The sequence below is a fragment of the Vulpes lagopus genome, chromosome 11 (genome assembly GCF_018345385.1).
Source record: "Vulpes lagopus strain Blue_001 chromosome 11, ASM1834538v1, whole genome shotgun sequence".
Taxonomy (NCBI): domain Eukaryota; kingdom Metazoa; phylum Chordata; class Mammalia; order Carnivora; family Canidae; genus Vulpes; species Vulpes lagopus.
In genome coordinates this window covers 30,497,924-31,074,639 of record NC_054834.1, presented here as the reverse complement: position 1 = coordinate 31,074,639, position 576,716 = coordinate 30,497,924, and the positions used below count along the sequence as shown (strand labels likewise).

At 45.4% G+C, this 576,716-nt stretch overlaps 2 protein-coding genes and 1 non-coding gene across 5 annotated transcripts; 1 reads left to right on the top strand and 2 right to left on the bottom strand.

Annotated features, from left to right (window-relative positions):
* Positions 1-239,496: 239,496 nt before the first annotated feature.
* On the bottom strand, positions 239,497-531,101 carry PBX1 (PBX homeobox 1). 3 transcript variants are annotated; one of them, XM_041774090.1, is made up of 10 exons: positions 530,637-531,101; positions 530,129-530,419; positions 526,747-526,820; positions 297,660-297,904; positions 291,370-291,560; positions 283,747-283,882; positions 278,944-279,103; positions 271,625-271,737; positions 270,173-270,262; positions 239,497-244,783 (listed from the first exon to the last, which is right to left on the bottom strand). In XM_041774090.1, exons 2-10 carry the CDS (start codon positions 530,317-530,319, stop codon positions 244,691-244,693), a joined length of 1,293 nt encoding a protein of 430 aa, XP_041630024.1. In that variant the 5' UTR covers positions 530,320-530,419; positions 530,637-531,101; the 3' UTR covers positions 239,497-244,690. The 3 variants fall into 3 exon arrangements, with proteins under 3 accessions (XP_041630024.1, XP_041630026.1, XP_041630025.1); XM_041774092.1 differs by lacking the exon at positions 271,625-271,737 and having other exon boundaries at positions 530,637-531,100; XM_041774091.1 differs by lacking the exons at positions 526,747-526,820; positions 530,129-530,419; positions 530,637-531,101 and adding an exon at positions 304,212-304,347.
* Positions 353,638-357,145, top strand: LOC121501741 (methylsterol monooxygenase 1-like). Its single transcript, XM_041774093.1, has one exon. The coding sequence runs from the start codon at positions 356,323-356,325 to the stop codon at positions 357,106-357,108; it is 786 nt and encodes a 261-aa protein (XP_041630027.1). The 5' UTR covers positions 353,638-356,322; the 3' UTR covers positions 357,109-357,145.
* LOC121472402 lies at positions 391,764-391,869 on the bottom strand. Its single transcript, XR_005982884.1, has one exon. It is a non-coding gene; the product is annotated as a U6 spliceosomal RNA (small nuclear RNA).
* Positions 531,102-576,716: the final 45,615 nt, after the last annotated feature.

Sequence of the window (576,716 nt, the reverse complement as noted above, 5' to 3'; positions counted from 1 at the left end):
AGGGAGCTGGAGCAGGGCTCAGTCCCCGGACTCCAGGATCATGACCTGAGCAGCCCAAGGCAGACACCCAACGGACTGAGCTACCCAGGGCCCCCAGGCATCTTGATTTTTTCTGAGCAGTAGAACAAACAGGGAGCTTAAGAATTGTCCAGACAGGGCAGCCCAGGGTGGCCCAGTGGTTTAACCCCGCCTTTGGCCCAGGGTGTGATCCTGGAGACCCAGGATCGAGTCCCACGTCGGGCTCCCTGCATGGAGCCTGCTTCTCTCTCTGCCTGTGTCTCTGCCTCTCTCTCTCTCTCTCTCTTTCTCTCTCTCTGTGTCTCTCATTAATAAGTAAAAAAAAAACCTTAAAAAAAAGAAACTATAAAAAAAGAGTTGTCCAGACAACATCCTAAAAATATACTCTGCTGGAAAGAAAGCCATAGATATTCCATAATCCTACCGTTTTCTTTTCCTACATTATAGGGAAATAGATCACAGATCGTAGAAAATAAGAATTGAAAGTGACCTTCAAGGATCAATATCCCAGTCCTGATGTTTAATAGATGAAGGAACTAAAGTCCAGGGTGGTGACATTTTCTTTATAAGCATTTGGTGTGCACCCCGCTCAGGGCAAGGGCTGGAAGTCTGCGGCAGCCCATGGGTGCTGGGTGGCAGCAGAGAGCATGGGGGGCCGGGAAGCACAAGGAGAATGAATGGGGAGATGAAGCCCCGAGACCAGGTCTATGGTCTCGGCCAGAGGGTGGGTGTGGGGCTGCGGCTAACCAGCCTCCGTTTGGGTCTGGCCTGCCTTGTGGCTAAAGCCAAATCCGATCGGCCCCACCATCAACTGTGACCTGCACCTGGCTAGTTCTCACTGCCTCCATCATTACCCTCCCGGGCCTGCACCCTGGCTGTCACCTAGCTTTCTACTGAACCACCAACGCCCCCACCCCCACCGCATTCCCTTCCACTTTCGTTCATTTTTCAGTCTTCTCTGCCCCAGAAACCTGAGAAAGTCTCATCGCACTCAAATTCCGAGGCCCTGACCCCGGCTTATGAGACCCCATGTATGTGTGCCGGGGTTGCTCTCCACCTCATCTCCTATCAGTGTCCCCCTTGTTCTCCGCTCCAGGAACAGCAGCCTTTCTGGGTCTTCCTCAAGCTCACAAACACATTTTGCCCCTGTCCTCTCTGTCTTGGGTCCTCTTTCCAAAGACATCTGAATGGATTCCCCCTGCCCTTCGTTCGGGTCTCTGCTCAAATGTCACTTATCGGAGAGGCCTTCCCTGCTCATGTGGACTAAAGCATCTCTGTTCTTCCACCATCTCTGCTCATCCCTATCCCAGGAACCAGGATTCTCCACAGCCCTCATCATCTGGCATGATCCTATGTGTAGTCTATTCTGTCCAAAACCGTGGCACCCCCCCGCCAGAGTGTGAGCTCTAATGGGATTGGGACTTTGTCTCTTTGGTTCTGTCTTCTGCCTCTAACAGAGACGGATATGTTAAAAAAAAAAAAAAAAAAAGGAAGAAGGAGAGAAGGAAGGAAAGAGGATAATCTTGGCCAATAAGCTAATCTCTCTCAAATCTTGCTTGTTTCGATTCAGAAATGGAACACTAAGAATCATATCTACCTCATGGGATCATTGGGTCTTGTGGCTCTCTGTGTGCTTAGTCCAAATCTGGCACCTTGTAAGTACTCAGTAAATATAATTTTCCAGAAACTTCCCCAGATTCTTTTTACCATCACTTCTTCTTCCGAGGAGATGCCTGTACTCCATGCATAATCTCTGTAACAGGCTGGGAAAGGAAGGCATGATTGACCCCCATTCTTTCCATGTCACCCAGCTTGACCTGCCCACCTGCCATTTCATGCCTCTAGATGATGCTCTCCATTCCTCCCCAGCCACTGGAGCCTCATTTCTTCCCTGCTCTGCTCAGGGTTCAAAGTTCCTCGGAGTCCCCCACTGATTTCTCACCACTTGGTACACCAGATCTCTGCTGAGACTGATTTCATATTTAGGATGCGTGTGTGCCCACACAGGCACACTTCTCAATTTTCAGCACCCTCTAGAACCCTTGAATCTCTGGTTGATATGACGAGATAAGGATAAAACATCATTTTTTTTTTTTTTTACATCTGGACCTCCAGACAGTCAAAATGGGGCTAGGTGATCTGCCCCTGGTAGACCGTAGCTGGCGCTCAAAACTTGAAGATTAGTAAAGATATCTACTCCGGGACTATGGTCTCCATAGGTCAAAGTTTTCTGAACTGGTCTTTCCCACTAAATAAGAATGAGGCTGGTGGCCTGTCTCCTTGACAAGGCATTGGGTCTGTGTGACCATACTTCTTGAGCTGGCACGCCAGTCCTCTGGGAGGTGTTTAGCTCCAGGATAAGCACAGCAAACACTTGCGGGACATCAACTGTGGAGATATAGGTGATTTAAGCCATTGTTTGAGATGGAACATGGATATGAAGTAGACTGTGCATGGATTTGAAATAGCCTTATAAATGTTTAAGATAAAATATCAATCTTCAAGGAAACATCTTGCTTGTAGAGTTCTGGTTCAGTCTACATGCCCAGGTTCCTTCATTCCTTTAATCCTCACTAGGTACAGATTCTCAGTCTCCTCTGCTCTTTGAAAACTCTGATGGAATAATCTGAGGTGCATTATTGAGATGAAATGTGCTGCTGTGAGATATTTCCATGCTTTTCACAATTACATGGCAAAACAGAGCAGCCTGTTGCCAACAAATTTGTCTGATTAGTGTGGTTTGTATGAAATAAGGCCTAGTCATCCTAAACCCAAACCCATTTCCACCACCAGAGAGTATCATTGGATTAACCAGTCTGCAACTGATGCAGGTCTTATTTATTTATTTATTTATTGGTGGTGGGAACCTTTAATTATTTTTCAATAATTAATATTGGAAAAAATGTACTGAATTGAACACATCTTCAGTGTTTTGAAGTGGAGCCTGGATATACTTAGCTTTTATGGTTCTAATAATAGATGTTTTACATTCTTTAGGATCATATTAAGGTCTTCCAGCATCTGGAGCCTCCTTGATCCAGTGATCACCCAGTGGTTCATAGTCCTCAATTGGTAAGATGATGGTGCATGAAAAAATATAGTTTAACTTGGTGGCACCTACAGTAGCAAGCTCAGATCCTCGGTCGGGGACCTGTAGCTCATGCCTGGGGCTGGTAATTACACTTAATAATAAGGTAGGTGCAGGGATTGTATAGTCAAAAATGCAGTCTGGAGAGTTCAAAAATTCATCTCGTGGCCGCCTCCCTGCTCTTCATTCCTGGACCAGCTTTCTCAAATTACTCTTCTTTTGACCAAAGAAAAATCATAATCACAGGGAAGGAACTTCAACCAAACATCTGCTGGGGAAACAAGTAGAGCTATTCACCTGCATAATCAAAGAGGTTCCTAAGTTACACAGGGCACAGCGGTGACCCGGAATCCAAGCACAGGGGCAGCCATGCTGGGGATCCTTCTTGCTAATAGGAAGAAATTGAATGACGGGAAAAATTGCTTGTGGAGGGTGCTCGGGCCACATAACCCCCAAGTCACCTTAATTCAAAGTCCCAGGCCACTGCAGCTCATCTCTTAGGTGAGATTATATTTGGGGGAAGGAGGGCAGGTGGTAAGATACGGAAGTGTGATACTTCATGGAATACACCAATGACCAAAGAAAGTTGAAATCTGCTTCTGACCTCGAGACACTCCTTTGATCTTCTAGCTGTTGAAAGTTTTCTTTTCAGAAAAATGATCTATTCAGCTAGATTGTTTGCTGGGCATTGAGACATTACTTACTTGGAGAAAATTAGTCTTTATTACTCACTAGCAGGGTGGTCCCAGGTTAGCTTTCAGAACACGACATATGGTCTCATGGGCTCACTTTTTAAAGCTCATTCCCTTTCCCTAGTAGACACCAGCGAATATGCTCAGAAGGAAGGGTGACAGAGCTTCTGGGCTGACATATGTATTTCTTACCTATGGCTGTCTAGAAAACATGAGCCCTGATCTTTCCCTAACCCATGAGTGGCCCTTGTTTGGGATTGTGAAGTCAGGCTGGAGGGAAGCAGCCAAGCTGGTAGGGTGAAGGCAACACAGACGAGGGGACTTTTGGTGCCCCGCAAGCCAGAGCAAAGATCAATCAACTGTTGTCTCTTCTGACTGGGGGGCACGTGTCCCCCAGTAGAGAGAGAGAAGTAGGCAGATGTTGAGCCATAGACAGTGTGCTTGGAAAGAAGGATATTTTGCCATCTTCTAGAAGAATGTCTTTCTGATGTTACCTGATGCTGCAATGCTAGGCATTTCCCCCCAATACACACACACACACACACACACACACACACACACACACTCATTCTAGGACTGTCGCATGCCTACCACGATGTTCTGCAAACTCTATCACCCCTTGTAAATATCCTCCCGCCATTCTCTCTCCTGTGGTCTCTGCTGTCCTTCCCCTCCTCATCTTCCTCCTTTCCTCCTTTAGTTATTCCTACATTTGCTCATGACCCATGATTGGTGAGAGAGAAGAGAAGTGGGAAGCAGCTTGGGGTGACCACAGAGACAGCGAGGAGGTCTTTTGTGCCTTTGTTCGTGTGGTCTACCCATGTTCAAGTCCCAGTGCAAGGAGCTCAGCTTCATGACATTTCTCCTAGGTGCCCCCCAAGGAGAGCCAACTGCTGTCCCGTTTAGTCTCCTTTGTCCTTGTTCAAACTTCCATTGTAGCGTTGGGTCCTTTGTGTTATTATCCAATTCCATGGAGTCTCCCTATTGAATGGTCTGTGAATGCTCCAAAAGCAAGGATTAGTCACCGGTCTTTGAGCCTGCAGTTGAATCCTGTTCTTGGCCCATACATGGTATGTGTACCATGACTGCAGGCTGGATGAATGAATGAATGAAATGCATGATTGATTTCCTATTGTCTGGAAAATCATGTCAGAACTCCTTAGGATAGCCTTCAGTGCTTTACTCAGTCTGTTCTCAACATGTTCTATGTGGTTCAGACCCCCGATCCAGCCAAGAAAACCTGTGTACTCCCATCATCGTACTGCAAACACTCCTCCTTCCTTCCTTCCTTCCTTCCTTCCTTCCTTCCTTCCTTCCTTCCTTCCTTCCTTCTTCCTCCATCCCTCCTCCCTCCTTTCCTCCTTCTATCTTCACTGTCACCTTATCCTCCCCAATGATATGATATCTCCTCATCTCTCACTCTGAGTTTCCATCTTGCTCCTCTGTAAAGACTGTCCTGTCTTCTGCAGCTGTACTTTCCTACTCTGAATTACTCGCAGGACATTTAATCATTTATACCTCGCAGCATCTCTTAGAGTTGTTTTGAAATTGCTACTTAATGGAAAATAACTTCTGAAGAGCGTCTTTCTTGTCTCCTGTAAGTTCCCTGCAGACAGAGATGATGCCACATACTTGTAACTGCAGAGCTTACCTCTGCCACCACCCAAGCGCAGCACATTGCTGGACACAGGAGCTGCTCAATGCTGTTTCTGAATGAATGACTGGAGTCTGGCACAGACAAGGAAGACTGTGAGCAACAAAGTCATTGGGGTTTTTTGAGAGTGGATTTTCCTCTCCTGCCTCAACTGCCCTCGATATCTGAGAGAAAAGCTGCAGGAATGTGTAGAGTGTCTGAGACAGTAAGAAAAGGCAAAATGATGCCAATGAAGAAGGCCCGAGAGTCCTGGAGACTCTTCTCTTCCATGGGTGCCTAAGCCAGACTCCAGTGGAAAATGGAATCAGAATGACTCGCTTCTCCTACCTGTGTGGTTGACAAGGACTCTATTCCTTCCTCTCTGTGCTTCCAGCTTTGTCCACATTTCCTTACCCTCGGTTTCATGGATTTTCTTTCAGCAGTGCATCTTCTAGACATGCAGGGCTGTTCTTCATCTGTCCAAAACACTTCTTTTTTTTTAAAAAAAGAGTAAGCCACTTTTCTGCCAACTTTTTGTCCTTACCTACATAGCCCACCACTTTTTGATGATACCCACGAGGTATCTTTACTTCTTTTTGTTAAAATTGCAAACCCACTTTGCTTATTCCTCAAATGCTCTATTGGGAAGAAGACTCACACAGGAGTTACTTAACAGCGGGCTTTACTTAATCCCATTTTGTTCTAGATAGAGCTTAGAATATACTGAGGTTTCAGCTACAATCTGTTATTCATCTTGGTATCCCCAGCATTTAGAATAGCACCTGACTTCTGTTGAAGGGTACCAAACTTAAGTGAATCTCATTTATAATGGTAGTATTGAGCATGAGACTGATATTTACCTCAAAAGCCAGTGGTCCTGAAAGTATGGACCCTGGACCAGCAGCATCAGCATCACCTGGGAATTTGTTAGAAATGCAACTTCAGGGGCACCCAGGTGGCTCAGTTAGTTAAGCATGTGACTCTTGGTTTCATGATCCCGGGATCATGAGTTTGCATCTGGCATGGGCTCCTCGCTCAGTGGGGAGTCTGCTCGGGATTCTCTCTCTTCCTCTCCCTCTGCTCTTCTCTATTTTGTGCACTCTTTCTCTCTAAAATAAACAAGTAAATCAGAAAAAAAAAGAAAGAAAGAGAGAAGAAAGAGAAAGAAAGAAAGAAAGAAAGAGAAAGAAAGAAAGAAAGAAAGAAAGAAAGAAAGAAAGAAAGAAAGAAAGAAAAAGAAAGAAAGAAAGAAAGAAAAAGAAAAAGAAATGCAAATGCACCAAATCCGACACTCTGGGGGTTTGCCCAGCAATCTGTGTTTTAACACATTTTCACAAAACACCCAGCTCATTCTGATGGACTCTCCTTCGGAGTTGAGCTTTTTCAGTGAGTTGTTGTTATATATTAAAAAATGAAAGAATTTGATCGAGATTCGTGGAAGCCCATCATGCTCTAACATGGTTCTGGGACATTGTATGTTTCTAGGCAGTGGGGCAGCTGGAGCTTGTTTTCAGTCTCTGATATCAGATGGAGAGAGAGCTGCCTGTCTGTCACCACACACGCCCTGGGCTTTCTTTGCTGCCCTCGGTTTGCACTTAGCCGCCCCGTCCCCCACACGCAAAGGATAAGAGGAGTAATACAGACGGTGCTTGATTCATACAAGCCCTCCTCTGGCCCCCTGTGCTATGCATGGTATTCCCATAACCTGGCCAAGCCGCCCGAGCCCCCATTCTGCTGAGATTCACCTGCACCAGGTAGACAGTGAGGGATTGTTCGGAGTGAAACACTGTGCAATCAACTGGAGATAACGGAGGCACAGGGGTCAGGCGAGCTGCCCGGAGCATCTTTCATCTTTGACTTATATTGGTGGGGTGTAAAGTGTGGCATCGGCCTGGCCTGCCCCTCGGTCAATGGCTGCCTTGTTCTGCCCCCCACTTATCTGCCATCGCTCTGATGTCACAGGTTTCATTTGGATAGCTGACTTCAAAGGTGCTTTTCAAATTTTTTTAATTTTTCTATTTCAGGGATAATAGCACAGCTTTTCAAAAGCATTTTGCTGTGCAATCAAATCAAACATTCTTAAATGGACGGGGCCAAGTTAACCCAGCCCAGGCACAGAAGCTCCCAAAAGGTTGCCAAGAACTTGGTGCCAATTCTGACAGATGGACAAAGGGAAGCTGTGTTTGCTGTCCTCCTCAACTGTACTCTTTTCTCGAGTCCATCGTGTGCTGAGATTTAGAAAGCAGAAAACACCCCTCCCCACTCCCTCCTCTCTGTGCGTGTCAACTCCCCTGGGATATTTTCCTCCAGGATCTGTAGTGTATTATCCAGGAATGACTGGGCAGTTGAGTCAATAACTGAATCTCTGAGTTTTTCTGATGGATTAACTACAAGTTCCACGAAAAGAGCCAAGCTGAATTCTGGCCTTCATGTCTTATGACTCCGCTTTTATTTGAGGCCTTATCTATAAATAGACCACAGAATCTGCCACTTTGTGGCCTGTTCCTTTTCTTGTGTTCTTCCATTGTCACATTAATGGCTGAATGCTCTGTCATGGCCTTCCTGTGCCTCATGGTGGTGGCTTGACCTGACTTTTAGGTAGGTTGAAAGTACTAGACCCAAGCTTGAGTCTTTACAGGGGAGGGACATTTTTCCAGTGAATGAAGAGTGCACATTAATTGACATGGTTATTTCTTAGAACTGAGCTAAGTGCTTTCCAAGCATTATCTCATGTAATTCTCATGTCCCTTGGTGGCAGGTTCTGTTATTAACCACGTTTCACAGGTGAGAAAATTAAGGCTCAAATGGCTGAGATTTAAACTCATGCCTGTCTGCTTTCAGACTAGGCATCTTAGCTATGAATTTGTGGCTCCTCGGTCTTGCTGCAGGTGGCATCTGAGTTAAGGGAAGTACAGAGGAGAAAGAAGAAAACCATGGTTTTTAGCCAGGGAATATTTTGCCCTGAGCTTCAAAGAAAGAAGTCTGTAAGAGCAAGGGGGGAGGGAAGCATTGCTTTTGGGCTTTCAGCACCCCAAGATCTTTCTTCCCTCTGGAGCTGTGGAGAGCCCTTTCTATGGGATGGGGAGAGGTTGCTTTGCTACCTAGGTGTTTAGGAGTGGGGAGATGTTAAGCTAAGGCCAATCTTGACTCTACAAGCTCCAAACTGTGGGCACTTGACTGTTCACAGTGCCCGAGAGTATAGGGCAGAGTCAGAGAGATGTACTTTATACTTCAGGAATTGGATTTGGAATAAGTCCACAGAAACAGAAGCTCAGAGAAAAGATAGGGAAAAAGTCCCAAAGACTAAGACAGAGGCAATAGACTCATGGAATTTTTCAGAAAATTCTCAAATAGGAGAAAAGAGGAAAAGGATGTTAGGAAGCACTGAGTGGTCCTCAGGGAATGTATCTGTAAGTTCAGACATAAATGAGCCACAAAGATAAGCTCCTATAAACAATGGTGGACAAACCACCATGCCATTGATGTCTGGGGGCAATTTGCAAGTAAACCAAAAGGCATCAGATGGTGAAAGATAGTTTTTTTTTTTAAATTCAGATTTTGAGCAAGAAAAACCAGCAACAAAGTGACATTGCTCTGCTGAAGGTCAATACTGAAAATGGCCACAGGTCACAGAGAAAACAATTCTCCAGCACCTATTTCGCTTCTATGCTCTTTTAAGGAGAAAGATTGTACAACGGTGAAGGTCGACATCAACATCGATGGGAGGGGATTTTAACCCTGGAGAGGTGGGAGGTGATAAAGGAGAAAATAAGTGCTCTTTCTGCATGTCTCATGGGAGGAACTGTGTGTTTTCAGAGTACAGAGTGCTTTCACACAAGCCGGCTGGCTGGAAGCGTCCGCAGTAATTTTTGAGGAATCCTGAAATCAGTGGTCTTTGAGAAGCTGGCTTGTGAGCACTTGGACAAGAAAGAAAAGAAATGAGGCCTTGGGTCAGGTATAAAAGTATTAAGGACTAGTGATAACAAAATAGGCTCACCTCCTTTCTTCTTAAGGCTACGCTATAGGCACTTAATGACACATTTAACAAGTGTGTATGGTTTGAAGCTGGCAGGCTAACTAATATGCCCAGTGAGAGAATAAATCCCAAAGTTATTGGTGGACTGGGCCAAAAAAAACAAACCTCACAAGATAAAAATAACACAATATCGACCACAGCTCCAGTACAGAATAGGGTAAAGGTGGCTCGCCAGGCATATCGTGAGAAAAGAAACATGGCTTTCAGGTGATTGTAGACTCAACATAAGCCTGGAATATGATATTGTTGCCCAAAAGTTAATTCAAACTTGATCCACATAGATGGAAATATAATGTTCAGGACTTGGCAAAAGAGAAAGAAAGAAAGAAAGAAAGAAAGAAAGAAAGAAAGAAAGAAAGAAAGAAAGAAAGAAAGAAAAAGAAAAAGAAAGAAACCAACATATTTTAATGCCTTCCTATTGCAAAATATTTTCAAACACATTATCTAATTTTATTGATTTTTTAGTAGGATATAAAACCTCTTTTTTTATAACTGAGTTACACAAACTGAGACACAGAAAAGCTAATTGATTTTTCCAAGATTGTGTAGCCAGAAAGTGGAAATGTCAGAGTTCAAACTCAGGTCAGTTTGGTTGCAAAGCCTGGTTCCTCCCACTTTCCCAATAATAAGGCTTCCACCAAAGCACGTAGGGCACGGTTGGCCCTGCAGCAGGGTGCTGGGCTAGATGGTGAGGGCTGTGCTCCAGGAGAGGGATTAGTAATCTAGAGCATTTTTCGAGTGCTCTAGATTTTTCCGTGCTGGAGTGCACTGTGCGTTGTCCAGGGCACCAACTTTTTTGGGTGAGGGTGAGAACAAAAATACAAAGTAGATACAATAATGAGGGGTCTGAGAATTGTCATGTGGGGAAACTCTGATGATATTAAACCAGCAAACTAAAGATTTAAGGTGGATTTGAGATGTGTGTTCAAATAGCTCAATATTTGCTGTGGGGAAGGAAGAAACAGAGGTGTTTTCGTTCTTCCAATAGCAGATCTAGAGCCAATGGGAGAAGTTATAGGAATGTTGACTTCCCCTCTGTAACAGTTTCCTATTGCTGCTGTAACAAATTACCCTGAACCTAGTGGCTTAAACAATACAGATTTATTACCTATAGTTCTATAGGTTAGAAGTGCTTTATAGGTCCCACCGGACTAAAATCGAGGTGTTGGCGGGGCCGTGTTCTTTCTGGAGGCCCTAGGGGAGAATCTGTTCCCTCGCCCACATTTCTTGGCTCGTGGCTCCCTTTCTCCATCTGCAAAGCCAACAACGGTGCATCTCCCTGACCATTCTGTACTCCCTCTGATGCAGATAGGAAAACATCTAGGTGATCAAGCTGCACCCTACCTGGCTAATCAAGAATCACCTCCATCTGCCAAAGGAGATTATTCCTTAAGCTTATTTTAAACATAATCACATCTGCAAGTCCTCTTTGCCATATGCTCATGGCTTCCAGAGATTAGGATACAGACATATTCGGTGGGCCATTCTTCTGTCTATTTAGCATGAGGGTGTACTTTGCAGACAGCTCCCTAATAGAGCTGTACAGCCAAGAGTGGGCTATTTGACACCCCGCCCCTGGAAATACTCCAACAGAGAATAGACCGAGTTTTGATGGCAGTGCTGCAGGAGAGGTTCAATTAGCTGATGCGTAGTTGATGAAATGTTTGTATAAGGGTGATCCCACCCTGAGATGTAGGATTTTGAGCTGCAACCACCCATTCTGTAACAGGTCAAAGAACGTCCCTCCAAAATTCACGTCCACCTCAGAATGTGATCTTCTTTGAAAAGAAGGTCTTTGCAGATCCAAGTAGTTAAGATGAGGTTATATTGCATTAGGGTGGGCCTCAAATTTGGTGACAAGTGTCCTTATAGAAAGAAGAGAAGACATACAGCGACACAAAGGGAAGAAAGGTTTGTGAGGATAGAGGTAGGATTAGACTGTAGTGCTTTTTACCATGCTGTGCATGCATCCTCTAGCCCAATCCAGTTCTACCACCGTGGCTGAGAGCATAGGCCCCAGAATCTAGGGCCTCCTGCGTGGCTCAGTCGGTGAAGCATCCGACTTCAGCTCAGGTCATGATCTCAGGGTCCTGGGATCGAGCCCCAGGTAGGGCTCTGCTGCTCCCTGCCCCCCATCCCTCCCCCGCCCTTCTTCCCACCCCCGATTTGTACTCGGGCGCACTCTCTCTCTCAAATAAATAAATAAAATCTTTAAAGAAAAGAAGAAGGTAGGCCCTGGAGTCTAATGGCTCAGAGCTGAGGACTCAGCCTCTCAAAGATTTATTCTCTAATTTGTAAATCATGGGTAATAGCACGACCTTTCTTGCTGAGGATTCTAAGATGCCCGTGTAAAATGAATCTCTCAGTGAAGTGTGTTCACTCGTATAGGGTGCATTCTATGATCATCTATGGAGTCTGTCCTACGTGTCAGCCACCACACTGGGTGCCTGGATATCTCAAGGAGCCAAACAGACAAAACATCTCAGGCCTTGTGGTACTTACTTCTACAAGGCAGCAGAAAATAACAAATAGCAAACTTAACAAATGTACACATTACATAATAGGCTGGAAGAGGATAAGAGCTATGGGAAAAAAAAGCAAAGCAAGGGGCATGGGGTGGGGTATGTGTGGAGAGTTGCAGACTGAAATTTTTAAAAGTCAGAGTGAGATTTGAACAAGCACAGGAGGCTGCTGGGGAAGTCAGCCATGCAGATACCTCAGCGAGCACATTCAAGGCAGAGAGAGCAGGGAGCACAAAGGCCCTGAGGCAGGAATATTTCTCATGAGTAGTAAGATCAGTGTATCTGGAACAGAGATACATCTATGTGTATCTTACCTTTCCTTTGCCTGGTCATGCACGCAAAGGAAAGGAGATAAATGAGGATACAAGAAGGACATAAGGGGACAATCAAAGGATTTGACTTTCACTCTGAGCAAAATGGAAGCCATTGGAAGGGAATGAGCGGAAGGGTGATATGGTTTGGCTTACTTTTTAAAGGAAGCACTCTAACTTCTCAAGCCAGCTATTGAGAATACATCACGCCGGCTTAAGAGTGAAGCAAGGAGGCTATTGTAGTTGTCGGGTGAGAGATGATGGCAGTCAGGACCAATGTGGTCTCAATGGAGGTCAGGTTCTGCACAGATTTTGAGGATAAGTCCACTAGGGATTGCTAACATTGATAGTAAGAAGGGAATCAAGAATGACTCTAAGGTTTGGACAAGAGCCATTGGAAAGGCAAAGTTGTCCTTAACTAAGATATGGGAGACTGAACATAGAACCTGTTTTGGGGGAAAGAGGTTTAATTTTGGATATGTTAAGAGAGTGTTGCTTAAAATATATCTCAATGCTGATGTAGAATAGGCGGTTAGATACAGAAGTCTGGGGATCAAAGGTAAGACACAATCTTGTAATATCAAAAGACCTATAAAATTCTGTTATTGATTTTGTGGAGTGTGAGTTACGGGAGCATGGGGACGGTGTTAAATTCATACCTGAGTCTCCTGGCTGCCTAGCAGAGAGCGTCACATAGTTTGTTGCTCAATAAATGTCGGCTGAGTAATTGGATACTTCCATTTTTCTGAATTTGGTGGGTCTATAGCATGAATATAGGACCGATAATGCCTAATGCTTGGTCTAGATTATTTCTTCTCTGCAAATCATTGCCTAATGGAAACAAAAAGAGCTTGTTACCCATTCTGCATAGAACTAGGAGTCCCTCCTCCACTACATCCTTGAGTTTCTTCCTTCGTGACATGTTGAATAACCCCACTCCCTGGAAGAGTGAGGTGGAAAAATCATAGGATGCAGAACAATTCAAGTGACAGGTGAGTTCCTTATTTGTCTCCCATCTATGACAGTAAGAAGATCCTACTACATACTTTTCTGAATTTCTTCTATGACAGTTACTTCTCGTTTAATGCTATTTTTTAATCTTAGATTTTAAGCCATCTTCTTTTCTCCCATCCCAGCGCCTGCTCTAGGCCCCGAGGAGGGCTTTTTAGTTAAGAGCCTAAGAGAAAGATGAAGCTCAGGATCACTTCAGAAGCTTCAATACACTTTGTAACCTCAAATATTTAAATCTGGAAGAATCAGCCAGTTGCTCAACATGTTGATGTCATCTCGAGCTCTACCCTGGTGGGCTTCTCTGACTTGAAGCTAGATTGAGAAGGGCTTATTTTCAAATCAGCCTGGAGTTGTATGATAATTTCTAATTTCCAGTCTTATAATTTCTGATTTCTAGTCTAATAATTTCTGATTTCTAGTCTAATAATTTCTAAGCCTGGAGATGCATTACAATTACCAATGGGACTCAAACACTACAGATTCCAGGGCCACAGCTCAGACCTGCTGAGTCAGGAACCTCCAGGTCTTGAGCTCAGGAATCTGTATTCTCTAAGGTCCCATCATGGACTCTGATACAGCTGGCCCGAGGACTTAGACCATGGTACCTCCTTCTAACGACATGGCACCTGCAGGATCTGAGGTAGCTCCCCTACTTTTAAAGGCATCTCCAAAAGAAATTGTTCAAACTACTTCTGCAAGGCATTCAGTTTTCTCATAGATATAAAAAGCTAAATTTTTTAATGCTTTAGTAAGCTCTCTTTTAGGAAAATGAGTATGGCCATGCTCATTATGTGTTTGTCTTGCCAATACTTGTTAAGCTAAACCATTTGCTTGCTGTTGGGGGTACAATGACAGATAAGACACTGTCTTTGCTCTCTTAAATCTCTGGCTACAGGGGGAGGGACAGAAAAATAGGCAATGAGCAGGGGGAGGTAATACCAAGAATAGACAGATGATCTTCAATATTAGTAGACGGAGACCCAGATGGACACATCACGGACACGCCCGTGTGTATTGCTTATGTGAGGATAAGTGTGTGCACAGATCCTTTGTGCTTACACCCTCAATCTCCAGGCTAGAATGAGTAAGGCTGATTTACCTTTTTCCTCCTTTAAAAATATTCTTTGGACCTAGATCTGTGAGTATGTATATGCGGGTATCCTATGTGTCTTACTGTGTCTTACTCTGTTTGGGCAGCTACAACAATATCCCGCAGACTAAGTGGTTTCTAAACAACAGAAATTTTTTCTTATGATTTTAGAAGTTGGAAAGTTCGAGATCAGAGACCACATATTTGGGTAAGGGCTCTCTTCTGGGTTGTAGATTCTTTGTGCCTTCCCGCGGCGGAAGAAGTGAGGGAGCTCTGTGGGGGTCTCTTTTTAAATTTTTTTTGAAGATTTTAATTATGTATTTGAGAGAGAGATTGCCTGTGCATGTGTGCTCACAGGAGTGGGGACAGAGGGAGGAGGAGAAGCAGATTCCCCGCTGAGCAGGGAGTCCCATGCAGGGCTCTAACCCAGCATGCAGGGCTCCATCCCAGGATCCTGGGATCATGACCTGAGGTGAAGGCAGACGTTTAACTGACTAGACCACCCAAGCACCCTGTGGGGTCTCTTTTTTTAAGAGCACTAATCCCATTCACGAAGACTCCAATCCCATGGTCCAAGCTCTACCCAAAGGCCCCACCCACAGCACCTTTGAAGGTTAGGATTTCAACATACGAATTTGGGGCGGGGATGAGTGGGGGGATACAAACATTGACACCATAGCACTGTGTAACCACTGCTGTTGCCAGTAAGTACACGAGATACACAAATACTGACGTCCCTCAGGACGTTCAGACACTGCACGGCCTCCACCACCCAGGCAAGCCGTGAAAGCAAGAACATGGCGTTTTTCACCACAGTTTGTCAAATGTGACTCCAGGACCCTCTGCCTGACTCTGGGAATTCATAGCATACATTCCACATATCAGAACAAGCTTTCTAGAGAACCCTGGTGATTCAGAAATACCTACCCTAACTCACATCTTGCAAAGTAGTTACCTTCCTTATGCATCGTCTTTAGTTTGTTGGCATCAAGGTCCTTCCAAAAGCAAAGCAATTGCTGCAACTTCCATTTATTTCATAAATGACCATCCCTGGGGCAGAAGGGCCGGGTTGATGTTCCCACAGGCAGTGCTGAAGAATTCTTAATAACGAAATGAATAAAAATGCTTTGCCTCTGTGTGGGTGTGCACGCATGCACACGTGCCATATGGGACCACATATACGTATGGGTATCCACGTGTATATATTTTGCCTTTTCCACCTATGTTTAGGGTGATTTTATTTACGTCATTTCATTTCCACCTCAAATGCTGTGAAGAAGGAAGGGGCTGGTGGCATTGTACCCATTTTGCCAAATTGAATACAAAGGGCTCAGACAAAGGGCTTTTATGTCCTTTTCCAAGTTCACAGCTAACGAGAGAGGAGCCTAAACTTGAGCCCAAATGTTTCCCTCTGTTCTGAGATTCTCTTGTATTTACCTCTGAGGATGCTTAGCTTGGTGCGCTGGACACTCCTAAAGAGTGTGGCTGTTGCTTCTGTGAATCTGCCATTTTCAGAGTTTCTTCTTGATGAGGAGTCCAAACTGAGGAGGAAATCCTGTTGTTTTTCCTTAATATTTTGTGTTGGTTCCTTGGGTGAAGACATCCACGTAGCCATTCGTTAGTGCTGAAATGTGGCACCTGTTCTGAGCACTATTGGTCATGCCGGTGGTCCATGACCATGGCTGTCTTTCTGCACTTTGTACTGACTATGGGCAATGGCTCTCTCTGGGTCCCGGGATGACTTTTGTAAATCGCTTACGTTGTCTGTAAAAGATGAGTCCACCATTAACAAAAGGGATTAAGAGTGTGATAGAAAAGAAATCTATTTTGTTTGGGACAAATAGGAGAGGGATAAGATTGGGACTCTTGGACCCCTACAGCTCGATCCATGATGGCTGTTGTCATTTACAGTAATGATTTACATGGATGAAGCCCGATGGCTTAGAAGGTGCTGGTTGGGATAATTTTGCCTTTATGAGATGTCACCCCGAGGTCAGGAAATAAATGTCACGGGCACCCAGAAAAGCAAGTTGAAAAGGTGAGGCACGTGAAGTCATGCCTCCAGGGTGACTAAAGGGTGTTGCCAGCACACACAGATGACAGCCTGCACTGTTTGTCCTCGTCTGCTGGGGGGACGAATTCCCAGGAGCCCCAGATTATTAATGGCACGCCAGCTGCTCTGTCTTTATTGCTGTCAATCACGGCGTCTGCGGCTCCTGTGGTAGGAGTGCAGGGCTGCGATCCTGGCGTCTGCAGGCTTGCTGTGCATCCCTACCTGCCACATCAGCTCTGGCCTCCTTAGGTTAAGGGGGCTCCGGAGTGCAGAGGCGGCCTCCCAGGCAAACGATGTCCGACTGCGCCACCTGCTGAGCTCAGGCGTGATGCCGAATCAGAAGGCTGTGAGCATCTCCACGGAGCCCCTGGCTATCCTGCCTGTCTGCTCCCGTCGGTGGCAGGGTGGCCTGGTGGCAAAAAGCTACATGCAAACACAATTTAAGGCCGAGACAGAAAGCAGAGGGTGGTTGGCAGGGACTGAGGGGAGCTGGGAGCTGGGAGTGATGGTTCACTGGGTAGAGGGTTTCAGGTTTGCCAGATATAAAGTGTTCTGGAGATGGCTGGCGGGTCTAGTTGCACAACACTGTGAATTTATCTAATACCACTGAACCATACAACAGCAGTGGTTAAGGTGGTAAATTTTATGTTGTTTGCATTTTTTACCACAATCACAGCAAAAAAAAAAAAAATCCATAGAACTGTGGTAAGGAATTGATTTTTAGTAAATGAAATATCTTCTTTTATCACCAAAAGTACATACATAGAAGGCGCCTGGGTGGCTCAGTGGGTTAAGCGTCTGACTCCTGGTTTTGGCTCAGGTCATGAGATCGAGCCCTGCATCAGGCTCCGTGCTCAGTGGGGAGTTTGCTTGAGATTCTTTCCCTGTGTCCCTCCCCCACTCATGCTCCCTCTCTCTGTCTCTCAAATCAATCAATCAATCTTTAAAAAAATACATATGTACGGTTTGAGTATTTTCCAGGTATCCAATACTCTGTCTCCATAAATTTCTACTTTCACATCTCGTTAATCTTGAAGTTGATCTTGAGAGGGCGTATCATTCACTTAGAGAAGTAGCAGTGTAAACACTAAAAGGACCCTATATCATGGGCCTGGGTGCAGGTTGCAACCTCTCTGCAACCAGCTCTGCAACCAGCTCTGCCAAGAACTTAACCAATTTCTGGATTTCCCTGTCAACTCATCAAATAAAAGAAAAAGGCCAGGGATTTCTGTGAGCTCGAAGGCTAAAAATTCAAGGAGTTCCCATGAAAGTAGAAATTGGACTCATATTCTCGCTAGGAAGGAAATGAATGAGACTTTCTTAAGCACAGGCTTTCTTTAAGGAGAAAGCACAATGGGAGAGGGTGTTTTCAGGCAAAGGGATGACGGACGAGATGGGACAGTTTTGAAACCGAGAGTTCCAATTCCTTAGTGGGTCATGAAAATAGTTTGCTGGCTTCCAGTCAGCACTTTATAAAAGGAAATAGAACAAACTACTGGGCTGTGTTGTGTGGAGTCATGGTGAGTATTCTGCGAAACTCTGATTCCAGGTCATGAATCCCTGTGGGATAAAGCCTATCAGAAATTCCACAGAGAGGTGGGCATGACAGGTGGTGACTGCCTTCCAAGGATCCAACCCTCAGGCCACATTCCTTGATCACCAGACCTCCACTGCTTCTGGTTCTGTGAACCATGTCACACCTAGCTCGGTGGCATGGATTTTCATGGATCAGACATATCCAAAGGCCTGGAGGATATGGGTGTGAGGAGCAGACTCTCAAACTACTGGAATTGAATTTTCCAGACCTTGCAGAGCATTCCTAGTAAAAATGTCTATGCACACAATGGTCTCATTGGCTAACTTTTCCAAGACACTGCTCAGTAAACTAGGCATTTGTCTGTAAGAGACTTTCATCTGCAAATATAGGCATGAAATGCTTGCCCAAATGCACTTGATTTGGGGTTGTTCTCTTCTTTGGTGAGAATTTGTTGTAAAAAGAAGGCTTTTAGGATCCCAGGGAGAAGTTCCCCCAAACCTCCAGTATTTTCTAACCAGGTTACATAACAATAGAATAAGATCATAATAAGGGGACTGGTTGTCTATGAAAAGTGAGAATTTCATAATTCCCAATCCTATGTAGTCAGCATTAGTCAAGGCAGTTTAATTGTTGTGGCAAAACACCCCCAAAACTCAGTGACTTAACATGAAAAATCCAACTCAGTGTTCCTGGTTGGCTGGTTCCTATGGGAGGCTTTCCAAAAAGTGGTGACTTGGGGACTCAGGCTCTTTGCATCTTGCGATGCCACCATCTTCAACTGAGTCTCCAGAGTCACCATGGAAGGGAAGAGAAATGAGGAAGATACTCTGGATATCAACAATCTTGGCTTGGAAGTAATATGGATCATTGACATGGTATGGGCCAGAACTGGTCAGTCAGATGCACAGGAGCTGGAGCGTGAGGTCCTGGCTGGGGCCACTTCCCAACAATAACTAAACTGTGGAAAGGGGACTCCAATCCTTGATGGTCGGGGAGCTGTCACAGCCACAACCTGACCTTAATGTTGTAAATCATAGGCCCTCAATAAGCATCTCCCGAGTTTATAAAGGGATACATGATTAAATAATAAAGACTTTTTAACTTTATAATTATTGTGTTATTTCTATGACAATAGTTTCATTTCTTATTTTAAGTCATTTTGAAGCACTCATTTAGCAATTTAATAATTTTCCTACCTTTCTTGCAGGTCTAAATGATTCTATACCATGTCTCAGAGTAGCTTAGGTGGCATTTTTCCTTAAAAAGTAATGTGGGGGCAGGGGGCATCTGCGTGGCTCAGTGGTTGAGCATCTACCTTTGGCTCAGACCGTGATCCCGGGGTCCTGGGATCAAGTCCCGCATCAGGCTCCCTGCATGGACCCTGCTTCTCCCTCTGCCTGTGTCTCTGCCTCTCTCTGTGTCTCTCAGGAATAAATAAATAAGATCTTTAGAAGAAAAAAATAATGCAGGGGTCTGATAATGAAATTCAAATCCCTTCCAAATTGGCCTTTATAAGCTACACAAACTCTACTTTGACAATGTCCACAGGAAAGCAGAGCATATTATTTTGCAATAATTCTATTTCAGCTAATTATGGGTGTCTTCCAATGAAGCCAAGGCAATGGTGGTAGCTGGTATATAAGAAGTGTTCCCAGAATGATTTGAAGCTAAGAAAGCCAGTTAAAAAAAAGAAAAAGGAAAAAAAGAAAGTCAGTTAAACTTCAAACTATTCGATTTTATTGTAACTTGCCTCAGAGTATACGTTGGGCTTATAGCGACTTAAAAAAAAACAGAATTGGAAATTTAAAAATTGTCAGCAATTTTCAGTACTACCCAAAGAATTATGGAATGGTCTATCCAGTGGTTCTAAGAATTGTAGTCACAAAAGAATGTACTTATCATAGGACAAAAGCCTTTCTGTAACTCAAATGACATGTCTTGTAACGATACCTAATTTGCTTTGCTCTAAACCTCTGCTCATTCCAGACTCTGATTACTTTACAAATGCTCTTAATTGATTACCCCTTAACTGATGGGCGAGACTGACCAACACTCTCCATTCCAGACTTGTAGACTGACAGCCCACAGCATCTTTCATGGAGGCGAGCAGTCCAGACTCAAATGGTATTTCTCGAGATTGCGGAGGATTCAGGTTCCTTCCAGTTTTCTGCTCCACTATCCCTAGAAAGTGACCATTATCCTCAGGGTTCAGTATGGTTCCCAGAGCTCTAACCATCCAGCCACATGATGAAGAGCTCATCCTTTTATTTTTAGGAGGCTGCTAGGAAGTATTCTATATACATTAAAATAAAATGTTTGAAATATGTTAGTATCATTTAATCCACTTTAACTAACTTATTTATTTATTTAGTTAGTTAGTTAAGATTTTATCTATTTATTTGAGAGACAGAGAGCATGAACGAGGCATTGAGGGTAGGGAGAGGGAGAAACAGACCCTCCACTGAGCAGGGAGCCCAACTTGAGACAGAACTTAACTGACTAAGCCACCCAGGTGCCCCTTAACCAACTAACTCATTTAGATTAACCACCAACTAGCAGTCCTAAGAATATCTGATAATAGAGCTTTTAATTCAGCTTCCCATGATATTGTCTTGGAAGAGGATGCTCTGTAGAATGAATTAAACATTCCCACTTTGAGAGATGCATAAATTAGCACCTGGTTTACTCCTCGGGCACATGCACATTAGAATAGAGTTATTCTAACTCTACTAGTTAGAGTACAGTCGAAGTTGCTATAACAAAGAGACTCAAAAAACCCAACGGCTTCAGTTCAATAGAAATGAGATAGATGGCTCTGTCCTCTTAAAAAGTTGCCATTTCTCTGAGGGCAAAGATGTTTGTTCCAACGTTCACCTCTCTCAAAGAGTTGTAAGAATTTTAAAAATCAGGGGACAGGATGGCATTTGCTTGATCTTTTTAAGCTTCCCCAGGTGTGGCACATATCACTTCCATTCCACGGCTAGAACTTAATCAATCATAGGGCCACCCCTAGTTGTGAGGCAGCCCTCTGACACTTGATTCTTGTGGAAGAAAGGGAAAAACAGATGTTTGAGAACAATTAGCAGCCCCCCCCCAATAATTTGTTGCTATTGAGTCTAATAACTCTAAACACCTGATGGGATCCTAGTTTCTGAACATGTCTTAGGATCAAACCTTGGATTTCGGGGAACTCAGTTTTACAGGTTACGAATCAACAGTGAAGGGTTTATAAAGCCCCCAATCATGGAACCACCAGAGTCAACCTTCCCACCATGAAGTGCACACACCGAACAAGGCTGTATCACCATAGGGCTGCGGGATTCATATTGAACTGTGTAGATGGAGACTTTTGGTGTCATGAAGACCTAACATCTCAGTGGTTGGACTGAACTTTAGTTTTTCTATAACAGTATAGCCACATCCAAATGCTTTCTGAAAGCAAAGTCTGAACCTAAATGAAGCAGGATTTTTACTGTCATAACCATCATCAATTCAATGTGTCTAGATTAACTTTTTTTAAACATATTTTATTTATTTATTCATGAGAGATGCACAGAGAGAGGCAGAGACACAGGCAGAGGGAGAAGCAGGCTCCCTGAGGGGATCCTGATGTGGGACTCGATCCCAGGACCCTGGGATCACGCCCTGGGATCACGCCCTGGGCTGAAGGCTCAACTGCTGAGCTACCCAGGCATCCCTAGATTAACTTTTTTGAGGGGCAAGGTACTGGGTTAGGTCCTGGGGGATGAGAACCTAAAGAAAACAATTTTTTTCTTTTTCTTTTTTTTTCAGTATTCTTTTTTCTTAAATTCAATGAGTCAACATAGAATGTATTATTAGTTTCAGAGGGAGAGTTTAAAGTCACTTTATTGAGATATAATTCAGGTATCACACAACTGACCTATTTAAAATGAACAGTCCAATGGTTTTTACTTTACTCGCAGAGTTGTGTGACTGTCACTACAATCCATTTTAAAGCATTTTCATCACCTGTCCTCCAAGACCCGTGCCCACCAGCAGTCACCCCTAATTCCTCCTTTTCCTCCCTCCCAGCCACGGGCACCTGCAAATATACCCTCTGTCTCTACCGACTTTCCTAGTCTGGACATTTCATACAAATGGAATCATGTAATATGTGCCCTCATGGTACTTTCAAGGCTCCTCTATGCTGGAGCAGGAATCAACACTTTATTCCTTTTTATTACAGAATAATATCCATTGTCTGGACACACCCACTTTTGTTGATCCATTCATTATTGGCTGATATGTGGAGCGTTTTCACTTTTTGTGTATTATAAAGAATAATGCTATGGACCCTCTGGCACAGGCTTGTGTGCAGACATGTGTTCTCATTTCTCTTGGAAATACCCGGAGGAGAATCACTGGGTCGTATGATAACTCTGTTTAACCTTTTGGGGTGCTGCCTGACGATTTTCCAGAGCAATGGCACCATTTCACTCTCCTGTAGCAGCATAAGAGGGGGCCCGTCTTTCTGAATCCTTGTTCTCCATGTCCTCATCAAATTTTGCAAGTGTCTGTCTTTTTTTTAAGAGATTACATCCATCCACCCATTTATTCATTTATGTATTTATTTATCTTAAAGATTTTATTTATTTATTTAAGAGACAGAGGGTGGGAAGGCAAGTAGGGGAAGAGGCAGAGAGAGAGAACCCCAAGCACAGTCCTCCTGAGCAGGGAACCTGACCCAAGGCTGCATCCCACGGCCCTGAGATCATGACCTGAGCCAGAAACTATGAGTCGGTTGCTTGATGGACGGAGCCACCCAGGTGCCCCCAAGTGTCTTGTCTTTTTGATTATAGCCAACTGAATGGGTGTAAAGGTATTTCCTGTGGTTTTGATAACCATTTCTCTGGCTCATGATGTTTAACACCTTTCCATGAGCTGCTCAGACATGGGTATGTCTTTGGAGTAATCTCTGTTTAGATCCTTTGCCCATTTAAAAAAATAGATTATTTGCCTTTTTATTACTGGGCTGCAGAAGTTCTTTACATATATTTCAGATATAAGCCCCTTATCAGATATGATCTGCAAATACGTTCTCCCATTCGGTGAGCATTTTAGTTTCTTAATGGTGTGGAAGACAAGTTTCTTGCCTCCAGTTCGCTTTCAGATAAAGGCACTACGTGAGTAGAACACACAGAGGATGTGCTAACGATGACTTTTAAAGAATCCCCCCAGGTGGAGGCTGGGCATGATCAGGAGGCTGGTGCCCAGGATGACTCAGGTTGTCCTTGTGTTTCTTTTGTGACCAACTCTCTGGCTCCCAAATTCAGTCAAAATAGCGATCGGTCCAGTCCAAGAGCTGGTTTGGCTGGGTCTTCTTTTTTGTCGGGCTGACCACAAAGGACATTGAGTGAACCAACTGGTTATCTGGTAACGTAAACCTGTCCAAGGACCTCACCGCTGTGTTCTCTCAACCTGGTAATCACATAGTCTCTGCTGCTCAGTTAGCAGAATTAAAATCACACCTGGCTTGGAATGAAGAGATCCCATTTGTAGCTGGCGAGTGAAGGGTCTTATGAAGCCTGGCAGAGAGGAGGCCTGGAAAGCTCAGCACCCTGAGTCCCATACCCAGTGTCTCCGGCTACCCCTACTCCGTTGCCCCCTTCTCTGCCCTTCCTGGCCACCTCCTGGACTTTCTGACCCACTTTCCCCCAAAAAGTAAGACTAGAAAAGTGAGGGTCTCTAAGCATCTAAGCAGTGGTTAGGGTCTCAGCCCAAGTCAACTGCATGGCTGTTGGGGCTCAGGGTTGCGGGGCAAGTAGATGTGGTCCATTTCTTCTCTTATTTAGCAGTCAGAACACTCCCCGCTGCAAAGGGCTCTGTGCACAGAATCTGCCAGTGAGGCATTCTGGCCGAGGGTTACTCTAGCACAGGAACAGATGACAGGACGGCAGGCAGTCCGTCCCCTTCTAGGGAATAAGGCAAGGCTTCCTTTAACACAATGTGACAACTAATCTCTCTATAGCATCTGACTGAGAGGTTTTAATTACTACTGTGATACACACACGTGATTTCTTTATTCCCGCAAACAGCCGGGGCGCCTATGTCTTTCCCCGTCACTTTGCAGCGTGTGCACGAGCCTAGAGAGGTGGATTCTGAATCCTTTTCCTTCTTTCCTCCTTGTGTCTTTACTCCCCTCTTGCCCCTGCTCTGTCTTCGCCCTCCTTTCTTTTATCCTTAATTTGTGCAGAGGAGCTTACTGATTTCCCGCCTTGAACAGAAGGCTGGGTCCTTCAGCTCTCCTTCCCCTCCCAGACGTGGCAGGGAACCGAGTGGTCCCGCGGAATGAAGGTGTTTTCACAGCCTTGCTGGCATTCAGATGAAGACCTCTCTGGGAGGGAGTGTGTGTGCTGGTACGGAGCAGGGTTGTGCAGGGAAGGCAGGAATCACAAGGAGGCATTTGGTGGGGAGCATCCAGATCAGACTTCCCTTCCAGCCCAGGAATTAAACTGTGATCCAGTTCCGAGCCTGTCACCATAGCCCCAAATATCTATTTCATTGGCCATGTAAAAATACATAAACATCTGGGCCTTATCACGACAAATGTCTGAATATTTGGGAGCGTCGTGATTCAGCTCAGATTATTTGTTTATAATCAAACATAAGATGATCCAAATGCTCAGTTTGGAACACTCTTTGGAACACCCATTTGCGAGTCTCTCCACTTCTAGGCAAAACCATGTTGTAAAAGAGGCCAAAAAAAAAAAAAAGGGTTTTAGAAAATGGAAATATTGATCGGACATGGTGTCAGCACCAAGATATTCCACAGAGGAACATTTCTTAGCAGCTTCAGTAGTTATAAATGGACACCTGTTTGATTTAAAGAGAAAGAATATGTGGTAAAGGGGGGAAAAAATCTGAAATCCTCACTGTGAGGCTTCCCATGGATAGAGCAAGTCAACAGCCAGTGTTCCTTTCCATGTGGTTCCTAAATATCCTCCCTCACCAAGCACAAGACTACAGCCACTCTGGAGGGACAAACTGGTGACATCTAACTTGCTAATAAAAGTTCCCTTGGAAAGCAGACTTCATCACTTGGGTCCTCTACTCCAGGCGCCGACTCCATGGTCTTGATGTGCTTTTTACAGGATGCTCTAGCGCCAGATAGACGCACATCTCCATCTCCAGCCTCTTGTCCCCTGGTCCCTGCTATGGTGCCCTCACCCTTCTGAGCCCGCCCTGCTCTGGCCTAGATGCTGGAACAGCCTCCGCAGCTGCTGTGCATGGCTCAGACCGCATCACACAGACCAGAGCTAGCCCTTGGTCTGACTCCTTGGGCCATCCAGGGTCTAGCTCTTTCTGCTTTTTTGGGTCCGATTCCACGACTATTCTCTCTCTACTGAGTATCTGACCAAGAATTGGACTATTTGCCTGTTGTCCAAACTCATCTTGGGCTTTTTCCTTTTCTACATCTTTGTTTGCTGTTCCATCCTCCTGGAATGCTCTTTCCATCCTCAGTGCCCTCCCCAACTTGTCAAAATCCTACACATTTTTAAAAAATTATAGCCTAGGGATCCCTGGGTGGCGCAGCGGTTTGGCGCCTGCCTTTGGCCCAGGGCGCGATCCTGGAGACCCGGGATCGAATCCCACATCAGGCTCCCGGTGCATGGAGCCTGCTTCTCCCTCCGCCTGTGTCTCTGCCTCTCTCTCTCTCTCTGTGACTATCATAAAATAAATAAAAAATTAAAAAAAAATTAAAAAAAAAATTATAGCCTAAATGGTTCCTTTCTCAGGGGCCTTTCCTCTGCAGCCCACGGCGCCTTCACTGCTACTTTTGGGGGCTCTGCTGTGCTCCTGCTGGAGCAGCAGGAGGAGCCTTGTTGGGCTCAGGAGGACAAGGCACTACTTCAGGTCTCTTCCCAAAAAGGCGTGTGGACCCAAATTTTGTCCCTCAATCTCTTTGAGCCTCAGTTTCCTCCTGTGTCAACATGATGGGTTGGGATCTTACAGCCTGGAATGGGCCTTCTGTTTAAAGCTCAGTGATTCAGTGATTATGATTTCAGAGCCTACATGGTAGCGCGCCTGCAAACTACTAGCTCCTTTAAGGTGAAGCTGATACCTTCTTGGGGTGCCTGGGTGGGTGGCTCCCATCAGTTGAGAATCAGACTCTTGGTTTTGACTCAGGTCATGATCTCAAGGTCATGGGATGGAGCCTGAGAGGTTGGGTTCTGCGCTCAGCAGGGAGTCTGCTTGAGGGCTCTCTCTCTCTCCCTCCCTCTCTGCCTCCCCCCTGCTGCTCTCATGCATGCTCTCTCTCCTTCTCCCTCAAAAATAAATAAATAAATCTTAAAAAAAGAAGCCAACTGCTAGCTTCTTCACATAACCCTCTTTCCTCTTGGTGCATGAGTGTCTTGCACATAGTACATAGCCAGTAAGTCCTGGCTACAGGAAGGAATGGTTAAAAAGCAATCTCTTGCTACAACCTGATCTTATTCCGCATTTTGTTTCCAGAAGTGCTATGCAAGAACTGATGTGCACTGTTTATTTAATAGCTATTTCCTGCCTCCTTCTGTTCAAGCACACAGCATTTGCCTTGGCTAAAAAGTTACATGCTGGAGAGCAAATCTGTATCAAAAGGAAGGTGGCCCTTGCATCCTTCCCTGTTTGTCTTCTCCTGTGTGCACATGGATTCTTTTCCCCTAAATAAATGGCTCGAGATAAGTATTAATTTATTTGAAGGGATGTGCTTCAACCTTCTGCCTTCTGTCATGAAAGAGGCATGCCTTTGATTTTTGAAGAGATGCCCAGTGCGACACAACCCCTTGGTTGCCAGAGCTCTCTGTGTTGGTTGGCCGCACAAGGTAGGAGATCACCCATGTGATGTGATTTCAGAGGTACCAGTGGGGCCACCATCTGCCTACCCACTGGTTGTCATGAAGGAATTACTCCTTTGGTTCGAGAGCAGCCTGCTATGATGATACACCTCAAACTACCATGGACGATCCTGTAGGGCAGCAACAATTCATGTCACGTGCATCTTAGAAAACCCGAGCTCCATAAGATGCAAATAGGTGTTATCATCGAAAGGAGACTTCTGCGAGGAAATAAATTCGGGCAGCTACATTAGGTGGAACTAAACAGATTTTCCTAGCTGCGGGACTTCTCAGAACGTTGAACAGGCCACCGTGCAAGGGGAATGAGGCAGTCACATTTCCCGAACTCACGTGACCACAGAATCAGAGCCCTCCCAGCTATTTATGTTATTATTATTATTTTATTTATTATTATTTTTTAAGGTAAGTGTCCTAAGCGTCTAGGTTTTCACTGAACACTTTCTGGGAAAAGCTGCCTCAGAGGGGGCGGTAAGAGCCAGCCTCGTGCCAGATTCAGGGAGGGAAGCAGGTGGGGGCGGAGAGGCGGGCTGGCCTGCGGCCTCCAGCAGCCAGCAACACTGTGCATGGCAAGGGGAGGTGCTGCCCAGGTGGCCGCAGATTCCCACTCCACCTGAGACTCAGGTATCACCTCTTCTTTCACAGAGTTGCACCTGATTCAGCTTTGATGAGCTGTCTTCACACTTGCATCGGGTGACCTTGAGGGTTCAGGGGAAGCTGTGCTAGTTCTCCAGCACATGTGCTGGATGCTGGGCTCTGCACTCGGCAAAACAGAGGGAAGCTATGAGGATCCTGAGCACCCCCCACCCCACCCCGGACGTGAGAAGCCTCTGCCCTTCAGATGCCAAGGCTACCGCTTGGCTCCTCACAGCAAAACTGCAGTCTGAGGTGGGGTCAATCCTGGGGGTGGGGTGATGGGAAATCAATAAAGCCTATTTCCTGGTAACGTAGAGTTTAAAGCAGACCATGGTTGAATATTTCCCCGCGGTTTTTCAAAAGCTTCCTGGGCTGTCTGCACGCGAAGATCCCAAGACAAACAGGTTGACCGCAGATCTTAGACGAAAGAGCAGCTGCCATGTAGCGAAATTAAATTCCTTTTTTAAGAGAGCCGGCGGAGGGAGTGAAGGAAAGCCCCTGTGGCAGGCAGGGGAGGGAGGAAGGAGAATGTGGGGCAGCAGAGAGGGCATTCCCAGCTCTGCGAAGCCCGGGGCGGCCCCGGGTGGCACCTGCTGCCCCCCGTTACCGGGAAAGGAAGAGCCCTGTGAGCGGAGCACCTGCAGGTCATGGAAAGCCCTCCTGGAGCATCTGGCTGTCCTGACTCCCGTGGCCCCACAATCCGGGGTGCCCTCCCTGGCACAGGGCACCCCCCATGCCGATCCAGCTCCTGTCCTGCAGATCTCTGTCCTGTTCCCATCGTCACTCTGCTGCAATGTCACCGACCAGCAGGCACTGGGGATACCCCTCCCGGTGGTCTTAGTGGCTCTGGTTAATAGCACTGCATAGGCCAGACAAAGTTTGCTGTGATGTTCCCGGCCACACCGATCTCAGCCCTCCTCCCCTCGCTGCGAGCATTTAAGAAGCACCCCGGCTCTGGGTCAAGGTGACTTGCTCGCCCTGTGGGGCCCACACAGGAGCAACGACCACGCTCAGGCAAGCACGAAGGGGCAGGTGCTGGGCACGGGAGGGCCTGTGGAGCGTCCTGCCTTGGTGCTTAGCAGTGATGCCACGATTCTGGGCACTGGGGAGTGGAGGGCCAGGCTGAGCTCCTACCTCCCCGCCCCTACATCCTACTCAGAGGGCCAGAGGACCATGGACGAAGGGACACAGCGACCGTGGGGTGGTCCAGGGGCAGAGGACACAGCTGCACTTCCTCATCTGCCCTCGTGGCAGCCTGGTGGGGGGCTAACGAGAAGCGGGGTGAGACGCAGGGGCTGCAGGGCCATCACAGCTGCTGAGATCCCCGACAGCACCGGCACCAGCTACGCGCCCTCCACTTCCCCCGACCAGGCTGTTAGTGCCACGAGGCCAGGGGATCTCCAGGCCGCGTTCACCCCTGCTGGGCCCCCTCTTGTGGGTAGAGGCAGCCCCCGACCTTGAGAAGGAGGCTGTCTGAAGGTTCAGCCCATCTACATGCAGGGGGAAATGCCTCCATCTGCCCAGCAGGCCTTTCTGCTCGTGGCCTTGCCCAGGTTGCGCCAGCTGAGAAGTGGGTAGCAGAGGATTGCTGGACGTGCCCCAGCCTTGGTGGCCTGTGCCTGCCCAGGTGTCAGCTTGGGTCTCCCTCTGCCGGAAACTGCCAGGGATTGCCCTTGGGCCCCCAGCATGTAGTTCAGGAGGCCTACCCAGGTTTCTCCTGCCTCCTGGAGAGCCAGGCAGCCAACAGTGCCCGGCTCTCCCACCACCTCTCTACTTGGTTGTAACGGTGACCCCTTTCTGGTTTCCCAGCCTTGTTGTGGTTTGTCCAGCCCATCTGTCTCTTGGTGCCCATTGCCAAGCGTGGTACAGTCAGGCCATGGCCATACCCAGCACAGTCAGGCCATCATCGTGCCCAGCACAGTCAGATTGTCATGGTGCCCAGCACAGTCAGGCCATCGCCATACCCAGGAGAGTCAGGCCATTGCCACACCCAGCACAGTCAGGCCATCGCCGTGCCCATCACAGGTCTGCACAGGCTGTTGAATGAATGGAACAAATGAACCAATCATTCGAGTTCACCAGCTGGCTGAGCTCTGAGTAGCAGGATCTAGAGAGGCCAAGGAGCCTGCCTGCCTGCACCCAGGGGCATGGACGGGTCACCCCATCTCCTGGCCCCCTATAGGGGCTCATACCTAGGAGGCCTCCCTGCTCTGCTCCCTTCTGGGTGCAGACAGGCGCGCTCATCCTTTCCTTAGAAAGTCGCTGTCAGAATGGATTTCAGGGTCCCCTGCTGCGTGGGAGGAAGCTGCTCTAAAGCAGCCTTGCCAGACATCAAAGAACAGTGGGTTCCTTCCGGAGTGGTATGTGTCCCACACACCAGGCAAAGCCCTCTCGCTCTCCCCACCATCAGGGCTGGCTCTCTCAGGGCTCTTCTCTCTCTCTCTCTATCTGTCTCTGTCCCTCTGTCTGTCTCTCCGGAGCTCAAGCCAGTTCCTGGAAGTACACACCCCCACCCCACCCCAGCATCCCCGGGTCCCAATGCTCCAAACCACCTCTTCCTCCCTCCTCCTCCTCCCTCAATGCTTTCAGTCCAGGCAGGGAGGGAGGCTTCTGGTTGTTGCAACCAAGGGTGCTTCCCAATGTCCCCCCAGCCCCCTCTTCTCTGCTCTTGCCTCCTTGGCTCCGACCAGGACGAAGGGGAGGAGAAAGAAGCAGGACGCTGCAGCCAAAGCCCCCAGTGGCCCTGCCAGGGAATGGAGCCGGGGTCGCCGGCTGCAGGCACGCACACCTTCTGCCCAGGCGTGTCACCTGTCCCCGGCCACGGGCCCCAGACTCCCGCCGCGTGCCACCTCTCCGAACAGCTGGCCCGCGTGTCACAGCCAATTAGGCTTCGGAGGGAGTGAGAGGAAAAGGAGTGACACCGCATCCTGACCCCTGCTGTCACAGGCCGGTGTGGCGGCCAGCACGCGTCCCCGCACGGCCACGCCGCTAATTAATCACCTTGGCCACCGAGTGGTGCCAGCGCTCTGCGGAGCCAGGCGCACGCGGGGGCAGGGCCGCACCTGCGGGTCGGGCTGGGGCGTGGGCAGGCTCTGGGCCACCAGCCGCCCCGGCTCAGCTGGCCCCGCAGGCCCGCTCCTGGCAAGTCTTCTGGAAGCTGTTGGGGTTAAAAGGAAGGGTGGGAAAGAGCGAGGACACCTTCTAAAAGCCGTAGGTGATTACACAGAGCGCGGGGAGAGGAACCTGGGTGTAGAGCTGGGCCCCCTCTCTGGGGCTGCGGTTTTGGAAGAGTGAGTGGGTGCTCAGGGATGTGCCCAGGAAGGGGCCTGGGACCAGCTGGCCCTCCATTTACAGTTGTGCCTTTTCTTCCTTCCACTGGTTTCTCCACCCGCCCCCTGCATCCTATCCTTCCTTCCTCAGGCTTCCAGGGCGAGGTGCAGGCCCTGTGCCAGCTGCCCCGGAGCCCTAGGTCCTCCACTTCTTTTGAGACTTGAGTGAGAGTCGCCGCCTGCAGAGACTCTGAGGGTGGCCCTCCGGAGAGCACCCCGCGCCCTCCAGTCCTAGCACTCAAGAACCTGCACTGTGATCGTCTATGTGAAGCAAGGGGACCAATCTGGGTGGCTCACCTGCTAGTGCAGCCTCCACCGCAGGGTCTGGTATCACCTTTGCACTTAGCAACATTTGTCGGGTGACTCCCGAATAGGGCATGGTCTCACCTTCACGAGCTCTGGGTCATGTGGGGAGAGTGACTCACGCCAGGTAACTACACCACAGCCTGGCAAAGCTGGTGGTGTTAGATGGCAGGGTGTGCAGGGGGTGGGAGGGAAAGTGGAGAGAGCAGAGAAGGGAATACCAGCCCCACATCCAATCACAAAGCACATATCGTACGTGACCTTGGTCAGCTGATAGCTGCTTTTGTGGAAATCTTGGGTCAATCTCCTCTATTTCTATCAAAGCTCAAAATCATAGCCAGAGCAGTCAGGGCGACCACTGCATGGCTTACAGGCAAGACTTCTCCTTCTTTGAGGTAAAGCGGGCCCTGATCACTCACACACTGAAAACAAACACGGCTGCTTCAGGTGACACAGCACACAGCGGGGGGATGTGTTACGTGCATCCATTTGGATACAGATCATTATAGGTTCAGTTTTAATTTTAAGGCCCGGGAGCCATTTATGCCTATCAGATCAAGTGCAGACTCTTGATTCCCTCGGTGGGATTGGGAGAGAAGCCTTTTGGTGCTGGGTCTCCACAACCCCCTCAGAGACACCCCCCCCCCCCCCCCCCCCGCATACAGCACTGCAGCTGTGCAGCGGGCCCTGGCCTAGGAAGCCCTCTGCCCTCAGTCTACTTAGGAAATGTCAGCTCCCCTTCTAGAAGCTCTGAAACCTGCTCTCCTTGGACTGCCTTTCTAGAAGACAGCTTAGGAGCAACGAGAAGCTCGAAGGGTGAGTCACAGAAATCATTCCATGAGGACAGATCCCTCCTGTTCTACGAGAAGAGCTGTTGGGAGCAGCTAAGGGCAGTGTTGGGAGAGTCTGACAACACTCTTTGCAATTTCTCAATGGGCTGAGTGGACAACAAACCAACAAACAAGCGAGGGAGCGTCCATCATCTCTCTCAATGGCCATGGAAGTAAAAAACCGATTTTACTCAATCATTTATTCTCTGATAAAGACGTGGAGTTATCTATGGCTCTGAAGGAATGATACAGTCTTAGGAAAGAGAATGTATTTACAAGAAATCCTTAACCAAATGTTTAGATCTTGGGATACCCGCCCCAACCCCTGCCAAAAGTATCTCTGTGTTTCTAAAGAAAAATATAAGTAAAATATAGAAAAAGAGTCTTAAAATGGTCTAAAAGTTTAATACAAGTATATAAGTGGGTATATGTGCGAGTGTACCTGAGCCTGGGTGGCTCAGTCGGTTGAGCGTCCGACTCTCGGTTTCAGCTCAGGCCCTGGTCTCCGGGTCGTGAGACGGAGCCCTGCTTCCAGTTCACACTCAGCAGAGAGTCTGCTTAAGAATCTTTCCCCTCTCTCCCCCCCATCCTCCCCGTGCTCACATGCACACGTGCTCTCTCTCTATCTTAAATAAATAAATAAATAAATAAATAAATAAATAAATAAATAAATCTTTTAAAAAACAAAAGTTTACTAAATGGTACCTTCAATTGTCAAAAACTGGAACTTGTAGATTAAAATATGTAAATAAATAAATAAAGTATCTAAATTAGGAAAACAGAACGATGTGGATGGGATTGGCTGGTGGGCTCTGTCGGTTGCCCCGACAGGGAGTGACCAAGATCCAGGACTCTGGGTGTGTGGGTGTTAGAGCTAGTGTCTGCGGGGACAACAGCAGAGCTCTGGGCCATGCTGCAGGGGCGCTGACTTTGTGACCTCTCCGGATTGTCCCTTTGGTCGTCAGCCTCAAATGGCAATGGTCGTACAAGAGAGAATATGTACTTTAAAGGCAGGCTGGGGTTGGGTTCCAGTGTGCCTTCTTAGCTCGTGTGACTTTGAGCCACATTCTTTCATTTGGCTAATGCTTTCGAGCGCACACTCACACACGTGCTCACTCACGGGTGCACTCATCGCACACGCTCACACATCCCAAGTGAGGAACGAGACAGGGACTCTGCTGGTACCAGAGACACAAAGTGAAGGTCGATGGGGCTCCTGGCTGCTCAGTTGGTAGAGCGTAGAGCTGGATCTCAAGGCAGTGAGTTCAAACCCCACACTGGGCATGGAGCCCACTTTCAAAGGAAATAAAACAAACCAAAATAACTAAAGTGATGTTCTACACATGCTCCCCGCCGAAGAGCTCTCTGTCCAGTGACAAGTGCCATTGACTTCCTCCAGGCATTGCTGTCTTCCTTCACAACATGGGAGTGGGAATGCCGGTCTCAAGGTCATGCCGTTCCTTGTTCCAACAGGTCACCTAGAGCAACAACCAATCTCGTGTGCATTCACTCTGACTTTTGATACTTGCTTTGGGAATACCTTGCACCATAGATTCCAGTTTTTGACATTTATAACAAAATTTTGGTGAGCAATAAGTGGACCGCTGTTTGCTCTTTCAAAAAATCAATGTATCTAGAAAGAAGTCAATCAGTTACATTTTTTTTTCCTTCCTGCTTCAAATGTTTTCTGTTTCTTTGTGGGTTTTTTTTTTTTTTCATTTCCTTTTGCCTGGTGTCCAGTTTTGTGGGCATTCAGACTGGGGATGCAGAAAAGTGTTCTAGTTTTTCCCATTTTCTTTTTTTTTCTACGATTTTATTTATTTATTCATAAAAGACACACAGAGAGAGGCAGAGACACATGCAGAGAGAAAAGCGGGCTCCCTGCAGGGAGCCCTATGTGGGACTTGATCCCAGGACCCCGGGATCATGCCCTGAGCAGAAGGCAGATGCTCAACCGCTGAGCCACCCGGGGGCCCCTATTAGTTACTTCTACCAACCAAAGTCTTTAATATGTTCCAGAGTTATCTTTAATCCCCAATGGGCCCCAAATGTGTGCCCCATTTCCCGTTTTCTTACTTGGAGTATGCATGTAGGTATGTGTTATTAGTGTTGTGGGTGGATGTGTGAACATGTGTGTGTGCCTATGCATGTGAGTGTGCATGTGCACATGTGTGAGTCTGCACACAAGTGTAGGGTTAAGGAATGCACACACTAGGGCTTGTGTGGACATGCATATGGATGTATGTAGGAGAGTGTATACATCATACACCCCATATGCGTGTGTGACAATGAGTGTAGGTGTGAATGAACGCACATGTGAGAAAGAATATATGTGGGTATATGTGCGAGTGTACCTGTAAATGTGTGCATAGAGTGTGTGTGAGTGCAAGAGTGGGTGCATGCGTGTGCACGGTAGTGTGTAAGCGTGTGCATCTGTGAAGGCACCGTGATGTCTCTCCCACTGGCCCCGGAGACCAGGCGTCTGTCCCTGAGAGCAGAAACCCAGAGAGCCTCAGTATGAGGTCAACAAGCAGTCAGGCAACCTGTTCACCCAGTTGGCTGCTTTTTGGACAGATCTTTTCCTCCCCGATTAGCCTTTAAATACGCGATCAAACTTAATAATAATAATAACAACAACAACAACAACAACAACAACAGGGAGAATTGGTCTGAAAAAGAATGGGAGAAGATTCCAGAAATAGAAACCAGCAGGGATTTAAAAAAAATAGCTGCTCGGCTGGGTCTTTCTGGTGAAATTGAAACTAAAAAAGAAAAAAAAAAACTGAAACTGAGCCTAAATGACTCCTGGAGGCACCTGGCGGGTTGGGGGGCACCTGGGGCCCCGCTCGCCGGGGATGGGCAACCGGCTCCGACTAGAAGGTGGGGTCTCCATCTTGTGGCCAAACACAAAACTGCAGCTCCTCCAAAACAAAAATTACCAACTGGCTGAGAGCACAGGGCGTCGGGGGCATCCCCAGGCCTCGTCTTTCTGCAGCCCCCACAGACCCCCCCGCGACGTCACAGAGACATACCTGCCTTGGCCTCGCACCCGGTTCCTGCACAGAGCTCCTCAAGCCCTTGCCGCTCCTTAAGTGCTAAGAGCTCCGGGAGCATCTTCTATTCTAATCTTCGGTCTTTGGTCCTAGGTCCTGACACTCTTAGAATTTCCTAGGGGAGAGCAGTGTCTTCTGTTCTGAGGAGGTGACTCTGGGTGGGCTCCCGGCAGGCGGCTGGGGGGCCCTGGTGAGGAGCCTGTAGCCTCGGCCCCTCCCCACTCTCCAGGCTGTGGATAACCTGGGGACCTACTATTTGCCCCTGGAGTGTGAGGTAGAGGCAGTCTTGCGGTCTAAGCCCTTGACCTGTGAGTCGGCATTAACCCAGCATAATGCCCTAATTGCACTGAATTTTACGACAGTGGGCTGAGAATTGCTTGGTGGGGTAAAAGCCCCGTATCCACTTGTGAGTGTGGCAGTGGTGTGACAGTGGAGGGGAAGCCCAGGGGCTGGGTTTGCTCTACAGCCCCTTTCTTTTTTTTTTTTAATAAATTAATTTTTATTGGTGTTCAATTTACCAACATACAGAATAACACCCAGTGTTCATCCCGTCAAGTGTCCCCCTCAGTGCCCGTCACCCATTCCCCCCCAACCCCCGCCCTCCTCCCCTTCCACCACCCCTAGTTCGTTTCCCAGAGTTAGGAGTCTTTATGTTCTGTCTCCCTTCCTGATATTTCCCAACATTTCTTCTCCCTTCCTTTATATTCCCTTTCACTATTATTTATATTCCCCAAATGAATGAGAACATACACTGTTTGTCCTTCTCCGATTGACTTACTGCACTCAGCATAATACCCTCCAGTTCCATCCACGTTGAAGCAAATGGTGGGTATTTGTCGTTTCTAATGGCTGAGTAATATTCCATTGTATACATAAACCACATCTTCTTTATCCATTCATCTTTCGATGGACACCGAGGCTCCTTCCACAGTTTTACAGCCCTTTTCCCAACTCCCTCTCCCCCCTTCAGAGGCTCTCTGGTCTCCTGTCTTCTGACCATCTATCAATACCCATCAATCCTTTGCATCTCTTTCCCCCCCATACATCTTCCCTGGTCTTTACAGAAGAGGAAACCAAAGGCCAAGATCAGAGGCCATCAGATGTGTGATTTCTGGACTTCCGTTCCCAAAAGGGTGGGAGTTGCATTCTGTGTAAAAGGATGGCAGAGAGTGTGAGCAGTCAGCTTTCAGGTGGAAGTTTACCAAATCAGCTTGCTTGCCAGGCTGGATGCCACTTCAGAGTTGGTCCTTGGCAGCAGGTGGGCACAGGCCCGGGCCACCGGCCTGGAGAGGGAAACCTGACTCCCGTGTAGGTCATGACTGGCAGGCACCTTTAGCCTGCTGCTAATCCACTGATGTTTGTGCAATTGCCTTCCTTTTTTTTTTTAATTTAATTTTTTAATTTAATTGATTAACCTATAGTGTATTATTAGATTCAGAGGTAGAGGTCAGGGATTCATCAGTTGCATACAGCACCCAGTGCCCATCCCATCCCATACCGTCCTTAATGCCCATCCCCCAGTGACCCTCTCCCCCCAAACACCTCCCCTCCAGCCACCTTCACTTTGATTCCTAGAGTTAAGAATCTCTGATGGTTTGTCTCCCTCTCTGATTTGGAGCTAAGGGAAATCCCTGGCAGCTTCCGTGGAGCCTTGAGGCTCTAGCATCTAGTCTATCCCAAGCCTACAAGGAGGGACTTCAGGTTTTATCACAGACATCAACTGTGGGAGGATAAACTAGAATGAGTTGTACCCTCTGTAGAAGAGAATACTGACACCATTTCATTTTAAATGACTTTACGGAAAAATAATAAAGACTGACACACTGAAGTGCTTTTGACAGTCCTTGGCAGCTCCTTAATAAATATTAGCCATTATGGTTATTATGAAGTCATTTTTAATGGTGTCAGGGCCATCTTCCCAAAAACCCAATAATCAGAAACTAATATTATCTCTATCTTACACATGAGGAAACTCAAGTGTTGAGAGCCTAGCCACCCTGGTTAGACTCTGGCTAAACTGGGACTTCAATGTTGGTTGGCTTGAGTCCAAAAATCAGGCTCTTATCCTGTGTACCTTAAATCCTTAAAGATCCTTAAAGCTATCTTTAAGGAAAATATGAAGACGAGGGAAGATGTTCTGATGATATCATTATCTGAAAAGGAAAGTTACATGAAATAATGTTATAGGATAACCGTGCTCTGTATAAAGAAAATGTGTGTGCGTGTGAGCATGTGGGAGCGTGGGCACGTGCATGTGTGTGTATTAGAGAGATGAATGCAGGTTATGACGGTGGCATGAAGAGCTTAAGAGCAAGAGGTCTGGAACCCATTTTCTGGGTTCACACTCTGGCTCGACTGATTCTTCGCCTTGCCAGGGAAGCACAGATTAGGGTTACCTCCGTGTGTATCAGTTGCAGTCCTACCTGGCAGGGTTGTAAGGATTAAATCAGGTGGAACAGGTGAGCCCCTAACACAGAAGGTAGCGCTTAGCCCCTCAATACATGTGGGCCCTTATTATAGAGACATACAAAGACTTTACAGAGCTGACCTCAAGATCGTGTAGACATGGGAGCCTTTTCTTCTTCTGTTGTATCTGTATTTTCAGAGTGACTTTTCATTAATGTGTAACACAGATGAGAAAGCATTTGAAAAGAATGTGGGACAAGCAGGAAGGTCGGGAGAGACAGTGGGTTGGTGGCTGGCTGAAGGCCAGGTGGAGGCTGGTGGTGAGGAGGGGAAGAGGCTCTGTGGGTCCATATGCCTCGTTGGACACAGCCCAGTGGCACTGGGGTTTTAGGCCGATAATCAGATACGGCTTGTGCTTAACATGGGGCAGTAGAGACTGAGCTCTCCTCAATATCTGCTTTTCCCTTCCTACACCCCCGCCCTCTAGCTGGGTCCATGGTCATGCAGAGTACAAACCACATTTTCTAGCTTTCCTGTAGTCAAGTAACTGATCCCGGCCCATGGGATGCACGTGCTGTATGTCACCTCTGCGACGCATCTTTGAAGGTAGAGGACATTGGCTCTTCACTGTCCCTCCTCTTCCCATGGCTGGAAGCTGTATGTTGTGAGTGCAACCAGAGTAGCCACGTTGGACCACGAAAATGTGATCATCCGAGACTCCACTCCTTCTGGTGGACTTTTTTACCAGACTGCTTACTTGGGGATTTCCTTTACAGGAGGGTGAAACAAATCTCTGCCTCATTTTAGCTTCTGTTATTTGGGATTTCCTATCATTTGAAGCCCATTGGTTTTCAACTCAGGGGATACGTGGCAATGTCAGGGGACTTTTTTGGTTATAACTGCTGGAGAGAGGCTCATGGCATCTCGTGGGTAGAGGCCAGAAGAGTTGCTAACCCCCTGTCTGGCCCCAAATGTCATTGGTGACAACGTCAAGAGACCCCACTCACAGCTGAACTGAGTCTTAACAGAAGGAGCTTCCTACGAGCATATCCACGATGGCTTTATAGAAACAGCCGACCTGCTGAAGCACGGTCACGAGGGGGGTCTGAGCCCACCTTGTTTATTTCCCGAGACAGCTCTCTAATTCTTGAACTAGTCTGAGCCTTGGGTTTCTTGTCCACAAAAGCCCAGTGCCCTATGCACCAGAGGCTGGGTCTCCTGGGTGGATGACAATGCAGGAAGGGCCACAGATCTATTGCTCAGGCCAACACTGGGGAAGATTAGGGGGTAGAACATGACTGTTTCCAAGAATCTAGCAGGCTGAACTCCGCCAAATCCCTGGGACCATGATGGCCCTCTTGGAAAGGAAGGACTTCCGTCTGGATCCCAAGGTTCAGCTGCACAAGTGCTGTGAAGTCTGAGAGTGAATTACATCAGCCAGCGTCTCTTACTGGTGGACTAGCGAGTCTTTCCTTGACCAGGTGAAACTCGGCAGGAGGGTCTTAAGAAGCATGAGACTGCATGGTCAACCAACAGTTCCCTAAACAGATTCTGTTGTCTGGGTTTGGAGGAATCTGCCTCCCTCCCTCCCTGCCAGTATGTCTGTGAGAGCACAGGGATTTCACAAGACAGGTGCCCAGTCTGGGTGACTTGCCCTGATGGACCAGGGATTCGCACAGGCTGGGACAAGACTCTCTTCTGCAATAACCATGAGTTGATCAGATTAGGTAGGTTCTAAGAATCCCTTCATTAGATATGCGCAGTTTGATTCTAGCTCAGGTCCTGTGTGAGAGGTTGGACATGGTGGCCCAGGATGGACACTATTGTTCCCTTGATGCCTGTGGCAGATGGTGAGATTGGCAGCTTCCCGTTCAATCACGCTAATCAACTCTCCTGGTATTTTGAGGGATTCTTAAAACTCTCTTAACAGACTTGGTGAAAAGCTTCTTGTGATCCAAGAGGGAAAATCATGTCAACCAGGGTAGTAACCAGGGTCAAAGGGTGGGAGCTCTACAGTGACATGGGCGGGGTGAGAAAGAGAAGTCAAAGATCAGTAGTAATTAAGGAGGGGGGTGAAAATATGGAAAGTAGTTGCTAAACCAATTCAAGCAACTTATTTTAAAGTAGGGGCCTTGGGGAAAAAAAAGTTCTAAATAATAATATACCAAAGAGAATAGTAATAAGCCTCATATGGCCATGAATTCACAGCCCATCTTATTTCCTTTGGTACCTTATCTACTTCCTGAACCACCCCATATGCTGAGATTATTTTGAAACATTTTTTAAAGATTTATTTATTTTAGAGAAAGCGTGTGTGTGTAGTGGGGGAGGGGCAGAGGGAGAGGGAGAGAGAGAATCCCGAGCAGACTCCCCGCTGATCGTGGAGACTGATGCAGGGCTTGATCTCAGGACTCCAAGATCATGACCTGAGCCAAAATCAAGCATTGGACGCTTAACCAACTGAACCACCCGGGAGCCCCTATTTTGAAATATTTTTATATAAATACTTTAGTAACTACCCTTAAATATATTCTTATAAAAATAACTATAATATCATTATCACACCTAAAAAAATTATAATTTTTAATATAATCAAACATTCAGTCAGTGTTTCTCCAATCACTTTATAATATTTTTTACAGTTTATTTTGCGTAAGGATACAAAGTCCATGCGCTGTGGTTGATTGATGTCATTTAATTCTGTCTCAGTAGGTGCCCGTCTATATCTTTTCCCCCCCCTCCCTTGCAATTAGTTTAAGAAACCAAGTTGTTTATCCTGTAGATCTTTCTCATGGTCTGGGTTTCTCTGTTTTCATTCCCATGGTGATGGTTAGCCTGCTACTCTGTCTCCTAACATTTCCCAAGCTTAGTGCTTAGATCTAGAAGATGAATCAAATTTGGATGTGATTTTGTTGTTGTTGTTGTTGTTAAGACTCTTCAGAAGTGATACTGTGTTTCCTTGTGGGGGGAGGGAGGCTGTATTTGTCTGGTTATGTGTCTTTTTGATGATTATTACCTAGATCCATTAATTCCCAGGGGTTGCAAAATGGTGAAACACCTATGGTGGTCCCGGCTATGTAGCAAGGTATCTGAAAGAGTACTTTCCACTCTGTGCACCAGATCCTTTGTGTTTTTTTTCCTTCCCCTAAGGAAAAGTATTTGTCAAATTGTTGAAAGTAGTGTGGCAGATCGAAAAATGTCGGACTGACATCTCTTGGAATCCTACTCCTAGCACCTACTCATGCTCTGACTCCGTATCTAAGTTCTGTAATGTGCTTTAATTTCCTAATGTGTAAAATGAAGATAACAGAACCCACCCTATAGGAATGTGGTATTAGAAATAATGCATACAAAATTGGTATATAACAAACTCTCAGTAAGAACTAACATTTGTTCTGCATTTCACTGACTTAAAGATGTGCTTTTTAATTTTTTTTCACATGGTAACATCTCTGAACTTGGGGTGTATGTTATGACATACGGTATTTTAGGTTCCAGGCATATGACTGGAGTTCAGATGGCTTTCTCTTGCTCAAGGGCATTGAGTCTAAGTCATTGATGTTGCTGCAGAGCCTCATCATCACCGGAAATGGGGCTTTCCAAAGTAAGCATGTTCTGTTAGTAGTTTCTATTGGTACTAGAATTTTCCACTTTTACACAGGCTGTCCATTCTAGGATACTAGGTATGAGTTTGATACACCTTCCTTGTAGATCAACAAAAATGAATTCTCAGAATAACTTGGAAATTCTAATGTTGTTATATAACATTAGATATTTAAGACAAAAGAAAATCAGAATTGAGAAAGTGAGTTATCTCCTTGTTCTAGATCGGTTCATTCCCTCATCTCTTCCCTATCCTTTTCCCTTCTTTTCTGGTCATAAGGAGTTAATCTTGTGGGTCAGATTCTGGAATTTGAATGGGGCTGTCATGGGCCGAAAGTTTGTGTTCAACCCAGAATTCATATGTTGAAACCTAACTGATGGTACTAGAAGGTGGGGCCTCTGGGGAGTGATTACTTCATGAGGGTGGAGCCCTCTTGGATGGGATTAGCATCCTTATAAATGGGACCCCAGGGAGCCCCCAGGCACCTTCTGCCACTTGAGGACACAGCAGAGGCTATCTGCAGCCTGAAGGAGGGCTCTCACCATATCCCAAACACGCCAGCACCCCTGGTCTTCCATCTCCAGTGCTGCGAGAAAGAAGTGTCTGTCATTTAAAGCCACCCAGTCTAGGACACTTTGTCATAATAGCCCTACAGATGAGATGTGCGTGTGAGTGCTGACCTCTCCCACCTATCCTACCTGGGGAAGCAGACGGAGAAGGCTGGGCCATCTTGATATTTCTCATGATTGTGTTCTGTTTAGCTTCGCCTTATACTACAGATATCTTTCCACACTTCTTAATGGTTAAATCTTAGTAGGTAAATGCTTATAGTTAATGCTACGTTTCACTCTATAGGTATATGTGATTCTGTGAACCATCATCCTAGATGGGCATCTTTGCGGTTTTTCACTGTCGTAAAAACATTGACAGTCATCATATGGTCTCACTCATATGGGGAAAATAAGAAATAGTGAAAGGGATTATAAGGGAAAGGAGGGGAACTGAGTGGGAAAAATTAGAGAGGGAGACAAATCATGAGAGACTCCTGACTCTGGGAAAAGAACAAAGGGTTGCAGAAAGGGAGGAGGGAGGCGGATGGGGTGATTGGGAGATGAGCACTAAGGCGGGCACTCAATGGGATGAGCACTGGGTGTTACACTATATGTTGGCAAATTGAATTTAAATTTTTAAAAATGTGAAAAAAGGACGCCTCGGCGGCTCAGCGGTTGAGCACCTGTCTTTGGCCCAGGGCGTGATCCTGGAGTCCTGTGATTGAGTCCCACATCCAGCTTCCTTCATGGAGCCTTTTTCTGCCTCTGCCTGTGTCTCTACCTCTCTATGTGTGTGTCTCTTAATAATAAATAAATGAAATCTTCAAAAAAACTTTTTAAGTGAAAAAAATAAAAAATAAATTAAAATTTAAAAAAATAAAAAAACACAATAAATACCTCTGAGTAGAGCATTCTTTTAATTATTATTTTGGATTGTTTATTTAGAATGTGTTCCCAGATGTAAGGCAACTGTGGCTAATCAAAGTGATTATTAGGGAGGAGAAAGTATTTTTATAAGTTTTAAGAGGATCTGTCCAAGGCTGAAGAAAGACTGCATCAGGACAGGCAAGGCCAGGAGAAGAAGGTGTGTGGGCTTGGGTTCAGGGGTTTGGGGGGAGGGAGGTGTCGGGGGCTCTAATCAGTGAGCTGTGCCTCCAGTAGGAGCTGCTGAGCTGATGATACACATTTCGGCAAGCTTTGCTTCTTATCAAGAATACTTCATCTTTGGTGTTGGTGCTGTCCTAAGCACAAAATGCCAGATATCCTGAAAAATCCCTTGCTTACCACTCAGGGACAACACGCTGGAAATGCTTGATAATCAGCAAAGAATTCCTTATTTTGCAATCGATGAGTTCTGTATTATATCTTTGGCCAAATTTCTATGACCCTCTTTTTGGGGGATTTTTCTTTTAATGACTTCACATCTAGGTCATAGGGAATAGTTAACTGCTCTCTACATACAATATACCTTTTCATGTGTTCTTACCTGAGTCCATGATTTTCCCTCTGCCTCTAAAACCCTTCCTCCCCTTTGTCACCAGGTTGGCGCCTTTTGGCAGACCCGGTTGCTTGCCTTACCAAACAGCCATTTCCTTCTTCTTTTCTGCTAAAAGAACGCCAACTTGGTTCACATTTGGAGCAGCAGGGTGCTCAGTTGGTGGCCTCTTCCTGGTCTCAGCCTATCGTGGCCATCCCATGTTTCCTTGTCAACAATTGCTCGAGGGCTGTGTAAGCAACCCAATATGGCTAACAGGGCCTAAGAGGAAGTCTGCTGGAGAGTTCTAGAAAATATTTTTCACCCTGATAAATCATGAGAGTGCCCCCAACCTCTCCCACATTGGAACATCGTTATATGAGGATGTGTGTTGTATGGAGCTTCAGCAGCCATCTTGCGTCATGAGGGCCGATATCCCTGACATACTGAATGTGGAGGGCTAGATTGATGGCAAGAGCTTGCATCCTTTGGAGAATAGAACTGCCTACCATGAGTGGACATCAGCAGTTTATCAACTAGACAGAGAGTAGACACCCAGCACTCACTGGTGGCATCAGGTCATAATGCAAAATAACCACAAAGTTGGGAATAGACTGCATTCCAGGCTTTCTCTTTTTTGGGGTGGGGGGAAATGCTGTTTGGCTGCATGAAGAGAGATTTGATTACAGTGGCTCACTCAGACATATGCTCAAGTGAAAGGTAAGTGACCTAGGGCAGATGCTGTGGCTCCACGAAGACATCAATGCCCCTGGTTCCTTCAGCCTTTCTGCTTTGCCATCCTGGGCTGGTGACTCCACTTTGGATTGTTGCCTCAAGCCGGCTCCACACCTCGAGCCTTGCGTCTGTGCTCTAGAGAGTGTGAGGAAGAGAGAAGCACAAAGGGTCAGGGCTCATCATGAGAAAATGAATGTGTCCTAGAAACCTTCACACCCATCCTCCTGACCAGAGCTGTCACATGGCCACCTCTGGGAGGTCTGGGAGGCATGACATCTGGGGGCCACGTTGCCATCCCGAGTAGAGCTAGAAGTCTGTAGGTGAAGAGCGAGGGTTAAGTAGGCAGAAATATTATTTGGGAAGGTGCTCCATCCACCATACTGAAATGGGTGTGTCTTTGGTGTTCTGTGCCCTCCAGGGCAGTGGGAAGTTGGAGCCTGGACAGATGGACATCACACTGACACCAACCCAGGCTTGAGCCAAGCTTAATAAAGCAACGTCACATTTCTTCTCCAGTGCCAGGGAGCAGATCACCCCCGATGGGTCAGAAAGAAGCAACAGCTTCGGCTTAAAAATAGTTCAGCGTTTTCTCATCATATTACACTGCTGGAACTCTCTCTCTCTCGTTTGTTCCCCCTCCCTAAGACCCAGCGGCCCCAACCTTGCCTGCACGCTCTTCTCACCTGGAGCGCACTAACAATTCCTAATATCCAGACCTCCCAGCAGGCCAATTAAATCAGCCTCCTTGGAGAGGAGACCCGGGCCTCAGTAATTTTTTTTCTTTCTTTCTTTCTTTCTTCTTCTTCTTCTTCTTTTTTTTCATAAGCTCCCAGGTGATTTCGACGTGCTGCCAAGGTTGAGGACCTTTGCAACTGGAGCAGCGGTTTGAAATCCTGGCCACATATCAGAATCATCCAGGGGGCTTTAAAAAAAAAAATGCTGACGCCGATTCCTACCCCCGGAGATTCTGGCTTAATTGGATTGGGGCGGGGGCCCAGGCAGGGACCGCTCTTTAGGGCTCCCCAGGTGGCCCTCATGTGCAGCCAGGTTTGGGAAGCACTGCACTAGAGCCACCAAACCACGGGGGAGAGGAAGGACTCTTTCTTTTTTCTAGGCAATAAGGCTGCTTAAAGTGCTGTCACCTAGCATGTTTCTGGGCATCGCCAGAACAGTGGTGCTCAAGCTAGCTGGCACGTGAGAACCTCTGGGGACAGTTTTTAAAAGTTCCAATTCCTGGACTCTGCTCCCTGGGGTTTTAATTCAATTGTTATGGTGGGGGGCAGCGGGCCCTGGCACCATTATTGCCCGTTTTTTTTTTTTTAAAGCTTTTCAGGGCAGCTCGGGTGGCTCAGTGGTTTAGCATCACCTTTGGACCAGGGCATGATCCTAGAGACCCGGAATCGAGTCCCATGTCGGGCTCCCTGCATGGAGCCTGCTTCTCTCTCTCTCTCTCTCTCTCTCTCTCTCTCTGTCTCTTTCATGAATAAATAAATAAAATCTTTTAAAAAAATAAAGCTCTTCAGTGATGATTATGGCTCTCAGGGGTGAGGACCACTGAAAAATATTAGTGATGGTGATGAGGATGATCATGACGGTGATAAAACAAAAACCCATAAAAAGCTATAACTGGGCAGCAGGAGACCAGGGTTGCTAAGAGGGGGCAGGTTTCAGGGTCCCTGGGTGGCTGTATAGGTTAAGCCCTCGATTTGTGATTTTGGCTCAGGTCATGAGGGCAGGGTGGTGGGGTCAAGCCCAGTGTCAGGTTCTGCGGGAGGTTCTCTCTCCCCCTCTTCTACTCCCCGGCCATCTCTCCCTCTCTTTCTCTTTCTCTCCCCTTCTCTCTAAAAAAGGGGGGCAGGTTTTATTCATGCCAGAGGCGCTGAACATCACCGTGTGCATCTTTTTCCGCTGTTAATCCGGTGTACTTTCTGCATCGTCAAGAAGTACCTTGTTTTCCTAAAAATAGGAAAATTTTTAAATAGGCCCTACTCATTTTTTTTTTGTCTGCTTTTCTACTGTCTCCCGGCATAATAGGAAGTCCCCAGCAGTGGTACCCATTAACGAACTGTGTGGCTCGAGCGATCGGAAGTCTGGAGGTACCTGTTTAAGGCGGCATCCAATTCTCTACTTAAACGATGTCAGCTTTTTCTGTCCCCTTGCTGCCCTACCCCATCAGTCTTTTTATAAAGATCTCAGTCAAACTCGTTGCTTGGGGTTGTGTAAACAGAACCACCAGCCTAACTGTGTTGCGACTGTGACAGATGTTTCTGGGGATACAAGTGTGCCCTGCACGTTCGGAGCCCCGGCTGCCACACGGCGCGGTCCCCGCCTCCCTCCACGGAGGTGGCAGGTGCTGGCAGGAGGACACCCAAGGACAGAAGCCTCTCCCTTCCTTCCTCCGCCCACCAGAAGCCGAATGGGGCACCCTCCATCTAGGGGAGGCCTGAGTGCCTCCCCCCTCACCCTGAGGCCTTCCTAGCTCTCTCCTCAATGCCTCCCCTCCTGCCTCCCCATCTGACCCGTGCTGTGAGCTCCCGCACGTAACAGGAGCCTTCCCCAGGGCCTTTCGAGGCCATGACGCCACGTCCTCTTCTCCTAGGGTGTCTGTCTCTCTGTCTTCTGTGTTCAGAAACTGTTTCTTTCAATTTGATCTCAAAGTCCAGCACTTCTCTGATGGAAGCATGAGGCCCCCAGAGCTTCTGGAAACCCTTAGGGTTCAGCATATGCCAGCTGAACCCCTCCGTTGACCTTTCTGGGTGCAAGGTGCATTGCTTGGTGGTCGGTCCTCAGTCACACCCGTAGGAAAGAAGCTGCTCCAAATTCAAGCAGGCCCAGGACGGGGCCTCTGTGCCTCAGGGGCACAGCCCTGTCCTATCCCTCCTGCCAGATGAACCTGGTTGGTCCCCTCCAACCCCCAGGGCCTGGGTTACACAGATGTGACCAAATATTACAAAGGCAAGAAAGGCCACCGCTTCCTGCCTCTGCCATCTGACGGGGGGGACCTACAGGGACCACAGAGGGGCAGCGTCTATCGGTGCCCAGGTGCACATTATCAAGCAGAGTAGAAAAACCCAATCTCTTTGCTCAACCTGCTGTGTCTGCGGTTTTCCAAGATCCAGTGGAAGTTGTTAATACGGTTGTTAACTAATAGTTGGCAGCTGGGAGTGTGGTCAGTGACTGGAGCACAGAATTCGGCCAAAAAAATTAAAGAACACGAACTGATTCCCTTTCTCTCTGATACAAGAACAAAATAACAAACCCGAGCTTCCCGGTCTGACCTCGGCACTGCTGGTACCTCAGGCAGGAGAATTCTTTGTTGTGAGGGCAAACCTGCTAGATGCTGAGCATCCTCACGTGATGCAGAGCATCCTCCAACCCACTGAGACAACAAAAAATCGTCTCCAAACATTGCCAGTGTTCCCCAGGAGGCAAAATCATCTGAACCGTCACTTTAGTCGGTTGGCTTAGAAGGCTAAAGACTATTTGCCAAGCCAATTTCAGGCCACAAGCTGAGGAGATAAAAATCATCTTAAGCCTAGAAGGAGATGGTTTTTCTGAGTCTGAAGAGAGAACATTCGAGGCGGCTCACTAATGGGGTCTTTCTGTGGAGGGACCATCGGGCCCTTCATCCCCCAGGTGAACGCCCACGTGGGGAATAGTCTGAGGAAGGGAAGAGCGGAGCTCTCCTTAGGTTGGGGGTTCCAGAGGCCAGGTCCCTGGGCCTTAGTTCTGTGGCCTAGCCTGGGGAGACTTGCAGCTTAGGAAGGTCCCAGAGGCGTCCACACCTCTTCATGGTGGACAGAGAACAACTGAGAGTGTCGGGCTGCGGAGAAGGCCTTGGAAAAGTAGTAGAGAGAGGCTGTTAGACCGAAAGGGCCCCAAGAGAGATAGTAGGGGGTGAGGGGATGCAGACGCCAAGACTTCCGATGGAAGATTGAGACCAAAAGCAGATGAGAAGTGTCCGTGTCCCCTCCACAGTGGGCGTCTCCCGGGGCCCACCTGAAGACCTGCACCCCCAACCCCAGCAGAGCCTGCAGGAGCAAGGCCCGCCCCGAGTTTCTAGCACTCGCAGACAGTGGAGGAGCCGAGGGCGAAGTCCTGAACGGATGGAGAACATTTGCTGTGACAGCACGTCCTTTGCATTGTCAACACTTTTTTCTCAAGGCAGCAAACAGGATGGCAGTTGGAAAGTCAGCTTTTGGCCTGCTTTGGAAAACGGGTGCCCTTTTGCACGCCGGCATTTGTGAAAATTATGCCTGCTACCATTTGTGTGAGCTAGCATTTCTGATCTTACTTGACAAGGAACACGTTCTCTGTGTTTGAGAAATATCTCTGACTCGCCATTCAAACCAGCGTCCCTGTTTCATACACTTCAGGGACTGCTGGCTGCAAGTGTAGACCCTTTGTGTCTTTCCTATAAGACAGACAAACATCTCTTCTTGGATCACTGAGCTTCTTAGCAATATGGCATTGCCTCTGTCAAGTGCATTTTTGTTTTCGTTGGACACGAGGTGTTTGGAAATAGCAATCAGCGTTGTGCTTTGAGGGGCAGACAAGGACAAGTTCTGAGGTCTTGGGCATGAGGCCCACCCACCCTTTGCTGAACTTGACACAGATGAGGCATGAAGAAGCCCTCCAGGGTGGAGCTGAAGACGTGGTGCAGGAGGAGGAGGAGGCCGGGTCTCAGAACCTGGCATTTCACCTCGTGTGCTGGAGGAGTTTAAGGTGGGAGCTGGTGTCCAGACCTGGCTCTCCACCTGCCCGGTGCTCCCCAGCTCTCCTCCTCCCTCTCTCCCTTCCCTGCAGCCCCAGGGATCTCCTGCCCAGCATCTCAGGAGTCCCCAAGTAGGAAGAGAAGGTCAAGGCCACACATGGCCAAGCAGTACCACTAGTGACAGCCCAGGTGCAAGAGCCCCGTGTGACGGGAGTGTCCTTGGCGCCAGAGGAAGGCCTTCATCCATGGTTCTCCACAGAAGCAGTTCTTTCTCCACAGCCCATTTGGTAACATGGGGACGCCTTTTTGTCTTCTGAATTGATGGGTGTGTTTTATTGATGCTTGTGGCTAGGCAACAGGGTTGTTAAGTATCCCAAAATACAGTGCACAGTTCTGCATGACACTAAATAGTCATGGCATCTCCTACAGCTTTGGAAGGCTCTCCCAGGGCAGGTGGAAAGCCTATTTGTAGCTGCCCAAGGAGCCTGGACCCCATCTCCCTTTAACAGGAAAACACAAAAGACTTCTCGCAAAATTGTAGTCTAGAAATGAACCTACTCTTAAATTCCAGGGAAGGGACGCCTGGGTGGCTCAGCGGTTGAGCGTCTCCCTTCAGCTCAGGGCATGACCCCAGGGTCCCAGGATCAAGTCCTGCATCAGGCTCCCTGCAGGGAGCCTGCTTCTCCCTCTGCCTGTGTCTCTGCCTCTCTGTGTGTGCCTCTCATGAATAAATAAATAAAGATCTTTAAAAATCAATCAATCCCATGGGAGGCTGTTCTTTAGTTTTGTTTTTTGTTTTCTTTTTTTAAATTTTATTTATGTATTTTTTGTGTGTTCTTTGTTTTGTTCAGTATTTTACCATCTTTTCTTATTTATTTTGAAAAATCACGTAATTGGCAGCCGCTGGTGGCTGGAGATGGCCATACAGTCCTTCTGCTCATTGCCTTTGCGACCATCATGTTTCCAATGATTCTGACTAGATGCACGTTTCCGAGTAATTGTGTCTTCTAGAACCTTCGGACCTGGACATTACATATTTAAATGCAGATTTGTTCATTCATTCATTCTACATATGCACATTTACTCATTATTTTAATTTTATTTATCTAAAATTACTTCCCTCCGATTTTTCTTTCATATTACAGTTAAGATTCTTAGGGAGTATCTTGAGTCATCTGCATAAGTAAGCTATATTCAATTCAAAGAGTAAAGAGCACAAAATATTTATTACTTAAAGGGGATCCCCTAAGGGGAAAGTAAGGTCCTCGTGTCCAAAGACAATGAGAGCAATTCTACAAATTGTCCACTGGAGGTTGCTACAATCTCACCCAAATGGGTCAGGAAGGTTTGCAGGAGAATTCTGGTTCTCCCATGTTAAATCAATAGTGATGCAAACGGCTATTAATGTTACTCGCTTCCCCCCTACACACACACACACACACACACACACACACACACGCGGGATTGTGTCTCCTTTCGTGTCTTTTCCATGTGTGTCAGCACCAGCCAGCCTCCTTTCTTCACACCCTGGGCACTGCCTATGCCTGCCTTCCCTGAGGTTTAATTTCAAGGATATAGAGATGTTGAGCTGCACCGGGGCATGACTGCCTTATCTCTCTCTCTGCTCTGGTAAAAATCAGATACATTGGCATTTTGCAGAATTTAAAATTAGACCATACGTTAAATGTTATGTTGGAGTTTACCATGCCTGCATTGCTACCCCAGGGGCAAATAGACCGAGCTCCCGTCAGCAGAGCTGTATAAGTGATAGGGCTCTGTTCACGTTAAAGAGGAATGGCCAAAGGGGGTGGGGGGAATCCTCAATATTTTTTAGACACCTATTTGGCTATCAGAGGAAAAACATTTTTCGATACAACGCGTCTTTAAGGACCTGAGCATACTGCAAAGGCCTTGGTCATGAGACATCTGGTAAGAAGAGGTCTTTGATGTGAATTGAAATCTGTTTTCTCTGTGTCTCACAAAACCAGTGTGCCTAGATGTTCACCTGTTTAGAGACATTTAGAGACATGTTTAGAGAAAATATAGGTGGGGCACAATTTCTGAGGATTGATGAGTCACAGAAAATGATGAGTGCGCCAGGTGCACAGAGTCATAGCTTTGGAGATGAGAGGTGAGAGAGGTCAACTCCTCCAGCCCCTCCCGTAGACCCCTACACCTTCAAGATGAGAAGCCCACATCCTGGGAGGGAAAGCAGGAAGACAGAGCTCGGATTCAGTCTGGAGCCTGGTTCCTTCAGGTGAGGGAGGCAGGGGGACAGCACAGGAGGAGGGCATCTAGGGCAGTGCTCACTGGTGACTATGTTCTGCTTCTTGTGTTGGGTGGGAGGCAGGTGTTTATCATAGAAACAGAACAAACAAATGAAGCCAAAAGTAGGTCATGCCCAGACCAGCAATGAGAGGGTATCATGAACCAAAGACTATGATAAATCTGAGTCTGTGTTGTTGAGGTTCAAAAGGCGACAAGAGGTGATTTCTAGGGTCATACTTCAGCTCCAAAAGTCTGAATCCAGACTCCGATCTTGATTTCTAGCCTGAAACCTACGTCCAGCTATTCTTTACCTTACCTGCAGCTCTTGAGTTGCCTTGCAACACGCATTGTGATGAAAGGTAGTTTGAAAACCAACAAAATCAACCAATAAAAATAGTCAAAGGGATTGCAGTCCAAATGTGGGGAAGAAGGAATGTGGAACATCAGGACAGTGACCTTGGTTTGAGGAGGTGAGTTTCACACAGATCAGATCAGTAGACTCCGCTTCTCTCTGAGGTCTGCACTGACCCCATGCCATGGGTTGATCCACCTCTGAGAAAGAAAATATTCAAAGGATTCCCACTGTACAGAGAGGATCCAATAAGTGAGAGAATAAACTAATAGGCCTGTCAATAATAGAACCCCATTGAGAAATTTCCCAATTTTCTTTGTTTCTTTTTTCTAGGTTGGGATTTAGCCCAACTATAGCCTGTTGGCAGTTTATCACTTGTTTGTGTAAATCAAGTTGTATGGCAGTGGTTTCAGCTGGGATGAGTTTGCTCCCTAAGGAGCATTGGGCGATGTCCGGAAGCATTTTTCGTTGTCCTAGGTAGCAGTAAGTTGGTTCCTGGCACGTAGTGGGTCCAGTCCAGGGATGCAGTGTACATAACAGCCCCACACAGCAGAGAATTAGCAGGCCGACACGCCAATCAGTAGTATGGTATGGAAAATCCCTGGTTTTCTTGGTAGCCCCTCATATTCAGTGGTTTCTTTGGCTGCTCCACCAGCAGAGTTGAGTAGTTGAGACACAAATCATGTGGCTCCCAAATTCTAAAAGATTTAGTGTGTGTCCCTGTATAGAAAAAGTTTGCAAACCCGAATCCAAATCTAGATCATCAGTTAAGAAGGAGCAAACAAGTAAACTTGTATTACCTTAAAGACAGCAATATTTTATCTGTAACGTGTGCAATATCCCTTCAAAATCCCCTTTGTTTGACTTTTTACGGCTATGTTTTAATTCTATATCCTTCTCATTACCACTCCATCATCTCTTTTATTAAGGCCCTACTTACACACCAGGCACTGAGTGGAGGCCTCTGCCATTCAAATACAGGCACATTTCCTGCTCTTAGGGGGTGGTGGTGGTGGGGGGGGTCCCTGGCCCAGCAGGAAGACAGACATTAATTAAACCATCACCCTAATGAATGTATAATGACAAACTGTAGTGAGAGCTTGAAGGCTAGAGACAGGTTCTATGACAGTTGACTGAGGCTCAGGAAAGGCTCTGTGAGGAAGTGATTTGAATAGAGGCCTAAGTGTGGACTAAGGGTTAACTAAACCAAGTGTGTGCGTGGCCGTGGCCCTGGGGCAGGTACAGGAGTGATGATGGTGAGTTAGAGATGGAAACACTGGTGATTGAGGCCCAGAAGAACCTGGAGGGGGTTGGTGGTTGCAGATAAAGCTGCAGTGGGAAGTTGGGGATGGGGGGGGAGTCAAGCAAGACCTGGTGACACAGGTTACATGTTTGGTCTTTATCCCAAGAACATTCCAAGTGAAGAGAAGCCATTGAAGGGCATAGGGAAGGGGGGATTGATTGGATTTGTATTTCAAAATTGTAAATTGTCAGATTCCAAAATTGGAAAAAAAAGGTTGAACTCATTTTAAAACCTAGTTATTTTTTAAAAAACAACCAGCTATTGATTCACTTTAGAAATTCTAATTGAACTATGGTGTTCCTTTTTGTGTCCCTTCCCACCGTAGTCAGTGAAGAGTCTGAGTTCACATACGATCATTTTCTTTTGGTAAAATAGGTTTATGTGCATAGGCTCAGCTGGAATTTATCCTACAGTGATTTCTAAGGTCATACTGCTTTTGAAGATCAGTTGAATATTTATGTGTGTGTGTGCTTTTGATGTTGTTAAAATTCCCAATTCTCACTGTGCCTTCTAAGTTTTCTAGGACTTTTAAAAAATGCTCACCAGAGAGTCAGTAGAATCGATAGCTCATTGTATAAACTCTCTATGGTATAAACCATCGAGGTTTTCTGTGCAAAAAGTGTTGCTGTTTTTTTCCTTTTTTTACCAAATTTTTATTTTCTTTTTGCCTCATCCATTCGGCTGATCATACCTAGCCTACTAAATTTTATTACGGTCAATAACCTCTTCATTATTTATTAGTAGTACTGGAAATGTAGGTTACAAATTCTCCATGTGACTAAAGTCAATAAAAGATTCTTTTGTATAGGTTAAAGGGTGGAGAAAGGATAGGGTACACAATAAGATGTGATTTTGGTTATTGTTCCTTTGGCTTATTGACCATTGTCCTTCAAGAAACAATTATGTCTGTTGTCCAGCAGAGGGTATCACACTACCAAGTCCAGCTGATTGTCTGGCTTTGCCTAAAGTTTAATGGAAGCTTAGCCACACTCACTTGGTTACTTATTGTCCTATGGCTGATTTTATGTCGCAAGGACAAAGTTGAGTAGTTGCGACAGAGACCATCCAGCTGTAAGCCTGAAATGTTTAGTCTCTGGTCCTTTACAGAAAAAGTTGGCTGACTTATTCTAGAGAAAGCAGATGAAGATATTTGTATGTTCCTTTTATGTCGGACCAGTTAGTGGTAACTACATACACAGCCTTTGCCTTTGTATGGCCACCCTAAAAACCCTGCATTTTGCCACCACTCCCAGGTAAGACCCTAGAAAGGACAGTAACAGTTTTCAGCCCTTATAACACAAGCTACACGTCATGAAGCATTTTATATGCATCCTCTAAGCCCCGCTTCTCACCATAGCCCCGTTAATGAGATATCGTGATCCTCATTTTGCAAATGAGTAAGTTTAGATTGGGGAAGCTAAATAACATGTCCATGTTCACAGAACTTGTCAGTGGCAGAAATGAGGATCTGATTCAGTTTCTTTTTCCTGGGTTACTAACCACTCTACTGCAGTGGATTAACTCCCCGTAATATTTTCCATCAGAGCCAGTTGACAAAGTGCAATGGCTGTTGGGTCCAAAAGTAGCCTCTTGTTTCCTGGAAAGGGCCTGAAATGCTCAGCTCTCGGGACAAATGTACTTCCCAGTGCATAGACTTCCTTTCCTTGGAGACCACCAAGCAGATTCTGTGTCTGGAATGCATGCTCTGAGGCCTGCTCCGTAGCCATTGATGGCTAATGGCCTCAGAGACGCTTCTTGGGTTTCATTTTTGAGAGATTTTAATTTCATCTTGAAGCATGGAAGGTAAGGGAGATGAAGAAGCAGCTCTCAACCACCATGGGGTTGCAATATGAGCTCTGTTCAAAGCTCTCTGTTACCTGAGACCAGAACATTTGATGGAATTACAGAATTATTTATTTTTTATAAGAACATTGAATTATAGAATTATTAAAGAAGCACCCCCTCCCAGCCCCATCTGTCATCATGTGGGTATTTGCATTTCACTAGCAGAACCAGTGGCCTGAAGAGAATGCTGCTGCTGGCTTCACAGAGCGGCGCCAAGGCTGCCCCAGCCCTGTGATGCCCAGGAGTTCTTCAGTGACATATTACGGCATGGCCTGCAGCAAACAGAAACCCTTGATCTGTTAGTCAAGCCTATTTGAGAGCAATAGAACTCGCTGCACAGACCCTTCAGAACCCTTGTTCATTTGTTCCCCAGATGCACAAACGGATTTGTGAGAATAAATTCAGTCGTTTGAATTCAACAGGTGATTTTCAAAAGAGCCAAGTTTTTTATGTGATTCAAATTTCTTTTCCCTTGCAGCAATTTATTTGAAAAAAAAATCATATATTTTTTAATGCCTCTTCAAAATGGAATACAATAATACTGCACTCTGGGGCTTTTCCTTACTCTAGGATGTGTCAGGAATTATTTTAAGTCTCTTCTGAACACAAAGATACTCCATTCACCTCCCTGGTCTAGAATTAGGTCAGTAGGGTTGAAGAAGTTAAAAAAACAGAATTTTCAAGTCACCAACTATAAAGTGAATTACCCACCAGATGCAGCAGGCTCTGAAGGAATCATTAAGAGCTATTTAGCTCAATAATATCTGTGCTAACAAGTCCCACAAAAGAGATTTTTGTGACAATGCACATCACAATGGCCCTAAACACACATCGCACCATAAGTGTTCTATCAGCTAATTAATATAGGGTGGGAGCTTAAAGAAATACAATTAGCTGAATAAGATTCTCTTACCTGATCTCCCTACTTAAATAGCATGAGGGAGAACTACCAGCTGGCTCAGAGAGCATCAGGTCTCCATTTGACCTTGTTTGGCATGTGGGGACAGGAACTCCTCCATAGTTCTGTCCTTTTGCCCTTCTAGAAACCCTCCCAGCAAATACACTTTTAGGACAGTTCATTGATGCTACTGCCACAACAAGAGAAATGCAGATTCTCATCTTATGAGAGTTTGTCAAAATCTTCTGCAGATACATTCATTCACTTACCCTTTCAATATTTATGGAGCTCCCACTGTGAACCAGCTATTTGACACTTGACGTTAACAGACATTGCTGCCTTACTCGTGCTGAACAACTTTGTGGGGCAATACAGCTCCACTCGGGGAAGCTCTTGAAGTTCTAATAAGTGTGTTTCAGGAACCTTCTAACTTTGAGACGTCTTGTAAGCAGTTTACTCCAAACCCATCATGGGCTTTTGCAGCTGTAGATAAGCAGCACCCAAACTTTCTAACCCCAAAAACCCAAATCAGAAAGTTACACTAAATATACTTAAAGAACATGCATGTCATAAGTCCCATTCTATTCCTCCAAACCAGAGATGTCCTAGCCAGGAGTCTGGTCTGACCATTAAAATGTCATATGAACTCATGTAAAAATTCATTTCCTCCTCTTTCTACATCTGACTCACCCCCAAATAATAATTACAAGATTTCATGACTTTCTCTGGCTTGTCAGTTGATAAAGGGACTGTGGAAGTAGGACGGGAATGCTGGGAGTTTGGTCTTTAGGTATACGATTGACACCCAACTTCCCTGGACATACATGTGATCCTTCAATTGCTTACCCTCTAGTAAGATGAATAGCCAACAGACAATTGCAATCCAGTGTGAGAGGTCAACAATGGAGCTACATATAAAGTCCACTAGTTGAAAAATGGAGGGACCATCGCTGCTATGGCTGGAGGATTGGAAGTGGCTTCTTAAAGACAGGAATGGAATCTAGCTCTGAAAATCCATTGAACCTGGAGGATATGGTGATGGGAGGGGGAGGAATGAGCATTCCAGGCAGAGGAACGAACATGATAAGGCTTCCAGTGAAATAGGATGGTAAGGCCAGGATTCCATTGGCAGTTTGGTGTCAGTACAGGGCAGGGGACTGTTGAAAATGGGGGTTGATTGCTATACAAGGACCACAAAGCAAAGAGGAAAACATACATTTTTATATTAAGTATGCTAGGCTCTGCAAGCAATAAGTCTTCTTTTTAATTTTTTATTTTATTTATTTTTTTAAGACTTCTAATTTATCATTGTATTACTCAGAGAGCATCAAACATGGTGCCTTGGTCTAATTAGATCGTTGCTAAATATTTACTCATTTATCTCTTGAATAAAATACTGAATTTTTTTCAACCATCTATTGGCCCATTTCTGCACAATTAACTCAAACATTGGTATGATAAATCGAATCTGATCCTGCATTATCCCTAAAACATGGGAAACAAGATACCTTCAGACAAAGGTATTCTTAGAAAGAGTTGCTGATCATTGACTTAGAGGATAATATGTACAAAGTGGCTGGAATTGGATATGTGGGAAGAGAAATGTATATAAAGGTATTGGAGGATGATTCCTTTTTAAGGAGTAGGTTACTGGAATATGCTGGAAGAGAGCAGTATTTGCTTAACTTGCAGACCCACCTGTCCGAACGAAATATTATACAAGCTACATATATAATGTAATGATGTAGTTACATTAAAAAAGTAAAAAGAAACTGGTGAAATTAATTTTAATAACATATTTTGTTTAACCTTTTCTATCCAAATGATCATTTCAATGGGTAAGCAATATAAAAATTATGAATGAGAAATTTTATACTCTTTTTAAAAACCATCTTCAAACTCCCATGTATTTTATACTGATGACACACTTCAATTTGGACAAACCACATTTCAAGTGTTCAAGAGCTACATGTGACTGGTGGCAATTGCATCAGATAGTGGGCCTTAGACTATCTCCAAGTAACCAAAGATGAGGTCACCAAACTGCTGCTTTATGTGGTTGGTCAGCAGGTTATTGGCTTATACTAAACATCAAAACTTTTCAGGCTGATAAAGTCCACACATTGCACTTCTAGCAAGCGGGGGGCGCTGGTACATTGTTTGTACCCTGATTTTCATCATGGCTGTCCCTTCTAACAAGGGGCCACACAGAGTCAGGATACAATAATTGCTGACATTTATTGGGCACCTAGTTTGTGCCAGACACTGCCTGTGGATTATTGCACTTAATCCTCACAACAACCAATGAGATGAATGTTCTCAGTATCTTCTGTTTACAGATAAGGAGGTTGAGACTCAAAAAGCCTAATCTCGTTGTCCAAGTTACATGAATGTAACTAAAAGCAGGGACAGGATACAAGTCCAAGCAGGTGACATTGATCACATCACGGTTCTACCTCCCAAGCAGTATCAGTGCTTTTGGTAATGTATTCATGCTGGCTCGGAAACAGAATATATATCTTATATTTATGTCCTATAATATATAGGATATGATTATAGATAGAACAAATTAAGTCTGGCAAAGCTTCCTACAGACAAACTCCACAAACACTCAACAAACATGAAGTGTCTTGTACTGTAAGGCTTGAACGCTGTAAGGCTTTGGGTAGGAAGGAGTTAATAAAGCACCAGCCCCATCCTGGGAGTTTACAATTTACTGAGGAAAACAAAAACATGAATTGAAAATGTTCAATACATTAGTCCCACCAGAGGGAGAATCCAAGGTGCAAGGAAGCAGGAAGGAGAGCGTGGTCGGGTGGACCAGGGAGACTGGCTTTGTAAGGAAGGTCCTCCGAGTTGCTTCCAGAGGGATGAGCATTCCTCCATCTCGATTCCAATTAACAACTTTTCATTACTCAGCTAAATGATTCCATTTACCCAGCAGACAGTGAGAAATGGAACCCATGAGGTGGTTTTTTTTCCCGGCTCCCTTGAGGGTCTCCTCCCTCTGGTATAGTGTTTTTATACTCCAGAAATTAATTAGGTGAGTCAAGAGCAGCATTTGTCTTAATGAAATAAGTTAAAACAATCAAGAACAATAGGTATCGGGGGCAGTTCTGGCCTTGGGATTCATATCCTTTCTGGCAGCTAGACCTTGTTTCGAGCATCAAGTCCTGTGCAAGCTACCAGGTGTTGATCACTTGCACATCGCAGTTTCATGAGACTTTAACTTGAATATATGTCCTGGTATATATACCAGAGTGTGATATAAAATATGTTTCATTCTGTGGCCATGGTCATAGAAGTTTGAAAACCATTGCTCTGAGTGTATGTGACTGCTGAGGACGGATTGCCTTCATCCTTGCTGGTGCTGGCCTGGCAACGTGTCCTCACATTGCTGTGGTGCTGCCGGCCTCCCAGGACTCCTGGGCACAGCTCTCTCAACACACTGTGCTCTCCAGCAGGATGCCTGGGAGGAAGGGGTTGACGTGGGGCAGTCGTGCCTCCTTTGCTGCCCCACCTTCCTCCCCAAACCATTGCTGGGTGTGCACCATCCCCTGCTTGAGTTGAATTTCCCGTAGGAGCAGAAAAACTCTAAACATGACTGTCCCCTTAGTCCATGACGAAAACACTCCAGGTGTGAAAATATCTACAGGGGCCCATTCACCAACATCTGCATTTCTTATGCTCTTCTCTGTAAGAATATCTCCCTGTACGCTTGAAACTAATCTAACCCTGTGTGTTAACTAACTGGAATTAAAATTAAAACTAAAAAAAAATGAGGGGCACCTGGGTAGCTCAGTTGATTAAGCATCTGCCTTCGCCTTGGCTCGTGAACTCAGGATGGAGCCCTGCATTGGGCTCTCTGCTCAGTGGAGAACCTGCTCCTTCCTCTCCTTTGTGCTCATACTCTCTCTTACTATCTCTGCTGTTATTTCTGTCTTTCTCTCAAATAAATACAATCTTAAGAAAAAAATTATAAAAAAAAAAAAGGAAACTGTGTAGAAGCACTAAAAAAAGAATACTTCCTTCCTCTAACTTCCACTATGACAATTATCATTCCACCTCTCAGGCAATCTTACAGGCATTCCACCTCTGTGGCCTGGGATTTCTATCTTTCCTGGCAGCGGGACTTTTTCAGAGTGAGTTTCCTGTTGCTGTGAGCCCTACGCACCAAGAAGAGCAATGCACTAGGCACTGTGTGTATGCGCACATGCACACACGCACACACACATGTGCGTAGCCAGAGAAATTTAGACATTCCATGTCCTGAGAAATAATCAGGAGAGACATGGGCAGCTAAATCCCATGTGCTTTGAGCTGTGAATTGCCCACCTGTCTCTGCATTCTTTCCATGACAGAGGTTAGCTATAGGATCACACAAATATTCACATATGCACACACACACACACACACACACACACACGTATTTCCTAAAGACCAACATTAATCCCTTCCCCCATACTAAAATTTACACCAGAGTCTTTCCAATACCTCATGTTCTAGAAGCGCTTGGGAAGCTTGCTAAAATTTAAATCATCAGGCCTTCACCCAAGGAATTTTGGTTCCTAAGGCCTGGTCAGTGCCTAGGAATGTCAATTATAGCAAATACTCCAGGTGATTTTGGTGCAGTCTTGGAACTACCTTTTGAAAAACACTGCCATCCTTGCTTGAAGCACTTTCCCAGTGCTACTACCACTGGAACGGCCATGAATCAGGACTTCACATCATTATGCAGAGCAGTATATTTTGTTTCTTCATCATGTCCAGCTCATAACCATTCCCCTTCCTGCCTTACCGGGAGGCCAACCAAGAAGACTCAGGAGGCCCCTGTATAGAGCCCCAGCCCGAGCCCTAGCTGGTGGCTTCCCTCAATGACATAGCATATTGAAACGGTGAAATGACACCACGAGAGCTGGGTTAGATGCCTGCACCAAGGCCTGTCTCCCCCTGCACCATTTTCTGGGGGTGGGGGTGAGGTCTGCGGAGGGCAGGGTTGATTTGCCAGCCACAGTGACATTTGCTTTCCACAGCTTATGGGGTCAACTCACTCTTCCACAGAGACAATGACTCAGAAGACCTTCAGGCTGGGTTGTTAAAAGAGCCTTTGGAGTTTCCTCTGAGGAAGAGCATGGCCTGCTTCAGACACACATCTGCCTTGAGGGACTGGGGAGGTGGGGGTACAAAGACTTTGTGACATTCGGCAATTTTCCAACATGTGCCCATTTCAATAGGAGAAAGTCTGGGAGAAGCCCACCCAGGCCAGAGGGGAGACATAAACTGGTGGCAGCCCTTCGGCCAGACACCTGGCTCATCCTCTTCTGTCTTCTGCTGATAGGCAGCAGCTGCTCCACTTGGGCCAATTCACCGTGGAAACAATAAAGCTGATCTTCTACCAACAACCCTCGTCCTCAAGCCGATGGACCAGTCCAAATCTCCTTCTCTTCTTTTTTTTCTTTACATTTCACCTCAGATTTTTATGCCTTTGCCAAAAGCTCCCTTCCCCGTTGACTGTTCCTTTTCCTCAGTTTTCAATTTCATATCTGGGTCTCTGAGGAGGACTCTGCTCCTTTCCCAGATGACGTTCTCTTGGCATCATCCCAGATGCTGTATGTGACCTGGTTCCACACACCTAGTTCTTGTGGCTTTGGTATATTTATAGAATGCTATCCTGTGATTAAACATCTCTGGGGATAAGCCACCGTCTTGTCAACTTTTTAACAGTGCTTTCAACCTCCGGCCACATGGTTGCCCTCTCTGTGGTTGAACCTAACAGCTAGTCTCAGTTTCCTTATTATATGATTACTAATGAGGGCTATTCACCATGAGCTCTAGTCACATGGGGCTCCTTCCTGGGGGCTTCCAGGCTGGGGCCTTTGCTCTGGTTGTTCCCTCTGCCTGGAATACTCCTCCCCGAGGTATCAGCATGGTTAAGCCCATGACCTCCCTTAAGTCCCTCTCAATGAGGCCTACCCTAACATTCCTTTTAAGATGGTAACCCTCTACAGTCCTGATCTTCTTAATTGCTCTGTTCATTTTTGGTGCTTATTTGGTTCTTTATTGTTTGTTGTTTATCATCTGTGTTCCTCTGCTAGACTGTAAGTTCCAAGAAGCTATGGATTTTGTTCTGTTTGGAACACTGATGTGTCCCCAAGCACTTAGACCAGATGCTGACTCACAGTAGGTGGTGAACAAATATTTGCCGAATGACCAAAATCACCCTTTAGGATAGGATCTCTGTTCCCTCCCTATGTCTACTGTAACACTTAAGAGAATGTACATGGGAAGGGCTCAATAAATTGTCACTAAGCTCTAGTTGTATTTTTATTACTCATTTCATAATAACCTGTGGATGTCAAGCAATATAAACTCAAAGGTTTTTGTTTGTTTGTTTGTTTTTAATTCTAAAGACAGTACTGGCGGAGGGAAGGCCATGGCACACACATTACCTATATTGTGTTTCCCTCCTCTTCCTGCCCATGCCATTTGTTGGGATAGCCTTCATGTCCCCTTGTGTCTCTCAGACACCAGCCACTCAGTAAATGGTTCACTATTGATTTAATGAAGGAGGTTGGCAGATTGTCTCCCTTACTTTTGTAGTCGAAATACCATGAGGTTAGTATTTGGGGTACTATATAAGATCTGCTATTATTAGGTTGATCTACATTAAATTGCCATTTTTTTATGAATAAAACTTGATCCAATGTCAGCAATTTCATATAGTTTAACCTCAACACAATCTGATGCAATTGCGAATGGAACCAGAAATAACTAGACAGAAGGGACTCATGAGTGAAGGAATCCAGGCTCTGTTTCTCCTTCCTCTCTTTGAGCCAGTTCTCAGCCAACTGATGTGGTGTCGTGTTTAGAATGCTCAATCAGCTATATCTTATCTATTCAGTAGGATCATTCAATAGAAATGACTTTCCTTCTCAGTCAGCTACTGGGTTCTGAGCCCTGAGATGATCCAGGGTGACAATCAGGGTCCTGAGTATATATCCCAGGATCCTGTTCCTCTCAGAGAAACAGCAAATTCTGATCACAGCCCCTTTCTCAAACCTCAAATGTCATCACCTAGATCAAGGGACTGTAATGTTTTCAGCCTGTGAATCACTAGGGATGTGCTTCTTTTTAAAAAAGATTTTATTTATTTATTCACGAGAGACACAGAAAGAGAGGCAGAGACGTAGGCAGAGGGAGAAGCAGGCTCCATGCAAGGAGCCCAATGTGGGACTCGATGCTGGAACCGTGGGATCACGCCCTGAGCCAAAGGCAGATGCTCAACTGCTGACCCACCCTGGGCAGTGCTTCTCTAGAACCAATGATTCCACCCTCAGTCCTCAATATGAGAACACTAACCTGACATTTTAGAATAGATGGTACCTGAGAGGATGCCAGTCCTTTGGAAAAGGTGCCAGGAGGCAATGTCTGGACTTCATAAAATATTAATACAAACCAGGAAACAAATGATAATATTTCCTTGTCACAAGGCACATGACATGTGGAGAAGTTTAATGAGCTTTGGAAAGCTTGCCAATCCTATTTTAGGAACCATGGATTGGTAGTCAGTAATTGCATCTCTGTTGTGATGAGCTAGATCACCCCTTTTGGTCTGATGGAACCACATTCGTCATTCAACAAGGATTTAATGGGAATTGAGGCAGCAGAGGGTCATAGTTAAGAGCAAGGAGTCCTACTTTTGCCACTTACAGCTGTAGGATCTTAGGAAAGTTACTGAACCTCTCTGTGCCTCAGTTTCTTCATGTGTTACATGGAAACATTAGTGTCTACCTCATAGGTTTGATGTGAGACCTGAATAGGTGAACCTGAACATTTAAAAAGTGATTCACATCATTTACGTGACATGATGTGAATTGTTAGCTACGATTATGACAACGTGTCTATATCTCCAGAACACTCAGAGTGCCCAGGACAACACAATTTGGAAAAATGGCAGGGGCTCCATGAGTGAGCACCTGAATAAGAACATGAATGTGGCTAGATTATTATAACTGCACCAATAGACTGAGCTTACTTATGCCTGTGTCCACATTTCACCAGGAAGACAAATCAATGTAGTCGGGGAAACATTAGATGGGTTGTTTGATGCTGTGTAGATATGCCCCCAGTGTTACTTACATTTAATTGTGAATGTGGTTTAATTAATTGTGGCTGCAAGGATGTATTTTAAACCACTGTTATGCAAACCATTATAATGGCTAATTTTCAGTACTCTTGAGGGAACAGGAGCCCTTATCAGAGTAACTACTTGGGTTCAAAATAGTTCCTACTTGTGTTCCCATTACCCAAATAAACTCTCCTCCCCAGAGCAGTGGGGAATATTTCCAAAACCATGCTGACCATGGGAATACCCATTTGGTATTTTCACATAGGGAATTTCTTCTGTTATTATTTAAGCATCAGTTGGGAAACACCATCTTTATCAGAGTGAGCTTTGATGGTGTAGGAATTTACAGCTATAAGCAGAGAAAGATCCATTTTCTTCAACAAATTTGGTGGAAGCAGAAAAACACGCAGTAAATTAAACCTGATTTGCATGACATTGTGCATGCATGCAGTCCTTCCTATGAGCTAGGGAATGCTCTTTGATTGAATTTTTCTTTTTCTCTATGTTTGTATGGTATTCTGGGAACAATCGAGGAGTCCTCTGTTGGCTAATTAACACCTGTAAATTCACATTGCCTAGTGTCTTCCTTATATTGCAGAGGTAATGAGTCCAAATCCTGGTAGGGTTGTATTTTTATTAAAATTTCTACGTATCTTTTCCTTTTCGTGTCAAACAGATTGCTACACGTTTAACCCTTTAATGCCTTTTATGTTCTGTCATTATCCTGGGAAATAAAGCAGAAATTAGAGAACTATCATTGGGTTGCTGACGGGAAGAAATCAAACACTCAGGTAAGTTGTGATTGGTAAAATATAGGTTCTGAAACTATGTGGTGACAAGATAGTTGGAGAATGAAATTCCAGCCATTTAACCTTTGGGTCAGTCTCTATGATGCCAAATAAATGCTCATTAATTCATTAACAGATATTTCCTGAGTGACACATAAATGATGATTAAGGCAAGGTAGTTTTCAAGAGGAACAATATAACTGCTGCCCCCAAGTCACAACTGGCAACAGAGGTAACGGTAAATAGATGCAAAGCTAGTTAATACATAGAAATATGCTCAGGGTACTACAGAAAAATAGAGAATGGAGAGGTTAACCCATTCTGAAGGATCATAGGCTTCTCAGAGTAGATAAAATCTGACCTGAATATGAAAAGATGGTAGGAGTTAGCTGTGAAACAGGGATGGGGCACTCAGTGGAAAGAATCAGCATAAATAAATACTCTGTGAATGGAAAAACGCAGTTGCCTGTATCTTCGAAGGGAAGAAGGGGAGAGTTTTGAAGATCCCTTCCATCATGGGATGCCTCCAGTGGTAAAGACCAGCCCACTATAGTGATCCTGCTCTGAGAGGCCAAAAAGTCATTAGGCTCTAATTCCTAGTGAGTCAGACCTATTCCCTAGCATGGACTGGCTATTTCATCATGACCTATTCCATGGAGGAAATGTTCTTTGCTGACTTACTGAACAACTGTGCCATCAGTGGGGTAACCTCACCTGTGTTGTGAGGAAACTGAAACCTCTGGAATCACTTGTCAGCATCAGAAAAAGCCTCAGCACACAAATGATAGAGAAACTATATTCCTTCACACCCTTCCAGTCTGAGTAAGAGTCAGGGCACCAGGCCTGATGATGGTGGACCCTCGGGAATCAGAATGTACTCAGAATGACACAAAGTTGAGTCTGTTTTGTGTTGAGACCCCATTGTTGAAGCCTCAAGCTTGCCTCATTCTGAGTGGATAAGGTCAATGGGCACTTTATGCTGGAGAGATCAATAATGAATGAGACCCTACTCATGGAAGTCAGAGTAAAGGGTCATACGGAGAAGTTGATTCTATTGATTGTTCTATCAGTTGAGGTGAGCTAACTGCCATTACAAACAGGTCCCTCAATATATAATGGGTCAAACACGGTACAAGTTCATTTGTCGTTGGGTAGCAATGCTGAGTAAGAACACAGGTTGATGGGGTGGCCCTCAATCATGCAATTATTCAGAGATCCAGGTTGATGGAAATGTGCCATCTTCAGGTTGTGTGACTGCCAACATGATCTTGGAGTTGTCCCCATTGTCACCACTCTTACCAGGACAGGGTAAAGGAACATGGAGGACAGGATAGGAGAGATTTTTATGGAATGCCTGGAAATGGACCACAGCATATCTATTCACATTCTATTGACTAGAACTCAGTCATGTGGTCACATCTAATTGCAAGGCATTTTGGCAAATATAGTCTAACAATATGCCCCCAAAGAAGAGGCAAACATGAATTTTAGATAATAGCTAGCCATTTTCCACAGTCCTCCACCCCACCCCATGCCATCTCTTATTAGGAGACCTTCTCTGGATTTTGTACATGGCCCAATAATCACCCTGGACATCAGACCTTGGTTTACTGCTATCATTGCTTACAAGCCACGTGGCCAATATGCTCTGTCCTCAATACTGCTATCCAGGATGGTGTGATAGTTCACGGTTGATCGCTCAAGACCGTAAAAATAAGAATTGGAGAAGCTTCCCCTGTGATTTCATGTCTGGAGGTACACACTGATTTAAAATGATAGGATCTGAAGCTTTTGTCTGCTTTATTTGTTCATAGTTCTGTATAACATTATGACTGAACAAAGAGCTCCTAACAAAAAAAATTTGAAAATAATGGGGCTAGATTTCCAAACTAATTTCTGTGAGTCTTAGAAATAGGTTGTGTCAGAGGAATGACCTTAAAAGTTATGATTGAATAGTCAGTGAGTCATGAGAGATATCTAGAATCCAATATTAAGAGATAGGAAGAATATGAAAAGAATGCAAGATGCTGACAGGTCCAAAAGTCTTTAGAGTTAACTGGAAAATGCATTTATGTATTTTAAGATACAAAGAAAGCAAAATGCAATCAAACAAGCCAGGGTTGGGAATGAGGTTTTCTCGGGTAAGTGGAACAAATCATGTATTATTATATAACTTGGTATGAACTAAACCATCTATGAGTCCACCCCATTGGAGGGTTTTGATATAACCACAGTAAATGGATCTAGGCATGCCCCATCAGTGTGGCTGACAAATATCCAGTCACCATCCCAGCTGAAACCTCAGGTCATCGTGTAACCTCAAATGACTCCGACATTATCCTCCCAAATTATGTGGGTAATGTAATTGTTTCTCTTCTGAGTATTCATCTTTCAAAACTCAAAAGATTTAGAATTAAGTACTGAAATGTTTGCTTAAAAGACAAGAACCATAGTACTGATGTGTTTGTGTCAAGAATCTGAAAAAAATCTGGAATTTAGTTACTGGTAATATTTAGATACTTATAATGACCTATCAGAAGAATAATTTAACTTTTTAACTTCAATTTAAAATTGCAATTGAGTCATTGATTTAGTCCTGTAATTTTATGTTGAAATCTTACTAATTTTATAGACAGTGTTGAAATATTTAAGAGAACTTAAATTTCACTGTGTTTAAAAGTCTAATTTATTAGATTTATAAGAATTGCTTAAGTACGGGGAAAGTTTTTCAGCCAGATAATTGAAGTGTTTAAAGAGAAAATTGAATATATTAAATTTATAAGTGCAGTTTAAAATTTGTAAGGGAGCTTAACCATGTTTGTAAATGGGTCCAAGCATTAATAATGTCCTCCCACCCAAATATGATTAAAATTTGTTAGATTTAAAGGTAAAATAACAGGATTTCTAAGTTGAACTAAAAAGATTAAGGGATGATTAAGTTTTCGGATTGGTAACTTTAATAAAATAAGTGTTGATTACTACCACCAAAGAAGATAACTGATTGGAACTTTCTGGGACAGGAAACTATTCTCAAGGACACACATGCATACACAAATGATCCTTATATTTAGTAGATTTTATATTCAGTATTCTATCTGAAGTGCCAGCCAACTTGTAGAAAAAGAAAAAAAAAAACAAGTCAACCAGTTGTTTGATGGAATTGAGTAGACTTTTGGTGGAACTGACTGACTATAGTCTTCAGATTCCTATCCCAAAGATTTCCCTAGAGCAAACCCAGTAGATAGAGAGCTGGGTCATTCTGTGCAGTGGTCCTCAAATCTTGAGCAATTATGTAGGGAAAAAAATCTCAAAGATCCCTGTGTTAAATTATTTTTACATTATTTTGATATGTTTAACATAAAACCAGATATAAAATGTTCAAGTTAAGAGCTCTAATACACCCAAACAACTTCACCAACTAAACACAACCTCAGATACAAGCATAATAAAATTCAAATGAACACAGAAATATTCTGTGATGAGCAACGTTTGGCTGAAACTCAATCACAGTTTGCAACACAAGTATGGTACTGGCTACTGCAGCCCTCGCTCCTCAGAGTTCCGAGTGCCCAGCTTATTACCTCATGTACTGGCTCATTTGCACACCACTCTCCTCTACTGAACTATTTTGTACGGCCTGCTGTGATGTCATTTGGCACAAATGCATCATTTACTATTCAGTTCACCTCTGTTCTTTTCTCATTAGTTGGAGCCATTAAGGTAGCGCCACTTGGCAACAACATAATTGCAAACAAAAGCAAATAACACTGAAATGTGGCACAGCCCAGCTGCAAAGTGGGTATTGAGATGATCCAGAATATTTGTACATGCAAGGTTTTGGATTATTTAAAAGTGAAAACTCAATTTAAAACATACTACAGAAAACCCATGGATTTTAAGTGTATCCAGTTTGAGAAGCATGTGGTAAAGTGGAAAGAACTTAAGCTTTCCTGAAAGACAAACTCAGCTTCAGATCCTAGCTTTTCCATTTGATCGACGGTTAGATGATCTCTTTGTCTCTTTTTTTCATTTATAAAACAAGGATACCAATACCAATCACACAGAGTTAAAATGAGAAACTGAGGTAATATGTATACAGTTGTGAGCAAGTGGGTAAACTTTCGGTAACAGAAAGTATTATTAGAGATCATACTTAGTAAAGAGAGTTAGTATTATTAGAAATTATACTTAGTGTATTTGCCCAATAACCTGTTCTGAAGTTATGAGTGTATGTGTGTGTGTGTGTGTGTGTGTGTGTTTTAAGTGGGGTTTTATAGTTAGAAACTTTACCTGCATCAGACACAAATGTAAAATAGCATAAGGCAACGGTTTTCCAAAGATACTCTACGAAGCCCTGGACAAGGGAAGCCATTGGCCTTGGGAGAACTGGTGGGGTTCAGGATCTTAACACTCTCTTCAACCAGAGCAGTTTTATTTCACATACTTGTTTTATACATAGGGCTTCCATGTAAGATAATATTTAGATAAATTAATTTTATGGCTAAAAATTAAAAAAAATAAAAACCATTAATATATTATTATAATGATGATGATGACCGTCAACCCATTATTATGTGGCAGACACAACAGCTTTACAAGTTAGGTATTGTCATTATTCTCACTATAGTAGTAAAAAAAGTAAATTAAGGGTATATGTGTGTGCACGTGTATACATATATATGTACACACACACACTTTTTGTCTCCTCTAGTGCTTTGAGTAAAATATAGCCTTGGCAGTGCTATGACAACAACCTGAAATATTCCTCAGTTTCAAAAGCCCTTGTAAACAGATCTTCCAGGTCTAAACTTAAAATGTAATTCCTTAAACATTAGGCAAAATCATCTTCTCACCTTTTTGAAATACTATCCCGTAGCTGTTCATAGCCATCAGCTAGGAATTCACACCTCTCAAGCCTGCCTCTTAATGAGTCAGCATCCTTCATTTGATTCCTATTAAAATGAAGAAGCGTGAAACCAGTTTCAGGCAAGTTGAGAAAATAGACTGCCTCAAGATTTTTCACTGTAATTTCATCCCCAGGGACCCTAGAAACGCAGACACATGCATGCCCACTGGCTAACACCCCCATTTCAGGCACATGTGTGTATGCAGACACGCACACACAGGGATACAGGGAAAAGGTGTGTTATTGTTATGCAAACGAATCTGTTAACTAAAGACTAGGATGCCAATTGTCTAAGGAATGTATTAATTGTGAACTCTGAAGAAAATACCTGATGGGAAGGAGAGAAAACATTGCCTAAATTCCTGTAAAATTATCTAAGCTGCTACCTGTGTTTGAGGTTACTGATCCTTTGTTGTCATCTGATGGGCATTTCATTTTTGTCAAAAGCAAAATAATGAATTTTGCCCCAGAAAGTGTTAAGAGGATCATCTCATTTTATTGGCCAAAGGGTTCCCTTTCATGTTCTAACAAGCCAGTGTTGATGGAAATTTGGAATGTTGTTGCTCAGATTCTCAAAGGCTCATAGGCTCTTTGGAAGCTGTGTCCCCCCCCCGCCCCCGCCCCACCCGTCAGTTCTTAGCATGAGGAGTATGCGGTTATAGCTGTTGTTCTAGAAAGCTTCTCCTTTAACACCCACAGATGACCTCTGAATTGACTTCCCTTTTCCTTCAAGGGAATCATTATTTTCAACAATCTGAAACAGTTCGGTTGATTGAATCAACCATATCATTATTTTAACAGGTCATTAAAATAAATGAAAAAAATTTAATGATTATAAAACCTGTGTTTTCTGCAGTATAATCACAGCCAGAAGCTCTGTGTGTATATAATAAAATAAGGCCATGGCACAACATCTCATAATGTCACTCAAGTATTCTTTGAAACCAGGAGAGTATAAATAAAATTAGTTAGGGAAAAAAAAATGTCATGCTAACACAGTCGAGGTTTGAGAACATGTTGTAATGAAAAGACATTAAATTAAAACTTAGGAAAACAAGGCCCTTGGTTCTGCTCTCCAGTAACTAACTAGATTATATTGAAAGACTCACTAATTTTCTTTGAATCTTCATCTTTTCTTGTGCCAAATAGAAAGATTTGTAGCCCTACCTGTGTTAAGTTTTTAATGTGGTAACCCATTTGTAGCTCATTACGTAGTTCAACAAATATTTCCAGCTCTCCTTCTGCTGCATTGTAGGGTCCAAAGTAAGCAAGTCCTGCTTACTCTGAGGGTAGTTATTGCCAGATGAAGTGTTTGGGCTAATGAAATGCAAGCAGCAGTGACATGTATCACTCTTAGGTAGGAACTTCAAGAACCAGTGATTGATTTGCCATGTGCCCTTCTCATTGCAGTTGTGATCATAGAGGCTCACATTGAGACGACATCTTGATCATGGTGGGCTGGGTGCCTAAGCAACTATAATGAGCAGAGCCCCATGGCCTCATGTTGGACATGCAACATACATAAAGAACTTTGAAAAAAAAAAAACCTTAAAAAAAAAAAAAAGAACTTTGATCACATTGGGCTTTTGAGATTCTGGTGTTGTTTATTACTGCAGCATAACCTAGCGCATCCTAACTAATACAGTGTGTGCAGGTGTTCTGAGAAGTAGTAGGGATTTCTCTAGTATAAGAATGAAGAAACCACTTGTTTTGAAAGCATTTTTATTCTATTTAGATTTTTAAAGAGTTGAACAGGGTGGCGCCTGAGTGAAGCATCTGCTTTTGGCTCAGGTCATGATCTCAGGGTCCTAGGAGTGAGCTCCCTGCTCAGTGGGGAGTCTGTTTCTCCCTCTCCCTCTGCCCGCTGAACCCCATCCCCACTCATGTTATCTCTCTCAAGTAAATAAACAAACAAATAAATAAATAAAGATCTGAATCTTAGAAAATAGAATATCTTCTTTTTAGTGGAAAATCAAGGAAGTGGCCCTGGGAAAGAGAAGTGTTTACAGGAGGTACAGTAGCAGTATGTACGCAGCCCCTACTAAGCAAGCCAAGGAACGCTTCTTGTTTGATTTTGGTTTTTGCTGGTTTGGACATAATGTAGCATCTGTTTTTAACTGATCAGGAGAAAGACAGGCTTGGGTTCTAAGAGAAAATATTGTTTTATGTATTCAGAAGAGACAACGTGGGAGGGGTCCTATAAACACTGTGTTTTGTTTTGTCAGCACAGTGTTTAGTTCCTTTCCTTTTCTTAATTGGAATGACTTTCTGTGGGCATGGGTCTGGCCGTTCTCCAGAGTACCCACCTCTCCCTAGTGCCTCCCGCCCAGCCCCCCTCTACAGCTGTTACTGCCTCACCCCTGAGGCCACTCCAATTTTGCAATCCTTGCACTGAAGTGGATCAACTTCAGAGAGAAATGGAAGTTTATGGTGGTGATTAAAAACTAATACATCCATACAAAAGTGAAAAAAAAAACACACATTTCAGTTCAACAAAACTGTTGTTAAGACCATAACCATACAGGCAACATGCAAGTCATTAGAAAACAGGATAGACAATTCCTTGAGAGGAAGTTAATATTTTTTGGTATTCCTGAAAGGAAATTTTAGAGCTAGATAATGATTGAAAATTAAGCTTGAATTGGGTTAGTTGAGAAAAAGACTGACTTAAATGTGACATTTCTTTTAATTTTTCTCCTTATTTTTTTACTATGTTCCCATCAAACTGCTTCTTATCCTTTATAGTTTAAGATCCGGATATAAATCAATAAAAACTAGGCTGTCTATGTAATTGGTTCTTTGTCTGTGACAGTGACCATACTTTGGACCTTGGACTATACTTTGGAAAAAAGCCTCCTAAAGGTATTATCTTGCAAATCCACCCTGCTTAGGAGATGACAAAGAGATGAGTCCTGAGGAGAGATGCCAGGTCAACTACCACTGGGACTTCTCAAGTCCTGGAATAGGAGTTCCACTTTCCCTGAGGACATTGTCTCCCTTGAGCCAACTGGGAGCTAGAGCTACCTAGGACATTCAAAATCTTCTTTTTAAAAACCTCTTTGTCGGAGCACCTGAGTGCCTCTGTTGGTCCAACTCTTGATTTTGGCTCAGGTTGTAACCTCAGGGTCGAGCCCCCAGTCAGGTTCTGCGCTCAGTGCAGATTCAGGGTGAGATTCTCTCCTCTTCTCCTGCTCTACCCCTGCTCATTCTCTCTCTCTCTCTCTCTCTCTCTCTCTTTAAAAGAAATATATAAAATCTTTGAAAAAAATATAGAGACCTTTTTCTCTCACAATCTAGAAGCATTCTATCAGCACAACTTGCTGCCTTAGTTTCATCTCTCCAGAATGTGGCCACTTCTTATCAGAGTTCCTGTTAATGGTTCTTGCCTGGATCTTCTCACTGGGCTTCCACACTTGCTCCTCACCAGCCCGTTTCCCACCAAGGCCATCTGATCCTTTAACACCTGTCAGGTCTTGCCTCTCCTCTGCTTTGAAACCACTAGAACTTCTGCATCCATTAGAAAGTCCACACTCTTCACCATGCCTGTGACACCCTCCATGCCCTGATCTGTGGCTGCCATCCCTGCCTCTAGGCTGGCCTACCTTCCTTGTTCTATCTGCAGTGGCCAGTCCAGCCTCCTGAAATGTGCCCGTTCACCCTTGCTGTGCTCTCTTCCAGGAATGCTCTTCCCCCAGACACCTGCCTGGGCACTCCTCCGACTGCCCCTCTCTTTGCTCTAGGAGTCCCTACTCTAAACGCTTGCTGCCCTTATATCAGGTGTTGTTACACTTACCAGTGCCTGACAAAGTGCTATGTATACATTGGATATGAAAATAAGACCCCTCCTGGCCTTGAGGCCCCAAGACTGAGAACAATTGGGTTGCTCACTGCTCCGTGCTGGGCATGTCAACTGCAGCTTTGATGGGAGACATTACCATTAAACTGGGGAGGAGGATTTAAAAAGTTTCAGAGTAAAGATATCTTTAGAGAGAGGGAGGATTGGGATTGGGGGTGGGGTGAGTGGGGGTTAGAATCTCAAGGGAATAACTGGAGTTTGAGGAGAATAACTGGAGTTTGAGGGTTCCTTAAGGACTGAGGTGCCTGGCTAAGAGTTAAAAAACAAAACAAACAAATAAACAAACAAACCCAAATTTCCAGGAGAGAGGTTGGCTGATGCAGCCTGTGGGGGCGGTGGGCGGGCAGGGGCAGTGGAGGAGACTCATCTTCCAGAGTTTGGTGGGGAACAGATGTGTGGCTCTATTTCCCAGGCCGGATATGGATTCCTGCCCTGGGAGCTCAAGGTGACCCCAACAGAAGGACTGAGCTAAGGCCGAGGAGGATGATAAACATGGACAGATCAAGGACACTGGAGGTGGGAGGCTCCCAGAATGCTGGGGTGGGAACTGCAAGTGCAGTGTTTGCACTTCGAAGACATGCATAAGGCCCAGCCCTGTCCTGCTGGGCACTCAAGTTGCTGCCTCTTCTCACCATCCCCACTTCCACCTGGGGCAAGGGCCTGGGAGAGGCTAGCAGACCGGAGGGGTGGTAAGATGAGGGAGAGCCACCTCCCCAGGGCAGCTTCCACACCTCAGTCCATCCTGAGCTGGGGGGGTGGGGGGGTGCAGGGAAAATGGCATTTGAAACAGATGGCACACCCAAACTTTACTCTGTTGCTTTTTCTTTTTTCTTTTCTTTTTTTCTTTACTTCTCTTTTTTCTTTTCTTCTCTTTTTTCTTCTCTTCTCTTTTCTTTTTTTCTTTTCTTTTCTTTTCTTTTCTTTTCTTTTCTTTTCTTTTCTTTTCTTTTCTTTTCTTTCTTTTTTTTTTACAAGCTTGCAAAAGAGATTCCTTCTCCAGCCTGGTTCTAATGATTTTTGAAACATTATTAGGTAGAATTGCCAGATGGAGGTAGGAGTTGGCGAAGAGAGGGAGGCAGTTGGAGAAATGGTTAGAGGTGGAGCAACCAACCCTCATGAAGGGAGAGCATCTCCTCCACCGGGAGGGAATCTTACTTTGGGTGCCTCCCTGACTCTCAGGCCTGGGAAAAAAGCCCCAGAGCGCATTGGCTCTGTGGACCCTGAGAGCAAAGATCCGAGTTTCCATTCTCAGGGACATGATGGTTTGGGCAAGGTGGTAAGGCGATGACTTATGTGAGCAAAGGCCTAGGGGCCACTCGTAGCCAGGGAAGATCCCTGGCACCTCTGCATTGTCCTTCAGAGGGAGGCTGGTGTTCTAACAAGGGAGGGTTTAGGGTCATAATTAATTTGATTTAGAGAAGTTAAATAACACAAGAAGTTAAATAATGTCTTGCACCTGAGTGTAGTGGTTGCAAATTTATATCTACCACACAGGAGAATGGGGCCACGGGGCATAATCCTGAAGAGTCAGAGGAGAGGGATTAGGCCACCTTCTAATTAACTGCTCCAGACAACACGCCTGTTAAGAGCACAGTGGGCAGGTACCTGGAGTCCCATTTTGCTGGCAATAAAATTAAGTCACGAGCAGCTTGTCGACATGGGAGGATCTTGGAGTGAGACATTGTCAGGGCCAGAGAGCTGGCCAGAGCCAGAGGTCACGCAGCCCAACGGGCTCCTGGCCTGCCCTCATACCCCTCCCTCCAGAAGCCTTGGGGCTCCACAAAGATTTAAGGGGAAACAAGCAAAAAAGCCCAAGAATTGAATTAATTCTGGCCAGGATGCAGAAAGGAATAAAAGGGGAATTTACAAAGCCATCAGGGAAAAGGCAGCATTGCAGAGAAAAGAGAGCAAGTTATAAAGTGGCAAAGTGATGGGGACTAAAATAGATTAGAATTTTATGTGCATTTCTAACATTTCCCAGGCCTTTAGGAATAAGATCAAAGGCTGCCCCAAACCCCTGTTCCCTGGAGTCAAAGGAGGGAAGTGATAGGCATGTGTGGGGAGCAAACCCCAGAGGGCCTTTGTTACAAAGACTCTGGCCAGGCAGTGGTTGGTCCAGGTGGTGGTTAGGCCACAGCCTAGACTCCCTCCCTGCCCCCCGCCCTGGCCTTCCCTGTGTCCCGCATGGACCTGTGTTCCTAGTGAGAACAACACAACAGATGTGGGGAGGCTGTGGGGAGCCAAGGGCAGCTGCAAGGGGCCACCCCTTTCCCCCTTCCTCTCTTGTCCTGGCCACACACCGTGGAAAGGGTGACCCAGATCATGGTGGGCATGGTTCCTCCTCTAAATGAACAGAGATGCATTTGCTGATGCTGGTCACCGCCGACCTCTTAGAGAATTCTGTTTGCGAAGCACTTGCACAAACACTGTTATGTGGGGACAAGATCCTTTGAGAAAGGTAGGAGCAAGTATTATGAGCATTATATCTCCCCTGCCCTACAGATGAAGAAAAGAAGGCTCGGGATCCCTGGGTGGCCCACTGGTTTAGTGCCTGCCTTTGGCCCAGGGCATGAGCTGGGTCCTGGGATCGAGTCCCACATCGGGCTCCCTGCATGGAGCCTGCTTCTCCCTCTGCCTATGTCTCTGCCTTTCTCTTTCTCTCTCTCTATGTCTCTCATGAATAAATAAATAAAATCTTTTTTTTTTAAAGTAGGCTCAGAAAACTTAGCTAAATAGCCCAGGGAGGCATAAATACTATTCAGAGGAGCCTGGATTCAAATCCAGATCTTAAAAATCCTCACCCAGACACACACTTTTTTCCTGGGGTGGGAAGAGGAATGTAGGACGATAAGTTTGCATTAGACATGGAAGAAATAGAATGGTAAGGTCCCCACCCTGGGGTCTGCCCCAGACATGTCCCCAACCAGCTTTCTGTAGGGTTTGCAAGCCCGTAGCACGAGCTGCATTTCTGGGCGGTGGATCTCAGGTGGGGTGCTCCAGGCAGTTGGCAGGGGACAGCTCTGTGTTGTTCAGGATCGCAGGGTGTTCGGCATCACTGCTTGCACCAAATATAAATTGGCAGTGCCAGCCTTCATCATCATGATAATAAAATATTCCAGTCATTTCCAAACGCTTCCTGGAGGCTGGGGCTGTCCTCAGTTGAATGTCGTGTCTCTTAAGAAGGGTAGCACGTTCATCTGCATGAGGGGCTAAATTCTAGATTTGGAGCATGATAGATCCCCCCCCCGCCTTGCGCCGCAGGAAAGCAAACCACAGAACTGAACGTGGCAATACACAGCCCACTGGCTGCGGTCACCAGCAATCGGCGGAAGGGAGGGTGGAGCAGTTGGACCTCGGCTCACGGATAACACTGTCTGAAACAGAGCTCAGGCTCCCACTGCTCTTACCTCTAGAGAGATTTAGGGGGCATCGTTCAAAGTCTATTCCTTCCAGTAAATGTAGCTACAGATGCGAGTCCTTGGTTCTTGATTTATGGATAGGGAGACCATACTTCCTGGTTTACCTGGGGGTGGTTCCAGTTTATTCCTGTTTTCTTGGTATCAGTGTCAATTACACCCTCTTTCCCTCTGGAATACATCCTGGTTTGCATAATAAAATATATATTCCTCCTAATATGGTATAACTCAGGCAAGGGTAATTCCCTATATCCTGTGTGTCTGAGAACCTCCACAGAACCTAAGAGAAGATCCTCTTTTGAATTACAGTGCGTACTTAGCCACTGTTATGAGCTGGTTTGTGTCCTCCCCTAAATTTACATGTTAAATTGCTAACCCCCAGTATCTCAGGACTTGACCGTGCTTGGAGATAAGGTCTTTAAAGAGGTAATTATGTTAAAATGAGGTCATTAGGGTGGGCCCTAATCCAGTATGACTGATGTCCTTGTAAGAAGAGGCGATCAGGACACAGATGCACCCAGAGGGAAGACCACATGAACATGTAGCCAGAAGTTGGCCATTTACAAGCCAAGGAGAGAAGTCTCAGAGGAAACAAACCCTGCCCTTAATTCACCTTAATCTTGGGCTTCTGGTCTTGAGAACTGTGAGTTCTCAAATCTATGTGGGTTGGGCCACCCACTGTTGGGCACCTTGTTATGGCAGCTCTAGCAAATTAATAGAGTCACCTTCCAAGATATATAAAATAGTACTGACCACCAGGAAATTAGAAAACACAGTGTTACTGGGGTGGTGGGACCTTGGGCCTGATTTACCACATGGCTTCACTTACCACATGGTTTGTAAGACTAAGACCCTGAGTAAGAAAAATCATTCTCTAGGAGCCAGATCTAGAGACAGGGCCCTGATCAGTGTGAAGTACCCAAGATGAGTTAGTGGTCCAGCCTTTGGGAATTGCTGACCTTTACAAAGCCCTGGAAGCAAGTCTTGAGACCTGGCCACATCCCCTTTGGTGCAGCCAACCTGCTCTTCCAGTGAGGCTGTGTGGGGAAGGAGCCCATGAGCTTTTTTGACTAGAGATGCTTTTGGTGGAAGAGCCTCCCATGTATGAGAAACTGACTTGGGGGCAGCTCCTGGCCTTGAGGGCTCTGTGGTTGCCACCATAAAGCACACACAGTGGCCAGTAGGAGGGTAAAGTGACTTTGCCTTGTGCCCTCCCTAGTCTGGAGCAGGGTAATGGGCACCAGTGGCATCCCCTGAGTGACTAGTGGGGCCAGCAATCTGAAGTCCAGTGTACACCCACTTAACTAAGTGCTAGGCTCTGGGACCCTACAGACCTGCCTTCTCTTGACTCTGCCGTGTGCCACTTTTACCATCTTAGGCAAATATAGAAGCCTTCTAACTCTTTGACTTGGGGATATAATACTATCGGACAATTAGGGTTATTGTAACGGATTAGATGAGGTAATGTATGTGAGTTTCCCATTATATCATCCACGTATGGAAGCATAACTAATGCTAGTAGTAATATTTCAAGACCAGAGTACCTCATTGGTTCAGTTGTAGAGCATGTGACTCTTGATCTCTGGGTTCTGAATTCAAGTACCATGTTAGGTGAAGAGATTACTTGAAAAAAATAAAATTAAAATATTTTTGGACTAAGCTCAGTTTCAGGGATGTCAGCCACCTTTCTGGTCCCCAAAGGTAGAAATTCAAAGATGCTTTGTAGTGGAGGTCTGGTGACTCACAAGACCACCCTCAAGGCCCTATAGTTGGGCCTGTGTCAAGCAGCTAATGATCTTCACCATTTATGTCTCAGGTTTCTTCTTGCTTCTCAGTTCTTTCTGAGTGGAGATCTGCAGTTTCCTTGGAGCACTTATACCTTAAATTTCACCTTTGAGTTCCTTGTAAGTTCCAGAGGCCTCTGCTTCACCTTCCATTCCCTATCTGGGGATCACAGACAAGGCGGTATTTCAGAGCAGGATATGGAGATACTGATTCAGCAACCAGAGTAAAACTCAAGACAGACTCCAGGGCCCCCACATTCTCAGGTGTACTGACTTTGTAGGAACAGTACCAAAACATTCCATGGGTTCACCCTCACAGAGAGGGTCATCAACTTCTTATAATCTAAGGATAGAAAGAGGTCCATCAAATCTTAGGGGACCAAGATTTAGATGGTCTCTAATTAGTAACCATCAGGGGTCACCATCCATAGCCTCTACCCTCCCACCTAGATCACCTTTATAAGACTCAAGCCTATGGGAAGCTGAACCTGTGCCTGAGATTAGAGGGGGTAACAATGCTGAGATGTTTTTAAGAAAATCCCTTGGTCCTCAAACACACAATGTCTATTTATACAATACCCCCACCATTGTCATTAGCTATTCATTGCAGAACAAAAAATTATTTCTAATATCTTTCATATAGTTATCAAACCTTCTAAGTATCTGTTCCTTCCGGAGTATAGATTCCTGATTACCCACCCACTACCCAGTGTATTTTTCTGTTTAGGAAACTTTAAATATTATCTGTATCTACCCAGAGGATGTAGATAAAAAGGAATACATACTTACTATGCTGTTCTTATTGAGGTATTTGAAACAAATTATAGATAGAAGAACCATCTCTTTATGTTTATTTTTTCATATGCAGTATTTTATAGGATATATATCATATACATCATTCGAAGATATATGTGTATTATATAGATGGATAGATAAGAAGAAAAAATACATTATAGGAAGAAAAAATCCTCTTTTGTACATGTATGTGTATGTGATCTTGATTCATGCTGTTGAAGCACCTTACAGAAGGGTTTATCATGATATGGTGTCACAAATATGTAAAGGGTAAAGAGTAGATGTTTCCTGGGTAATAATGTGTATTGTCATTTAAAGAAATATGTGCTAATTTATAGATGAAAATAATGTCTCATTTTAATTCCTGCATCTTTAAAAAAAGGCAAGAATTGAATGGTTTTTATGTGTTAATTTATTAGCAGTATTTTGTCTTCTCATGAGCTGTTGGTTTCATATTCATACTTTTTAAGGTTCTATTGTTTTCTTATCAATAGGCACACACTTTAAGATAATGGCTGTAGACCTGCTCTGATGCCATCTTGGGCACATGAGGAAACATGGCTAGAGGCTCAGATCAAATTCAGACTGAAGCTTGCCTGACTCCAGCTGATTCTCCCCCAGTCACATGGAACTTCCTTCCAGCATGCCAGGGAAATAGCAGGTTATGCAATGTCTGTGTGGGGTCTGAGGTAACTCAGAGCCAGGACCCTATATAAATATGGAGCTTAATTACTATGATGTGGGTCCTGGATGTGTCTCATAAATAATTTCTCATTTAACCTCAAAATACTCCTATTAGACAACAATCAAGTATAATTATGATATTGACATTTTACAGATGAAGCTGCTAGGGTAAAGTAAGATCCATGTGCATTAGGTCAAGTAGAGGTCAAGTCCAGTCTTAGATTCAATACCATTATTTTATGATAATATGTAACACTCCATTTATCTGTCACCATCGGGAGGAAGAGGCAGTCACTTCAGTTAATTTTCAGTTAAATAAAAATTACCCCTTTAAATACCAATTTTTAAAAACCTTTCATGGAACTTTCACAAAAAAATATAACTGATTGATCATCCACATTTATCTTTTCTTCCTTTTGAGGAATGACTAAAATGATAGTAAATAAAGATTTTAGAGGTATAAAACATAACCACAAAGAGAACATCAGAGTTGAGAATTTCAAATAAATTCTTGAGAGAGAGAGAGAGAGAGGGATTGAGAGAGACTGAGTGAGTATATAGGGAATGTGTAACTGTTGAAGAGGGACCTACGAGGCCTGGACCAAGCAGTGCTACTTAGATTATGGTCTATGAACAGGCAGCAACAGCAATGCCCCAGAATTTGCTAGGAAAGTAAATTTGTGGGCCCCATGCCAAACCTACTGAATCTGACTCCCATGAGTGGGGCCTGGAATGTGTATTTAATAGGCTCAGGTCATCCCTATATACAGTCGAGTTTGAGAAGCATGAGCCTAGAGAACGCCTGGGTGATACAGCTGAGGAAGCTAATCTTTTTAATCCCAGAGATGCTTGGAATTTGCAAATACCAGGTGTGAGGAAGACTTAAGCTCCCTCCTGTCCTTTGCAGGACCCAGAGCAACAGTACACGTGGGGTCCCTCAGCCCCCAGCTGGTACCCCTTCTCTCCCCCACCCTCTGTTTTGTACCATTCAGGGCCTCCCATGCACCCACATAGCCAGCCCAGTTGGCATATTGTAGTTCCATTTACACCCCCTCAAATGCTCCCCCACAACTACCATTCAAGGCCTGGGGAGAAACCCACACAGTGTCTGGAGGAAGAGTGTTGGGGCTGAGAGAACAGGGAATTCTGGGGTCCCAGTTACTCAGAGCATGGTCTAGGAGAACTGTGAACATTGGATGGATCCTCCTCTGGCTCCTCAAACTCCTTGCCCGTGGCTGAGGGGGGTCACGGGGGGAAGGGCTTGAGGCCAGAAGAAGGACAGAGCAGGAGCCACGTATAGCATAGGAACCAGAGCAGGGGCTGCAGGCATGTGGCTGAAAGAGTGAATAGAAAGATACCATGGGGTTATGGACAGAGAGATTAATTGAAAGCATACACATGGAATTGTTAGCATTCTTTAGCCCCGCCATTAATCTTTTTTTTTTTTAAGATTTTATTTATTTATTAATGAGAGAGAGAGAGAAAGTCAGAGACACAGGCAGAGAGAGAAACAGGCTCCATGCAGGGAGCCTGACATGGGATTTGATCCTGGGTCTCCAGGATCACGCACTGGGCTGAAGGCAGCCCCGCCATTAATCTTGACTTCCAGAATATTCCTTCCTAAGTTGAAAAAGTGGATATCTTTTAGAGAAAAGAACTCTGCATTTTCTTTTCTACAGATCTCCCCCCAAAATAATCATGTGCTTCTGGCCTGATCGTCCTGGGCCATAGGCTGACAAATGAACACCCTGACTACAGGCACCAAGCCCCTAGTCAGTTCTTGGTTGTTACATTTAAGATACAGACACAACTAAGGATGGATAGAGAGTTGAGGATTTCCAGCACCGTGAAAAAGAAGATGGAGATAAGATAGCGTAAAATAGCCTCATGGAAAAACCATAACAAATAAAATCCAAGAGAACATAAATAAAACTCTAGTTAGAATCCTCTGAGATAATACATAAAATTGGCATTCATAAAAACAAGAAATCATATTATAAGAATGGAAAAAACAAAGTAAAAAGAGCTGTCTGACATGAGGACCTTGGCAGCCAAAGGGCGCTATCAGTGGCCTGTGCAACAGCCATTGTCTTCTCTCCCCCTTTTCTGACCGAATCCTGATTTCGATCACCTTCTCCAAATGCCTCATGTCTCAGGGGAAACTTGGACCTTCCCGGTACCAGGAGTGGATTTTGATTAAGATAATAGTGGTAATTCTGTTCTCTCTGTCACGTAATTGGCTGAGGAATAGGAATGTGATACAATAACGGCCAATGAGATTTGAAGCAAAGTCTGCAGTAATGTTTCTGGGAAAGATTTTTCTCATTAGTAAAAAAGGACACAACATAGACGTTTTCTTTTTTTTTTTTTTTTTTTTTTTACATAGACGTTTTCTAGTTGTACAAGGACACAATGCTTGGAGTTGCTGCAGCCACCTTGATACTAAAAGTCACCAGGTCCAATGACAAGGATGACACAATGAAGCAGCCAGAACCTCTATGTCATTAAGAAGCTAAATTTATTAATCCCTTGTGCCACCTACCTCTGGATTTTTTTGCTGTGGAGATAATACCCTTTTTGATTAAACCATTTTGAATCGAGTCCTCATTACTTGTGGGCAAAAAGCATCTTAACTGAGATATTGAGACAAAAATATTAAATAAAAGTTTAGAAAATAGTACCAAGAAAGTCCCTACAAACACACAAATGGGCAGGAATGAGATATATGAGTTAAAAGGTCGGACTTAGAAGATCATCCCAGGAAGGAGTTCTAGAAAGAGCAGAGAAATGGAGAAAGGGGGAAATTATCAAAGAAATAGTACAACAGAATGTTCCAGAGTGAAGGCTGTAAGTGTCCAGATTGGGAAGGTCTTTTTTCTTTTCTTTTCTTTTCTTTTCTTTTCCTTTTCTTTTCTTTTTTTCCTTTCCTTTTCTTTTCTTTTCTTTTCTTTTCTTTTCTTTTCTTTTCTTTTCTTTTCTTTCCTTTTCTTTTTTTAAGATTTTACTTATTTATTCATGAGAGACACAGAGAGAAAGAGGCAGAGACACAGGCTGGGGGAGAAGCAGGCTCCATGTAGGGAGCCCGATGTGGGACTCGATCTCCAAGATCATGCCCTGAGCCAAAGGCAGATGTTCAACCACTGAGCCACCCAGCCATCCCTGGAAGGCCTTCTCAATTGTTAATTTAAATAATTGGAAAAAGATCAAAATATGGACACACCACTGTATAATATCAGAACACTGAAGATAAAAAAAGATGTTTCTGGAGAGGAAAAAAAATAGGTCACTTAGATGAGGAAAGACCATATATTTTATCAGCAATACTGGATGCTAGAAGTCGGTGGGGCAATTTCCTCAAAATACTAATGAAAAATTATTGTCAATGAAGAATTGTCCTCTAAACTAACTACTTGTCATAAGAGGGTAAAATAAATGCAATTTCAAACATGCACCCAGAAAGAGGAAGATACATAATTATATTATTATTTGGTGAACATGCGCTTCTCCTTCCCCTCTGCAACAGGGAAGTGTACTTCCCCAGGCCCTTGAGCCTTTGGCCATGTGACTTACTTCACCGGGTGGATTGTGCGTATATGTGACATATACCATATTGATCAGAGGCTTTAAATGTGCTCATGAGGTTTACTTTGGCTCTTCTATTCTGACTTTTATCATAAAAAGAGCCAGTCTAATGCAGTGCTGCTCTTTCAATCTGGATCCCAGGATGGAGGACTGGAACCAGTTCCACAACCTGGAAACAAAGCAAATGGCATTGAGTTGTTTCATGGTAAAGGAAGTGTAGCCATGATGGAAAACTTAAAGAAAAGAGGAGCACAATCCCAAAAGGAAGACTAGAGGAAACAGTAAAAACAAAACACACCTTACAAGAAAGCAAATGTAATCATAAAACCATAAATGGCTCTACTATCAACAGTACTTACAGTCTTTACTGATTTAACTGAAATAGCAATAGAACTATATCGAGTAGAGGTCAAGATTCATTTTTCCCCCCATACAAACAGCCAATTGTTTCAGCACAGTTTGTTGTAAGATATTTCCTCTCCTCACTGAATTGCCTTGGCAGCTTTGTTGAAAATCAATTTACTTTTTATGTGGGGGTCTCTTTCTGGGCCCTCCATTCTGTTCCATTGATCTGACTATCACTATGCCAATACTATACTCGATTTCTTTAGCTTTATGGGACGTCTTGAAATCAGGACTCAGGATTCAACTCTGGTCACTCTTTTTTAAGATTGTTTTGGTTATTCTGGGTCTTTGAATTTCCACATATATTTTAGAATCAACTTATGAATTTCTACTTTAAAAACTCTGTAGGTATGGGAGGGATTGTATTCAATATGCAGATAGGGGCAAGGAGAGCCCAGATGTTAACAATTTTGAGTCTTCCAGTCTATGGGAAGGATATCTCTATTTGTTTAGATGCTAAATTATATTAGACATTTTGTATTTTCAGGGCAGAACTCTTACATGATTGTTGTTAAATTTGTACTTATTTTTTTTTATATTTGCTGATGCTATTGTAAATGGATTTTTCTAAGTTTTATTTTCTAACTATTTGCTATTTTTAAAAATTGACCTTGTATCTGGTGACCTTTCTAATTCCACTATGAAGTCTAGTATCTTTTTTAAATATTCATAAAGTTTTCTATGTGTTTACATATAAACAATTATTTCATCTATGAATATTTTACTACTTCTTTTTCAAACTGTATACTCCCCCACCCGGCCTTGCCTGTCGCCCTGGATATTACCAGAAGTGGTAAGAGCAGACATGCTTGCTTTGCTTCCAATATTTGGGGAAAACATTCAATATATCACATTATCACCATTAGCAATAATGATTGCATGGGTTTTTCATAGATATCTCTTATCACGTTGAGATTTCCTTCTATTCCTATTCTGAAAATTGTTAGAGTCATAAATAGGTGTTGAATTTTGACAATCTTTCTCATCTTTATTGTGGTGGTCATATGTTTTTCTCTTTCATTCTGTCGTTGTGACTAATTACTTTGATTTTTTAATTATTGAGGTGACATTGCATTTCAGGAATAAATTCCACTTAGTCATGAAGAGATTTGTTAAATTTTGTTAAGGATTGCTTTGTGTTCATATAATAAAAGATATTAACCAATGGTTTTTCTTTTCTCATGATATCTTGTGGAATTTTGATATTAAGTTTATGTTGGCCTTATGAAGAAATTGTGGGCTTTTCCTTTCCTCTCTATTTTCTTTCTTTTTTTTTTTTAATTTTTATTTATTTATGATAGTCACAGAGAGAGAGAGAGAGGCAGAGACACAGGCAGAGGGAGAAGCAGGCTCCATGCACCGGGAGCCCGATGTGGGATTCGATCCCAGGTCTCCAGGATTGCGCCCTGGGCAAAAGGCAGGCACCAAACCGCTGTGCCACCCAGGGATCCCCATCCTCTCTATTTTCTAAACGGTTTTTAAAGATTGTTATTACTTCTTCCTTTGTATATTTGGTGGAATTGACTGATGAAAGCATCTGAGCATGGAGTTCTCTTTGTGGCAAAGTTTTTTTATTATTGATCCAATTTTTAAAATAGGACTATTTCCATTTCTTATTTCTTCTATGTCAGTTTTAATAAGTTATGTCTTCCTAGAAGATTGTCCATTTCATCTAAGATATTGAATTTATTAGAATGAAATTTAGTCTCATTATCCCTTTAGTATCTTCAGAATCTTTAGCAAAATCCCCACTTCCATTCTTCATGTTGGTAATTTGTTTTCATTTTTTTTCCTTGATTAATCAGCTATCAGTTTATCAATCTCATTAATTTTAGAAAAACTGATTTTGGTTTTGTCAATTTCCTCTATTATTTGTCAGTTCATATTTAATGATTTTTGTCCATTTTTTCCTTTTCTGTGATTTTAGTTTGCTCTCCTCCTTCTTCTGTACCATCTTGAGATAAAGACTTAGATTTTCAATTTTAAATCTTTCTTCTTTTCTAATATAAGCATTGAGCTGTAATTTCCCTGTATATACTATTTTTACTATATCTAACAAATTTCATATACTATCATTCCATTATTATTTAGTTCAATGTGTTTTCTACTTTTCTTGTGATTTATTTTTTGACTTATGAGTTATTAAGAAGTATTGTTTAATTTTAAAATATTTTGGGATTTTTTTTGTTACCAATTTCTAATTCAATCCATTGTGGTAAAAATATACTCTAAGATTTCAATCTTTGAGATTTATTGAGACATTTATGGCTGAAAATATGATCTATATCTTTTTAATAATGTGTATTCTATGTTGGGCATAATTCTGTATAAATATCTATAAGGTGAAGGTAGTTGAAAGTGTCATTTGTATCTTCATAGTCTAACACATTTTTATCCAGTTGTCCTATCCATCATTGATAGTGAAGTATTAAGATCTCTAAGATTAATTTGTTTATTTCATTCTGTTAGGTCTTGCTTTATGTATTTTTAAGCGCTGTTATTATAGTCACATACAATTATAATTCTTTTGTCTTCTGATGAAATAGTCTTTATCATTAGTAAATGTTTCTCTTTTTTTTCTGGAAATACTTTTTCTTCTGAAATTTACTTTCCCTGATATTATACTTATGCCTACTGTTTGGTGTGTCTTTCCTAAAAATATAATTTTCTTTTTGATTTATATTTGAAGTGTATCTCTTTAGATAGCATAAACTTGGTTTTTAATTTGTATATAAACTGTTAGAGACTTTCCAAGGCCCTCAAATTGAAACATTAAAGGACTTTGCTTATTGTATTCATGTCAATAAGTTTATCCTGGTCTAATATATTTTTTTAAAGATTTTATTTATTTATTCATCAGAGACACAGAGAGAGACAGAGAGACAGAGACACAGGCAGAGAGAGAAGCAGGCTCCATGCAGGGAGCCGGACATGGGACTCGATCCCAGGTCTCCAAGATCACACCTTAGAAGGTGGCGCTAAACTGCTGAGCCACCTGGGCTGCCCTGTTCCAGTCTAATATTATATCCCTTCCATTCTGACCCAGACTTTTAGGCTCCTTTCTTATACATGTTGCCCCAGACTTTTTATTATTTAGTCAACAAATCTTGGGTTCCTTTTCTGTCTTAACTCCTATGAGTCACACTTTGAAATGACTCCTTGGGGACCTTATGGGACTTGAGTTTGGATATAGCTAAAAAGTAATACGTGGTTGTAGAGCTAGGTCTTGAGGAGGATCAGTGTTGCCCTGCAAGACAAGAGATGCCATCATAAGTTCTTCAGGGAAAGAAAGACAAATCTCCTCAGATAGGGCAGAACAGTATATCACCAGTAACAACAAAAAAAAAAAAAATCTTGCAGAATATGGAATTTCAAGGTCTGTGGCTTAATTTGAATCTATTCATATATCACCATTCCAAATTTTGGTGTCCAAATTCTTTCCAATTAATGCCCTAAATTTAACATAAGACATTCTACGAGCTTATAAATTCAACTTGCGTTGTAATTCGGCTACGCACAAGATTATATTTTGGTTAAGTGTTCAGGTATCTCAGCCTGAAGCTGTAAGAGATGAGTTACTTTTGCTGTTTTACATAAAATAGCCACAGATGTTCTGTGGTCACTTACCTGGATCTTGATCTGGAAATTCGAAGTTCTGGGCTCCTCATCTTCTTTCTTCATGTTCTCCAAACAACCTGATAGTCCATACACTCTTTATTTAAACTAAAATGCTCTATAGAGTTAGCTACTTGGTCACTCAAATCCTTGTCTTCTATGGGCACTTGATTCCAGGTGATGGCTTAAATAACTGTTCTGCTATTGCATGTCACAGACTATCAGTGTCCCATTTACCACTATCAGCAATAAGGTCATTAATGTCTTTAAACACAATCAAATCAGGGATTCCCATCCTTTAAATTCTGTTCATTTGGAAATACATCTGGAATAAATAATCATGTGTTAGCCAGGGTTTAGTTACGGAAGCAGAACAATTCTAAGTGTAATGGGATATAGCATTCACATAGAGATTACACCTTACACAATTACGGGAGGAGTTTAAGAAATGGAGATGTGGAATGGGACGTTAGAGGTCCCCAGAGGAGACACTGATGTATGTGGACAAGTAAGAACTTGCAAGGGAAACTAAGAAACCAAGCATGATAGATGGTCAAAGTGGGACTGTGTAGAGAGAAACTTGTGGAGGGGAAACTGGGAAGTCATTGCTTCCGAACTGACCTCTGGGGATCTGAGGCTGGAGGTGGGCTGGGCTGTTGTTGGTCCGCAGGGCTGACAGTCAGGCAGAAGAGCCGGGCATGGAGTGAAGGAGAGTGAGGACAAGCTGGAACTTGCTAGGCATCTCTTCTTCTGCTTGTCATCATATCAAGCTGTGAAGGACATCAGAGAGTAATGGCTTCTGCTTCACTTTCTACTCCCAAATGTCATGCTTGTTCTTATCCTAGCAACTGTAGTCTGGGATCATGCAGAAGAAGACTCTGGGTGATATAATTCTTGGTTTAGCCAGGCTAATGATACAACAACCCAATGCACATTTATTTTCTCACCTCAAAATTATTTCTAAAACCAAAAAAATATATATTTCTAAACCCAATAAGAGTGATTATCAAACCCAGTGATGCAGGTCTTAGTAATGAATTTTAATGTGCTAAACAAAAACTTCTAGATAACTCTCAAGTATGTGTGTGTGTGTGTGTGTGTGTGTGTATATCTGTATATATGTGTGTGTGTGTATACATATATACACATATATACACACACAATGTATTGATGGATTATGTGTAATTTTACTTCTTGCTATTTATTCATGTATTTTATATTGAACATGCATTATTTTTTAATCAGAAATCACAAATTAAAACCAACTGAAAAAGTCCTTTCTTTGACCTTTACTTGGAACTGAATGCTTAATGGCATGTGTGCATACAGTTGACATTAAATTTAAGCCTTCAAAACCTATGATCTGAAACTCCTAGCATTCTAGGCATTACCAGTTGAGTTCTTAATTTTGAATCTTAGTGAGTAGATCAATGACTCTTTTTCTGTACTTCTTCCTCTTCTCTACCTCCACCTTTCATTATGCTACAAAGAAAAAGCTTATTTTCATAGTTGCAACCCCTCCCCTCATCCCTTCATATTCTCCTTTACATAAGTGAAAATATTAACCTTCGCATTTAATGAAAATCATGGCCTCGAGGCTTTGGCACTGGGCAGAGGCACAGACTGCCTTGGGATTGGCCGCCCCTGGCTGGATCCATGTACTCTAAATCTCCACAGATCAGAGCAAAATGCCTGGCCTTGAGAAATGGTATTTAAATTTGGCTACTGGAAAAGAAGGGTAAAATCTAGCAACTGTTTCTTGGTTTCATCTTTGGGTTGGAGGGTGGGGGTATGGGTTTCTCTGCCCCTTGGGGAACAAAGGAGCTGGGCTGGCACTTAATTTCATCATGGGAATCATCTACTATGACCATCCAGGGGCCTGTGCCCTCTAGTCCCATTCCTCTGACTATATTTAGTCCATTATGAATATGGAATAACCCTGAAGATGATTCACATCGACATTTCTCTGTCTAGCCTAATAACGTCAAAGTCATTAACAACAACGTAAGTTCACCCTGACAGTGTGGTTTGGAAACCTAACCCTCCCCAATGCCCTCCTCTGCTTGATGTCCTGGACACAAGAACCCAGCCTGCATGCCCTTCCACTCCCCAATCACCACCCTGCTCCAGCGGGGGAGAAAAAAAATGTAAAGGCCATGGAGAGAAAAGAATGCTGTTGGCTATATGGACTGTGGATAAAATGTGGAGTCAGCTGGAGTCAGGCCATCATCACGGAGAAACAGTGAGAAGTGAGGGTAGAATGGCAGTTAGTCGAGAGGTCTTTTCTCTTTCTTTCTGTCTCTGACTCTGTCTTTGCCTTTCATTCTCCCTACAACATCCCACCTGAGTTGCTGATACTCCATAATCCCACTGTTGCTCTCTCATTCTTGTTTCGGGTCAGGATTTTCCAACAGGGGACTTCTCTGCATATTACCTCATGTTACTCCATTAGAGTAACTAAGTAACTGGGTCCTCTGTTCTTTGTACTAATAGTATTCACCTAAATAAATACTAGCTTGTAAGCTCTGTGAAGGCAGGGACTCTGGTTTGCCCATCACTTTATAGGCCGGAGCTGTGAGCATCATATAGTGGTGTTAAAGAAATAACACTTAAACAAATGAATAAAAGGAGAGGAGAAAGAAAGGTGAGGTAGGGGTAGGGAGAGAGACAGAGAGAGAACCTGAGAATTGATTTCATTTTACAGGAGGAGAAACAGAGGTACTGAGCTGGTAAGCCATTTCATTCAGGCTTCTTGGCAAAGTCCATATGAGTTACTGCATTTTCATATTCTGGCTTTGGGGTTTCCATCCCCACCCTGAAATCTCTTGTTCCTCTAAAATTAATAGGAACTATGTTATGGGCTCACCTGTGCATGCCTGTTGCAACTTGGCCTGTCTCTGGACTGTGGCAGATCGTGGCAGTCAGGTGAACCCTAGGTAGTCAGGTGATCGAGTGCTAAGAGTGAAACCCTGAAACCTTTTCCTTTATTTCCGCTGTGGACTGTTGTGGTGAGCAGTTTATGCAGCCTCTCTTCAGCTACCCTCACAATGGAACTACGTAGCCTATTTCTTGCAACACAAGGCTAAAATGGGTCTCCTCTCTTCAGTTGTGTTGCTTGGGCTTTTGACAGAGAGAAGCCTGTCTACTCTCTTCACCTTTATCTACTTGTGCTAATTTTCCTGGCCCTTTCCTACATCATGCCCAACACTTGTGCTCTAAGAGTAAGAGTCTGTTCCTCAGCCTTCCTTGCAGGGACTGAGTAGCACTCTCTACCCCTTCCCCAGCATTAGTTTATCTTCCTAAACAAAGAGAAATGGCTCAAGAACATGAGATCAGTTGGTCCCAAGGCTTACTTGCACTCTTTTGAGAGTATAGGCACAAGATTCTTATCTGCAACCAAAGAAAAGATTTTGGGGAAAGACTCATGTAATTTCCTTCTTTCCTGCTCCCAGTGAGGACCTGAGAAGTTTCTCCTTAGTGTTCGGTGTTTAGGGGAAAAGAAACTTGCTGATACCTTCCTTCCACATCATAAAGGGAGAATGAAGAGGGAAATCATTTTGTCAACTAAACTTATTAGATATTCTGTTCCAAATTAAATTAACAAATTGGGCTATTCAACAAAAGTGTGTGAACACTTGAATAAAGGTATGATTTCCCCTAGGAACCACCATGAGATCATCATGGATGCATCATGTCAAGCCCCTTTTGGGAAACAATATTGCAGACAAAGTGGATGCCATAGACAGGGCGTACTTTCTTCTCACACATGCATCAAGCTCAGATGGAACAGCAAATACAATGAATCATGGAAATAAGATTGAAGATCTTAGACCTTAACGAGTCCTCAATTTCTTTAGTATCAATACTGTTTACTAAATATTTGTTTTTTTCCTGTGCCTGGTGCTCCACTCAAATTTTCAATTCAATTTTGTTATTGTTAAGGCATACTCACATGCAGTAATTGTTCTCATTTATGTGTACAGTTTGATGAGTTTGGACAAATGTGTACATCCATGTAACTAGCACCACAATCACAATGCAGAACTTCAATGCTTTTTTGAGATAATGGTACAGAATATTAACTTCAGCCTCCAGGGCCTGCCAATACCTTCCCCCATGGTCCAGAGATAGAAATAAACTGGATATTTGAGATGAAAAATATTTGTTTGCTTGTTTGTATTTTTAATTGTGTTAAAATAGGTGTAAAATAATATTGATCATCTTAACCATTTTTTAACCACCAATTTTACCCTTTGCCAGCATCTAGGATGGACAGGGTTCTTTACTTTATAGAGATAACATGAATACACAGTTCAATAGTATCAAGTATATTTCCATTGTTGTACAACCAATCCCCTGAACCTTTCCAGTGAGGGGAAGTTTGAATAACCTTTACTACAATTACTCTACTGAGTTGATTAGGCATTCTCTAAAGCCCAAATACGCCAGATCATAAGGGAGATATTTTGTTGGTCAAGAATATGAACTTTGAAATTACATGACCCAGCTTCAAACCCAAGTCCCACCACTTAACATACTGTGTCATCTCTAAGACACCACCAACCATAAGGCACATCATTGTTATTTTAAGTATTAAGAAGGAATACATGTCTCTAATCAAACTAGGAAGCAATGCCCTCATAATGGTTCTACATGACACATGACAATGGTCCTACCAGGGTCTTATTGCTTTGAAATTTCTTTTTTTTCTTTTTCAAGGAATCTGACCATCCTTTACAGCATGCTGCTTGGCATGTGATAATCAATCCTTTTGCACATATCTCAGGAATAAAGAGAAACAGCTTTAGCTATTTATGGGCATCTTCCTTTTTAGGTCTCGCAAAGGACTTGGTAGTCGTTTTGCTAGAAAATATGGAATTGTTGTCATTCCTTCAGCAATAAATATTTGCATCTCAAATACAAAATTTATGATCTGCTGCTCTATTGTCTTTTTGTGCACACAATAACTTTTAATTTTATTTCCAAGTCATAGAATACGCTTTTGAAAATATCTTAAGGAGCTGTTAGGTACAGTGCATGCAACTAGATGGAAGCTATAGCACTACAAACGGCTATGGCCAAGGTCACAACAGGCGCACACAACTGCAGTTATATCAAACTACTGCCTGGTTCCCAGCAATTGTGAGACATCATGGATTGTTAAAAGCCATCCTGATTTCAGAGATGGTAAATATGAAAAAATGTGCATATTATAATCCATGAAATACAATGCCGTCTGTGTCCTTGGGCAGGATATTTAACTTGCTTATGCCTCAGGCAACTGATCTATAAATGAGATTAATAATAGTACTTGCCTCATAGGGTACGTGTGAAAATTAAATGAAACATTTAGCACAGTAAGTGATGTACAATAAGCATCCAATAAATATTAACCACTGTTATTATTAATATATCATCTTAGTTGTAGCCAAGTATATCAGGTATCTATAGCGGCATAATAAATTACTCCGAACTTCGTGGCTTCAAATAATAAACATTTATTATCTCACAGTTTCTGTGAATCAGGAATTTCTAATGGCTTTAGCGGGGTGGGTCTGGCTCAGAGCACCTCACGTGGTCAGGAAGGCAATAGGGGCTATGGTCCTATGCAAGTTGGGCTGAGGTTGGAGAATCCACCTCCTAGGTGACGAGCTCACATGGCAATTGACTGGAGGCCTCAGTTCCCTCATAATTGTGTCTCTTCAAGGGTTCTTTTTTTTTTTTTTTTAAAGATCTTATTTATTTATTAATGAGAGACACAGAGAGAGGAAGAGGCATAGACACAGGCAGAGGGAGAAGCAGGCTCCATGCAGGGAGCCTGATGTGGGACTCGATCCCGGGTCTCCAGGATCACACCCTGGGCTGAAGGTGGCATTAAACCACTGAGCCACCTGGGCTGCCCCTCTTCAAGGGTTCTTGAATGCCTTTCTGACATGGCAGCTGGTTTCCCCCAGAGCATGTGGTCCAAGAGAACAAAGAGGAAAGTGCAGTGCGTTTTATGACCTACTCACGGAGCCAGTACATCGTCACCTTCACTGTTCACATTCATTGGAAGCAAGTCACTAAGTCCAGCCCACACCCAAGGAGAGGAATTAAGTTCTACCTCTTAAAGGGAAGAATATTGAATAATTTGTAGACATGCTTTAAAACCACCATACTGATGTTTTGAGGTCAAAATAAGTATCATCAACTCCTTCGTCTTCTCAGTTGTTGGTTTCCAATCATATTGGACAAGAAACAGCACATTCAGCTTAGGATTTGTGGAGAAGGGCCTTATTACAACGTATGGGCAGGTGTGTAGTTATGCAGAAACCTGATGTGGGCAGAGCAAGGCAGTTACCCCCATAGGCCTGAAGGATGAGGATGGGGAGTCTAACAGAATCCATGAGGAGAGAGTCATAGAGAGCAGGCTTTCTGGAAAGAAGGAGTGATCTGTGCTCAAGGTACATAGCCAGCTTGAAACAACTTCACAGGGAGAAGTCAGGGGAATAGACATCCTAATGTCACTCTCCTGTCACCCTTCAGATTCATGCTGGTAATGCCGAATTAGCTGAGGCCAGAGGCCTGTACAAGCCCTGTTGGATGTGCTACTTATAGATGAGATTGCTGTAGGAGGAGGTGGGGTAGGGAAAGCTGCCACCTGGATCTGAGTAAGTAAACAGGTGACATTCAGCACAGTCTCTTCCCTTTCCCTCCTTAGCATCTCCAACAGAGGACTCAGTCCCATCAGCAACTTCATCAATGTGGGGAGATGCCCGATTAATCATACTCCCCCTGAAACTTAAAACATGAGCCACCACTGAGTTCTTTGTCTAAGTTTCTAAGATAAAAATGAGGAGAAGGAAAGTAGGTAAGTACCCTTAAGAAACTGCTACAATCTCTGCCTCTGTGGCATCATGAGGTCTAAGTTGGTATTCAGGGTTCAGAGCAGCCTTCTTCCACTACCAATTTCTTATTCCCCCTACCCTTTGGGAGCATCTAGGATGGACAGGGTTCTTTACTTTATAGGGATAATTAAACCTTAATTTCTTCAGAAATGGAGTTCTTTTTTTAAAAAAGATTTTTTATTTATTCACTTGAGAGAGAGAAAGCGAGCATGAGCAGGAGGGAGGGTCAGAAGCAGAGGGAGAAGAGACTTTCTGCTGATCAGGGCACATAGGACTTGATCCCAGGATCCTGAGTTCATGACCTGAGCTGAAAGCAGATGCTTAAGAGGCTGAGTCACTCAGGCACCCCAGAAATGGAGTTCTTGATAGCCAAATCTTGGTTCCCCCAGATTTCCATTAAACCAGGGTTCTGGGGAAAGGCCTCTAAAAGCAATCCAGTGAATTCCTTTTGTTCTTGATCTGGTCTTTCTTTCTGCTTTCGTACAGCAGTAACCAAATTTCTCTTGATAATTGAAATTAACTTCCCCACCCAGTGAAATGGTCTCCCCTTCTCTGCTTGTTGGTTTGGAGGTAAAGGGACCCAAAATGAGGCATCAGGCAGATGTAACTTCTAATTCATCTGAAAGATAATTTGGTTCCTTGGTGGAAACTTTTCTCCACTGGGCACCAGAATCTCCAAAAACATGGCTAAGGTTCATAGGAACAGGAAGGAGTAACGCTTCCAGTAGATTATTAGATACAATAGTGATGAAGACCTCCCCCAGTTCCAGTTCTTGACTCCTGAACCCCTGTATCCTGACTATGGAAGGTGATGTTGGTTTAAAGCTACATGACATCTGAAAAAGACTAGCCCAATCAAGTAGGGTGTTGTCTCTCAGCTGGGAGCATAACAGGACCTCCAGTAGGCCAGGTCACTGCTTTATCAAGCCAGCTGCCTCTACAAATTGGGAAATTTGATAAAAACCACTGAATTCTATGATTGTAAAACATGTCATCATTTTATAAAACATATCTATTGCTCTTAGACAGCAATGTGTGAGATACCATCATGATGGCTGAGTCATTTTTAAGTTTACAAATAATGATACTGACCAAAACCCTTCAGGTAAGAAAAGCAAATATGTGTTTGTTTACTCCTGTGAAGACAAGGTGCTGCCTACTTTATAATAAATGGAGTCCAGTGTAACCAACCTGTAAGCTGACAGGCTGCTTCAGGGAATAGAGCCACATAAAGGGCTCAGCATGGATTTCTGCTGTTGCCATATTGGTCACTCATCCATGATAGTAGCTGGACTTGCTTTGCTGGAGAAAGGCCATGGTGTTAAGCCCAAAGGGAGTCTTCCTCCATGCTTCCAGAGCCACTTTGTACATGGATCCATTGTGTGAGCACTGGGGTGGATGGAGACAGAGGCCAATTGTCATCTTCAATAGGTTGGTAGGAAAAAATAAAAAATTAAAAATAAATAAATTTTAAAAAATAGGTTGGTAGGCCCGTGTATTTATTGGGAGTCTCCTTAGCTGTGGATGCCCTCTAGTGGCATTTGTCTGTGTAATGTCATGATTCTCTATTCTCAGAGCTCCATTTAAATACTCCTTGTCATCAGTTTTCCAATTTTGTTCTTTCCAGATTCCTAATCAGCGGGCCAACCCTTTAGCCACTGTCCACGGATCAGGATAGATATGTAACTCAGGCTATCTTTCCTTCCATATAAAGTGTGTGATGGAATATATCTGCCCTGTTGTGGGATTTCCCTTATTGCTGTCTTTCAAGGCCACCCTTGATTGTGAATATAGATAGTATGGCATCTGCAGAATTTTGGCTGCTTACTGTGTAGATCTATTCATGAGCCACACAAGTGGTTTTTCTTCTCCTGTTAAATGGTTATGGGGAATATCACGTGAGTAGAAATAGGCTGAGGAAGAGGCATTGACACACAGTGTGGACAGGTACCATAGTAATCTGGACTATCTCTTTGTAGTAATCTGGACTATCTCTTTCACCTGTACCTTCTTGACCACTTTGGGCTCAATATTTCATATCCAACTTCCTTCTTACAACAAACTGATTCTGTGTATGTGTGATTTTGTGGTTCTGTAGATAAAACCCAGTTCATTATGGGAAGTTCAGGTCACATAGTCATTTGGTAACCCATTGTCAGGTATTCAGTCTACACCAGTGGCAAGTCATAAGCTACTTTCAAATGCACAATAGTTGTGGACAGATCTGAGCTTGGCTTTATTCAGGGGTTACATTGTGGTTTTCCTATTGGGCCTTTCAGAGGATCCATGCTGCATCTGTGTCTAACGTAGACACATAAATGGATCTTCTGGGTCTGAAGGCAGTTTGCATCACAGCTTTGATCTGTCACAGAGCCCTTTTTCTAAGATTTACTCAAAACTGATGGACTTAAGGATTACTTGGTAAATGGATCAGAATAGCATGCCAAGATATGTATACGTTGTGTCCCAAAACCAAAAGGCCACAGAGGCACCTGTGCTTTGCCTTCCTCATAGGTGGTATAACAACTGGTCTGTCACTTTATAAAGAGTATACTGACATGCTCTGGACCACTACTGGATCCTGAGAAACTTCCTAATGTGGCAAGACTTTGAACTTTTGAAGGGTTTAACTCTCACCTTTTGACATGTATACGTTTTACTAAAGCATCTAGGAAGTTTATTATTCCATGACTACCCATTCTGAATAAATGAATAAATTAAATGACATAGATTCTGAACCATCGTGTTACGATGCTCTAAAGGATATCAGAACAGTTGGAGCCAGACAGTTGGAACTCTGAGCAAACATTGTAGAAGTATATTGCTAACACTGCCAAGTAAATGCAAACTGTGGCTGCTTATCCTTACCAATTGAAATGTAAAAAAAAAAAGCATTTGCCAAGTCAATAGCTGTGCATATGATGTCAGGGATGGTGATTCATTTGCTCTAGTAAATATAGTTCCTCTGGAGTTGCAACTACGATTGTCATAACAACATAATTAAGTTTCCATTAATCTATTGCCACTCTTTCTCACCTGTCTGGGTTTTGCAGTGGACACAGATGAAAGTTTATTGAGGATTTGGGAGGAATTTTCACCACTGCATCTCCCAAGTCTTTGACATAGATCCTATTCTCTGCTTTTTCCCTAAGTTGATGGTTTTGATTTTATTATTTTGGTAGATATAGAAAGAGGTCAGTTGCAAGGGCCTCTTCCTGGTCCTTCCTAACAGAAAAGCCTTACTTCAAGGGAAAGGAATAATATACAGGATCTGCTTTTCACCTAGTATGTCTATTTATATTATACAGTCTGGGACCAGTGGAACAACTCCAGGTGAGTCTGCATGGGCCTATTGTAAGATGAGCTGGGCTAAGACTCCATCTATTATCTGATCTCTACTGTAATAAAAGATCTTAGGCCAAGACCCCATCCTCCCGTAAGCCATGATGGTATTTTGAGTTTCTGAGGGTCAGTATTAGTTCAGAGCCAGAATCTAACAACCCCAGGAAATTGATTATTTCCCCTACTCCAGTGTACAGTTATCCCCGTAAATGGCCTCAGACCCCTGTGATGAAGGCTTGTTGTGCGAGTTGTATGGTTTACAAGTTACATTGTACACCATATGGCTGTATTACAAAACTCAAAAGAATCTGGCTTCCTCGTCAGTCAAGGGGCTCTGGGAACAGGCTTCATTCTGGGAACTAGTTAAAGGGTTGGGAATCCCCATTATAGCAACTTGGGTTAGGTTTCTGCACATCAGACCTAAAACATTTTCTCTTATATATGTCAAGCAACCTTAGTAGACAGCTTATCTATATTACATCTAGGGACCTTGTGATGAATCATCATGGCACATTAAAACACTCTGATTATTATTTTGTCATTGTGGACTGTGATAGTAATTGCCCTCCTTGTCTCTGATAATTAAGTGATACCACCTGGCCTGTACCAGTGCAAGGATCCCATTGGTGCCATTTAGATCAGGGAACCCGAATCTATTGCATTAACCCCTACTAGTTTCCCTAGCCTATAGAGGACAATCACAAGAAGAGCCTGCAGCAGTGCTGGTGCCCTGTTCACCAATGCATTTCTTAATTCCTTTGTGAAGGGAGAGTCCTTTGGGCCTTCCTCCTTGGGGTGGGAGAACAGGGAGAAGTACATTTGGGGAATATCTGAGCAGAGTGCACACAATGGATCCATTCCAAAATTCCGATTTACTGAGCCTTCAAACTCTGCAGAATTTAGTGACGTTCAGGCATTTTGATTTTTTTAATTCAAGGTCATTGTTAATGACAGGTTTTGATTAGCCAAAACACTAAACCCTAAATTTTGGGATAGACTACCTAGGTCAGTGAAAGCAGCTTGTTTGAATCCAATATTTATTCCTCCTAATCTAATGCCCTTACAGTCCTTCCTTGGGCTTCCCCTACTCCTGTTTGGGGAGTGTCTTACAATTATTTTTGTGTATAGACTCCTCATAGAACAGGGTTTCTACTTCTCTAATGAGACTAACACTTACTTTTGGGCTGGAGGCAATAAAAGCTGCTGGTGGCGGTGGCCTGAGGAGAATTGGAATTAGCTTGTGAGCAAGTGCCCCAGATGCAGTCACTGAAAGCCTTTTTTCCAGAAAAGGGTGAGTTGGAGGAGAAAATAGAGGGAGAGGCTGGGAGGAAGGACGGCTTCCTTTGACAAGAGAGGTTGAAGTATTTTAGTGGTCCAAAGCTTTCAGCCCCATCTATGTCTTTCCAAATATTCACATCCCACATCTCATAGTTCCACTCCTTTCTGCAGGGCTCTTAACACAGCATGGAGGCAGTTCATTGGTGCTATAACATTTCCAACTTTACAAGACAGAGTTAGGGCTTGATCCTCAGCCATATTTGCCTTACAACCATTGGAGGTGGAGGACTCTTGAAAGCTGTCATGGAGGCCTTCCTCATTACATACACTATTCTCAAACACCTATTCACAGCTTTTAAATGCTTTTTCCTAGATTTGACTCTAGGGCAATATGCACAAATAGGTGCCAAAAGAATTCTACATTACCTTCTCTAAAGTTTACTCCTGGGATCCCTGGGTGGCGCAGTGGTTTGGTGCTTGCCTTTGGCCCAGGGCGCGATCCTGGAGACCCGGGATCGAATCCCACATCAGGCTCCCGGTGCATGGAGCCTGCTTCTCCCTCTGCCTATGTCTCTGCCCCTCTCTCTCTCTCTCTGTGACTATCATAAATAAATAAAAATTAAAAAAAAATAAAGTTTACTCCTGCCCCTGTCTTCCCTGTCTCATTCAATGTTACTAGAAGCCACCCAGTTGGGGCACCTGAGTACCTCAGTGGTTGAGCGACTGCCTTCGGCTCTGGTTGTGATCTTAGGGTCTTGGGATCGAGTCCTGCATCAGGCTCCCCACAGGGAGCCTGCTTGTCCCTCTGCCTGTGTCTCTCTTGAATAAATAAATAAAATCTTCAAAAAAAAAAAAAAGAAGAACCCACCCAGTGACTCAACCCCAAATTGAGCGTTTCTCTTCCTCCTCCTGGCAAGTCCTGTGACTCCCCCTATCTCTAAAATATGTTCCTATCTATTTACTCTACTACCTATTGCTGTAACTCTAGTCTCAGGCACCCCATCTCTTGTCAGTTTCCTAAATAGTCCTCTTGCTTTCACTCCTGATGACTTATTCTCTATCCAGAACTCTGAGTTATCCTTTAAAAAAAAAAAAAAAAGTGGAATGGTATTCCTCTGCTGTTTAAAAACCCTCCAATGCCTTTCTATCATTCTACAATTAAAACAAGGAAGAATCATTTTATTTTGCTTAAAAGTCATGCATGCTCTGGTACTTGCTTATTTCTCTGTTTTCTGCTATTCCTATTCTCCCTAGATCATGACGTTTTAGCCACATGGGTCTTTTAATTCCTTGAACATGCCAGCTTCTTCTGTCTTTGAACTTTTGCCCAAGCTGGTCCCTCCACCTGGATTATTTTTCCTTCTGATCTTTGAAAAGCTGGCTCCATGGCATTTGGATTTCAGCTGAAATGTCTTCTCTTCAGAGACCTCCGTGTTGCATTTTCACCATCTAACATTCTGTTAATTATTCCTTTGTTTTTCTGCTTGTTTATCTTCTCCCTCTCCCTTTAGAATATAAGCATGTTCACTGATGTATCTCTACATCTAGAACCTAGCACAGAGTAGTAAGTAATAATTGAATAAATGTTTGTTGAATTTGGCTAATGGGATATCATGTAAATAAAGGCATGGAGCACGTGAGCCATTAACTAAACTATGGCTATGTAGATGCCATGAATAAAGGACATCTTAGGTCCAAAGAACTTGATTTTTTAAAAAGATTTTATTTATTTATTTATTTATTTATTTATTTATTTATTTACTTAAGAAAGAGAGAGTGCAAGAGAATGAACACAAGAGGGGAGGAAGGGCAGAGGGAGAGGGAGAAGCAGACTACCTGCTGAGTGGGGAGCCAGACCCGGGACTCGATCTCAGGACCCTGAGATCATGACCTGAGCCGAAGGCAGATGCTTAACAGACTGAGCTGCCCAAGTGCCCCAACTTGATTTCTTTGAAATACTTAGGTTATTCATGATAGAAGAAAACCAACAGCAGAGGTGTAGGGAACTACTTACTTATCAGAGACTGAATATACACATGGAAAATGACCAGACTCTGTATAAAAATAGAACTATGACCCTCAATCTGCAGCAATAAGTCCAGGAAAGCAACCTATTATCTGCAGAAACTAATCCAGGAAGCCAATCCACTTTGTATACAACCAGTCGAGGAAACCACATAATAACTCCTATCGCAGTTGGTCACAAATAGCTGGGACTTGATAAATGGAGAGCTTTCACAAGCTTTAGCCTCCAACTCCAACTGATGACCAACCTCAGAATGTCAGATATGACCCAAACCAATCACCTAGAATGCCCCTCTTCTATTAAGCTTGCATGCAGCTTCCCCATCCCAACACCATCCAGTGAGGGCACTTAAAGCCTTCTCTTTTCTTTCTGCTATAAAAGCATTCCCACTTTTCTGCCTACATTTGAGCCTCTGCCAAATGCATGTGATGGTGGCTGACTCCCTTGCTATACCAAGCTCTGAATAAATAGCCTTTGCTTATTCTTTTATGGGTGCTTTCTGTTTATTTTCACAATTATGCCAACATATCTAATACCTAGATAATTCAGGATAATGAAAGGATTCAGTATGAATTTTCCAGATAATTTTGCTGCGTGGACCAGACCCCTGGGATTTGAGATGGACTTTTGAATTTAAATGCTGTGTATAGCACACCATTTAATGCCAGAATAGTCTAATGAGGTGGCATTGTATTGTGTGATATATATCCCCAGGAGTATTGACTTGCTAGATCATTATGCAGTCACATTGCCTTCTCTCTTCAAAAACAGAACACAAAAAATGGGAAAAAGAGGTTGAGTTTGAAAATAAAGTTCCCTTTCTTCAAGAAATGTCTACCAAATTAAATATATATAATTATGTATGGTTATTTATCTTTAATGGATGTTTCTGACACAGAATTATTAGGGAAACTACCTTGCTGTTGTGGTTTCCTGTTTGGGTACTGTGCGCTGGAAAGAAATTGCTTTATTCAAACCATTAATGAAATGTCACTGTCAATCCACCTCTAACTACATCATGTGCTTTTTATTCTTTGTGTTAAAAATAAAGAAATAAAGAAGAAAATATTTCCAGATACCATCTTGTTCCCATAGGAGAGAACTGTGTTCTAACCCCAAGCTTTATTCTTATTTCCTGCTTATTTATAAATTTCACCATTTAAAAAATCAAACACCCAAATTTAAGAACATAAGAAAAAAATTATCATGAAGAATTCTCCCCTTGTATACTATTATTTCCAGTCACAACTTCTAATTTTTCTGATGATTTAGTGAAATGTTTTCCCTCCCACCCTTCTTTATTTCTGTTGTTCTCCCACCCTTCTTTATCTCTGTTGTTTTTATTTTTGCAAAGACAGAAACAGGGTCTCTAAGTTACCTTTTCTCCCCGTGGCCCCACACTTTCTCACTCAGGCCCCTGATACGTGTACGCTTAGCTCAGATTTTGAAAACAGCATATTCTTAAGAAACCATAATAGGTTAATAATGGCCTCCAAGTCCTGATGTGGTCCTAGGATAGTAGATAGGGAGAAATATGAGGTATATTTGGTAAAAATTTCTCTGGGTTGCACGTGATAACACAGGCTTAACTAAGACAGGATTAAGGGGCGAGTGTAAGTGAATCCTTAATACTGAAGATTTGGTATTTCTCCTGGATCACTTGGCATCAGAGCAGCCACAACCTAGTTTGTCCTGGCTCCCTCAAATCCCCCGGGTTCCCAGGAAGACCTTTGGGGAAAACTATACCAAGACAGCAAATTCTTTTTGCAAGCAACTTTATTGCTGGGGCAAGAGGTTGCCTGTGATAGGTGAGTGCCATGACTCAAACTCCTGAGCCTGGCTTTTGACATCACTGGGTGAGGCTAGATCTCATCAGCCTGTTGTAGGAGGGAAGATGGTGCTGGAAGGAACACAGAATTGGAAGAAACTGGGGCATCTTTATTGCAAACTTTCATTTATTTCATTACATTGGATGGGTGGGGGAAGGATTACAGGGACACATCTTAGCCCCTAGACCAAGAAGTAGACAGGATAAGTGGACCTGGCAATATCGCCCTTACTGGGCACAGTGAACTGATTGGGAGGTGGCTATAGCCATTGGTGGGATGAGGGACCTGGAGTCTGTTAGAGTTTAGTTTTGAGTCTGGCATGAGTCTCCTCTGCCTTTGGTGTTTAGAAGCGCCCATCCCAGCACGTAGGGCTCCAGCAATTGGCCTTCCTTGGAATGTAAGCACCAATGGCATCGAGATGCTTTGCACTTTGGTAAACTGGCTCACCCTGCCCCAGCCATACTGCTAACTAGCAGTCCTTGAGTACTTGCCTTTCCAAGCTGCAGCAAGCACAATGCAGAAGGCAATATAGACATTATTTCTTTTAGTCTTTGATAACAACTTGACAAGGGGGGGGGATACAAACAATATCCTTCTTTTGCAAAAGGTGAAACTGAGGCTCAAGGAGCTGAGAGGCTGGCCCATGCTGTGTGTGTGTTGGCAAAGGAAGGTGTAATTGGTGTATGACTTACACATCCACACCCATGACATCAGTTTCCCTACTACCCGGGAGAAATAAACCCACTAAACTACCCCCCTCTCTCTTCTTTCCTCTGCCCTTATTTGCTTTTATTGCCCTTATTGCTTTTATCCAAAGCAATTTTCTTGGCTCCAGGAGGAAATGAGAGCATTTCTCAGCGTTCTGGATGATACTAAAGCAAAATGGAGTCTAAGTCCGACTCAGAACCCGGTCTAGGGTTTGTAGTTACGCCATCACACACGTTCCCAAGTCTTGGATTTTGGGTTCAATTATGTATATATATTTTTTCTTCTGGGATCAAACGATAAAAATACCTACTCTGTCGCCCACTTTATGTCCCTTACCTTTCCCCAGTCCCCAATTCATCTTCTTCTAACGATCATCAACTGTTAGGTCGTGCAGTGATTCATTTGGTACCTTTCCATTTATTTTCATAATATATGATGTGCTCCTGCTCATGTTCACTCCTCTCCAGTCCTTGTCTTCACCGCTCTCTACCCCCCCACCCCAATTTTGGAACAATCATCTCTAGCCATTAACTGACTTAACAAATCTTTCTGTCAGTGGGGTACTTTATGGAAATTGAAAACTAATTAACGTTTATCTCAGCGGCTAATCACATAAAATCTACTGCCTTCCGATCTCAGGTTCTAAAATAATGATTGCCCGTGAATTGAGCAAGGAAGATCTTGATAAGTCCTGACAGGGCACAAGCTGAAATGAAAGGGAACCGGTAGGTTTCAGCCTCTCCTGCTAATGAGGACCATGGGGGCTACAGCAGCAGAGGGCATCCAGGAAGAGGTGGCGGTCAGTTACCCAGACACACACGTTGCGTCTGTACACGCAGCCTATACACAGAGAAATGTTAACCCCTTCCCCCAAAGTTTTGATGTCAATGCTTAAAAATAGTCCTCTTGGAAAAAAAAATACCATTTCTTCATCTATTCATTCATTCCAAAGCCATTTAGGTATTACCTATGCTTGGCATTTTTTTTTTTGTGCTACATACTGGCAACTGGACATGTGATCCCTGTGTTAGAATTTAAGTTATAAGCCACAGAAATTCAGCAGAGGGCAGAAAGGGGATGTCCAGGGACATGTCTTCAGCAGAAAATGATCAAAAAGAAAGAAGGAAAGAAACACTTTTTTTTTTTCCATTTGGGAAACAGAGTTAAGCCATGTTTTCGGAATCAGCCAGATATCTTTACTGCAGGACTTTTCAGAGACTTTAATATGCTAACATGTATTGTTAATTGTGTGTGTGTAGTGTGATAGTTACCATATATAGGATAAAGAATCCTAGAATGTATTTTGGGAAATTGTGGCTCACAGTGACATCTTTTTTTTTCTTTTTTTAAAGATTTTATTTATTTATTTATTTATTTATTTATTTATTTATTTATTTATTTATTCATGAGACACACATAAAGAGAGAGACAGAGACACAGGCGGAGGGAAAAGCAGGCTCTTCGCAGGAAGCCTGATGTGGGACTCAATCCAGGGACTCCGGGATCACGCCCTGAGCACAGGGCAGACGTTCAACTGCTGAGCCACCCAGGAGTCCCTCACAGTGACATTTTTTAAACAAAAGAATTAATATGTTTATGTGGTGATGGGGCCTCAGGAAGGATGCTATTAAAGGGATGGAGGCACATGTTGAGCTGGTCTGGAGATTGTGTGGTATGGGGACTGCGATCACATGTCCATCATCACTCACAGGGCTGCTGCGGGCCCATTGCGGTCCTCTCCTCTGGGCTGATGCAGGCCTGGATAGTCCAGCCTTCAGCCTCTATGGCATCTCCACTGGGTGCCCTTGGGCAGAATGCAACTCACACAGTGGAATGTGGGCACTTGGTCTGGAAACCAGGGGTCTCCTTCCTGATGATCTTAACTAAACTTCTCAATGCCACACTTAGATCCTCCAAACAGTAAATCAACTGTCAACACAGAACCACAGCAGAATCAACTGGAAAGTTGTTGAAAATCAAGATTTCAGGCTCATTCCCAGGCCTACTGAATCAGACACCGAGTGGATTCCTTGAGTATGTATTTCTTTTTTTTTTCCCTTTAAAGATTTTATTTATTTATTATTTTAGAGAGAGACAGAGGCAGAGAGGGTGAGTAGGGGGAGCGGCAGAGGAAGAGGGAGGATCTCAAGCAGACATCTTGCTGAGCGTGGAGCCAGATGTGAGGCTCCATTCAAGACCCTGAGATCATGACCTGAGCTGAAATCAAGAGTCAGATGCCTAACTGACCAAGCCACCCCAGGTACCCCTGGAGTGTATATTTCAGACAAACATTCCAGGTTGTTTGTATGGCAGCCACTTTGGGGAACACGTGTGGGAAGAACTGCCTTGATTACATTGCAGTGGCAGGAGAGTGAGCAATTTCGACCTGAAACCCAGGAATTCTGTTTTTTCTTAGTAACAGGAGGTAGATGGAAAGTTTGGATGAGAAATAGAAAAGAACCACTATAATTAAAACTTACTACCTAAAATTAATTTAATTAGATTTCTTAATGAAGCTGTCTACCTCTGTCTTTATTAGGATTTCATTTATATCAGTAAAGTACTTTCTATTCTAATAAAGTGCATGCTAAACAGATGGGTGCATCCAAAGGATGATATTAGAGGGATTACTGGTCCAGAGTTCAGAGTCTCTAGCAGCTCCATTTCCGGGTCGCCTTGGGCTGTGGTAGGAGAAGAGGCCCAAGCTGGACACAAATGCTCTAAGTAGATTTACTCTAGCTGAGATGAAAACAAAGATCTTGCAGAAAAAATAAAACAAATAATGGTCTTAAAAAATTTGACTTGCCTTCATTGGGTCAAAGACAAATTTGTTGAAATTCAAACCTTATTAGTTAAAGCCCTCAAATCACAGTAATAACCTTCACAAAGTTCATGGCATATAGTCAGTGCTGGACAGAGAGAAGCTTCTCAAGTATAAGAATAACATCACATCTACTTTGGGACCTCCCAGAACGTAGCACTCATTAAACAAATGCATTCTGTTTATCTTTTACTCAACACATAACAGGTGATTTGTAAGAATTCGTGGTATTGATAAACATTTTATTTTTGAAAATATTTTAAAATTTTTTTCTCAAGTGGTTTATATTGGTTGATGTAGAAGTCCAGTCACAGGCATTACAAGATCTATTTTGGATAAAGTTCTTGTAGTCACAGTGAACATAAACTTAGCTGAAATAAGAAATCCAGAGTGACTTGAGCAGGAAACATGGAAGGAGGTCTGGAAGCAGGAATTGGAGCATCCCCAGGTGCTCTGGCTTTTGCTTCTCTGTTCCTCACTCTCTCATTCTCTCTCTCTCCCTCTCTCCAGACAGCTTTATGGGCTTTGCTCTTTGACCTTTGACAAACATGGTTTCCTAAGGGCCCCCAAATTTATATGTCCTCAGTTCAAATGGATACATCAAGGTTAAATGAATCTCTCAATCCCAACTCCAAACTCTCAGGGGAGAGAATCTAATTGGTTCCTTTTGAATCAGGGTCTTACTCAAAGTCAAATCATCCATCGCCACAGGTGGGGAAAGAAGAGCATGCCACACAAACAAGGCCAACTAAAATAAAACAAAACAAACATAGCCAACTGGACTCATACATGCTGTACATATGATGTTCTCAAATAAGAGGGGTTATGAACTGGGAGGGTCCCCGTAAAGTCATCGAGTATGACATTGCCGTACAATGGCCCTTGTAATTTGTACCCACTGCCACCTTGCTCCATTTTTAGGGAATCTTCATGCTTTGCCCTTATAAGGGGAATTTGTCAAACATAATAGTTGTGTCAATTAGATTTTAGTAAATGGGACATGACATTTGGATTTTGCATAGTGAGTCATTTCAAGGGATCTTGTGTGAGTACTCATAAATTAAGAGAAACAGCATTAGTTTATATGTTCTCTCAGTGAAGGATTTTGCTGTTTAGATTTTCTAAAGCAAGAACACCAACACTGTGTTCAGACCACTCCTTTCTGTGCACTTCGTTTTCCTTACAGAGCCAAACACGGCATTTGAATAGAGCACTTAGGGGAAATACCACCACAAGGGCTAGGATTTCCATTCAACAGAAAAAAAGAAATAGTTTCGTTAAATTAAGAACAGACATTTATAAAGACCAAGATGATACTAACATCCTAAGGTAACTATTTCAAAGTGGTTAAGATTAGGGACGCCTGGGTGGCTGGGGCACCTGGGTGGCTCAGTGGTTGAGCATCTGCGTTGGGCTCAGGTCATGATCCCAAGGTCTTGGGATCGAGTCCCATATCAGGCTCTCCACAGGTAGCCTGCTTCTCCCTCTGCCTATGTCTCTGCCTCTCTCTCTCATGAGTAAATAAACAAATCTTTAAAAATAAGTGGTTAAGATTATATTATTGTTAACTTTGGATAAAGGACAAAATAATAATGTATGTGAGTTTCAGAAGAAGAGTCAACATTTCATACTTATTATGATCCCAACTATGTAAAATATACGTTTTTTTGTAAGAAGAAGCTCCAAAATACTAAAAGTAGTTATGAATATGAATAACTGTATAAGTATTCACATGTTTTTCCATATATCTCCCTATATTTTCAAAGTGACATTTTTTACTTTTTTACTGGGGGTTGATGTAGTCTTTAATTAGTTAGCTGTAACATTTTTTAAAAAAATATTTTATTTATTTATTTGTGAGAGATAGAGAGAGGGGGGCAAGACAGAGGGAGAAGCAGGTTCCCTATGGAGCAGGAAGCCCAGTGAGGGACTCGATCCCAGGGCCCCGGGATCACGACTAGAGCCAAAGATGGCACTTAACCAACTGAGCCACGCAGGTGCCCTATAGTTTTATTGTTGCTGGTTTTTTGTTTAGTTTAGTTTGTTTTTTTACAATAGCCTTTATTCAGATTTCCACAGTTTTCCTTGATGTATTCTTTATCTGTCCCAGGATCCAATCCAGGATGCAACGTGCCAGGCTTTCCAAGCTGTGCCAGATTCTCATTCATTCCTCGTGTTTAAGGGCCTCAGCGCTTTTAAAGAGCACTGGTCAGGTATTCTGCAGAATGTTCCTCAGTTTGGGTTACTCTGATGTTTAGATCGGATTTACATATTTTTAAAAAAGACTTTTAGTTCTTTGAGCAGTTTTAGATTTACAGAAAAACCGAGCTGGGAGTACAGACAGCTCCTGCACACCCCTATCCCCTGCCCACTCCAACAGAAAATATTGCTACAGACTCAAGGGCTGGTGGACCCTTGTAGGTTATGGAATTCCAACCCGTTTACCTCACAGATGAGATTATAAGGCTCAGGACGCCGAAGCAATTTGCCAAGGTCACACAGTAGTGGCCCTACTTACAATACACCTATTTTTGGTGTGTTTTTCAATTACTTCTAACTTAATTCTCTGTAACCTAAGAGATGTCTTTGTAATAAAAGTGTTAAACTCAGAAAATTTTGTTCAGCTTTTTTTTTTTTTAAACTTCTTTTAATTACAGAACTTGGAGACCGCCTTGTCTTTTTACGTTCCTCTCAGAAACAAAGCACGCTGACAGTCATTCTTCCAGCAAAGAGGCAAGGAGAGCCAGCATCTGGTTTTAAATACCATTAGCACAATGGAATGAAGACCCTGCTGAACGTATCTAGAAGTTCACTGTTTACACAATCTGAGGGGCCCTTCGAGATGTCTTTTTTCCTTCCTTCTCTTTTGGGGGCTGATCAAGGTGCAGACATCTTCTGAGAAGAGCATCTCTGTCTTGGACAATGGTTTTCCAGATTGCAAGGAACTCACTCAGGAGGTGTAGTTGACAAGTGAAGCTCAGCTTTAGGTTGCCTATGACATTACTGACAGCCTCTGTGGTTTTCCATGGTTTTGCGTGAATGTTATTTCTGCGTCCAACCTCTTTCTCCTTGTTTGTTCTGCAAGCTGCACTCTCTGCCTCACACCCTAACAGAGCACTGTTCCCAGGGCCTGTCAAGGAAATGGCCAGAAAGCAGGCATCACAAGTACGACAGCTTTAGAGGTGTAAATCTTACTACATTTTCCTTACATGGCCCAGATGAAAAGCAACATCAAGATGCCTCCATTTTCCTTTGGCTCAAAACCCTTATCTTCCTGGAATATGGCAGCAGAAAGAAAAATCACTAACTCAGGTTATAATCAGAGGAATGTTTGATTCCCAGCCCACACTTGGTTCGGTACAAGATCTTATAGATGCTTCGGCTCTCCAACTTGCCCACCAAGGGTTGCCAACCTTCCACCTCTGTGAGCCGTCTTAAGGCCATATAGACCCTGTCTGATGCCATGGTTGCCACCAGGGCACTATGTGTTACTGCTGGAGTCTCAGGTGCCATCAGCCCCTCTAAGAGCCACAAGAGAAAGGATCATTTCCCTCCAAAGGACAGCCAATCTTTTGGGCCCAACATCAGCACTTCTTTTATTTGTCAATGCATACAAGACTTCTTTCCTTCATCAATTAAAGACTAGAGTGAAATTCACCTTTGAGGGGGTGCCTCACCCTTGCCTGTCTCACTCAGCATATTCATATTATTCTTAGATGAAGAGGCCTCGTTCACCTTCCAGCACTCTCATACCCTCTCGCCTACCCCAGCGGGGAAGTAAGCATCACTGTCCCTTCTTGGTTGGCAAGCCCTTAAGCTCCAGATATATTTTCGGTACTTTCTGCCTCTGTTGGTGAACTGAGAAACTCCTCAGAAACAAGACTTTGATATTCTGCTGTGATGCTGGAGAGTTCTTATATTCCATAAATAGATCAGACCCTGACTGCACGGTTCCCAAAGGTCCCTCTGTTCAGTAAGTTTGGAAACCCCAGTAGACAGAAAAGAGATCTGGAGAGTGGATTCTAATAAAAACAACAACAGCAAACACCTACCATTCTTAACTCAGTTTCCCCTTTAAATTGGACATAACTATTTTTATGTAAGCAGAGCCTCCTTTGGGGACTGCTTGCCTTCTTTTCTGGATCTTTTGCCCATCCCCTGCTGTCCAACGTTTTGTTTAAATGATACCAAACATTTGGAGAGTTAGCTGGATTGTTTTAGTTTTGCACCCAGATGTCTGAAATCCTGTGGACATTGTCAAAAATTTGTTTATTATCATCCAGCCTGTAATCATGCTGTGTCTGCATAATCTTCATCTTCCAGATGAAAACTGAAAAAGTCAGTCAGTCATCCAGATGCTTCCAAATGTCTGGGTGTTTGTCATTGCCAAAGAACATCTGGATGGATGCAATTTTTCCCCCCAGTTTTTATTCATGTCTTTGGCACAGACACAGTCTTGGGTTTAGTTGCTCTGGATACAGCACAATAAATAGCTTTAATGGGATGGGTAGATATTTAATGGAGATATACTCACTGGACTTCTCTAATTAAAATGCCAGTCATTGGGGCAACCCTGTCAGGACCCCTCTCACTTTTGAGAGCTTTGTCTGTATTTCTGCTTAATAAATTTCTATTGCTTTGCTCACACACACAAAAAAATTGCCAGTCATTGGTCTGCACAATTGGAAAACTGTCTCCACCTGAGAAAGTATCCCAGGGAAGTGGCGTGGTGAACTGCCCAACCCCCAGTGCTCTCTCTCTCTCTCTCTCTCTCTCTCTCTCAGCCTGTCAGCATCAGGGAAGTTGAGATGCTGTGCACCATGTATCTCTGTATGTAAGGAGCCTCCAAGGCTGGAGACGCAACTCTTGGCACCATCTACAGCCCCAAACACAAAGCCTGAAAACACCCACCCATTATAAATAGAAGCAGATGTCTTAAGAAATCTTGGGAAAACTGTCTGCCCTTTTGGGACAACCCTTAAATGAAGGAGCTGGATTAGAAGGTCACCAAGTTCTCGTCCAGCTCTGGCAGCTTATTGTTTTATAAAACCTCTGTGCCCATTGCCCAAAACAGGGGAGGCTGCAGGATACAGAGTGGGCTGGCAGTGAGGGTTATGACCTGCAAAGTCAGGAAGACCCCATTCACGTCCTGGTGCTGCTCCTCCTCTGCTCCATGAACCCAGGCAAACTCCTAGCTTCTCTGAGACTTATTTTTCTTGCATTTCCAAGCATAATAATTTGGAGTGCTGTCATAAGGATTAAATAAGACAACGTATTTGAGGAGCTTGCATAGTGCCTGCTGTTCCACAAACCCTAGGAAAGTGAACTCAAGGTAGAGCTAAGATTCATCATTTAATTAATGTTTAGAGCAAGTCTAGAATTCAGAAGAGGGGCCTGACTGGAGTCATAAATGAGGACTCAAATGGAAAGCACCAGAAGAAAGGGTAGAGAGCAAGGACGAGAGGTGGAGGCTCAGAGCCTAAGATACTCCAATATGAAAGAGCAGAGAAGGGTCAGCAAGTGGGGGAACCCTGGGAGGTGAGGTGTCCTGGAAATCAAGAGACACAAGGGTTTTCAGGAAGGACGGAGTGACTTTCTGGGTCACACGCTGCTAATTGGTCAGGGAGCAGAGACAGGGAACTGTGGGTCAGCATAAGTTGTCGTAGGTAGGATTCCTTCAGAAGTAATCCCAGAGAGAAAAATCCGAGTATAAGCAGTCATTTATTGAAGAGGTGACAGCAAGGATGTGGGGAAGAGAGACAAGGAAGAGAAGACAGCCAGTGGCATGGGCAACTGATGATGAGCAGTTCTTCTACCACTAGGGAAACTGGAAGCCAGTGTCAAACCACTTCTTAGACGAGTTCTTTCCCACAACCCCCTGAAGGGAGGCTGCTTTTCCCCTTCCCCACCGCACCCCGCATCCCTCAGAACCAGGGTGGGGACAGGTGTCCTGCTGGCCACCGCCAGACTGTCATTCTCTTCCTGTGTCTCCAGGTCACAAATTTTGGGGTTCTAAAAGACATCTTGGCATTTTCCATAGTATCATTCATTCACTTCTCTGCAGCATCAATTCTGCTTTTTTATTTTCTCCAAAAGGAATTGTAATCCCGAGTTTCTGTTTTCAGTTCTGTTGAGATCATTGCTTATCTCACTTATGTCTCTTTCCACGTCCTGTCATTACTTTCCCCCCAATCCTGTGCTCTATCACCTCAGCCATCAGTGTCTCATGTTTTCTGCTCCTATTTCAGAGAGGCCATCCCTTCCAGACTTTAATTAAGAATGCCATGCAGTTTGTGAACATTTGCTTCCATCTGCGACAAGAGCCTAGTTTTGGAGAAATGGTCTCATTCTGGGTCTTCTGGGGGCTTTCCCTTACTCTGATAAATTATCTCAGAGTCCCATTCCTGGTTATTTCTCCTTAGTAATCTTTGAATAAGGCAGTATCTTTATCCATGTTTGTTGCTCCCAGTGAAGGCATTGTTTTGGCCCCTATCTTAGGTTACCCGGGTGGTGGCTTCATCTTCTCTTCAAATACACCACCGAAGGGGCAGTGGATGAGCTCCTAATTTATTTCTCAGTTTCTGGACAAGTGGCAGTCACTGTACCTCTGCTCTCCCAAGGTGGCAACTTATATCCACGTGAATGCTTTAATTTCTGGTATGGCGAGGCCATGTGGTACCTTAAAGTCTGTTATTATTTATGGTGTGTATGGCTACCAGGACTCTAGCAGTCTCTGCCACTGACAGCTTTCCCTTATGTCTAACTCAGCTCTTTCCTCGAATTGCAGCCCCTACCAGAATGGGAATGACCTGTGTCTGTAGGTAGCGGTCCTCCTGGGGAAGAAATGGTGTTAAAGGAAAAGTATCTTCTCATGTAGACTCACAGCAAGGGGGAGAAAGTGATTGTCCAGTTTTCAGGACATATCTATATGGGAAAGGTTTGTAAAGCTTTATCTTATCTTCGTTCAGGAAACCTCTGGTCCATGAAGTGAGGCCAAGTCTAATCAGGGTTTTCTCCATCCAGATCTGTTGGTGTACTATTAGTAGCAATTACTCCCCATTTCCAGCATTAGCCAGTCTGCCATCTGGTTTTCCAGTATGTCACTTATTTTTTTTTAATCCTGTATCCTCTGTCATATTTTAGGAACAAGGTGAGAGAGGCTGATTTGGGGATGCTAGCTAGATTCACTCTGGATCAGCAGTTCCTACCCTTTGGGGATGGAAATGGCCTGGTGGCTGAGGGTGGCCTAGGGTCTCTCCTGGGTCTCCTGGGCTAGCATGTTAGGAAGGAGAGTCCAGGTTGTAACTGGACAAATCTGCACCCCGAGTGTGAAAATGTTTTATTTTTTTTTAAATTTTTAAAGGCACTTATTTATTTGAGAGACAGCATGGGAAAGAGAGAGAGAGAGAGAGCACAAGCAGAGAGAGAGGTAGAGGAAGAAGCAGACTCCCCATTGAGTGGAGAGCCTGATGCAGGACTTGATCCCAGGACCCCAGGATCATGACCTGAGCTGAAGGCAGATGCTTAATCGACTGAGCCACGCGGGCACCCAAAACTGCCATTTTATATCTACATGGTCCTTCATATGTTAAATTGGGCCAACAACTTACTTCACAGGATTTATAAAAGAGTTTGGTAAAACAGTGAAAAAAAATGTTAAAATGTGAAACATCTAACCCGATACATGACTCATTATTATGACTCACATGGCACGTTGCAGAGGTTCTTACAATCCATGTTAAGAAATGTAATAAACTGGACCACCTAAGTTACACCACTAATAACTAACTTTCAGTTGCGTCTTTAAAAAGTCTTTTTTTTATTTATATATTTTTCACTAACTTTTCATCATCGAAAACTTGTGGAGCAGGGAATATTGCCTTCACCTTATCTTACAGAATGAGCTATAGAGAAGTAAAGTGAATTCTTCAATACTGCTTGCTAATTTAGAGCCAGACCTTGCACCCAAGCCCCCTGCTTTGCAAACCTGGGGCTTTCAACACTATTCCTCAAATTTGACAAAGCCCTGGTTGGACAGCTGTCCAAACAGCTCCATTCATAGAGAGGAACTTTTGCTCCACTGCGCGCTGGAAAAGCAGATGAGCTTACCTGAGATTCATTGCGAGGACCTTAGAGAAGCATCTCCTCTGCTCCTAATCCCACCCAGCTCAGCCATACATGTTAAAGCACAGCTGTGTGAGATGTTTTATCAGGTGTCATTTGTGTTTCTTGTAAGAAAAGCTTCCCAGTGAACACACTTAAGGTACCACGATTTGTTCTATTATTAATGGAAACTGAGCAGCAACTTTACCCAGCGGCAACGTTGTCACTTGGATCATTGATGTCTTGTTTTTAGACTAAAAGTAAATTCACAAGCAACTGAGAAAAATGAACAACTGTTTTAACAAAAAATTTACCATCTTAAGAAGAGAACTCAAACTAAAAGTGTATAGGGGGCAGGAGAGAATTCTTGGTCTTTTGGATTTTGTCTCTTTTTTTAGATAAAAGGTACATCCAAACTATAGCCTTCCCTTCGCCTGAGATGGGAAGGGAAGAAAGGGATCAAAAGCAAAACTTTCTCCCATCAATTTTGATGCTTGCTGACATAATACAAAGGACCTGAGAGCAGCGAGTAAATGTGCACTTAGCCATTGTTTCTTTCCCAAGGAAGTTTACAGGGACAAGAGCCTTAGGCCTTTTTAAATTAAAGGCCTATAAAAACAGAATTGTGTGGACATTTTCTCAACAAAGGGCCTGTACATTTGTTATCAAATAATTCAAAGCTATTTGAACTTTCCTATTCAGTTTATAAATGGTCTTGATTTTATTTGTCCTTCCAAGCCTTGTAAAAGCTGGGAGCTCCTGTGTACAGTCACACAAGGCAGAGAAGTCGTGCTCAGCCACGTCTGGTGGAGAGAACATATGGGCAATAGCACCAGAGAAGTAGAAATTTTCTCCAGAGGAGATGCAAGTATATGATTAAAGCCAAGAGACAAGAACAGGGAAAGAAGAACCAAAGTCTAAATGCCTAACCAATTTTGGCCTTTTGACTCAAGTCGCAAATAGACAAGTGGGACCATATCAAAATAAAAAGCTTCTGCACAATAGAGAAATGATCAGCAGAGTGAAAAGGCAACCTACAGAATGGAAGGCACATATCTGATAGAAGGCTACTATCCAAAACACAAAACGACCAGATGAGCACTGGGTGTTATACTATATGTTGGCAAATCGAACTCCAATAAAAAAAATACATAAAAAATTCTTTAAAAAATTAAAATTAAAAAATAAATAAATTAGACTTATTCAATATAGTCAATTATATAAACAATAAAGGAAATCAGATTTAAAAAAAAAACAAAAGGAGCTCCTACACCTCAGTAGCAAAACAAGAACAACAACAAAGCCATTAAAAATTGGGCAAAGGACTTGAAAAGACATTTCACTAAAGAAGCCATACAGTGGTCAACAAGGACATGAGAGAAAGAAAGAAAGAAAGAAAGAAAGAAAGAAAGAAAGAAAGAAAGAAAAAAAGAAAAGAAAGAAAGAAAACAAGGACATGAAAGGATGCTCACCGTTCCTCATTACCAGGGAAATGCAAATCAGAACCATAGCAAGATATCACCTCACACTTGTTAGGATGGCTAGAATCAAAAAGACAAGAAGTAACAGGTGTTAGTGAGGATGTGGAGCAAAGGAGCCCTCATGCACTGTTGGTGAGAATGTAAAATGGTGCAGCCATTGTAGAAAACAGTACGGAGATTCCAGAAATCTCAATTCTGAGTATAACTCCAAAAGAAACAAAATCCCTGTCTCAAAGAGAGATCAGCTCCCATGTTCATTGCAGTATTATTCAAAATAGCCAAGATACAAAAACAACTTAAATGATAATTGGCAGATGAAGAGACCAAGAAAATATGGTCTATATGTACAATAGAATATCATTCACCTTTATTTTTTTTTAAGATTTTATTTATTTATTTATGAGAGACAGAAAGTGAGAGAGAGAGAGGGAGGGAGAAGCAGGCTCCCTGCAGGGAGCCCAACGCGGGACTCAATCCTGGGACTCCAGGATCACGCCCTGGGCTGCAGGCGATGCTAAACCACTGAGCCACCCAGGGATCCCCCTATCATTCACCTTGAAAAAGAAGGAGATCCTGCCACATGTGGCAATATGAATGAATCTGAAGGATATTACACTAAGTGAAAAAAGCCCATCACCAAAGGGTAAATACTTAAACGAAATATCTAAAACAGTCAAAGTCACTGAGACAGAAAGTAGGATGGTGGTTGCCATTGGTGCTCCAATACAATGTCAGTGATACAAGATGAAGTAGTTCTAGAGATCTGTTGTACAACATTGTGCCTGTAGTTAATAAAATTATACTGTGAACGTGAAAATTTGCCGAGAGAATAGATCTCACGTGTCCCACAATTTTTAAGAAGAAAGAAGAAAAGGCTTTCATGTGTAAAACCCTAGAGATCTTGTTAAAATAACAAAGAGGGCAGCCCCAGTGGCCCAGCGGTTTTGTTACCTTTCTCAATTCTGTTTCATCCATCTATATGTCTATTCTTCTGTCAATACCACACTCTTTTGATCACTGTAGCTTTGTTTGAAATTTTGAAATCAGAAAGCAGGAGTCCTTCCTTCTTCCAACTATCACTTCTCCTGGGTTACTTCCGGAGACTTCCACTATCTCTCCACTTTATGGCCTGAATGATATTTCTGGCCTGGGAACTGTATCATGATCCTTGATGCATGATAACTCTTCAATGGTCACCGTGGTTTTCAGTTAAAATCCATCTCCTTAATATGGCTTTAAAGAGGGGCGCTTGGGTAGCTCAGTTGCTTAAGCGTCTGCCTCTGGTCATGATCCCAGGATCCTGGGATTGAGCCCCGCATGTCTCCCTGCTCAGTGGGGAGTCTGCTTCTCCCTCTCCTTCTGCTCCTCCCCTGACTCGTGCTCTCTCTCTCTCTCTCTCTCTCGCTCATTCTCTCTCTCAAATAAATGAATAAAAATATTTTAAATATGGCTTCAAAGATAATTTTTAGCTTTCACTTTCATGAAATCACAACCATACCACAAGAAACATGCAAACCAAGCAATTCCAACTTACTATAATGAGTGCTGCCAAGGTTGAAGCGGTGGGTGCTATGGGGACACATAGACAACGTTTCTAACTCAGAAAGGCTTCCTAGTGAAGGTGACATCTATGAAGACACATAGAGGATTGTCTGGGTGGCTCAGTTGGTTGTGTCTGACTTTTGATTTCAGCTCAGGTCATGATCTCAGAGTGGTGGTAAGCCCTGCATCCAGCTCCATGTGAGAGCCTGCTTGAGATTTTCTCTCTCCTTCTCCCCCTCCCTCTGCTTGTGTTCTCTCTGTCTCTCACTCTCTTTCTCAAAATTAAAACAGATGACACACAGAAAGATTGGGCCTCACTTAGGCAAAGAGGGGTAAAGTATAGAAAGTCATTATTTGCTCAGCCCCACTGCATGCCCTTCTTCTGACTGTCAACTCATCTGAAAATAACTCATTAGCAGAAATCAACACAGTAAGTACTGATTGTTTCATGTAAGAACATTTATGGAATTTAATTAATCTGCAAATACTAAGGGCTAATTGTAGTTTTTATAAGCAGCCTGAACACTCAGTCCTCCTACACAGAGCTTTCCCTCTGCAGAGAAGTAAGACCAGATTAGGGGGAAAACATGAATATCCAGGCCAGACAGATTTAGGCTAGAGAAGAACTTTCGGGGATCCTACAAAGCCAAGATTCTCATTGTGTGAATGTGAAAGCTGAAGCCTAGAAAGGTTCTGTGACTCATCCCAGGCCAAAGAGGTGATAATTAACAGAACAAGGATGAAAATATCAATCTCCTAACCCCCAGTGTCACCATCTGCACACGCAGCTGTGTGGCCTCTTCAGGTCATAGGAACACGTGTCATAGGACTGACTAATGGAATCTGCCCACTGACTCATCATACAGGCACCGGACCCAAGATGATTTGAGAAAACTGGAAAACTAAATGTGCCTTTTCTTGTAGGTAATAATCTCCCTCCTGGCAAGACTGGGTTGGCACCACCATGAAGGCAGCCTGCCAAGCTGGGGCTCTGTAAGGCCCAACACTTTCTTCCATGACTTCCAACAGAGCCAGCAGACTATACTTTATATAAAAATTGGATTATTTAGAAGAGATTATTGGAAAGGAAGGCCTATTGTCAGGCATTTGGTAGCCTAAAAGATAGTTATTCAAAGAGCTCTGCAGTACTGTCTTTAGTGAATAAGAGCAGTGGTTGGCCAAGTCTTAATATTTTTCCTATCACTGAGATTTTATGATTGTATTGATAGCATAAATGGTCACTTTTCCATTTCTTTGCTTCTAGTGAGCCCGGGTTCTTGGCTGGCAAACGTGGAAGGAAGGAGGACCAGAAGAAGTTGAATATTTACTATCTACCAGGTACTTCCTGTGAATTAACATAACATAACATAACATAACATAACATAACATAACATAACAACAACATAATTCTACTGATAGTTCCACGAAGTATGAATTTTACTTTACAGATAAAGCTTCTGAAGCTCAGGGAAATTGTGTGACTACATCAAGGCATAAGGCAAGTTTGGCAGGCTCTATGTTGAAACATTGGTCTATGTGATGTCCAAACTGGAGGTTGACTCATTTTTGGTCACACTGACCTCCTTCACAGTTTGTTTAAAACAAATTACCAAAAATAAATAAATAAATAAATAAATAAATAAATAAATAAATAAATAAATAAATAAAACAAATTACAGTTCCATTTTGGACATATTTGTTGCCACTGCACAAAATTATAAATGATGTAATCCTTAAAGGGACTTTAATAGAATAAAGAAATTCAGGGACTCCTTCTTACCTTTTAAAAGAACCGCCTCTTAAAAAAAATAAAAATAAAAAAATAAATAAAAGAACCACCTCTTGACTATTGGTGCAGCAACTTCCTTGCTCAGTCTCCTAGGACTCCCTCTAAATGCAAAGTTCTCAAAGCAAATGGCTTTTACTCAACAATGTTTAAATATATAGAGGGAAAAATACTGATCATTTCTTAAAGATGTTTCTCCAGATTGAGAAGTGGGCAAAGCCAGTCAATTAACTGACCAGATACTGATCCATTTTGAGATTTCTATTCTTTAACCAATTCAGCTTTCTTTTTATGACTTGGCTTAACTGATGAGGAGTTTACCTCATATGTATGCTCTTAAGAGAAGTCATATGGGACAACTCATCCAGAGTTATAGTCAACCGGTCAACCCAGTCAACAAGAATAGATCACGAGCCTGCAATGTATCAGGCATTGTCTAGGGACTAGAGAAACAGCAGGAGTGTTTGGATCCTTTGGATAAGACATTCTAGGTGAAAATAGATTATATAAATCCATAAATATACAAAATGTAATATAAATATACAAATTAAACTATAAATTTGGATCATAAAAATGGAACAATGTGATGTGGAGTGGCCAATGAAGATGTCAGGTGGGGGTGGGACTATATTATGTAGGGTGGTTGGGGACGTTCTCCTCTTTCAGAAGATGATACTTAAGTAATGTGTGGAGGCATCCATGCAGACATCTGTGAGAAAAGCATTTCAAACAGAAAGAATAATTAGTGCAGAGGCCCTGAGAAGAACAGAAGCCTGGTTTATTTGAGGGACAGAGAGAGAGAGTTAGTGTGGAGGGTGTACCCAGTAAGAGCAGGAAAGTAGAGAGTGATGAGGTGAGAAATAGGCACAGACAGTTTGACATTGTTTTGTAGGCACAGAAAGTGTGACAAACACTTGGTGTTCTTTTCCTCCTCTTTATGATCCCCTGCCTTTTCAGAAATAGGACTACAAATGTGCTCTGGAAAGGCATGCTTTTCTCCCCTTATCCAGTAAATGAATCCTGATTGACTAGGACTTTTCTATTTACCAGTGATGAACTTAGGCCTAGTCATGTAACTCAGTTTGGGAGCTAAGAGGAGTCTGTTTAGAGCATTGGAGAAACATTCTCCTCTCTCCTAATAAAATACTGTTCTTCCTACTCTTCAACATTATGTGAAAATGTGATCCTTGGAGCAACAGCTGCCGTCTTGCACCCATGAGGTGAGATATCACCGATGCGCTGAAGATTACAGATCAAAAAGATAGAAGAGATTATGGAGCTCTAGAACCAACCTTAGAGCCACTGGTCTTTGCCATTATTAAGGGGTAAAATATAAAATTGTTTTCTGTTAGGTATTTTTGACTTGGAGTTAAAAGTATTCTAACTCATGTAGTTGGAATATTGGACTTTATTGACATTAAAATGAAAGGCACTGAAGATTTTTAAGCAGAGTAGAATTATAATTTGATTTATGGGTTTAGAGATTTCGCTGAATGCTGTTTGGAGAATGGACCAGAGTGGAAGTAGAAGCACAATTAGGAACTTACTACATTAGCCCAGTATTGAATAGGGCCATGATATGGAGATGGAGGAGAATGTTTGGATTTGGGATGTACTGTGGTGATAATATTGGCAGGACTTGCTGCTGTGTTGGTTTGGATGTGAAATACGAGGAAAAGAAGAATTAAATGATGTCTCCTGGATTTCTGTCCTGAGGAAATGGTAGGTGATAATAGTATTTATGGTGATGGAGAAGAGTTAGAAAGAAAGTATAGAGGCAATGATTCTGTTTGATCAAATTAATTTTTGGTTGTTTATTAAAAACTCAAGTGGACATGAAAAGATTGTCCAGGAGACAAGTGTACCTACAAGCCTAGAACTCAGGGGAAAGGTTAGGTTAGAGTCATAGTTTGGAATCATCAGCATTTAGGGGGTACTAGATAAAGTCACCTGGGAAGAGCATACGTAGAAGAAGACAAAAGTCAAAGTCCCGAGGGTTCTTTAGTGTTAGAAGTATGGCAGAGGAGGCCAAGGAAGCAAAGGAAAAGGCAAGCAAAGAATGCTGACAAGGATTGGCCAGTGAAGTAGGACATAAACCAGATAAGGATGCTATTACCAAACTCCAGACAAAAGTATTTCGGTAATGTGGAAATCCCAAGTATAGCTGAGAGCAGTGAGGGCAGACTGTTGGTCATTTGCTTTGGGAAGACTTAAGTCCACGTTTTCCAGTCTCTATAGAGATTATCTGGGGCTTCTTATTAAAATCATATTCTGTGGTTGGGCTCAGATTCTGCATTTCTGAGGCTGGGTGCGGCTCAAGCAGCTGGTCCTAAGACCAACTTGAAGTTTCAAGGATCTAAGTCATTGGTGACCTTGACAAGAAGTCAATTTCCAGTGGATGATGGAAGATGAAAGGCATATTGGAGTAGGTTGGAGAGAGAATGGGGGATTAGGGAGTAGAGACAGAATGTGGACAATTGTCAAAGATACAAAAGGTCTCTCTCTCTGCCACTGTGGTGTGTGCTTGTTTCCTTTGCATCTATGTGTGCCTGCACAAATTCCTCCTCCTGCTTATCACCCCGTAAGATGATTGCTGTGATCCTTGAGGGAAGATCAGCTCTACCCTGCACAGCCCTAGTGATCAGCCCCCAGGCTAGATCCCGGAGGGGTCTAGACCCTGGCACTAGAGAAGCAGAGCATGTGACCTTCAAGGGGTCGCAAACTTTGTGTATTTGCCACACAGCTGAAGGCATCACAGAGCCACTCAGAAGACTGCTAATAATGACATTTCTTTCCAGGGGCCTTCCCAACACGGTCTTTTTTGTTATGGGATTTTCTATGGAAAATGCGACATTTAATATATTATTTGTAAATTATACATTATTTGTTATAAGACTATCTTATGAGGTTTTTTTTTTTCCTGTAAAGCACATTCTACTACCCATATATCCCCAAGTTTACCAGGATTCTCATGTCAGACTGCTCAAGTTCAAGATCCAGCTCCAACATTTATTAAGTAGGTAAGCTTGAGCAGATTATTTAATTCCTTCTGATTTCAATTTCCTCACTCATGAAAAATAAAAGTACTCAGCAGCTTTGCTGAGAGAATTAAGGTAACGAATAGAAGTACCTAACACAGCACCTAGCACATAGTAAAAGCTTCGTATTTCTTGTGTATTATTACATAATTTAATGCATAAGGCAGAGAATTGGACCTTTATTAACTATCAAATTATGTAGTCTTTACAACGGTTTTATAGAATGATTAACAAAGAAATGTTTATCATGAATAACATATCATTTTAGCTCCAAAGTAGGAAATGTAAAAATTATTTGTGGTAAACAAAATACTGCTCAACAGCACAATACTTTCTGACGTTGCTTTATTTTTTAAAAGGGCACTGGGTTCTCCTTTCTGGCATCCACAGTCAAGTCCCTTCCCTGCCGTTCCCCCTTCCAGAACCTGGAAGTGGAAGGCAGGCTGTCTCAGGGACTGAGCTGTCTGAGGACTTCTATGCAAACATGGAAGCAAACGCTCACACATTTGGGCAACTCACACAAGGTCCCATGGTCCACAAATAAGTGAAAGAATTCGAGTTTAAATACAGGTCTCCAGATCCTTCCAGGGATCAGAAGAAGGAAGAGATTAATTAGCAGGGGACATATTTGGGGTTAAATAATTCAGAATATTTTTATGGCAGCAACCCGAGATGTGAAGGGGCAGCCCGGGCTCCACAAGCAGGACACACAGAAGCAAAGCTGGCAAGAGTGCCCCTTCCTGGCATCTGATCTGCACCTTCTCACCCATATTTTGCCTGTCCCTGTTGGTTCTGACCTGATGCCCTGCTCGTCTCTGAAAGTTCTTGTCTTCCTCATCCTGGTTTATGAAACCTGCGTTCAACAAGGGTTTGTCTGGATGTGGCTTTGTAACCTTCTTCGAGGCACTGCCCCCAGTGGGGGCCTACTGGGGGGTCCAGGGTCTCGCCCTCTCTGACCTCAGAAGTTGACCTGGACATATTTGACTTGCTTAAATCTGTTACACCGATATCCAGATAAACATCTTCAAATAGGATCAACTGCTGTATGTTGGTGTTTCTTTGAGTATGATCTTGATGACCTTGGGCAGGAAGGCAGGAGGCTTTCATTTCATGTCCTAACTCCAAGTAATTGGTGAAGGCTGCCTAGAATGTTCTGATGATAGTGGTCTGGGTGGCACCTTACCTTAAAGATCAGCTACCAGTGCACCAGCCAGCTACCGTGCTAAAACAGCATTTAAGCATTGGAACCAGTTAAGAATTTCTGCCGTGGGCAACATTGTCCAGCCTTGGGGCTCACATCTACTTCTTTTCAATCTCTGAATGGCTGGCTGGGCATTTTCTGCGACTGCCTTCTAGGTGCCCTTGGAGATGGGAAGTCTTTCTCTGATCCTCAAGTAAGAAACTTTATACTTCTTCACCTTCAGAGGGATCGCACCATGTTTAGAGAATTTAAGAAGGTTCCAGAGAGAAGAAGGACATTTAAATTTGCTGAAGGCTTACTGTGTCCTACATACTCTCATGTATGTGACCTTTTTTTAAGTATCAAAAAGAAATACGTGTGGGAGGGAATGATTTGCCTGACTCGGAAGCAGAGCCTGCTGGCAAGGGTCGAATGTCCCAGCTGTTGGAAGAAAAGGAGCTAGGGGTCAGGGAGCCTGCAGGCCCTGATATTTTTGGTGTCACGTTGTCACAGTTAAGAGTCAGAGAAGCAGAAAGGCAACATCGAATAATGAGAGAGGAAATAAAGGGAAGCCCATTAGCATATTTTATAAAAACTAATAACTTAGGCATTTCCTCAGTGTTGCACAGCACCTTGAAAATCCCCAGCTTTGCCTTGTGTAACTAATGTCCCCCCCCACCCCATCACCCATTCCTGGCTCTGGTTGGTGGCTCCGGAACTCCTATGGGTGGAGACTCATCCTATTTGAGAACATGCCCAAGGTGGGGTCCAGAGCTCTAGGAACTTTTTGGTCTACAAAAACTTTTTGGTCTACCTTTGGTTCTACACATCTGATTGAAAAGCACTTGGTACATGCTAAAACCTAGAGCCACTTCCTTTTCTCAAAGCTGAGAAAGTGTAGCTCCATTATATACTTTAAAGGTTGCACTTACTCTGTACTAAAAGTGCTGGGAACTTCTTCAAAAATGAGTTATACCCGGAAGATGAAACTTTGCTTTTTCTGACCAGGTTGCCCCAGATTTATTCCTTTGTGGAGAATGCGTGTTTGGAGTGGTGGTAACTCAGCATAAAGTCCTCCACAAGCAAGTGCCAGTGACATTTATATTATTAAAGTCCAGAGGGCCTCCTTCCCCACAGGAGAATACATCTGGGATTTAAGATGTACCTAGGGCTAACTCCAAGGGATTGGTGAAGGCTGCCTAGAATGTTCTGATGACAGTGGTCTGGGCGGGACCTTACCTTAAAGATCAGCTACCAGTGCACCAGCCAGCTACCGTGCTAAAACAGCATAAGCATGGGAACCAGTTAGAAGTTTCTGCCGTGGGCAAGGGCACACGCACACACGCACAAACGCACAAACGGGCACACACACACACATACTCGTATTTCTGGCAGCCCTTAGGGATGGTTCATGGGTATCCGGGTTCCCAGGTACTACTGCTCTCTCTGCCCCGCAGTGAGTGTCACCCCCTCCACCAGGCAGTGCTGATCGCCACAGTCATGAACCTGCTACCTGAGGAGTGCTGCTACCCTTGCCAGTGAGACTGTCACGCTCCTTGCCATTTGGTTCTGCTACTTCCCATAAGGCCCCACAGGCCCCTACCAGACACATCTGCCTCTCGTACGTCACCAGTGTGGCTTCTCCCATCTTCAACCAGACCCCAAAATCTGCCAGGAATTGTAGTTGAGCTCTTAGGGTAACAAATCTGCACAGTGGGTTTTGGTTAAATCAGAGACACTATTTCCTTCAGTGCCCTTTACTGAGATCGGAGGGGGAATATCAGATTCACTCATCTATTTATTTGTTTGGTCCAGAATTCACTTCACTGAGCATCCTCTGTGTACATTGTACCAGGTGCCAGGCCGCTGCTAAAATACTGCTCCCTCTCGCAGCGCCACCTCTAATGACCACAATGACCACCACTGCGACCCAGGCTCCTGCTAGACTCCAGACACTGCAGTGGGGGTCTCATTTACCCTCTTCATCCAACCCTCAGAACAGCACAGTCAGGGGCCAATTCCATCCCTATGTTGCAGCTGAGAAAGACAAACCTTGTGAGATCGAGGGGTCTGTTTGAGGTTTTCCACTAGTGGCTAAGTCCCAGAGTCAAGGTTTGAATCCAAGCCTTCCAGTGGCTGAAGCAGATGAACGGAAACGAGGCCTTATCATCCAGTGTCGCATAGTTTTGTATGAACACACTAGGACGCCATAGACACATGAATGCATTATGTTGCACCTCCAAACAAGCACACGCGGGAATGGTTTGTGAATCTGTGGATCGCTGTCATCTCAGAAGTGAGTGGAACACCCACCATGGTGGGCACTCGCATGTGTTCTGTAAGTCAAGCTGACTCCACGAGCTCTCTGAGGCAGCATCTCCTCCTCTGTGCCACCTCCAACCCTGCATGGTGCTCCCATAAATGGTGACTATCTGGCCCCATGTATTCTGTGATGGTACAGTGACATGAAGAGCAGGGAAAGCTGCCTTCCCCCTCGCACTCCCACCCTTGGGTGTCTCTCTTCCTGAGCTCAGCAGGGGCAAAACAGGAGTGCTTCTAGGGAATGCCCCCTGAGAAGACCTCTGGGTGCTCAGACCAGTTTCACATATTTGGTAGCAACCAGAGGCACAGCATCGACAGTTCTGGACTAGATGGGGTTTCCCCAACTCTCCTATTTGTTGAATGAATTTTTTTTTTTTGAATGAATCTTTTTTGCTTTAAAAGATGCCTCAGATAGGAGGCCTCCTGGGTGGAACATAGTGATTCGGGAGATACTTGGGGAAAGTACTTGCAAGGCCCTGCTCTTGGGTGACTCAGTTTCAAAGAAGCATCGAGGATAAGTCGTTATCAAATTAAACGGCAGACTTCCAAGTGTCCATTCTCCCAATAAACCACATTTATTACCTTACAAAAGTGATATTTTCCTTGACGGTAAAACAGTAACGTTATAAAGAAATAACTGTCCGTGACATTGCTAGTCACAGGCATGCGAAACCATTCCCAGGCCTTAAATTCCAATGATGTCTTTGATGATGATTATCCTCATAAAAAGAGGGGCTGGGGAGAGAGGAGGAGGATCTTTCCAGGGCGCTTCCCAGGATCCTTCTCTTGCGAGAACTGAGATTGGAATCAGAGCATGTAGGCTCCGGTATACAGAGACTGATTCCAAGCAACCCCAGTCCATCCTGTTGAAATGGGCACCAAGAAATGTTTCCTCCTGTTCGTTCCCTGGGGAAGGAACGATACTGAGCTTCCCTTTACTCTGGGGCATTGGAATGGGGAAAACATCAACAGATACAAGGCACACTACACAGACAATGTACTTTTCTATTATCGCCTCGTCTCCCAGAAGCCCCAGGGTAAGCAAGGAAATGGTCCTGCTGACCATCTGTGTGGCACCTGAAGTTTATCATCTTTTTCACAAATTGACCCGCTATGTCTTCCAATAGCCCCATGCATTAGGAATTATTATTATTATCATGAACCAAAAGTAAAGCTCAGGAAGGGAGCTCAACCCAGTATTTTATAAAATCACAGGCTTACAGACTATGAGGTGTAGATGGCACCTAAGAAAGGATCTAGCTGAAACTCTAGTTCAAATTAGTTTAACTTAACTTGATTCCATTGGATCAAACCCATTCACACATTACCTAGCTGGGCTCAGCACTGTGTCAGACACTGGGTATAAAACACAGGAATCAGTCCTGGTGTCTGTCCTTGCAGAGCTACCTTTTGTCAGGGGAAAAAGGTAACTCATATCGTGAAGTAAGGGATACCCAGGAGAGGTGTGTGTGGTGCAGCCTGGGCGGGGGCCAGGAATTTGCCAGGAAGGACACGCTGGAAGGGTGTTTGAGCTGAGCTCTGAAGGAGGAGGGGGAGGTGGTGGAGGAGGGTGTCTTCTGGAGGACCAGCTGGCAAAGGTGGTCGGGCAGCAGGGCAGGGCCATGCAGGCGAAGGGCACAGCACAAGCAGAGAACAGAGGGATGCCACAGACGGTCGGCAGTTCTGTGTGGCTAGCACACAGTGTCAGAGGAGAAAGGCAAGGAAGTTGGAAAGAGAAATTATGATCAGAACGGGAAGGACCTTAAGGACATGCTAAGTAAGTCAGATTCGCTCCTGCAAGAAGTAGAAACTCGTCAAATGCTTCTATTTTTTATTATTATTTTTATTTTTTATTAAGATTTTCTTATTTATTCATTCATGAGAAATACAGAAAGAAAGGCAGAGACACAGGCAGAGGGAGAAGCAGGCTCCCTGCGGGGAGCCTGATGTGGGAATCCATCCCAGGACCCTGGGATCACGCCCTGAGCTGAAGGCAGATGCTCAACCGCTGAGCCACCAGGCGTCCCTCAAACACTTTTAAATACACGAATTCTTTAACAGTATCATGATAATAGGTAATATTTAGTGAGCATTTAGTACAAGCCGGGCACTTTGCTCAGCACTTTACAGGCAGTATCTCAGTTCATCTTCTCAAATACACTTTGAGGTAGGAACACCTACAATGTTCGTTCGTTTTATCGATGTGGACACATAAGGTGAGTAGCTTCTCGTGGTAGAGCCGGATCTCCAGCGATGACAGGCTCCAGCGGCTGCGTTTGTGAGAAGGATCACTAAAAAGCAATGTGGAAAGTGGGCGTTGGTAGAGAATGGGGTCACCCCGCACAGACAAGCATGAATTAGGCCCCCTGGCAATGCCCTCGATTTCTGAGCTGGAGAGGGAAGAGATCCTTTCCCTCAGTGCTGGCTTCACTCCCCAGCAAGCCTGGGGTGGGGTGGGGCCCTGACTACCCAGGTCACTGGCTTCTGCCTCCCCCGTGTCCCTCTTCCACCGACACACACATTTGCACTCTTCCTCGGTGACAGCTCAGAGACCCACCACTGTCGCTCAAAGGTCTTTAGCCAAATCCAGGCTGTTCATCCCAGGAGGTGCAGGGTGAGCAGGGTGGGGAGCTACCTGTGATCCAGGTCAGGCTGGGGGAGGCAGGATGAGCGGAGATCACCCTACCATTAGCACCTCACAGAACGGTCCCTGGAACCACTCAGATTCCATGCCAATTCAATGTGGGTAATATAATTGTGATTGTACTGGTTAAAGAGAGGGAAATGGCTGAACTGTAAATCAGTTTATTGAAATGCATTTTTGTGAGAGCAGAGTATAGGCATATCATTAGCTTGTAAATGTGTCTAATAAGCCTGTCTTCACTAATATGCCAAAAAGAGCCTAATTAACTTTTTTTTTTCCTCCAGTTAGGCAGTAGTGTGAGAGTCCCTGATCACATTTCCACACTATCTTTTTAGCATCAGCAAAGCAGCACTAAAACAGCCCCTGTGACATCTATAAAAATGCTAGTTTATAATTAGGACGATCTTGGCTTGAACAATAATGTTGCAATTTGTAGTGATGGCTTCTGTTTCTCTTTAATTTTAACGTATTAGCCTACAATGCTCTGGAGATTTCTACGCAGACCAGCCTGTTGCTGTTTCCAAAACTGCTGGCGTTCTATGCTTCAGGTTAAGCAAGAAGAAACAGCTGCAGTTTGGTAGGGTCGTTTTTGTTCTTAATGAATCCAAGAGCAGAAGGAATATGGGGGAGTAGAGCCGAGTACGACATCACCCATTTATGCTTAACGCATCACCTGGATGTGAGGACCCTGTCTTGGAGACGAGGTTGATGAGAACCAGACCTAGAAACCACAAACAACAGAATCCTGGTGTCTCCTGATGTTCTCCAGTGTGGGGGTTGTTAGCCTCTTTCCATCTGAGTCCTTGGAGGCCTGCAAAAGTCTGCCAAGGGTTCTGCAAACAAAATTCAGGGAGGCTGACCATTTTCTCCCTTCAGTCCTGCAAAGTGCCAACATCCCTGACAGGAACCCATCATTGATGCCCACCGTGGCTTGTTTGGGTCCAGGACACAACTGCCCCTGCTGCTTGAAGTTCTCAGTACTGGGATGGAGGGGTCCCCAGGTAGGCTTCAAGAGGTGTTCGGATACCCTAAAATAGAACATAACTCTGATTGAACATGAGAATTATCTGCAAGAGATTTTACTCATACCCAAGACTTGGGTTTCACCATTGAAGAATCTGATGCAGGAGATCTTGGGTGGGATTAGGGGATCTGTATTTTTTTTTTAAAGGTAGATGATTTTGATAACTGGGACAAATTTTCACAACTTTTATCAGCCTCAAATAAATGTGCGACTCCTGAGAAGATTAAGCACTATTGGCCTAAGGTCTGGCATTCCAGCCGTGCCCCTTCACCTGGCCTCATCTTCTGTCCAACCCTATTGTCCTACTGGGGATTGAGGGATCCAGTGAACAGAACCACTCTCCCCTGCCTGAGTTCTCAGCCAAGGAGAGATAAGACAAATGAGTGAGGCAGAAGGGAGATGAACAGATTATATTTCCTAAGTGGCTAATCTGGAAGAATGTGGCATACAGCTTCAGGCTAGTGGACTTGTTAATACTGAGACCCCAGGTTTAAACAGATCTACCCACTCTGTTTCAGGCAGTGTGGGACTGGGGCAGGCACCCCCAACCAACAAAGGAGAAGGTGCCCCTGGAAACAGGACACAGAGGAGGGCAGTGGTAACCATGTTTCCCCTGAGCAACTGGTTCCCCAGGGGGAGAAAGGCCTGGGGCTAGGAAGCCCAAGTTTGGTTTCTCTCCTAACTATTCCCTGGCAGCACAAGTGAGGGGATGAGGGAAAGCAGGACTTTTCTCCAACAGAACCCCCTCCACCGGGAGGGAAGCAACCAGAGCTGTCACTACTCCTTGACTAACATTTACCATTTTTCTCCAATGTGTCATGTATTTTATTGCCTCTGTATCCTTTTCACACCACTTATCCTACCTGAGAAGCCCTTACAATCATCGTCATTCATCTGAATTTCGTTAGTCCTGAAAAAACAGATGGAGTTGAATTTCCTCAGTTGAATGCTCTCTGCTTCCCTGGGTAAGCTTTCCCTGTGCTGATGGTGGACCTCTTCTGAGCTTCCATGGAGGTTGCCCATAGCCTATTTGAGCATCAGAATTACCTGGGGGAGATTTTACCCACCAGAGCTTGGGTCATGCTGTTGGAGTATCTGGTTCCATAGATGGAGTTCCATAGGTGGGGTTTAGGGATCTGCATTATTTAAAAAAGCCTTCCCACATAATTCTGATAATCCTCCTGGTCTAGAAAGTACCATCCAGTCATTATTTGATGACCCATTTTACACTCACACCCATGCATGAGAGTGCAGAGGTGTTTCTTATAAAATAGAGGGGCTGCAAGAGAACATGTATGTAGAGGTAGGATGAGCATCATGGTTAAGGATCTTCAACACTTGGGTAACACAATGCTTGGGTTGTAAAGAAGTATTGGGAATGTTTTCTACTACTTTGCCCTTCACTGCAGCTGAAATAACCTCAGGGATCAGGGGCACAAGAAAATTATTTGACCGTTATCTGTAAAATGAGTATAATAATAATACCCTTGCAGAATTGTTGGGTGGATTAAGAGAACAAAGTATATAAAGTATATAAAGTACCTAGAATAGTGCTTGAATACAAATGACACTTAATAAATAATATCTAAAATGATTTTAAAGATAACAGTGAATACAACTCAGAATATAACCGCAATTCAGATTCAGTTAAGTTTCCTATACTACTTGTTTGTGGGAAAGATACAGGATGAATAATCACAAAATCATATATGAATATGATTGATAAAATTGACATAGATATTCTTATTTTACGTATTGCTTTTCCTGATTTCCATTAACTTTTTGTGTTTTTCTTTAGCTCTTTGAGCATATTTAAAACAGTTGTTTTAAAGTCTTTGTCTAGGGGATCCCTGGGTGGCTCAGCAGTTTAGCGCCTGCCTTTGGCCCAGGATGTGATCCTGGAGTCCCAGGATTGAGTCCCGCATCAGGATCCCGGGATGGAGCCTGCTTCTCCCTCTGCCTGTGTCTCTGCCCTCCTCTTTCTCTGTGTGTGTCTATCATGAATAAATAAATAAAATCTTTTTAAAAAATAAAAATAAATAAAGTCTTTGTCTAGTACATTCAATGTCTCTGCTTCTTCAGGAATGGTTTCTTCCTTCAAAGAGGCCATGTTTTCCTATTTCTTTGTAAATCTTGGGTTTAAAGCTGGTCATTGGGTACTTGAAGTAGCAGCCACCTCTTTGAATCTTTGCAGCCTGACTCTGTGGTGGGCAGTCCTTTGCTGATCAGCTGGGTGTGCTCTGAGCCTGGAGACCAGCCCAAAGTGAAAGCTTAGAGTCTTCTCAGGTGTGTTTTAAACATATATCTTAACTGGGCCCATGTGTGGCTTTTTTCAGCCCCTCTGTCCACACGGCTGCTTTTGCATGTCCTAATTTCTCAAAGGTGTTACCTCAGCTTCTCCTGGGGGCCTGAGATGGGTTATTGCTTGTCTCTACGTTCAGTGTCCTGCCACCGGCTCTGTGGCTTTCAAGGGCTACTGACCACGTCTCTTCATTGGCGATCCAACTGAGGTAGGACAGAGGCCAGTGCTTCATGCAGCTCCCAGCCAGGTTATAACATCACAGGTAAGGTCTGTTCTGCTCCTTCCAGTTTGAGGGAGGAAGTTGGAACCTGGGTCACCACCTCCTCTGCACTGGAGAGCAGATGGAACAAGGGCAAAGGAAAAATGCCACAGGACTTCCTACCATTTTGAATGTGGATTTTCCTGATTAGAAGTTCCCTTGTTGCTGTGGACTTTTGACCACCTTCCAGAATTCCTTTAAGGTTGTTTTAGCCAGTTTCCATTACTTTTTGATGTTTGCCTGCAAGAACAAGGGATTGGAGGACCCTAGTCAACCATCTTTGTATCAGACTTCCCTGGTGTCCATCTCTTAAAGCGTGCTCTCCTAAGACTTTCAAGATATTACCACTGTTTTTCTGACAAGTTCAGGATCATAGAGATAACATTTTAAGGAATAACAAAAAATGATCAAATCATTAGAATAGGGATGGATTCCAAAGTCATCGTTCTCAAATTAATTATTTTCATGAGGAAGTAAAGGCCTCTCCTGGAAAGGAGAAGGGACTTTGCTGCAGTCACACAGTCTGTGGGTGCAGATCTAGGTTTCAGATCCAGCTTTCCTCACTTAGTGTCCACTGCAATCAGCTTAAGAGATACACACATGTCAAGAGAGTGTTCAGCCAGCAGAATTTTTTAAAAATTTACATTTAAATTTAATTAATTAACATATAATGTATTATTAGTTTCAGAGGTAAAGATAAACGATTCTTTAGTCTTATATAACACCCAGTGCTTATTCCATTATGGGCCCTCTTTAATGCCCAACACCCAGCTACCCCCCCACCCCCATCTCCTCCAGCGACCCTCAGTTTGTTTCTTATGATTAAGAGTCTCTTATGGTTTCATCTTGTTTTATTTTTTCCCTCTCGTCCCCTATGAGCCTCCATTTTGTTTCTTAAATTCCACATATGAGTGAAGTCATATGATAATTATCTTTTCTCTGACTGACATATCACTTAGCATAATATCCTCTAGTTCCATTCATATCATTGCAAATGACAAGATTTCATTTTTTGATGCCTGAGTAATATTCCATTGTGTATATACCACATCTTCTTTATCCATTCATCTGTCAATAAAGATCTGGGCTCTTTCCATATTTTGGCTATTGTGGACATTGCTACTATAAACACTGGGGTGCAGGTGCCCCTTCAGATCACTACCTTTGTATCTTTGGGGTAAATACCCAGTAGTGTAATTGCTGGGTTGTATGTAGCTCTATTTTCAACTTTTTGAGGAATCTCCATACTGTTTTCCAGAGGGGCTGCACCAGCTTGCATTCCCACCAGCAGTGTAAGAGGGTTCCCCTTTCTCCACATCCTTGGCAAAATCTGTCTTTTCCTAACTTGTTAATTTTAGGCATTCTGACCTGTGTGAGGTGGTAGGTATCTCATTGTGGTTTTGATTTGTATTTCCCTGGTGCTCAGTGATGTTGAGCATCTTTTCATGTGTCTCTTGGCCAGCAGAATTTAAGCCACACTGGCCATACTTCTATCCTCCTCCCTTGGCTCTGTGCCATTACAGACGCCCTTCTCTGTTGCAAGGCCGATCTCATTGCTAGGTCTCCATGTTGGAGTGCTATTAGGACATGTAGTGCTCTCTGTCTCTCTTTAGGCATTGCCTCTAGAAGATCTCCCAACACCTGTCCTAGAATGCTGCTGGCACTGGGGAAGACAGAGTGATGAGTGGTCCACACTTTTATCTTAGGATGCTTAGCAATTATTATGTGATTGCTGTTGCTATCAGGCTCAGAGACTTTGGATCTGCTAGAACCTGGGACAGGTTCCTCTATAAAGCTGTTCGGGTCACCCAAAAAATGACTTTAAGGATATTTTTCATTGGCAAATTTTCTCCTCCAGAATTATGTTACATAATCTGCATGGCGTTCATTTACCTTATTATGAGTAGCAGTAACAGTGAAAGTGGTGGTGGTAATACCAGTGGTAATGGTTCTTAGCTACGCAGTGAAATCTTTGGGGTCCCCATTTTGTAAATGTTTTGTGGATCGCTAGTCCCTTGGGAAGCTTGCAAAAGCTCCTGTGGAAAATGTACATGCAAATAAACACATGATTATCCATGAGATGGCAGGGATTTCATGAACCTCCTGAAATCCAGACATCAGATTCAGAATCCGTGTAGGTGGAAAGCTGGACTCAGGAGTCAGTGGGGCCTTGGTGGTACCATTAGCTTATTGGTTGTGCTGGTTTGGATAAGCCAATTTTTCTGGCTTCTATTTACTCATATGTTCAAATGAGAATGGATACAGTATTCATAGTTGGAGAAAACTAAGTTAAGAGCAGAAGGCCTTGCCTGGTGCCATCTTGGCCACCAGAGCAGAAAGATGTGGTGATACCCAGGAAGGAGAGGAAGAGAACCTGCTTAGGGGGGCTCCAGGGGATCCTGCAAGATGGACAGGTGACATGGAATAGGCTGGCATTATAGAGGTCCACCCACAGGAATAGGTTGAAGGTGGGTGGATTGACATGTCTCAACAGGCAGGATCCTCTGGAAGCAGACGATTTTATAGTTCCTGGCAGGAACCAGCTACACCGGGGAGGTTTGAATGGAAGTAGCAGGAACTGAATCCTCAGAGTGGGATCAGGAGCAGAACTGCAGTCCCTGGGCAGGGAAGTCAGAGTAACAGCCCACAAGCAAGTGAAATGTAGGCAGGTCCTAGAAGAAACCCTCAGACACAAGAACCAAGAGCTATGTAGCGACAAATGTGGGGCATGAAACAAAAATGTCCATTCGTAGAGACTGGACAGATTAAGGACAGACACAGGTAATTGTTAAAAGAAGAATACAATTAATTGGTATAGATATAAGGATGTCAAACCTCAATATTAATCAAATAATTGCAAATTAAAATACAAGATACCATGTTTCACTTATCAAAATAGCAGTGATTTTTTTTTAAGCCAAAAAACAAGTAGGTTAGGGAGTAGGGAAATGGGTATACACACTCATGGGTATACACACTCAATGCTGGGCAATTTGCCAAATTTGAAAAAAAACAATATGTCAAAAGGATATGCACATATTTTGGTCCAGTATTTTCACCTTGAGAAATGTATACTAAGAAAATGTTTAAGAATATGCACAGTACTTAGCTATAAGAATACTAATTGCAGAGAAGATGTGCAGTAGTTAATATACTACACAACATCCATATATTGGCAAACAATGAACAAGTATAATTGATGGTGTTATTGGCATAGGAAGATGTTCATGACACAGTGCTCAATAAGAGGAAAAAAGTGGTTCCAAATATGTGCATTTGATGTGTTCTTGACATATAGTATACTCGATAAAAATGTGTTTTTTTTAAAAAAAATTTTTATTTGAGCACAGTTACACAAAATGTTACGTTATATTTGAGTGTATAAGATAGTGATTTGACTTCTCCATACATTATGAAAAATATGATTTATTGATATGATACAACTCTAACAAGGAGAACACATGCCAAAATGTCAATAGTTACAGACCTAGGGTTAGGGGATACTCGGAATTTTTTTCTTTTTACTTTCTTCTTCTTCTTCTTCTTCTTCTTCTTCTTCTTCTTCTTCTTCTTCTTCTTCTTCTTCTTCGCTTATCTCTTTTCCTCCAATGTTATACAAATGGTGAAAGTTACTTTTAAAGTGGAAATCATTAACTAGATCCCTCCTTTACCAGAGGTTTTGTAATACTACTTAGCATGACCTGTAGGTGGCATCTCCCAGGCCTGGATACAGGTCACCAGGCCCAACTGCAGAGACAGAGGCCTATGCTTCTCCCATCCTGATTCCCTCCCCACACCCCAATACCCTGACTAAAATGAGGTCACCATCAGTCCAGTAGCCAGATTCCAAATGCCCCTGAAACGCCCAACCTCACTGGAAAAAGTTTTTTCTCAAGCTCCTACTTGCTAGTTACACAAATATTAAGTTAAAGCCTCTACCAAGATGGCTAATAGGTCCATCTTGCAGGCCACACTATCCCCCAGTGTCTACAGCACCATGCTTGACACGTAATAGATGCTCAATAAATATTTGAGTAACTGATACAGCATAACTCTTACAAAATATGTGGAAAAGAGAGAAAAGGAAATGGAATTCAATTCCATGAGTACATTCCATAGGCCACACATGATTTCAGGAATTTTTCATGACTCTTAAAAGTCAGTACAGCGTGGCTGTCAAAGACACAAATGAAACTCAAGACGGCTGGATTTGAATCCTAGTTCTACTTACTAGCTCTATGACTTTGAGAAAGTTACTCAATAATCAGAACCTCTGTCTTCCCATAAGTGAAATGGAAACATGGCAGCCAGCCTCCAATAAACCATTCCTCCTGGTATACGAGCCCTATGTCATCCCCTCCCACATTCAGCTTCTGCCCACCTGGGACCTGACTGCATGCATAAAAGGAAACTGACAGTGATGGTTTGGGCATTAAAAGGCTGGCAGATTCTGCTTTTGTGCTTCGGGGAGCCCTGTGCAGTCGGGTCCGAAGTCTATCCTCTGGAGAGGTGGCACAGAGAGGTGAGGCCCTGAGACCACATGGTTGAGCTACCCAGCCATTCCACCATTCCAGTTGAGTCTTGGTGGCTCCATCCCCAACTGCATCTGACTGCATCCCACCAGATACCCTTAAGCAACATGAGCAGAAGAATCTCCACTGAGCCCTATCAACTTCTAGAACTGCAAGAAATAATAAAATGATCATGTAAGGCCCCCAATTTGGGAATGGATTATCACACAATCTATAACAAGAATCCAAAACATTAGTGTTTACCTTTTAGATAAAATACAATCATGCATATAAAACATATGGAGCATAATAGTTGCTCAGTACATGTCCATTAATTGCTTAGTCTTTACAAACAATTCTGTAAGGGAGGTATTGATAGCCCCCATTTAGTGATGGGAAACCTGCACCAGAAAACCAAAAGGAGGGGTAGGGACAGATTCAAGGAGCCAGCTTCAGTTCACTGCAAAAACCCATTGTCCCCTTAGTTCATGGCGGTGTCTCTAGTGAAGAAGTGGCAGCTTGCCCCAAAGTCTTAGGAAATCTACAACCAATTTTTCCATATAGAATCCCTTTAGTAATAACTACTGAGGGGGAGAAGGACAAGTGTGCAGCATGGTGGGAGGACCAGCTGCTGGGGAGATGGCTCTCTTGTCTCTGGGGCATGACGATTTCCGTTGGGGGGAAACAAACCCCAGGAGCGGTTGCACCAGGAAGCGACCACGCTCTCTCTCCTAATGCCATGTAATGAAGGAAGTTAAACCACAAATGAATGAAAATAGGGATGGAATATTTTCTAAAGATAATGCTTCCTGGCATCTCCACAGCGCTCTAACGAACACCATCAGCTGGCAGAATGAGAAGAGCAGTGTAAGTGCCATTCCGCGTTAATTATGTTTAAATGTAAATCTAAAGGCACCGGGCTCAGACAAGTCATTTTTAATAACACCTCATCCTGGACTCTTAAAATTTTTATTTGTCACCATCTAATTGATTTGTGTCTGTTTCAATTATTTGTTTACTTTATGCTCGTCACTTTCCTGGGCCAGTGGGAACAGGTGACCGGCAACCTTCCTAACCTTCATCTCTTCCTCTACTGCTATTCATTCCCATCAACATCCGCCATCCCAAATAGCGGACACTGGACCTCTTCAAAGTACCGTTGCCCCTTGGACAACTTGGATTTGAACCCTGTGTGTCCACTTACATGTGGATTTTTTTCAATACATACAGTGCAGTATTGTAAATGGATTTTTTCTTTCCTTATGATTGTCTTCACATTTGCTTTCCTTCACTTCTTTTACTGGAAGAATAGAGTATCTAATAATATAACATAAGAAATACGTGTTAATCAACTTGATGTTTTTGGTAAGGCTTCTGGTCAAGAATAGGTGATGAGTAGTTAAGTTTTGGTGGGGAGTCAAAAGTTATATGTGGATTTTTGACTACTGAGCAGGGGGGTTGGCTCCCCTAACCCCTGCAATTGTTCAAGGGCGCACTGTAGTGCACCCTCTGCCCTGCTCCCTGACCTGGGGGTCATGCACATCAATTCCTCCTTGAACCCAGCTTCAAAGTCAGCGCAGGGAGTCTTCTCCACCTAACCCTAACCCACTCTTCCATACTCACTACTCAATAGGATCACTGGATCCTATTCATTTTGCCTTTTAGGACCTATCACCCAACTGTATACGTGTATGTGTTGTCTCATTCGATATCTACAAGCTCTTCAGGGCAAAATCGTGCTTGCTATCTTCCAGCTCAGCTGTTTTTCATAATGGGCAACACAGACACAGACATAGACACACACACACACACACACACACACACACACACACAACCTATATTAGTGCTCTGAGTCCTAGTGATTCTTTTTTTTTTTTTAAGATTTATTTATTTATTTATTCTTGAGAGAGAGAGAGACAGACAGACAGACAGACAGAGGGAGAAAGGAGAAAGCAGGCTCCATGCAGGGAGCCTGACATGGGACTCGATCCTAGGACTCCAGGACCACACCCTAGGCTGAAGCCAGCGCTAAACCGCTAAGCCACCAGGGCTGCCCAGTCCTAGTGATTCTCATCCAGATTCACCCATTGTGCTTTGCCCCATCCTCTCAAGTCTCTCCCAAGGGGCCAACGGCAGTGGTGATGGTGTAGTTAATGAAATGAAGGGCTGCTAATGTGTTGATTCTCTTACGTGACCCTTGCCAGATAACAATATGCTCTAAATTAAATAAAAATGCATGTATCTCCTTAAGATGAGAACTGAGTTCGTAGAAGAGGTAAGGAACTGTGTATCAGAGGAAGAGGGTAGATCCCTTGAGACAGAGAGACTTTTTTGGACCCTCAAATCATATCAGGAAGTCAGTTGCCTATTGCTCCCAAACTTTGAATGCCAGGTTTGCAGCAACTTTGTTTTGTAGACCTGATGGTGGCTGACATTGTAATTGAGACCTTCAGGGCTTCCCGACCCACCTGCTAGATAATAAAAAGCAGATGGGATGTGGTACCCAGAGATGCAAGACTTTGGGACAAATAGAGGACAGAGACAGCAATAGAGGTAGAGAGGGGCATGCCCTCCTCATACCCTAGTTGCATGCATGCTCCCTCTTTCCCCTCCCCCACACTGTCCTTCAAGCTCAGCCCACATGCTCATGCCTTTGAATACCTCCATCTCGAGGCATGATATGTTTTCCACAGCAATACGAATCAGAGTAGACATGGCTTCCAAAGAGCCAAAGGGAAATGGCATTCACCCATCACTGCAGGGACAGGCACCAGAGGCTCCAGCAGTTGACAATATGTTTGTAACAGATCACTGGGCAATTTTCCAGTCTGATACTTCCACTCTGCCTGTGTCCTCCAAAGCACAAGGTATCAGGAAAGTTGGCAGTCTAGTGTGACGAAGGCTTTGAAACACAACCCCCATCACACACCATGCCTGGAAGGCATCCAAGCCATAGTACCCTGTTGGATTCATCTGCAAGTCTCTGAGCCCCAGGTTAATTGTACCAGACAATGGCCCTGACCTATCAGTACAAAAGGAAGGCTGGCAGGCTCACAAGCGTCTGTTCATTTAACTCACCCTTCTAAGTGTCAAGGTACTTACACGGGCACGTGCGTACGTGGTAAGCACAGGAATATGTATGCTGATGCATATTAACACACGTGTACATCTACACAGACAGCCACACACACACATACACATAGATTCACGCACATAAACGTGCGTGCACACACACATACACAATGCAAACGAGGTAAATCATCCATCAGGCTGGCTCTTGAGTCAAGCCAACTGGGCTTGGCCTTCTCAGTCTGCTCCCAGAGCCAGAGAGTGCAGCTCAGCAATGCTCTGAGTAGGAAGCACCTTCTGGCTCCTGAGAGTGACCTGAGCCTGAACACCTCTCCCCCACATAGCCTGGCCACTTCGCTTTGAAAATCAGCAAGTCTGGGTGCCAGCCATGAAACAGAAAGCTTTCCACAGCCACCTGACCTGTGTCCAGGATGCCACTGGCTCCCTGTCCCACTGTTAAGGGGGCCCTGAGGCCCCACCCTGGCTCCCTCAGTCTGGCAGTTCTGACTCCTGCCACTTGACCCTCCTGGCCCTGAACTCCCATCTGTGGCTGGGCTGATGAGCATCTGTCCACTCTTGCATCTCCTTCTGTTACTTTAGGTGGAGGTCCAGCTGGCAGAGCTGCCACACATGGGCTTGGTGACGATGTCGATGCCTGCTGAACACACCCCTGAAGGCTTCCGGCTCTACCGTGACCTAGGGTGGGCAAGGGAGTGAGGACAGAGGGCAGCTCCCCTGGGTTGCATTGTAACATGTAGCTGTGTATCCTCGGAGGACTTGACTTCTCCAAGTTCCCTCGACTGTAAAATGTGGGTGAATGATGTGCCCTTCGCAGGGAGACTGTGAGGGCCGGATATGTCACCAGCCTCACCTGGTTCTAGCACACACGGCAGGCTCATGCATGTTGGGCATCATCGTCATCATCTTCATCATCACCATGCTACCACAGAAAACACTGGACCCTCGTAATGACCTTTGCCCCCACGACTTACTCTTTCTGGTCCTGCCACCTCTGCTTTTCCAGGTAATAATCCAAAAATTAGAAACTTTCTTCTTGAAAAAATGATTTTGTTACTCATTTACATATGCATTGTTTTGTGCATTTAGGGAGATGGAATGAATATTTACTAAGAAACAACCACATCGCAGGTACTTGATAAGAGTTAGGAACTTGAAAATGATCCTGCAAAATCTGGGTTGCATCCGCAGTGGAACTTTGGGAGCAGGGGGTCTCCTGGGGGAAGGGCTGAGAGCCCCGCTTCTGAAAAGAGAAGGAGCCCACCCCACATGCGTATGGGAAATGGTAGGAGCTACTCAGCCCACTGCAGGATCACAGGAGCCCCATCAGGGAGTCAATTCTGTGGCAGGATGCAGTTCGTCCAGGGACCTGGGTACACATGTTAACCCCTGGTTAGAGGTTTCTGATTCAAGGTGAGAAAGGATGAGAGAGAGAAAGCTATTGCCTTCTTTGAAGATGAGTCTCCTAAGAATTTCAACTCGGGTCCGGCAAGGACAGCGCTACCCAAGAAAATAATAATATGTTTATTGTGCAATTACCAGGGGCCAGGCATTGTTCTAAATACTCTACATGTATTCTCACTACACCTCTGCAAGGCAGAGACTTCTTGTTCCCATTCCATAGGGGAGGGAACTGGAATAACAGGAATCATTTCTAGCACAAATTCACAGGGCTAGCACGTGCATAGCTAGGACTCGAACCCCGGAGTCTGGCTCGGGAGGCTTGACTAACAGCCATCGAGGGAGCAAGACGCTGCCGAGAAAGTGTTGCAGATACAGAACTGCAGGCCTGGGCAGCATCAGATGGTGTGGAATCAACCGGACAATGAGGGGGGCTGTCTCTGGGCAGAAGCAATGGCATTTTCTCAACCCTTGTGACCAAGTGAGCATGCAGAGCACAGATAACTAAAAAGGTTTGTGGAGTCTCCAAAATAATATTTTTCCTCACCTTCAACTAGAAGGACAGGCCATGTGCCCCCAGGCAAGTTTGGTCCAGCACAGGGACCGACTATGTCCGCAGCCAGTTCTGGCCTGGCACTTGTTTTTGTGAATAAAAATGGGACACAGCCATGCCTGTTCACTTACATGCTTTCTCTGATTGCTTTTTCCACGAAAACATCAGAATCAGAGAGTTGTTGACAGACTGTATGGTCTGCAAAGCCAAAAATATCAAAAACCTAGCCTTTAGTCAGAAAAAGTGCTGTTGACTTCTGGTCTAGAGAAATATTCATCCTTGATCATTTTCTCATTCATTCCTCCCAGGCCAGCATGTTCGGTTTTATCACCCCCATTTTACAGATGGAAAAATCCGAGGCCCTGAGAAGTTGCGCCATTTATTCAAAGTCTTATGGCCACAAGGTTCCCATGTCAGAATTAGGGCCTAGATCCCTGGACCCCAAGGATGGTTTCTTTGGTTTCATTCTTCCACATGTGTGTTGAATAAGCAGCAGAATAAGCCTCTATTTCTCCTCCCAAACTCCCAAACAGAGCCCGGGGGAACAGGAAAGGTGGTAAATAATACGTGTATGCATTCAAATACATAGAATTTTCTTCTTTCACTTTCTGGTTCCAAAAATCCAAGGACACTGGATGTCAATTGTACTTTACACAATGTGTGTCGGTATGAAGACTTGGGGCTTCCACCAAACTTTGTGATTGCTTTGGGAGCCACAGGAGACCTAAGATCACAGGCAAATCAACTGGGCCCAAATCTAAGGAGAGACAGTGCCTGTCGGGAGAAAAGAAATGCAGAAGCATGCTCACATGGACACATCCGGACACTGGTAACAAGGGTGGTGCTGCACCAGCTGACAAACTGGTGAAGGCAGGGCGTGAACTGGGGTGGGTGGGAGACCATGACACCCCTTAGCAGCCACAGAACTCAGAGGAGTTGGCCCTTTCTTGTGGCCTCCTTCTCCTTGTACTTCACCACCTGGCATTCACAGAAAAGACCAGAAGAGCTGGCCATGAAACAGAAAGCTTGTTTCTTTCTGTGTGTTGTGCTGCAGACATGGGGAAGAAGAAGAGCAGCTGCAGGTGGGGAGCAAGAAATTCACCAAGATCCCTCTATTTCCCATGTAGAAGCAAAGCTTTCATCTTTGGGGACAAAGGCAATACACACTCTGGCCTTAGGACATTAGCAAACACTCAGCTGGGAAAAGGGAACGAAGAGGAAAGTTCTGGAAAGAATCCTAAGAGACACCACCTTAGTAAAACTATGGAGGTTAACATCACTAGTAGTGCGTATTGCCCCCCGGTGCTCCCGGATAGGATACATCAAGAGGGCACCTCAGTTCTGTGGCATCTTGCTGGTAATGATGAACCTCAATCTAATTATGAGGAAACATCAGACAAGTCCAGTTGAGGGACATTCTATAAAGTAGTTAACCAATGACCTTCACGAGTGTCAACTTCATGAAAGGGAAGGAAAAACGGGATAACTGGCACAGACTGGAACAGAAAAGGAGACGTAACAAATATGGTATGGGGTCCTGGAGAGGATCCTAGAAGGAGAGAAAGAGACATTTGTGGACAATTTGTTGAAATATGAAAAAATTCTGTTAATAGTATTACACTGTTGATTTCACAGATCCTACAAATGTCTGTCTAAGATGCCATTAGGAGAAGCTGGGTGAGGGGCATATGAGAACTCTCTATAGTATACTTTGCAATTGTGCTGTAAAGCTAAAATATTATTTCACATTTTAAAAGCAACTATTGAGGCAGCCCCGGTGGCTCAGCGGTTTAATGCCGCCTTCAGCCCAGGGTGAGATCCTAGAGGCCCAGGATTGGATCCCACATCGGGCTCCCTGCATGGATCCTGCTTCTCCCTCTGCCTGCGTCTCTGCCTCTGTGTGTGTGTGTGTCTCACATGAATAAATAAATAAAATCTTTAAAAAAAAATAAAAGCAACTATTAACAAATACATGCGAAGTGAATTTTACTTTACCACTGATTGCCATCAGGATTCCAGAAACCTGTGATTTGATCCTGATTGTTCTTTAAGTACCGGCTCTAACCTGCTGGTTTTCTGTATCTCTACTCCCCTAACACTCTGACAATGATGTCATTATCTGTAAACAAACACATAATTTTACAAGCACATGTTCCCAAGAATCTTGCGTCGACATTTTTCAAACAAATGACATCTTTTGCAAACTTGAGTTTCCTCCAATGTGTATGTTTTTGCAAATTTCACTTTTTCGCATATCAGATCCCGTGGGCTTATGAGCAGCTACCACACTGAACATACTATGTGCTTCCACACTTTGGTGCCCATTTCTATGGCCGAAATGGGCTTGCTCCTGTTCTCCAGCAGTCCTCCTCATTATTCAAGAGGCAGCACAAATGCTACTTGTCTTCCCATTGTGCTTCCAGAGTGTGACCTCCTTCATGGCTGTAATACTCAAGACATTGAAAAGATGGTATGTCATCAGCGTTGACCTGTCAGAACTGCCGTTGGCCATCAGCATATGGCTCAGTGACATTGGTACCTACTTGTTGAATATCAGCTCTTCTTTTCCAGTTGCGCCTTCCATTGAGCTTTGCGATCTAGATAGTGTTTGAAAAGGTACGTCTAACTCTGCCCATTGAACTGTAAAATCATTAGGACTAGCTTCCTGGGTGACTGGGTGACAGGCACTGAGGTGGGTACTTGATGGGATGAGCACTGGGTGTTATTCTGTATGTTGGCAAACTGAAGACCAATAAAAAATAAATTTATGAAAAGAAAGGACTAGCTTCCTCATCCTTGCATACCCCCAACACATTTAGCCCAGTGCCTTTCCCCTAACACTAGTTCTGAGGACCCACAGAGGCTTAGCGATAGAGCCAGAATTTGAACCCAGTCGTTAACTCCAATGACTGAAAATTCTATATTCTTTGTAATGTGCAACTGCTGTCTGCTGTGCTTGTTAGGATGTGTTTGACTCCAAGAAACAGAATACCAATCAACTATAGCTTTGGCAATGAAAAAATGTGATTCTCTCACTTTACAAAATTTTGACAATGGATAATACCAGGTTTATTGCGGAGAATCAACGTATCATCAAGAACCCAGGCTCGCTCTGTTTCTCCTCTCTGCTGTCCTCAATGTGTTGCTCTTTGCCCTTTAGGCTTCCTGCCTGGTGGCAACATGATGACTCCAAACACCACTGTCACACGATGACAGCTCACACAGAAAAAGAAAAGATGCACAGAAGAAAATCCTTACACCCCAAGAGATTTTCCTTTATGCTTCATTATCCAGAAGAGGTTCATATGCCTAATACTAGGCCAATCACTGGCATGAGGAAGTGGAATGTCTATGATTAGCTTAGACCAATCATAGTTCCTTCCCTGAGCTTAGCGAGGGGACCTACATTCCCAGAGCATGTTGTAATCTATGTCATATCTGGGAAAACTTGGGGTTCCATTAACAAGAAGGAAGAGGAGAATGACTATTGGGTGGGCAACTAGCATCTGTTGCATACACTAACTTGAGTTTTTCTTTATTTTTTTTATAGGCACTTATACTGTCCCCTTTAATTATATTCATTATGAACCTGATAGCAAGAATCGAGTCTTAGATTTATTTTGCATCCTCCAGACAACCTGGTCTAGACAGCTCAATAAATATTTGTTGGTCAGTTGGAGGGGAAAAAAAAAAAAAAACAATCACAACCGAATGTTAAAGAGGTGAAGACCTCGTCATTCACTGTGTCTCCATATTTCCATGCTAGCTTTACATGGGTCCCTTTGGTACATTTGGAGAAGATGCCAAGCTGGAAGTAGGGTACCAGGAATTCTGTGTGGCAATATTGAGTATATTGGCTGGGCATGCACACATGCCAAATTATACACCAGGCAGACATTGGGACACCTGCTTTGACAAAGCATGTCTATTATGGGATTTGTGTAACTACTAATGCCAGCAGCAGAGTTCCCTACATTCATCATGTTGTGTCTCATTTCCATAGTTTTGCTCATGCTACCCCCACTTCCTGCAATGCCTTCTGCTCTCCCACTACTCTTTCGCCTAGCTGAGTCCCTCCAGGAAGACTTCCTTCCCAGATTCTTCCTACCAGGTAGGATTTGGGAACTCCTCTTCTGTGGTCCTGGGTGAGCATCCTCATAATTGCACATAATACCATTAAATGTTACACGTATACGATAGCATTTGCAATTTATTGAGTACTTCTTATTTTAAAGCTTGTGATAAATGTTTTAAATCTATAATCTCCATCAGAAACAAAAAAGGGGGAGCTTTCTTTCTGGCTTGAAGTTCAGATGATCAAATAATGACAGAATCAAAGGCATAGTTACAAACCCTGTAAAATGCTTTGAAGAAAAACACACAGGGCCATAGAAGCATCTAAGAGGGCAAGCAGACTTAGTCCATCACAAAGAAGCAACATTTAAATGAAGAGCAATGACTAAATGGACATTGGCCAAGTCAAGGGAAGAGGGTCAGGGGAGTTGGAGCAGAGAGCAGAGCGCCTGTGAGGCCCCATCAAGAGAGGGAGAATGATAGGGAAAAGGAGAAGAAGGTCCATGTGAGTGCCATAGCAAGTGAAGGAAAGAGTGTTTTCTCTTTCCTTGACCAGTGGGGCAAGTCCTAGGTCCTAGCACGCTACACAAAGGGTATTGCGTTGTCTAAAAACCATTGGGATAGTGTTTATCTTAAGAAGCCTTGGAGAGAGTAACTTTCTTGGCCAGGAATCACATGGTTGGTTGAATTTCTACCCAAAGAAATGATTTGAAAAAAAACAAAACAAAACAAAGAAATGATTTGGCTGCAGTGTAAAGACCTCATAAAAGATGAGGCAGAGGGGTATGGAAAGAAGGACTACAGAGCTACTTCACTGGTCCAGGAGAGATACGACAGGGGCTTAGACTAAGGTAGGGACCATGGAGGTGGAGCAAAATAGATAGATTCAAGCTGCATTCATTTTCCATTGCTGCCATAACAAGTGAACAAACCTAGTGGCTTCAAACAACACCCACTTAGTATCTGGCAGTGGGTTAGAAGTCCTGGCACAGAATAGCTCCACCGGGCCCTTCACTCAGGGCCTCCTAAGGCTAAAGTCCTGATTAAGCTAGCCAGGCTCTTATGTAGTAGCTCTGAGGCGGACTCTGCTTCCAAACTCACTTGAGGTTATTGACAAAATTGAGTCCCTTGCAGTTGTAGGATTGTGGCTTCTACTTCCTTGACACATGACCCCCTTCATCTTCAAGCCAATGATAGTGCATCAAATTTTCCTCATGCTTGGAATCTTCAACTTCTCCTTCTGCTGTATTTATCTGATTTTTAACCACATAATATAAGCATAGGCATGACATCAGAGGTCAAAGGCCATGGGTGCCAAAATTCTTCTACTACACGAGCTTAACAAAGGAGATAAAACCCACAGTTCTTGGAAATAGATTGAAGGGACAATAATTATGCTTTTCCTCCAGGCAGACAGATGCAAGTGGAGAGAAGTTAGTCCCACATTAGGTGACAGGCGACTGTTGTTTGTCAGCTAGTACCATCAGATGTTTTCCAAGTCTGGCACCTAATCATGAATAATGAGACCTGGGTCAGAGGAAGAGTGGCCTGTGCAATAGTCCCAGCCTGTGGGTCTTTGAGCAAGCCAGTCTACCTCTGGGAGCCTTGGTTTCCTAATTTGTAAAAGGAAGGAATTGAACCAGATAGTCTCTTCCAACTGCAAATCTCTAACACTGAGTTAATCATATTCATTTGTCTTTTCTTCCTGCTACTTGATCAGAAACGGGCCAGGTGTGAGGAGGAGGCGCTGTGGAACTGCCTGCAAATGCTGAATTCATCATGTCTTTTCATAGAGTGTAATGCCAACAGATGTTTCTGAGTCAGAATAAAAGGTTAAATATTTTAATAAAAAAGACACATGTTGAAGGTGATTTGGGTTTCTGTTAAACTCCCCCATACCCACCATTTTTTCCTCACATGCAAATGAACTGGAAGCTTATTAATGAGATGAGAGGCTGAAGCCTAATTAGCAACAGGACTGGGGAAGCTTATATTCGCTGATTCAGCAAACTAACTGGATAATTACTGTAGCTGGACTTTGGCAGCTTCTAGAAAAGCTTATTAATGGAGCTCTCAGAAATTGCCTTGATTATGGCCTCTCAACCTAAGGGCTTAATCCAGGCCATAGACGTTTTATGGTTATTCTGTGCAGGGAATCACTGTCTTCCATCATCGTTAGTGGGCAAGCAGAATACAAACCATCTCCTGCTAGGTCAAAGCTTCATCAACTTGGAGACCCTTGGGGACTCTGTATCTGCTGCTGACCCAGTGTTTCCTTGAGCCCAATATTCATTTGCTCCTTGGCTTCAAGAGATGCACCTGATGATACTTTTCACATTCATTGCCTGTTTGAGACTAGGAGGTCTAGTGTTTTAGACATTAATTTTTAATTTAAAAAAAACATTTATATGGTTTTTAGCATGGCAGGCACAGCTCTAAGTGAGTTACCATTATGAAGCTTGATTTAATCCTCACAAAAATGCTGTGGGGTACACGTTATTAGTCTTCTTGACTTCCTTGACTCCATAAGGAAATGGAGGCACAAAATGATGCATTCAAAGTCACACAGTCAGTAAGGAGCAGAGCCAGTATATGAAACCAAGAAGTTTGGCTCTGGGATCCAGACTCTTAGCCATGTCCTAATGATGCTTTGTAGCTTGACATGGTTATAGTTAAGGGGAAAAACTGAACAACCGGAAGCATCAGGCTCCCAAATTCAGGCTGGTCATCTCAAATAGTGGTTGCAAAACCAGAACATTAACTCTATTTTGTTAGAATTATTTAATGCCATTTGACTTTTCCCAGATCTTATTTTTGCTATTAAACAAACATGTCCAAGTTTACAACTTCAAACCTGGGCAACCAAATTGCCTTCAAATTACAATTATTATGCCTGTTTTTTGAAGTTCAAAGTTAACTGGCTCCACTTTACTGGTCTTGTCTTAGTCTTTATTACCAAAACTGTTCCTTTGAGCTACTGCCTCAGGGTATAGAAGCAGGGGGTGGGCAGCTCTCATCCTATTGAAGACCTTATCCCAGGTTACTTATACTAATCTCTACTCCACACTGAAACTTTTGTCCCTTTGTCTTGGTCTTCCTGCTTTCCACTAAACTTAATTTATGAATCTCCTCTTCTGTTCTATGTACCACTGAGCTGAAGAGCTGAAGGCTAGAAGCATGGAGAAAAACAGGTCATACTTCTTGCTCTTAGATACCCTGATGAAGAAAATGGACCCGGTCTTTAAAATAAATGGAAATAAAATGGTCTGTGGAGACAGATGTAAATCTGGAGTTCTCTAAACGATTAGAGGAGAAAACAGTTTTTGGAGAAGGTGATGTTCGAGATGAGTCTTGTTAGGTAAGTAAGAGATAGGCAGATAAGAGAGTGGGCAAGTGAACACAGGAGGCAGTGCCCTCCAAGAATGGAACAGCCTGCTGTATGCAGGGAAATACAAACAGTGGGATGTGGAAAGTGACAGTCAGGGAGCCACTCTGAGAACTGAGTCTGAGGAGATAATAGGCCCGTGTCATGGAAGATCTTGCATGTCCTGATAATGTGCGCGAACTTATTCCATAGTCAAAGCAGACATCTTGAAAGGCATTGAGCAAGGTAGTGAGTAGGCCTCTCACTGAGAAGGTGGAATGGATTTAATAGATCAAGACTGGAGACAGGGAGACCAGCTGAGCTGTTTTTGCAGAGATACTGCTTGCAAATGACATCTGGTTTGTAGCCTGGATGTCTTTGGATTGCAACATTCCATCAACATAGCTATTAACTCATCAAAAACAAAGACTGGCGGGTCACATAATGAGAATTCTTGAGGAACCTTTACTGACTAAAATTACAAGGGACTGGATTAAGAAACTTCATTTCATGTGAAAGAGATCCCATAAGAATGGCTGGGAAGATGCTTCTTACCTCTCAGCTGGGGCCCTCACTGATCCCCACAGTCCTCTTCAGGGTTTTATTTTTCCATTCTTCTTGGCAAGAGTTGTATTAATGTGCTGTTACCTTTTTTCTCAACTTCCTGTTCTTCAAACCATCATAACATGGCTTCTGTCCTCATGCCCCACAAAAATCATCCTCATCAAATCCACTAGTGTTACTCCTGTTACCAAATCCAATGGACTCTTCCTTGTCCTCATCTTACTTAAACTCCCAGAAGCATTTGACCCAGTCAACACAGCTCTTCTTCTCTGGTGACTTTCACGAAACCCTCCTTTCTTGGATTTCCTCCTACCTTACCAGTTGCTCCTTCTCAGTCTCCATTCTGTGACCTCTCCCTGCACTCAGAAAATGGCAGGACTTCCATAGGGCTCTGTGCTACTCTCTTCTCTTCATTTTTTCCTGAGGTAATCTCAGGCTCTTCCATGGTTAAAATGACATTTCTTTAGTGATCATGATACTTAAATGTATCTCTTCAGCCCAGATAACTCCTCTGAGTGCCAGACTCACACTTCCACTTGAAGATCTATCACACACCTTAAACATTACATATCCAAAATGGAACTCTTGATTAATGACTTCTACCCCAACATGTATATGCCTGCTGAATACTCAAATACTGAAGCAAAAAATCCTCTTGAGTACTTACCCATGCACTAATCAGCAATTACATGTGGGGAAGCTGCTTGAGGCTAAGAAAAGAGCTCTTTAAAAGGATTAGGAGGAATGATCCCTGGTGCTCACACAGGGCTGGGAGTTATGTCTGTTCCCACCAGCCAGGGTAAGAAACCTCATATTTACAGGGCATTGGGTAGAGTGCTCAAAGGGTTTTGCCTCAGTAGTGGGGGAAATTAACCTTACACAAAAAAACCCAGGCTACTGTACTAAGTAATCAAATTACAGATGAAGAAAAACTACTTAAAAGCAAAAGCTGAAAGGAGCAAACTATTTCCAAGCAACTTAAACAGAATCCCAAAACAATGCTCAAGGAAGGATAATTACAGGAATGCAAAAATATCCAGTATCCAACAAGGTAAAATTCATGTCTGATATCCAAGGAAAAATTACCAGGAATGCCAAGCAGCAGAAAATACTACCCACAACGAGGAGAAAAATTGACCAGTTGAAATTGACCCAGAATGACACAAATAGAATTAGTTTACAAGGACATTAATAATGCACTTGTGACTATATTCTATATGTTCAAGAACCTTGAGAAAAACTTAAACATGTTGAGTAAAAAACATAGAATATGAGATGTAAAACATACTAGATGGGTTTAATGGTATATTATGCAGAATAAAAGAATAATGAAGTTGAAGACTGCAATGAAAACTACCAGAAATAAAACACTGACAGAAAAAAAAAAGATTAAAAAGAAAACGAGAGGAGGAAGAAGAAAAGAGATGTGGAGCATCTTCAATCAGTCTAATAAATAGGCAGTCAGAATCTCTGAGAGAAAAGGGAAGAGAAAAAAATATTTAAATAAATAATAACTAACATTTTAAAAATTTATTGAAAACCATAAGGTCACAGATCCTAGAGTAGAATACTATGCAGAAATAGAAAGTAATGGACTACAGACACAAGTAGTAATATAGATGAATTTCAAATTAATTATGCTGAGTTAAAGAAGACAAACCCCCTTACTCTCACCCCCCTAAAAAGAAAGAACATACTGTACAACTATGAGTATACATCATACGTTTGATGAGTATGCTGTATGAGAACATACTGTATGTATCTATAAAATTCTAGAAAATGCTAACAATGACAGAAAGCAGATCAGTGGTTGTCTGGGGAATCGGGTAGGAGTAAGGTTTTACTAAGGGGTATGAGGAAGCTCTGGGGATGATGGACGTGCTTATTTTTTGACTACAGTGGTGGTTTCACAAGCGTGTATTAGTTTCAAAACTTATAAAATTGCCACCTTAAATAGTGTAGTTTATTGTATATTAGTTATGATTCCATAAAGCTGTTTTTAAAGAAAACTTGGTTGATCACCCTTGGGGAAGTTTTGTGAACCACTCATTATTTTGCAAACTAGTAAATAAAGGGGAAAGAAATGAAAGGAATAAAATTAACACTTTCCTTTCCTATACAAACTGTACCACTGGGTACCCAAATAATAGATGAAGGGAAATTTCTCTTACAGATGTGACCCAGTGTGAAACAAATGACAGGGGAATGAAAGAATTGAAATTTACCATTTTCTAATCCTTAATGATTAATGAGTCTAGGCATTGATAATCAAAGACTGCTAAGTCATTGGCCAAAACAAAGTGAGAACCAGACATTATGTGCTACCTGATGTTAGAACACAATATCACCTCTAAATTAGTCTTGCCAAAAAAAAAAAAAATTAAACTTATGTATCCAACAACTGAATGGTGGGAGACATAGAGGACAGGAGAACATGTTAAAAGATACTATGGAGGTGCAATAGGCAAAATCTAGTCTGTGGGAAGCCCTACAGGACAAGCCACTGAAGTCTTCAACAAATAAATTACAAGAGGAAAAAAACAGATTATCTTTATAACTTTCACATATCTTATTTTAAGAGTTATATACTCAAATATTTGTGGATGAAATAATATGAAGTCTGGAATTTGCTTCAAAAGACTATGAGGCTGAGTAGTGGGCAAATTTATACATAAAATCAGATTTGCCACAAGTTCATAATTTTTAAAGCCAGGTGATGCATACAATAGAGTTCATTATACTATTCTATGCATATCACTGAGAAGGTTCATAATGATTTTTTAGAGTAATTTTATCTTGTTGGAAACCTAAGCTTTATTTAACAAAGCTAAAGAAAATTGCTTCAAATAATGTGAAATGACATGACCTAGGGAAAAACCAGGAAGTTAAATAATATTTTGTTTTAAATTAGATACACAAGTAGTTTCAAGGATAGTAATGGCACCTGGATAAAGGAGAGAAACCTGCTTGTTTATACCCCAGGACGGAAATTAGGGTATTTGTTTATACCCAAAGTGAACAAATCTGACACTGCGAGAAACCACAGACTTCTTACCAGCATGGTTGGCAGAAACTCCTGCCTCAGCGGGGTGCGCATCCAGATTCTTGGATGTTCATCAAGACCAGATTGAGTCTTTAGGGCTTCACCCATCACCAAGCAGAAGGATGTTTCATTGCTTTCCCCATCGCATATGTCACTGAAGATTAGGATTTCCTAGTTAAAATCTTACCCAGAGGTAGTTGTTGGGAGCACACCTCATTTACTTAAGGCCAAAGAATGGATCAACCTCAGAATTGTAACACGTTTCCCTTTCCAATAAAGGGATGCCAGTCTTCGGTCTCTTATTGGTTCTCGGCATGCAATATAGCTTCAGAAGCCTGTATATCTCTTCAGCATACTTTTCCATAGAACTAAACCTGGTCAGGAGACCAGCTTTGAGTTCAAAATCTTTGCTGGAGGACACCTCAGTGGCTCAGTGGTTAAGCATCTGCCTTCTGCTCAGGTGTGATCCCAGAGTTCCAGGATCCAGTGCTGCATCAGGATCCCCACACGGAACCTGCCTCTCCCTCTGCCTATGTCTCTGCCTCTCTCTCTGTGTCTCTCATGAATAAATAAATATAATCTTAAAAAAAAATCTTTGCCAGGATACCATGCATTACAACCCAGTGGGTGACTGCTCTGGAAAAAGAGTTGATCTCAGAATCCCCTAGGAGAATAAATCCCACAGAAGAGGAGTTTAAATTACTTTTTGTCTCTTTCAGTGTCATTCTACCATAGTCAGGATATGCCAGTGATACTGGACCCTGGATCTGAATTAGAATCACTATTCATGGATCTTGCAAATATACTGATGAAGGGGCCCACTTCTCGAGACTCTCAGTATTGGTGTGAAACAGCCTTGGGCATTAGTACTTTTGAAAACAGTTGTCCAGAAGATTTGGATATTTGTTAAAGGCTGAGTATCCATTATTAGAAGGCCTCAGCTAATATCGGTGAGGGTGTGACACCCTGCAGACAGGTGTCTGAATGCTTATCACATGCCTCCTCATGAAGGTGCAGGGAGAGAAAAGGAAGCAAATGAGAACAGTCTTAAAAATACCAAATGTTTTACCTGAACTAAACTTGATCGGTGTTTTCCACTTTAATGTCCTCTGATCAGTTCAACCGGCAAAGAACTCTGGTCCAGCAGTTCCATCCACTTTTGTCTAACTGCTACAACCTAGCATTCATGGATGCTGATGACAAACGTAAACACAGAAATGAGAGTCAAGGAGATAGGCTCTCCTCCTAACTTGGCCATTATCTTGTTAAGTAACCTGTCTGAACCAGAACGCATCCTTAGGCACCCTCTAACTACCTGTGGGCATAGCCAGTCACCCTGTACCCCATGGTGGTGGTGTTCATCTCAGGAAATGGTTGACCTGTACTTGGAACACGTGTGCTTTGTTTTGTCGTGTCCCTGCCTCCCATTTCATCCCATGGCCTTTAAATTCATCTTAGTTCTTTTACCTAACCCTTATGGACTTTAGTTTAATTCATTCCTAGTTTTAGTTTTGCTACAGACTCTGCCTTTCAGATTTCCCCAGGCTCAGATCAATCTAACCTCACTCCTACCACAGCCCAGCCTGTTAGAATGCCTGCCCCCCATCTATAGTCTTCATTGTCACCTTTGCCCTGAGATTGGCCCCCTAGGTTGCCACTCTTCCTAGAATTCTGGGCCCCATTGGAGAAAATCTAGTGTAGAAAGACAGTGGGTTTTGGTGTTGGCCAAATTTTGAAAAATTTTATTTAAAATCAATTAATTAACATATAGTGTATAATCAGTTTCAGAGGTAGACTTCAGGGATTCATCAGTTCACACCCAGTGCTTATTCTGTTAAGTGCCCTCCTTAATGCCCATCACCCAGTTACCCCAGCCTCATCCACTCCCCTCCAATGACCCCCAGTTTGTTTGCTAGTTAAGAGTCTCTGATGGTCTGTCTCCCTCTCTGATTTCATCTTATTTTATTTTTCCCTCCCTTCCCCTATGATCCTCAGTTTTGTTTCTTAAATTCCACATATGAGTGAAATCATACAACTGTCTTTCTCTGACTGACTTATTTTAATTAGCATAATATCCTCTACCTCTATTCACATCATTGCAAATGATAAGATTTCATTTTTGATGGCTGAGTGATATTCATACACACACACACACACACACACACACACACACACCTCACATCTTCTTTATCCATTCATCTGTTGATGGACATCTGGTCTCTTCCCATTGTTTGTCTATTATGGACATTGCTGCTATGAACATTGGGGTGCAGATGCCCCTGCAAATCATTATATTTTTATTCTTTGGGTGATTACTTAATAGCACAACTGCTGGGTTATAGGGTAGCCCTAATTTTAGCTTTTTGAGGAACCTCCATACTGTTTTCCAGAGCTGCTGCACCAGCTCGCATTCCCACCAGAAGTGTGAGAGGGTTCTTCTTTCTCCACATCCTCTCCAACATCTGTTGTTTCCTGATTTGTTAATTTTAGCTATTCTGACTGGTGTGAGGTGGTATCTCATGTGGTTTTGATCTGTATTTCCCTGATACCAAGCGATATTGAATGTTTTTCATGTCTGTTGGCCATTTGTACGTCTTCTTTGGAGAAGTGTCTGTTCATGTTTTCTGCCCATTTCTTGACTGGATTATTTGTTTTCTGAGAGTTGAGTTTGATAAATTCTTTATAGATCTTGTATACTAGCCTTTTATCTGATAAGACATTTTAGTGTTGGCCAAATTTTGGGTTGAATCCCCATCCCCACTTACCAACCTCATGGCCTTTCTTAAACTCCATGTGCCTCTATAAGTTGTACCTGATGATATTTATTCATTAGAAATATTGCAGGGAATAAATTAGATGATGCTTATAACATAGCTATCACACAATAGGCAATACACACTGTTGTATTATCTTTGCCTCCAGATCCAAGCTTCATTGTCTGCTCTGTAAAAACAGAGATGGGCCCTTTAAATATTTCCCCTTTGTCAGCTGGCACACAGTAAAACTTTGTCAGTAGAGGATACTAGAAGGACACAGGTAGAGGACGGGGTTTTCCTTTCTAGTTCTTTGTACTTTCATGGCAATAGCTTGGAGCAACTGCTACTTCCTGCATGCCTGACTCCTGCAGTGTGTTCTCCTGGCCAGATTCCTGCAGCATGCACCACTTCCCAGCACCTGGCTTCTATGGCTTACATGGCTCTCCCAGCAACCAGAGTCGACAATACAGGCAGCTCCTCCAGTGCAGGACTCCATGGACATTCTTCTGAGCCTGGCTCCTATAGCAAATGAATTCTCCAGCACCCAGCTTTACAACATGCCTAGTGGCCAGTGGCTTACCCTAGTACCCCCACTCAAGCATCTTCATAAAAGAACACACTGGCAAGGCACCTCCCCATCATAGGCTTCCCTGGCTTGTCCTTTGCGGGATTTTTCAGCAAGTTCTGAGGTGCAGGACCTCCCCATCAGCAGCTTCTCCTAGCACCTGAAGGACAGATTATTAGCATAGTCCACATGCCTGACACCTTAGTGACTCCTTCATTATCCACTACCCTCTCTGTATTTCAGCTGTGGGATAGAAGAGAAGGGCAGCTTTCTTGAGGATTCTATATTAGCCTCAGCATAATGGCTGCTCCTTCCATCTGCCATCCCGTGTTCCTTAGAGAGCTCTTTACTTCTTACTAGCCAATCCCCTATTACTACAATCCCCTGTTACAGTTAATAGTAAATTTTCCCTGCTCAGGTTATTGTGTGATTTCTATATCCTAACTGATATAGGCACTCAATTCATGTTAGGTAAGCCCTAGACTGAAGAGACTGGCTTACATACTCTCTTGTATTCCTCTTCTAGTGCTTAGACTTAAAAAAAATTTATTCCATAACTGGCATTACTTCTTATGACAATAAAAACCATAATGCATAATACATTATGAATTGATATCTAAGGACAAAAGAATGAAGGCCCTAACATCTGATATGTATCCATATTAGCACATGGAGGGACTCAAGCCCTAGCAAGAGTCCTCTGGTGACCTGTATCTCCTGTCTGAGGACTTTTGCTCTGTAGTAACATACTTTCCTATCTTGCCTTCTGAAGTATTGTTAGAAAAGAGTTTGTTCTTTTTTGACTTATCAAGGAGTTTGTTCTTTTCTGGAACGTCCCTCAATGTGGTTTCATGGGAAGGGGGTAGATGCTTTCTGAGATGAGATTGCTTATCTCTGGAAAACAGAATGTTCTTAGGATCTCAGAAAAATTTAATGGAAAATTGTCTACATTAGTGATTGCTTAGAGAAACAGAACAAGAATGAATAAAGTTTGGATAACAAAGGTCAAAGTGTTAATTGTACTACTAAGCCAGTAGTCACTTTAATTTCCTGCCAATGGGATATTGTTGAGAAATTCGACTTAAAATTAAAGGCAGCCCCTTTCACAGTGAGTCACTGGTAATTGGTGCCTTTGAAAAGACTGAACAGGACTTATGACTTGAGGTTTCTTTCTTAATTTGCATTTTTAATTAGATGGGATCTCAAAGGGTTTCTGAGCCTTTTCTCTTTTTGCCTTTTGCATTGCCTTGTTTGGATTGTTGCTCTGCAATTAGAATTTGTAACAAATGAGTCGCTGGCATATAAATGTCAACTCTGAGGTAAAATATTGTTACTGAAGGACTTAGCAGGGTCTGACCATTACTTTTTAGATGAAAGCACTTTTCGAAAGGTTAGCACATTCCGTCGATGAGAGAGAAATCAGTGCGACTGGAAGAAGGGATGTCTGGATTTAACTCTGGTTCAGGTTCTTCCTATCAAATGTTTCTCCATGTATATTTGAGTAATTTCTGAAACACAGCATGCACTCCCACTTCAGAGAACATTTCCTTCTTATTCAAGAGCCTGTGTAGAATCAAGTGGACAAAGTTAACAATCCAGAAGAAGGGAGTTGGACTCCATAATTCTTCAAAGAGCCTTCTGGCCAAATGGTGTGCATCTGGCCAAATCTCATTTTACGAAATGATGGTAGGAAAATAACCACGGGGCCAATATCTAACTCGCCGCAAACCAGTAGACTGCATTCAATCATTGTTAAATCATTTTATCCAAACTCCCGACTTCATTCATTCATTTACATTTGCAGAGCTCCTGCTCTCTGTCCGGTGCTGGCAAACAGAGGTAAAGAGGTCCAGCTATCAGAGGTCTGGTAGAGGCACAGCGGGACCTCCAAGAGGATATTAAATGTGCAATGGACACAGGCAAAGCAGGGAAGACGTTTGCTGTTCCCTGAACAGATCATCTAAGTTATTTTTAAAGGCTTCTAAAGAAGAGGATTCAGTAAACTCCCATGACAACCCATCCAGCACACTGCCAGGAACCACTTCCTCATATCTAGCTTAAGCTCCTCATCCTAGGGGTAAGCCATTATTCTCCAGTTCTGCTCTCAGCTCGGAGAGAAAGCAGCTGCTCCCCATCCTGCTTAGGTGAGCCTTTTATAGACTTCAAGACGGTGTCTGCCTTCTGTCTCCTTGTGACAGGAAAGAAACTGGGGCTGCCAACGAAGATAACAATAATAATTTTCACTTGGAGATGGAATTATTATTGCTATGGTTACTAGTAAAATTTTTTCCAAAGAGGGAAAAAAAGGCATTTATTCGGCACTCTGCCTCTGAGAAGAACAAAGTGCTAATAAACCCTGGTTTGTCTGCTTTGTTGATTACTCAGAAACATCAAACGGGAACTGCCCGAAATATGTCCTGCTGCCATTTGGACTCTGGTGGAGAACTTGATGAAAAGCAGCCCTTCTCTCAATTTCTGAGCAAAAGTTCAGGACTTGAACCAAATAGAATCTCCCAGTTTATTAAATCAGGGTAATTTCAAGAGGGGCTTTGAAGGAAGAAACAAGTAGAGTGTGACTTAGATGTTACAACTGTCATTAAGAGAAAAGAGTACAAATAGTTTTCTTTCTTTCTTTCTTTTAAATTTTTTTTTTAACTGGAGAGAACCCCAGAGAAGTCACAAAATGGTCAGGACAGGCCTACGTGCCACTAGCTGCCTAGGTCTCACGCTTTGAAGAACGCCCGTCATAATCACTGCCTTCCCGAAACCTATCTCCTAGTGGTCGGCCAAAGGCCCAGGGTTCTCGCATTTGTCATTTCTCTAGGTGTAGGCAGGAAGGTTTGAAATTAAAGTAGAATTCTCTTCTGGGACAAGTAAAAGATGTAGGCATTATCAGTTCTTGACTCTTGGGCTCAAAGTAGGTTGTTAGGTGAGTTCTTGGCAAGAGTAGAGCTCTGAGACAATGGATGAAGATGACCATGCACTGTCTGAGCTGAGGGGTTGGGGAAGAGGGAGGCCTGAGTTAATGTCCTGGGGATGCTGAGCTCAGGATGAGAAGTTTTCTGGGGGCAGGGGTGTGAGGGAAGCAGGGAAGGCCATGGGAAACAAACTTACGCAATTTCCAATCTTCAGGGCATTTTTTATATAGAGACCACACCTGTTAAAACACTATACCTGTTTGTGTTTTTTGTAAACCAAATTACATTCAGTAAGTGTACACAGTGGAGTGCCTAGCTGGCTCAGGAGGTTAAGCATCCGACTCTTAGCTCAGGTCATGATTGTAGGGTCGTGAGATTGAGCCCCAAGTCTGACTCCGTGCTTAGCACATACATATCTTCTACAAATAATAAAATATATTCTTACACATTTATTCATGATTTTTTAAAAAAATGACTTGTGGCTTAAACAATGAAAAGTTAATACAGAAAAAAATAAAAGTTAGTATGGAATACAGTAATAAAGAATTAGAAACAGAGTCTAGTTGTGGAGAAGCAGTCGTTAACCATATTAAAGATATGTATTTGTTCAGCTTTTATTTTATCACTTTTTAAATCTCCTCTGAAGTATGACATAAAAATAGAGAAGCGTATATAAGACAGAGCTAGATGTTTTATAAACTAAATACATCACGTAACCAGCACCCAGATGGACAAACAGGACATTCCTAACACCCCAGAAAACTCCTATTTCCTCCCAGTTATTACCTTACTGAAAATGTGACCACCTTCCTGGCTTCCAATAGAAGTGATGTTTCTATTATGTTTTGTATAACTGGAATAATACTGTATATATTCTTTTTTGGGTTTTTTTTTTTTGGTCTGGCCTTTATTGCTCTCAATATATTTGTGAGATTAATTAATATTTTATATATGTTTATGAATCATTTAATTTCATTGCTAACTAACATTCCTTTGTGTGAACAAACAATATATTTATCATTCTCTTATTAATGTGCATCAGGGTAATATACAGATTGGAATATTAAAAATATTGCTATGAAAACTCTATTATATGACATGGATGAACAAATGTATTAATTTCTATTGGTATATAGTCAGGAGTAGAATTCTCTGGTCGTGGGGAGTGCATATGTTCAGCTTTTCAATTTCCATTAAAAAAAAAAAAGCCTACTAGGATTTTGAGCACAACTTCATTAAATCTATAGATTAATTTGGGAGAATTGACATATGCTGCATTCTCCAGTCTGTGAATGCAGTATACTCCTCTATTTAATTCATTTCTTTTAGTAATATTTCATAGTTTTCAGAGGAGTGGTCTTATATATCTTTCACTACATTTATCTGTAAGTATTTGATACTTTTGATGCTATATTTTACAATTTTTTATTTTATAATTTTTGTTGCCAGCATACAATTAATTCTTTTAGACTGGCCTTGTATCTACAACTTAGCTGAATTCATTTATACTTCTAATAATTTGTGGATTATTTTGAATTTTCTAGATAAACAATCATGATATCTGTAAAAAATAAGAGTTTTCCTTCTTTCAAAATATATGCTTCTTTTTGAGAGTGAGAGACAGAGACAGAGAGAGACAGCACATGGAAGGGGGCAGAGGGAGAATCTTAAGCAGGCTCCACGCCCAATCTCACAACCCTGAGATCAAGGTGAGCTCAAGAGTCAGACATGTAACTGACTAAGCCACCCAGGCGCCCCAGTAGGTCTGCTTTTCATTTCTTTCTCTGGACTTATTACTATGGCTACAAACTCCATCAGAATTTTGAATAAAAGTGAAGCTAGAAGGAATTTTTGCTTCATTTCCAAACTCAGGAGTCAAATTTTCAATATTATATTATTAGCATGACATTTGCTATAGGTTTTTTTTTTTGTATATTATATTTATTACATTAAGGAAGTTCCATTCTGTTCACACTTTGCTGTTTTTCATGAATACTATTGAATTGTTCCAAATGATTTCTCTGCATCTATCAAGATGATATTTTCTCCCATAATAAGGTGATATTTTCTCCCTCTTGTTGTCAATTGCACTAATTAGGTTTCTAATGTTAAACTACCCTTCCATATCTAAAATAATCCCATTTGGTTATGTTAAGCCCTTTCTTTTTGTATTTCACTATATTCTATCTGCTAATATTTTCTAAAAGAATTTTGCATCTATATTTGTGAGAGATTGGGTTATAGATTTTCTTCCCTGAAATGCCATTGTCAAATTTTAGAATCGGGGCAGCCCAGGTGGCTCAGCGGTTTAGCGCCGCCTTCAGCCCAGGGCCTGATCCTGGAGACCCTGGATAAACTCCCACATTGGGCTCCCTGCATGGAGCCTGCTTCTCCCTCTGCCTGTGTCTCTGCCTCTCTCTCTCTCTCTCTCTGTCTTTCATGATAAATAAATAAAATCTTTAAAAAATTTTTAGAATCAGGTTATACTGATATCTAAAAAGATTAGGAAGTGTTCCCTCATTCTTTGGTCCCTGGATGTATTTGTGCAAGAGTTGTGCTATTTCTTTCTTAAATATTTGAACAAATACTTTTCTAGTCTGAAGAATCAGTCATTAACATGTTGGTTTTTTTTTTTAATTGTTGTTGTTTTCTGCATCAGGTTGTTTTTTTAATTTATACCAGGTTTCCATTTGGTGTAGGAGTAGTGGATGCATTTTGGAGTGTTTCTTTAACTTTCAATGAATCTCTTTTCTTCTAGGCTAGTGAAAGTTCTACCTCCCAGGAAACTGGGACTGAGAGAATCAATCTCATTTTGAGGGACATAAAGTTAGGAGTAGGGAGTGGACATCGTGTCTCTTACAGTGTGGCTCAAAGAAGCAGAGGAGAGTGGCTTGCAGCAAGACAGAAGGAAGAAGCAGGTGCACAGGGAAGAACAGAAACAAGGGACAGAGCAATAGCTTTCCAGTTCTTGGATTCAGATTTTTCCAGAAGCTCTGAGGCCCCAGGTTCTCTGAGACATAACTTATACCTCATAGCAGACTCCCCTTTTCTGCATAAGCTAGCTCTAGTGGGCTTTGTTTCTTGTCACCTAAAGAACATTAGCAAATACAGTGGCAGATACCTGAAACAGTCAGTTAAGAGAAGGCTTTATTGACATATTCTCATCACGGAGGGAGTGAATCAGATAGGGCTAAATATTACTACATATCATAGACCAACCAAACAATCTTAGCTAAAATAAGATAGAACCTATTCCTCCTTTGGATAAAATAAGTTTAGAGGCAGGAAGTTCATAGCTGACATGACAGTTCTTCAGTTATCAGGAAACTAGAATCCTCTATCTTTGTTCTTTGCTCCATTTGGCTCCAAATTCCTTCCTTGAGGTTGCCTCATGGTTCAATTTGGTTGCTGAAGCTCCAGCCTTCATGTTAAAGTTTCGGGTCTAAAAAAGGAGGAAAGACAGGAGGGCAGGAAGGAGCTTCAGCCTCTTTTCTCTTTTATGGTGCTTCCGCAGAAGTTCCTCTGAACAGTTCCATTTACGACTCAATTGCCAGAATTTAGGCAACTGGCCACTCTTTGTTAGTAGAGGGCACTGAAAATGTCTTTTACCTGTTACATTGCTTGTCCCCAAAGATAGAGGGGTTTCCTTAGAAAGAAGAATTAGAAAGTGGAGGATGGGTATAGAACTAAAGTCCCCGCAAGTCACGTGGTGCTTTTATCATATCCACAGGAATATATCTAAAAGCACACAAATCTGCTCAAGTTAGTTGAACTGATGGTCTATCAAAATTGTCCATAGTTGGTGCCATTAAGCAGGGTGAGGTGAGAAACCGCCAACTGGATCCATGGCTACTATCTCTCAGGAAGGGGATAAGGGGAGCCACAGGCACGAGGTGATAAAAATTCTCTTCCTTGTTCATAACACAGCAGTTGTTTTAAGGGGCTTGAATTTCCCTTCAGCATCATAAATTTCCTTTGAGATACTTCATTTGAGATATCCAGTATCCCTCCTGCTTCCTCCTATAGAGATGGTGTGTGTCGTCTCTCCCAGGAAGCGTCCAGAAGGGTTAGTTGGCAAACAACTAAAGTTCTCTGGAGGATCTTTTAGTCTTAGACAGTTGCAGTGTCGCTATGAGGCAATCTGTAGACAAAATGCATCCTTTTGCAATTGAGCAAGAAGTCCAAGTATCTGGAAGGGTCTCTCCAGAAGCCCCATGTGCACTAACCGGAAGCACAAAGGTGGAAAGAGCAAGGGAACTGGAAGAAGACGGGGAAAGAGTTGAGAAAGAGGGTCACACTCTCAAAAGTGAGTGCCATATTTTTTTAATGTCAGATCCTTGCCTGCAAACTGCCGGCAATAAAAAGAAGATACCAGCTCACCTTGGGACGTGCAGATACTTCTGAATTTATGAGAAAGGACATCTGTGGAGCATGAACAAAATACATTAAAGGCAGACAACAAGATTTGCTTTTAGAAGTTCTCTGGACCGGGAATTGAAATTTTACCTAGTTCACACTTTGGTCAGCCTCTTGAAATGACCTCACCCCAACACCGCCACTGCTATTTGTTCATGGTGTGAAACCACTCAGGCCTGGGGAGAAAGAAACTGTTTCCTCACTCACCCAAGACACCCTTTCATCACTGGGATGCTTTCTGGAGTGGTGCTGTAGGCCATAGGGTTGATCCACAGTGTTTCTTGTTACCAGATTTAAGTTGGGATGTATTTTCCCTTGTATCCCAACTCATGCACTGTCAAGGTTTTCTGGAGGTTATGGTGGTCAAACATTATTTGTGAAATATGCATAATTTTAATTACATTTCAAGAAAACCTCAGGACTTCTCAGAAGCAGACGTGAATTTTGGAAAAGAGAAGTAATTGCAATTTTATCTTCTGGCACAGTGTCAAAACTGAACATAATGGATAAAAGCATGGGTTCTGGGGTCTGAACACGTGGACTCAAATCCTAACTCAACCACTTAGCTGCTACGTACCTTTGGACAAGATACTTGGCTTCTCTGGGTCTCTGTTAACATGTAGTAGTATTAATGCAAGGATTCAAAGTTCCTAAACTCCTAAAACAATGCTGAACCATTGCCATAAATGGCTGAACAATGTCATAAATATCAGCTGTAATTAGGAGTTATTATATTATTTGCTACTCAACAAGATCACTGTCCAAATGGGTTGGGGAAAGAAGTCTCTTTTGCCTGTTCTGTATTAGCTTTCTCAATGCTCTCTCTGATTTTGGGAAAGCTAATACTGAACAGGCGAAGGAGATCTCTTTCTCCAACTCATTTGAACAGTGATACACATTTAATCGATATATTCTTTGGTTACTATTAAGAATCCTTTAGTAAAACTCCCTGTTTTTTGATGAGTACTCACACTACTAACATCCCTTATCTCTCATTTGAGAAAATGTAAAGTTAAATCTTTATTTAAAAGATAGTAGCAGAGTTATGGACTGAATGTCTGTGTCTCAAAGGTCATAGGTTGAAGCTTAATTCCCAAGGTGATGGTCTTGGGGGAGGTCATGAGGTCATGAAGGTGGAGCCTCATGAATGGGATCAATATCCTCATAAATGAGGCCCCAGAGACCTCTCTTGTCCCTGTCTGCCATGTGAGGTCACAGTGAGAAGACAGCCATCTATATACATTGGGAAGCAGGCTCGTGTTAGACACTGAATATACCAGCACCTTGATTTGGAACTTTCCAGCCTCCAGAACTGTGAGAAATGAATGTTGACTGTTTCAGCCTCCCAGGATACAGGTTTTTTTGGTTGTTGTTGTTGTTTGTTTGTTCGTTTTATAGAGGCCTGAACAGATTAAGACAAAGAATTACCTGTAAGTGCCCATGAGATTCTTTCAACCTCCTCTGTATCTGGTGCCCTGGGCTGTAGCAGTGGCCACAAAGGCGTCATGCCCCACAAGCTGAAGCAACCTTCTCGTACATGTTCACACCCAGGGCACTCCATGCTTCTCCCTTTTACCTCCTGCCTCGGGACTTCCCTGCTGGTCCTGAGGCATAAGCCACCAAGAATCACAGGGGAGTTAACTTCCCCAATAAGATGGACCTATGTCTAACAAGAGAAGGGAGCCAGCAGATGAATTATTCTTCCTTTCTCCACCTGGATGGAGTATTCTAAGAGGCAACTGTTCATATGGTGCCTTGGGAAAGGTTCCTGAGAGACCCAGCAGTCGGTTGTACTTGACGCCAAGAGCAAGATGACTTGGAAACATACTCTCGAATTGCCTCCTCCTCCTTTCCTATCTCTGCCGCATTTCCCCTCCCTTTTGCTTCCCTGGGGTGGCACTCCTGATAAAGCAGTAGCATGTAGGCTTTTGCCTTAGACTCTGCTTTCTAGGGAAAATCTATAGTTTTTAATTGTAAGATTCCTCTTAACACCATGCTCATTTATTTTGCATATTTGCATATTAGCCTCTACTATCTTGTGTGACACATTGATTCAATCTTGATACCAATAGATTTCTTTCTTGGAAGTTCGAGAGATTCTTTAAAAGTATTTTTTCTCTGCAGAAGATGAAGAAATCTTAAGAGATAGAGCCACTACATTGAGATAACACAGACTCAGGATTTGAGAATGGTCATCTCCAGTCTTGGCCAAGAGCCATCATCCCTAAACCCACCCCAAATTCCTAAACACTTTCAAGGTTACTTGTCATGGAGACCTCATTACTCTGCTCTGCCAAGCATCTAACAGTTTCAGATCTACCTCTGCAAGAGACATTAGGTATTCCTACCTTCTTTACTTCCCTTACGTTAACCGGCTAATCTACATTTCTTTAATCTCTCTACAGTGGCATTGCTCTGCTCCCCACCCTCACTCCTTGCAGCTAATTCCAGGACCTCTCCCATCTACAGTCACATAATGCCTTCAGTATTTACACACTTATTTATACATATTGAGTGTGACATGTAATATGATATGATAGGAATTTGACTAAAGTGTATTGGGGCTCCCTAAATAAGCCTTAGCTCAATATTATTCACCAGGAAGCTATTTATTATTGAATTATGTTTATGACTGTATGGCTATATGACAAAAATAATACCTACTAAAAGACCCAGCATGTTTTAATAGCTCTTTACTTTCTCCTCTGCTGACTTAAACCCCTTCCCCAATTTTTCCTCTTACAGAGTGGTTAATTCTTGAGAAAGAGAAAACCCCTATTTCTACTGTCTCTGAATTGTTCCACCTTTCTTTTAGTGATGGGAAAACATTTATGATGATGTGGGAAAATAATTTGAAGTATTCACTTACCACCTTCTGTGGTAAACAGCCCTACCACCTTTCTCTCTCTGACTCAGACAGCAGTGAAGTGTTCTTTACTCACTACTCAGGATGCAAAAGTGCAAAGAAAAAGGGAGAAAAGATCAAGTTTGGCTTTCGTTCTCTTAAATAGACCTTTTGTTGCGGATTGAATGTTTGTGTCCTCAAACACTGAAATCTTAACTCCCAGAGTGGTGGTATTAGGAGGTGGGGGGGGGGGCGCCTTCATAAGGTGATTAGATTACGAGGGCAGAGCCCTTGTAAAAGAGACCCCAGAGAGCTCCCTCTTCCCTTCTGCCCTGTGTGAACAGTCTATGAACAAGGCTCTTAGCAGATGTAGGATCTGCCAGGACTTTGATCTGAGAATTCCTAGGTTCCAGACTGAGAAATAAATTTTGGTTGTTTATAAGCCACCCAGGTTTGTAGTTTGCTATAGAAGCCTGAACAAATAAAGATATAAGTTTCAAACTCATTACTTTTTTTGGGGAAAAAAAAAGAGATGTAGGATGTTTTGAGTTCCAGAAAACTGGCTTTTGAGTAATAAAAAGTAAGATCCTTAAGGATATAGGAAATAAAAATTATGTCATATAAATTGACTTAGAAGATATACAGGGCCCATTTTCTTTCCTATGGGAGCTCTAATTTCCCTGGCAAGACAGCAGAGAGGCAAGGAGAAGATAGCATTGGGCATTGCTATGTGTCCCTAAGAAGGGTCTCTGCATCCTGTTCTCCCCTACTCCCATGCCTCAGAATATGAAGTCACACCCCTGAAAAGTTTTCTTGAAGTGTCCTAGTGCCATAGCAGCAGAAGAAATGGTAGCATGTCTTCTCTAAGAGGAGACTCTGCAATCACCCTATTGATTTTCCTGTGATCTCATAGTGCTTCTGGAGAATAATCAATACTGTCTTAGGATGCTCCTTGAGAGGGTCTTTGAGGCACCTGAGAGAATCAACAGAACTGAAGAAGCCTCATGGTTGGGTTCTGAGGAGGCTATAGTTTGCCTTCCATGGACTAATGACAAGATCAAACGTCACCATGGATGCCACGGTGGGTTATGGATGCCATGGACTAGGTGAGTGGCCCAAAGAGTCATAGCCACTACATGTATTAGCTGGAATGATAGTCATTCTCACTGAATGTTGATCCAGAGGAGTGGGGATAGGGGAGATTGGGATCACATCTACCTTGGAGTTGGAGGCTGAGTCCTCTTAGTTCCCTGGAACCCACCTCAACCATCTGGTATGTGACCCACACCCACCATTTATAGCCAGCACCGTTATAGCCATAGGTAGAGAAGTCCCTGGCCTCAAGGCATTTAGAATCCCCGTTTAGCTGTTCACCTTTCCCTTGCCAGAAGACTTTGTGCTGTCCCTCCATGGTGCCTTTCTTCAGCTTATTCTTCTGTAAAAGGAGAGAATAATATTTGCATCCTATTTATAGAAAGATGGAAATAAATTAGGTGAACATATGGGCTTTAATGGACTCTGAGTTCTTTGGGAAAAGTTGCTGACCAAGGACAATACACTTTTTTTTTTTAACTGACCATTCTACATACAGTCAGTTATTTAACGCCACTGTGTCCTTCCTTCCTTTCTTTTTTTTCTACAAGATGTCATGTCATGTCTTTGCAAGACTTCCAGTGAACAGGAGGGCTCATCAATTTCAACCTAAAGCTATTAAAATGTTACTTTGTTAGCAATAATTAAGGTGTGCAGCCAGGGCTCCCTATAGATCACACTTGGAGTCAGGGTCATATTTTTCTCCTATTGCACCTCAGGTGTCTTAAATTGTCAGGTAGTCAGGGGAGGAGGGGTAATTGGGAACCGGGCAGGAAAGGAGAAAGGGAGGCATATGCTTGCCTTACAAATGAAGGTGGAAACAGCAAATGGATCTTTTTCGATAAGCCCACCTTCTCATAGATTTTTTAAAATAAAAAATCCCTCAGATTTAATCTGTTGAAATATTTCAAATAAAAATTTTCTGATCAGAAACATCTCTAAGTAGACTTTTTCAGTCATCAAAGGCACTCTCTAAAATTTCCCTTTGACTTTGGCTGACAAAATATCTGACAGGCTATGAATTCTATAGCATGACTCCAAGAAACATCATGTCCTCTACACCATGTTTTCTTCATGGTCTCATTTTCCTTCTTAATCTTATTTTCCTCCTCAGAATGGATCTTCAGCTATGCAAGAAAACTCTACTTGATCGCTCTTTTCTTTTTGTGCTCTTGGCCACCTCATCCCACATTCTGACATTCCAGCAAAATCATAATCCTTGAGGATAGTCGAAGTGATTTCCTATAGAAAAGTTAGCTTGCCTAGAATCGTGAGGACATAGGATATGGAAAGGAAGGTCAATGGAAGTTTGGAACTCAAGCCATGGGGAAGTATGAGAAGCAAAAAAGACTGGAACTTTGAAATCTGATAAATAGATCTCACTGTCTAGCATGGGTGAAAATATGTTTCTCATTCCCCTTGGGTGCATAAGGACTATAGGGTATTTACCACACTGTGCATTGGAGAAGTTTTTGATAATGAAAGAGATCTGAAGCATGCTTTTATCAACCAATGGTCTAAAAGTTTGATGCAGTGGAAATAGCTTCAAATTGGATATGAGATACCTGGGTTTTATTAATTATGTGACTTTGCCCTCAATATCTAAAAACTTCCTTTCCTTCGTCTTTCAAACGGAGACACCTGCCACCTCAGAGCATTGCTATGAGAAAGAAATGAGATAATATATGTGAAAGAGCATTATAGACTATAAAGGGCTACACCAACATTATTTTTGCTAAGTTCTTTAGTAGTTTGAATTCTTGACCCCAATTCCTTACCTTTCCCTGGATCTATGACCCAGTCATGTGTCTCACTTTCACAAGAGAATGTGGCCAGACACTACATGAGTGGTCAGTTCCTTACCTAAGCCCTAAGAGATGGCTCTCCTCTTGCACTTCTACCATTTTCCTGGCTAGCCATCTAGTCCAAGAAGGATGAGAGATCTAATCTCCAAATTAAAGGAATATTTCTTGAACTTTAGTGTCAGAATCATCTGAAAAGTTCATTAAAACACCAATTGCTGGGACCTACCCCTAGAAGATTCTGATTGAGTAGATCTGGGACGGGGTCCAATAATTCACATTTTTAATAAATTCCCAGATGATGCTGTTGCTGCTGGCTCAGTTATTCCCAGAACTATCTTTGTTCCTTCCTCTCATCCTTCTTTCTCTCCTTCCTTCCCTTTTTCCCTTCCTTTCTTCCATCCTTCCTTTTTTCCATCCTTTCTTCCTCCCTTTATACCCCCCTTCTGGTATGTACATCATCCCTGCATCACAAGTCATGTTACATTCTAAAACAGACCAACAAGAGCAATTACATCCCATCAATGGTTGGTGCAGCCAAATTTAAAATTCACCCTCAAACCTGTTCCTGAAGAACATAACAACTGAGTCTAGCCTGTATCAGCCAACTTTTGTCTTGTATCAGACAGCCTGAGCAAGTGTGAGCAAAATAAATGCTTATTGTTGTGCACCACTGAGATTTTGTGGTTGTTACACAGCAATAGCTGACCAACGTAAGTAATCACTCAGATTATAAATTAAAGAGTATGTGTCTTCTCAGTAACAAAGTTTCTCAAAGAGAGGTAAATGGCAGCTCCTGAATTATGAGGAGCCTGCAGGACTGTCTTAAAATGCCATATATCAGTGATATTTTCCAGAGAAAAATCCTTCATCCCAACATTTTTCAAGTTTTCCCCACTCCACTCTGCTCCCTATCTTATCTATCTGCTCTCTCTAAATGTTCTGGGAAATTCCTGAAACCTGCTTCAGAAGCAGGTTTGAAGGTGAACCCTAAATGTAGCCATGACAGCCACCAATGGAATGAATTTATCCTATTGGTCTATTTTAGAACACAATGTGACCTACAATACAAGGATGATGTATACGTTGGGAGGGAGGAGGAGAGGGAGAGAGGAAGGAGGAACTTGCAGAGGCCCCTGGAGTCTGATGAACTCTCTCTGTTCAATGACCCACAGATGCAATTTTTACAAAACTCCCTGATTTCTGCCTGGGGGACAGGAGAGCCAGTGGGTCTGCATCTGCTAATCTAGGCCCCATTCCAGTTTGAGGAACTGTGCATTTGAGGAACTGTGCATCCAGCATGCACATGTAGAGGATACATTCCCTCCAAATTATAAGCTCCTCAAGGAGAGAGATCTTTGTTTTGTTCACTGACATAACTCAAGAACTTACAGAAGTGTGTGTTATGCACTAGGCTTTCAATAAATATTTGTTGAATTGAATTGGCCATGCTGTGGACAGTTCTGGGAGCAGCAGGTTTCTGGGCCGATGGGCCATCCCTGTCATCCTCACCAAGCTGGTCACAGTAGCTCACAGTTCCCAGTACCCACCCCCCGCAGCAGTGCAACACCCACTCACAAGAGCCACATATGCCACTTACTATATCCAACTACTTCTTTTTCTCTTAAATTCTTTTCATGAACTCTAACATTTCCCCATTCAGCTTCACGTCCTTTAAGTCCATTCCCTTCCATTGTTCCTTAGCATAAAACCATTATCACTTGGCCCTTCTGGATTTTTTGCTCTTTATAGAGTATTTAGTTTGCTCTTTACAACACTGCAATGGAGATAATGTAGGAATTTTACACTTTTGGAAACTGAGGCACAGAGAAGGTGACTAATTTGCAGGATGGAGCTGAGACTTGAATTCCCCAAGAAAACCCTTTTCCCTACTGCTCCACGGTGCCTGGAAGGTGTTTGGTGCCTTTTGGGGCCAGCATTAGATGCAGGCAGTGAGTCTGATCAAGCTTATCTAGGTATCTTGGATTATGAAGCAGAATGCTAATTTCTATGCTACGTTAGCTTAACAAGGAATTCTCACGCTTCTAGAAGACTCTACAGCTTGCAAACACCATTAAGCACACAGTCCCCTTTGATAGTGAAGGACTCTCTCTGGTTCAGGTGATGGCTTTTTTGACAGATTCCCTGCAGTTCTGGAAGGAAAAAGAAAAAGCACCCATAGTGTCACGGTGATAAATAACGTGCTATTGATGCAGGCATGTTCCCAGGGCAGCAGCCTACGGACTGTAGCCCTAAGGAAGCGTAGACAATCCTCTGAGTCCCAAACTGAAGTCTGGAGGAGGGATCACGGAAAATGGAGCCAGAGAAAGGAGCAAGAGGCAGCAAGAATGGGGCATCTCACCACGGAGGCCAATGCTGACGGGAGCGTGCACAGTAAAATATTTTACTACGAAGCAGAATTACTCCAAAGACTGATGGGCCCGCTCGTGAGACCCACTCACATTTATGAAGGTCATAAGTTACAGACGCCCAGCCCGCTCACAGGAGCGCAGCCGCCACCTTTTATGGGTGAAACTTCCTGCAGTATATTAAACTCTCCAGAAAACAGACAAGGGGTTTATGGCAAACGATAACTTTAATGCCTAGAAACCATTCGGTGATTTTGGGAGGATTATTAGTAACAAGGGCAAGATGCTGAGTTGTTTCCAGGCACCGGGCCCTGGCTCTCCTGTCTCTCACGCCCAGCCTTCTCTCTCAGCATCCCAGATAGAAACGTGGACCCTGAGGCCACCTGTGGTGAGCAGGAGTGTGAGGAGGGCAAACTGAAAATAATTCTATCCCAAAGAGAAGAAGCACCTGATGAGGATCTGTAGGTTGCAGCAAAGACCGTTGTTGGAAACTCATCAAGGACAGGGGGCCAGGAGACATCCAATGTCACTGCAACTCATTACAGGTAATAAGGTACACTGCTTCTCTGCTCCCATGACCCTTAGCTCTCACTACCTGCGTGAAGTATGCCCCCTCACCTGGAGGTAGTCATAAAAAGGACCAGGTTAGGGCCATCTTAAATGCTTTGCTCTACCTGCTCTAGAGGAATTGGAAAGGGTCCTCCCCACCAGAGTCTGATCACAGTGATTTGGTTTATTCCATGTCCTGCTCACAAAGCTGTGGATCTGCAAGCTGATGGGCACCGTCAGCCAGCGGAGGGGTGGCCGGAAACGGGGCCAGCAGATCTGAGCATGGAGTAGTCTGCAAAGGTGTTCAGAGCAGCGGGTCAGATGGGCAGCTCCAACCTGCACATGGCATCCCTACTGGAGTCGGGTCAGTAGGCACTAGAGCACTGAACTAGGAGTCAGGTGTTGTGTGTTTGAGATCACAACCCAGGACTGCAGACACATCACTGCAGCTCTCACAACCTCTGTTCTACTGTTTGTAAAAGAGATGGATATGATGCTCCCATGGGGTCCTTTGTCTTCATCGTCTCTCACTGGGGTTTGTTGCTGGGGCTCCGGCTGGGCATGCCCTGGCAGCACTCGCATGGTGTTTAGTTCTCCAAATGGTACTTAGACTTTTTTCTTTTCCCGACGGACCTGCTCTTAAAAAGTACACTCAGATCAGTCTTATGGACTGAGCATCAAATTTCTGAATCATAGGAGGGGGAAGAGACAGAAAGGGGAAAAGCAGAAAGTGCCCTGTAGTGAGAATACAGGTCCTGGATTCCTGCTTTCATGGAGCCATGGACTGGCCATGTATCCCTTCCCAACCTGAACTTCCATTTTCTCCTCTATACTGAACACGACTAGTTAACAATTGCTTCCATTTGTGACTGCTTGCTATGGACCAGCCGTGGCAAGTGTTTCACAGGTGCAAATCCCATTCTATGAGGTAGAAATCCTTATTATACCTGTTTTACAGGTAGGGAAATCAAGGCACAGAGAGTTTAGCAACTTGCCGAAGGTCTTACAACGAGTCAGAGGCAGAGCTGAGATTTAAAACTCAAGCAGCCTGGCTTCAGAATCCGACATCATACAGCTGTGATTTTTTTTTTCAAGCTGAACAAAAGTTCTATGAAAACGATATTGTTCTTCATCAGCATCTGTAGATTCTCTTTTAAAAGGGTAGCAAAGGTGGCTGCCTTTGCAAGAGCTCAAAAGGCAAGGCAGTATCAGAAAGTGTCTTAACAGAAAGTTGCAAATATAGATGGAGAAAACCTGTGTATATATTTTTCTTTCAGAAATTCATTCCCTTTTCCTGCCTCCCACCAGGTAAAAGAAAATATTGCACTCTCTGCTCTCATGACTAAGGGGAGACAAGGGTTCCAGAAGAAACTTTCAAGATTATCAGGAACATTTGGATGGGGGCCATTTCACCTACTCAGACCATATGGAGACAAGCAGGACCTCTGCTCTAGCTCAGCAGTTCCCAGCACTTGTGTGTATGTGTATCATTTACGAAGCATCTAAAATGCTCAGGTTCTGGACCTTCTTCTAGGGATTCGGATTTAATTGTTATCGGGCAAGTCCCAGGATACCATATTTGTATCAAATGCCAGAGGAGGTATTGGGAGGACTATGACTTTCTGAGAAACACTGCCTTAAAGGATCTCCAGGTATTTTAGGAGCCTATCTGGGGGGATACGGACAGATTAATGGGGAGAGAGTATCTCTCCTGTCTTTGAAGAGCTCACTATCCAGCCAGAGAGAAACCCAACACAGAACATGTTATAATGCAAGGCGACCTGGGACATTTGACCTTCTTCCAGGCTGTGACCTTTGTAACCCACATGACCCAAGCTCCACCTCTAGCACCCTGAGACCAGGGCCCATTTCTGATTCCTAGAGTCCTTACCTGATCACTGCTTCTCTGCTCCCATGACCCTTAGCTCTCAGCACTGTGCTGGGTTTCCCCTGCAGCTCCAGGACCACAGTGCTTGATCTCTACGGAGAGTCAGAGGAGGGGTAGACATGAAGCCCACTCTACGCCCTTTCCCGCATGTGAGTGTAGAAGAGGGTCACTGCAAAGCCATTTGCACCCCAAGGGGCAGCCTTTAGCCAGGGCTGGTGCTTCCCGACCACCTCTGCTTAGGGAGAGAGCAAAGCAGATGATGATCTGTTTCTTTCTCCTATTTATGAAGGAGGAGTTGTCCTTCCAGTTGCTTACAGGAACTTAAATCTTCCCTCTTGCTTTCTTCCACTGCCTATGTGGGAGAAAACGCACACATGAATGACACACCCCACTGGGTGGTACAGGTTCCCCCTTCACGTGGCATCTGAACCATATATTTGCACCCACAGGAAGCCATCACAGTTTTTGCATGAATTGGGTTGTGGATGTCTTTTGGTTTGCTTTAAGAATATCTCTTCTCCCATCATGCCTTCCTGTCTACCTGTCTTTGTTTAAGACCAGTCATTCCTTGAGGGTGACTGTTGACATCTATAAACCCCATTGTGAAATGCTCACCCAGGGTCCCAAGGATGTGGGTGCTTAAACCAACATTGCTCCAACATGAGGCTCATTTGACGCTTATGTTACACCCATGAATCCACCCTGTATATGTTGAAGTGTCTTGAAGCAAGTTACAGACATGAGAATGGCATGACTGTGTCTGACATACTATCATTTAACCTTAGTTTCAGACATCGGCTTGCAAGTTGCACTAGTACATAGGATTTCTCACACTGGACCCCTGAAAGCCCTAGGATCCTCCTCGCCCCATCCCAGCTCCCACGAGGAGGCAGGTGAAGGGCATCTCGTGTAGAGACTGACCAGAGCTCTCAGGCTCTCAAATCCAGGCAACTTGCCTTTTACATGTTTACCCACATCTGCCTTCCGAAGATTGTCTTGAGAAAAAATTTTTGATGCTTTTAGGCAAGTTTGAAAATTCCTTGAACTTTTCACAGTTACGTCTGATTCAAATAATCCAACACAGGGTTGTCCTTCCCAGTGTTCTGCCACCCAAAAGGTTGCTTGGTATCCACTAAATCCTTGCCAAAAGTATTTAACCAAGTGGGGCTAAGCTCATCTCTAGAGACTTCATGTAAGTTAGTGAAAGTGAAAGCATATGAGAAGTACTAAGTCCATAGATAAATATTGGCTGTGATTAACATTATAATTATTATTAGAAACTACCCTCCATTGTTAGTCTTAGTCACAGGATGTATATTTTTGAGTAGCGTTTTTCAATAAATTCATATACCTGAATTCCCAGCCAATTCACGTGTCTTCATCTTGCTTCCAAGGATATAATTTTAAAAACTGTCAAATGTCTTGCTGAGAAAGACATGTACAGCATTCTCCTGATCTGTCGGTTTAACAATCATAGTAAAATAAGGACATGCTTGCAGGGTGTGTGAATTATTTGTAGTGAATCCATGCTGATCCCAGAGACCACTCCTTTGTTGTGTAAGCACTCATTGTTGGTGAATTCTCTATTTGATCATTTTCCTCAAGAGTACACATCTATTTTATTAGTGTGCAGTTTCCAGGTTCAATCTTTTTTTTTCCTTCCCAAAAACTTGAATTGGATTTTATTCTTTCCTACCTTATATTTTGTATGGTTTCTCAAAGATCTTTATTTTGTGTGGAGTAGATCTTTATTTTATGGGGAAGCTGCCTATTTCTATCAAAATGAGAATAAATGCCTCACGTGGACTGAGGCATTGGGACTCCTGTAGAGAGCTGAGGTGTTTTCCTACCATCTACACAACTGGCTTGGGCTTCTTTTCTGCTTTGAGGATTGTCATCCTTAAAGAGCAACAGGGGAGTAAATGAAGAATTAGAAATTATGTTTCATCTTTGCTCAGGTGTAGAGGAAGTTTTGGCCTGGGCTGAGCATCCTACAATGGACCCATGACCACAGAGAATGAGTCCAGTGAAGCATCTCTCCAAGCATCAGTAGGAAAACTTCATCATCCTCACAAATAGCTCATCTTTCCTGGAATATTTTGTTTCAAAGAAGTATGATTCTTTCATCTCATGCAATATTGCACTTGTTCCTGTAGAGGCAGAAGCCAAAGCAATCCTTGCATTTTTCGTTCCAATATGCCTGAATAATCTCTTTCAGAAAATGCATTCTAGTATCTAAGCCTAAATTCCTGCTGCTAGAGCTTTAGGTTTATGTCTTCTTGTTCCTTCTTCAGTGAGTTGGGGAATGGCTCACAAAAGTTAATATTCACTCTTATGTGATATGAATCTGCTTCATATAAATGGAGACTAGATACTGGCAATCTGCTGTGTGCTTTGTAGCACAATACACAGTGGGAAGAGCATAGCCATCAGATCACACGGTGCAGCCTTTAAATCCAGAGTTAGGCTCATAAGTGCTGCGTAGCCCTGGACAAATGATCAGCTCCTTGTAATTGAAGTCTCTTCATCTGTCAAAACAGGACTTTTAAATTCATCATATCTATTTCCCAGGACTAATTTTTTGATTAAAGGAATATGGTGAAAAAAAATTTTTTTAAATAAAGGAATATGGTATAAAATCAGTCCTTTCTGAACTTCGCTGCACATTGGAATCACCTGGGAATCTCAAAAATGCTGATGGCTGGCTCCCACTTCCGAACATAGTGAATTAATTAGTACAGGGCATTAAGAGTTTTAAAGCTTCCCCAGGTGATTCTAATGTGCAACAAAGTTTGGGAACCACAGCACTAAAGTACAAGACACAGAGCAGGCATCTGTTAAATATTGACTTCTTCCCCTTGGCTTTCTCTTCGCTGAGAGAGCACCTAACAGCTTCCCAGAATACACAACCTGGGTGCTCTATTTTCTTGATCTGAATTAAATGGGATGGGTCTTTTGGTTGGGAATAGATGGCTTGGACAAGGTGAAGCCATTGACTTCTTGGGGAGGACATTCTCTTGAGCATAATTTCATGTAAATATTGCTTCCACAGGGCACCTGGGTGGCTCAGTCAATTAAGTGTCTGCCTTTGGTTCAGGTCATGATCTCAGGGCCCTGGGATGGAGTCCCATATCAGGCTCCCTGCTCAGTGGGGAGTCTGCTTCTCCCTCTCCTTCCACCTGCTGTTTCCCCTGCTTGTGCATGTTCTCTCTCTCTCTCTCTCTCTCTGTCAAATAAATATATAAAATCGTTAAAAATATATACTGCTTCCACAGTCATCCCTCTAGTTTAGGCTTTTGAGTTTCCCAAAGATCTGTAGATCTTGTTACTCCCTTAAGTCAGAATATGCCCCTCGCTTCAATTCCCTCCTCCACTCTCCCCTCCTCCTTCCCCGTCCCAGTGAACACTCCTCTCTTGCTAGTACCTATTTCTAGATTCCAAGTCCCTCAGACCCGGGAAGAACTACTCTCAAGAAGAGGCACCTACCACGAGTCCATCACAGTAGAGAGCCTGCTCCTGCCTCTGACCCTTGGGGTAATTCACTTTCCATGAGAAGCTCCCAGGGAGCACCCTGACCTCCCAACTCTAATTTTAACATGAGACTACTCACTTGCCTAGTCTGTACTTCTTGGACAAGCTAATCTTCAGGACTTGAGAACTAATCAACTGTTTTGGTGCCAAGGAATTGCAAAATGACAAATGTCTTTCACCCCTCTAGTTCTCATTGTCATTGACTTGCAACATCTCATGAAGTAGCTTCTGGGACAAATCCTCTCTTGTGGGCTAGTTGATGTGGGTAGACGCATAGGGAAGATCTGAGTCGCTTCCTCTCCCAATACCAGATTGCTTTCTGGAATGTCCTTTGTCATTGTCTTAAATCGGCCCAAGTTAGGGTTGGTGACTCTTTAAACCCCAGCCACAGGGCAGGTGGATGGTGTCAGAGATGCCAGCAGATGCTGGCATCCCACTGGACTTCAAGTTCCAAGATAGCCCTGGTGCAGTGGTTCTCAATAGAAGTAGGAAGGATTCTCTGGAAGCTTTTCAAAAACATTTACCTCTTCCACCCTCATTTTATAATATTTTGATTGGCTGAAGGGGAATGCTAGTATGTTTATTTGGGTGGAGAAGAAGTTTCTCCACCTAATCAATCATTGCAACTTCATTATCACCACATAATTAAGAATTACAGATTTGGTGGTGAAATACACCTGTCTGCATAAATAGTTCTTTCAAGTCTCTGCTTAATCATTAGAATCGTAGGTGAAGCTTTTACAGAATAAAGATTCCCAGGTTCCGCTCAAACTCTGCTAAATCAGAATCTTTTCAAATAGTGTGAGAAGTCTGTAATTGGACAAAAGGGCTCTGGGGCGATTATGGAATCAGCCAGGGCTAACAACCACTAACGCGGTGAGTAGGAACTTGGAATCTGGACTCAAATGTGGAATAAATCTTTTATAGAGGTTGTAACATCCAACCTAACATCTCAAACTAGCATCTTGGGTACCCAGAAATAACAATTGAAAGTCACCGATTCTAAGTAAGTAATTCACAAGTGCTTTATACACATTATTTCATCCTATTCTCACAATAATCAATGTTCTATTGAAGTTCAGAGACATTAAGACTACATGCGGCTGAATCCAAATCCACACTGAGACTCTGGTCTCGTTCCAAAACTCATGCCTATCTCACACCACATCTGCCCTAACCCATGAGTGGTGAATACATGAATTTCCAATATTATGGCCCTTTCTTTGGCCTTAACCTCAAGTAAACAGTCAGCTTATACCTCCTATAGACACCTGAAATTAATACCCACTTAATCATGTGCACGCGGATGAGAACAGAACCAATTCCATACAAATTCTTGTGTTGGAGCTTTTGGGTGGCCAAAAATGATCAGGTGTTCTCTGAATTTTAAGCTTTAAGCACCCATTTTCTTGTGAGGATATATGGAGCCTCTGACCTGGGCTGGTTAGAAAGGGCTGGTGTCTAGGGCTTAAGAGGTAAGATGTAAAGTTTGAAGAAGAGAAGGCATTTGGAAGGATTCTAGTGTGGAGCAGATTGCTTGCTAACCCATCAGTGCTTCTTTCCCTAGAGAGTGTTTCATAAAATAGATGATCATAATCCCCTTGAGCGACATTTTTCAATTAACCACAGGTCTCACGTATTGGTCTACGTGTGAAAATAGACATTCAGTGTTAAGATCCCTAGAAGGGACATATACAATCAGGCAAGCAGATGCTGGAGTCAGAGAGCCAACTCAGGGAAGAAGCCAGGAGCAGGCGAGGCCCCTGGGCCTATAAGTTAAAGAAGCTGCTCCAGGGAGGAAATGACATGGGGCTTGGCTGGGTGTGATGAGCTCTGGGCTCATGGGCCATGGTTGGAGATAGAAGGCTGTCAGGGGCCATTGAAGCACAGTGGGCAAATTTTGAGAACTTTACATCACTGCAAATCACCAGTGCACACTGGATACTGTAGTCAACCCATACCCCAACTTTGAGTCAGAGAATCTCCTGGTTTCCAGATGTAGACAGCAGAGGAATGTGCAGATCCGCAGTTCAACCTGTCCCTGCCATATGCACCTGCATAGGTGCACGTGCATGTGCATCCTGCCCCGCCACACACAACCCACCTCTCTCATCCAGCTGATACTTTTAGGACACGCCCTCACTCCAGATTTTAGGCGCCCTGAGGAACTCTGATGTGAGTGAAGATTGAGTACCTAGTCAGCCAAGGCCAAAGCTGGAGTCACGTAATGTTCGCCATGACCAGTGACTTCACTGGGGAGTTCAAGAGCAGATGAATGAGAGTCCGAGGGTAAAGGACACATCTTCAGGGAGGCAGCTGTCTGTTCAGAGATGCAGGCAGGCAGCAAGTCCTTCCAACAAAGGATATTCCTCCCTTTTAGCTCATTCCTGGTGCTGTCATCGATCCAGAAACTGAGTCTTAACGGCTCATTTGCTGAGAAGTACATCTTCCCTCGACTGGGCAAATGGTGCCCACTGACACAGTGAGACATTCACAGGGAATGTGTCACCTCACATTGCTTTACCTGTTAAAAGGCCCTTACTTCATTTTAATTAAAAATAGTGAACACCTTCCAGCTGGTAACACACCATAGCGTTTTCTTGCGCTTAAGAGAGCAGGTTCACAGACGTGACGACAGATTGGGAGCAGTGGTGGGATGAGGGGGGAATAAGGTTAAAGATAATGCCCAAGATTCTGATTTAGGCACCAGAACTGAAGGCATGTGGTTGTCAGGTGGCCTTTTGTGCAAATGGAAACTGATTTTCCAGGAGGACACTCACTCTCTCATTGACTGTCTTCTTCACCTTGATCTTTCATCCCCACCTTCCACTGCCTCCCTTCTACCCTTGATGGCTCCTTAGCAATCTGATCCTTTCTCCTCATTCCGAGCACTGTCTCCTTATCCTTCCCACCCTTAGCGCTGTCACTAATAAACATAATACTTCAGACTTGTACGGCATACCCGAGTTCCTTGAAACATGCCTACGGATACTATCTCATTTTTTATGCAAAACAACCTTCCTCTTTAACCAAAAAGTCACATCCGCAGAATTGCTTTTCCCCCAAAGATAAAATATGAAGACTGGTTTTTTGGCTGTATCATTTGTATGTTTCTTTCTGTTCATTGTTCTAGAATCTCAGTCTATGTGCCCTTTGTTGCTTATTTTAGATCCTGCATAACCTACTGGTCTAGTGCACAGCATGCACAAAGCAGCAAGAGCTGTGAGGGCCACAACCTGGTGATTATGTTCCTCACCAAGGAATGGAGTTGACTGTCCTGGACGCACACGTATAAAGCTGCCTGACAATGGAACTAGCTCCCTGAGGAGGTGGGGCCTCCCTCACCACTGGAGTTGCTCAAACAGCAACAGGATGTCTCTTCTCAATACTGCAGAGTAGACTGATGGTTAACGTAGGGGGTGAGATTAAGATACCCTATACTTCCTGTCAACCTCTCTGATTTTCTTGTTACATGAAAGAGTTTACCACGGGCCTTCGTTAAAGCCCGTCTCATCCACAAGAAGTTTTCCAGCAAAGCTTCTCTGGGGATCGTATTTTAAGCAAAGCCTTCTGTGTATTTAAATGCTGCTAGGCCTTTCCTCCTTCCTTCAAAGCAGCATTGAGTAGAATTCAAAGCATTGAGTAGAATTCTCCAGACTTTTCCTCCCATTAACACTACACAGAGCCCACCAGGTCTTAGAGCAAGCGCCCTGTTCACAGCTTTTGAAGGAACTCAGCCAGAAGCTACTCAGGCAGGAGAATCAATTTGGTCCTCATGCTCCTGGGCTGATTAGTTCTCCCTTCTGCCTTTCTTTTTAAATCTCCTGCAGCACTTTAAAACTGATTCCTCTGCATCTTCCTGGGCTTCTTCCCCAAGCATCATTTGGTCTCAGAGAATGCAAGCCATTTCAATGTTAGCCTAAGGAAGCATTTCCCTAAGTGAGATGAGAGCAACACTCGCCCTAAGAGGTGCTTCAGGAAACCAGATCCTTGTGTTCAAACACTGGCCATACATGCTCTTCCTCTTTGGAAACCGTCAGTGTGTATTAACATGTTGAAAGTTTTGAAAGATCCTGCACAAAAAAACCTGTTTCACTCATTAACCCAGAGTTCGCCATACTTACTCAATATAGAAACCCTTTTGTAGATCCTCCATTTTGGAGGGGAAGGGGAGAACTGAGCCCTGGCAACTGGGTTGGTACCAAAAATACCTGCCAAGGGTGCCCTGAATAGGGCAAAAAGGTCCTAATGTCATTCATGGTAAGAGGGATATCGTTTTGGCTTCTGGAATATGTATCATTTGGAACAATTTGTGCCATGGCACCCACATCCACCTCCAGGTGTATTGACACAAATGTTGGGTCTTTTGGCAGCAGCAAGTCCTTGGCAACCCCTCCTGGGAATCAGTCTTGGATGTATGCTGTTGAGGTAGCTCCAAGTCACCATCTGGAGCAAGATGACCTTCGTCTTCTGGGCTGTGACCAAGTCATGTCCGCAGTTTCCTCCAGGAGCAAGTGTATTTTCACCCTCCAGCTCCAGGGCACTGGTCCTGCAGCACCTGGAAGAGAATGATAATTCCATCGTTGCCATGGGATGTTCCCAGTAATTCAGTTGGCAGGAGCGAGGGGCCCAGAGGCTCTCTTCACAAATCTCTAAATCAACTGGCCATGCAGATGCAGGAGCAGCACCAGCTGTTCCAGAGGCAAAGGCCATTCATCTTCTGCCTTTTATGCTCTTGTTTCTGGGAACCTAGAAGAGTTGATAGCTCCGCCACAAGGCATCACCTGCCTGGGCGCTCAACTAAGGTTTCAGTGGGACTATAGAATGTGCTAGGCACTTTCAGAAGGCTTCCACATGGAGGACCATGTTTTTTATGCAAAGGGCTTAAGGTCATGAGAATTCTGTTTTAAAAGAGCTCATGGAACCCCAAATTCCAGGTCGGTAGTTTGTGTTGGCACTACTCAGTACAAAGCAGGTATTTGCTGTGCCCAGCACTGTTCTCAGAACTGAAGGAGGTCCAGAAAAAGGTACAAGATGAAGGATCTGACCTTCTGGTTAAAAAGCACTCATAATACCTAGGAAGGCTTAAGTAAGGGGCCACTAATTACCCCCCATCCCCCAGTAATTTCTATTCTCCCCTGAACTACTTCAAATAACCATGAGATCAGCTGGAAAAGAAAACTTGCCTGTTTAAAATGGCCCTGCTTGCACAGCCTGGATGGCTCAGTGGTTTACTGCAGACTTCAGCCCAGCACCTGATCCTGGAGTTCCAGGATCGAGTCCCACGTTGGGCTCCCTGCATAGAGTCTGCTTCTCCCTCTTCCTGTGTCTCTGCCTCTCTCTCTCTCTCTCTCTCTTTCTGTGTCTCTCATGAATAAATAAAAAAATAAGTAAATAAATAAAATAAAATCTTAAAAAAAAAATAAAATGGCTCTGCTTCTCCACGTGGATGTTTAAGAGATGTCACACACTCACCATGCTCAAAGCAAGGCTTTTGGTCTTAATTCTCAGCCTGTGTGTCCCTAGTCTCCCTTGTCCCAGTTGAAAGTAACTCTACCCTGTAGACAGAAGCTTTGGAGCCATTCCTGAGTTAAGTCTGACTGCTCTCAGTTGGCGGGTGTGTTGGCTCTACTTCCAGAAACAGCCAGAATTTCATATCCTTGACCTGTTGCACCCTTACATAGGTCACCTTCCTGTTTCATCTCATTTACTGCCACCACAAGCTCCTGTCAGATCCCCAGTTTCTGATTTTGCCCACCTGCAGTCTATCCTCAACATAGTGGGAAGAGTGATTCTTAAAATTTTAAGTCAGAAATTTTAAGTGTCACTCCTCTGTTCAAAACACTTCACTGTCATCCCTTTTTATTCAGGATAAAAGCCAGAGTCCTTCGGTCATCTACATAGCTCTCCATGGGCTTCCCCATTGCCATTGCCTCTCTGATCTCATTCCCTACCACATTCCTCTTTCCTTCTGCTCCAGCCATATTTTTCTAAAATTCCCAGGCATGAACCTCCTCGGCACGTGGTACTTGTTCACTGTCACTTTTACCTGGAGACTACTTTTCTCAAACTATCTGCATGGGTCAACTGCTTACCTTCCAGGTCTTTGCTTAAGGTTGTCTGACCACCCAGACATAAAGCACTCACAATCTCCTTCCACTGCTTTATTTTTCTAGCACTTACCACCATCTGCCATAGTTTATAGTTTACTTTTATGATCTTTCCCACACCCACTAGCATCTGAGTTCTTCAAAGGCTGGAGTATTTGTTTGATTCACTGTTTCATGGACTCGGGACAGCCACATGGAAGGCACTCAACAAATACTCACTGAATGAAGGAACCAAAGGGTAGTAACATTCATTAAACATATTTCAATAGACCACCTACAAGGTAGGTGCTACATATATTATTTCATTCAATCTTCATTCCTTTGTTAAACGTGAGAAAACTGAGGTACTTACCAGATTTAGAATTTAAATAATCAGATTTAGAACTGAATTCACCCACCTCCTAAATCCATTTTCTCAAACACTCCACGGCTCCCCTGTGAATGCCCCAAGGCAACCAGAACAATCAGGATTCAAAGGAAAGAGAAATGGGTAGTCACTGAGGAGGATCTGGGAAAGATTCAACCACAAGCTAGAATTTGATGCAGACTTTGGCAGGAAGGCACCATCCTATTAGGTAGAAAGAGGGTGGCAATCCAAGCAAGAAAAGTATGAGGGCACAGAAGCAGAATAACTCAAGATTTGTTCATTCAAGTGTGACTTACAGTGGGTAAGCTACTCATCCCAGTTTGCCTAGGATTTTTCTGGTTCTTGCACCAAAGATCCTGGGTCCTGAGAATCCTTTCAGTCCTGGGCAAATTGGGATTGTGGGTCACCCTATGGGACAAATGTATCTTTTTAAATAGAACAAAGTATTTGTGCGCATTATTGAGGAGATGTTGAGAGTAACAGTGAAAATTGAGATTTGAGGCTGGAAGAAAGAATATGGAGTTCATGGTGCAGTTAAGGGGAAGCCTTTGGAAGTTTTTGAGTAGAGGCCATTGTGTGGAAACAAAATAACCAGCCCCACATGAAACAGGAAAAGGCAATGAGAACCTAATTCTGGCAAATAAGATATAGCATTGCATGGGAGTAGACCAAGGATGCCAGAGTAGCTCATAGCAGAAGGTTGACCAGATCTAGACTCATTTATCCCAAGTTCTTTCAAATAGCTGTTCCTCCTGAAACTGGCACTTTTTCTTCTCCTCATAGTTCTTCAATACTTGCTAACATCTATTGCCAACATCAGCTCCTAGGAGTGGATGGAGGTATATCATCTCCCATCTAAAAAGAACTTAGGGACACAGGGAAACCCTGTCTTGGCTCCATTTCACATTTTCCCATCCCCTAAAACTTCATCTCCTCCAGCATGGACCTACAAGATGCTTTCCTCTAGAAATGGCAGGGCTTATGGTCAAGATCCTCAAGGATCCCTATATACATTGATTGCCTCTATATTAGCACTTTCCATCATGTCTTTTGGGAGTCTTACACTTACTACTTTAGTGGAGAGTCTTTATTGAAAGAAAAGTATGAGTCCAGTGCCCATCCATATTTAAACAGATGAGAAAGAAGTACCAGGGGGCCTATGGGTGCCCTTAATCCTTGGAGATATCCAGGATCATCTATGAAAATTGCACCAAAGGCAGTGATGCTGGATAAAAAAACAACCAAAATAAATACATGTGATAGTTTCTTCCTCATTGTGGTGTGTTTAATATCAAGTACAACAGTCTTGCCATCAGAGGTCCTCAGCACTTCATGAACCAAACGGAATGGGAAGTAAGGCCTCCAGCAAACTAGCGCTCAACAGAGATAAACATACCAGGGTTCTGGTAGAGCTGAAAATTGCCCTCTGCTCTCATGGATAGCCCAGCAGTGTGAGCACACCTGTGCATGTGCACACACATGCACACCTACACACCTGTTTTTTGTTGTTTTATTTGCAGAACATATGAGGAATTTTGTCTTAAAAATACAAGTCCCCCCCAGAAATGACTGGCTTCAGTGCCTAAGAAATTGTTTTCAGGTCTTTTCAGAAGTAAAGTCAGGTTTGGCCCAAAGGTCATAAACCCCAGCCTTTCTGGCTAGACATCAGAGCAAGTTTCCTGAGTGAGTCGAAGACAGTGCCCTGCAGCTACAGCTGGAAGGAAGCTCTTCCAGAGCCATGGTCTGATGATGAGATGACTGGAAATCAGCTGCACTTGCCCTCAATCACACAGTTCTTGGATGAGTCGATAAGGAATGGAAACAGAAAAAAGTCTGTGGTGTTGTATTTGACGTCGTTGGCAGTGGCACAGAGTAGGGTCACTGTATCCCCCTTTTTTTCTTTCCTACACATTCTCCTCATTTCAATATTGCTAATTTGGATTTAAATGGGGCTGAACTTCGTTCTGGATACATCAGTTATTATCTGTGTGAACTGTGTGGAGGGCCAAAGGGAGGCTGTTTCCACATGTGCCACTTTGACATATTGATTATTTTGAACTTGAAGTTACTTAAGAAACAGTCAGTGTAAGAGGAACACTCTTACCTTCCTTTGTCTCCAGAAAACAAGAAATAAATCTCCCGTGTGAAAGGTGCCCTCCCTGTACTAGAAGGTAAAGAAACATCCTTATCACCAGAGACAAAGAGTTCAAAGCTGAGAAGGCTGTATAAAAAAACTTATTACATTTACTAATTTACCACCCCAGTGCAAATTCTGTTTAGAATTCCTTATAAATTAAGCTCTTAAGCATATGTTTTCTTTTTCCTGTCAATGTCTCACAGGTTTATTGTTTCTTTGTCTTAAATGCATAAAAACGGTCTTGGTCATTTCTTTGAGTCTAAATTTATTATTGGACCTCTGTGCACATGCAATTAAACTGTATTTCTTCTCCTGTTAATCTATCTCAACTAACTTCATTATTAGACTACCTAGAAGAATCTTGAAGGGTAGAGGAAATTTTTTCTTTTCCAACAAATGGATATTTTATTTAACTTATAAATTTAAGTCTATCTGTCTATTAAATGGGGGAACTCCTTTCTTGGTAACCTGAAAGTTGCCATAGGGCTGTTGCAAGAAGTTACCAACCAAGTACTTAGCATAGTACCTAGTATACCTAACAAGAGGTACACCTAGTAAGAGGTCAAACAAGGTAGCTGGAGTCATTATACCTTCAGCACTGTCTCCATTTTCTTGCTTCCTCTACTCCTTCTTCTCCTGCTAACTCCTTCTATACCCCAGCTTCAACTTCCAACCCTGGGAGGGCAAATGATGCCTGTTTTCACCTATCATTGACTGATTTGTTAGATGGGCTGCTGCCCCACAGAAAAATTCTTGGGATCTTAACTGGATTTGAAATTTAAAACCTCCTCATATTCATGTGTAGTTTAGACATTGCTTGAATCTGGCTAGTTCAAAAAACATTAAAAAAAAAAAAAAAGATGGATATATGTTTAAAAAGCTCACAAGTTCTCTTGGGCACCAAATGGCTCTTTGGAAAGAATCTTGTGACAAGTTAAGTGTAAATGAACCAGAAACATAGAGATTAAATTCCTCCTGAAATACTCCTGGGTGTGAAAATTAAGGAAAAAGCAATTGCAAGATGTCTCCCGTTTTGCAGACCTGCATTCAGCTGGCTTCCCTTAAGGATGCCTGCTGAGCTGTGGTGGAAAGAGCTGGCTGGCTCAGTCCAGCCTCCAGGGTACCCCTGGAGCCATGGGGTTACTTTCTCCCGGGTGGGGCAGCAGAGGTGATTTGCTGGGGGAAACTTTCATTCCAACTGCTCTTCCGGCAAAGCTCCCCTCTGGGGACCTCAGACTGGCACCTTTCACCATTGTTAAATTCACTTAAGATAAAAGCGACACCAGGCAAATGACAAGGGAAGAGCCATTAAGGGATGAGCGTAAGTCGTGACTGACAAGCAGGCTCTGCTAAACACTCAGCTGCCAGCCCAGCCTCTGCTGGAATCACTCCCGAATCCTGCCCCAGCCAGCGCTTGACAGACACAGGATGCAATCCAAGCCTGTGGGCCTCAGCCTTTGTTTCCTGGAGTCTCCCCAGCTAGGTCCCTCCACCCACACCCACCAGCCCTCTGACCCAGGGACAGCCCCGGCAACCACGCTGAGAGGAGATGGTTGCTTGATAAAGGTGAGAGCCTGCCCTTTGCCTGTCCTCAGGTGGGTGCCTGCAGTTGGTGGGCCATATAGTGTAGACAGCAAATCCACTCCTATTCGAGTTAGAAGAGATGAAGGCTGAACTCAGCTGGCTATGAGAACACATACTCTCTTTTCTCCAATTGGTTTTTGGTCTTAGTTTAAAGTCATGTTGGCCATGTCAATCTTTTCCTAGGATTGTGTACAATGGTTCCACTGGAGCTCTACTAGGAGATGCTCACCACCCAGCATCCCAAGAATCCTGCACCACTGCGTCTTATTGATTTACTTGATTAATAATTGTTATTAAGGTGATTTATTGGAAAATATTTGAAAAATACAACAAATCAAAAACCCACAGAGAAAAGAAAAATAGCAATCACTCGGAAAGTCCACAATTGTTAACATTGTTGCAAGATTTCTGGTCTTGACAAGGTGACTCTGGGAGTTTCTTTGTTCCTCTGTGCTTTCCTTTTCTTATCTGTGAAATGAAGACAAGTACAGAACCTACCTTATGGATTTGTGAGCATTCATAAGTTAAAAACATGACGCAGTCAGAAGAGGGCCCAAGGTGCTGTAAAGATTCATCAGAACAGTAACCATCGTTATCAGGCAACGATTTTCACTGACCTTGATTACAATTGCAGCTCCATTAGATCAGTGGTTCTCTACCTGAGATTTGCCCCCAGAGGATATTTGACAATATCTGGAGACATTTTTGCTCATAAATTAGGGGAGGAGTTTTTACTGGCATCCCATGGGTAGAGGTCAAGGATGCCACCAAACATCCTGCAATGCACAAGACGGCCTCCATGACAGAGTGATCTGACCTCAAATGTCAGTAGTGCTGAAATTGAGAAACTTTGATCAGATGAAGGCATGTTGTGACAGATCCCAACCCCTACTTGTTCACCTTGAACTTCAACTCTCCTTCAGGGCATGTCATAGTCTTTTCCATAGTCTTTCAAGGTCCTGGGTGATGGTGTCTTACATATGCTTAGAGACACACCTCTCTCCTGCTCCAGCCTCCTTTCCATGTGTGCCACTGCCCTCTGTGACATGGATGCACACAGCTATCCTCTGCAGATGTCACCCTGAGCTGAGTCAGAGGCTGGGGACAGGGTAGGCCAGTGGCCTTCTCCCAAATCTCTGAAGTCTTGTTACTTAGATCCTGAAGTAGCCTCATGGATGCCCAGAGGAACGCAAGTTTTACCAGCACAGCCTCTAGCTTCTTTTCCTCACTTCTCTTTCAGTTGAGTCTCAAAACCAGACTCTCCGCATGGGTTTTGGAACAGAGTCCATGTCACCAAAATCATCCTCATCTCCTTTTCCCTCTTTCTATTTGGGTATCACCATCCCCCAAATGTCTTTCCCCTCTTTTAGCCTAAAAGGTAAAGATCTCATATACATCAGAGGAGTCTTATCAGCTCGTGTAAACAGACTCTCAGGGGCAGCAAGCCAAGGGTGTACATATCTCAGCAATACTTACTAGTACGCACAAACCTACAAATACATAACTTTTTAAATAAAAGTCATGATTTTACCATTTACTTGATCTGTACTATTGAAAATGATAAAATAGTGCTGCACTGAATAGCATTATAAAGCAGCTTTGTTCTCTTGTCCACTGATTTTTCTTAGGATAAGCTTCTGGAATGTAACTTAAGGGTTGAGAAAGAAAGGATTTAGGAACTTTGTCTTAGGCAACAACATTTGCTCATAAGTACATCAGAATAGTAATCCAATACCCAACATGCCTGGAAAAGTGAAATACTTAGTCACTGGAAAGTTCTAGTTAGTGGAGAATTTTTACCCACTAATATCATATGTGGAGAGAGTATTTCTAAATAATATACTTAACACTAAATGACACAGAACAAAATTCCATCTTCCCTTAATAATTCAAAATGCACTCATATTGCTTCAAAGTCATTAGTATAACCTCATTTTTCACTGTAGAGTTTCAGATGATATGTGTAGATGTTCTTTGTAAGTGGGAAAAAACACACAAAGAAATATAGGGTTTATAATTTCAATTTTTAAATGGGGGAAAAACTATTGACCAGGTTTATCAAGAAATGACATATCTTGGAAATTTTTATTTTGGATAAGTTTCTTTTTTTTTTTTTTTTTGGATAAGTTTCTGACATCAATTTGTCTATAGGTCATTTACCCTTTTCTCATAGAAGCAAAATAAAGAATATGTAAAAATTTCTTTTGTTTCAGGTTTTGCATTATATTCCATATGGGTATATTTTACTATAATCTTGATATCTCAAGACACTGTTCAGTCATAAATTCTTTCCCGTCTGCTCCCAATGATAAAAATAGGATGAAAAACAGTACTTTTTCTAGCTGTTTCTTCACCAAGTGAGGAATCTAAGGTAAGCTCAATACTACCCTTATCTATCTCTTGTAGCCATGACCTTGGGCAAGTCAATTATCCTTTCTGGAACATGTTTTCTTCATAGATAATGAAAAGGCAATGATTTCTAAGACCCTAAAACTTCTGTGATTTTATTGTTTACCTTGTTCCTTCTGAAGGATTTGAAACTCTGTTGTATAATTTTCTTGAAAAAAATCTTGAGCTAGATAAAAACAGTTTTCTTAGGAAACAGGATGTTGAGTGGGATTTTCCCAGCATCTTGGAATGTTTGGCCAAATCTCCAAAGTTGAGAACAATGGATGAGAAGTAATTTCTCATTTTAAAGAGAGGAACTAAAAACATACTACCAAAATGTACTCAAAAGAAGCAGGGCGGGATGTCTGCGTGGCTCAGCGGTTGAGCCTCTGCCTTTGGCTCAGAGCGTGATCCTGGAGTCCCGGGATCAAGTCCCACATCGGGCTTCCTGCATGGAGCCTGCTTCTCTCTCTCTCTCTCTCTCTCTCTCTCTCCCTCTCTCTCTCTATCTCTCATGAATAAATAAATTCTTAAAAAAAAAAAAAGCAGGACCTGTCCATCAGCCCCATTAATGCCCAGTAGTGAATACAAGACAAGTCCAGAAATTCAAATGAATAATTTGAGAGATTTCACTGAAAGAAGATTATTAGACTGGCAGGGAAGACTGTAATACCTTTTTTTCTCCACTTACTTTCCTTTTCAAGGGTGCCTTCCTCCAAATCAAGTGAGAGGGATCCAACAGAAATACTTCTAGAGGTTGAGAGTACATGTGAGAAACAGAGAAGGGTCTCTCACTGCCCCCCACTGGATATTTAGGAAGTGTAGACTCTGGGCTCCAGGGCTGAAGAGGGAGATGGGGTGAAAGAGTCCTTCTTTGGAATTGTATGTGAAACTCAGGACTGATGCGTGCTTCTCCCTCTAGGAGACCAGCTGTGGCCATGCACAATGGTAGGGTGAGGAAAGAGACAACACTGAGGAGCTACAGACATTAGCACCCTTTGGACTGGCAAGAATGAATGAGTTTCCTAGGGCGAACTGGATCCTGTGGAAGTCGCTGGGCTTCAGTTACCTTTCAAGAGGGTGCCCTTTTGGGGTGAAGTTTTTCAGCAGTAAGAGACATGGGGTGAACAATCTGACAGCCAAGATTAGCTGAGAGAAGATTACAGTAGCACCAGTGACATAAAAGTCTTCCCCTCTTCATCTGCTTGCCCTGCCCCCTCCTTGGACCCCAGGATATGCAGAAGGCAAAATGGGGAGGTGGCGGGCAGAGAACAAAAGAACACATCACACCTTTTCCCCAACTGCAGGTGCTTGATGAGCAAGGCACCAGTTAAAGAGAGGAAAGAAGTTATGGACCAAATCTGATATTAAAATCTGACCAAATCTGATATTAAAATTTTAATATTAGACTAGATTGGACTTTTTAATACTTTAAGGGGAGCAATCATTGAAATCAGTGAAATGACCCTACTTACAGCAGAAAGTAAACAAATACTCCTAAGATTCTTCCAAGGGATGGGAAAAGGAGGTATAACTAAGCAAATGTCATGAATGGCGGATTCCAGCTGAGTCAACATGAGAATAACATCAGTATGTCTGGGAATAACTATGTGTTCAAGGACCACTATTTTTGTTTGTGTGTTTTTATAGCTGAGAAAACCGAGACATGGACAATGATCCTTTACCCAAGACTCCGCTTCACCTATCCTAACAGCGTGTGGTTGTTTTTTCAAAAAACATTTTTCTTTTCTATGACATTTTTCTTTTCTATGGCATTTTTTATTTTCACAACCACAATATTACTCTAAAGCAATAATTCTATAGTAACAGTAAAAATCAGTAAATGTCATTTTTTTTCATTAGATATATAGAGGAAGGTTTAAGACAAGGTAGTGAAAAAAAAAAGACAAGGTAGTGAAAAAAATCTGTCTATAATAAAATAATGTTATATTTTAACCATGGATTTGTTACTTTCAGTGACTTCCTTCTTTATATATATGAGATTTGGCAAGCAAACAATGAATGTTTTTTATTTAGTTATACCTATATAAGCAGCACATAAAGAAATATATGATTTTTAAGAGAAATTACTATATAAAATTGAGTTCATAGAAAGTTTATGGCCTTTGAAGATAGACAGACTTGAGTCAAATTCCTGGGTCTACTACTTACTAACTACGTAACCTAAGGAAAACCATTTGATCTATTTGGACTTCCACTTCCTCAACTGTAAAGGGGACTGCTAATATTTATTTCATTGAAAAGTGACAATTAAATGAAATCACATATACCATGTGTTAACTCAAAGGATAGAGACGATAAATTTGTTTCCTGTTCTTCCTCTGCTCCTTGGTTCTAAAACACAAATTTGCCTCATTTTATTTATTCTAATTTAAATTATTTATTTACTGACTTATTTTTATGTATATATGTATTATACATGTATATATGTACACACATATTCTACTTAAATACATTTTTAATAATTACAAAGGTAATCTGTAATCTTTGTTGCAAGTCAAAGAGAAGCATAATAAAATGCTTAATGATCTCACCACCCCCAATCCCACCCTCTTTAAATACCTAATGTTAGTAGTTTTGGGGCTGCTCTTTCATCCCCTTCTCTTTGCTCACACAAACATCCTTTACACATCACTCTGAAAATTGCTTTTATTCCCCGTAAAAATATATATATGGGTTACATCTTAGGTTAATACATGTAACTCATGTTTATTCTTTGGAGTAGCTATATAATATCCCATAGCCTGATGACTCTATTTCAACTTCTTTTCATTGATATTTTGTTGCTTCCAACTTTCACAACCATAATGCTGCCATGATGGTTACCCCACATATGGAGATAATGCCCTTTGATGTTACAGTGCCCATTATCCCCCTTGAGGGATTGCTGAGGTAAAAAACGTGTACATTTTTTAGGAGTATATACATTTTTAAAAGATTTTATTTATTAATAAGAGACACATCACAGAGAGGCAGAGACATAGGCAGAGAGAGAAGCAGGTTCCATGCAGAAAGCCCGATGTGGGACTCGATCCTGGGACTCCAGGATCACACCTTGGGCCAAAGGCAGAGCTCAACGGCTGAGCCACCCAGGCTTCTCGTATATACATTTTTTGAGAGGGAAAGTGCACATGTGTGTGCGCATGAGTGGGGCAGGGGAGGAGCAGAGGAAAAGAGAGAATCTTAAGCAGGCTCCACACCCAGTGCAGAGCCCATGTGGAGCTTGATCTCATGACACTCGGATCCTGACCTGAGCCAAAATTGAATTGGACACTTAACTGACTGAACCACTTCGGAAGTATATTTTAGTGTTAATAGATATTGACTTATATTGTAAATATATTGGATAAGTTCATTATATAAAAACAAAACAAAACCAACAAATGACTCAAACAAAATTCAGGGAATTCTATAAAGCAAAGAGAACTTTTTATGTACCAAGCCTTTAATTTACTTGTTTGGTAAATTCAAAATGTCAGAGATTGCTTTTTCTTTGATGGGGAAAAAGAAAACTTTCCATGCCAGAATGGATGTGGTGAAGGGCTCAAGGGAAGTTTAATAATGCATTGTCAATTTAGTGTCCAAGGCAGGGCTCTGGTCCTCTGAATCATTTCATTCCCTCTGGCCATCAGCTTTTGTGAGTGGGATGTGAGCTACTTGCTGCATTGGAAACTGCTTCTGATGTCACCATGCTAGCTTTTCCCATTTAGAACAAATCCAATCTCTGGGTCACTAGAAAGTCACATGTCACATGTCATAGACTGTCAGCTTTTGTCTCCCATCACTCCTTATTACTTAAGGGTATTGGCTGAGATCCCAACATCTTTATCTCTTAGGGGGTGAAAGCCTGGGCAGCTTCTGTACCTCTCTCTCTTCTTTCTTCCCCATATGCCTCCACTTGGTCATGGGCTTTTAGGACATTCTTGCTCAAAATTTCCTGACCCTTTGGAAATCTGGATTCCAATATTAATAACCTTAATACTACTTGGATTAGTATGAAAAAAAACCCTTATCTCTATTTGCATCCAGCTCTGGGTGGAATATAATATGGGCTCAGCCATGGAAGTTGGGCCTTCATGTTTAAAAGAAACCGTTGTCCTCTTTGACTTTGTGCAAGCATGAGGATCTAACATCTAGGAAGTGATTTCTTCCTAGTTTTCCTCCTTTAGAATAACAATAATTTCAGTTATATTATAATAATTATAATTACCATATTTTATATTGTATTATATTATTATGTAATAATTATACTATTATCATTTTATGAATGCTTCCTATGTACCAATTTCTTTGTGAAGCAGTTCTTACACATTAATCCATATAACAACCATTTGGGATGAGGAAAATCATATTCAAGAATATAAAGTGACTTTTGAAATTTATCACAATTCTAAAGTAGAGTTGAATTTGAACTTAGAACCAACTTATTGGATCCCTGGGTGGCTCAACGGTTGAGCACCTGCCTTTGGCCCAGGGCCTGATCCTAGAGACCCGGAATTGAGTCCCACATCGGGCTCCCTGCATGGAGCCTGCCTCTGCCTGTGTCTCTGCCTCTCTCTCTCTCTCCCTCTCTCTCTGGGTCTCTCATAAATAAATTAAATTTAAAAAAAAAGAACCAAGTTCTTCTGAAACCCATATTCTAATCCAACTGCCACATTATGGTTTTAGAAGTCCTGAATAGAGCTAATGTAGGTAGAACTAAGTGGCAGTAGGTTTCCCAATTACCCTGGCCAGGAGCATCATGAAGAGAAATTTCCTTTTTGTGCATAACTGGGCAAAAGTGTTACATGTTGAGGACTATAATGTAGTCAACGTTTATTACATAAATTTTATTGTTGAAAAATCAATTTCAAAGTCATTAAAAAGATCCAGATATTCTTATGATAAAACAGTGATGACTTTGTTTCTCTGATTACCTGCAAGGAGCCTCAGTGTCATAGGCTCTTGGGATCAGAGATATTTAGAAACTCAAAAGTAGAAGAGACTTGAGAGATCCTTTTTATCCTTCTACTTGACTCTTAATTTTTGCATTCCATGTCCTTGAAATATGTCATGGATCGTCTATTTGGGACACACTAGCAATGGTGGTCTCATTTTAACATGACAGAGAAGAACCAGACAAGTAAATAGACAACTACAATCAAATTTGATGAATGTTCTAAAAGATCTGTGTACAAGTTACTAAGGAGTGTGGACAAAGCACCTGGCTTGGAGGGAAGGCGATTCAAAAAAAGATTTCTGAGTGAATATGACAGTGTGTTGACTCTTAAATGAAAGAAGCAACTCTGACAAACAGGAGTGATAGTAGGGGAGCAGAGATAGCTCAGATAGCTGGAAGCAAGCAAAAGCATCAAGTATTTGCCAAGCACGGGACTCATGCTATAGGTACCTCAGTGTGGCTGGAGCATGGACTGTGGTTGGAGAAGTGGTAACAGATAAGGCAAATCCCAGACTGGAAAAGTGTATCTCATGTTAATAAGTTTGGAGTTTATTCCCAAGAGGAGAGGGAGTCATTGAAGGTTTTTGAGGGAGAACCAAGATCAACACTGCATTTTCAAATGAGCCCTTGAGGGTGCCATTGTGGGCTGTTGGCTCAATTCTTCTATTGAGCATAGGATCTGGAGGAGGAAGTTAAGGCAGATTTGGACAAAGGGGCGATGACAGGAGACAGCAATAGATTCCATTCTATTTAGCGCCTAGAGTTGAAAGGATTTGGTGATAACATGGGTGTGGTGGAGAATGGGAGAAGTAGAGAACGATGCCCAGTTTCTAGCTTGGGTAGCTCTGATGTAAGGCTGAAGAACCTAGGACAAAGCACATCCAGTTCTAGCCTGTCATTGGCAAGCCCTCAGTATAAAGCAATTCTTCTGGTATCGATCTGACGACTACTGTTCTTTAACATTCTTTGCGTTGGTCTTCATCTGACTTCCATTGTCACAAAGCAACGGCCATTACTTTGTAGATGCACTAAGTTGCAAGTAAATAGCGACTCCTACTTGAGAAACTGCTTAATAAATCAGATTTTGTTATCTATCTCTGTATATACTTATATATTTATGTGTTATTTGTATTTATTAAGATATATTTATATGTATATTTCTTTGAACTTCTAGGAAAACAAGAATTAAATAATTCCAAGGGCTCATTCCCATAATTATGCTTAACATCTGAAAAACAAGGTTACCTTCTGAGTTTTCATAAGGAATAAGTAAATAAAAGTTCAGCCAGCATAGACACTGAAAGGCAATGGATAAATCGTGGAAGGAGTCATCGAGCCCCATCTTTCCCTTTACCCACTGGCCTTTTCATGGCCAGGTGTTATACGTATTGCCATTTATTCCACTGTAATGACTAGCAGGCAGACTGCAACTCTGTTCTGATACGATGCTCCCTGTTTCACAAAAGCCCTTGGGATAAGAGAATCAAATATAGAATTTGCTGAAGGGCACAAATATCAGCAGTATTCAGCTACCCAAATCCAAGCTAATGACATTCGTCTAAATCTGGGATGTCAAAGATGCCATTCACCCTCGATGACAATTGTTACTGCTTTTTTCTTTTTCCATCCAGACTTTTTTTCAAAGGGAGGATATCCTTTGACTTGGTCAGGTACTAAACTTCACTCGAGGAAGATTCATGAAGAATGAAGTGGTTTTGTATAGTGACACAGTTTATGAAAGTTTTACCAATTCCTTGCTGGGCCAACATGCCTCTCACTTAAGAATCACAGGACCTCAAGCTGTACAGTCTTTTCTTTCTCCCTAGCAGATCTTTATGATATAGCAAAGTCACAACCATGTCTCATTTTAATAAGAGTAAGGGCAGGTATTTCTCATTCTTCTATTGAGCCAGTGTCATTCCCCCCTCCCAAATATATGAGAAAACATATGTTTATTAAATGCAACCCCATTAAATTAAAAACTGCTGTAAAATGTCACTCAAGGACGTCGATGTAAAGATGATGGAGTAATAATATTTTTGTTTAGCTCCTCTCCCTTGAAATCTACTAATCCATTGAAATTAACATTTAAAAAATAAAAGAATAAAAAGGAGAGTAAGCTTTCTCTTTAATGAAATAAGAATGCTTCACGGACTCGGACCACAAAGTATACTTTGTGGATTAGCACATCCACCTAATAATGTTAAGTCTGGGAAAAGTTGTTGGGACACAGGGAAGCCAGATACATGACTTCTTAGAACATGAGTAATTTACAGATGTCCCCAAGCCCCCTTGCCAAGGGAGTCTCCCTGTGGACTTTGGGTGAGGGAGAAAGAACAGCGAATTGCCAGATTGCAACATGAAATGTCTGTGAGTTAACCAAGAATCCTCTCCCTTTTTCTTCTGGAGAACCAAGTGCTTTACAGATTTATACACCCTCCTATGCTAGAGATCCTAACCTTTTGTATGCTTTATAGATTGAACACCTTCTAGAACCTTCAGTTTATTTAAATTTTGCATATCATTTAACCAATTTTGATGTTGCTTTCATTGGGAGCAGGGAGAGAGCAAGGAGCTTTCTCCATAGCCAGACACACTCTTTTCCTACCTTCCGTGCTATGTTTAGAAAATCTTATCCATCCTGATATTTTTACCGAAAGGTTACTTCATCTGACATTTATTTTGAAATTTTTCTTTCCCAACAAATTAACTATTTAGCCCAACCAGTGAATAAACCAGCCCTTCCACTGCCACCTTTATCCTATATTAACGTATATACGCTCGGGTCTGTCTTTGAACTTTTGAACTTCATTTTGTAGCTCTTTAAAACGGTGGTGCAAGACTAAGGACTGTTAATGAATAATTGTTGAGTCTGGCGGATGTTGAAGATGGTATTAGGATTGGGTAAAAAATAATTAAGGTGGGCACTGGAGGGTTTAGGGGTGTCTGAAATGGACCTTACTCTAACAAAAATTAAAAGGAGTTAAAAATAAAAAAAATTGATTGCTGATGAAGCTGGATGATGAACAATGTTGTACTCTGTTCCTGTGGGCATATTTGGAAATACTCATATAAAATCTTAAAAAAAAAGGAAAAGATTAGTTTTCCCCCTGTGGGAACCCTTCCCCCTAATGGCAACCACCTTGGATTCACTGGGCTCTCCAATAACTGAAGACCTGCTCTTCTACTTCCATCTGTGTTATAACTTCTCATCTACTTTGTCTTATTTCTCAGCTACTGTAGCCAGGAACCCCTTGGTTTCATCTTTCTTGTTCTGGCCTCTTGGCAAACTACTGCTGAGGCTCACCACTCATTGGCCTGGACCAGCAAGTGTGAGGTTGGCTGCTGCCTCACAGGCTGTCCCTCAAAGAGAAAAAAAAGATAAATTTCTCGAAGTCCTTCCTTGCGTACCTTCCTGCAATTGTCCTCCCCCCCGCCCCACCACTTCACAGTCAGACATAGACATAAAGGTGTCCTTGCAATCAAATATTCTTTATTGCTTTTCTACACTTATTTGGAGAAAGCAAGAAATGGATTTTTTGTGAATCATCATTTTATGTCCTCTTGTGTATAAATGTATTCCATGCTTTGGTTATCCTCCCTCCCTCTCCTTCATGTTTCCCAAGACAAAAGTGCACCCTTGTAAGAGTTCCAATGAGTCTGTAGGATTGACTAAGGAAATTCCTAGGGCAGAACATTTCACTAGAATATCTCCAAGTGGAACACATTGCTTCTCCCAAGTGTTGCCTCCAGTCCACCAACCACCATGTCTCCTCTTTCTTTCTTCCTTTGGGTACCCTCCCTCCTATTACCCTAATTTTACAGATAGCAAATAAGGAAACAGAAGAACAGGGTAAGTCTCAAGTGTCAGCAAGTAAGAGCCCTCTCATAATAACACTGTGATCCTTTACTTCTCTGGGCCTTTCGCAAACTACTTTGCATGCATTTTCATTTAATCCCTAAAATAATCCTATGCAATATATAGTATTATGTCACCATTTTACAGAGGTAGAAACTGAGGACCAGGGACGTTAAATAAAATTGCCCAAGGCCATGCAACTACTCAGTGTTGGTGCAGAGATTCAAACTCAGGTCTGTCGGAATGTAAAGCCCACGCTATTGAATGCCACCTAACACTGCTTCACATATCCTCATGCATTCAGGACTCACATCAATATTAAACACTCTTTGTCCCCTGCTAGACCTCTCCCTTGCTGCTGGGTGAGTGACCGTGCTGTTAGTCAACCATTGTGGAAGGAAACCTTTGTGACAGTTAGTGGTCTCCGCGCATGTAGGAGACTCAAAATAAAGCAAAAATAGCCTATTTGCATAAGTACAATCTGCTCAAATGTCAGCAAGCACAAGCTAGCAACAAATTCGAAGACAAGGAAAAGGAGGGTAAAGCATCACTACTTGCGGCCCACCCATCCTCGTCCCTGTGGCCTCCGTCCTGGACCCTGGGACCTGCCAGGGAGTACATCCTGTCAGATGAGCCCCGACCAGACAAACATTGTCATTTGACTGCAGCAGACCGTTCTGATCCAAACCAGCTCCCGGTGACACCCCATCATGAGTGGAATTTGGTTTGACACGCACCTGGCTGTGAAAGCCCCGTTCTTGCCCCCACCCCTGCCTCACTTGACCCCTGTAGCCTCATATGTCAGAATGTGACATCCCAGGTGTCAGCTGTTACAGCAAGTGCACAGAGGAGGAGATAGATGGGCCGTGACAGAGGCCAGCGTGCCCGGCCCAGACCTGGCACCGGGACCCGCCTCCTGCCTGGGTGGGGGCAGTGGGGCTCCCCAGATGAGATTCAGGGAGGCTGGAGCTGCAAAGCCCCCTCCACTGGGTGCCATGGGGTCCGGAATGCCACTGCTAGAATTTTCCCTGTGCTTACGCACTATCTTCTTCTCATAAACTCCAACTCATTCAGTGTGAATTTGGGCATCAGCTAGCATTTTCCCTGGCTGGAAGAACCCGGGGTGGAAGCGTGTAGACACGAGGGCACAGAAGACAGGACAATTCACAGCTTTGCCTAGGACTGCCCCTCAAGACAAAGCAGGAGGAGAACGTGTGTGAGCGGAGACAGAAGCGAACACTGACTGAGCATTTAGTCCCGAGTTAGGAGCTTTGCCTGAATTATGTGATTCTATTGTCACAACGACATTACGGGGAGCTTAAAAAAGAACCCACTCAAGGCCGCACATTCATTAGGTGGGAGCCCTGGAACCCTGCCTGGTGCCCGGCACAGCATCCCTTCATGATTATTACTTCCCATTATTTCTCTTCTCCCGAGGCACAGAGAACAGCAACAGATGCACAAGGTAAGTTCTCGGGACTTTGTCCTCTCTCCTGTCCAGCACCCCAGACCCGGGAAGGAGCCATCAAATATAGACTTGAGTCAGCCCATCCACTTACCAAGCCCCCAAGGTCCTGGGACAGCTGAGGGCTCCCATTCCTCGTAGACTTCCTGTGGCCACTCCCTGGGCCTGCACAGGGTCCTCACAAGGAGCCAGGCAGGAGCTTTCAGGGCCACAAGGGCAGGGTCCCACCCCCAGGGTGCCGAGGCTGATGCTGGGCGTAGGGTGATGATGGCTGCCCGACAAGATGAAGATGCTTACAGGGACCTCCTGCTCATCTTTGCCAACACTGCTGGCAGATTATAAGTGGCATCATTTAGCGCTGTGTTTCTAGCCTGAGGATTTTTAATTTTTTAAAACACTGAAGCCTGTGTCATATAATTGCCAGTATTTTAGTTTGCCCAGGACTTCTATAAACCACCCCCCAATTATTACCACTATAATTTCATAAAGAAGAGACCTTTGTGAAAAATGTAGGAAAGACATCATCTCATCATAAAAGACAGGCTTTTCCAAGAAAGGAAGTTGGTGAGCTATGTTGGCATATGTCTAGTTTTCATGTTTTGTTACAGATGTATGAAAATGCTCCCAACTGCATGATCCTTAGACTGATGTGTAAGCACCTCTAATTAAGGTGGGACAACCCTGGAACAACCCAAGTCAAGGGTGACTGGGCCAACCTTTGACCTCATTACTGACCATCTATGTGGTTCTGAGCAAATGGCACCATCTCCCTGGTACTTAGTGTTCTGCTCCACGGGATGGCGCAACAGCTCCCATCTTAGGGGCCACTGGGATGATTCAGTGAATAATGGGGATTCATCTGGTAAGTAGGGAATTAGAGAAAATGAGCTTTGAGATCCCTTCTGACTCCCCAAACTCCAGGAAAGCAGCCCAGGCCTCTTCCAGCAAATGAATGCCCAGAGAGAAAGTACATTCACAGAGAGAGAAAATGACCCTCAAAATGAAAGTATTCCATAAATCCTGGGGAAGATCAGATTTGGGGGGAATCCTGGCAAATTCTCAGCCCCAGTTTCACCCATGGTCTTCTTCCTGGTCTTATTCATACATAAATGAGAACGGCAAACACATTTGTGTTGTGCTTTGGCAGAGGTGGGGTCGCAGAGGCAGCCATGGCAGGTGGACCACCTCAGGAAGCTGGTCAAGGTCAGGAGATAAAATGCAAAGATGTGAAAAATTAAATAACAGAAGAATTCAATCCAAACCATTTCAGGGCCCCTAAATCCTGTTCCATCTCACTTCCAGGCTGTGACGCTCTCAAGAACATCAGACCTCAAGCTAATGCGTGGGAAGAAGGTGGGCACGGGGCACACATTGTGTGCCATGCTCATGCCTGTGAGTGGGAAAGAGGAGGCAGTGGGATGTCCTTGCTTCTCTCTCTACTGTCTCTCCATCTCTACCTGCCTCAGGCCCCACCTGAGACCTACTAACATGCAAGCGGCCCCGCACTCTTCCGGTTGTCAAGGGGGCAGTAGCTCTCCTTACATGTGGGGAGATTTACATGTCAGATGAATGAGGCCAGACACAGCTTAGGCAGGAGACCCATTTTCCAAAGCTCAAAGAATGATTTAAAAGCACTGCAAGCTCATTGCAGCAAGTACCAGGCTGGATGCAGGTGTGTTGGTGGCACCTGCCTTTGCCTAACGGCCGGACTTCATCCTGTCTCTAGGCCCCATCATCACAAAACCTGGCCCAAGTCCAGCCTCATTTATACAGAGCGCATTTAGAGATAGTCCTACCAGCCTCAAGAGGTTCTGGAAGGCTGACCATCATGTGTAAAAGGCGCTGTGTGTGTGTGTGTGTGTGTGTGTGTGTTCATAGGATCCATCCAGGAAGAGTGAGGGCAATCTGGTTGCAGCTTACAGAAGAACCCCAAGTATCAGCATGTTACTCGATAATGTTGTAAAGGTCATCTTCCAAAACCAAAGTTCAATGGAAGATTAGTATGCTCACGGGAAGTGGCGTTATAAGCTCTCACTAGGAAGAGAAGACTGAGCCAAGCACACTCCACGGCCACACCACTAACTTCCCCCAAGGCCTTCACCAGCCCAAGGAAGCTGCATCCAATCCTACAGATAACAGTGCTTGGAAATATGGGTTAAGCATCCCGGGGATGCCTGAGCCAGTGGAAATGGGAGAGGGCAGCAGTGGAGGCTTGAAACAGATAAGAGACCTGGACAATGTTTCGTAGCTGCCAACATCAGCTTTCCCATCTGTTCTTTTAAGGTGAAGGTTGAGGCACATTTAAGGGGGGGGGTGCAGGAGGCAGGTTTCTCAACTCTTGCCTTACTCGGGGTTTCTCCATTTTTTTATTATTTGCACATGTGAACCAGAAGCTTTCAAACAAATTCAGCAATTTTTATTGCCCTTTTTGGAACAACAGAGATAGTTTCTGTATGAGCCATCATAATTAAAATGTCATCCAAAGGGTCATCCGTACAACAATAGAACAGAATAATAAAAAGGATGAACTAGTTCAAATGGTATACAACCCATGGTCCCCTCCTCCATCTTGAGCTCCCACCTATTTTCCCTAAGAAGAACTAACTTTTGAAATATCGCAGGTCTCAACAGGAAAACTGCTGAACATGTAAGAGAGGAATTTAATAGGGTCTGCTCGGTGCAGGATCACCTCTCCTACTAGAGAACACCTAAAATTGGAAAGAATGACAGGTCATGTAAAAAGAGAAGGGGAAGGCCAATGGGGCGAGCATCCTGGGACAGAAAAATCCTCCACCAGAGCGAGGAGGACTCTACCAGGAGGTGCCAGGGCTGAATTGCAGCAGAAAATCCCACTCCCCTGGTGTGGATGTGGAGGACCGGGCTAGAAGTGGCTTTGGGAAGGTTTGTCATAAGCCGGAAAAGAATGTGTCATACACACGTTGAGCTGGGCCTCATCTGTCAGGCATTGCCTGGAGCACTGTAGTAGTCAGGGTTCTCCAGGGAAACAGAACCAACAGAACCACACACACGTGCGTGTGTGCACACCTGTGTGTATGTATGTGTGCATGTACATGCATATGCATGTGTATATGTACATGTGCACCATGTGGGAAGGTGTGGTGACCAGAACCACCAACCGCCAAACCTATTCTTCCCCAATCCAACTGGTAACAGCAACCAGGGTCAGTTACCCTTGACTGCTTTCCTTACCTGCTGGTCTTTCCTCACAAAGGGCCCAACGTGCCCAGACAGCAGCTGCAACTTCTAGCCCAATGGCACTTGCCTCGTCTTCTGGGAGAAGTATTTCTTCTATGTGAACCAGACTTCCAAACTCACAGAGACCAGAGGTATGGGAAAGGAGCGCGCACAACTGCCCCCCCTCCCACCACCTGCCACATAGGTCACTGGGAGTCATGGAAGTACGATCCCTTTGACTTCTACCCTTTGGTCTCAGATTCATGCATTCTAAATCCCAGGGACCCAGCACCATATCATGACCATTGATTTAGGATGTACAGTGTGTTCTGGAAAAAGGAGCTCCATCATTGCAAGCAAGGTATCATCTCCAAATTGGTGCTTTCTTCAGAAATCCATCTTATCCTGTCTCTCCTGCTAGTTGCATCTGGATGATGTTGAATATCATAGGGAAAGCAGACCCCAGGATCCTGTGCTTACTGCCACCCCTCCTTTGCTATGAAGTACGTTTCTTGGTCCAATGCAATATTATGTGGAATCCTGTGCTAGTAGATTTTAGAAGCTCTCAAAGAGTGGTACTAGCTAAGGCCTTGAAGGCAGGAAAGACAAACCCAAATGTGGGATATCTGTGGATTCCAGTCAAGCTGCATTTTTGCCTTTTAATGAGTAGAAGGGATTTCCAGGTTGTTAAGTTGCTACCAAGTGGTTGATTTGTCTCCTTGGGATGGTCCCATTTGAGGGGAGGTTGGAGAGTTCAGTTTGGTCGATGTTGCTACATAGACATTGACAATGGCAGTATCTAGATTAGGCTTGGTGGATGGAAGTCCATGCATGTTCCCTGCTGCCATGAGCATTCCATTTATGGGCCCATTGTGCTAACACTGGAGTGGCCAATGAGATAAACAGGCTGATATCAACTTGAGAAGTCATTCTGTCTAATTGGCTGTTGAGTGCTTCTTCTGTGATGAATCTCCTCTGATAATCATTGAAGAAGGGATGGTTCCACACCCATGAGTCCATTCATATATGTCTTCCCAGGATCTGCATATTTCTGATCTTAAATCTCTCTTCTTCCAGGCCCCCAAACACTAGCCATGCCCTTCACCATGCCCATGAATCTCTATGTATCTTTACTTCAGTTCACTTCTTTTCCCATACAAAGCAGAGGAAGAGAAGGTTCAGAAACTTGTGGCAGGTCTTCCTCATTACAATAGCTCTTACCCAACAGACCAAGGAACTGTGTGAGGTTTCTATCAACTATCAAGTTTAGGCATTGCAATCATTTATTTAGGGACTAAGGAAATTACCAAGGTTGGGTTCATGGACCTAGAGAATGCAGTAAGGACCAGACCTAGGACCTGTATTCTAACAACACATCCATGATATTTGTCTCAGTTCCAGACATCAATGTCAGCTTGAGGCCTAAGAGCCTTCAAATGCTTCAGTAGTCTTCCTTCCCCAGCGTATGCTTATTTGAGTAGAGCCAAGGACCTTTGGGGGAAGAAATTGGAAAATCATTACCATATATACATACTATGATATTTGAGAAGTTTTTCCACCTGGGCCCCCAGCCTTTCCTACTGTCAGTGGGTCCTGGGTCTGAAAAATGACTCATGTCTGGAAGCTGGGTAAGAGACTTTGACTTGTAGTTGGGGTGGCTGTGCTCAGCCTCCTGATCATGGATCCTTGGTTTCTTCAATTGTACAGATCCAGCGACATTCTTATTGGCTATCTCTCCATCTTGCCCCTAGAGATGCCATGTTTTACCAACCATCTCCATGGCGCTCTAAGTGCATAATCTCCCTCGCTGGATTCTAACTTGTCTTTCATTACAATAATTATACCCAGGGTCATTGAGATGTGGCTATCCAGCTTCTAGGAGACCTCTAGGCATGGGCAGTTCGTTACCTCCTGAGACAGCTTTTATCATCATTAGACAACCAGTTTTAGAGATCATTTCTTATGTAGCAGAAATATGCTTCCTGGAATTTCTATCCCTGTAACCACACCTTTAGTTATTTGAAAGAGCTACTAGGCAAAGCCTCCTTTTTAAAATTTCCCCCACAATGGATAATTCTTCTTGCTTCTAGATTAATCTAAATAAAGTCAGGCCTTCACATTACCAAGAGGATCAGAATGTTCATCCCAGATTATCTGGAGGGGAAAAGAACACCGAGGCATGGCAAAGTAATAATGAAATTGTAATGGAGACAAACAGGTACTGTGTGTAGAGTATTTGCTAGTGCCAGACTCGGTGCAAAGCATATCACTCATATTATCCTCACAACAACCAGTCATTTATGCAACAAATATTTATTAAGCACCTAAATCATTCTAGAAACTGGAGATACAGCAGTAAAGAATACAAAACACCCTGCCCTTATAGAGCTTACATTCTAGAGGTGAGAAACAAGCAATAAATAAGATTCTTAAGTGCTATATATAGTGTGTTAGGTGTCAGGTGTTAAGGAGAATAATAAAATGAGGAAAGAAGACAGGAAATGCCAGGTGGTTTGCAAGTGTAGATGTCACATCCAAGGAAAGTCTCACTAAAAAAGTAAGCTGAGTGAAGCCCTGAAGGAGGTAAAAGGGTGACCTCTGTGAATAACTGAATAATGGAAGACCATTCCAAAGAGGAGCAATAAAGGCAAAGACCCTGAGGTAGGTATTATTACGTTCATTGTACAGATGGTTAAATGACTTGCCCAACAGAACACCTCTTGAAGGTAGGGCCAGGATTCAAACTCAAGTCTACTTGACTTCGGAGCTAGTATACCATACATCTGCCCAGTGATGGAGTGGGAGCAACCTTAGAGAATCCAGAAATGCTCTATGTTACAGATGGTGACACAAAAGCCTACAAGAGGGAAGCAATGTGTTCAGGTGAACACATGCAGGTGGTGGCTGAGCTGTGACCAGAGTGCTGTCATTTCCACTCCACCACCCCGGCCTCCAGAATCCAGATATTTACTCTCGGGCCAGAAATCTCTCCCAAACCAATTAATGGACTTGGTAAACTTCATCAATGTATTTTACTGAGGGGCATTTTAAAAGCATCTTGTCCTGACCCATCTACCCAGACGATGTCTCTGAGCTCTGACTTCTGTTTGTGTCAGAGGGTTAGTAACAGAGCATATTCTGTGGAGCTAGACACATCTAAGCTTGAAAACAGGCTCCACACTTTTCTGGCTACATAACCTTGAGCAAGTTATTAAACATCTCTACCTCCCAGCATCATCATCCACAGGACAAGGATAGGAATGCCTCTCAGGGATGTGGTGGGGACTAGATAAACTAATACACATACAGCACCTTGCACAGGGACTGGCAGGTGGGAGACGCTCTAAATGTGTTCAAGGTCTTCTCCCCATGTAGTCAGTTGTATTTTCGCATGCACAACTCTCGCTTTCTTAATGCATTATAATTTTATTGAGGGTTGAGAAGTTGCCTTCTATAGCTAGGTACTCACCACATTTTATATTATATGGCAGTGCATAGTAAATGCTTCCAGGTGATTATTTGATTCCCAGATTAGTGGGGAAGAGAAAGAAGAGTGATTATTGCTTTGGGATTCTGTTGATGCAACAGCCATCTCCTTGCAACATCTGCCGGCCCACTGCTCACCAGAGATGTTCGGGCTGATACGACTGGCCAGCAGGTATCCTCTTACTCCTTAAAAAGTCAATATGTGTCATTCTGGAAGACAGACCACTTTCCACGTAGAGGAAGACATTTCTTCAGTCAAGAGGAGAGGAGTAGCTGTCACCACCAGGACATCCAAACGATCAGTAGGTTCTTGCAATTTCCTGGTAAGAAGGCAAAATCCCAGTTTAACTCACAACTTCAACACCCTCTATCCACAAATCTTTCATCAGGGCTGCTATCAAAGAGTCAAATTGACCGATTTCAGCTTTTATTTCTTTTGCCCACCCTCTGGCAAGATCTCAACGAGCAGCTAACCAGCTGAAAATAGTAGGAGAAGGAAAAGGCCCAGCTCTAGATGATGCAGGAAATGGCTCATCGGCCATCAAAAATGGAAGTTACTTTTTCATTCATATAACGTGGGAAAAAATTCTCTGTGATAAATATTAGGAAGAGTTCAGTGGAGTAACTGTTTATAATTTCTTCTTAAGGAAAACAAGCGGATCATTTGTGTAGCACATTCTCTTACATTAGCTTGTTAAATCCTCATAACAACCCTGTGAAAATTATTATTATCTGTGTTTTACAGATGAAGCAATGATCAATTGCAAACTTAGAGCTTAAATCTACAGGCTCTTAATTTGAATCCAGTGGTTTTCCTCTGCACCTCATTTTTATGTTTCCATCTAAAGACAATTGATAAAGAATGGCCTCTCCTGATCCTATTATGCATCAGCAAAGGTTGAAGAGGGAGCATTACTGAACTGTCTCCTCTTTTAATGAATCTATGTATACACAGAACCAGGCTTTAATACAAAAGCATTTTCAGAGAATAAAAATAGTTTTGGAGGCACCTGGTTGGTTCAGTCTGTAGCGTGTGACTCTTGATCATGGGGTTGTAAGTTTGAGCCTCACCTTGGGTGTTGAGATTGCTTAGATATAAAATCTTTTATTTTATTTATTTTGTATTTATTATTTATTTTATTTTTTATATAAAATCTTTTAAAAAGTAGTCTTTGCAAAAGTTAATAATGTTTCTAAAGTTTAATGTGTACCTGTCTCTAAATAGCTGATAACACCCCATAGACCTGAAGCTTTATCCCCAGTCCCTACAGAAGGGGAGGTAGGGCATCTGTATTTGATTTGGTGGCCAGGGGAATCAAGAGGAGAGAAAGAACATCTAGTCAAGTTACGAAAAGAACCAGAATCCTAACTTCTGAATTATATGTCAAGCTCAGCCTGACAAGCTTTTTGCAATAAATCCATCTATTGACAAATTGCCAAAACGTTAATTACAAACATATATATGGGCACAAAGAGATGAATGTCAGAAAATGAGTATTACTGTGTTAGGGTAATAGAATTACAATATTTTCCCACTTTTACATTTTGTGCAATGATTTCATGTTATTTTATACAAGGAAAATAAAGAAAGAATTATATTCCACCTTACTGGAACCTATGAGGGTGTCCATTTGCCCAGGGGTAGGTTACTTCTTTCCATCAAATTCCCAATATAACAATTGATTGACACTCTCAGGAGACTGATTTCTTCTGGGTCAGAGGCACTGACAGCGTCTTCTCAGTAACATATTATGCATGGAATCAGCACCCCACCCACAAGCAGTGGGGGCCTCAACTTCCTTTCAGCACACCTCATAATGAGCATGGAGGTGAGAGCTTGATTTGGGGACCAACGTCTCTTAGAGCAGCTTCTCTAGCAAGTATTTTCCCCCTTTTATCATTATCTTAAGGGCTTGGACGATTTTTTAAAATCAATTATGTCAGTAAATACACCCAATTCACTAACTGTTGTAATTTCCCATGGAGTTCACTACTGTTTATAATTCCCCATTTAGCTTAGAATGCCAGAGCTTAAGGGAGAGAAGACAGTTGAACTTTCTTGTCTGCAGATAAAGAAAGTAAGACTTAGAGAATGTACTTCTAAATTAAAAATAAATATGAGGGCGCCTGGGTGGCGCAGTCAGCTGGGTGACCAGCTCTTGGTTTTGGTTCAGGTCATGATCTCACGGTCATGGGATCGAGCCCCGCATCCGGCTCTGCACCCAGCGGGGAGTCTGCTTGAGGTTTCTCCCTCCTCCTCCTTCTGCCCTTCCTGCTCACATTCTCTTTCTCTCTCTAAAATAAAGAAATAAATCTTGAAATTTAACATAAGCATGCAGGGACGCCTGGGGTGGCTCAGCGGTTGAGCGTCCACCTTCAGCCCAGGGCATGATCCTGGAGTCCCGGGATCGAGTCCCATACCGGGCTCCCTGCGTGGAGCCTGCTTCTCCCTCTGCCTGTGTCTCTGCCTCTCTCTCTCTCTCTCTCTCTCTCATGAATAAGTAAATAAAATCTTAAAAAAAATAGAGTAAGCATGTATCTGATAGCATAGCATACATGTTATTTTTCCAATTATAATTACAAGCTGCCCTATAAAATAAGTCCAGCTGTTCCTGTCCTTGATATCACTGCCTCCCTCAATGTCAGTGTTCATTAGTTCAGTAGAAAGTACTCCAGCCCTGGGTGTTGAGGGCTTAAGAATAAGCTTGATCTATAGAAATTCCACATTTCATAATGAGACTAGATACTGCCTGCATGACCTTACACTGGACAACTGTAATAATAGGTTTATATTTCACGTGTTTTCTCTCAGAAGGATGCTATCCCATGATGTGAAAAATCTGAAACAGAATTTACCTAATCAAAAGAATAGGGAGTCATCCCTGTCCCATCTGGGGTAATCCCATGGCTTGGATAAGGCTGATGTCCTCTCCCAATTTCTGCTAATCCGAGGTAGGCACCAGGGAGGTGTGGCAAAGAGGGGGGCTGTTTGCTTATGTCCGTGCCTCTCAGCCTCTTAGAGACTCCTTGAATTTTGCTTCTGTCTTACACCACTTCACGCCCAATGTAATGTAACCCCTTCTTCAGAATTAGGAGCCACCCTCATGAGGAAAAGCATCTATTCCCAGTATTTGAAAGTATAGTATCTTTTGCAGGAGAATTCTGGGAAGCCAAGTTTAGAAGGATTCCCATTTCCCAGTACCCAGGACTCGGCTTTCTGGTCCCTTTTAAGCTCCTTTTCTGTCTCCCTTCTTCCTTCCACTTTTCCTCCTCCTTCCTTCCTGTTATCCTGAGAGCTCCAAGTTCACCTCCCTGTGGAATAAGACCTGTGTCACCCTTCCACCCCCCAAGACTTCACACCCGTCTTATAACACTTAACACATCAAAATTGGCACTTATTTTTCTCCAAAGAGATCATTGTCCCTTTAATGGCTTCTTTTAAGATCATAAAACATTTCCTCCATTGTAACCCCGACAAGATGCAGGCTCTGAACCGGGCACAGAGACAAGCAGGGCATGGTCAGGTCAAGATCTCCGGTAGGAATATGCCGTGGAAAATGATCTGGCTTCGTCTCCAAAAGTTAAACATTGAGTTACCGCAGGACCCAGCAGTTCCACTCGTAGGTATATGCCCAGGAGAAATGAAAACATGTCTCGACTCAGAAACTTACTTGCACACGGATGTTTACAGCCACAATATCATAAAAGCCAAAAGCTGGAAACAACTCAAATTCCCGTGAACAGGTGAATGGATGATGCGCTATAGCCCTGCCCTAGAATATTATTCAGCCCTGAAAAGCAACGCAGCAGGGTTTCATGCAACCGCATAGATGGACCTTGAGAACATTTGCTGAGTGAGAGAAGCCAAACACGAAAGCACGCCTTTAACATCCTACATCTGTTATAAGCGAATCCATAGAGGCAGGAAGCAGATCAGAGGTTACCAGGTGAGGGGGGTGGGAGGTACGAGGAGCGACTCGAGGAGCGAGTATGGGGTCTCTGTGGGATGATGAAAATGTTTTGGAATTTTGGAATGCCTCTTGCTGTACAACATCATGAGTCCTGCAAATAACCCTGAATTGTATACTTTGAGACGCTTAATTGCATCATGTGAATTCCAATGAATTTTTTTTAGTACATCCCCCACCCCACCCCCCACCATCACACCCCCCCATCAAAAAAAAAGAACAAGAAGAAGAAAAGAAGGGGGTCATGAAAAGGAGGGAAAGCGATGAGAACTTCCCAGGCTCTCCTGCGGGGGAGGACTGACTCTCAGGTGGGATCCCTGGAGTCGCCTTCACTTTCTGCACAGTGAGCCCTGGATTAGGGCAGCATGAGTTCATGGCTTTGGAAGTCTGGGCTCTGGCCCCAGATCTGCCAATTACCATCTGTGTGATTTTGAGAAAATCACTCAGTCTCTCTGGTCCTCAGCCTCAGCTGTTAGAGAAGGGGGTTGGACTAAACAATCTTGAGACCATTTGGATTGCATGCAACAGACTCTGGTTCTTTGAAGCAGAAAAGGAATGAATGGGAAAGTTGTCAATTCACTCAGAGACCTTTGGGAAGCCTAGACAATCAGTCCTGGCAGGAGACAGAACCGGGGCAGCGAGGTGGGCAGGGCTCGGGGGGCGGGCGGCTGGGGGAGGGCTGCAGGCTCGGGGCAGGTCTCCTTGAGGTTCTGCTGCTGAAGCAAATGAGCTCCTGGCACTTTGAACTTGCATCTTTCTGCTCAAGACCTGGAGTCCTAGGAGGGAGGCTAATGGAGTAGGGTAGATCCTGTGTGCAAATCTCACCTAGGGTGGCGGCCAATTTAGTCACACCTTCACCAACACTGCCCGGAACGGTGGAGATGGTGTTAGCAAGGGGCAGACACTGGGAAGTAGACAGTGTAAGCTTTTAGGACTTTTTTTCCTAAAATAGGAAAAGTGTAAGCTTTTAGGACTTTTCCTCCTCCTTCTTCCTCCCCCTCCCTCCTTCACTCCTTTTCTTCCTTTCTCCCTCCTTCCCCCTCTCCCTCCTTCCCTTCTTTCTTTCCTTCCTTCCCTCCCTACCTATGTCTTTCCTTCCTTCCTTCCTTCCTTCCTTCCTTCCTTCTTTCTTTCTTTCTTTCTTTCTTTCTTTCTTTCTTTCTTTCTTCTTCTTTCTTTCTCTAAAGGGCTCTTTGAAAACACCAACCAGCTTTTATACAATGGAGAGATCCAATGGTAGTAAACAAGGGTAAGCTGTTCTCTCCCAGAAAAATCCTCACTTCTCTGCAGACTCCCAGGAAGATGGGCTCACGGTGTGGGGAGAGGAAAGGGTTTCCCTGGCTGCAGCTGGGTACCAGCAGTGCCCACAAGGACCAGAGCCAGAGAGGGCTGGGAGTACTGAGCTGGGAGCAGATGGCCAGGAGAACAGACTACCAAAGACCCCCCAGGTACTGCTGCTCGTCTGAGGGGTTTCATTTCCGAGTGTTCCCATTAACACATTTTCTTGGCTTTAGTGTTATGGCTGCTGGGATGAGTGGCTTTTTTCCTTTTCCAAACTGTCCTTATCAGTAATGCAACAATAGCTAATTTAATTAGCTGACCTGAAAGGCAGCCAGTTTGAGCTAATTTGGTTTTGCTAGCTGCTCCCTGGTACGTACAGAGCTGATAAGCATACTTCCCTCCAGACAAACAGTGGGGGTTGGGGGGGGCAGGGACAGCGATGGTGGCTCCTCCAAAGTCTGTCCTACACCTATGGGATTTAGCACTTGACCAAAGGCAAGTTATTCTGGAGTCAGTATTCCCCAAGGGCCTGTCAAATTTGTCAGCTGAAAGAGATAAAATAGACAACCAGGAAATTGCAAAGGCAAGGTGCCCAGGATGAGAGTGCCGGGGATAATGTTCCCCTTAGCAGAAAGAACTCTTGGCCAAAAGATCTGGATCTCAGCCACCGACTGCCCTTCCCCAAGTCATTCTACCTCTGCGTCTCAGCTACTGATGCATAGTAATAATCATCACTGCCCTACTTCCTCCACCCCCGTGTTGTAGAATGCCAACAATACATTGTAGATGACAGTTCTTTGACACCTGCAAAGGACTACACCAATGAGACAGTTTTGATAATTAGCACACTACCACTGAGTGTACTCTCTGCTTCTCAAGGGCAGGAACCAAATACCCTTCCTCTTTGTGCCCTAGCACTTCACACGGAGTCTCCACATAGAAGGTGCTCAACATGTGTTTGTCAGCTGAACGATAGAGAAGCAGGGCTATGAGGAGAGGAGAAGCGAAGGTTTAAGGTAGCAGGAGGACAGCACACAAGTAGGACACGGGAAAAACAAGCCTTCTTTTCAGTTCAGTATCTCAAGTTTCTCCATCCTTGACGAAAGACAGGTTTAGGAAGATACTATTGTTTATGCCAGATTTGTATTTAATGCAACAAAGGAGCTATTCTATTTCACCTGCACCTCTGTCCATCATCTACCACCCAAAGTGCTTCTACCCCAACTAGTAGGTAAAGGACCACACCCAGGGCAGGCTCGTTTTTCCTGCTGTTCAATGGGATCTGGATTAGAGCTTCCATCTATTCACAGTGAATAAATAGTGTATGTTGAACAAATTTTGAAAGAGTTGGCAAAGGAAAGATCTATATGGTTTATTGTCCCATTCCCATGACTGTAATATGCCTTCTGATTCTGGTATCTGGTCAACTGTATTTTCTCCATCACTGTATTGACCATCTGCTTCCACTCCACACACCCACGCAGGGAGACCTCATCCACTCCTACAGCCTCATCGACATCCTAAATGTTGATGACACACACACCCTTCTCTTCAACCTTGACCTCACACCAGAGCTCAGGATCCAGAAACACAACTACTTGTTGGAAGTGTCCCCCTGGATCTCCTATTACACCTCAGATGGGAGATGCCAGAAATCACCCTCATTACCTGTTTTATAAAATCTGTGTATCCTAATTTTCTTTCTTTGTGAGTGGCTCACAGTTCTAAAAGTGAGGACCCTGATCTTCCCTTCATGCTTCCTTCTAGGTATACACACTCCATTGATTCTGCTTTCTAAATATCCTTTGAATCCAAGCCTTTCTTAGCACTGAAATTAATTTATTTGTATCCTTCAATCTCTATCACTTACTCCAGAAAGGAGTATCTCAAAGCAGATTCTCTATCAGACAAATAAGAAAGACTCACTCACCTGAACTGAATTAAAATGTCCCTCCTTCTATTAGACGAAATTACAGATCTTTAGTGAGTATCTATTACTGTACTTAATGTAACCGAGTTTCTCTATTCTATGATAACAGGTATTCCAAGGGGCTCTAAATTGACAACGCAACCTCAAACTTGAGGTGAGTACCTCCTGCTCAGGTGGGACTGCGCAGCCACACCGCATGCTCAGTGACGGGGCTGCACTCTGGGCTGGCTTTAAACCTGAGGCTCAAACATAAGACACTCAGAAGTTTTCCCAGTGTTTCTGGGAAAGACAGAATAGGTTATGGGTGCCATAGTTTCTTCTTTGTGGATTCCTTGTCTTTGACTCACTTATGGCGAAACCTAGAATCAGGTATGGATCACCATCCACAATTCCAAATTGCAAGTATATGCCCAAAATACATTTGAAATATTTGGTATCCCTTAATAATAATTGGTGTCCTGACTACCATTTTGTTCTTCCATTAGCCATTTTTCTAATTTTTATTTAGTTACTGGTATGGTCTTTGTATCTAGATTTTTTTTCCCTAAAATGCGAACCCTTAGGGCTGCTTGTGTGGCTCAGTTGGGTAAGCATCGGACTTTTGGTTTCAGCTCAGGTCATGATCTGAGGATTGTTGAGACAGCCCTGCATGGGGCTCTGAACTCAGTGGGGAGTCTGCTGGGGTTTCTTGCTCTCTCCCTCTGCCCCTCCACTCATGCTCCCTCTCTCCTCTCAAAAATAAATAAATAAATAAATAAATAAATAAATAAATAAATAAATAAATAAATACTTTTTCAAAAATGTGAAACCTTAGTGTTTGTGGATGATGTCACTGCATACCAAAAGGTAGCCAGATCATCATGGAAAATAATACAGGGTCTTGAGCCAGACTGCTTCAGTTCAAATGCTGAATCTACCTCCTACTATCGGTAAGAATAGAAAATGACCATACCTCTCATCTGTCTCAGTTTCCTCCTCTCTAAGTGGGCATAAATATGTACCCACATACTTCACAGTTTCTTTGAGGATTATATGCCACAATTGGCCTTCTACCTGGCCAAATAGTAGTTCTTGCCTACTATTATTCTATTACTTGGTATTGAAAACCTGAGGAATGCCAAAGAGATTTGGATGAAAATATTGTCTTTATTGTTAAAAATTTCTATTTGAATCGCAAAAACAAGTTCTTACCATGTACAGATCCTGCACTATTCACCTTACCTACCCTACTCCATCTAACCCTCACACGAACCCCACAATGGCGTGTTTGTTATACCCATCTCACAGATGAGAAAATTGAACCATGGAGAGGTTAAGAGATTTGCCCCTTGCACACAGACAGTAAGTGACAGAGCTGGAATTTGAACTCTGGGCTGAATCCAAAGCTAAAATTAAATAAAATACATACAAATTATTCAAAGTCCTTATGCCTCTGTAAATAAAACAAAGGAAAAGAAAACACTTGGATGAATCTCAAAATAATTATGCTGAGTGAAAGAAACCAGACCCAAAGAAAAGAGCATAGACTGCATGATTCCATTTATACAAAACCTTAGAAGAAGCAAACTAACAATAGTGACAGGAAACAGATCAGTGTGGCCTGGGGAGGGTATCGGGTGAGGAGGGGTGGGAGGGATGGATTACGGAAAAGGAAACTTTTGGAGGAGATGGACATGTTCATCATCTTGATTGCAGTGATGGCGTCACTGGTGCTTATGTCTGTCAAAACTAACCAAATTGTATACTTCAACTATGTGCAGTTTATTTTATGACACTTATGCTCAATAAAGCTATTTCTTAAAAAAAAGCAAACCCCTGAGCTACTTTTATACCCTCAAAATCTGACATGTTAAACAAAAGGTAATTAGTCATTATTAAGAACACAGCCCAATGATGGGCAAAAAAGAAACAAATCCCCAAGCATCCCCAAGGACCTCGGAGTCCACCCAGTATAACAAGATTCTACCACTTTGTTGACCAACCTGGAACTCATCTCCTCCTCCGTGAATAGTCGTCTGACTTTTGGCGAGTTACTTATCCAAATCTTCATGTTCTTCCTTGAGGTGATGAGGACATTAGGGAGAATAAATCCTGCGTCTTGGGGACCCCGTGAGAATTCAATGAGATGGTAAGCATAAACCCCTCAATGGAGTATGTGGCTCACAGGAACACTTTATCAAGGTCTGCTGTGTTTTGGGAAGGTACCGGAAAGGTCCAAATGAGGCTCCCTGTGCTCTGCAGCCCCCCGGGACATCAGGGCCACAGTGAGGGGCAAGGAGGAGCCATTAACCCAGGTGTAGCCCCAAAGGAGAGAGGGACTCTGTCATCACAAGAATGTGTGTCCTGAGAGGCCCCAGCGTGTGGGGGCCGTGGCCCATCAATGGGTCAAGCCTTCTCTGGTTCCCTGGGGGGACTCTCCCCACCTTCCAGGTCCTTCTGCTGGCCGGAATGCAAAAAAGAAGACAGCAGCTCCACCACTGAGGCCAGTCTTTCTGCTTTTCTACAGAAAACAGTGATGCATTCTGCTTTATTCCACTCCTCTATTACCTTAATGTGCTGGCCTGGAGGATAAATGAGATAATAAACAGAGCACTGAGCACAGTGTCTGGGTCACAGGAGGCACTCAATAAATGTTAATCCCCTGCCCCCATCCCTCTTGGCCAAGAGCCCTGACTTCTCAGAAATGCAAATCCACATGCACTCACCGGAGTCCACCTTCCCCACCGATGCACCGATGCACCGGAGCCTTGTCCTACCCCCTCCAAGCTGCATCCCCCTCTCCTCCACTAATTGTCCCACAGAGCCCAGAGGAGAAGGCAGCCACTGATGAGGAAGCCCGAGCCTCCCAGCAGAGGACACCGTGCTCATTACGGAGCGAGGTGAGCCCGGACCTCATTCATCTTCACAGACACTGCTGCGCCATCCATTTTAAATGACATGGAAGCCGACCCGTTTATCAAGATCAGCACACTACTATATTATTATGATTATTTAGCATTTGCATAACACTATATTTGCAAAGTGCTTAATAATAATTTATTTATTGCTTCATCTAACTACTCGCTAATGGAAATCCAAGGGGTTGTCCTGAGTTCACTGACCTCCACTCTGGAGACACCTTAGGCCATTTCCAATAGCTTGCCCAAGTGCCCGCTGTAAAATATTTTAATGAAAAGCCATCTGGCATATATACAAGTATATTTTTTTTTCCTTTTTTGGCATTTGTGGCATATCTATCAAGGCAATACTCCTACTTTTCAATGAATAAAAATAAGCATTACTATTATTATGAAGTCACCAAAGTCCTATCTCTCCAGAACACATATGGAACCTACTGAGGGCAAATTTGAGTCGTGTGGCAAACACAGACGTGCATCATCTGCTCACGTATCCCTTTAAGGAAGGCCTCCCTGCCCGGCTCTGAAGACAGGGCTTAGCTGGAAGCCTCTGGTGGTGAGATGTTTCAGGACCCATACAGACCCATTGAACATGGCCATGCGACACAGCTTGGTCATTTCTGCCCCAAGTAGGGCTCATCCATTGGGTGGTCTTTGTTTTAGAACCTCCCGTTGGGTTGGCTAAGATGTTTTCAGGTCGGCATCATTATTTGCTTCTTCTCTGCCCAGTCACACATCCTTCTGCTTTTTCCTTCAGAGAGGTAATCCTCTGATAAGCACTTTGGAATCCTAACTTCACTTCAGCGTCTGTTTCCCCGAGAACCCAGCCGGCATAAACCCTGACAAGGCGCCATGCCATTTTAGGCAAGTGTGCCCGGACTGAGAGTTTTCACCAATATATCAGGGTGGATGGTTTGAATTGTCTCAAAGGGTTTTCTATTCCTTCCTTTCTGTGATGGCTGTAAATCTATATGGAAAGAGATTTAGTATAAATTCTGAGTGTTGAGCCTCCACATATGGGACTTTTGTGGTGGAAGAGGGTTTTGAGGAACAAGCTCACTGCTCCAGAGCCCCCCATTCTCCTACCTACAACAATCTGTAATGATTCCACCTCTGACAAAACGTGAGTAGAAAGATGATTATGAGTATGGATTGCAACGTGTGAAAATTATACAGTAAGAAGTTATGTGTACGTGTAAACTAATACATTTAACATGTGATAAGCCACAATGCACATGATTTTAAAATATCATAAAATAAGTGATCTAATACATTTGCACACATAAAAAAATCAGTCAAGACGGGGATCTCACAGCAGAGAGAAAATAAGTAGAGTTGTCTTACTGATACATGGGGGAAGAGAGGACTGTACTCCAGGAGGGTCTAATGCCTGAGTCTTCTGCTAAACTATACTCAACAGGGGTTAAAAAAAAAAAACAACTCAGGTGAGCCTCCAAAAAGAAAAGTTTCTTGGATGGTGCACACCAGAATTCTGGGGGATGTAGCCCTCCCCTTCCCAGCTGCTCAGGACTTGGCATCTGCGGAGGGTTTGTTTGCAAGTAGACGCAGACTCTCTCCTTCTTGTCCCTATCTTTTGTTTTTATTTATTTATTTATTTTTGAAATATTTTTAAAATTTATTTGAAAGGGAAAGAGAGAGAGAGAGAGAGCACAAGCAGGGGGAGGGGTAGACGGAGAGGGAGAAGCAGGCTCCCTGCTTAGCCAAGAGCCTAATGCAGGGCTTCCTCCCAGGACCCTGAGATCATGACCTGAGCCAAAGGCAGATGCTTAACAGACTGAGCCACCCAGGAGCCCAGCTTTTATTTTTAAACAAACTTTAAAGAAAGTCTTGTCTCAGTGATCTCAAAGCAAAGATGTCTGCCACAAAAGAAACTATTAAGAAACGTAATCAGGGTTTGGGGTGCATGGGTGGCTCGTTTGGGCATCTGCCTTCAGCACAGGTCATGATCTTAGGGTCCTGGGATCGAGTCCCACATCGGGCTCCCTGCTCCCCAGGCAGCCTGCTTCTCCCTCTGCCTCTCTTTCCTGCTTGTTTTCTCTCTGTCTCAAATAAGTAAAATCTTAAAAGAAACTTAATCAAGATTTTTGAGATTAAAAGCCAACAAAAAAGTATTTATTTCTCCAATTAAAGGACCAAGGCGGAGGACCATGATGAAGCAAGCCTCAGCCTGAAGAGCTCTCGTGTTTGCTACACATATTACTGAGCTGGATGAAAGCAGCACAGCAGAGTGGCTCTGTGCATGGCCTTCAGAGTCAGACGGAGTGGGGTTTGCATCCTGATTTTCTATCCCACATGGGCTGTGTGTCCCTGGACAGGTACTTAACCTCCCTTAGCCACCACATGCTGAGCTACCAAACGGGGACAGCACACACCTCAGAGCTGAAGTGAGGGCAGAGTGAAATGTCGTGTCATGTGAAGCACAAGACCTGCTGGAGACGTACACCAAACTGGCCGCTCTTTGTGGCTCATTCAACACATCGTCTGTGAGTAATGAGCTGATACGTTGGATGACAAGAGCAGAATCCAGAAGGATCTCAGCAGGCTGGACTCAAGACCCAGGTCTGTTAGGATGGCATTTGACAGGGAGAGATGTAAAAGTCCTGTGGTTAGGTGTGAATGGCAAGCTGCACACATGCCCAATGGGGAGACAGGGCTTGGCAAGGGCACCCCTGGAGAAGACCCGGGGCCCTACCCGACCCGGAGCTCGTTGCTGGGTCAATGGCATGAGGTGGCTGTCACAAAGCAAATGCAGTCTTCGGCAGCTTAAAGGCAAGCCCACTGTCTGGAAACTGAGAAAGAACACCAGCTACCCGTGGCTCCTCTCGGGGTGGTAACAGGGGTTCTCCAAAGACAGAATCAGGATAAGTGAGGAGGTGTAAGCTCCATCAGAGCAAAGAGCAGCAGAAGCAAAAGGAAGACCGGGGAAGCTCAGGACGAGGGTCCCCCAGCACAAAGCAGTTAAACGCAGGATGCCGAGTTAGGGGCCCTGGGTACCAACCCCCAGCTCCTTCCCTGCCTGGAGTTGCTTAGCAGGGAGCTAGGACGAGGGTGGAATTCCAGAAAGGACGGGTGCTGTGCAACATATAAAAACAATCCTTCTGACCATTAACACCATTCCCACATGGGAAGGCGGGAAGTCCCACCTCCAGGAGTGTCCCCGAAGGAAGGATGTCCCCAGAGAGAGCTCCACCCTCAGTCCCCGGGGCCCAGGAATCATTGGCAAAACCCTGTAAGTATGTGGGGATGTGTGTTTTTCTCTAGGGAGAGGCTTCGAGGCCTTCTTCAGATCCTTTATGGAACCTGAGACTCCCCAAAAGATTAAGATGAACGGAGCTGATGCATCGCTGCTTCCAAAATTTAGGGAGCATCTATTGTAGGCTCGTAGGCTAGATAAGGAGGACACAGAGATGGGGAAGGGTCTCCGTCCTTGGAAAGGGAAACTGCCAGTCTCGTGTGTTCTTTTCGACAGACAAGTATAAAAATCTCCTCATTTGTGCTATCTCGGGACACGGGATCCAGGAAAGCAGCAGGGAGACAATGGTTCATTCAGCCAGAGAGGAGCTTCCTTCCAACTCTGAGGTCCCGGGAGTCTACGACAGGCCGTCGCAAAAGGGCCGCTGGTCATCTTTGCCACTTCTTTGACTCTCCGGGGACAGCGGGGGGATGGATTTGACAAAACATGAGAGCCCCAGCGAGGCTCAGGGAATCACTTGTCTCCAAACCTGACCTTCCCGCCAAGATCCAACCCATCTGTCTGTGATGGGGCGGGCCCTCTAGGGCGTCCTAAAGTGAGATGTCGTGAAACCTGTGGGAATCTGTTCTCCATCAGTTCATGAAAACCCAAATCACCGACGGTCTGCCTGTGGGCACACGATCAACTGCCAACCTGCTTCACCTGTATTTACCCACGACGTAACGCCTGCTTTACTGGGCTAATACACTGGAGGCAGTAATATCCACCCATCAAGTTCTTACCTGGCCTCGGAGGCCTGGCTGTCACCCTGCATCCTCCAGGGGTCCCTCCAGGCCCTGTGCTCACTGAGAGCACTCCCTTCTCTGAGCCTCTGGAGCTCCCACTCTGTGTAACTCTCATTAGGCGCCTACTGTTTACCATTCTGTACTGATGTTTAGTACATTTTGTCTTGCGTTAAACTAGACAAGTTGTTGCCCAACAAGATCATCGACTCTCCAGGGACGGAGAACCTGTCTTGTGTCCTTTTTGTCCTCCATTGAGCATTGAGCGGAGTATGTCAGAGGGGCTCAATTAAATTGGAGGAAATAATGATAATATTGATTATAAAGCCAAGGGGTGGAAGATAATCAGCTTGACCTAGTTGATAAGCATTTGGGAAAGGAGGTTAGGGGTGGGATTTAAGGCTCCCACAGCGATGTCGATGAATCTTCTATACCTCCGATCAGTCCCCACGCCTCAACTAAATAGGAGATAAGGAGTAACGTCCTCCCGGGCTCTCACGTGACCTTCCAGAGGAACCCCGGCCAAGGAAGGCCGTGGAGATGGGCCCTTGTGATGCTAACAAACAGTTCCCCTGATTTATTTTTAAATTCACTTAACTAGAATCACAGAATGTTAGAGCAGGAACAAAGATAGAATTCAAAAGCATAGACTCCTTCTTCTAAAGGTGATGAAACTAAGGTTGATGGAAGTAATTTTAGGGTGAAAATCATTTAAAGTACTTGATAATAGGGCTTGTTAGGAGCAAAGCTGAGACCTGGACACAGATCACCTGAGTTCCAGGTAAGCGCTCCTCTAACTAAACCCTCCAGAGCTTTTTCATGTCAGCCCAAATAGAAGCTACGGTCCTGGCAATGGCCTAGTTCTCCTATCTATAGCTGTCCCCTTGTCCCCTCTGTTCGAGCCATGCTGGCCTCTGTGCTGCTCCTCGAAGCGCCAGGCATGTGTCTGCCTCAGGACCTTTGAATATGCTGGTTCTGACCACATTGCTTGTGCCCCATGTATCCACCGGCTTGCTGCCTCACGTCTCCTCCGCCCTGTTCACACGTCACCTTCTTACAGAGGCCCTCCCCGGTCATCCCAGTGGTCCTCCCACCTGTCCCAGACAGACGTTCACTCCCTTCCTCCTCCACTAACCTTTCTTTTTTGGCACTGACCGCTAACATTCTCACTATGTTACTTGTTTGTGTGGGCCTCTCTCCTTTAATGTGTGTTCTCACAAACGGGGGGGGGGGGGGCTTCACTCTTAATTGTTCATCACCTATCCCTGGTGATGACCCTAAGGCCCGAACTTAGAAGGTATAGTGAATTCTCATCAAATAAGTGACGGCGGTGCTGACCGGGACAGCTGAACACTCAGGAGCTTCAAGTGATGCACAGGGAGCCAAATGGGGCAGTTAAGCTGCCTCCCCCTGCCTGTAGGAGATGTCCAGGCTCCCTGACGAGCGGGACAGGAGGTAGCTGGATCTTGTGGGGTTTTCACAATGGATTTAGAATTGTGGGCTTCAAGTGTTTCACTGCCAGCTGTGATGCAGCATCTAACAAAGCCTACACTGATGTATACAACGTCGGGGGCTGTTTGGGGCGGGGAGCATCACCGTGGTGGTATTTAGGTGTTTTGTTTATTTTTTAAGATTTTATTTATTTATTCATGATAGACAGAGAGAGAGAGAGAGAGAGGCAGAGACACAGGCAGAGGGAGAAGCAGGCTCCATGCAGGGAGCCCCACGCGGGACTCAATCCCGGGACTCCAGGATCACGCCCTGGGCCAAAGGCGGTGCTAAACCCACTGAGCCACCCAGGGATCCCCTGGTATTTAGATTTTGTTAAAATACAAGCTTATTATCAATTCATGCTGGAGATAAAAACCAACATTCAGGGGCACCTGAGTGGCTCAGTCGGTTAAAGGTCCGCCTTTGGCTGGGGTCCTGGGATCGAGCCCCATATCGGGCTCCCTGCTCAGCTGGGAGCCTGCTTTTCCCTCTGTCCCTGCCCGTGCTCCTGCTCTCTCTCTCAAACAAATAAATAAATTAAAACTTTATTAAAAAAAGAAAAACAACCAACATTCAAAGGGTCAGAGGCCTACTTGCCAGTGGCCAGGAGAACACTTCTCATCCTCCAGCCAAGATCCCCCAGCCTCACACAGAGAACCGAGGACCCAGGGGAGAGGAGGAACATGGAGCCAGAACAACCTCAGTCGGGTGCCTTCCCGGCTGAGTCACAAGGTCATCACCAGCTCTTAGAGGGACTCAAACATCTGAGTCCTGATCCACACCTGCTCCCGACAGAGCATCACCTGGCGGGGGAGGCATTCCAGGCCACAGACTCCCAGGGCCCCTGCTGTGAGCCCAGACCTTCCACACAGCCTCTCACTGACTCCCAGCCACTATGGATTCGTTAAGGGCCCATGAAACCCAGGACAGAATTGCTTCATACTCAGTGACCCAAACCCAGCCTTTTCTGGCACTTTCCAAGCCCACAATGTCACAGGCTTCTTCCTTTGGCCCCACTCACCCTTTGCCCACATTGCTCGCACATCAGCGAGGTTTCAGAGCACAAGGCCTTCCTTACACCCCAGGTGGGGGTTCCTGCCTGCAGGGGAGCCCCTGGGACTCAGGTCCGAGCACCAGCTCAGAGCAGGAAGGTTTCCCGTGAAAAGGCTGCACCGTGGGGCTCACACCGGCCCTCCCAGCCCTGCAACCCCAGAGGCACGGAGCCAGATGGGCTTGGTCTCGCGGCCTCCGAGCCCTTCTGGAACCCTCCACTGAGGGAAGGAAGAAGCGCTCGGTGCAGACAGACTATTCACTGGCCGGGAGCGTGGCCTCCCCCAGGAGTCCCCTCTGGCTCTGGCCCAGCTGGACACCAGGGCACCATGGCCCACCCCCTGGGGCATCTGCGGGGACCCGCTTGGCCCTCCGAAGCTAGCTGCGAGCCCACTCTATCCTTTCTTTCTCCAGATCCTCTTCCTCCCGCACAAATGCTGGCGGCCCACCTGAGACCTAACATTTGTCTGTTTTGAGAATAGATGAGTATTTATTAGAATTAAACAGCTGGGGGCTCTGTGATATTTAGACGGGCATTAGGAGGAGTGTGCGAGGAGAAGCTAATGCTAGGTCTTTTTTTCTGTAAACCAGCCTGGGCTTAGTTACTGAGGGGATTTCTGGGGTCTCCTGTGAGAGCCAGATACAGTTAATTTCTTGCAAGAGCTGCGGGCTGGGCCGCGCTGATATTGCAGTGTTATTTAGAATAGAAAGGTCAGGCCTGAGATTGAATAATCATTGACAAGAACTCCACGGGGGATACGAAGCAGTCGGTGAGCAGTGACTGAAACCGCGCCTGGCTCCTCTCCCCTCCCCTTCCTTCCAGGTATCAGGCCGATCCTGGGTTTGTTCATTATTCCTTCTGCAAAATGCTTCCCGAAAGCTCGGAGCTAGTGGGCAAGGTGAGGGGGGACAGGGACAGGGGGCAGCTTTGGGGCCACGTTCAAGATGGGACGCTCTGCAGCACACGTTTGGTAAGCCTGCTCCGGGGCCACAGTTGGCCCATTTTTGTCTCCAACACATCTTTTTTTTTTTTTTTTCCCCCTGCATGGTCTCTGAGATGTAATCCACGCAGCCCAGTTTCGTAGCCTGTCCCGGGTGCGAAGTCAGGTGTCGCATGTCACAAAAGCGCAAGGGCAATCGGATGGGTGGGGCACCTGCTACGTGTCACCCATGGGCTGTGCCCTTTGAATACAGTGTCTTGTCAGTCCTGGAGACCCTGAGATGAAGGGAAAGGCTCGGAAGGCTCAGAGAGGTTGATTAACTTGTTCGAGACCTCCCAGCTCCTAAGCAGCAGGACAAAGGTCTTTAAACCGAGGGCTCTCTGCGCCACGTGCTCTCACAAATTCCTGAATCTCCAGTGTTCCCTGAACGCTGTCCTCTTTAAAATGCAATGACCCAGACAAGGTCTCAGAAACCTTGGTTTTCTTCTTCTTTATTTTTTTTTTAAGATTTTATTTATTTATTCATGAGAGATACAGAGAGAGAGGTAGAGACACAGGCAGAGGGAGAAGCAGGCTCCATGCAGGGAGCCCGATGTGGGACTTGATCCCAGGACCTTGGGATCATGCCCTGAGCCCAAGCAGACGCTCAACCGCCGAGCCACCCAGGCACCCCAGAAACCTCGGTTTTCGATAAAGGCTTCTCTCTTGTTGAAAACCGTCAGCAGCCACTACCTCAGAGACCAGATCCCACAGACTGAACGGAATAGGGTTGTGTCCGCATCGAAAAGAGGGGGACTAGGCCACGGGATTTCTGAGGCCCCTTCTGAATCTCACATATCATGCAATTTATTTATTTTCAAATTCGATTAATTTCTTGAAAGTTCGACCCTAGAATGATTCTTCAAAGCATGATCATCTTGCTTCATTTGTGAACTTTAAGGGCCCAGGTATTAAAATCCTCAACACATGATCTACCAGCAATCGGCTGAGTTGGCATCCGGGTTATGGTTAAAGCTAGTCCGAGGGTCACGCCTGGAGTCAGGCGAGGGGTCGTGTGGGTGGTTCTGGTCAGAGTTAAGGGAAGGTCTATGGCTGTAGGGTCGGGATCTGGGTTAGATCTCTGGATAGCTCATAATCTAGGAAGGTCAGCAGTAGAAAGGTCACGTGAGGACGGCTTCCTGGCACAGTAGTTTTGGGCCACCGCTTGTCAGATGCTGCCCTGCATTGTCACAGAATGTTCGGGCATCTGATGACCCGTCCTGCGCTCTCTGAGGCTCCATGGCTGGATGATATGGAGAAATCACGGGTAACAGACTGTTGATAGAAGGAGCTGGAACAACAGGCTCTACCCCAGGGTCGCCCACCAGGAGGCCCGAGACATGAGTAGGAATGTGAATGGACGAGTCCCGTTGTCCACTCTTTCCCGGGTTCTATAAATTCACCTTCTTCACAGAGATGCGATTTGATCTCAAACCATTCTCAAGCCAGTTATGGAATAATGAATAGAAATATCTATCCGGTATTTACAGATTTTAAAACATCGATGAAAAAATATGGGATTCTAAGGGGCGTAACCTGGTGGCTGGTATTTGGACTAGAAGCCTGAAGTCCTGAGTTTTGCTTCTAGATTGGACTCCTCGTTCTCCTGAAAAATCGAGGAAGTCGTGTGCGTCGAGTGCATTTCCTGAAGCTCCAGAAGGCCCCAGGGCCCCACCATTGGTATCCGCTGACCAGATCCGATTGTCCAGTGCAGCAGAGACACCCGCTATCTTTCTCTCCATCCCCTCTTGAGCTCCCAGTCCCTCACCCAGGCCAGGGCTGCCTCTTCCATTCCACCTGCCCTTGACCTCCCAAAGTGAGACACAATGAGGGGCGCGGAGAGCAGTCTGGAGGTCGTATGTTCTGGAAGGAAAAGAAAGAGGTGGTACGGCAGCCGGGTCAGTAGCTCAGATGCTGCCAGACGTCATCCGGGCAACTTCACTTAGCAGTTTGGGACTCTTGGGAGAGTTGTCCAACCTCTCTGTGCTTCGGCTCAGTCACTGGTCATGGACATGGTGATGGCACCTGCCCTGGGGTATTGAGAAGACTGAGGGCATGAGGACGTGCAGAGCCCCAGCACCGTGCCTGGTTCGGCCACGGTAGGGTGGAGACGGGTCTTTTGGTGCCTGCTATGCCATGGCACCTTTGAGGCGCCTTTTCCAGCGGTGAGCACTCTGGGGGGCATGAGAATTAGCAGTGGGTGGGGAGTGCGGGGGTGATTTCCTACCCAGCTGATTCAGGTGGGACCTGGAGGCTCCCAGCATGTAGTTCTAACCCTTTATCTGGACACGGTTTCAGAAGCCCCTGGGGATGTGCCTTCAGGGCAGCAGGAAGCCATTCATTCATTCATTCATTCATTCATTCATTCATTCATTCAATACTTGTAGGCAGCCCCTTCCGAGCCTGTGATGCCCTGGCAACTCACTCCGCAGCCCTGCATCTCAGTTGTGTTTTTTTTTTTTAAGATTTTATTTATTTATTCATGAGTGACACACAGAGAGAGAGAGGCAGAGACACAGGCAGGGGGAGAAGCAGGCTCCATGCAGGGAGCCTGATGTGGGACTCGATCCTGGGTCTCCAGGATCACACCCTGGGCCGAAGGCAATGCTAAACCGCTGAGCCACTCAGGTTGCCCGCATCTCAGTTTTCAGATGGGACTTATGACACCTGCCCTGTGGCCCTCACAGGACTATTGCAAGGCCCCAAAGGAATGTGTCAGCACAACATATAAAACGCTAGAGAAGTCGGCGGTGCCAACGTTATAACCAACGACGACCGTCACCCTCTCCAGGGTCAGGGCCCCGCTGTCAGATGGCAATCTCTCCAGGGTCGAGTGGCACTAGATGAGACAGACGACCTCGGGAACATGAGCCTCATGGCACCATCTGGCACCCTGTGCGCCTTTGATTTATCAGGGCAGGTCCCTCCCCACGCAGCCTCATAAAGGCGGCTTAGGTGACACCTTTATTGCCTGGCACAGTATGGAGCAGGGATGGTCGTATGCACGCGAGGACAGGTGTGGGGGCGCAACCCTGCCTTCTCAGCGCACGTTTCTTCAGCTAGAAAAGGCCGCAGGTGCTGCCCAGGAGGACGTGGTCACCGCAGCCGCCCTGGGATGGGTCAGGCTGAGCCCAGGGCAACAGCAGAAGGATGGGTCTCCGCAACCCCCTCGCCCCTCCCCGCCCCCCACTTTGCTCTGGTGGCTGCCATCCCCGAGGTTTATAGGTATCATTACCTATGAAAAATCTGTTCCATCTGAAGACGGTCGGGGTTGGGGATGGGTGGCAGATTGCAATTTAATGATCAGATTAAAATATGCTAAAGCAAACAAATAAATAAATAAAAAGCCCAGCAGCCTGGAGCGCCACAATTCATTCTGCGGGCAGCAGAGGCTGGGGCTCCAGAGACCAGCTCGTAATTCACCCCACAGGCAGCTTTAGAGGCCCGGTACTGTATGACCACAAGGAGAAACAACTCTCCCGGAAAGATTTACACCGATGGCGCTGGAGCTGAAGGGCCGGGGGCCGGGAGAGGAGGGAGACGGGGGCCCCGGCGGGTGCTGGCGCTAACGGGGGACAAGGAGTGGTGCCAAGCCTCCTGGCGTCCACCACACGGACCCACAGTGCCTCCCATCCACCACGACTCCCCGCCCTCGAGCCACCTCTACCCCGTGGCAGTGGACACGACATGACGGCGGCATGGACGGGCTGGTGGCCTAGGGGCATGTGTCTGTGTCTGCGTCTTAGGGGACCGTGATCTCACGAGGGATGGGAATGCAAACCCTTTATCCTCTGCCCCCCACGTTGCAGCACAAGACTGCTACTCAACAGGTCAATGTCGGAAAGGTGAGGGAAGGAACTTCTCCTCTAGCAGAGGCTGCAGTCCCCGCAGGCGGGACAAGCAGGTATATGACCGTGGTGGTCTCAGGGTCCCCATGGCCCTCCCGCGTGCATCCCTCCTTGCTCTCGCCGGCCTGCGTTCAGCTGGTGGTACCTGCCAGCTTCCTGGCTCGGACGCGACCTTTGCACCTACTGTTGCTCCAGCCTGGAACTCTCTTCTCACCCATCCGTATGTATTCAACTACTTTTCCGGGTTGCAGCTCGAGTGGTGACTCTTCAGGGACACATCGTGACCCCCTGCACCAACTCGGTTTTCTTTGGTGTAGACTCTCATAGGATCCCAAGTCTTTTGTTGATGGAATGTATGGAGCTGCAAAGTTACATGTCTCTGCATGAGTAGTGGATGGACATTAGACACCCCCCACCGAGGGACCAGGTACTTCCCCTCTTTTCCTCGTCGCCCCCAGCACCCCGAATAGCGCCTGGCACACAGGAGGCTCTCAGGAACCATCTGTTGGTTGGAGGGACAGGAGCAACCTTCAGGATGTCACCGCGCTGTGTGAAGGGGACATCGCTGTAGTCCTCACCCCAACCCGATGACTCCATGACCCATCCCCCTTTGCGCCCCCTCCACCCCTGAAACATGCAGCTGGAGTGGGAGGCTGATTAGGGCAGCAACCCGCCAGGGCCCGGCGTGGGCGTGGGCCACTGCTGTGTCCAAAGGGAAGAGGAAACGGGTGAGGAGATCCGACGTAATCATTCATTTTCCCTGCTTTGGGGAAACTTTTTTTTTTTTTTTTTTTTGTTCACACTCAGCAAATGATGCTCTTGTACCAATAACAAATGTCAAATGCTCTGCCTGGGACTTGGGGGAGACAGCACATTAGCGAAGGAGGAGCAATTCCGTGAAAAGGACAGAATTTCTGTTTAAGGACTGAAAAGCCAAGTAACAAATGTCACCAAGAGACTCCAGGGAGACAGCTTTGCATCAACAGCCAGTACTAGGGGAAAAGAAATAAATACATTCACAGGTGCTTTTAAGCATCCTGCACTTCTCCCTTCTGGAATCTTCCATGGGCTCACTTTCTCTCAATCGGACAGGACACTGCTCTCGACGCCGTAGCATCTGCAGGCAACTGTCCCGGCGGGACTGGGCTCCTGGGAACCGGCCCGGGGAAGCGTGGGAGCGGCCGGTGACAGCCTGCGTTGTGACCTCATAGACGCGTGGTAAGGAAGGACAGCACATCGCAAGTCTTGGTGGTTTGGCTTCTGGTTAATTTGTTCACCTATTCATTTGACAAAAGGAACCAAACTGGGGGCACCTGGGTGGCTCAGCGGTTGATCATCTGCCTTCGGCCCAGGGCGTGATCCTATAGACTCGGGATCAAGTCCCACATCGGGCTCCCCGCAGGGAGCCTGCTTCTCCCTCTGCCTATGTCTCTGCCTCTCTGTATCTCTCATGAATAAATAAATAAAATCTTAGAATAAAGGAACCAAATTGTGTGGTCCTTCTGGGAGTAGTTGTTTTCCCTACTGGATTGGGATTGAGATAATGTCTTATTTGCTTCTTAATTCCCACTGAGTGTACATGTTTGTAGACTGACTAACGTCGAGGCATTTGCAGTTTAGAAGGAGGCAGAGGTAGATGACTGGTTGTAACAGGATCGGCTCAGGGAGTCGAGAGGCGGACACAGAGAGCTGTGGGCGGTGACCCTCTATGGGGACTACCTGGAGGTGGGTGACACCAGCCCTGAGCCTTGAAGTTTGGGAGGCTGTGCAGCAGGGAGAAAGCCACTCCAGGGAGAAGACAGTGTGTGCACAGAAGCGGGCGCAGCAAAGACAGAGGGGCCTCACTTGCACTGGGGTTGCTGTAGGGCCAAGCCACGGCCACCTCTCGGCTCCAGGACAGCCACCGTCTTCTGACTGGCCTCCCTGTGTCCACGCTGTGTCTGTTCCCAACACCACTCCAGCATCACACAAGGACACACCTGCTACATCACATGATGTCATCTCCCGCCCCAAAGCCTCTGAGGCCTCCTAACTCCCAGGAACAGCCGAGGTCCTCAGCAGGCCTCGCAGGAGACTCTTTGTTCTGTGCCCCTTCCACCATAATTGTCAGACCACGTCTCCTCGGAGTCTTGCCCTCACTCCCTCTCTGACTGTCACCTCGGGGCCCTGGCAGCTCCTCGAACCAACAGGATGTGCTCCTGTCTCAGGAACTTTGCAAGGGCTGTCCCCCTGCCTGGAACAGCCTTCTCAGAATCTCTAACGCTCTGCTGAGCCCCCTCCTTCCGCCGGTCCTCTGGGCCACCCAACTTGACTCACAAGAACACTTCGGTCCTTTCTTATTTCCCCCCCAGCGCGATCACCACCTGACACGCCACCTGCTCACTTACTCTGTTTTCTGTCTCTTGCCCTTCCCATGGGGACCTAAGCACCCTGGTGACAGGGGTTTTGGCCAGCGTTGGGTCCCCGTGCCTAGAGCAGACCCTGGCACACCTGGGGAGCGCTCATCCAGGATGGATGGGCGGGAAGAAGCATGTGCCCAGGCCAACGCCAGGGGCAGGCAGGCCTGTGAGAGCTTGCCAGTAGTTAGGGTTCTTTAAATAGGGGCACCTGAGTGGCTCAGGGGTTGAGTGTCTGCCTTTGGCTCAGGCATGATCACTGGGGTCCCTGGATCGAGTCCTGCATCAGGCTCCCTGTGGGGGGCCTGCTTCTCCCTCTGTCTGTGTCTCTGCCTCTCTGTCTCTCATGAATAAGTAAATAAAATCTTTTTTAAGTAAAGTCACAGACTTGACGTTCACAGGTGAGGCCGGCACAGCTCACTTAAGACTGTGAGGTCAGGCCCCGCAAGTTTGTCTTCCCACCTTCTCCATCCTTCCCTTGAGACTTTGTTTCTCTCTGCAGCTGCCTGTTTTGACTTCTTCCTTCCCAAATGCTAGAGATCTCACTTTAGGGGGGGACGGACATGACCTGCCTTCCATGTCTTACCAGAAAGACCCCGTTGCCCCCCTTACTCCCTACCCCCACTGCCCACTGCTCTTGATATTTCTGCCTGTCCTCCTCCTCCTTCTGCCTTCCTTCTCATTTTCCCTCCTCTCATTCCCTCCCTTATCCGTCCTCTGTATCTTCTTCTACCCCTTCTCCCTTCCCTTTACTTTCCTGTGTGCTTCATCATTTCCTCTCTCCCTTCCGCTTCCTTAATTTTTCCTCCCTCCCTCCCTCCCTCCCTCCCTCCCTCCCTCCCTCCTTCCCTCCCTCGCTCCCTTCTTCTCCTCAGGGTCTGAGCACCTGCTGGAGGCACAACACAGTGCTTCCCTCTCTGGGTGAGAGATCAGACCCCTTAAATTGTCACAGTTTATGTAGACAGAGAAGATATTTAGTAACAATTAGGCCGGCCAAGGACTCACTGGAGGGGTTTGGAGGAACAGAGGAGTCCAGGAAGCAGAAAGGCTTCATAGAAGAAGACGGACACCTGCTCAGAGAATGAGTGTGGGAGTAGGTCTGTGACTATGGCACGGGCCGTCATCCACGGTGGCTGGCATCAGGACATCAGGGGCAAAGTTTGCCAAAAGGCCAAAAGAAGGGAGGGAACAAGCTTGGAATCCTGGGGGTGCTGCCAGAAGACCACTGGCAAGAGCCAACTGTTCTTGTTTTGTTTTATTTTTTAGGATTTTATTTATTTATTCATGAGAGACACACAGAGAGAAGCAGAGACACAGGCAGAGGGAGAAGCAGGCTCCCTGGGAGAAGACCGATGCGGGACTCAATCCCAGGACCCCGGGGTCACACCCTGAGCCAAGGGCAGATGTTCAACCACTGAGCCACCCAGGCGTCCCTAACTGTTCTTACTTGAACTTGTAGGAAAAAGGCGGAGAGATCCGTGAACCCTCGAAAGTTAGAATATTGCTTTTCTATCGTTCTAACATTGTTTCTTTACCTCTATGGAGCAACGCAACTTCACATGCATATTTTTTTAAGCAAGCAATTGCTAACCCATCTTAGTGATCTTGTTCTGGCAAATTCCCAGGACCTGGCTGCCAAGAAGTATTGGTTGAATTGAATGGACTTGAATTCCTGTATGACTGCAGGAAGGAAGACGAACTATATTCCAGGCTCGGGAAGGCTTTAAATCAACATCATCATGGCTTCTGGGTGTTGAGGATTCCTGCCTAGCATCTTTGTGCCTCTCCTTGAAGCTAGATGATTTAAAATAATTGGTTCATACAGTTCCTCTGCAGCTTCTTGAGCTTCCTATTGTTCCTTCCCTGGATGGGATTAGTTGCTTGAAGTCATCCGACAGCAAGAATGTTTTCATTTTAATCCACATCAGTTCCCATACGCCCAGCCTAATTCCATTTCCCCCTGGTTTAGGGCTTTGTTAAGGGACATCATAATTGTAAATTCTTGCCCAAGCTTGTAAATTGATTAATACAGGCATAGCCATGAACAAGGACCTGGAGATTTGGGTTGTTTTTTGTTTAATCATTTGTCTTATTGAAAAAGTCTTCCCAGGGTAGTCCTGCCAGAGGTTGGGATCCCTGTGAAGTGCAGAACAGTGCCTGGCACATAGGAGGTGGTCAGGGCATGCTTGCTCACTCAAGAAACACAAGGATGCTCACACACATGGCTGCCTGGCTGGCAAGTGTCTGTGATGCCCTAAGGAGTAACCCCCTGGGAGAGGAGCCCAGGGGACTCACGGAATCCCCAGCAGACATTCTGCTATGGGCAGAAAGGAGGTATTGGCCATGCATGGAAAGTCCCAGGGAGGAAAGTGTGCTGAATAAAGCAGTAATGTGTGGAGAGGCAGGATTGCAGATCCAGAAGCCAAAGAGCCGGGTTTATGTCACTGAGGATCAAGAGGCAGTGACCTGTCCTGGATAAACTTGGGTGCAGAAAACAAAGGATTAAGATGATTCCTGAGCTATGGTCTTTTGTTCTCTGGAACCAGGTGCAGAAGGCCCAATTTGAGCTTCTAGGCTCCGTGGAAGCCCCGGAGATCATGGCTTTCCAGGGCTCTCTACTCAGGAGTCCATCCTGTGGATCTTCCTGGAGGCTGATTGAGGCCAGGCCTGCACAGATGGCCCCTGTATTCAATACGAGGTAAGATCCAGGAGGTCTGCCCTCTTCTCTGAGAGTTGCCCAGAGGCCTGCATTTGCACAGGAACTTGGCATCTCTTGGGCCATTCATAAAAATGGCATCTTCCTTGTTTTTCTGTTTTATTGAGATAAAATTGACATACAACCCTGTATCATTTAAGGTATATGGTGTAATGACTTGGCTTACATATATTGTGAAGTGATTTTCACAGTAAGTTAACATCCATCATCTCAAAGATACCGAGAGAGAGAGAGAGAGAGAGAGAGAGAGAGAGAGAGAGAAATGATTTTTCCCTTGTGATGAGAACTTTTAAAATCTACTCTCTTAGCAACTTTCAAATACACCATAAGCCAGCCGTGTTACCCATGGTGGTCATGTGGTCCATTTCCTGATTCCCATTCAGCGCTGCTACTAGTGTTGGTTAATAAGAAGCTGGAAACCCCAACCTTCAACGTAAGTTAGATGGAGCTAGCAGACAGGATCACCGGGTTGCAGCCATTCAAGTAAGACATTAGAGGCACAGTGCATCCTTTCCTTCTCAGCTGAAATGTCCTTGATGGTAAGAAGCCTAGAAAAGGAGCTCAGGGACAGAACGAGAATTTAAAGAAAGGACGTGGCCTGTACAAAGGCAGACCTCAGGGACTGTCCAGATCTGTCCAACATCAACTCTGCGTTTGTTTATAAGCACCGGGTTTGTGACTTCTTTTAAGAATCCTAACTTCTCTTAAAGTTAGGAACAGTGGGGAAGTGATGGAGAAATGGTGGAAGATACGCTGGTTGAGCCGGGGAGGTGCCAGGGATTTCCTCGGGAAGGGTATGATCTTAGCATCCTGGCTAGATGGATATAAAAGAAAGAAAGACAAGAAAATACACATAACTAACAGTTCTTTACAGTGGAATGAGGGAGAAAGAGGACATCCTATTACTAGTTCAGGGAAGGAGAAGCACCCAGAAAGGTATGTGAGGAGGCTAAATTCGCTACTAATAAGCACATCTGTAGCACTCGTCAGTGCTAGCCAGGCATTGTTCTAAGTAGTGACTCACTTAATCTTCCCGATGGCCCTATGAGGTAGGTATTAATTATCTCCATTTCATAAAGGAGGAAAGTGAGGCACAGAGAGATTAAGCAATTATCCAAGGTCACGTAGCTGGTAAGCAATTGTAGTGTAACGGGAAATGCATGGGAAATGCATTTGCATCTTTGTCCTTGGATCCTGGCATGGAGCTCCTAAAAGCTTTGGAAATTCCTGAGTGATAAAGGTGATGGACCATCTTTTGTTCATGGGCCCCTAGAAATCTTCAGGATGGAGGCTGATCCAGGAAAAGACCAAGCCTTGTTTAGAAACTCAAAACTTTGAGCCCCACATCCCAGCCTCCAGGGAGAGCAAGGGGCTGGAGACTGAGTTAATCACCAAGGCTAATGATTGAACCAAGCATCTCTTGTACTAAAACCACTCCGAGGACCCGTAAACCACAGGGTTTGGGCAGCTTCCGAGTTGGCAAGTGACTCCACGTGCCGGGAAGCCAGCACACCCCAATGTTACAGGGACAGAGGATCCATACTTAGGACCCTTTTAGATCTCATCCCGTGTATCTCTTCATTTGAACAGTCATTTGTATCTTTTATAACAAACCAATAAATATAAGTAAAGTGGCTTCCTGAGTTCTGTGTGTCGTTCCAGCAAATTATCAAACCAGAGATGGGGATGTGGAAAATTTCAATTTATAAATGGTCGGTCAGAAGCAGGAGTGACCTGATACTTGCAGCTGGCATGTGAATTGAGGGCAGTCTTGTGGGCCTGAGCCTTTGTACTTGTGGAATCTGACACTAACCCTGGGTAGTAAGTGTCAGAATTGAATTCAATTGTAGGACACAGAGCTGGTGTTGGAAAGTTGGAGGATTGGTTGGTGCGAGAAAAATTCTCTTATGTAGCTTCAGAATGAATCCGACAGTAGCAGAGCTAGGATTCAAGGCTCTGTGCTTTGACTTTTAAGATCTCAGTGAGCAAACTATATGTATTCCTCACACCATAGGACCCAGGAAAGACCCTTTGAAAGCAGCAGATGGGGAGCCAGTACTAGAAGCAATCCGAGATGTCCCTGTGGATGACTTTAAAGGTCTCACTAGATGATAAAAGAAAATGTAGGCACATCCGAAGGGGAAAATCAAGAAGATCGTGTTAAATGCTTCAAGAACAATTAACGCATTTCAACATTGGAGCTACTGTGTGCAGGGGCTCTGACATGCCCTGTGCTCTGAGGGTGGGCCCAGAGAGAGCGCTCTAAGGGAGGCCTCAGGGTGGGGTTGGGAACACAGTCGTGGAAGCTGTTGGGAAAACTTGCTGAATGTGTGTGATGGGAAGGCACCTCTCGCAGGGACTCAACTCAAGGAATTAAAGCTGAGCAGAATCAATCTGAACAATGGAAGTCTTGGACAGATCTGGAAGTTTTGAAAAACTTTCAAAATAGAATTTAGAAAAGTATGAGAAGAAAACAGATGTCTGGGCTGAACAGCAGAGAGAGCGAGCCCTCCATAAGACAGGGAAGGGATGGATGTCACTAGGGAAAAGGCAGGTCAGACCATTTTTAGCTTTACTGGCTCTGCTCATTTATATAGATTTTGGGGGGAAATAGGAGAAACATTGGGGCAAACCTCCAAGAGATCTCAGGCTGGACAGGCAAGGTCTAGGGGGAGCAGTGTGGGGTCAGACCTCAGCCAGTGGCCGGTAGCTGGACGTTGGCTCAGCTGAGACAGAGGAAGAGCCCAGATGGCGTCACGAGCTTGGCGAAGTCCAGAGAAGGAAGAGCAGGAGTCAAAGGAGGACGGGGATCAACACATCTGTGATTAGGAACACTGGGCGTAACGGGAAGTGGAAATCGAAATATATCTTAAATACGTCTATGAATACCACGGGGAAGAAGGGAGTCACAAGTAACCCTGGAGACAGGAGGGGACCCATTTTTCACTTGTGAATTTTTCACAAAGGCATGAATATTTCAAAGGTCGTTCTCCGAGAGGGGAGGCAGGATGTGGAGATTGGTTCGTGTCCCCCAAGACGCAGGGAGCAGTGCGCTACATGAACCTCTCGACATTGGCTCTTTCTCAACACCACACATGATACTAGTCAACTGGCCATGTAAAGACTGAGCTATAGATTGTCTTCTCAGTCTTCCATGTCTTTGCTGTCTTTCCTGCATCTTCCCTAGAGCGATCACATCTCTGGAGTGGCCGTTCATTGGCGATCGCCGTGCAATACTACGTTCTGGGTTCTGGGGACTCAATTTGGACCCGAAGCCTGGGCTTTGCTTGTGTTTTTAAAATTCTGTAGGGCAGGCTGCCGAGGAGATAGGGTTCACATGCCTCCTAAAGTGACTTCTTGGGAAGAGCGGGGCACTAGAGAGATGCAAGGTTGGATTAACTGCACTTGGGAGGGACCCAAACAGTGACGCTGTTCTGCGGACTGTTGCCGCTCTAGACGGCAGGCGTCTACTCCCCGTTGGGCCAACGATGGACACAGGAGGAACTCAAGGAAGGCAGAGATGCAGACTAGCGTTTGGATTTTAATTTGAAAGAGAAGAGGACTTTATCTTGAACTTTCATTTCTCCCTGGATACGAATCAACAGGAGGTTTATATTCCAATGCACGATAGCACTTGGCACCTCCTATGCTGTCAGGAGGTGCTCACTGATGACTGGTGAGTTAACCCTGGACACTGTGGCTGAATATCGTGGGAGAGAGCGAATTTTGGCTGGGGTACAGTGTAACATGGATGTTAATGCACGAACCCCCCTGCTCTAACCCGGGGTGTCCAGAGGCTCGAGCTAAGCTGTATTTTGCATGGGTCCCAGGAGGGCGATGGTTCTTCAAAGCACGTGGCCCTGGACACTGTCACTGTCACAACCCCTTATAGCTCCCACGCCCAGAGTGGCCTCCGAAGTCTGCCCAAGGCTAGAAGCCATGGACTGCATCTCACAGTGGATGCCCTGCAGCCTTTGTTTGCTGTTGTAGCTTTAATGCAAAGGCATGAGAGCAAAGCCCCCAGAGCAGAACCCCATTCTCACTCCAGGGCCCCAGTTCAGAGATCCAGGCTAAAACACCCTCCTGGACACACTGAACCATTTCTTAACACTGAGCTCCCGGGGCACTCCCTATGCTGGATGTTTCCAGAAGCTGTGTTGTGGCTATGGCGGCGCTCACAACATTGGCATTTTGCTGCATGTCTTTTTGTTTTAATTGGGCAAGTAGCAGAAGTCTATGAAAGTAAGTATGAAGAAACCAGTGGGGCGGGGGGAGGAGGGAAGCAGGTGGAGGGCAGTGAGCTTATCAGATTCTGTGATTTTTAAGGCTTCAGACCATAGTCTTCAAAGTGACTGCTGGCTACCAGACTTGGCTCTTCTAGCCAGCATTGGACCTGGGGCTACTTCTGAAGGCAGGGACAGGTTGTCTTAATGGCCCGCAGCTTCCTCTGCCTGCGTGATGATCACAGGCTGGGTGCTGAGACCTGGGTTTAGGCAATAGCCAAGTTTGGAGATGGTTGGGGAAGGGTCACGTCCCCTCCCTCTAGCACATCCCCATGGAGGAAGGGACTTCCATTTACTCTTCCCTGAAGGGGAATTCTGGGTGGAATAGTTCTAGGGCCTGAGGCTGTGCCCCTTCCTCCATCTTCCCCGCTGCACAGTAACTAAGCCAAATCTGGGAAGTTGACTGGAAATGTTTTTACTGAGTGTGCCTAGTACAGGGAAACAACCATGTGGGTTTGTCTTCTGCTCTCGGTTATCCATTTGGTCACTAGCTGTGACACAGATGATCCACTGTCCAAAAAGTGGGTGAATGGGGCACTATTGCCAGGAAGTGGCTGGCTAGCCAGGGACCACTTTTCCATCTTCCACCCCAACCTCCCTACCCCTTGCACTTAAGAATATGGATGGAAGGGAGGTCTTGGTCAAAGCCTTCGAAAGTTGGCGAGCCTTCATCTGACTTCCCTTCTGCCAGCTAAATGTGGAGGACCAGTGATCCTGGAGGGCGCGGGAGCCATAGGGTAGAAAGAGCTGGATTCCAGAGTCACTACACTAAGAAGAGGCACCCCCACCAGGAACATGGCCTTAGGCTACTACCTAAGTGAGAAACGGACTGTATTGAGTTTGAGGCATCACACAGTTTGGTCTATTTGTTACAACAGTTTAATATCACTCCAAGTGGTAAACTAGGGGGCAGAGTCACACCCAGTTTTTCATGGACCTGGAAAAGGTAGGAGTCTGAGGTTGCCTGGCATACATACACCTCCCACAAGTGTGTTCCAGTGTCCTGGAGTGAAGAGGGAACACGGGGCCTCCGTTTTGGCTCCTGGTGATGATCCCCAAGGCCTTATGCTATTGAGGCCGTTGGGCTCTTGGCTTGTCCCTGAATAACAAGGATCATTTGATCCTATCTCTCCATCTCTTTGATCTATTGTCTATTGATTCAAATCACAATTGAGATGAGAGGGTGAGTGATTGGTTCATTCAACACATGGATACATGCTCTGGAGACTTAGGTCATGGAAATGAGGAAACAGTATATGTGATGTCCCTGGAGGGATGACACATCCACTGCCAGGTAAATTCCATCCAGCCCATGGATGGGAAGATGGTGTTAATGGCTGGGACACTGCCTCAAGCCGGGAGAGCTGACAGGGTACTGCAGCCATCAAACACCGGAACAGATCGCACTCCCAGTAAAAACATTTCCAGTCCACCTTCCAGATTTGGCTTTGTTACTCTTCAGTGGGGAAGATGGAGAAAGGGGCACAATATGAGTGCAAAGAATGGGGGAGGGGGGCAAATGTTGGCATGGGATAGTAGACGTAACACATGGTAGGTGTGCAGATCTACAAGAGTAACACCTAGCATGCCTCTGAAAGCCTACCATGGAGTATTATTCATAACCCAGATTCTTTCCTCTGAACCATCTCTTGGGTACCATGCTTTTCTGTATGACCAGATTCCAGCAGACAAAGGGAAGGAAAGGGGAACCACTGGGCAAACAGCTGGGACTTTTAGACTTAAAATTTATTTATTATTATTATGGAAAATCACCCTGGTATTTTTTTTTATTTTTTGACTGGTGTCTGGAGGGTGGCAGCCAGTCATAGACAAGCACACAAGGTGGGATGGTTTGCCCCCCTGCAGCACAGCTAATAATCGCCCATAAAAGATCCCTCCCTACTTCTTCCCTTTCTCCCTTCTCATTTTGTGGGTGAGAGAGGTGACTCGCGAGGTCATTTGCGCCCCTGCCCTGGTACGTAGCCTTTAAAATAATTAGGGCCACAGTTTAAACCACAGTCCACACTGACACGGCCCTAGTTTGGGGGGAGACAAGGTTGCCAGCAGGTAAGAGAAGAAATTTACACAAAATACAAGTATATGTATTTTTTGCAACAAAAGAAACTATTTATTTGGAATATGCATTACCAGTACAAATTAGGAGACTGTAAAACCTACACCGTGTTAGTATCATTAGAGAACACAAAAGTTCAGTTGGAATCAAAAGGGACAGAAGCCTGTGCTCTCACAGAAGCAGAAAAGCTTAAACTTTCAAAAACCAAAACAGAGCAGAACTTTGCAGGTTTATACTCTGAATAATAAGAACAGGGGAGGGGAGCAGGAGAATAAAACCAACCACCAAAGGAAAGCACTTCAAAATAATTGGAAAGAAAGGAAGTAATAAGAGAGAAAAGGGGGAAAACATTGAATGTTTTATTAATTTTAACAAAAGGAAAAAAAAAAAGTTTACAAAAAATAGAAGATTCCAGAAAGCTCTGAGCTGGGTGTTGAAACCAGAAAGGTGATGTGAAAAGCTCGTCATTATTTTGTTGACTCAGGAACAAGAGTGCAGGTGTCTGGGCAGAAACACCTGCGAAGCACTGTTCCACAGTCCCGCATCTTTGCCTTCACTTTTCTTGCTTACGTTCTGGTTGCTTTCTGGACACTTATAATCATTTGTTGAATGCAAAGTGTTTCAAATAAGTTTCTTCCAGATAATATTGCTTTCTTTTCTCCTATTAACTAATAAAAACATTCCAGATCACGCCAGGTTAACTAGTTTTGTTTTAAGCAGCCACCTGAATCGGAGGGTAGTGAGAGCTATGCTGTCAAGGAGTCCAACTTCACCTCTCAGCATTACAAGGAGAGCCCTGAGTCAGGCTCAGTTTCTCGACTCTTCATCCAAAATCGGGACTCAAAGAATCAGCGGGCCGACGGACCCCCGGGACGGCTTGCTGGATCTAGTCTACGTAGCCAGTGGTCCATCACACCAGGATTTCCTGTCGGATGCTTCTGGGAGAAAAGATCCTCTCTAGTTGTAAGAGGGCTCATGGAATGTTGTTATTAATCAGGAAGAAAGAAAAGAAAGCATTTCGTTGCGACATTCACAGTCAACAAAGGCAAGAAGTCTCTCCCTACTGTAGACAAGGTCTCCTGGACCAAGTCCTTGAATTTTTAAAGGGCCAAAAGGAGAACCCAGGTCCCTGACTGTGTTTCTCTCAGGGACTGCAGGAGTGCCACACACTCTGGAAATGCACGTGAGTGATGTGACATCCGCATGGGCTTCATCTTTGTCGTTGAAGTCAACTGAATTCCGGAGCAAAGTAGAAGTACAAGGAAGCCACCTAACTCTACAAATGTCATCTTTTCACATCACCTCGTATACATATTTAAGGAATCAAAACAGCAAGATCATAATCCTGACAATTAAAAAAAAAAGCCCCCCCCCAATAAAACAACCAAAAATAACACAAAACATTTTTTTTTTTTTATATTTTAAAGAGCAGGAATAAGGAAAGAAAAGAATTTATTTCTGGGTCTCAAAGTTAATAAACGTAACGTGTTAGGTTGTACCTATTATGCTCACTATCCCAACCTTTTTTTTTTTTTTTTTTTTTTTAGTTTACAAAATGAATTACTGTCACTTTTAAACATTGTGAAACAGGAAATGAATGTGCACAACTCGACACTTTTCTAGCATTCTTGAACTAATTCACAAATGCAAGAAAATAAAAGAAAAATGGGGGAAATGATTAATGTAGGTAGTTTGGTGTTAAAAACGAACGCAGGAATGATGTGTATTGTCACAGAAAGAAGAGGGGAAGCCCCCCATCCTGTTTTGCGTGCTATGAGGGTCATTTTTAAAATTTTTTTTTATTATAAACACTATTAAATTCAGACCGCTTTTTTGGTTTTTTTTCTTTATCTGAATATACAAGAACATTCATTATCAAATGTTCATCATCAATACTACAAAGAACGAGACACAAGTCGCAAGAAACAATGGAAAATGTTAATAAAGCTGAAAGAATTGTTGAGTATTTTTTTTGTATTTTTTTAAGTTTTTTTTAAATTTGAGTTTCTGTAGTTTCATCTTTTTTGGTATCGAAGTCAGGTTTTTCTGGGCAGAAAAATAAAACTCAGAAGGAAAGGGGGGGGGGGAAGGTATGTGAGAGAAGGCAACCAGGAAATAAAGAACCACCACCACAGCAAAAAAAATAAAAAATAAAAAATAAAATCACTGTTAAGGAAGGTGCCACTCGGCAAAAGTACTGCACAGGCGTCAATTCCACGCCAGGGGGAGGAGTTAGGGGTGAAAAGGAGGATGTGATGGAGAGTTAACAAGGTGGGCAAACCCAAGGGCTAGTATTACTCAGGGGAAATCAGCTGCCAGGGAAAACAGGGCGCTCCCACTCCCATTAGAAAATGCAGGAGTCCTGGGGCACATTTTGGTATCTGTAGGATGGACCTAATACGAATTCCCAGGGAGCTATATTTCCAGAGGCACGCTCTTTCCATCCCCTTCCTTCTGCTTCCAGAGTTACCATGCTTCGCTCACTGTCGGGGATCTGGCGGTTGCCGTGTTGGACGTGATGGTGGGCATGGAGGGGAGGTGGTGGGCAACTGGAACCGAGGTCTGAGGGAAGTAAGTGCTGAGTGGGGAAGATGCTGGGAGAGGTGAGAATCAGTGCAAACTCCTGCGGGGAGAGAAGCCGTCTGTGCAAATGCAGCTCTGCTCTGATCTGTTTCAACACCTTAAAATGGCAATCATTCAACCCAAATCTGGAATCGCTCTTCCGGTTTCCAAGAGAACCCTTTCGGGTCTCTTCTGCACTTAGCGCAGTCAGGCATGTGACCCAGCCATACCCCCGTGTGGGTAGTTTAGGTCCCTGACCCTGAGCAAGGTTCTCCAAAGGCCCTATGACTACGGAGTTGTCACAAGACGGCTCTTGCCTGGAAGCCCCTCTACCGGGCTCTGTTCTGTTTGGGGCACAGGTCAGCAGACACAGTCTTTCCACTGCTCCTAGTCACCAAGGCACAATTCCATCTTGCCAAAGGTTTACCTTTTTTTTTTGCCTTTCCTTTAAATTCACACACCTTCCAGTTTCTTAGGGAACCTCTCTCTTCAACACACACACAGGAGCAATTTCTATTCATTACCGTAGCGCCATGCACAATTTCCATGACCTCGTTAGCGGGCCATCCTTACCTCTCAGGGGCTTCTATGTCTCCCACAGGCCTCTCAAGCAGAGTGGATGTGACAGGGGACTAAGTACTTACAAGGCCACGTACTGGGTTCAAATACAAACTAAGAGAACTGGGTCCTATTTTTCTAGGTTGGACGCTTATCTCTAGTCTATGAAACCAAACAGACCAACACAAACAAAAAACCAACAATAATACCCCTTCTCCTCTTTGTCACCACGGCAATGACGTCAGAGGTTACCAGATGGTTGTGATGGCAACCAGAGGTTGGAACAGCAAAACCATATATTGCCCCTCCATGGCACGAACCGGTTTATCTCAGGGATGACACTTCCCCTGACTTCACATGTACAAATTGGATATGAACGAAATCAATTTCCTCAGTCTCTCACAAGCCTCTTGGTAAGCCAGGCATCACAATCCCCATCTTACAGATGAAGACAATGAGGTGCCCAGAGATGTGGCCACCTCCCCACTTAGGTTACAGAGCCACCACGTTGATCGCTGGCACAGCTGAAGAATGTAAGCTCAGGTGACACTACAGAAGAGCTTTCTAGTACGTATTGTCCTCTCAGATAGTCCCAGGGAATGAAAACCACTGTGACAATTTCACGGAGGACGTTACCTCCCCTTTCCCCAGCGCTCCTAGGTCTTCACGTTAAGCTAGCAAAATCTGCCCGAGCCGTGTTCTTACGCAACCCCTTCAGAACCAGATTGTGGTGCCATGTGACACTTCGGAGAATTAATGCAATGTCCCTAATAAGAAAACAAAACCAGAACAGAACCAAATCCGTTCCAGACATTGTAAGCACTGTGTGTGGCTCCCTGAGCGCTCCAGAGGTGGCGGGAACAACAGTGTACGCTGCAAACCTGGCCTCCATCACGGTCAAGTCCTGTGTGTAGGTCATTCCGCTGTGTGCAGGCTGGGGGCTGCAGGTCGGGGAAGCCCCAGGCACATACTGTTTCTCTGGGTCAGCAACCTTCACTCAGAGCGGCTAACTGCCTCTCCTGGGCTCACCAGGCAAATTGCTGTGGCTGCTAACGTGGGTCTTGGCATGTGGCATGTGACTGATCTTGAGAAAACCAATGTGTGAGGCTGTGCCTGTGCTGACGTGTGCCTGGGTGTGCATGAGCACGTGTGTGCACATGTGTGTGTGTGTCTGTGAAGGTTTCGTTGAAGGGTTTCAGGGTAAGAACCTTCTACTCCTTAGTGGCTCATTCGTCACCATGCCCACTCAGATCTGGCTTTGCCGTAGGTGCTGGACATTGCTTGCTAAGTGTTGCGTGGTCTCCAAAGACTACACCTCTGAAACCAAGAGCTGTTAGGAGGAGGAGGAGGCCTCCAAGAATTCTCCCCTGCTGGTTGCTTACATCCTCTCCTGTGGCTCCACTTCCTGCCTGGGAATCGACCTAGTGGAGCCGAGACCGGAAAATGTGGCACCTTCAGAAGCCCAGCTGCGGCAGTCTCCGGGGCACAGCTGGGGCTGGGAAGGAAGAGGAGGAAAGTGTTCTAAGCAGAACCGGCCCAGGGAGGGAAGAGCGAGAGGAGGCAGGGGGCCTGGAATGAGTGGGGCAACGTGGCGCATTCCTGCGAAGAGGTAGTGAGAGTAAGAAGAGAAACAAGAGAAGGGCTGCCTGTTAACAGAGGGAGCGAGGGATCCGAGTGAGGTAAATTTGGCTCCTCAAACCACCAGCGTGAAAACATACAAACACGTTTATTATTTTCTTTGTATTTTCTTTCCTCTTTAAATTCCTCTAATTGTTGAAAATATCCTTCCGTGATGTAATAGCGGGCAGGGACCCAGGGAGTCTAGGACAGTGGGAGGGGGCAGGAAAGATGGCGGACACCAGGCTGACAGCTGGAGGCAGGGAAGGGTGGCTTCTACCCAGAAAAAAAAGGGAAGAGAGTATAAAGAAGTGTCCAGATTGGCTGAAATAGCATCCCAAAGAAGAGAAGAGAAGGAGACTCTTATTGTGTTTGCTGAGTGCTTCGACCTCCAGTCTGACCGCTTCAGCGTTGGGAGAGAAACCCTCCCTCCTGGCCCTGTCCCGACTGGGGCACAGGGTCAGCCGGGATGCGACTGCTGGGAGATCAGTTGGAGGTATCAGAGTGAACACTGCCAGGGCCTTCTGTAGGGGAGGTCACTGATGAAGGGGTAGTAGCATCCTGCCAACCTCCATTAGCCTAGAAGGGAAAAAGGGAGAGAAGTCAGTCCTCTGAGATCGGGCGGCCATATTGAGCAGACAACGACAACAAGGCAACTTGTGTAAGGGGCCTGGCACATGGGCGGCTCTTCTTGTGGTTGATGATGCTCCCTCCACCCTCGGATGAGTACAGGTCCTCCCAGTGAGCCTTTGGACCCAAGCTGACACCTCTCACTTCTCGAAGATACTTTAAATCCGTCAAAGCTATCCAATGATCATTGGGTGTGCTCGAGGGGAAGGACGGGTCAAGGGCCCCCAGTTCTAGTTCTGAGTCTGGCAATGACTAGCTCTTGACTCTGGCGAAGGACTTCCACCTCTTTGGCCTTAGGTTTCCCAAGAAGGTTGCCCAAATGCTTTCTAAGCCCTTTCCCCCGGCATGTTCCTTATGTTACGGGATTCCAGGCACCTGTTCTGTGCAAGGCTCTGTGCTACGCGCTCTCGGGTATATATAATGATGAGCGAGATACAGTGCATGTCCTCAAGGACGGGGAGAAGACACACACAAGAATGAACTCTAACTCAGGGCAGAGCCTAATAAATGATACAGCCCAGGTGTTACGACAGTTCAGATGAAGACAATATCCCATCTTGTTGGAGCATCTGGAGAAGGGTCAGGGAAGAGGTACTCTTGGAGGCGAGCCACGGAAAGGTCAGAGGTGATTGAGGCGAATAGAACAGAGGCGGACTAGGGACTGGCCCACATAAATACATCTAGAGAGGCGGCGAGCCAGGAAGCTCTAAGTATGATCTCCACTTACAGATCTTTTTTCTACAGTTCTAAATCTGGAAGCATCCAAACAATGGGATTGTTCGAAAAGGATCGGTTTTAATGAGCACCCTTGCCAGAAATATCTCACCACTGAAATATCTGAGGAGTGATCTGTTAAGAGTGATTAGTTCGTGATCCGTACGTAATCTGTGATTGTGTATGTATTTTAAAGCACTGAAATGGAAGTGTCCTAAAGTGCATTTTTCTCCCCAATTGCTGTGTTCCCTTGAAGCTGACATACCTCACCTCTGAAAATGTTAATGTTGAACAGACCACGTCTTAGGCAGGCTTGGTAAATTATTTTCTACTGTACTGTCCACGCATATATTTGGGGTACCCGGGGCAGGTACTATTGCTGCCATTTGGGAGGGACCCCAGCTTCTACTCTAGCATAATCCACTGTCCTTAGAAGCATGCTTGACACCTGGGTGCTGGCAACTCTGGGTTCACATTTCATTCGTAAGAAAGCAGGGTGGCGAGAGAAACACAGGCTTCTGGTTTCTGGCTGAGACACACCAGTTTCTTGACCTTTGAATCTAGACTCCTTTTTCTCTGCTTGCTCATCCACTGGGCTTTCTTTTGCACTGCCTCACCCAAATGATGATCCAATTTTTCCAGGGAAGTCAGGTGCTTAATTCATAGTAGCTCCCACCAGTTACCTCTGCATAAAGATAGGATCGCCTGCCCCCCCCCACCCCCATCACTAAAGAGCAGGTCTGGATACAAAGAGCACAAAAGGTCATCCTGGGCAATCCACCTCAATCGGGGATCCATGAATCATTGCTCACAAAAATCCAAATCTCCATCTCCTGACCTAGTCAGGGAGCTCCTCCCGCCCCCTCTCCCTGCACAGCCTATTTCTCCTGTTGTTGGCAAGGGATCGGATGGTGAATAAGGAGGAGGAAATGGGAATTCTTTCTTTGCTATCTTTCTGGGGTCAAGACGCTGCAGTTATGCCCAGAACCAAGAAGAGAATTAATTCGGCGTCCTAATGCAGGCTGGTCACAGAGCTCAGCCTCCCTTTCCAACCAAGAACATGTATTCTGGTGCCATTTTGGGCAGATTGGGAAGAGCGATTGCATTTATTTTACCCCAAAGAACATCCTTTAATGTCATCGTTCATCTTTCCTGATTATACAAGCTTATATCATATTTTCAAATATAGTATCTGCAATTCTATACACAACGTAATATTTGGAAAAGAGAAAAAAGCGTGAAATACAAAATGGAAACACCTATAATCCTACCACTCAAAGACAGTTAGCTGTTAGCATCGTGAGACCTGTCTGCCCTGACGATCCTTTTTTATCCGTGGGCGTCTACCAGAGGGACAGGTAAGTAAATAACTAAATAGACGGCTATGCGTGTGCATGTGTATGTGTGTTTGCCGAGTGGTGCAGGTTTTTCAGAAAACTTGATGGAAGTTCCTTAAGTACGGTGTCACGATGCAGAGAGCAAAGTGCTGGCACAAGAGGAAACAAACGCTTGTGTCTTAGACTCAACCTGGCTGAGACAAGTAGATGCAGAAAAGCAGGCGGTGTCCGAGGCGCAGCACACGGTGCCAAGAACTTTCACGACCTTGCTCATAATGCACCACTATTACCCTTATTTAGCCGTGCTCCGATTTCATTAAAATAACAATAAGTGGTGCCCCCCAAATAAAGCCATCAATCAAGAAAATGAGCCCTGTGGCGTCTCATTAGGAGGGAGCCGGCAAGGCGTGCGACTTTGACCAGAAGATTCGGGGAGGCTCCTTTTTGATTCGTGTCTGAGATGAAATAACTCGAACAGGAGACCATGTGAGAAAAGTTCTGTTTTCTCAGACCGGTGCACAAGATGCCAGAGGGTCCAGGGAACTCACAGATGGTGCAGACACGAATTATTTCAAGCCAATATCAAAACTGGCATTTTAATTAGGCTAGCTGGCCCGGCGAAGAAGACGACACAAGACCTTCTATTAAAAACAGATAAATAAAATCAATCTCTTCAGCTGCCTTTTATTCCATAAACACCCCCATGCAGACTGGGTGACCAGCTGTCCTGGAGCACCCAGGGCCCGCATCCCTCGTGTGGAACACTCAAGTCCCATATTCCTGAAACACCCCCCCGCCCGCTGAGGCCCAGGGACACCGAGGGGGCTGCTCATCATCCCCCAGGGTGTCCCCTGCCATGACCCCCTACGTCTTGCCACATTCAGGACCCTGCGGACTCTGGCTTTCCCATTAGAGGGGAGTCCCTTTCTGGAACAGGCATCCCCTGTGACAGCGCGGGCTGGAGACTCCGCTTCTCAGGGGGCACTGCTTGCCTGGGCCCAGGGGCTGCTACCCCCCTGCTGGAACCTCCGTGATCGCCAAGTGTGAGGTGGCCCAACGCAACCAGGTTCCCTGTAAATCCCGCTGGCACTTCGGGCTGCGGTTCCAGCCGCGATGTGAGCCGTTCAGGGGCCGCTCCGTCTTGGGAACCAGCTGACCCTGCTCCCGGAGCACCCACCCCGGGGAGCCATCCTCCTCCTCCGGCTGCAGGTGCACAGCAAGTGGGAAACCCCGCCTCTGTGTGTTTATCTGTGGGGCAGGAGCACGGAGAGTCCAGGAGAGTCCCCGACAGGCTCATTAGCCACCGGGCAGGGGCGGCGAGAAGCAAGCCTCGTTTTTTGTATTTTCCTTCTGCACCCCAACTTCCACTCTCACTCGCCTTCGTAGCAGACGCGCTCACTTTGAAGAGCTGACGCTGGGAACGCACCCGGCCCTACGGGGGTGGGAAGGTGAATACGAGCGTGGACTCCTGCGGCCTGCAGGTGCTGGAGCCAGAGCCCAGTGCGCAGCTCATCCCACTCGTGAAGCCCAGGCCAGCGGCTGGCTCATCGTGGGCCCTCCGAAGCAGGAGGCGAAGACAATATAAAACTAGGACTGGGTGACGGGCACCGAGGTGGGCACTTGACGGGATGAGCACTGGGTGTTATTCTATATGTTGGTAAATTGAACACCAATAAAAAATAAATTTATAAAAAAGAAAAAATATATTAAAAAAAAAAAAAAAAACTAGGACAAGATGCAGCCGGTTTCCTAGGTAAGAAAAGCCGGACTTTCAAACACAACGTGAAGAAAGGTACACGGGGACAAACTGTTCCAGGACAAAAATGACTATTTGCATCCTGCCCGGATGCACTTGGCACATAACGGACACGTGCCCCAGGTGGCCGGGCTCCCCCTAACAGATAAGGCGCAGCGTTCGTGCGAGGGAGGCAGAGAGCGAGCTAGCCGTGAAGCTGGCGACGGAGCAGTGTGGACGCGGACGCTCTGCACGGTGTCTCCGAACCAAACACGAGAACTTCGCAGAAGGGCCCCGAAGCCCCAGCTTCTCTCTCCTCGCCCCCTTCCCGAGCCCCAGCAAGGGCCACCTGCCTCTCCCTCGCTGCGCAGGACGCAGAGGAGCGGCGGCCGCCGGGCTGAGTACCTCCGGGCCGCCCTCCGCTCCCTCCGGCCTACCTCTGAGCTCCCCTTCGCAGCACACGGTTGATGCAGAGAATTCATCACCGGATGTGACAGCCCAGGCGAGCCTGGCACTAAGAAACTCTCATTTGCAGCCCAGAAATCCACGGAGGTGCCACAAACTGGCTGATGTCAGCACCAAGTGGAGCTCGATCTGCATACGGGCCAGATGCCATTTCCAGAGATGCCTTGGGTGTGGGTGTGGGGGGGTGCGGGGGGGAAGGAAGGAACACCGAGCACCCCGACGCACCCCCTCGGCCTCTTAGGCACGTGCACACACACGCACACACACGCACACGTGCCTGCACGGGCCCATGCAGCCGCTCCCTATTAGCGGAGTCATCGGCTCACCCCCGGGGCCACATCCAGATCTTCCATGCTTCCATGAGGACAGAGCTTGGGGTTCTTGCCGCGCGTGCACGTTTCCCAAGATCACACAGGCAGCGCTTCCCAAAAGCTGCTTGTGGGCAAAGTGGCGCCTGTGGACAGGCCCCTCAGGGACACGACGTTCAAAGCCTCCCCGGAAGCTGCCCCGCGGTGCATGGGCTCCCCGGCCCTGACAACCCGCAGCAGCCTCCCCAGCTGCCACCAGAGCGCTCGTTCCAGGGTTTATGTCCTATCTCCCTGCTTCACCTTCAGTGGCTTCCCCTTGGCCTTGGGGTGAGGCTCAATGTCCTCGTTGGGCCCCCGACATCCCTGATCTGGCTCAGTCCCCCACTCCACAGCTTGTGTTTAATACTCCGGCCACCGCAGGCGACGCCCAAAGTCCCGGGCTGAGCATTCATTTCAGGCCGGCTCCTTGCTCCTGAACACTCCCCTTGTCCCATTACCTGCCACGCACACCTTGGCTCTTTTCAAGATTGAGGTGACGTGTCTCACGTCCCTATCTGCCCCCCAGCAAGGTCTGTTCCTCCTGTAGGTGTGGCGTCCTCCACTGCCCCCCCTCAGCTCCCACTCCCCTAGTCCCCACACCCCCGCCGCACCCCCCCCCCCGTTCTCCGTATGCACCTGTGCTCCCACCCCCATTGCACCCCCGTGTTCTCCGAATGCACCTGTGCTCCCTCCCCCACTGCACCCCCCATGTTCTCTGTATGCACCTGTGCTCCCACCCCCATCGCACCCCCTCCCGTGTTCTCCGTATGCACCTGTGCTCCTGCCCCCACTGCACCCACTCCCCGTGTTCTCCATATTGCATTTGTTCTATGTCTGTCTCACCTACCAGACCACAACAGCAGGAACTTCTCTTTGTTTCCAAAGTGCCTACCACAGTGCCTGTCGCAGCACAGGTTCTAATAAATATCTCTTGGAGGGACACACAAAGAAGGAAACAAACATTTAGTGGCGCTACAACATTCCTTCCCCATTGTGGGTGTGGAGAGATACATGGTATTGGACCCGTGACCTTCACAGTCCAGGCAGAGGAAACGTAAAGAGCTGTGTACCCTAGAAAATATTCAAAGGCTAAAGCCGAGGCAGTGCCAAGTTTCAGGGTAACTTCTACCTCCAGGAAGTGAACTTGTCTAAATGGGCATCAAGGAGACCTGGTACTTCCTAGCTTATCCCAAGCAAGGAACAATGATTCCTATTTACACTGCTCTGTTTTGCTTCTTTCAGAAACAGTTGAGCAAGCACTGGATCCTGCCTGTTGCAGCTCCTCCGTTTCGCATACCACCTCAATAAGGAGTGTCCTCCCTAGGGCATGGGGAGAAAGCAGGTACCATACCCTGAATCTGGAACAGTCTTCTGGTCACTTCCTCAGTGGGAATCACAAAAATTTAAGGACCAGAGGTTTCCCCATCGTTACTTCCTCCAAAGCTGAGACCCACATGCACACACAGCTCCTACAACAAATAACTTTTTAGTGTAAGTCTGTTGCATGCGATATCTCCATGTGCAGCTCTATTGGGAATAACATGCACACTCAACCCCAAAATATTTTATTCTGGCTTATTCTGGTACCATAGGTAACTCAGAATCAATTTTGCTGCTTGTCCTGCTTTGACCTTTGCACCTGAATCTTCATACAGGTGTGTCTTTGCTGTGGCCACACCATCTCTACCAAGTCCATGCCTGCTTCTGCTTTATGTCTTGCTACTTCTTACAGTTCATCTGAGACTGAGATGGTGACTTGCTCTTGCACTTTGGTCCTGCTCTGGAACCTCAGCTCGCCAAACACTACCTGCCATCCTAAGCCCTTCCTCTGCTTGGATTATCCTGTGCTGCTGGCTCCAGAATCCCTGTTTCCATGGTCCCCTGACTCTGTGGGTACCCTCCCTGACTGCCCACCTGCCACTAGATCAGTCCCTGGTGACCTTACAACCAAGTCCCAGTATCATATCCCTTTCTAGGCTGGCTCCACCACAGCCTCCTGTGTCCTGAGATTTTGCTCTGAAGGTCCATGTGTGAAGAAAAATCAGCAGTGAAACAGCCACTCCTGTAGAGAATGGATACCCTGGCTAACCAAGACTTCAGCAGTTTAAGCTGCTGGCAAGAAATAATAGACTACCCATTGCCAAAGTAAGATTCCTTTTGACTCTATAGCAAAGTCCAGCAAGAGGCTCTGTGCCTTTGCCTCTTCCTCTCCTCTGGTCTCTAGAACTCCATGTCATTGTCCACAGCCTTGCCTGAGAGTTACCTCCTTCCTTCTTCAAGACATACCACCATCTACTTGCCTATGTACCAGGACCCCTGACTTTTTGACCCTTCATGTTAACACTTTGCCACGTGTGGCTTTTATTTATTTATTCAAATATCTATGGGAGCACCAGGTCTCACTCACTGTCATCACTTAATTCTGAATCCTACAAATAAGGACCCAGTGTCTACCTTGTACTATGTACTAGGCATACAGTGGTAGTTACAATATATAAATTTTTAAATCTGACATCTACTCTCTCCTGGAACTTCCTGCCTTGTGGGAAATAGACATTTGACAAATCATCAAAAGGACAAATGTAGATTCTATAGATGGTAATAAGTGCCATGAGAGTATAAAAGGGACCTCATTGTGGTTGGGCTTCGGGAAAGTCAGCCTAGAGGTGACCAAAAATAGACAAGTCAACAGTGGGGCAAAGAGCAATCTGGGCAGAAGGCGAATCCTTTCCTAAGGTTCCAAGGACCTCGAAGAGGGCCAGAAGCAATGGAATGAGGACAGGGGTAGTGAGGGTAGCAAGACGGGGCTGGAGGGTTGCAGGGCTCGATCATGGTTTCAGGACACATGAAGGATTTTCATTTTTCCTCTCAACGAGATGATGAATCATTCAGCCACAGGTCATCAGAGCAGAAGGATCATGTCTCATAGAGAGCTTCTCAGTTAGGTACTTGAGGCCTTCTGGAGGCTGGTGGCCACCCTAACTGTGCTGTTGTACAGGGATTGTGGTGCTAATTCTCTTACTTCGGTTGATGAGTACATAATGGTACATAAACCCAGTGGGAGCTCCTATTCTTACTTCTCAGGTGAGGAATCTAGGACTCAGAAACTAGAGATTTCCAGACTCAGTCTCTGCTATATGCCACTGCTTTTGGACATTTCAAGTTCCAAAAGGTCAGGCCGTGTGACTGGATAGGCACCACAGGCAGAGCATGGCTCAGGGCTGAAGGCAGGGGACTCGTGGTTGCACTTGACCTTCAGGGAATCTTTGTGCTGTTAATTAAGATGCTAGAACTTATGAATCACAAGACAGGCCTCCAAGACCTCTTTTAGGGGATTCTAGTATCTCCCACTGCTAAGCTGCAATCCACCTCCCCAAACTTGGTTCTGGACAAGACAAACTCTCCTCCCCTGGGGTTATACCTCTGAGACACCACCACGTGGGGTGTCATCTTGCTAATACTAAGTTATCTTAACTGGAAATGGGGCGTCCAGCTTTAAAACCTGTACAGTAAAGTTGGTATTCATCTACTTGGTATGAACATGAACTCTCTAGGACCCGTCGTTGTCTCCAGCCTTATCCGGTATGCGCTCTAGCTGCTGTCCAAGTGGTGACAGTCAAAACCCAACCACAAGAATATCAACTGCCACACCGAGATGGTGCACCACACAACTAAAGTACACATGTAGGTCAACTCTGAGATCGAGATCTGTTTCGGCACCTTCTTAGCTTCATCCTTTTCTAATTCATCTATTATGAAGGCCCAGGGTTAATACTGCCACGTAAGGCTCTTCAGACACACAGGACGGTTTGGTGGAACCTTTTATGGCTTGCACAGGATATGAAGTCACGTGCATTTCCATGCTCATGGCTGGGCTGCTCCTTATTTCTGCCACAAGTACAAATTGGACAGTTACACATAATGTTTCTGGGTCCCACAGGCTTATAGAGTCCTTAGGTTAAATGTGCATCAAGGAAGTTAAACTTAAAGAATTTGTTTTATTTCATTCACAGAGTCAAAGAAAAATAAGCTCCACCTGATTTAGCTAAATGGAGGTGCCTTAGTGCAGAAAAGTATTTATATCTGAATAAACATCCTCTACGCTCACACCTGCATAAACCAAAACACATACACACTTGCACACATCCATACACAGTGTTCATAAATGGGCAGAATTTGTACTTATTTCATCATATTTACAGAGAACTAATACAGGTTTAGAAAATACAGCCCCTAAAAAATGCATATACAACCATGCACACACACACACACACACACACACACACATACACAGATGCTGCTTAAAAGGGAAAAGAATAGCTGTACGAGACAACAGAAAATCATATTTACTCATATGCCTAAAGTCTACATAATTCAATCAAAGCTATTTTTTTTTAAACTCTCAGTATACATTATCCGATTGGCTGATTCTACACGGCCCCAAATTCTTCATTTTATTTTTATAACCTCTGATTTTGCTTTGGCTTTTTTGAAAGGCTATTATTTACTCAGGGCACACACTGAGATTGTATACACACCTTAACGATGAACGAGAGCTATACGCAGAACACACACATACACACACACGCACGCGCAGATGAAACACATGGTGAACCTTGAGGCTATTTGCCATCACACAGGAAGCTAAAGCCCCTTACACTTTCTTGACCATCCAAGAGACAGCAATTACCCCAGATTATCAGACCAACAATGACATGCCGCGTACAGAGAGACACTGAGCCAACTCTACATCCCAAAGACTGGCATATTCAAGTACACTTAGGACATTAATAGCAATTTACGTGCCATCACTGAGACAAAGCCACAAAGGCTCCACTGGCAGCCTCTTATTTTGAAGCCTATTATTTGTGGGAGTTACAGGCTATAATCACAACAGAAACTTTTAAAACCCTTATCTTCCGTGACGCACCAAATCTATTTCAGAGTCATAATTGCTATGTCACCAGAGAGTTTGCTGCTTAATGCACTCAAATGCCATTTAGTGTTTGCAGGGTCATTACAGCTAACAGAAGGGTGGGGAGGGGGGAGATGTGGCGGGAAGCTGTGGGGGGAATGCAGACGGAGAATGTGGAGGGGAATGTGCTAGAATGGGGCACTAATTTATTTAGGGGAGGATATTGTTGTTTGGAGAATTTCATTTACTGACAAAATGAGAGCAAGAGCTTGCAAACTGTGGGCCTGAGAATTCAGAATTCATGTGCCACCATCCCAGAGCCGTTTAGTAGATACTGGGGAATGGCCTCTTTTATTCTGGGATTCTCAGCCAGGTGTGAGAGTGGGTTGATTTTCTAAAATTTTAATCTGTTTTCCTCTTACATTGCCCCAGAAACCTCTGCAGTGGGAATCTTCCGTTGGTGCTGAGGGCTCGGGAGTCTGACCTGGCTCTTCTGCACATGTCCTGCTCTGGAAGGAGAAGGCACAGGGAAGCGGTGCCCAGGAGGTGTCAAAAATCAGCAGCCCCGAAGAATGAGCTCCCTCACAGGTGGCCAAAGAAGATACCAGGAGACTGATAGAGCAGCCAAACTGCCAGAAAACACCACATTATTCAGAAGACCAGTTTGTCAACTGAAGGTCATAAGAAAGCTTGTTAATGTACGCAGCTTGCTTTCTTCGTCCTGGCTATAAACTAGCCAAGTTCTTACTTGGCAACTCCTAATACTTCCGATCATACTAGGCGCAGGGTAAGTTGTCAAGGAAGTTTTTGACTGATTGATATATCCCTAGGTTTTCAAAGAAAACTCTTAGCTTCTATTTTATAGACCTGAGTTTTCTCATAGATGAGAAATACAGAAAATGTTAAGTGAATTCTGATTGGAGGGTTATTTTTGTTTTTTTTTTGTTTTTTTAAATCAACACCAGTATCACTTAGAGATCTGCCTTTTGTTTTCCTAGGTTAAAAAAAATCTGAAGAGCTTTCCACAGGAACAGAATAAGCCCTGGGGCCTTATTCCATAAGAGCCTTCTTCCACTGAGGAATGAAGAGTTTTCTCAATTCTCTACATGCTGACGAAGTGCAGGATGGAATAATAGCCTTATTGTATAAAAGTTCTTAGAAATCAATAGGAAAAGATGAACATTTCAAGAATACAGATAGAAGGCTAGCAAACATATGAAAAACATTCAATCTCTCTAGTAATCGAAGAGATACAAATTAGAATAGAAATGAGAGGCCATTTTATAGCTGGATAACTGCCAAAGATTTAAAAAAAAAAAAACCTGCTAAGATACTATTCCCAAGAGTGAGGAAGTGGGAATGATCGTGAACTGCTGGTGGGAATCATGGGTTCATACAAGTTCCCAGAAGACAAGTTTGCCAGATATCGCAAAAGCCTTAGTCTAGTTCCTACCCTTTGATCCGGCAATTCCATTTCTAGGAATTTATTCAAGGAATTAACAGAAAATATATACTGAGTTTTCTGAACTATGATGTTTACCACACTATTTTTAGTAATAGTAAAAAAAAAAACCAGGGATCTCTGGGTGGCGCAGCGGTTTGGCGCCTGCCTTTGGCCCAGGGTGTGATCCTGGAGACCCGGGATCGAATCTCACGTCGGGCTCCCTGCATGGAGCCTGCTTCTCCCTCTGCCTGTGTCTCTGCCTCTCTCTCTCTCTCTCTCTCTCTCTCTCTGTGACTATCATAAATAAATTAAAAAAGAAAAAAGAAAAAAGAAAAAAACCCAAAAAACATGGGACCCTGGGTGGCTCGTGGTTGAGCACCTGCCTTCGGCCCAGGGTGTGATCCTGGAGTCCTGGGATCGAGTCCCACATCGGGCTCCCTGCATGGAGCCTACTTCTCCCTCTGCCTGTGTCTCTGCCTCCCTCTGTGTGTGTCTCTCATGAATAAATAAAATAAAAACAAACAAACAAACAAGAAAACATCTTAAGTATTCCACCGTAGAGACTGATTAATTATGGACTTTTCCTATACCACGCTTCTGCAGTTATTAAAGTTATGTTTGAGAAGAATGTTTAATGATCTGAAAAATATTTGTAATATATTTTTAGTAAAATGAGTAGGTGATGAGATGATACGTTCGATATGATCATAGCTCTTCTACATCCACACAAAACACACTTACACACAGAATGCTAGAAGGCTGGAAGAGCAAAAAAGTTAGCAGTAACTTCCTTCTGTGCGATTTTCCTGCATTCTCCAAATTTTCTATGTTAAATGTTAATTTGTAATTGGAAAATACAAAGTAAATGTAGAATTTAGACAAAGCATATGCGGGAAAATCCACATCTGATTTAGGTCTTTGTCTCGTACATTTGAAAGGTCTTGGTCAACCTCCAGCACTCACTGGAAAGCCAACCAGGGCAATCACTGGTCTGAGGTCTTAGACAAAGGCAATTGGGACTCTTGCCTAGAGAAAAGAGAGTTAGCAAATGATTTCAAAACTCTCTTCAAAACACAACTACCTGCGAAGAATGTTAATCAGTTGTTTTTCCCTTGCCGCAAAAAATAAGGTCAAAGAAGGCGAAACATAGCAATCAGCTTCGATGAGATGCAGAGGAGCTTGGGAATCTCTTTTTTATTTTCCTTGCCCTAATGCTCAATGCAGTAACTGGGTCATAACAGAGCCTGCCAACTGAATGAGTGAATGAACTCTGGATCAAGATCAAGGCCATAGAGACAACACCTGCTCCAGAGGGAAGTATGGGAAAACAAGGAAGGGTGGCAGATCTCCGGTCATTGAGTATCTACCCATAAAAGTCTTAGGGTGTGAGTTGGTGAAGACCGTAGGGTACAAGGGATAGAGGAGTTGGAGGTAAAGATGCATACCAGGCTGTGTTAAATGGAAAGAAAAAGAAGGAGAAGAAATCCATTCTTTTGTGGGAGAGCCTTTCCAGACAACAGAAATACCAAAATGCGTATGTGTGCAGGGGTTCCAGGCGGGCAGAAAATCCAACCACAAGTCTACTTGCTGGTTTAAAAAGAAGTAAGCAAAAAGTAAGAGGAATGAAAAGAGAAAGCTCTTGACTACAGGTTCAAGCAGACTCAATGCAAAAAGCATGTATTAAGCACCTACTATGTACCAGGCCTGGACTGAAGGCTAGGATACAAAGTGAGGGTTCTTCTGTTTAAAAAACCAGGACGGGGATCCCTGGGTGGTGTAGCGGTTTGGCGCCGGTCTTTGGCCCAGGGCGCGATCCTGGAGACCCGGGATCGAATCCCATGTTGGGCTCCCGGTGCATGGAGCCTGCTTCTCCCTCTGCCTGTGTCTCTGCCTCTCTCTCTCTCTCTCTCTCTCTCTCTGTGACTATCATAAATAAATAAAAATTAAAAAAAAAACCTATTAAAAAACCAGGACTCCTAGAGAAAAATTAGAGGAAAACAACCAGAAAATGACTCCCATTCCAACCCAGCACGCTAAGTACTAGGTAGGTGCTCTGTCTGCAGGGACTAGGAAGGACATCTAGAAGGTAATCCTGTGCTAGCTAAATCTTACAAATCGAGTGGGATTATGAGATGCGTGCTCACTGCCATCAGTTCTGGGCCACGGATTCTATTGCTTGAGAATTTTAATCACCAGGAATTGCCTCTAGGAAAGGCCAAGTTCAGGAGGACAAGAGGCGGAGAGAACTGACATTTATGGCACCAGACGCTTCTAGAACCCATGGTCTAGCTGGGAAGCACCAGCCCAGGTACTTGGTGATCTTCAACAGCAAAAATCATCACACAAGACAAGGAATGCCAATGGATATCTTCAGGTCTGTTTTGCTCACCTTTAATTTTATTGTTTTGTTCTGATGCCTGCTTTTACCCATCTCCAAAGGTTTTTGGTTGACATTTTTTTAAATGTCTTAATTGTTTTAATAAACACAAATTAAATAAGATAATGCATATAAAGTGCCTAGCACATAGAAGTGTCAGTTATTAATACAATTATTAAATGTCATTTTAGCATGTTAATTTTCTATCCTTATTGTGTTTTAATTGTTCTTTAATTTACTGCTTTATACCACTTCCTTATTTTATTACTACTTGATCTGTTTTATAATCTCTGTAAGTATGTTCTTAGCTGATGTTATTTATTTTAACCACTCATCCTAGCTTATTTTATGCTTTTAGTGTTCTCTTTAGTAATTGTCTGTCCTAATTGCTTTTAACCTTCACTTTGCTGCTTTACATTTCCTCATCCTCCTGTCATTCTTATTCTCCCATCATTCCCTTGTGATTCATTAGTATACTCTTTCTTCCTGATTCCATTTCTCTTCTTTCCCATTTCTCTTCTTTCCCTGCTCTCTTTATCTAAATGTTTATTATGGAAGTACAGTTGACATATTTCCTAGCTCTTTTAAATTTAACACGTGTCACTCTTCTTCTAAATTTAATTGTTAAAATTTTATCCATATAATATTATCCTTGCATTTTGTTAGTCTTTTATTTTTTAAAGATTTTATTTACATATTTGAGAGAGAGAGAGAGAGACAGAAAGAGGGAGAGCTCACAAGCTGAAGAGAGAGGGAAAGAATCTGAAGTAGATTCTGCATTGAGTGCAGAGCCTGACATGGGCTCGATCCCATGATGGTGAGATCACGACCTGAGTCGAAACCAAGAGGTGGCAGTTTAACCGACTGGGTCATCCTGGTGCCCCAATATATTTAGTCTTGTAATGGATTAAAAATGCTGTTCAGTGTTCAACAAAGAGGAGGGACTGTCTTGGTAGAAGTCCTGGCCAGCAAAGTGAGGTGGTCCCTTCTCACCCTGACTGTTGGTCCTAGAGAAACAGTTACCTCTGTGGTGGATACCCTGGTTTCTTCAATGCTGACCTTCCCCAAAACCATTAACTTACCATAGATAAGCTATTAACAGGCAAAATTTTCTCTTCCTCCATTTTACTGTCCCCAAATTAAGGAAAAAAAAAGATTTCTCTTGATTTCATACTTAGATTCCTTAGTCTTGCCATGTATTTTAATGAACCCGCAAATTTCTCCATGAGGAGACACTGCTCTCTCTCTTATGATCCCTGGGTTCTTGGCTAGGTTGGTTAACCAAATGAGACACAATAGCGATGTAATGTAGGCTATCTCCAGGGAAGGGCTTTCTATATACCTTTTAGATTTAATTTTAAGAAGAAAACCCATTGGTCTTAAGCATTCTATAGGCCACCCAAAAAGGACATGTAACATAATAGTCTAAGTGAATACCCACAGTTCTTTTCTCTTATCAGCCAGGCTCTAAGAGATTTATTATCAGGAAACACAACAGATTCTCTTAGTGTAAGGGTTCTTAACCAATTCCCTTTACGTAACATAAGAACTAGAGGTCCAAGGCTCCCTCTGGACAAAGGAAAAGAATAGAGGCTTTGGAGTCAGGCTTGGTGGGGTCCACATCTTGGCTCTCTCCCTTTCTGGCTATTTGACCCTGAGGAAACTACTTAATATTTGAGTCTCTGTTTTCTCATCCACAAAATGGAGAAGAGTGTGTTACGAAAAACACTGGACTATATTAGGACACACACTAAATGTTACGAGTTAGTGTTCTTAATGTGGATACTAGGAGAGCTCAGGTTTGTCTCAGAACTTTACGGATGGAATTGGCTGTGCCTTTGATCTCCTGCCCCTTGAGAAGGGCACAGAGTATTCAGTAGCAACACCGTGTCCCTCTATGACTCCCAGATCTGGTGGGAGAGGGGCCTGGCACTCCTCCCCTCAAAACCTCACCCTCTTTGATCATCCCCTTAGTCTCAGGATTGGCTGAAGATGTGCTTGCACACTCCCTTGACAGATTACTTCTCTAAGGAGGAACAAAGTACCATTTTGGACAGGTTGTGTGGCTTTGAAAAATAAGAAGTTTGTATAATTTGGGGGAGAAGTTTCTGAACTGGACTTTCAGCTAAAGGGGACTAGAGAAGAAAAGGGTGAGGAAGACAAAATGAAAGAGGCGAGGGATGCCTGGATGGCTCAGCGGTTAAGCATCTGCCTTCGGCTCAGGGTGTGATCCTGCAGTCCTGGGGTCAAGTCCCACATCGGGCTCCTGCATGGAGCCTGCTTCTCTCTCTGCCTGTATCTCTGCCTCTCATTCTCTCTCTCTCAGTCTCTCTCTCTCTCTCTGTCTCTCATGAATAAATAAATAAAATCTTTAAAAAAATAGAAAGAGGGGAGATATATTATCTTCTAAGTGAGGAAATCCACTCTAATTTTCAAATATCATCAGTGTTTATTTTTATGTATTTCAAAAGTTTTTATTATGCCAAAGGGAACACAAGTCCCTTTAAAAGCAGTTATATCAAGTCAGAACCAAAGGCAAGTGTACAATAAAGCATCTAATCCGATATGCAATAGACTTGTTAGCAGAGTCTGGCTCTCAGATTGAGCGAGAGGGTGAGTGGCAGCGGGGAGTGGGAGGCAAGGAGGACATCTGACTGCCTGTGAAAGGACAGATTACTCAGGACAACTCTGTCCTTCCTTTTACTTCATTTTTGTTTATGTAAACTATGAGAAAGGGGTAGATACAAGAAGGTAAAGGATAGTAAACTTTTCACAAATGCATTACCTTTATCAAAACTCAAGAGAACGTACCCTTCATCATCTATGCTTAATTGTGCATAATTTTACTTCGGAAGAGAAAGAAAACTGCAAACGAATACTGAACTCCAGTTAATGATACCAGAGTAATGTTTATTTAGGTGAACCTGTCCTGCTGTCGATTTACTTTTATAACTTACTCTGAAATGCATCAGAAAAGTAAGCGGGGTTGGTGATAGACAGAAGGACGCAGATATGGACATAGATATATGATGAAGCCGGCAGAGTGAAATATGGATGCCAGAACATACAGGTGGTAGGCACAGTGGTTTCACTGTGAAAATCTTCCAACTCTTCTGCATGCTTGAAAAACTTTAAAATAAAACATCAAAAAACATTTTAAAGGTGGTATCCTCCCAGCAGAGAAAACAACATAATTCCTTCTCTTGGGTAAGTCCTAAGCAGCATTCAGATATGCTTCTTGCTAGAGCAGAGCTTCTCAAACGGAATGTGCTCAGAAATCACCAGGGGATGTGGTTAAAGCACAGAATCTGATTTAACAGTCTCGATGGGGCTCACAAGCTCCCAGGAGATGCCGATGATGCTCATCTGCAGGCCATGTTTTGAATAGGCCAGCAGGCCAGGGTGGGGAAGGGCCAGCCAAGCAGTGGCTGCCAGCAAAGGCTCTGGGCACCTGGGGAATCTGAAACAGAGACGGGACCTCCTCTGGGCTCCAAAGAGTTTTTAGGTGTAAAGAAAGGGTTCAAGATGAGTTCAAAGACATGTCCTGCTTAGGCTTGAAAACTATTAGGTTAGATGAATGAATGGCTGACAGTTGACAATTCCTGCAAATAGAACCACAATAAATGTAGCATTTATATATTTACGTTTTAAACCTTCCTCTGCATTATTTCATGGTTTAAAGCATAGGGATATGCTAATCTCAGTTAACTTCTTGTGAGTGGTGAATTTTTAATAAAGAGTTCTATTTACATTAGGAAAGGCTGATTTAGGCAGAAAGCATGTCTTTCTGCGGTCTGTGTCAGGAAGTCTGCTCTGTTTTCACAGCATGGTCACAGCTGCCAACACGATCGTCCCACCTTTGGTGGCCACTACGTGACTGGCAGGGCATCTAGAACTGTGCTGGGCAAGTGGCAGCCACTCGCCATGTGTGGCTATTTAAATTTCAATTAAGTCAAATTAGATACAATTAAAAATTTGTTTTTTCAGTCACACTAGTCATACTGCAAGTGCTCAACAGCCACGTGTGGCTAATGGTTAACTTACTGGACGGCACTGAAATAGAACATTTCCATCAGTATGAAAAGTTCTTTTTGGATAGCACGCTTCTAAAAGGAAAGACTAGTTTTTCGCACCGTCACTTGCAAATTCTGTAAAAGAATGGCAAATGTCAATCCATGTTTATAAGCCACTCACATTTTTGGTTGCTGGGAATATGATTATATACATAAATTCCTCTCACAATGGCCATTCCCCAAATCCTTTAAAATACTATTATATTGGCTACATTGGGTGGTATAGACCTTCTGTTTCAGAGATGCAGGGGTGGAATGAGATAACTCCCAGCACCATGTCTTATTGACATTTGTATGGCCCATGATGGATATTGGAAGGTTCTCTATAAACGTTTGTTTAATAAAGCATTTACTCATTTATTTACTCATCTGGTCAGTTGTTCCAGACTCAAATTGGTCCTGCCTTTTGCCTTATTTCTCCATCAAACTGGAGTATATAAACACTTAGTGTTTAGAGTTATGGAAAAGAATTTCCTCAAACTCAAACACAGGCAGAGGTAAGTAGAGGTTTTTTTTTTTTTTTTTCAGTACCAAATTTTAAAAGAACAATTGGATTTCTGAGACAGAGGTCTAACATTTTATCTGAAAACAAGCTAAGAGCATGGAACTCCTTCCCAGAAGGCAAGAAGCCATCAGCAGAAATCAATGCCAACGTTTCCCACAATTAAATTCAGCCGATTTAATTAGTTTAATATTTACTGAGGTCTAGAGGGGCTGGGCCACTTTCAGGAGCCACTACAAAAACAAACTGCCCTTTTGAGGTTGTGAAATTTTTCTTTATAGAGCAGAAGGCGGGACCTACTGGAGTCTGGAAAACTGGCCGGATCCTAGCCCGAGGACAGCACGACTGCAGGGCCAGATCTGGGCCTACCTGGGCAGGCTGCTATAAAATGCCAATTCCAGTGGGAACGGCATGGCGCACGTTGTCATCTCATAGGTGGGGCTCTTTTCAAAAAGACAAATTTCTCTTTAGTTTATAGCTTTGAACTATTTCCCTTCCTGCTGTATTTTCCTAGAAATGGGAAAACATCGTGTTTTATAAGCAGAATAGGACACTGGACGAGCCCATAGACATCTAGCTCTGTTGTCATGCCCAGAGTTCAGGAAACTGAGTTCTATTAAGGAGAATTGATTTGTCCACGGTCACATAGGCAAAAAGTGGCAGGAACGGAATGGGTGTCCATGTGTACGTGCACATTGTGAATGTGATTGTGTCCGGAGTGATCGTATCACTAGGTTTGGGATCAACAAAATCCTTTGCGATTGCTTCTACACAGGGATAAGGAGTCTCCCCAAAAGGATATGTTCTCTTGCCAGGTCCCGGTAGGGCTCTTTGTGGGGGTGGAAGGAGATTTCTCAAACTACCTCTGGTTGGTCTTGAAGTCCTCTCTTCTGCTGTGTAAGTCACTTCCAGTTTCCCTCCTAAACATGAGTTCATTGGTTCCTTTGTTTGAGTCTTCCAAGGACAGGAAACCTGATCCCAAAGTGCTGAATGAGATTGGAAGCTAAAACAGGTGCTGACTGGCATCAGGATTTTACATTATCTCCGGTATGGGCTTTCCCTAACCTGACCTGGACATAACAGGACGTCGCCTCCTTTCCCAAGGTCAAAAATACTATGGATGACTTATTACTGAATGGAGGGATGGACAGGTGAATGGGTGAACACATGAACACATGAATGCATGTGTGTATCAAGATGCCATTGGATGATTTGGTCTTATTTGTTTTCTGTACCTTGAAGGGCTTTCACCTGGCCGCTGGGAGAAGACCAATGGATTACATATGAAATTATAATATTGAGATTTTTTTTTTTTTGCTTCTCCAACTATTGTGGGCTCAAATGAAATGCTTTTCTGTTCTCAAATGCTGAGCTGATATGGTATTAAGGTTTAAAAGCCTCATCAAATAAGAAGCTAAAGGGGCTTCCTCTTTTTCCTTTTGACTCTGCCATAAAGTTAAGCTGGGCTGGAAGCTTCTGGAAGGCAGGAGTCCATCTATGCCATTCCTGCTGCCTTCAAACCCTCCAGAGGTTGGTTCACCATGTTCAGACCTGTCGATTCTCATCACTTGCTCTATCCCTTCACCCTGGGGCTTTTCACAAGTCCCCAGCCACAGCATTGGGAGGCACTTGAAAGCAGCTAACAGGGGAGCCTCGATATATTTTAATACCTTAAAATCTCAAATTCCACTTGGCAAAATAGAAGAATTAAAACTTCATATAATTAAGATGAGTTTTTAAAGATTTGCATATGAATTTTAATTATCACTCCCGCTTCCCAGCCTTCCAATTCCACATGTGGCAACATCTTATTAATATATACTTTAAATGGAAGGAGGTCTCTCAGAAGTAGTTAAGGAAAAATTAAAAATGATGGCACGTGTCCAAGTATTACCCAGTAACCCTTCTGATATCCAAGCATCTGCACTGTGTTCACGTCAATAGGATGCTATTTTTGCCTTAATGATTTATATTTTTTCCCAATAAATGTCCTTTTCTTCTCTTTGCTTAATATGATAGAAAAGCAAACCAAAACAAAAATATGTGTGCTATGGTTTACAAAGATAAAAGTTCCAACTCTATTTTTCCACTCCTATAATTATCACTAAGCAAAACTGATGAGATGCTTCTGTCATAAACTGACGTTAATGGCACTTTGCCTTTTTGGAGAGAACACTAACACTTTATTTCCATCCTCACTACAACTCTTGAATAAGAAACATCTTGCAGGGGTTTCTATTTATGCTTAAGGTTGGCTGGAGTGGACTCAATCCCTTAACTCACACTTGAAAATAATTAAAAATAAAGTGTTTTGTTCCTGAAGAATAATGTTTTCTGCTACCACATATCTCCAAGAATTCAAAGAGAAATGTTTGTGTAATGACAGCTCTTCCTCCTTCCCATTTAGGACCTCAGGATACAATTGGAAGGGGAAGCAATGGGTTAGACTAGAAGGAATGCCAGAGACTAAGTCTCCCCATAGAGTTCTCCAGGGAGCGCAGTCTACCATTGAGTCTGGCATCCCTGGGGCTGACAGTGAGGACCAAAGATCTTACTTGTAGAACTCTAGATCTCTACTCTAGAACTATCCAGCTGAGAGAGAACTTAGAGCTTGCTTCTCTAGTAATTTTACAGATGAAGCAAAAATATAGAGATGACTCGACTTATCAAAAGAAAAGGCACAGGAAGGACTTAAGTTTCCTGATTGCTAGTTGCCTCAACCTCCTACAAATCTATGCTGGGGGATTTCAGTCCCATATCTGGTGGAGACAATGTTATGTTCCTACATGGATGGTATCCCACAAACAGGTGTTGACTCAAGGATTCTTAGGACATGAGGAGTTCTGCAGAATTCAAAGGGATCATCCTCTTGGCAAAAATCAGCCCTACATAGCTTCATGTTCCTAATGGTGATTTGAATTGAATTCTCAGAGAGTCTGCACTGGCCAAAAAGCTTAGAAAACTTTTATAGAAAGGAAGACCTGGGGGCCCTGGATGGGGTCAGTTGAGCATCTGACTCTTGGTTTCAGCTCAGGTCATGATCTCCGGGTCATGGGATCGAGCCCCATGTTGGGCTCCTTGCTCGGTGGGGAGTTTGCTTGGGATTCTCTCTCCCTCCTTCTCTACCTCTCCCCTCATGCTCTCTCCCTTTCTCTCAAATAAATAAATAAATAAATAAATAAATAAATAAATAAATAAATAAAATATTTTAAAAATATGTAAAAAGAAAGACTTAAGAAACTTTCTGAACTGGAAACACAGTATATCTGTGGGCTAGTAAAGCATTTAAAATAAAAATCAAGGATGCCTGGGTGGCTCTGCGGTTGGGCGCCTGCCTTCTGTTCAGGTCGTGATTCCCTGATCTGGGACTGAGTTCCACATCGGGCTCCCTATGAGGAAACTGCTTTTCCCTCTGCCTGTGTCTCTGCTTCTCTCTCTCATTCTGTGTCTCTCATGAATAAATAAATAAATCTTTAAGAAAAATAAAAATCATTTCCAGATACTTTGCCGTTACATAAATGCGGCTATTGGTTACTAAATAAACAGCCTTTCTAAATTCAGTGGTGACTTGTCTTCTCCTAGATTTATTCATCAGTCACATGTTCTGAGCAACTAATACAGGCATTTAGGAAATATTTAGGAAATATACAAGAGTGGAAGACACGAAGACCAATTAAGTCTGTTCACATACCTATAATGCAAGGAAAGTGTATGTGTGATAAAGCAGAGAGAAGCAGGGAAGAAGGGCCTAGGAGGATAACCTGGGGAAGCAAGGAGGAGCTGGCTGTATGATTTTGAGATGAGGGAAGCATGGGGAAGGTGGCACGGGAATGAAGGACAGATGGTAGCCACGTGCAAATGTAAGGGGGGACGTGCACTACCAGGTAAAGATGAACTGACTGTGCTGCCCAGCATCCAGATTTTACCTGGGTGTCAGGAGGGTGAGGTGGAAGGGCAGGTGAATCGGGACCAGAATGTGGGAGACGCCTGAGTGTCAGACTCGGGGTTTGAGCTTACTTAGGTGGGCAACAGACAGGCGCTGCTGATTTCTGGGAAAGGTACGGCCAAATTCAGAGAGTGTGTGCAGGAGAAAGGAGATGCTGAAGTCAGTAACAGTAATGAAGAAATGAGCACAATGACCAAGACGATGAACTATTCTAGAGCCAGGACAGTGGCAGTGAGAAAGGACCGAGGAAAACGAATGCGATGGCTGAGTGATCGAAGTCCGTCTGATTGACAGGGAAGTGAAATAATCTCCCTCCATTACTCAGAGCTACTCTAACCTGGTAAGTACTGCCCATTGTCACCTGAGAGCACAAAGGACTTAGGGATGTATAATTTAACGCTTGCCGCTGCTCAGGAAGGGGGTGTTTAAGACTTGCACAACTCTACATCCTTGCCGAAAGCCTATCTTTCCATCAGAAGGGAAAAAAGTGACAACCGTGTCCTAACCAATCCTCACTAGCAACTACCTACTGTGAAAACCGCTCACACAAGAGAAAAAAAAGGTCAAATTAGAAAGTTATCGCTTATAACATTTCACACTGCATTCATGTGGAAACATTTCTGCTTTGCCAAGCCCTTTCCTACTTATTTTCTCATTTTCCCTACAGCAGCGCTGGAGGTATTAAGGGTGGGAATTACTGGTCCTGTTTTATGGAAGAGAGGTACAAGGCCTGCCTAAGGACACACGAGAGTGACCAGGACCAGTCTCCCAGCTCTTCCCGACCGTCCACACCATCACCACATGGGCTCAGTGAAAGAGGCAAGTGGTCTGAACTTTAGGGGATTTAAAATAGACACTGGTTGGATAAGATATGGATGCTAAGAAACCCAGCCAGGGGAGCAGATAAAGGCTGCCCAGAAAATGTCCTCCACCAAATGAAACACAATCCAGAGTCCAGCTGGGAATTCCATCGCTGCCTTGGGTTTAGGAATTGTTTATTTTTATTTCTTGGCTTGAGCCTTTCATTCCTGCCCTTGTCTCTTCTTGTCTCCCTCCTTCCCTCTCTCCTTCCTCTCCTGGCAGCCAGAGCCCCACTCCGCACATTCACACGCGTCCGCGTCGAACACCGCTGTCTAAAAGCACGGCTTGCCCTAACAAGCTTCGTCTCCTGCAGGTGGCACATTTTAAAAATTTAAAATGGGTACCCCAAGGAATGTATCCTATCACGACCAGCCTTTGAATCATTTACCCTGCTTGTTAAAGACTCAGAAATAAAATAAACACAGTTCCCGGGAAAAAAAAAAATTAATGCACCATGAGCGACTCTTTCGAGTGGCATTTCCAAGCCCAGTTTCTGTGGTAAGCTTATGTAATCAGACATAATTGTCTGCACATGTTTGGTTACACTCTTTCAGAAATGATTCCCAGCCCACCAGATAGCGTCAGAGGGGTCAGTGTCGACCCCCCAGAGTCTGAGTGCCACCCTCTCCTGCACTACCCGATTAGGAAGAAGGATGTCACACAGCAGAACTGTGAGCCCATTTCCTGCCCACTCACACAGACTTTCTGCAGCTCATATGTTCATCCCCATGCTCTGGTACTTTCCTCCTTTTCTTCTCTTCCACTTATACAGAGCAAAGCTTTTTCTGGAAAAAAATCTTTGGAGATAGAAGACATCTCAAATAGGCTCAGAGAACGCGTAAACATGTACGTGCTTGAACCCCGTCCCCCAACACACACACACAGCTGAGCACAGACCAACTTCATGTCTGGAGTCTGTTTTGGGGAGGATAACTTCTCTGCCACAGTACCTTGTGTTTTTCTAAGCAGGCTTTCAGCGCATCAGCCATTAACATGGTAATAATAATTAGGACAACCACAAGGAGAGAAGACTGCCTCTGCTCTGGAAATGCTTGCTGGAAAAGTGACATGACTGTCCAGGGTTACATTCAACGGGGTTGGCTTTGACCTCCTCCATCTCCTGCCAGAGAGGGGCTTAAGGAATATCATACAAATCCAGAGGAGAGTCTGCCTAAAGAAGGCAGAAAATAAAGGTTTCCTAGTTGGCAGGGGCCTTAAAAAGTCACCAAGACACTGACAACCTGGTACTTGACTCTCTTCTCCGACCCCCGACATCCTGACTGAGTAGCCAGCTGCACCCTATTTGAACACTCTGATGGTGGGGAGTTCTTGACTTCCGGAGGCAGCCAGTCCCTTCTCCGGACAAGTCTGACCAGGAGAAAGGCCCACTCAAGCTCCAAGTGAGGCGTGTTTCTCTGAATCTTCTACTCAGTACCGCTACCCTTGCCCTGTTTAGATCAGTCGTGATGAAGCCAATCTCTTTCACAAATACCCCTCTTTCAAACCTACTCTAGACCACTCACATTTTCTCTTTCCTGGGCTAAGAACTGCTCATTCTTTCAGTCACTCCTTGTGATGAACCAACCAACTGGTCGGTATTGGGTTGATTCCTTCCAGTCTTGCCTTAGCCATGTCTGATTTGACCAATGCAGGGTCCAGGGGACCAGCACCTCCCGCACTGTAGACACGGTACCTCAGTTAGTAGAGACTCGGATGATGCTAGCGCATCGTGCCTACCTTTCCTTCCGTCCATCCCCAATTCATTTGAATCATCACAACAGAAATAAACGACAACAAAAATCATCACCATCAATCAGCCATAGTTTTCTTCTCGAGTTCTTAGCCCGTGGTTCTACGGGAGCCCCCCGCAACCTCTAAAAGCCCAGGAAATGACCCCTGATCTACACAACAGCCTCCTTTTCCAGGCTGCCTCTCGTCCTAGCATGCTGTCACCGCTGCTGAGATAGCGGACGATTGATCTGAGAAATCAAGTTGGATTGCTGTCCCAAATCCACATTCGGTTCTCCTTGTGTCTGTCTGATTGATTTCACTCTGTGCGACACAGCTTGTCGCTATGAATTTTCATGCTAGTCAGAAGCCGCCAGCGCGCCCAAGAACCAGGAGAAGATGGTCCCGCACCCCTCCCCACCCCTCCCCACATCCCCAGCCTCTGTGTTTCATTTCCTTCTTGTTTTCGTCCTTAGACAGACTGGACAAAGGTTCTTTTGCAGACCACAGACCTGCATGCGAGGGGTTTTGGCTACCGGTTTGCCCGCCCGGGTCCCCGGGGCCCCGGCTCGTGGTGACATTTCCTACCACTGTTGTGCTAGGTGTCACCTGTTTAGCGGCTCCTCTCAGCTGAAGGCGAGTGGCCGCAGGTGCCATGCGGACACTGATTGCGTGTGACAGCCCTAGACGCCAGCTGCCTGCATGAAGCCTGCCCAGTCGCCACTTTTCGTGTGGGGAGGACGCTGCCGATGGCGTGGCCGATACAGAGACGAGAAACTAGGGGACCGTAAAGCTAAGATAGGTCCTACTAAGTGGCATTCCGAGCCCTATGGCTTTGAAATAATTGGTTAGGATAGAATAAACACAAAGGGTGGGGGAGCCTTGTTTTCTTACACTGATGCCCTGCGGACTGTACATCTGACTGGCTGCGAGTCCGTCACTGTATCCTCCTGTCTGGCTGATAACATGGCGAAGGGTATCCACCTAAACAGATGAACAACAGAGAGGAAATTAGTCAGGGGGATGCAGGAAAAGGGAGGCAGAGCATCACAACGCGGCCTACAGTGCGGGCGGGCCAAACGTCCAGTCCTCGCGGAGGCATCCTTCCTGGGAGGGCTCCGCTCGGAGGAGGCGGCCTCTCTCTATCTGCCAAATCCGTTTTCCTTTCTGAGTTCAGTCAGCAAGACGGTAAAATGGTCAAAGAAACCTGGGATTCCCACCACTGAATCTAACTCCCAGCGCTGCAGGAGACGGCGGGGCGGGGTGGTGGGGGGCGGTGAGGGAGGGCAGGGAGAAGGAGGTGCCCCTGGCGTACAGGTCCCCCGACATAGCTTCTCCTTCGCTGCTACCCTGCTCTGCCCAGAGGGGGCTCGGCAGCCACCTCACCGAGAGCGGTGTGGACTAACACCGTCCTCTCCGGGACTCCGGTGAGGGCCAGCTGTATGGCCGCTCCGCTGGCCTGACCACGGCTCCCCACACTCGTCCCTAGGCAGTGCTTCTGGAATCACTGGCCAGCTGGTCGCCTCCTGTGCCACATGCAGGGTGGGAGAGCGGGCTACCGTGGCTGAGAGGCTCCCCCAGCCATCCTGCCCCCCGCAGTCCACTCCGCCCTCTCACGGCAGGCTCTGTGCCGAGGCAGGAGGACGGCCTCCCGAGGTGCAGTGAAGGCAGGCCGTTCGCTAATGGACACCGAGGGTTTACGCCACACGACCTGGTGTTCGCTTCCCAACGTGGGCTCTGACTCACGACCAGAAACCCAAGTCCCCTGACCTCAAGGATGATTGAGAAGATGTGGTTGGTCAACCCGGCTGGGTGGGTGTTTTTAAAGCTTGAAACAAAAACAGGAGACACGAAGGCATTTGCCTAGTCACCAGTCACCTCCTTATTTGGCAAATATTGAGTGAGGGAGACCCACAAACAAGAGGGAGGCCTGCAATGTGAGACAACGGACTGAACTTCTCCTCCCTTTCCCTTCAGCCAAGAAAGAATATGCTGGTTCCACGTGCCTGATGGGCCTTGGTCCCCTCACCCCGTGGTTGCTCTCCTGCCTTCCCAGTGTGGCTGACAAGCCAGAGCCAAATGCATTCACAAAGTGTGGACGAGATTCCCCACGACCATGGTTGTCTTTGTTTTGTTTTGGTTTGGTTGTCGGCAAGATTTTGTTTCTACATTTCTCTCTTTCTCTCTCTCTCTCATTTCTCTCTCCCTCTCTCTGTCTCTCTGTCTCTCACCCTCTCCCTCGCTCTCTCTTCCTCTCTCTCTGGACAGAACTGGCAAGTGCCAAGACTACCGAGGGCTCTTGGGCTCCAATGCATTCACCTGGTGGCACATTGGCTGGGTCCCTACCTGTGACTGCACGTTGGCTCCAACCTGGGCCCCTTGGTAAGAGTCCCCATTGAGTGACTGCACGCCCATGAACAAATCTCCAGAGTTTGACATGTTAAAAGAACTGGAAGAACCTGGAAAGGAAAGAGTGAGGCACCTGAATCACAGAAAGGAAAAGGCTCAACCCCTGCAACTAACAGCCAAGAGGAAGAAATGACATGCAAAGCAACCCCCCAAATAAATACCAAAATAAAAATAACATCAACAGAGTCTGGTTAGTAGCATGAAGAACAGAGCAAGCAATAAAGGGTGCATATCGTTCATGTTACGTGAAGCCACATGTCACTGCAAGTTGCCAATAGGACTGTGTCCCCTTAACAACTTCAAGCTGAAAAAGGGAGTATTTCTTCTCATTTGTTCTCAACTTAGTCTATTTGAATTGGAAATGGTCTCCAGGACCTCTCTTTCATGCCCATAAAATTCTAGGGGTTGCCAGGGGACCACAAGCTGAAGAATCTGGGCTAGCCAATGGTACTTCTGCCACCATGATGGAGCACATGAGCTGTCCGGCTAGTTTCCAAATATGCCCCCACCAACCCATCTGCCCTCACATGGTAAGCAGCCCTGGTGGGGGGGTGGGGAGTGCATGAAGGCAAGGGCCCACAGTAGGGCTGGGCCTGGGATGGGAGTCCATTGACATTCCCTATTTCTAGAAAGAAGGTCAAGTTCCTTGCTGGGTGGCAAGCAGCCTGAGAGAGCCTCGAGGACCGCCAGGAGATGTGAGAATGGTCACTTTTTCCCTTGCCACCTGCTATCACGGAGGAACATGAAACAGAATAATGGGCCAGGAGTTCTGAAGCATGCATGAAATATGAAGTCCTAATAATAACGCTCAGGACAATCATAAAAATGGGCCTCAGGAAGAGCAGTCAACCCTTGGCTTTCATCTCCCAGAAAATTAGTCTTCTCCCAGATAGCCTCCAGGCAGCACCTGGGTGGCACTGTGGTACACTCAGCCCACCCTCGGCCTAAACACAAGGGCGTGGTGAAGCTTTCTATTATTCTGAAGTCATCGTGCAGCTCAGCGCATTAGGAAAGAAAGCTCAACGTGCAAGGTTTGGTTAAAACATGACGTTAGCCTAGAAAAGGAGAGACCTCAGGGACCCAGGTCAGTTCCACTCTATTCCCAACTGTCTTGCTCAAATTGCACTCTTGTCCTAACATTCTGGCAGCCATCATCCGTGTGGGATGGCCCAGCAATGATGCCCAGCTCTGGTACTTTCTGAATCTCCCAAGACGGGGACCTGCGCTCTCCTAGAGGGCTGTCTTCTGGAGCTCAAGAGAAGGCTTTTTCTGTGCCATAGAAGAGTCACTTAACTAGCAATGAATTCTGAACCCTGCCATTCTGCTCCATGTTGAACTGCTCTGAGTATATCTTCACACTTTCAAGGGGAGACCCACTTAGAAGACCCACTTAGGTCCACTTGGGGAGACCCTCAAGGTAGGAAGCATTTCCATTTTTCTTTGTTTGGGGGATGTCCATCCACACCCAAGAACCAGCTAGCTCCTGTGCTACATAAACTGATCCCCCACTCTCTCTTGCCGTGGGAAGAAGGGAATACTTTCTCTGGAGGGCAGGGAAGGGTGACCTGAGCACCATTCAGGGAACTACGACGTCCCCATAGCTCTGCAACATGTCCCGTCTCATTGGGCTCACCTTTCTCTGTTTAGCTTATTCTGCAAGGATGTAGATGACTGGGGTCTTGAGCAAAAGAGGCCCAAGTCCCAGGCAGGGCAGCTTGCCCTGGAAATTTCTTCCAGTAATGTGGTGCCAATCTCCCCAGCATGCAGGGGAAGCAGCGCATGGCACAGATCACGGATTCCCAGGTTGAGAGACATAATTCCCAGGCCTGCGTGTCCTACCTACATCCCTCTCAAGCCTTTCTTTTAATCAGAGGTAACCTCCATAATAAGAGCTATTTTATCATCGTTGTGGCAACACATGCTCACATTTAGATGGCATCAGAACCAAGGACGGTCAGCTCTGAGGCCCCAAATTGTGAAATTGTGACTGTTTACGTAATATCAGAATTCCGCCCCCCCCCCCAACCCCGGAGAGTGTTCAGTTTGATGCCCAGATACTTTCTTTCTCACCCAATCAAATGTCATGCAATAAACCCACACTCCTTATGCCTCGCTGATGGTTTACTGGAAATCAGCACACAGACTGAGGAATTGGGAGAGACCCCCAGAAGGGCTGCGCTGGTGCCAAGGAACATGGCATCCGTGGACCCATGAGGGTATGAGGGTATGGAATGTGCCATTTACAAGATACACACTGCAATTGACACAGATGATTTAAGAAATATATGTGCATAGATAAATTGTAAATATGTCTGGCTGCCTAATGTACAGAGAGATAAATATGCGCATATCAATGGCCTTCATGTACAAATGCATTTGAATCAGAGCAGTAATTGCAGGAATAGTCCGGGTGCTCTTGGCTCTGCAGTTCTGGCATTTTGTTGTCCCTGTATAGCCATGTACTACACAACCATGGCCTCTGACTCTCTGATAAGTATCTCGAGGCAGGGATGGCTCTGAGAGAAAAGGCCACGTGCCACCAACGCAAGAAAACAGACAGAACCCTGCACAAAACTCGAAATAAGGAAGAGAAGACATGTCCTTCATCTGGCACTGGATGTCAGAAAAAAAAAAAAAAACTCAACACAGAACGGACCACTCCCAGAGAAGGACATACTTCCTCGCCCAAGAGTGAACAGGCCGCCCGGGAGGTGCTGCGGATGCTCAAGGAACTAATACAGAAGCATCTGCATTGCTGAGAAGGTCCATCAAGAACCTCACCTGCAGGCGCCTGTATAGTAATCAGCAACTACCAGAAGCACACTCTAAGATGTGCTCGCCCCTTAAAAGGTTCTGAGCTTGAGTGGGAAGGGAGGCAAGTGGCTCGTTTAAGCTGTCATCCAGACATCGGGGGCAGGTACAGAGCTACATCCGCACTCCACTGGACAGACAAGAACTAATGGATCACCTATGGATTCTAATGCACTGGCTCAGGCAAATATAAAGATGTGGAGATGTGTTAACATCCATTTTCCTAAGATCATTTCCTAAAGACTGCATTTCTATTTAAAGAGTCTCTAGGAGACTTAAATGTACTCAAGAAAAAAATGGAATAATCATAATTTTAAAAATTCTTATGAATTATGATTCATAACTGATGTTATTATGATTTTTAATCATAATTTTAAAAAAAACCTAGAGTACTAATGATAAAATCTAAACTTAGAACAAGCTTTCTACATTGGCATAACTGATGCTCTGGGCTAAAATTCTGCCTGTTGTGGAGGAATGTTTTCTGTACTGTAGGATGGTCAGCTACATCCCTGGCCTCCATGCACCGATGCCAGTGGCACCTGCCTCCTGAAACTCTGACAACCGCAGGTCTGCAAACAGCCCCAATGTCCCCTGAGGTACAAGTTCACACTGTGGAGAACTAGTGATGGACAATAAGAGGGGATTTACTTTTTCTTACTGAGGAACTCGAAGTGTTTAAAAGCATTGGCTCGTTATTCCTCATAGCACTTTTAATGAAGCAGATATATGACAAGTGTGGTCCCAATTTTGCAGTTTTGAAATCAAGGCTCCAGAGACATTAGGTGGCAGTAGGTCAGATTGGACGCTCAACACCATTTGGAGGCTCAAAAGATGGAGCCTCTTTGCTAGATGTGACTTCATTGTGTCTCAGGCTGGTTTCTCTATTTTCTATGGTTATCCCCCTTCCAAACTCCAAAAATCATTGTTACTTTCTACTCAGGACGAAGCACAAGAGACAAAGGCCATCTGGTTCAACGGGAAAGCCTTTGAGAAGGTGCACATGGCAAAGTTCTAGAGTTCTAATTCCGGCAGGCTGTGTTTTCATTTTCTACTTAGAAATTAAGGGAAGAAAGAACACAGCAGAAAACATCAAAGGGATAAATTCTTTCACTTGGTTTAAAAAGAAAAAAATTCTAAGAGTTCCCATGGATTTACTGTCAGCCAACCTCCCCGGATGTGTTACCTCCTCTCTAACTGTGGGTATTATATACACAAACTTCTCCTAGGAAGCCAGAGTCTAGGAGTTTTAATATGATCGTCTTCCCCCAATCCAGAAAAAACACCAAACCTTCTATTAGGGGGTGTAACAAATACGTACAAGGGCTTGCCACTAACTAAATAGTGCCAGAGAAAGGACTTCCATGGCTGAGCCTGCCGGTGTCCTTGACACACACACTGAGCCAGGAAAAGAATTCAAATTGGGGGAGGAAGTCCTTAGGCTCAATAAGCCTGGGATTACTTAGCTAATCACAGAATCTAATAAAATATCAATGCTGATGCCATGCCACGGCAAACATTTGTAATGCATAAGCCAGTTTCTTTCATCTCGGATGCTAAATGTTCTCCAGAAGATAAGGTGACCTTCCAGAAGGGGCTCCATTTTTTCTGAGATCTCATTCTTGCCTTTATAATCTCATCAAAAATAGAAATGAGAATGTGTCCCTCTAGGTGAGTGCAGACTTATGGATCCAAGGTTATAACTATTGCTTCGAATGGTCCCCATTCTTGCTTTTTGTTTTCTTGGAAACTTAATTTTCTTGCCTTCCTTCTATTCTTCCTGTTTGTTCTCTCCATTCTGCACAACTCTGCTGGTGTCAAATATGAAGCATGCCAAGTATCTCTACATGCTTGCTCTTCCCCCCACGGGTCCTCGCCCAAAGTGATTTTAATGAATTATGCTTAAGGACACAGGAGATCAGCCATGTATCACCGAACAGGAATATTCATAAGTGACCTAAATAAAGACACTGAGGTATTGCTGGTCCACACAAAAACTTCTAGAGGGAGGAAGATTTACTTGCAAAGTATCCTCTTTGCAGTAGAAATGAGTATGTATATTTAGTAAAGCTTCTGGGGGTGGGGAACCACAACAACAACCCTGTTCCAATATTAAGGATATAAAAGCTCCCAGGTTCCAGAACTCTAGACTTCAAACTCAGCCCACATATATTTCACTTATTAACCTTTTATTTAAAACTTGTACCTATTTCAATGATCACCTACCCTTCGGAATTATCAAGGAGCTAGTATGCAACTTCATAGGCACCCTATGTGAAAAGTCTGACCACTTTCAAGTTCTTGGTTTATCTGTGCAATGATCTGGGCTCTGTTAAGGGCGAAGGAAAATACACAAAAGCCCGTGTCTAACTTTTCCTGTTAAAACGTTGATGAATAAAAATCCTGTGCTATTGCACATATACAATAGTATTTTCTTTTGTCTCTACTGTAAGAAAAAAAAACAAAAAACAAAAAAGCACTACAAAGGGGTTCCTCTGCATATTATTTCCAACCACCCAGGCACAACTGGAAGGCTTAGCTCAAATTTTCCATAATAATTTACTCTGTGCTTAGAATAGTCACATAAGTTTAAGCTACCAGAAAAATTCTTTAGAAAACTGTAATCATTGACTGACATTCCAAGAGAGCCAACATAATTCTTAAACACAGAGCGGGGGTTTAAAATGCTTACTTTTCTCTTTTTAAGTGCTTTAGAAAAGAATAAAAAGTTAGGCTTTAGTAATGAAGGGAGTCCACAGGGCCCTTCTAGGGACTAGTCATAAATCATGCCCAACCATCTGCAATGCAGATATTATCAGGGACAGGAAAAAGTCATTTTGATATCTGTTTTGCATTATGATAACCTTTGCAGGAGTGGTGAGTGTGTTTTTGCTAATGTTGACAGGGCTGTACTTCTTCCAGAGACAAGTGCACATGTCTGCCTAGCAGTGTGATTCAACTAGCGTTGGCCGAAGTCTGAAATGCTTAATAGTTGACCAGATGGGGTAGAAGGAAACTCTTGGGTTAGTGAATCTCTTAGCCTTGATCCTCTGTCAATCATGCCATGATGGGGAGAGAAGGAAATGCACACGCACAACCCTCGAAAGGTAAATATGCTCCTTAGAGTTACCCAACCTGGTGTGCTGGGAAAAGTACAACTAGACTGCATTCTACATTGTCTTACCATGTCCATGCCTATGAAGCCCCGGCCACTCTTCATGTAAGATTCCAATTAAACAAAAGAAGGCTGTGATGGTACAGCCCAGTGATGGTTCTCCCAGTGGAGAACCTTATAACAATTTAGGGCATCTAGATGCTCACAGAAGACATTAGTGTGTGGAGCCTTACAGGTCTCCAGGAACAGCCCACCATACGGTAGAAAGAGAATTTGTTTTAGTGAAAAAACAAGCCTTGGGCTCGAACACACTTCCCAGAAATGTTAGAAATTAGATTTTTCATCACATTATGGTCAAACACATTTGAATTTGTGACCCTTCAAGTTGGAGATAATCTTCTGAGATATACAACCCACCACCAAAATCAGTGTAGCTGGTTCATAATGGGGGGCAAATATCACATGATCTGAGACCAAAAGTATTTAAAAAGGAAGTAGCTCTGGTTTTCTCTTACAAAAAAACCCAAAAAAGTACCAACATGCCTTCCACAGCATAAACACTAAGGTTATATTTTATGTATCATTGACTACGTTTTTTTTTTTTCAAGTGTGTAAATTCACAACTGGTGGTATGAGGCAAACCCCAAAATATCTTACGTTAGCCTAAAAACTCTGAAGTTAGTGATATAATGCACGTTCACTAAAATAAAACCAGGGGCGTAGTACATGACTAATAACCGGAAAACTGGAATCTGAATAATTTGAATTAATGACTGGCAGTTTTCTTTGTAGTTTATGTAAAGAAACCAACAAATCACAACAGTAAAGAATAACAACTATAAACAATGTAACCCCAGTCTGGCTTTGCAGACCAGAGCATTATAATGAGGAATACTCTTGCTGAGAATGTATGCTAGTAGGTCACCCAAACAGTATGTGATGGGAACAGCAAAGTAGACAAGGATAAAAACTTTATATGAGCCAGACTAAATGCTACAGCTCCCAAGGGATTAGGTCCAAGTATTAGATCTAGCTCATTGTCATCTTTGAAAGGATAATGTGAAGCTCTTCTCATCAAAACCAACCAATTTAGGCCTGTCCAACTTGGACATATTATCGCAAACCTCCAGGCAAGCCCATCTTATAAACAGTAAAACACACTGCTCCTTGGAAATGAAAGGAAAAACCCAAAGTGGCATCAACAACAAAAAGGACAATCAAATACATAAGTTAACCAACTGGAAACCTAGAGAGTGAAAGAAAACCCCAATGTAGGAAAAGCAAGTATAAAAATGGAGCACGATCCCCCCAAATCAAAGAAAAAACTAACCAGCTGAGTTAGGAGTCGAGGGTGAGTTAGCTTGGCTTCCATGGGCTGACACATTGGTAGCAGTGACAGCCGTTTTGGCAGCATAAATATTGGCTTCCTCTTGAAATTTACCTATGTTCTTCTTGTACCGGATTCGCTTATTTCCAAACCAGTTTGATACCTAGAGCAGTTTAAGAGAAGAGGAGAAAGTTAACATTCCGTCCTACGCAAACATCTCAGGGGAAAAGGGGGCATCAAGAGAGGGTTGCAGGCAGGCTGCACCCCACCCCCCAATCCTATTCTGATTTTGAAACATCAATGAAAACATCCGAAGGAAGAGCACCGAGAGGGGCCATTGCATACAAGGAAAGTCTCCTGCTTAACACAACACCATAGAGCAAAACCACTGCCGCAAAAAGTTCCTACGGAGGAGCTGCTCATTTGGACTCGGACAGTTAGTTTAGGGTAAGCATTTTAAACTTGCTTACTCTTAAGAACGTGACACCAAAATAAACATAGCATTTCAGGGGAAATGTTACATATCAGTGCTAACACTGACTTGGAGCAATCAAGAAGCACAGGTTTTCAAACATCCATAGAAATCTGTATCAACATATAGGTGTTCGCACCGAAGGATTAATTTTAAATATTTAGAATTTATGTAATGCTAACACGGACTAGATTCTTAACTGCATGTACTATATAGACCTTAGGATCAGTATAATCCAATCCGATAGATTTCACCAAGTTATTTTGTGCAAAGCTTGGTGTTATCTACTCAAGGGAAAGCTGAGCCATACCACAGATTATTCCTTTGAATTCCAGGCTTTAAATGTTAAAGCCAATACACAAAATAAACCTAATTTACTTTCATTTGTTAATTTATTTCCTTCATGTGGTTCACAGCAGCTGTCCTGGCTTGCTTCTGTGTCCCCGTTCCCTTTTTACCAAGACCTCTGCCAGACACAAGAGGAGATGTAGTGAAATTCAGGTTTTACCCTTATAGTTCCTGCCTTATGAGGAACGTTTTATACCCCATATTCCAGATGTGATTTCAAACATTTTAAAATACTGTGTGTGTTTTTTTTTAATAAAATTACAAAATAACCTATGGATTTGGTGAGGGAAGAGGAAGTTGATAACACATGTACCACATAGTTTATATTTACCCGAACAGTGATAGATAAAGGAAATTTTTGCAAAACTACAGTTACCTTGTAAATACATTAGCAAAATTTTAAAATCTTATAAGGTAAGCCCTCCTATGCCTGTGTGGCTTATGCTACGGGAGAAATGCCAAGCCTTTGTTATCAAAACCAAACCATACCACTGCAGTATTAGTAAATGAGAGGAAAAAAAATTCAATGAGAAATTGCTTTATTTACTGTAAATGCTGCAGTGCCTACAGAGAGTTATGCTAGGAGAGGAAGGGCACTCTGGGGCCATTTTAGGACCACAGTATATCTAATATCATTCCAAAACTCATGCTTTCCTTGATGTAACTTTCACTACTGATATGAGGGAGAGGAAAAGAGGCAATGAGATTTTTCTAAGGTAACTGATGAGTTGGAAGAAAAGGGAAAAGATGAAGGTAGTTTGGGAGGGCTTTTGAGGAAGAAAAGAAACGCCTGAGGTCTAGTTAAATAAGCTACGTGAGAAGAGGAGAAGGAACGTGTTGTGGGAGTGACTCCCTCCTCAATGAGAAGAACAGACTGGTGAACAAGGTGCTTAGTCGGTTTAGGCATTTCCTACAGTATCGGATGCCCTGAGCCACGTATGCAATCAGTGCTTTCATTAATGAACTTGCCGTTCACAGCTGTGGAACATCTACTATGTGCCAGACACTAGAGACACATAGAGGACAGACACAGACAGGTAATACAGAAAAAATAATCGGTTCTCTTGGGAGAGTTTAATCACATCCCAAACATCTTAAGTTCCAAGAGTCTGGGCTGAGCCATGGCAAAGTCCAGCAGGAAGGAAGATACACGAGCTCGCTGTGCCAGGAGAATCTCATCTGAATATATTCAAATAGAGGTATACTTGCAGCTATAAGCAGAGAAGAGATCTCTCCGAGAAAGTGTGTAGAACAATACTTTTCCAGACTGAGTGTGCACAGAGAGCTTGTTAAAACAGATCCCATCCTCCCTCCCTTAATTCTGACTCAGGACTTGGGCTGAGACCTAAGAATTTACACTTCCAGCCAGCTCCCAGGAGTTGCTGATGCTGCCTTCTGTAGACCACACTCCAAGCAGCATGAGTATAGAGAAGGGCAGTCTAGGGATCAGAGGAGAGGATGGTCTTTTTGTATCAGCACATTTTTGTTCTGGAACATGGAAGGAATCAACAGTAAGTAGATTTCGAAAGAATCTGTGGCTTAAAAAAAGTTGGGTAAGAATTACGGGAGAGGCTTGAAGAGATGAGGACTAAAGAAAAAAACAAATGGTATTTCTAGGTTAAGTAGAGACAGTAGATCCTTTAAGAAGACCAAGCAAAAGTAGCCCAAGAGGAAGAAGGAAACTCCACAGAGAACAGTATCAAGGAAGCTAAGGGTGGAGAATTTCAAGAGAGAGGGGTAATTTCTTTAAAGATTTATTTATTTGTTTTGAAAGAGAGAGAGAGAGTGCACACATGAGTTGGGGAACGGGCAAAGGGAGAGAATTTTTCATGCCGACTCCTTGCTGAGTGCAGAGCCCAATGTGGGGCTCAATCTCAGGATCCTGAGATCATGACCTGAGCCAAAACCAAGAGTCAGATGCTTAACTGACTGAGCCACGCAGGTGCCCCAAGATGGAGGGGTATTTATTAACCAAAAAAAAATGATAAAAACAACAACAGAAAGAAAGAAAGAAAGAAAGAAAGAAAGAAAGAAAGAAAGAAAGAAAGACAGAAAGAAAGACAGAAAGAAAGACAGAAAGAAAGAAAGATACAGCCCCAAAAGGGCTTTTAAAAAAAGTCTAAAATCTGCAGTCCTTAGATTTGAGAACTAAAAGGAGATTTAATAAATCATGTGGTCCAACAAACCATGATTGGCAGATGGGGCAATTAAGGCCCAAAAAGAGGGAGTTGCCTAAAATCTCACAGTTGACTCTTGACAAAAACATGCTCCAAGATGAATGCTCTTGTTATAGCACCATATCATACTGTCTCCCATTGGGACTTGTTTGGCAACAGCGAGACAGCTTCATTGTTGTTGGGAGGGAGGAATGTGATGGGAAAGGAAGATGGCATGGCCTTAGGATGGGTGAAGCAAAGGGGAAAGTGATATAAATGTAAATATTCACCTTAATGGACAAATTATGTGCACTTTGAGTTTTCATAATAATGGAGGTGAAAGTTGCTGGAATGGGCCGGGAGTCCATCTTTGATTGAGATAGAATACGGACTAGCTCCTGGGAGATGTTCCTTCTACCTTCAACAGGGATTTAGAATTCCTAATCCCAGAATTAGATTTCAAAGAGTCTAGTGATTTAATTCTTCTTTAGAAGTAGAAGATTCCATATATCAAATTCACTGATGGTCAGTTAGGGATATGGTCCATGCCTGGAACCATTCCTCACACATGCAGCAGATATCAAAAAGCATTAATTCCCTTTTCTTGTGGACAAGGGATGTAAAGTTGGACAAGAATGGTTAGAGACCTAGACAAAACCAGGTCATGGTGAGTTTGACCACTCATGCTCTGCTTTCCTAGGGTTAAGACTAGAACAACCTTCCCCTGGGTCAAAGCACCTAAGGAGGTGGTCTGAGTTGAAAGGAGCTGGTGTTTCCAAGACTGCTGCAAATTCCCCAAAGCTTGTCGGGGAGGCCCTGGCAATCTCTTCATTGTGCGTACACTGTGTGGAGTTCTATATTCTGACTGGACCTAATTCAGCTTAGTTAAACACAGGTTGACGGGATCAGCACCCATCACGGAGTAACAGAAGCCAAGAGTCAACTCAAGGAAGTACAAATGCTCGCTTCATACAAAGCAGCATCTATTCTGGTTGGAAAATGTTAAGTGAAGCTTTCCCACTAGAGTAGCCTTCTTTCCCTCATTCCCCCAACTCCCTTTCTGGAAATGCCAGTAGATTTGGTTCTCCTGCATGTGACAGAATTCAGGGGGACTTTCTCTGGTAGCTTTCAGAACTATGGTTACTGTTCTCAACTAGAGACCAGTGGTGATATTTGAAGTTTGGAAGAAATAATAGTTTTAGGTGGATCTTTTGGGTAGACAAATACACATACACATACACAATGCCTACTTTTTTTTCTTCATACTAACGTTGAAGACTTCAGGTCCATAAAAATGTGTTATCATGTGTCTTTCCATGTCAACAGGCACCTGTTAGGGTTATTGCTTTTTGGGAAAAGGGGGCACTCAGTGACATTTTGTGCAACCATCCCATTGCAATCATAGTGACATGTTAAAATCCACACACTTCATCAGTTACAGAGTGAGCACATCAAGAGAAGACATTTGAGTCCCTTTCATTTACAAGTTCCATTCGCTGACAACTTCCTAGGTTGGGCAAAAGATGGGCTAAGGAATGGATCGTGCTTGAGAAAACAGTATGAAGAATGCGGAGAGCTTTCCAAGTGCCTGCAAGAACCTTGACCTTCTCCTAGTCTGTTGGTCCCTCTCAAGATTGTCCAGGTACCCAACTGGAAACTCTCCAGTTGAAACATCTCATGTGTTTACCTTGCCGTGTTAGGTTAGGGCTTAAGGAAATGGAGCCTACAGGCCATTACGAAAGCCCAGTAAGACAATATCTCCGAGCCCCCGCCTTGTGGCTCCCTCAGAGTCACGTGACAGACAGGCTGAGACTTTTCAGGGCTCCTTACCTGGGACACTGTGATGCCACACTTCTTGGCTAACTCCTCTTTGGCTTCCTCACTGGGGTAAGGGTTGCTGAGATGGGAATAGAAATATTCATTCAGGATTTCCGTCGCTTGCTTGTTGAAATTTCGTCTCTTCCGCCTTTGTAAAGAGAAAGGAAAGAACAACAACAAAAAAGTTCACAGCGAGTATGTATAAAAAGGGAATGAGAATCTACTTCTGGGAAAAGACAAATTTTTTATTTAAAAGTGGATTCAAGGAAATGTGCACCAAGGGGCTGAATGACAAAACCATCATTGAGGGTATTTGTTAAGCACTTGATTGTACGTCACTGGAGCGCTTGGCCAGAAGAACAGTCACAGATGCTCGTACGGAGTGGTGAGGGACACAGAGTTGCAAAACCCAACCACCTTGGTTTTGAATCTTGGACCAACTGAACGCCAGCCGGGGGAGTGAGATGCCCGCCCTCCAAGCCTCAGCTTCTCCTTCAGCTGAGAGTGAAGACAGTCACGCTGGCCTTGCAGAGTGACTGCAGCTGGAAAATAGCGAGTGTGCTCTGCACAGTGCCCAGGATAGTGGCAAGTGCTAGGTGACGGGTTTTCTTTCAAGGCTCCAGGCATTGGATCTCACCCTTCGTAGCAATCAATTCAAGTTACTCATTTTGCACAACTAGTGAGATAGGTATGGTTCTTCCCATTTACCAATGAAGAACTGAGTCCATAGGTCATTCGACCAGCATGTCCTAGAACCAAGATATTAATTCAGGTCTTCCTGACTATAAAACCCAACTTCGCCCTTAGCAATTCCCCTGGCAATTACATAGATAGACTATGCTGCCTTAAGTTAAAAATAAGTTATTATTTCCCCTGTATTCCATTTCCAGGTAAATGCACACAGCACTTTTTAAAGGCATCTGGGGAAGAGGGTGTGGAAGGCATGGAAATTAGCCCCCTGGATTGCTTGACCTCCCTTAGAAAGAGAAAAGTGGCACTTCTTAAGCAAGAACAGCTGCTAAATGGTAAAACAAAAGCCCACAGAAATCTTTTTAATACACAGGTTGCTGAAAGGAAGAGAACCACTTTTTGAATAAAAGCATTTTTCTGTCTTTAAAAAAAAAGTGCTAATTGAACTAATTTAAAGTGAGAATCACTTTATTGCCGCCTCGCAGCTAAGGCCTGTAGGCAGCTGGGGGAACTGTTTGGGGACACCAGGCTCGCAGCAGAGGCTGTCTGGCCCTCCTTGAGGCGGTGGGAACTCCATCTTTAAGTTAGCTCTATTAGCACTTTGCCTTTCTTGCTTTTATCAAAAGCTTTTTCCTTATGGAAGGGATTTCCAGAACATCCTTGGTTATGCCAGGACATAGGATTTCCCAATTTAGCCCACCAGAAAGCACTGATCGCCTCGCTAGACAAGAAATTCAGCTAATATTGTATTTTCAGGGTCCCACTTGGATTAATTAACACAATAAAGTGCCTGATTTTACCGGATGAACACCATCTGTCCATAGGTATTAACCACATCTGTCCAGACTATGCCAAGCCCAAGTCACTTTCCCAAATCATGCTGAGTTTCTGGGTCACCCAGCATCAGAAATTGGGCAGAATGGATTTTTTAAAAAGCCCATCTCAAAAAATAGGCATTTATTAAAAGTCCTTGCCTGATGGGAATTTGAGGAAGATAGCCAAGTGGCGAGCACGGGCTCCAGGCCAGGCTTTAGATAACCCTTGGCTTCTTCTCTGCCTAGAGAAAACAGTTGTCTTAGGCCTGGGGAACTGGACCCTGAGGGCTCCCCTAATTGGGAGAACCTCGGTTCATTCATTCAGCTGTCTGCATTAGCATCACACTGTATTTTTTGGGAGTCTTCCAACTGAGCTCAAAGGAAGCCTCTCTGGAATGAGCTGGTGGGGCGGGGCTGGTGCAGACAGCTGTTCCCGAATCTCTTCCCATAGTCATGTGCAACCTTCCCTAGGTGGTCTCATCTACTCTGATGGGCTCCCTTATCACCTCTCTTAGAGCCGTCTCCACGGAGGGCCTTGGAAATCCCAAGATCAGGACTTCTCAGAACTTCAGGAAACCTAGTGAAAATGATGTACTTCTGACGATAAGGTTATTTGAGCTAGACATCTGGTTTTGGCTTGAAGTGTTAGCCGCTGGGTGAGTTAACATTTGTGACTTTGAGCTCAACAACAGCCTCGGGAGTTGGGTATCTAGGTTTTTATTGTAAGAGGCTGATCATCAAATAGTACTGGATGTACTATTGCCTAAATGCCTAAAATGTGGCATTTTAGGAAGGAAACCTTTTGCATCAGAGTGACTCAAGAGTGGGAAGTGCAGCGCCACAGACCACATTGCTAAATACCAAATGTGACTCTCCTAAGAGTCACTGTCCATCTACTACTGCACTCCTCCGGCTTCAAACACACTCTGTGTCTCCAAAACTAGCATCGGATTTCACCCAAACCAGCTCCATTGTCTTCCTTACCACACCCCCATAGATGCAGTTCATTGTATCTAATTTGTTCATTCATTCATTCATTCATTCATTCATTCATTCATTCATTCAAATATTTGAGTACCTAGCAGGTGCCAGAACCTGGAAGCGATTCTCAACCCCTCCTGCTGTCTTACCTTCATCAGGTGATGGGCCCCAAAGCAAGTCCTGCCAGTTCTATTCTTTCAAATCCAACTCTTTTATTCTAGCCTATTGCTGCTCTATTTTTGAAATGGGTTCAGATAAGCCACTATCTATCATGTGACGGTCTTGCCAGTGCTGCGCAGTGGCGCTTTCAACAGTGAGGGAAATGTTCTAGATCTGTGTTGCCCAGTACAGTGGCCATGAGCCTGCTCTTGACCACTGAGCAACTCAAATGTGGCTAGTGAAACCGAGCAGTTAATTCTTTTTTTTTTTTTTTTAATTTTTATTTATTTATGATAGTCACACACAGAGAGAGAGAGAGAGGCAGAGAGTCACAGGCAGAGGGAGAAGCAGGCTCCATGCACCGGGAGCCCGACGTGGGATTCGATCCTGGGTCTCCAGGATCGCGCCCTGGGCCAAAGGCAGGCGCCAAACCGCTGCGCCACCCAGGGATCCCCGAGCAGTTAATTCTGAAATCTTATTTATTTCCATGTTAATTCAGTTTGAATTAATTTAAATTTAAAATCAAATAGCCACTTACTAGATGGTGTAACTCTAGACCGACGCTTTCCAGAAATACAAGGAAGGTGTGAATTCACAGCCCTGCTGCATACCGTCAAGAGCATGAAAGGTCTTTAAAACCTCTCTAGTTTATTCTGTGATGAACCAATGTTTATCTTAAAATAAAATGATCTTGCTCTGGATATTTGAGTAAAATGGGGAAGGTACTTCATATTTATTTTGTGTTCACCCAGTTTGAAGAGCACAGGCTTTAACGGGGGTTCTTACTGCATCTCTTCTCCCATTCAGCTCATCTTCAAGAGAAGCACTACAATAATTCTCCCAAACCATGGATCTGATCATGTCACTAATCATAGTAATAGTTATAGTAATAATAATAAAATATAAATATGATAAAATAATATATAACATAGTGATAGTTAATATATTAAGTAATTCTTTTATGAATTATTGTGTGAATACCATATTCCAGACACTATACAAAGTCTTTTTTTCTTCAAATTATCTTAATTACTCCTGCGTATAGGATTAGGCGCATTTTACAGACAAGAGTCCTAGAGAGGACAGGTCACTTAGCCTGAGTTACAAAGGTTGCCAGAATTGGAATCCAAGCAGTGTAGTTTGAGAACTTATGCTACAAATTACTGTATCCTTTCCTTAAACAGCTCTAATGGTTTCTGCTGCTTTTCTCAGGACAAATTTGAAATCTTCACGGGCACAGTTAGGAGTGTTCAATGGATCTGTCCCATCCCTAGTGCCTCATTTCCCCCAGCCCTAAACATGCTCTGCATAATTTCATCTAGCCACATCATATGCTTCTCCATTCCCCAAAGACACTTGTGACTTTTATGCTCCTATGCTTCTTCACACCAACCTGTGTATTTCTCTCCCACGGCATTTGCCACAGGTTTCCATATGTCTCCCCAGCTACACAGCAAATTCCTCAAGGGTTGAAGCCACATGGCATTCCTCTTTGAAACCCCAGTGCTGACACATAGTAAGCATTCCAGGTAAGCATCGCCCATTGAAGTTGGGTTACGTTGTTTCACCGTGCCCATGGGAGTCCTTCTGCTTGGCAAACACCATGCTGACTCTGAGATCCCAAACCCTCTACCCTCTCCCGCAGAGCTAGTAGATGTACTTCATGGAACACGCAATTTTATGTTCACTCGTAAGAATCGTCTGCTTGTTCCACACAGTTATGAACACCTTGAAGGCAAGACCCCCATTGATATGTGGCTTTTTCCTCTTATTTTTTCCAGTGGCTACTACAGCGTTTGGCAGAGAGTAAACTCAAGGAGATACCTCAATCTAAATACAGGTGAGAGGGCCCAGACCTTCCTGGATGTCCCGCCCTCTCATTGTCTTCTACTTTACTACTTCATTTTACATAATCCCTCTGTCAGGGTGAAATGCAGAGGTGTTCTTCCAGCTATTTATCCTCTTATTGTTGTCTCCAGCAAAATGTGATTGAACAGAAGTTAAAATTATTGCTTGAAAATCATTAAGAGTTTTGTAAGTTCTCTCTCTCTCTCAACTGAGAAAACGGTGTTGACGGTCCTGACAATAACCTTACAAGTTTGATAGCACAAAGTTTGGTACATAGCATGAGATAATAAATGTAGAATGAATGCATGGATGGATGGATGGATGGATGGATAGATTTATTTCTGGCACAATTAAGTCAACGTAAGGAAAAGAAAAAAGAAATTACCTGAATGGACAAACCTGGACCAAGTGCTCAGCTGAGGAGTTGGGAAGGCAAAATTATAAGGCCCAGACTCCAGCCTGGCATCCCCTCCCTCCCACCAAGTGTGGGTGGAGCTGTGACCAGGAATGGATATCCATCTTGTATCCTTGTGTCTCAGGAGATTAGGTTAAAACCTTAAAATGGTGAGATTCTCTTGCTGGCTTCCAGGAAGAAAGCAAGCAGCCAAGACGTATGCTGGCCAGGGAGAGAGTGGCATCCGGGAGCTGGGGACCTCAGTCCCACAACCACAAGGAACTGAATTCTGCCCACAGTGGGAATGGGTGTGAAATAGGACCCTGAGCCTCAAATGAGATCACGGCCTCTCCTGACACCCAGATTACAGCTTTGTGAGACGAAGGGCAGAGGATCCAGTTCATCTGTTCCCAGACTCCTAAACCACAGAAAACTGTTCCATAGTATCTTTGTGTTGTTTTAAGCTGCTAACTTTGCGGTCATCAGTTAGGTGGCACCAGAAAACTGAGATGAGGAGTATTTCGCAACAAAGTCAGATCATTCGATTCCACATACCCGTGACAATACCAAGCCTAATCGTGCCACTAAGTATTTTACTTGTCTTCCACCAAATCTTTCACTGATGAAGCCCAGCCTGTCAGATGCACGTGAATATTAGCACTGACTCTGTCTTTCTCACTGAGATTTGCTTAGCAAGAGCTCCAATTATAGCACTGGAAGCAATGATAGGAACTACCTCAATTACAAGGTCTGGGTAAATATTTCTTTCTGAGCTGAGAAAACCATTTGCTCAGCCATGGGCTGGCCTTTGGAGTTATACTCTTTCACCGACACCAGATAGACCCTCAAAATAAATGCTGCTAACGATGATAATAGCTTTGTTGTTTTAGTTTGGAACCATGGCTCAGAGGCAGTGATTCAAAGGTTGCAACCAAAGCAGGAAAGAGGCCCTCTCTTAAGTGATTGTCCTTCTGATGCCAACTGGAACCATCCAGGCGAAGGCTGTTGGAAGTGACAGGAACTGTGTACAAAGCTTGCCCAGTTTTGGGTCTGACCTTCAGCTGTGCACAGCACAGTTACAGCGAGAAGAAATCCAACAAGACAATGATTCTGCTCCTCCCTCCTCCCCGGGTTCTCTCTGCATGGGAATCCAGTGTGGGCCCAACTTTCCTCTTTTTCAGTAACTGCCAACATAAATACCAACCCCAGAATTTTAACTAGGGGGGTTTCCATGGGGATGGAAGCAACACATGCAGAGTGGCGGTGGTGGCAGCATGGGTGCTGAGCCCAGACAGAGGCCACCAGTCACTTGCACTCTGGATTGTGAGTACCAGCCTGCTTTAAAGAAGCTGGGCTGGCAGCAGGCCATCAGGCGAGGGAGATGCATAGGGGACCTGCTTCAGGGCGACTCTGCCTCCTTCTGCATCACCATGCCCAGCTGGAAAAAGCTCTCTTTGTGTTAACTTTCTCTTGACTGATCCTGTGGAATTCTGGTGGCCCAGAGACACATTTTGCTAGCTGGCATTCTCATTCTGTATTCTATGTGACCCAAAACACACTGAATAAAAGGGAGTTTAGGAGATGCCAGGGAGTTTTAAAGAGGTCTGTGGACCGCAAAAACCACCATTGTGAACAGAGAGAAATACAGGTAAGCGCTAAATAATGCATGACTTCAAGGGTGAAAAGATTCTACAAGGAGCAGTGACTCTGTCTCATTGAAAAGGGACAAAACCATAGATCATGAAATGGCATACTGTCCTGACACAACTGAAGTTCCAATAACCCAAATCATAGAGTAGGGTGATTTTTAGGAATTGAAGCAATGACTAGTGAAACCTGCACTTACAGAAGCTGGCTAATCTAAGATGGGCTGCAGATCGTGAAGGACACCCACACTCTGCAAACATGTCTGCAAGATCAACTATCGAAACACTCCTCCCCAGTAAATGAAAGATATGATGATTGCCATCTTGCAGCCGGCATACCAGAAGTTAAAGATACCAGAGGGATTTGCATAAAACCAGTGGTCTAGAGAATCAAGGACCAAGAGCTGATTACTGGTTCTCTGTTCTCTAGTTTTTTATCTTTGTTTAAAAGGACTTTTCAATCTAGGATTTCTTCGACTGAATTCTATGAACTCACAAGTGAGGTCACGAGTAGCAATGCCAGATGGAAGACATGAAGCCTGGATTGAAAATGTGGCCCCTGCTCCTCCTCCTCCACATTCTTGTACTCCTAATACGCAGCTCAGAGTATGCCACGTGGACACCTACTTACAAAGATTTGTTAAGCCGAGCAAAATGCACTCTCTGGCCATACGTAACGTGGAGAAGATCCCAGCTTTTCAAACTGCACTAACGTTCTGGAGAACATGTGTCCCTGAGGCATCCAGTGAGACCGCTACAAGCCCAGGGCGACAATAAGTAGCTCTAAAAGAGGTACTGAGCTACAGGAACACAGAAGTGTGACCTTTGCTCTCACCTGCCTCACTCATTCCTGCTTCCCAAGCAGAGTGAGTAACAGTGGGAACAGAAGGCATCCCTTCTCATCACACATTTTCCTGGAGCTGCCTAAAACTGATGGCTGATGCCGTCCTGCAGCCTCCCTCTCCTGACCCAAGAAGCAGGCTGCCATTCAGCGTGGCTTTGGACATGGTGCAAATGGAGCCTGGAGAGAGGGGCCAGCTATGTGTCCCAATCCCAGATCCGGGATATCCCCAGTGGATAGGTGGCCCTGTTGGCGACTCACCGCGCATCCAGAAACCGGGAGCGCAGGATCATGACGGCCTCGCATGTGCTCTGCTTGAGCTGCATCTGGATGGAGCTGAACTTGCGATGAATGATGCTGACCATCCGCTCGATCTCCTTCGGGGAGATGGGCCTGGTCCGGCTCTGCTCCCGCAGGAGGTTCATCACGTGGGTGGTAAACTCGTTGCACGCCTAGAACAGCAGGACAATCAACACCGGCACATGTGGACGGCCAGGGCCTGGACAGAAGGCTGTGTGGGCTCTTTTAGGGATGCAATGAGGAAAGAAAACTCAGCTAGATTGTGGGATAAAATAAATGACAGGCCTAAAAATACGTTTCATCCTGTTTGACTCTACGTTTGGCCATGATTGAGATTTTTTTTAAGGGTGAAGAGAAATCTTCATCTTTTTTTTTCACAATTTTACTACAGTGAAAGGTGAGAACATGAATCCTAGTATAAGATACACTCTACCACCCTTCACCCCACAGTTCACAGCCCAAGAGAGCTTAGGGTCAGAGAGGGCACAAACTTCTCCCTTGCTCATTATCGCTGATGTATCAGAACTTCCAAATGTTCAATTTTGGGATGTGTAAACAGCCAAAAGAATAGAATCATGGGATTAAAAGCTAACCCTCCTGGGAGATCTCTCATAAACCTACTTCTCCTTTCAGTCTTATTATTAGTCAGAATTCCCTCCTCTGCTGGCCTTCTGAAGACCCACTACATCCACCACACAGATTGGAACCTGTTCTCACAGGCCTTGTAGAAATGGCATCAACACATGACGTAGAGGATTCAGGAGTCATCCCTGCAGAAAGGAAAACTCTCAGGTTAGACCAGTAGACCACCAGCTCTGGGGGTGAGGTTAAATATCAGTTGTCCCACCTCCCTACTTTACATTGGGGTAAAACTGCAGCCCAGAGAGAGGAGGGGACTTTCCCTAAGACACACAGCAGAAAAGGAGCAGCCACGCCAGGACCTGAACACTTCCTACTCCAGGCCGGGCACTTCTGTCCTTTCCCAGAGCCCAAACTTGCTCCCCTGAACACTAACCAGTGCCCTTCCTTGTGGTTACTATTACTTATCATCTCAAGTCTGGTTTCCATAGCTGAGCATTCAGATGGAAATATCTACTCACGGATTAGCAATATTACAAAACTATATTAGATTTGTAACACAAAAGGCAAGACGATCTTTGACAGTTGAAGAATTAAGGACTCAAAGGGCTCCAACTTAATACCAACACCAGAAATGCCACTCACTCATTAATGGTAACACTGCGCTGCGTCTGTTTTTACAGCACAAAGCCCCTAATTTCTGTCAAGAATGAAGTAACAACAACATATTCCCTACTCAATTCTCTTAAGAAATCTTTTGATATTGATTGGCCAAAGATTATCTAGGCAGGCCCATCCACCAGGCTGAGTCTATACTGGGGACCAGGGGGCCTGGTCTTTGACCCCAATTCTGTAGGTGTCTGGGCAAAGCCTTTCACTACTCAGTGCCTCATTTTATTCATCTGGGGGAATGGATTTAATCATTCCTACCCCTTAGCAAGGCCAGCAACACCCATGGTCTTATATGGTGACCCTCAGATGGTGTGAATCATGCTCAGGAGGTGAGAGGGGCCTGAATGGCCTGTGTTCAGATCCTGCCTTGGGCCTTGGAAAGCTGCCTAACCTCTCTGTGACTCATCTTCCTTATCTGTGAGATGGGGGTGGCAGTTCCCACTTCAAAGGGTATGGTAAGGACCAGAGAAGTTACTAGGTGTGTGTCTGGCTGTGTAAAGATGTGTCCAGACCCCCGTTTGTCTCTTGGTAAAAATAAACAGGGTCCGATTCCCTTCTTTCTACTTTACCCTCCGATTACCTTCTTTCTACATGCTGAAGAGAAATCCATAGATGGGATCTATCTAGCATTCTGCTCTCCACTAAGAGAATTACCATATAAACACAAAATCTGGATGATATAAGCTTCTTCCCTGCCCCCCCCCCCCCCCCCAGTTGTAAACAAAGGGAAAGGCATCAAGTTGGCTGGATTCTATGAGGCCACTGGGTGGGGAGTGCAGGGTCAGGCACGTGGCTAGCATCCCAGCCACCTGGCTGGCCTTCGGCTCCTCACCTGGTGGGGGCTCCACGGGGGGAGGGGCTTGATGTGAGGAGGCATTGTCAAGTGCACTCGCTCTCCACAGGGAAGCCACAATGCTGGGCTAATAATAATGTGCTTCATTACAGGGAATAAAAATACTCACAATATCTGATGTTTATTCAAGACATTTTTATCCCGGGGCCCTTTCTGCTCTGCCATAAACAGACAGTGGGGTCTTCTCACCCACCGCTGAGGTACAGCAAGGCAGCTGCTCAACAGCTGCTCAGGAACCCACAACAGAGCAGAGGCCCGTTCCAAGTCCACTTCAGATGGACAGGACATGACGATCCAGATTTTTTCAGGACCTACACGACCCATATGCCATCCTCCTTGGATCCCGCAAGCTTGTGCCTTTGGAAGTCAGGCCAGGCTGCCTCTGTCTGTCAGGTGTGGCCCACAGGACAGGGATGGGAAGAGCTGGTGCTATAACTGCTAATTAAACACGACCTGCAGAGGCTGGAAGTCTCTGGACGGGGGACCCTCTGCTGCGGATGGTCAAAAAGGGAGTCACCCTCTGGCACTGCCACTCCACGTGCCCCTACAAGGCTGAGGATTTCGAAGGGACACTTCCCAGGTTCCAGGGCAAGAGCATTTCTGGGAGCTGCAGACTAAAGACAGGCCCTCCTAGAACATCCTGCTCAAGCTTCCAGAGTTAAGCTTCCCTCCTGCACTCTGGTCAGCCCATCTTCTTCCCTTACTCCTTCAAACTGGATGTGGTGCCCACCTCAGCAAAGAACATAACTGGGATTTTGGGTTCCTCCTGGCCATGGACCGACCAACCCAGCCCCGTTCAGCTGTACACATTTAGCCCCATCCATGCCCCAGCAGCATTATTTACAAAAGCTAGAGAACCCTGCAAAGTGACAAGGAGCATCAGTTTTTTAAATACCCCATGGAGTAAAATTCAGTGTTCTGACATCACGGTTTTGTCTATTAGAATAAGCCAGCTCTCAAATACCTTAGCTACCTCCACGATCTCCTGGAAAAGCATTTTTCTGATACCAGTAACTAAATAAAATAATTTCCTACCATTCTTTCTAATGAAAATTTCTAGAAGCTTTCTTTATTTAATAACCTCAGGGTGAAACAATGGCTGGTTCAGGTAGGTGGTTTTGTTTTGTTTTGTTTTTTTTTCAGGATAGGATTGAGGAGGGCCATGATACCTAATTAGCAGAAAGCTAATTGATCGTCTGGTTATTTATCACCACCATACTAAAAACAAAATAAAAATACCAGAGTCAACTATTAATAGCCAATTTGGCAACTTCATCCAAGGTATGACTAAAGTAGAGAGCAATATTTTTACTTTACTGAGGTTTCCTGATTTCATTTTATTTTTTTATTCTTATTTTTAAAATATTTTTAATTTAATTTAATTTAATTTAATTTAATTTAATTTAATTTAAAGAGAGAGAAAGAGGGAGAATGAGCAGGGGCAGAGAGAGATTTTCAAGCAGACTCCCTGCTGAGCACAGAGCCGGGTGTGGAGCTCGATCTCAGGACCTGAGCCAAATGAAGGGTTGGATGCTTAAGCGACTGAGCCACCCAGGCATCCTTGAGGTTTTCGGATTTTAAAAAAGCTCCCATGAGGAATGATCACAAAAAAATGAAGACGATGCATCTCCCAGACATACTAGCTAGGAGCTTAATGGCATATAATTTCCCTACCATCTACTATTTATTATAATTAACAATATAATTAGCACTAATAAATAATTGGGCGCCCAAAGTATGTTAAGTAGGATTCGGTTCTTACCCACAAAATGTCCACATAACTAATGAAATTATTTTTTTGGTATTTTTAAGGATAAGAAGTATAGATGACCACCCTTATAATTATGTAATTTTTCTGTACTGATGAGAGTTTTTCCTTAAGTTTCTGATTTCCAACCTCTTTATTATTTAAAACAGGTAGATATCTTTGAGAAGTTTTTGAAGGAGAATATTATTATTCCTAGCTTCTCTTACCTACCAGTAATTAACCTAGTCCCTGGAAGTAACAAAGGACAGGCCAGCTTCTTCACTGCCTGCACAAGCCCACACTCCATATGGAGTGCAGTCAGGTGGTGTTCCAATAAGAGCCCTTGGACTAAGGGTCAGAAACTGGATTCCAGGGCCACCTCTGTCCCTCACTGGATATGTGACCATATAAGCCCTCTGATCTCTACTTCCTCACCTGTCAAAACAAGAGAGGCCAACAGTACCTGTCCTGGGTACCCAACCACAAAATTACCTTGAGGAACAAGTGCAATTGTGTCAACAAAAGTAAGCAGTCAGTTCTTCTATGTTGTGGGCAACTTGAGCTAAGAATAAAGCCAGTTTTTAACACTTACCAGCCTAAAATCCATCCCAGTTATGGGCTTAGTTTGGTGGGGAGAGAAGATTCACTCCCTGAGCTCTTCTTGTCCTGATGTTTGGTGGGAGTTACCCTGGATGGCAGGTCTAGAGAAGTTGTTTTGCCAGAAACCAGGCTTAGTTTTGAAGGTAAAGTAGGAATAGCACTGAATGGGTGGAACTCAAGAGGCCAGCTAGGATTTGTCCCCCTCTGTCTCTTAACCTCCAAAGGTTAAGGCAGACTGTGAAGTGTGACAGGATGGACCTGGAAACTTCAGGGATGGGCGAGCTCTGTGGGCTCAGCATCTCCTGAGATCTTGGGAAATATCTACACGAGCCAACACTGCGGCAAGAATATTTGCTCTTTACTAAGAAGGTGAAGGGCGATGACTCACAGGTTCTTCTTGCAAGATTGCTGCTATGCTCTTCCCCTCAAATCCTCCCTACGCCTATCCGATGGTTGAGTTTCACCACGCTTGACTGCAAGCTTCGCAGCAATTCTTCCCCCCAACCCCTCATAAAAAAGGGACTTGGTAGAAATCCATTTCGACGGCAGATAGGAGTGCAATAATGAAACTTTCCTCACTTTAAATTTTAAAATGCTCATTTCTATTTTAAAATTTAAATTTTCTATTAAGTTTGCATTTGCTGTCGACCTAGTCGGTCAGAAGTGGACTAGAAAGGGTCTTCTGCCTTTTGCTTTTTCTCCCTCGTGATTCTGTGACTCTTAAAAAAGAAAAGGAAACCAGGAAGCTAAGAATTCCATGAAAGTAAGTTAAGTGTCGAACTTCAGGATAATGCCGCATCCAAAAAGGTGACAACAAACGTACCTGTCACCTGCTGATGGAGGAAAGGTGCATATAAGGGACTCCTGTTAAAGTAGTATTGCTCATACGGACCCCAGGAAGCAGAACTGATACATAGAGTCCCATATGCGTGTGTGCGCACATATGTGCATGCATGCGTGCGTGCGCGTGTTTGTGTGTGTGGCGCAGGGAGCGTTTCTTGGAGAGAGGAACTCTATTATAATTAGAATACGTTACATTTACATACTGCTTTGTAATTTAAAGCCTTTCCCATGTTCTCTTTATATGGTTTTCATGGTCTTGTGATATCCTTGACTCTAAATCTACAGCTCTTTGCCCTACACTGCCAGCTTTTGGTTAGACTGTGTGGTCCATTGGGTCCCATCAGTGGAGCGTCAGGACTGGAATCCAACTTTGATGACTAATCCCCTGAGACCCTCTACTCTTCTTTTTGGAGGGAGGTGAGCACCACATCCTGTATTATATAAAAAATGAACATGTTTGACTCTCACTTGAGCTGAGTCTGGGTATAGCAAAGGACTTGAAGGCCAGGTTTTAGCATCCTTTCCTGTAGGATTCCATGAGCAATTGGAAGGTGAGGAATCATCCCCAAATAAGGAGAAGAGGGCCAGAGGAGCCCACCAACTGCCCCACAGGTCAGGTGGTGACTCTGCTAATGACCTCTCTCATCCCATGAGACCCAGGCTGCGGACCGTGGGCAAATGTCCTCCTGGAGCTCAGCTCGAACGTTTGTTACATTGACTATTAGTGTTTCTTGAAGTCATCACTTACAACTTAGGTTTTTTAGGTGCCTTTGTGGTCAGAGCGCCTAGGTTTTTAATATTGGAGACTGAGGACTCTTGGCCTCCCGTCTGGCCAGGGACTTGGTGCAGAAATGCAGAGGCTTGGCCCTTGGGGCTCTGCAAGCCCCCGGGGCCCATGGCTCTTCACCCTCCTTTCTAAAGGGCCAGGGTGCCCGACGCCCCCATGGCCGCGGTTACCTGCTCGTACTTCTCCAGCTCCGTGTGGTAGATCTGTCTGATTTGGGACAGCTTGGCTCTGTAGTCTGAATGCTCCACCGAGTTGTCAGAGCCCGCCCCTCCTGAAGCCGCTGCTGCCGCAGCTGCTGCTGCCGAGCCTCCGCCCTTCTCAGGGCCCGCCACCCCCTCGGCCAGCAGCATGTTGTCCAGTCGCATCAGCTGGGGGTCTGTTGGTTCCTCCTCCTGGGCTCCCCGGATACTCAAGACTGCAGGGGGACACAGCAGAGGGGAGGGTTAATGGTAACCCATATGCAAGCAAATGAAGAAAACAGAAAGCAATGGCATGCCACTGGCGCAGCAAGTCACCCAAGTACTTGCAACATGGCACGCGTAGGATGGGCGAAGGGTCGGGCAACGGGGATGACGAAGGGGAGAGAACCCAAGGAGAGGCTTGCTTTGTTCCAGAAACTACTGATGCTCCACTTATGAGAGCTACACAGAACAGTCCAAATCAGGGAGGCAGAAAGTAGAAGGGTGCGGGGGCTGGGAGTCAGTGTTTCCTAGGGACAGAGTTTCACGTAGGAGAGAGGGATGGTGGTGACGGCTGCACCAAAGTGAGCGCGCTTAATGTTGCTGAACTGAACCCTGGACACTGAAAAATGGTTAAGATGATAACCTTGTTATGTATACGTTACGTAAGAAATTTCAAAAGTACAAAAAATTAATTATAGCAGGATATAATTTTCACTTTCATCCCAAACTGCCAAATTTTTAATTCAAGGAAAGACATTTCCTTCTTTTCTAATTTTAGAGTTCTGTGAGTTTGTGGTTTTACCCTCATATTGCCTTTGTTATATTTGATTGGCCTGAATTTTCATTTCCAAAAATAACCTAAGCCACGTAAATCTAGTCATTTTGGACTGAAATCTTAAGACCTTTCCTCTAGGCCAGCAGGGAGAGTATGGAAGTTTCAAACAGCAAGAAGATAACATCACATGCCAATTATTCTTCAATAAAAAATAAAATAAAATAACAAAATAAAACAGCAGGAAAACAAATTGGCCAGTAAGTAAGGATGTTTCTCTCTGGACGCTGAGATCTCTTCATTCCAGGTATAGACAGTCCTGTTGGAAACCAGGGTGAGGCCCACTTAACAAGCTGTTTTGGGTATTCTTCAGAGAAGCCAAGTAGGATAGAGGAGATTCCAATGAATGAAATGGCTGCTTTTTATTAAAACACCCTGGCCATTTGGGGGGGGGGGGGTCGGGACCGAAAGAGATCAAGTGTTTTAGTAAATCAGCAGAAGAGCTAGGCAGTCTCTTTTTACTACCATCATACAACTTGCCATAAAATAAATCACTCATCTAAACCTAGTTTATCTGTCAGCATCCAAGTCTTTGTCAAGAGAGAACATGAAAAGAATTTCCAATTAAAAAAAAATGAATAAAGTTTGGGGTAAGGAAGGAAAGTAGGGAAGAGATTCAAGGCAGAGGAGAATGAGCCATGTCCGTCTGTTTTCGGGATGGGGATGGCAGGCACCATGTGGCCTGATGGACACACGTGCAAGGGAACAATCAGAGAATCAAGAGCTGATTCCAGGTGGGGTGCATCTGGGGAGCCCCAGGAGGTGGGCCCAGTTGTCTCCTGAGCCCTAGCAAGACAGTCGCACGGGGTCATGAGTGGGAAGGTGGATATGAGGTCAATATGAAAGATGTATAGATGTTCAGGGTGTCCCATTACATGTAACGCCAGCATAACCACATGCTCCTGGCTTCCATCAGGCAAGACAAGGACCAACCGTGAGTGTGGTTCAGAAGGAAATCCCAATTCCTACACTCAGTGGGACCCTGCAGCATGGCTTCCATGAAACCCGAGACAGTCAAGTGGCATGCTGAGCCAGGTGGCCCAGCAGTGGTGGTTAGGAGCAGAGGATGAAGGCTTGGGGTAGAAAAGCAGTGAAGTAAGGGAGGGCGGGGGGAGGAAAGATGTAGGGAAGACGGCTAGCTGGGGAGGAAAGAAGGAAGTCCGCACCTGTACGCAAACCCCAAACACCTCTGGACTTAGGCTCTTCTCCTTCCACACCTGAGTCCTTAATTTCCTGCTGCACTAAAATAAAATTGCCATATCAGTGATGGCATTATTGAGGGTTGTTTTTTGGGCTTCTTTCCAGGGAAATCCTCCTTTTGTAGGCCCAGGAGACGAACTGAGAAACTGCCCCTTTGGTTTTTGAATAACATCCAGTCATGTTATTCTGTGCCTTGAATTCATTCACCCAAACCTTCAAAGTCCTATGAAGAACACATCACCACTAACAGGTTTCCTCAAGAAAATAATCCAGTGCTGTACCCATTTCCTGAGTTAGAGATCTTTCCAGTCCCTAAAGGGGCAGATAAGAAAGGGGACCCACCCGAGCAGCCCAGAAGCTCCCCTTTCCTCACCCCCTATGGGTGAAGGCATTCGTGTGTGGTGTCTACAGGTGCTTCTCTCCTGAATTTGATTCAGCGAATTTTAATTTGCTTTATCAACAAAAATATTTTGGGTCATTTGAAAGATTCATCTCCGAGCTATTCTTAATAAACAAATGTAATTGTTTCACTTTTACAATTTGTTGGTCATTAAATAAACTGCAAAATTCTACTCTTGATTAATCCACTCTACTGCATCTGGTGTTGCGGAACTCCAGAAGAGGCCACAGACTCTAGACAGCAGCCCCACTAAGGCTGACAGGAAACCACCTCCTCCCCAGATGCCCAGCCAGTGGTAATGCCTCCAACTGGGTCCTCCTGGCTGTTCCAGAACCAATCCCTCATGCACATGAAAGACCTTATAATAACTTCTGGTCTCAATGAAGGTAGCAAAGAGAAATGGAGCAACATCACCCTAATGGTCAGGACTTGCCCCACTAGATCCAGTCTACAACCTGTCCACCCGAGATGATGACAAGGACCCTCGGACAGCACGTGTGCCTACGACTGCCTCGCTCACCCCATCAGCTTATTCCTCCAGCAAAGTTCAGTTCGTTAGGAGAGAAGCAGAAGCAGATAGGCATCCACAGACCAGAGTGCTGGGCCCACCCAGTCCCTCCAGGAACTAGGAAGGTAGCCATGGGCGTGTTACTAGCACCCGTACTTATTTCTGAGAGTATTTTCCCCTTCCAGACCCACACAGTTGCATGGACACCTCTGCTCCACCTTTTCTTTGAAACAATCAGTGGGATACACAGACTATCCACACATCTACCTAATTAACATTTTGTTGGGCTTGAAATCTAACTGCTTTTAAATGAAATAAGAAAGAAAATGGCTAAGACCAGCAAAGGATGCTGAACGGTTATGCTGCGAGCCCCTCACCACCAGGGAAACTTCACGGCAGTCACACAGTGCAAAGCGCTCACCTATACGGACTCTTTTTTTTTGTCCCTGCTCAGGTATAAAGGATACATTTAGTTAAGAGGAAAAGAAAAAAAACAAACAAACAAAAAACAAAAACAGGGCAAGTGTTAGCACTTCGCTTTGCTTTTATACCATTTTATGAATCCTGTAAACAAACACTCTTTAAAAAGAAATTTGGATTTAATAAGATTTAATAAAACTGGTTTCCAAATGTGGCCAATAAGACATCGGTATAGAATACGATGCACCTTAACATAGGTGTCGCCTGCATTTATACTTAGGGTTCAGGACACATAAATAGGTCCCAAACCAGGGATCCAGTGAAAATGAAAGAATGTAAAGATGGGGGGTGGGGGTGAGGGAGGAGCAGTCCTCTCCAAATTACACTCTTTAAATTATACTGAAATTAAAAAAAAAATAAGAATAGAAATAAATTATACTGAAATCATTATGGGAATTAAAAAATTCAGAGTATGTGTTGGAATCCCCTGCTATATATATATCCCTCATGTGTATATATAGTGCGTGTATATATAGTGTGTGTGTATACATATATAATGTGTGTATATATAATGAATATATAACGTGTGTATATGGATGCATAATGTGTATATGTAGTGTGTATATAGAATGCACGTGTGTGTGTGTATACACATCTCTTATGTGCTTCTATATAGCAACAACATAAACAAGAGAACATCTTCATCTTGTACTTCGCATAGAAGATTCCGGTTCTGATGCTCTGGGGCTGTGTCTGTGCACTGAGTGGATGCATGGACGGGCCAATAAACTGCCTGCACTTTATTTCTGCCCAGGAGAAGAATCCGTGTGAACCATTATACAAAAATGGGTGTTGGGATTCACGGATACGGAAAACACTCGGCTGGTCGGTTAAAAAAAAAAAAAATCCCTCCAACATTAAATAAATAAATGAAACGGGTGATATGTCTAAGCAGAACTGATGCCACCTATTTATTGCTCGAAGCCAGCACTCTGGTGTGTAGGAGACAAAATGATTATTTAAAAGCTCCTTTTTATCTCTGTGGCACCATGCAAGACTCAAATGAACCTTTCGCCAGGACACCAGAGATGTTAACACTCATCCTCCAAGATCCAATTTCAACCAGCGGAGCTGTTACCTAATCCAGCAACCATCACATATGATCAGGTTTCTGCTTCCCTGACGGGCGCCCTGCGCTCTCTGCTTCCCCCCACCTCCCCGTGTTCCCCAGTCCAGCAGCCTTCACTGAACCAGCTTTTAAAGGGCCAAGGCCCCCCGCTTATGCCCGCGCATACGGGGCTCTAGCAGTCAGGAGTCAGATGTGCACCTGTCCGCTACCTGAAAACGTGATCATCATCTGCACTGGGCTCGCCAGCCAGGGGGCAGGGGGTGTCACCCAACCGGGGAGGTAACCCTTTGGGTAGGAACTGTTAAAGAAGGAGGCCACCCCTCCCAAATCTAACCCCTCGTGCTCAAGGCCAGTCAAGGCAGGTGTGTGATTTGTGTAGAAACTGTCAGAAGCCCTCGGACAAGCATCTGATGTCACATCTACGGCGCTGCCTCGGGCGGCCCGGGAAGGGGGGGGCATCCTTCGGTAAAACTCCCAAGACAGGCGTGGAGACTGTCACAGCCGCGCTGGAGCTGCTCTCCCAACTGGCCTGCCGCTGTCCTTTCTTCCTTTATTTTTTCTTCGGAGAAGGAGAAAAACAAACCAAACCCAAAGACATGTTCAAGATCCTGGGCAGGAGGGCCGGAGCTGGTTGTTTTGTCCTTCCCCGAAGGCCGGGAGCGCGGGCAGCGCGGCAGAGGCCCACTAGAGGGCACCCTGTCTTCACCGAGGACAGGATGTGCAGGGAGGGTCCCCCGCCCCAGCTTGGCCCCTGCTTCCATCCAACGTCCACAGTGGGGCAGGTGGGGGGAGGAGGGCAGATCTACAGGCAGGGTCGTTCGGACTGGGACGGGCGTCCAGGGATCCAAGGATGGGCTGGGGACAGTAGGATGCACGGAGATAGAGACGTGGTCGGTGGGGATGGGGGGGATGGAGACTAGAGATAGAGACAGGTGGTTTGAGAAAGAGCACGAGGTGGTCTCTGCAGGGTGGACGCCCTCACACTGGCCACGGCCTTTCTCTGCTGGGCTGGAAGGCCTGAGACTGAACCCCCACATGGAGCGATCCACGGTCTGTGGGCTACTCTCCACGACACGCAGGGCCGGGAGGACAGTCACCCCACCCCCCGAGACAGCTATGCCATCTCCGGCTGGTGAGAACGCTGGAGAGAAGTGAGGGACAGAAATAGGCTGTGCTTGCATTTTTAGAAATACAGGTGATTGCTTGCCTCGTGGAGGTATCACGGGGACGCCTTCCGCTAGTTCATAAAGTGCCTGCATGCACGGACTTGTGTCACTTTACAAAATGTGAGGCCCAAACTGCACCGCAGATGATTCAAGATGACCAAGGCGGTCACAACAAAGTAACGTCCCCCACATCAAAGCCAAGGGGACACAGCCGAGAGGTGAATCGGGGTCTCAGACACTGTCTCCTCGACTGCAGCGTTAGGATTCTTTTTTTTTTTTTTTTAAGATTTTTAATTTATTTATTCATGAGAGAGAGAGAGAGAGAGAGAGAGAGACAGGCAGAGGGAGAAGCAACCTCCGCGCAGGGAGCCTGACGCGGGACTCGATCCTGGGTCTCCAGGATCAGGCCCTGGGCCAAAGGCGGCATTAAGCCGCTGAGCCACCCAGGGATCTTCTGAGCCACCCGGGATCCCCAGCATTAGGCTTCTGACTCTTCCACAAAGGGTCACTAGGTGGACGTGACATCAACCTAGGGTGTGCATGTGTATGCGTACACACACACACACACACACACACACACACACAATGTCTTTTGATGCACAAATGCTGAGAAGGAGACAAGAGATGAGGCAGGGAAGGAAGGAAGGTCTATTATTCACGGACTCCTTAATTTCTTTCAATTCCTACAAATCTGATCCTCTTCAATGCCCTCGCTCTGCCAACGGCCCCCTGATGGTCAGAGCCGCCGTGCCATGTGACCGAGCGCCCTCTTCCCTCTCGGCCAGAGAAATCCACTTACCACAGTCCTATCCTATTTCAAATCTCAGCTCAGCACTCTCCTCCGTGGAGCCTAAGCTAATAATAGCCCCAAATGAACTCCCTCACCTCGGAGCCACCAGAGCATGTGCTGTCTACCCCACGGCCACAGGACATCTCGGAACACCTCGGGTCACACCTGCCAGCTTGCCAGCAAGGCCGTGAGCTCCTGAAAGGCAGCGAGGACCCGTCCAGCATCTGTGCATCCCCCAGATGGCCTCTCCGAGCCTCTGGCACTAAGCACTTACTCAAGCATTTCTTAATATGTAAAAAGAGGGAAAGATGTGGGGGGTTGGAGTGACCCTGGACCCACTGCCTCATCACGCCCTTAGGGAGACAGTGGGCTCCCGTGTGGCCCTTCCCCTACATGCCAGTGAAGGGCTGGGCCATGGCCAGCATGCTATGGGGTAGGAGCACGCTGCCACTCTGCCAGCTTGCATACCGACCTCAAAAAACTGCCCTTTGGAATCTGATGATTCCAAACAGGCAAATCCATGTTACGGTTTAAGCCAGAGCCTCCAAGACCCCCAGCCTTGGGGGTTCCCCCAGAAACCCAACATTACCCATGAAGGCTCTGGGTGCTTTGGAGAGAGCCTGGCAGGTGACCAGTACCTGGGAGGAATTCCTGGAAGGCCTGACAGCAGCCCCAGTGAAGGGGCCACACGCGGGATGCTGAGCACCAACGAGCGCTCCGAGGAATGTTCAGTCGCTCACGTTACTGACCAAGCACCTGTAAGGTGCCAGGAACCAGGTGGGTGCTGGGATTTCCAAGAGGACCCAGCCACGGGCTCTGGCCACATGAAGCCCATGGGTTATCCTCCTCTGGTTCCTTCTCACCCGTGCTGCCAACGGCCCTGAGGCCGGCGGTGGACACAGGAAGTGGCCCGAATAGGTGGCTGGCGACCAAAAAATTCTCAACCCACACACCCGTTCCCTTTGCGCCACGTTCTTTGGTTTCCCACAAGCCCAATCACACCCAAAACCGGACACTCCTCAGCTCGAGCTAAGAACCAACTAGGACGTAACTGGATTCTTCTACCCCAAAGGGGGGACCAGGATCTCGTGTGAGTGGCTGGGGGCTCGGGCTGGTGCATCCTGACCTCTCCACCCCAAAAGCTTAACCATCCACTTGTTTCATGGAAGAGCTTATTTTTGTGTGTTGTTAAGAGTTTGTCTATCACACAAATGGAAACGATTATCAATTCAGTGCCCTGGATTTTCCAGACCAGCACCCTAAGAAGGCAGTGCTTGTGGTTAAGCACGGGGGGAGCCAGCTGAGACCCTCCAGGCCCGGCTGGGGCTCCTGCTGCTGCTCTTGGCTTGGGGCAGGCTTGGCAGGTGAGAAGCCCAAGCTCCTGAAATCCCCAGGTGCTGGAAACTACGCGGGGACTCTGCGGCGTCTGTGTCTCAGCCTTCCAGAAGCTCAGGGGTGGGAAGGCGGGGCCCCAGGTCTGGGGTCTCTTGAAGAGCTCCATGGGCTTAGCTACAAAAATAAGAGGTCCTGGGGGCCTCTCACCTTTCCTTCTGGGTTATTAGGCAGGTGGGCCAAGCCAGGGGACCCGAGGGTGACAGCCAATCAGCAGCACCATCTTGGGATTCCTCAAGTAGCTCATCCCACAAACACTGAGCATCTCCTACAGTGCCGGGCATGGTGCTGGGCCTCAAAAAAAAAAGTAATGCGCTCACTTTGTCCATATTTAGCCAACAGCCACCAAATGCGCAGGACTTCATGTAAGGTTTTGGGGTGGGGTTGAAAATGAAATTATACGATGCTCTTGAGATGATTTTCGAGTTTGTTTGTTTTTTGGTTTATGTTTTCGGGCTTTCTTTAGAGAAACATATCACACTTTGCTTGTCATCATCTCTTTCTGGGCGAGGCTTCGGCAGCTCTGGTCACATGCATTTTCTACTTCTCAGGCGATGCTCGGGCACAGATCCCATTCACACGTCCCCTGCTTGGCACACTGAGCCTCCCTGGGCCAGCTGGCAGAGAGAGGAGGCTCATGTGCCGGGCAGCAGGCTCCTGCCTTTCTGGAAGGGTGCCGGCTGCCTGGGCGAGAGGCTTTGGGCCTTAATAGCTCAAGCTCGGTCTGCCACTCGGGGAACCCCTTTGCCCAGAGAGATGCTGCAGAAGCCAGCAGGAGGCCGGGCCTCCAGGATGGCTGGGCCTCAGGCCGCCTGCTGAGCGGTGTGAGGAAGGGGGTGAGCTCGCAGGACTGCGGAGTGTGTGAGGCCCACACGGCACGTGGTGTCCCACCATGCGAGGGATGGTTTCCTCCCAAGCTGTATGAAAAACATGAAGCCACTGGTTCGTGGCCTGAGGTGCATTCCCGGGAGATGCAAGCTTCTCTCTACAGCGGTAGTTTCTAAAAGAGGTGACTGCCGAGAAAGTGAGAGAAGTTTCTCAATATTCTCTTGCCTGAAGATGAGAATGTCCTGTAACTTGGAGTCTCCAATGCATTTTCTGCTCCATCCCAGTGCTAATACACACTAGGTTTCCTTTCTCGTCATATTTTATTTTATTTTATTTTATTTCATTTATTTATTTTATTTTATTTTAATTATTTTATTTTATTTTATTTTTTCAAGATTGTATTTATTCATGAGAGACGGAGAGAGAGTCAGAGGGGATCCTAAGACCCTGGGATCATGACCACTGAGCCACCCAGACACCCTCCCGTCATCATCCTGGGCCCCAGGATATGTGGTATGGGCCCAGGGCCCCGTCCAGGTAGCGCCAGAGCATGCACAGAGGAAGAATGTTGGTACAAAGTGACGTACAAGACTCCCCACCCTGTGACCTGACGTCCCCTAAGCTCACCACCCCTATCACCCAATGGTCAGTAATAATATCAACTACACTGCAATTCTTATTAAAGATGAACTAAGGTCATTTTTATAAAAGCAGATGTCTTGGAGACTGGTAGGTTTTCCACTGCTGGTTAAAGCTAAATCAATCCCATTGGAGAAAAAAAAGGTCCCTTTGGGAAGAATAAGAAAGCAAGACAGATTTAGAAGTCAAGAGTCTGGTTTCTGTAGCTCAGGAATCAGCAGCACAGAAGGAACCAGGAGAAGTCACTGAGCGTCCGGATTCGCACGTGGACGCACACTCCAGCTCCCTGTCCCGGGTGTGTGGACAGGCTTGTGCTCACACCATCATGGGCCGAGCCACCGATCCTCAGCCAACACAGTAGATTTCAAACATCTTTCTTTTGTGTCCTCGTGCCCCTTCCTCTTCACGTTCCTTTCTTGCTATTCTTCTCCCAAGCTGGGTAGGAATCGCGCTTCCTCTAAAGCCTGAAGTGTCCCCTCTCTGCAGAGCCCCTGACCTCATTCTTCCTGAGTCGGGGAGCATGGAGTCTCCCCGACCTGGCAGGGCCTGCTAGGGAAGGCTGGGTCCTTCTAGAGGCAGAAACACCCTTCTGGGAACCACTTAGCTCGAATGCGGCCTCAACTTGTGTCCAACAAGCTAGCCTGGAAGTCATCTGAAGATGGCAGCTTCCCATTTCCGTTAAAAAACAAACAAACAAACAAACAAAAAAACAGAGAACCAGAGAGAGCGCGAGACTCTATTCATAATTAAGGTTTGAGCAAGTTGTGTTTCGGTTTCGACTTTTTGGGTGGGATTCTGACTTCACAATCATCCTTCTCCGCTGGGGCATCAAGAAACCCCACACTCAAAATGTTAAAATACCTAGATGTCACCACATTTCCTACTACGTGTGGTCTTACCATCTTGACATCATTTCACTCTCAGGACCACAGATGCTCTTCTGGTGCCTGGTGATGAGTGGGATTTTCTCACCTGTATTTACAAACTCAATCATGACAGAACTAGTTGTTTGTTTGTTTTTTCTCCAGCCTTCCAAACAATTTTATCAGACTTTAGTTTGAAACAAAGAACATTCTGTTCTCACCCAGGTTTTGAGAGCCACGGAATAATTCCAAGGCAAGGTTCCGAATGTAACATGCTACTGACCTTAAGGAGTCTTTACACAAGACAGTGATAATTTAGTTTCCACCTGCTCCACGATTATTCCCAACTCCACCAGTCAGGAAGACTAATAGTACTAACAGTACTGCCCTGCTGGAGTCGGCTCACACCGCTGCCAGATGATCGCCATCGACAGAGGTGAGCACCCCAGGGACAAACGGACCATGACATCACGACTGGCAAAGAGCAGGTTCCAGCAGGTGGACACAGGGTCTGGAATCAAGAAGTGAGGGACAACAGGGGCATCCGAGTAGCTCAGGTGGTTGGGGATCCGACTCTTGATTTCATCTCAAGTCATGACTTCATGAGTCACTGAGCCCTGCATCGGGCTCCATGCTCCGTGGAGAGTCTGCTTGGGATTCTCTCTACCTCTCTGCCCCTCTCCCTGCTTGTTCTCTCTCTCTCTCTCGTAAATAAATAATTAAAAAAAGAGGGGTATCTTGGAAGCTCATCTGCTTAAGCATCCAATGCTTGGTTTGGGCTGAGGTCATGATCTCAGGGTCATGAGATCAAGCCCCAGGTCAGGCTCTACTCTCAGGGCAGAGTCTGCTTGAGACTGTCTCTGCCTCCCTCTGCCTCTCCCCTGCTCATTGCCCTCACCTGCGTGCTCACTCTCTCTTTCAATAAATAAATAAATAAATAAATAAATAAATAAATAAATAAATAATCTTTTAAAGGTAAAAAGAAAGAAACGAGGTACAACATGCTAGTTCACTCCATCTCTTTGGCCTCTTGGACTCAGTCCTTCTGCTCCTCTCTCCATTAGAAACAGGATTCCTTTCATTCTATAAAGAGGATGGGAGGTTGAAGCGTGAGAGAGTAAAAGGCCTCGAACAAGACAAGAGAAAGGGGCTCCCTGAAGCTCTTGGACTATGTTACCTCTGCAACTACCACTGATAATGAGATTGTTTCACATACATGTGTATGCTGACTATGTGAATACTCTGTCAATACATGAGATATGATGGAGCACGGACCATTCTCTACATGGGACGTGGGAGAGGCGGTCCCTGGGGAAGGGCCTGGCAAAGAGCATTGGCACAATGATGAAGGGATGGGTTAATTTTCCAGTTTCTTCCAATATATTTAACGTTGGCTTTCAGGGGAATCTATGGCCACTGAGAGGAGAGACACCTTCCAGCTTCCCTTGCAGCTAGATGTGGTCATGGCTTGGGTGACAAAATTCTAGTGACAGAATAGTGATAGAGAGGTAGGCTATAAAACTTCAAAAAAGAAGGAATGACTTTCTCATCCCTCTCTTTGTCTGCTATGTTGGCTAGAATATGAAATGCAATGACTGGAGCTCTAGCAGCCACTTTGGACCATGAATTGGCTGGGGAATGGAAGCCACACTAGGAAGAAAAACCAGATAGAAGTTATCATACTCTAGAGGCCAGCCTGGATGAACACCTTCAGACTCTATGAAAACAAAGAGAAATAAATTTGTATTTTGTTTAGGTTACTTATTTGGGGGTTTTGGAGGTTTTTGTTTGTTTTTGGCAGCCTAGCCAATCCAACCTATTAAAAAGGAGGAGGAACAACTCCGCAAGGCAGAGTGATTCCATGTTGGTTAGCATGTTAGATGTAATTACAAAGGGGCAGATTCAAGAACTAGAAGCAAGTCAAAGAGCCTGAGTAGCTACTGGGAAGAATTTCTTCCTGCTAAAGGAGAAGGTTTAGCACAGATAGCAAGAGAGCTGATCATTTGAGGGGGCTCTCCGAGAACTGCTCTGGCAAATGAGCAGAGGTGGGATTTCTCCAGGGAGTCCGGGGCAACGGAGAAGGGGAAGGGGGTGCCTCCTAGTCAGGGGGTTGGGTGACTGGCTGCCTAGACTGGGGATCACAGGGTTGGGGGTGAGGGCCGGTTGCACATGGAAACCAGCCAAGGGCATGCTGTTGCCTCCACGGTGAAGAGAGAGAAGGGAGGGACCGGTCTTAATGAGGGGAAACCTAAGGCAGATCAAACTGTAAACCTGGAGGCAAACATAGGAGGAGCGACGACACGGGAGATAAAATTCTAACAAATTCCTTTTGGCCTCTTTGACTTGCCCACCTGTACAACAGTGCGTAATGGGACATTTCCTTACACAACACTAGAATAACGTTTGCTTTCTAACCGGCCTGCTGGACCTGTCGGTTCCAGAGGACCAGAATGGGGACACAGAGACGGGAAAGGAAATCCTCGTGCAGCCTACTTAGAGAAGACATCACCTCCCCTCGCTCTGTTGGTAGCAGAAACGCAGCCGAAGGACACCGGGTCTATTTATGGGCGCCCCAGGTCCATTTCAACACACATGCCAATTAGCTTTTCTTTTTCCATGACCACAGACAACACCTGTGACCCCAGACAGCCATCTCACAAATGCACACAAGGTCAGGCAGGGTCCTTCGGGGGGAGCATACGGATGATCCATCACTGCTCGTTACGAAAACCACCCCAAGCACATGCCTTGCTGCTAATGAGTCACCCGTACCATCCTCAGACGCACGGAGCTGCAGAGTCCACAGGCAAATAGGCTGCAGGAGAAGCAGGAGGCTTTTGCTGCTTCTCGAAACTTTCCAAGTAGCCTCTGAAAGCACTAAGGCTTGAGTGACAGGGAAGATCAGATGGCAGGCTGGATGTCTAGATTCTGGGCCTGGGCAAGGGGTGCTGAGGAAGAAATGCTGGAGGGGGGGTGGGGATCTTGGGGTGGGGTGGAGGGGGCAGGGCGCTCAAGATTATGAGTTCCAGATTGCAAAACGTGCCTTCACGAGCCCAGCCACCAGCTAAAAGAGAAACATCTCCTGGGGACCACGGAGAGCCTTGGCTTGACGTCTTAAGGGAGGCGTGACACTTCTGCTTCGAGGAAGAGTCCACTGAGAGCCACCACTTCCTACCTTCACCATATCAGTTCCTGTGTCTGTCCTCGGGGATGGGGGCACGGTGGCTCTGATCCCCGGACTGCCCCCCTGCGGCACCTCTCTCTCCCCTCCCCGCAGAGTCCAAGCAGCTGAAACCTCGAATATACAAACACCTGGAAGACCAATGGGCTTAACTTTTCTTAAACTTGAGCGCAAGCCTTCAGATTCCATCCTGAGCAGGGCTTCTCAAACGCCGATTCCAGTTTCCAGGGGGACATTTTAAAGGAGAAGTAGATTTCAAGTAAATGATTGCAACTTATCGAAAATAATGTGCTACTTAGCGTCTGCGGCAAACATCCTGGCAGGCAGCGAGGGGAAGCAGCCCTGGAGCAGATGGGAGCGATTAGGCTCTGAGTTTCAGACGAGCATTTTGCTGTCGTCTTCACTTGCTTTTACATCCTGGTAAAATCCAGAAGAAAGGGACAAGAGAGAAGGGTCTGCTGGGCCTATCCCTTCTCTCGGAGCGCTTGTGATGAGTCCGCCCCCAACCCCCCCCGCGCTCCCACCAAGGGCTCTGGCACAGGGGGGTGCCTCTCACTGAGGGGAGGTACAGTGGCCATCATGACCATCATCATCAAAAAGCATTTAGCACCGCAAGGCGCTAGCTAAATACATCAACGGTTGACACAGAGACAGATGACAGGCTATCTTAATTTTCCTTTAAAGATCTGCCTCCCCGAGGCTGGGCCTTATTTACTGTGGTTCTTACTATATTTCTCTGAAGAGGTGTCTTGTTTTCTCCTCCACGGAGGGAGCCAACATCTCTGTTACCCACAAAATAGCTGCTCTGGAGTTGACACGGTGTGGGAGCTTCCCACCTGCTCCACCAGCCAGACATTATTTGCAGGCGCTTGTCAGGGCCGCACAGACGGCCCGTCACTGGGTCCCATGTGGTCCCAAGGGAGAGCCTCTAGCAAGCCCTGTCTGAGTCAAGGAGGACACCGAGGCCCAGGGTGCTAAGCATTCCACAAGGGCCCTACAGATCGGAGAGGGGATTCCAGTTGTCCCCACTTCACCAGAGGCCTTTGCAAGGGCTCATGCTCTCTGGTGGCAACAGACATATGGCTATCTTAGAAGCCAAATTTGCTTTAATCTTTCAGGGCTGCCCGCTTTCCAGAGTCTGCCCAACTCTGCCAAACTGGTCAGGTCCACTTCTGTTCAGTGACGGCTTCGCAGCTCAATTAAAATAAAAATCTCGGGACATCTGGGTGGCTCAGTGGTTAAGTGTCTGCCTTCAGCCCAGGGCGTGGTCCTGGAGTCTGGGATCGAGTCCCACATCGGGGTTCCCTGCAGGGAGCCTGCTTCTCCCTCTGCCTGTGTCTCTGCCTCTCTCTGTGTGTGTGTCCCTCATGAATAAATAAATAAAATCTTAGTAAAGTAAAATAAATAAAAATAAAAATCTCTCAGCCCACACAAAATGTGGCTGGCCAGCAAGATTTCACCAACATTGCCATTCTGACGAGGACCCCAGTTCGTCAGTTCATCCACTATTCATTCAACAATATACCCCGAGTACCTACTCTGCTAAATCCTAGATTTCCACTGGGGAGACTCAACCAGAAATAAGTCAGCAGAATCACGGAAGATAGAGAAGCACTGGCTAACACCACCAAGTGCAATGGGTGGATGTGTGGACAAACAGCATGGGAGAAACAGAGGGAGGGAGCAACGATCTCTTCTTGCGTGGGAATTAAATTTTATACAGCAATTTATCAAAAATGAGCTCATTTGCCTTCACTTTCACATGAACATTATGGGGTGCTATTAAACCCTTTATTCAGATGAGGGAACAGAAATACAAGGGAGTCAGATGGGCTCGTGACCACACAACAGGTTATGCAGTTGACATAGGGCTTTCGCCTACATCACGGCCGCCTCCGTCCAGTCTTAGCAAAGCTAGAAGCCAACGAGGGCCCAGGCCCTGAAACACTCACAGGGCTGAACTGGGACACCTGGAAATCAGCAGCCGGTAATTTTCACTGGTTAAAGGCCAACACGAACATTCCTGCTCTCTCCTCTCCTGAGCTAGCCTCAATCAAGAAAAACTCTACAGTTTTCAGACATCACAGACTACCAAAATGTCAAAAGGGCTGAGCCAGGTGAGAAAAAAGAGGCTCTCACGTCCTCCAGAGAAAGAGGTGCCACATACACCCCTGTCAAGCTGCTCAATGTATTAGGTATCATGTGTATCTCCTTTTCCCAGATAAAGTCAGAAGGTCTGGAGCCATCTGAGCCCACCCTCCTCATCTTCAAACAGGATTTTCAACAGCTGATGATGGAACAAGATTAGGACAAAAACTAGCTAATTTTTAGATTTCATAAACCAACACAAAGCATGTTTACATATTTCTGTTTCCCCTTGGAGAGAGGATCCCAGGAAACCAACTCCAGAAAAAAAAAAAAAAAACACCTAGATATTTCTACTTCAGGCAAATCTTCAAACAACACTGCTGGTCTTAAAGCTCAAGATGCCAGCAACACATAGGAGATCAGAGAGTCATCCAGCCTCTCAGTGACAAGGGTGTGAAGAATTATAAACAGAATAAAAAGCAGAGGTTCCCCTAATTTCTCTCTGCCTTGTTGCTCCTAGTGCAGTCAAAACATGATCGTTTGGTCCCTACTTATGTCCTTTGAGACATAAGTAGGAACCAAACGAATTCCCTACTTAGGTTTGGCCCTCAGGTTTGGCTCCATGGTCTAAGTCTCTGGGATGCAACCTTACTATTCACTTACTGCCTCTCAAAACACCTGAGATTATTTGGAAGATGCTAAGGAGAATTTCCAAATGTGGTTTTCCTGGACAGTTACTCTTTTGAGAGTCAAGCATTTTCCTCAACTCATGTGTAGAAGAAAAAAAAAAAGGCTTGTACCTCCATGTTCTGAAGATGGCACACATACTCTATCTCTCTCTCACACACACACAGAAAAAACCACAAATGTACAGCCACGGGATCTAGGGTAAATATCCAGTCTTTTTGCAGTGGTAGCTGTGAAGCTAAAGCCATACCTACAGTGATGGTAGGCTAAACTCACACATATTTTAAACCCTTAAAGAAGAGACAATTCATCAGCACACATCCAAGAAAATCTTCATTGCTTAAATCTGGCTTAAAACTTTGCAGTTACTTTTCAGAGCTCTGCTTTAGTGTGCCATGCCCTCCGAACAATTCTTTGGGTTTTTCCTAGAAGCACAAATTAATTCAAGTTCAGAAGAAAAAAGAAATCTCCCTGGGGGCACAACTCATCCATTCTGGAGAATAGGCTGATCTTCAGGAGACAAAGATTTCCCTAGAAAAGGTAAAGGAAGAAGGGGAGTGTGTGTGTGGGGGGGTGGGGGGGGCGGTGGTGGTGGAGGGAAGAGGACTCGGAGGGCAAGGTGAAGGAGGCAAAGGGAGAAGAAAAGAGGGAGATCAAGTAAGTCTGGAGACATCTGTGGATCAAGAAGCATTACACAGACCAGATGCCCAGCAGTGAGGACACAATGCAGTGGCCCTTCTGTCTAAATCTCACGTCACAGTGTCCTTCCTAACACGCGACTTGGCTCTGCAGTGTCCTGTCCTGCCTTCGGCTCACCGCGCCCTTTACATCTAAGGAAAGGAACACCAGTGCCCCCGGGGTTTGAAAGTCTGCTTAAAGAAAGAAAGAAAAAAAAAAAAAAAAGGAAAGGTACACAAGAGGGAACGCACGTGCAGTGAACCGTGCAAAGCGATGGGTACTTGTACTCATTCTCGGGTAGGCCCCTTTTGACTGAAATATATTAATTTATTCATTATTAAATTTTTTAAAAAGGACTTATTTATTTGAGAGAAAGTTTGTGAGAGCACAGGGTAGGGGTGGAGCAGGGAGGGACAGAGGGAGAGGGAGAGGGGGCCCTAAGTGGACACTGTGCTGGGTGTGGAGCCCCAGGCGGGGCTCGATCTCATGACCCTGAGATCCCAGTCTGAGCTGAAACCAAGAGTCTGATGTCCAACCGACCGTGCCACCCGGGCGCCCTTCAATTCATTAATCCAAAATCATCATTTGTTGAGTGTTTCTCACATGCCGGGCAGGACAGGTGTACTGGGGGCACAGAAATAAAAGACAAAATGCCTGCCTTGGAGGGGACGGATGGTCCCGTGGAGAAGGGCAGACAAACAGACCGTCCACACAGACTGCTGTGGAGGAAGTTTACGCTGCTTGGGATACGTGCACAGTTAAGCGGCTGACATACACCGCACCTCCCTTCCTCCAGTGGAGGCCACCACGTATTCAAATAGGTCAGCAGGTGCCAACATCTGCCGGCGCAGAGGCTGACCAGGCCAGGGGCCAGGCGCTCACGCCTACCCGGGATCACTCAGCGCTCATGCCATCCTCACGCCAGTAAATCAGCAACCTCTTGTAGAACTTAAACCCCTAAGAGCCATAATGGAGCACCACCTGGGCTCTGCACAGGGGACGGGACCCCCGCCCGTTCCCCAGGAGAGCACAGCCAGCATCCATCAGGCCAGCTTTGCTTGGTGGGCAGTCATAACAAATGCACTTCCTCCTCCACGTAGAGCCAGGGCCTTGGGGACTGCACCCAAGCCACAAGCTGAAGGGCAGACCGGTGATGGGCCGGGAGGGAGACACAAAGGTGGTTTCAAGGCTTTTGTGGCTTTGAAGAGCCCATCTCTGGATGCGAGAAAGCATTCAAATGGTCTCTGCAGGCATCTCGCCTTGTGGTCGGGCACTCCTGGGTCTGTGGCTGTTGACTTGACCACACACTCAACTTCGCCCCACCCTATCGCTCCCTCCCTGGGCCCTCCGGACAACACCCCACCACAACACCCCACCGAGATGGTCCTACAAAGTGCCCAGGGCCGTGTAGAGTCTGGGGCAGTGACCTTTCAGTCTGTGATCTTTGACAGAGAGGCCTAGGGGCAAAAGTCTCAGACTCTTAAAATCTTATCTGGGTTCCTTCCGTTCACAGAGGAGAAAAGTCAACGCTGGGTCAGTGGCAGAGGTCGAGAGAAAAGCAGCTGTAATCAAGGCTCCCTTTCTCACCCCTCCCAGACCTGGGGTGAAGCCTGATACCCCTGACCCCGAAGCAAGCTCACTCGGTGCAGGAAAGCACAGACTCTAACCAGCAATAATTCCACATATAAACAACTCTTGGAGGCATGAAGCACACACCAGACAGTAATCAGCTTATCTAATAGAACAGCCCTCTCTTCCTAACGCAGAGGAGGATTAGCAGGCTTGAATTACAGCCGTGAAGTGTAATCAAGCCCTGATCGACACTGGCAAAGGATACTGTATACTCCTGCTGGGCCGCGGGTTATTGGCGCAATGTGGTGTACCTACAGGGGACAAACAGGAAATGCTTGGGGTGGTAATTACACTGGGAGATCTCAACGGAGAGATGGGGGAAAGCCAGTCTCAGGGAAGAAACATTAGATCACGACTGATGCCCACGGCCCCCTTCGACTGCTTCCAGTCTTCGGGAAGTCTCCAAGCGGCTGCAGTGGAGCAGATTTGTCAGGTCGGTTAAAAACGTATCATCCCCTAAACCCTAACAACCCGGGGCCAAGTCCTCCCTCGGTTGGCCACAGGAGCAAATTCTGCAGTGTCTGTGGCACAGCGCCCACGGCCTCTTACCACAGCGACCGCTTGGAAATCCAAGCAAATAAATGTGAGAGTTTCAGCCTCACCTTGAAGGTGCCAAACCAACCCAAGCCACATTGGGGTTGCCTTCTCTAGCTCCCAAACAGAGACCTCTCATCGTACTGGAGAGCCAGCATTTTATGCTACGAAGAGGCCTTCACTTCATCAGTCCTGTGGGAGGAGGTACCCAGCCTTCTGGGATTTTTGAAGCTTCCCAAAGGAGCTTGCTTGAAGAGGAAAGTATATTAGGGGTGTTTTCCCTTGTTCTGCTATTTCTTCACAACCGACTTTTCCGACATCTTCTGCATAGAAGCCCTCTACACAAAGCCAGGCAAAAAACCATGAGCCTTCTCTTCTAAAGAATGAACAATCACAGGGCCTGTGAAATGGAAATTCCTCATCTTTTGCCACCTATCTCTCTCTGCTACTCACATTTCTTAAAGATCAAAGAATCCAAAATGGGGACACCTGGGTGGCTCAGTCTGTTAAGCATCTGCCTTCGGCTCAGGTCATGATCTCAGGGTCCTGGGATGGAGCCCTGCATCAGGCTCCCTGCTCCTTGGGGAGTCTGCTTCTCCTTTTCCCTCCGTGCTCTCTCTCACTCTGCTCTCTCTCAAGTAAATAAATAGATCTTAAAAAAAGACATTTTTATAACCAAAAAGCAAAACAAAGAGTCCAAAATGGACACAGCGCTTCAGGGAATTGTCTCTTCTAACATGGGGACGACGGGGGGAAAAAGGACTTGCTGACTTTCCGGAGTCCTGGACCTAGTTCTTGAGGCAGATCCGCTACGCTGACACTGCAAATTTGCTGCTCACTGCCCGTGGCTCCCTGGGGCCCTGCCAAGCTTGCTTCTCTTCAGTTGACTCTCTCACCTCAGCTAATTCTTTCCCAGACCTGCTTTTCAATGCCTTCCAACACCCAATTCTTTTCAGAACACTCAGCAGGTATCTCAAGGTGATATTATGAATCCCCTCTAGGGATAATCCAATGGTTCAGAAATGATGTGTCTGGACCACCTGCCCTACCAGCCCCATCCTAGTTCTTAAGCCATGTACCTCCCAAATGCACTCTCTACACTTGATCACCAAGTGGAACCCAACAGCACAGGCCTTTATCTCCATGGTCTCTGCCAGGACAGGTTGAGACCAACACTGTCAGACTCTTCAACAATTGATAAGTTCATAAAACTCCTCTTTAATTACAACTGAACAGACTACAGCAGAGGTGCTGATACACATGAGATACACAGTGTGTCAGGAGGTGTCTGTCAGCAGAATGCTGAGCTGAGTGGGTTGCCCCGTTCGGTCTATCAGGGTGCAATCCAACTGCCAAGAGAGAAGGTAAGAGACAGGGTAAGACCAAGAACTTCGTGGTGACTGTATTTAAGAGCTGGATCAAGGGAAGGAAAGAGTTCTAGTCAATGAAAGACCTGGTGCCAAAGATCCTTTGAGAGAGGGCTTAAAATTCACACCAAAGTGCAGCCAAAATAGTTCTAGTCTTCAACCTTGTGCCACGAACACGGAGAGGCTGAGAATCCCCACTCTTAGTGGGACGAAGCGACCAAATGCCAGAAGGAGTCGAGCTCTACCAAGAATCCTCTTGGTGATGAGTTAGGCTGATGTGACCTGACCTTGGTTTTGAGAGCCAAGGAACAGTTTAGGGCTGGAGCCCAGAATTGGGTGTGGTCCTCTCTGGAAAATCAAGCACTCTGAGCATGAAGCACCTCTCCAGGTCTGACTCAGCAGGCACCTACCCCTCTGACAGGCCCAACCACTTATCTAGAGCCAGGCACGCACTCGGGGTTGCTAAGTACCATCTGGGTACTCACACTTCCAGCCAGCCCCAGGGGTCATCCCTGGGGCCACCTAGCTAGCCTTTCCAACCTCATTCTAGTATCTCCACCATCCACCCCGCCAAAAGCATGCAGGGTGTGCAGGGGGAGGGGAGGGGCCATACTCCAAGCCAAGTCCAGTCTCTGCTACAGTTCTCCAAATTTGTACATGATCCTGATACCAACAGTCACTTCGCACCCCCAGGGAGTTAGCGCCATGTGCAAAACCAGACCGTGCCCTTCCCCTCCAATCCTGGTTTAAGCTTTTCTTGTTTTCTTTTTCTTTTCTTTTCTTTTTTTTTTTTTTAAAGATTTATTTATTTATTTTAGACAGGGAGAGAGAGAGGGGGCAGAAGGAGAGGGAGAGGTTCCCAAGCAGACTCCAGTGTTGAGAGCGGAGCCCACTGTGGGGCTCGATCCCACGATCCCGAGATCACAACCTGATCTGAAACCAAGCGTTGGACACTCAACCAACGACAACACCCAGGCGCGCCCCTGTTGTAAGTTTTACAAACACACTCTCCGCAAAGCCCTCTTAAATTTATTTTCCTAGCTGACACCTTATACGGCCCCATCAAACAAGCACCCTTGTAGAGTGGCCTGTCAGAGTGGGTAAATGGTGTGGCATCTTTGGCTAGGATTTCAAATGTCTGAAAGGATTTTAAACCATATGCGCTTTTAAATATCGACTTTTTAAAATAAAAAAAAATTGCATCGCTGAACCCCAAGGTCTCACGGCAAAGAATTCTGCTGTAGTAAAATCTGTTATAAATTATATCCTGTGGTGGGAAGCACCACGTTAGAAGGCGTTGCTGCTCCTCTACAAATCTTTCTGTCGAGTTCTGATCTGGAGCTGAACTGGATCTCGCAGTAGACCTTTGGGGAAGAGCTATCAGGTGCTTTCGGGAGAAAGGAGGAGAGGTGGGCCTGTGTGTTGGGATGGGTGGGCTTTCTTCTATGCTTGGGGTAGGGCCCACACTTGAGTCCAGCCCTCCCTTCCCCTCCACCGATCTCGATGGACTTTCTACATTCCTTTCCCCTTCCCTGGGTGCCCCCAGCCCCCCCTTCCAGCCAGGGGGCCCGGGCTCATCCCAGGCAGACAGGTCTGGCGGGGGCAGATGGGTAATCTTTCCTTTCAGCTTTAATGGCCGCTATTAACAATAAGTTGCCCTGCCCTTCTGATGGCTCAACTTGCAGCTTTTTCTCTGATTGCCTGTGAGTAACACTGTGTCACATGAGCTGTGTTTAACAGAGGTGTAATAAATGCCAAGGAAGAAATATTACCCAAAATAAAAAATAGTTTGTCCCCGTGTGGCCAGGATCCCATGACTCACAACAATGTTCATTTTAGCTTCCAGCACAATTTCCATTTGCATTCTTTTTTTTTTTTTTAAGGGTCTCCAGGGGCTTTAAAGAAGCTGTTTAAGAGAAAAGACAGAAAGACTGTCGTGATCGTCAAGTGCAGGGACTTCTGCGTTCCAGACAAACACCGTTTGCAGACAGCAGACAGACTGACCCATGGGGGAGCCCTCTGGGCAAAGGGTACAGACAGAAGCAGGTAGAAACTAATTACTGAACGTCTGCCTTTGATGAAAGGCAACCTGCCGCCCTTGGTGTGGTTCTGAACATCAGCTTTGGCTACCAGGAGACAGCGATGGTGGGGAAGGGGAGGCTGGATACCCCTTCCCCCCAAACACACACACACACACCCCTGGGGCAAGAAAGATATCAAGTTCTCATTTAGTTGCAAGAAAACTCTATTCTCCTTTCGATAATAAGCAAAAAACTATATATATACTTCTATGTTTTTCAAATAGTCGCTGGTCGGAGCTGTTCCAATCCCGGAGGAAAAAAAAAAAAGCAATAAACACTCAAATCCCCTGGCAGTCCCTTGGGTTGAAGATGTTGGTGAGGGAGTATTGCAAATCCTCAAGGTTTTCAGGGAAAAGGAAGGCTGAGAGGACCAGGGAGGGTGGAGAGAAGGGCCCCCAGGAGCTGTGGGAGAAAAGCGTGCCCCTCTTGTGAAAGCTGACATCCTAAGGCAACAGGATGGAGAGAGAGGTCCCTACTTTGCAATTTGCTTTGCTGAAAAGGACCAGCCAAATACAGAGGGACAGTGGTCTTTGGAATGTACAAGTGCACAAATGTTGCTTGTACTGGCCTGTGTCCCTCTTTGGGAGGTCAGAGACCTCCTCGCCTCCTCTGCACACCTCTCACACCAGTGTGATGAACACCAGAACCTTCCTTGCACATCGGAGTAAGGGAGTTGGGGGCATCAAAAGACACAGTGATACTAAGGGCTTGGCTTCAGAAAGGCTCTTTCTCCAAGCTGTCAGCATCAACTGGTAGAGATGGAGACGGGCTTCCAAGCCTAGAGCAGTAAGAAGAGGCCTGCACGCCGCATCAATTGCCTGACCTGAGCGTACAGAAGAGCCTGGAAAACAGTGGAGCCACCTTGATGCGCAATGCCTGCAGGCACCGTCTGCAAGACATCTGGGCAGCCAGACACGGCAGGAAGAGGGAAGAGAAGGGCTCTAACCCACTTCGGTCATGAAGGGGAGGAAATGTCCACCAGACTGCGAGGCTGGGACAGCTGGAGCACAGGAGGCGGCTCTGGCCGTCATGGGGATTTCACAATCCAGAGGTGGCTCCAGGGGAAAAGCGCTGGTTTCCCACTGAGGTTGAGATACTTGGTTGGTCACTCTTCAACTCTGTGACTGTGGGCAAGTGACTCTCCTTGCTTTGTGAAAAGGGAGGATGGCACTCGGAGGGGTTCATCAGGTCATTTTTAAAGATCTTGGTGATTAAGACTTGTTTCTGGAAAACCATCCATTTTCTAAAACGACAGAGCGTGTGAGAGAGCCTTTGACTCCTTTGAACTTCTTTTCTGCAAAAGCGCTTCAGGCTCTACCAAGAACTTGCATATTACCTCATTCCCATATCGCACCTGACCCCCCCATCAATCTTCAGAAGTAGATCACAGATACCCAACTCAGGAAATTGGCTCAGAGAGGCTCAATTCAATCCAGGGTTACACGGATCACCCAAGTCCAGTTCTTCAAGATACAAGTCCTTTGCACAATCCTGGGCTTCGGGGTGCCTGGGTGGCTCAGTGGTTGAGCTCCTGCCTTTGGCTCAGAGCGTGATTCCTGGGTCCTGGGATCGAGTCCCACATCGGGCTCCCTGCATGGAGCCTGGTTCTCCCTCTGCCTGTGTCTCTGTCTCTCTCTGTGTGTCTCTCAGGAATAAATAAAATCTTAAAAAAAAAAAAAATCCTGGTAGTCAGAGAGGGAAGGATGGCCTGGGTATGTGTAGACTCCTCTGAAGCCCATTACCTTGTTTCGAGCTGCTGTGAAAAGGTAGGGGTGCAAGCAGGGGCTGGGGAGCGGGGACAGTATATGGAGGTGCGCGTGGATGCTGTCTCTTACAAAGAATGGAGGAGGTGGGGCATCATGGCAGCAACTGGATCCAACTCCCTTTCAGGAATAAAGCGCCTCTTCTCTTACAGGACAATTATTCATGAACAATTTCATTTGGTGCCATTGTAATAAAAACTGGCTTAAGGTCCACGTGTGGCACAAGGTCCCTAGACTGCCAAACTTCCTGGTTAGGATGATGTCATTTTTATTTGTACAGCACACACAATACACCTCATGTGATCCTTACAAATAGCCCTGTAGGAGAAGACCAGCTCTGCTAATAAACGACACACTGAGCCTCCTTTATGTGAGGAACCGAGAAGAGACTCTGCCTTCCCCGCTTTAAATAGGGGTCTTCTGAGCCTAATGCCTTTGTTTCTTACTTTCCTTCCTAGGGAACATGGGTCAGAGATGGAGCCACTTCTGATAGCAAAGGGAATGTGTCTCCCCCCCCACTCCCCGGCTCTGTAGGGGTCAGGGAATGACAGGAACCCAGGGTACAGATCCATGATTAGGGCCAGAGTCTAACTGAACCTCTGTGAGATTCTTCATGATCCCCTCAAAACCGTGAGCGGGCAAATCCAATTTATCTGTGAGGGAATCAAACCACATGTGCAGGTGAAGGCAATGGGCCTGAAGTTGAAACCGATTTGAACAGACTCCACACTAAAAGCATCCTTATCTCACATGAATAACAGTCAGGGTCAGGGGGCAGCGAGGTAGAGTAGTGTGGGCGAAGATAGTGGCAAGCAAGTGAAATTTCTTTTATGGGAGAGTTCACAGGCCTCCCTCTCAATTGTGCTACTCTGCTCTAGGCACCTGTTCTTCCTGGGGGAAGCCATCCTACTGGGGACCACAGGGTTGTACACAGAGGGAAGGAGATGGGAGCTGTAAATCCAAATCACATTTTGGAAATGTTTCAGGGAGCAAATGCAAAGTTATAAAGCAGGACTCCACCTCCACAAGGACCGAGAGAATGTTAGCAGGGCCCGCTCCTGATGACTCAGTTCCTACAAGGTTGAGAGGCTGAATTACTTCACAGGCTCTGTTCCTTCCTCTGCTTCTGGCTTCCCAGGCTGGAATTGAGATGGGAGGGGTGATCTGGTGTGCGGGGAGGCGGGGCGGGAGGGGTGGGAGGGGGAACATGGGCTTTGGACTTAGAATTCAAGTCCCCTTTGCGTTGCTTACTGGCATGAAGGCCATGGGTGACATCTTGGAGCTTGTTTTTTCAACTATAAAATAAAGTTGGCAGGACTTTCTGTCTGTGGCTTTGGTGGGCCCCCTGTACATGGCTGGTGTGAAATAAATATTAGGATTTTTTTTCCATGTCCCTTTTGATAGGAGGATTCAAAAAAGTACAGAATTTTAGCCTCCTCCAGAATGAGAAGAGTTGTCTTTGTGGAGTGGGCACGTCTACTCATGTTAAAACACAACGACAATCACAAAACTCCCAAACCTATGGAAAAACAAAAACAAATCCCACAAAACTACTCCCTCCTTCAGAAGATGCAGAGTTAAACCACATTCTGGTTCAACAACATGAGTCCTTCATTTGAAATCTTGTTCTATTTAAATACCCTGTGGTTTCAGCTGCAATTTCATGTTTCGTTTAATTGTCCAGAGTGGCAGATGTGATTTCTGTGTAAGTTCCTATCACATCTGTTTTTGTCCCAGAAATACACGTGGAAGGTGCTGGGACTTCTACATAAAACGATGGGCCTTATCTCCACTTACAATAATAAACTTGCAAACTTGAAACTGAACCAGATCTGGTTGGCAGTGAGCACAGAACCCATGTTTTCGATATGTGATTCCTCCTACTTACCCATTCTCTCCTTTGCTCCAAATCAGAATTCTTCAGGAATGACTAATAAAGAGCTATCTCTTCTCATGCAATGGAGAGTTAACACATTCCTGGTACATCTACCCGGACAGGCAGACCCAAGAAACCACGTCTATCCCACACCCTGAACCCTGCTCCTTCTCAGCCCCGATGCGTGCACATGCCTCCTCTCCACTCCCTGCTTTGGGAGGCCCTGCTACGTTTCTAGGACAGAAGGTATTCCTTATATCCTAAGCCAAACCTCCAAACAGGGCCAGCCCCCTGGATGAGAGGCCCCACGCAAACAGTGCCCTGGACTCAGAAGGACGCTCCGTTTGGTTTAATGCTCTAAGGTCGAAATCTTGAAATCCTTAATAATTATTGAGCGTGGGGATTCACATTTTTGTTTTGCACTCGGCCCCAACACATTATATAGCTGGTTCTGCCTCGTGTATTTTCTCAATTAAAGATGATTCTGTAAATGGTGATCTGATACAACCAAAACAGGACAAGCATAACCTACTCAAGGCACACCTGATCTTACAGCAGGCATCTATGTCTGGGCCTGGGAATCGAGCCATGTCACACCTGCAGCAAAGGAGAGGGCCATTGTCAGGAGATAAGCACTAGAAGAGACTGCAAGAGTCTAGAATACAACCCATTCGTAAACTGGAACCCACTGACAGGGTATCAAACTCTAGAAGAGCCCTTACTATTTAGATCCAAACTGGAATCAGAAGACTTGGGATAATGTCAAGTGTCTGTGCATCATTAGCTGGGGGACACTGAGCAGGTGGGGAGCTGCTGCGCCCAGCCCGGCGTCCCTCATGCAGTGCCTCTGGAGCCCTTCGCAGAGCACGGCATGAGGTGGAGCAGGGCTTGGCCAGTGCTTCTCATCCGGGCAACAGTGATGACCGTGGTGAGAAGGATAACCAGCACACCTCAGTAAGAGAGGCGGCGAGGGTAAACAAGGTAAGGAGTGCTTCGAGAACCGTGGAAGGCCAGGCCATGCCGATGCTCCTCTTGTTCTACCTGCAGGATGATGATGCTTGGTTTCTCTAGCATCCACCCAAGCTCCGTCCAGCCAATCCTCCAAGGTCCTCTGCACCCTCCAGCCAGCCACATGGAGAGCGTCCCTGTAGGGCTCTGTTCAGCCAGCCTTGTGCTCCTCTCACCCTCCTGTGCTTCTCCAGGTCTTCTCTGGACCACAGCGCACAGCTCAGTAGTGACCCCTGATACCCCATGAGTTCCGGCTCCATGACAAATCATCAGGCCCACCAATTTACACGCTGTTTTCTCACTGCCTACACAGAGTCACCCATCCAAGGGTTGGGACCACACCTTACCCTTCTTTTGCTTCTTCCAGCATACAGGACTTTGCTAGGGGCATGAAACGGGCTCAAAAACACAAGGTAAGCAGCATCAGAGTCTAGCCCATAAAGGCATAGCTAGGATTTCACACAAGATTTTCGGGGGGGCATTTCCCACCCTGATAGACGGAGCCTACCTGACTCACAGTGACACAAGTTTCCATGGGGCCCTAGAAACTGGATGGCTTCATAATCAGACCTAAGTGGAATTTTGATTCCTCTGCCTCTTCTTAGCTGTCTGACTTGAGGTCACTTAGTTGTCTTCTCAAAGGCGCGGACTGTTTCCTCATCTGTAAACTGGGAGGGAAACCCCATTTATCGGGCACAATTGCCAACAGGTTTAAGCGAGTTAACACGTGTGACTTAAGCAAAATAAGTCATTAGGCGAGTGCTTGGCACACAGAAGGCATCCAGGAAATGTTAGCTGCTTTCTCTCTGGCTTTCACGAGGTGAAATCCATTTTGAGCCGTTCGCCGACTCCAGTAAGGATTTGCTTGCTCCTTCCCCAATTCTGGCGCCGGAAGAGTCATTAACAGGAGCCAATCACCTTAGGAGATATACAGCACCTTGTTCCCCTTCCTGGGCCCAGTTCGCAAAAGAAATCAAAGCAAAAGTGTCCTGTTTCTTTCCATCAGGAAAGGCCATTTATCGCCCACTCTACTGCACATGGCACAGGTGTGCGCGTACACATACGGACACAACACGCCCAAGACAAATTTTTTACAGGTGACATTTAATCTTGCTGGGCAGAGACAAAATCATGGGTGAATTGAGAGCAGAACTGTATGTATATACGTCTTTATACCATCTGCCAATTCGTGTCAAGGCATTATCTCCGTGTGTTCCTCCAATGGAGGGTTAAATCAATAACCATATACTGTTGATGACCATATACGGAGCTGCTGGCAGATGCAACTACACTACAAAGGCCAGGGTGGAGGAAGAGTATTTTAAATCTGTAACTACATGGAGAGCTTTCAGTGCTGGAAAATCCCTTCCCAAAGGAAGAAGACCAATTCACAGAAGAATTTTAATTATGACAACTTGCCTAACCAAAATGAAAAATAAAAAGCCTTAAATATAGGAGTAGCGTCTTTCGACAATAGATGGTAGTCTCGACAACAGTAAAGAAATACGCTAACCTAAGTATTTCATTACAGGACAGTGGAAAAAGGTCTTATCGAACCGCACATCAGTACGCATCTCAAATTATACTATATGTAGATCTGGGCACCAACGTCGCCCACAACTGATGAGTCTTTTTCAACATAGGAGGACTATAGTTATTTGGGCAAATTCTAATAAAATTATAAAGGCAAAATAAAAGGGAAAACAATGAGGCTGGAAATGTAACAAAATAAGACAACTAAATTATGGGACTGAACATCTGTGGTCTAAATAAAATATGTGATGGTGCCGGCAGCACCATAAAGTTTCTCCTGACATCCTGAAGAGACCAGCGGCGCTCACTCGTGAGTAATGTGGTCATCCCCACATCACTGCAACAAAAATATTAGAGCAAGCTACAGTGTCAAACACTGTATGGATTTGTGACCTAAGGAAAATCATAGGAAGAGGCTGATATGATGTGTAAGGTAAAACAGTATACAGATACGCAGACATACACAAAATGCTTTCTGTCATGATCATATAGGTGCTCTGTGTTCATCTTAGCCTTTAAAATATATAAATAAATAAAAGACAGGGGCGTCTGGGTGGCTCAGTGGTTGAGCACCTGCCTTTGGTGTGATCCCGGGGTCCTGGGATCGAGTCCTGCATCGGGCTCCCCGCAGGGAGCCTGCTTCTCCTTCTGCCTGTGTCTCTGCCTCTCTCTGTGTCTCTCATGAATAAATAAATAAAATCTTGAAAGTAAATATAAAATAAATAAGTAAAAGATAGCTTCCGGCCGGCCATCAGGACCCATGATGTGTGTGCATGCACGCAGTGTGACTCCAAAGCCCTTGGGGCAGTTAATTCAAATGACAAAACGCAGAGGGAAGACACCCTGCTTGCCCAGCTCATGGACAATGACTTGAGCCATATTTGAGCTACAAAGCAAAAAGGACGTGCCCTAGTACTTGGAAACTCGGATTTTTTTTCCCCCTTCAGGGCTAAAGTCAGCAGCAATAAGAAGCCCTCTCCACGGAGGCTACGTGGAGCATATGGGTTCCTTGACCACTGGCAACAGAAAACCAAGGAGTTGATCCTATAAATCTCCGCAATCCTATAAACCATTCTTTTTATGATTTCAATCGAAGTAACACCAAGGGGGGATGTGGATTTAACTGCTACTTTTTTTTTCTTTTTTTAAAAATTCTGCTAGAAGCACAGCAAGTCAACTTGAAGAATTTACACCAGAGTTTGCAGGTCACTCCTCTGGCCATGGACTGGCCACCTGTGGCATGAACAGGGTCAGCCCCTTGTCTTGCTGCGGCTCCTGGAAGCACACCGCCTCCCCACGTGCCTCACCACGAACACGTTTCGTCACACCGATTTAGCAAACATTCATGAACACAATCAGGATTTGTCTTTCCATTAGCGAACGGGTTCTCAGGTATAACATGACGCCTACGTTCCAAATCAGCTCTAGACAATGAAAGTGACTACCCCGTCTATCGTACCTGGTCGAGGGTCAAGGGATATTTGGGGTCTGAGGTTCTCACTTCTCTTCTAAACCCAGGTGCAGCGCTATTTCAGAAACTTGCCCAAGCATTCCCACACCACCACATTTCCAAGGTTCTTCCTTACAACCAAGAGTGTCCATATCAGTAGGTCCTCATCAATGGGATACAAGCGGAAATATAGCTGGTATCCTAAGAAGTCCTCCTAAAAGGGAGTTAAGTCTGCTCCTCATCTTCACCTCTTCTTCCATTCTGATGCCTGGAATGTGTGTGGAGGGCTGGCGCGTTAGCAGCCATTCTGGATCATGAATATGTCAGAAGATTACACTTGTCTTCTGTTTCTCTCAATGGGATGAGTGTGGTTTCTATTACCATTGGGCCTAATCCTAACACATTCTCACTTATTTGAATTGTGATTGCGGTTAAGTTGTTTAACGTAAGCTTCTCTTCCAATCCAAGCAAAGACAAGCAAAACACTTCTCCAGAGTCATTGTGAGGGTGAGAGCAGAGATAATATATACAAAAAGTACCTTGGACACTGAAAATAACTATACCAATATTAGTATTGTTGCTATTATTTTTCAGTTTAGCTCAAACCACCAGAGAAAAGTAGGGCAATGATTGACAAATTAAGGCTGGCTAAAAATAGGAACTCCAATTTCATTTCTCTGGCAAGATTTTTTTATTGGCAGAAAGTGAGTCCAAGATAATTAGTTGTATGAAAGTGACCACAGGTTATTAAACATTTCTAATTGTTGTGTTCCTAGAAAATTGTCGCAATGACATTATTTCAGTTCCCTAAAAAACAGGGAACAGTGGCATTTCTAACTCTGTTTAGGTCCCAAGTTTTTACCTCTTGCTCACCTCATATTAAGAGGATGACAGAGCTGAGCTGGAATCAAGGTGGACTGGGACCCACGGAGGAATCCATCTGCAGCACACTTGAGAACCAGCTCTTCCACTATTAGGTCACCTCCAAAAAATGTTTTGTCATAGAACAGTATGAAAACGAAGCACACTTTATTTTTTAAAAGCATGTCGTGTCTCCGTGCTTCTCCCTCTGCCTATGTCTCTGCCTCTCTCTCTGTCTTTCATGAATAAATAAGTAAAATATTAAAAAAAAAAAAATTAAAAATAAAAAAAAAAGAGAGAGAACAGGGGAAAGGGGTGGAGAGAGAATCCCCAGCAGACTCCCCACTAAGCATGGAGCCCAATGTGGGGTTCGATCTCACAGCCCTGAGATCATGACCTGAGCCTAAATCAAGAGTTGGATATTTAACCGACTGAGCCTCCCAGGTGCCCCCACGATGAAATTTAAAAAATAATAATAATCTCATGAATAATCAATCAATCAATCAATCACTGTAAAAGAAATATGTGAGCCACTCATTCCTCTAGGTGACACTGCATTTGCCCAACACTTAACACTCATGCATTTGGGGTGGAGAGGGAAAAAACTACACTGATCCCAAATATACATAGCCCGAGTAAACAGCCTGCTTTCTATTTACCTAAATGTTCATAATAGTAATATCCCGATAAAAGAATATATTCAGTGTTTATTTTTCAGACTTCCAAAACACACCAAGCTCACGTCGTTTGGCATGCTCGTGCATGCACACACATGTACACACACGCACTTAAAATACTACTAGTGTCTGATAAATATGTGCATATGAGATTACATAAATAAGTTTGCATAAATTGCTGTACACATGTGTCCTATTTTTACATACTGACTTGGTGATCTGGGTATACATGCGTTCATGGGAAGAAAAATCCTCGTCCCTGACCACAAATGTGTCCTTCAGCGGCACGATGTGACGGGACAGGACTTTTAAGGGCACAGAGTGGGGAAGTGGTTTTATTGAAGGCTCTTGAATAAGTCATGGAGTCAGAGCCAAGGAATTGATGAGAAAGAGGAAAGAGCAAGAAAAAGGCAGGGAGGGGGGCAAAGGCCGCTTGTACTTGCATAACACGGCCTTAGTCCAAGCGAGAGGAAAGGAAATATGCCCCCAAAAAACAATCATGACCATTACACACTCAGCTTCCAACGTGGGTGCCACCAAGAGAGCTCATGGGGCACGTCCCAGAGACAGAGGCAGTTTGAGAAATTCCTACCCATCAAGCTTTATTGTGTTATTCCAACTAAGCAGAGACAAAAAGACAAATCTCAGCTCCCTACTTTCATTTATAATTGAACCAGGTCCAGAAGGATGGAGCAGTACCATCTGTAACGCATGCTGCATTAGCAGCCGGGAGAATGAAATATTCAAATTACTCTAGGCTACCTCGCATAATGACGGGGCTACAGAAAGGGACCTGGGGAGGGGAGGGGTGCGATGAAGGAAAGAAAGTTTTTTTGTGTGTCGGGTTTATTTCTTTTTTTATTGTTGCCCTTTCAGGGCAAGACTTAACCTCAAAAATGTTATTCTCAAAGAGAGAGAAAACATGCCTGGGGGGGAGCAGGGGGAGTTACTTTTAATTTATTTATTATTCTCAGAAAAGCTGGAAAAGGGACAGAGGGAAACAGAAAGGGAGGGGAGGGGAGGGGGGGGAAGGGGAGGGGGAAGGGGGAAAGAAGTGCAACCCCCAAATTCATCAATTTAGAATCCCTCTCCCTTGAGATACAGAATCCCGTGGTTCTAGCATCTTCCTTTGTGTAAACAGGGGCCCGATTTCGGGGCGGGGGTGCGGGTGGAGTCTGAGCTGCTCATTCTGATACCGCTAATCAGGGCTGCCGAAACGTGTGACATGGTAAGTGGCTCTAGCCCCTAGCAGTAGTCAAGACGGAGTGACAGGCTCCATTTAAGATGTCACTGCACATAATAAAGTGTAAAACTATACTTAAAATAAACGAGATAGAAACAATAAACTTGACTCAGTATTTGAACTTTTACAGACACACGGAGACTGGAAGAGAAAGCATGTGTGCTTGGGGACTTTGCAGAGGCTCCTGGTTGTGCGGTGCTTTTATGGCTGTCATTTCTGGGAGATCTGGGCTCCAAGCGCAGGTCAAGTAGTGGTATCTTATCCTGGGAAGCGGGCATCTGACTAGCACACAGCCCCAAACTCGAGGGGTCAGCAGCACAAGCCGTTCCAAGGGCCAAGACTAGGATCTTCCCTGAAATTGCCTCGGAAAGGTCCGTGGGTGCCCTCTCATCTCTTGCTTCTGGAAGCTTCTCCCAGCCCGCGCTTCCCCATGCCCCCAACTGTCCACCTGCGCCAGGGCTGCCTCGCTGCAGCTTGGCTTCGTCTCTTCAGAAGGTTTAACACAATATTGTCAAGGCTGGTTGGCCCCAAATTGGAATGATACTTTTTTTTTTTTTTCCCCCTCCAGGGCCTGCAATTACTGTTACATGTGGGGGTGGATTCAATGTCAAAGCAAATGTTTTCCTTATGTTTCCTTCTTTAAAAAAAAAAAAAATCATAAATGGGAGCCAGCAGACAAAGCTGAACCAGCCACCCAGGCTTCTGAGTCATGGGCAGGAGACAGGCACCGAATGTGGACTTCCTTGTGTGTTAGACTTGGGGACTTCAGCTTCAGGTGACCCCCGCCCCGAAACCTGCTAATGCCACACATCAGGGCGGAGCTTGGAATGACCCTGCTATCAGAGCACATTACTAGAATTTGGGTTCAGTCAAATGCATTATAATCTACTGCCTGTGTATCAGTTACTACCTCCACCTTCCATCTATTAGATCGTCAGGTACTCAAGAACGGACACTACCCTTCAAGAAGATGTTTTTCTTGCGGTATAGGATGCATTAAATAAAAGTGCATAACTCAGAGTTGCTGGGCTTGATGACTTTAACAAAGTGCCTGCGTCAAGAAGGACAATAGAGGGGCACCTGGCTGGCTTAGGAGGTAGAGCGTGCCACACTTGACCTTGGGGTCATGAGTTCAAGCCCCACGTTGGGCATTGAGCTTACTTCAAAAGAATAAAATAACATGTTTAAGGGTGTTATCGTCCACAGGAACTAAAAGGCAATGGCAAAGCTGCATAAAATTAAAAGAGAGAGAGACAAGAGAATATAATTAGCAGCCCCTGCCCCAAAGCCTGGGCAGCCGCTCACCGTTAAGGGTAACCCTACATCCAAGTGTAAGCCACTATCCGTCCTGACTCCTCTTAAGCAGAGGTTGGTTTTGCCGGCGTTGGAACTCAGTTTCCCTCTACATTTCCTCATCCCTTCCCGGTGCCTGGTGCACCCCCCATTTAGCAATTCAGCAAGTACTCAGTGAGCACCTACTAGGTGCTAGGCACTGAGCTAGGAGAGCCTCCACCGGGCACTCAGGACATGCTAGCAGAATCGACTCCACCAAAAGGAAAAAGAAACAGATTTTAGTTTCGAACATCTTGACCACTGGCAGGAAAAGAGAGCGAGGAGAAAAAAAAAGTCAGTCAATGAACTTACGCACTTCGAGGAGGCTAATTCCACCTCAACGTGCGCACTTGCACTTGGCTGGTTGCTGGCGAGGGAAAAGAAAGGCTGGATCATGGATTCTGAAGGTGACGGAGTAAGAAAGAAGCGAGGAGAGGCAGGCTTGCACCCGGCCACAGGCCCTGGGAGTCCCCCCTTCCTCCCATGCTCCAGGAGGGATCATTACGCAGGGACCCTTGTGTCACCTGCTTTTCCCGTGTCCTCGACTCCGTGCAGCTGAGATCAATCCCCAGCATCAGGGCACATCTAAAACCTGCCACTTCAGAGTCTGCCTGCAGCTTGCAATGTCACTTCCCACCAAGCCGGGCTGCAGTCACTCAGAGTGGGAGTTTTATTAGCCATAAGCCATGACACCATGCAATGATATATTTAAGCAATAATGAACAAGAAAACAGTGGTTGTCTGAAACAACCATTGAAGTGGTAAAAATAACCAAGGGTGTTTTGTGAACACAAAGCCCCACATGCAGACTGGATTCTCTAAGAGGCAAAATAATATGGGCTTCTGGGATGGGGGAGGGAGGCAGCACGGGGGTGGTAGTGGTGGCGGACCGACGAGTTGTAGGACCAAAGAGGAAAACTTGCTGTGAAACATAAAATGCTGCATAAACGTGAGGGGGCCGTGGCTGAGGCTCCGATGACCAACCGGATGGTCTGAGTAAACGCGCTGCCTGACTCACCATCCCACGTGTCACAGAGCTCAGCTTGTCTACAAAGCCCAAGTCCCTCAAAAGCCATGAAAGCCCATTTTAAATTATAAAAGTCCTGGCGCTGTGGTGAAAGACACAGAAGTACACTAAGTCTGATTAGATCCCAACAGACCCAGAGGGTTGCTTTGACCGGCACAGCAGAGGTACAAACCCTGGGCTGGGCCTGCAGACCTGACTCGGCCTGGCCCACAGGCCTCAGGGGGTTTCACTGGGTCACCACAACCTGGTGTGAGAGCCTGAGTGCGAGCAGGCTGGGCTACAAAACAGGAACAGCATGATTTAGAAGTGGGTTTTTCTTTCTTTTTTTTTCTTTTAAAGGCTTAAACCAGCTTGGAAAAATGCCTTTTAAAACCCTTTTCTTCCTTCTCTGTCAATACCCAATTGACTGCAGGTGCAACACACTGACTTCACGGGCCAGCTATGTGAAATGGGTGAGATAATTTATGTGATTGTAAGAGTGGGTGAGAGAGCCCCATTCAAGTCCTTAAACCTCTCTTAGGGAGTTTGGAAGGTGAGACATTACTTTGGGGCTACTGCTTATAATCTTTTGATCACCCCCTTTGTACGCCCTCACTGGTCACACTTCAGATAGTAACAGAAACTATGAATCTTCAGTGAGTCCAAGAGTTGAGCCCACAAAGTTAGGGCCTGTTATTATGAGGTTACAATGCAGTTCACTTAGAACATTCGGGTTTTGTGTTAACTTTTTTTTTTTTTTTAAGATTTTATTTATTTGAGCAAGAGAGTACAAGTTGGGAGGACGGGGAAGGGGAAAGGGAGAGGAAGAAGCAGGCTCCTCAATGGGCCTGGAGACGAACGCAGGGCTCAACCCCAGGACCCCAGGATCATGACCTGAGCCAAAGGCAGACGCTTAATGACTGAGCCATCCAGGTGTCCCTGTGTTAACATTCTCTAAAAATTAAAATGTTTCACGACTTCTTTTTCATTTGTACTCTTTGAAACTGAACCTCAAAGTCATAGGTCAGCCCCTGAAAGATTTCACTGTCCCTCATCAGGTTTATATCCTTGAACCCCAACCTAGTTTATATATGTCTCCCCTCCAAGAATCTGAGTCCCATGGGGGCCATGGTGTCCTCTTTCTTATTCATCACTATCTCGTCTGTTCTTGGGAGCAGAAGAAGGGGGCCTATAAATATTTGATGCATCTTCCTCTTGACCAAAAAAGCCTAGACCAGCGAGTTTCAGAAATATGGCTACATACCACCTCCACTCCACCGACTCCAAATCCCGCTGCAGCTCCCGATGCATCACTGACCTGAGTGTCGAGCTCTTCAATGAGTTGCTACATAAATATAAAAAATTTTCTCCTCATCTAGACTTTATCTTTGTCAACTATTTGAATTATGATTTTTGTTGTATTACCACATTAGGGATTCTCTGGATCCCAATCTCTACCCTTCCTCTCTGCACATATGCTCATATGTCATGATAAGCCTAAACGCATATATTTATAAATAAGTATACAGACATCCAGAGTTTGCACTAAATACATTACCTTCCTCCATTTGTCTTATAAACACTGGATCTGGTGAGCTAAGAGACATACCAGGAATTCTCCACTCAGTCTTCCTCTAGTGAGTGGATTTTATGATTCTGGTATTTTCAGTACAGAGCTTTCTACTCTGAGTGCCCGAAATTTATGTGATGCTTTTTTTCATCTCTGGACTAAGCAGGCAGCATTAGGGTAGCTTAAGAAACCCCGTGGCCAAGGGTAATTTTTTTTTTAAATGACCGCAAAGAAAAAGTAATTATAAATATGATGGTGAGCATATGTGTATGGCAGTTCTGTGTAAAAATGTGTAAATTATTTCTTTGGGGGGAAGAAAAAAAAAACACTCTTCTAATTTTTAACATGTTTTGCAAGGCCCAAATTAAAGGGGCCTTTTTAAAAAATTGAGGTTTTTTTCAACCGAGGCCACCGTTTTCCGTAAGACCTTACAGAGGGGGTGAAAAATCCATAAGCCTTTTTGTGACAGACAGGACCTCGGTTACACAGGGCAGCATGAGGGAGGGAAGGGGGCCAGTCTTTGTGCTCGGCCATCCCCGCGCAATGCTATTCATATAATATGACAATGATGGCTTACATCAAAAGCCACAGTGCAAATAATCCCCTTCTCCATGCCATCCCGAAGCAAAAGCCGGCCCCCTAAAATAAGAGGCATCGTGCCAGCGTAGACAGCCCTTGCATGCCAGCTAGCTCTGGGCAGAGGGGAATGTGGGGGAGTTTCTTCTGAATTGGGTTTTACAATGAATGTTGACTGGCACCAGGAGACTACCTTGGGCCCCCGGAGCCTTCTTAAAACGCTGGCAGCCTGCCAGGGGAGCTCCAACTTTGCAGCCCAGAGAGAGCCACGTTGGCAGCTTGTCAGGAGCCAGGGAGTTACATGGCGCCCTGGGGGTAATAATATTTTCCAGAACGCTCAAGCTAATAGTCCCATGATGGGCGATTCGAAGGACTAGAGGTATGCTCTTCTCTGTTCCGGGTGTTGGACTCTCATCCATCTCTGCAAAGTGCCGGGGCACACACTCCGCTGACCTTCATGGCCGAGATGGGGACACGATCCTTTGTCTCACTTTACTTCACTGCGGAGGGTGCTCCGTGCAAGCCAAGTCTGGCTCCTACTTATTGTCACGCTCTGAATTCATTTAAGAAAAGAACATGTTGTACATGTACCTAGAGGCGTTCTGGCACTGAGTGCATTTTTCTATCTCCCTTAAAAAAAAAATCCCACAGTTACGTGTACAAAAATACATGTTAAAAATCCACACCAGGGTTGGGGTGGGGGGTGGGGCTGTCCAGTTGATGCACTGGTTTCTCCGTCGATCCAGGAATCAGAATCTTCCGCTGTTTCTCTGGGGGCAGCTGCAGAAGCTGCTGGTTGACCGGCCTTTGTTCTTCCACCAAAGGTCCAAGGGGAGAGAAGCCTGTGTTTAGTCTCTCAAAATGCACCCCGAGCTCCTTCAATCATAATCTCTTAATTTCTCTCATGGAGATGGGTTTTTAATTCTTAGCGCGACATCTGACATTACAGAGAGATGTGCAGGGCTCTCTGCTCACGGTCCACGGCTAGGAAAAGATCAAGGCAGAGGAAGCCAGTCCACCCTTGCAAGCCTTCGGGTGAAAGCGATCCACCATGCCATGGAACCTTCTGGGTGAGCTGTGCACGACTCCAGGAGCTGTAGAAGGACGCACCTATCACGAAGAACCATGGAGCGTAACACGCTCACGCGCCAATTTGTATCCCTCTAATGCATCTCTCTGTCTCTCTCTCTCTCTCTCACCCACCCCTCTATTTGTTTTAGAACAATAAACTGAATTTAGTTCCCCTGTTGAAATGTAGGGTAGCCATTCCTCTTCACACCACGACTTCTTTTCTTTTCTTTTCTTTCCTTTTTTTTTTTTTTTTTTTGTGGGCCCGGCAAGGCAACGGGATCGAGACTCACATACAGGTTGATGCCAGTTTTACGTGTTGAAACAAACCAGTCACTCTTTCTCCTGCTAAGCAGTTAAATTAGAGAGTATTCAATTAATAACAGCTGAAAATTCTGTCACATTTAGGAAGATGTATGGTAAGACAAGCGAGTTGTGATGTATCTGACAGAAATGATAAAGGTTCTCCCGACACAGTCTGGCAGATACTTGGCTCCTACGGCGGCTCTTTCTCATGTTCTAAAACGTCAGCAGCACAGACCCAAGATCCAGCACTGGCTTGAAGAAAAGAAACACCCCAGAGTGAATCGGGGGGAGCTCCTGCCAAGTTCTCGAAGGGTGTCCGGCCTCTGCCTCCCCCCACCCCCACCTGCCCCCCAGGCCACAGGACAGCAGGTGCTGGGTCACCTGGAGGTCCCTGGGGCTCAGGCCCGAAAGCTGCCGAGACACACACTTCCCCAAGCCCACGCCTCTTAACGGCCACGTGGAAAATGCTTTTATGATCCGACCTCAGGGAAGCCCAGGGATGCTGACCCCTTCACGGCCACATGAAACAGAAATCTCCCCTCTCGGGGAGGGGCGGGGGCTTTCTTCTGAGGCTCCTCGGCCCCTTTGGAGGGTAAGGCGACTGCTCACACGGCATCTATTCCTGCTCCCAACCCTGGGAGCCTTGATCCACATTCCTCAGCCAACTGCCCAGGCCCAAATTGAAAAGGAAAGAAAAGAGACCACAGCCAAATTGCTAACATACGGGGAGTAAGAAGAGAGCAACGCCTGACACCACATCCTAGGACACTCTGCGTGCCCCAGCCAGCCAGCCAAGGTGGCCCAGGGGCGGAGGAGCCACCCTCAGTTACGAGAACCAGCGGGAGCACGACCACATGCCGGCTGTGTCACTCACAGATGGGGCTGGCGAAACCACACAAGGGCAAAGGTGCCCGGGCAGGGCAGGACACGATCTGAACGTGCAGGCGAACTCGGCTTCCAAAACCCTGACATCAGTCTCAGGAATGGGCAGGGGGAAGGCCCGAGGTATCAAGAGCACATGCGAGACAAGTTAGTGCAAGAAGGTCCTGCTACAAAACAACCACCGCCAACAAAACCAGAGCAGACCAAAGAACCAGGAGAATTCACGTAACCCTGCCAAGTACCAAGAATTGATCCGAGCGCCCATCTAGAGGCTTTTTGGAAACAGACGCAAAGAGCCGCTGATTTAACTCGGGATAATGGTTTTCAAAATGGAGTTGCACCACTGACGAAAACTCAGAACCCTGTGCCGTGCGCTTTTCAGAAGTTATGAAAGAATCAGAAGAGACAAAAACATAGACAATATAGTGCACGTTCTACTTAACAACTTTTCTCTCGCGGTGTAGAGGGGATTCATGCCTCTCACCAACCCCATCGACAAAAAATGTGCAAAACACCAACTTCCTCACCTTTCTGCTATTAAGAAATCAACTTCATCTCCGAAAACCTTTCAAGTTATGTTCTTTCAAAATTTTCGAGCCGACACACACACACACAGACACACACACACACGATCTCTCCCCTCAAGGGGAGGGAAACACTTGACACCAACCCCGAGGATGCCACAAACTTTTCCCAAGTGCAGAAAAGACTTATGTAACCGTGGGTAGACCTCACCTCCCCACCCCAGTGACACCGGCTGACCCATTGCACACGGAGCACATAGGCCGATTCACTACACTGCTCACCAGATCAAAATTGCCCCTTCAGTTTTTCCACGTTCCATAGAATTATTATTATTGCCAACTTCCCCATCTACTTTATTGGCAAATGCCTTGGATTAATAAAGCCCTCATGGTGTTTATGAGCAGAAGATCACTTTATTCCCCTAATACGCCCAGTGACACCATGGGGCAACAGGCCCTACCACTTAATTAGATTATATAACTGTCAGGAGTTGGTGAGATTTTGAATTTATATTTCAATTAATATTTAATAGAGCTTAATTAACAATTCCCCCCTCTCCTCCTTCCATATTCTGCATTCTCCCCTATGTCTTATTTCTCAGATCTTGTTCTGGAATGGTAATGTGGCTCGCAGTATTTGGTAGGGTGGCACCTACACACCAGAGGCCATTTTCCGTAAAAATGCACGGGCTGTGGGGCCAGAAGAAATCATGGGGACAGGCTCTTTCCTAAGACCTAGTTCTCTGTCCACCTGAGTGTCCGAGCACTGCAGGTGTGCAACAAAACCCTGAGGCACGCTAAACTGACGTGCTCACTGCTGACACCTCAACTTGCTCATTTCTTGGGGAACCACCCTGAAGCCTGCACAGCATCTGAAAATTAATCATTACTGGTGTTTCCCCAAAGCCACCCATCAAACAAAGGTAGAGGCAATCAGTGTTTAGAACCGGTGGTTCTCAAACACTTTGGGCTTGGGACCCCTCTACGTTCTTATAAAGTATTAAGGACTCCAAAGAGTTCTTGTTTATAGAGATTACAGTTGTTGATATTTACTGTATTAGAAACTTGAAACTAAAAACAATTAGGTTTATGAATCCATTTTAAAACAATAATAAGCTATTACACAGTAACGTAAATGTTTTCATGAAAAATACTATTTTGAAGTAAAAAATTAATGAGAGGCGTGTTTTACATTTTTGCAAAAATTTTTTTAAGACTTTAATTATTTGAGAGAGAGAGAGAGAGAGAGAACACAAGCAAGAAAGCATGAGAGGGAGAGGCGCAAAGGGAGAGGGAGAAGCAGACTCCCCGCTAAGCAGGGAGCTCAATGCAGGATTCGATCCCAGGGCTCCAGGATCATGACCTGAGCCAAAGGCAGATGTTTAACCAACTGAGCCATCCAGGTACCCTGCAAATCTTTTTTTAAGATTTTATTTATTGTCGTAGAGAGAGAGGGAGAGGGAGGTGGAGAGGGGCAGAGGGAGAGAGAGAATCTCAAGCAGATTCCATGCTAAGCATGGAGACCGAGGCGGGCCCGATCTCACGACCCTAAGATCACAACCTGAGCCGAAATCAAGAGTTGGATGCTTTTAACTGACTGAGCCACCCAGGTGTTCCAATTTTGCAAATCTTTTTTTTTAATGTGTGACCTAATAGAAAGTGGGCAAATTGTCCTGTCTGTGCATTCAGTCCGTGGCAATATCATATACCATGGAGCCTCTAGAAAAACCCCACTGTACACTCATCAAAGACTAAGTGCAAAAAAAGCAAATAGTTTCTCAGTATTGTTATCCAAATAGTTTTGACCTCACGGTTCCCTGAAAGGGCTTGGGGATCCCCCAACCATCCTTTGAGACCTGTAGCACTAAGAGAAGTTCAAAACGTTTCATGGATAGAACATCACAGGCCTGAAATAGGTCAATTCCCCTCTACTCCCCCAAGTTCCTACTCCGATGATGATCGTAGCTAATCGCAAAATATATAAACCACTGGCCACCAGTCACAATGATGACAAACCTGAATGCAAGGCTTCCAGCTTCAGAACTCCTGTGCTAGTTCTAGAACTTTCTTACAGAGGAGATAAGGGACACATAAAAAAGAATTTTTTTTTAAAGACACTGAAAGGAAGAAGAAAAAGGAAAAACAAAGTCTTCCCCGAGCCTCCTGCAAGCCACCTCTTGTTCTAGCATCCAGACTCTCTGAGAAAGAGCTGCCTCTGCCAATGATGCTGCCCCCAGGCAGCAGGACCGGCAACTGGATATCATCCTATTTCAGATCAATTTCCCCCTCACCCCGCCCCCCAACAAGAATAGCTGGTCCAGACATCAACTACCGGGTATAGTTTTTCTTTTATGGGCTTTTTTCTTTTTTAATGTTCTTGTTTGAGAATATATTTTAGTTGCTAAGAAACTAGTTTCTTATTGTAGACTCAGTGAGAGTAAAGATAAAGCAACTGTCAAAATAGCATGTTATTTTGACAGTAGCCATATCATAACCATAAATGATACAGTTTATCTGTACATTTTTACCTTCACTAATGGGGTCTAAATACTGTATTCTCAGATATTTCATACACACACAAAGACACACACACACATGCTTTTTAGTAAGAAAGGCCACCACACAGTTGGCAGTAAGCACTCAGGAAACAAACGCACATACAGACACACACACACAGACACACACACACACACACACACAAACACAACCACGCAGCCCCTACGTTGAAAGCTCCTTTTAAATGCAACTTGGGAGAAGTACAAATACTCTGTTGGCTCTGGCTCAGTGTTTACTTCATTTGAAGTCTCTTTAAAAAAAAAAAAAGAGAGATAAAATTGCTTTTTAAAAAGGTAATACACATTGTCCTCTAAGTAGTAATGTTTTTGCTTAAATCCTAACTTTTTATGTAAAGCAAAAAACAAGGCTTGGGGATGTCTGTATTCACTCAAACCATCATTTCTACATACGCATTCTTGGTCCATCAGGTGATGGTAACCACCGTGAGAGAAGGCAGGCCTTCTATCCTGGCCTGCTCGGTCTGTAATGCTCCTAAACTGTGCACTTATGCTTCGAAAAGGGACAGAACGATCCTCTCCCATCCGCTCATCCACCTGCCCAAACAGCCTCTAGTTCCCGTCCTCGTAGAAAGCTTTTGGGATGGTCAACGGTTCAGGCCTAGTTCATTTAAGCAAAAGCAAGCTCATGTGAAAGATCAAATCCACCAAAAATCTCCAGTAACTCAAACCAAATACCTGAACACTTACTTCATCTCACTTTTGTTTGGCTGACAAGCAGTTTTTGGCAGAATCTGAAGGAAACACAAAAATAGATCTTTATCTCTCTGTGCCTGCCCAGGAACGCATAATAATAAATGCTATTTGTCATTACTTTCACCTATTTCCTGGGCAATTACCCTTAAAAAATTCTACCTAAAGAGGGGCACCTGGGTGACTCATTCGGTTAAGTGTCCGACTCTTGGTGTCAGCTCAGCTCGTGATCTCAGGGTCATGGGATTGAGCCCCGGGTCAGGCTCCATGCTCAGTGCAGGGTCTGCTTCAGATTCTCTCCCTCTGGCATTCCCCCCACATGTTCACCTCCCCCTCCCCCAAATAAAAAAACAAATCCTAAGAAAAAGATTTTATTTATTTATTCATGAGAGACACAGGGAGAGAGGGAGGCAGAGACACAGGCAGAGGGAGAAGCAGGCTCCATGCAGGGAGCCGGATGTGGGACTCGATCTTGGGACTCCAGAATCAGGCCATGGGCCAAAGGCAGGCGCTAAACCGCTGAGCCACCCAGGGATCCCAGTAAACGAATCTTTTAAAAAATTAAATAAATTAAAAACTTTACCTAAGGACTATTTAGCAGTTGTTAAAGGTAATTATTTGAAAGTAATACAGCAACATGGAAACACTTTATACTGTTCTGTTAGTTTAGTAAGCAAGATGCCTGCATATGCTGCAATCTTCACTATCCAGCCTATATCTCTATCTGTCCACCTGTCTATCTAATTACCAGCCTACGTATGCGTCACAACAAGGAAACTACTGCAAAATGCAATGTGTTCCTGTATTTGGGGAACAGGACTGCCAGTATTTTTCCTTTTGTTTTCCCAGTCTTCTGTGCTGCTTTAATATTGTCTGGAAGGACATCTTAGAGCTTTAGCTATACTTGATTTTCCCTATTTTTGGTGGCTCGTAAAGTTTTCCCAGAGGGAGTGAGGACTATCCCGTAATGACAAGGTGAGGCTAAAATCAAACCTATTACAGAGTTGTGAGTATTTTCTTCCTGGTTTCCTTCTCATACTTCTGATCCTACTTGAAGTGAAGAAAGATTTCCTCCTGTCTTCTCCCTCCCCCCCACTATTTGCATCCCCGTGCTATCCTGAGGGGCTCCCATAAGGTTAGTGTGGTCTTTTCAAATCCTCATGTAAGATCTAATGAAATGAGGTGACCTTTCTCCTCATCCAGAATGAAGGACAGATGTCATGGCCGTTTGCTCCTCAAGACCACAATCCCCACCCCCCTCTTCTCATCAGCTCCAGGACAGCTTCCTCTGAATCCAGCCATACTGCAATGTGTAAACATTTCTGCTGTGAGATCTGAAATTTTAATAGAAATTTCCAAGCCAGAGGCTTCTGCAAAATAAGTGAATCACAGGGAAAATATCTGCTCTTTTCTGATTGACCCTTTTAATGACGTATTATTTAACCTTAGATGATCGAGGTCACAGAGCCCGCCATGACCTCTTCTAATGACTATTACACTGACCTTAGGCAACCAAGCCAGTAGAAATCAGAATTGATTAGGAGGATTTGCTGCCTCTTTCTGAAGAGGCCGGACGTGGAGTTCTTATTTCCACTTAATTATCTCTTGGCCTGTCCTCTGATACACATGAGTGCTTCTAGAAGGCAGCAAGCAGGAATCACAAAGCAGTGGAAGTCAGGTGAACCCCAATGAACTTCCTCTCTCCCTGTCATCCCTGGAGACACACACACACACACACACACACACACACATCTTTGATCACACAATTATTATTTATGGTGTGACATGGTTTTTTGTATCTTCTATTTCGAATAAAGAATTTGAGGCTCTTAGTGTTTAACACTTTGCATCTCAAATCCTGCTGGTTTATGTGTGTCATTAACAGGACCTTAACGTTTCCCGTCAAATGAAAAATTTTTTTAAAAAAGGAGGAAGAAGAAGAGGAGGAATGAATGAATGGCACCCATACTATTTCTCCCATTGGTTAAACTTCATTTTAAAGTTAAAATAGTGGGTAGACTTTTCTTCACAGGCTGCTGGCTGTATATTATTTTACTACTCATGATCGGGTGTATACATTAGGGGAAATGGAGTAAGAAATATTTCTGCTCTGATTCATAAACCTTATCTTCCCGCTGTCACCCTCCAATCTAAAAATTCTAAAGCTGTCTGACCCCAACATGTCCTGGAACACCATTTCTCCTCAAACCATGAAGGCTGTCCTTTTTTCCTAGGTCTCACTACAACTCGTGTCAAGTTGAGCATCGCCGAGGTCCAGTAAATGTCTCCACTCAGAGGACTGTTCATTATCTCACAACTGCTCTACTCCTCAGCCCAAGAAGAAATGGCCAACAAAATCCTGCATTGCCTACTTTTCCTGTGGAAGGTGGCAGATACTCTCATTTCTAGTGAGCCCATGGTCATTCAAGATTCAGACAGGTACGGTTACTTGCTTACGGTTACACAGAGCGGAGGGCTGTTCTAATCTGGCAACCAGGACACAAAAATATACAAAAAAAGCATTATCATATTACACCCATAATAGGCCAAGAATATAAACATGACCACATTTGTCTTTGCCCCAACTTTTGTCCTCCTTTCTCATACTTTCAGATATACCTACAACACACGCGCGCGCGCGCACACACACACACACACACACACACACACAGGTGCCACATTAACGTAAGTAGGAGAGTTACAAACATACTCTTTATAGTCGATCTGCTAAAAGGAAAAAGACCACTCTCAAATTTACTAGTACTTAAATCTGGAAAAAAGGAGTCTGAATTTAGTGGTACAACAATAAAATTTAGAGTCAGCAGATCAGATTCTGAGCTGCTACTCAGTAACTTCTGGGTTAGGTGCTCCCTGGAAACTCGATTTGCTTAAGCCTCAGTTTCTCATCCATACAAAGGGAACAACAGCTTCTCAATGATTCGGGGACATAATAAAATGAGAAAATGAAGTCTTGTGTTCCGTGAAACACAAAATCCTTCCTTTAGGATTACTTGGAAGCACCATATGGAAACTAGTAATTTCCAGGTGACTCTACTCCAGAAACGACCCAGGTGACTCTACTCCAGAAACGAAATCCTGTACCTACTCACCTGCCCACCTTACCTCATCCCCACTCCCTGTAGCCACACACATCAATGAGGACCCCACAGCATTCTGTGCAGAATTGATGCTAAAATGAGTGCTGGCAAGAAATCCAGGTGGGAAACATAGGAAAAAAAACTATTCACTAGCACTTTCTCATTACATTTAAGAGTGTGACTACCTGTTACCACTTTACCTATAAATTCCAGGCTAAGTGACCAAGATGTGTGAGCAGAATGCTCCCCATCACTTTAACATCTGTTGGGAACCTCTTGCACCAAGACGCCAAGCACAAGAAAATAATTCCGAATACTTTTGGTACCTAAAAGCTGGCTTTCTTAGCTTTTCTTTGGCCCTAGGAAAGTTACATTCAATACTTTATTTCAAAGTACTTGGGATGGCCACTTAAAAATATACATGCTATACTATTCTCTTAGAAAATAATCAGATGTGGGCACCTGGATGTCTCAGTCAGTTAAGTGTCTGGCTTCGGCTCAGGTCATGATTTCAGGGTCTTGGGATCAAGCCCCACATCCAGTTCCGTCTTCAGCGGGGAGTCTGCTTGTCCCTCTCCCTCTGCCTACTGTTTCCCCCTGCTTGTGCGCTTGCTAGCCCGCTCTCTCAAATAAATAAATAAAATCTTAAAAAAAAAATAACCATCAGATGCTTTCCTAGGCACTGCCAAGGGCCATGTGGCAACAACAGATCAGTGAGAGATTGTTTCAATTCTGATATTTAGGATGTGCGATGGAGGCCAATTGGCAGGATCCTTCAGAAGCACATGACTCAGTCACGTCAATTCCGATTGGACTGGAAAGTCTCAGTATCCAGAGGAAAATGGAACGCAGGAATAGGATATTAATATTAATGGCACTGGGTCACATATGCACATAGAAAGGCATGCAGCAGAATTCACAAAGAGATTTCTAAAGGCTCTTGGAAAGGTCTAACCTCAGATGGTCTCTCACTCTGCTAATGTCTTTATTAGACACTTCACAGAAGGAGTAAATTGGCAGAAAATGCTTAGAACCTTTGGCCTAACCTGCAGCTGGTTGACTAAGTTTACTACAAATAGACGATTGGATTGATATCGTTACGATTACTACTACTTTCTTTGGGTGCTTTAAATTTAGAGGATGCAGCTCAACGAGGAGATTCAAAACCACTTTGCAAACTGATCATGTTGACAAAGCAGTGAGGCACCTCATCTCTGGTTCTCTATGCACTTCCCAACATTAATTATTACATCACTTTGGCCAAGAAACAGTATTATTAGCTCAATTTGATAAGGGCAGAAGTGTAGGTATAGATATAACTGTTATTATTAAGAAATAGCATTTGTATAATAATAAAGGCTCGATCCTTTACAAAGCACTCTTAGCAGGCAGCCTGTGATGATAAAGACAAGTCCCAGGGCAGCGTCGGGAGAAAGACAGAATTCAGTAATTCTAATTTCCAGGCCATTGCTCAGTCTGTGGCCCGTGCTTTCCTTCTATTTTTCACTGTAAAGTTTAAGTGTCCTGCTTTGATATTTTCCTTGGAGAGGCAATGTGGTGCCGTGGAAAAGAATATGGATTTTAATATCAGCTTTGCCATTTACTAGATCTGTTGACCTTGGGCGACTTTCTTCATCTCTCAGACTCAGTTTCTCCATCTTTAAAATGAGGATAGAAGTATTAACCTGCAAGTCTGGCGTAGATAATAAAGCACTGCCACCTAAGAGTGGTGTAGGGAATAAACACAGTGCCTTGTGAGCGTGGTATATTACATAGAACAGAGTCTTGCCGATGACAAGTAATCAGCCAAGATGCCATCCCTCCTTCCCGGACCCTGCACCCACGCCCCTCCCTGTCCCCACACACCCTGTCTTCTTAGATATGACACTAGATCAAATAGCTCAATAAAATATGGGATCCATGTGAAATTTCCAACCCTGCTGATGAATCAACTCTCTCGGATTACCTATATATCTCCCATATACAGCTACCTAAGAATAGAGGGCATGTCTACAACCTCTGCCTATTAACCCTTTCACCTCTGATCATGCAGTGACTATGGAAGAGAGGGAGAAATTATTTGTTGGGTGACTGTCATATACTAAGCACTGTTGTAGCTACTGGGGAAGCAGAAACAATCTAGACAGATCAAGATGTTCTCCCACAGATGAGACACTACCCCTGCCTTGCAAGGTTGTTACAAAGATCCAATAAAGGCAGTAGATATAAAGACATTGGGTACAGAGGCTACATATCAGAATAATTATGAGTGTTAAGTGACTTCGCAAAGAGAGGCGTGTTCAGTAAACTATTCGCCCATTGGACACATGTTAAGATGTTGTGGCTGGAAGTTCTTCAAGTAGTAAGTATAGAAGATTTCTGATCTCTCAATCCAAACACAAAGAAGTAAGGAACTATAGAAAAGAGGGAAATCTCCTAAAGTTACAAGATGTGGCTAGAAATGGGCCTCGGAAATATAACCCACTATTGAGTCAGACACATTACTTTGAATTTCTGATTTTGACTTGGTGTCGAACATGGGTGCGGTCTGCCTATGTCTTCTGCTATTTCAGAAATTATGCCATTTGTCTCGGATGTTCTGTGATCCTACCTCCTGGTGTTATCTTCTGGTGTATGTAATAAATGTGAGCTCAAGAAATCCAGATTAATGCAACAAGTCCTCACAGTGCCATCAGACTTCTAGTTGCCTAGCCAAGGCCCATTCTCTACCCTTCCTCCTTAGAAACAAAAATCCAATGTATTTAGAAAATATGCCCAGGCAAATGATTACATTCTCAGGCTTTCTTGAAGCTAGCAATGGTCATGGGACCAAGTTCTGGATAATAACGTGTATGTGGAAGTGTTTATGGGAGTTTTAAGAAGGCTCCTTCAAGGAATGATTCAAATGAGAACTATGCCCTTCCTAACCTTCTCTATCCTTCCTTACTGCCTGGAACATTGATGGGATGGCTGGAAATCCAGCAGTAATGCTAAATTATGAGGGGACCTTGGGGATAGAAGCTAAATGCAGAATGATAGCTTTATAAGGCCGCTTGTTCTCCGATGACTCACTTTTGGAATTCTATTCCACAAGATATTATTTAAGCCACCATTTTTTTTTAAATGTTGCCAGCAGACAGATCGGATGCTGGGTGATACAGGGTTGCTAAGCTGTCTAAGAGAATCCTGGATTTCCTTGGAATCAATTTTGGAAACATAATATGAAAGATGATGCACAGCCTCGCAGATACTACCTAATAAATTCTGAGGGGTCTAGTGCATATGCTGTGCTAAAGTGCAGGTTGGACATATATCATTTCCAACAGCAGCAGAGGGAAGTACGTTTTCTAGCAAAAAGATCAAAATAGTAGATAGTGAGGGGTAGGAGTGTTGGATCCTCGAGTCCTGAAGATACCTTATTAAGAAATGAGAGAGTGAGAGATCAAGAGAGAAAGAAGGAAAGGAAAAAGGAACAATTCAGCATGTCAGAGTCATCCGAGACTGACTTTCCAGTGGAGGAAGGAAATGAACAAAACAGATCAATAGAACCGTTATCAAATTTGTTATCATGGCAATAAATATTACTATTATCATGGTCATCTAATTATGTTGCCATTGATTGGACATTTGTGTGAAAGGAATGCAACAGCTACAATCCCACCAGGAGCTCCCCACTTAGGCTAGCTGGGCTCTCTGACTTTGCTCCATCCACTGGTCTTAGCCCCTGAGGAATCTTCTTCACTGGCTTACACTGCTGTTTGCCAGGAACTGACCCTGTAGCAGGAAAGTCGATCATATTATCGGAGTCAACGCTGGGTTCCACTCCTTCCGTCCAGTAAGTAGTATGCAAAGCCATGACATCTCTGCTCTATGATGAAGTTATTCATTACCACTTCGCATTCATCACTGTCAACTGCTCTACAGTCACTTTCAGAAGCCATGCCTCTAGCATTTTCAAGCAGTAAGCTGGGTAGGACTATTAACCCCCAGTCTGTAGATCTCTAAATATAAGCCCAAATTTGACGAAAATGATCTCTATGTGTTTTTGTTTTCATTTTGAGTCAAGCTGCAGCTCTTTGATTTCATTTTTTGTTTAAGTCAGTAGTTAACAAGGTTGGTTATAAATGGACTGTTTTTATTAGGCAGTTTCCTCAAGCTGATATCTGGGTTCTAATTGTAGATAATGGCCTGAGCATATCATTTTTTCATTTAATTCATTCATTCATTCACTGTTTAGGAGGAATCTCCTACTGTACTGGAAATCCAGTTTTAGGAACCTCAGTGTTGAATACTGAATACATGTTGGATCCTTCAGTCAACAAGTAATGATACCCTGTAGTTGAAGGCTTTGAAGACTTTTCTCCCCATACCTAGGATAGAACAAACATCAAATACCTACAGGTTTCCCTATTCTGGAGTTTCTCTAGAATTGATTGCAATGTGAGTAGAAAAGGTACTTTTCTCTTCAAGACTCCCTAGAAGACTGCCCTTCAAATATGGGTATTTTTTATTTGGCTCTTAGATGAAAACCACAACTCTCAGCTTTTCTTCTTGCCCATAAATTTGCATTTTTTCCAGATGGGATATGGTTTCTCCTAGAAAGGTTAAAGAAATTTCTATTTTAAAAGAATTAAACCATTGGCTGTTAGCTCCAGGTTTACAAGTCCCTCTTGGAATTGATGATGACATTTCTTTGCTACTAATGTAGGTGATTTTCACCCTAGTACTTCACTGTAGCTTTGGTGGTTCATAAATCAAGCACGCATACGTGTAGACACACACACACGCACATGCACGCATACATGCTGACTACAGTCTCCTAGGATAGCAGCCTCACATAGTTGTCTTCATCTAGAGATCATAACTACGACGATGGCCAGGGGACTTATTAAAACACTCTCACCATTTATTAGAGCAGTACAGTGAAAAAGGGGGACAAAAAGGTTGGCTACCATCCTACCAATGCAACCAACAGGGACCCACAGCCCATTTCTGCAGTTACTTCCTTGTACAGATATTACATTTAAATGACAGGAGCGAAAGACTCTGATCTACTATACCATTATTCTTTCACTCTTGGATCTGAAATACATTTTACTTATAGGACCCTTTCTGGCTGCTTGTTAACAGGAATTGCAATTTATAACCTTGGAAATCTGTCCAGTGTTCTTTGGAATAGTAAAAGCCTACATCTAAATCATATGAATTCTGGATCACTAAAGAATTTACCAAAATGTACTCCTGGCCCACTGAATCCAGAGATGTGTTCCTCAGGGCCCACGGGTGCTATTCATACTCCATGTGCCTTCAACAGCCAGAGACTACTTGGCCAACTTTTCTGCCTGTGTCTTAGAAAATGTGTCTCTCAGTATATACCTGAGTAAAACTATTAACACCACATAGTAGCAAAGAAGAGGAAGAACTAGCCCTTTCCTAGCACTAACACCAATACTCACACATACATACCTTACCAGCTCTTGTTAGGTTTTCCCTATAATTTTACCTACAATATTTAATAATGTTCCAAGCCTGATGGTTTTGAAATCTTTATCCTGTATCTAGTAACAGTGAACAAATACCAGTATCCACAGGTACAGTTAATTTTCCCTTTTCTGTTTTCCCAAAGAATTTTGCAAATATTTATATTATCAAGCACTTATTCTTATGTATTAAAAAGAGTTGATTATGTATTTACCTGTTATATAAACTCTTGAGTTCCTTGAGAGCAAAGATAATGAAGGTCTTATTCATGCCTGGCACATAATAGACACATATTCAATATTTTGCAAATTAATGAATGAATCCACATATTGAATCCAAAGTATCTTACACAAATCATTGGTACCTAATCTAAATATACTAATTCCATATTACATAAAGCCTTATTAATGGGGTCTGAGCTTGGTGAGTCCCCCCCACCCCAAATTAGTCGTAAGTTTATTTTCTCATCCACTGGTCCTCCCTCTAACATAGTCAACTTATTAGCAATATAGCTGCCTGTTACCGTGTGTCAAGTTTATGGCCACTAGACTGTGAGTTCTCTGAAGACAGAACTGAGTTACCTTTCCATAACTCCATATTTGTTATCCTTTCCATACTATTAGTTAGAGTATAATTTCTCCATCATATGGCTCAGCACATAGAAAGCATACGGCATGAAGCAATGGCTCAATGTGTTTTGTTGCCATGGTCACAGATCACCATAAAAAAACCGGTAGCCCACAGGAACTGAATCTATAGTGTTTTCAATCAGTGACTATGATGCTACTGGCCTCCGCCAATGGGTGGTAGGACTTCATCACCATCCCAGCCTTCTCTGCATCCCCCACCGCCCCCCCAGTCAGTCCCTCACTTGTAACTTTGATTTCCTCTCCTCATATTTCTATCAAACTGTCTCTTCTCCAGATATAAAAATATTTAAAACATAACCTATCTGACTTCCTCTTACTTCATTGAGGCCAGTAACTACCTATCTTTCTCTGCAAAGAAATGGAGACTTTCCATGAGGGGCACTTGCATTTTTTTTTAAGCTATAGAACTCTGGTATGTATGCCTATAGAAATGGACACTGTAATTAAAATATAAAATGTTACTCAAATATTTCAATATAACCTATTTTGTCTCTGAGATCTCAGGTAAATAAATGCTAATGTGTAAGGAAACACACACACACACACACACACACACACACACACAGAGCTACTTCATAAATGCTGCAGCAGGAACTGTGTCCAATCACAGAGAAAAAGAGACGGCAGTGTGCAACTTAAATGAGAAGGAAGAAAAAAGGCAAGAGAGGGGAAAAAGTATAATCATTGAAACTTTTAAAGACAGCAATTTAAGCAAATTGCCATATCTGCTTTTAGAAATGAAAGGGGAAGAAAAATGCTCATTTCTTTTGAAGGAAAATTGAGTAGGTCAATCGTCTCAATAACCACTAACAAAAGACTGGTTTGGGTGGTTAGGGAAGTTGCTCAGTAGCAGGTATTCATTGAATCTTGTAATAATTTCACTCACCACAAGCTGTGCAAGAGAACCAAGCACTGTGTAGAATGCAGCCTGCTAGGTAACACATCAGCAGCTGAGGTGGAAAAATAAAACCTGCAACCAAATATTTCTTGAGCTTTATCGCGTGATTATTTACTCCAAAGGCAGGAAGCTGTATATGGAGCCCATTGAAGGCACATGAGCAGGTGAGGTTTCAGAGTTTAAAAAGCACATAGAGTATGCATGTAGTATAGAGCTGAGACTGACTGACACCGGGGGAACCCACATTATTCAAGATGTGTCATCTTAGATGGTAGAGCGGTCATGAGTGCTTCAACTAGGGCTTCCGGGACCAGTTAAGCTTCCTGAATAATTTATTGAGCACCTACGGTATGCATGACATTAGTAAGCGGCATGGGGAGTATGAAGAGGAGAAAACGTGCTTCAGGTCTATAAGAGAACTCTACCAAAACTGGTATCACCAAACAGACCAACCATCACACCACCCAGAAACAACTGAATAGTTAGAAAAATACTGTTCAAGCTAGACGGTGCTACAGGATAATTTACATAAATAATAGTGGAAGGAAGGAGAATTGAGGGAGCTCTTCGGAGAAGGTTTCCTGCAGAAGGTAAGAAATGGGGCCGTGGAACACAATGCAGATCCGAACCCTGTTTTCTTGTTTCCTTAAATAGCTACACAATTCAACAAGATCAATTAATAGTTAAGACCTGTAGATTTTAGGAAAGGGGGTTTTATTTCAATGTTATTTAATTTCATTTTAACTAATTAATTAATTAAGAGAGTGCCCAGGTGAAGGGAGGGACAGAGAACCCCAGGCAGACTCTGTGTTGAGCATGTGGAACCTGACGTGGGGCTCAGTCTCAGGATCCCAAGAGCATGACGGGAGCAGAAATCAATAGTTGGATGCTCAACCAACTGAACCACCCAGGTTCCCCTTAAGGTTACTTTTAAAAATGGAATAATTCAAATTATCCACCAGAGCCTAAAGACAGCTTTATATAGAACACGAGCAGTCTGTATCAACTGGCTGATTTTTCTATCACCGTAAGTAAAATCTCACCTAATTTTTCCTTTGTAGAAAAGATGCTATGGTCTAACTCAAGAAGAGCTAGAGGTATAGCCACTTTGGAAAACAGCCTGGTAGTTCTTATAAAATTAAATATAAAGTTGCTCTATGACTTAGGAGTGTAAGTCCGAGGTGTTCACCGAGGAGAAGTGAAAATCTATGTCACACAAAGATTTATGCACAAATGTTCACGGTAGCTTTATTCATAAGAACCCCACACTGGAAATGATCCAAATGTCCATCAATGGATGAATGGATAAACAAATTGTGGTATTTTCCCACAATGAAATCATATTCAGCAACAAAAGGAACACATTTTTGAGCCAAGCACCAACGTGGGTGCATCTCAAAATACTATTTTTGAGATTTTATATATAAGAAGGCTGACACAAAAGACTACATTCTGTATAATTTCATTTACATGAAATTCTAGAAGAGAAATGATACCATTGTGACAGAAAGGGGATTGCCAGAGGCAGGGATGGTGTGTTGGGGGGGTGGCAGTGGCTGTATCGGGGCATGAGGCAACTTTTTAGGGTGATAGAAAAGTTCTCTATCTTAATTGAAGTGGTGATTGGGGGAGATACATATATTTGTCAAAGCTCATCAAACTATACACATAAAATAGGTGCATTTATTTATGTAAATTATACCTCAAGTTGATTAAAAATACAAACTAAAAAAAAAAAGAGGCAACATTCATACTTCAATATTGAAGTAAAGGCTCTGACATATTTCCCTCACTGAATCCTACTTTATTTCTTGATTTAGGGGACTGATCCACTCCACCTTTCAATACCACTAACGTCACATGTGATACGTGTCAATCTAACTTCAAGCAAACCCATCATTCAGGGACCTGAGAGCTGAACAGGCCAAGGCTCACGGCAGGAGCTCTCCTCGGGGGGCTCCGCCGTCAGGTTCTGAGAAAACACAGAGTGGGGCACACTTCTCAGGGCTGCCCAAAGTCAAGGCCAGGGGGTCCTGAGGTACTTCTGCTGGGCAGGACCCACCTGGACGTGTCCCTTACTTCCTAAGCCTCCTTGGATCTCGGTCACCAGCAGTACCTCCCATTTCCCCTCATAATCCTCCCGAATAACCTACAGATCGTCCTTCTGAGGGGCCGAAAACTCACACACGGGCCTTCACCCGGTGTCCCTTCTCTGGGGCCCCCAGTATGAAGCTCTGGGCTCCACCTCAACACGTGAAGGAAACCGGACAGTGGGAAACAACGTTTCCATCCTCTGGAGGTGGGCGAGCCTCGCCCTCCACCCCCCCACTCGGCCTCGCTGACTTCCCGTCTCGCGCCTCCATCCGTCCATCTTGTCTACCTCGTATTAGGTTGACAATTATTTTTCTGACTTTCGCGGCATTTCCTGGCTTGTGCCTTTGTTCCAAACCTATGTCTCTTCCGGAGGATAACGCGTGTGTCATTGCTCCTCGGGTGGCTTTCTCCCCTCTCTTTATTCGGGGAGCGCAGGAATGGATTCTCCTCAAAGAACGAAGATGAAAGGGGGAATTAGATGGAGACGAGAGAGCGTGGAATGAGAGAGGAAGGTGTCAATTAAAAAAATGAACCCCACCGCATCCCCCTCTTGACAGGTGGGGTGAGTGGAGCTGACAGCCGTCGCATTAGCTGGCTTTGGTGGAACCCTCGTGCCTCGTGGTCCCCCGAGCTCCAAAGGAGTGATTCCAGGCCTAGCGGACACACTCACACATTTTCACTTGGTGTTCCAACGCCTCCCCCGCAGCTATTTCTAATAATGGTAATTATAATGATTTGAGGCTTAAGCAGGGCAATTCCGGCCTGAAGGCAGATTGTAATGAAGTAGTCAGGGTGAAGGGAAGGGAGGGGGCCGCCGTGGAAGGGGCCGGACGGGCCCTTTCAGGCCTTAACCAGCTTTGTCTAGTCAAGTGCAACCGGGGCAGCCTTGGTCGGCAGGCCCCAAGTCACAGCCCGCCCTGCAGGACAGTCAGAAACCGGTTCTGCGGGGGAAGGGGGATCGCTTACACCCGCAGACAGGCCAGGCTGCGCTGGCTCCAGGGCAAACCGACAGCTCTGCGTGCGGCCACTCACCCCGGGCGGTGGCTGGAGGCCTGCCCTGCCCTGCCCTGCCCTGCCCTGCCCAGCGCCTCCCTGGCCCGCCGCAGAGAACACGGTCTTGGAGCCTTGGCCGGAATCCAATTACTGCTGATATACATCTTCTCTGGACTCCAAATGGCTCTCTCTGCCATTGAAGGATACCCCGGAATGTTGAAAACTTGTCCTGATTGCAGAGTTAATGGTCATGTGGTCCCGGGCTCTGACGGAATGGCCTTAGGGGGAGCCTTGATGGGCCTCCCCAGTCATCAGGGCCACCCCACCTCTCCGCTCAGCCCTTATTAAAGCCATTCGTTCTGAAAGCTAAATGAGTATGTTTCCTCTTCAAAAGCTCGAAAACAATAGCAGCAGCCAGGGCTCCCGTAGAACAATGCCGGCTTAATCACCATTCTCTTTCCTTCTCCCTCCTGCTCTTGGGCTCTCAGCTCCCACTCTCCGCAGTAAGGCCTTTACCTCTCCGAGCTTCCATACAACACGGGTATGAGCACAGGCAGACGGGCACACGCGCATCCGTGCTATTTACAACAAATTTCCAAAGTGCAAAACACATGCACGTTCTAGATACGCAATAACGTACAGAATTCAATCCCACTAAGTCTAGATCAAGCGTATCTCTGCATGTTTATTTGTGGCCTCTCTAAGCAATCCATAAATTCTTACGCTGCCAAGTGTTGAATGAATCCGGGAATCTAAACACTTTATTTTACAAAAGGAATATCTGTTTTTTCAAATGATCGTGGCATTGCAAATACGGAATGTACTTACATTGTGATTGGAATAGAGATGAGCTAAAGCTACGGTGTGTATATACATAGCTTATGCAATATAGTGTAAATAATTGCAGAAAACATAATGAAACAAATTAAGCATTTAAATTAAATTTTAACTGGAAATGAATACTTTTCTAATAGCATTAATGAATTATAGAAGCATTTAGAAGGTTCTCTGATTCACTTTTCACCTAATTTCCATAGTTCTTGCTATGCAGCTCAGAAAATAATGCCATGATATTATCTCTTTATTCAACGTTTCCTTAGTTCAGAGATTTTCCTAACGTAATTGGTTTCATTGGCAAAAAAGGCAGCCCCACAAAGATTCCCTCTCCAGATCACAGTACCATCTAATAGAGCTTTATCTTTCCCATTCTTCAACCTTTACATGCAGTCCAGGCACCTAAGTAAATACTGCCACAGAGAGGAAAAATGTTCAATATGTCAAACTTTATTTGTTACTCTTGGTAATGGTGTATTATTAGTTTTATCACACTATATAATTCACTAGTACAGGTAATTTAACACCACGTTATTCTCAGGGCCTAGTACTGTGTGTGACATACAACAGGCATTCAAAAAGTTATTTGTTAAGTCGACGCCTTATATGATAGTCATATCACATAACGGGAAAAAGCTACCCAATCCCTAAACTTCAAGAATCAGTACATGGTGGGTCACGGCAAACACATCATCTCCTGGTGATGGTGTGCAAAACAAACAAAATCGCATTAAAAGAGAAATTCAAATCACGAAGTTGATTATTCAGACAAGAAATAATAGGATGTATTTAAGTAATTTAGCATGGCAGTTTTTCTATTTTTGGGATTTTAAGCATGCAAATGAGTTGCCCACTGAAGTTGATTTTGGTCCATTATGTACAAGAGATGTTTCCTTCAAACCATCGCTGGTAATCGGGACCTACAATACTATACTTCTTACAACCAAATTCCAGGAAAAAAATGAAAAAGGAGATAACTTCAAAATATAGAGCACTAGCATCTGATTATTAGTGCTGTACATCAAGTGCACGCCCACTAAAATCTCATACAGCTGAATGTCCTTTAAAATCACAATCTGCAGGCCTGCCGCTGGGCCAGAATTCAAAGGCTTTCTGCAGAGATTTGAAAAATGGCAACAAATGAAAGTATCAGCATCTTTAGTTCAGCATCCTTGGCTGTGGAGTATGTAGATTCACTTTTACCTACGAATCCTCTATAAGAACCATTTAACAATCCTTGGAACTAAATGTTGAATAATTATACAAAGTTCCAGATTGCAACATGGGGATCCTTGATAGTTCATGAGGTTCTTTATTTCTTGTTCTGTTTACCTGGATTTTTGTTTCAATATATACCTTTCATGAAAAAGTACAAAATTCAAAAGGATAAACCAGAAACATGGGAAAACCAATGGAGATGTTTTAAAGTACTTCTCTTTAATCACTTGTGTATCCAGCTTCCTTTGATCTGTGGAACTTATTATCTTACAGAGTATTTTAATATACCTTATGATTGGGAAAGAATGCCAAGATGCTATATGCTTTTGGCAAGATGCTTTGGCTGTGCGGTGATGGAGGATACCTGGCACTATTTCCTGCATAGGCTCTTACATCACAAAAGAATATATAAATATATTCATAAAGTTCATCATGAGTTTCAGGCTCCATTTGGAATGGAAGCTGAATATGCACATCCTTTGGAAACTCTGATTTTTGGAACTGGATTTTTCATTGGAATCATGCTTTTATGTGATCATATCATTCTCCTTTGGGCATGGGTGACCATTCGTTTGATAGAAACTATGGATGTCCATAGTGGCTATGACATTCCTCTGAACCCTTTAAATCTGATCCCTTTCTATGCTGGTTCTCGTCATCATGATTTCCACCACACGAACTTCATCGGAAACTATGCTTCCACATTTACATGGTGGGATAGAATTTTCGGAACAGACTCTCAGTTTACTGCCTATAATGAAAAGATGAAGAAGATTGAGAAAAGATTCAATACATATCTCATTAAACCATCCTGAAAACACACATCTTTCCCGAATTGAAACAAATAGCGAATATTGCTTCTGGAATAGCTAACATTGCTTCTGCGGAGCAGAAATAAACATGTGTGCTGGCCGCTAAGTGATACAAAGAACATTAACAACCTTTAATTATCTTCCCAGTGGAAACTTTTTCCACTTTACATAAATGTTCTGTATGTGTAGAAATAAGTAAATATATAATGAAGTATGATTTTCATGAGGAAGTTGTAAAGGCCATGTTGCTAACCTTAAAGAAAGGTTTTAAGTAATGGAAGAAGTATCAATCTGTGTCTTTCCCCCAGTGACACCATAGGCCTGAAGTTAAAATTGGTCTCTAAAATCTAGTAAATATATAGTGGCCATTTCAGTATCTCTTATCAGGGTGTTGGCCTCATATTGAACTAAACATTTTCTAGAATTTGCCTAAACATCAAAGTATCATGGGTTGAACCATATCAATCTACAGTGAGAGTGAGGCTGCCAAATCAGGAACAGCCCATCCCAAGAACTTCCACTCTTGTCCTGAGCTGACTGGTTTGGGGTGATTCTCCTTTGAGAAGTCCTTTTGGATTGCAATGTACTACTGGTATCTATAAATTAAGGCATTTCAGAATTGCTGTAAATGGAGTATTTTAGTCTAAAGGTTTTTGGGTTACTTGAATTATTTTTTTAAAAATTGAGCTTTATTTCTGCTCTTTACCCTTTCATTTTTGTATATCAGGTTTTCATTATACTTAAAACTGTATCTTGAAACATTGTGAACTGACTTGCTGTATTTGTACTTTGAACTATTGAAATAAATGTGATTTTGTCTGAAAAAAATCACAATCTGCAAACGCATGGAGGAAAATACAAGTGCATATACATAATGAACCCACACCTACACAACACAGCAACATACAGTATGTAAGGACACGCATGTGCACAATAAAGCCCAGCAATCCATTTGTCAATGCGTCAACTAAAGAAAAAAATGAGTAGAATATTTCTGTGGACATAGCAAGAAACAAACACAGAAAAGGGTCTATTTTTTAAAGTGCATTTTAATTGTATAAAAGTTATTTTCCTTTAATTGATTAAGAGGTTTAATTAAGATTTAAAAATATTTCATAAAAGTTAAAATTTCTCTTATAATTATAATTAACTCAACTATAAAGCTGTTTAATAGTTTTCCTTTTCTAATTTATTGAAAAATTAATTGGATAGAGTAAAAAAAATTAGTTTCAATGTTTCTTCAGCCCTCAATTAAAGTTCCTTTTATGTTTTGGCAGTTCCCTTCTGTAAAATTAGAGACGACCTTACTTATGAACAAGGAGGTTATTTTTTATAAACATATGGTAGTGCATATCCCAGTATTCTTTTTCTGCACCAATAATCAATGCATCTTTTGGAATTGCACAATCAGGAAAGATCTCTGAACACGACTTTGAAATGATTCTAGTCCTAGGATTTTCTTAGATGACATGAAGACCCACCTCACCACAACAGAAATACCCTCCTGTGTAAGAAGAAAGGTGGTAGTGGGAATAAGACTCTCAAAAGTTGCCCTGCTAGGCACCCAAAGGTGCATATGACCCAGGGTTCCACAGTCCAGCAAGCAGGAGGCACCACTGCGTTAATAGTGTTACTCCCCCTTGTGAGATACAAGAGTGAATGAGACACATGGCCTGGCACCCTAAGCCCAGAGTTCTTAGGCCACTTGGTGAGTCATAAACACCCTGAGTTGATGGGGTCACCCAACAAGTAGATAGAATGAGGTCCATCTGTAGCCCATCTGAGGTTAGAACTCTATAGGAATATCAATATCTAAGGGTCTAATGGAGAAAGAGAAGCCCATTAAAGGGAACAAAATCATTCAGAATCATCAAGACCAAGGGAGTACAGCTTTTGAGAAGAGGTCATGAAGAAAAGTGTTAAACACAGCAACGACAGAGGTCCAATAAGATGAAGACTGTAAATTACACATTACATTCAAGCAGCTGTGTGGCTTTGGTGACATTATCTAGAACAGTCTAAGGACGGGGCAAAGGAAGACTGTGATAGGCCGAGAAAGATCAGAGGTGGATTTCTGTCGTCAAGCATTGGAATGACAGGAGGAAGGGAAAGACTGACTGTGTAGCTACAGAAGGACAGGGCCACAGAAAGGTTCCTGGAGGTTACAAAGGACTTGAGGATGCCCACGAACACACAGAAGACAAACAGAACCACGGATAAAGCCAAGGACCAGAAGATAGAAGAGACTAGCACAAGGGACACAGGGAGAAGAGTCACCTTCATATAAGAAAGGGAATACCTCTCGGAGGAAGCAGAAGAGGAAGGTGGAATATGGATCTGTCTGGAGATAACGTGGGGGGAGATTAAGGGATTCTGAGATCAAAGGGTTCAATTTTCTTCATGAACTAGAACCTAGTGCCATCTGCCAGGAGGAGGCCACATTCAGGGTTAAGAAGGGAATCTGTTTTAACAGTCACTATGGCAACCTGCTTCTCTCTAAGGCGTGGAAGTATTAACTGGCAGAGCTGAGAGCCCAGGCAAAGTTGGGGAACAAGTATTTGGGGTGGCACTAATCTCCCATTGGATGGACTGGGTGCCTGCAGGATGCTTAACCATTTCTTCATCTGTTTCTCGCTAGAGAAACCGGCCCATGTGTTAAGAAGGGAAGGTAATACTTAGAAAGAATGGATGACCTGGTGCCGATTGCCAGCCCCTTCTTTTCTTTTCGCTCCAAATTACCTACGGTGAACATCTCCGATGCCTCAGCACTGATATGGAATTTGGCTTCTTTATCAGCTCACAAAGCCAACAGAGTAATAACAGAAAAAGAAGACAAGGCTGGCTCCCACATCCGCTGGGAAGGCTGGTGCTTTGCGCATCTCTTTGCGGGTTGACCAGGCCCTCTCCTCAACATCAGCCCTGTCCTTCTGGTGGCCCACTGTGTAGGGAAGGGCCTGGTAGTTGATGCCCTGTGAGGGCCTGAGCGCTGACCCTTCCCGCACCTCTGGCTCTCCTGTCCCACTGGCGAGGCTGGAAGGTCAGGAAGATTTGTGGCAGCAGGGGCCCAGGCGCCATCCACAGACCTGCAGAGCGCACGCAGGCCGCCAAGCCGTGCTCACTTCTGTGGCAGACTTCATAAGGCTCCGCTCTTTGACTGGCGTTGAGTTTATGTGAAAGTAATTAACAGTAATTAATCCTTAATTACAGTAATTAGCCAAGTCGCAGTAAATTAAACCACATCTGGAGCAGATGAGGGCTTCCGAATGGGAGGCAAAGAGAGGCGACAATCGGGAGATGCTGAATTCATCTGACAGCATCTGATTAAGCCTACCTGTTGCTGGCGGCCTCATTTGCATGTTGTTTTTGTTTGCATTTCCCAGTAACCCTTTCAACGGCTTTCATGGTGTGGACCTCTTGGTCCCTGCTTAACTACCAGTTAGGCAGCCCTGCTGCCATGAGGCCAGGGAGTCCCTTCCAATCCAGCAGGGCGGTTGGGTTTGCCTGGGCTTTATTTATATGTTTCCCCCCCCTCCCTCTGAACAAACAAAAATATAAATAGCAGGGACCTCATCAAGTGACAGGCTGAAATCAGAGGGGAAGCCAAGCGAGATTTTTTTTTTTTTGGCTGATGAAAAGGAAAGATGATATGAGCCATTAACATGTCTGATGGGGGAAGGAATGCAAAGAGTAGGAGGAAGGCAAAAGACATTTGGAAAATAGGTCAAGTGGGTCATCGCTGGTAAAGAAGTTTCTAGAACCTACAGAGAGGAAGTCGGTCTCCAGAAGACCTATTGCCCAAACGTCAGAGACACAGACATATGTGTACGAGTGCATGCATGTGCACATACACGCACTGCATTGGCAAAAACACACCAGAGTCTTCGACTTTTCTGACCTCATTCCGATGAGCGCTACCCATCCATCCATTATGTTTTTCCACGTTTAAACAAAAGAGTAGACTCCAAGTTACACCATTCAGAGATCGGTGTTGACAAATATGAAAAGGAGAAAAAATATGGCAAAAATGTTGCAATAAATGGTCATTCTAGTTGCTTCTTTAATGCCAAGAGGGAAGAGCCAGTTGAGTTCATTTGCTTTTGTCCCCTATCGCTGCCCTCGACTTGACCACGCTTATGCAAAAGCAGTGCATTTTCTGCAAAATGAATCTTGGAGTCCGAAGTGCCAGGTTGTTCAGATCCCATTTTAGCTATGGCAGCTCAAGTGAGGAGCCCATGGAGGGCCAGAGATCCCTTTCTTCAGTAAAATATTTCACGGGGAGATGGAATTGAACCTTTTCCAAAAGGCAGGAGAAGGCTGAGGGAAAAGTGGAGAGGAGAGAATCACCTCCTTCCCCCAAAGATTACGCCTAACTAAATCATAAGACCCAGGATGAAACAATGACACTATTCCACCTTATTAATGGAGAGGTCCCAGGACACACACTCCGTACTATTGGGGTGGGCACTAGAGAGGTCAGGACACCCACATCTCGACTTCTGCTGCACAACTGTCATTGCTAGGCCACAGCCAACAAGGTGTGTCAGTGCTCTAGCATGGGGATGGCTCTGTCCTTCCTCATTGATGCCACCAACCCTGGGACAAATACTCAAGGTCATGTCCATGGAGAGGAGCAAAACCAACCAAGGAGAAATGGATTCACAGACTCCATGCTCTAACCAGCTGATAGACCCGCCATTCCTACCCTCCTACAAACCCAGCTCGGCCTCTCCTTCCCTCACAGGGATGTACGTGGATGTGTCTTTAGAGGTCCTGAAGCCCTCTGGGTGTATCCCAACAATACTAGAGAGCTGCTGCTTCCCAGATGTGCAACATGAGGTGAGTTAGAAACTAGTCTATTTCTAAGTGTGCAAAGTGAAGGGTACTGATGGCACCCACATCATCATGCTATTGACAGGATTAAGTGAGGGAATGGATGTGAAGTGTGGGCCACGGTACCCGGGGCACAGAGACTTTTTGGTGATAGCTACTTCTTTCTTTCTTCCTTTCTTTCTGAGAGAGAGAGTACATATGAGCGAGGGGTTCGGGGAGGGACAGAGGGAGAGGAAGACGGAGAAGAGAATCCTAAGTGTGGAGCCCAACGCACAGTTCAATCTCACAACCCTGAGATCATGACCTGAGCTGAAATCAATAGACCCCTAACCAACTGAGCCATCCAGGCGCCCCTGCTTCTTCTATTCTTCTTCTTATTACCCTCAGTCCTTTGCTTATTACACTTACGTGAGAAGCAGCACAGACTCCCGAGCCAGACTGCCTGGCTACATTAACTAAATATGCCACTTATGAGCTGTGTGACCTCAGATACGTTAGTTAACTTCTCTGGACCTTAGGTTCTCTAATTGTAAAAGGGGGCTAATATTTATACCTACTTCCTCTGCTTCTTTAAAATAAATTGCCTGAAAAGCACTGAGAATCACCACAGTCATATAGTAACTGCTATATGAATGCTGCCTATAATTAGAAATATTAATTATTTATTATACAAATATCTATAAAGACATACATATAGACCTAGAACACATGCACACACATATAAGGCAATTCCTTGAGCTCTCTACATACATGTTAAAAGCATTTATTTTTTAATTTTTATTTATTTTTAAACATTATTTATTTATTTGAGAGAGAGAGGGAGAAGCAGGCTTCCTGCTGGGCAGGGAGCCTGACATGGAGCTCGATCCCAAGACCCTGGAATCATGACGGGACCTGAAGGCAAAGGCTTAACTGACTGAGCCACCCAGGTGCTCCCATATTAAAAACATTTATATTAACTTGCGAGACCCTAGAAAGCAGGCCCAATCTATTGTTACCCTCATAGATGAAGATACAAATATAAGTACGTGGATAAATGTCTTCAGTAGGACCCTAACCACTACATAGTGAGTGAATCTATCAATAGGACATCATTCAGGGAAAATTCGCTTTGAATCAACAAAGGTACTCCAATTATTTGGAGCAGATGCCCCAAATTTATTTCCTACTTACCGTGAGAATTCAATCGCATATTTTAGTTTTGTTTGGGTAAACCTCCAAGGTCAGTTACCTAATATTCCTGGACGCTGCCTTGAAAATTCTGCCTTTTGGAAAAGGCATGTTCCCCATCTTTGTTCAGATGTCCTAGCAAACGTACTACAGGGAGAAGCGGCGGTCGCAAGCTGAGTGGAGAAGAGTATGAATGCATAACACGGGGCCGAGGAGCCTATCCGCAGTAACCCTACAATTATCTTGTGGTTTCCTAGAAGTTATAATGAGCTGACCCATTTGGCGTATCAAATTCCTCCTGACTGGTTTTGTAGTTCTCACCCATGCAGAGACATGGCTCTGTGAAGAAAAATAACAGGCCATTTAAGCTGAAATATGTTGCAGTGGGTGGAGAGAATATTGGGAAAGAGATGCATCCTGCAGTTAAAAATTACTCAGTGACTCTCAACTGGTTTGTAAAGTTAAAAACCAGAGGCCCTGAGCAAAAAATATGCATTTTTGAGAAAACAAACAAATCTGTAGCTGAGAGGCAGTCCCTCCTTCTGTTGAGTGAAGTAGGCTTAGTTAACATTAATATCTGTATTTTCTGCATCTCCCCCAATTTCATTATTCAGGCCATGTCTAAACCCAGGATAGGTTATAATTCTGAATAATGGGCTATCTGCTGCCTGTGGGGAAATGTTATAATGATAATAAATAATTTCTGAAAATTATGAATTCCTTCTCTGCTTTTGGCTCCATTTTGGAAAATAAATAAATTCTTGGTTTGCCCACGAAATGGAAACGCTGCATGTGGGCTCCTTGCTCGTGTCTCCAAGAACCACAGCCTGAAACGGTTCACCCATCTTAGAGTCACCCCCATTCTCACCAGAATGCGTAGGGGTGAGCCATCTCCACTTTTTGTTCATTGGTTTCTCTTCTCATACCCTCCACAGAGGATGATGGGGGGAGGGCACAAATGCTGACAAACCCCACTGGAAACACCAATGAGGTAAAAGCCTCCCTCTCGGATGAGGGACAGGTGATTTTTCCCACTTGTCCCTTACAGGTGCAGCACTAACTGCTAACTTAGAAGTTTGAGCAAAACCCTCCGGGGTTCAAATGAAAAGAAGCCAACATATGATGACCTATAACCAAATTCCAGCCACTAACCAAAGGCTGTGTCTGTAACACTGAATCAATCTCTAAATCTCAGTAATAAAAACCAATCGCAATCATGTGAGTGGATGCGGCAGGCCAGAAGACCCACCCAAGAGCTACCACCGCCTGCTCAGATGCATTCAATGAAGGTAATTTGCCCTTTTTACTTTTAAAAGTATGTCAGTTCTTGAAAAGTGCACTTTATTAAAATGGACTGTATAGGAATTGTATTACTTGGAATTATAACCAAATGGAGTTTTATTAACGTGACATAGTGAGTACCAAAGAAAAGTGCACATACACAGTCCCTGACTTCCAGAATCTTCCAAAGGAAACCAACAGAAATTGCAGGTTCTCTGAGATGGTAAGACAGATATGAAGGCCATACATTAAACAAATACATAAATTAAATAAGTTAATCACTGAATTTCATTACATATTCATTATGCGCATGCCAAGGGGCAAGCGCAGTAACTCACCCTGGAGTTGCTAAAGGGTCAGAATATTTATTCCTAGGGGTTTCTAGCTTCATAAACCCTAAGCCCGGCATTAAGTTTTAGCAAAACTGTAATGCTATGCTGCATAGCTTGGTCACCTGACCAAACTGAAGTGATCAAAGAGAGTAGCTGGAGGGAACCCAGAAAACCAAGGGGGAGGTTTTTTTTCCTGCATTACAGAAGAACAAGAGAGGCTCTTGGAGAAAGCTGATGCTAAGATGGAAGTGGAGCCCCAAATCAGCGCCTATCCCAAGGGAAGCTGACCATGTCACTGCCCTCAAGACGTGTCTCAGTTTCTTCCTATACAAAAAATGCACTGTCAGCCCCACACAAATACTGCTATAAAGTCATGAACTAAGGACCACCACGAAGAATTATTTCACCATGGGAGATGCAAGGGAGGCTTTTACCAGTAGAGCATTATTTTGTCATTACAGGTTTTAGGAAGTACTTCTCTTCCTAAAAGACTTCCTAAAGACCATTTTTATACTCCATAGACCTCCATTTCATACTCAATAGACTTCAAACATAGTGCTAATTCAATGATGAAGTGAATGCCCATGCTCACAATTTTATATAATTCCTGGAAGTGGCTTCAATATGCACCTATTCATATACCCAGATGTGACCAGGTTTTGTTGCTAAGGTGTTATTGGGTTTTGTTGTTGTTGTTTGGAGTTTTCTTTTTCCTTTTTTTTTTTGGTTAATTCATTGGTTCTAGCCATATTCATGGCTGAATGCCACCTGGTTAATTAAACTGATCCTACAGCAATCGAGCTTAATTACTGTTTGCATGGCTAGAATAACTGGGCTGGCAGGGTCACTGTCCAGTTATTCAGGTGACATACAAGTAGACTCAGCATCATCCTTTACATTCTCTACACCAAGCTCACAGCAAAAAAAAAAAAAAAAAAAAAAAAAGACGTCAGCCTCTGCAAACCGTAATCAACATATTCAAATCAGCAAGATCCCAGTCCCTGGAGGAGGCAGCTATGGGTCCACCAAAATGTTTGTATGTAAAGACTGAGATTACAAGGATTACAAGTAAATATTGTGATCATTCCGTATTTTCATCTTGTCAAAAACAGATTCCACTTTTAATGCTAAAAGGGCCATACAAGAATCCAGGTAGTATAACACTTTTCCAGCAAGATGGCATCCAATTGGGCAGCCCAGGTGGCTCAGCGGTTTAGCGCCTCCTTCAGCCCAGGGCCTGATCGTGGGGACCTGGGATCGAGTCCCACGTCGGGCTCCCTGCATGGAGCCTGCTTCTCCATCTGCCTGTGTCTCTGCCCACCCCCCCCCCCATCTCTGTCTCTCATGAATAAATAAATAAATAATTTTTTTAAAAAACTAAAAAAAAAAAAAAAAAAAAAAAGATGGCATCCAATCACTCAGGGCAGACAAAAATTTTCAACCAAACACGAGAGTAGGAAATTCCAGATGTGCTTAGGTGGTTACATTTCATTTCCAAATATTCTAGGTCAAAAGCTCCCTCTACCAACCAAAGAGCAAGACAAAGCAAATTCTATCATGGTGCCAAGCACTCTAGATGTCTTGAGCAAGTCACCTTCATTCTCTGTCTTGGCTTTCTTACCAAAAAATGATGGATAGCTACTTCACAGTCAGGATTTACTTGTGTAGGCCAAACGCTTGGAAGATAGGAAGCCAGGCATATTACAGGACCATTATTTTGGCCCCCAAATGAATTCGTTATGTGTTGGGCCTCAGATGTTTCTGATTTGCACCTTAGTCGGAGAGTGTGAGACAGGCAATGGCTTATGGGTTGCTGGGAGCAAGCTAGAACTTTGAGATGTGTTTACAGGGAATCAGCCCGTCTGGCAAAGCATCAGTGGCTGAGAAGTTAGTTACCTGTGGGAAAGCAGAAAGGTGTGCAGAAGTTGAGGCCACAGAAGCGAAGGTCCGTTAGGAGAAGCACGCGGATCAAGAGACAGTAAAGAGAATTGATGTTGTCTGTGAGGCCCTGGGTACCCATGGAGATTTCCCACCGGTACAAATCCCTCCCGGTGTTCCCGGCGAAGTGCGTGAGCACAGAGGCAGACCGAGCAAGCCTCTCTAGGAGGGACAAATAAACATCCTGAAGACTCAAGAATGTGAAGTCAACGGAGCCTCAATGCAACCCAAACCTTTGGGGGTTTATGCGTTATTAGTTTGTATCACGGCTTCCAATCATTTGTCCCTTTAGAACAAGAACTCTCAAAGACCTGACAAAGAGGAACGGACACTTGCACTTCCCCATTTTGCTTTCTCACTCTCTGCAAGCCTCCACTGGGAAAAGGAGATGCCATGCTTAGGAGGCTGAAACACCAGAAGGGATTTTCTAATGAAAAGCACAACCCAGAGATCCCTCTCTCACTAGATAGAGCACCAGAGCATTTGTCTTTCGAAGCTGAGGAGGACCAGTGCGGGCATCCCCTACAGATACAATAGAGGGATCCCAGTCAACGTCTGCAGAAGACAGGCAAAATGCCCGGCAAGTGATGTCAACACACCAGTGATAAGCAGAACCCCTGCCTCTTACACCCAGAGAGACAACAAAGACAAACATGAGAGTTGCTTGAAAGTAGCAGGCAGGAAAGGCAGAGCAATTCAGACGTGGACCGACCAGTCCCCGTCCCTGGATGAGGCATTTGGGCTCCTCTCCCTTCCTTCTTTGTGGGCTAGGAATGGCACCAAGAACAGCTTTTCAAGCTATGGCCAGGCCAGGGGCCCATGCAAGAGGAAAAAAAAAAAAAACAGGATGCTAGATGGGAAACACATCATTGCGGCTATCTAGGGAAGGTCATTCGCATTTGCTGTGCGAGTGTCCGCCTGTATGTGTGAGAGACAGCACTCACAAGGCGGAAATAAAAGACACTGGAAGCTCAATAAAATGCCTAAATTTCTGGATTTGATTTACGTCCTGGTGACCTGTACAAAAGAGTGAAATTTCTGGGGCACTTGGGTGGTTCAGGAGGATAAGCATTTGCCTACAGCTCAAGTCATGATCCTGGGGTCCTGGGATCGAGCCCCACATTGGGCTCCCTGCTCAGCGGGGAGTCTGCTTCTCCCTCTCCTCCTTGCTCATGCTCTCTGTCACTATCTCTGCCTCTCTCTCAAATACATAAATAAAATCTTAAAAAAAAATGGTGGGGGGGGTTCTGATGGAGCTTTCAATGGACCCCCAGCCACAAGGATACACAACCCCGTAACAACCAACACTCTCATTTCCAGTTGGAGTAAGAACCTTTCAGGGCCTGGGAAAGGGGACTCAAAACCAACTAAAATGCTTAGTTGGAGCTTCTAGGATTAGTTCACATTTTAGGTGAAAGCACCTTCCTTCCGGTAAGCATGGGCATGCAGGTGGACAGACCGACAGGCCGGTGACCCCTAACCTGCATGCTGATTGACACGATCTGGGGACAGAAGCCAAGCTCGGTAAACACTCCCCACACTTCAGCTCCTTCCAGGCTGTGGGTGCTGGCCCTTCTTCTCATCTGCATGGTTCAAATTAATTATACACTTTAATTTCATGAATTATTAATTTGATTCTGACTCGGCAGCTTATGATTATCCAGCGCTACAGACTATACAATTCCAGCTTCATTAAAACATCACCAGCTGCCTGAGAGACAGACATTAAGTAGGGGAGAGCAATAATAAAATTAAGCTTCCGGCGCATAGCAACAGAGTCTTCTTCTCCAGCCGCAGGCAGCGCAGGGCTCTGCGGCCTGGCTGGCCCGAGCAGAGGGGGAAAAAGTCCTTGCAGACAAGTCCACACCCTTCTCAGAATGTGCTTCTTGGCCTTCCACCACACACACAACTTCAGACGGTCAGATGGCATGATGGGGAGAAGGGGGGGTGTTCATCTGTCGATCTCTCCCCTCCAGCCCCTTCCATTTGCCCACCACCCACGCCAGTCCCACATTAACTCTTTGGGAGCTGCCAATGCTCTGAGTGCAGCCAGTCTGGCCACCACCCAGCGTCTGCCCAGGCCAGAGCAGTGCAGAAGCCTCTACGGAGCCCTGCCTCCGTCCTCCCTCTCCTTGGCTCTTTGGGTTTCAGGAGAGGCAGTAGGATGATTGGAAAGGGACTGGGTTTTAGTGGCAGCTTGGAATTTGCCCAATCCAGCCAGTTACTGCACCATTCACAGATCGCATGTGCACAATGCCTCGTCTAGGGGCCTGGCGCCTGTCAAGTACTCAGTCAGTGCAAATTCCTTATTCCATGTTCACATTTACAAAACGAGGGAAATGAGGTCATCATCTCTCAGGTTCCCAGCAATGCTGATTTCTGTACCTCCATGTGGAAGATGCACTGTTCTTACAAACCTCACGATGCGGAGCCAGAGTTGATAACTCTTTCCCAGAAATTCTGTGTTTCCTTTTCACAGGGAGCATTAAAAAAAAGAATCATAGATATCACTCAATGAGGTCACTGCCATAGGTTTGAGCTGTATCCTCCTGGAAAAACCCTACGCGGTTACTCCTCAAAAAGAAGTCCTAGGTCGACGGTCATACCCTTCTTCAAAGAATCCGAGAAACCACTGGCTGCGAAGACTACAGCCCAGCTCAGCCAGCATTATGGGAGTCAATGGGAGAAGAAGGGGAGACAGAGAAAGAGGGAGAGATCCAAGCCCAGTATTTTATTTCCACCTCGTATACAAAAAGCCCAGTTAAGAATGCAGAACCCTCTGTGGATTAATACACTCTTTCAGATGAATAAAACCGCAGCACTCCCTCCCAGCAACATCGTGGCAAAGCAATTTGTAGGAGGAAAAGGTTGGAATTTAGACATTCCCTTTAGCTGCTTCAGAAATCTAAGGACCTCGAACCCTGTGGGATTTGCAATCGATGGAATTAATTAAAGGAGATGCCCAACACTCTCCACTAAGTCATCAGCAGGTACAGTAGACCTGAAAGTCTATAAAGAAAAATGGAACGGGGTGACATTGAAGGAGGCAGTAAGGATTAAAAAATGAGCATCCAACGGGGAAAGGCACACGCCCATTGATCGCGGCCTAAGAGATTAAGGCTTCAGTGAGCGGCAAGATGATCCCGTAGCAGAAATGGTTACAGAGCACGAGCATAAGCCCTGCAGATACGTATAATCAGTGACAGCCAGGCAGGGCCACACAGGGGACCACCCGCCGGGGAGCCTCGCACTGGGGGTCAGTCCAGGGGTAAGATGCAAAACTGGGCCTGAGACATTAGGGTTTTATAGGATAGGGTACCACCTCCCACCATGTTGTGACCTATTGACTGTCTATTTCCTTCACTGACATGGAAGCTCCGTGAGGGCAAGGGTTTGTTTGCCTGTTTCATTCGCACTATATCCCTAGTGCCTAGGATAGAGCCTGTCGCTAAAAGACGCCTGGGTGGCTCAGTCGGTTAAGTGGCCTTTGGTTCAGGTCGTGATCCCAGGGTCCTGGAATCAAGGCCCATGTCGGGTTCCCTGCTCCGTGGGGAGTCTGCTTCTTCCCCTCCTATTGCCTGTTGCTTCCCCTGCTTGTGCTCTCTCTCTCTTTCAAAAAAAAAAGAATAGAATCTTAAAAAAAAAAAAAAAGATGCTCCATAAAGTTCTGTTAAATGAACAGATAGATGAACAAATAAATAAAACATTCTAAATGAAAATATGCACCCTGGCTAATCCCCAGATGGGGGTTCCCATTTTCCTAGGGCAGCCTGGCAGGGAAAGGGGAACCACAGGGAGCTACTAATGAGAAATTAAACACAGCTGACCTGTGAACAGCGTGGGTTTGAACTGCGCAGGTCCCCTTATCCACAGAATTTTTTTACAGTAGGATATTCTCTTTTTTACGATTTTCTTAATAACTTACTTTAATTCGCTTCATCCTAAGAATACAGCGTGTAACACATGTAACATACGAAGTATGTGTTCATCAACTACTCGTGTAATCAGTAAGGTCTCAGGTCAACGGGAAGCTATTACGTTTTGGGGGAGACAAAAATTATACGTGGATTTTCCATGGTGCAGGGGGTTGGTGCCCCCAATCCCCGCTCAGTCCAACGGTCAACCGCAAAACACTCAGTGCTCTTACCTGGGGAACATTAGGGAACCTTTAGTAAATTGCTCTTTCAGGCCAATGACAGCAAACGGAAAAGTGAGAGAATCCAGATAAATGTGTTGGAAGGTATTCCACACGGGAAACAACTGGGCTGTCATAGCAGAGCACCGCAGCTCAAATAATTCAATTGTTTTTGCTTTTAAGTCATTATGCTTCTACCTCCATTCTCTCCCCAATCTCATAGAAAGAAAACACACACACACACACACACACACACACACCAAACACCACCACCCAATTTTACAGATGGAGTCCCTGAGATTTGAAGCAGTGCCCTAAAGAGAACTCAGGCCACACTGGGGATCAGAGAAAGTCTTAAGACCCTGTAACTCCCCAATTCATATGCAACACAGTAAAATGCCTGCTCCAGGGCCCGAGGATGGAGAGGAGCATGAGTCCCATATTCCTCGGTGCACAGCTGACCTTTCTACCACAAAGCACAATTCAGAAAAAGTCCCCGGCATGACAATGCCAAGAAGCAAATTCCAGAAATAGGAATGGACAGTCTGCCATGCACCTGAGAAGGCTCACGGACTCTTGGGATTGGATGAAACCTTTATAGACACCCACACCTGCTTGGCCTTCTTCTCATTGGTCCAGGTAAGTAGAATCAGATGCCCACCTAAGACATCCTGACATTCTTTTGGAAAAAAAGACCCTCTCCCGTTCCCCACAAGGATTCCCCTAAATTTGTCTTCTGTTACAACACAGGTGTGACCACTGTGAGTATCCCTCAGAAAGGAAGCTACAGAAGCCTTCCGCCAACCCACAGCACCACTGGAGGGGCAGCACCTTCCCTGGACCGGAGATCACAAGCCAAACAAGCAATGTTCCACCGGGCATCTCTGTTGCCTTAACAGACGTCTCACCACATCCCTGCCCAAATATCACTTGCGATTCACACCGAAGAAGACACCAGCTGGGGTCTGGGGGGCCAGGGGAACTCAAGCTTCAATGAGATTTCTCCAAGTGAGCCCCGGTTTGGGCCCTGGCTGAAGGCAACCTTGAGAGGCTGCTATTTGTGTCGGCAGGTGTCAGCCTGAGAAGTGGTAGCTTTCTGTTTCGGTGACTTCTTCCAAAGGTAAGTTAAAAGGCCCCAGGGCTCTTGGGTTCATCCCTGAGTCCGAGGGGGCAGTGCTCCCTTTGTAGCCAGAACCACCATGTGGGGAGTGAAACGCTGACTTTCCCTACAGAGAACAAACATCAGTCATATAATCTAAGAGTCTCTTGGAAGGGGTCAGCATGTTCACATAGGGATCTTCGGCACAATGCGGGGCTAAACACACGGTAAGAAGATCTAGTGATTTCTGCCATCTAGGAGCTGAGAATCCAGACAGGGTGAAGCTTTCCATGAGCCCATACATCTGAACATTGCCTGCTGTCATTAGACCCATAGGACCATAAAAAAACAAAACAAAACAAAACAAAGAAAAAGAGAGAGAGAGAGAGAGAGAGAGAGAGAAAGAAAGAAAGAAAGAAAGAAAGAAAGAAAGAAAGAAAGAAAGAAAGAAAGAAAGAAAGAAAGAATTATGCAGAACAATGAAGGAAGGATTTTCTGAAACAGAAAACACAATCTTTCATTGTTTTCTCTGTCTTCTTAATAAAAACACACTGTTGGATCTGTCTGGACATGGGGACTTTCCAGTTTCCATGCGAGGCTGGACATTTTGCATTCAATACAAATTAGTTCCTCAAAATCAGAATCAATTGTCATAAAATGTAGGGAAGTGCTTTCCCATGGGGCAAGCATTTGTGGTACAACTGGAAATGTTCAACTTGATTATAATGCTTCACGAAAAGGTCAGCATGGGATTTCAGAGCTTTACCTTGAGGATGTTAACTGTGTTTGCAGGCAGGGTGAAATGGGGAGAGTCGGTCTGCCCAGGCTTGTATGTCCACATCACTCTGATCACATGTCAAGGGCCAGCAGCAGACCGTGGGCTTCAGAAAACAAACCCATGCGTACACGTGCGTGGACTCACGCATACCCCCATGTGCTTTCAGGAGCCAAAATACTTCCAAATGCAATGACAGGAATGGTGGGCCATCATTGGGGTGCTCATTGAGCAGGACAACAACAATGTTCCTATATAATAATGTAAAGCACCGGATCTCCATTCGGTGGGACACGGCACAGACTCACCCAGGGAGCTTTTCAAAACTGCTCAGGTCTGGGATGATCCAGGATATGTACAATTTTTACAAGGTCTACAGATAATTTTAATACACCTTACATCGACTCCCTTGTTTCCTGTAAATGCTATATGGGCAACTCCAGGGGCGCCCGGGCGGCTCGGTCGGCTAAGCATCTGCCTTCGGCTCAGGTCACGATCTCAGGGTCCTGGGATAGAGTCCCATGTCGGGCTCGCTGCTCAGAGGGGAGCCTGCTGCTCCCTCTCCCTCTGCTCTTCCCTGCCTTGCTCCTACTCTCTCTCTCCTTCTCTCTCTCTCTCAAATAAATAAATTAGAATTATTTCAAAAGTGAACTGTATCAGGTTCATGGAGTTTATGTTTTAAAAAAATATTGTATTTACAACTCCAATTAACAGCCTAAAGCTTTTACTCAGACCAAGTAAATACGGCTAGCGCCCCCAGACCCCCAGGTTCTGGTCGAATGTTGGTTGCACAATCTCATCGCCTTTGGAATCAGGGCCCATAGTCCACATTTTACTACAGACATCAAACTGTCAGCTTCCCAACCTTCCCTCTCACAGGATAAAGTAGAGACAGAAGAACTTCCCCTAACCTCACCTCCGCTTTAAACCTGCAAGAGAGGGAGTACAGAGAAAAATGGCTCAGCGTGGAGTTGCTTGCTGGGGAGGCACCCCCCTGCCCCTTTGTTGGCTCTCACAGACCAGCAGGCCTGTGTGGGGCTCCTTTGCAGCTCGCGGTCATCCCCAGCTTGTTCGGTTTATCAGATCTGACGGGGTCACCAGCCGGGAGCAAGGCTGAGTAGAATTCTGAAACACTTTCGTTATCAACCAAAAGGTTGTCATTTGGCCAGTTCCTGAGGGTCAGCCCCTCCTTCTTCAGTAAACCCAAATGTGATTCCACAAGAGGGAGGCCAGTAGACCACAGAGACGGGGACTCTAGGACTCCAGTCTCAGTTTCAGAAAGACCTAACCTCTATCTCACTTGCAACTCACATTTTCCCATTCCAAAATCTGAAATTCGGAAACAGAACGCTCTCTCAAAACTACTCCCCGATGCCACAAAGAGAAGAGTGTGTGGCTATCTCCACCATCGTTATGTAACCTCCAGATGATCAGAGTCAAAACCAAGGTGGAGTCCTGGCGAGCTCTAGCCAGGCAACCTCTCTCATCAGCATTGATTCCACAAAGTAGCAGAGGTGGGCTTAGCTCATCCCTAAAGCCTGAGCAATCCAAGGATTGGCTGCTGGAGGGCTCCCTAAATCGATTCCTCACAAAAATTAACTATTTTCCACCGAACTAACTAAAAGAACTTAGATGAATCAGAAAGCTCCAGGAACATGATCTATCACATTGCTCTTCTTACCTTCGGAACAGATTATATTTACAATTCCAACCAATAAAACCTTTTAAAACCTTTTAGATGGAAACTCATCACGTGACAACAACGAGAACCTACAGAATCATTTTCAAGACTACATTTGTCATTCAAATCCTAAATCCTCCCGGTTGTCAAGTATCCCTCTTAGACCTACAACATACCAGAGTTAGTACTACAGAAGCGGCATCCACAATGATGACGGTCACATCTTGACCTCTCAAGGGTTCCCAAATGGGATCCAACTGGGAAGCTTCAATGGGCAGCAGCTGATTTTCACCCCAGGCACGGCTGTCTTTATGGGGTTGGGGGTGACATCTTTTGGCAGAAAACAATCTGGATTCTCCAAAATTACCCTGAACATGCTATAAGGTCGATATAAGATATTTTTCTACATTAATTTATATGTCTAAGTTAATGTGTAAAAAAAAAAAGGTAAAACATGCTGTTAATGGCAAGTTCACATTTTTAACAAAGTATGGTAGCTCAAGAAGCTGACTTAACTCCATGACTTAAGCCTTATGCACCCTTGGACAAGGTTTTTAACTATCATGAACCATTCAGAACTATTTGGGGATATGGAACAATATTGGTATTTTTTTGAAGATTAAATAAAACAATACATAAGGTGTCTGGCACATAAGCACGAAACAGATTGTGAATATGTTAAGTCATCGTCATTATGATCATGAATGGAGATTGATCTTCTCCTTAAGGTCATACTAGGTGTTGTTATTAATAATGGACAAGAACTGGATAGAAACAGGTATTAATTCCAACCTAGTGCTCTGAAACCACAGTCTCCCCCTAGTGGAAGCCTATTCATTTGTTTTGGAACTGATGGGCTCAGCCAAGGCAACCGGTTTCCAGGCAGGGCTAGACGAAATAAATGCTTCATTTTGTTTCTCCGTCAGAAACGGGTCCCTAGTCCATGTAGGGGATATGTCTAGAGAGCGTTTGTTCTAACTTTCTGGAGCCAACACACACCTGCCCAAGTAGCTGGGACCGTGTACTCCCACCATCCTGGAGCTACTAAGGCGGTCCCAGCTGCTGCTGGAAGTGTTTCTAGATGCATTATTTATTTGAACACCTGCCTGACAATCCTAGACCGAGCTCAGTCTTGAAAGGGAGGGGCCACTGGGACACCCAAGGACTCCTTCCCATCATGGTTGCATTTGCCGGGCTGTAATCATCTTGTGGCCACGAAGGGGCTTCCTCTTCCCCCAGTCCGGTTCTGACTGCCCCACACACCAGGTGGATAAAAGTCTTTGAAGAAACACATCCCCCTGCTATGTTCTTAAATGAAGGCTCTCAAGGAACCCAAGAACCTAAAGCCAATGCTGTGCCCATGCAGGTGAGACACAGAGCAACCCACCCTGGCAGCCGAGAATATGTCACCCTGCACTGTCCTGCCCATGGTGCCACACTCCTAACCAGTACCATTTCCTTTATTTTTACCAGAAGGGAAACTGAGATATAGTAAGAGCTACTACAAAACCATCACCCTCTTTCCCATCTTTCTGCCTTTATTTATTTGGTTTGCTTCAAAAGCAAGGCCCATTCTTCCACCTTCTGCTGACTTCCATCCTACCCATTTTTCAACTCAGAGCCCCGGCTCCCTTCCCCTACCATAAAGCCCCCCCCCCCCAACCACGACCCTGCAATGTGACTGCTCTCCACCTCCAAAACTGAGCATCGTCTGTATCACAATTTTTAATACTTTAACTACGTACCCCACGGAACTAATCCCACCGATGGTGTCCTTTGGTCTTACAGGGAAGGGATTGTGTATGTTTTGTCTTTTTTTTTCTCTCTTTAACTGTTTGCAACTCAGGAGCAGACCCCTCCCAGATGCTGAGTGTCAGTCCGAAGACTCAAAACCCCTCTCGAAGCCACACGGCAACCTCCCGCTACAAACACGTTCACGGGAGGAATCTTTGCCGCTGGTGCCGAGGGTGGGTTCACCGGTTAATGCTTTCGCTGCACATTCCGCCTGGAGCCAAATTGCCTAATTTTTCAAAATTTTAGTCTTCCTATTTTGTTCAAGGGGGTAAGGATCTTATTATTTATTTAACTCACAGGAGTCGTAAATGACTGGATGTTTAAGGAAGGTTCTAAGATCCCAGCATGAATGATGCGGCCTCTGGAGCACAGCACCACCATCTTACACAACACGGACCAGTGGGCGGTGTGTTCAGAGGCACACGCATAAAAACACTACTTGGCAGTCACCACACACACCGTTTTCATACGATCTGAAAACATCGTGCTGGCACAATTCATAAGTAGAATGTCTTTATATTTAATGACCCAAATATGCCAGTCACGTGCCTCTGAGAAGCAAGTTCGATTCAACAGAACCCAGCCGATGCCCTCCCCAAGTAATCTCTCCGCCTTGCATTTTGACCCTCTGAATAGCCGCCTTCAGAAGCCTAGGTGGACAATCAGCCTTTGTGCGTAGTCCTCTCAGGGTGATGGGGAGACAAGCCTAGGATACAAAGGGCCCTGGTGGCAAGAGTTAAAGGTCCAAAGACACAGATTTTTAGCCAACTGACAGAATGTATGCTTTGAGGGGAAAAGCATATCCTGGCCAGGATTTCTGAGTTAGAGGAATCAACTCAGATAATTCAGACTTGCAATTCGGCTTCTCACTTCCAAGGCATGGACTAGTGGAGTCAAAGTAGACCTACCTCCATTTAATGCCTCCATTTACCAAGTACCTGCTTGGACACAGGGGTCATCTAGACACTAGAGAACAGCAGGAAGCAACTTACATAAGGTGTCTACCCAGGGTGCCTATAAGTTCCCCTTCTGGGGCGCCTGGGTGGCTCAGCCGGTTGGGCGTCTACCTTTGGCTTGGGTCATGATCCTGGGGTCCTGGGATCAAGTCTCGCATCAGGCTCCCTGCTCAGTGGGGAATCTGCTCCCCCTTCTCCCTTTGCCTACCGTTCCTCCTGCTTGTGCTCACACACACACTCTCTCTGCGTCAAACAAGTAAGTGAAAAATCGAAAGAAAGAAAGAAAGAAAGAAAGAAAGAAAGAAAGAAAGAAAGAAAGAAAGAAGAAAAAGAAAGAAAAGAAAAGAGAAAAGAAAAGAAATAAAGAAAAAAAGAAAAGAAAAAAAAATTAAAGAAAAGAAAAAAGAAAATAAAAGAAAGAAAAGAAAAGAAAAGAAAAAAGAAAAGAAGAAAAGAAAAGAAAGAAAAGAAAAGAAAAGAAAAGAAAAGAAAAGAAAAGAAAAGAAAGAAAAGAGAAGAAAGAAAAGAAAACACGCAAACTCCCCTTCCATTGCTGGGAAAAATGGAAAGACTCTAACTACCAAGAACCTCAAAGTCAAATGACCCTCAGGAGCATGGGCTTTGCGAACAACCAACCACGAGGCAAACAAACAGTAACAAAATTCCTCGATTATAAACAAGCCTCTGCAGTCCTGAGAGGTCTTTCATCAGAACTGCCAAAGGCCTCATCACCATTTTTCGTTGTTTCTCCTGAAAGAGATTTAAGAAATGAGTGGCTGGGAATATGCGCCCAACTTAGATCAATCGTTTAATCAAAGAGTCATCACTTGAGAAATCCAATTAAAAGTCATATTCATTCATTCATTCATTCATTCATTCATTCAAATATTCATTCAAATATTCAGTAGTCAGCATCTATTGAGCAGCTCCACGTTCAGAGCGTGCACCCGGGAAAGGCGGAGGTGGATGGCACAGGCCCAGCTCCTGGGGAACTTAAAAATCAACTGAGGAATTACAATCCTCATTTTATAGATGAGTCCACAGTGGCATGGACAGTTAAGGGATTTATTTTAACTTCTTCATCCTACAACTAAATCACCCTATAAAGTCATCATAAAAATGAAAAAGCGCTGAGCTAGAAGGTAGGAGATCCTCTTCATCCCTAGAGTTGGAGCCCTCGTTCAGACAGACCAGGCAGCTCCAGTCCCCTCTCCGGGGCTTCGATTTCTTCATCTACACAACCAGGACGTAGTACTTCACGTGGGTTCCTCTGGCTCTTAAGATTCTGTGACTCTAACACTTGTGAGCAATAATGTTTGGTGGTTAGAACTAAAGGAGCCAACGTTTTGACGGATTTGTCAGGGTCTGTCAGGCTCAGCTAACATCAGGTCCATCCGAAAGGGATGCGGAGGCCATTGCATTTTGTTGGCACTCTTGTAGGTTTTCTCAGAAGGGGCTTAGCCCTACATGGGAGATGTTCTCTTCTGTGGACTTTCTAACTGGTATCCTGCCATCTTAGCAACAGTGGCAAAGAAAGCTGGAGCCCTTCCCCGCATCTCCCTGCAGCCCCTGCTAATTGCCTATAACACAGGGTAATAAGTGTTTGCAAGAGCTATGTTGCTCTCTGTAAGAATAACTGCTCCAAAGATAATGTAACCAGTCTATGTGCCATGTGACAAATGGGGATGTGGAGTACGTGTGAAGAACTCTTAATTAAAGGTTTAATAGACAGTGAGAGGATTGAACTGGATCATATGTAAGGTCTCTTCCAGATTTAGATTTTTATATTATATTACGATGAATTCAGTGACAATAATGTAAGGGATTCCTCTATATTGAGTCCACCAGCGGCTTTGAAACACTCACCCGGATCATTTAGATTCCATTTATGGGCACTAACTTCCAAACAGGAGAATTAAGAATTGGTGCAGAAAAACCTGTGTTTGGATTTTTAAACATAGACTGTTGGAGTCATTTGATTACATTTCCAGCCCTCCCCCGAGATTTTCTCTCAACTTGGGGGACGTCTCCTAAATTGCCCATCAGCTGGCCATTTTGCAACAGGGGAGCTGTAAAATCATATACGTGGAGATCTATATGACAGAATGATTGGATTTGTTTATATTTAATTTTTCCCTTCCTGCTCCCACATATCATTTGTCCTTAACGCCCGTATCTTTTTTTTTTTTTTTTTTTTGGTTGTAGAGGCACAGGTGGTTCTTATTTCAGGGCTGTATGAACGGTTCTGCTATTCAAAGATTAATGAATAAAGGGAGCCTTGTAAATAGATTTGCATGATAATGGTAATAATGCTCTCCGCTGCCTTCTGTGCTTACTTCAATCTGTGCGCCCCTGAAAACGCCTCCCTCCCCCCATGCACGGTCCGCTTGCCCCTCTTTCCCGCCACCTGACTCCACTGGCTGGGTCTTAGGCAGACAAAAGTGAGTCGGGAATGGGGCAGCTGCGCAGAGCAAGCAGGGAGAGGACAGGAAAGAAAGGGGAGAAGAGAGATGGAGACGGACCCACGGACGGAAGCAGACAGAAAGATGCCCAATGCTCTTCCGGAGAGGACGGTCTCTGCAGAAAGCAGAGGAAACATCAAGACTTCCACTGTCCACGGCAAACAACACCTTCCTGCTTGCCTTCTTTTTCTGGCATCTGCTGCCCATCGCCATTCCGCGTCCCCTCCAACGTGTATTTCCATCACACGCTTGACGGCCTCACCTCTATCTTTTTGTCTCAAATCCATTACCTGCTCTAGCAGCGCACACATGTCAAGGCTCAGGAGTAACTTGTTTCGGAGAACCGGGTCCAGAAGCAAAAAAGCTAGCTGTGGATCTGGCTTTTATCTCTCACTGTATGGGGACGGGTCCAAAGGGCTCGTCCTTGAAGGCCATCCCAAGAGGCAGGAGGCTGGGCTGCTCTGAAAACACACACAGTAGTGCCTCCCTGGGGGCTGAGAACCAGTCACCAGTCCAGGACTCCACGGGGCCTCGGGTTATGCTGGTCCCTGGGCCTCCCACTCAGTGTCCGTTCTCCTGTCTGTGTTCCGCTGACCCGGCCCACTGTGTGGCCTCTAAGCCCGCGCGAGGACGATGAATGGGGCAGGGTCTGTCACTCCGGAGGGAGGCCACCAAGACAGAAAGCACAAGCCAGGCCCTACAGCAGGAGAGAGTGTGGGAAGAGCCCAGCACCTATGCCAGCCGGGCCAGGTGGAGCCTCCAACGGCGGGAAGATGCTGAGCCCAACAGGCATCGGGGCCCACACACCAGGCCAGGAAACAGAGCCCCTTCCCTTCCTTTGTCTCCTAAGACCTGCACGTGTTTTCCCTCATTTGAAGGGAGCCCGGAGCACTGGAAGCCGGGCTGACCCTCTGCCTCTCATGTTGATTAACATCCCACGGGGGCACACATTACTACCCACCCCACCTCCTTCCTCTGCGCCTTCTGATATCAACCGGGGAAAGGGAATCTAAAAATAAAGCTGGGGCCAGAGTGTGTACCACTCGATTGGGCTCCTGTGCTCACAGATCTGCTTATTTTGGCCTATCTCTCCCCAGCGATAAGGCTGCTAACAGCCTGTTATCAGCCAGTTGGTGAAAATGTGCTCCAGCCTGATTAAGCCTCAGTGTTTGCCAAGGTTATAAACAGCCGTTATCGTTTTCCCGAACAGAATAATCCGGACAGTATCAGCTCAGAAACATATGGGCCACACAGAGAAGATAGCCGCTGACGGACACTTCATTTTAATTGTAACGAGTGGGTAGCAGCAGCCTGCAGACAGCAGAGAGAGCTACCCGATTGGCAGCAGGGTTGTGGTGTGTGTGTGTGTGTGTGTGTGTTTAAATCCCTTCTTCTTCCCTGGTCTCCAACGCCTAAACTGCTTTGATATTCTGGGTGGCATAATGAACTGGACCCTACCCCAGATGCTACTAGTCACCAAGCACGACCCTCCCCCTAAAAGGCAGATGGGACCTTTCTGATTCTCTCATGGAAAAGAAAAGAAAGACAAAAAAAAAAGAAAGAAAGAAAGAAAAGAAAGAAAGAAAAAAGAAAAAAAAAACTAGCAAAGGGAAACAGGGGAAACCAATTCAGCTGTCTCAGCTCTTCAGCCCCCAACTGCATTCCAAGAACCTGTCTGCTCCCCCCACCGGGGTCCCCTCCCCACGGCCAAGCACGACCGGAGACCTCCCACCAATGAGCGCCACACGCCAGCGTCCGGCAAGTAGCAGGCCCTCGGCCCACGGCGGCTGGACATCCGTAACGGAGCTTCTGTATCATTCCCTTCAACTCTTCTCATAGAGACATGGGCATCAACCACGGTTGCGCTTGTCGGGGACAGGCCCGTGCTTGTGGGGATTGCGTGTCCTGAAAGCAATTTCCCAAATCCGGTTTCTCCCCATGTTCTTTCCCGACAGACCTGTTTCTCAGGCTTGTCACAGAAAGTCAACCCTCTGGAACATCGCAGGGGAGGGAGGCGGCAAGGACCCAAAGAAAAAATCGTGAGGGTAAAAGTTTTGCTAGAAGCGTCCATGCCTCTGCCCCCCGGTCAGCAGACGTTTCGGTGGCTGACGGTGCAGCCCTGGGTCACCGCTGAGGGCCCATGGCCAACAGCCACCCGGTCCTTTCAGGGGGTGACACAATTTCCCCTCATGCAAGTGGACAGGGTGAGGAGCAGGGGGGAAGAAGGGCCCATGGCAGGAGGGTGCGAGGCGAGCGGGCCAGATGGGGCCAGCAACAGCAGGTGGATTCCAAGTCCCTTGGACTCAGCTGTCACTGTCCATTCTTCTGCTCAACATTGGAAGGAATCTGGTATCTCCAACCTGGTCATCCCCTTCCTTCATCCTGAATCCCCTACATGGGCCTTCTCTGTCCCCATAGGAAGAAAGGTGGCCCCTCACACCACCGGGGCACATGCCCCATCAATTCAACAGCACTGGAGAAGGTCCCCAGTTTCAACTCTACTTCTGGCAGCCTTCCAATAAGGACAAGCAGGGAACTGAAATGAGAAAACGGGAACAAGTTAAGGGAACCCCAAAGAAGTTCCTTCCTACCCACGACGGTGCCTCTCTTTTCGGGATGTCACCTTCTCATTCTGCAGAGAGAGGATGGCGTCGCTTTGCCCAGGAAGAAACGGGAGCAACAGCTGATACTCGCTGAGCACGGCGTGCAGGCCCCAATCCTACACACGCTCGCCCGTTTAACCCTCAAAACGACACTACGAGGTGTGCCCCGTGACCCGCTCCCTGGCTGCACCTACAGCACGCAGTGTGTCCTGGCACTGTGACGGCCTACGCCGGTCCTGGTGTTGTCTGGGGTCCGAGAGTAGCCGCCCACCCATGCCCTCCTCCCTGTGGATTTATGGGGCTCACGAGAAGCCCACCCCCAGAGCTGACTGCTTTTTCACTCTCGACTGAAAATTGAGTCTGTGATAATGTTCCTGTAATAATATCAAATTCAAAAATAATAATAATAATAATATCAAATTCAGAGAGAGAGAGAGAGAGAGAGAGGAAGTCCGGCTGCTAGCTGAAATAAGCCTGAGGCACATGTTTGTTTTAATCCTTTTTTTTTCATGGCTTTTCAACACCTGCTCTCACCCTTCCAACTCGCCCTACAAAATAGGGCTTAGGTTGCCTCGCAGACAACCCTACGACTGGCCAGCAGATCCATGCAAGCATCTGCCGTGGGTGGTCTGTGTGCTATGTCTTGGTGGTCCTCAGCTCAGTCCCCCCAGACCAAGTTTCAAGGTCACAATGGTCTTCCCCTAATTATCATCAGAATCTGAAAATATCCTGGAAACATGAGAATCCCCCGCTCTGAACTCAGGAGCAGGCTCAGCGGTGGGTTATTCAAGTTAAAGTGGGGTTTTCTTTCCTTTTCTTTTTTTGTTTACTTATTCTTTCGGTTTCCATGGACCTAGCTTTGTTCGGCTACAATTTGGGGCTAACGAGGCTAGAGAACTTCCTGCAACAAGCAGCTGGGCCTGTTTCTCTGGTGGGTCTGCTTCCCATTTTGTCCACAAGCCCCTCTTCCCCTGCGAAGCTTCTGGAAACTTTCATGGAACGAAGGCCAGCTCTCTGGGTGTCAACAATGGAGGCAGATGGAGCCTTCGGGGGACGCCGATTTTGACAAAGGGGACCTCAAAAAGTTGGGTGGGATGCAGCCATCCTGTCTATGCAGACTGACCGCCACTGTGGACCATGGTGAAGCTTTCTCGGAGCACCTGTGGCACCACCGCCACTGCCGATTGGCCTGGGCGCCCCATGACAGTGAGCATGGGGTCAGTGTTCCCCCAGCATGCACCCGCAGCACCCCGCATGGAACGTGGCATCTGCTAAGCGCTCAGTGAGTGGGGGCTCAAGGGAAGGAACAGATTCAGGCCAAATGTGCCAGGTGGGGGTTCGAGGCCAAGCTCCTTGGAGACAGCCTTGATTCAAACCCAGCTCCGGCCAGGTGGGGGGTCTGGGTGGCTCTGTCAGTTGAGTGTCCGACTCTTGATTTCGGCTCAGGTCACGGTCTTGGGGTTGTGAGATCAAGCCCCGCATCGAGCTCCGTGCTCAAGTCTTCTGGAAATTCTTTTTTTCTCTCTTCTGTGACCTCCCCCCCCCAACACCTGCTCTCTCGCTCTAAAATAAATGAATGAATGAATGAATGAATGAATGGCAAAACCCGGCTCTATTCCCTGATATCGGGCTCCGTGCTCAAGTCTTCTAGAAATTCTCTCTCTCTTTCTCTCTCTGCTGTGCCCTCCCCCACCCAACACCTGCTCTCTCGCTCTAAAATAAATAAATAAATAAATAAATAAATAAATAAATAAACGAACGAATGAATGGCAAAACCTGGCTCTATTCCCCTATATCAGGCTTCGTGCTAAAGTCTTCTGGAAATTCTCTCTCTGCTGCGCCCTCCCCTCCCCAACACCTGCTCTCTTGCTCTAAAATAAATAAATGAATGAATGAATGGATGAATGAATGAATGAATGAATGGCAAAACCCGGCTCTATTCCCCTACGCCTGCTTCAGCCCTGGCTCCTCCATCGCTAAGGTGAGGATGAAGTACCTGTGCCACAGATTTGCTGTGAAGGCGACGTATGTTAAAGGCACTTAGCCCAGAGCCTGACACCTCAGCGTCACTGGATACAAATAGTTCTTCTTGATGAATGACGACCCCTCAGGCACCCCCGCGTGCCCCTCACACCGCTCCTCTGCTGGGCAACGGGCTCCGACGAGAGACAAGGCCGCCCCCAGGCGCCCGGGGGCTCCCCAGGCCCCGCGCCCACCGCGCCGCCTGCCCCGGGGCCTGTGCCGGGCTGCCGGCTCCCCGCCTCGCCGCCTGACTCACGGGTTGGCTCCGGGACAGCGTGCGACCCTCCAGATGCGGACACGTGTGGAGAAGCGGAATCCAGACGCTCGAAGGCGCTGCCAAGTCGTGCTCCGGGAAAGCAGTTCAAAGTCTAGCTCTGCGCGGCCCTCACGGCGGCCCGCACGGCGCCTGCGGCTCCCTGGGCTCTCTGGGGCTCGGCCAACGCTCGGCCTCCGTCAGGGCCGCCCCGTCCGCGCCGCACCCTCGGGCCTCCCCCTGAGCTCAGCTGCAAGTTCACGCCCCAGCCGGGCCCACAGCGAGCCTGCGGCCTCCCCTCGGGGCAGCAGCGTCTCTCGCTCACGTGTCCCGCGGCCCCACAGGCCCCCACGTTCTCGTGGCTTCCCCCCATTTTCCCTAAGAGCCACCCCAGCCTGGAGGCCCCTGAACCATTTGCATTCCCAAGACAAGCTCTTAGGCGAGCAAGTTGCAGCTCGGGGCCTTGCTCTTTTCTTTCCTTCCCTCACCGGGAAGCCGAGGGAATTCATAAGCAGGTCTGAGGGCCTTAGCATCCAGGCCTGACACGCGACAGGATGCCCGGGAGCTGTGCTCTCGTGCACACTCCCTGGCTCACACGCGTATTCACACCCCCCAGCACGTATTCTCTCCCACACACACATTCACACTCTGTCTCACACACTCGTTCTCTCTCACACAGTCTCACGCACTCATTCTCTCTCACGCTCCCAGGTCTCTCTCACGCGCGGTCTCTCACACACTCACACAATCTGTCTCCAACACACACACTCACATTCCCCACACACATACATACACTCGTCCTCACACAGTCTCACACACTCTGTCACATTCACTCCTTCTCTCACACACACTCCCCACACATTCTCAAATCACACTCACAATCTCTCACATACACTCACCTTCCCCTCACACACTCACATGTACACACGCACACTGTTACACACACTCGTTCTCTCTCACACAGTCTCACGCACTCATTCTCTCTCATGCTCTCAGGTCTCTCTCATACTCTGTCTCTCACATCACGCTCATTCTCTCACACACTCACACACCTTCTGTCTCCAACACACACACATCCTCACACTCATTCTCACACACGCAGTCTCACAGTCTCACACACTCATTCTCTCTCATGCTCTCAGGTCTCTCTCACACTCTTTCTCTCACATCACACTCATTCTCTCACACACTCACACACCTTCTGTCTCCAACACACACACATTCTCACACTCATTCTCACACACGCAGTCTCACAGTCTCACACACTCATTCTCTCTCATGCTCTCAGGTCTCTCTCACACTCTTTCTCTCACATCACACTCATTCTCTCACACACTCACACACCTGTCTCCAACACACACACTCACACTCATTCTCTCACACCTACACACCACATCCTCTCACACTGTCACACACACTCATCCTCTCTCACACACACAATTACATGCACACTCACGTTCCAATACTCTCACACGAAATCTCACATACACTCCTCACACACACACTATTACACAGACTCGCATTCTCAGTGTCTCACCCTCACGCTGCCTCACACACTCACACACACGCACAGCCGTACAAGCGTGTGAGCCTCATCAGCCACAGTGCGGTTCTCAGCTCCCGCATCTCGGGCCCTGCCCTGGCCCAGGCTCGGCCAGCGCTCTCTCTCCTGGCCTCCTGCGGGAACGGCGCCAAATAAAATAACAAAATATTCATATGGCGAGGCACGTTAAAACCTCGGGAAGATTTAAGCCTGGGCTTCATGTCACAGCCGCCCCCTCCCGCAATCTGTATTCCCATCTCAGTGTCAGCGGCGCTGTGATCAGAATACCCAAGGTCTCATAAAAGATTCAGGGCTTACCACTTCCCTGACATTTGCTGTTTCGTGCTGTTCCTGCTCGCTCCCTCTCAGCCTGGAAGAGTCCACAGGCCTCGGTGACCCACCGCCGCGGGTGGCGGCCTGGCCGAGGCCGGCCAGGAACTTGGGACACGCACGGAACCCAACTCTGCCTGGGGTTCTGGTCTCCTTTAGCGGCTCCTTTCACCTGGCCACAGTTCTCCTAAGACGGCGATCTGGCCCTTCCCCCAGGGTGCCTGGGAGCAGGACAGGGGATCCAGAGGTTAGCGTGACCTGAAGAAGACTCTGCTCTTCACCAGGAGTGCTTTGGAGGGGAGGGCTGTGGATGCCTGACTCAGTGCCGGGTTCTCATGACAAGTTGCACCGCAGACTGTAAGCATTCTTTAACTTCATGAAGTGTGGATGCTATCATTTGTAGCGGTGGGAGCCCGCCCCACAGGGGCTAAGCACCTCCTCTGATGGCCAAGTTCAAAGACGGGCACATGACTCACGCGTAACTCCACAGCTGCCATATTTGACGGGTACCACATGGGTATGGATATTCGTAGTTGAAAAAGTCAAGCAAGGTGTATTATGACATAAGGAAACCAAACGTAGCTAGAGGGGTGATGGTGAACACACCCTTTGACTTGCTAAGAGGATCACCAGAGGGGACCCACCAACTTTCCAACTGTATGATCCGCTTTCCAATCACGTATTTTATATCCAGCTTACCAGAAACATCAATAAATAAAGTGAGTTATAGCATACATTTTAGGGAGGTCACACATCCTCACACAAGAGAACCTCAATGCACCTACAGGGTAGGGGCCCAATGACCTAGAGAGATGGCAAGAGGAGGAGAAAGGACACATTGCCTCACGGCTAACATCACCAACCATCCAAGGCCACGGGGACAGGAAAGATCAGTGGCTCCACAAAATAGTAACAGAAGCAAGACACTTTCGAGGTACACCTTACTAAGTCACAAGTGTCTAAAATTTTTACAAAGAAGGGGGGAAAAAGCAAACAGACTTCCAAAATTGCAGCAAGCAATAAAAAACAAAAGGCCTGTTATAATTTACTCTCTTTTGAAAACATATTGTCTTAATTATTCTGTAAACGCTATGGCCATTAGGCAAATTAGCACAAAATCCCAAATCAAAGTGCCATTCACACGTAGGTACTTCCCTAACATTAGGTGGCACGAAGGTGAACAGGTGCTATAAACAACCTCTTTGAATGTTTTTAATGTATCCACTAATAAAACCTTCTGATGAGGTTAAAAAAAATTCTCGAACACAAATTGAAAATTAAAGGCAAGTTGATGGTACATCCACATTAAATATGTCAAGTGAGAAAATTATAATCCAAATGTCTCCATCCCTCTGAAATCCTTCACTGTGAAGGCTCGTAATGTAAATGTGTGTATGTGTATGTACATATGATTCTGCACATGCGTTTGAAAAATCACAGAGGCTAACATATATATAAATGGTGAGCCCTAAGATAATACAGAAAGAATACGCCCTCCAGACTCAGAGATGGATATCCCCGTAAATATGGGCCGTCGGACTCAGGCAAGCAAACAGGACATTTCTTATTATGGAGTAATTTAGTCCCGAGAAATTCCACAGAACACTTCAAATACTGAGTTAGTCATATTCCTTGGGTAACAAACACACGATTGAAGAGAAGTCCACAGTCAGACATTTCTGAAAGTTAAAAAAGCCTATCATGGACCATATCTGGTGACTGTTTTTTTTTTTTTTAATTACCAGATACAACCCACATCATATACTTAATTATTTATAGTAAAAAAATTTGTTTTCAAAGACATAGTATAATAATGGGTAAGTGAGTGGTTCTTCGGGTACCTGGGTGGTTCAGTTGGTTAAGCGTCTGCCTTTGGGTCAGGTCATGATCTCGGGGTCCTGGGATCGAGCCCCACATCCCCCACCCCCACATCAGGTGCGGGGAGCCTGCTTTTTCCTCTCCCTTTGTTGCTTCCCCCTGCTTGTGCTCTCTCCATCTCTGTGTCAAATAAATAAATAAATAAAATCTTCTAAAAAAATAAAAAATAAAATAAATGGGTGCTTCTTAACAAGGGATGATTACCCCTCCCCCGAACAGAGGGCACCTGGCAATGTCTGGAGACATTTTTGGCTGTCCCAGTGGAATAACGGGGACACTGGCTACTATGGTAGAGAACAGAGATGCCTCTGAACACCTTACAGAGCAGAGCACAGCCCCCACAACAAAGAATCTTCTGGCCTAAAAAATCTAGAGTGCAGATGGTCAGAAACCATGATACAGATGATCACAAACATTACAAAATTCCTTAAGTCATGTCCCTCAAAGGCTTTTAAGAAATAAAAAAAAAAATTAAAAAAATTTTAATTAAAAAAATTAAAAAAGAGAGAAGTTGAAAAACATAATAGAGAACTCCTTTTAGGAGCATTTCGATTATTTGAATGTTTAGCTGCTTTGGGGGGGGACATCATGATACATTACCTCACGTAAAATACGCTCCAAAAGCCCATCACCTGTACTCAACACGGTAGCCCTCCACCGAGAAATGCTGGGAAATAAGCAAGAGTCTGACCAAAAAACCACCATGAGAGATCTTCAGTGAACAGAGGAGTAATCCTGACCGATTGTGTTCAAATCAGATAAAGTAAGATATAACAAGAGCTAACTTTTTAGCCAGTGAAAAATAAACACGTCTGGTATTTCAGAGTCCTCCATGTGTGTAGCCATCCAATTCCACAGCATCAGAGCCTTGACGCCCAGTAATATAATAATATTATTTTTGAGACCGGTTAAGGTATAAAATGTGCGTAGTCTCAGCCTTTAATATTAATAAGTCTTGTAACTAGCAGTTTCTCGTAGCTCCGAATTCTTGAGCACAACTAGAAAGGGCACTTATCCTGAAAAATCTAATAAATTTACAGTTTTATATACTTCCTTCAATTGTAAAAGTCTTGTTCAATAAACTTTAAAATGCCACTATAGAGCAATAACACAGACAGTATAAACCCAGCCCTGGGAAAGCTGTGCAACCAGAAATTGTTCCCCTTTCTGCTAGAGCAATAAAGTTTTATATGTTTGAACTGACTGTAAAAAGGTTTGAATGTTGGCAACTGGGGAATAATCTGTCTTCTTTATAGTTATTATCATATTTCCCACAAGACCCCTTGGTCTGTGTCAATCCTTCTTGTATATGACACCTTTGTACTGTCAGCGAAAGCAAGACTACTTTACTTTTTTTTTTTTAACTATAGGACTTGTATCTGTTTTCCTTCAGATTACAGCTAACAGGAATAAATTATTTCTGACAAGCATCTATTGCAGCGTTTTACCAAATAAAGCTGGTTGTGAGCTGCTTTTCCAAGAGCAAGGGGGGGAGCCTCCTCCCCTTCTCTCTTTCTCTCAACTGATTCAAATGCAATTCAGGGGTGGTTAAATTGGAGGAAATGCCAAGAAAAAGAGATTTGTAGGGAAGTGGCTCTGAATGCCAGAGCCCACCGTAACAAGGCGGCGCGGTCCTCATGGGCGCTGTTGGAGCTGTGCGGAGAAGAGGTTTAGGAAAGGTCAGAGGACAGGCCATTCCTCTTCCTTTCCTCCCCGTCTCAGGCCTGAGAGTATGTGGGCTTCTCGGTTCAGACAGAAACTGAGTGCAGCCAGCAGAAATGGCTGTGACCGAGAGAGAGACAGAGAGAGAGAGAGAGAGAGAGACCCACGGTGTCACGTGTTTGGGCCCTTGGCTAACAGGTCACCCCCGCCAGGAGGAGTTTAGGCTCATGAGAGTCAGTACAGATACTGTGTGTACGTGTCTGTCTGTCTCTGTGTCTGTATGTATATGTGTAGTTTTGTATGTGTGTTTGTGTGTCTGTCTATATCGGGGTGTCTGTGTGTCTGTATGTATATGTGTAGTTTTGTATGTGTGTTTGTGTGTCTGTCTATATCGGGGTGTCTGTGTGTTTGTGAGTGTGTGCGTGTGTGTGTCCGGGTGTCTGTGTGTCTGTATCTAGGTGTATGTGTCTGTCTCTATCTGGGTATCTGTGTGTATCTGTCTGCCTGTCTGGGTATCTATATGTGTGTGTGTGTCTATATCTGGGTGTCTGTCTGTGTCTGTCCAGATGTCTGTCTGTGTGTGTCTGTCTGTATCTGAATGCCTGTGTGTCTGTGTGTGTGTCTGTATGTCTGTCTATGGTGTGTGTCTGTCTGTCTGTATCTGGGTATCTGTGTGTGTGTGTCTGTATCTGGGTGTCCGTCTGTCTGTGTCTGTCCAGGTGTCGGTCTGTATCTGAATGCCTGTGGGTCTATGTGTGTGTCTGTATGTCTGTATATCTGTGTGTCTGTGCCTGTATCTGAGCGTCTGTGTGTCTGTATCTGAGTGTCTCTGTGTCCATGTGTGTCTGTCTGTCTCCCTCCCCCGGTCCCACCACTATAACTCAACTCCAATGATACAAACCTATACCAAGTAACCCACTACCCACACAATCCAGACACGTTCTCCTCTGTCACACCTCTAGACCATTGTCCTGAAGTTCCCCTGCCTTCACACATTTACGATAGCACAGGGGGGATAATCAGAGAGGAACAAGGATGTTTGCAAACACCAAGTTTTCAAAAATCAGATGACATGTCATGGCTGGACATCAGTGGAACCGGCAGGGTAAGTTAAGCATCTCTGCACTGTGGCACAGACCAAGTCCTAACAGGAGACCACGAGAAGAGGATGGCCAGTCACCAAACACAGGCGTAAACATATACACATACACCCACGTGAGTGCACACACTCACACACACAACTCAGCCAACTCTAAGTGGACAGGTGGCTCCAGTATGGAAGCTGCGGCGTGGAAGGGAAATGCCTAACGGTACCTACAAATACACAACTCTATCAGCAGGAGGCAGTGCACGTGCAGGTGAGTAAACACAATCGCATCTCCGAGATCTTGGAAAAAGCTGGAGCTCGTGAGCATATTCACGTTTGTGAATGCAAATCCAGGGCACCCTCTCACTCTCCCCTCATGATCCCCATCTCCAGCAGCGTCCGGGCAACACTGTCACAGGCTCTCCTAGCCCAGTTCAAGCTGCCAACATTCTAACCCGTGTACAGGGGACACCGCAGGTATCCTAACAGTGGTCACCACAGACTGCCAGGAGGAACAAGGAGAGGCAGTGCTCACTCCTGCCACCCATTCCCCGCAACTGCTACAAACTAGATTTTTGAACAAAGATGTAGGCACTTGCATCTTACCAACCCTTCAGGGACAGCCATCTACAGGAACACCCTGGATCCGTAATACCAGTTCTCTAGTCTCCTCAAAAGAAGTTCTTGATGTAGGTCAAAAGTTCCTGGGTTGGGGTCATAAGTCAGAGGGCCATTAATTAAAGGACAACAGATGCTTTTTTTTTTTAATTTCAGGATATAAAACAGGTTTAGGAAAGGGCACAAATCACAAGTGCAGAGCTCAGTGAACTAAGAGGAACTTCCTTACAGATGTGTAAGCCATCCTTGGATAGGACCATGCTAATCTTCTCCGTCTTGTTCTCATTTTTTTATACGTGTTGTTGAAGTGAGCACACAGGCTGCATTTAAAATGCTCTCACGGGATCCCTGGGTGGCGCAGCGGTTTGGCGCCTGCCTTTGGCCCAGGACGCGATCCTGGAGACCCGGGATCGAATCCCATATCAGGCTCCCGGTGCATGGAGCCTGCTTCTCCCTCTGCCTATGTCTCTGCCTCTGTGTGTATGTGTGTGTGTGTGTGACTATCATAAATAAATAAATAAAAATTTTTAAAAAATGCTCTCACATGGTTGGGGCACCTTGGGAGCTCAGCAGTTGAGCATCTGCCTTCGGTTCAGGGCGTGACCCTGGTGTCCTGGGATCGAGTCCCATGTCGGGCTCCCCGCAGGGAGCCTGCTTCTCCCTCTGCCTGTGTCTCTGCCTCTCTCTCTCTCTGTGTCTCTCATGAATAAACAAAATCTTTAAAAAAAAAAATAAAATGCTCTCACATGGCAGTGGATCCTCAGCTTCAGGACCAGTAAGTGAGGCACCACCACGGTGGAACAGGAGGAGGCACAAAGGTAGAGGTATTTCCTAACGAGTAAGGTATGTGCAGCAGGAATCTACTCCCTGGGAGGTTATTTATGAAAAGCAGATTCCTAGGCCAAAGAGCAAACCTGCCTGTGACTCTGCATTTTATAAGCAGCCCAGGTTATTCTGGAGGCTAACTGGTCTCACCTGCTGAAGGATACCAGCAATTCCCCCCCGAAAGGCGTTCCCTATTCCCAAGATGAAGGGCGCAGTGTGCACCCTTCTGAGCTAACAGGTGGTGAAACGAACAGCGCTGTGAGCTACAGCCTGGGAGACAGAAAAGAAAGGGAGTTAGAAAAATAGCTGATTCACAAGGGGAAAGCACTGCCCTTCTCTGCCTTGTTTCACTTTGCTCCTGAACTATGGTCTCCATGTCCACCCACTTAGGCATCCTAGTGGGGCCTAGATGCACAGAAGCAGAGTCTCCCGAAAAGGCCAGGAGCCAGATCTCCCCTCTTCCTTGTTACTGTCCTTCTTGTACATTTCAAACAAACCCAGGGGTTTGTACCTACTGGGTCCAAAAATACACCCCTCCCCACCCACTGCCACATGAACCCAAGTGGAGCTGGCTTTTATAGGGACACATTTGAAGACAATGTCCCAGGACCACAGAGGCCGTCAGGAAGACACCATGACAGGCTCCAGCCTTTAGAATAAGCAAGAGGCAGAAGGATCCCACCAGCCCAAGGCAGACTCACACAGAGAGGGTCTAGTCGTGCGGTTTCCTCAGCTTACAGATTCTACCCAAATATACGGAACTCTCTCAAAATACAAATGAAGCAAAAAAGGCAGAGGGCATCAGGCATTACTGCTACTGTTCCTGCTTCTCAACCATCATGACCACCACCGATGCACTACTGGGGTAACTAACAAGTTCTGGTGTCAGGTACTGGTCGAAAGCCTTCAGATGCACCAGCACATTCTACCCTCAGAGCTGTTCTCTTTTTTAAAATATTTTATTTATTTATTCATGAGAAACACACAGGGAGAGGCAGAGACACAGGCAGAGAGAGAAGTAGGCTCCCTATGGGGAGCCTGATGTGGGACTCGATCCCAGGACCCCGGGATCATGACCTGAGCTGAAGGCAGATGCTTAAGCACAGAGCTAGATACACCCCCCCAGAGCTACTCTCACCTTAATGCACCAACAATATTATTTACCAAGAGACAAGATTGTGTCATCAGTTGGGACTATTTTTCATGTCCACCTAGCATTCCTTCCTGCTCCATTCAAGGCTGGATATAAGGGTGACTGAGCACATAAAGTAGACATAGGCAGGAAGAGAACATTTTCTGTTAAAAACTGTCAATAAGCTAAAAAAAAAAAAAAAAAAAAAAAAAACAAGGTAGGTTATATACTACGTGCCCTGGGACAACAAAAGACACCTCAGGCAATGCTTCTTTCTAGGAGGAACTGAGAATCTGGTGAGGAAGACTGGAAATAGGGAGAAGAAAGTATTAGAGACAAACAGATGACAAATCAATAGAAAAGAGGGTAGTGTGCAAGGCCAATCATAGGGAAAAAATATATATATATATAGGATATACTACTTTTCTCAGGATTTTTTTTTTTTTTTATGATAGTCACACACAGAGCAAGAGAGAGAGGCAGAGACACAGGTAGAGGGAGAAGCAGGCTCCATGCAGGGAGCCTGACGTGGGATTCGATCCCAGGTCTCCAGGATCACACACTAGGGCAAAGGCAGGTGCCAAACCAGCTGCGCCACCCAGAGATCCCTCTCAGGAAATTTTTAATATCCTTCATAAGACAAGATGCTCTCATGCAAAACAATCAAACACCAGAAACTGTAACTAGCCAGCTGTTACACATAGTCTACAAATCTGAGGAATCAAGAGAAACGAACATTCTATACAGGCCATGGTTGTTGAGAAAAGTACAAGGCAACAAAGTTTGAAGGACTGACGGAGACTGGACATACACAGGACAAACCGGAGACAGGTGACCGGACATCCCCAGGACGAGCAGTCGAAAAAGCAAGACTTCCACCCTGTCTGGCAGGTGTGGACCCAGAAGCGAGGATGAGATCTAGAGGAAAAGGAAGCAGGAGGTAAGACTGGCCCCTCACCTCCAGTGGTCACCCTATGCCATCCTGAGACTTGGAGCAGAGTCTAGACCACGGTCAACCATACCCCCCAACCTAGGTCCTTCTGCTCCTGTGGAAATACTAAGGACCTCTGAAATCAAACTGACAATCCAAAAAAAAAAAAAAATCGCCAGAATGTAGACTATCTTATCATCATGAGGGCCCTTAGCGACATGGCCTCATAGGGCGCAGTCACATCTCCGAGAATGAGGTTGGGCTGAAGAAGATCTTGGATGGAAGAGCTCCAGGGAAACATCCAGCAGCTGCTGGAGGTGGGGTCCGAGCTCCAGCAGGCAGCATGTTCCAAACAGAATCAACGATCTACATTCTCTATGAGCCCTTCTCTCTCCAAAATCCAGCAGCTCCGTGACTCCGTGAAACTTTGAAGAGAAGACGAATACCCCAGCTCTAGGGTGACTGCAGTTTCCGGGGTCCCCAACGAAACCAATGTCCCACCAGGGCGGTGTCCTTGACCATGTGACCACCACTTTAGCATCCGCTGAGGATGGCACTGCTTGGAGCACGCGAAGCTGCTGACTTGAAAACACGATTTCTTGGGTGAAGTTCTTCACTTTATCACTTAATGCGTGTTTATTGTCCTGTTACTAACAACAGAAATAATGGTAATACTTTGGTATTTGCACAATGTTTTATAGCCTGCCAACACTTTCATAAGCGTGATTATGTTTACTCCCGATAATAAATTTAGCCACGTTATGGATGAAGAAACTAACGCCCAGAGAGTACATGATTCACTCGAGGCCACCCAGCAGGTAGATGGGGGGAGGGGGGGGGCGGGTCGGCTGAGTCCTCCTAATTTACTAAATCCTTGTCAGACGCAGGACACGAGAGTGAGTAGGAAAGGCCACAGGAACCCAGTGCCGAGGGAAAAAGCATGTTGCTCACGGAACCCAACCACATTTCAGCTCACTGCACTGCACCCCACCTGCCTGGCTGGGTCCCTGGGGTGTCCCATCCATGCAGGGTGCCCACCTGATGGGATCACCTTGCAGCAGGCACCATGCTTGACAGGGGGGTAATAAAGATGACCCTCTCTGCCCTTCCCTCCCCCCTGACAGGTGGGCCAGGGGCACAGGGCTAGGCACCAGCTTCGGAGAGCAGCAGGGCTTCTTCGGGGGGCGAGGGTGGGGGGGGTCAAGCAAGGGAGCCAAGCACCAGGAATTTCCTGCCCTCCCAAGTAATCCAAGTGCTCCCAATGGGTATCCAGTGGAGAAACCAGCAGAGCCCCCCTCCCCCAGATCCCCTGGGGAGCACCCAGGCTCTCTGATGCGCAGGCCCAGGCGTCATTAGGAACACGCTAGGCCCCCTGCTCCCCCACATTCCCTCTCCCCCGCCAGAAGGAAAGCCCCCAGGCTCCCATAGAGGGACCCAGTGAGAAGCCCCGGAACCCACAAAGGGGAGCCAGCGTGCCAAGGGTTAAGCACGCCCCGTAATAAGCATCTCTGTTCCGGCATGTTGCGAGAGCCCATTACCTCCCGCCACATTACCTCATTCATTTCTTATATGCGGATGGTTTATTTTCCCATGAGCACCCTGGCTCTCAGTATTAAGTCCCCTCCTTCGCCTCTATTTCTCTATCCATCACATTTAACACTCTGACAGTAACAGTCTATAATGTTTCTATTCTACAAAACCGCTCTGTCAACTCCGGGCTTCCAGAGCAGCAACTGAGGAAAATAAATAACATCAACGCCAGGGACGACAGCATCACAGCTCCCTTTCTGCTGGGCTTTTTTATTTTATAGGATTCTACAAAGGGAGAAAAAAAATAAAATAAAATAAAGGGGCCAGGGGAGGTGGAAGCCTAGAAGAGAAGAATTTCCTTCTCATCCAACAGACACCTCACAGACCTGAAGGGACAGTCACAGAGCTTCCCTTTCAGACAAAGCAGTGATTCCCACCAACCCCCTCCCTCCTCTCGACTCCCCTGACCAACCCCCCCCACCACCACCACTTTCCATTTCCACGGTGGTTCACGAAAGGACTGATGTTCACTGCACTGCACTCCCTCTACCTGCCACCGTGGAGGCAGAGCAACACAGAGCTGAGGGAGCGTGCGGCACCCCATCCACGGTGCAGGGCGATTCATAAATTCTTGTCATCTTTTCTGGAGCAAGAGGGGGTGGAGGCAGTGCGGTGGCCCACCACCTTTGTTCTGGGGGAAGACACCCAGGGAGCAGCAACTCTGGAACCCAAGAGCGGGCAGCAAGGCAAGGGAGCATTAAGTACCGAGAAATAAATCACTCTGGAAAGCTGCCTCGTCTCCACCTTCTGGGGGCGCGGGGGAGGTGGTTACCAAAACTGTGTTTATTTTCATCATTCTGGATGTAAATCATTTTAAAACATGTTATATTTCCATCTAGCTTCTTTAAAAAGATATCCAGACAGATAGGTAGATGGATAATCTTGAACATAATTTGGCTTCCTCTTCGTGACCCAAATCATTTATCATTATGAATGCCAATTACCACCCAGACCCACTGCTAGGTGGGAGCCTGCCTGTCTACTGTACATAAACTCCACCTGCTGGGCCGTGCAAGTTTTCTCCTCTCCTCTGCACAGTCTTACTGCCTCCTGGAGCTTCCTCTTCTTCAACGGCGGTAGTGTTATAGTTAAGAGCGCGGCTGTGGGACCAGATCGTGGAAGCCAAACCCGACCATTGGCTATGGACCCTTATTTTCGAGCAGCTCCATGCTGTGACCCCCTCCCCCGGGGAAATGGAGACAAACTTGTTACCCAGCTCCTAGCAGGGGTCATGAGGATTACCCGAGTTAATACCTGTGAGCCCTCGAGCCAGGGTCTGCAGTTAGCAATGGTGAACTGTGCTCAGTAAGGATTAGTCATGACCACATATATATTCTGGCAAGAGCTGGAAGACCAGACAACCATACCGTTGGAATTGTGTCTGAAATAAGATCAAAGAGATTCTGGGTGGTGGCCTCTGGGCTCTCTGATGAGTCAACTGCACAGTCCGAAGTGCATGGTGCCTTTATTTTGGTCACATAGAGGCCTTCTATGCTCATGTCCTGGCTCCCTGTTACTTCAGACGGGCGAGGCTGCTAACACTGAGCTCTGAATGGTGAGAAGTAACTATCAGAGAGACTCATTTGGGATAAGGAAAGAATAAAGATACAGGAGGCAAAACAACTAACTGAAGGCCTTTCACTGAATACTGCCGAACGCAATCCTGTAATTCCTTCCATCCGACAGAAACAAGAGGTACAGTGTATACAATGCTTTGATTAGTATGACATACTCTGTGTGTTATTGTTTTTACCAACAGGAACATTATTATCACTCAACTTTGCACCCTAGAACAGTTATAAGGCACTTCTAACCCTAAGAGCATTCAGAGGTGGGAGTCTTGCTTTCCCTTGACTCCTACGCAAGGGGCCACGGACTTTCTTTGTTCCATCTCAGTCTGTGGCAGAATGGAGAAAAGGACAGGCTCAGAGCCCAACCCTCCTGACAAAGGGTACCCTGAAGGGTACTCATACTGATTCCCCAGACATGCTCCCCACAGAGGGAAGGTCAGACTCCAGCATGTCTAAGGCACTTCCTGCAAAGCTTCAGAGGAATGCCTGCATTCCAACAGAAGGGGCAAATGTGAGAAAAAGCTAAGACCAAATAGGATACAGCATGTCTGATGCCTGGAGGCAAGGAGGAACTGGTTCCTGATACTTCATTTCTTGTCTAGTTCAATTCCAAATATCACAAACAGTCTAACTTACTGAGGCAAAGATCACTTCTGCTTTTATAACTTTTTATTTGGGGGGTGGGAGAGTAGATATAAGGATCATCATCAGACTAAATGATGTTATTTCATTATTTTAAATGATCACATTTCATTAGTGCTGCTTACAGTACTCCCTGACACTTTAATTTTTCTATTTTGGTGACAGAAAGGGAAAGGTGACCTCACGGCACCAAAGATGTCCCCTAGGGAAAGAGTGAGCTGAGCCTTTCATAGAATTTTCCAACAAATTAATACTGAGAATGCCTATGTAGAAAGAAGGCACTAGAGGGAAAATGCATAGGTAGGCACAGTTCCTACATTCCAAAGTTTATAATTTAGTGAAGAGAGAGGGACATATGAACAACTAGCTAAAATTAGGAGTTGAATAATTAGAAAAATACATGCTAATTAAAGCTACAGGCATTTTGTTATAGAAACATGGTAGAAGGGGTGATTACTTTAAATGGGAGTCTTAGGAGAGCTTTCAGATTTTCACAGAAAAAGAGAGATTTGGGAGGCTGTGGAGTTTTCAGTTGTTAAGGGCTCAGCTATCGTAGTCATTCAACCCAAATTCAAATTCCTAATCTGCCAGTTCCAACCATGGGTAATTAGGGCAAGTTTTTTAAGCCCTTTGAGCTCAGTTTACTGGTCGATATAGTGGGGACAATGACAGTATTTACCTCACAGGCTTTGGAGGGAGGGTTAATACTAAACATAAATAACACAGTGCTTGGTGCACAACCCCTAAATTAATATTAGCTATTATCATCGTCATAATACTCCCCCCAAACCTTATGAAGTCGGTGATATTACTATCTCTACTTTTAGTACTGAGAAAACAGACAAGAGAGAAATTAGGTAACCTGCCCAATGTCACACAGTAGATGGAAGACTCGGGACACAACCTCAAGTCAGTCTGACTCCAAAGTCAAAATTCTTTCTCACTATATTTTTTTTTCTTTTTTTTTTTCTTTCTCACTATATTTTACTCTGGTCCACAAGAAGAAACTCTGGCTCCTCCCAGAAAGGAGGTCCAAGATCTAAAAAGCAAAGTCTCGGAAATCACCGGAAAATAGAGCATGATGCTAGCAGATTACATATTTTTCTCTGGAGAAACAAAGTCGAATGAATGTCAGGCACATGGCCCATAAGAAAATCAACAATACACAGAAGCAATCACAATATTCCATGAAACTGAAAGATCTACCACAACATGAAATGAACGAAACTCTACCAGGTATTCCAATTCCCGCCCTTTCCTAATTTCTTTGTCCTTATTAATGTCAAGCCCATTTTCCCAGGTAACACAGAAACACAGACACATAGATAAAGAGATGGAAGAGAACTCAGAGTCTAGTTCGAACTTGCACACAGTTCAGAAAAGGCCTCTAGGGCAATCCCAGCAAAGCATCATTTCCCACAGCTACATGATAAAGCAGGAATCTGTGACCACACCCTCTGGCTATTTTGGGACAGTTATAATCGTTAAATAGCTTTTTTTTTTTATGTACTAAGTCATCTCCCATCTGAAACTTTTTTGTGGAATCCAAATTAATCAATGATTTAAATGATTCAACTATTCCTGACTCCTACTTTTCCTTCAACTTCCATATCTAGATGCTCACCACACACTGTTAATCTTTCTTTCAAAACAGTCCGAGGCATTTCATTCTCAAAATACCACTTCATCTACCCAGACCCCAGGTCCTCTTGTCTCCTGGCTGACCTTCTTTGTCTTCAATCTTCCTCTTCAGTCTAGTATACATCCACATTTTTATCAGAATAGAAGTCCTTAACTCTGATTTCAGTAAGTGTCATCTATGTTCAAACAACTACAGGGTCTCCACTTCTTTTCTTTTTGATTGATTGATTGATTTAAAAGAGGGAGAACACACAAGCAGGAGGGGCAGGGGGGAGAGGGAGAGAGAGAGTCTCAAGCAGTCTCCCTGCTGTGCACTAAGCCCTATGCAGGGCTAGATCCCATGACCCTGATCATGACCTGAGCCAAAACTAAAAGTCGATGCTCAACCAACTGTGCCACCCAGGCACCCCCACAGGGTCTCCACTTCTTGCTTGAAGCCCTCTGCTAGACTTTCAATGCCACACTGTCAGTGCCAACCACTTTATCTGTTACAACCTATTTCTTATACTTCCCAATATAGATCTTCCAACATGGTCCAAGCAAACATTTCATAGGACACTCCCAACATAGAGACCATGCACACACAAACAATGGCATATTAAGTTTTATGTAACATGTCTAAAGCCATATAACCACTCATGGATGAGCTAGGGCTCACTCCTCAGACTCCCTGTCTATGGCTCATCCTGAGTCCATCAAGGTAAGATATGGTACTAAAATTGCCTATTCTGGAGAATGTTGAGACCATTGGCTAAGATGGTGCCCACGTGACTCCCTAGTTCATACAGTGAATGATTATAGAGCATCTACTAAACACCTAAGCCTGTGCTAAACAATTGCAAGAAGAATAGAAACACAATAGAAAGACATTAACCTCAGAGTCCTTAGAGTCCAATTGGAAAATAAACATGTAAAAACTAAAATTACAGAGACTAGGTAATATAATTTACAATGAAAGAATATATAAGGCAAAGTGAATACAAAGAAGAAGGAATATCTAGGGCTGAGTCAGAATATTCGGACAAGGTCTCTGCTAGGGTTTCAATGATTAGCTGTAGTTTACTTTAGGGATGGTGGGTACAGGGAATCCCTGGTGGAGGAGACAATCTCCAAAGGTATAAGGAAAAGTGTGGCAAGTGCTAGGTATTGTAGCGAACTCTACGTATTTGTAGCCTACAATGAGATAGAAGAAAATGGTGGGAAAGAGCCCTGGTGAAGTAAATAGACAAGGCCTAGATCACAAGGCTCATGTACATATGCCAACACCTTCAGAGTTCATCCTGTAGATTTCAATGTCATGCCCATGATGCATGCTCAATGATGCTCAGATTCAGGGCATACTCCGGAGTGTGCACCCAGAGAAATGCCCAGTTCCCAGCAGACTATAAAGCTACTTCTCTTCAAGAAAGCATATAGGAATTCAAGTGAGTGAAAGCGACGTTTGAATGTTGATAATTTGAATTAGTTTAAAATTCTAAATAATTTCCGAATCTCAGGTCTTAGCCTATTATTAATATCAAAATTCCATCAACATACTTCACACAACTATAGTTTTGGGACTTTAGCTTTTGACACTGGAGCTGACAGTGAAGAATTCTCAATAGGGGTGTGGCAAGCAGGTTTGCATGTTAGGAGTGTCATGGTGGGCCTCAGAGAGGATGAACAGCTGTAAGATATTAGGGGCAGAGATACCAGCTAAGAGGTCAACGTAGCTGTCTGGGTGAAAGATGGCGAGGGCCTGACCCAGGAGTGTGGCAGATGGGGGGAGAAGAGGATATGAGACATTGTTAGGGTGGTGTGTTTACCTTGGTATTCCCTCATCTGGCATTAAGCCTGGCATAAAGTGTTCAATAAATGCCTGCTTCTAGAATTAACACAGATTGTCCAGTGATTAGATGGAAGGTGGGGAAGAGGGATGCTGCAGGCTTAGGAAGAAGTTAAGAGTCTGAAATGTGAAATGAGATCTCTGGATTGGGCAAATGAAAGAGAGAAAGCATATAGGAGGAGGATCTGATGTGGCCTGGGGGGTTGAGAAGGTGTGCTCTGGCCGTGTAGGGCTGGAGGGCACCGTTGCATATGGGTGAAGAAGAAATGCCGGCCAGGCAGTTACACGTGCAGATCTGAAACTCACAGAATCAACCAGGGCTGAAAATATAGACTTTAGTAATTTACCATTTGTTCAATAAATATTTACTGGGTATTTGCTTTGGTTCAGACATTGTACTGTTCACTGGGGATGCAGAAAGGTAAGGTCCCTGTCCTCAGTGAGACTACAAGCAGATACCTTTGTGAGCCGTGAGTATTGCACGGATAAATGAAGTCATGAGTAATAGTGGGGAATATTTCAGGGGTGAGTTGAGAGACAGGCATCACTGAAGTTAACTGAGAAGTCCCAACCACACAACTATGAGGCAAGTAGGATAAAATGGAAATCAAGGAGGAATGGAAGATTCATGATAGAAAAGTCATAGGTATCGAATACAGCAAGAGTCTAGAATTGGAAAGGGTGTAGACTGGACTTGTCAATGGGGAGATTCCAACTGGAGAGGCAGAAATCTCCCCTCAATAGAAGCAAAGAAGCTTCTAGAAGTTATTGAAGAAAGTTGGAAATCTCAGAATCAACAGACGGGTAGCTGTGAGGTCTCGAATAGTCCCAGAAGGCTTCGTGAAGGTGGGATAAGGTGGGATCTGGGTCAGGAAGTGCAGAAGATACAATGGACAGTTTTAGATGAAAATGAAACAGAATATGACCCACATAAAGGGAGGATATTGTCCCAACTCTTCCAAAGATCAAACAGGGGCATAATATACATTTGGCTAGCAACATGTTGCCAAAAGGAAGGCACTGTGGTGTTTGGGACAGGAGACACTTTCATGGAGTCTGTGGACAAACCCATTCTTCACTGGCTGTGTGATGCTCACAGAAAAGCCTTGCCATGAATTAGCCGGGCCTGTAAAGCAAACATCCGTGAAAGCTGCAAATGGAACAACAGACGTACTGAGAACACACTAGAACAGCCAATGGCGCAGCTCTCCCTCTCTCCTGCTACCTGAGGCAGCCCCAGAGAGAGGGGATGGAGAAAGAGGAGAGGGTGGGGACGGATGGTGAGAAGGGAGCGCTCCTAAGCAACTTGGGGATGGTCAGGGGACACAGGGACCTGAAGGGTGCCATGAAAATGCCATCACACTTTGCTCTCAAAAATATGCACCATATTTTACTCAGTTTACAAGACTAACCATTTTTTGGCTTTTCCGGTGCCAGACTTGGGCCCAGGTCCTTCTAGGTATTATGATAATTGTCACACAAGTTTCCCCGGCTATCGGGAAGCAGCATCCTATGAAACCTCTCCTGAGCCAAGATGCCATAAAGCAAAGACTCAATCACCAATAACTTACATGGAGATGTTTTTGAGCATTCCCAGACCCAAAAAATAACCTCTCTCAGGCTTTTCTGATACCTTAGGACACATCTTGCCGAGGGATGCACAATATACAGGGAGACAAAGCACAGGTGCTCGCGGACACAGGTCAGAGTTGTGGCAGCTGAGACCCCGAGTGTGGCTCCCGAGAAGAGCTGGACGGTGCCCCTCCCTGTCCAGGCACGCACTGCCTCCGAGAGGCTTGCTGCAAAGCCAACACTGAACGGTCTTTTTGTTCCTTACTTTTTCTCGTGAAAGTGAAAATCCCCTTCAGATTTCTTCCAGTTAGCAAAAACAGGTACTGACCTAAGTCTTTCATAAATGTGAAATGGCTAACATGAATTTTTGAATAGTGCATCTGTACCTCCCCGGCTCCTCAGCAGGCACCCAGGGAATGGCAAGGCCATCCTAAGGACCAGGTTAAACTAGCCTGATTGATGTCTCCTGCCTCCCCAAGCAATATGAACTATAGGGCCGGTTCAGAGATGCCTCTTTTTGTAACTCCAAGCCACATCTGTCCATGGGAGTTTAACTCTGCCATGTAACAGTGGCGCTGGGAGGGTCCCTACCCAACGTCCTCCCCCATGTGCAGAGACCTCAGTACACACACACAGAGCTGTGCTGGCAAACCGAGGTCCCAGGGAAGACCCTATTCACACAGGCTCCCCTCTGGGATCAGCACAGTTGGGCCAAGGCTCACAGAAGCCATGTGCTATAGTGGAAACCACCCAATCTGGGTTTAGTCTTGACTCTACAACTTACTAGCTCTATGATCCTGCATCCTTTGCTTAACCTCTCTGTGCCTCGGTTTCCTTATGTGAAATTAATACCTAACAAAAGTAACCCGCCCCCTTCACAGACACAGTTGCTGTGCAGATCAGGTAAGCTAATGCTCCTGGAATTTTTCTTGATTTTAACACATATTATTTTTAAATAAGTAACACGTTTACATTGTAAAAAATACATCTACAATATGTATGTAATGATTCCCATATGCTGCTGGGTCTTGCTCCCATTCTTATCCCCATACCCCCATCCACCCCTCCTACCTGGCCTCAACGGGTAATTATTTGCTTATTTATCTTTGCTTGTTTATCTCCTCAGTGTTTCTTGAAGGATTGCTTCAAAGTACAGGGCTATATAAAGTAGTGATCATTGTTGTAATGGGACAGTAAGTGGTGAGGAGTAGGATGAGGATGGATGTTTGTATTGTCTATAAGGAATCCCATTTCCTCCATGGAAACCTGCCTCAGTGATGCTATGGTTCATCCACCCACCCACCCATCCACCTACCTATCCACCCACCTATCCACCCATCCACCCACCCATCAACCCACCTATATCCACCCACCCATCCATCCATCCACCCACCCACCCACCCATCCAATCACCCACCCATCCAACCACCCACCCAGCCACCCACCCAGCCACCTACCCATCCATCCATCCACCCATCCATTCATCCATCCATCCATCCATCCATCCATCCATCCATCCATCCAGGAAATACTTTTAATGCCACCTATACTCAAAGCTAAATGACAGCATAATTCTAGAAATCCTAAGATTCATAAGTGCATCCATAGCATTTCTGAGTTCATACCATCCTTTTTGATACTTGTTTTCTCTTTGGGTATGAGCAGCCGATGGCCAGTGACCATATACCAAATAAACTTTTTATATTTCCCCTAGCATATGGTGTGGTACACACAAATATATACAGCAGATGTTCAAACAGACTTGAGCTGGTCACGGACAAGAAGTCCCTCTGGATGGTGGTGCAACAGCCAGTCAGGCAGTGCGGGGTCCAGCAGCTTTTCTGTCGGCCGCGGGAAAATCCAAGATGGCCTGCAGGCCCTGGAGGGGCCCTAGACCGGGAAGGGTCTGCCCCAGCCTCAGACTGCAGCTAGACGAGGTTGAAAGGGTGGGTCCCTGGGCTCTCACTCAGTGAGAGCAGAAGTGACTGAGCAGGAAAAACAAAAGGACAGGAGGTTAGAACAGCTTCCAACATGGTGACAGGATCAAGGAGAGAAAATCACTCCTCAGAAGGAAATGTTGTGTGTCAGCTGTTCTCTGCCATGAATTGTGCTGCGGCTGGACGCAACATCCCAGCCACTCCTGCCCCTGCTCCGGACGCTTCAATACTTCCTTTCTTTTCTGTGTTGTTTGGTTTGGTTTTTAAGGTTTAACAACTCTTGGTGGCTTCATAGCATACCCTTGAGCTGTCCTTCAGCATCCTCGGCATTTTTAAGGATTCCTCCTCATTTTGCCACCAAATGACATTACGACCTTGAGTTACAGTGTAACTTAGGGTCTCTGTCTCCACTACTCCATCTGTGGAATGGGGGCGACCATTCCTACCCTACCTGCATTACCAGGTGCCGATGAGAATCAAGCCTGTTAACACACACTGAAGACGAGTATGCTCTATGTAAAAAGGGTATTGGTGTTAGAATGGGTGCTGCCTCTCCTCCAGGGAGGAAAAAGGCATCATTTCTAAATGAAGAATTTTTAAAGTGAGCCCAACTAATCACACACACAAAAGCCATTTCACAGTAAATTTTTGTTCCCCCTTTTCTGATCTTCCAACCCTAGAGAGACCTTTCTGGTCTCCTCTCCTCGCAGGCCTGACAACCACTTCCAAAGAATATAATTTTAGAGGTTAATTCCAAATCCAAGCTTAGAGCCCTGACTATTCCTCTCCCAGCAACCTTTTTATATCTGCCTGACGCGTCCTGTTTCCCAGAGACCCACAGCCCCCCTCCAAGCCCCCACCCGCATCCAGGGTGGTGGCGATGATAACCAATAATGAAAACCTGCAGCCTGCAGACACTGGAGCGAGCGGGTGCACGGAGGGGAGGCCGAGGAGGAGCCGGTCAGGATGCATGTAATCAGAAGGGTTATCTAATGCTAGTCTCATTCTAATTGAGTCAGTACCATATGTCACCCTGCAATAACATCGCAAGCAGCATGCAACTGAATACATATTTAATTCACATAATGGGTACAGCAGTAGAAGTAATCAAGGCAGTTTGCCATAAGCCATAAAGAAATGTAGCTTGTTCCTATCAAGAAACATTTGGCACTTAGGGAGAGAACTGTATCACCAGTGAGAGGGGAACTGGATTATTGTGAAGGCTCATGGGGGGAGGGGGCAGCCGGCTGTGGGGAGCAGGGGCATGGGGAGAAAGAGATGAGGAGAGGCAGCAAGAAACCAACAAATGAACACACCAAAGAGATTAAAGCCAGAACATCGATTCCCGGCGAATGAAAATCAATAACGGGATATTGTCAGTGGATCGTTGGCCCTCTCAATATAATTAACAGTAATGGATTTATTGGCACCAGCTTAATGATTTCGCAGGCGATGTGCCCCCCAGAATTTCCCGTGCTGTCATGGGTCCTTCCCGTTCCCTCCTGGCCCAGTCCGCGTCCCAGGAAACAGGATGGGGCTACAGAGGGTTAAAAAATAATTTCTTTTTTTTTTTTCCCACATCTCTTCATCTGGATTGGCATCTGACAGGATGTTGCTCGCCCATTCCCTCATTTCCTCCCTCAAGGAGATGATTAATACAGCTGGGCAATGCTCATCAATATCTTTGGACAGATCAACTGGAGTTTTCATTAAACCCATATTAATGTCCTAGATACACAGCTGTGGACAGGTTATTCTAAAAAAAAGAAAAGAAAAGAAAAAAAAAAAGAGGAGAAAAAGAAGGAAGGAAAGAAAAGAGAGGATAGGAAAGGAAAAACGACTCCACTTTGGTTAACTATTCGCCGGGAATTAACGGAAACCTGGCCCCTTCCGTCATTAGGGCTTCTCCCACCAACATGTTTTGATGTATATTTCATGAGGATAAACAAACATTCATTTCACTTTGGGAAGGTGTTTGCTGTAATGTATTGTCAGCGTAGCCAGCAATGAGAGGACATTAATTTCAATTCTGGTGTTTAAACACTTTGGCGAGTCCCAATTACTCATTCCCCAGCTCGATATCTGGAGCCCCGGAGGAAGGTCGCTGGCTCCCCACGCGGGGCCCCGGCACCCACGGGGGAGCGGCTCCACCTCCCCAGGGGGCCCAGCTCTAGAGCAGGAGGGTGGTGAGAGGGACTGTCACCCCACCCACCCTCAGTGCCACCCCTGACAAGAGGGGCTGCTGAGGGGAAGACCCAGCCCGGCACCACAGTGACCGTCGGGAAAAGCTGGGTGCGTGCCCCAGTTTGAAAAGGAAGTCGGATCCTATTGTTTTTTTTTTTTTCGTGGCCTAAATCTCCAGATGCTGATCATTCATGGAGAAGGGCAAGGCCTTGGTACCTAAAAGGTAAATATCAGGAGAAGAGTGGGAGAATGGAGATAGGGTCATGGGTCATTGATGAAGGCCTTGAAAATGGGTGCGGGAGCGTCGTGGTCCTGGTGCATCTGGAGGGGTTCCCGGAGGCGGCATCCAGCCACCACCATCTACCCCCCACCAGTGCAGAAATGTCTGCAGCAGCGCTTCTTCCGTCCTGCAGAGGATCAGGGATGGAGACCTCCTACACCCATGGGAACATGAGTACTCGAGCTTTGCAAAGCCTCTATAGAGGACTCCACAAATTTCCTTTTATTATTATTTGTTATTATTATTATTATTCGTTACTCATTTCTACCTCCATTTCTGAAAGCACCTGCAAGTTTAGCAAAGAGTGCCAAGCCTCTCTTCAAGCTGCTAGTGACTCGTGTGCCTGCTCAGACACACCAGAGAATCTCACACTCCCGGGAGCCGGCTGGCAAAGACCACCAAGCTGAAAAATCCTTTTTAATAACCTGAAGAACTACCCCCGGGTCTGTCTAAAACAGTTACTTGCACCTAATGATGAACTACCTAAAGGCAGGTCTGCTTGTGTTACCAAGACACAGCCGTGGGGCGCCTGGGCGGCTCAGAACCTTAACCCTCCGACTCTTGACCTCGGCTCAGGTCATGATCTCGGGGTTGTGAGATCGGGTCCCTTGTCGGGCTCCCTGCTGGGTGTGGAGCCTGCTTGGGATTCCCTCTCTCTCTGCCTCTCCACCCTCCACGAAAAACAAAGGTGTGTGTTAAAAAATATATATATATGATGCAGGTGTAAGGTTGAAGAAATGAAGATGGGAGAAATGCCATGAGCTGCGTGTGCCCTGGCAGGAGTGAGAGGAGCAGGGAGAGGCAGGCGTCCCCCACAGTCTGCGCCAGAGACAGCACCAGAGTCCCAGCAGGGAAGAGCCCGGGGCCGGTGGCCCCCCGGGGAGGTCACAGCACGTGCCCACAGCAGGACCCTGCCAGCGAGAGTCCGTGAGATGCGAAAAACAAAAACACAAAACCAGTAAAGAAAAACCCACCTGGTTCTTATCAAAGTTACTTCTTCCATAAGTGAGTGTTAAATCCACAGTTTCTCCATCTAGAAGTTTGTTATTTTTTTAAAGATTTTATTTATTTATTTATTCATGAGAGACACAGAGAGAGAGGCAGAGACACAGGCAGAGGGAGAAGCAGGCTCCCTGCAGGGAGCCCGACGTGGGACTCGATCCCGGGTCTCCAGGATCAGGCCATAGGCCGAAGACGGCGCTAAACCACTGAGCCACTCAGTCTGCCCTAGAAGTTTTTTTTTTTTTTTAAAAGAACACACAGGGGTGCCTGGGTGGCCCCATCGGGTTAGCGTCTGCCCTCGGTGTGGGTCGTGATCTCGAGGTCCTGGGATTGAGCCCCACATCGGGCTCCCTGCTCAGCGGGGAGTCTGCTTCCCCCTCTGCGCCTCCTTCCCTCCCCGCTCATTCTCCCTCTCTCCTTCTCTCTCTGTCTCTCAAATAAATAAATAAAATCAAAAAAAAGAAAGAAAGAAAGAAAGAAAGAAACAAAGAAAAGGAAGGAAGGAAGGAAGGAAGGAAGGAAGGAAGGAAGGAAGGAAAAGAAAGGAAGAAAAAGAAAAGAAGAAAAAGAAAGGAAGGAAGGAAGGAAGGAAGGAAGAAAGAAAAGAAGGAAAAGAAGGAAAGAAAGAAAGAAAGAAAGAAACAAACAAACAAACAAACAAACACAGCACGAAGTACCAGAAGCCAACGCCGGCTATGGTGACCAGATGACTGTCCAGCTCATATTGCCAGGAAGACATACAAAACCTGACCCAAGTGTTTGGCCTGGTCCGCATGTGCGCTGGGAACCCCTGCCATTGCCGAGGCGAGGCTGATCCAGTTAGAGCCCAGTACGTGGGGACCACCAGTCTAGACCTCGAGATGCTTCCGCACAGGCTTATAAACGGCTCCATCTTAACAGACCTTGCCATCTCCCAGGTCCACCCTCTCTCTGCTCCGTCTCCTCCCCGCACGGCCTGAGAACCGGTAGCCACTGGGTTAACATCCAGCCCAGGGAAGGCAGCCGTCAGGACCCTGCTCCGCGCTACGTCGGTGTCCACACCACGCGGCCCGCTGTTGACTAGTGTCAATACCACTGCTGCGCCCAGAGTCAGGAGTAAAGGCATCACTCCTGTGCTCAACAAGCTCACCCAGGGCTGGGGGTGTACTTGGCCTGTGCCCAGGGGACCAGGGAACTTAAGTGGCATCCTGGTCTCCCTCACTGCCTCCCCTCTGTGAGCCCAAGCATCACCGTTCCTCCTGCCTTCTGCCCTCCTAAGGCACTCGTCCTTCCACTCCCCCTGGGGCAGCCACACAGTCAATGGGCCAGCTCTTCCTCTCTGCTTCCCACCTGCCCGATTCCCATCAGACGGGCCAGGGAAGCCTCCCAAGGAACCAGGCCAGACAGGTTTGGTGAAACAGAGATGCCTGGTAAGATCCGGAACCCTGGCACAGAGGAGAGGCTGGGAAATTGGCAGAGTTCTATCACAGATCCAAGAGCCTAGTGAAGAATGCACCCTTGCAGGACCCAGGTGACCTACCACTGGCATCTTTAAAAAATGTGCAATGGGCAGGGTGGGGTGTGGGGAGGCACCTGGGTGGCTCAGTCGGTGAGGCGTCTGCCTTTGGCTCAGGTCATGATCCCAGGGTCAGGCTCCCTGCTCAGTAGGGAGTCTGCTTCTCCCTCCCCCCCTGCTCTTGGGGGCTCTTGCTCGCTCCCCCTCTCTCCCTCCCTGTCCCCCATCAAACAAATAAAATCCTAAAAAAAAAGTATAATAGAGGATTCATGATAATAAGGAGCATCACTTAGTGATCACCTACCTACGGGGATGAGGGCTCTGCACATGCCCTCCAATCTAATCCTCATACGTCCCCTTTACAGGCGAGTAAAGAGAGGTCTGGGGAGGTTCAGCAGCATGCCGACCCAGTCAACAGGAAGGGGCTAACCAGGATTCAAACTCAAGCCTGACTGGCTCCCGAGTCCAGGCCTTTCCCTCTGGGTGGTGCTGCCGTCTGTGACACACAGGATGGGCACCTAGTGGTCTCCACTTGTAAGGCTTCAAGAAGCCATGGTCTGAGGTGTTCTCCAGCATGAGGGAGGGCACCCGGTATAGACAGGCCGCACAAAGGCTTTGGACTCTTACAGTTCTGAGCTCACATCCAGGCTTCAACTTCTTATCACCTGTGCAAGTTTGGAAATGGTACTCGGGTCCCAAATCCCCCATCTGAAAAATGGAGATGATGCCCACCTCCTAGAACTGTTGTAATGATTGGGAAAAAGTTTATGGAGTTCTAGCACTGTCCCTGGTACAGAATCAATGAGAAGTACTTCTCCTCGGGTCTCCAGAAGCTCCCCCACCCCCCCTTCATAGGGAAACCGAAAACACTTCTGCATTATTTCATGCCTCAAAGAGGCAAGAGGGAGGAGAGAGCAGAGCATGGGGTCTGGGGTGGGATGAGAGCCTGCTGGCTTTAGCTGTCCCCTGGGGGAAAGCTGGCTTTGCTTCCTTCTACCCCAGGAAGCATGAAGGTGCCCCTTATATATAGGTGAGATAAGACCTTCCAATCTGGAACACCGTGATGAGCTGCTGCGGTGTGATCTGCATGGGCTAAGAGTACAGGTTTTCAGGAAAAGAGAATTAAAAATAACAGCAACATGGGGATCCCTGGGTGGCTCAGCGGTTTAGCGCCCGCCTTTGGCCCAGGGCGTGATCCTGGAGTCTCAGGACCCAGTCCCACATCGGGCTCCCAGCATGGAGCCTGCTTCTCCCTCTGTCTGTGTCTCTGCCTCTCTCTATCTCTCTCTATGTCTATCATGAATAAATAAATAAAATCTTTAAAAAATAAAGAAAAATAAATAAATAAAAATAAAACTCTTAGAAAATAAAAAAATAACAGCAACAGTAATAATGTAGAGAGATCTAGGAAAAGCCATTCCCGTCCCCCAGGAATAGCCCTGAGAGGGGAGGCCTTCAGAAGGGGGGCTGCTGAAGAGTCTGGGTCACACTGGAAGGCTCCTGTCACTGCCTCTGGGTCATGAGACATCCCTTAACAGACAGAGCGAGAACTCTGGATTCAGAAAAGGAGGCTCCAGTCTTGATCCTTGAGGAAGGAGGTCACTCAAATCTCTCCATGACTCAGTTTCCCGACCAGTACCAGGCTCTAACTCCTGGCATCAAGGTAATGATTAAGTACCACAATATACCTGTAAGTGAGTTTTCTTTTATTTCTTACTAAAGAAATCGTACTTACTATTTCAACACACTAAGTGGTTTTGGGACGCCTGGGTGGCTCAGTGCTTGAGCGTCTGCCTTTGGCTCAGATCGTGATCCCAGGGTCTTGGGATCCAGTCCCACATGGGGATCCCTGTGAGGAGCCTGCTTCTCCCTTCTACCTCTCTCTGTGTGTCTCTCATGAATAAATAAATAAAATATTTTTTAAAAAAAGACTAAGTGGTTCTTAACCATAAAATGCTCCATGAAGATCATTCACATTCTGTAGGATAGGTAAGACTACATGTGTACAAGAACAAAAAGTTCCATTATTGTGCCTCAAATCTCCTTTGCCAATACAAGGTGACATCAGAAGGACACTCTACCTCAGGGAGCTCGTAGGAAAAGCACCCCCCTCCCCACTTTAAGCGACTTCTGGATGCGTAAGATGATAACTCTCTGTCCATGTTTATTATCCTTAGGGTAACATCTATATACATTTTAATGCCCAGAGAAATGGGTCTGTGAACCTAGGATGCGTAAAAAAACATTTAAACACAGCCTTCTCAACCCAAGGGCTGGGGTCAGAGAAGTATCCTGGTCTGCCTTGACCACACGGGATCCTTCTTTCTAGTGTCTTGTCCATTCGGGCTTCTAACAATTTTAAGGCTTTTTTTTTTTTTTTAAAGCTGCTTCTCACAACTCAGGGAAAGCCCTAATGCATCTATTTCCTTTGTTCTCCCTCAATTTTTCAGGATGCATAAAGCCTAAGAGACATCAAAGAATAAAGACAGCTCTTTTATTTCTGCAAGACTTTCACAAAGTATCAAGAAACAGGATGATAATGCTACCTGCCAGAGATGGGTAGGTTATGTATAGATTCATCTACAAAAAGCAAACAGTATGCTGGAGCTGGAGGGGTTCACAGGGATATTCGTAAGGCCGTTCTACATGCAAGCCTAGCTGTTAGATATCCTGCGCATACACAACGGAAAAGAAATCTTAAGAATAACCATAAATCTTAAAGCGATCCCCCATCAATACCAAAAAGAAGAAAAGGGCACACAGTACCACACAAGCACATAACAAAAGCAGAACTTAATTTTATCATCGAAGTTTGTGGACCAGGTTCTGCAGCCCTTAGCTAGCTTACTCAGTGATGGATCCAAACGTGTGTGCGCCACTTGCCCGTGCACTCGTGGGTTCCCGTGCACATGTGTGTGCCCACAGGTGGCGCAGTGGTTCCTGATACATTAAGCCAGGTGGCAGGGCAGAAAGACGTGGATTCGACGACCCGGGTTTGGATGCAGAGTCTTCTCCCACCTGTGCAACCCCAAGCACATAGCCTCTCCAGCTCGGTTCTCCCGTTTGTAACACACAGAAGATAATGACATGAACCCTGCTTGTCTCATTTGTTGTGTGAGTCAAGATAACAGGGGTGAGGCAGTGTAGCCAGCCAGAGGGAGCACGGGCTTTGGACTCACAGGACTAGGCTTAAAAGTCTTATTTTGGGGGCACCTGGCTGGCTCGGCTGGTAGAGCTTGCAACTCTTGACCTTGGGATTGTGAGTTTGAGCCCCAAGTTGGGTGTAGAGATAACTTAAAAATAAAGTCTTTAAGGGGAAAGGAGGAGTCTTATTTTGGACACTTTCTACAGGACCCTGGGTAAATTCCTTGAAATGCTGGGCTTCCTCTTCTGTAGAACAGGGCTCTCTCTTTCGCCTCAGGGCACCCTGATGGGGATCAAGTGACAGGACACCTGATGTGATATCTAGAAGCTGCACTCCACTCCACAGAGGCCCATAGGGGTCATGCGAATGGCAGTTAGTACCATCCACATACTCACCTCTATCCGGCAACCTTGAGTTTTAACCCAGAATTTGATGAGGGTCATAGAAACAGCATCCCCTTAGAGGCTTTCCCGCTGTGTGCTCTTCCCCAGGACAAGCTAAGTGAACAGCTCTCCACATGGGAAGGCTCACAGCCCAGCTTCTGAGCTGAACTAGGGCACGGGAACACGGCACAATGAAGAAGCCGGGCAACACTGAGCTGCTCTGCCTCACAGAGATCCCACCACCAGCAAGGAAGGAAGGTGTGCGGGGAGTAGGAAAGGGAAGCGAAGACTTTCTGTCCTCCCATTGGAGTGGTTTCCTGGTGAGGGACTGCTCTCCATGGTGGCCCCCAACATGGCAGCAAGCCCAGCCTCTACACCCTGGAGCACGCAGGCCTGATGCTTGGGCCACCTGTTCCCCTGCAGCCTGAGGAAGGAGGGAGCTCCCGAAGACTCATGGAAAATGCACAGAAAGTGTAGGAGACGCGATTACCCTTCATGCGTGATTAGTTTTGATTTTTCTTTTTTTAAGTTAGAAGTATCCAACTTTGATAATTGATAGAAAACAGCAGCTATCAAGTGACTAAAAGTCATCATTCCTAAAAAAAGAAAAAAAAAAAGCAGTTTCTTGAGGTCGGGCTTTTTTTTTTTTTTCCTGCTTCGTTTACTAATATCTTCCAAGCACTGAGAATAGCTCCTGGCATCCAGTAGATGCTCGATAAATATTTATTCAATGGATGGATGAGTGGATGGACAGACACATGGGCAGACAGATGGGAGGATGGATGAACAGGTCTTTCCTGTGGGTCCAGGAAGAGCTGTACCAAACCTGCTCTACTTCCAAATAGCTGCAAAGAAAGTGAGCGACCGCAAAATGGAATTTATGAGCCATTTTCTCACCAGTTCAAAATAACAAGAAGGGCCAGTCTGAATTAGGGATGGCTGTCTAAGAGAGTATGTTCAAAGTAGGATGATTTCTTCCTACCTCTTTTCATTGGGCTTATAACATCCTTGGTAGATCACATTTGTTTTAATGAATCTATAAGAGAGGCACCTGGATGGCTGAGCGGTTGAGTATCTACCAGGAGTTCCGGGATTGAGTCCCACATCAGGCTCCCTGCAGGGAGCCTGCTTCTCCCTCTGCCTATGTCTCTGCCTCTCTCTCTGTGTCTCTCCTGAATAAATTTTAAGAAATCTTTAAAAAATAAAATAAGATAAATCTATAAGAAAGACATGTTGTCATTGTGTGTAAGTGACTTGTCAACACATTTTTATTGAGCATTTATATTATAAACTAGGAAAATATGTGAAGGTTCTCTTTTGTTTGCCTGGACACTTAAAACATTCCCCCCAAAGTCTTCCCTATAGTACTAATTTATTTATTTATTTATTTTTATTTTATTTTTTAGTACTAATTTATTTAACAAGTTTCTTTATTTCTGAGTCAATATTTATACCAGCAAAGACAAAGGTACATCTGAGTTCCTCAAGAAAAAAGATCAAAACTTTGAGAATAGCAGAATTTAAACAAATGTGTCTCCTGGCAACTTAGTTTTCGTTGACTTTAGGGTCTTTTCCTATCCTGGGCTACCCCTCATGATTCATTTCATTACTTCTTCTCCTTTGTCCTTAAAGCTCTGAGTCACTTGTCCTGCAACCAAGCCTTGGCGTCATGCAATCATTGAGTTTTTGTCCACCTGTTCCCAGACTGCTGAGGAAAATCACACAACCACACAACCAGGTTTTCACTCGCATTCTATGTACTGGTCTGGAACAAAACTGAGCAAGCTGCTGAAGCAGGAAGTCAAAGCTGCATTTCTCCCCTCACAGGCATTGAGGCCTGACAATCAACTCTAATGCTCTGTCTCTAAAGGGTAGCTATAATTAACTCCATAATTAATATTTGATTTTATTATTATTTTCTAAAGGTTTATTTATTTAAAAGTGATCTCTAAACCCAACGTGGGGCTTGAATTCATAACCCCAAGATCAAGAGTCACATGCTCTACCGACTGATCCAGCCCAGTGCTCCTACAATTAATATTTTACAACATCGAAGTCAAAAGATTTAGGGAACCCAGGTGGCCCAACCGGTTGTGCCTCTGACTCTTGGTTTTGGCTCAGGTTGTGATCTCGGGGTCATGGGATCGAGCCCAAGTGGGGCTCTGTGCTCAGTGTGCAATCTGCTTGGGATTCTCTCCCTCTCCCTCTGCCCATCCCCGTGCTCCCATGTTCACTCGCTCTGTCTCTAAATAAAATAAAAAATAAAATAAAACAAAGTCAAAAGATTTATTTGAAATGCCTAACTAACTTTTCAACATCTTTCTCATTTATTTACATTCCAGTTTTCATTTCCTATAGTTAAAAATACACACATGTATGTATGTGTATGTATGTGTCTGTGGGTATGTGTGCGTACACACACATATACCCACACATTTTCTATTCCCTAAGCACAAAGGAAAAGAACACAACCAGATTTCCTTTTCCTAATTCTCAGGTTGTAAGGAAAAAGTTTAAATTGTTTAAAGTGCCCATGCTCGTCCATAGGTGCTCCATAAATGTCTGTGGAAGTATGAAAGAAGTATAAAGAAGGTACAAATAACACACAGAAACTCAAGGAATTGAGCATGTTCAGTTTAGGGAAGAAAAGATGAAGGGCTAAAAACAGTGGTCTTCAAATATTTGAGTGGCCATCGTGCAGAAGAGCAAAGGGGGATTTGTTTTACAAGATGTCCAAAGACCTCAGATAAATAAGCACAATGTTTCACTGAGGGAGATTCAGTCTATCAGGAGAAAAAAAACAGCCTGCTTGATGTGTATGGCATCCTAACAACTTTTCGATAATAATTATCTCAAAGGCTCCTTAATTTAAGATAGAAAAATTCCATGTTCTTGCTACCAATTTCAAGGAGAATTTAGACAAAATCTAGATGACATTAGCCAGCTTGGTCACAGCTCATGGTACGGGTAAGTCCACTCACTGGGTAGGAGTTTAAAACTGGATTCCTTTTGAATCTGTAATTCTAAAATTGTTAATGTCCTCTCTTCCAGATAATACCAAACAAGCTTAAAAGCTTTGCTTTAAAAAAAAAAAAAAGCAAATGAATATAATAAATGCTTGTTTTATAAGCTTCTAAACTACAATTTTTTTAGTAGTTAATTTCTAGTTCCTTATGGAATATCCATTGGACCCATCTGCCTGGGAACAGGCTTTCCTTCTGCATTGGTTAAACCATCCAGGTTCACCCCACCAACAACAAACACACAGGTAGGGGCCAGATTTCCACATGCAATGAAGTAACACACCTGCTCTACTCTGAGATCTCATTCCCACCAGGAAGGAAGAAACCACTAATTAATTTCACATCATCACTGGTATTTCCAATGACAGCCTCCTTGCCCAACTAAGATCAGATCAGTATTTTTTTTAAAAGGAGGAGCTTAGAGTCAGAGTACATAATTTGTGAAATCCATCCCATCATTTCCTTGCTCTGAGCCTCAGATCTGCCATCTTTAATATGGGGTGAAATCCGTGTTTGTCCCAAGAACCTACTTCACAGACTTGGTTACGCAGATCAAATAAGAACACAAACATCACTGGAAACCCTCTAGTGCTATTATTCACAGGTGGGGGATTGTTTTTTGGGTAAATTTGAAAAAATAACTACAAAAGCAGGAGTAAATTTTGTCTTTTAATTAGACAATAATGACATGAATACAGTCTGCTTGACTTTTTCTTAAAAAGCAACATAAGGTCTCAGAGTCAACGACCGTGAATTTTCTTCTTGTGGTTGACAATCTGATGAGCTCATACTGTGACCTTAAAAATAAAAAAGGCCCAAAAGGTCTGCCAACTCATGGTGAAAACCCAGATGACTCCACACACCGTGTCCCCATCACATGTTTTTGAAGGAGCCCTTCAACTCTGTCCTACCTGTATACATGTCTCCTACCAAGGTCCCTGAGTCCTGACCGTGGCCACCCGCCTCTCCAGTGGCCACAGCAGCAGACTGGCTCCCTCCCTACCTCATGAGTCATTTTCTCCCTTTCAAAGTGCCCACAGAGTTTGACAAGGGCTCCTGAGTCCTCCTTCTCCTCGCCATCATCTCCTGCCTGGCTATCATTCATCAACTGAATAAAAAGCCCAGCCCAGGAAACAAAGCATTTGATGTGGTTAATTAAGAGCGTGGAAGCCATGTAACCTTTAGGGGGAGGATGAGCAGTGGGAGGAAAACCTATGGAAGCTTTTTATAGTTACTGGCAAGCCAGTTTCTCAAAATACTGGTCTGGACGCAAGAAGATACACGTAGATTTGATCTAATTTATTTCTCCCCTTGACTACATGAAGACAGTCGCCTTACCACTGATACAATTTCTTTGCCATCTTAGATAAATAAATCTAAATTAAAATGACCTTAGCACTCCTTCTATCTCCAGACAGGTGCCCCCCCCCCCCCCCCCACCGAGCCTGGAAGACGGTAAGTCCTCATTGACAGAGGCCGTCAGCAACAACAACAACAAAAATCCAGTTGTCTGTAAAAGTGCCCTGCAGACTGGACCAAAGGACGGGTTTGCGGATGCAGTACCCTTAACCTTGGCCTCCTCGGTACTGTGCAGGTTGTAGGTAAGATTGTAAAAAAGGAAATAATCTCCAGCTGATAAAATATCTCCCACTGGTTGAGCTCAGAGACAACTAAAATAAGAGCATCACCTCTAGGGTTCATCCAGCCAGACCACCAGGGATTAAGAGAATACGGTCCTGGACTGGAATTAACCAGAACCCACCCTATAGAGAAGACACAGAATGCTATCCTCTTCCTTCGAGCCCCTTTGCCATCCTCCCAACAAGTGCCAGACAACCAGGTTGCTTTACTACCTCTTTTCACCTGAAAAATCCATGAGTGTTGACAAGAATCACCCCTTCTCCCCCATCAACCCTCATCTCCCACTTTTTGATAACAAAGTCTATCAAAGGAATCTTCATTAAGAAATAATTATTTTAGGAACACCTGGGTAGCTCGCTCGGTTAAGCGTCTGCCTTAGGTCATGATCTCAGGGTCCTGGCATCGATCCCCACATCCGGTTCCTCACTCATCAGGAAGCCTACTTCTCCTTCTCCCTCTGCCTGCTGCTCCCCCTGCTCGTGCTAAGTAAATAAATAAAATATTTTTTTAAAAACAATTATTTTAGTCAGATAGTCATTAGTGTATATACTCGCTAACAAAAACCAAGAGATTACAAAACACAGCTTAACGTACGGCAGGGATGAAGTCTGCTTCCCCCTGGATGGGCTGTGGCAGTGGGGTGGCTGTTCCTGGGATTTTTCACTTGAGGCCCTGGCCTCATGTTGTCAACCAGAAGTGTGAATGAAGAAGGCCAACAGCTTTGCTCATCAAAAATGCAGTTTCCTGCACACGGAGGCAAGAGCACAAAACTATTTTCTTTCATTGCCAAATGGATTGTGTTTGGTGATCCGAAGGCATCGTAAATTGTAGAGACACAGACTCAAAAAAGATCAAGTCTTTGATACTGGCTGGGCTGCAGAGAGACCACTGGGTGGATGTAAATGGGCTGGCTGCTGCCAGGACATGGGGAAAAGGTGCAGATCCTGGGAGCAGAGCTCCTAATCTGACATTCCTGTCTGCCTCGTGGATTGCTCTGTATGTCTCACCAGATGATCTCTTCGCCTTCTAGAAACAGACACACTCAGGTGCGGTCAACAACTTCACTGGTAAGTCCCCTCACACTCACACTTCCTCTCTAAGAAAGCCACAGAGGTTCCCCACCTCCAACCACATGTAGCCTGCAAGCCTGCCCTCAATGAAGGCCTCCTGGAATGGAAAGAGCACAGCTTTACAGAGACGTAGGTGTACCCATCATCATACATACTTTCCATAAAATGGGCCAGCACTAGGGGCACCTGGGTGGCTCCGTGGATGAGCATCTGCCTTTGGCTCAGGTCATGATCCCAGGGTCCTGGGATTGAGTCCCACATCAGGCTCCCTGCATGGAGCCTGCTTCTCCCTCTGCCTGTGTCTCTGCCTCTCTCTCTGTGTCTCTCACGAATAAATAAATAAAATCTTTATAAGAACAATAGGCCAGTACTACTGAATGGATAGTGCTCTTAGTGAATCAAATGACGAAATACCCATGTGAACTACCTACCTTAAATTCTCCTGGTCTCCTTTCCATAATCTGACCCTACTCATCCTGTCTGTCTTAGTCTATTCAAGCTGTTATAATGAAAATATCACGGACCGGTGGCTATCAGTCTTTAAACAAAAGAACTGTACTTTTTACAGTGCTAGAGGCTGAGAAGTCCTGGATCCATCATAGATGGATGGCCATCTTTTTGCTCTGTCCTCACGAGCCAGAAGGGGCGAGGGAACTCTCTAGGGTCCCTTTAATAAGGGCACTAGTTCTATTCACAGGGGTTCCACCCTCATGACCTAATCTCTTCCCAAAGGCCCCACCTCCAAAAACCATCACATTGGCTCTTAGGTTTCAACATACAACCTGTCGGGGGTGCACAGATACTCAGTCTATAGCATCTTCTTAATCCACTGCTAAGCTAACCCAAATCCCGCACAACAGGCAGGCCCACATCCTCGCTGTCACTCCTTTCCCATGCGGAAGTAATTCTTAATTCCAATAACCTCCTTAGCGCTGGCAACTGCCTCCCCGCTACCACCCCCATGCCTTCCCCATTACCTCATCCCACCCCAACTCCTCTCCACGAAGCCAATTCTAATTACCACGAACTCTAAGCCACTGCTTTTGTCTCTGAAATATCACTGTACTTTTAATCCATGACATCTAATTACAACTTCCCCGAACATTACCGTCTGCAGTTTATGTATTGTAGTTTTCTCTCCCGAACACTGGAAGCTCCCCTAAGGCAGATATCAGTTTTTACATATTTTTTTTGTAGACCTCACAGTACCTTAAAAACTGTCAGTAAATGGAACAAATAAATGCATTTGGTAAACTGTAAAGCAGTATATGCATGGAAGATATTCTTATTTGCCATAAACCATGAAGGCTTGGCTACTATTCACATTGAGGCCTTGGCAGTATCTTCCAGTTGGTCAAGGGGTAGACACTAGGCCAAGAATCCTAACCAGAGTATCCAAATGGGTGTGACAGTGATCAGAGGAGCCTGATAGGGCACTCTTCTGCAAAAGCAAAACACACCCAAGCCATCAGGGCTATTGGGTAGAAGGGACTCTGGGGCAGCAAGTCCGTTTAAAGGCGGACCTCAACCCCTGGCTTAAGGTCAAGGTTTAAGCTTTGAGAAAAGGAACTCTCAGCAGCTAGGAAGCAAGTCAGGCATGGCTTTCTGAAAACAACAATGCTAACACATATTAAGTAGGGCAGTTTAAAAAACTCAACATCACGTAGCCAGCGAATGGAGAGGCCAGGCTTTGAAGAACTCAGGCAGCCCCACTCCAGAAGCTCCTCTTAAATCCCTTCACTATAACACATTTCAAGACTTGGTGTCTGAGCTCCCAAAAGTCCTTGAAATAAACTCTGTGGCCATAGAAGCCATGCTCTAGGGCTTGAGATGCTGGATCCTCTGAGGCTCAGGAGCTACCTGGTTTCAGCTGAGGGCTCTAGTTTCCCCCTTCATATACCTCTTTGTCTTGCCTTCCTGGTTTGATTTTTTTGGCCCACCTGGCTTTGATTTTAATTTCATATTTTTGTTCGTCCTTGGTTCCATCCTCTCTTGGTCTACAGCCAGCCCTACTACTTCCACGATGAAAAATCCAGCACCTCAAGGCATCTGCTTGTTCAGGAAGGAATCGGAAAGCAGAAGAGGAATCACAAGTGGAAACCCAGGCACTTGGCTGGGCAAATACAACACGGTTATATAAACACTTCATTAGCCCATAGAGGCCTCAGTTTATCTCAGGTAGTACAAAGAATGCAAAACCCCTTTTTTCCTTCATGCTCCCCTCTGTACAGCGGGTGACCCTGATCCAGCCCTTCCTCTATCAAGGTGGGCTCAAGAACTTAGGTGAAGGTCTCTGTAAACCGCACCAGTTCCCGCCAAATGGAAACAGTACAGCCCTACCAGCAAGCCATGACTGGGGAGCAGGGGTCCCACTGAAGGAAGACGGGTCACCAGACTCCCAGCTGCAGAAATGGAAGGAGATGGCACATAGACCACACCAAATATGGCATGTACCACCACATCCAAAACCTAGTGTTCTGGACTGAATGGTTCTGTCTCACCAAAACGCCCCTGTTGGAGCCCTAACCCCCAACATGACGGTATTAGGAGGCAGGCTTTGGGGAGGTCATGAGGTTTAGATGAGATCATGAAGGTGAAGCCCCTCACAATGGGATCAGTGCCCTCATACAAAAAGGAAGGCCCAGAAGAGCTTCTCACCACCATGTCAGGGTATAAGAAGGTGGCCATCTGCAAGCCAGGAAAAGGGCTCTCACCAAGAACACAATCTACCTGTATCTGATCGTGAGCTTCCCGGCCTCCAGAACTGCAAGAATTAAATGCCCGTTGTTTATGCCACCCTAGGTTACGATATTGTGTTACGGCAGCCTGAGCTGCCTAATGCACCCAGTCTGATGATATATGGAAACTTCATGGCCAATCCCACACCAGGATCTGCTTAAAAGTTTTTCATCCTTGCAGGTCCAGTGGAATATAATGCAGGAAGACCACAGATAGTCCTTAGTGGCAGACGGGGGGCCTGGAGTTCATTCATAGTGATGAGTAATACCGAGTTAAAAGGATCTTGCAACTACAAGGGCAGAACATGAAAGGAAAAGCTAGGAAAGGGCACGAACCCCTCATCATGATGGGCAGCCTGATGCATGGCATACAACAGAATAGCTTCTGATGCCCTCATCGAAGGGGAAACCCGCCGGCCAGATGTAGCTGGCTCGGCCTCAGCTGCGCTGGGCATGAGGGGGGTGGCCGATCAAGCAGAGACTGCTGTCTTCTCCACCAGGGGGGAGCTTGGGAGGCACTGCCTGGTGGCTGTTACTATTAATACTTCTTACGCGAATGGTAAAAGGAAGACATTTCCTATTCTCTTCAGTGTTAAGGGTTGCATGCCAGCAGTAGAAAAAAAAAAAAAAAAGACCCAGAAGAGAACCTTTATCCCATTTCTATGAATGAAATGGTTTTACAGTTTTGTTTCACCAAAACTCTCAGGGGAGAGATCTGCAGACATCACCTATCAGCCCAGGACGACGAATTTGACCTTGGACTGTTGTCCTGGCTCTGACCTTCACCAGCTGTGTGACATTATACAAGCCACTCTGGGCCTCTAGCCCTCAGTATCCTCATCTTAAAACAGAGTTAACTGTATTTCCCTTGCCAATCTCTTCGGGGTGTTTTGAAGATCAAGTAGGAACACGGATGTGAAAACATTTAGTAAACCATAAAGTACCATGTAAAGAAAGGGGTTACTTTCACAGGTACCAAAAAATCCTAACGTTATCCCATCAAGCGTAAAGACCCTCTCAGTAGGGTGAGCCTGTGACTTCCTTCTCTGACCAACCACCTGGGGTGACCCTCTGCTCTGCTCACCTGGGATCAGTGCTCTCCAGGCTCAACTGACTCAGACTTGTGTTTCTTCATTTCCCCCAGTTTGTTAGAGTTAGTAGTTTTGCTCCCCTGAAGCCACGGCACACTGGGTGGCTTCTAAATTCTGGCAGCATCTGTAAAAATTTCTGCCTATTTAGTTGGCATCAAGTTCTTAATGGTACTTAGTGGTTCAGAATTAATTTCTCCACCACAGAATTATCCAGGACATTCCACGCCTATTTATAGCTTTCTCAGGACTCCTTGACTGCTGGCTTTTACTCCGGGTCCCTAGGCTATCTCTTTTAACAGGAAAAAAGGGTTTTGGTGGCAATTACCAAGGTCTAGCATTCCAACTTAGCAAAAAAACGATGACCTTGGCAGAGCAGAGCAAAGTCAAGAACTCGGGGGAGAAAAAGAGCTATTTGCATACCTCAGCACAGAATCAAGTAGAATGGTACCAAAAACACAAAGACGCTACGGCTCCTGGATCTAGACTTCAACTTCTCATTCCCCCTTGTTCACATGGAAGTCATGACCCCACAAAACCTAGGCTTGATTACAAACGAAAGGGGATCTGCTTCTAGAAATAAGGGTTTCGGAAACGCAAAACCAATGCGATCTGGTGTAGAGTTGGGAAGCCCCAACCTTAATGAACTTGAGAAGCCGGGGTGGAAGCTGACCAGCGATGGACAGGTTAAAGGTAAATAAAACCTGCCACGAGTTGAAAGGTCAACTGGATGGAGAAACCGACTCATTGTTGGAACTTGCATGTGGCCACGTCTTATTTTCAGCTCGGGTCCCTGCGTCACTGTGCCCCGGGTTCCCAGTGTGTATAAAACACTATGGATATTCAAGCCCCTCTCTGCACGTTGCTCCTGATCTCCCTGAGGGGCGCATCTTTGCATTTTGTGGACTCCTCCTGAGACCTTGCAGACTGTCCGGCCGAAGCTTCGCCCCCTGGTGGCTGGTGTGGCCTGTGATGAGCTCGGTGTGGAATCCCACCACCTTCCCTCAAGAATTCCAACCAGCTGGAAGCTAAGCGCTGAAAGAAATGCTGTCCCCACAGAGTCTACAGTGCCAAGACACAAGCAGGTGCATAGGAGGAGCTCAGCGTCCTAAGGCAACTTAAAAATGTCAGCAACTTTTCCAGAAACAACAACAACAACAACGCCAGAGAGGCTGGGCTGACAAGAGGACAGAGACGTGGTGGGTGGCCCTTGGAGCTTGGATTCACTGCAGAACAAGGGGTACTCAGATGTGGGTGTGCATGTGCAGCCCCGCTTGCAGCCCCCGTGACCTTCTAGGACAGCCCTGATTACGTATTTACAGCCTTCCATTACTGTAGCTGATGGGCACTCGGGTGACCAATCGTCCAAGAAAATCCCTCAAGTGAGGTATGCTCCCTTCCACCCCACCACTTTCAACCTTAATAGAAAACGTGTCGTATACTAGGATTGTTTTCACAGCATTTATCTGTCTGGTTCGTGTAAGTGTATTGTAGAAATCTGTTGGGGGCCCAAAGAGGTTTGTCGGAATTCCTGAAAGAATGATTGTGGATAAGACCTCAATTTTACCACCTACCCATGCACACTCACATCTGAGTGAGTCCTGTGCTTTGCTGTCGCCCCTCTCCGTCGAGTACAATTGTAGCTTTAAGACAGAGTGGCGAGTTAGACAGGGAATAAAAGAAAAAAGAAAGAAAGTGGGGGGGAAAAAGAGAATGACATGTTCCCCCTGCCTTTGAAGTGCCTGCGTGTTTACTAGATGACTCGGGAGAAGGACAAACCGTGGGCAGCCCAAAAGCCAAGACTCAGTGACTGAGGACACTCCCCAGATAAGAACAAAAATAGAAGTCCCCGTGTGCCTCTGTGTGGATCCGCATTTGCGAATAATCAGATGTACACACAAGATGCACAGGCATGCTTCTGCACATTTACGGGCTGTACAGACATATGTTCACAGAGACGAGGCAAATATCTCTTTACAAATGCAATTTAGCAGGTATAGGAATGCTGATCAGCAGCAGCTTAAAAAGAAGGGGGAGAAAATCCTGTGGAAATCATTAATACTCCAGGAACCTCTAAGACTCAACCTGAATGCAGACACTTAAGCTCTCAGCTTTGCCATTAAAGCTGGGGCCTAAATTATTGATCTCTTGCCTTTATCAGCATAACAGTCACGTCCCAGTATCGAGATCTAAGTACACTGCGGTCCCTCTGCTGCAGCCACTGAAATAATTAGGAGAAATTCTCATTAAAGGAGAGTGAAAGGTTCAGAGACAGAGGCAGAGCAAAAGGTCCGGGAGGGTGTTTAAGTCTTCCGTGGGGTCGAGAGATCACTGGGATCAAATCCCCGAGCAGGGCCCACAGATGACAGCTTATCAAAGGGAGGAAGTATAAACAATTCACACATGCAGTGGCCCTCTGTGGTGTGTTTACATCTGTGAGTGTCTATGTGGAGTCACACGCAGGCTGCAGGGAAATCGCTGTCCCTATTTATGGGGGGGCGGGGGGGACAGGGAGGGGGCGTGGATGGCAGGGCTGGAGACTCGGCGTGGGGAATCAACAGGGGAATCGCAAACGAGAAAAAGGAAGGAAAAGAAAAAAAAGAAAAACAGCCAGAGTAAGAGAAATCCATGAAAAATAAATAAAAAGAAACATATTAATAATGGAAAAACCACTGTGGACTCTTCTTCAGTTTAATTTATTCATTCTTTGAAAGTACAAGGGGGTCTGGGGAAGAAAGGAAAGGTAAGGCATATGGGCAAGCCAGCACTTCCTGATGAGATCCCAGTTGGCAGAGCTACCAGGATAATATATACCACGGATGCACACACCCACACCCACATAAAACCTTTACTCCCGGTGGTGGCGGGAGAGGCTTGCCATTGATTCGAATGCAGATTTAACCAGCTTCTCCTACCCTCCCCCCAACCACTTACAAAAAAGGGAAAAAAGAAAAAACCTCAGCCTTTCACACATGTTCCCAGAAATGGCCCAGACTTATGAGGACAGAGCAAAGGACAGAACAGCCTTTCAGAAGCCATCCCGGCGGAGGGCCAGGGTTACGGGGGAAATCAAAGGCGAAGCAATCGGCAAAGGGGGGCAGGAAAAGGATGGGGGGGCAGGGTGGGCGCCTATGAGCCTCTCTCCCGGCTCCAGGCAGGCTGGGCCGTCAGCAGGTGCACACGCCCGCAGGCACACGCGTGCACGCACACCCCAGGTTGGCCCAATACGGAACGCCGGCGTGCGGTCATCGCAGAGCAAGAATTCCGTGTCACACGGCGAATCAGACTTGTTAGGGACACCGTCACCGCAAACCCTGGGAACATCTGAAATTGATTATTTTTACTTCGTGCCATTAATGAAATCCTCCAGCAGACCCAGGGCTTAGCCCCGGACGAATTTCTACATAATGAAAAGAAAAAAACAAGAGTAGAACTTCACCGACTTGGCCAAAAAAAAAAAGGTCTATCTGCGTATGTGAAATATATACGTATTTACTCTGTGATTTCTGCTGGTGCAGAATAATTGAGCCGCGCTGAACGCGTTCCCACCATCTTGTGCAAGGGAGATATTAGCATGGACCTCACATCCCGCAAGGAGCACCACATCATTAAATGTCTTGGGCTGGCGCAGAGGGAAGAGAAATGCGGGATGTCACCGGCTGATAGGGAAGAAGACTTGATGTTATTTATTAGGGAACACTTACCAGAAACTGCATTTTCTCCATTTGCATTAGATACGGCACCGCTGCCTTTGCAAAGTGCACACCGGCGCGGGGACATGGGCAGCAAGAGAACAGCCCTCGCGATCCTCCCCCCACGCTTTGTTCCCCGCCCCCCCCCTCCCCGGGCTCACCCCGGAGCCCAGGCGCACCCATCGCTCGCCCTGCGCCCTCTCCGCGAGGCTCCCACCCCATGGCGGGGCTTGGCGGCGCTGGAAGCCCCGGGCCCTCCGCGCCCCACGCTCCACGCGGCGATGCATTCAGCTTCCACCCCAGCCTCCTTCCACTCCTGACCCCGACGCCTCCGGCCCGCTGGCTATTGAGATGTCAGGAGGCGTACAAGGCAAGGCCATCATCACCGCGGTGGCACTTATAGCTGGATTTCCCCGAAATTCATGAATTACAGGAGTCGCACGTGGTGGGGGGGGGAGGGGGACAGCTGACACATATTTTTTAATGAGAGTAAGGGGAAATCGGAGTTCAAGCTTCCAGGGGAAGTGCTGAAATTTCCCACCGGGGGATTCTCCTGGAAAGGACCGCATGGAAGCCTAATTGCCAGATCCCCGGCCTCCCAGATTCCTCCGGTGGTGGCAGTCATCAAAACAATCCGGAAATGTGCTTGAAAGATGCAAGCCTCAGGCCATCGGCTCTAAAAGAGGTCCTGGGCTATCCCCCCCCCCCATCTCCCTGAGGGTGTTTCTGTAAGAGAAGAAAACCAAATAAGCCTTTTCTGTCATGGGTCCGAGGTCACTTGAGGGCAGAGTAGGGCTTCCTGTGGGGCTGCCCACCACGTCGGGCCCTCACGCTCTGCACGCAGTGGGATGTGCAAGAGGAATCCCCTCCAGCCCTCGGGAAGGGCAAGCAGGCCCATCTGCGAACCGGCAGCAGCTTTGGAACAGAGGGGGAAAGGCTTACGGATGGATGGACGGACGGACGGACAGACGGACAGATGTCCACAGCAGCAGCGGCCAGGTCGAGGCCCCGCACAGGCACATCCCTGGCAAAAGCCCACCAGGCGGCAGGCAGTATCCATCAAGGGCTGCAGGCATGTGTTCAGGGCTGAGGGGCAAGCGGTGGGACCCCCAGGAGGACGGGGTCTGAGTTTCGTAAACTCAGGAAAAGGCGCCAAGGATAGACCCTCCACCACCACCACCACCACCAGGCCGAAGGTCAAGACAGGTGTGCGTGCATTCCAGAGAACCCAGCTTCTGGAAAGGGCTGCAGGGGCTTGAAGTCCGTCCCTACTTGAGACGACTTCCAGGGAGGAGAGGGCAAAGGACGGGCAGTAGAAGGATCTCTGTGAAGCAAGTTGTGCTCACCTGTCGGCAGCCACATCCGCGAGGGGAGCCTGTCCCACCCCCCACGTCCTCTGTGCATTTATTACGGGGCACCCCTCACCCCGATCCCTGGTTGCCAACTCCCTAATGCAGCGGCCTCTCCCCCCACCCAAAGGAAAGTGGCCGAGTGTAATTATGCAGAAAGCACCACTGGAGCTATATCAATAAGACAGACGTCTGTTGTATCATTCTCTCTCAGTAAGGCATTTCTTCTCCCCAATTGCTCATATAGAATCATAGCCTAATAGCATCCCATTAACATAATTGCCAACACAACTAGTGTTCCGTGTCTCAGAGCCATTTACTTACTTTACCATAAAGAATACCAAAACAGCCCTAAAATCACAAAGAGGAGGAAGGAAGATGGGTGGGTGCTGGGGAAGGCGACAGGAGCGCTGCACCCATCTGCGTACTCCCTGCGCTCCTGGATGGGGCCCCAAGATGGTAAACACAGGAGGGCCTCGCTCGTCTGCGGGAATCGTAACGCGGGGCCTTCCTACCAGACTCCCAAGCAGACGTGTGCTAAAATCTAAACGGATTCTGCAGGGCGAAATGAAATTCCCATTATTTTTAATTAATCCTTAATTAAAATATATTACTCCGCAGATTCCGCAAATCTCTCTTAATATGCAAATGCGGCCCATTCAAGGATATTTACATATCATTAATTAAAACGGCACATTCTTTCAGTCTAACAAGCTGAGGGGCTGCGGCTGCTGCCACGTTGGCGCGAGGAGCCTGTCCTGGCAGCGCCAAGCTCATCTGATAAAAAGACGTCAAGTGTTGGCCGCGCTGGGGGAAGGTAAGGCAAGAGGGGCAAGAGTACATTATCCTCTGATGCTCTTGAGCACGAGGACTTCAAATATTATCTTGGGGCCGTGGCCAAGTGGTTTTGGCAGGGCTTTGAGGCTGCCTATCAGCTACGCCTACCCTAAAGATCATCTGGGGCCCCGGCCCGGCCCGAGCCCTGGCCTGGAAGGCCGCGCACCCCTTGCTCGGGCAACCCTGAGCCTCGGCGGGGGTGGGCCGGGTGCCGTGGTGCTGGAGTGGGACAGGAGAGAGGATCGGTACCCCCCGGGCCGCTTCTCGCGACACAGCTCAAACCTTTGGGAGCCTGGAAGTCAGCCCCCGCCCCGCCTCATCAGGACACGATTGGGACGGGGCGGTGGGGAAAAGGCAACCGGGCACAGTACCTCCTGTCCCTTCACCAGCCGCCCCAGTTAACAACAAAGGACGCCTAGGGAAGAAGGAGACTCCCGGGTGTGTGTTGGGTGGGGGTGCTCTGTGCCTGGTTTCACAGAGCCCGAGTTCAGGACCGTACAGGACAGGGTCGACTGTCAGGGACAGATGATAGGAGGCAGCGCCGATGCCACAGTTCCTGACCAAACCGCGAAGGAGGAGGAGCTCACGGAAGAGAAGCGACGGAAGCGGACATCAATCACCATTTCTGCAGACAAGCCTGATCAATCAGGGAGAGATCTGCAAACAGCACAGCGGGGAGCCGGAGCCCTCTGCGTCCAGACAGAGGGACAGCCTGCTGGCCTCCAAGCCTTCCACCATCCGGACCGCTTGAGCCCAGGACAGGCCAGGAAACAAAACGCGGGGAGCATGAACTGCATGTCCAGGGAGCCTTGTGTCTGGAGACGGGAACCCCACTTGAGGAGACAGCTGCGGGGTCCTCTCCGGCCTGAGGACCGACTCCCGCAGAAGTGCTTCACACCTGCGTCTCCGCAAACTTAGAGCTCACTAGATACCATGGGCACCTGCGGTCACGTTACCAGCCGACACCAAGAATACGAGCTCTGAGGACCAAGGGTCCACCCCGCTTCAGTGAAGAAGCACTCAGTGAAGTGAAGAAGGACTACGACAGAGGTCCCGTGTGTAAGATGACTTCTTGGCCCCAAGCGGGAACCCACAGGGTCTGAGATGCAGCTCGCTGACCACAACCCAGTGCACCTGTCTTGGCCCAAATGTGTCCTGTTGCTTCCTACGCTGGGGTCCCGGCAGAGTCAGAGTTATCGCTCTGCCGGTATTTATTTTTTCAGATTACAAACTTCTACAGGGTCAAGGCCTTCGCGCAAACAGTTGCACGTCTTAGCTCACTTCCATGGAAAGACAGAAGCTAAATATACACTCACACACACACACACACACACACACACACACACACACACACACTAGATGAGCAAAATGAGGTCCATGAGCGAAAGGGACAGTTGTGAGGCCAAGCATTCGTGAAAATGGAGCAGCGGGCTGGAAAAAGCCTCCAGAGGCAGCGTCCGTCTGGGTGGAGGGCAGCGAAGCTTGCGAGGAATTACCTAGAGCTCCAGAACCATCCCAGGACAGATGGGAGCTCAGGCTCTGTCCTGAGGGTGTAGCCTGGTGTGAACAAGCAAATCCAGATTCAGACCCCAGTTCCACTCAAGACAAACATGTGACAAAGACTGGTTGCAGAAAATTGCCAAATCTCAGTTTATTCACCTGAGAAAAGGAGGATCAACGCATTCCTTTAAGGAGCTCTGCGGGGACGCCCAGGTGGCTCAGTCGGTTCAGCAACCAACTCCTGGTTTCGGGTCAGGTCACAAGCCCGGGGTTGTGGGATCCAGCCCCGCCTCAGGCTCTGCGCTCAGCAGTCTGCTTCAGATTCTCTCTCCCTCCACCACTGCCTCTCCCCCTGCTCATGCTCTCCTCTGTGTCTCTAAAATAAGTAAATAAAATCTTAAAAAAAAAAAAAAGAGTTCTTTGAAGAAGATTCAGTGAGATAACCTAATAAAGGCCCTCGGCACATAATCAGGACTCATAAAAGGTAGTGGTTATTAATCTATGATTTATCACTACTTTTTCAGGAGGAAGGGAGGACTTTAGTCTGAATCCGCCTCGATTTTAAAATCCAGGGACTTTCGGGAATCTTCTTTCTCGCCCCCATCCCTCAGCCTCTGTATTTATTTCAGGCCCTCTCCCAGGCATTATTAACTGATATTCTCTGAAACCAGTCAAGGGACATTTCTATTATTGGAATAGCAATAACCCAAGCCCCACAGTTCTACTGAGCTTATCAAGCTGCAGAGTATCTGCTCCATCAACCAGAATCTGTTATCAGGCGTCTTCGAGCAGCTATCATCATTTCATTTTTCTTTCTCAGACTAATCTGAGAAACGAACACACTAGTACATTATAACAACATAAGCATTAGCTAAATACATCACGGAATCTTTGAAACCTTAGGCATATTTATATACAAAAGCATCAAATAAGAATAATGATAATAATGGACGTGAGCCCCCTTTTAGCATTCAGAGGGTGTCCACTGAATGCAGAAACGAACAGAGCCGCCTCTCCTTCCACCCAGCCTTTGAAGCTATTGGGAGGAAGAGCTGAGCTGCCGCGTGGCAGCCAAGAAAGCCACCAGAGGGAGTGACCATGGTAGACGTAGACCCCAAGAAGGTGGCCAACAGGGACCTCCTCTGAGGCTGAGGCATTCCCAGGACAGTGAACGGCACCCGCAAGCCACGCTCCAGAGCTCCCCAACACCATCCAGTTTGGTGCAACCACCCCCACCCTGTCCCTAGAGTTGCTCCAAACTGAGAATCCCATACCTTACACTTCACTGCTGCTGAACGTCTTCGAGACAGTATAATTTCCTACATTATGAGTCCACCTTCCCAAGGCCAAACCCCAAGACCTAAAACCCCAGACACCCTTGCACCTGGATGCAGGCAGATAAAATGGGTCCCCCACCAATCTGATGAAGCTTAGATTTGAGAGAGCAGCAGCTGAACTCAGAGGCCTGCGTCTTGGCAACCTTGGTGACGGGGCATGTGGATCGTTAGGGGCAGAAGTGACCAAACCACTGGCAGCAGGTCTGCACTGTCCTGGCTGGTGGAGGAGCCTCCATGGCACTGCTGGGCGCAGGGGACACGGGCCGTCGGGCCGTCCAGACATACTGTGAGCTGACCAGGGCCTCACGTGTTTTTTAACCTTCGTTTTTTTAAACCCAAGATCTTTTAAGAAACTTTTTTATTCTGCTCAGAGGAGCCAGAGTATATTACTTTTAATGAGCTAAAAAGTCCAATGCAAGTGACCTCATCAATTCTTTCTGCCCAGTGAGACAACTGTCTCCTAACTAAACCACTAAACAGGATTCATTACAGGATTGATACTTCACTGAGGAAGGTGCCAGTCCTCCCCTTGCCCCACCTATCATGAAAGGTCTCTTTTCTGTGATCCTACAACACGGATTCCAAGTCTGTGCCATCATGAAGCTCGAGCACAACGCAGAATGACACCAGGACCTGTCCCTCATGATGGGGGTTCAACCCAAGGCAGAAACCCAATACACTGTGCTGGTTGAGATCATGACCAATGTTGGTACTGCAGCCACCTGTTACAAAACCAACGTGAACACATGGCCGTGGAGGGACAGGCATTGCCTATTAGAGAAGACACAGAGCCTTAAAACGACCCGTGGACAAGGTCCCCCAGCTGGTTAATGTCTGACCCTCGTGAGAAGGAAAAGACTTCATCATGTAAAATGAGGGGAACAGGGATCCCTGGGTGGCTCAGGGGTTGAGCGTCTGCCTTCAGCCCAGGGCATGATCCTGGGGTCCCGGGATCAAGTCCCACATCGGGCTCCCTGCATGGAGCCTGCTTCTCCCTCTGCCTGTGTCTCTGCCTCTCTCTCTCTGTGTCTCTCTAGAATAAATAAATAAAATCTTTAAAAACAAAAAAAGAAAGAAAGAAATGAGGGGCACTAGTGCTTTCTGAACTCCAGGATCTCAGATCTTCTTCAGTGGAGGTATCTATGTCCTTCTCACTGACATACAGCCACCTCCCTTGGTTATGTGGATTAATATGAGTAATTCAATATATTCACCACACGCAAAGTGGCTGCCAGCTTCTGACTGACAAAAGCAAGCATTTTGCTCTTCCCAGATTTACCTGTCACAAACGGGGAGGCTGCTTGAAACTCCTTGACAAAATCATCAGGTACCACTCAGCAGGTGTTTGGATTCCTGCACGCAAGACCACCATCTCTAACTTTCTTCAACACTTGGCTTCTGGGAAGAGTAATTAACTTACACATCATCTGATTAGTCATAGCTGTACTATGAAAGGTGGCCTAGGGTTCACCCCAACTTACCTGGCAATTGATATTTTACTTAAGGCGCCAACACACTTCCCCATACTTTGCTAATGTAATTATTTGCATAGGACTATGATGGATAGGATATCATACCAAGAGCAATGCATTGAGGAGCACTCAAAAAGTGTTTGATGATCTCATAAATGTTTTAATTGCAATGACAGACAGGTGCAATCATCTCATTAAATGTAAGTATCTTTGATATAACTTTACTTTTAAAGAACACACAGCGTGTCGGTGATAAGTATCTTCGCGTTCAGAGCCTAGACCAGGCAAGCTATGGGCCAGAGCCCGAAGCAGGTAATGTTGAGCAGTGACATATTATTACACTAGATCATGTTGCATCCATGGGGAGAGGTCCCCCCCACTAAGACACCTTCTGCTCTGACCAAATCTCACAATACAAGACTTACTGGGGGAGGAGGGGGAAGGCACAGTTTCCATTTTGCTTAAGTCATCCCTTTGGCCGACACACGTGCGTCGTGGCTTCTGGGAGACCCCTGAAAGGTAACAAAGTTGGGCAGGACATATTTTCACAAGTCGTGCTCATGTTAGCACCAATGCGCTTCCATGGCACCACAGTCCATTTCAAAACACCTGTGTTTTAGAGATGTAGTTCTTCACAGGAACACAATCATTAAGATACGGGAGGGAGAGGGTTCTAGTCCAGGAGGTAGAAAAACTTCGTTCTGATCAAAATCCTGCACAAGAACCACTTTCTGGCAAAAGAGGATCAATCTGCACGCGTGTGCACAGGTATGTACAACGCAGAATGCTAAACCTTCACGTCGCCAGAAGGTAACGACCGGGGGAGAGAGCGTGATCATAATAACCGAGTGACCGAACTGCAGGAGAATTGTAGAAAAACCAGCACAGCTTGGGAACTACGGCATCCCACTGCCGGGAGGCTGTGCAAGACACCTTGATCCAGGGATGCTCCAAGTCCCCACTCCCACCCTGGGTCTGCTGGGTGGCGGGGTGCAGGGGTGAAGGGGGGGGCTCCAGGCTTGCCAGAAGGGTCTCCTCAGGATCCCGTCTGACCTTGCGCCATCATGCAGGACACCAGACCACCGCAGCTGACTGTGGGAACTCATGACTGACTTGGTACAGGCGGCAGTGCAGAGGATGCTTGGGGTCTCCCAGGGCTTCACGGGATTCTGTGAGCATCCTATGCACTCTGCCCTAAAGCACGCGTCCTACAAGGCCTAATGTCTGGTCAGACTGACCATTCCAAAACCAGACCAAGGAGGTATTTAAATAAAGGGGGAGAAGTCTTTCTTCAAATCTGAGAGGAATTGATTTAATAGGATTTAGAGAGTATTTAAGAAGAAACCATTCAGAAAATTGATGCGAGTTGGTGTTTTTTTTACGTCTTCAGGCTTCCCCCACACACACCCCCGCCTTTTAACTCTATAACCAACCTGTCCACTTCTGCTTGGAGATGCGAAATAAATAAAGAGCTGACACAACTTCTACCTTCCATCGCAGTGGTAATGCTTATGTGTACGTTCGAGCCAAAAATAAAATCACAAAGATCAATATAAGAGACTGGCTTATGGTGGAATTGCCAGCGGTCGCTAGGCCGCACCTCAGAAACGGTCCCGGGCTCTCCCTACGGATGTGGAGAGCCCGGGGACCCAAAGCATGGGTACTGTGACCCCTGGTGCAGGTGGGGTGTCCTTCAGACACCTGGGAGAGAGGGAGCTCTGCTGGGCTCATGCACAGACACTCAAAGCACACACTCCTTTCCTTCCTGCCCACTATGGATCCGGAGAATTAAAAGACAAGCGAATGGCAGCAGGGGTTTGGCTTATAAAGAATTCAGTCCAGGGACACCTGAGTGGCTCCTTCGGTGAAGCATCTGCCTTCAGCTCAGGTCATGATCCCAGGTCCTGGGATCGAGCCCCGCATCGGGCTCCTTGCTCAGCGGGGAGCCTGCCTCTCCCCTTCCCTCCCCACTGCTAGTGCACGCTCTTGCTTGCTGTCAAATAAATAAATAAAATCTTAAAAAAAAAAAAAAAAGAAAAGAAGAAGAAGAATTCAGGCCGGTGAGGAAGGGGTGGTGGATACAGAGAAAACCAGACAAGAGATTTTCTTCTCTTCGCTACTTCCAACCTGTGTATCCTTCAGCAAGGGAAACAGGTACGGCCACTAGCAGCGTGTTGGCCTCCAGACGCGCCCAGCTACTGCAGCGGGGTGAGGACCTGGTCGCCCTCCCCGGCAGAAGCACGGTAGGGATATTAATGGGGGCTCTTGGCTCCACAGGGAAGGCAGGGAATGCCTGTGCTCCATAGAATTTGTAGGAGAGGAGCTTATAAATCCTAGAAAGGGAATGAGGAGGATCAACAGTTGATGCATTATTGGTTTGGAGGCATAGACCCCAATCTGTTATTATTGTTAGAAATAAAACACGACACTAAAAAAAAAAAAAAAAATACGTGTGTGTGTGTGTGTGTGTGTGTGTGTTTGTGTCTATATATGTCCTGTGCTTGGGTTTTCAAAGTTCGATGACCAGCAGATGCACTGAAGAGCTTCAGTCAAGGGTAAAGTGCACAAAAGCAGACGTGTTTTGTTAACCAAGAAAAGAAAGTGATGGGAGAAGCAGGCGTCACTACAACCACTAAGTGTGACCTCTAGACAAAACCACTTCCTTCTTTGTTCGCCGACACAGCTTATAGCTGACTTTGGTTTCGTCTAGGCGACAGGGTGACGGACGAGGAGCAACAGGCTGACAGAAAGGAAATTTAGGTGGTGGCCGGAGTCCTTCCCTCCAGCCCGGGGAAGGGGGGGGCGGGTGGAGAGCCGCACGGTGGCCCGGATCTCTCGCCCATCGCTCACACCAGGCAGGTGTTTTGAGTCTTCTCAGCCCTGCCACATGGTCGGTGCAGCCGACAGGCCTCAGCTTCCTGGCAGCTGCTTTTCAAGCCGGGTGTGAGTTCCGCCAAGCTCCAGGCCCCAGCATGTCCCATGCAGGCAAGGTCCCCAAAGGCCTCCGTGCAAAGCCCAAACCAGTATTTCAGGCTTAGACAACATTCCCCTATATATTAAAGCCAGGTGCAATCCTTCCCCAGTTCATGTAACACCTTTTCTCCCAGAACGATTTCGCTCACTCAGAGAACCCTGTCCTTCTGGTCACGCACCCCAGGAACACGTGATGGGGCTCGCCCCCTGCTCCCTCTCCCCTGGGAAGTTGATTTCTGAGCTGGCATCTGGTCCCCCACCCCCACCCCCCAAACTCCTCCACCAGTCCAGGGCTTTGGTTACAAACAGCTTGAATGGACTCTGGCTTGCCTACCCAGGGAAGGAATTTATTGGACAGATATTGGTGCCTCATGGAATCAACAGGAAGCCTGGAGAACCAAGCTCAGAACTCAAAAAAATAAAGTAAAATAAAATAATAAGCACAGGCAGCCGAGAACACAGGCAGAATGTTGTCACAGGAAGTCAGGAGCCAGGCAAGGCGCTGCTGGCTTGGGGCCTTGTCCCGCCACCGCCGCCCGCCACCCTCAATCCTGTGGTCGGTACCCTCCCCCCCCCACCCCAATCATCCTCCTCTCTGCCTCTCTCCCTCCTACGCCCACCACCACCACCACCACCACCAATTCGAGACTGGGCACATATTTCCAGTCGGCCAGGTGCCAAGTGCCCCCGCTGCCGGGGAGAGGGGAGAAGCAGGGATCAGCAGGAACCTCCCCAGTGGCCAAGAGGACGCTCTTCGCAGACTCATCTCCTGCTTGCTTGGTACAACCTCAACTTCCCTTTACTCGCTCACTCAAAGGATGGCGGTCGCTCAGCAAACAGCTTGGGAAGACACAGCACATGGTCACCACTCTCCCTAAATAAGGTGCTTTGGGGACACAAGGGAAGTCAGTCTAAGCCACCGTTGTTCTCCAGAAACTCAGGCGGGACTACAACAGAGGGCTAGCTTCCCGGGGAGGAGGTGGCAGAGAAATGCATGTCCTGCTCTGGAAGCTTGGAAAGAAAGGATCTGTGGCTCTCCTGCCCATGCCCCTCCCCAGGAATCAGGATGCGGGATCCCAAACCTTACTGCAACCGGACCTTCGCCACCCACCCCCCCTCTTCCAGCTGAGATGACGTGAACGCATAAGCTTCAAGTCTGGGCACAATCCCAGGATGTGATTTCTAGAGCTTGAAACAACAGACTTCACTTCCAACTACTCGGGGAAAGGAAGACTTCCGCTCTGTGCCCAGGTCACGCCGTTCCTGAGTAGGAGTAAAGGGGTGGCGATGGAAGCCACCCTTCGTAAGTGCCTCCTAGTCGCCAGGCGGCGAGCGGGGTGAGGAACGGGCATGGCTCTGGTTAAGTCTTCCCCTTATCTGGGTGATGGTTCTAGAAATCTAAGAGCCCACGATCAAGCCACATAATGACTGCACTGGGGCAAGTGACTCGAGCTCTTTGTTGCCCTTTCTTTGCTCTGCTATAGAATGAGCAGAAGAGCTTCTACTCCAGAGGGCCGCGGTGGGTCTTCAGATGGTTGACGTGTGTCAAGTGACGACGACAGTCCATGCTATGCAGGTGCTCGGTAAACACTGCCTATTATTTTTATTATAAGGCAGCTACTAAAATCCTCATTTTACCAACCAATAACCCGACGTTGGGGAAGTCAAGTGGCCCGTCCAGAGTCCTAAAGCTGGCTCTTCTGTGTAGACATGCAGCAGAACGGGGATGCCGCATTCACGTTTCACGTTGGACTCAAAAACCGGCCTTATTTCTACGACACCACGCTGCGCACACACTTCTACACCGTCCAACACGCAGGGCGAGGGAGCGGCTATCAGAGCAAACGCTGAAGTTCTGCTGCTTGTGATGCTGAGGAGCCAGCACAGCAATGATGTGTTTTAATAGGTCTCTGGTATTTTATCTCCAGTGATATCTGCACTATTTTGGCCATTCTTACGCAAGAACTGAAATTCCCAGAAACCCCTGTGACCGCAGCAGAGAGAAAGCAGCTTTCAAGTGGTTGATCTACACACCGAGCTAACTCGGGCCTTAAGAACTGGCGGCACTCGCCTTCCTGGCGTGTGGGCACAGGGTCACTTTCACGAGTGCACTAAATCTTGGCTGCGGGACTGGAGCGGGTTGTAAGGTGGATGCGGTTTTATTTTTGTTTTTTTTTCCCCTCCCCCGTTCTTCTTTTTGTTCTTCCCTTCCCCCCCCCCTTTCAATATTTGAGAAATAACCACAATTCTTGAACGCCATCGTGGTTATAAGAGAAAGGGGATCAACTTCTGAATTTTAGGTCTCCCCATCTGCCACCCACCTGCCAACCATCATCTATCCAACTCCCCCCCTGCCCATGACAGTCCCCGAGAATCTGCCTGACATCGCAGCACAAATGCCCCCCAGCCCTGACACTGAAGCCACAGGGAGGCGTGTCTTCAGAGGCTCCCCTCGCAGGAAGCCGTCCCCAAAGCCACCGGGATGATGAGATGGTGAGTCACCGAGTGGAAGAGGCACCAGGAGTCCATTCCACTCTGGGGCTAGCTGTCCATCACCTCTCCTTCCCAAACAGCACGCAGGTTACACTGGCTTAAAGCAGAACGGTCGATAAAGCCACACAGATCACGGTGAGTAAATGAAAGGCAAGAAGACAGCAAATCTAAGGCAGGAAGGAAAAGGCGGGTTTCTTTCCTCAACCACCCTATCAAGGTAAAAGCCAGTCTCCTTTCCCCTGGAGCAGACCAAGAGAAGGAACAATAGTTACACTGAGTCACCCAGCGGTGGACAGAATGGTGCCACGTAAACATACTTCAACATCCCACGTTCCATGGTTCAGGACCAACTGAGTTGTTATTAGCATCTTCTACGGCTTTCTTGTCTCGTTGAAGACCTCATAAAACAGGGATCATGGGCTCTGCTGGAATTGTGAGATTATTGCTTTATTTCTGATATTGAAGTCAACCTTACCTCATGCAGTACAGAAGCATTCACTGTGATTTTGATTTTATGGCTTCGATTAATCCCAGTTTTAATACTTCAGTGATAATACGAGGTTTGGTTTACCATACTATTATTATTGTCTACTGTTGAGATGAAAGTCTCCCAATTACATGACAGACAGATGTCCCCACCTTCTGACTAGACACCAAGGCATGACACATTTCCTCCGTCCTAAAAATGTTTGACGGCACGTAGAACTACCCAAATCACCAAAGAAAAAAAAAAGTGCTCCACTCTGCTGTCCCTCGATTGTCACGCGTTTCAGAAGCTTGACTCTTGGACTCCACTATTTTTCGTCATCTCTACATACGCTCTTGTTATTTTTCACTCCGTGGAAAACAGGACCAACACACTTCCCGTCATTTCGTTTCGCTTCTCAAGCAGCAGCTCACTTGCATAGTGAGATTAGAATATGTTGTCTTAACATCATTGTGTTGGCCAAACAGCCCCCCCACCCCCATAGGAGATCTTTTTTTTTTTTTCATTTTTAACACAAGCTTGGTGTCAAATAGCCCCAGTTCACCCATTCATAAACTCACACGTGGGTGGAACATGTTATCGTCTGTACCTGATAAGGGACACGTACGATATAATACGTTATACGTAACATAGGAAAGCCAGTAGCAAAGCACGACGGTAGGCCATTTGCAGAACACCAGGGTACCAGCAGAAGTGGAAGCTATGAACCTCGCACACAATTAGTCATACGACAAGAATTTCCCGAGCGTTTTAGCATTTTACTGTCCTTTTACTTTCCATTTCACACTGAGAAGGGTTTTTTCCTTCATTTCCTCAGTGTCCATCACTCAATCTTACATTGACACAGCAAACCCTCCAGTGGCATCAAATGGCGTGCCGTGTTGCAGCCAAATTCCAGACAGTTTTCTCATCATTTCTCTAAAATGAAGGCAAGAGATGTGCTGTGGTCCCATACAAATCTGAGAGCCTCCTTAGTCCTGAAAAGCTAATGAAGGAGTATTTTTTATAATTCAGTTTCAGGGTAAGGAAAACACTCGGTATCACTGGTTTACTGATCTGAATTAGCTCCGACGAGAGGGATTCTATCGTTTTTGAAAAATCTTCTAACTCTGCAGTGGTTTAGATGCATTAGAAGAGTACAGATTCTTTTTAAAAAAAAAAGATTGTTTTTGCTTATTTATTCATGAGAGACACATAGAGAGAGGCAGTGACACAGGTGGGGAGAGAGGCAGGCTCCCTGCAGGGAGCCTGATGCGGGACCCGATCCCAGGATCCGGGGATCATGACCTGAGCCAAAGGCAGACGCTCAACCGCTGAGCCACCCCAAGAATACAGATTCTAACAGGCAAATACAACTCAGACAAAAATATCCAAGAGACATACGAAGCTCCTGCCCTTTGTGAATTACTATTTGCTTGAAAAAGATCATTAACTAGTCAACTATAACAGGTTTCATCAAGACATAACGGCTTTTGCTTCTCCATTCCTCAGTCTGCAGATTTGCCTAAGCCCACCTGGCCGCAGTTACTTAATTATTTATGTGTTAGACCAATCTGTATGTGACAGTTCTCCCTCTTCTGGAACTCTATCAATAGATCCCGAAAGTTACTCATTATATTAAACAGCCCACTTTCTGCTCAATTAATCAGATCACGAGAGCATCTTATTTTTGACTCTCTAGAAAAGATCATTTCTAAAATATTTTAAGAATATGCCGTGTGTATTCCACTCTCTACCTGTAGTCACCGAAGGCTAAATGTTCATCTACGATCCACACCAGTCAAAGCGGCATATACTGTAATGGTGGATAGTTACACTGCCCTCCTGTTCCATATACCTACTGACTGCAAAGGCAGCCACTGCCTCATTTGTCATCCTGAGTCCCCATCAAGTCCTTATACAGTATGAGACTCTAACAATATGGCAGCAGTTTCGTGATAAAAGCAACCTACCCAGGCCGTGTAAAAGCCTCCTCAGTAAGGATTAGAGCAACTACATCACACAGTCATAAACCGGTGTCTTATAACTCTAAAGCCCAATGCAAACAAGTAGACAAAACAAAAACAGATAACCGCCATCAAAGGAGGCAAACTGGAGCTCCAGACCAGCCAACACAAAAATAGGGTCAACTGCGAGAAGAAAATTCACTGATCATCACCTGAAACATTCACACTGTCTTGATCATCCCAATGGGACAACACCAAAAGTAGCTCATTCTCTGGGAGGTTAAAAATGGTCCCAACATCCATGTGCCTCATCAATCTTATTTATTCAACACTGGACTTTTCTACTCTAGAAACTAGACCACACCCCATAGGATGGTGCCCTGCAGAAGACACGTGTCCCTGAGGGATGTCAGAGATGGGGGCGGGGGGAGGTAGGCTGACTTAATGAATAACTCCTTTTGGCTAATTCCATAAAATCAGTTCTTGCCCTGGGTTATCCTGGCCAAGGCACCGTCCCTGGCAAAAGCGAACATGCTAGAGGCTCTGCTTACGGTTCGGTTAACTGCCATGGTTCACCCATCGACTCACAACAACAAAGTCCCTTCTGAATAAGCCTTTATAATGCCCCCTAACTAAATATACCTGGAGAATTTTTGTGTGCAGGGTGCAGAGAAAGTAGGATGTTGATGGGCCACCTTCACGCCTCTACTCTCAGACCGTTCTCTTCCCCATTTAGATCCCCGAGAAACTACAAACAGTGCTGGAGAGAGTTTAAAGAAGGAAAGGATTTAAATTCCAGTATTTCTTGCTTTACTTGTCTCCATCTTTACAAACCCTTCTGGGTCCGTGCTGCTCCAATGGGCCCAGCAAGGCGAGGCGGTGGGTTATTAGCAAGTCTAAGTCAATGAAACCTGAGAACTCCTGGCTTACCCTGATGTCAACTCTAACCAAAGTACAAAAGACTAGGCCTCTTTTCTGTCAATACAAGTGGCAATTCCCTGCACACACACTCACACACACACCTTACCTGTCCAATCCAAGGGAACGCTGGGCTTTGTCAGGGAACCTGAATTTTCTTGTGATTCTAAGTTGCCAAACAATCTGACAAAGTTTTCTAGGTTGCCCCTATAGCTAGATGCTCCCCATTCATTGTACTTAAAGAGTATCTGCCAAGATTTCTAGTTCCAACCAGTGACTTCACTCCACTATTTGGAAAGGAAATCGTAGAAGTTTCTCCAGAATAAAGCTCCATTTTAACCTTGAGGGAAAGAGCTGCAGAATTTTTACCATTAAATAACCAATGTGGAATGACAAAATGCCAACAAAGGGCATCACTGCCCTACTGTCCTCCTTGTTGTCATGAAGAACACAGGACAATGAACCAGGCAATGAACTCGAGGCCAAGAGAAAAAGAAGTCCCAAGCTGTTTAAAGCACCAAGCTGCAAGGCAAGGTTTGAGAAGCGTGGCCCTAAAGCCTGCTCACCCACCCCCCTCACCAGGCAGCATGGCCCTGCACCTGAATCCAGGGGAGCCAGGCCAACGTGACCACCATGTCCTTCAAAACTGTTTTTGAAAATTTGTGTCTTAAACATCAAATCAGGGACACCTGGGGGGCTTAGCGGTTGAGCGTCCGCCTTTGGCCCAGAGCATGATCCCTGGATCCGGGATCAAGTCCCACATCGAGCTCCTTGCAGGGAGCCTGCTTCTCTCTCTGCCTATGTCTCTCTGTGTGTCTCTCATGAATAAATAAATAAAATCTTTAAAAAATATCAAATAATTTGACAAACACTTTTCTCAAAAAAAAAAAAAAAATCCCAAGTGAGACCGGATAAGCAAACGATGGTATGTTCACACAACAGAGTACTCACTTTGCAGTAAAAAGGAAGAAGAAACTCTTTATTGATTCAAGCAACAACATCTGAAAAAAATCTCAAGAAATTTATGAGGAGCAAAAACTAGGTACGAAAGGACAGCTGACCTTTCAACAACGTGAGGGTTAGGAGATTTGACCATTTGCATCACGGAAAAGCCATGCATTTTTTTTTTTTAATTTTAATTCCCATTTAGTTAACATGCAGTATTATATTTAGTTTCAGGAGTGCAATAATATAGTGATTCAATAACTCGAGACATTACTCAGAGCTCTTGATGAGAAGTGTACTCTTAATCCCCATCACCTATTTCACCCATTCCCCCACCCACCTCCCCTCTGGTAACCTTCTGCTTATTCTCTATAGTTAATCTGGTTTTATTAGCTTATCTCTTTTTTTCTTTGTTTGCTTGTTTTGTTTCTTTAATTCCACATATGAGTTAAATCATATGGTATGTGTCTTTCTCTAATTTAGCTCACTTAGCATTATATTCTCTAGATCCACCCATGTTGCTGCAAATGATAAGATTCCATTCATTTTATGGCTGGATATCATTCCAGTGTGTGTGTGTGTGTGTGTGTGTGTGTGTGTGTGTGTGTGTGTATACACATTTTCTATATCTATTCATCTATCAATGGATACTTGGGCTACTTCCATAATCTGGCTATTTTAAATAACGCTACAATAAACATAGGGGTGCATATATTTTTTTTCAAATTAGTGTTCTGGTATGATTTGGGTAAGTACCCAGTAATGGGATTACCGGATCATATGGTAGTCTATTTTTTAATTTTTTGAGGAACCTCCATACTGTTTTCCACAGTAGCTGTTTGCATTCCTACCAATAGGGAATGAGGGTTCCTTTTTCTCCACATCCTCGCCAACACTTGTTGTTTCTTGCATTGTTGATTTTTGCCATTATTAACTTTTCTGACTCCTCCAAAACTCAATAGCCGCCTGCTGTTAAGCAGAAGCCCAACCAATAACACAAACAGTTGATCAACACCTAATTTGTATGCTCTATGTATTATATAGGCTGTAGTCTTACAATAAAGTAAGCTACAGAAAATTTTATGAAGAAAATTATAAGGAAAATACATTTATAGCACTGACTGTATTTATAGAAAAAAAGGTCCTCAGAAACACGGACCCTCACACCCAAACCCAAGTAATTCGAAGATCAACCGTATATATAGCACATGGTTCCATTAATATGAAGCGTAAGAACTGGCAAAAATTAATCTCTGATGATAAAAATTACAAGAGTGGTTATCTGGGGTGGAGGCTGGCAGGCAACTGAAGTACAAAAGGCCAAAGTAAACTTTCTAGGATGATGAAAGAGCTCCATGTCCTAACTGGGTGTCGGTTACACGGGCAAATTCACTTGTCAAAATACACCCAAGCATATACTCAGGTTTTATGCATGTTACTGTATATAAATTTACTTCAATTTTTAAAATTCATCACCAATATCCTCCCCTCTTTGACTAAGTCTAGGAATTTTTGTGGTAGAGGGGGAGAAAAGGTGAAATTCTAGAAAGAGAAGACCCATACTAGGACCCCTGTCACCTTCTAGCTCGATCATCTTGAACAGGTGAGGTAACATCTCCACACACTTACCCATCTGTAAAATGGGAGAACTCTAGTGGTCATCCAGACAAAACACCCCGATGATAAAATATCAGTAACTTAGAGAAAAATGCTGTAAGTCGTATAATGTCATGCAAAGAAGAGATGAAGGAAATAAATAGACTGGAGTGGGTGTGGGGAAAGGGAGAGAGAGCCTCCACGGGGATTATTTTCACTTATGTGGTGAGTTTCTCTTTCCACCATTTTATTTTATTTTTTTAAGCAGGTTCCACACCCACTGTGGGGCTTGAACTCAGGACCCTGAGATAAAGAGTTGCATGCTCTACTGACTGAGACAGCCAGGGGCCCCTCTTTCCACCGTTTGAAAACATGGATTTCTGTAGTCCATCAGAGCCCCTAACCCTGGAGTGCTCGTTTGGCCTCCACTTCACACACACACACACACACACACACAAGCTCTGTTCTCACTCGCTCTAGTTGCTGTGCCTGCTTTTGCAAGGTGCCCAATCTGCATAAACCATGAGGATAAATCAATCAGGCAATGAGAAAAAGGCAACACACCGCAGCCAAGGCCAAGGTGCAAAAGCCCACACCACGTAGGGCAGGTCATCAGGTCCCACCGAGAGTCCCGCATGTCACCTTGCTTAACGTGGACCTGGTCGCAGGAAGTCACCATTTGTGGCATCTCTCTGCCCACCTGCTCTTTTTGGGGCGCTGTCTGTGTGCTCCCCATGCCTCCCGCTTCCCCGGCTTCCCCTGCTCCGCCGTTCTCTCCCGCACTTTCTCTTTCTCTCTAGGCTGGGTTTAATTTGACACCTTGAGCTTTGGTAACGAGGTGGGGAGCAGAGCAGCCACAGTGGAATTCATTAGGCTCAACACTGCAGGGCCCGCTCTCTGTGCGTTAATGACATCGGAGGGTAGGGAAACGAGACAGCCACCACGCGAGATGAAATAAACATGAGGACTGTCAGCAGTGACAGCCGAAGCAAAGGGGACAAAATGAGCCAGGTAGAGACCTTTCCCCGTCCGCACAATGCAAACCGACAGCTTGCAGAGCCCCCCTCCCCGCAGCCACCCACCACCCCCCCAACACCCAAAGCTGAAGAGTGAGTAAGAGGTAGGGGGAGGCGGAAGCCGGGATGGGAAAGAAGGAAAGAAAATACAATTAAATTATCATTGTTTTAACGTACAAATTTCATTTATCAGTTTAATGTTGGCGCAAACCAAATTCATCACCCTCCTTCAGAGAGGCTGGGGAGCGGGTCTGCGCTGTGCTATGCTTGGAGGGTTCTTTCCTCCCTCCTCCCGGCCTTAAGCTCTCTCGGCTGATTTTTTTTTTTTTTCCTGAACAGCATCATCCCACCCCCACCCCTCTTCAACCACTATAACTCTGTCTCTCCCTGTTGCTAAAGGCGGCACTGGAAGGAGGAAAAGAAGGGAGAAAGAAAGCAGAGGTGGTGATGAAGGAAGAGAGATGCTGCTCCTGCACACGTTTTGCTTTTAAAGGTGAGGGGTGGGGTGGTGGCAGGAGGGCGACAAAGAAAATTCAGGCAGCACGCACTGGACCACAGAACAGAGCCACATGGGCCACATCCGGACTGGGGAAAGCCCTTGAACGTGCCCACCGGGGAGAACAAGTGCCCTGTTCCCAGCTACCAGCTGTCAAGAGGGTCGAGTAGCAAGGAAGGGCTCAGAGTCTGCGATGGCCTTGTCTTCTGCACACGATGCATTAGGGATGCACTGGCTCTAATCAAGCCAAGTCAGGGCCTCTTCCTCCACTGGAAATAACCCTAGATGCCCAAGGGCAAAGAGAAAGCCTCCCTTCACTGCACTTGCCTAAGAGGAAGGTGGCTTCGAAGGGCACAGACTCCATACAGTTGGCCCCAGTGCAAAGCCCAGGGCTGGTACCTGCAGTTGCTATTTTCCCTGATGTCTTTGATCAGCAGATCTCCCAGCCAGAGCTCAGAACTGCTTCCATAGCCCTTCCCAGAAATCCTTCCCCTCTCCCTCAGCCGTTGACAGGACGCATGTGAGACGGAGCCCATACTTTGAGGCCAAATATCATGGTTTTCTTTGGCCAAGGACTTCTCAAGCAAGGTTTTTCAAAGAACCCCCAAAAGCCAGCAATGTTATTATGAGAAGGGAAAAGAAAACCATCATGAGCAGCGTTAAAGGGGGACGTATGTGAAGGCCCAATCAATGACACCATCCATACTTAGAACAGACTCGTCAGGGGTCAGTCCGAGTTTCCTGGATGAACGTTTGCCCTACCAAACCCCTGACAGGGGTGGGAGGTGGTCCAAAGAGCAAAGCTAGCTTGCCAATCTGCTACAGGGATGTGAAGGGTGTGGGAGGCCAGGTGTGAAGATCCACAAACCTAGCTGGTCATCGTGTAGGAAGCCATGGGATCGTGACTCCAAGTCACGATGAACTGATACCAGAGAACGACCTGTTTCACATACTGGGGGGAAAAATAAACCAAACTGATAGACCTAGGGTATCACAAAATAGAGGCCATGACAATTGCGTCAAACATGTCTCAGGTTCAAGGCCCAGAGACGCCCACCAAAGGTTCTGTCTACACTCAACACGGACAACATGTCGCAGGTTCAAGGCCCAGAGACGCCCACGAAAGGTTATGTCTACACTCAACACGGACAACATGTCGCAGGTTCAAGGCCCAGAGACGCCCACCAAAGGTTCTGTCTACACTCAACACGGACAACATGTCGCAGGTTCAAGGCCCAAGACACCCACCAAAGGTTCTGTCTATACTCAACACAGACAAAACCTTAGTTTCCTCCCCGCAAAGTAGTTCACACCTCCTTCCCTGGATGATGTGAAAAGACATGGGTTGGCACCTTGTACGAAGCACTACAATCCCTGAAGGAAAGCAGTCCGTTGATAAAAGTGCTGGAAAAATAAAAAATAAAAATAAATAAATGAAAGTGCCAGAGAAGAGTATTACCCTTAAGAGACTAATTTTGTTTTAAGCTAGAAAATATGATTATAGAACATTTTGTGAAGGGAAGGAGACACACACCGTCCATTTGTTCTGGAAGGCAGTGAGTGGAGTGGTTGAGAGCACGGTTCTGGGAGAGGACTGAACTACATCTGAAGGCCGGTGTTCACATGGGGAGTCCATCCTGAACACAAAGGTAACACCACACAGATCAAAACTAGAGAAGCAGAGGGCGTAACGTACGTCAAGGACACCAAAGGCTGGGTAGTTAAACACAAAGCATGGTCACATCTGAACAAATGCCCCACCATTTTGTTCCTTGGCCGGATTCTAGTTTCAAGCTTGCCCTGTGGCTAGAGGCCCCAGCTCATCTGCATGTTTTCTTTACCCAACATTGCCTTCTTCCATCTCAAAGGTAACCCCTACAGCAGCTACTTTCCCCCTCATAGTCCCTCACCTATCCTATCAAAGGCCTTCCCACCAAGAGAAGGGACCAATGGAACAAACTCACAAGTCCCATGTCATCTTGAGGGAGTACAGTGGAAAGAAGCGGGGGAAGGTTGTCTTTAGAGAGTCATAAACAAGTCTGACCCCCTTCTCCACTATTTCCAAGTTTAGGGACCCTGAGCAAATTATTTAGCCTCTCTGGGCCTCCGTTTCCTCCTCTGTAAAATGGGGAGTATAACGCCAACCTCTGACCTACACATGACTTACACATGGGTAAGTGAAATGTGTCTACAACCGGGCCTGGCGTGTGATAGACGCTTTCAGTGGGGGCCAGGAAACTAAAGAAGTGTCCAAAGAAGCGGCGGTGACGGTTCTGAAGTTCCCCAGCCTTGAAATACGAGAAAAATGAGCTCCGTGAGCCAAATGAACCACACACTTCACTACCAGAATAACCTATAGCTTGATAACATCAGAGCAGAGTTGCAAGTCCCTTCCCCCACTGCTTATCAGAGCAGCTCCTCAAACCATGGCCCCGGCAATAAGCCTTTCCTTGCCTTTCCTTTCTTTGGCTACTCTCAACCTTCTGGCCTCCTCTGACCAACCTCTGCCACAGGAGCTCTGACAACCCTGGGGTGCTCAGAGAAAACACAAATGCTCAGCATACCCCCCACCCCAACCCAAGGGGGACTGCATTGTTCCGGGATGGAGCCCAGGAGCCCAGGAGTCCAGGAGCCTAGGAGCCCAGGCATTGGTGGAATTTTGCAAAAGTTCCCCAGGTGATGTTAATGTGGAGCCAGAGCTGAAAACCACAGTGTGGCAAACATACTTCTTACTGAGAGGTTTATGCATGACATCAAAAACACATTTTTATTACTGTAATGACTCATGGGGCAGGAGTGTTGGCCCTCTCACCTAGAAAGGTGAGCTGCTCAGCCTCCATGGAAGATCACACCTGGGAGGGGCTTGGAGGTCCACTAGGTCGGTCACCCATTCCCTCTCCTTCTTCTCCTTCCTCTTTTCCCATCGTTCCCAGCGCTTCCTCCGCCACTGGCCTTGTTTCCAAATCTCTACTGCTAAACCTTATCAGTTTGAAATGTTCCATACAGCGCCTGGAGCTTTGAGACGAAAGGTGCCATGAAAATCTTAATAAACAAATAAATAATTCATATTAGGTATTGGTCTAGTCTCTGCACTACTGGATTCCAAACATTTCTTAGAAGCAGCCTCTTAGCCATAAAGTCAAACAAATAAAAGCCCTGAGACAGAAGCCCAGGGGCTGAATTTGGGGTGAGGGCCCGGAGCCTCATGGGCTCACCCCACTGCCGGGAGGGCAGCCCTGGGCCGCCCTGTACCCCTCCTGGGGCCGAGTGGGGCAAGGACAGAAAACCACCGCAGCACAGGACGCAGGGCTGGGTTGCGGGCTTTGAGGCTGTCGACAGCCCCAAGAACAGTTTCATTACATTACACGTCCTCCTCCCCCCCACAATAACCAGAAAAAGAAGTCATTTGTTGTAAAACAAGAGCACCTCTGTGAAAATTGCATGTGTTGCAATTGGGTTGTGAGAAAAATACAGAAACATGGCAGCGGTCAGACCGGCTCAATCCACTCAATCCTGAAATGGGATTTAGGTCCCCCAAGACCATCAGGAGAAAACCTCTCTCCAATCCGCAAGCAGGGAAAGCTCCCCACCATTTGTGCGTGTATGTGTGCGTGTGGACTCTTGTTTCCTCCCCTCAAGACTGGGGGTCTCCAAGCCCTGTTTGCATTCGGGAGCGAGGAGTACCGGAGAAGAGTTGGGAGTGAAGAGGCCAGTTTGGGCCACATTTCCAGCCCGGGAGCACCCACGGGTGTTTGGAGGCCAAAGGTGCCTGCCTCTTCCTGGTGGTTCCCGAGAGCAAACTGGAAAACCTACTTTCAGCTTAATGCCTTAACTTACGTGGCCACCAATGACCAACCTTCCCGCTGTTGATCTAAGTCCTTAGGCAGCAGCAACTGCGAATTCCGTGGCTACATTTGCCAAAAACATCAGGTTTGATTATTTTAAATGATTATCATAATACAGATGAGGTGAGGATTACAACAGATTTCTGTTTCTCTGCTTGCTTATTCATTTCTTTTTTAAAAAAATATTTATTTGAAAGAGAGAGAGAAAGAGAACATGCATGAGAGGGAGAGAAGCTCAAGCAGACTGCACTGTGCGCAGAGCCCGATGTGGGACTCAATCCCATGACCCTGAGATCATGACCTGAGCAGAAATCAGGAGTCGGACTCTTAACCAACTGAGCCACCCAAGCGCCCCACTTTTTTCTTTAACCACCATGTTCTCCTGAATCCATTTCCCCTTCATTCTGCTCCAAAGGAACTCTGGCTCACTTAAAGACTGGGTCTGCACACCTAACGGGCTGTCAAGGAAAGAAGGCAGAGACAAAAAAAAAAAAAAAGAAAGAAATCTCCAGATTTGCACTGTGTGCTCCTGGTGTCTTTCATCCTCTTATCTCCACAGGGCAGATGACACGCTCTCCAGTTACAGGTGAGACAACTGAGGTTGGCCAAGGTTAAGTGACTTCCCCAGGTCACACAGTCTATGATCCCCGGAGCTCAGGGTCTGAGCCTTCTACTTCTTTTTTTTTTTTTTTTTTAAATGCCGGGCTTGAACTCACGACCCTGAGATCAAGGTCTGAGAGATCATGAGTCGGACACTTAACCGACTGAGCCACCCAGGCGCCCCCAAGCCTTCTACTTCTAAATGCGATGCTCTATACGCCACACAACTCTTGCCTCAAAATTCCGAGCCCTGGAATCATGAACCTGCACTGCCACGGGTCAGAAGCGCTGCAGAACTCTAAGTGTGCGGGGGCCTGTCACAACGGTGGCATCACTTCTCCCCTGTATTATCCCCCACCACCGCCCCCAATTTGCTGACAAATCTGCGCGTGCACTGGGGGCGAGGGATGTATCTCTGTGTGCGCGTTGGCAAGAATAATGGGCCACGAGCTATTTTCAAAGGGCCATTTACTTTTCCTTGAGATTTCAGGCCCGAGTCCTCTGCTACTATCTGCCTCCCAACTCCCACTCCCGATTCTTTTTGATCACCGCCCCCCCCAAACTGTTTGGCCCCAACCCTCCTTTCCCCCCTGCCTTAAACTCAAACAGCCATGGAGTTTGTTCAGATTCCCTATTCATCAAGGAAATGAATTCCATATGCATAATTCATTTCTTTTGTGAACTTTTTCCCCTGCAGGGAGTTAATGCTCGCCAGCGCATTGGGAACAGAGACGGTAGCAGAAGGGACAAGTGAGCAAAGGGGGTCCCAATGCTTTCCCCCGTGTAGCCGGGACAGATAGGGGCCAAAAGGTCTGGCCTCTGCTGGCTGACACCTCGAGCTCCACAATTTTATCTCAGAAAAAGGAAAGGGGGACCCTGCACTGCTTATTAGGGGGACAATGGTCTTCGCCTTCAAGGGCGAGCGGCCCGGGGAGCCCCGAGGCCTTATTTCCAAGCCCAGTGGCGGACTGTCGCCTGGAGAGAAAGAATGGCAAGAGCCCTCCCACTCCTCCACGTCTCTGCTCATATTAAAAACCCAAAACTAAACAAAGAGATATACACCGTGCCCAATGCACCATGTTTAACAGCTGTTGCATTTGGAGGCAAAGCAGTCCCTAGTCCAAAGTCAGATTTGAAAAACGGCTTTATTAAGAGAAAGATTTACTGTATATGAACTCCAAGACTGGAAAGTGGAGGAGGAGCAGCTGAGAAACACAGACCTGCCAGACGGGGAGCCCAACTGACTCCATGGCTGATGTTACCTTTTGGCAAGTTTCTCTGACCCCCGCGACATCCTGGAAGTTGCGGGCCTCCGGTTATTAACTCTTTACTGACAGACAGTCCAGAGCCCCCAAGTTCCGAGCTGGCTCAATCCACGATCCACGGCACAAGAGATTTTAAGGCCAAGACGGAGCAGATAGTCCAGCGCGGTGTATGTCAGGGAATTCGTGTTACTTAGCATCTTACTTAAATTTCCAAAAATACATCTTTCGTTCCACTTTTTTTTTTTTTTTTTGCTTCTGCCTTCCTCCATCTCCACAAAGGGGAAGGGGCCCATAATCATTTCAGATTTGGGAACCATCGTGCCTAATCCTAAAACCACCTGGTAGTTGAGGATCTGCCTCTTGCAAAAAGGTCAACTCGTGACCTCCGCCGCCTAGGATCAGCACCATCCCACCCCGAAGAAGCAGCCATGTAATCAGTGATCATAAAATTTCATTTGTTGTTTCTTCTTCCAGCGTGTGGTCTGATACGGGCTGGAGAGGACGGAGCCAGCGAGCCAGGAGGAAACAGAACCGGATCCACCAATAATTGAAAGCAACAGAAATTTTACTGTGATTCCTGTAGGATTAACTTGTAAAGACAAATAAAACCGTCAAGGGCTTTCATCTACCGTATGAGAACCAGAAAGCAGCTGGCCAGCTTTGCTTTACCATCATCCACTGGAAAACCAGGCCAAGATAAGCACTCCATGGAGAAGCCAGAGAGAGCGAGCCATGGTTACGTGAGTCATAAATGAAAGCACTCCGTGGCGCTTGGGGACTAGAGACAGTGCCCTGCCCCTGGCCTCACAGAGCTTATGGTCTACTTAGGAAAGAAGGAAGTGTGAAGGGAATTCTAAAGTTAAAGTCAAAGCAAACCCAAAGAATATATAAATACATAAGTGAGCCAGACTACCCCAGCAGCTGGCAGGCATTCCCGGGGACACCTGCAGGAGAGCCATCAGACCACGGCAGTTGCACGCAAAAGCTCTCGAGGTGGATGGACATGTGGTCTGAATCCCAACCAATGCCACTGGCCACCTAGCTATGAGATTTCTGACACAAATTCAACCCCTCAAATCTCATCTGTAAAATATACCCTCTAATTTCGCTTCTTCACGGTAAGAATTTAACCAGATTCAAGGGCATAACACGACTTCAGGGGCGCCCGGGTGGCTCGGTCGGCTAAGCGCCTGCCTCCGGCCCGGGTCACAATCTCGGGGTCCTGGGATGGAGCCCTGTGTCGGCCTCCCTGCTCAGCGAGGGGTCTGCTTCTCCCTCTCCCTCCGCCGCTCCCCACCACTCATGCCTCACTCGCTCTCTCGAATAAACACGTAAGAATCTTTGAGTAAAGTAAGATAAAGTAACTTCATGGGATGCCCAGTCACGTATGTAAGTGATACAGGCAATCGGTACCCAATTTTAGAGACTCTAAAAAGGCACGAGTGTTCTCTGGCCACTGGGAACAAACACGGGGATGTGGACTGATGGTGACAGGTAAGCTGGTTTGGCACGAGGTCTGATGTAGCCATATGCCTGCTTCTTGTACGGCCCAGCTAGAAGGGGGGTCCAAGAGAATAAAGGAACCCACTCGCTCAGCCAAAGACCAAGCTTCTCCATCCCGCTCTGGAGTGTCTAGGTGGGCACCGTGCCCTTCATTTCGGCGAGGTGTGCTCTCCACCTCCGCGCCGTCTTTCACCACCATACCAGTCAGCATCTCTCCCTCCTCTACTAAATCTGGACAGTAAGTAGCATCGCCCTGTCACGGGGGTACGGAGAGCTTCTGCAACGCCCCATTTAACTGCTCTGTGTTCCTATCTTCGGCTTCATTAGCATATTTCAGCAGTGCCTTGATGGATGAAGATAGATGGGGGAACATCATCCTTGGTGAAATCACTGTTTCATCAAGGTTAAACCAGCCTCGAGCTTCGCCACCTCCCTTTGTTTGGCTAGGTCTCTAATAACAAAATTAACGGCAGAATTAATGCCCAGGAGGCTCCCGGTGAAATACACTGATGCTCCCAGAATGAAGCTTTATCTCGGACCTCCCAGTTTATAATCCATCAATCAGTGGCTTCCATACTTTATTTTAAAGTAAAGCATCACCTCCATCACGGCAGAAGCCCGCCTCTCCATCCTTCCCCCTGACACAGCTGGGCTGGGAAGAGGCGAAGGAGGAGACTCAGAACTGCCTGGAGCCACCAGTCAGGGAAGAGGAGCCCCGAGAGCCTCCGTCTAGCCCAATCCGTGAGCTCCCGGAGGGCAGCTCGCTCTTGTCAGATCTGGTCGCATCTGCTGTCGTCGGCGTGGCACGTGTTCACTACGTCCTCGCTGCTACTAAAGGAACTGTGTTCCCCAGGACAGCAGCACCTACCTGAGTCCCTAAAGGCCTACTGAGCACCCACCGCCCGGTAGGACTTGGCGCAACGAGGCCCCGCTGCCTCCAGACCTCAGGAGCTGCCCCCCAGCAGGTTTCCACGCCGCTCCTCGAGGGTTTCACCTCCCAACCAACCCGAGAGGCACACCTGGGTGGCTGTGCACATGACAACGGGACTGATGTCCTCGGCTGGCCCATAACGAGGCAGGTGGGAGCCAGATGAGAGGCCCGCGGCCACCTCTGCTTCCATCTCCCATTCACGGTCGCATCCCCCGGGCAGGACCCTTCCCCTCCCTGGGAGCCCGTCTCTACAGCAGCCAGGCAGCCTGCACACGAGGCCCCCGGCCCGGGCTGGCTCCCCGGTGCCGTCCATCCCGGGGGCCGCTCGACCCCTCCAGCAACGGATGGAGCCCACATGCGACTCTCCCCCGTCCCCCCTACTCCATGTAACACGCGAAGGGGACTGTCATGAGTCCGCTGTGGCACAGGGCCATGGATCAGGACAGTTACACGCAGCCCGGAGGGGACGCCACAGCAGAATGGCGGGGCGGGGGGGGGGGGGGGCGGGTGGGATTCCAGAACCAGAGTCCCTGAAGGCCGCTCAGGGGGCGCTTTGTGAAGGATGGTGGCCTGCCCCACGCACGGAACAAGAAAGGGAGCGGGATGCAGGCATCCTGGGGGGCTAAGAGGGAAAAACCCAAAGGTTCTGTGAGCCCAAGTCCCTCCGCTGACAGAGAAGCGATGCTGGGAACAGCTGTTTGTCCAGAAGACTGTGCCCAGGGCACCAGCCTGCCCAAGGACCCCATGGGGCAAGGAGGGGTTGGCCGAGGGGGCCGTTGCCAGACACGTCGAAGCTGAACGTCGGCTCCTCCTCCGAGAAATAGGTCAACGTGATCATCGTCGCGCTGAGGAGGCTGAAGAAGGCTCATCACCACAGTCTTCCGTGAGAGGCCAGCCGAGCGAGCGCCTGGAACCTTCTCCTCCGACCCCCTGCCACTGCGGACGAGGAGGCGCACAAACCTGGACAGGGTGGAGACGAGAGCGCGAGGCCCCACCTGGGCCCTGCCAAGCCAGCCAGCTCTGCCAGGCTTCTAGAAGCTGCCCGCAGCCTGTGCCCTGTCCGCAGGTCCCTCACTGGCGACCGGGAAGTCCGTAATTCTTGAGCTCCTGGACCTTTGACCGCCACAGGGGCTTCCCACCCCACTCCATCCCCTCTCGCTTTGCCAAAGGCCTCACCTACCTCCTCAGGCCCCAGGATTTGGGCTCCACCTTGGAAGTGGGGGGGCGCCTCCAGGACCCCAAACAAATAACCTCACTGTTCTTTACTCCTGCCTCATCTTCTGTGAAACGGGAGCAAACCATCCCGGTTCTTTAAGGACTGAGAAACCACGGAAAGTGGACACCTTCCAAGCTCCCCAGGAACCACGTGAAGCATTACGGGAGGGCAGTTTCTGGGTCTTTAACAGAAAGGTGGGCACATAACGGCTCTTCTTTGGCAAGACTAACCTATAAGACAGACGCCAAGAGGTCGACGTTTGTTCTCCACAAGCTTGCTTTTCTCCTCCCCACTGACCACAGGGAGGAGGGTCACAGCAACGGTCCCCTCACACTCGCTGCAGGGCACGTATGCCAACACACTCGTGGGGCCTTCAACCCACCCGGGGGGGCAGGGGCAGGTATCGCCACCCGTCACAGACAAGAACACAGAGGCTCAGGTGGGACAAGAGGCTTGCACAAACCCACACGGCCAGTCGGGCGCGGAAAGGAGGGCTGAACCGGGGTCACCTGACGCAGGCCTGTGCCCCGGCTATAGTCCGACTCCCGTAGACAGAACCTGGCCGGGCAGCTCCCCTCCACCCAAGAAGAGGGTTACAGCTCCCTGACACCCTCAGCTCAGGAACTCCCGGAGCTGTCCACACCCAGCCACCAAGGAGAGCACAGGCCCGAGAGGACTCACAGGCCGCTGCCAAGTAGGCGGCTCTAGACCCTGCAGTAGGCAGGTGACCTCACCGAGGAGCGTCACATGCGAGGGGTGCAGGTCCGAGCCAGGAGGAACAGCCAGCCCGCGGGGATCGCCTGCCTTTCCCTCTCCCGACTGCTTTGTCCTCAGACCCCCAAGAACAATAGGTAGTCATGCTCTGCTCCTCTTGTCTTTCCCACTTGGCGTGTGCGTGCGTGCGTGCATGCATGTGTCTTTATCAAAAAATTGACTGTTTTATATTATATTCACACATGCAGAGGAGAGGCTCGCCAGGCGCAGGAGAGGCAGCACCCAGAGAAGTCCAGCACTTTCCTGAGCTTCCTCTTCTGTCTCAGCCATCAACCTACGGGTGCAGCTGTGCACAAGAACTTCAAAGGGGAAACTGAGGAAGGCCATGGAGAGAAATCAGTGCTCGGCACGAGACAGCACGGAAAGGAGTCATTTTATACCATATCTGCCCCGGTTCGCTGTGTTTTCCGCCACCTTGTGCCTAGGTCAGAGGGTGACCCACAGAAGCCGTCTGTGTCGTCCGGTAGACCAAACAGGAAGAGGCGCAGAAAGCTGCGCAAGTGACCACGCTGCCGCGGTTGCTAGGCAGCACGATTATGTCCATTCCCTGCTGCTTGGCAACCAGCATCTCCCATCATATCCACGCACAGCCACAGCAGCAGCACCAGGGTCTCACAGCTTGGAGAGAAAGGGGCTGCATTTCAAAGGAGCCTCTGAGTATGAATGGATCCCCCTCAACATTCCACCCGGACCCAGATGGCCCCCAGAGCAAGATGGCCCCATTTACTCAGAAAGTGCCCCTTTGGTGACACTTGAATTTCACCTGATGGCCGTAGAAATCTACCGAGTGCAGCGATATGCCAGGAAGATGGGGAGAGAGCCTGAGTCAGCAAGCTCCAGCTTTTGGAGAAGAAAGCCTGTGCTCTCGGCCTCATACCTCTGAAGGATTCATTGTTGGGATGCTCTTTTTTCCCCGGATCAGCTGTGTAGCGGACCAAGCTTAGGCAAGAGGGCCAGATACCTTAAATGGTGATGTTTCTTTCCATGGTCCCCGACCAAATGCCAGCCCAACTTGGCAAGCTTCTCTGAACTGAGGGCAAAATCGTGCTACCGTCACCCTAACCTCACTGATCACTACCCACTGGCTCAACAGCAAGGCCAAAGTCATCAACTTATTGTTCAATTCGAATAGCTGCCTACTGTCTAACAGGACTCCCTCAGCCCACCTCCTGCCTTTGGGTGATACACAGATGCCCCAGATCCCACTGGAAGTCAGCATCCCAGCAGGCACTTGAACTCAGAAGCCCTTGGCTTCTAGTCAACTGTCTTGGCCACCATATTGGCTTCTAGTCAACTGTCGTGGCCACCATAAGACCTGCTCTGTTGTTTTCAAGCTTGAGCCACATAAGGATTGTGTTAGTTCATTTTTTTATTCGTTTTCTTTCGGTCCAACTTTTTAATATATTAACTTCTCTAACAGCCCCTTTAGGAGAGACCATACAGAGTTCTGCTCTGCCCACCAGGGCAAGTGCTCGCTCAATGCCATCCAGGGCATATGAATTCTCTTCTAAATCTCTCCGCGGGATTTTTATAAAATTCTCCAGCATCATTCTGATTCCACTCTGAATTCAGTGAGATCATCCGAAGTGATAACCTCATTGGTATTTCATTTTCTTCCCAGCCCCAGCTGGAGAATTTTTCCCCTCATTAAAATTAACGAGGTCAGTTTCCCAAGCTCAAGATACTGAGCACTCCTGTTGGTGGAGTTTTGTTTCTTAAATTGAGCTACAGTCTCTAAGTGCAAAGTTATACTAAGCGTCATTTACTTTATTGCTGCGTAATAAGAAACCAAAATGGAAGTACTAAGCTATCCTCCTAGCACATCCTACACTTCAGCAGCCACACGCGAACACACACAAACCACACATCCCCAACTCAGCCCATGGCTTTTCGGCATTCTGGCCACCAAAGGAACCTCGCTGCGGTTTAGGGCGGACAGCGTGGTAGAAAAAAATAACAAAACTTGGGCCTCATAAGTGGCCAGGGATCTAGGGTTCCAGCCAATTTGAGAAGAAAGACACAGCCTCCCCGGGTATTTGACAAAAGCACGGTGTCCCCGTGAAAAGTAATACAGGGTCAACGGGATCTGAGCGGAGGGGAGGATTCCTGTCCCCTTCTCAGGCTCATCTCTGCAGCCAGTGAACAGGTGGATTAGATATCCAAAGTTTAACGTGGCCGTCCCACCAAAATTCAAGGAGAGGCACTACGTCACCAAAGAAGAGACGTACTTAACACGACATCTCTGGTGACAGGAAGGGGAGAAAACAAATAAACATAAAACGCCAATTCCATAAATGAGGTGGAAAGGCACTCTCCGGGGCTACCATAAATACTCATACCCCGCACGCTAGATGCAAGCTGCACGCATCTACCTTGTTCCCAGCTGGAATAATAGGCTTTCAAGATGGTCATGTAGCAGATGAGCCCAGTCCCATTCAGACCCACTGCTCCGCCCCTGGGTCAGCCCAACCAACTTTGTGTCCCCCCCTCTTGGGCCCCTGACCTTGGAGACCTGTAAACGTAGAATGCAACTGTAACTGAAATCACAAAGTGGGGGAGAAAAGATGGGAGAGGCTAGGAAGAAAGCCTCAGAGGGGGCTCCCACCAGCTAGGCCACCAGATTTGTCCAGCCCCACTGACCTGGGCCAGGGGTGGGGTGGGGGTGGGGGACAGGGAGAGCTCTCAGGTCTCACTGTTGGCTGATCCCAGTCCAATCAGAGACTGGGGGAGGACCCCGGGCAGCCTCATGTGACCCAGCACAGACAGCCCAGTGTAGAGAGGGGCTGTGTGCGCGCAAAGTGCGCCAGGACCTCTTCACTGAGTGTGCCAGGGAGAGAGAGGGAGAGAAGAAAAGGAGAGAGAGAGGAGGGGGACAGAGAGAACGAGCAAGGGAGTCTATCCGAAGCTGCATCCTAACGAACCTTAATAAGTTAATGCAGAAATCTTCCCAAGGAGTCTGGCTATAGGAGACGCTGGTCTCTCCTGAATCAAAATCTGTTATGTTGTAATATAATAGATGTAAATTAAAACAGAAAATCTATCATGCCTCTAATGTACCCTGATGGCTGAGTGTGTGGATCCGTCCGAGGAGAGGCACCAGGAGAAGGGTGATATATGGCAAAGCTGGATGGAGGGTGAAAAGCGTGGCGAGGCGCGCGGCGGAATGGCGCAGCCCGCTCACGCTCCTCAGACCCAAGGGCAAGAGACGAATAAATGTTGATTAGTGTTGATTTTGTCCGACAAACGCCTGTCGAGTGACAGTTGGGCTAAGCTGCACTGAAAGAGAACCATTAATCTTGGTCTGGTTTAAGTAGAGTATATTAATTTGTGTCATTTTTACTAAGTCTTACGGAGAAAGGCCTCTTACTGCTTTGCATATGACTGCTTTGGTGGCTCAGCCCGGCCCCCCTCTCCCCCACCCCTCGCCCTCCCCCCTCCCACAATCTAAAACAGATACCATGGTGGCAGCGGTGGCAGCCGCGAATTCAAATGACACAGCAGGGGAGCAGGGGACTGAGAGCTCCTCTCTCGGATTAAGAAAATAAACTCCCAGGGTGTTGGCATAGCAACAGCATTTCAGATGAACTGCTATATATTCAGTGATTAATAAATTAACATTTTTTACAGTTGTTCCTTCTCCCCACCCCCACCCCCACGCTCCCTGTACCCCCTCCCCACACTCACACTTCAACCTTCTCCTCCCTGCGGCTCTCTCTCTCCCCAAAGGAGACAGAAAGAAGGCTCAGAGGCGGAGGAGCAGCCCAGGAGGTAACCCCGGCCCCCCGCCGCCAGCCCCCAAGACAGTGAGGGCCTCCGTCCAACATGGCACTGGCACCGTCCAACATGGCACTGGCACCGAGGCTCTCTCCCACCACACTGGCGTCAATGACCCCCAGCCCCAAACGTCTGGGCCTTGCCAAGTCCTGACAGGCTAGGAAGCAATGAAGAGCTACCCCTCCTGCCTGAAAGTACAACCCCCTGAATCAAAGACCCCAAGCCACGTCCAGGGGAGACCGGACGTTGCTATATGCCAAGGAAGTTTGCACCTTGGGCTGGTGGCCATGAGCAGGAAGGAAGCTGATGCTGCCCTTCTGAGCTTACAGCCGTCCAGTGGACACCACCAGGGATTTGGACAATCCCCATTCCAGAAACAGAATCCAACTAGCGCCCGTGGAAGAAGGGAAGCGCGGACCCCAAGCACCGCCCTGAGCCTCTGGTCCAGACAGGTTCCACAGTAAGTTCAGAAACGTTCCCTTTGCAAAATCTTCAGGAAACAGTATTATGCTTAAGGAGAGAGGAAGAGGGAGGCGGTAAATTTTGTCTTCCACAGCTCTCACCTGGACCAGTGCTTCGGCCTGGGGATCTGGGAGTCCAAGGTGAGCCCCAGAGGGTGTGTGACCTCAGCCCTCAGGAGACACGTCACCACGACACCCCCGAAGGAGCCTCTGGCCGCATCTCCCAGCGCCCCGCAAGCACCGGCTCTCAGAAGCCAAGGGGAGGAACACTCCGCGAGCACCCCAGGAACCTCCATAGCAGGAGGAGGAAGAGACTATTCCGTACAAGTGTCAGAGTCAGAGCTGGCCCTGAGGATGAGCATTGCTGGGAGTGGAGAGCTGGCCTGCAAGGTGGCAGTGTTACAGGGAGCAGGGTCACCATTACCAAAGACTGGTTCCAGGGGGTTCCCTCCTCAGCTGAACGGGAGGTTAAATCATATAACCTTCTAGGCGGCTCAAGGCCACTGCTGGAGGATGAAGAAAGTAACAGCAACAAAAACCTGCTGTGAGGCTTAACATGGGCCAGACAGGGGGCCGTCGCTTTCCATACACTAGCTGGGAGGGAGATATCTATGGAGTAGACGGTTGTGATTCTCCCCAGGACATAGATCAGGATAAGCTGCACAGAGAACCTAAATGATACGTCTGAGCCACCTAACATAGAAGGGGGAGCTGTGATTCGAACCCTGGCAGCCAGAGCCCAGAGTCCATGCTCCTAACTACTGCATGACATGCTCCGCTGAAGCACTCACCAGACCCAAGCAAACAACCCACAGCGAGATCCCTTGAATCCCTGCAAAGTGGACCCGACAATGGAAATTCCAGGAATAGACAGTAACGGGATGACAAACAGTCTAAGGAGAGAGAGAGAGAGAAGATGGCCCTGAAAAGCCAAAGCCCCACCCAAAGAAGTCGGTCAACACTGTTTGGTTGCAGACATCGTTAACAGAGTGTAGCGAAGTGGACGTGGCATCAGGAGAACTGGTTGTGGGTCCACTAAGTTGTGTGAACTTGAGCAAGTTACATCCACTAGGGGTTTCCTTCTCGTGAAACAAGCAGTTGAGGATTTCTAAGGTCTCTTCCAGTTCTTCACCCCACAGGGGCAGGTTGGGCACCGTAAAATCCATTTCCCAGTTTTGAGGCCATTCCCAGACTCACCCTCTTCACATCCTTTTGTGCCTCCTTATCTGCCCTTCAACCGCCCCCAAGCTCATGGAGAACGTCAACAAGATCATGGCTCTATCTTCTCTAGACCTCACGCACCGTGTGCGTCCACCGTGCCCACTGCACCAACCAACCCTTCCTAGTCCACTGATCATTAGAAAGGCCTAGTTTTTGTGTGTCAGGGTGGCTGATAGAAAACAGAGGAGGGACGCCTGAGTGGCTCAGTGGTTGAGCTCAGGTCGTGATCCTGGGGTCCTGGGATCGAGTCCCCACACTGCAGGGAGCTGCTTCTCCCTCTGCCTGTGTCTCTGCCTCTCTCTGTGTGTCTCTCATGAATAAATAAATAAAATAAAATCTTTAAAAAAAAAAAAAGAAAACAACAGAAGAAAACAAAAAACAAGCACAGGGTTTGAAGACGCAGGGGCTGAGGGCAGTGGGGCCTCTAAATGATACTTCCCTTCTCTGCAACTCCAAGGCTGCAGGACGGCCAGTGGCAATGAGGTGCCGGGAGGAGGGCTGTTAAGGCACAGCCGGGGCAAGGTCCTACGGTTTCGGGGCAGGAGGGCATCAGGTCAGCCCTGAGCAATCATGATGATAGCATAACAATATTAGTATTTGTCCAGAGAGGGGTGGCGTGAAGGGAATCACATTAAATCCAAGAGGACTCAGATAAAATGACGCCAAGGGTCAGACGGCATCTAACAACAGCCTGTGATTTGTGGCCCTGCCACGGCTCTAATTTGCCTCTCTCCGGCTGACGGCCCATGAAGGTGAGGGGTGCTGCTGGGTGCTGCCCAGGCTCGGCTTGCGGAACAAGCGAATCACAGTGTGGCTCGCGGGGGCCCTGACTTGGCCACGGCCACGCTGGTCCCGAACAACACCCCTGATCCCAGGGGGTGGGGGTGGGGGAGAACAGTCCCATGCAGATCGGCTCTGTCTCCCCTGTACCTTGATTTGTCTGATTCTCCTTCCTGTTGCCACAAAAGCTGATTTATCTTCGCCGTTTCACATGCATATTAATTGCTTTCCCCCTTGTTTGTTTAAAGTATATCTGATGCAAGTGTCTGTCTCCAAAAACAATATGTCTCGCTTATATATTATCTATTGTGGATTGTAAACAGGAATGGCAGGGACTGTCTTTATTTTTTCTATCACACTTGTAAATATGCCCAGAGGCTGGGCAGCTTCTCCAATAAGTGAAATAAATAATGAATTAACTAAGTGGACTTGTCACCCTCTACGTGGATTATTTATGTTTCACACCTTATCTCCATAAAAGGGTCAACATAAAGTGATAGCTGTTCCTTTCTTCCTTTACCTAATTTTTATTTTTTGTCCCTCCTCCTCCAGCCCCTGTCCCCTGACGTCATCACCTGAACCTGAGAGCTACGTTTTCTGGCTTCTCTGCGTCGTTTGCATCCAGAGACACTGAAGTTGGTTCAGAAAGCGCCTTGAACGTCTGTCACCAAAGCACGGTCTCTCCCGGTGGGTTCGTGAAACTGCGTGTTTTATTTTAACGAGAACTTTCATCTAGCACCTAAGCCAGATGGAGGCTTTTAAAGGGTGCCTTGCACACACACACACACACACACACACACACACACACACAGAATAATAACCATAAATGAGATTTGTGTACATTAACCTGCAAGGAAAAAGAATAAGCAACCTTGGGTGTTACTAAGGTTCATCTACTGCTCCCTCCGCCTGCCACCCCCAATCACTGCCAGGTGCCTAGACCTGCGATTTCACAACCCACTCTGTCCGTGACATCATACTACCTAGACACCTGCTGGAGGCAACAAAGGTACCTTCACAGCGAGGCGATTTCTGCTGACTCTCAGGCCTTTGCGTGATCATGCCAAACACTTGTCATTCTTGTTTTATTATGAGTCGTGGAGGAAAGAATTAAGCCCATTATTTTAAAAAAAAAGAAGAAGAAAGAAAGAAGAAAGAAGAAAGAAGAAAGAAGAAAGAAGAAAGAAGAAAGAAGAAGAAAGGCCCAAAGATTGCACAAGAGAGTCAGTAACTGCCAAGTACCTGGTGAGAGCGAAGTGATTCAGAGGAAAGAATGTGGGGCCTGACATCTGAGGAACCTGAGTTTTAATCACAGAGTCGTTACAGGACCCTGGGCGGTTTATTTATTCTCTCCAGGGCTCAGTTTCCTCATCTGTCAAGTGGGAATAATAACGCGTTCAAGGTCGCTCAATGGATTTTGCAGAGAAGATCTCATTGTACCTGCTTGGCAGGAGCCCAGTGAACGTGAGCGGTCTCTTTCTCCCTAGTATTTGGGAAACAGAGAAAGGACATCAAAGGGTGTGTAACAGTGTTTCCTGGTTGGTAGATGGATGGTTAAGGCGAACTGCTAACTGCGACAGGAAGCCTATACGTGAAAACAGCAGAAACACGTGAGCACCGCATCACACCTACAAGTCGGAAAGCCCATGGGAAGACCTAAAACAGAGCATGACCCGTCTCCTAAAATGTCATGTTGCCTGGGCACGTAAAATACTTCACTCGGACTTAAGATTATCCCACAAAAGAAAAATCTATTCAGTCTTTTTTTTTCCACGTCATCCAAAAATGGATGATACCATCTTTCCTTCTATGCCCACGCCAAAAAAAGTCTCAGATAGGAATTCTTTTCCCTACTCCAAATCACTAAGGTCGGCGACATGCTATTTGTGAGCATCCTCCCACCGACCACAAGCACTAGCTTTCTTAATGACTTTGTAACTTGACATCAGGAAAAATTTCACATTGTTTTAGGGTTGTTTCCTTCACCTTCCTAAAAAAAGTGCTTTTACTGATAGCACTTCTCAGATATCATCTGTGATTTTTTGGCACACTCCTTCACACCATGTTTCAAAAAAGAAACAGTCAAAATATTGCCCATATAAGATCCATAAATATACGTAGCATACACACAAGCATCCCAAACGTGGTTGAGATAACAGATCACAAGAACTCCTACCTTTCATCAAGGTGTTGGCAAGCCAATCTTCTTGCTGGAGAAAGAACTGAGAAGTCTGGGGGGTATAGCCTCACCGCGCGTATCAGTTTTTGCCAAACGATCTCAACCACTCACTACAGCTACACCCACGTTCCAGAGAAATGCTCAAGTGGCTTAATGGGAAGTTGGCCTGATAATAAACCCCCTGAATAATTTCTGTTGTAAAGAATCAACTAATCGTGGCAAAGCTGACAGCCAACTAACCGGGGGCTTGGACATGGGGACTCCCATCCCATCTGCACCATCGAAGACTGTGACCTCGAAGAAGCCACATGCCAGTTTGTGCCTCAGTTTCCCTCAAAGTAATTGCACACAATTCTCTGATCGACTTACTTCACTCCGCATAAGTCAATCAGAGAAAGACAGTTATATGGTCTCACTCATATGTGGAATGTAAGAAATAGTGCAAGGGACCATAAGGGAAAGAAGGGGAACTGAGTGGGGAAAAACCAGAGAGGAGGACAAACCAAGAGAGACTCCTAACTCCGGGAAACACCCAAAGGGTTGTGGAAGGGGAGGGGGGCAGGGGGATGGGGTGACTGGGTGACGGGCACTGAGGGGGCACATGGTGGGATGAGCACTGGGTGTTACAGTACATGCTGGCAAGTTGAATTTAAATTTTAAAAAATTGCACACATCTCAGTGACCCCCGTTAACTGTCCACATAGAGGCAAGATAAAGGAAAGTCTGGCGGAAGAGAAAAACCTGATGGATACAGAGAGAAAACCTAAAAACTGCAGATGGTAATCTAGAGATACCGGCCTAGGAGGGAATTCCAGAAAGCGTCTTGCTGTGCAAAGGGCTTTCCTCAGCCTCCTCTCTGGCCACAGTACTTGCCATGGTGGCCCACCACTGATGTCGACTGCGTATTTCCCTCGAAAATGCTTAAATGCTTTTCCATTTTTCCTTTCCGTTTTTCTTTTCTTTTCTTTCTTTCAATTTTTAGATGGCGAGTGGGTCAGCCTCTTCACATTCCTTCAAGGACAGGTGCAGGGGGATCATCAGCGTCGGGGCAGCCACCCCGGTCTAATACACGGAGCTGATGGCATCAAAGAGAGCAAAGTGCCACCGATGAGCAGGGTGAGGGCCCCAGCCCCGGCCCCGGCCCAGGGTCCGAGGTCAGCCCGGCCACGCACCAGCCTCAAGAACGTCGCGTGAAGATGCCATTGCGCTCCACTCTAAGCAGCGGTGGAACTGTTGCCATGGCAACAAAGGTACTTGAGAGGGGCACGAGCAAAGAGAGACTTAAAAAGAAAAAAGACAATATGTGGCCTAAACAAAATATGTGACGGTGTAAGGGGTGTTGTAAAGCCTTTATTGCCACTTGTTAAGGAAGACCTGTATAGCTCACTCGTGAGTAATAAGGCGGTCAACCCAAACTAAGGCACTAAAAATTTTACAGCACCCCACATATCATATATATCTGGATAGATGGAGAAACGGAGGGATACATATATAAAGGACCGCCACGGCCGGGCTCACACACACACAAGCAGGGGTTGCTACGGATCTGCAAATGCCATCCTCTAATAGAGTCGTTAAGATTTACCAATATCCTTAATTTATCGGCTCTCAAACTCCACGTCCCATCAATTCAGTTCTTAAAAGGTTCAGAAAGCTCAGCTGCGGCGAGAACAGTGGTGGTTTCCCAGGGAGGGCGGACCAGCCAGGTGCAGCAAGCTGGGATTCCCGGCTCCGGGGGCGACTCCGCAGCTAATTTATTATTTCACAGTTGGATTAAACGCTCCCTACTGCCATCGCGGGGACTGCCAAGGTGACCGTCGGGGATGTGATGAAGGGCGAGGGCTGCTGAGAGACAGGACCACGGTGCCGCACGTCTGTAAGGCTTTACAGACCCCAAAATCATGCTCCGGGGCGACCAGTTTGGAACTTAGGGACTGTCTCACTGGAAGAGGGTCCGCTCGAAGGTCGCGTGCCACGAAGGCAAACTTGCAGTAAGCCGTCTTAGACTTCTCCAAAATGTTTTCGTAAGTAATGACTTTTTACAAGTTTCCCCCCCAGATTTTCGTTTCTTACGGGTTTTTCTCAGGGTGAGGTGCACGTGACCCAGGGACTCCACTCCGCACTGGCCCCCAAAGCAGTCCCTGTGCTTATTACCTCTCGCCGTCACCTGACTCCAGAGCAGGCCGGAAAGACGCCTTCTCTGGGGGCCCATGCTCTATAGTCCTGCAACTCTCAGCTGCCACTTTCAAAGGTAAGGTCGGGGCAGGAAACTGGTGAGGGCCAAGGCCACTGGCCCGACCCTGCCGCCCTCCAAGAACTTCATGCACGGGGAAAAGTAGCGAGAGCACGTGGATGAAAGTGCTCAAAGCTCTCTGGCGAGAAAGCAGCGGGATCAGGATTTCTCCTGAGCCATTCCTGAAGCACAGACAGGGATGCCTGCCTGTTAATGATGAAGGAGCACCCATTGCCACTAAAGGCCACAACCGGGTCCCCCTTTTGTAGCTCAGAAAATGTGACCTGCCCCTGCTTCCCCCCAAGCATTTCACCTCTCACACTGGCCTCCTGTCTCTTGGGCCTTGTTCTTCTTCCCTCACATGGATCACTGTCTCCTTTCTCTGCTATTCTGACCCTCCTGCTCCGGATGCGGAGGGTCCATTCCCCAGTGCCACCCCTCAGGTTCTGCCACTGGGGTGTCCCACTGCCAAGGTGAGCCTCGTCCCCTCCCACGCTCCCTGAAGCAGGAGGCAACTCTTGCTGAACCACACACACAGGAGCTGCAGGTGACACAGTGAGCAGGTCAAGCACCTGCCAGCCGCACATCTGCACCGGCACGTGCCAAAATCAATAGGACGCTCATAATAATGGAAATCCAACGGCGACCATCTTACGAAGTGTTAAGCGTGCCAAGGGACTGCGTTAAAGCTCCAGCTAGGAAAAGGAACTGGAAGTTATACTTCCTTTGTAGGAAAAAAAAAATTAGCAAATGGTTCATTTTTCCTTAAGGGGGAAAAAAGGCACTTTCAATTAGGTGAGTAGAAGGACAAACGCTCCGAGAGCTTTTTGCTGAAGTTATAAGTGCTTTTGAAACCCCTCCTGTCAGAGCGTTAGTAACACAAGATTTAAGATGCCCAATTAATTTTTTCCAGCCACCAGCCAAAAGTAGATGCAGGAGGAGGTTAAAAGCTAAGTGTTTAATTAATATTAAATTTATAAGATTCTCTATCACTGAAAGCATTGTAAAATTGAAAAAGCAGTTAATTTTACGGTTGCTGTGTATTCCTCTGCTTTGATCTTTGATCTATGATATAAAATCACCAACTGTAAAGATTCGTCAGCTTTATTATACCTGTTTAATGGTAAGAAGGAAGAAAGGGAGGAGGAACCTACAGACATGAGTGGGAGTGGGGCCCCGAAACTGGTCATCAGTGCTGATCGGAAAATGCTCAACGTGGAAAAACGCAGGGAACAGTCTTGGATCAAGCCCCACGTGGAGACGAGGCAAGCATCTCATCCATTTCTACCCCCAGTTCTCTGGAGTATTAAGAGCAGCAAACAGCAGTTGGGGGATCTCTGGCCTAAGACAAAACACTGACAAAGAAAATTTAGGTGGCATTCGGGGAGAATTTTCTGAGATGGAGAGTTGCCAAGGCTTCGGTGGTTCACTGGGCTAGGGCACGACATTGCCTTTCCTACAGAAGGAAATTCTGAGATTAGCAAAGTGCAAGTCTCGTGTGTCTGTCTCAAACAGCCTACGGATCGATTCACGCTACCAAGGGCTCCATCTACTCGCTCACGTGTAGTAGAAAAAGCCAGGCCTGGCTGAGGAATGCTCAGGCCGCTCAGCCGGGGCAAGGAGCCCTCTTTAATCAATGGCATTTGCAAAAAAGCCCTCCTGATAAAGGACAATGCAACAAGAAACAGGCGGGAGGTGGGGCGGGGTGGACATGGCACCTGCTACTAGAAATGTGACCATCCTGAGCAAGGTTTTCACAAGGTTTCAAATCACCCTATTTTCTGCCAGTCGAGACAGATGTTCAATCCCTCTACACCAGACCACGTCATGAGTGTTGGGAATTAAAAGGGGAGAAGGGAGCACATGCCCCTCAAATAAACTAGCTCGTAAGAACGAACACTTGCCTTCACCTCCTCCTGGCCCAACATTGTGGGGAGGGGAGGAGGGCTGCAGGTGCAGGTGGTGAGCCTGGGGATGAGGATGGGGATGAGGACGGGGATGATGGGGTCCGGGGAGAAACCAAGCTGGGAGGTGAAGGCAAAGGGAGCATCTCCTGCCTCCCAGAACTTTGTGTCTTGTTTCCCAAAAAGAACAATAGGGGCATTTTCAACTCCTGGCCTCCTTCAATTGTGTCTCAAACCCAGAGACAAAGACCTATTATGCAGAATAGATTTTACAGAAAGGCAGAAGGAGGGTGAAGGGGGGGGAAGGGGATAATTCATGTGAGGTGTTTTTCCTTTTTTTTTTTTTAAATAAAAAAAAATCCCATCAGGGATCTCATTATAATTTCATTATTAGTAGAAAAACCAAATAAGTGGCAAGAAAAGGAATCTCAACTTAATATTAACGCGCACACTCACACACACACACACACAAAGATGAAAGATCTTCTGAGCTTCAAAGCAGCTGCTAATTTTCCCAGCTTCAAACGACTCGGCGAGAAAGACACTGATAATGAATGTGCCTTTTCCACTGGCTCACTTATAAACTTTTTCCCTTTCCATCCCTCCTCCCCCCACCACCCAAAAAATCGGTTCTCATTTTAACTGGAAACAAGTATCAGGCATAGTAACAGCATCCTGGGTTCATACACAATCTTCCATCAGTGCTCTAACCAAAAAAAAAAAAAAAAAAAAAAGTAGGGTAACCAGAGAAGGAAGAAACGTGGTATGAGGCTCACCTGAAATAAGCAGGTACTGAGGCTGAGCAGTTACACAATCAACGGAATACAGGTTTAAGGGTAAAACCAGGAACCTCAGCCCCCCAAGCCTCCTTGCAGGTGGAGAATGGAGGGAGAGAAGATCCCCAGGGAACAGAGCCCACGTCGCCCAGAGCACCACCAGCACCACATTTTTGCCTTGCTGCATTCGAAAAGGGCTTCCAGGTGGGCTCTTCGTGGCACATTTCTACAAAGGTGAGCGCCACCCTTTACAAGACAGGTTCCCACGTGAGCAAAAGTATCACATGCACAACCAGAGGCGATGCCTAAACTGAAATCAAATGTCTTCGATGTCACGAGGGTACAATTTAATAAATGGAGTGATCTATAGTTTTCCTTATTTCTTTTTAAAATCAATCCTTTATGGGACACCTGGGTGGCTCAGCGGTTGAGCATCTGCCTTTGGCTCAGGACGTGATTCCGGAGTCCTGGGATTAAGTCCCACATCGGGCTCTCTGCAAGGAACCTGCTTGGCCCTCTCCCTGTGTCTCTGCTTCTCTATCTCTCAAATAGAACATTTTTTAAAAACTTTTAGAATCAATCCTTTAAGGTTAACACAGAAAAGGGCAAAGGAACACAATCTTGAGAAGAAACTCAAGCACCATGTGGGAGGCCATTCTGTTGCCAAGCCCACGTCCCAGTACCAAGCCGGAGGGGATGGCCTGATGAGGCTTGAACCAGTTAGTAAAGGAAAAGCAACTTAGAGCTCTGCCCGACACAGAAGTAGAGCTCAAGATGTTATAAAATCCAAACACAAAATCTACACCCTTCCACGTTCCTCAACAGTAATAGGGCCAAACTGCCTTGGGAAGAACAGCCAAGGAAACGCTACGAATATACCTCATCGCCAATAACCTGATAAAACCCATTTCAGGAGGATGGAGCCAATGCACAGAACACTAACTTTCTTTGTCTGTGTCTTGACCCATCAAGAGGCTACAAACTTTAGACGTGTGCACACCAAATACGTGTTTCTGAAAGCTTTGCCTGGCGGTTACATGTGATACTGCAAGTCTACCTCTCCTGGGCATTTTCAACCTGAACAAAAAATAAAAGAGAGCAAGTTTCCAGAACTTCAGTCCCCATAAGCCAGTGCCACCTGTACCCTGCAGTGCCCAAGACCCTATGTGGTGGGTGCGCCGTGGTACATGTCCTTCCAACTCACAGGGATCTCCTACCCCCTGGAAAGATACTCCTAAATCTTTAATAACAGTCACAGTAGCAACGGACAACAGTGTAAGGACATTTTCACAGACATATTTTCTGGAATATATGACAGTTGTCAAGAATGATGGTTACCTGCCTAATTTTTACAAGCAGCTTTGATGACAAGAGGCCAGGCTGAGGTTGCCCACCCCTGTGACTATACAGTCTCCTTTCTAGCATCAATAAACTGTAAGGAAAGGACACCTGGGTGGCTCAGTGATTGAGCATCTGCCTTCGGCCCAGGGCGTGATCCTGGAGACCCGGGATCGAGTTCCGCATCAGGCTCCCTGCGTGGGGCCTGCTTCTCCCTCTGCCTGTGTCTCTGCCTCTCTCTGTGTGTCTCATGAATAAATAAATAAAATCTAAAAAAAAAAAAAAAAAAGAGCAAAACCTGTAAGGACCCCCAGGGCGCCTGGGTGGCTCTGTCACTGGAGTGTTCCATTCTTGGTTTTGGTCAAGTCATGATCTCGGGACTCGATCCCACAGCCCCGAGCTCAGCCTGGATCGTGCTTGCTCCTCTATCCCTCCTTCCTGCTCTCTCTCTCTCTCTCTCATAAATCAATAAATTAAATCCTTTTTAAAAATCATTACGGCCCACTACAAGAGAGCATTTATTTTTAGCTTCCACAGACGTGAGACGAGGCACATGGACCAAAAAAAGCCAATAGGAACCATAAATTGCTATTTTAAATGAATGTGCATTTTATTAACCACAATAGCATCTCATACACTCAACAAATTTTACTAGGCCTATCTGTCTGTGTGTGTGCGTGTGTCCTGACACTATTCTGTTTACCGACAATGCTTCGTGTGCGCAGGGACTTCCCCAAACCTTTTCAACCACTGTTTGGCTCCCCTCCGGGGTCTGCAGCCCACAAACTGGGCACCACTCTGGCAGAGGAAGGAAGATCCCAAATGAAGAAATACACACCTCCAACCAATTCTTTCATTGAGAGAAAATGACATTCCAACAGCTGAATGATTTTACACACGCTGCCCTTGTTTTACTCCTACCGACTCTATCAAAATGTTGATGGACACAGTACGGATAATTCCCCAGTTTACATGGTCTTGATGGTTGGTTTACGACACAATAAAATTTTCTCTTTGGCACAAGAACCTATCTTCCATCTTCCGTGTATCCATCTCCTATTACAAATTGCGGGTAAGGATGTTGTGGAGAATAACATAATCAAAGCAACATTTCTAACAAAGATATATGTGTATGATCAATGACAACGGTAGCAATTGCTTAAGAAACATTAGTAAATGATTCTCGGGATACACAGCCAGCCGTGTGGTTTTAGGGCAGGGGCAGGACCATATAGGAAAGCTGTGCTACCCGCCAGAAAGACGGACCCGCACGTCAATGTACACGGGGAGTTCGCACCCCCAGGACCCACCTCCTCCCTCCGTCTCCCTGCAGGGTTTCCCCTCATCCATTCTCAGCTCCTGTTTGTCTGAGGCCACATGCAACTGGATTTGTCAAGCCCCCTTTTAACAACTTGTTGTCACAGTCCATTACCAAATTGCATATAGTTATATATTCCACTAATTAGGCTTCTAAAATATCATTAACATGTCTCTTGATCATTAGCATAACGTATGAGGCGTCCTCGTTAGGCACGACGCGAGTTTGTTAACGTGGTAATGAAAGGCACAAGGCAGGCTCGGCAGGAACCAAGAAGCACGGAGAGGTGGGACCATCCAGGCGCAGATGCCACAGGGACAGGGACAGGGGCCCAGACAGACAAAGGTCAGGAGGGAAGGTGGGACGCGTGAGGAAGACGGGGAGAGACAGGCTCAAGCGTGAGCATCAGAAAGCCGACGGCTTTGGCATTCAGGTGGCAGTCCTGGCGGGAGGGGGAACCCCAATGCACCCTGCGCCGTTTTGAGGGCACTGCAACCTGGCAAGGCTCTTGATGTGCTGAAGCAGAAGAAGGTTTTGAAATTTCCTAGACAAGGGGGCACCTGAGTGGCTCAGTGGCTGAGCATCTGCCTTAGGCCCAGGTCATGATCCTGGAATCCCGTGATCGAGTCCCGCATCAGGCTCCCTGCATGGAGCCTGCCTCTCCCTCTGCCTGTGTCTCTGCCTCTGTCTCTTTTTTATGAATAAATAAAATCTTAAAAAATAAAGTAAAATTTCCTAGACAAGGAGAAAACAAAGTACAGGAGTCTCTTCCTCTCTCCCGACCTAACACATGGTTGCACATGGGTGCGCCCTGTCCCCCGAAATCCTATCCCACCTTCTCTCCGGTCGTGCTTATGGAAAAAAACTGCAGGCGGCCCATTGGAATTACCTGGGGGCAACATTTTTCTATTGCTCACCAGGCCCTTTATTAACACACTGCTAGATGTCTCTATCTGTCTGCACCCACTGCGTTAGTGATGATCATCTTATGTGTAATGGGGCAGGTCTGACCTCCGGAGATTACAGGCATGCTAGGTGCAGAAAAAAGAGAAGGAAGAGGGGCATTATTGACAAAATGGCAATGGTGTGTACGCAGGACGAGTGCATGTCAGTGTGTGTGCGAGTGCACACCAGCAGCGTGCAGGGCGTGCAAGGTGATCTCGGACAGCCAGTTGCGTCTGGCTTTCGGATTTCATGGAAATGTTTCTCAAAGTGGACAAGAACAGGATGAAGTATTCGGTGTAGGATGGTGGCAAGCATATGGTGGGTAGGAACTTGGAGGAATTTGGAGAGAGGACAGAAGAGTGGGTGCAAATCAAGGGCCGAATTCATCCTGAGTACGGAAGAGCTTGGTCCAAGTGAGCTGGGCCTTGGTCTCAGGCTGAGGGTCACAGGTCTCAGAAGAGCCAGGTGAATCTCACTCCTCAATTCACCACAGCGTAACAAGCTCATCGAGAACTCGGGAGTCTGAAATGCCGCCCAGTCTTGCAGCGCAGAAGTCTCTCTGGGCTGATTTCTGCGGATCTAAAATTCCAGACAGATAAACTGGAAGCATCCGAAGTGCTCACACAGTGCAACACGGAGAGGAGTGGGTCACAGCAGCTTCCCTGAAACAGCTTCAGCAGGAACAGCTCGGGGAGCAGAAATCGAGGTGTCCGGCAAGCCAAAGTTTTACACACACACACACACACACACACACACACCCCTCCTATAGGATGCCTTCTCCTCTGCAGTAGTCATTTCAAGATTTCCAGCCCCGCCTTGTCTGTTGGGGGCCACACTTGAAGAAGAGTCGACCCTGAAGCTACAAGTATTAAAGCCACTGTCACAACAGACAAGGAACCGGGTCAACCTAGATGGCACCTAAATGGACATTTTTCCTGTCCTGTCTGGCTTCTCTAACACCAGAATGAGCGGCCCTCGTAGTGTATCAACAATCCCTCGACTCCGCAGGTCTATGCAACCGGGGCTCACTCACTGCCTCACTCACGTGGAGCAAGAATCAGTTAGTTGCTTTTATAGACCAGATTTGATATGAATGATGGGGCCTTTCTCTTTGATCCAAATGTCTCATCCTTAAAGAAGATGGAAATAAAATAGTAGAAAATATCTATCCAAATGCCTATTCAAGCATTCTACGGGCAGACACAGGGGTAATCAATCCTCTCTGAGCTCTGAATGTAATTCTTGCATTCCAGAAACGCAGAACCCTTTCTGGGGAGGTCCGTCCATCCATCCATCCCTTTCTCCGTGGAGCTGTTGAGAAACTCCACTGGCCAAACAGGCACCTTGGATGAGAATGCTTCTTAATTACGGCCAAAAAGAGGGACGGTGCACAGGGAGGGATGGCCAAAATTCATGATTATTTTCAACCAGACGTCCTTTGTGGCTCATGGAATGAGCACCTAATCCAGCCCAGGACTGCTCAGCCACTGACCTGTAACAGCCTCTGAAGGAGAATGGGTAGTGAACCAGTTTGCACCCAAGGCCCAGTGCCAAACAGCTCCCCAGGCAATCCTTTGCAGTGCTTTTCCACATCCTTAGCAGCCAGACAAATGTCCATAATAGCTTCTGAGAACCTAATTCTCCCCCTCTGAATAGAAGAGAAAAGGAAGGCAAAACATAAAGACAGGAGAAAGGGAAAGACTTTTTTCTTTCTTTCTTTTTTTTTTTTTTTAAATGAAAAAGATGAATGGAAAAGAAAAAATGTCTTTGGCTTTCCTCCCAAAACCTGAAGTCAATAGCTACCAATCCAATCATACATTCAACAATCTTCTCTGCATCAGGGCCTGGATTGAGGCTGCGGGGATATAGTTGTGGGCAAATTCCTCCTTCACGTCAGGGGTTGGGGAGGTGAAGGCGGGAAGAAAAGAGATTCACACACACATACATACACAGACACAGACATGCACATGCAGACACGCAAGCATATGAGCTGATGAAAAAACCTAAAGTGATAAGGATTATTTTTTAAAAATATGGAATTTTATCGCTTGCATAACAATAATTGGAAGTAGCTAGAACTGCACCAGCAAAATAGAGCCTCAAAAGAGTGACTTATGAGAAACCCGCTTTAAAGAAAAAAATAAAATAAATCTGCATCGTGAGTCTTTCTGAGCTTATTCAAAGTACCTGAATACAAAGGTTTCTCTAAAGTAGTTTATGCTTTTCTATAAAAATCTGCCTGGACAGGCCTGCCTTACCAACGAAACAAAAGTAAACTTCCGTTGTGTCTCTATAATAATGATCACAAATTCCAAATGGGGAAAATCAGACTCAGTGAGGACACCTGACCACGGAGGAAGAAAAGAAAGAGCTCTCCTGTCCTCTTAACACCAGAAACTGATGTAGGGAAGCGTCTTCCTCTGTCCCACACCCACCTTTCCGCGGGGTGCTCCCTGGACGTGCTCCCCTCTCGCCCCGTCTGGCTCTCTGTCCACCAAGCACAGCTGAGGTGCCAGGGAACCTCCGAGAGGGCTGGCACTTTCGATGGAGAAAGCACCGAGCAATGGGGATAATAACATCGCTTACCTCCCGGGCCTGTAGTAAGAGCTGACTGGGATGTTTAAAAAGTGCCATAATATATACACAAGAGAATCACAAATAAACAAAGCTCAACAGAATGCTGGACCAAGTATTCTAAAAAACAAACAAAAAAACCCACAGTCCACCTGAGCTTTCCCTGAGATGTCCTGGGTACCTGCACTAGGATTTGTCTGGACCCTAGAAAGCATCCTGGATCTCCCTCGGCATCTAAAGCAGAGGGATTTTTTTTTTTTTTTAACCTGACAAAATTAGAAGATCCATAGCTCGCCTTTCAGGAATTGCTTAGTTTCCAGAAATTGCATGCGGGACAAGACAATGCCCAGGTGAACCGAAGTTCATTTTCTGGGGAGAGGGCTGCAGCTTTCATCAGATGACACAGGGACATGTGACCCAGAAGACACACCCTGCTCCTGCTCCTGCTGCCAAGGGGCAGGTCTGAGACTGGGCCCCCAGGACTGCGATCATGGAGGAGTTAATACTTCAAGGGTTTGGGAAGAAGGCATGCACCGCCTCTCCAAGCCAGCTGGTCCTTCAGGTCATTTGGAGCCCTCCCCACCGATCCCCACAACCCCCCCACCCACCCACCCACCCACAGCCCCTTAACTGAATTATCCAGTAAGCCTCTGCTTGAAAGATATTGTAAGTAGCTCCAACAGAGTGCACTTTGGGGCAGCTTCCAATTAGCCTTCACTTCGCTCCTTTTCCTCCCTGCCAAATCTGTGCAGTGAGTATCCAACACCCCGCCCTCCACTTGGCTCTGGGCTTAGGGCAAGGAGGAGACATGTCTGTGATCAAGCCGGTGGGCGTCAGCTCCAAGGTGCTCGCAGGTCCCACCTGAAAGCCGAAGAGGGGAATTCAAAGTGTTTTCAAAAGGGGTGCGCCTGGCAGTGCGGTGGCAGCGGGAGTTTCCTTCTTTTGTTTCTCTCCCTTTGGCCTAACCCTAACTTTCCCTGCTGCCACTTAATTATCTATGATCATTTTACCCTTTTCTCTGCTTACTGGCTGATTATCTCCCCATTTCATTTGAATCCCAGTGGAGATACATCCGAGCTAAAAACAAAGCTGATGGCCAATTAAAAGGTAAGTGCCTTATGGTAAAAGCCAGAACATTATACTTCAATATTCATAATTAGGTAGCTTTTGAATGACTGAAGAACAATGCATGTCCATATATGGGGGTAATCAGGGCACCTATATTTTGCAATCCAAATCAACCAACGTCTATTTAACTGACTGCTGGGAACTACCTGCTTCCTTATTGGCTGGCTGAGAGCCTCAGTACTTCATAAATATTAGAGATGTAAAAGACCATGGAGTTCCTAATGTGTTTATTTCAGTATAATGAATTTTTCAGGCAAGTGAGAAGAAGAAGAAGGAAGAAAGAAGAAAAAAAGAAAGAAGAAAGAAAGAGAGAGAAAGAAAGAAAGAAAGAAAGAAAGAAAGAAGAAAGAAAAAAGAAAAGAAAAACCCTACTGATTTTGGCAGCTCTACTATTCTTCAGAAGTCACATTGAAATATTACAGAGGACTAGAGCATAAAGATTATTCACTTGGGTTTCATTTTTTGTAAGTAAAGTAAAATTTACCTTCGCCTCCCATTTATTTTCCAAACTAAATCAGAACACCAAAGTTGCCTGGGAAGTTGGACAAAGCTACACAGAAATAAAGGAAAAAGTGAGCAATGAAGTTGGATAATCATCGACAAGATTCAAGCAATCTTCAGGATTCCCCCGGAGAAAGTTGGGGACTGCTGCAGACCCTCTCAAATCCATCCAATGTGATTATTCTCCCGGAAGAAAGTGGGTTTAGAATCTGCTCTTGGGGGGGGGGGGGGGTGGACCTGGTGGCTCAGCAGTTGAGCATGCGCCTTTGGTTCAGGTCATGATCCCAGGGTCCTGGGATCGAGTCCTGCATCAGGCTCCCCGCGCAGAACCTGCTTCTCCCTCTGCCTGTGTCTCTGCCTCTCTCTCTCTGTCTCTCACGAATAAATAAATAAAATCTTTGAACAATTTTTTTTTAAATCTGTTCTTCGAACTTTTAAATGATGCTTTCAAGTGCTTATTAATAACGCAGCTAATTTGGGGAGGAAACCAGGGTGTGAAAGGGGTTCTTCTGTCTCACTCGGGGAGTTAAGACAATGTCACTTTACAAATTCAGAGCAATGAAAGGCCAAAGAAATGTTCACAGTCAATAAGCAAACCTTTTCTAGAAAAGAAACTCGGGTGCTCCAATCTCTGCTCCCTGCAAATGCTCTGTCCACTGGGAGGCAGCATAGGCTGTTGGAAAGAGAAATGGGCCGGAGCCCAGAGATCTGGGTTCTAGTTCCTGCTGGGTCACTGACCTGGGGTGTGCACTGCAGCTGGCAACACAATCCTAGTTACAAAATTAGGACAAAAATAGAAAATGAGACCAGAGATGTGGGAAGCCTCCAGAGGTAAAGGTGTATAACCTGCTGAAAGGAAATCCACACATGCAGAAGTTTGGGGAACGTGGAGACGGTTCCTTTTGGCTCCCAGTGGCTCTCCCTTGTAGTGCAAAGACAGCGTGACTACAGGAATTTAAAATAAATAGCAAGGAGCAACTGCACTTTAAGGCAGCATTTGCTAAAGTGTGTTTCTAAGAATCCCAGTCCAGGGAGAAGGTCCCCAGGTCAAATAAATTCCCCGAAAGGCAACTACTCCTCCACCTCCCGGGCCCCTCCAGGAGATTTACAACTCGCATTAACATATTAAAGCTCCAAGAAGCCCAGTCATTAAAAGAAAGCTCTTTAACTCACCATGGCCCAAACTCAACTTGAGTGGGCAACCATTCCTCACGGGCAAACCCTAAGACAAATACCAGGTCCAGGGAACTCAATATCAAATGCTATTGTAAGCTATTAAAACTGGCAGTCATAGCTCTTCCCCTGTTGGAGAGACAACATTACTGAACCACCATCCACGGTCTTGGGTGGCTGGTCAAGTGCTTTGCACCGTTTTATCCACAATCCCCTCCTTATTCTCTATGATCAACAACATGCATTTGGGGGACAGCTGGCCAAGGTGAAAGGTTAATTCTATGGCCATGAAACTCAGCCCGGCTAAGAGACTCATAGGAGGGTTGAACCTTGTCACCTTGGCCCCATTAGCTCTAACCAACTGAGCTGACTAGCCCCGGACATTAGCCTTAGTTATAATCTCTAAGGGAAATAAAAATGGAAAGGCACCAACACGGAGCCTTTGGGCGTATAAGCTTCAGGATTTTTTTTTAATAATATTTGAGATGAAGGTATGCTATTCCGCCCATAACAGGAAAGAAATAGTCAAGAAGTAACATGATATGACCTCTGGAGCTGGACCCCAAGTGGGTTCAAATCCCGGCTCTACCATTTAACAGCTGTATGACCTTGAGCAAATTACTTCACTTACTTGAACCTCAGTCTGAAAAATCTGTAAATTAGGATAAATCTATTCCATTCCTTAAAGGATTATTATGAGGATTATGTGAAATGATTTATGTCAATGGATTTAGCACTTACGCCTAGCACATGAGAAGCACCACTAAATACGCACTTTATTATTACCACCCTTAAAAGGACCCAATCACCTAGAAAAACGCAACCCCCTCTCAAATTAGCATGAAGACAACATAATTTGGGATTTTTTTTTTCCTGCTGAATAAAGTATTTTTACCTTGTAATTCATCAGAAAATAGGCCTCCTTAAACCTTTACCGAAATTTTCAGCCTGTGGTTGAGATGGCCCGGGTCAGGATTTCTGTCCTTGAGCACAGATTTGTAAATTAATAATTCCCGTAGCTACAAAAAAAAATATGATTCAGCTAACTGAAACTCATTACACTGGTATACTCCCAGGAATATATTTCTCAAGGGAGATACACCCCATATAATGCTAAATAATTGCAAGGTATCAGTATCGGGGCTAACCTAGTGCTTCCCACCAACACCCTAATAGATCAGTAAAAGGAGTTTCCTACTAGTCTGAGGCCCAGGAGGAGAAAGGGAAGGTGGGAGGGGGGAACCCAGGGGCACGGGGAGTGGCAAGCAACTTGGAGAATGGACACAGGCACTAGAGGGCACAGGGCCGGAGCAGCTTGCCTGCTGGACCAGGCATGGATGGCTGCGTCAAGAACTGGCCCAGACCTGTTCACATGCTGAATCAGCCTCAGGTTTGGAGAAGAGCCACCGAAAAGTTTACTGGGAGTCACACGGCAACAGCTGCAGAGGCCAATACAGAAAGAGACTGAGCCAGCCTTCTGATCCCGGCCCCATGGCTCCTGTCACCATATTCACATGGTCCTGGGTTGGTCACCTCAGGACACCCTGGTGCAAAGGATTTTCATGGTGACCACCTGGAAGGCACCGTTGTGACCAAACACAATAACCCTTCACCTCCCCAGACTCCTGGCTCTTAACCTCTGAGACCTTTCTGGGCATATCCAGCCTGGGGAAGCCGGATTCTAAAGTCGAGAGGGTGTTACGGTCACTGTGGGCTCTCCCTCCCTTACCTTCTTCTACTCCACTCCTCCCCTCTCATGACAGGTCATTTGTAACTGTCTCGTGGGTTTTATTTCCTCGTGGTGGGCACAGTTCAATGCTGTTCTAACTAACAGAGTCCTTGTCCAGCAAACAAAGCCACACAAAAGTCAGCCTGGCTCCTCTGGCCACGTTTAGTGACCACTTCACGTCACCGCCTTGTCGATCCAATCAATGGTCCCGTGGTTGGCTGTTAATAAAGCTGGATAAAAACGAATTGATCACAAAAGGGTCAATTTGGTGCCTAACATTTAGAAGGCTAGCGTCTGAACGCTTGTCGTCTGTGGGGAATCAACACCCCTATAAAATCAGGAACATTCCACCTCAACAAACAGTCATTTGCCCGAAAGAAGGGAAAGTTATTCTAGAAATATGTTATTGATTCATTATTTTTATATTAGGCCAGATAAAATTAGATAGAGAAAAAAATTTTAAAAAAGAATGAATCAGTGTTTTTTTAAATATGAATTTTTTTAAGATTTATTTTTTTAAATATGAATTTTTTTTAAGATTTCTTTATTTATTCATGATAGAGAGAGAGAGAGAGAGAGAGAGGCAGAGACAGGGAGAAGGAGAAGCAGGTTCCATGCTGGGAGCCTGACGTGGGACTCGATCCCGGGTTTCCAGGATCGCGCCCTGGGCCAAAGGTAGGCGCCAAACCACTGAGCCACCCAGGGATCCCCTGAATTCGTGTTGTGGTTGTTTTAAAGATTATCTCGGCCACAAGGAGAAGTGGAAATAAACTGGTCAACAGGACCAGGCTAACCCACAGATTGCTAATAAAAGGAAAAGAAATGAGTTCCAACTGCATTCTTTTTCTTATTTTACACCATGGGTTGGTTACTCCACGCAGAAATTGTGTCCACAAACTTTGGCTACGTGAGAAATAGTTTCGAAGAGTCCTCACCACCAAGGAATAACGGGAAAAGTTGAATGCGCTTACGGAGTCTAGCTGACGTGAGCAAGGAAGCCAACCTGAGCCACCAACTCATGGTCATGCCCTCCCAGACCCATCCATCGTCACTGTGTGCCTTCTAACGAAGCCCAATGTGGATTTGCCATTTTTATGAGATGCTTCTACGTTGCCAGGGGTGAAATCGGAGGCAGAGCAAAGTAGCAGAGCAGACTCTTCATCCGCCAGCTGGCAAAAAGCAATGACCTAGGTAGCAGGCCATGTTGGAGGGACCAGAAGTCACCTGTCTACAGAACAAGAGAGACGGGGAAATGGGAGAAGGGATGGGAGCCAGAGGGAAAGAAGGAGAGAACAGACCAGAAAGGCCCAGCTGAAGAAAAAAGAGGTGGCTATGGGCTGACCTGACTGTGTGAGCTTGAAGTTCGAAAGGCAGCATGGCTGGACACGAGAAGAACCCCTGTCCTAAGACCTGCGTCCCAAGCCTTCGTCCTGTTATAGGACTGTGCCCTTTGGTCAAGGCACGTAACTGCTCTTTGCCTCGCTATGCCCATATATAAAATGAGAGGGCTGCAGTAAGTGGTGGCCAAACTACACGGACCCTCTCAGCTGGTTGGCTTTTGCATTAACAGGGAGGGCCCAGCCATGGAAGGTCCCCAAGTGGAGGAATAACAGGGTTGCACCTTGCTTCCTAAGTGTTCTGGAGGAACTGTTCACACTTTTGTTTTCCCCCATCAGCTATCCCACAGGAACATCCTGGAACGGTTATCCTTGGGAAGTTAATGGATTTTACTGACTCAATCCTACTTCTCTGACAAGGCGAGGAGTACCTGCCAGGTCTTCCCAGGGTTGGGTGCCCCCTGGGATCGCTACCACCCCAGGAGAGAGAACCTGGAGGCTCTGTGCAGCCACAGCCCCCGGGGAGAGTCCAACATGAGACCAGCACATGCTCTGCAGTCATCCTGACTCAGATGAAGCCTCACATGGGATCTGGTTTCTTTGTGTCCTCCCCAAGGTGACCTCACCAGAGACAGACATAAGACAAGGAAATGTATATCACTGTCACCAAAAAAGTACTTATTTGTCCATTTATTTAAATTATGGCGAGGCGACTCGGTCAGTTAAGCATCTGACTCTTGATCTCAGCTCAGGACTTGATCTCGGGGTCGCGGGTTCAGGCCCTGCAATGGGTGTGGAGGCTACTTTAGAAAAAAAAAAATATATATATGGAATGCTAACTAGATCACAGGCCCTGTGTTAACAGGGGGGACCTCAGGGCTGTCACATAATCCACACAGTCCTCGAGGACAGCACAGAGATCCACACACCACCTACGGGGACTCTCAGGAGGAACAAGGGGACGGTAGGCACAGCTTTACTGCATGACTGATATTTGAGCTGGTCCTTGAAAAAAGAAAAATTTGCCAGGTGGTGCGGAGCCGGGGAAGGCACTGGCCACAGAGGACACCGCGCTGCAGCGACGCAGCAGCAAAGGGTGTGACCTGCTCTGAGAATAGTGACAAGTTCACTGCAGCTGGTATAAAATGCTTCCCTTGACAGCCCAACGTGGCTTTCAGTATAAATATCTAGGTGATGGCCTCAGAGGGCTTGCCTGCAGGTCTGGTAACAGAGCAGGACAGGTCAAAAATTGGAACACAGGACGCCTGGGCGGGAGCCACTTAAATCTTCTGAGGTTGACCCAGAAAGAGGGACCTGGGAAGACAAAGTACACTGGCAATTGGCAAAACCACTTCTGGAAGGACTCTTTAAAGGAAGTCCTCTACTTGGCAAGCACTGTTGGGAGCACTCTGTGTACATGAACTCGTGTCATGTCCCCAAAGCTCCTGCGGGGTAGGGCTAGTAGCAGTTGTCCTGCGGGACAGAGCAGAACAGAGGCAGAGGTCAAACACCCGGCCCAGGGTGAACCCATCAACTAACTAAGGACAAGGGCCAGGCTTGGGGAGCCAAGGTGGACGTCAGCTCCAGTCTCCTTACCGGCTCGCGAGGCACCAGTACGGGCCCCTGCAGAGAGCCAGAGGGACCGGGTGGACGGGGACAGCGATGGGACAGGTCTGACCATTCCCTACCTCTTCCCGACCCAGGGCAGTGGGTGCTCCCACTCATCTCCAGTGCCTTTTGGTTCAACCCAAATGTGAATGCAGAAAGGAGACGCTCCTGAAACTTTTAGGGTACAGGTAACCGACCACAAAAGAAGGCAACGGGCAGTAGCTTGACGGGAGGGAACCCCCAGGCCCATCGGCTCCCCACCCAGCAGCAGCGTGGCCAAGGGCGGCCACAGCCCAAGCTGAGCAGGGGAACCAGGGCAGCCAGGAAGACAGGCTCGGTCACCCCAAGAACGCCCCACACCCCACCCCATCCCAGCTGCCACCACAGGCCCCTCTTCCCTCTCTCCGGTCACTTCCTCTGTTCAATCTCCACCACTGTACCGTCAACGGCCAGGCCACCACTGTAAATCAAGACAATGGCAGGGGACCCCAGGCCGACAGGGGCCAACAGGGTCCGACAGCTCGAGGGGGGCAGCTCCCAGGCCTCCTTCCACCAGAGCACTCCCCAACACGGACAGGCTGGCTTAGTTAGGCCCCGGGAGGTGGAAAGGGCGAAGCAGGAAAAAAAGAAAGCCCCGCTGCTCACCTCGGACTCCCAGGCCCAGCCCGTGTGCTACCCCCCAACACCCCCCAACGCTCCCCCAACACCCGCCTTCTTGAACTAAGAGCCCATCTATTATACCACGCCATGGTTCATTTCAGCAAAAATCAACCAGCATTCTTCTGACCTGGGGCAAAACATTCCCTCATTGAGATCCTGAAAAATAACATTACATCATGGTGCCCGTGTCAGGTTTATAAATGGGCCAGGGGGAGGCTGGGGTGTAACCTGACACTATCAAAACACTGGCCCTCAGAGAAGAAAGGAGGCCATTGTTGCAGGCTGTCAGCTCCCCTCTTGCTGGAGGTAAAGTGGGATTGCGGGGAAATGTTAGTGGGAGGCCGGGGGCACTGCAGGCCCCGGCTCACTCCAGCTCCCCAGTCCCCGGGCTGTCCCTGTCCCCAGGGACGCACCACCCTCCTTTCTCTTCCCTGGGCAGAGTGGCCCAGCTGAGTCATTTTTATTCCCATGCCTCAAAGCAGTTAGGTAAAGGCTGGCAAATCCAGGGGACAATCTGATCCCCCACCACCGCCACCCCCACCCCCGCCCTCCCCTGTCCACCCCTGCCCACCAGGAGGCCGGCTCACTTCTCTAAACACACAACCAAAAGGAGGCCTGATCCCCAGTGATCATGTACACACAAGAGAGGAACCGTTTTAATTGAAAGACAGAAACATGAACGTGGCCCAAAGCTAGAGTGGGGTGGGGGGGAAGACGGGGGAGCCCAAGAAGGATCCAGTGAACAGCCAACCATAAAGCAAGAAATCCTGAAATCTGCATTAGAGGGGAGGAAAAAAAACGGGGGGGGGGAGCATTTCAAAGTCAAGGGCTGGGGGTCTGAGGGAGACACAAGAAGGTGACAAAAAGACCCAAGGAGGCTTATGAAGCCGGGACAAGACACCACCAGCCAAAAGTGTTGGCATGAAGATTAAAACGTTTTAATGGATAAAAGGAGAAGAAAAAGGATTTATGGTGAGAGAAAGTTCAGAAAATAGAAAGCCAGACAAATGTAAGCCAGCCTGACTGGAGACAGCATTCATTCTGCTGGTCAAACATTTAATTTGATTTTCTCTTCTCTCTCTTCCCCATCTCCCGGCTGGGCTTCTGGGCTTCGAGGGACAGGGGAGCATGCAAATGTGCTCCCCGAAGCAGAGGTCCCGGGCGAGGGTGGCGCCAGCCCCGGGACCCTCCAGGCCCAGGGGCCGGCCTGCGGTCTGTGGCCAGGCGGGGAACACGGGACACGATGCAGGGCAGGCTCCTGGTGTCTCCTCCCCTGCCACCAAGTTGTGGCTAATCCAATCATCGCTCCACCAGGAACTTAACCTCGGACAAAAGCTCTCCCCACCCACCCTAATCCAGCAGCAATTAAGGGAGCAGGCCCTCCGGAGACCACTGGGTCCCCGCTTGCTCAACTCTTGCTTTATGTGAACCTCCCCACGTTTTCTTTGGAGCTCAACAGGGACCCCTTGGACTACCCCGGATGGTGCCCCGCGGTCCAAGTGCATCGCCCTTCAGAAGAGCTTCCCCACAGAGCCCTGGAAGCGGCCCCCTCCTGGGTTCAAAGAAGGGGAGGGGAGGGGCTGTGGACCACCCTCCGTCCGGCCCGGAGGCTCTGGAGGCTCTGGTTCTGCGGGAGCCTACTGCTGGCGCCAGGGCAAGCGGGGACACAGGGGCAGGGGGGCCACTGAACCTCACGGCACCAAAGGAGACACACGGGCGGGCGCACAGGGCCGGGGCCCTTCCGTACAGGACACGGCGAACCGGGCCAACCCTCCCTCTGGTGTGCAGGCTTTGGGTCTTCGAGAGTCTCCGTCCCTGGTGTCACTCTGCCAGGAAACATCTGCTCCAGCACCTCCAAGTCCCCTCTCCAAGTCCCCTCCAAGTCCCCTCCAAATCCCCCCTCCAAGTCCCCTCTCCAAGTCCCCTCCAAGTCCCCTCTCCAAGTCCCCTCTCCAAGTCCCGGGACTTCCTCCCCTGCACCAACTGCCCGCTCCTCTTACTGTATCCACCCCCTTGCTCCCCCGGGGAGCTCACTGGGTGCTTTCCACTGTGCGCCCTACTATGGGCCCATCGCTGGGCTGGGTGCTGGGAACACAGCGATAAGCAGAATCAGGACGGTCCCCACCCCTGTACTCGCTCGCCTTCCTTTTCCCTTCCCCGGTTCCAAGGCCCTTGCCAAATTCAACAGAAAGGTTATTTAGGTGGTTTCTTGAAATCTGTGCAGCTCACGGTGACTGGGCCAAAGAGCAAAGCCCTGGAAGAGAGGTGGAGCGTCTCAGAGTGTCCCAGGATGCAGCTGGAAGGCCTCAGGGGGCCCGAGGACAGAAAGGGAATCTGGATGGATCCAGAAGGGTTAACAAAGTGGAAATGAGGATTTGGGCAACCTCCCTCCGAGGTTTTTCAGACTGTAATACAGGTCCCTTCAGGTGTGCCCAGCTCTGATTATCAAGAAAAGTACTGGTGCTCCTCCAAATCGGCTAGCGTGCTGCAGCATGGTGAGCTTACGGGGAACGTCCAACCAACACCCGTAATTTTATGTTCCCGGAGACTTGGTCTCTGGCTCTGAATCTATTATCACTTTCCTGGGGGTGGAGGGAAATTGTGCTAGGAGAGGCCTCCTGGAAAGTGACACCTCTGTCCCTAAATTTATTTTTTAATTAATGAGTAAAGGGGGATTTCATGTTTGAAAAAAAATGTCTGTTTCCTATCAACTCTTTTCCCTGGTTTTCCCCCCAGACAATGGAGCCCCAAAGAGACCAAGAGCAGATGTTTTATATTTCAGGAGAGAGCAGTCTCCCCCAGTTCCTGAAGGATTCCTGGAATTCTTCTACTTAACAAAAATTAGCTACAGAGAAAGAATCATGAATCATGAATGGGAGCCCAGGGAACCTCTGGGAGCCAATCATTTCTTCTCCTCCTGCCACCCCAAGTGCTGCCTGGCGCCTCCCGGGTTCCACAGAGAAACCTCTTGAAAAAAGCAAGGCATCAGGCCCTGCCCAGTTGCCCCAAGAGCAGGGCCTCGTTCTGTGCCCTGAGAAGCCAAGCCCAGTGCCATAGTCTCCAGAGCTAGAGGTGGGAGGCAGACCCGTGGACCGCTCCCAGCTCAGTTTCGGCTTGTCGATCACTCAAATCACACACATTTCTGTGACCTTATCTGTCACACGGAGAGAATGGTCCATATCTCTCCAGTTGGAGAAATGCAAAGATCAAGTGAGATATGCGTGTGCTCTCATAAGTACTTACACAAGTGAAAAGCATTTGTACTATGATTGTGGACATAGGGCAGGCCTTCTGCTTGCGAGGACTTTGAGCCGACCAGAGCACTCCTGTGCACGATGGCCGGGTCACCGAGACCCGACCTCCGCGAGGTTCTCAAAGGTCGCCCATCCCTGGTCAGGACCCTTTGTTTTGTTGTTTTGTGTTTTTTTTTAAAGATTTTATTTATTTATTCATGAGAATACACAGAGAGGAGAGAGAGAGAGAGGCAGAGACACAGGTAGAGGGAGAAGCAGGCTCCATGCAGGGAGCCCGATGTGGGACTCGATCCCGGGTCTCCAGGATCACGCCCTAGGCTGAAGGCAGCGCCAAACCGCTGAGCCACCCGGGCTGCCCATGGTCAGGCCCCTTTGAAGGCTGCTGCAAGCTTTAACCCTTCAACATTTATTCGATAAACATTTATTGAATACCTGGCACAGGACTTGGCACAGGTTGGGGGCTCAGTAAAGATCTGCTGAATAATGAATGAATGAGTGCCTAATGCAGAGATGAAAAATACATGGCAAGTGGCCACCAGTCTCTGATCCTAAACCCATACCAGAAACCCTTAATGGACTAAGGCACTCTTGTCTGAAGACCTTGGACTCAGCTCAGAACTCCTACACTTGGCAGATGAAATGAAACCTCTGCCCCATTTGTGACCTAGGCGCCAAGATGAAAGCACGCTTTAACCCTGTTTCCATGGGGCTCACAAATGAATGGGAGAGAAGGACAGTGAACAGAAAAACGTAGCACGATCTACGTTAGGACAGAAGTAGAGGAGTCCAGAGGAAGGCCACAGCACCTGGCCGTGATGACCTACGGTTCTCAAACTCACCTTGGCCTTGAAGATCCAGCTCCCTACAGTGTCCCTCCCGCCTCTCTGATGATCCTTTCCTTATCCCCTCTTCTGCCTGCACATTTTGGTATTTTCTGCCCCGGTTGTCTTCTATTCTCCCCAGACTCTCCTGTGTCTTCACGTTCACTCCCATAACATCAGTTGCTATCCACAGACTGATGACCCCCCACACCTATGTCTCCAACCCTGACCCTTCTCTCTGAAGCTCCAGGCATGTATTTCCGGGCTACTCAGAACCCCGCTCATCCCCCTCACGGCTCTGTTCAGTCTCTGAGAAGCTTGGTGTCCTTCAAGCATTACTACTCACGCTTTCCAAACTAGAAATCCTTAGCTTTGGCATAATTGGACCCTGGCATGGCCCTGGACTGTGGCCATCAGGATCACACGACTCCCCTGCGCGCTGCTCCGTACTCAGCCTCGGATTCGCCACACACTCACATTCTGTAGCTGTGCCTTTGTATCCCTCAGATCTATTGAAACTCCATGCTAACGTCACTCTGGAATCCTTCCCCAAAACCTCACCACAGAGTTAGTGAGGCCGTCTTCTGTTAAATAAATGAGCTTGTAAGATTCTGCAACTCCTCTCTCTCATCAAAGAAATTAAAGTTAGAACAAGGCAGTATGGATGGTTATGCAATGTCTTTTGTACAAAATTTGCAAATACCATCAGTCTCCACGCACAAATAAAGCATTAACTGTCTCATGCAGTCATTAAATAAAAATGGGAGTCCTTGCCATATGGCAGAGAATGTTCTAGGTGCCAGGACGGAGCAGTGAGACAAAGTCTCTGCTGTCACAGGACTTGTACGCAAGTCTCAAAGGAACGGCTCAGCCACACACCGAGACGCATCCTCAGCTTATCACTAAGAATTCTTTCTATTAAAATTTAATGCAGTCATCTCTAGCGGTTCATTTTGTCTGCCAAGTCCTTTATGACTATTTTGATAAGTTATTTATTCTGTATGGAATGCACGGTAGTAAGTGGATGGCATAGGCAAGAACTCACAGGACAGCAGAAGAGGCCACGTCCACCCCTGATGAGTTAAAGCTAACTCATTAGATCCTGCGACAAAAAGTCGTCACCACGCACAGGCCTGAAGGACAGGGCATCCCGGCACCAGGAGGCGTCCAGTACAGGTGACTGCTGAGTGTGCCAATGGGTGGGCGGATGGATGAATGAATGAATACCAGGGTGGAAGGAGCCTCGGAAGTCCAACCGTAATCCTAAGAGTCGGGAGCACCCTGTGCAGTCACAGTGAAATGCAGACAGGTAAGGAGGCCAGCAGCGCAGTGCGGCCCGGCCAGCTACGACTTCCAGAATCCCGGGCTCCTCCTCAGTGTCCCCATTTCTAAAATAGGCCTAAATGAGTTCATGTACAAAGTCCTTCGCACTATGTCTGGCAAACAGGAGGTGCCGAACATTACTATGTTCTTCTTTCTTAGCTACAGTCCAGTTGCTAAACTGAAAAGCAGACCACGCTAAACTTAAACTCCAAGCGTGTTAGCTAGACGTCGCCAGGAAGCGCTCTCAACCCAAGCTGTGGTGTATGTGCCTGTTCTCCGCACAATCTGTCATAAAGTCCTCTGTTTGAGAAGAAATGTGGTTTGTTTCTTTTTTTTTGTTTTTTTTTGTTTTTTTGCGTTTTGTTTTGGTAAAGCCAACCACACCTTAGACCAACTCAGAGGTTTGTTATCTCAAAAAAAAAAAAAAAAAACAATAACAAACAAAAAAACCCCTATTACCTTGCATGGTTACTATCATGCCTCTTAAAAACGTGAATGATACACTGAATGACACAGATTTCTTTTGGAAACGCACAAGTATTTTTGTGTCTACTTCTGCAGACCCACATTTGCACGCACTGGAGTTTCCTACAAAGTGGGCCTACCCCTTCCCCAGGTGACAACAGGGCGCTGCCCCCCCCCCCCCCGCCCCCGCAGCTACATCTGGCCAGCACGGCTAGGACAAAATCAATCGCCTTCTCCTTCTCCAGCTTTAACTTTTAAAGCATGGGACGGGGCTGAACTTTCTCCACATTCTGTTTAACTTAGGTGGTTATTCAGAATTCCTCTCTTTTGCAAGCCACCCTTCCGAACTTGGCTCAAGAGAGAAAGCAAGCAAGCAAGCAAGCAAACACAAAGAGAGAAAAGGGAAAAGGGGGGGGGGATAGAATCAAGTCTTCTGGCCCTGCCTTAGGCAGAGGGGGGGAATTGCTGCCACCTTCCTCTTGCTTTTATTCCCGCTCTGTTCCCAGTGGCTACTTTTAGAAAAATCTGGAGGGGTGGGGGCGGAGTGGGCTGGGAAGAAGGAAGGAAGGAGATGGGAGATAAGGAAGGTGGGGAAGAGAGCTGCAGGAGAGAAGGAGGGAGCGCTGAAACCCGACACTCAGGAACTGGGGCCTGCGGCTGGCCTGCTGGACTGAACCCTCGCCAGCCCGGGAGGGAGGCCCTCCCCCAGCCCCTCCCTCCCCGAGGCGTCGAACATTCGGCCCCTAATTTACAGCCGGCAGACGGCACACATTCTCCAGGTACCTTTGGGGAACCTCTGAGGACAGAAAGAAATCTGAGAGAGAAATGAGGTACCTGGAGAGCTCCCCTCAAAGGCAAGAGGCCTTTCGTGCAAGTGAGCAATTTAGCACATTATGTTTTGTCTGTTGGGGACCCTGGGGGGCCGGGCAGGAGGCCGGGTTGAGTGCAGGACACGGAGCCAGTGGGTGTCTGGAGGCTGCAGGAAGGGGCTGGGGGGGCTCTCGGGTGGAGTGGGGTGGGGTGGGGGGGCCCCGAGCACAGGCTCAGGGTCTGGGGGGGCCACGTGGAGCTGTGGGCCAGGGTGCAGAGACCCTTCCCAAACAACCAGGCCCTGTTCAAGCAATTCAATACACAAGAATATCCAAACACAATATAAAATACAGTCAAACCCCCGGAGCACAACCACACAACCACACAACCACGACAGAGTCCTGGAGTGTGAACAGAGGGCACATTTTCTCAAGGATTGGGAGAAGGCAGTAGAAGCCTGAAGTCTGCCCCCAGAGCGGACACTGACCCCCGCGGGGTGGGGGCCGTGGCCTGGAGGGTGCCCCCCCCCCAGGGCTGTCTCTACTTCAGCAAGCCTTTCCCTTCCTGTTCCTGTGTCCCCGGGAGCAGCACTGGGCTTCAGGAATCAGGGCCTGGGAACTGGTTAGGCAGCTTTCTTCCCCAGGCCACAAAGAACAGTCCACGGGCCAAAACACAGGTGTCCTGGGGAGAAGACCGGAACCCCCTTGGCCTCCAGCAGGAGAATGGGACAAGGGAGGCTAAACAGATTACCTTTTAACTAACAGCTTTACCTAAATGGATTAACAGTGAGGATTAACTTTCAGAGCCACAGAGCCGGGCACCACTGCTCTCAGCCAGGATGGGGAAGGAGAAGAAGGCAGCCAGCTAGCCTCCTTCTCAAAGGCTCTTCCCCTCCACCACCACCCCAGAGTCTCCCTGGAATGGGCCCAGTGGAAAAGGAACCCCACAAGCTAAGGGGTCTCATCGTTAGATTATCCAAATGCAATAGTTAATCTCTTTAAGGATCTTCAAGGAAATGCAGTGAGAGCTCAGGGTAAGGCAGGTGGCAGGGATGGGGAGAAGGGGGTATGCCCTGCCGAGGCCAGGGGGAGGAGAAGGGGGTATGCCCTGACCCCCAAGACTCATGCCCCTGCTTCCACAATTTCTAGTCCCATGTTCCCACCTCCTGCAGAAAAGAGCTGTGCAAGCTTTCCGGCCAGTGAGATGCTGACTCCAGCACTTCTAATTCCTCTCCCCCAACCCCCAAAACCCTCACCACCTCCACATGGGCTTACCTGTCAGGGGGTGAGGCTCCCTGCAAAACCCCTTTAACTACAGGCCTCAGAGAGCACCACACAGTTACTTCTCTCCACTCTCCTTTGTGTTAGTGTTACCGTAAGCACAGGAGGTTCCTTAGCTCGGAAGGTGGTTACTACTGAATAGAGAAATCTGCTTAAATTCACTGCCCCATTCTGGTTTTCTGAAGGCAGAGCAATCCCTGAGTTTGCAAAATGCAAGCCATCCTTCAGGGGTGAAAATCATCACCGTGGACCCAACAAGAGTGATCCTTCGGGATTATTACTCCAGCCTCAGACCGACCCGGGATTCCCCCTGGAGTGCACGGTGTGACTAGAAACAAACACGCAGGAGATGGCATGAGATGGCCAGACCACGTTAGGGATGGAGTCTGTGGCACAGGAACAGGCCCGGTGCTTTAACCAGTTAAGCTACGCTACTCTAAACAGGCAACAGTGGTATCCTAATCAATGGAAAGTGCCAGAAGTCTGCATTGTGTGGAGAGCAGGGGCTCAGGTTGACCTAAGTTATAAAGCAGTAACAAGGAAGCCTGGGTGGCTCAGCAGTGGAGCATCTGCCTTCTGCTCAGGGCAAGATCCCCGATTCCCGGGATTGAGTCCCGCATAGGGCTCCCTACAGGGAGCCTGCTTCTCCCTCTGCCTATGTCTCTACCTCTCTCTGTGTCTCCCATGAATAAATAAATAAAACCTAAAAAAAAAAAAAAATCAGTAACATGGTTTGGGTCCTTAATATTTCCATCATTTTAGTCTAACACTGCAGTGATGAGACATCTGGGGTTTTGGGGTTTTTTTTAGGACACTCCTGACTCATACATTCTACCCAAATTTTCCCATAAATACACTCACAATTATCAGGCCCAGCAGACTACATTGAGATTTAGGAAGCAGGAACAACCACACTTAATTATTCAGCATCAGGCAAGGTCCTTCAGATTGCCAGGGTGATTAGGGTCTTTCGCGCTGCCCCCAAACTGGCCGCTGTGAATTAAAATTTGCTTCGGAAAAGAACGGCTCATGAGGTCTGAGTTGCCTACACACGCTGGCTTCAACTTTTGTTGGCTTGTTTCAAAGGAGAACAGAAGCTTTTTAAGAAAAGGGGGGGAAGGGGGATGGGGGCTGCACAAAGCCTGCTCTTTGCTCAGCAAACCAATAGGAAAAGTAAAACGAAGAAAGGACACCCGCCAGGAGGGATCTCCCAGTCTTCCAAACTCCAGCAGCAGGCTTTTAGAAAGGCTGCAGCTTCTGTAGTCCAAGCTTTCCTGGGCACTTCTATCAGAGGAGGGAGGAAAGAGACAAGCGTCCTCCCAACCTCCAGCATCCCCACCTCGGCCCGGGGCCCCTCGCCCATCCCAGGGACAGCCCCACTCCAGGCTGCTTTTGTAAGTCTTGACCCTCCCAAGAAAAATGATGGGTTTGAACTATTAACCCTTCCCCCAAAAGGGCTAAAATGAAGAAGAGGCCACTGATAAAAGATTCACATGAGAATACTGTAAAAAAAAAAAAAAATTATAATGATAAGAGGCTAAACATTTGTCCAGCAGCTCCAGACGGGCCTGAAGAAAGAGAAAAGAAACAAAACCACAGGCAGGAGTGGGTGACAGTAGAGAGAGACTGGGGTCAAGCTCAGGATTACCCAGTTCCAGAAAACTGGAGTTGACGCTGGTGACCGAGGAGAGAGCAAGGTTGCGGTAAAGAGTGTGTGTGGTGTTGGACATGGGATCTTAAGGGATGGATGAAAAGGGGAAAAAAGAAATCTCTTGATGAGCCTGTTGACTCTTCTTTGCTGCAAAAACCAGGAGGAAAAAGACCCAGGAAATGGATTTCCATGTAAAGGAACACCACTCTGTCTATGGGCAGGGAGGAGTTGGTTTGGACGCAGACCGGGATTCAAATTCAGGCTCGGCCACATACCTGTTGAATAACCCAGGTCAAGTCACTGCACTTTTCTGAGCCTCCATGTCTTATGTGAAAGGGGATAATGATACCTCTCCTTCTTACCTCCAGGTGGTTTTAAAGGTCAAATCTGATAACATAAATGAAGTGCGCTGTAAACTCTAAGGTACTACACAAATGTCAAGCTATTTTAGGTACCAGGCTCTTTATGAAAAATGTGGCTGCCCAGGTAGCCCTTCAAAAAGTCTGGAAGGATAAAAGGGGCATAGCGGAGCTGGGGAAGGAGGAGGATGCTGCCCAGAAATGGTAAGACAAATGACAAAAACCAGACATGAGCAGGTTCTCCAAGGACTTCAGCACGTAATGAGGGCTCTGGTCACCCAACTGAAGACCACTTGGCACCGTCTGTTCATTAGAAAGATCTGAGTATCAGACTAGTTCACCTCCAGCAGGTGACCCTTCTAGCTCTAAGAGTGTATGTAGGCATCGGGGACAGTGGGAGAGGAGAGCTACCCCAGGATGCCACAGACAATGGAGGACTGGGGCTTAGGTCCTCCACTTTGACCTGACCCAACTCCAGCCTAACATTCTGCTCCGGGGACGCCCGGGTGACTCAGTGGTTGAGCATCTGCCTTTGGCTCAGGTCGTGATCCCGGGGTCCTGGGATCCAGTCCCACATCAGGCTCCCCACAGGGAGCCTGCTTCTCCCTCTGCCTATGTCTCTACTTTCTCTGTGTGTCTCGTGAATAAATACATAAAATCTTTAAAATTAAAATTAAATTAAGTTCTGCTCTGGGTTCCACCACCCTGTAGGGAGTTAGGGGGGAAAAAAGAAGGGGAAAAGGAAAAGAGAGAGAAAGAGAACCATATTCTTATTCTGGTAGTCAGGATACCTAAAGAAACAAATAAACAGACAAACACCAGAAACCCAGAATTGAAAGCCCTGCAGAAATGTATGGTGATCATTCAGATCAGTTTCCTAAAAGGCCAAGGCCTCTTAGGGGCCCAAAGTTACAAGCTACAGAGTGACTTTTCTAATGTGTCACGCAGCCACAAGACCCCAAAACAAAGGCCATGACAAGGCCATTCTTGAAGTCCTAAAACATGGAAGAAACTTAAGGAATTTATTAAGGAAAAGTGCATATGGGGGTCCTGTCTTCAAGGCCACACCTTCAGAATCATCATAGTTGGGGACATCCAAATGGGTGCAACTGGTCTTCCTAGGGCCATATAGAGAATTGGGAAATTCTTGCTTTTTGGCCAACAAATTTGCAAGTGTGGTAGACAATTACCTCTGCGTTCCTCCCAAAAGCTTCTTTATAGATACCATCAGTCCAACAAGTCAAGATGGTTCTACTTCTTCAAAGAACTATGTTGTATTTTCCAACTATCAACGCTTGATGTCACCATCTACCTTCGAAGGAGATGACCACTCTCTCAGGTAACCACCAACTCCGTTCCTTCCACAAAAGACAGGGAGAGGGGAGCCTCTTCCTGGCTAACTGGCCCTTTGGGGCCACATAAACCCATCCCAGCTGAAGTAATGAAATAACTGGCAGTATGTAAAATGTAAAAGTGACCGCAAGTGGTATTTTCAAATTGTTATTTGCAATGACCAGTCCCCACAAGAAATCTGACACTGTTGGGCAATTTATACTATATATACATATATATATACATATATATATCAAAGTCAAGACCAACAAGAACTCCCATCTCGAAGCCTGGATCCTGGAGCATGCCCTCACTAATCCGCACGACGGCCAGGAACATATCTGAAGACAAATCATTGATCCAAGTCAAGAAACCAGCCTCACAACCCAGATGTGCACTTATTTGCTATGTGGATTTAGCCAAGACACTACATTTCTCTGAGCCCCAGCTTATTCCTGGATATATGTTTGAGGGTTTTTTTGTTGTTGTTTTTTGGGGGTCTTTTGGGGGGGTGGTTTTTTTTTTAAAGATTTTATTTATTCATGAGAGACAGAGAGAGAGAGAGAGTGAGAGAGAGGCAGAGACACAGGCAGAGGGAGAAGCAGGCTCCATGCAGGGGGCCTGATGTGGGGCCCTAGGCCGAAGGCGGCGCTAAATCGCTGAGCCACCCAGGCTGCTCCCTTTTTTCTTTTTTAATTTTAGAGAAGTTGAGCAACATAAGGGGAGGGCAGGGGGGAGGAAAAAGACTTAGAGCTTAGTATAGAAAGAAAATTAGTGGGAAACAGTAGAAGTCCAAAGAGTAACACCTTACTTCTCAAGACACTATCGTGTAGTTACTGAGATCCCTATTTGACACACAAGGAAACAGAAGCCGAAAAGTGAAAGGCTGTTTCTAGAATCAGGATGAATGAAACAGAAGCTTCTGAAATCCCACAAACAAATGCTCTCTGCTCTAGATCCAAGTTTTTCCTGTACCACGGGCAGGGCAAGTCTGTAATGACATCACGGGGACCTTGAAAGTCGTTCAAGAATGCAAATATTGTACAGTAAAAACAGATCCTAAAAATGAACCTCCATGTCCAAGAAACAAAATTACAACCAATGTTTCCCTCGTATTTGTTCTTCCTGACTCAGTCTAATACTAAAAACTTGCCTGAAACAATGGGCCTTCTTTTACTGGGAAATTCTACTTTCTATTTTTCTAATCTACGTTCAGGGTACCATATTGGACTCTACCAAAGCCCTAGAAATTATAACCTTTGGAGTATTTTGTCAGCTGCATTTCCCTAGAATGTATTTTTCCTAGCTAGCCCATAGGCTAGGTGTCTCATTCTGTCATTTTTTTCTTATGAGCCCATTTGCAAGGACAGAGTCTAATTCCGTGTTCTTTAGAGCACCCTTCACACCGTTGTTGATTAACACTAAATAATAATGATGTTTATAATAATGGCTGTCAATAATCATAACCATAACCATCATCACCATAAATAAGACTTCCCACTGGTGGTTTCCTGAAGCCAGTGAAAGTGAATATACAGCGATCGTACCGGTATGGAGATCACCTCCTAAAAGCAAAGCTGAGCTGGGTGGTGCCAATGAGCAAATCAATCATATATAACATGCCAAAAGTGGTGATTAATAAATGGCTCTTCTTCTTCTTCTTTAAAAAAAAAAAAAAAAAAAAAAGACTCCCAGAGTCCTTAAGTCCTTATCCAGCCAGGTAACTGACCTTGTTTGCCATTAAGGCTGCTCAGTCTTGGCTTCAAGAGACATCATTCATGTCATCCTCAACTGCTTTACAGCCAGCTTGCCACCAGGGGACCATTTCCAACAAGTGCTCGACGGGCACTGCCCACTTGGCTCACCAGTGCAATGCCAAGGGTGCTCGCTGCTCAGGGTCTCTGGGGATTCTTAGGGAGCGTCATGTCCAAGCGCACACAGGGTAGGGTGAGGCAAGTTGTGAGCAGCAAGGACCCCGCTCCACTGATGGGAAGTCTGTCCGACAGAAATACGGTGCATTTCTACTTCCCCTAGAGCGAGGACATGCTTAGCAATCAGAAAGCTCTGTCTGCCACTGGAAAGACTATGACGTAACTTTGGAGACAGGCGTGGCACTCTCTCAAAGCCCATGGACAGTGGGGGCCTTCGGGGCAAACTATAGAGAACCAGAGGGAAGATGCAGAATTATAGCAGGAACCAAGTTCTTTGGTCTTCATATTAAAGACAGTACAGTGCATCAGGGCACCTGCGTGGCTCCGTCAGTTAAAGCATCTGCTTTGGGCTCAGGTCATGATCCCAGGGTTCTGGGATGGGCTCCAGCACCTTCAATCAGGCCCCCTGCTCAGTGGGGAGCCTACTTCTCCCTCTCCCTCTGTTCCTCCCCCTACCTGTGCTCTCTCTCAAATAAACAAAATTAAAAAAAAAAAAAGACAGTTGAGGGCAGACAGTACAGTGACAAGGGCTCTGAAGGCAGATTTATTTCATTTTCACCACGTATTAGTCATAATTCTGGTCTTCAGTGTCCTAACCTGCAAAATTTAACAGGTGAGATTTGGGTCATCCAATAAGGTAACTACCAGCCATGGGTGGCACAGAGCCCTTGAAATAGTGGCTAATCTGAACTGAGATGCACTGTAGGAATAAAACGCATACCCAATTTTGATCACTGAACACTCCCCCCTCCAAAAAAGAAATATAAGACTTCATTAATAATTTTTATGTCGCTTACAAATTGAAATAATCTAGCTAAATTGCGATATTCTTTAAAATTAAGTTCACCTGTTTCTTTTTGCCTTTTTTAACATGATAATTGCACATTTTGAATTTCCTATTAAAATTCAGGGCTGGACTAGATGATCTCTAAAAGCTCCCCTGCAGCTTTCACGTTCCCTGTTTCGTTCTGGGCTCTGGAGTGACTTTCCCACAGCAAGTTAGTAGCAGAAAGGATTTAAAATATCTTCCTTATCGAGATTCGGTTTCCTGGTTTCCTTATCTCTAAAATGGGGATAATACCACCTTCGACGTGAGATGAAATAGGAAAGGGATTGGAAATTGGTAAAGTGCCATGCAAATTAGGTTTATAATTATCACACTGTCCTATGGCTGTCCAGGAGGTCCCACCAAGAAACAGCAACCTGGGGTGGCAGGGGTGAAGTAGGAAAAGTTAGGTTCTCCCAAAGGGAGAGAACATCAGCCTAACCCCGGAGTTACCCAGCGTGCAGGCACGTCAGGAGCCCTCAAGAGCCGCAGAGAGCCAGGGAAGAAGGCCACAGTAACAGGAAGAGCATGGAAAGCACCCTGGCCCCCAAAGCACCAGGCACTTGATCCTTTACAGGAGACAGGATGGTGTGCATTGGCCTAGCATAAGCTTTAAAAAAAGAAAAAATTAGCAGTATTTTTACAAAGTAGTGGCTGCCATTCATTATTTTTTTAGCCTTCTCAACGACTTTTGGAGGTAGGCCAAATAGCCCTATTTTCACAGATTAAAAACAGAGAGGTTAGGTTACTTCCTTCGGTCACACAGCTAGTAACCACGAAAGCTGGAATTCACACCCGCGTCTCCCTAACCTGATTCATTCTTCCCATGGGGCGGGAGTGGGGGGTGGGGAGCAGACTAAGGGGCAGACTTTGTCTTTCTAACCTTGAAGGGTGCAGTTTAATGCTTCTGAAGTAGCCTCGGGATCTGGGGTCCACCTGACATGTTGGAAAATTAAAGCGCAGCCACAGCAAACCACCCACGGTCAACATCCAATAAGATAATTGTGTCTGGATCTATAAATAAGTAGGTTGGGTTTCAAAAGAATGTGAGCGCCATGTGCTGCAGAGGCTGGGGAAGTTGGAGTTGCCAGTGGGGGTGGGGGCTGTCATAACTGAGGGCTCAAGAGACCCAGGGGGAGTCTCCGTCGTGGTCAGCAGGCAAATGGGGTTGGGTGCGGCAGGTTTCAGGGGGACTGGCCTGCTGCAGGGAGTGCACTGGTGTGGTGGGAAGGAGGGGGGAGCCCTGAGGGACGGAGTTCAAAGCAGAGGAGGAGCAAGCGCTGACCTCTGGCAAGCCACCTAGGGCTGTGGGTCCTGTGCTGCTTTCCAACGTGTTGTGTGGACGTGCCAGGCCAAGTCCTGCAAGGCCCTTCCTTCCTTTCTCTGAACAGGCTACACTCTGCCCCCAAGGTCTCCACCGCCCCCAGAGCCTCCACTGCCCCCCAGAGCCTCCACCATCCCTAAGGCCTCCACTGCCCCCAAAGCCAAGGCCTCCACCATCCCCAGAGCCTCCAACACCCTCAAGGCCTCCACTGCCCCCAAGGCCTCCATGGCCCCAGAGCCTCCACCACCCCCAGAGCCTCCACCATCCCCAAGGCCTCCACCACCCCAAAGGCCTCCACTGCCCCAAAGACCTCCATTGCCCCCAGGTCCTCCACCGCCCCCAGGTCCTCCACTGCCCCCAGGGCCTCCACCGCCCCAAAGCCTCCACCATCCCCAAGGCCTCCACCACCCCCAGGGCCTCCACCGCCCCCAAAGCCTCCACCGTCCCCAAGGCCTCCACCACTCCCAGGCCTCCACCGTCCCAAGGCCTCCACCGCCCCTAAGGCCTCCACCACCCCCAGACCCTCAAATGTCCCAAGGCCTCCACCACTTCCAGGCCTCCACTGTCCCCAAGGCCTCCACCACTCCCAGGCCTCCACCATCCCCAAGGCTTCCACCACCCCCAGAGCCTCCATGCCCCCAGAGCCTCCACAGCCCCCTGCGCCTCCACTGCCAGCTTTGGCACCTGCTCATCCAGATGAGCAACAAGGCACAACGCTCACAACCATCACCCCGACTTCTTCTTTCCCGACCCATGAGCATTAAAGGGCCGTCGGGGGGGGGGGGGTGGCGATCGTTAACTTTGGACTGTCGGGCAACTGGGCAAACTGGAAGCAGTTAAGAGCTACTCTGTGAATCCCTATAAGCTCAACCAGAAGGCTGGCCCAGGCTGGCCCGGAGGTTTACAAGTCAGGTGAGAGGCCTCGGTTCCGCTTCCCAGGACACAGGCTGGCCGGACTGGAAAGGCTGCGTGCAGACTGTCACACGGCAGCCGTGAGCCCAGAGGGGACAGCGTGTGCTAGGATTCCCTGCCACCCTCTCTGGAACCGCAGACGTAGAACAAAGACCCTCCTCCCCATCTCCCTCCCGCTCCCCGACCCCCACCCCCTCCTCTGCCTTCCCCCAGCCGCATTAACTACTCAGAAACACAGCCACTCCACTCTAGACTTACTCAGGAATCACATTCTTAGAATAACTCATCAATTATACCTGTCAACTTGCCAAAAGTGCCACAGGGGAGGTGGAAAGTCTAGACTACATCTAACTGCGGCAGCGCGGCACCCCTCTTCACGGAGGCCCCCAACTTTCTGCAAACGGCTTAACTAAGTTCACAGGAAACACGAATCCCACAACACGCAGGAGTCCCGGGCTGGTGCACAGACCAGGTCACCCCACTACCTACCCTCGGGCCCCGGGGGTGCGCAGGCCTCCCTCTCGCCTCTCGGCTCACAGGCTAGGAAAACTGCACCAGACTGCCGACGGGCTGTTCCGCCTCAAAACAGCTGGGGTTAGGAAACGTCGAGAAGAAATGTCACCCTATTCCTTGCATGTGCACGCAAACACATCGTCAATAAAAGTGCTGCCAAGAAAGCAGCGCCATGACAGACATACTTTTTAATTAATTGGCAAGGATCATCGGTAATTAAAACATTTATTGGGAAGTTTATTCTCCCAAGCAGGCCACATAGCCCCCTGCCCGCGTACGCCGCTAGCCTAGTTGGGAAGTCCTCTTTTTGTCCACCTTCAGAGCCCGCAACACCCTGGGGCCCAACTTATCCAGGATCCTAATTAATAGGGGTATCTCTCCTTCCCAAAACCCTCTTGTGAGCAGAGCCAGCCCATAAAAACATCACTGGGAACGCGCCCTATCTCCACGATGGTGCACATGACCTAAGCCCATGCCGGGCAAGGGGTTTTAGTCACCCTGTGCTTCCATTCCCTCGCTTGTTAAAAAAACAACGATTTTAAAAAATAAAGTTCATGTCTAGTAATTAAAAAAAAAAAAAAAAACGATTTGCACCTCCCAGGACGGCTGCGTGGGTTACATGAGCTCATCGACACAAGCAGGCAGGGAATGCGCAGGAGACTCCATTCGGGCCAGAAGCCTAAGCCGCATTCACCTTTTTAACCGAGCCCCCACACACACACCCCAAACACAGCCCTGCAACAAGTACACTCAGGCCTTTATTCGGGTCCACGATTCATTCAACAAATCCACCGGTCAGGAGGAGACACAGAACCCCCGGAGTCCTGACTCCGTGGCTCAGTTTCCCCGTTCGCCCCCACCAGAAAGAGCTCCTGAGCCCCCTGTTGGCCCACCCTGCAAGGGCCGGGGGACCAGAGCCCCTTGAGCTCCCCACGATTCTGATGACTTAGGGGGAAGAAGGGGCCATGGGTCTGATCACAGCGGCAAGCAAGATCTCACACGGGTCTGCCTTCCAATTTTGGGCTCACCCCAAAGGACACCTCTCCCCACTGATCACCCTCCCCACAATCCCGGGAGGTTGGGAGCCTCCGCAGGAGCGTGTGACACAAGCAGGAAAAGTGAGGGGGCCCCCGCTGGGGTCTGGGCAATGGCAGGAGGGCTGTCCTCTGGCCTGTCCCCTCCCGGCTGGAGCTGGCCCCGGTGCTCCGGGCAGCGGGCACCGTGAGACCTTGGCGGAGTCACTTCACCTCCCTACGCCGCCGCCCGCCCTGGGAACGGGAATCCGACAAGCATTCGTCAGGGCCCCTTCCCGTGCTGACAGGTGGATAATATCACCTCCACCCTAAATGCCTCGCAGGGATGTGAGAGGATGGATGAGCCGGCATTACAGCCAATATTCGACTCTCCGGCAATAAACAACTCACCTTTTGGAGGTAAACGGGCTCTTTCCAGGGCACCAGGGGATCATTTAGCACTCTGGAAGAAGTAATTTGCTCTATGGTCCTCTGGTGTCCTGAAAAGTGTAATCCACCTCCAAGAGGTGAACCCTTCACTCCCAGAGAATTTGTTTCCTCGCTGCAGGATCAGAAGGCTTCAAGGCTTTTCCGCTTCAGGAAAAAGCACCCCAGCTCTCCCCTTCCGGCCTCTCCTCTGCCCCCCGCCAGCCGCCTCTCCTCGCGGCTCACCCATGCCCTCCTCCCTCAAACAGAAACCAGATGAACCCGGCGTCGGCAAAACAACCGGGGAGCTCGGCAGTGTGTGCCTGGGGAAACTAAAACAAAAATCCTTTCTGGGGCCGCCCTCCTCCTGCCCCTGGCCTCCCTCCGAGGCTGGCCTCCCTCCCTCCCTCCGGAGGCTTAGGCTGCTGAGGCTGCCGAGGGCCCAGCTAGTTAATGGGAACAACCCCCCTCTCCCTCCCCCCACGGCCCCTCGCCCGGCTGGGTCCTCAGCATTTGATTCCTGTCTGTCACTGAGTGATGAGGACAAAGGGTGAGGAGTCAGGAAAAGGTCTGCGCCACTTTGTTCGGAGTCTGGATGCGAACTTTGGATGAACTCTTCATCGGGGAGGGGGGCTGGGGAGGCCGGCGTGGAGAAACCCCGGCTCAGGGCTCAGGCCTCAAAAAAAAAAAAAAAAAAAAAAAAAAAGATCCTCTTTAAACAACAGAAAGGGGGAAAAAAAGGAAGGGGGGCTTCAGGGGATAGAAACAGCCTCCCTCAGCCCTCTTAGAGAAAAAAAAAAGAGGGCATGGTGGGGGGAAAGGGGGTGTGCTTAAGAAAACAGAAGGCCGGGACAGCGCTCTCAAACAAGGCTGCTGGGCCACGCCGTGGGCTGCCAGCCAAGAGCTAGTTCTGCTTCCCCCCTCCAGCCGGCTCTTTCTCCCTCGATGTTCCCCCCCTAAACCAAAGGGAATTCCTAATAAAGCCACAGTAGACTGGTGGAGGGCAAAGGGAAGGGAGAAGGAACCCGGGATGGGAAAAGACAACTCCCACTCACGCTTCCTGGAAACCCCCAATGACAGACGTGCCCCCACGCACGTGAAGCCAAGAGCACACGCCACCACACGCGCAAGCCCAGACACGTTAGGTCCCGAGGCCCGTGTGTCTCTCCCCCACCCCCGCCGATCCGTGTGTATGCGTGGGCTTGCACGTCCAGGCTGGGCTGGCAACTGTTCCTGGATGACTTTTCCCCCCCTACCCTGGAGTTTTCAACAAAAAAAAAAAAAAAAAAGCACCATGAACATACAGTTGGAACCACGGCAAGAGCCAGTCTGTCCTCTTTGTGCTCAATAAAACCCAGCTCAAACTCTTTCACCTCCACTTACTATCGATTTTTCTATTGTGCTCTACAGGCGTGTGTATCTCACTCATCAGACTGTCTTTCATTCGGCGAACCTCTCTGACCACATCTGGACGTGAGGCTTTTCAGCTCCCGGTGATGGGTATCCCTGCTTCCTTCAATTATTTTGCGCCCGCATGCGAGCAGGCACTCACTTTGGGCCTGGCCTCCGCCCTTTGGTCTCTGCCTCCCAGGGTCTGGATTTCGGTTCCCAAAAACTCAGGTGTCCTTCCGGGCACGGGGCGCTGAGAGGTGCCGAGGCCTCCCTGCACCCCTGGGGCTCCTGCCCCTGTCCGCCCTCATCTAGGTCTTCAACTTAAGCCACTGGTGGGGGCTTCACACTCCCAGGGCGGGAAGACACAACATCTGGCCCTTGGGCTCCCCACCTCTCCAGGGAGCACCCCCGGTGTGACGTGTGAGGCTGTTTCCCCCCAAGCACCCGAGCGGGGCAGCTCTGTGCCTGTGACTCAAATTCACAGAAACACTGTGACAAACACAGGCGGCAAGTTGGGCCAATGAGATGCACCTTCATCACCTTCTGGAACTAGTAAGTGAATCTATGTATTGAAAACCTCACGTTCTGCATCCCCATGAACAGGAAAATAAACTCCACAGGTGGAATAAGCGGGCCTGACGTCCTTGCCCTCAGAAAATGGGACGCACAAAAATCGACAATAAGAAAGGCAGGAAAAAATGCCTTCCCCGTTACAAAAGTATCTATCCGCATCGCAAAAAGGGCTCTTCGCCCTAAAAAGGAATGCCCCAAGCCTCACCTGGAGGAGCCCTTACCAGTCACGCCAATCTACCCCCCTCACTTAAAGAGGAAGGAGCCAAGACCTCGAGTATAAGCAACTTACCGAGTGACCGACCACTGTCCGCCACGCCATCCGGCGTCCTGTCCACCATACACGCTTCCAGGAAGCGAAGGAGGGTACTCAGGCCGGGGACACCGTGAGCCAACAGCGTGCACACACATGCGTATGCGGGGGGGACAGCCAACACAGGTCCCCTGAAGACACAGCTGCAGGTGTAGCATCCTGGCCCCATGTGGGAAGCCAGGAAAGGTGAAATAAAGGGACACACACACCAACACAACCACACGATGAGCCTCGCGTGCCATCTCCCTTGCCAACATGCCTGTGAGGTGCTAGGAGGCTGACATTCCAGCTCCATTCTCCAGACAAAATCCCAGGGGACAGCGGCCACTGTGGGCAGGTAACCTCTACTTTCAAGCCCCCAGGGTCCCCCACCACCACCTAACTCCCAATCACACCCCTCTGTCCCACCGTCTTGGGGCCTCTGCTCTACAACAGTGGCCTGCCCGACCAATTCCACGTTCCGCAAGACTTCTCCGTCTACACCGCGTTCTAAATCAGCCCTCCACCAGTCTGCCAGTCCGTGGCTTCTTTCCCTTGCTTCAATTCTCGGTGGGTTTGAGAACTCACTTAAGTTGTGCTGTGAATTTACAGCTTACAAAGCATCTTAAACCCCACAGCTCCCTGGAGATTCACAACCACCGTGGAGGTGGATCAGAGTCGGTCTGAAGAGTGTAATCAGGGCCCACACCACAGATGAGGAAACCATGCACGCCCACACCAGGAGCGTGCATGGCTGGCTCCGGGGTTACCGACCCACTCAGCACTACCACAGGCCACTGGCTGGTCCCCTGCATCAGAAGGCTGCTCCAAATGGGCCTGCATGTTTCCATATTGCTTTGGAAACAAAGAAGGAAAAACATACATTTTGCTGACCACTTGCCATGCGCCTGGTGCCATATTGGATCCTTGCTCTTGCAACAGGGAGCTAACTGTACCATCCTCACCGGCGTGTGAGCGGCTTCCTCTAGGCCAGCCATGAAACACACACACGTGCATCTTCTGCACACAACACCTTCTGCTCTTCTTGTTCCTATTTGCCTGGATATATGCTGGAGCCGTAACTCCAACACCGTAAACTCCACATCGTAAGAGGAGGATGTTGGGTATTTTCCGATTCGGTTTGACATGTGGATTTGCCAATCAGATTAGAGAAGTGACCACCTAGGGGCACCTGGGTGGCTCAGTGGTTGGGCATCTGCCTTCAGCTCAGGGTGTGATCCTGGGGTCCTGGGATCAGGTCCCACATCGGGTTCCCTGGGGGAGCCTGCTTTTCCCTCTGCCCTTGTCTCTGCCTCTATCTCTCAAGAATAAATAAATAAAATCTTAAAAAAAAAAAAGAAAAAAGAAAAGTGACCACCTAGATTTAGGATTCTCTCAACAAACCAAAATATTGCCCTAATCAGCAAGGGTGTAAGTACAGCACATGTCTCCCCTGTGGACGTGGGAGCTGGGCTACCAGATTCCCAGGTTGGTCTTCTCTTTGACCTAGAACCCGAGGAAGAGACCATTTGTTGAACATTTGGTTGCCGGGATAGGTGTCTGTCTATAAGCACTATCTACTCGGGGAATGTCATAGGAAACGGGGGAGGCCATTCATTGAAACTTATTTGTTGATCAATCGCACAAAGGGTCCTTATTCAAGAAAACTACCACCCCTGAGCATCGAATGTAAAGAACAGAGTGTACAAACCGAAAGGCAAACGTCTCTCAGGGAGACATACAATGTTATTAGCCCCCACGATGCCCAACTTGGGGTGAGTCTTGGCAACCGAGAAGGTCACAGACAAGAAGTCTTAAACAGACCGTGGTTTCCCCAGGGGAGCAGAACAGCCACAGACAAGAATCAAAGGAACTGGTTCTAGCGGCCTCCAGACCAAGCCTAAGGAAATCTCCAGAACATTTTAAATGGGGGCACTTGGATGGCTCAGTGGTTGAGCATCTGCCTTTGGCTCAGGTCATGACCCCGGGGTCCCGGGATCGAGCCCCATATTGGGCTCTAACGCAGCGAGCCTGCTTCTCCCTCTGCCTGTGTCTCTGCCTCTTTCTCTGTGTGTGTGTGTCTCTCTCATAAACAAATAAATAAAATCCTTAAAAAAAAATACAGAACATTTTAAGTGTAGCAGAGTCCAGTCCACCCACTGCCCCCCTTATTGGAGCTTCACTTTCCAAGATTTCGGGGACCCCAAGGTTTAGAAGCAGATGAACCTCCTCCTGGTATACAGCCAGAGGGTGCCCACGGTGACCGGACACTACACCTTGATGCCTACGTCAGCCCCTCACTTCGTCTCATCACGGAGGCATTTTATCAACTGGCACGGGTGATTACAGGACCACAAGATACTCTGAGAAACAGAGAGCACATTCAGGAAATCTTTATTACAGTATCTTGTTATAATTGTTCCTTTTAACATTAGTTGCTACAGTCAATCCCTCACTGTGGTTAATTCATAAGTCAGACTTCGTCACAGGCATGCCCGTCTGGGGAAAAACCTAAGTTTCTGTGGGGTTCAGTACTACCCAGGGTTTCAGGCATCCAGCGGGGCTCTCAGAGCACATCCCCTGTGGGTTAAGGGGCGACTGTACGGGGCCTCAAGGACCCACTACCCTCCTCAGAGCCCACAGTGAGATTCCCTGTCTAGGACCACCCTCCCGCCACCCAGCACCACCCCCACCCCCTCAAGGAGGCTAAGTTGCAAAACAGCAAAGTTACTAAAGCAACCGCAGGACCCAACAGGGGCTCCTGTTCTTCCCTTCGAAACATCTAAATTGCACAGGGATTGGGGGAAGGATATCCCCAGGGAGTGACCCTGAAAAGTGACAGCCCAGTTTGAGATAGCACAGACTCCCCACTAGGAATTTTCACTGAGGGAGGAGGGGACCAGTGGGAGGAAGGTGGGGGTGATTGTCTCTTCACTCATCCCCAAGGACAGGTTTAAATTACACGTGCTTAACTGGGGGTGGGGGGGGTGGGCCCAGAGAGCCTCCTGTTCAATTACTTCCCCTGCCTCCTAGTCTACAACCTCTTTCACCTTAAGAAAAATCCCACTCTCAACTTCTTGAGTTTATTTGTATTTATTACTATTTTTTTTAAGATTTTATTTATTCATTCATGAGAGAGAGAGAGGGAGAGGGGGGCAGAGACAGGCAGAGGGAGAAGCAGGCTCCATGCAGGGAGCCCGCTGTGGGACTCGATCCCGGGACTCCAAGATCACACCCTGGGCTGAAGGCAGGCACTAAACCACTAAGCCACCCAGGCATCCCCTATTATTAATTATTATTATTATTAAATGGAGAAATCCATTTCCGACATTTCAATGGAACCCGGACAAAACATTCAATGTGCAAGCGACCTGGACAAAACGTCAGCACAAGCAAACAGGTGGCTCGACTCTTGGGAGAGGGCAAAGAGCAAAGAGGAGGCTTTGCACATGGGAAAAGGCAGGGGGACAAGAAGATGGGCATGAAAGAAGGTGCTGGAATCTGAGCCACTGGCTAAAGCAGCAGCTGGCCCTCCCACCTCCGCCTCTCCCACTGGAAGGTTGCGTCTAGCCAGCTTCCTACCTCTAATTATCACTTGTCTTTACACGGTTCTCATGTGTCCTGTCCCACACGCTCCCCCCCACCCCCCAGCCACCCCCACGATACCCCGCGCACACCTTCACAACTCCAAGTCCAACACCATAACTCAGAAAACTCAGACTCCGAGGAGCCACCCGAGAACTCTCTCCATTCAGTGACAAGTTGATTCCAACCAGAAACCTCCTGGTCTTGGAGCTCGGGGTTTGGAGCACTTCACTGGAGTGAGCCAGTAGATGGAAGAGGAGGGGTCCCACCCTCTCTTATCCTCTGACACATCCCGGACGCACACACGTAACATTCACAAACTGGCAGGCTCGCAGCAGGTAGTAGTGATTTTGCAAATGATTTTTTTTAAGATGCTGAGTCTGAAAATAGAACTAGGTCCAATTTAGATTCAGATGAATTACCTATGGCTCCTTTTTCCCTTCTCTCCCTTCAATTGATGTTTACTGGACATCATATATATTTTTGCACTGTGCTAGGTGTGCAAAGCATGGCTTGCTCACAAGGAGTTTACCATCTGGAAGGGGAAGTTCACAATCTTAGAGAAAACTCAAATCATTTTTTTTCTGGAAATATTTGAGAGCAGACAGTGGGTTGGGCACTAGGCTACATTAAGGTCGCCTTCAACGTCCTGATTAATGCTGCCCTGAAATCTTCTCTTGCTTTCCTCCCAGGAGTAAAATATTTGAGGACAACATCCTCCTGTCTTGCATCTCTCATTGCAAGTATCCATCCTCTGCTTTTCAAAAGTTGCATTGAGTCACTTCACTTTTTTTATAAAGGTTTCACTTATTTGAGAGAGAGCATGGGGAGAGGGGTGGCACAGGGAGGCAGAAGGAGACTCTCCACTGAGAGGGAGCCTGATGCAGGACTTGACCCAGGACCCTGAGATCACAACCTGAGGTGAAGACAGATGTTTAACCCACTGAGCCACGGAGTTGCCCAGAGTCACTTTACTTTTACAAAAAACCTGTACTAGTACCTGCTTTTGCAAATTGAAAGAAATCCAAAGAGGACTTATACTTTTGCATAATTAATTAATTAATTGATTAGTTAATTAAAGCAAAAAGTGAAAATAGCCTTCAACTTTAGATTTGCAGTGAGGGTTACAGAGGCAGCATGCACCTGGACTGCAAAGAGCGCCCCCCAGCCCCTTCCCGGGACCCCCAGTCAGCACCCCAGCAGCAAGCCACCAGAACTCTGACCCGTGCCCATGAGCACCCGAGCGAGCTTCGTCTCCATGTATTTTGTGCATCCTTGCATCCCTTAGCAAGATGTGTTCCAGGGTATGAGAAAAGGCTAAGAAAGTCTGAGAATGCTCAATTTTTTTTTCCATATAAAGTGATGGTAGTTGGGATGCCTGGGCGGCTCGGCGGTGGAGCATCTGCCTTCAGCTCAGGACGTGACCCAGGGGTCCTGGGATCGAGTCCCGCATTGGGCTCCCCGCAGGGAGCCTGCTTCTCCCTCTGCCTGTGTCTCTGCCTCTCTCTCTGTGTCTCTCAGGAATAAATAAGTCTTTAAAAATAAATTAATTAATTAATTAATTAAATAGACGGTAGTTGTTTCTTTGCTTTGGCTTAAGAGTCGCAGGACACTCTATTTTCAGATCATGGGGAAATTTGCATGCCTAGCCTAGAAGTGCCTGGTAAATGTTTTTAAACGGAAGGAAGGAAGAAAGGAAAAGAGGAAGGGAAGTAAAAAGGAAAAAATTCTCCAGTGCCTGAGTGGCACAGTCAGTTAAGCGTCTGGCTCTTGGTTTCCTGGGGTCCTGGGATCGAGCCCTGGCTGGGGCTCCACACCCAGCTGGCAGTCTGCTTGGGACTCTCTCTCCTCTGCTTCTGCTACCCCTTCCCCTACTCTCTAAAATAAATAAACAAATCTTAAAAAAAAAAAAAAAAGTACAACAATTCTGGTCAGTGTAGTCATGAACAACTAATAATTAACAAAACTGGTAAAAAGCTAGTTCCTTGCTCTCTTCACTCTTTTTTCACAGGTACGGCCCAAGGATCCTTTGCTCTTCGTCTTAGCACCTGTTTTCTCTGTGGCCGCCTGCCCCCTCATTCATGGGGGCCTGGAGTTCAGGGAGGTAGAGTTAGTTTTAGCCAAGGCCCAGGACCCTCTTTCCTAAAAGAGGACGGAAGTGAAAGAGCAAACCTGCAAGACAATCACCTCTCCTCAGGCCCCAAAACTCTCAGATGCCCTCATCATTCTTGTTTCCGCTTCCCCCCCCCCCCTTCCTGGCTTACAGATCCCAACACAAACTCCAAAGGGAGAAGCCAGCTGTACTGAGAGCGTATTTTAAGCAATCTGATACTCCATTCCACAAAAGAGAAAATGTTCGTGCCTCTATTACACAGCACTTATCCAGCCAAACTCCAACATACCTCGGAGGACGGAGCTATTCCCAGACACCGCATAAGTAGCCTCAAGGGCAAGAGCTTCTGATTGACCCCTCTTTTTAGTAGCAAGTACTCAATAAATGCTAATAAATGGATTTATCTCCTTTTTGGATAAACAGAGAAGACAGCCTTTCAATTCAATAAATATTAACTGAGTATCTCCTGTGTACTGGTCATAGAAGTCCTGATCAGTATTTTTCCAGAAATTCATTAATCTAATGAAGGAGTCAGATCATAAGCCAGTAACTATAATAAAATCTGGTGAGTGCTGAGGGACTTTATATATAAAGGTCTACGGTAAAATACGAACTATATAACATTTTGCTCATGATCTCGTAGAGGACAACATCTATCACATCCCTTAACGCCTTCTTCTAGTGAGCGATGGGAGAAATTTTGCATGAAGTCAAATTCTGATTCATTTCAATTCTCCATGCTTTGAAATCCAAAATTGATCCTGTTTCCCTTTTCACTTTTGCTTCCAGGAAGCAGAGAGTTAAATCTCTATAACCAATTCTATAGGATGTGGACTAAATACAGTCCTAGATTAGTCTGATCCAAAGAGGCAGAAGCTATTTCCATACCAGCAAAAGGACTGGAAAGTCTACCAGGAGAAAGGATCCTTACGCAGGCAATTTTACATACTAACATTCCCTCGCACTTTAATTTTCTACCACAATTTTCTCTTCTAGTGTCCTCACTTATTTAGTAAATCTCTTCATTTTGCTTATCCCCTTTGGTAAACTGCTTGAATTCCTCTTTGAGACGATATGAGCAATCCATAAATAGATTAAGATCCATAACGGGTTCTGTTGCAAAAATAGGAGAGACTTTCATCCCTGCACGCGTAATCATCCCCAAGAAATAGAAAACTCATACAGCCATAAGGCAAATGACAGGAAGGAAATATTAAGCACAGGGTGATGAGGGGCGGGGGGTTGTTGCTTATAAAGCGATAGTGAGCTAGGGTAGTACGAGTTAAGGTGGGTTTCTTTTCTTTTGTCAAATTTTCTTTATTAAGAAAAGTTCCTGGTGTTAAACTGTTTTCTGAACAATACATTGAAACATGGGATATGCTGAATTCTTTCTTTATTCCTTTAATTCTTTCTTTATCCACCAGGGGTGACATGAAGATAACAGGCCTGAGAGTGTCACTGTCACCAGGACGTCACCTCCACCCAGCTCTCCGGGCCACCCCACCCCTTGGGACGCAGCTGTGCCCTCCAGAAAACTGAGAACATCCACTTCTCAAAACAAAGGAGCTGCCCAATGTGCCATTGTGACAGAGCGGCTCTGCAGCTGGAGAGAGCAGGCTTCCAGGTCTCCCCAAGGCAGCTTCCGGGACACCACCTGGAAGCACCTGGGTGCCCTGGGGCCTGGAGTGTGGCCACAAACGGAGGTACGAGACAAGGATGGCAGGACCAAGGGTGTGCAACAACAAGACTCTGTGCCCTGCTTTACGTTCCTGTCAAAACCCCAGGCTTCTGAGAAGGAACCAGAAAAGGTGATACACATATGGGGGGGGGGGGGCGCAGGCAAGCTTTAGGGCACCTGTGAAAGTAAGTCATGCTCACGGCCTGAAAGAAATCAGGGAGATTCGAAAAAGCTAACAGGCAGAGGCCTAATAAAAAATCAGGAAATAGGCCCAAGGAGAATTTTGAACTTATCTCCTTTTACTTATGTTTTACAGTCAACCGCAGCCAAGACATAATTAAATTTATGTACCTGAGAAACAGGATCAGAGGTGGGCAGAGCCAAACCATTTGGTTTTTTTCGGACAACTAAGTAGGATTCCACAGGATTTTCTTGGAAGAATCACAGTCTGAAGGGCTGTCACTCAAGGGGAAGGAGGATTTCAAAGAACTGCCCGAGGAACACCTGTCCCAATGTGGCCACCTGTCCCAACGTGACCTCTCATTAGCCGTGTGACTTTAAGGAAGTTCATTAAACTCTCTGTACCCGTTTCCTCATCTTAAAAATTGGGCAAATAATATTAGCTCCACATGCAGGTCAACGTTCCATGTACATTATTTGTTATTACCTGTGGACAGAATTTCCTGCTCTACAGGGACGGAAGGAACATCACTCCTGCTGACGTCTCCTATCCTGCTTCATCCCGAGATGACCCACCACCACCACTCTTCTCCCAGCCTGGGGCCCGAAGCACCCTTCCCTGCAAATCGCTCGGACAGGGTACAAGGTAATAAAAAGCAACAGCTTTCACCATCTACACTGCCTGCCTCCCTTGCTCGGCCACCAGCCAGGACAAACAGACAGGGTGTCTGTGGGCTGCGCCAGCCAGGACAGACAGACCGGGTGTCTGTGGGCTGCGAGAGCCGGAGAAGCCTCCGGGGCTGGCCTGTCCCAGGGACTGGCTCCCACCAGCTCCCAGACCAGTTTGATCCAAAGGGACAAGCAGCTCTTCCGTCACCGGCAGAGTGGCTGGGCAGGCCACAACGAGAAAGCCATCACGGGAGTCTCAGAAACCTTAAGCAGACAGGAGGTCTAATGGCACAGGGCCTCAAAGAGCATTAAGTTAACCCAGCATCTTCGACCAGCAAGGAGGGAGAGCAAGAAAGAAGGTAGCCGAGGAGGGGAGGGTACGCATGTGAAAGATGAATCTAACCATGAAAATTTAATTTGTTAAAATAATGACTAGGGAATGACAGATAATGCACAAATTGTCTACATGCATTTATTGAATACATAATAAATGTGTGTATGAATATATATAACTATATATGCGCACCGCGATAAAAATTAATTCCAGCTTCCAGAAGCATCACTGTTTGTCTCCCCGCTGGCAAGAACCCTGGAGCACAGAGGTAAATTTCACACTTCCTCTCGGCCTTCCCTCAACACAGACCCCGTAGCTTAAGCTACCCAGGTGAGCAAATGTCACCGAATGCCTAGTCGGCGGGTGGTAAATTCCAGCCATCCCAGGGAAATGCCAAGTGGTCTCAGGTCACAAGTTTGGCAAATAGCAATTTGGGGGTGTGAGGGAGGCAAGGAAGGGGACAAAAGAGACAATGAAGGGGAGAAGGCCAAGCAAATGGAAATGGGTGATGACATTTGGGAAAGACGGGGTCAAACATGCCAAGACTGCGACACAGAACGGTTCTCAGGCTGCCACAGTGAAACGCAGCACCCTTGGAATCAACGAAAGCAGCTCATCACCCCGAAGTGTTCATGAACTTTCGTTCAGAACGACCCGGAAGGCCACACTCCTGGTCCTAAGGAGCACATCCTCTCCTGGGCACAGGGCTCTGGGAGCAAGTTATTAGCTGCACGCATGACAAAGATCATGACCGTGATTCAGGTCCCTCATTGGGCCGGGGGCTCCTGGAGGGTTAAGGGCCAGAGTGTACGCATTTGTACTCCCAGGTCTCGCATTAAGGTTCTTAGGAGGAGTTCCATAAATATTTGCCAAAGCAATCGATGGTCCAAAACAGGGGACAAACTGCACATTTCATCATGCCCTCCTGAAGGTCTAAGCTGACAATGTCCAGCTGGCACAGAGAAAGTAACCTCAGTCAGGACAGGGATTCATTTTTAACTTTTTCACTATTCCACCCATGGGGCATGAGAGTCTTTGCCAACATCTCCAGAACTGACAGTGGTCAAACAGATAGGGCCAAACTTAACTGAAAAAACAATTAAGCTTCCATAACCTCCGCTGATGGAGGGCGACAGTCGGAAGGTGACACTACAGGTGAGAAGATCTATTCCAATGGGATCTTGACCAGACCACCAATCTGGACCTACGTGTGCCCACACGGAGGCCACGACGGAGATGCTTGGCCCTTTAGTGTAAGCCTGGAGGTGAATCCGGGTACCAAACTATCTCAGCCTGAACCCCCTACAGAGGGGGTACTCGGTAAAGGGTAGGAGGATGGGGAGGTCCGAATCAGGAGCCGAGGTTAGCAAGTGTTCATTATTACCATAGCCGGTGTGAGCGTCCCCACTCTTGAATTTTAGCTACAACGTGTTTCACAAGAGGAACACGGGAACTCTCAACCTACCTACCGGCCCTAGAGTTCCTGGGATGAAACATTCACGCTGTGAAACTATAATCAGGGGCCTGGTAGTTGGTGGATCAGAGACCCGGCTGGTGAAATTCCTAGACTGAACTTCACAGATTTCCCAAGTAATGGGAAAATGAGAGCATTCCACCTCTCCGACTTGAGCTCTCCCACGTGCACTCAATGAAAGTTTCTGGAGGGTCTATTGCAGGACCTGGTGGTTGCTCTGCGGGGCTGTAACAGCAATAACGGGAAAGCACAAGAATCCATTTAAGAATAATAATCACACATCAAGAACATCTTTCCTAGTGTAACTTTCTAAGAAGAAAAATAAAGTAATATGGCTTAGGCCTGAGCATGATGACAGCCCCTTCCTGCCTCGGCTCCAGTAGGCTGGGAGGGGGAGGGGCGCGGGGCGCACGGGTGGGGGGAGGGAGGGGGCCGCAAACTCCCCAAATCAATTTTCTCTTTGCTGAGGACTCTGGCAAAAAGCAGGCAGCTGGAGGCCCCTTCAAGCCTTCCTGTGAGACAAGACAAGCGGCCATCTAAGGAGCCAGGGACGTCGGAAGGCCCCAACCCTCCTTCCAGTGTTCAAGGAATCAGGCCACGCTTAACGAAAACAAATGTCAGTGCTGTTTGAAGTGCACCAAGGTTCTTTGGGTTAAAAATCTCCCGGGGGGGGGGGGGGGGGGGGGGTGAGATGACGTGCTCCCTGGAATTGCTGAGAGCTCCCTGGAAGAGCTGGAGAGGACCCGGAGGGCTGCTGCAGCAACTTGAGATGATGGCAGTGGATCTGTCCACGGCACCCGGCACCCGGCACCCAGCGGCGTCTCGGGGCTGGAGAGCCTGCAACACGGGGCTGAGGAAGGCGCTGCCAATCCATGTGCGCGCGTGTGAGCGCACGCGCATCCCCAGCCACGTGCCTGCACGCCGCCTTGTGCGTGGCACCTGTGCTGGCACGGCCACCCCGGGCACCCCCCGGGGCACCCCCCAGCCCAGCGACCCCGGAGGCTCCGCCCCGTGACCGCAGGGCCCACTCACTGGGTGCCCGGAAAGGCCGCGCGGCCCCCGGGGGGAGGGAGGGGAAGGAGGGGAGGGGGGCCGACCGGGGTCCTCCCGGGGGCAAGGGCAGCGCGGTCAGCGGGCTGGGGGGGGGCCCGGGGTAGGGGGGGACACGCGGCCGCGGAGGCACCCCCGCCCCACTCCGGGGGACTCCGGGGGACCCCGGGGCGCGCGCCCGCAGGGACCCCCCCCTCCCCCCCCCCGCGCCCCCGCCCGGCCTCTCCCCTAAGTTCCCGAAGTTTGCGGGCGCGGCGCAGCCCCTCAAACTCCTGCCTGCCGGCTCGGGCCTCAGTCCTCCACCGGCGTGAGCCCCCGCCCGCCCACCTGGCCGCCCTTGACCCCGCGCCCTTGACCCCGCGGCTCGGCGCACCACCCGGCTGCCCCGCGGCCCCGCACGCGGCCCCGCACCCACCCGCGCGTGGCCCGGCCGCCGCGCCTCGCGGTCGCCGGGGCCGCGGGGTCACAGGGACCCCCGTTGGCAGGCCGCACAAAGGGAAGCCGGCCCGGCCGCCCGCCGCGCTTTGTTTGCAAGTGTTTGCTGATGGGAGCGGGGTGCGGGGTGCAAGGTCCTGGGGCCTCCGCGTGCACATTCTGCAGGAAGGTCCCGGGCCTCCGCATGCACATTCTGCAGGAAGGTCCCGGGGCCTCCGCATGCACATTCTGCAGGAAGGTCCCGGACCTCCACATGCACATTCTGCAGGAAGGTCCCGGACCTCCACATGCACATTCTGCAGGCAGGTCCCGGGGCCTCTGCATGCACATTCTGCAGGAAGGCTCCGGCGAGCACACCCTCCCCTCCGTGGAGGGGCTTTCGGGACGCACACAGCTCGCACACAGCTCGGGCTCCCCATCAGGGTCCCCGAGAGGTTTTCTTTGTTCGGGGACAAAAGAGAAATGCAAACTTTCAATTCGATTAACAATGGTCATTATAAGGAGGATTCTCCTACAGGGAGCAGTCGGCCCGGATCACCTAGAGCCCCCAGAAAAGCCGCCCGCCGGCCCTGCCTGCCCGGCCTACCAGCGCAGGCCACTAGGTAAACTTATTCCTCTGCCCCGCTGGCAGATTCCGTCCTGTCTCCACGCGCGACAGCCACACTTGCCCTCACACTCCCTGGACCACACTCAAAGAGAGCCACACATCTTGCTGAATATTCTCACTGGAAGCTTCCAAAAGCCCTCCTGACAGGTGGGTGGGACTCAGACCTCCTTTTAGCATTTCAGGGGAGGCCAGAGGTGAACAAGTGACCCTCTCCCCAGTTCCAAGGTGAAAACCAAAGCCAACTTTCCCAACTTTCCAGGCGGCCCCGTAGGAACTTGCAGAGCTGTAGACTGCACTTCCCATCCTGCAACCAGACTCTGTATTTCCCAAAAGCAATTTCCAGGCTAGAATCTGATAGCTACAAATAGGATGCAAAAGAACCATTATTTGTATTCAGTCGTGGAGTCAACAAGGTGGATTAAACTGGGACTGGCCTCCAACTGGCCTTGTAAATGTGATGCTAAATGCTTCAATTAAGGAAAAAAAAAATAGTGATTTTTTTTTCCTCTCCCAGTTTGCCTTCTCCAATTCCACTTGATTGATGGAGGTGGCTTTAACACCACCATAACCACTTTTACATGACTGTCTAGAAAAGATACAAGGAGTCAAAGGATAAATGAGAACTGCAGGAACAATAAAAAGGAATTTTGTTTTCTAAATGCTCCACCTGCTTTCCATCCTGTGATCCCAAGCCTTGGCAAGGGATCACGTTGGGGCTGGTGATCTATAGGATGCGGGGTCAGGCTACTGGCTTTCTAGAGTTGCCCATTCCATGGATGTGGAAACCTAAGATCAAGAGGTTAAATGACATTCTTAAAATAACATACTTTGGAGGCAGTCAGCAGTAGGCCTGGGAACTCTGGACACAGCGTCCTGCAAGTTTTTGTCACACTACCGACTCCTCTGTACTTATTCATTGTATTCTCAGGGCAGAAAACAAGATGGCTGCTTCCACCCACTCCTTCTATTTTAGGGAACATTTCAGATTTTTAAGAATATAGAAAAGAATCATTAAACAATAAGTCATAGAAAGAAAAAAGTAAAAATCAGAAGAAGGTAGAGGGGAATCACCTCATCCTAACTCCCACTAGTGAGACATTCTGTGCCAGAAAAGAAATGCCGTAGACATATGCCTTGTTCTGGGACGTCGCTTTCCGTCAGGAACAGGTACAGTAGTATCAATTGCTACAGAAGTACCAGAGCAAGTTTGAGTAGGGAACAATCATGTGTCTTCCTGAGTGCAGAAACTATGCCAAAAAATAAACAAAACCAAAGTTTATGCCAAAACAATCATTCCATGGCCAAGTTGACCAATATGGAAGACGCTAACCCCATGTAACTCTTGAGCACTCTAAGTATGGCTAGTCCACATTGAAGATGTGCTGTAAAGGTAAAATACACAATGGGTTTCAAAGTCTTAGTGCAAAAGAAAAAAGTAAAATATCTCCTAATTTTTATGTTGATCACACGTTGAAATATTTTAGCTATTTGGGTTGCAAAATATATTTCTTAAATAAAATATATTTCACCTGTTTATTTTTACTTCTTTTAAGCGAGCCACTAGAAAATTTAAAGCACTGAATTTAAAATTACATATGTGTTTACTGAACAGCACTGTTCTATGGGATTCCCTTCCTAGAAATCTTAGGACTGAAGGAGGGAGAGGCAGGTATGTGTTGGGATGCCTGGTGCTGAGCTTTGCCCAAGAGTCTTTTTTCCTGTCACACAGACAACCACTTAAAGCATTTAAATGCAGCAGACTCAGGAAGCATTTTGGTGAGCCTCTAAACCCCTGGGAAGAACCAGGAAAAACCCAACCTGAAGAGACAGGGCCAAAATAGTGAGAAGGATGGTCAACACTCTGCCATGTGGTTTTGGAAAAAACTAAAACAAAAATAAAAAACTGTAGTTGGCAATTATTGGCACACTCCCTCAACTATATGCATTATATTATTTATTGTGCTCTTTAGTCTCCCAAAGGACCTTACGTAGTAGTATTATCTTTACATTACAGGTGAGGAAATGGAAGCTCTGTAAAATCAAACTTACTAAAAAAGATCAAATAACTTATTAATATTACACAGCCATGCTAGGAACAGAATCCAGGTTGGTTTTGCCTCAAAGTCCAGGCTTTTTCTATCATACTAAATTGCTGTTCAGAAAATTGTCCAATCTTTTTTACTAATTCCTTCCCCTCCAGGTACCAAATATCTGATATTCCAGCAGTAGAAATTAATTCTTTTGCTTTAAATCTATCAAAAAAATTTAGAGTAGGTATTGATCAAAGACAACCAAAAATACAGTAGAACCTTAGAGAGAAAAGGGTTGAAAAATAATGCAAGGCTGGGAGTGCTGAAGACAAACTTTGAGGTCCCTTACAATATGACTTGAGAGCACACCTCCTACAATCAAACACCAAGCATAGAGTACCATGTGATCAGCATGCTGCTACTAGGTATATATCCAGAGAAAGACAAACAATCCACACAAAACTCCGATGCACATGTTCATAGCAGCAGAAACATACAAAACAAGCTAACTAACCATCAACTGATGAATGGATAAACAAACTGTGGTATACCCATACAATGGAATATTATTTGGTCATAAAAAGGAATGAAGTAGTGAGGCACCTGTGCAGCTCAGTCAGTTAAGCAGTTGCCTTCATTTCAGGTCATGATCCCAGGGTCCTGGGATCGAGCCCCAAGTCGTGCTCCCTGCTCAGAGAAGAGTCTGCTTTTCCCTCTCCCTTTGCCCTCCCTCCCAAAACTCTCACTCTCAAATAAGTAAAATCTTAAAAAAAAAAAAAGGAATGAAGTATTGATGCTATGCTACAGCATAAATGAACCTGAAAATATTACGCTAAATGAAAGAAGCCAGTAACAAACCACGTATTATATGATTCCATTTATGTGAAATGTCCAGAACAGACAAATCCATACAGACAGACATTAGCAATTACTAGGGGCTGGGCAAAGGGCAAAATATGAACTGATTGGTAAAATAGGTATTGGGTTTTTTGGGAGGTGATAAAAATATATCTAAATTTAGGTTCTGAGGGTTGTACGATTTTGTGAATCTACTAAACCACTGCCATGTACAGTTTATGTAACTGAACTTAATGGTATATGAGATATATTTCAAGAAAACTATCAGCGGCGCCTCGTTGGCTCCTGCAACTCTTTATCTTAGGGTCGTGAGTTCGAGTGCCGTATGGGGCACAGAGTTTACTTAAAAAAAAAAAAACATCCAGAAAGAATAAAAAAAGAATAAACCTCCTATGTATCAAGGCTGTCATTATGACAGATATAAAATTGTTCCTAAATAAGAAACGTAGTAGGAAGTCAGGAAGAGGTGGGGTTGCCCTGAACCCACTTGGTGTTACTCTTCCTACTTGGAAACTTTGTAAGTGGAATGGATGGGTCTCTGTATTTTCAGAGAGAAAATATTTTTAACTATAATTATGTAATATCCCCAGTTGCTGATGCTAAGACAACACTCTCCCTAACATATGCAACTCTAGCTTTTCAGGTAGTTGTTGTCCAGTTCGTGGATAATTAAAACCCTCTGTCTTTGTTCTTACCCATTTCTTTTTTTTTTTTTCCCCTCCTTTCTTCCAACCCAGCCTCAGCCTTTTTGGAGAGATGTAGCTAATTCTCACTTTAAGAGAACAGCAAGAGAAACAAAAGGAAGCGAATCTTAAATTCAGCAATTTTTGTCTCTTTTCAGCATAGAATCACAGAGTCTTGGAATTGGCTTGGTCTGTAGGGACCATCTGGTGCAAGCCTCTCGTTTTCATGTAAGAAAACAGGGCCAGAAATAATAAAAGCTAACAGTTATTGACTGCTTATGCCAGGCACTGTAATTTACATGTATTACCTCATTTAATCCTCCCGACGTCCCTCTCCGATAGGTATCACTGTTCTCTCCTTTGTACAGAAGAGAAACTGAGGCACAGAGAGGTGGAGTAACTTGAAGATCACAGAGCTAAAGAACAGGAGATGTGGGATACAAACCCAGGCAGTGTGGCTTCAGAGACCAAGTCCTTACCCAGTACTATTATAGTTTCTCCTAAAATTATTTAAGCAATTTGCCTATCATCTTACAACTACTTAGCGGTAGGTCCCAAGCTAGTATGGGTACAAGCCGCCCACCCCAGGACCTGCTTAATGACCAAAGTATCAGCGTATCAGCACCACGAATAGTTGAATGTATGAGCTAAACCCAAAAGGATGATTTTTTTTTTTTTAATCCTTTGCAGTCTTGATTTCCACCAATAAATAAGAGATTGAAACACAGCTGTCACTGGTAAGAAGACCATCCGGGAAGTCACTACTGACCTTATTCTGCGTAAAGGAAGATTGGTTTTATAATCTTATGACAGTCTATACCTGCACTTCTTTTTTATTTTTTTCTGGAAATCACTCTGCCAAGTTCTGAGAAGTGACATCTCTAAGATGCAGATGGAGCAAAAGACTGAACCAGAGAATTCTCCCCATGAGAGACAACCAACCACCCATGACGTGATGACAGACCAGTGGATGTGTCCCCGTGTCCTGAAAGAGTTAATACAGTGACATCCTATGAAATGGAATAGGCTAGGAGTCCTGACATAATTTATCATAGAAAACACAGCATCTTTTATTTGGATAGGCCGAGGAGCTCAAAGCACTTTGCAAACAACTCACGAATCCTCTCTGTACTTTATTTATCAATTACTGGATTCCTTACACCTCACCCCACCAGCTCAGGTCAGGGGCAGGGCTGGGGCCAGAACTCTTATATTCTTCGTACCCAGACACAAATGACAGTACAGAGAGACTGGGGGCCCCCAGGGTCACAGGAAAATGAATAAGGTCTTTCTTGGGGAGCTGGACCTCGGACACTGCCTCCGTCATGTGGCTTTTGGGGTGATTTTTTTTACATTTTTTACAAAAGGAAAAGGAATGAAGTATATTTAGATTCATCTAACCAAGTTCAAAACATAACAGCATCCATCTAAAAGAGGCTTAAAACCAAAATTAAGGCAAAGTTTTCCCAAGGCATGAATGCAAATTGTGTCTCCGAAGAAGCTGGGGTTATGCTTTAAATTAAAATTAAAATGCTCTCCTGTTTAAACATGTTCAATATTTAAGTTTTGATTTGTTTGCCTGTTTACGGCTATTTCTGTCACTTTGCCAATAATACGACCCAAAGTTCACGGATGTCAGCAGACAGCAGGGGCAAAAGCATGTGACAAGCCTGGCACCAGCAGAGAGCTAAATGCACAGGCCAGCAATGCCCCCTCCCGGCCCTGCCCAACCGGGAACCCACAGCCCCACACCCCCAGCTCCCAGCACTCACTGACCCTGGGTCCCAAGTCTCTGTGTGTGTGTGTCTCCCAATCCCCTCACTTTAACTTACTTAGATCTCCCTCCTCCCCAATCCTCACAGGCACCCTGACTGCTAGAAGCAGTGACACCAAACTTCCAAAACTCTTATGCCTCTGATGGGTTACGACCCAAATGTGCTTTGCACCGTCCGCTTGTCTAACCCACCCCTTAAAACAGATCACATAAAAGTAACTGGAGAGAAGGGGTATTTCTTGCAGGTCAATAGCTCACATCCAGATTATGACAAACCGTATATCATCGAATCACATCCCTTCTGCCGAGCTCACTGCTGTGCCTGAATGGTAGTGTTCAAGGAAAGCCGGGTTGTGACTTCCCTTCCCTCATTCTCCCCTTTGCTCTCTCAGCCTCTTCCACCAAAAAAAAAAAAAAAAAAGAGAGAGAGAGAGATCCAACACTTGAACTCTCTGGTCAGTAAGAAAAAGTTTTTGCATTTGCCTGCTATGGATGAACTTCTGTGAAGTCACTCCAGCTGCTTCGACCCCACAAGGAATCTGAGCAGAGGCAGCCCTACATTGACTGAAGTTATTTCACTCCAGCTCGGCTCAAGCCCTCATGCCATCAGAATTATTCCCCCGCTGTATACAGCTTCACTGCATAATGCCCATCTCCTATTTATACAAATGCGCGCACACACACACACACACACACAAATGATTCTCTAATGTTGTAAAGAAGAGAGGAGTACCAGTCCCATGATATAATTGCTGTATTACAAAGAAGTGGCAGGCAAGAATAATAAGATAAGGTGTCAAAAGTGAAATACAGTAGTAGACTTAAAAAAAAAAAAACCTACAGTTCTGTGATGGGGGTGTTAATTGAACACAGAGAAAAAAAGAAAAGAGAGAGAACAAAAGAGTGTTAAGGAAGCAAAAAATAATAATAATAATTTTTTTAACCTCCTTCAGTGATTTGATTTAACTTCAGCGCAGATAATTCACAGAGGAAAATCGGCTGAAAATGCCATAGATAGCTATTATGTTCTAAAATTAAAAACTATTCACAACAATTACAGCTATTCATTGCTATCTATAAATATTCTCCTTAGTAAATGGCACCCAATATTTTTTTGCGTGTTTTCCTCATTTTTAAACCTGCATGATTTTTGACACAAAAGTAAAAAAAAAAAAAAAGTAAAAGAAACACTGGAAAATATAAGTAAGGTCTTTTTTAAGAAATGCAGTGTGTCTACCTTTTTTTTCCCTCCTCCTCTTCCATATCCCATCAACCCCACAACCACCACATATACACGTATGGAAAACTCAGCCTATTGCTAATATGTCAGAAGACAAGGAATGGTTCCTCAAAAAAAAAAAAAAAAAAAAACAAGAGAATATGAGATATTGAGGCCCAAAACTCTGTATTAAATCCCTCTGTTCCCAAAAGGAGAGAGCAGATAAAAGCCACTTGTGAAACACACATTGCTATGGGTCTGGACAAGGTTTTCCTTGCTGTTGTTTGAGATTTGCCACCGAGCATTTTGCAGGCATTCTTTTTTCCGAGCATTTATTTTTAAAAAGCAAAAGGGTATCAAAATAAAAACTCACCCACACTCTGAAGCAAGAAGACACATGGTGAGGTGTTTTTTTTTTTTTTTTTAATATCCTCACAGTAATTTCTGACTTAAATACCCATCAATCAACTGTAATTTAGACGCTGCTGCCTACTTTGGGTGTTGTGCGCATGTGTTTCTTTCAAGTTCCAAAAGGTTGGTGAGACCATCTCTGCTAGCATTCCTACTTGTTTCTGAGCTCTCCAACTGAAATCATGAACAGAAACCGAAAAAGTAAAAACAGAAAATAGAGGCCACCGCCATGCACCTCTCAGAGTCCCGTCCTCCCTATAGAAAGACCCAGGTGAGCCAAACCTGTGAACTTGGTGTGAGAATACCAACCAGCAAACAAGCCCACCCTACATCAAGTAACGTCTACAGGGCTTGAGATGGGAGCCCAAAAATACTCATCCAAAGCAAAAATACTCATTGAAGGCGAAAATACTCATTCAAGGCAAGGGCCCTTGGAAGTAACAATAGGAGAAGTCCCATAACAATGAAGGAATGCGTAGGACCTGACCATCCTACAGATCTGGTTACCAGCTCTGCATCAAGGGAAGGGGGTAAAAAAAAAAAGCTAAAAGTGCAACTTTACACTTTCTGTGTCTCAGACACATCGACCGCAAGGACTATAAGCTGGCAGGGAGACGGGAGTTGGGCAGATCCTAAGGAAGGGAGTCATCAGGCTTTAGAATCAAAGGCCTCTTTTCCACACACCGGTTGTCTGTCTCCCACCTTCAACACAGAACACTCAACACTCCAGGACACATTTCTTCCTTCCCCTCACTCCTTCTAACATCCAAGCATAAGAATAACAAGGAGGAAGGCAACCTTTTTTTCTTGTCTTTTTTTTTTTTCAACTTCACCCGTGGGTGCCCTCTCGATCCCAAGGCCTAGGTGCGTATGTGTGCGCGTGTGGACATGTTATTTCCCCTTACACAGGGGCAGTGATCCTTGCCGTCTTCCATTTCCAGGACTTGATCAACTATGTTTTATATCTGTGATTCTAAAGATAGCACACAGAACCTTAACTTAGATTTTTTTTTTACCTCTCTAGACATTAATTCATTAAGTGACAGAAAATTCTTAAAAAAGCAAAATACCAATCCAATGATAAATGACGCCTTTCCAGTGTTATTTTGACCAATACCACTGCTTCCTATCACCGTAGTTTAGCCAATATGAATAAGAAACAAACTCTTTAACACCAGAACCGGATCTCTATTCACACCCACCCACTTTGATCTACTGCCTTAGTAGGTTTTAATTAGAAGCCTAGAATTAAACACTTTGGCCACAATATATACATTCAAGTGCCCTGATGGGCTTCCTTTCAATAAATATCTGATAAAGTGTCTTCAAAAATAGAGTCGCCTTAGCCTGGATTATCAAATATGCCTTTATGTCTTGATTTCTACATTTCATTAATCAAGAGAGGCAAGAACGCATACCAGATTAGAGACAAATTTCAACAAACCAAATACTCAAAAGTACATAAGCATCAGAGATCAAAAAAGAAAATGAGAAGGAAGAAAAAAAAAGGAGAGAAGAAACAAATAGCCATGCACTGAGGTTTCCTGCTCCGGTTAATAGGGAAAAAAAAAAAAAAAACAAGCAAACTAAAAAGTGTGACAAACCGGAAAAGCTCTTTGATATTTCTATGTACAATTCATAAATCTCTTAAAAGGTGTTTCACAGCTAAAATAATGTAATTAACAGCTTTGCAGTCAGGTTAGGCTCTGGCAAGGCAACCTGGAAGTCTGGAAGGTCTGAACATCACTGCTCAGGTGCTTTGTCTAGAATGTTATGCACAACACAAATAACATCCAACAAAGGAGCTGCTTACTAATTTCCCATAGATTTCAAGACCCCAGTAATTACATGTTCCATCAGTGGTCACATCTTGAAACTATTTATTTTTTAAAAGAGAAACACCGAGAGCTTTCAGAAAGAAAGCCACCCTGGGTGCCCTCCCCCCCCCCTTTTTTTTATGTGTAACTATCAATGTATATCAACCGGGCATGCAATCATATTTATTGTCACTTTCATTCATGTCATGCCCTTGCTTATATGGTTTAGATATGAATTATTGACTGTTACACTCCTTGTTGTAAAAAATAAATAAATAAATAGGATGGCAGGTACTTTGCACTGCTCTGAAGCGAGCGAGCAAGCCAGAGGCCAGCAGAAGCTCCCGCTTTATATAACCACCCCTCGTTCCTCATCTTTATGCCCTAGTTTCAGATTGCCTTCTCAACTCTTTCTTTTCACAAGGGCGAGATGCACCCACTTTGGAAAATTAAGGCTTAAAATAAACAAACAAGAGGATGTTGCTAAATGTCCTTCCCAGAGCATCTGTTGTTTAAGAACACCTCTGATTGATGATTGCTATTTTTTAATTGTTGCTTTAAAATTTAAATGCCCTCCTGGGATGTGTTATAAGTGTGTTAGTCCATGATATGAGGTCTAGAAAGTAGAAAAACAACAGAATGAGTGATCTCATGGCATTATAGTCCCCTAAACCCAACGCTTCCCCCTGCTATAAAATCACAGGGCACTTCAAATACCGGCAACCTGAGGTTGTATGGCGCTTTCCACAAAGGTATTTGACAACACTGCTAAGAACCTCTAGCCTGCTGCTTGGTACAATTACAAGAAGAAAAAAAAAAAAGGAAAGGAAACTTTAAACAGTTTAGCCCCCATGCCCAACTCCAAAAAAACGAGCGTTTTAAATATGGGCCAAAAATATTTTCCTCCAGGACACAGACTTTTACTTTCATATTTTTCCCCCAAAGGCACATCATTCTATAAATTTCCCTTCAGAACCTCTATCTTAGCCCCAATTTCAAAGAGGCTCGTAACAGAGTTAAGGAAAATAAACCAGTAATGCTGGATAATAACTGTCAAAGAAACTTGGTGCTTTTTCCAGGAAGCAGGGCTACTAGGACTTCCTATTGGAATCTGCGATCAATCTTGAGAGCACTTTTATTCTGAAATTTTAATATTTAAATAATGGGTTTGTCATTGCTGGTTAAGTGAGTCATTTGGCCAAAGAAAATGCTTAAATGTTGGAATCTCATTCCTACCTGTTTTTTCTTTGATTTCACACAACACATTGAACAAGGCAGGCTTCATTCTGTGGCAGTTTAAAGCATGTTTTCTGCAAGAAAGAAACAACAACATAATAGCTTAGGTGGACTTTCAAGATCAAACTGCTGATAATGCACAGGGGGAAAAAATCTGAACATTTAGCCAAAATTATATCCCAAGCATAACTCTGTGGCATGCTTCAATTGTTTTATGACTTAATATACAGAGTCCCGCCATAGAAAAAGAAATAATGTTAATTAGCAGGGAGAGAGTAGGGATTTAACTACAGAACAGAACTAACCTAAATTATGCCCATTTAGGCAGAGTTAGGTTTTTGCTTGGGCTTTTTTTTTTTTTTCAAGTAGTTCAATCAAAGTGGAATTCTTAAACCAATAATTCTATCCAGGGCAATGAATACGGCAAAGCCAAATGCATGGGGTAACAGTTTTCTATAATCTATGCATCCACCACAGCCTAGGAGCTGTCTGCCTCTTCGTCTATGTGTGTGTTTTCAAATTTAATTCATCCATGTGTTCGAATTCATTCCGCAGATGCCCCTGTATTCTCATAAACACAAGATGCTTGAAAGGTCTTCTGAGTAGAACTGTCAATTTATAAAATTTCAGTCCCCAAGTTAAAGAATATGGAAATGCATTGCCAGGGGGCAAACATACCCATATGGGGAATAAATTCATTTCTCCGTGTTCACATTATGCCTCTTGTGCACACACCGCTTATTTGCAGGTGTTGAAATTCAATTATTTACAATTAGGACCTTGCACCCATTGGGGAAAAAAATAAATACAATTCTGCCTTTTAGATTAGTGATTTACCTGGTTCCTGCATGTGTTTGTATTCAGAGTGCACTTGAGGAACACAACAATACCTTTCCCTTGATTTTACTATGGAAGCACTTAGCAGGAGGATATTGTTTTGGAAACAAAATCCTGATCATATCAGCTATCAGTTAAGGGAATTCTGTTTACAAACTGAAATTAATGTGTAAAGACAAATGGAAACCCCTGGCACTCCAGACACATGTAATTCTTTTTTAATTCTTGTGAAAGTTAAAAAATAGAGAGAGAGACACATTCTCCTTAAGAATAGTAACCAGAAGCATGCTCCATACACTGTACAGCAGAGGGGTAATAAGCTCAAAATTCAAGAGTATCAAAATAAACACATGCATGGTGTCTAAAACACTAATGGTTTACTTTGTAAATAATAAATGTACATGAGAAAGGTATGGGTAAGGAAAGGAAAAACAGATCTAGTATTTGCTAAGTAGAGTTACATTGTTTAACCAAAAAGCAAGCTTAGTGGTGATTGAGTTCTCATGTGGGGTGAGAAAAAAAAAAAAAAAGGTGGAAAATACTTCACTGTATCAAAGACCCCTTCTGGGGCCTTTTTAAATAGTTTTCATTTAAGTGTATTCTTACGCACAGGCCCAAATGGAAAAACAAATAAACAAAAGCAACAACAACAAAAAGCCCCACACGGCTTTACAGAAATACTGCATTTCCACAGCACATCAATGGGGTTATGGAGAGAGAAGAGCTTTCCCTCTCCCAAAATTGGGAGCCTAGATCGCTCGCAGCATCTAGGCCACTGTATGGGGGGACCCGCCAAGCCACGGCTGTCCTCAGTTGTACAAAAAGGGGTAGGACCAAACATGAGAAAAGTGGTGAGTCTCCAGCCTTCCCGGCCCCTTCCACTTCACAAACTTGTTATTAAACCTGTTTATTGGTATGTCTGAGTTTATTTTCCTGGAACAATGTAATGGAGAAATCTGTTCCAATTCAAAAAGAGCCTGCCAGTGGGAAATCTTCCACTTTACTACAATTATTAGCTTCTCTTCAGATAATACAATTCAAAAAGAGCACCGATTCATTTCCGAAAACTTTCCCCCATTTAAAAAAAAAAATTAAGAATAGTTCCAGTCTTCAGAGATTTCTAAGTTTTCGAGCACACATAAGCCTCAGTACTTTTGAGTTTACATGTTGCATGTGCTTGCTGCTAAAATAAGGGTGTAATTCATAACATCCATGCTTTTAACTGCTTCTCATTTTCTCAACTCAAATTCCTTATTTCCGTAGGACAAAATCACCTATAAATGAGGTCTTTTTCACATAACTAAGTCATCTGGGGTATAGGAATAGTGTACATATTTTCTTTTTTAGAAAAACAACTACTTCTGAGATTTAACAAAGCAGGGTAATTAACTGTAAAGACATATGTGATCATTAGATTTTTTAAATTCTTCCTTTCGAGATCGGCCTTGGGCAAGCTGTTAGTGGGTTGCCATTGACTCTACGTTTTATTTTGAAAGAGAATTTCCTGTAAAATCCTGGAGTGGAGAACCTCTACCTGGCAGAGGGTTAAGTTGAGAAGCTACACAGCTTCTTTATTATGTTTCCTTAATAAAGATCTTCCTGTCCTATGGCACTGAAATACATGCAATTCACACATGCCTTCATTTCTATTTATTTGCATTCTAAGTGGTCCTGAAAGAAGCATGGAGAGAGAAAAAAAAAAAAGCATGCTTGATTTTTGTGCCACCCCCCCCCACCCCTTTTTAAAGGACCATACATTCGGTGCCACTGGAAGGCTGGTAAACTGACTTAAATGAACAGACAATAAAGTTAAACTGAATATCTGAGTCGCCCAGAACTAACAAATATGCCTAAAAGCAAAATTATGTTTTCCTTCTTCCCATTAGCTTCTTTTGAAACAGAATCAAATGAATGCAAAATATCTTTTGGAGAGCTGACAAGTACTGACAAAGAATTAATCTGCTTTTTGTTGTGGTTGTTGTTGTTGTTGTTTTTCCAAAGGGGGCAGAAGGGGGATAAAAGATAAAAATCCATTTTGGAGGGGTGCATCAAGAGAGAAAAGCAAAAGTCTCTGAATGAGGTAAGGAGTCACTAAATTTGCAAATTAAAGTGTTATTGGGACATTGCATTTTGTAATGCTGCGGAGTCCCCCAGCAAGAAGGCAGGGAATGGGGTTCAAAACTTGACAATTGTGCTCTCTCTGATACTTTTTTTAAAAGCAGTAAAAAGTGCCGAGGGCCGCTTCTGGATCGGCTGGCAGTATTTTCGGCGTGCCTGAGTGTTTGTGTGCACATAGAGGAATATCTCTGTATTCTCACACACACACACACACACGCAGCCACATCTCGGCATGGGCGATTACACTTTCGATAACAACGCTCCTTGCAATTTTACTCCTCCGCCATGGAGTTGAGCTCATCAGAATGGGAAAAGAAATAACATTTAAAAAGAAAGCGCTGTGCTGATTCGGTTCCCATTGTTTCCCCCCGCGAGAGGGAGAAAAACAAAAAACCCCAAGAAAGGAAAAGAAAAGCCTCCATCTCACCTGGCCTGCGCCTCATCCAAACTCTGGTCTGTGATGGTCATAATTTGCTGTAAAATGTCTCCAATGTCCTGCTTCCTCCCGCCCTCCCCCTCGGTCCCTCCGGCCCCATCCTGCAAGTGCTGGGACAGGCCGGGGTGTCCGGCCATCCCGACCCCAGCATGGGAATGCATCAGCCTGGGCTGCTCGTCCATCTCCAAAGGCAACGGCAGCCCCCGGCTCTTCCTCTTCTGCTCCTCGGCTCGGCTCCTGGGCAGCACCAAGGCTTTTTATCCTTCAAGCTGGCTTCAGATCCTTTTCAGGATAAACAGGGAAGGGGGAAAAAAAAAAAAAAAAAAAAAGAAGACCAAAAGAAGAAGAAAAAAAAAAATCCCTTTGCCTCTTTTAGAGGCTGGTGGGAGGATGGGGAGTGGGGAGGGGGAGGGGGGCGTGAAGGGGTTGCGGGGTGAGGGTGGGAATAAGGGCTGGTGGGGAAGGGTGTTGACTCCGAAAAGCAAGAAAAATAAACCACCTTCCCACTTGACGAAAAGAAATCAGAGCTGGCTTTTGGTTGTTTTTTTTTTTTTTTTTTTCTCAGTCCGGTCTCCTTTGCGAGGCAGAAATGGGCTCCCGGCGCTTAAATCTGTGGCTTAATCCTTTTGCAAATATGCATTGATCGGGAGAAAGGAGAGGAAGGCAGGGGGATTGCAATGCAAACTTTCCCCCCCACCCCCCGCTGCCCCCCACCCCCACTCCGGGCCAGAGTGATCTCAAAGGGGGTGGGCTGTTGCAAAAGCCAGATCTCCCCCGGCCGCGGCGGCAGGCAGAGCTCAGGCTCTCTCCTCCTCCGTGGCTCTGCAAACTCCGGCAGCCCCGCCAGCCTCCTGCTTTTGTTTAGCTCAGGCTCAGGACTCCAGAAACACATACAGAAAAACCACAGCCTGCGAGGAGGAGGAGGAGGAGGAGGAGGAGGAGGAGGAGGAGGGGGGAGGAGGAGGAGGAGGAGGGGGAGGAGGAGGACGAGAAGGAGGAGGAGGACGAGAAGGAGGAGAGGGGAGGGGGCGGGGAAGCCGGGGGGCGGGGGGCCCAAGGAGGGAGGAGGGCGCGCGGGCCCCGCCCCCCTGCTCTGATTGGCCGCCGCCGCCAAGACGGCCCCGCCCCCCGCCGCGCGCCTCTCGGCGCCGCCTCCGCGGCCTCCTTCGGCCCCGCCCCTCCCGGCGCCCTGTCAATCAGAGCTCGGAGGTGGGCGGGGAAGGAGGCCGGGCCAGCGCCGAGCGCCCGGTTCTTAAAGGTGCCGCGCAACCCGAGCGCCGGCTGCCTTCTGCGCCCAGGTCTTGTCGCCTGCCTCGCCTGGCTGCCGCCCTGCAGAAGACGAATGTGGCTGCACTTCAGTGCAAACGTAGGATATTTTCCAGGAGAGAACACAGCCGCTGTGAGTCAGCCCCCCACCCCGCCACCCCCAGCAGCACCAGCAGCACCAGCAGCACCAGCAGCAGCACCAGCAGCACCCACCCACCTCTGTGTTCTCTTGCTTGCGACGTTGCATTTGGAAAACTGGAACCCTGGAAATCCTTAGACCTCAGGGAAACCGTCGAGAGCAAAAGTTTGTCAGCACGAAGTACTTAGGAAGCACAGTCGAGCTGCTAACACAACCAACCCTGATCTCTTAAGAAAGGACAGATGCAATAATAGATTTTTTTTTTTTTTTTGGAATCACAGTAGAGTTAAAAGTCAGACCGAACTGTGACATTTGTGGTGCATGAACACTCAATTGTGAACTATGAAACAAAATAATGTTGGAGGGGAGGGGGAAAGATTGATAAATAAGTCCACCAATTGAATCTAATTCAACAGATCTCTCCCTTCCCCCTGGGGGAAATTAGTTATTTGGCTTAAATACTTAATAAAGAAATGCATTATCACAGTCTGGTTCTAGTTTTTAATATAGTCTAATAAGCATTATTAACTGGAATAAGAAGCGAACTGACATTTATTGAATGCCTACTATGCACCGAGTAATTTGCATGAAGTCATTTTATTTAATCCTCGAGACACCTCTGAGTTATGGATTATGATTTCCACTTTACAGAGAGGGAACGCAGAAAGGTTAAAAAACTGGTCCAAGGTCCCACGGTTTTTAAGTGTCAAAGCTGGAATTTAAACCTAAGTGTGGCTGTCTCCAGAAACCTGGTGTTTCAACTGTGCAACCTGCCTGGGTCTAACGGAAATCTGTGAATCGTGTAAAAAATTAGCTATGTGCACATTGCCCATGTTGTTTCCAAAGAGGCTTAAAGTGCTTTAAAAGACACACACACACACACACACACACACACGTTCGAACAAGATGACTCAAATTGAAAATGGGTAGGAAAGAATGAGAAAAGATTTAAGTAGAACTGAGGGGAAAAAAAAAAAACCCAATAAACTCCCAGCTGAAGTCCAATACTGTAGCTCCAGGTAGATCACAAATTTGCCCCCAGTCTTTTCATCAGGCAAGGTGAGAGGAGATATCTGGCTGGCTACACAGTCAAATGGCCAAAAGATAAAAGGACAGGGGAAGTACTTAGGAAAAGCCCAGAAAATGTTAACATAAACTATTCTAATGTGTAGCCAGCCCTCTCCTGGGATGGCAACATAGCCAAACCTCGGTGTACCCAATCTGCAAAATGGAAGGCATCCTTGCCAGGTGCTCTAAGATCCTCAAATAAAATGCTATTCTTGGGATACCTGGGTAGCTCAGTGGTTGAGTGTCTGCCTTTGGCTCAGGGCTTGATCCCAGGTCTGGGATCAAGTCTCACATCAGGCTTCCTGCATGGAGCCTGCTCCTCCCTCTGCCTGTGTCTCTGCCTCCCTCTCTCTCTCTCTGTCTCTCATGAACAAATAAAATCTTTTTTAAAAATTAATAAATAAAATAAAATAAAATGTTATTTTTCATCACTCCAACCTCTTTCCCAGTCATTATCAAAAACAAGTTTGGCAACATAAGGAACTCTTATGAAAGGATTTCAAAGCAGTTCTTAACAAGCTACTTGGCACTTATTGGCATGAGGGCATGCAGTAGGGCGTATTAATTGTAATGATGATGCCATTACTTAGTAACAACTGTTTTATTCATAGACATACCCTGACTTGTAAACTGGTTTTTTAAATCAACACTAATCAAAAGTTGAGCACGAAATGATATCCTCAAATTGTATGTCAATCACAGTATCGCTTACAATAATAAAATTATCACATCTTCAAGCATGAAGTCAGCCCAGATCCTATAGGAAACCAGGATGTGAGCAAGTAATTTTAACAGAAAATCTGATAAAAGTTCACCAGGCAAGCTATTGGAAAAGGTACATACCATCGATACCAGAAGGTCATTGTCACCTATAAACATTCTTTTTGGGGTGATGACACTGTTCTAAAATTCCATAGGGGTGATGGTAGCTCCATTTTGTGACTATACTAAAAACCAGATTTTTTTTGGTACGTACACAGAATTGTACACTTTATAAATGTGCATTTTATGGCACTGCGAATTACATCTCAATAAAGCTGTTTTGTTAAAAAATTTAAAAATGGAAAAAAAATCTAAAAATCGAAGAAATAAGAACTGTCCACAGTAATAATATTAATGATAGTATTTACTGAGTACTTGAGGTGGCTGGCTGGCAGCTCTTGATCTCGGGGTCATAAGTTTGAGCCACATGTTGGGTATAGAGATTACTTAAAAATAAAATCTTTAGGGGCCTGGTGGCTCAGGGGTTGAGCGTCTGCCTCCGGCTCAGGGCGCGATCCCGGGGTCGTGGGATCCAGTCCCGCATCCGGCTCCCTGCATGGAGCCTGCTTCTCCCTCTGCCTATGTCTGTTTCTCTCATGAATAAATAAATAAAATCTTTAAAAATAAATAAATAAAATATTTAACAAAAAAAGGAAATGAGTGGTTTAGTATGATCAAGTGTTACAGTTGACCCTTGAACAACATGGGTTTGAACTGAGGCAGGTCCACTTATATGTGGATTTTCTTAATAAATACAGTACAGTATTGTAAATGTATTTTCTCTTAGGATTCTCCTTTTTTAAGATTTTATTTATTTATTTGTTTGAACACACAGAGAGAGAGAGAGAGAGAGCAAGTAAGTTTCAGCAAAGAGGGAGAAGCAGACTCCTTACTGAGCAGGGAGCCTTATGCAGGGCTCAGTCCCAGGACCCTGAGATCATGACCTGAGCTGAAATCAAGAGTCGGATGCTTAACTGATGGGCCACCCAGACGCCCTTTACTTAAGATTTTCTTAATAACATTTTCATTTCTCTAGCTTATTTTATTGTAAGAATATTTATGACACATACAATAATACATACATAAAATATGTGTTAATCAACTCTTATGTTATCGGTGAAGCTTCTGGTCAACAGTAAGCTACTAGTAGTTAAATTTTGGGGGAGTCAAAAGTTATATATGGATTTTCAACTGCACGGGGCATTGGCACCCCTAATCCCTATATGTTCAAGGGTCAACTGTATATTCAACATACTTTATTAATTTAATAATCACCACAATTGTCTCATCTCAATATCTGTGCTTTTAATTATGACTCTATAGTGTTGCCAAAATATATTTCAATATATATTTAATGCTATAGATGAGATAGCATGTCCTAAACGCTGATGAGGGATGAGAAACAGGGCAGCCCAATTACAGTGATTAGAAGAAAGCTTTGGCTGGTAAGTAAAAGCATAGGTATTGAGTCGGACAGTTGTGGTGATTAAATTAATGAAATACGTCGAATATACGATTGACCCTCCAACAACCAGCCGAGTTAGGGGCACCTGTTCCCCATGGAGTCAAAAATCTGCCTGAAACTTTTGACTCCCCCAAAACTTAGCTGTTAACAGCCTCTTGTTGCCCAACACCACATTTTGGAAGAAGAGAAGGTGCAATAAGGAAGAGGAACGAGGAAAGTGGCAGAAGCATGGGAAAGGAGAGCGATTATGAAGAACGTTTTAAAGGAGAGCCAGTAGTAGAACATGGTAACTGATTTTATGTGAATTGGGGGGGAAGGATAAAGAAATGTTTTCCAGCTTATGTGGGAAGAATGAGGTGATGTTAACAGAATAATAATTCCAACTGCAGATAAAATTTGTCGAGTTGCTGATTATGCTTCAGGCACCCTGTGTACTTAGTTTTGGCGATGTGACCCTTCATTGTCACAACTTTGTGAGACACAACTTTTCTCCTCCATTTTGCAGGAGAAGACACCAAGGTTCCCGGAAGTGGAATTACTTCACAAAGTATGGATTTGAAAACTCTCTTATTTTAAAATGTGTCACAGAGGGTGAAGGAAGTTAGGAGGAAACACTACCATAGAAAAAAATAGAATAAAAATCAGAATCTTCTGTTTTCATTAAGGAACTCCTAGAAGTAGATTCTGAGGAGAAATTTACGTGCCTTCTGCATGGGGAGGATAATGCTTTTGTGTCCCTTCCATATCTCAACGATGCTTAGTTGCATTAGATATTTTTAACAAATACGTATTGTAAGAGTGACTGATGCTAGTAATCATGCTGTAGTTCTTCCGGATGATAACTGAAGTCCACTGAATCATGTTTCAAAGACATGAGCCATCATCAACTTTGGCCACTTGGTCATTCTCAGTGTGATCTAATTCTAATGTTTACAGAGTCATCTCACCACGTTTACCTCTGCGTCAAGATTTAGTTTACTCTGAGGAGTCTCTTTCAAACTGCATTAGAAACCCACCACTACATATTCTCAGCTTCATTAAGGGACAAAGAGTGCAAGGAACCCGGTCCATTCCCCAGCAGACCAAATGGAGAGAGATGGGCCGCCGACATGGTCCCAGGAATCAATTCACTACCACGCAGCCTTACATCATCTAAGCAGACACTCATCTGTGTATCTCTGTGATTATATTTGAACTGGCCTTTAGGCTTCTGTAACTCTTCTGCTTATGTGGGAACAGAAACTGTCCTCTGCCCAAAAAGGTCAAGACCAGAGTTTACAACCCCAGAGAGCATCTCAGGCAGTCCATGGCCCCGATTCCTCCATCCAAGGATTCTTGACTTTCTTTTTCAGGTCTTCTCTCGCCCCTCGTTCCTTGCTTTTCTTCAACTTTTCCACTCCTTTCTCCACCTCCATTCCTCTTGCTCTTCCTCTTCTTCCTTCTACCCTCCTCCATCCTGGTCACAGAGACCTTTCATTCCTAGCTCAGTCCTGTTTCCTTGCCTCACCAGGCTGGCCCTGAAGCAGTACTGGGACCACCTCTCTGCATGGAGTTCTGAGGTTGTATATTGGAGCATGGCGAGCCTACAACAGGGATTCTTAACCAGTCATCCATAAATGAGCTTCAGGAGTTCTGTGAACTCTTGGAAATTATACACAAAAGTTGATGCTATGCACTACCTGACATTATTTTCGGAGCAGGGTCCTTTATGTTCATCAGAGTCTCAAGGGATTTCAAAACCCAAAAAAGGTAACATCTACTAGCCCTGTATTATCAAGTAAAGTAAATGGTACTTTACTTTAAAGTAAACACTTTTTTTTAACTCTGCTGTAAAGTAAACCTTACCCTGTATTGGTCTGGAGAAACCAGGTGGCTCGTAGCAGGTGAGATTTTGCAAGGAAATATCCACCTCCACTTTCTGAATGGAGCAAGCTACCAGATTGTCAACAGCCCATTAGGACTATCGAATGATAGTCAATCAAATTGCAATGTCAAAGCTAAAGAGCTGCAGGTACCAACCCTTGAAAGCCAATCAAAGGGAAGGGGTGAGATCCTGTCCTGGAACATTCACACTGGTGCCTTGTGCAAGGCACTGGGAATATAGTAGTAATAAGACCAAATGGATTCCCTGAATGCATTTAATTCTAGTGTAAGAGATAAACAATAAGCAAATAAATGCAGAGACTCATAAATGCTATGAATTAAATAAAGGAGGGTCATGTAACGCAGTGCTGGGGAGGCAACATCAAATAGGGTGGCCAAAGAAGAGCTTTCTCAGAAGCCAGCATGGGGGTTCAACTTGAGTGATGACAAGTGAGATATGGGTAGGTCCTGGGAAAGAGCATGTAGAAGGGGGAGGAGATGGAAGTAGGGTAGGAAGGAGGAAATGACAAATGCAAAGGGCTTGAGCTTGGATCTTGGACTCCAAGGAAAGAACACCAACGAGACGGGAGCATAATAAGCCAGGGGAGAAGTATATAAAGATGAAATCAGAGTGGGGAGCAGAGACCAGATAATGCAGGGAATTTCAGGCCGTGGTAAGGACTTGGGGTTTTATACCAACTGCATTTGCAACCCACTGGAGCATGCTAAACGGGAGCGCTGACGAACATTTATTCAGCAAAGATTTTTTTGACAACCTACAGGACGCTAGGCATTTCCCAGTCCCTGGTATATATGCCAGGCCCGGCCTCCGCTGTCATGGAACGACATTCTAGTCAAACAAGTAGACAAACGCGGTAACAGAAGGTAAGTTCTGTAAAGGAGATAAAGTCAGAACATGTGGCAGAGAATGACCTGCGAGCTACTTTTCTATTGCGTGGAGGAGAAATGGCCAATACAGGGGCCCTCCCTGAGGAGCAAATGTGCCTACAGTGTTTGAGAGACAAGAACCAAAGACAGTGTGGCCAGATGAGGAAAGAGGGTACAACACTGAGGTTCAAAAAAAAGAAAAAAGGTGGCTTGAATCAACAAAATGAGAAGGCATTGGAAGGTGTTACACACGATGTCTTCACCTGTCCCAACTCTGACAGCAAATACCGTAAAGGGGGTGGCTTCTAAAACACAGAAATTCACTTCTCTCGGTGCTGGAGCTGGAAGTTCAAGATCAGGACACGAGCAGAGTCCAGGTCTGGTTGAGTGCTTGCTCCCTGGTTCATAGACAGCTGTCCTCTCCTTGTATCTTCACATGGTGGAAGGGGGAGGGGGCCTCTGCAGGATCTTTTGAAAAAGCACACATCTCATCCGTGAGAGTTTCACGTTCATGACCCAAGCATCTCCCAAGGCCCCGTGTTCAAATCCTGTGACACTGAGTCTTAGGTTTCAACATCTGATTTTGGAGGAACACAAACATTCAGTCTAACCCTGAAGAACAGCAACATCTGACTTTTACTTTAAAAGTGTATCTGGCCTCAGTGCAAGAGAATGGATGGCTAGGGTGGGGAGGGGGACAAGCGGAAGCTGCGTGAGGATGTATTGTGGTAGCTCAGGCCAGAGAGGATGGTACCTTGAACAAGTACCTTGATACCAGGCACCATCAAAATGACTCGATTTGGGATCTTTTGTGTAGGTAAGATCAACAGGACTCACTAGAGACTGGGATGTGGGAGGGAGAGGAGGACAAGGAATTAAACTCACTTCTGGATTTTGGTTTGACTAGTTCAATACATGGTATGTCACTTGCCGTGGTAGAGAAGGCATCCCCTGTGAGGTAGATATCAGCATGCCCATTTTACAGATGAGGAAGCCAAGTTCCAACAAATAAAATTCCAAAATTTATGCTTTATCTACCATAGGATCTTTGCTGGGAGTGTGGATTACCCCAGGTTCAATTGCTCATTTAGAAAAAAGAACATTGGGGCCCCTGGGTGGTTCAGGGGTTGAGCATCTGCCTTTGGCTCAGGTCATCATCCTGGGGTCCTGGGATCGAGTCCCACATGAGGCTCCCCTCGGGGAGCCTGCTTCTCCCTCTGCCTGTGTCCCTGCCTCTCTCTCTCTCTCTGTACCTCTCATGAATAAATAAAATCTTAAAAAAAAAAAAAAAAGAATTGTACAAACAACGTTCTTATTTTTTATCCCTGCCTTTATCTCCTCCATCTTTAAAAGTGGAGGATAGTGGAGAAATGAGAAGACTCCAGCCTGAAGACCAGTCTGTGCCAGGGACACCAGGATGAACTTGGAGAAACTGAGGTTGATGGTGTAATGAGAAGTCATGACATGACGAAGCTACTCAAATAATTGCCGCGTGTGGTCAGAGCACAAAAAGGATTTTCAGCTGGACAGTTGTGGACGCAGGGCTCCACCCCTGAGTCCTAGGCACAAATACAAGATGCCCAGCAGAGCCCAGTGCTTAGAGATCACACAGACTGTGCTCTGGAACTCACCAGCTTCATGACCTCAGCCAAGTAGGTTAACTGATCTAAAGCCTCATTTTCACGACTTTCAAGATTCGGGTTAGGGTGGAATTAGATCATAATCAATGTTAATTCTTACTTTGCCTCTTTGATAGTTTCTCCCAGAATCGTCTCATTTTTCCTTCTGTCCTTCCCTGCCTTGGAGGCCACTAATGATGTTGTACTTTCCTCCAGAGTTCCTGAATCTTACAATCCTTCCAGCTAGTGACCGGAGTGACCTGCTTAACTATTTTTTTTCCATCCTCTAAACCAAACTTCCTTTAGTTTGAGCTTATTCCCATTCACATTTGACTAAAGCAATTTATACATAAATAAAACATAGGTGTAAACCCCCGACATAATTGTAGAGTCCCCAAAAGGGAGCTTAATTTTACGGAATCTTACTTGTCAAATTATGTATTGTTGTATACCAAACCATCCCAAAATTAGTGGCTTCAAATTACAACTTTTCTTTTTTTCCATAACCATTTCTCACTGTTCACAAATTCACAGATGAGCAAGGTCGTGCTTGGCTGAGTTTTAGCTGGACTTATTAAGACAGCTAGGAGATTGGCTGGGACCAACCTGGTCTATGATGGCCTCGCTGTAATATCTGACGGTCGCCTAGCTATGGTCTGAGATGAGAACAGTGGTCAGGTCTTGTGTTTCTGGTCATCCATCAGCCTCGCTCAGACTTGCTCATGTGGTAGAGACGGGTTCCCAGAGAAAAAGTGAAAGTAACGATGTCTTGTGAGGCCTGAGCTGGGAACCGGCACACATCCAGGGTATTCTGTTAACTGGAACAAATCCCAAGGCCAGCCCAGATTCAAGGGTGGGGAGATGGGCACTGCCTGCCCCATCTCTTGATGGTAGTAGCTGCAAAGTCATGTTGCAAAGATAGAGGGGAAGGATGGGGGATATTTTTTGGAATGAAGAATTTGAATGGATCCTTGCCCTGAGGCATCCTGATTGTCCTAACTGGCCTTAAGTATCCTTCCCTCTTTCTCTTGTCAGCCAGGAGGTAAAATTTAGCCTACCTCTGGTTGCCCTAGTAATACTGATGGAGGCTGCTCTTCTCAAATTTAGACTTTGTGGATTAGCATTGTCTAAGCATAAGTAAGAATCCTAAGCACTTCTTTTCACCTATGAAAGGGAGTTGGAGAGGGAAACAAAGGAAGGTAATAGAATGGCACTTGCTGCTGGACAAAGAGGTGAGACCTTTTTTTTTTTTTTTTTTTAATTTAAGACATAACTAACTAACTAAATAAATAAATAAATTTAAGACTTTATTTTTAAGTCATCTCTACACCCAACGTTGGGCTCAGACTCACAGCCTTAAGATCAAGAGTCACATGCTCTACCAACTGAGCCAGCCAGGCCCCCCAAGGATCCTCCTCCCTTAGGATCTCCCAGCCGCCTTTTCCCTCCATGTTGATGTGCTTGTACATCAAAAGGACCTATGGAAACTGTACCTGTAAAAAAAATTCTTTTTATATTTAAAAGGAAAACGTGGCTGGCAGGCCCAGCTAGTTGTATACACCCAACATACATTCTTCCTTACTCACAAATCACAATTTATTTTGACAGCAATGTACCCAGTTAGATAACTTAATCTCCCAGGCTTCCTTGCATTTAGGCGTGGTTATGTGTCATAATTCTGGGCAATGCAATATAAGAAAACATGTCTTGGGTTGAACTTCTGGGAAAGCTATTTTATTAGTGCTAAAAGTGGACAGACTTAGCATACTCATGCCTTTTGCCCTTCCCTTATTTATTGCCTGGGACATAGACGTAATATCTAGAGGTAAAGAGCTGTCTTTAGACCATGAGAACGAAAGATACGGATGGTGGAAGAGGACACTAGAAATGGCCTGGATCCTTAATGTTTGCCTTGAAAACCATACTTGTCCTTGACTGCCTACCTCTGGATTTCTTTTTTAAATGAGGCAAAATAATTTGCTGAAATCATTGTTATTGGTTCACGGATACACATACCAGACACTATCGCAACCAATAGAGCAACAAAAATGGTCCCTGAAGTATAAACTGATGTTAGCAATATAGAGGACTTAGAGAAGAAATAAAGAAGCCATTTTCTCCCCCAAAACAAGGATATCACCAAGAGTCTGTGGCTTCTCCTTGGATCGTCAACTCTGGTTGGGCGTTGGGTATGAGCAAGGCACAGGAATCATGTAAAAGCAAGGAAGAGCTTAGCTGTGTGGATAGGGAAGGAGATCTCAAGAGAAAGGAAGCAAGCCATTCTGTAGATATCCGCCATACCAAGACTTCCCTCCCAATACCACACCAACAAGCCACGAGGCAGCTAGACTGAACTCACCATTCTCCTCTTGCATTTCCTCCTTATCTGTTTCTCATCTAAGCTAATGGTATCACCAGCCACCCATTCTCCTTCCTCAAACAGTGCTTTCTTCAGCCCCAGGGCAACCTGACTACCAAATCCTCTAGAGTGTACCTCTTTACCTCAGACCCTTCTGTGTACCTGGATAAGGAAGACAGATGTATAAAGATATTTAAAGTTGTTGCTCAAGGACACCTGAGTGGCCCCATTGGTTGGGTATCTGACTCTTTGTTTCAGTTCAGGTTATGATCTCATGGGGTTGGGATTGAGCCTCATATCTGGCTCTGCTGTCAGCAGGGAGTCTGCTTAGGACTTCCTCTCTCTCTCCTTCTACCCCTCCCTGCTGCTCTCTCTCTCTCTCTCTCTGTCTCTCAAATCAATCAATCAATATTTCTTTCTTTTTAAGATTTTTTAAAAAATGATTATTTATTTATTTATTTATTTATTTATTCATTCATTCATGAGAGACACACAGAGAGAGGCAGAGACATAGGCAGAGGGAGAAGCAAGCTCCATGCAGGGAGCCCAATATGGGACTTGATCCCAGGACCCGGGGATCACACCCTGAGCTAAAGGCAGACGATCAACCACTGAGCCAGCCAGTCATCCCTAAATAAATATTTTTTTTAAAAAAATGAAGAATAAAATCACTGCTCTAGACCTATTTGTCTCACATCTGGACAGTTGCATTAATTTCCCATTCACCAGTTTGTTCCCATGCTTGTCTTGAGTCTAAAATTCTGACAGAGTTATATTCCTAGAAGCCAAAAAGTATCTATTTCTCTCTTGCTTTAAAATATTTAGGAGCTCTGAGGGACACCTGGGTGGCTCACTCAATTTAATGTCTGCCTTTGGGTCAGGTAGCAATGTCGGGGTCTTGGGATAGAGCTCCACATTGGGCTTCCTGCTCAGTGGGGAGCCTGCTTGTCTCTCCCTGTCTGCCCTTCTCCCCTCTGCTCATGCTCTCTCTTTCTCGCTCTCAAATAAATAAATAAAATCTTTAAATAAGATTAAACAAAATAAAATACTGAGGAGCTTTGGAAAAAATATTTAGGAGCTTTGTGTTTAGATAGTGTTCAAATTGCTTCACATGGCAAATTAGGACTTTCAAAATCTATCCCCATGTTATGTCTCTAGTCCTATTTCCTATTATGTCTCTGCACTGAATTCTGCTTCCCAAGTAAGTGCAAGTATGCCTTGAACTTTCACAATTCTATAAAGCAGTAGGATGCTCTACCAGAAGTATCTTTCTCTCTCCTTTCATCAGCTAAACCCAGCTGAAATTCCTTTCTGACTTCCTCAGGCAAAATTAATTATTTATTCTTTTGGGCCTCCTGTGTACTATTCACATAACTCTTTGTTTACGGGTTAGTATCCACCAGTGGACTCTGAGTGTCTTGAGGGGAGTCAGTGCCCAAACGGCTGGCACAAGGAAACATCTCAATGGTTCTAAGAAAAAAGAAAGGTGGAAGAATATTCCCATTACAGACTTTTTTTTTCCTTTTGCTTATTTCTTTTAATTAACATGAAATTAAATCTACATCATCATATACAAAGTGAAGTGTTTTCAGAGAATTATTTTTGGGAAAGGGATAATTCATGTTTCAAAAAGGAGTCAGACTGTAAAGACAGCCAAGATTCCTTCTAGCTCCAAAATTCTATGCAAAGGTATCTTTTCTTTCATTGCTCTATCAAAATGCTTTAAAATAGAAAGTTTGTAGAATTCAATTATATAACTAAATGTCTGAAATCTTCCCTTTACTTTGTATTTATGTGTAGATAAAAGCCAATTGAAATCGATGAACTTTACGTTCCTGAATTGAGCACTTTGGATTTCAACAAATTTCAAGGCAACATAAAAAATAGTTTAATGGACTAAGTAATGATGATAAAATGATAGAAAATTTTAATGTTTCTCTTCATCACATTTCGTAAAGTCAATATCAAACATATAAGTTAATAGCAACTATCTTTCTTAAGTCAGTATTAACTATCTAACATTAGTTGGGAGTAAAGGATTGTTTATATGACCCTTCCCTAAATTATGAGGTAACTGAGAGCAAGATGTTACTTATGAAATAGGGCAGAGAATGGGGGGGGGCACTTATTCTGCCTAGATCTAGTCCTCCCGTCTAGACAAATTGGTAGTGAAGTAGGGATGAGAGCTGAAGTGTGCACATGCACATATGCATGCATGCGCGCGCGCACGCACACACACACACACCACCTAGCTGCCTCCCAGGCTTTGGTGGACCTCCATTACCTTGTGCTAGCAGGTTGAAGCTCATGCTCTATAATGGAGCCTTATTTATGAATGGAAGAATGGAAATTTGTCTCTCATTTTCACTATGAAACAAGATCCGTCAAGCTCAATTCTCCAAGGCTACGATAAGCAAGCAGTTCTGGATTTCCACTTCTATCTATGGCAGACTAGCTTGTATCAGACAAGTAATCCTGACAAAAACAACTAAAAAGCGTTAAATCTGAGAAAGCTGTTTGAAGGTATTTTTGAAATAATAAATGAAGACCAAAGATCCTGACCCAGGAGACAAGGGAAATTCAGGAAAGTAAGCCTCATTTTCAGTTCTGTTTTTCCTTTTGAGTCATCAGCTAATTTTTAAAAAGATTTTATTTACATATATGACACAGAGAGAGAGAAGTGGGGATGGGCAGAGGAGGGGAGGGTCAGAGGGAGAGGGAGAAGCAGACTCCACATGGAGCAGGGAGCCTGACATGGGGCTCAATCCCATTACCCCGGGATCATGACCTTAGCTGAAGGCAGATGCTTAACCTACTAAGCCACCCAGGCATCCTTCATCAGCTAATATTTAAGTAGTTGCCAAGAGGTTAAGAAACTGAACAAATAGTCTCACCATGCTAGGGAGATTATATATATATATATATATATATATATATATATATATATATATATATATTCAGAGCCCCTAGGAAGGAGGGTTTCCTGTATATACTTCAGTGCTGTATTAGGAATAGAGATGGAAAAAAAAAAGGAATAGAGATGAAGCAAAAAGAGCTGTTTTTTTCTTTTTTTAAGATTTTATTTATTTATTTATTTGACAGAGAGAAAGGCAAGGGGAATGGCAGGCAGAAGGAGAGGGAAAGGAAAAAGCAGACTCCCCACTGAGCAGGGAGCCTGACTCAGAGCTTGATCCTAGGACCCTGGGATCATGACCTGAGCTGAAAGTAGCCAGTTAAATGACTGAGCCACCCATTTGCCCCAAAGAAGAGCTATTTTATAGAAAAGTTCTTGTAAAGCCTAAAGTCCAGATTCTATTTAGCACACTTATAGGCTAGATTAATTGGTCAATCCTATATATTTGCCTTCTCAGTACATCCTCTCTAGAAGTATTTAACATTAATCTGAATCTCAAGTTATCTCTACAATTTTCTGCATACAACATTCATCATTAAAAATTAATAGGCATAAGTGGGAAATATCATAAAGGGAGACAGAACATGGAAGACTCCTAACTCTGGGAAATGAACTAGGGGTGGTGGAAGGGGAGGAGGGCAGGGGGTGGGGATGACTGGGTGGTGGGCACTGAGATGGGCACTTGACAGGATGAGCACTGGGTGTTATTCTGTATGTTGGCAAATTGAACACCAATAAAAAATAAATTTTAAATAATTTTTTTTAAGTTTTTATTTATTTATGATAGTCAGAGAGAGAGAGAGAGAGAGAGAGGCAGAGACACAGGCAGAGGGAGAAGCAGGCTCCATGCACCGGGAGCCCGATGTGGGATTCGATCCCGGGTCTCCAGGATCGCGCCCTGGGCCAAAGGTAGGCGCTAAACCGCTGCACCACCCAGGGATCCCAAAAATAAATTTATTATTTAAAAAAATGAATAGGCATTCTAGTAGACAAGACCAAATGCTCAAAAAAAAAAAAAAGAAAAGAAAAGAAAAACAGCTGACACCAATCAGAGGGTCAGATATTAACATTTATGCACATGGATTTTAAAATATCCGTGATTTATATGTAAGAAAAATAGGAAAAATATGGAGAATTTTAGAGGAGAATTTAATTTATCAACAGAAAAACCCTAGGATTAAATAATCTAATAACAAAAATGAAGAACACACAACAGACACTTACCAGCAAAGTAGACGCAGCTGAAGGGAGGACTATGAAGAGGAGAGAGGCCAGGAGAACAGATACAGACTGAAGCACAGAGACTAAAGAAAGTGAAAATCATGGGAAAGCACCTATGAGATAAATGGAGCACAGTTAAAAGACTCAACATACATGTAATTGGAACCCCAGAAAGAGGTAAGAGATAAATTCATTTAAATGTAATATTCGAAAATAACTTGGCTAAAATTTTCCAAAGTTGATGAAAAGTATCAAGCCAAACATCCAAGAATAGCTGTGGACTCCAAATGGGGGAAATTAAAAGAAAACCACATGTAGACACATGACAGTTGAACCAATAGAACTTTTTTTTTTTTTTTTTTGAGAGAAAGGTGGCAGGGGGAGGAGCAAAGGGAGAGAGAGAAAAAAAAAATCTCTAGCAGACTTCCTGCTGAGCCTGTAGCTGATCAGAGATCCAATCCCAGGACCCCAAGATCATGACCTGAGAACAAACCAAGAGTTGGACGCCCAACTGACTGTACCACCCAGGTGCCCCTTAATAGAAGCAGTTTAAGCTGAGAAATGGGAATGATCATTGTAAATCACTGAAAGAAAATCAAGACTAAATAAATAAGGGCTATAACCAAAAACAATAATTTTCTAGGGATATTGACACAATAGAGTAAGGAATAATGTTACCTTACGTTACTTTTAAAGAACTGCATGATAGATTGTGAGCACCACAGAAGCTCATCTTTGTATTCTTAAGAGTATATTAGAACTTAAAGACTTGTAGAACAAATGAAGAATTTGGAGCAGTTTGGCCTTTCTATAGTTACTCAACTCACTACATGTGGATTAAACGGATCCACTCCAATGCACAAGTTAAATGACATGTTTTCAGATAGGGCCCACTACTTTCCAGTTGTGTGATACAGAGTAAATTATTTAACTCCTTGGGCTAATTTCCTTGGGCTGCCCTAACAAATTACCACAAACCAAGTGGCTTAAAACAGCAGAAATGTATTCTCTCAGTTCGGGTAGGTAGACACTCAAAATGAGGGTGTCAGCATATCTGTGCTCCCTTGGAAGGGTCAGGACTCTGTAGTTTCTGGCAATGCTTGGCCTTCCTTGACTTGTAACTACATCACCCCAATTTCCACTTCCATTTTCACATGGCCACCTTCACTTGGTGTGGGTCTTGGTGCTTCTAAGTTGCCCTCTCCAGTCATTGAATTTAGGACAATAGGCATTGGATCCATATGGTCCAACTATGACTTCATCCTAACATGATTCTATATGCAAAGACTCTACTCCCAAAAAGTCACATTCAAGGTGCTGGGGGTAAGGACTTCAACACATCTTTTTGGGGAACACTAATGCACTGTAATGCACTGTAATCCTGAACCTCTGTTTTTTCTTCTATAAGATGAATATTATGATACCAACATTTAAGAGTCATTATGAGCAGTAATCTATAATGCCTAGGACCCTTAATAAATGGGTAACAAATTCTCAAGGCAAGTTTTAAAAACTAATATGTAAAAAAAGAGATATAAATACATACTGATAGTCAAGAAGGGAAATGTGAATGATTGAAAGATTCTACTAACTACACATTTTGATGAGATGTTGTCAATGAGAAAATTTCATTTTTCTTCAAGAAACTATAATAGTCAAATATCAAATGAACCACTCAGAAAATATAAGGACCAAAGAGCCACAACTGAATGAGTTTTTCAGCCCATTTTTCCTTCATGTTAAGGTTTGGCACATTCCTATTTGATTCTATTCTCATTTCTGCCATCAGCAAGGTGTGCTGACATTGACGACATTGTTACATTGCTTGATTCATCTTTGCTTTGATTTCCCCATTGATAAAACAAGAGATTCAGATCCTCTTTCAATTAGAAGGTAAGTGAGATAAAATCCAGTAAAAGTAAGAGTGGTTTATATAACTAGAAGTTTAATCTTTTAGTGATACTGTGATAGAATAAAAGCTATATATATTTGGTCTTTGGCCCAATTTCCTGGCACAGAGGTCTTAGAACACTTGTATTTCCTGAGTGATAGTAATATCTTTCATTATAATATTTGGTCTTTGTGACCCTCCCTCCCCACAGTTCATGACAAAAGATCTTCTAAGACCTTCAGAATCTCCAGAGTGTTGAGTGTCTACTTGTATGCTAATGAGATGACTGGTTTTGCTTGGGGTCCCCAGATAGATTCAGGATGGGAGCTGGTTGCCAGAAGGACCAAGCATTATTAGAGGGTTGGAACTTTCAGCCCCACTCCTGACCTGGGGTGGTGGGGTGGTGGTTAGAAATTGAGCTAATGACCAAAGGCCAATGATTTGTCACCAATGATCAATCATGCCTACTAATGGAACTTCCATTAAAACCCTGAAAGTTGGGGTTCAGAGAACTTCCAGGTAGGTGAACACATGTTGCTGCTGGGCCTGGGAGAGTGGTGGGCCTGAAGAGGGCATGGAAATTCTGCGTATTCCTTCCCCCAACAGCTTGCCTTATACATCTCTTCCATTTGATTGTTCTTGACTTGTATCCTTTATGAAGCAAAATGTCTTCATGAGTTCTGTGAGCCATTCTGGCAAGTTACCAGATCTGAAGAGATTTGTGGGAATCCCTGATTTACAGCTGGTAAGCCATTAGTACAGGAGGCCGGGGACTGCAGTTGGTGTCTGAGGTTCAGTCTTGCAGGGATGAACCTTTTGTGGGATCTGATACTAAGTTCAGGTAGTAGACTTAATTGGTGAGGGGTGGGGTGAGAGAAAATCCTCACACACTGGGTGTCAGAAATGTTCTGTGGGTAGAAACAGATCTGGTGAGGAGGAATAAAAATTGGTTGATGAGGGAGGAATTGGTTGGTGAAGGGGAAAAAAAATCCTCACTCACTGGGTGTCAGAAATGTTCTGTGGGTAGAAACAGATCTTAGGACTTGGTAACGACAAAACCAAAGTAGAACAGTTGCTACCTTTGAGTCAGATGCTCACTGATGTCCTCAGACACTAAGACCCTTTTGTCTTTCTGCTCAGCTTGTCCTTGTATTTTGGCTGTTATTATCTTGGTAACAAGACAGCTGCTAGAACTCAAGTTCTAACATCCGTGTTAAGGCAGAAAGGGGGAGTCAGCAGTTCCCAGTCCTGCCTGTCTTCCTTTATCAGTAAGACAACAACTTTCCCAGAAACTCCTCCAATAGGCTTCACTTAATAGTATTGGTCAGAACTGGTCATGTATAGCAGGGGAGGCTCTAAAGGTCTGAAACACAATTGTCACATTGGCTGAGCAAAGTATGACCCATCTCCTGGCACTGGTACATTAGACCACAAAATTAGGGTTCTCTTAGCAAGAAAAAATTGGGGGAGGTTGTTGGGAACACCCGTGACCAGATAACTAGCAGGATCTCCCACAGGTCCGTTTTAGCAGAGGAACTATATATATTCTTTTTTAAAGGTTTTTATTTATTTATTTGAGAGAAGAAAGAGAGAGCAGGAGGGGAGGAGGGGCACAGGGAGAGGAAGAAGCAGACTCCCCACTGAGTGTGGAACCCAAAAGGGACCTCGATTCCCAGACCCTGAGGTTGTGACCTGAGCCAAAGTCAGACACTCAACTGACTGAGCCACTCAGATGCCCCAGGAACACACATTCTCTCTCTGTATATATATATTATATATATATATATAGCATATTTTATATACACTATATAATATATAGTATATTATATATAGTATATTTTTATGTTTTTAAAGTTCTGAATAGTGGGACACCTTGATCCTTCTAAGTTTCTATGACAAATTTAGAGTTTTAAACCAAAACTTGGAAATGCCTCAGCTACCTGTAGCAACCTGGAGAAATTAATTCAAGCCTAGATTCACTAGAATCTCTGAACACTGGTCATACTAGATTCTAATTATCCTTAGCATCTAGCAAGCAAGGTGTCTGCCTTACAATATTTTTCCATATATGTTTAATGAATGGATAAACTCTCAGACACCCTGAAAAATCTGAGAAAATTAGGAGGTATCTCATATTCAAATTATGAATCATGGCTCAAGATTGTGCTCCCAAGAGGTTTTCTGATTAGCCAAGGAGTGATCCAAGAAAGCAGGACACTTCCTGAGCTCTTACAGGAGAATAATATGTAATTTCATACATGAGCATTTCTATAAACAATTAAGGGCAACTTACTAGGAATAGCAGTTGCTAGGAGTTGCTATTCAACTTATTAAAGCTATTGAAATTGGCTTCTATCTAGAGTTTGCTGAGATATACGCTATTTAAGAGTCTGCTACCAGACTGGCAAGGTATTTCTCCCATTTCTCCCATTTCTCCCATTTGACCTCAAGCATGTATTTGGAGTGGTAACAAATTTCTGGTAGGACTCCCTGACATAAGTGCATCATGTCTTAAATGAGTTCTATTCTTTTACAGTTAATTTTTAATTAACACAAAAACAAAAACAAAGTACTATATACACGGGGTTTTTTTTTTATTTTTTATACACGGTTTTAAATGTCAGATTGCATTTCAAGGCTTTTAACCTCCAGCGTTAGTCCCTTTTCCTTTTTTCACCAGAATCCCACTTCCCAGAAGCAGCAATAATCAGTAATGTTAGCTCTTCCTTCAGGTGTTTTTTTTTTTTATATTTCCATATTTCTAAGTAGCATACCTGCACTTAAACTACTGATTTTTCCAAAAAAAATCAAAATAAAAAAATAAACTGATTATTTTCAACTAAGACTTCATGTATTTTTTTATTTATTAATTTGAGAGAGAGAAAGCATGAATAGGGCAAGGAACAGAGGGAGAAGCAGGCTCCCTGCTCAGCGGGAGCAGGGAGCCTGACTTGGGGCTTGACCTCAGAATCCTGGGATCATGATCTGAGCCCGAGGCAAATGCTTAACCCACTGAGCCACCCAGGTGCCCCATGACTTTATGTATTAATTTCCTATCATATTGTTATTCATTCATTGTCCTGGGCATTCACAAGGTCCTTGGAATCTGGAATCTTACATCCTTTTCTGGGAAATTTTCCTGTATTATTTCTGTGAAAGTGTGATTTGTAGTAAGAAAAGTGTACCTGGGTTTTTGTCCCCTTCCAGGTATAGAGCTCTTAAAAACCCTTGGGTTTTCCCAAATGATAAGGGTGATAAATGGGAAGGGGGTGGGTAAAAGGAGAGACTTTTTATTCATAATAAGCCTATTTCAACCACACCTGAATTTATGTTAATGAGGCAACTTTTGGACTGTTCCATCCTTCCCTAAGGATGATGAAGGGAACTGGTTGCCAGGAAAACCATCTCTGGACTAGAGGGCTGAAACTTTTCTACTTTTGTGGAGGGAAGAGGGGCCAGGGATTGAGGTCACCACCAATGGCCAAGGATGTGAACAGTCCCAGCTGCATAATGAAACTTCCATAGAAACCCTAACCAGAAGGATTTGAGGAGCTTCCAGGGTGGTGAACACGGAGGTGCTGGAGAGTGGTGCCCCTGAAGAGAGCCTGGAATCTCTCTACCCTTCCCACATACCTTGTCATCTCCATCTGGCTTAGCCGGGTTGGATCCTTTTATCGGCCAGTAACCTAGTAAGTCAACTGCTGTCCGAGTTCTGTGAGCCATCCTAGCAAGTTAATTAAACCCATGAGGGCATCTTCGCTCCCTGATTTATAGCCGGTTGGTGAGAATCACAGGTGGCTTCTCTGGCTCGTGATTGGTGCCTGAATTGGGAAATGGTGTGTAAGACTGAGCCCTTGACTTTTGGGATCTGATGCTAACTCAGGGTAAATAGAGTTAGAATCGAATTGTAGGACACTAGGTTGGAGCAGAGAGAGAATTGGGTGGTGTGGGAAAGCCTCTTCCGCTTCTCCCAGTTGGGTGGCCAGTTGTATTTAGTGTAAAAAGAAGAAACGGACTTTCAACTTCTTGGCTGATTTCTCTCCTCCCGTTTTCTCTTTATGAAACTTTTCTCTTTTTGGAGTTTTACCTCTTGGTTGAGGCTTTAAATCCATCCTCTCCTCCGCTGCTTGCTGCCATTTTCTTTCATATTAATTTTCTTCCCTTGTTTATTTGTTTGCTTTACCATTTAGGGAGATTTCTTTAACTTTCCATTTTCTTAACTTTCTAAGCCTTCTATTTGACTCTTGTATTTTTAATTCTGAAGAATTCTTTATTATCTATTACCTTTTTATGGTAGGATTTTCCTCCACCTTGTAAAATATCTGCTCTTACCTCTGTGAAGACATTGAGTATAATACTTATTTTAAGGTTTTTTTTTTTTATGTTCTACACATTATCTTTTTCTCCAAATTTCCCTTTTACATTTGTTTGTTTTGGTCTCTGCTGTGTGTGCTAGTTGGGTCTGGGGGCCTTTGTCTCTCTGTTTACATTGATGAGCAAAGCACTGAGCAGTTGATCGAAAACCATGTGGGGTTGGTTCATTGGATTTCAGATGATGATCAGGCCTGTCATATAGCTCTTTTGTTGGGAACTCTCAAAACCTGATTTTTTTTTCCTAGCTAAAAGCTAATCCATTTTTTTTTCCAGAGAATAATTTTTCAAGTTTTATCTGGGGGATACAAGCTTTTATGTCAGCATTTCTGAAAGTAAAGTAGAAAAAAGAAAGCTGAGGCCTTCTCGTTCGGTATGTAGAAGTTCTCTTAATTTTCCTTCTCTTGGGGATCCCTGGGTGGCTCAGTGGGTTAGCTCCTGCCTTTGGCCCAGGGTGCGGTCCTGGAGTCCTAGGATCGAGTCCCGAGTCGGGCTCCCGGCATGGAGCCTGCTTCCCTCTCCTCCTGTGTCTGTGCCTCTCTATCATGAATAAATAAAAAAAAAATATAAAAAATTTTCCTTCTCTCAGAAGAGGAACACACCTTCATTTCCCCTGTAGCTAGTGCCCTGGTCCACTGGCCCTTCTCTTCTGCTGAGGCAGGCCAGAAGCTGTCACCTGCGTCTGTTGTTTGGAAGATGGATCTGGACCCTCACCGCCCTATAAAACGATGCAAGTGTCTTTTTATGCTGCCCAGTAAAGCAGCTATTAGTTCGGGGAATGTTTCTAGCAAAGCCAAGTAACTGGGCTTTACATTTTAATTAAAGTTAAGTAGCCACAGGTGGCTCGTGGCAGCTCTACTGAATAATCCAGCTCTACAGTCTGTAGCTTCTCCTTCTAGAGTTTTAAATACACACTGAACCCTACTCTCTGAATAAGTACCTACCTCAGAAGTAAGTAGTATCTCTCATTCCTGAGCATTTTCTCCCTTCTGTATTAAAAACCAACTTGCCTTTTGTTGGCCTGTATTGACAATTCTCCTTAACATCTAAGCACGTTCAAAGGAAGGGAGAGACCAGACGCCTGGGTAAGACAGCACGGATTCAGGTGTTTTCCATCCTCTGTGTGTTTACTTGTCTTCTATGCTATTGTTTGCTTTCCGATTCTTTTCGTCATTCCGTGTTCACATCCTTTCCTCCAGGAGCCCCTTAGAGTAGTATTCGCGTGGTTTTTGAAGAAAACTGTGGGAAAATCGGATTGTACTTTCTCAGTTGCTTTTAATCATTTATTTCAATGACTTATTCCTTGTTTTGACTTCAGCAATGTTGTGATTATTAAGAATGATCTAGGGGTGCCTGGGTGGCTCAGTCTGTTGGGAGCCTGCCTTAGGCTCAGGTCATGATCTCAGGTCCTTGGATTGAACCCGTGTCAGGTTCCCTGCTGAGTGGGGAGTCTGCTTCTCCCTCTCTCTGCCCTTCCACCCCTCCATACTGCTTATGTTCGCATTCTCTCTCCCAAATAAATGAATAAAATCTAAGAAAAAAAAAAAAGAAATATCTTTTTGGCCATGCAGATGACCAAAATATATTTATCATATTTATATTTGGTCTTCATCCACAGTTCCTGGCTCACAGCTCCACAAACCCTTAGAATTTCCTGAGTTGAGGGTGATAAGGTGTCTTTCGTTAGATTAATGAAAGTGGCTTTTGTACCCCACCCAAGGGTGGGAGCTGGTTGCCAGAAGGACCCACCAAGTAATTAGGGGATTGGAGCTTTCAGTTTGACCCCTGACTGACCTTGTAACCTCCTGACCTCATGACCCAATCTTGACCTTGCAGGAGGGGAAAGGGCTGGAGATTGAATTAGCCAATGGCCAGCGACTTAGTCATGGACCAAACCCAGGGGTGGAGGCAGGAGAGGCCTAGAAGCCCCACACTGTTCTGACTGGTGATTCTCATCCCTCAGCATGCCTTTTCCTGGAAAAGATGAATAAGTGTTTCCCCGGCTTTTGAGAGCCGCTCTAGCAAATGGAAAGGAGCTAAAGGGGAGGTGGCTGGAGCCTCCAATCTGTGGGCAGTGGGTCGGGAGCCCAGGTTGTGGGCTGTGCTGAGCCTTGTGAGTGGCACCTGGGATGGGTAGTGGGGGTCCTGCAGGCCTGAGCCCCAGCCTGGGGGAGCTGATGCTCTCTCTGAGTCGAGTGTCAGAGTTTGGATCTTCGGACACCCCGCTGGCTTCGGAGATTTGCTTGGTGTTGTGTGGGGACCTCCTTCCCTATGCTACAGTGGGGCCCAGGCACCCTTCATGAGCTTCATTTTCAGCTCAATTTAGGGGTGGGTTTAGAATTTGTGGGGTGCTGGGGGGCACTCTTCTGAGAGGTGGAAGGAAAATCTGGGAGCTCATCCTGAAGCTGAGTTTGCATAGCAAGCATAGGTTTCTAAATAAGACGTGTGTTTCTTTGGGATGACTGCAAAGGGTGTGCCCATGGAGGTTACAGTCAGGTTAAGGCAATTTCCAAACTGCACCCTTCATACTCCCACTATTCTATTGATATTTTAGTATTTTTCAAATTTCCCGATGTTGTCCCTTCCTGGAGTATAAGCCACCAGATTTTGGAAATAAAAAAGCATAAAATTAAATAGAAATGTTGGAGCAAAGCTTAACTATTTTAGGTGAAACTCTTGTGTAGAGCATGTGTGTGTATGTGTGTGTGTACATACTGGGTCAGGATACCAGTGTATTTCTTACTATTGATCATATTTCAAAAGAGCTTTAAAGCCACTGGGTGTAGTGAACTTTACAATGTGTAAATATTCATATTCATATCAACTGTATTTTCAGCCTGTATTTTTCTACTAATTTGACTTTAGGGCATGGAACATTGCAAATATGAATTGTCTAACCCTTCATTGCTAAGAAAGATGTATACATAATATTCCTCAAATTTTCTTCTCTATTGACCCTTCTGTGTTCTATTTCCCAGCAGAACATGAGAATAGGTGAAGTAGGTGAGCTTGACTGGAAATTTTGAGAGCAACTGAGAGCCTGGCCTGCTTAGAAACTATTCTTTTTAAGAGTCTTGAGTATGCATTATAACATATATATAATTATTTTTTAAAAAAGATTTTATTTATTCATGAGAGACACAGAGAGAGAGGCAGAGACACAGGCAGAGGGAGAAAAAGGATCCCTGCGGGAAACCCAATGTGGGACTTGATCCCGGGACTCCTGGGATCACGACCTGAGCCAAAGGCAGACGCTCAACCACTGAACCACCCAGGCATCCCATGCTAGTATATTATTTTTAATATACTAGCAAAGTGTATATACTTTTTATTTTTTAAAAATTTTTTTGTGTATATACTTTTTAACGCAACAATACCATAACATACATATAGTTCTGCACTCTGTTCATTTTACTTGCCTAAATATGTTTAAAATTATTTTATATCAGTATATAGTATTGCTTCATATATGTATGTGTGTGTGTGTATATATATATATATATTTTTTTTTTTTTTTTTAAATGTAAGCACTACACCCATCATGGGGCCTGAACTCACAACACTGAGGTCAAGAGCCACCTGTTTTCCTGACTGAGCCAGCCAGGTGCCCCAGTTTTGCCTCATTTATTAATGACTACATAATGTTCCATTATTAGGGTAAACCATAACTAGTTTACCTGGTCACCTATTGGCAGATATTTGGGTTGTATAATTTTCTCATGACAGACAAAAATTGAAATGAATGGTTTTTATACACATTGTATTGCACATGTGCATTTTTTTTGGTGGGATAAATTTCTAAATTTGGAATTACTGGGTCAAAAGATATTTTTAATTTGAGTAGATACTGCTATAATTTATAACCCTCTATGAAAGTTGTATCGATTTCTAATTTCACCATCAATATTTGAGAATTTCTATTTTACTCCCCCTCTTACTACCTCAGTGACACTAATCTTTACAATCTTTGCCAAATGGATGGGTCAAAAAATAATATCTTAGTGTAAACCTAATTTGTAGGTTTCCTATAATGAATGGACTGAGTATTATAGCTCGGATGTAAGCCATTAGTATTCCTTTTTAGTTGAATTCCTTATTAATATCCTTTACTTATTTTCTTTCAGATTGCTATTGATTTGCAGGAGGTTTTTATATTTTGGAGAAATTAATCCTTTGTGATATAATTTGCAAATACGTTTTCCACTTTTTCATTTGTTGTTTGGTTTTATTTATGGTGGTTTTTCTTTGCCACACAGAAAAGTTTTATATAGTCAAATTTATCAATATTTTATTTTAGGAGTTCTAGGAATTTTGGAATAGTCTAAAAGTCTTTCATAAGGAGAGTATAACGCATTGTTCCCATTATCTCTTAAAACATTTTTTTTTGGTTATCCTGATAAGTGTTTGAGATATGGATCCAACCCAATTTTTCCAAATATGTAGTTGATCTAGATTTGTATGCATATAATAAAACAGTCTCAAATATAATATTTTTAAAACTACAAGGATAACTAAACAAATGCACAATCTTGGACAGAGATGTTTAACACTTTTAATAATTGATATATCAGATATTTAAAAAGTCTACTAAAATGGATGAATTTCTAGTAAGACTGATCAAAAGAGAAGTCACAAATAATCACTGTTAGGAATTTTAAAAAGTGCTATCAATATAGATTATGTTGCGACTAAAACGATAAGGGGATTTCGTGAATAAATTTGCCAATAATGAAGTAACACATTTCTAGTAAATCAAATTTACTAAAATGGCCACAGAGTGAAACTGAGAATGTGCAAAGTCTTGTAACTGTTCAAAAATATTAAACACTTTTCCACAAAACAAGTTTCAAGTTCAGAATTCTTTACTGTTGTATTTCTGCATGACATTTAAAAAGAATGAAGAACACCAGTTTTATATATACTCTTCCACAGAACTGGGGGGGAAAGTAACACTTTATAGCCACTATAACCTTGATATCAATAATCCTCAAAGCTACTGTGAGAAATAAAAGAGACAGGCCTGACTCTTTTATCAATGTAGGTGTAAAAATTCTACATAAATGCTTTCAACAAACTGAATCCCTCAATATGTAAAAAGGGTACACATTATGAATGAGCTGAGTTTATTTCATTAATACAGGGTTCATATAATATTCAAATATTAATATAGTTTGACATGTCAGTGGAATAAAAGAGAAAAATAATAGTGTTAGCTGAATAGATGTAGTAAAAGCATTCAATAGAATCCAACATGCATTCATGTTAAAAAACTTTTTTATTAAGAGTATTCCTAATCTGGTCAAAATTGTCTTTTTTATTTTAATTTCAGTTTTTCGGTTTTTTTAAAAAATATTTTTATTCATCCATTCATGAGAGACATAGAGAGAGACGCAGAGACATAGGCAGAGGGAGAAGCAGGCTCCCCAGGGGAGGGTGGGGGCGGGGAGTCCCATGCGGGACTTGATCCGGAGACTCCAGGATCATGTTGAGTCAAAGGCAGACACTCAATCACTGAGCCACCTAGGCATCCCAGGTCAAAATTGTCAATAAAAACTTACAAATAACATGATTTTTTGCCCCCCAAATACAATTCTTAATGGTTAAGTGTTGAAAATTTTCATTTGAGATCAGGAACAAAACAAAGATCCTAACATCCAGACCTATATTCTGCTTGTTACTATAAGCTCTATCCAGTGGCATGAGAAAAGAAAAAAAAAAAGAGTGAATATTGGATGTAAGGCATAAAACTGTCATTGTTTACAATGGTATGTATGTATAATAGTTGCCAAAGAATTCACAGATAAATTATTAGAATTGATAGGTGGGTAGAAGCTCAAAAAAACAAATATATTTCCCTAATCAGTTATAAACAGAAGCTAAAATATTGTAAAGTTTTATATTATCATCAAAAAAATATCAAAAACTGGTTAGCAAATCTGTGTCTGAGATCCCTATACAGAAAATTTTAAATCCTAGTTAATGGAAATTTAGAAAGATTGTAATAAGAGATGTACAGCATGTTTTCAGATTAGAAGATCTAATATCTGGAGATGTCAGTTCCTTATATATTGATCTATACAATCAATACAGTCCTGATAGGCTATTTTGAAGAACTTTATAAGGTGATTCTAAAATCTACATGGACATACGAACAAAGGACAAATGAAACAAAATAGTCCTGAAGAAAAAGCCATGAGGATTTGCTTTACCTTATATCAAATCAGTTAAACTAATTTATATACTATAGTATTGTGGCAAGGGCAACCAAATAGAAAAATAGATGAAACAGTACTCCTAGCCAAGTAGATGTGAAATCTCAATTTATGAGAGTTGGACCTCCAGAACTCTGGTGAAAGGATCGTTCTTTGCATATGTAAGCTGAGATGCTTACCTGTTATATGGGAAAGTCCTAAAAATCTCTTCCCACTACAATTATTCCAAGTAGACTGCACTTAATTATGAAAAAGAAAACAATAAAGTTACTAAAAGATAATATGGGAATATACCTTCCTAGACTTAGTGTAGGGATATTTTAAACAGGTTACAACACCTATTCCAGAAACCAATACTGCACTGTATGTTCACTAACAAAAATTAAAAACAAACAAACAAAACCTGTTCTAACAAGTGCTAATCACAAAGGAAGAATGGATCAATGTGACTATATTAAAATTAAGTTCTTTTTATCAAAGAACAATTAAGAGACTAGAAAGGCAAGCTATTCAACGGGAGAAGATATTTCAACACATAAAACCTATTTTAAGAAAATATTTTAAGGGGCATCTGCGTGGCTCAGTCGGTTGACATCTGCTTTTGGCTCTGGTCATGATCTCAGGGTCCTGGGATCGAGCCCTGTGTCGGGTTTCCTGCTGAGCAGGGAGCCTGCTTCTCCTCTCTGTCTCTCTGCTCTCTCTCTCCTTCTCTTGCTCCCTCTCAAATCAATAAATAAAATCTTAAAAAAAAGAAAATATTTTTAAAATCTCTACAAATTAATAGAAAGAGCAGACTATCCAATATAAAAATGGTCAAGAGACTTAAACAGATGTGCCACCAAGTAGGATATCTAGGTGGAGAGTAAACATGAGTCAATATGTTCAATCTTATTCTAATCGGGGAATAGAAAAGTAAAACTGCGATACGATACCACCACATAACTTCTAGAATGTCTATAATTTAAAGTACAGACAGCACCAAATGCATTGAGGATGTGGGGAAATTGGAAATCTCATACTCTCTTGGTGGGAGTGTCAATTAATACACCTACTTTGGAAAGCATCATTTACTAATGCTAAATATGCACACACCTTAAGATTTGCAATTTTACCTAAGTATGTATTTAACATAGTGTATGCATATGTGTATCAGCAGGTGTACAAAAATGCTCATATCTGCATTATACATCAGAGGCCCAAATGGAAAACAATCCAAATGTCCAAACAATAGAATGGGCACGTATACTGGTATCTGCATGCATTGGAATATTATATGATCATAAAAATTCATGCTCAACCACTGTTTACAAACACCTAGCAGGATCTCCCAAAGATAAAGTTGCTAAAAGGGGTCAGATATATAGACTACCATTTAGATGAAGTTCCAACGGGAAATCTCAACTGAACTAGGGATACGCACTTAAAAATTACAAGAAAAATGAGAAGATGTGGTTACCATAAAAGGATAATCGTTCTCTTTAGTGGAGAGAAAGGGAGTTATGATGTGAAGGGGTACATTAAGGGCTCTGGGCCACTGAATCCTATTTCTTGTCCTGGGTGATGGTTATACAGTGTTGACTTCATAAAAACATAATAATTAAGGGGGTACCTGGGGTGGCACAGTCGGTGAAGCGACTGATGTTGGTTTCTGCTCAGGTCATGATCTCAGGGTTGTGAGTTCGAGCCCCATGTCAGGCTGTCCACACTCAGCACAGAGTCTGCTTAAGATTCTCTCTCCCCACTCTCAAATAAATAGGTAAATACATCTCTAAATAACATCACGATTCATTAGGTCACACATTTGTGGTTTGTGTACTTTCATGGAAATGTAATATATTTAACAGCAAAGATATGTAAAAGAATGTGTTGTGCATCCTCCCTATCTGTTACACAGTAGCTAAGGGCGTATATGCAACTGAAATAAAAATTGCATGAAATAATACCTTTATTGTGGGTGATAGACTATGATATATCTGATTCTCTTCCATCTCATTCCATTAAAAAAAAAATGCCGGCCATAAACCACACTAAACTGATTTAATGATGTACGGCTTGAAAAACATTCATCTAGGCATTAAAAAAACTCTTGGGATTTTTGGGAATTCCACTTTGGGATCAGAAATGACCTATCTGACACACAGCACCACTGGCATTTTGGATTGGATAATTCTTTGTTGTGGATGGCTGTCTTGTACATTGGAGGACACTTAGCACCGTCCCTGGTCTCTACCTGCTAGATGCCAGTAGCACCCACGCACCTCCAGTCGTGACACCCTAGCAGGTGAAATGACCTCGGTTGAGAACTGCTACTCTAGAGGCTCTTCAACTTTTTAAAACTTGGCTATGTCTTTATGAAGAATCCCTGCTAGCATTTCTCAAACATTAGTGCAGATGAGCATCATCCAGAAACTCTGTCTGAGAAGTGAGCTGGGAATCTGCCTTTTTAACAAACATCCCTGATGATTCTGATTCAGGTGTTTCTAAAGATCGTACTTTGAGAAATATCGCCCTAAGATGACTGCGGTCTTGAATGCACATTCCCTGGGAGCTATTAGAATGCTCTGGAGATACTAATTTTCAAGGGACAGGTCAACGCATTGGAAGATAACAAGTATCTGCTGATAAGAGATCACGCAAACCATCCCAGATCTGTTGCTGGGGCAGATTGAGTACAAACACTAGTGAAATCACAGCAGCGGGGACTGTTCTTTGTGTCACTGTTCTGTGACGTGTTTGAAGCTCACCAGGGAGGTGCTGTGGAACTGGAGAAACTGCATCTGACCTTCCTGAGTCCATGATTTTCCTGAAGCTCAGAAGGAAGAATGAGCTGGAATCCCCAGTAAAGACACTGCTGTGGCATTGCCAATTACTTCATGCCTGATAGAGAAGCCGAAATGCCTCCCCATACTTTGGATTTTTTTTTCATCCCAGTTAATTGTTCTTCCTAAATTGAATGATCTATTTTTGGAACTAAAAGAGATGCAGTGTAGAGAGAAAGGAACTGACAAAGCCCAAGGCAGAGCAGAGAGGAGGGAGGTAGCGGAGGAAATGCAGGAAGGAGAGGGGGACACTGTGTCTCCATCTTCCCCATAGCAAGAGCATCGCATGAAGGGGAAGGGCGTTCTCTTCCTGGGTGCAGGTGGCTGATACATGAGAAGCTGGAAGTTTTGCTTAAAAAATGAGGAACACGTGAAATGAGAAAATGCAACATTCGTGGAATAGCTGTGACCTGGAGGTCTAGGCCTTAAAAGCTATTGGGTTTTACCTTAAAGCTGTACGTGGGTGAGCGTGTTTTTCTCACTGAATCAGAAGATGAGAGTTTCTTGCCAGAAGTTTCCTTGAAAAGCATTGTGGCCTTAGTCCTAAAAGTGTGGAACTGTGTCCTGGGTGTGACTCCAAGACTCGCAGGTCTTCTGGTGCATTCTCTCCCCCAGGTGCATCTGATGCGGCACACAGATGTGTGCAGTTCTCATGCAGGATTGGAAGTGGCATCCACCTTAGCCCAACCCTTTAGCTATGATCAAAAATGCATTTGAAAAGAGAGTCAGCAAATAACATACCTAACTATTGGGGTGGGTAATGGCATCCTATATTTTGCTGCTTTTGTAAATAATTCTTTTGTTAACTCCAGTGAGTTCTTCTGATCCTCCTTCAGACTGAGCATCACGCTCAAAGCTTTGGAGCGTGCCTACACGCGTAGCCCCTTCTGCTGCTTCTCTCCAGGCATTTCAATTGTAGTTATATCTTTAAAAGACTCTATTTTGTGCTTTTAAATGTTTAGCAAAACTACAAAGACGAACACACATCATTTACTTCAAAACACATAAACATTTGGGCCTGCAAAAGGGACTGCTCCAAAGACAGCCAGCTCGACTTGAAAATGCACGAGAGAAGCAGAGACCTTTCAAACTCCCATAAGATCATGCCATTCTTTTCACCCGCCTGATGGATATTTTAACAATACATGTAGTTCACTCCGGAAATGATTCGAGAAAGGGAAGGAAGAGGCTGCCAACCACTGGCTACACTTGCTTTGTACAGCCATGAGGTGTCAGGAGAGGAGCTCCTTGGCTGCCCGTGGCATCAATTTTTTCCCATTCTCCTGCCATTTTAGTCCAAGCATCCAGTGGGTAGTGCATCCATATATTTCTGTGTATCCGAGCATTGGATTGTCATCCATTTGGACAGGAATCTCAGGTGGAGAAGGGAGCATGGAGAGAGAAAGGAAAGATCGGGGAATGATAGCATTCGACCAACCAAGCTCTGCAGATCCCTCCATGCCAGGTTATAACACAAAAATTGCAGAATGGAAAGATCCTCGCTTTCCTCCTTATGTTTGTAAATGTGCAGGCTGATCAAGTAAGCCTCCAGTTGATTCCAGATAGCTTCTAACAGAGATGAGGTCCCATAGTGCAGGGACCAAAAATAATGGGCTCTGCGGCTGGCATGCTGGGGTTTAGACTTTGGCTTCATCTGGAATGGTGCAGCCTTGGGAAACTGAGTGACCTTGAGTCAAGGACAATCTCTTTATGCATATTTACTCATCTGTAAAATCAGAATAATAGTAGTATGTGCCACTAGGCTATTGTGAGGATGAAATGTGTGGTTGGATGTAAAAATAGTCAGAATGGTTCCTGTCTATTAGGAAAAATAGAAGTTACGGTGGTTGGTGTTACCAGTATTAGTGTTATTTCTTTCATACATCCAGCATCACTGACAGTGAAATGGTAGATTAGATTCTAGCAAATTCTGTAGAGAAATATCAGCTGTCATGGAGGGGCCCTGCCCCTATCCATAGGTATTGAGGTAGCTCACACTCTGAGTAACCCTGGCAAATCCTTCCAGAACCTCTCGGGCTTTTATATTTCCAGAATGATCTTGTGGAGTGTTAAAAGAATGCTCATCTGGATTTAAAGGTGGACTAATTTTTCTAGAATTGCAACTAGAATTTCCCTGTGACATTCTATTTTGAGTTTGTTCTTTCTGAGGAGTCTTACAGGAGTAAGAAATGGAAGTATTTCTGGTTATTTGAATGTGGTTCCAATGTAGCTCCTTATTCACTTCTGTTAACCATGTTTTTGGCCAGCAGTTCACTGTTATGTTTGGCACTTCAGTTGTCCAATCTACCATTAATTGAATGATCCACTTAATCCTGTTCTTCTAGGTCTACAGGTGGTTATGGTGGCTATATTTCTGGTGTTTTTATACCATTTTTATTTTATATGTAGGCAGCGTCTACACTGAAACTACCTCTGCCGCCTAGCTTCACTTCACAATCTGGCCTGGGGAACTTGATGGAATATTCTCTACAAGTGAGCAGAAGAATAAAAAGATGGTCATTCACTGAAAATGTTAGTTTTTCATTGAATAGATACCAAGCCCCTACTGTATTGTATAAGTTACTGTGTTTACCATTGAGAATAGAATGTTGAACAAGATGGACCTGCTACCTGCCCTCATGGGTACATTTTGATGTGAAAAGTACAGGGGAGATATGAGTTGCTCTGTGAATATGTAATGAAGACATGAGACTGAATCTGAGTGGCCAAAGACATCTTCTTGAAGTAACATCAAGCTGAGATTGAAGGAAAATAGTTCATTAGATGGAAGGGAAGAGAGGAAAGAGGCAGAAGGAATAGCGTGTGTGGCCCTAAGCATGGCAGGAACACAGTGCAAGTGTTGACATGAAAGAAGGTGTGATGTAGAGAGAAGGGAAGGGATGTGAAATGGGAGAGGAAGGCAGAGACAAGCCAGGAAAGACCTCAAGGTCATGATGAGGAGTTTGATCTTTATCCAAAAATAATGGGAAACTATGAAAGGGAATGACATGATCAGAATTGTGTTCTTAAACACATGGGCTACTTTGTGGAGGGGCGAGAGTTTGGATTTAGGGAAAATGTTGAGTAGATCATTAGTCTGAAGGAATTTCAAACAGTGGCCATGGCAAGGTGGACGTGTATAGAAATGGATGGAACTGAGGAACATTTAGAAGGTGAAACTGAAGAGGTGTTGGTGGTAAGAATACAGAAGAGGAGATCGCATGCTTAACTATGAACTGGACTTCTGGGGGCCATAGCCACAAGAGTAGGGTTCACCGCAAGAGAACCCAGTTGGTTGAAGCAGGGACAGTGTGGGCTCAGTTCTGAACTATTAAATTTATGAAGCCCCCAACAGTGATGTTTTGTAAATGATTAGCAACTGGCTGTCAAAGAAGGGGGAGGAAGGGTAGAGAGGGAGGAGGACCACCACCCTGAATTTGCCGCATTTGCCAATTTCCATACTATAAAAACTCTCATCATGGTGGATTTCAACCTAGCAATGTGAACGTGGAGCTATAAAGAGATGCTTGCAGTGGGCTCTCATGAGCCAGTGTAGCCTAGTTCCAGCACACCACTGACTGAGAGACATCTAGAGGGAAATGTCAAGGGGTGGATGGATGGTAATTACTGGGGTTACAGGAGTGGTTCAGGCTAGAGTCTGGGATCATCAGAGTATAAATGAGGACTCTGTGGATGAGTCTCCCATGAGAGCATACCGGGTGAGAGTAGGAAATCAATGAGCAGAGACTCAACCCCACATCTTGGCATTCATTAGAGGGGAGCCAGAGGCAAAGGGTAATTCTCAGAGGGTGTACTGTTCCTTGAACCATGAAAAGTAAGACTTTTGAGAAAAATGAGTTGGCCAACACTTACATGCTACTGATAGGCCAAATAAGGTGAGGGTTGAAAATATCCCACTAGATTTAGTGACAAAAATCATTCGTGACCTTAATGAGAGCACTTTCATTGGAGTGCTCAGGACAGAAGTCACACAGGAATGGTGTGAAAGCAGATTTGAGACCATCATATTGAAAAGTACATATGTTTGAGGGAGTCCCCAAAATTGGAAGAACATAAAGACTGGGGGTCCTTCAATGGCTCTGATGGCCAGAGGGCATGATGACCAAGCAATAGTAGAGCAGTATTAAGTGGGTTCACAGCATAGATGAGAGATTGAGCCATGTGAAGAGAGAGAGAGAGACAGAGAGGAAGGAGGAGAACAAGAGAATGTGTGTGCCTTTATGTATTTTCCTGTACCAGCTCCTTTTGTGGCCTGGCTACTTTTTCCTTGCCCTGAGTAATGGGACACCCCTTCATGAAAGGACATTCCTTTCACTAAAGCTTGTTTCAGGGATCCCTGGGTAGCTCAGCGGTTAAGCACCTGCCTTCAGCTCAGGGTGTGATCCTGGAGTCCTGGGATCACGTCCTGCATTGGGCTCCCAGCGTGAAGTCTGCTTCTCACTCTGCCCGTGTCTTTGCCTTTCTCTCCTCTGTGTCTTTCATGAATAAATAAATAAAATATTAAAAAAAAAAAAGCTTGTTTCAGGTCACTGCTGTCTCCTGAAATTAGACAATCCGTGACAGGTGAAGGATCAAGAATCAGAACCGGATGGATCCTTTGGAGCCAATGGGTCTCATGGGTTACATCTAGGAGGACAACACAAGATGAGGTAAAGTTGACCCAAAGGTTGGGGAAACCTGGAATCCAAGGATCAGGCCAAAAACAGATCTAAGAATTCGGCAAACATGGTCAATACCTGAGATGCAATTTCTGGAAAAAGAAGCCATCTTGAGTTGAAAATGTTTTTGTACCAGGACAGGCTTCTTTGTCTACCTTATCCTCAGGCCTGCTTGGGGGCCTTCAATAAGGAAAATTAAAAAACAAACAAACGCCAAGCCTGCAGGCCTCCATTATACTACCCTTTGCTTCCTCTCCTATCTTTGCAACTGTTCTTCCTGAGTCTGCTTCCTTCTCCAGCTCTGAAGTGCAAGCCATGTCAAGAACATGCTCTCAGCTCCCTTCCTTTTCCTTCTCTTGCCTTCTCCGCTTTCCTACTCTCGTGTTTCTATGACTTCCAACTTGGCCTTTATGTCTTCAGTCTGAACCTCCATCCCAAACATGGTACCGACTTTGTAATGACTGGTTGGCTATCTCTATTGGGATGTCCCAGTGGCCCCTCAAAATCAGTAAGACACAAGGTGGGTGAGAATGCATACATTGTGGTTTGTACCCAGAGACTCTGCCTCTTATTAGCTTTATGCTTTAGGGAAAGTCATTTGATCTCTGTAAGTCTCTGTTCTCAGACCTGTGATTGGGGATGATAACAGGACGTGTATCTGGGTGTTTCCACGAGGAAACATATGGAGATAGAGTGGCTGCACCGCTTGGTTTGTAGCACACATGCACTAAATGAAATCATTTCTCACTGTGGCTCTTCACCTTATTTTTGTTATTAAGTGTGTTCTCCCTTAGGTGGGTTATTTCTCTTGATAACTTCTCCAACCTTTGATAAGTGGATATGAACATTTTGGGATGCTGGTCTAACTGTCACCAATGGCTGTGTGACCTTGAGTGGATTACCTAAACTCTCTGGGACTTAAATTTTGCCTCTGAGATATTGGATTGTACCGGATGAACTCTGAGTGAGGGTTTTCTTAAGCCCCAACCATGGATTTGATCTTTCTTAAATGGTAAAGTTCCTGGTCATCTCTGATACTTTCCTCTCTCTCACCTCCTGAACCCAATTAGATTCCAATTCTAGTCAATTTTGCCTCCCTCCACCTCTCTCTACTTGATTTCTCTCCACCCTTGCCTCCAGCCCTCTGTTCCTGCACTCTGACACTTTATTGTAAGCTCTTGTTACTGCTTGTTGGACTATTACAGCAGCTCCCATCAGGCCTGGGACCATTAAAGTGACTCCCTAGCCGGCCTTCCTGCTTCCTTATCATTTCTTCTTTTAGTGCATTTTATACATTGCCCATTAAACTCTCCACATTTGTACTTAATTTTTATTCTCATGATACCTCCTTCTTTTAAGGCTAATTTAAATAGTCTGTTCTTTAATATCAGCTTTTGATCATCTACTCTTGTGAAATTTATTATTCATTCTAATAAACACCATCATCACACCATTTTCTTAAATGCTAAACATTTATATACATATATATATATATATATATATATATAAAATTATATATATATATTTTTTAAAATCCTGGTTCTTTTTTCCCCCTTTATAAAAAGTAGTTCCACGCCCAGTGTGGAACCCAACACAGGGCCCAAACTCACGTTCCGGAGATCAAGACCTGAGCTGAGATCAAGAGTCTGACACTTAATCGCCTGAGCCACCTATGTGTCCCTGAAATCTGGGTCCTTTAATCAGCGTGGTTGATGTATATAGAAATTAAAACTGCTTGTCAGTCATTCTTTTATTTTTAGAAAGACCATTTTCCATACACAAAAGAGTTGAATGGACCTGGCAGTCAGCCCTTTTGTGAAGACAACTAGCTAAAATTTGTCATTTGGGGATTTTTTTTTTTAACACATAGATACAGCCATTGTCTTATTGTTTTATTTGCCTTATGAGTTTTGGATGTATTTTATGGGCTTGTCTGTTGTATTTTCCCATAAGGTCAATGAATCCGTAATCAATAAATTAAGGAACAATTATCCATGTGTCATCTTCGAATAATCTGCTGATTCTGTGTTTTGATGTCACTTAAAAATCTGAGTCGTAGTTTTGGAGACTACTTACTTGCTTTCTCTTTGACCAAGAGATTGGTCTCCTAAAAGTAATTTAAGTGGAGTCAAAATCCAATTAACTTGGCAATTCCATGAACCGTAACATCATTTTAGCAAATGATTCGAGTTAGAGTATTAGAAAACCCAAGTCATTGCTTGCTCTCTTCAACGGTAGAGAGAGAGAGAGGGATGAGACAAAGAGGAGGGAGGGGGACAGTGGTTCTAAGCATCTATTCTTCCAGTTATTAGACAGAGTATTGGATAAGACAGCTGGAGACTGATACAGTCTTTAAGATGTCATATGATTTCTGTGCATCTGTTTCTGATTCTAAAAGGGGAGAACAGTAATAGATAACATGCCCATGTGACTTTGATGAGCCTTAAAGACACCTCATTCTGCAAAGTAAGAAAAATGTTGATTTTTTTTATTATGTTGTTGTGTCTAATGTCAGGATACATTTTAGGATAAAATCTATTTTTCTATCATATTTACTTGCATAATGGCATCGACCATGTCTTGGACCAGTAAGCCAGTTAGAAATGCATCTTGAAACATTTGAATCCAGATCTTTATTTATATATTTGTGTGTGTGTGCATGCATGCACATGTGCATATATATATGTATGATGTCTTCCACATATATATTTATATACATATATAGAGAGGCAATGCTCATTGGCAGGACTTTTTTTTTTTCCCAATCTGCCAAAATGCCTGTCCATGGATAAAACCACTTTTTAATTGTATGATCCTTGATCTTGTATTATTTGTTTTGTTTTGTTTCATAACTGGGATGGATTTAGAGGGCTGTATTACTGTTTTAGCACTTAAATTTTTAGTTTCTTTTTTCTTGTGAAAATAAAATTTAATGAACCTCTTTCATGTTTTACTAGATTGAATGTGGCACAATTTTGGCATAATACAGTGACATTTAGGTATTTCAGAAGAAAAGATTCTAACTTTTAAAAGTAATATTTTTAGTTAAGTAAATATTGAGAGCAAGTACTCAACTTGTAGTAAATTATGCAATGAGAGGGAACTAATATCTAGGAACAAGAAAGAAGTTTCTCAATATGAAAGATGTACTCTTGCAAACTTTTCTGTAAAACATGTATGTCCCATGAACCATTGTTTCTTCACCACTCATAAAACCAAAGATCCTATGGACAAATAAAGTGTCTCTAAATGTATTGTAATGTTACATTTGTGTATCATAACTGGATGATGAGTTATTTTGAATTAATACATTTTGAGAGTTGAATGTTATCCATTTCGGTACTGAAACTTTTTAAAGTAGCCATTTTGTCAGAAATCCTTTTGACAAGTTTCTGAGGAAGCCTGACTTTAGTTAAGCAGAATTTACAGAACACGGTGGAGGCTTTGTGACATCAGGAAAATCATATTTAATACCCTATATGGGGGCACCTAGGTGGCTGAGTCAGTAATGCATCTGACTCTTGATTTCAGCTCAGGTCATTATATCAGGGTGGTGGGATCAAGCCCTGCTTTGGGCTCTGCACTCAGTGAGGAGTCTGCTGGAGGTTCTCTCTCTCCCTTTTCCCCTGTCCCTGCTCATGCTCTCTCTCTCTCTCTCAAATAAATATTTAAAAATAATAATATCTGTATGTGACTGAGATGTGAGAAATTTCACATTCTGTGTATGGGCTCCCATCTCAGAAGATCTTTGTTGAAGTGAAGGCAATGGAAGATCAGGGAGCTGAGGGCAGCAGAAAGGATTGTACAAACTTTGGGGCACCTGAGTGGTCCAGTGGTTGAGCGTCTGCCTTTGACCCAGGTCATGATCTCAGAATCCTGGAATCAAGTTCCACTTTGGGATCTTTGCAGGGAGCCTGCTTCTCCCTCTGCCTGTGTCTCTCTGCCTCTCTCTCTTTGTCTCTCATGAATAGATAAATCTTAAAAAAAAAAAAAAAAGAATTATACAAGCTTTCTTTACTGCATTCTGTTTTAGAGATAAGTACATATTTATTTATTTAAAATTATTTATTAAATTATTTAGTTGTTACATTAAATTAATTATTAAAATTATTCATTAAAAATGATTTATTTTGAGCAACCATTGGGAAAAAAAAACCCCAAAACACAAACATGTGGCAGGATGCCAAGTATTATAGAGTACACAAGGGGAGGGGAGTTAACAGCGCCCAGAGTAAGATGATGGGTATGAACAGGAACAGGATGGTCACTGGATCTTCCAACGTATTATATTTCAGGATGTTGCATCCTATGTAGAATTTGTGACTTAATGAATCATTTCAATGTGGAATTATACCAAGTGAGTTTCTGGGTAACAGAAACTACAAATGCTCACTTGCTAAGAATGACACGATGGCTGTCATGCCTCTTGTTGGAGCTCTATGGCACATCTTTAAAAGGCTGAGGTTAAGTCATGCTTATGGAGCATGTGCACATGCCAACCAAGCTCCTTGCTTTTCTTATCTCATTTAATCCTCAAGACCATCCTGCAAATAGGCATGACATGATGCCACCTTCTCTCTGCCCGTCCATGCCATGGTCCTGCAGGGGCCCCTGTCTCTGGATTAACGCTACCTGACCTCCCAGCTGCAGGCCTAGATTCCCTGTAGCTTGATTTCTTAGAGGCACCTTGGGCCATCTTGCCAGGCTTTGAGTTCCTGCGTGGTCTCTACGGCGACCAGTTCTGTAACCGGTCCTGATAGTGGAGAATGGCTCCTGCCCGCTAAGTCCAGATCTCACTTCCTCTGGGCATTGCTTGACTCTGTTCAAATACATCCCATAAGGTATGAACAGGGACTTCTGCACCCTTCAGTCTGAATGTATTTTATATGTTATATGTATAATATCTATTATAGGCATGCATACGAATATAATTTATTATATAATAGATAAATTTGCATTATGTAAATATGTGGATTTTCTAACAGAATTTATATGTAAATTACATACTTGATGTATATTATAATTTTGTGCATATATATTACAGGCATATCTAGAGATGTATTTTTTAAAAGATTTTATTTATTTATTCATGAGAGAGGCAAGACACAGGCAGAGGGAGAAGCAGGTTCCCTGTGGGGAGCCCGATGAGGGACTCGATCCTGGGACCCTGGGGTCACGCCCTGAGCCGAAGGCAGACACTCAACCACTGAGCCACCCGGGTGCCCCATCTAAAGATGTATTTAAAGGTAAATTCAGGGATCCCTGGGTGGTGCAGCGGTTTGGCGCCTGCCTTTGGCCCAGGGCGCAATCCTGGAGACCCGGGATCGAATCCCACGTCGGGCTCCCGGTGCATGGAGCCTGCTTCTTCCTCTGCCTGTGTCTCTGCCCCTCTCTCTCTCTCTGTGACTATCATAAATAAATAATAAAAAAAAATTAAAAAAAAATAAAGGTAAATTCATTATTTCTCCCCTTGGGATTCCTTAATCTCTGATGGCATCACTATATACCTGGTCATCCAAGCTACCATTCTAGCATTTTCTTTGACTACCATCTCTTCTTCATGGCTCTGATATGTCACTACTATACATTTTATCTCTGGAATGTCTCATATCAGGACTATTGAAAATACACATATATTTATGCCATTTCCTTGATTAAAAAATCTTTATTACTGAATATATTATTATTGAGTATAGACTAGAATAAGGTATGATATAGTTTCACAATTCACCTGTAACATTTTTTTCCTCACGGTCTATGGGTATATGCTACAAACTCTGTGCTCTGACTATGGGTCTTAATCAATAATCCTGTCTTGTTCTCTGGAGCCTCTGTGCCTTTGGACACACTGTTCCCCTTGCCAGGATCATGCAAGGGAAATACTACCCATTTTTCTAGGCTCAAATGTCACTCCTCCATGAAACTTCCCTGGGTCCTACTTTCTCTAAGACAAACTGAATTTCTGCCTCCTTTGTTTCCCTGGTAGGCTTGTTTGCTCTACTATTATTATATTCAGGATGCTTCAAAATAATTCGATATTTATGTGTCTTACCTACAGACTGGGAGCTCCTTGAAGCCAGGCTCTATGGTTTATTGATTTTTGTGTCACCTGATTCAGTTCCTTGTTTCACATAGAAATAAACAGCTAAAGTCACTCAAAGGAGTAGTTTTATCCTATCACATTAAACAGGGAAGAAGTGGTGAGGATGATGGTGTGGATACGTGTTCCACTCACTCCTCATGCAGAAAACGTTGAAACTCTATTGCAAAGCACAGACGTGATCTTCTCATTCACACTGAACAAATAGACACTTCAGGAGGTAATTATTATTCCCTTGCAAGGATTAAATTTCTTTTTACTTTATTAAAAGATGGGACACAGGGTTCATTTACTCAAATAGTTTTCCTCCCGCAGCTGAGATCAAGTGTAATTTCCCCTTTAAGGTCAAGAGAACGACGTAAGGGGAACTTACAGGATATAAAGCACCTGGCCCCAAGTGGGTGTTGAACGATGACAGGTGTAAGGAGAGGAGGGGGGAGAAACACAATAGCAAAAAACGCCAGAATATTAGGTGCTGCTGCCAAAGGACGATGGATCAGAGCCGAAGAGACAACAATTCCGAGATGTAATGTTATTCAGTAGGAAAAATTGGGGTTAGTGTAGAGATCACCTGCTAGGACTTCTTTTCTGTAAAGTGAAGTATGTCTGTAACCGTTTGTAGGTCATCGTTTCCAAGCTTCGTGGTTTTCACAGAAATGCCGAATGTTCAAACTGACTCTCAGTTGACTCTGGTCTGGTGGTGTTTGTGGAATAGGCTCAGAGGAAGCCAGGAGTCCCCTGGCAGTGGCTGGGGGCTGCCCCGGAAGCAGCGCTGTGCTCTCCTCCTGCCCCAGACAACTTCCATTTCACCGGTTTTACCAAGGACGTTTCTGTGTTTGTTGGGAGAAAGTTTCCTGGCTTTAAAAAGCCTTTAAAATCCTCTCTCACCTGCTGATGTCTAATCCTTTAATTTTTATGGAGGAAGAAAAGGAGACCCAGAAAATTCAAGTGACTTCTTTGAAGCCAGACAACTCTTGGTGTTATTAGCAACCGGTTAGCAAACTAGTTTGCTTTTTATTTTTTGTTGCTGCTGTTAGTGACTCCGTGTGGTCAAAGATGTGGGGATGATAGCCATTAGGGGAACAGGTAAAGGCGCAGGCCATAGGTTGAGGACAAAAGTTAGGGGCCTTGTGACAAGGACTTGCGCTTTTCCGTAAAATGAGAAGTTAGAAGCTTTCTCTCCATTTCCCTCCTCCTAGCCTGCTGCCCTTGAACCTATGAATGGCTGCCACAGCTTTTCCTTCCCAGAATGCTCACCAGGGCTCAAATGGAACTGCTTATACACATATATTTTATACATATATATTAAAAATGTGTATTATGTGTGGACATATGTGCATGTGCGTATATGTACAGATAACATGTTGAAAATAAGATTGATGCAGATTTTAGATGACCTGTAAAATGTGGTTATAGATTTCAGAGAAGATTCTTTGCAGAGAATATCCAAAAACTCATTAAACATTGGCCTTAAAATAAATTGGATTTGCCCAAGCAAGAGATCTTTCGCTTTTTCATTCCATTACCCTATGGCTGCTGGAAGACAGGATGTGGCCTCTAGCACAGTCCCTGGAGGGAGTGCACAGGGGAGCGGCTGGAAGACCAGTTAAGTCACTTGATCACGAAAGAAAATCAGGAATTTAGTTTTAGGTGGTAGAGCGATGCATGTTAAAAGGCGGGATGGACCATTGTAAGAATCGGTGTTTGGGGAGGAAGAGAGAAGATACGGTTTAGAGGCTGGGTATGAGGTTCTCGGACATCCCCTCAGAGTTAAGGGGAGATGATCCCATTGGACATTAAGAAACCAAACAAAGAGGCACAGAAGTGCTCTATCTGAAATTCAAAATGGAAAATGAAAGTGTAGAATTCAGGCAACTGTGATTAGAAGGAAGAACGAAGGCTGAATTCCACAGTGAAAAATAGGAGGTGAACGACAGACAGAACAAGTCTAAGGAGACACAATTTGGAATGAATCAAACTTCCCAAAATGTTAAGATGGAAAGACAATGCCAGATGAGATGATATTGCAAAATAAGAGTAGAAAAGCCAGAGACGCCTTATTGAAAATTAACACAAAGGAATATAAGCAGAGGAAGATCTGTCCAAAGACACTCCAGGCAGTTTACCAGGTAATGGCAGAGGGGTAAATAATGTGGTCATTAAAATTGCAAAATGCAGCTTCTCTCTTGTTTTGGGGAGAATTAGAACGAGTTCATGCAGAATAAAGCAATTACCACACATGAGCTCGAGTTAAGGTTTCCTGCCTCCCGATGGCATGCATGGCTTTGTGCCATGAAATCAGAGTAGACAAGACTCAGGCGTGTCATTGGGATTCCAGCAAGTTGCAAACTATATATTCAGGGCCCAATCATGCTTTTTCAACTTCAGGAATAAATGCAGGAAGGCTTAGATTAAGCATAGGGGAGATTCTCACATTAAAAAGATCAAACTGGAAACAACGGAGATGAAAAATGAATAATTTGTAGGGGGGGTGGCAGGGAGGACAGGCGTGCACGCGTGTGCATGCACCTGAGCGCCATCACGACATATGACAACGGAGTGGAGCGTGGAAAGTAATTTAACCATTTAAAGATGCAATTGTTTCATTAATATTTACTTTTACCTGTTTAAATATTCATGATGCCTTGCCTTCCCTCCTTGTCTAACAGTGTTGCATTCATGGCCATCTGCACCAGCTCGGCCCGGGAAGGTCTCAATTAGCCATTCAGGCTGACAGAAGACTTTCAGCCAAGGGGCCCTTCGCCTGCAGTGGGCTGAAAACAGTTGAGGAGTTTGTCCGTGGGCATAAGCAGGAGTGAGACAGACTTTCCCTGGGCTGGGTTTATAGTAGAGCGGAGGTTACAGCACGGCAGTCCCCTCCAGAGCACAGAGAGGAAGGCTGCAGGAATACCTAAAGGAATCTGGGCAGGTGAAAAGTCTCTGCCTGGGGTGCAGAGTGTCCCGTGGGGAGCAGAAGTCAGGATGTGACCCCTAGCATCATGCTTCCTTAAGCCACTATGAGATGACCTCGTTTCTAATCCTTGTTTTACAACCTGTGACATAGGGCTGGAAAGGTCAGCCCCAAAGGAGGCCCTGGGAAGGCAGGTAGACACCTCAGCATGGCTCATTGCTGTGGTCTCGGTGTCTCTGACACACGGCACAGGCTCACCTTCACCGTCCGTCCCTTGTTTCTCTCTCCTCTAAACCGCGAGCTTCTGGAAAACCTTGACTGTGTGGTGTTGATTGTGGTATTTCAAGAGTCTAGCTGCACACTAGCCAGGTATAGCACCTCTTTTCTCAAGAGCTTAGCCTTTGGGAAGACAGGGTTGATATTAGAACTTGGTATTAAATGTAGTGGGACAGTTCTGTCCCTTGTGTGAATCGACAGCCATTGTGGAGGTGCTCACATGCAACGCAGGAGTGGCATTGCTGTCCATTATTAAAATAAAAGGCTAACTTTTTTTTTTTAATTTCTGCCAGACTGTCCTGAAACAGATACTGAGGAGGGGGCAAGATGGTGGAAGAGTAGGGTCCCCAAGTCACCTGTCCCCACCAAATTACCTGAAACAGATATTGAGAGTGCCCAGCTGAGTAACGGCTCCTCACGCATGTCAGTGTCCTAATCCCCAGAACCTGCTGTGGATTGGGTACCTTACATGGCAAAGGGGACTTTGAGGGCCTGGTCAAGGTGCAGGGCGGCAACAAAATGAGGTGATCAGGATTATTTCGGTCAGCCTAATGGGAGGGGAAGGCAAAGAAGGGGGTGAGAGAGATGCCAGTTGGGAAGGATCTGGCCTCCAATTGCCGGCTTTGGACATAGAGAAGGAGGCTGCAAGGCCAGGAGTGTGAGAGGCCTCACCAAACCAGGACCTCAGTCCTACAACCTCAAGGACCTAAATTCAGTCAACAATCCACTGTGAGCAGGAGTCTCCCCTAGAGTCTCTGGAAAGGAACAAAGATTGCTGACACTTTGATCATATTCCCGGCGAAACCCCACTGGACTTCTGACCTATCGAGCTGTACGATAATACATTTGTTTTGTTTTCCGGGGCTGCATTTGCAGTAATTTTTAGGGCAGTGATAGGCAGCTAACAGCATCTCTGGGGGAGCAGACCGCACCTCCTGTTAAGCCTTCTGACCCTCCAAGGATTTTAACAAGGTTGGGGCTGTGCGGAGCCAGGCCCCAGTGGCCAGGATGACTTCCAAGTGCACACAAATGGTCCTTTTCTCCCCTCAGAAAGGGGCGCCGAGCTTTCATTTTTATCACCATCTGTTTGGCAGCCCTTTGGGCTCCCATTTGGTGCAAGTCGGGGGAGGGGGGCAAGACACAAAGGGTGCACTTTCATTTGCCTCCTTGGGTTCGCCTCTGCAGATGTCTGGGGAGCTGCGCGGTGGACAAAGCGGCATCACCTCGGCCGCTGTATCTTTAAAAGCCGGGGGGAGTGCACAGAGCCCGCAGCAGTCAATACCAATTTCCACATCTGGATCGATACCCGGGGATGGCTCTGTAGCGCAGACATTGCTCCACGCGCGCCCGGGGACCGAGGGGGGGCGGGGAGGGAATTGCTTTTAATGATTTCATGGCTCCCCCTCTTCCCTCTCTCCCTCTTCTTAAAGGAAATAAATAGGTAAAATCAGGAACCGAATTTGCAAACGTGCATCCTAACTTGCATGGCTCCTTGCCCTAACCTGTCGCCCTTGGTGGCATCCAATGTAGCAGAGCCCGAGTCTGTGCGCCCGCGTGTGTGCATTGCGGGGAGAGGGGGCAGGGGGGGGGCACGGATGCAGGGATGGAGGTGATAACGCCGTTGGCAGCCAGCCCATCATAAAAATGCTCTTTATTTACAGCAGGCCTCTGGTCAAGGACTTGGGGGGCCGTTTGCTTCGTTCCCAGGTAGGTGGGCAGGGCCTGTGGCGGGGCGGCCAGCTCGCGGTGACTGGAG

Excerpts from the sequence above, each read along its gene's own strand:
- LOC121501741 (XM_041774093.1), top strand. The coding sequence starts at position 356,323 with ATGTTGAATAATTATACAAAGTTCCAGATTGCAACATGGGGATCCTTG.
- PBX1 (XM_041774090.1), bottom strand. The coding sequence starts at position 530,319 with ATGGACGAGCAGCCCAGGCTGATGCATTCCCATGCTGGGGTCGGGATG. Across the intron at positions 291,561-297,659 it reads AGCTGGAGAAGTACGAGCAG|GCGTGCAACGAGTTTACCAC; the intron begins GTAACCGCGGCC and ends CTGCTGTTCTAG. Across the intron at positions 271,738-278,943 it reads CTCGACTCCTAACTCAGCTG|GTTCTTCCAGTTCTTTTAAC; the intron begins GTTAGTTTTTTC and ends TTTCCTTTCCAG.